Raw genomic sequence first — 440,248 nt, forward strand, 5'->3', positions numbered from 1 at the left:
TTCCCTTGAATACAGTTGTGTTACCAAGCAGTGTTTCTCTCCAGTGACATTAAGAATCACCCCATGTCACACTGAGGAGAGCCCCTTACCCCAGATTAACTCTGGCCCATCTGCTTCAGGTGTCTGCAGGAATTCAGAGTGTGATCAGCTTATGTACAGGTAGCCTTGAAGAGCCTCACAGTAGATTTGATGCCAGAGCTACAGCAGGTGCCAAACACTGCTGAATGGAGCACTGCAAGTACACAGAATTTAAGGTCAGTGACACAGTAATTACACAGTAATTTGCTTTTTCTCATTGTTGGAAACAAAGGGATAGCACTTGATAGAAGAGCCCTGTAGTAAGCATAGATCAAGTCCCTTCATCCATTGGGTGCAGTTTGGCTCCTGAAAGCAAGGCTCTAAACTCCTGAAGCAAGGTAAGGAGTGTGTAGGGATCATTTCTCACTGTCTCTTCTAGTCTAAAACCCAGGGTGCACTAAAAGAAAGGACTAGGAAGCAGGCTGTAAATGGAAAAGGGATTTCAGGAAGTGGGAGAGACTTGTGGTCCTGATGGCCATAGTAGCTTGGCTTAGAAGCAGTGAGTAAATGAGTTTATCAAAGAAAATCTGTATTAGAGGTTAATGAAGAACTTAAGCTGTAACATGAATTTATGTTGGTGTTCTGCTAACCTGCATATACTTAATGTGCACTCATGATTGGGGCATTTCACAGAAGTAGAGAATGGGTTGGAAGTGACCTTAAAGATTATCTAGTGATCATTACCTCACCTGAAGAGATGGAAGTTCAAGGCTTGCATTCAGGATTGTAGATATTTTTATTGATCTTGATCAAAACCACTGTGCATCACAGAATGGCTTGGGCTGGAAGGGACCCCAAAGCTCATCTCATCCCACCCCCTGCCATGGGCATGGACACCTTCCACTATCCCAGGCTGCTCCAAGCCCCAGTGTCCAAGCTGGCCTTGGACACTTCCAGGGATCCAGGGGCAGCCACAGCTTCTCTGGGCAATCTGTGCCAGGTCCTGCCCACCCTCACAGGCAAGAAGTTCTTCCTCAGTTAATGATTTTCAAGCATCTTTTCTTGAAAATTATCTGCTTCTCTTAATTAATTAGTTGATCTGGAACACGTGATAACACCTTCAATAGCAGTGTCTGGGGTTCAGTGACAACATCAGTTTAACACCCCTAATAGTTAACAGAAGATAACATTTTTAGTTAATACTGTGAAATCTTTTTGAGAGTTGTTTCAATATTTCTGCAAATGGTTCAGGGAAACAACAGGCAACCAAGCAGAACCAAACAGCAGTAGCTGCTTTTGCTCTCAAATCAGAAATGGCTCACCTGGGAGGTGCTGTTCCTCTGTTTCTCACAGCCCTCTTGAAATGATAACAAGCATGGGAGTGTCCAAAGATACAGCTCTGGTAAAAAAGATGCCAGCAAGTGCTTCACCCAGCTGGCACCTACACAGCCTTTAGGGGGATAAAGCCCCTTTCTTGTGCTCTGTGCCAAGCTGTGAGCTGAGGTTGAACCTGACCCAACATGGTTAGCCCTGATCAGCCTGGGCGAGGCTCACTGCAGGGAATTAATTCAAGGAAGGGAGTAATTCTAGGCAGGAGGTTGAAGCTGGTTCTATTTTCTAGTGTCTAAAGACCAGACTTACTCTGGAGCAGTTATTTTGTGTGGCAGTCTTCCAGGAGAACTGCATCTTGGCTGCTGCAGTCTCTGCATTCTGCTCAGGACAAAGCTCATGGAAGCTGTGGCCTGGTGTAAAACTGCATGTTGGTGTGGGTTCTTTGGGGGAAGTGCATACACACAGGGATCCTCAGGTGCCCCTGCCTGTGCTTGCTGTGCTGCCTGCAGCTCCTGAAGGCTGGCTTGGCTGCCAGGGTGGCACAGGGAATGCAAGCACCAGCTCCTCAGTGCCAGCCCTGCAGTGCTGACAGAGCTGCTGGGCAGGAGCACTTCTGGCCTGGCCTGGCCTTTGGCTGAGCTGCCAGCAAAGCCTGGGTAGCAGCACCTTGGCATCTTGTTGAGGACAAGTATGTGAAACACGGCAGAACAAAGCTTTTCCTTTTTCCTCTTCAGGCTATTCTGTCCTTCAGTGCTGGAAGATCACCTGGAAATGGGGCAGATGTGATGTCACATTAATTGCTATTAATCAGTTTGGCCCCATGTCCTTTTTCTGCCTTGACTTTGATAGAAAGGTTTGAATCTTTGAATCTAAGGGGACTGCTTTGTGTTTAAAGAGCCAACAAAGCAGGCTTAAATACCAGCTTAAAAACAACAGCAAGGGGTCTTTGGACAGCTGGATAGTACTGGCTTGGAAATGGGCAGCAGTGTCTCAGTGGAACAAATGAAGATTCAGTTGTTTTTAATAGCAGTGCAGCATGTTCTGTCTTTTCAGACTTGTTTGATTTAAATTAATGGTAGTTTAACTAGTGTTAAATTGCCCTTAAAAGCAGAAGAACATTTTGTGTGTAATCAGATGGAAGAAGGGGAGGAAGCCTCCCCACCTTTATTTATTTTTTTTTTCCCTTTTTTTCCTACGGAGAAGATGCACTTTGTGTGCTTCAATTTAATTCCCGGCAGGAGGGCCGGGCTGATGAAGGAGCAGAGAGCCGTCAGCTCCCGCTGCGTGTGTGAGACCCCGCTGTCATTCCCTGCTCCGAGATGCCCAGGGCCACGGGGAGGCGGCTCCCCAGGGCCCGTGGTTCAGCAGGGGTCGGCACTCGTGCCTCCAGCGGGGTGGGGACAGCTCTGCTGCACGCCTGGGAGGAGCTACGGGGCAGCTCCGCCCTCGGCTGCCTTACAGAGCCTGCCCTGGATGTGCAGGGGTGTTCCGAGGCGGGGAGGCTCCTTCCCTGAGAGGGGTGAGCTGCCCTCGGGGCTGTGCCTGCCCAGTGCCACTCACTGCAGCAGGAGGGGCTCTGCCAGCGGGGCAGGGCTCCCCTTCTCAAGCCCTGCAGCAAAGCAGGTACGCAGTGACAACAGGGTTAAAATAGGGATTAAAAAACAGAATGTGAAGCAGCAGCTAAGCTGGCTGTCTTGCTCAGCTTGCTGAACTGATAAAAATGTACTTATTTCTTCAGCTGGTGTGGGGCTGGGTTAATTTCCTGCTAGTTTAGCGAACTGCTAATTCTCAGACTCTTTGGTGGGGGAGCAAGTGGGAGGCTGCTGCTTCTGGGGGCTCAGTTGCAACAGAAGGCCTCTGAACTGAGGGGTTTACATTGCCATAAACAGCTGTGTGCTTCCCAATCCCCTGAGGGGGTTCCCAGTCTCTCTGCAGAGTTTGTGCTGGGTGCTACTGCCAGCCTGACCAGGGAAATGGTTCTTCCTGCTCTGCTGGAAGTGTCGGCTTTCAACAGCTGGTGCCAGGAGAAACCCAGATCAGCTATAGTTTGGGTCTAGCTGAATTCATGGTCTAGCAAAATTTAATTCTGCAGCATAAAGGAGCTGAAGGAACATTTTAAAAAATTGTGAGCCTTTTAATTGAATTAAATATTAATATGGATAATGCAATCAATGCTTTATTGATTGCATTAGCCACAATAATGTTTAATTCAATAAGTCTGCAGTGCTGGATCTTTTTCTTCCTTTGTGCAGCAAGGGAGTGCCATATGCTCTGCCTGGCTGTGTCCCCCAGGCTTGTTTCAGGAGAGCAGGAGGTGATAGGATTGGGAGAGGGCAAAGGGGCCAGGCTGTGCTCTGGGTTGAACTCCTTCATGTGCTCTCAGGTTGGCTGTGTAAAGCCAGGGTCACTGGCATGGCTGGATTCAAACCAGCTACTCTTAGCAGCATGCATCTTTCCTAAAGCCCTCTTACAAACAATATTAATGCCATTCTGCCCCTGACCCCCATGTGCTTTGCTTCTGGAGCCCCTGCCCTGTGCAGTGCTTCATTCCTGCCCTCAGCAGTTGAGCTCCAGCAGCTGTGTCTGTCAGAATGGGAAGATTTTCTACCCTAAGCTCACTAACGTGCTTCTGAAGAGGTGCCAGGTTCTGGTTTTAAACCCAGCCAAGCTTGAACAATTTTATCTGTGGTTGTAGGCAGAAGGCTTTTATTAAATTAAAGTCACAGTTTTGTTTAACTGCAAAATCAGAGGCAGATGTTCTCCCCAGCTCAGTCACTCACACTACAAGGTTTCTGGCCTCTGGTTCTCTGCTTGCTGTGTACCTGTTGCACAAGGTGTGGCAAAACCATCTGGGAAGAGCCTGGAATAAACATTGGGTGTTTTCCAGTGATGTCTTTCAGTGGCCTCTTAGAGTGCTTGATGAAAGCAACCTTGACTCAGTAAGCAGGATGGAGGAACTGCCCATACAGAATTGGCAGCTGCTGCTGCAGTGTCTGGGGCTCAGAGTAGCCTGTCCCTCCCTAGGCTTGGGTCCTGGAAGTGGTGTCCCAGCCATCAGCAGGACAGCAGGCTTGCCAAGGAGCTGGCTGGGTGTCTGTGCCACCCTGCACCCTGGGCCAGCCTGGACTGTCTTTTGCCGATCTCTGGGGCCCCTGAGGAGATTCTCACCAACAGGCAGAGAAAGTTGGGGGGAGAAAAGGGTCAGGATTTGATTGGGTCTTGTTGCATTCCATTTATATTTATCAAATCCAAGGAACAGCCCATAACCTTGCTTTGATTTCCTCCTTACAGGGCCTATGTGTTTCAGCAGGAAGCCTTATTAGTGTGCAGGGAATCTGGGTGCACAAAGGATGGGCACAGTGAGCTCAGCTGCTCTCAGCTATCCATCAGGACCAGGTTTGGACACAGTCTCATGTTTTCCCTTGATTTTGGGAGCATGCAGTCAGGTACTTTAGGCAGGATTTGGACTGAAAGACAGGCTGTGAATGCAAAATGCAGTAGAAGCTCCCAAATTCACACATAAATGAGTGAGTGATCAGGTGCAGCAACTCCTGCTGTGGTTGTTGCACCCTATGATCCACAAGTTGGAAGGAGCCACAGTTCCTGAAGGCCAGGCAAGGCTCTGGATCAGTGTCTGGATGGCACCACAGCGAGCTGTTAAATTGGGGGTGGCACTTGCACTGCAGGCATGAGCAGTAATATTTGACCATGGTAGGTAAACACACCTGAGTGCAGCAGGGAGAGAGGCTCTAACCTGGCCTGGGGATGTGCTGCATAGTTCCACACTTAATTAGTGCCCATTAATCTAAGTGTTTCAGCTCTCTTTGTGTATTATATATTCACTTCTGGTCTCATTCTCTCCCCTTTCTCTTCACATCACTGAAAGAAAAGCACTTAAGTCTTACCATTTCAAAGCAGAGCACACAGCAAGTGAAAAACCCCTCAAATAAAGGCATTAGAGGCTGTTCTGTCTCTTCATTGCCATGGTCACTTTCACCTCTTCTGTTCCTTCTTCACTCTGTGTCCAGGCTGCTCCTGGTATTTCTTTCATCTTCAAAGAGATGATATTAAAGATAATTTTGTACCTGCTGGAGGAGGGAAATCACTGCTTTGGTGCTGCCCAGCCCAGCACAAGAACTTGGGAAGGAGCTCATGTTGCACTGCCCATCAGCATTCGTGTGGCAATGGAAGAGGTTTTATACAGGGGCTTCAAGGCTCTGCTCTTGGCATGAGCAACAAAATTCCCCTCTAAAGGGGCACTGCAAAGCTCACCTTGTGAATCCTCACCTCCCCAGAGCCTGTTTTGTAAAGTTTCTCTGCCCAAAGCAGATAGGAGAGCTCTCTTTGATCATCTTGCACTTGTAACCACCTTTGCATGGGTCCCTGCTGTGCCCACTCCAGAATTTTAGCCTCATTCCCTGCATCAGAGCAGTTCCACACTCTGCTTCCCAGGTGTTTCCCTCTAATGCATTTTGCATTAGCAGCTAGTATCAGGAAATCTAGTACCAAAAGGTTAATGTACATCCATTAGTCCTCTTCCCCCTTCTTCTTTAGGTGCTAGTAGAAGACAACCAGTTTCATTAAATACATTAGGTCTGGAAAGGCTCTGGAAGCACTTGAAATTCTGTATGTGCAGAGCTCTAGGGCTGTTAATGTTGTCCTGTCCAAGCACTGCAGGTAAAGTGGGATTTGTGGATGTTGAATGAAACCTTTCAGGTGTTTTCCAGTCTCCACAACCTTTCTCTTCCTCTTAAAAAGAGTTGGGGGTTTTGGAGACCTGCTCAGGATTACTTGCTTGGCATCTCCTCCTTCTGTGTGGTCTCTCAGCTATGGGCAGGGTAAAGGAGGAGGGATTTTAGGGAAGTTGGGATGGTTGTGTGGGCAGCTGAGCTGGCTTTGACAGCCAGACTATTCCTCCAGCTGCAGCAAGTGGTTTTCTCCTTCCTCTCCATGAAGCTAGCATGACAATTTCTGTCCCACTAATTAGAGAAAAGCTGAACCCTGTGAGTATCTCATTGCATTCTCTGACCTGCATTTTAGACAAGGTCAAGCTGTTTCAGTGAAAAAAATCTATTACTCTAACAGTCCCAAGCGGCAAGTGGGAGGGCTGCAGGGGGGCTGGCTGTTTGTTTTGCCTCCTGATGTGTTTATGATTTGAGGAGTGTGCCACATGCTCTAACTAAGCCTTGTGTTTTAGCACAGCAGACCTTGGAAAGTCAGGAATTTGGGTGGTGGTGGTGCTGTAAGGCCTCCTGTCTCTGTGTGTGTTGGCTTTGCACAGCAAGGTTTTGGCAGCAGGAGAAGCTGCTGGAAGCCCCCACAGGAAGGAGTGGCAGGGACAGCCCAGCCTGTGATGCTCTGACTGCAGCCCCCACTCCCTGTCTCCTTTTGCCACTGGGGTAGAGGAGGTAAACCAAAAAAAAAAAAATCTGTATTTTTAGGTGAAATGGGGACATACAAAGCAGGGTGCATGAGCAGCAAGTTCAAATGCAGCAGAATCGTGGCCAAAAGAAAAGAAAAAAGTTCCCACGGGCTTTAATTTCACTTAATGAGAAACCATTCACAGTGTTCCATTTCTGATCCATATCTTTCCATTCCTATTCTAATGGTAATTATTGTAGCAGTTTATTAACAAAGAAATCATTTGATAGCTTTCACATGATCCCATACTTCAAGTATCTAACAACCTATTGATTCGATAGCTTGGCAGCCTTCCTGATTGAGGAGCTGGAGTTTGATTTTTTTAATCACTTTGATCGTCTCACATGCAAAGGATAATTATTTTTCTGGTTGAAACATGGGCTGGATTGCAGAATGATGGAATCTAAGCATGTCCTTGTGTAGGATCCCTGCTGCACCCACAGTCAGAGTGAGCAGTGTCTGTGCTTTTACAGAGGGCTGAGTTACTGCAGTCAGGTGTGCAACACACCTGCTCAGAGGTGATTGCAATATTTGTCACTACTGGGTGTAATGGTGCTGCCCAGAGAGCTGTGGATTCCCCATCCCTGGGAGTGTCCAAGCCCAGCTTGCATGAGGCTTGGAGCAACCTGGGGTAGGGGAAGGTGTCCCTGCCTGTGGCAGGGGGTGGAACAAGACAGTCTTTAAGGTCTCTTTCAACCCAACCAATTCTGTGGTGATTCTTGAATGTCTTCATGGAGGGTTTTGTGTTTGCACCTGTGTGCCCTGCTCTGCTGAGCCCCACGTGCTGCATGGAACAGGTTTTGCAGTGGCATTTTGGCAGCCCTCCCTCGTGCTGCAGACTCATGGCACTGCTGGTTGATTCTCCTCCCCTGCTCTCACTTTCTCAAGGGGATTGGGGAAGTTTCCTTGGACAGCAGTTCCCACTGGGACAGAAGACCAGGACCCTGCAGGAGCTCCTGGGGGCTGTGCAGTTTGTGAGGGGGGACTCTGCCAGAGCCCACGAGCCCAGAATTGTGGAGACAACCAGCAGCCAGTCTGCACTGCCCTGAGATGGCTGGTTTGTGTTTCCACTGGGAGCAGTGTGTGGCATAGGCTGCTTGTGCACGTTGCTTTCATACTTTTTGAGAACTTCTATGAGATTGTTCTCAGTTTTATTGGAGGCCAGTGTGGGAATTGAGTTTCTGCTGTTTGATTGGGAAGCTTGCCTAGAATTGAGCAGTTAGACTTGGACCAAACAGCTTTTGTCCCATCATGAGCCCTTCTGAAAGGAATGATGGGAACAAAATGGATGGAAGCAATTTGCTGGAAGTTTTCTCATGCAGGTTTAGAAAGAACAGAAACATCTGAACCTCCATGAGGAGAACCTGCCACCTGTGTCCTCTCAGGGCATTCTATGCACAGGCCCCAGATGGGTCCCTGAACTGGTTGGTTAACAATTCATACACTTCTGGAACAGCCTGGATTGATCATGCATTGCCCAGGTGACCCTACACCCTGTTGGGAATAAGGTGCTGGGAGAACTTGAATTACATGTTGGTCATTTTCTCATCTCATATATCACAGACTGAAAGCTTTATGACTTCAGAGCTTACTGTATGAATTTTATGCATGAGTGCTTTATTTTTTGCCATATGAGATGTATCACTGGCTTACTAGAGCAAAATATCATTAGACCTGGAGAAGGATTTGGTCACTTAAACTTTGTCACCAAGGATCATTGCCCACAGATTATGGAGGGCTGTACTGTGCCATTTCTCATGTGTTTATTAAGTGATTATAAATATCGAACCGCGTGCCTTCAGGGCACACTAGAGATCCGGGGCTGCAGCAACATTTCATTTAAAAGGTGGCACACACACAGTGATTTGTGCCTCAGCAGGGCCCATCCCAGGGTTTGCCTGCTGGGAAGGCAGAGGTCTGTTCCACCTGAAGGAGCTCTCCACTGTTTTTAGGGATTGCTCTCAGAAGTCCTTTCCAACCAAAATGGTTCTGTGGTTGTGTTACTGTGCATTTTCTGACATCCTGCTGGCTGCCATTGAGGTCAGGATCCTGTGGCGCCCAGGCTCCAGCCCATGCCTGAGCCCTCGAGTGAATCAAAGCACCCTTCAGCTGCTTTGGTTTCCTCCATCTCAGTTCAGGATGTCAGTCTTGGAAACACCACAAACCTTTCAGAAGTGCTGAGCCTACAGTGTTTATTGTTTCAATAATAACAAATGGAATTTTTATATGAACCCATAAAATGCAGCTGTTCACCCTGAACATTCCAACTCCTTCTGCACAAGCCATTTCCTGGCATCAGGTGATAGGACAAGGGGTGATGGCTTCAAACTGACCGAGGGCAGATTAAGATTAGAGTCAGGAATAAATTCTTTTCTGGTGAGGGCCTGGCCACCTGCAGGTTGCCCACAGAAGCTGTGGCTGCCCCTGGATCCCGGGAAGTGTTCCTGGCCAGGCTGGCCAGGGTTTGGAGCAGCCTGGGATGGTGGAAGGTGTCCCTGCCCATGGCAGGGGGTGGGATGAGATGGGCTTTAAGGTCCAAGCTAAGCCATTCCATTTCCCAGAGTCTGAAGCTGTGCAGGACCATGGCTGATCACCCCAGAGCTCTTCCACTCCTCAATCACCAAGACCAAAGAGCAGCTCCCATCTCCAGATTTTCCTTTCCATTTGCTGCCAAGACTGCCAGCAACCTGATCCCTTCAGTCAGGTTTTCCAAAGCACTGTGTTCCTCTTCAGTCACTGCAGTAGGTTTTTATTTTCCACAGAAAATTAGCTTGTAAAGCATCTGCAGGAGAGCTGGTAAAGGCTGGGCCTGTTCTGGAAATGGATGCTTCTTTAGGTCCCTTCTTTTCATGTAAAATTTTATGTTAAAATCCTTCCTGCTGGATAAAGCACAAGCTGGAATTGTAGCTGTTCTCCATTTTTGGATTTCCACTTATAACTGAACAACTCAGGCCCACCTTTGACTCAGTGATCCACAGAAGAAAAAACAAACCTACTGTCTGCCTCTTAAAAGTTAATTAATGCTTCTGTGATTCACTAATGAAAAAGACCAAGATGAGAAATAGGTGAGCAGTAAAGAGCTGCATAAATTCACCAACAAAGCTGACAGAAGCCTGCAGTTGTGTTCTGAGCCTGAGAACACCAAGAAATGGGGTTAAAATGATTTGTGACCAGGAGAAGGAAGAATTTCCTTCTGTTACATGACTGCGTGTAACTTTTATTAGTTTGATGATGTACACAGGGACTATTTGTCTTGGAAATGGCTTTTTGGTTAACATTTCATTTTCCTCCCCAAAGTTAGCTCTCTTACAGTGATAGGAAACACAGCTCCCTGCAATTTCCTAGCCCCCAACTTTATTAATGGCACTTGTTGTCATTGCAAATGATCTATTTCAGGCCAGGCCACAAAGCTCTTGTTTTGCAGGTGAGTGAGCCCTCTGCCCTTTATTGCACGGCATCTCCACAGCAGGGCAAGGCTGAAAAATTGCTTAATAAAAAATAGCAAGAATAAAACTCTTTATAGGTTGCATTGATAGTTTTATATCAGCTGCTGCTCTTTAGGAATTGGAGTCTGTGCACTAATCTGGTGTCACTAAATTGTGCTGGGTTTTGGTGTGACCCATCCCAATATTGCATTTCCAGCCTTTGGTATTGCCCAGTGCATCCAAATAACACCTGCAAAAGTACCAAGGTCACTCCTGCCTGCAAAAGGCACAGGTTTCCAGGGTTTGAGAGGTAATGCAGATGACCTGGCAGTGGATTAAGATGCATTTATCACCAAATAGATATGAGAAAATCAGATGGAGAGATGGAGTGGCCTCTTGCCATGGGAATAGCTTCCTGTGGGGGATGGAGCTTTTAAGATCATGTCTTGGGAGTGGGGAGAGATTCCTGCTCCTGATGGTGCTGGCTGTAGCATCTTCTCTTGAGGCCAGTTTTTACCCCTGCATCTTCTCCAGGAGTAGGTTCTGGTCCAAATTTCTGTTTGTTGAAGGGAATGTGGCTCAGTTGTTTTCATGTTTCTTTTTTTTCCACATTTTCTAACCTGTTTGGTTTCTCTTTTCTCTTCAAAGGTAACAGAAAGGCTTTGGCTTCAAGGCTTCCCTCCAGCACTGGTGGCCCCTGCACATGGAGGTAGCAGAATCTCTGCTATGTGTTATGTTCTATAGGTGTTTCTATTCTCAAAAGAGTGGTTTTAGTCTCAAATTTAGGGTCAAATGCCATGGTTGGGTAGCACTACTGGGAGAGTGTGCCTGACAGAATGACAGAACAAGTCTGTGGTGGATGTGGGTGGATTTCTCAAAGCCTCTCTGTGCCCTGCTCGAGATTAGAGGTGCAACAGGCCAGCCCTGGGTAGAGACACTTCCCTTGCTGGGGTAACTCCTTCAGAGGATGCTTCAGTGGTCAGCAATTCAGGTGTGCATCCACCTAAACTTCTGTTTCTATGCTGACCTAACCTGCAGGATCTTGTCTCCTGTCTGGGAATTTCTTATTTCTGCTCCTAACATGATTTCACAGAAGCAAATTCCTGTATTTCTGTCAGAAGGCATCACACTCCTGGGTAGCATACAAACATGGGGAGTTTTGGCCTAGGAAATGATGGCTTTGGTTTGGGATCCACCTTCTCAAATCCAGAAGTGTAGGGAGATAGAATATAAGAAAATAAAGATAGTGTAGAAAGTAATCTTACCCCTAAGGGGTTGCAGCTGGGTTAATTATCAGAAATTAGGAGCAGGCCTGACTTTCCCAGGCCACAGCTGTAAGCAGTGAGCAGAAGAGGGCTGTAAAAGAGTGGGGTGGCTGGGTGAGAGGGGAACTGGAGTCAGTGGCTGCTTTGTGAAGAAGAGAGAGTCAGTGCTCTGAGGAGCAGCTCAGGAGAAACACCAAGGGGGTATGGAACTTTAGTGATAAGGAGACAGCAGCATGGAACCCCTGTGATAAGATAACACAGAAGGATGCAGAGAGGTGGGACTGCAGATGGTGATTTGGTCCCCGTGCTCCAGCTGGATGGAGACCAGCCTTGGATCCTCTCAGAAGCAGCCAAGAGGAGCAGGCAGGGAACCCCCATGGTCTCGTGGCACTTGTGCCGTGGTTTTAGGGATTGTCTTTCCCTGAGTGTCTCCTGCTCCCTTGCCTGAGGCACCTGCACCTCCTTCCATTTAATGTTTTTCAGCTGCTGACAAAAGCAGTGGGATTTAGGATGTCTTTTAGGAGAGCTTAAATATCCCCTGGAGCTTCCCTGCAGGATAACAACCACACTTTATTATCCAGGCACGGCTCCATTTGCTTTCCCTTCCTGCTGGGGGGCAGGGAGGGGCAGTGCTGTTTGTTTGGAAATGCAATTAGCCCAAGTGCTCGGGCCCCTGGCCAGCCAGGAGGATAACCTTGAATCCAGGGAAGTTAGGGGAAATTTAAAGCCATCTGCAGCTCCAATGGGTCCCCACACACCCCTTTGGCTCTCAGCTTCTATTCCTGACAATAAAGTGCCAGAAGATTCGCACTACAATGGGAAATTGCTTCTTTGGATATCGCAGTATCTTGACTTAGCAGTGCTTTAACCTTGGCCTCATGCTTCCTGTGGGGCCTGTTTGCTGGGCTGCACAAGTGCCCACAGCAGCCAGCAATGTATAGGATTTTCCATCTGAGGAAAATTAAACCCCAGAACCTTTACCATCCTCTCGATGCCAGACATGCTCTACCTGCATTAACTTGAGCTTAATGGACTGCAAAACGAGCCTTTCAGCCTGTATGGGAGTGGATTATTTGCAGCAGAGCAAGTTCCTCACATTTTTATCTCTTCCCTTTCCCAAAGCTTTTGTCCTTTGGAAAAAAAAAAAAAAATAGAGAGAGAAAAGGCAAACACAGCCAAATTGTAGGAAGAAAGTGGGGCCCTAGGAAGTCCAGAGAATTGTTTGGGCAAGGCAGAGGGTGCATCCACCAAGCCAGGTAAGTAATGAAAAGGGCAGTGACCATTGCTCCCTGTCTCTGAAACCAAACTGGTGTTTGTTAGCCAAGATCTTGGTGGCAGTGTTGGGAATGGTGCAAACTCCCCAGGCCACACTTTTCAGCACACCAGCTGAACTCCTCACCCTGGCTTTATTGCAGCCTTTGCCAAAGTCCTCCAGGTAGGACCTGAGGCTGCAAAAGACAGAGCCTGCTGCTGGTGGGCTGCTCCTCTCTGCAGTGTGCACTCATCACCTCCCCTGTGGCACAAGGGGTGATGGTTTTACAGTTTATTCTGGATAGAAGGAAGATGGTTTTTGTGGTGAGGGTGGTCAGGCCCTGGCACAGGCTGTCCAGAGGTGGTGGCTGCTCCATCACTGGACACATTCAAGGCCAGGTTGGATGGAGCTGTGAGCAACTTGGGCTAATGGGAGGTGTCCCTGCTCATTGCAGGGGGTTGGATTAGATGGACTTTAAACATCCCTTCCAACCCAAACTATACTGTGAGTCTGTGCTCATCACACATTGTTTGGAAAGGCAATTTAAAGCCTGGTGAGCTGCCTTTTTCACCTGCTTCCTTGGAGTTCTGCCTTCCAGATTCACAAGATTTTTTTCCTGAACTCCATAGGCTTGGATTTGTTCCTCCAAACACAGAGCCAAGGCACCACTGGAATCCCTGAAGAGACAATCCATATGGGTAACAGGATTGTCCCTGTGCAGACTGGGAGGGAGAATGGGCTGGTGGTTTCTCTTCAAGCTCTCATGGGTTATCACTGTCAAGACAAGCAGCATGGAACATTGTGTGTGTTTAATGACCAAAAGTACCTTCACTGTGTCCTTCCCAGTGCCAGATGCCTTACAGTCTAAATGAGGATCTTTAATAGAGGCATTAATTATTACTGAAACCCTGCTTTGTCCCACTGAAACAAGTCTAATAGCTCACACTTGCTCTGCCTCTCTCCTCTTTTCCCAAGATCCCCATCTCCTGTATCTGATGCCAGCATCAGGAAGGCTCCTTTCACCTGGCTGCTTGGGCCACCAGCATGGGGTGCTGTCCAGAAAAGGTCAGGCACAGCTCCAGGGCTGCTCCATGAGCTGAGGATGGGGAAGGATGCCCTGAAACTGTCAGAGAGCATCACTTAGGGCTGCTGTACCCACACCATTGCCTTCTTTTGTGGGAAGCCCAGTACCTAGAAAATATCAACTCCCAGCTCACAGGGATGCAGATAACTAATTGAAATAATTAATTAGTTAAATGCAGATATCTCTTCCCTGTGAGGGTGCTGAGGCCCTGGCACAGATTGCCCAGAGAAGCTGTGGCTGCCCCTGGATCCCTGGAAGTGCCCAAGGCCAGGCTGGACAGGGCTGGGAGCAACCTGGGATAGTGGAAGGTGTCCCTGCCCATGGCAGGGGGTGGGATGGGATGATTTCTGAGGCCCCTTCCAACCCACAGCATTCCCTGATTCTATGAAATAGTGGCTCCAGGGGAGCCAGCACAGTCAGAGGACATGAACTCCTGAGAAAGGAGAGGCTTTGTCTGTCTGGAGCAGCCATGGATAAGACCCAGCTGTCTGTCTGTCCAAAAGATGAGGGCATCTCTGCCCCCAGGGATGACACCAGGCAGTGCTGGCTGGTGTGGAGGGATAAAGTGTAAGAGAATAGTGCAGAAGGTCATCTCACACCTGAGGAGTTGCAGCTGTACTAATCACCAGAGATTAGGAACAGGCCTGCCCTTAACAGGCCACAGCTGTGTCCAATGAGGATTAGTGCTATAAAAGAGTGGGTAAGGAATAGGAACAGGCCTGCCCTTAACTGGGCACAGCTGTGTCCAATGAGGATTAGTGCTATAAAAGAGTGGGTAAGGAATAGGAACAGGCCTGCCCTTAACAGGGCACAGCTGTGTCCAATGAGGATTAGTGCTATAAAAGAGTGGGTAAGGAATAGGAACAGGCCTGCCCTTAACAGGGCACAGCTGTGTCCAATGAGGATTAGTGCTATAAAAGAGCAGGTTGGCTGGGCAAGGAGGGAGATGGAGTTTGTTGGCTGTGCTGTGAGGAGCTGCCCATGAGAAATCCCCAAGAAGGTATGGGAGCTTTGCAATAAGGTGACAACAGGCAGAGGCACCATCTTGTTCTGTGCCATCCTAAAGGAGCCTGGCTTAGCTTTTGTGTTGGGTTCTGTCTTTCCTTCCAATTTCCTAGTGCTTTATTATCCCTTTGTCTGTGTGGGGCTGAGTGGGGGCATGAGCTGGCATCTTCTGAGAGCAGAGCTTTTTTAGGTACTGGGCTTAGTCATTGTAAAAAGATACTTTCTCTTAAAAAAAAGGAAAAGTAATCTATCTGCAAGTAGAAATGGTATATTATGGTATATAATTTACCATATGGTATATTAGATGGCCCTTGAAAGGTTCCAACCCAAACCATTCTATGATCCTAAATATATAAATACAGGCAATTCCTTTCCATGCCTTCCATCCCCTGTGTTTTAAAAGCTAAGCTTCCACACCACAAGGAAGCTGAATTCTTGATAAATTTTTCATTTTCTCTATTGACTTGCTGTTGCAAACCCATGTCCTTTTGCTGTGTAAAGGGCATTCATTTGCCCTGTATCCACATGGGCCCTCTTTCCCCTTTAACAACCACCAAAGAGAAACACTTTATTGCTCTTGCTGTGCTGGAATCCTGGGATTTGCTCTTTGCTTTTACCTCTAGCAGAGCTGTGGCTGCACAGGGGTTGCTGCAGTGGTTCTGTTCTCTAGGGCATGGTCACCAGGGCACTCAGCTCAGTGTGTGCCACTGGAGCCACCGTGTGCTGCTGTCTCAGGAGCCCTGGCAGGATGGAGAGGACCCAAAGGTGGGGATTTTCCCAGCCTCAGCCTGGTTTGGAGTGTGCTTTGCAGCTTCCTGGGGGAGAAAGACATTGCCCTGCTGTGCTCCGGAGCTGAGTCATTCCCCCTGGGGTGTGCAGGAAATAATTCTGTAATTATAAAACAATCTTGACTAATGGCATATTAATGAGGACAGGGAAAGGTGATGCTCCTGGGATGGGCTTTTCCACTACTAGGAGAAGGAGGAGGGAACTGTACACAGCTGCTGCATTTGGGGGGCAAAAATGGCATCACATAGCAGGGTTTGGCTGTGAGAACCCTAAGGAAGGACTTTTCCTGACTCTGGGTCTGTTTCTTCTGCAAAATTCACTGTTGCTCCTGCTGAAGGTGTTGCCTCTGAGCTGCCCACTCTCTGACCTGCTCCTTTGCTCCAGTTGGAGTCAGTTTTGGCTCCCTGTTCCAGCCACAGCTGCTAGGCTCTGTACCATTTCTATCTCCCCTCATTTTTCCAACCCATCAACTCTACCTTCCCCTACTTTCTGCCCTACCAAGCCCTCTGCTCTTCTTCACCCCTCAGCATCTTCCCTCACCTTTATCCACCTTCTCTCCTCCATCTGCCACAAATAAATACCTGATGTATTTTCAGGAGTGTCAGCCTGGGGGCACAGGGAGGATGGTGCCCCCTGAGGGGGTTGTGCTCTCCCATCTGATAACATATGTACCAGGCACCTTTCCCTTCAGCTGGCAGCCCAAGATGAACCTTTCAACAAGATTAAAGAGATGGTATTAATTGCTATCGATCACGGGTCAGCAAATTAAATTGCATCTGCAACTGCATCTCTGAAAGGTCTAAATGAGAAGAGTAGTTAATGGCTCTGGCTGGCCCAGAGCTGTGATTAATTAAAGAAAGAAATGAACTACAACATTGGAGAAAAAAAAAAAGAAAAAGGAAGGAGGTTGGGATGAGGATGGCATTCTGTGGTGTATTTGGAGAATGGCTGATGGGAATTGAGTTCTTGTTCCACCCTGGCAATGGTTTTGGGGCTCCTGGCACCCCAGTGCTGTGGGGACACTGCCCACCTGTGACTAGCAACTCTTCCACATAAACAGTGGAAGGTTTCCTAGAAAATGATCAGTGCCCTTCCCTTCTCCCTGTGGTCCCAGAGCTGTGGGATCCCTCAGTGGGACTGTGTCTAACACTGCTGGATTTGGGGGAATCAGTTTCCCTTCTACAGCCTGAGCCATGGAGACCTTGCAGACGCATCCACCATGGGATCTGCAGGGCTTTCCCTCCTGTGACCCAGAGCATGCTCCTGCTCCCTGTGTGGTGTCCTTGGGGTCAAGGGGTCCCCCTCCATCTGCTGCCTCTTCCCATTTTTTTTTCCCACAGTGCTGTGCAAGAGTGAAGGGCAAAATCCTGAGCATTGCCCTGTTCCTTAGCAATCCCCTTGCTCTTGCCTTGCCAATCAGCACTGCAGCATCCCCCTGGCAGCTGGGACAAAAGTACTCCTGGGTGTGGGAATAAGGGTGCTACTGTGACTCCTTGGGAAATAATGAAGTAGCACAGCATGGAATGGAGATGGTGCTTCATTAATAATGAAGAAAATAATAATATGTGGCACGTATAGTGCTGTACTTGTTCCAAGCACTGTACAAACATTAACTACAGTAATTAAGCTGTAATTAATTAGAGTAACTACTAATCAGTGTAAATAATGATGCATCTGGAGGTACCAAAAGGAGTTTGTGAACTGAAAGCAAATTTCCATGTTCCGGAAATGGCATCAAATATAAAATGGCAGTAAAAGTAATAAAAAACCAGATAGAGGTTGAAGTGAGAGCTGGAGATCTGTGTTGGTCCATGGCAGCTCCACAAATGGGAATCCTGGTTTGGCAAAGCAAAACTGGTTTAGTGAGTTACTGCTGAGACACTCCCTGAGCAACCCATCCCAGCCATGGCTACTTCCAGGCTCCCCACCTGCTCTTCCCACCCCAGCTGCACTCACCAATATTGTGAAGAGGCAGGAACTGGAGCAAGGAGTGAGATGGGGAATTGGGAGCTTGAGGGGCTGATCAGCAGCAGAGTAAAATACACCACGAATATATAATTCTGGGGGTTTTTTGCTGGTTCACACACTTTATATTTAACAAAATAATTTTTTAATAATATAGTCTTTTACACATCAAATATTGTTTCTAGGACCCCTCCCTCCCATTTGTACAGATTTTTTTTTTCTCACTAGTTTCAGGCACGCTATTGTTTGTAAGTTTTGAGACTGGATAGTCATTGACAGGCAACAGCTTACAAAGAGATGTGGTGGTGATGATGTCTGGAATGGTACCAGCTCGGCCTGCAGGGAGCCAGTGCTCAGCCACAGGACAGCACTGCTGTGCTAAGAGCTCCTCCCACCCCTGCCCTCCAGGAAAACACCAAAATGGGGAAGAAATGAAAGTATAAAGGCATTAGTGTGTATGAACTGAACCTGATGTGCTGATCTGCTTCGGTGAGGAGGCTGTGGGGAGGATTTGCTACCATCACTGAGAGCAGCTGCTGGACTGGAGCCTGAACTGTGAACAAAAGGAGCAGCACCACCCCCATGGATGGCACTGAGCAAAAAGCAGGGAACCAAGCATGGACAGAGATGGGAAAGGCCCCTGTGCTCGCCTGGCCAGGCAGGCAGGGAGGTGATGTTGGTGGCTTTTCTTTCACAGTATCACCTGGGAGCTGCAGCCTGAGAAAGGAGGAGGTACCAGTGCTGGGGAGCCTGTGGGGACCCTTGGCTGCTGGGGACTCTGCTCCTGGCAGGCAGGCACAGAAAGCAGCTGCTTTCGAGGGACAGCCCTCAAAGGAGCCCAGCCCAGCCCTGCTGCTCCATGGCTTTGTCCCCAGCTGTGTGGATGCTCCCAGGGAGAGCCAGGGCAGCTCCCTCCCACTGCAGGAAAGGGTCTCACCTGCCAGCTGAGCCCATTTAGTGCTGCCACAGCCATGGGACATTCCTGGAAACCTCCAGAGCGGGGTGATCCCATATTTTAATTGTCACCTGCTGTCACTGAAGGCAATGAAACTCTGCCCTTGGCTCCGGTGAGAGCAGCCTGGGGATGGGACAAGGCAGGTGAGCAAGTGCTCAGGCCAGGAACCGGGGACAGACTGGGCCCTCTTCCCTTTACTCCACCATTGATGCCCCAGCCAGGCATCACACACAAACGAGCCAGGTAAGATGTTGCTTTCATGGAGCACCTGGATGGCTCCCCCAGCCTGCCCATGCAGCTGCTGTGGGCTCTGCTCCCATCAAGGTCACATTGACTGTGTAGGTGTCTTCAACTTTATTGTCCCCACTCAGTGGAGAAAGTGTAACACAGATACAGCTTTGTGTCATGGCTGTCCAGTCTATACCTGTGCATCTACCTCAGTCCTGCTGCAGGTTACATTCCAGTTGGGATTTTTTTAACCCCCCCATCCCTTGTAATTTCTACCTCCCTCCTGTCCTTAGTGCCACCTGCACTTACAGACACAATCCAAATGCTCCACCTATTGCTCCACTTGTAGCTGTATTGTCCCGATGATCCCAGCTTAGGAAGAGACTTAAAAAAAAATAAATCACAATAGCAAAAAAGCCTTCAATTAAATAACTGTGAAAAACCCCAGGATCCACACTGCAGAAAGTGAGAGCAGTGACTCCATCGGTGCCTCGGGCGTCTCCAGGCCAGGAAGGTGTCTGGGCTGTTTTCCTGCTGTCCTGCCCTGCCAGCTCCAGTGACTCCCACAGCAGAGCAGGAACAGAGTGTGTACAGCAGGACAGGAGCTGCAGGGGCACAGGGACACCCTGCCCCACAGGGACCAAGCTCTGCTCACATGCCACCCACACAGGGCTCGCAGCTGGCAGGAGGCCGGACACGTGGGCAGCATCGAGGCCGTTCCTTCATCATCACCATCATCACCATCACTGTGAGCGGGCTGCTGGCCAGGGGCTGCTACAGAGCCTGCTTGCCCTGGCACTCGCGCTTGGAGCACTGTGCTGGCTTCCACCAGTCCCCGTTGTGGCAGTGGCAGATGTTGCAGTCGTCCACCTTCACCTCGATGCCTGCAGGAATGATGGTGGTGCCTGCAAAGCAGTTGGGACCTGTGGAAACACACGGGGGAACAGGATAAATACTCTGTGTTTGGATGGATCAGCACTCTGCCCCAAGCCTGGGACAGGCAGGGACCCAAGGGGTTAACAGGGTTAACAGGATAAATACTCTGTGTTTGGATGGATCAGCACTCTGCCCCAAGCCTGGGACAGGCAGGGATCCAAGGGGTTAACAGGATAAATACTCTGTGTTTGGATGGGGCAGTGCTCTGCCCCAAGCCTGGAACAGGATAAATACTCCGTGTTTGGATGGATCAGTGCTCTGCCCTATGCCTGGGACAGGCAGGGACCCAAGGGGTTAACAGGATAAATACTCTGTGTTTGAATGGGGCAGTGCTCTGCCCCAAGCCTGGGACAGGCAGGGACCCAAAGGGTTAACAGGATAAATACTCTGTGTTTGGATGGGGCAGTGCTCTGCCCCAAGCCTGGGACAGGCAGGGACCCAAGGGGTTAACAGGATAAATACTCTGTGTTTGGATGGGGCAGTGCTCTGCCCCAAGCCTGGGACAGGCAGGGAGCCAGTGCCAGCCCCTTGCTGTCCTCTGGCCATGCAACCAGCACTGCTGATATCTGCAGCAGTGCTCCCACCTTGCTCAGTGCCCAGCCCTGGACCCACAGCAATCCCTTCTCATTTTTTGGTTGCACTCAGGCACTAAAGGGGAAAATAAAGGCCTTGAAACTTTCCTCTCTGTTTCTGCACCCAGCCCCTAGAACAAATGGCATTGGCAGTCAGCTTTTTCTACTTGGCTAACCACTAATTTAGTACCTCTTTCTCCTTAAATTTTGGCTGCAGGATGGACAAGACCATGAGGACAAGCATGAGGACACAGCCCAGCCTTCACTGCTCCAGTCTGGAAAGGCTGCAGGGACAAGAGCCAGTCCATCCCCTAGGGCCATTGGCAGCCATGCTCCAACACCAGGTAACCCCAAGGACCTCCACCAGCTTGGAGCTATTAACCAAAAATTATTTCTTGCATCACCTCTCAAATTAGCTTTCTGATAAAATCTTGGTTATTCTCCTCAAGGGTAATTCCTTTAATCTGCTTATTATTGCTTTGGATTTTTTTTTTTTTATTCCTTATTATACAATATCAAAGCTGAGCAGCAAGTCAGCAAGGATCTTATTTCCCAGTCACAGAATGGCTGGGTTGGAAGGAATCTTAATGCCCTTTCCTCCTCCTCATAAAAGCCCCACAAATATCCATTGCCCATCTCTCCCTCTGCAAGATCTCTTCTCTTCCCCTCTTACTCCTCCACTGCTTAATGCCAGGAATTAATGTCAGAGCCACACAAAAAATTCAAGGCAGTCACACTGGTGGCATGGGAGGAGCACAAAGACATTTGAAAAGTGTTTTGTGGCTCGAGTGCTGCTCTGAAATGTCACCCCTTGACTGGCCACCAGGTTCAATCTATGCCTCCAGTGCATGAGGTGCATTCCAAAGGTGAGAGTGTGTACAGACATGGAATTACAGGCAAGTTGTTCCTTAAGACTTGGGCTTAAGGCTGGGAAAGGGAAATGGGGTCCCTTATGAGGCTGTAGCCAGCCCAGTGCCAGGGTGCCAGAGAGCTGTTTATGAGTGCCCTGGGTCAGGAAGGTGCTCCTCAGGACCCTTTGTTGAGGGTCCATGAGTCTGGCAGGGCTGGGCTTAACCAGACAATTCAGGGTGCCTGAGTGTTACTTGTGTTTCAACAGCCTCCTGCCTTCATTGAAGCCCCTTCAAACATGGCCTGCTCTGCACTCCCACTGAAAAACCCCTCCTTTTTATGGTAATGGAATCAAAACAGCTTCCTCTGGAGATTAGGGTGGCAAGGAAAGGGGAAGATCATCTTCCCTCTTGTTGCCCTGCCTGCTAAGCAACTCATTTGAGAGGCCAGTGCTGCCTCCACACTCACACATGTCCCCAGACACAGCTTTGTCTGGATTTCCCGCACTGCCAGCCCGTTCTGGGGGCTGGGAGCAGATGGGAGGCTGGCACTGAGGGAGCCAGCAGGGTTTGCTCACTCACAGGTGAGTCAGCCTTGCCTCCCAGACAGGCTTTGGGGGCCCAACACCTCCCTCATGGGACTTTGGCACCTCAGTGGTACAAGGATCATGGTCAGCCAAGGGTGATGGCATTGGGACTGGCTGATGGGGTGCAGCCATCTGGGAAAAGGTTATTTTTCCTTCATTCTGCTTAGCTGTCCATTCTTTGGCTGCTCTTCCTCCTCCCAGCAGCCCCAGGTCTCCTCTCCCTCCTGAGCTTCTGCAGCAGCTCATACAGAAATAAAATAATTAATAAATACCATTCATTAATGCCCAAGGACAGGGAGGAGCAGAAAGCAGACACTGAAGAAAAGAGGAGATGGATGAGGGGGACCTGCACCTCTGAGGTCCCCACTGGAGAGGGATCCCTTACTCTGGGACAGCAGCACAGCAACATCCCTCTCCCAGCCAGGGACATGGAACAGCTCTGCAAATCTGTAATTAAACACTAATGATCTGCCCCTCTGTAATTAAACACTAATGATCTGCCCCTCTGATCTCTGTTGAGCCTGGAAGGACCTGGCAAACATCTCTGTGTCTAACAGAAGATCCTTGGGATACTGCCCCCATCCCAAAGGGGCTGGGTAGGGCAAAGGGGGAAAATGGCAGCTCTGGTGGGTAAATCCCAGGGACTGCCAAAGCAGCCCCCACTGCAGCAGCACTGAGCATCCCTGGAGCTGCAGCCAGAGGCTGAACTGAGGGAAAAATCACAGCAATTGGGTTTGTTTTCTTTCTTCTTGGCTTTTAGCAAAATGGAGGAAAACATGACCCAGGGCTCTGCTGACATCTGTCCTCCTGTGGGATGTTCTGCCTCGCTCCAGACAGACTTTAGTACTTTAATTTGGGCCAGCAATGCCACTGCTCTGAGCCTTTTCTTTCCCAGCACTCTCAAAATAGCCCCTTCTGCATTGCCTGAGTGAAATGGTTTCTTTTGCTCACCACAGTGAAGTGAGCTGGACAGAGCTTTATTGCATTTTCCCTCTCCCACTGCTATCCCACATCCCTACAGCAACATGGATTTCTAACAGAAGGCAAAATTTCCACACTGCATGTGTGATAATTCAACTTATATTCCCACTGCCTGAAATCCAGTTTTCCAGCACAATTGCTACCAGCCAGCCTCTCCCCCTCTGCTTTTCTTTTCTCCCCCATTTAAACTTCTCCCACCTTCCCATGGAAAACTGGATCCTGTTTGTCCAAACTGGGATGCAGCGAGCATTGCACCCGCGGTGAAGGTGTGAGGATGAGGCACTCAGAGAGGGAGCCTGCACTGCTGGAATTCAGGTGCAAATGTGCCATGGCACAGAAAATGCTGCTTGGCAGGAGCATACATCACCAGGGAATTTTCCAGAAACTTTAGGATTTACAGAGCTGGCAGCTACTGGTGGAGATAACCTCCAGCACCTGGGGATCTGCATGGCTGTGCCGTGTGCCCTGGAGGGGCTGCAGCCCTTAAAGCCACAGCCAGAGCCCACAGCAAGAAATCAAGTCCTGTTTGTTTTCTTTTTTTCCCTGTGCAGTAGAGCTCAACAGACTGTTTAAAATTCTCTAATATTTTTCCCTCCCAACATTTCAAAGGCTCATAGCCCCAACCCAGCCCTGCTGAGCACTGGCCTGAGCTTTTCCCACTGTGACTGCTTGAAGGAACTGGATGAGACCAAGATCTGCCAAATCAATGCCAAAACAAACCCCCAAGGAATGACACAGAACAGCAGCATGGGTTTTTTTAATTATCATTCAAAGGAGGACACTGCTCAGAAATATTTGATGACACGTCAAGCACATCAGGTTACTTAGGATAATAGCAGCAGGAACAAGAAGCTGCTTTGGGCAAGGGCTCTTGTCCTGCTCTCGGTAAAAGCATCTTAAACCACGACTGTGATGATAACAGGACACTAATCACCCTTTTCCTTGCTCAGGGAGACTGATGGGAGAAGTTTGCTGCTCCCACAGACAGTGTAATAGTGAGATTTGCTTTGCTTAACATAGTTAATACTCATAAAAGCCAGCAGCACTCCAGGCTGTTTGCTAGAACAGCTGTGAAGATTTTTATGGAGATGTATTAGGGACATTCAGATGCTGGTTTGATGGGAGAGATGTAAAAGAAAATGATATTTGGTTTGTGGTTTGGGGAGAATGATGGAAAATTCTGCAACCATCTGCTGAAGATCAGGTACTTGGGTGATGACCCTGCTCCACTCCTTGTTCCAGAGGGGATTCAGGGTTCAGGCTCTCTCCAACACCATGAGCTGATGCCTTGGAGCCACTCAGTGCAGATCAGCAGGGTCCCCCCAGCTCCCTGGGACTCCTCAGATGGGTTTTACTGAACTCAGCAGCTCTGCCCGTGGCTCTCAGCAGCTCTGAATTTAGCTTTGTGTGTGCAGAGAAGCAATAAAAGGAAATCAAACGTTAATCAAACAGCAAGCACGGATCACTTCAGGCCAACTGTGATATTCAGATGTGCCCTGAATAGCATCTTGCCCCAGACAAAGCTCACAATCTCCACCAGAACTTCTCATTGTGCAACCTCTGATTCCAGCAAGAGCAGAAGCTTCCCCTCAGTAAACCATGTCTCCTGCCACTTTGAGAGCCTCCCCATCCCTTTAGGAAATATTAAAGCTGACTCCAGGAGAATGTAGCTGATTCAGTCAATGGATTCCATCAAGGAGAGAGAGAGGTGCTGATGGCTGTGCTTATCTGCCCAGTTAAGACAGCTGCTAAACAGCAGCTCAATTCAGCAGCCATCCCTCAGGCTCCCAAGTGGTGTGCCCCACAATTGAAGCTGCAAGGGGTAAGTGCAAAGCTGTGGTGTTTCCTAACAGTGTTTAGGAATGGATACATCCTGGAACATCCCCCTGGACGCTCACTCAGCTGAATGAGGCTCAATGATTTTGCTTTTTGAGCTCAACCATGAAAACAACTGGGCATGGGGCTTTGCTGCTGGCAGTGTGTTCTGCCTGGGGGAGGTGTTTCTATTGAGCATGGCCAAGTGTCTTCCCAGTGGGAAGGCAGATGTTCCTCTGCATGTCTCCACAAAACAGGCCTCTCCCAGCCTTCACCATGACCATCCCACACCACAAGCCATGCAGTCTCCAGCAGTGGTGTCTGGTGCTGAAACAACCCCTTGCAAAACAGGGACCAAGTGAGGATGACACTTGGAATCCACACAAGGATGCTCATGGATCTCTAACAGAAAGAGGAAAAACACAGCAGAATCCCCAAGCTCTGTCACAGAGGCAAGAAATTGCCTGTGCCTGCATCTTGGGGCCTCTTCCATGTCTGGGCTGAACTCTGTGCTCAGAAGGGAAGGAACATCATCTTGTTTTTAATGATGGCTGCCATTTCTGGAGGTGAACACTGCTCCTCTCTGCTGATCCTGCAGGATCTTTTCAAGTGTTCATTTAGCTCTGGCAATGCTATTTATGTGATCAGATTGCAAGAAGAGAGCTCAATTTGTGGCTTTAATTAAGGAGTTGGGGAGGGAAGAAGTCCTGTTTTCACTGTTATGGAGAGTGCCAGTCCCCCTCTCCCTGGGGAAAGGAGGAGGCAGCAGGAGAAGCAGGAGTGAGACATAAAGAAATCAGCTGGTGATGCTGAGCTCTGCCCTGCTGAAAATTAAATTCGGTGACACTGTGCAGGGGCAGCTGAGAACCCCACCCAAAGAAAACAACCCTTGACTTTCTTGTGTTAGAAGGAGGCCAGAGCTGGAGATCTGGCTCAGAGCATGGCTGAAGCCTGAGGGTGCGTTGGGAATGGGGCTGCCATGATCCCAGGATGTGGGGCAGTGAGTTCTCACCCCAGGAACCCCTGGCTCTGAGCCATGTCTGCCACTCCTCAGTGGTGGCAGGAGGGACAGCACTGTGCTGTGGCTCTGCCTGCTCCCTGCTCCTGCAGGTGATGGCCATGTCCTCCAGGCTGCAGAGGACACAGCTCCTCCCAGCACAAACACCAGGAGAAAAGAACCCCCTGGACTCCAAGTCCATCATCACTCAACCAGCCAACCTCCACAGAGACTCCTGCAGGGCTGCAGATGGGACTGCTTCAGGTCAGCGTCCCCATCCCCATCAGGGCTGGAAGCTGCTTCTCAGCCTGCTCCCACTCTCAGGCAGCAGTGAGCTCTCTTGTGATGCACAGACTGCATCAATGCATCAGCTGCCCCCTCAATGAAATCTGTATGCTGCTCCATTTGCAGGAGGCACTAAGAACTGAATCTACCAACCCATGCCAGCCTGAGTGCCACAAATTAAACCTCCCTCCCTCCAGTGGGCCACTGGTGGCTCCAGCAGCCTTCCAACCCCCTGCCATTTGAAAGCTCAGGAATTGCTCTGTTCCCCTTTTTTGGCTTGCTGTTGACATTTTAAAATACCAAAAGAAAGTCCTGGCCTCTGTCAGTTTAACCCCATTCCCCCTTGTCCTGTCACTCTGTGGCTCCTATCTCTGGTAACAAGTGTCTCTTCCTTGAGGTGACCCCAGGATGGAAAGTTCACTCTTCCCCTGCCACCCTGTCCAGCCACCCAGGGAGAGCTGGCTCTGGCTAACAGCTCCTGGAGTCATCTGGTGGTGCTTCCTAGATGTCCAGGAGCTTTCAGTCATGTGCACCACTGCCCCAAAGAATTCCTCTCCTCTGAAGCTGATCTGCAGCTCTTTTCCATCCTTCCTGCATTTTTCACTGCTCAGAAGTCAATGTTAACAGCCCTTTGCAAGTACTGCCTATTTACAGGAGAGATTTTTCCAGCCACAATTCACATTACTGGGTGCCTGAAGATGCCTAAAAGTTATGTAATCTCTGCATTAAAAAATATATATATATCTGCAGTATGCTTGTCCAAATTAAATCCAAGTTGCTCACTCCAAGCCAGCCCTCCATCATTAGAAGGAATGCATTAAGAAGGCGAGGGGGAGGTGAAAAGCTCAGTTCAGGTCAATGAGAGCTGTTCCACTGACTTTTGCCAGCTATGCAGCCACACAATAAAGAAAATATAACACAGCAGCAGCTCCCATCCAGCCCAGGGGGACAGGGACCTCCTGGAGGCCCCACATCCCCTCCTGGCTCTCTGCACACCGAGAGGGTCACATCATCCAGCTTTGCTCAGACAATCCCAAGTCTCTGCTGCCTTGGAGTCTAATGAATGCAGGGCCCCACTCGAGTTCCCTAAATTGTGAGCTGGCACCAGTGACAGAGACTGATTTAGGCCTTTGCACTGCAGTTAGAGAAATACTGATGGCTCCTTATCTGTCTTAATCAGCAGCAGCAAACAAATGAGGGACAGGGAGACATCCAGAAGGGAACACACGGCATTACTCCTCCTTATTGATAGCACAGTTACTTAATTTGATGTGGAGACATAACTTCAGGCATCACTAAGTAGTGGAGCAGGGCTGTTTTGGTGCAGGGAAGATCTATGGGTGCAATTTAAAATCCGTCCGTTTGGCAGCGGTGACGTCCATGGGCGCCCACACTGATCCCAGCTCTGCGGACAGCTGGACACCATCCCTCACCAAGACAAATGGGGACACTGTCCCTTCCACAGATAAAATGCAGCAGCTGAAAAGGGTGGAGCCCCACCCCACTCTTCACCTTCTGTGCTTGTGGGATGAGCTGGACAACAGGGAACCAAGCCAAGACTGAGCACAGAATCCCAGAATGGTTTGGGTAGGAAAGGACCTTAAAGCTCATCCACCTCCACCCTCTGCTATGGGCAGGGGTAACTTCTGCTGGACCAGGCTGCTCCAAGCCCCATCCAGCCTGTCCTTAGACACTTCCAGGGATGGAGCAGCCACAGCTTCCAGTGTCTGATGCCTTCTGGTCATGCCCGTGCTGGGGCAGCAGAGCTCTGGGTCAGACCTTTGGCACAGCTCACTCTGGGAAGGCGGCGTGGAGATGGTGGAGCAAAGCTCATATCTGGGCACACCAAAGAAAATAATGCAAGCAGTACATTGCCCACTGCTTTAGATGATGGTATCTGCCTCCCTCCCCATATGGACATTTCCCCCAGTCCTGTGCACACAGCCCCTCTGTTTCTGACCCCAAGGGCACCAAAATCAGAGCTGGGAGGATATCCAAGTGCACTTTGAGCTCCCTGCAAAACCTGCAGCCCCAGTCTGCCCATTTGACTGGGTTTCTAACCCAGCTGTGGGTTAGGGACTGCTGGCCAGCAGGGTTAGGCATTACTGCAGTGGGAATAAACAGGTATCAAACTCATAACCCTTTATTCACTCTGCTGACTCATTCACCTGAACGGGGCAGCCTTGAAGTGACCTGGCTGGAGGAGCCAGCACGTGGATCAGCTCCCAGACAGCACAAGAGCAACTCCCAGTGCTTCAGACTCTTCTGTAAATCCAGGGCTTTTCCCCCTCCTTTTAGTGTAAAATGCAGGTTGGTATTTTCAAAGTCACCTATGGGATTTACATACCAAATTCCTCTTCATTTTAAAAGGATCTGGGTCTGCAAATACCTTGATCAGCACTGAAAAATGGTAAAAAAACTGCAAAGGCAAAAGGCCCAGCATTGCATAGGCATGAGCTGTGCATCCAAAGCAGATTTTCTGAACCAGGTTTTACTGTGCCCCTCTGGGTTGGAGGAGGGAAACTGTAACACCTCAAAGCCAGCAGTAACCACCTATTAAAGGAGAAATCTGTGTTTCAACATTTACTTGAGCAAACAAACAGGATTAGCTCTTAAAAATCTTTTTGTAGACAGCATTAAGTTTTGGGAAAATAGCATAGATTTCTTTTTTAAATACAGGTAGGTTGTAATTGTGGGCAATGAAAGCTATTCTGAGGTAATTGTAACCTTTCAGGTAAGTAGCAGGCTTTCAAAAATTTGTCTAAATGGGTACTTCCCAAAATGAATTCAAACAGCACTGAAGGTACATTCATTCTTTTAATGCTTCGAACATTAAAAGGTGAGGTGGGGTTTTTTTGAGCTGGTATCAAATAGATTAATTTAAAAGAAATTAATTAATAGAACTACCATTAAACTACTGCATCAGCTAACACTGTTACCTGTAAAATCAACAACCAAAGGGAGGAAAAGTTGGACCTTCCAGAGACTAAAGTTTTAAGTGAAGGAAGAAAATACATAAATGCATGCATAATGTGCTGTAGTGTTTGTGCTGCCTTCACCTCAGTGGCTCAGGTGCCAGGAGCATCCATGGAACAAGCCATGCCATGGAACAGGCTCAGGCCCAGGGACTGTGCCCTTGCAGCCAGTATTGCCCAAGACAGGAACTGGGATGCAGAGAAGCAAACTCATCCAAGGATGCATGCTCACCCTGCAGTGCTCTGGGACACCCTGATGTAGGGAAATAAGGGCCCAGATAGCTCCTGGATGCCAAAGCACCAGGCCTGTGGAACCCTGCCCAGGTATCTCCACTCAAAGACAAAGGTTAACAACAAAAGAATAACAAGCAGGACTTTTTCCCTGGGTCTTGTGAGATTTTAGCCAACTTATTCGCCTCTTGGTTGCGCTTTGTGTGAAAATATAATGATTTTTATGGGCCACTTTAACATTTTTATGTCTTTTTTTCTTCAGAAAAAAAAATCCCACATTTGGTGTAAGAATTAAAACAGTATTTCATGCTTAACTGCAATCACAGATGATGTATGGAAGAGAGCTGGCTTCATGTCAACTCAATATAAAGCCAGAATTGAATCTAACTTGGTCACTACAGCTGTGCGATGTTTTATGGGGTGAAGGGAGTTTTTCAGATCAGTCATAAATGAAATGGAAACTTTGACTGGGCTCATTTTGAATCAAATAGGAGCAAAAAAATGTAGGGAAGAACCAGGATTGCTACACATTTGTCTGAGTTGTTCCTTTAGAGGTGGAGCGTGCTGCAAAGCCAGCCCAGCACCAGGCCATGCTGCAGTGGCCATCGGTGCCTGTTGGCACAAAGGCCCTGCCAGGACAGCGGGGCTCTCCTGAGCTGTGGGGACCACATGTGGGGAACTCATGGGATCAGCCTCCAGCTCCTGTCTGGAAAACAGCAGCACTGCAGCCCAGATCCCTGTGGGATGGGGTCAACTGATGGAAAAATGCCCTCAGGCCTTTCTGCCATCATGGCATGAGTGTGATGCTTTGAGGGCACCAGCACGGTCCCTCTTGTGTTTCTCACCTGGTGACAGATTTTTCTGATGGTGGTTTTAAATGTGGGGTCGTGTTACAGCCATTTCTTCCTGCTCTTGGCTTGTGTTTGAGTTGTTGGGTTTTCTGCTGCTGACTTTGAGCAGAACCCATCTCCTGCTGCCTTCACCACCATTCCCATCTCCCTGACCTCCACAGTCTCCACCACTATTCCCAGCTTTCTGGCCTCTGTGATGATGGACACAGAAATGATGGTCATGGGCAGGTAAGACCCATGTGAAAGGGGAATTTAATGGTAAAAATTAAAAGTCAGTCAGCAAAGGTTCCCCTCCCAGTCAAAGGATCAATCTTCTGGGGGGTGTTCAACAGTATCAGCCTTTGGATCTGCCTGTTTTCATCCCTATAAATTTAGGACGGGCTGCAGTGGCAAAGCTCCCATTTCTATGCAAATCCATACAAATGATTGATTACTTGTAGAAACAGAATAACCACAATAGCAGAAACAGCATTTCTTAGTTTATGTGGGGAAGTTAATTACTTGCCTGTGGCACAGGAAAGGAAAATCAGGAGAACATCTTCCCTGACCCCAACCATTAAACCTGGTGGTAGAGAGACAGGACATGGCACTGCTGTGCCAAAAGCTGCATCTCCTGAGGAAACAGGAGGGAATGGAAGGGGCAGGGCAGGATAGGTGGATGGTCTTGAGGACACGCATGGGGAGACCAAAGCACTGCAAGGATGGGCACGCCTTGGTCTGATGGACAGAAGAGACAAGCACAGGTTGGTGCTTCTGGAATAAACAGGCCCCTAAACACTTCTGCTGGCACCTGCCCTGGTGTCTCCAGCAGCTGCAGAAGCTGCTGTAATCCATGTTTTGTCCCAGGTTTTGCCCTTCCAATGCTGTTCCACTCCCTGAATTTAACGGTGTCCATGGCATTTCCAGGATGCTTTCAGATGGTTTAGAAAGAGTCCAGCTGGTGACAGAAATAAAATGAGCAGTGCTGGTTTTGCATGGGAACAGCTGCATTTAATGAAATCACCCAGTGAAAAAAGGAAGGTCCTTTCCTTTGCTCATAACCCTGGGTGTCACCACAGATGGCATAACCACAGTGCACGAGGGCCTTTGCACTCTGCAGGGTGATGTTGTGCTGATGTGCTGGGACAGGACAGCTGTTCTGTGAGGTAACAGCTGGCAATGATGAAAGGCTGTGAAAAAATGATGGTGCCTACACGTGGTTCTGCATCCCTCCTGCCCAAAGCTCCCAAATGCTTTGTTACCCTCCTCTGCAGTCTGTTTTTATTAATTCCCAGATGAAATTCTTGCTCACCCTCTGGTCTCAGTGGCAGCACAGCATCTGAAACACTCACAACCTGCTGTTCTCCCACCTTCCCCTGGGACAGGGAAGTGCACTGGGCAAACTGAGGCACAGAGGCAGTGGGGGCTCATGAGGGGATGCAGATTATTCAAACTAAACCCAGCAGGAAAATGGATTTGACTTGCAGCAACAGGAAGCTTTGAGGCTGCCTTCTCAAGTGTGATGGGAATTGGTTCACCTTACTGGCAGAGGGAAGGAACTGTGGGACAGGCTGGCAAAGTGAGGGACAATGACATCCAGAAATTCCCCATTTCTGAGTGTTCCCACACTCTTCAGCTAATATTCCTTGCCTTGTTTTTCCTGCATTTATTTTGTGCCTTAGAATTTTTTTTAAAGCCAGAAGAGGGATTTAGACATTAGAACAGCTACTGACCTGATATGAGTTAATGATTTTATAAAACCCCTGAAAAATGCTTTACTTTAAAAGATTGATGTTTCCTATTGTATTTTTTCAATGCCAATTAATTACTTAATTCATTAGCAATGTAACACAGGAATAGTCTTTGAAAATCTGCTGCTTTGTGTAGATGCCTTTAATTATGGGTAATTAAATACTGTGGAAGGACCTGATTATACCTCTGAGCATTTTCTAATCTGGAAAATGAAACACACTCCTGTACTCCTGAACACATAAAACAAAAGCTGAACTCAACAGCCACAGGAAGTAAAAAAAGATGGGAAAACAAACACCCCAAAAGCCAGAACCACTCCAAGCCTGCAACTAAGAGGGGGGAATTCCTAGGGAGGCTTGAAGGCTTTGTGATGCCCTGACACAGGCTTGGACCCTCACCCTGCCTTGTTGGGGTACAAGGGGGAGCCCAAGGGTGCTCAAGGTGGAGCTGCTGCAAACATGGGCCCAGTGAACACAACTGGAATCATACAAACTTGTCCCTGTTAGCACTTGCTACAGCTGGGAACAGATTTCCAAATGGTCCCTTGTAACATATGGCAGCAGTAGCCAAAACTGCCTCAAAGAGCAAAGCACTCTCCAAACATAACCACAGGTGACCTTGGGAGAGGAGAACCTGCAGAAGTTACTCTGTTGGTTTCTTTCTGTCTCAGAGTTTTAGCCCCAGAAGAAAGCCAGGGAAATGCTTGTTTTCAAGACAGCATTGCCCCAGGGCCTCCAAGACAGATCCCCTCCCTGACTCTTCTTTGCATCCTTCCTCCCTGGGCCATGAAGTGTTTGCCAAACCCAGAGAACAAACTCTCCTGTCTTTATTTGTTTCTCAGCTGGCAAATTTTTGGAGAAAACTTAGGACAGGTCTTGTGAAACATTATAGGGGCAGGATGACATGAGGGGCACAAATACATGTCTGGCACAGACTGAGCTGGAGACACTAAAAGAAGGAAAATGTCACCCCTAACATGGGGGCTGCCTGCCTGCCTGCCCTAAGTCAAAGCAGCAATGTGGCACACTGCTACTGCAGGGGATGGAACTGGATGATCTTTAAGGCCCTTTCCTACCCAAACTCTTCTGTGATGATTTCTGGGTGCTGATGTGTGTGGGATGTTGCCCTGCCCCAGAGATCCCCTCCTGGGTGCACTGCCAAAATCCTTGACAGAGCAGCTGATTTCAGCTGAGAGATGCAGAACCTCAGCCACCATGGGGTGAAATGCACAAGGAGACACTGCAGCACATGGGACACATTGCTGGGCTGCAGTGCCCATGGCATTTGTCAGGATTCCTACTGGATGCTGCCAGGTGCCTCCCAGCAGTGCCAGCCCCACTGCTGCTCCCACCTCAGCTGCTGGTGAAGTTTGTGACATGCTGAGCTTATGTGGGGGATTTTATGTAATTATTTTTGCCCAACAGATCAGTGGAAAACAGAAAGTCAATGATGTTTTGCTGACCCTCACAGCTGTGCCCTATTAATGCACACAGTGATGAGAACCATTGGGTTGGCCCCACCTTGGAGCCAACATTGAACAAGCCCATGCAATCCCTGGCTTCCCACAGATTCCCTGTGCCAGCAGCTCCTGTGCCAGGGCACGTTGTGTCTAGAAAGCCCAGACATCAGTCAGGAGAACAAAAGGCACACATTTTCTTGATGCATCTTGAGCCTCACCTTCATGTCTGGCAATCCGGCAAGGAGAAGCTTTAAACACAACCTCACTCTTCAACTGAGCCTTAGCAACAAGATTAATGTGCACATTTTGCCTGTGGCATGCACAAGGTAAAACTTTTCATGTTGACCAGGCTCATGTTTGCTTTGGAAGGCTGGTGCATCCATAGGTGCATCCAGCCTGTTGGGCACAGCTTGTCCTGGCAGACTGATGGTACCTGTCAGCATCCCACAAGAACCTGTCAAGCACTGCTCTTAATTAGCTGATCCTCTCCCTTTCCCTCTCCTCTCCTCTCCTCTGTGGCTACTTTAACCCTTGGTTAGAAGAGGAGCTTGGGCACATGAAGCCAAGAGGGAGAGCACAGGCAGCACTCCCCTGAGAGGGAGAAAACAAGCACAGGAGAAGGGGCAGTGCAAGCTACAAAAATGCTGTGCACACAACAGAGGAGTGAGGAAAGTCCTGGGTGTTCTTTGCTGGGGGCTTGTAATGCCTTCTGTGGAGGCCACTCCTGTCTCAGCAGCTCCCCTCTAGCCTTTGGATCCATAGATATGAGTTAGGCTAAATCTGTGAAGAAAAGTAGGCCCTGTATTTCAGGGGTTAACCCAGCCAGGAAACCCAAATAACCATTTGGGCAGGGGTGTCTCTCAAGTGTGGGTGAAGCTGTCCAAGGAGGGGCTTATGCAGGCCCAGGAACTGGCCCTGATTAATTTTTTTGCATGTGAAACCTTCACTGTCCAGCTGTTAGGATGAATGAGAGAGGGGGCAGATCTCCAGCTGCACACAAAACCTGGATGTTTCCCTTGGAGAAAGGCAGCCAGGCTGGTTTACACCAGCCTCAGGGACTGGATCACAGCATATTTACTCTCTTGGCTTGATGTAGCCAAGACAAAAAGTGGTTTCTGTACAAAACCAGCAAATGTATCTAATCGTTACTGTTGTGGGCAGGTTTTCATTCTTTAACACAGTTTCCCATTTAATTTCCAATTTAATAATTACAGTTTGATGCTGCCTGTAATAATACATTTCTTTTTTGTTTGGCACAGCTTGAAAAGTAACCAGAAATTCCCTCTTGCTGCTTTCCTTGTAGCACAGGCAGTTGTTGTGGGGGAGCAGTCACTGCCTGGGTGTTGTAGCCCTTTCTGTATGTGGTGAGAGCTTCCAGGGATCCAGGGGCAGCCACAGCTTCTCTGGGCACTCTGTGCCAGGCCTCACCACCCTCACAGGGAAGAATTTCTCCTAAAGGCCTAAACTCTGTCAGTGGGAAGCCATTTCCCCTTGTCCTGTCACTCCAGCCTTTTGTAAATAGTCCCTTTCCATTTTCCTTGTCAGCTTCCATCAGTCCTGGACCTGGTTACTTACCCAGGTGAGAGGGAGAGCCAAGCAGGAAGGACATTTCCCATCAGACAGAGCTATTTCTCCTATTCCTCTCCCACTCACCTGGGGAGGGAAAGTCAAAGGTGCCAACACTTTCAGCTTTCAGTAAAAACCAGAGCAGGCTGTCTGAAATAATAGGACAAAAAGCCCCTTTGTTTCTGTCTTTTCCATTGAAATATTCCAAAGTATAAAACAAAGATCTACATCTAAAACTATATCACCCCTTTTATCCTCCCAGATTTGAGGGAGTTTGTTCTGAAAGCATTAAATGGGGCATCTCATCACTTCCAGTTTTTTTCCCAAACCTTTCTAAGGTACAAACAGTGAGTTTGCTGTAATTGGCCCTTTTCCCAGGGAGGTTTCAGTGAGTCAGCATTTTCTGACCAACATATTCCCATCTTCTTCAAATACTTTCAGGCAGCTGCAGTGAAAAAAGTCAGAACTTTGACAGCCTGGGGAGAACTTTGTGTGCTCTTCTTCACACAGATCCACTGCTCCCAACAGATCCTTGGCCAGGACACCAGCACTCCTCTTTTTGGAGCATCAGCTCCTGCTCCATTTATTCTAACAAACTGCTTCCCTGCCAGCACTACCTGGGCACAAAACATTTGTAACTGGGACAGATTGTGCTTAGCTGATGTAAAATGAGTTACACCAGTTTGCATCAGTGGTGGTACTGGTCTGTAATGACTCCTTTTTCTTTGAACTCCTCAGTGAATTCCTTGAGGGGATTATGATTTCAGAAGTGGGCACAAGTGGAACATGGACATCCTGGAGTCCACCTCCCATTACAAAATGCTGATAGGGTCCCATGGCTGACTCCTCTATCCTTGAGCTGCATCAACACAGGCAGAGCTGCAAAGAACTGACCCAGGCCAACCCCGCCAGCCCCAGCAAAGAAAGCAACATCCTCTCCTTGTTCCCACCAGGATTTTATTTGCTCATCACCAAGCCTAAGCTCCTCAGTCTTGGGCAGCAATTCAGATCAACACTGCAGAAAACACGACCAAGGAGAGCAAGAAAGGAAGCCCTGCACCAGCCGAGCTGTTTTGCAGCCTGTGCTGCAGGGCTGGAGCCAAGGGAAGCCTCGTGCGGGAAGGAAATGGATGCTGATGTTTGTGGGCAGCAGAGCACCTCGCCCACCAGGGAGTTATGGGAGAGCTGGCACTGTCCCAGCCCCGCCCTGTCCTACAGGAACCTCCCACAGGCAGCACAGCTCCACCCACCCCTGTCACACAGCAGCAGCACCGCTGCCACCCACACACGGTGTCCTTGCACCCTCACCTGGCTGTGCTGCAATTTGAGGGTCCCTCCAGCAACCAGCTCCACCAAAACTGCACTTATTTTTGTTCTGCCCAGGTGAGGCTCTTCACCAGCAAATCAGGGAGAGAGATGAAGAGAAACACACCTTCAACCCAATTTTTAGTCTCCAGCCAAAGTGATGGGTGAGTTGGCAAGTGACAGGCTTGTGCATGGCCACACAGTAACAGCCAGGTTGAAATTACTGCCCTGCTGTCCTTCACCCAGCTGTGCCCTGTGGGATGGACAGAGGGCTGCCCTGGAATGCAGCACCCTGCCAAAGGAGAGGGGATGGAGATGTAGGAAAAGTGGAGAGAAGGAAAGGAAGCAGGAGGAGAAAACTTGTAAGCACCTTTCTTAATTCTAAGTGTTCTCAGACTTGCTTAGCTCTAATCTTTAATTCATATTTTCATTACAGTCTCTTTGCTCTGTAAAGTCTGCATTTCATGTAAAAGGAGCAGCTCAGACATAAATTATTTGAAATAAGTCAGCCCCTTCTTAAAGACCTCTACTCTACATATGTGTAGGCTCCAATAAAGAAGCATTAAACATTCATCAAATTAGAAATACATGAAGACAGTGTCTGCCACTGTTCTCACACAGACAAGCTTCACAATCCCAACCTTCTAGAGCAGCCAAAGCAAACCCTCTCTAATCCTTTCAGAACCCTGACCATGCAAAACACCCCAGCCTCCTGCAGTGTGCCTCTGAGCCACCCAGAGGTATCAGCAGGTCAGATCCTCAGCTGAAGGAAATCAGAGTAAAAAATGCTGTGTTTTACACCAAGTGACACCGACACAGGATTTGGCTTTCAGCTTCTCTTGCAGCAAAATGGTTTACAGCAGTGTCATTGGGTCATAAAGAAAATCACTTCTGGTATTTTAAAGTCACACCAAGAACCACGTGGGCAACAGCAACACAATGCCTGCTTTAATTTTAATACTGCCCAGGCTCCTTGTTCAGGTTCTGCAAAGGAACCTGGCTTCCCAACAGGAATCTTCCCTCCCCTCCAAAAAACCCCTAACCCAGCCCTTCTCTACAAGACACAATCATGATGAGAGTGAACCTTCAACTACCACTCTCACAGCCCAGTGCACACAAACTTCAGCAACATCTCCCCAAGGGGGAACAATCATGATGAGCAAAAGCTTCTTCATAAATATTTCTGAGTTTGAAGAGTAATGCAGAGCAGGTAACGTGTTTCCCACATCTGTGAGAGCTGAAAGAGAGCTTTGGAGCTGCTCCTGTCCCACAAATGGCTCCTCATGATCCCCCCTGACCCTTCTCTTCAGGGTGCCTGTAACATTCATCTGACCTCTGCTGTGGTGGAGGCACAGAGGCATGGTTAGGACCTGGGGTACCAATTCAGGCTAGCAGCTTTCAGCTCCTGCCTGGCCTTCAGCAGTCAGGCAGAGCCTTTTCCTGCCGTGTTTAATTTGTGAATTATCCCTTTCTTCCTTGCAGGGCAAGGCAGAGAGCACAGAGGCTTGGGAAGCAGCAGGTGAGCCATGCAGGTGAACACACCAGGTTCAGGGGCTGCTGTCCTGCTGGCTCCAGGCTGCAGCTCCCTGGGAATGGAGCTCTTCCAGCAGCATCCCTGTCACTGCACAGCCCAGTAGCCCAGCTTTGTGTGAGCACTGAGCTGTGGGATGGACTTAATCACATTAAATGCTGCTCAGTTCAGGGCTTTTTTGTTCTCTAAAGGCTTTTCCTCTCCCTCGTCGCTCTCAGTCTCACTTCCTCTGAAACTTCACAAGGTGGCAGATTCAACTCAGCCCTCCCTGATGCTGTCTAACATCAGGATGGCTAATTTTGGAGGTTTCAACTTTTTCAAAGCTTTTCACTGTTACAGAGGCCTCTTCCAACAACTATGACCCATCTTGAGTCAGCAGGGCATTTGAGCATCTGGAGAATCCAAGTGCTGGAGATTTCCAAAGCAATGGAGGATCTAGGTCTTGACAGATGCATTTGTGCCTAATTCTCATCAGCAAGTTCAGCACCTACATGCCTTTAACCCCTTGGCCTGAAGTGATCAGATGGATGAGCTCCACTGAAAATCAGTTTCAGGGAAATAACTTCTCAAGGAACAGTAAAGCAAGCACAGGAGTATTTTGTTAGGTTGGTGTCTGCCTGCCCAAATACACCTCTTCATTTCAGTTTTGATCTTCTACCAGCTTTCAAATCAATCCTTTATTTCCTCTGTTGGCAATCAAATCACTGCTGCAGCTGAGCTAAGAGGGCTCCACAGTTCACACTCCTGCTGGTCATCACAAAGAGCATCATCCAGTCCTTCCTGTGGTCCCTTGGGCTGACACCTGAAGGGGGTGCTGGCTGTGGGGGTGACCAAGTGCCCCAAAAGTTGGCTGCCATCAGTAATTCCCAACCATGCAGGGTGATGAGGCTATGCTATGCTACTGCCTTCAGCTGCCAGGACCTGGGGAGAGGACGGTGGAGTCCAGCAAAATCCGGCGTGGGGAGCACTTCTTCTCCTTGGCTGGGCACATTGCCTTGCATCTGCACAACCAACCAGCACATTGCATAGACTGGGACTGAAGGGGGTTTAAGTGCAATCTTAAAATCTGGCCATTTCAGGAATTCCTGAAATAAATTAGAAGAGGAATTTTATTTAGTTGTTGTTGTTTTGTTTTTTTTTCTCTAAAGGGATCTCCCCATGGCTCCAAATCACTGTTTTCCACAAAGTAAATGAACATGAAGTCTTCTCTCATCCTCTTGCCACAATTTCTGTGTCGCCTTTATCCTCCAACAGTTGTATTTAATCAAATGGCAGACAAAACATCCTGTGCCCAAATCCTTCCCTCTTTTTTCCTCAAATTTTAGTAATTTTTTTCCATGCTTCCTTGATTTTTTTTTTTTTTTTGCCACTGATCAAGTTGGAAGCAGAAGCTTTCCAAAACAATGACCTGGAGCTTCAGCGATCCACATCTTGCAGATAAATAACAAGCTACATTTATGCACTGGATTATTCCATATTAAAACCTTGGCACTTTTCAAGCAGTGATAATTTGGAACAACAGAGACCGTGTGGGGAAGGGTTTTTGTCAGTCCTGGTTACCAACATGCACTGTTAATCCATCACCTACAAGAATTAACATTGAGATGGAGCCTTTTGTCCTACAAAATCCCAAAGGGTTTTGCAAAGTGAACAGCTCCCATTGCCCTGCCAGGGCAATCCCTGGGCAGGGGTTTGGCTGTCCCTGGTTGGGAAGGAAGAGCCCTGCTCCCTGCCTGTACTGCCAGTGCCTCTTCCCGTGGCATCCAGGCATTCCTGCCCTGCTTACTATGGGAATGGAAATGAAGTTCATGAACCACCTCTGAACTGGCTGGGCAGGACAGGAACAGCCTGGCCCATTCACAAAGTGCCCCAGTGCCCACAGCTCAGCTTTTCCAAAGGGACACCCCCTGGGCACTCCCAAACATCTCCCACTGAGAAAAAATGCATTTCTTCATAGCACTTGCTAAGAAAAGGCAGCATCAAAGGTCTGGCCCCAGGTGTTATTCCACACAGAGACATGCAAAGCTCACCCAGGGACACGTGGAACACGGATTTGTTTGCCAAAGGAGAGGCTTCAACAGGCTGGGAAAATCCCTGGGGGGGGTTCCTGAGCAAGACACACTGTGTTACAGCAGGATCAGGCTGGGGTGCAGAATGCTTATTTCAAATTAACTCCAACAGAGAAATAATGAGCACTGAGTTTATATTTCAGTAAATTAAGAGAGAAGCTTAGGTAAAATGTGGGTTTATATGCACGGAAATAAATTGTTATTTACTCACGTTTGTGCTCATGCCCTCAAATATGAAGATATTTGTAGGGATTTATTAATATTTATACCACATTATAATAAATTACCACAAGAGCTTTGCATGAAGACATGCTATTTTACCAATGTAAAATCTGTTGAAGGTCAAAGGGATCTTTTGCTTGTGTGTGGATGGCAGGATCAGCCTCTTTACTTGGAAATCTGTATCAAGTGTGATAATTTAAAACTTTAATTAAAGACTCAGTGACACATTATCTACAAAATGTCTTCCTGCTGCCCAGTATTCCATCACAAATGTCTTCAGAAGCCCAGGCTGAGTAAGCACACTTGCCAGGAAATATTTCACTGTGGACATGTTAGCTTTTATCTGGCTCGTTGGGCAACAGATTCTTTTGTTGAGGATTGGTGACAACAAAACTTAAATTAGAGGCAAAACCAGACCCCAACCCAAAAATATATAATATTTGTTTTGTTCATCCCTCAAGAAAATGAAGCACAGGGAATTTCTCCTTTTGTGCACTGCAGTAGGTGAGAGTTGCTGGGAGCTGGCAAAGCAGAGGAACCCATTTAATCTGGATCACAGATTAAAGCAGATGAGGGGATGTGAGGGATGATCCAGTGGGGATTCCCCCCATCCCCTGCTCCCAGACCACATCCAAAGGGTTGAAGGAAATGGGAAGAGCAACCTCCAAGTGATGCACAGAAAGGGAGTTAAAACACACACACCCCAATACCAGGGCTCACCCCAGAGCAGTGGATGGGTTTATGGGGAGGGGCAAGCAGAGGTCTGGGAATCAAGAGCACAGGGTGAGGAGAGAAGGGCCCAGGAGCACCACACAGGCACCTCTGCAGCCCTGGCCATGCAGACCTCGCTGGGAATTTTGGCTCTGGCACAGGCGGAGTGGGGAGATGTTCTCACAGAACTGCAGCAGAAGCTGGGGCAGGAGGGACAGAGGTGGTGGCACCATGAGCTGGACTCTCACAGTGCCAGGCCACTTGAGATCCCACACAGGAGGGAGTTAACAGCAGTGACACACTTTTGTCTGGAGGAGTCACAGGGACTGGAAAGAACAACTCGAGGCCATAATTCTGCGGTCTGTCACTACCAGGAAACGTGAAATCCAGTGACCTTTCATCTCTGTGACAGAAATGCTGCACAGCACCTGGAGCCATCGCCCTTAAAATCCACTCTGACAAATTGGATGATAGGACATGAAGGAGAAAACGTCCTCTGCCTCCTTCACCCCCAAACTGGAGCCTCCCAGTGAATCTGCATGCTCGGTGTGGAATGTGGGATCCCTTGCCAGGAACAGCCAGCCTTGAATGAGCTGCTGTGATTAGTGAGGCACAAGATAACAATTTCATTTCTTTGGCCAAGAAGGAACAAATCTTCAAAGCCATTTGTTTAGACTGCTCTTAAATGATGGGAGAGAAATTGGTATTGGCTTTCTATGAATTTTCAGGCCAGGAATGTTAGAATCAACAGCTTTTTGCATTATCACAGAATCACAGAATTCCAGACTGGTTTGGGTTGGAAGGCATCTTAAAGATCATCCCCTTCCACCCCCTGCCATGGGCAGGACACCTTCCACTATCCCAGCTTGCTCCAATTCCCGTCCAACCTGGCCTTGGGCACTTCCTGGGATGGGGCAGCCACAGCTTCTGTGGGCAACCTGTGCCAGTGCTCACTCAATCACAGCACTTCTGCCCTTGGCAGAACATAATGAATAAGGTTATGAAAATCTACCTGACTGTATGAAAAGAGAATTATTCTCTCATTAATAGCAGCAACAACTAAACAAGCAGGCAAGCCATGCTCCCAGGGTTGTGGTTAACCTAAAATGAGGATTTTCCTTACCAAAATTTTAAGGGGTAGGTTTTGAATTGAGGATTTGCACCACAGAGGTTACTCCCCCCCCCCCCCCCCCCAACAACTGTATCCCTTGAGCTCTTCTGTTTGTCAGTCTGAAATTACAACCACAGGGACTAAAATCTTTTCATCACACCAGAACATGGCACTATGTCTTCACCACTTTGGCAGAAGACAAAAGCTACTGGATGGGAGGAAAAAAGTAAATTTAAAAGGGGGTGTTTCAGTCATTTAAGTGGGTCTGTCAGCTTGTGTTATCTTCATGCATTTGTGAAACTGAGCTTTAATTGACTGGCTGAAGTGGAGAGCTGAAAGACAAAATTTTGGTCTCAAGATGAACACAGAGCTGAAAACACTGTGCTCCTCATTCATTAGGATGTGTCAGAGGGATTCAGATGGGAAGGGACACAGAAATGGCTGCTACTTCCATTTTAATCTCCCAGACAGTAAGAGAAAGGTGAATGGTGTGTGCCACACTCAGCCACGTCCAGGAGCAGTAACAAACTCTGATCATCAGATTCCCCACGACACAGGAACTGCCCTGGTGCCTACCAATGTCTGTCACTGTGGGAATCACTGCAGTACATTGTGAAGGACACAGCCAAAACTGCCAGCTTGGGCCAACTCTAAGCCAGTCAGCCCCAGCAGCAGCAGGAGGAGCTGGAAGCCCTTCCAGCTGAGGGCTCTCCATCCCTACAGCCAGGCTGGGCCACCAGGAGGGGTGCAGCTCCCCCCACAGCACTGCCATGCAGACGTGCTCCTCCATCCCAAGGAGCAGCCACGACCCTCACCTGGCTGAGCTGTGCTGCAAGCCCCAGAGCCCAGGATTCCCAAGGCATCCAGGCTGCCCTGAAGGGGATGGTGGGAAATACATCCCTGCCTAAAACAGGTCTCAGATGTAGAGCTTTATGTGTATACCCAAGAGATGAGCAAAGAAAGGAGTGGAGAGATTTGGTAAAACCATGGATGAAGCCTCCTGGTTTCCCTGTGAGGGTTCCAATCACTTCCCCGTGTCCCACAGTCCCTTCAGCACACAGCTGATCTTCCTCCTGTCCTTGTCCTACCAGCAGGAGCTGCTCTTTCCCTTTCCCCCTGGCTGTTTTGGGAGGAAAGATGTATCTCACCTCTGGTCACCACCGTCACAGAAAGCCACCAACCCCCAAAGGGGCCACGTGGGAAATGGCCGTGGTGGGGAAATGCAGCAGCTCCTGGAGCTGTGAAAGCCCCCCTGAGCCTGCACTCCTGGGAAGCTCAGGGATGCTCACAGGTGGGACTGATGTGACACAGACTGGATGGGATGTGCTGCCACTGGAAATGAGGGGATTTGGGATGGTGCCCTACACAAGAGAGGAACACAGAGGCCAAACAGGCTCCAGAGGTGTTTGTTGGGGTGTCAGTGGGTCTGAGCTCGGTGACAGGCCTGGGGACAGCCAGGGGTACCCCCGAGTCACCAACCCAGGACACCAATGTTGGTGAGTGTGATGAGAAACCTCACACCCAAACACGGCTGTACGCAAAGGTGGTGCACAGAGCTGGGTAACAAACCTCTCCTCTGCACTTCAGCAATAAAAACAAACCAATGAGATTTCCTAAAAACATTTTCTGCTTTCCAACAGAAACACAAAACTCAATGAAAATCTGACAAAATATTTTTGAACAAAACTACACATACAAACCTCAGGATTTCAAGTAATATTTATGGCGTAATTTTCCAAACATTTTTTAATTTTTCAAGTTCCTTCAGTAAAAGTATTTTATATTTCCAACTCCTCGCCTTTACTCTGTCTTACAGAGCAGAAAATGTGTTGAAAATGTTATCTCTTTACCAACATTTTCATTTAGGTACAAAAGCAACCATTGCTCTTGTCCAGCAGCAGTGATGTATGTAAGAGCAAATATATACAGATAGTGAATTCTAAACACAAGGAGATGAATCCAAGTAGCCATTTCTTACATGTTTAGAAAGCTGTGAAAAGGTTTATGTGCAGCTGCCTTACCTTTTAATCTGTCTTCATATCTACTTTAGGAGAAAGGTGCTGTTTCAGAGATGTATGTGAGTACAGGCTGTGGTACAAGACCCGGGAGACCTTTTTGGAAACAGATTTCTTTTCCAAAGAGGTACTTTCAGTCATTCCAAAACATTCCTTGAAAGTATTGATGAATCTAATTCATGAAATCACTTCAGCAGGACAATGAGGGCCAGTGCTACACAGAGACTCCAGCACACAACTAACAATGGGGTTCTTCTGGGGTTGGGGGGTGTCTTATTGGCCACAGGAAAAGTTCTGCCACTGATTTTGGTGAGTCTTCCCTTGGCCTTAGGCAATAACCATTGGTTTGTTAATGCAGGGACAAAGGCCCTCTCTTTTCTCATGTATTTGGTTCTCCATTAGACTAATTTTGAGACAATAAAAAAGAAATGAAACAACAATCACTGACATCAGGACTCAATCCCATAACATCTTTGCCAAGCCAGCCACTCCATCTGCTTCAAGGAGAAGACACAGGCCAGGAAGGGCAGCTTAAATGTTCACCCCACAACCCAAGCACCAGAAGAAGGACCAGCCCATGCCAAAGGAAGCAAACCTCAGTAACAGCATTTCAATCAAAAGTTTCCTTTGTATCTCTGTTAAAGCCAACACGGTTCTTTCTTACCATTTTTGCAGACAGGACAACACTGCTCTGGCTCATAGACCGGGTTGACACACTCGGGGACTGCGCAGTCTGCTACAACACAGTGAACTTCATTGCTGGGCTCGCAGCGACACCATTCGCATGGCGAGGGCTAGGAACAAATCTCAAATTAGCCCGTGGCCTCCCGCAGCTCACAAGTTTGCAACATTCCCATCTTGGCACAAGATAAACACATCAGCGTTCAATACCCCTTGACTGAGCCATTCATCATGGCTGATACAAGTTAACCTCTGGAACAAAAGAGCAACAGCTGAAATAGGAAACCACCCCATCAGAAACACCAGCCAGCCTTGTTTTCCCATGCAGAGTGCCAGGTCTTTGAGGATTTTGGCTCCCTTTGCCAAAAACCTGAGCTGCAGCCTCTAGGTTGTACCTTGCTGTACCCATCTGTGTTACCTTACACGTGTGGCCAGAAGAAGAGCAGGATTTGTGGCAGGTCCTGAGTGGTGGTGTGTTCCAGGAAGGGAGGACAGGATTTTCCAGGCCATGCCCATCTCTCACATGCACCACCCGTGCCAGGCACCCCCAAGCTGTTGGAAGGGTGCTGCTGGGACAGCCTGTCCATCCCCCAGCCTCCTGGGCTGTTTTCATTCCTACTTTTCAGAGCAGAGGTGAACAGTGTTGCTCTTGGAGGGACAAACTCATTTTATTCTGTGTTTGTGCAGCACCTGCCTCAGGGGTCTGTGAGCACTCCTGTAACACAACCATGAGATCTCAGCCTGGCCCCTCTCCTGCTTGCTTCAACAAGGTTTGTGAGCTCAAGAACTGGCTCACATAAAATACAAAAATAATTAGGAGACTGAGTAATTCTGCTGAGTCAGGGAATTCGGGATTAAAGCACCCAGCTAAATGGTTTTGTTTCAGCACCATCAATTTGGCCAGGAAACTCTACCCACCTCCAAATTGCACAGAGTTGTTACTGTCTCAATCTTTAAAAAGCTGTGAAAATCTGCTGAAAACATAGAAAGGTCAGTGTTTTAAGGCTCCCAGTGACTTATGTGTGTGCTAGTGTCATGAAAGCATGGCAGCAGAGCTAAGGAAGGAGAAAAAGAGGAGAATTGAAAGGAAAATAACTTCCTTTCAGTGCCAGTAGGTTTGATATGTAACTCCCAGTTTCTCAGCATCCATCACTAACATTTCAGTGAGTAAATGTGGGTATTGGGAAAAATTCTGCTTTATGTGAATCTGCAGCTGTGGGAATTCCTCAATATTAAAAAATATTACTCAATATTAGAAAATAAAGTGGGATGCAAAGAAAGAAAGATTCATCCTGATGTATTTCAGACCTCAGTGCTGGGTCACTCATTTCAACAGATAGATATAACCTGTGAGCCCTGTTTGTGGCTTGTAAGAAGCTCTTCAGTTCACCTCTGAAGAAGCTCCATGTGTCTTGAGTTGAATAATTTATTCCCAGGAAATTTATTTCTACCTTAAAATGCACTAATTAAAGCTTCCCTTGCTTTGTCTCAGCATCTGCAGTCTATAATTCCCATCACCTCTCATTTGCTCATGGCTTTGGCAATTTAGATAAAATCAGCACTCCTTGAGCAAGGGAAGAAGTGTGTGGAGGTGGAATTCCTCTCTCTAATTATCGTTCCTCTTTCAATCCTGCTTTGATTTCTGTCTGAAGCACCAGGAATCTAAATTCATTTGACTGACATTTCTTATTCAAGGCTATTTAATAGGAAGAAACAATACAGAAGAAAACAGACAGAGCTATTTGCTGAGGGATCAATAAGAAAATTGCTGCTTTGTTTTTACTCATTTTAATCACTAATTATAAGGAGCAGTAGAACTGGATCTTGTGATTTGTGGAAGCTTTCACTGACGTCTCCTCCAGGGCTTGTACCCATCCTCACCACTCCAGTGGCTGCAATGCTGAGGAATAAGTGATGCTTTTCCAGGGCTGCAGCCCAATCCACGGCTCAAAGAGGATCAGCACAAGCAGAAGCTGCCCCTGAACGACTCTGCAGCTGAGCAGATGAGACATGACACACACATCTCCTGCCTCAGCCTTGGTGGTGCAGCCTGAAAATGACACTGTGACAAAGCAGGATGTTGCCTGATGCTCAGAGTAGCTTTCCAAGCAGCAAGAGCTGCACACAATTAGAGAAGGAAAGCACACCCTGGCAGAACACAGTGAACTGATGCTTTGAGAAGGCTGACCTAGAACAGAGTTAAAGAATAAAGCAGGGATTTATTAAAAGACCTCAATGGATCCACCTTGGGCAGTGCAAGAGCCCAGCCAGGGCTACACCCAAGATGCATCAAAATGGTCACAAAATGGACAACTGGTCATGAGGTCTCTCACTTTTTTAAGTTCTGGTCCATTTGCATATTGGAGTTAATTGTCCAATTACAGCTTTAGGCTATAAAGTCCCATCCTCCTTGTTTTTCTCTCTTCAGTCCAGTGTTGTTTATACTTTTTGGGCCTGGAGCTTGTAACAGCTGTCCTTGGACAAACTGGAAAAGGATTGTACCTACCCTGTGAAGAGAACTTGCTAACACTTGATATGAAGCTCAGAGTTACACACTAAAGCAGCACAGAATCTGAAAAATATAAAAGCTCAAACTTAAGGCATCATTCTCCCCTTTAGAGGCTTGACCTAAGCTACCAGATGAAAAGGCTGCTTTGGCATGAACCAGACCTTTCCCTGCCACCTCCTCCTCCTCACTGTATTGAGGTCAAGCCACTTGGTCTTGTCACCAGGATCTTCCATTATCTGAGTGCTTTGGTCACTTGTCAGGGCCACTCACCATGGGAGACTCCTGCCCTCCTGTCCACTTGGTTTATCAGAGCTGTGGCACTTTCTTCCATGGGATGTGCTTTGGGATCTGATCTGCAAATCCCTGCCTGTTCAGAAAGGACTTTGCCCCAGGCCCACTGATTGAGCATTTTGAAACTGTTGTCTGCAGGCTCTGCATCCAAGCTATTACTTTCCCTGGTCCTACCCTTCTTGTGGAACAATTCTGGGACACTGGCCAAAACGTCCTCTGTCTACTGGTACAGGCAGCAGGAAGCCTAAGCAGCAAAAGGACAAACTGGGAGCCAGTGAAGAACAGGCAACCAGCAGAAGATGTCCTTAAGTTTTGTTTCCTGTTTCCCAATTTAAAGATTATCCCCCATGAAAGAGGGGTGGTTTACACTTTTGTAGCCACTGAAGTTCAAAGAACAGTTCCAGAAAAGGAACTCTCATCCCTGCTGAAGAAGGACACTGAAGAAACACAGGGGGTTTTCTGGAGTAGGAAGGAGAGAGCACACCGTCCCACATGAACAGTGCAAATGCTTTATTTGCATCCCTTAAAATGATATTCTGGAAAGAATGTTAAGACTAAAGGATCACAAAAAGATGGTAATTTACTCACTCCCGTGTCCAAGGCAGAATAATCTCTTAGAAAACTCTCTAGGGAAGGATTTATTAGGCAGCATTTCAAGAGCTGTTGGTGAAGAAACGTTCTGACCCCTGCCCAAAAGGAAAGGGTGCTCCTGATGTCCAGCCACAACATGGATACAACATCCACACCATTCCATGGTCCTGCACTGCTCAATATGATTTCAGAAATGGCCTATCAGGAACAAGCTGGGCCCTTCTGTAGAAGGTATCAGTCAGTAGAGCAGCTTGACTTGGCCAAACCAGTGCAGCACTGAAGTTCTTTTTAGCCCATCTCCACTCCTCATGGGGGTGAGAGCAGTGACCCTCAGAGCCAGTGGGGTGATACACTGGATGCTGTTGTCAGGGTAGGGGCCAAGTCAAGCCAAGCTGGTGGGAAGCAGACATGGCCAACATCTATCCAATATTCAGGGCCTTTTAACAGCAGCTGAAATGGGGCACACAGGGCACAAGGGACCTTCTCAGTTCTGCACTGACCCTAATCTCTCCTTCAGCCAGTCACTCAAAAAGACTGGAGCAGCAGAACACATTCATAATCACCCCTAAGATCACAGCCCAATTTCTAGTTCTCTTCTGTTCTACTGATCTCAAGGAGGACTGTGAGCCCAGGTTTGGCTGGGAGGGCAGGTTCAGTCCCTGGGCAATCCTCTGTGGGATGGCCCCATCACACACCTCAGGATGGCCGGAGGAAGGAGCCAGCACTCCCTCTGTTGTGTGCCTGGAAAACCTGAGTCTCAGGTGCTGTCAAATGGGAAACATCTGCAATCAGCAGAGTTTGTTAACAATGCAAGAAGGAAGGGAAATTAGAACAGAGAATAGAAAATACACACGGCTAATAAAGATTTTATGTGCACGGGCACATAATGATAAACTTGATAGAGGATATAAACAAACACATGAAAAAGGCAGCAAAGCCAACAGAATGAAAAACAAGATACACCCTGAGCAGGGGAAATTGGGAAACCAACCAGGATTGGGTGCCCCACCTCCTGACCTTCACTCTTGCACCCATAGACACCAGCTCCCCACTGCTTTCACCCTCTTTTTGGAAGCAAGTGCCAGCACAGGTAGGAATTATGACTGCTAACATCCTCCAGCTACTCCTCTCTTACAGGGTTGGGCACCACGTGGGTCCTTCTTCAGTCAGCTACAAGGTTTCAAAAACCCGTAGAAATTTCATATTTCAGACCTCTGATAGGTCTATTTTGTGAGCAGGCCCTCTAAAAGTCTAAAAGTCCTCTAAAAGGTGGGCATCCAGAGAGATCACATGATGAAACAATTCTTTAAGCAATAGCCTACAAAACTGATTATTTCCAAATATAAGGGAGAGGTGGGGAGAAGAACATGGAAATCTGCATTCAGAACTCAGAATGTTTAAATCTACTCCTTTATGTTTTTCTACAGCTGAAGAGATCTGAATCAAACTTTTTTTTTAGACCATGGCAGCTGATATAATCACTGGTACAATAACTGACACACAAAACTTCAAGATTTTAGGCAAGACCTTGCAAGAAGCGCTTCAGTGATGCCATTTAGTCATAGGAATTCTCTTGTTGCAAGTACTTACTGAACCTCATCTCTGGATTTCTCCCTTACCTCATGCCATAGCCACAGCACCTAAGCCCACCCCTCTGCTGCCCCAAACATGGGAAAGGCTTTTCTATGTCCTCACTTTTCTATATCCTCACCAAGTAGGGAATACTCTCCCCTGAGTGAATGAAGGAAGCATATCTGTATTTGTGAAACATCATTTTGCAGCCCTCCTCCTGCCTGCCTGCAATCAGGATTTCTCTGTCTGTCTGCTTGTCCATCACTCTTAGCTGCTTCTACACCAACAGCTCTGGAGAGGTGGAGAGCGAGTGATTTACCTAAGACAAACTAAAAACCCTGAAGATGACATCTGACTGATACTTTTTGTTCACCTGTTTGTTCTGTCAGTCAATAAGAAGCCATTTCCCTCACTTTTTGCTCTGCTGCCACATTCACCAGGCTAACTGGTTTCCAAGTCACCCAGCTCAGGAGATGTCTCAGACCAAGTTTTAAGGCTGCAGTTCCCTGTGATCAGTTGGGATTCTCCCAGCTGGTTTTGCTCAGACTTGGGGTTTGAGGCTCATACCCCTCCAGGAGCTGGGAAAATGCTGCTCATTTTCCAAGCAGCCTTCCAAGATTAACATGCTATTTGGCACCTGAGGATTTCAAGAGCCAGTAGATCTTGTGTCATTAAAACTGTTACTGCTGGAGACCTTCCACTCCATGAATTTAGACACCAGCTCCTCCAGGCAGGTTTAGCACAGCCATTTCCTAACACTTAGGACCTCTCCTCACTTTTCCAAGAAATGGCCTTGAACTGTGTGGCATTTTCTTTGTACCTGGGTTTTCAGCCTCATGGAAGAAGATTTACATCTTTGCTGGAGCCAGGCTGCTCAAAGCCTGCGATGCAGTAATCAGGATTTGTTGTGCTGCTCTCTTCCCCTCCTTCCTACAGCTAAGCCTGAAGAGTTTTTGCACAAGGATGTGCCCTAATTCCATCCTGGAAGGCTTTATCTCATTGCCAAGGTCCCATGAAGTGGTGCATAAGGACCAGGCTCTCGTGCTGCCTGACACACAGCAGCCCTTCACCAACCAGACTGTGCAGAGCAACACAGACTCCACAGCCATTGTATCAGGAATACTTCACTTTTCTTTTGGGGAACAAAATAAGTGTTCACAACATCTAATCATGTTACAATGCACCTACTGATCATTGTGCAGGGGCTGCATTGGAAGACAATCCAAGTATTTTCACTGAATACTGTTATTGAGGCCTGTGGTGTTCTTCAGAGTCAAACAGGTGAATTTACAACATGGCCTGAATGACTGGAGCAATCTGCTTGGTTGACTGGAACACAAAGAGGGGTATAAACACAAAACTAAGCCAGTGGGCTTGACTCTGAGCTCTGGGGAAACCCAAGGAGTCATCACATCAGAGCAAAGGCAGAGGAGATACCGGGACTCTCAGTACCACTGCAAACCAAAGTCAGGCATTTCAGCTCCCAGCTCCTTCAAACACCAAAAAGGACATTGTGTGTAAGGATGTTCCTCTTCTAGGTCATACTGCAAAGGGAAAAAACGCTTTTCTTGCCAGTTTTACTGATTATGGAGTTGAAATGCTTTCTCCCCTTTGAGAACACTTTAGAAGAAGAAGTGCCAACCCCTTAAAAAGGAAGTGCCACCCTCTGCATTTCTGCTGATGCCAAGGTGGTTTGGGATGCAATGGATCTCAGCTGGCAGCTCTGCACACTTAAGGCATCACTGCCATAGATTCAGATCCATGAGCTGTACCCACACTCACCTCCTGCCCACACTCTGGATGTGTCCCACCCCCTGCAAGTGCTGGGCTCCAAGAAAAGGAAGACTGAAAACCAGGGCTGCTGACAATCCCTCCCTCTTTAGGTTTTCAAGACACTCCCAGAGAGAATCTCTCAGACAGGCTGGACTGAAGGCATCCTGCTCCATGCAGACAAAACAGCAGGAAAAGCAGAGTGATGCAGAGTGACGTCTGTCAAATTGGGCACTTACATCTTAAGAGGAGCTGTAACTTTTAATGACACTAAGGACAATGGCAATCCTGATGGAAATGATCTCTGTAGCTACAGTTTCAGGTGGGGAATTTATTGGCAGGAAGCAAGAAAGGCAAGAAAGTTTGAAAGGACCTGATGAATAAATTTGGAGGCAAAAATGGCTTCCATATTATGGCTGAGGTAGGAAGTCATAAACCAGGGGAGAGGAATAAAAGAGGAACTGGGATAGCATTCATCAGAGATACTCCTGGAGGAGAAATTAGAATCATTTTCATTGTTATTGAAATTGCCTGTGATCTCAGACAGATTAGCAGAAGATTGCAGGAAAATTCAGAGAGCTTTCAGCTGAGAAATTTTGCAGGTGCCAAACTTGTGGAGAAGGAGCTGGTGAACAAGTTCCACCTGAAGGTGGGACTGAAACCTGCCCACTTCTCTTCTGAGCTGCTCACTTGGCTTTTACTATAAGCAGTGCACAAATAACCATCTAATTTATGTTTAAAATTGGTAAATGGCTCTTTTGTATGTGCCAATACAAAAACCCTCAAAGTGCAAAAATTTCTCTCATTTTTGTCACTTACTTAATAAAATAAAAATCATCCAGCCAGCTAGTAGAGATACAATATCAATTATACTAAAAAAACTGTAACCACCTGGATTTTCCATAGGTGGAAAGTTGCTCAAATCAACAATATGTTGAGTAATTATAGACAAGCACACTCAGTGAAAACACCATCAGGTTGCAAATGACTTTGCAACAGGAAAAAACTATTAAGTCATTAGATAATTTATCTGCAGTGAAAAAATTGGAGCTCTATCCTACTTATGTGGAGCCCTAGCAATACAAATCAACTTTGCCATCCAAAAATTGAAAAATGCTTGCACCACACTGCAGATTGGCTAAACCAGGCACCTGGCTTCCAAGAAGCAGCAGAAACAGATGCTGAGATCCTGCTTTTAAGGGAGCCCTCAAATCACACACAAACATTGTGAACACAAGAGTCTTTCCAGTGAGCTGGTGGACCAGGCCAGGATTCTGGAGCTGGAAGAGCACAAGGATGCTCTAACCCCTCCAGGTTGTGTATTCCTCTCTTCCCCTCATTCCTCATTCCCATGCCTGTCCATGATCACAAACAACATTAACCTTGCCATTCTTTTGTGAACATTCCTGGGGAGCCCTACAGATCAGTAAAGGGAGATGAGGGGCACAGAAGATGCACCTCATCCTGAGCATCCTGGGCCCACATCTGATGAGTCAGGCTTGTGATGCCTTTAGGAGCTTTGTGCTCATAGATTTGCTGTGTGCCACACAATTTGATGAGTTTAAAAGGCTCCTGGAAGCCTGGCTGGATCTGAAGAGTGACTCCTCCATTAGCTGATGAGAGAGACAACCTTGAGCCGAGTCCTGGCCCCTTTTCCACCAGAGCTGTGTGTCTGCAGTCTCGTGGTTGCTTCTCCCCCCGAGAGCAGTAGCACAGCTTTCTGTAAAAACATGACTTTGCACTTCTTCCGTGAGAACGCTCTCTTTGCTCTGATATATGTCTCCTTTTATTCCTTACAATAGTTGCACCTCACTTACCCTGGGGCTCTGTCACTTTGCTGATAATTTTTATGACTGGATTACAATGGTTTTTTAGTTCAGACATGCCCGGTGCCCAGGGAAAGGGACTCCATCTGAAAGGTTACAGATATGACAGATGGCTCCAACATGTGAAGCGCAGCCCCATTCGGACACGGACAAAATGTCTGTGTGTGCTTCACCTTTGTTAAGCTCCTTTTAATGTCAGCAAGGAAAGTGAGCCCAGCTGGCAGCTTTCTGCTCTCCATTCCCTCCTGGTTGGCTTTTGCAATGAAGGAGCCCTATCTAGGGAAAGCCTCCTGGAGCAGGGAGACAGGAACAGAGGTCCTGGTCAGAAAGGTGATCCCTTTTACACGTGTTTTCCCTATAGCCAAGTCTGTTGTTTCCTTCTCTGTCCACACTGAGAGATGGGAGAAGGTGGTGAGATCAGCTCCATGTACTGATAAAACACTATTTCTATTTCTAATTCTATATTCTAGTTTCTATTATGGAGGAAGGTATAATACAACCAGACAATCACTGGGGAGGAGATGTGGACCTTGGTCCTGCTCCTTCTGCAGCTGCCAGGGAGGCTCCTGCCCCTCAGGGGATGTCATCATTTGGTTAAGAGCACAGGCTGGGAAGGATGTGAACTGAAAACAGGTTTGAATGGGTTATCTGTGATGAGAGAATACACTGGGCTCTGCTTACACAGGGAGCACACTAGGCTAACCCTCAGTCAGAAAGTTTTGCTGACTGGGATGACCACAGTCAACAGACGGAGAGATTCCCTGCTTTCAGGAGCTGTTTCAGCCCTACTGCTTCTCCAAGTACACTGATTTTACTGTAATTCCCAAAGAATTACCTCTGCTATTACCACAGGACAGTAAGGAAGCCTCACATATCCTTATTTTGCAACTAGACTGAGCATTGTCACTACATAACTTATCTAATTACAGCTTTTAAAACAGTAACTAGAATAATTGGCTGATTGAGCATTTTTTTAATTAATGCAATTCTGCATAGAGCACATTCCAGTGGCAACAAACACATACCTGCACTTCCCCTCCCTCTAGCAGGAAACAGTTTCCTAAAAAACCTTCTCACCAATGAGCTGTGAATGTTTCTAAGGATGTCATCATCCTTCTTCCTAAGCTGATGACCCCAGGACCTCCTGCTCAGCAGCCCCACAGAAACAGCCTGGGTGACAGAGACAAACAGCTTGGGAGAGCCAAGGGATGAGCAGATTTCTCCTTGGCCCCACTGAGCATTGTCTGCCACAACAATAAAGCCTCAGACTTGATTTTACCACTCTTGGAAGGAGCTGGTAACACCTGCAGGTACTACATATTCCATTTGCTTAACAGTAAGGCTCCAGCAGCCTTGGAGGGAGGGCAGGGCAGTGCCAGAGCTTCTCCACTGGCTGTGCAGAGATATCCCCTGTCCTTCAGCAGCTCCCTGGACAGCCCCCATTCTGGAAGCCAGCAGAGCTGATGGGCTATTTGCTGGAGTGGATCACTGAAAGCCCAGCCTCAGCTCTGGCAGTCCCAATGCTGGGCACACATTAATTCCTGTGTCATATTTACTGGGGAAATACCAATCCCTTGGGATTGCATGTACAGGCTGAGCTCTGCACTGGGACTAAAACCAGGGGCCTGTGCTCAGTTCCTGCTGATTCTGAATTGTGGGGATTCAGGTTTTAGGTCTCATCCATTTCAGTGGGGAGCTCTGAGACAGTTTGTGTGTGGCACAGCCAGCACCACTGAGCTCTGAGCTTTTGAGGCCTCCCATGTATTACTGTGCTGTAGGGAAGAAAATTCCATGGATTTTTTTAGCCAAATTCTGAATAAAGCCCACCTTCTTTCACCTATTGTAACAATATATTTGTGCATAATGTGATATATATGTTACAGAATCAGTAGCTAAATTCATAGCATAATTTTAAAAATAGGTTTCACTATAGATCAATATGTGACAGGCCTATCTATTTTAGTATGTTTTCTTGGTACAAATTATGACAGAAATACAGTAAGTCAGTAATTTTAGATTCCTTTGCATAGACATTGTCACTGTAATTTTGCCAGGAGGGAGATAATAAATCATACTTTTCCATCTGACTGATGTTCTGTTTCCCCTGTCTGATTTCAATGGCTGTATGCTATCTTCAGAGCTGGCATTGTTCATGAAAGCACAGGCACGTTATTGAAATTTCTTTTGTATTATGATTTTCTAGCCATATGTGAAATTGCAGAACACACAAGAAGGGAAAAAAAAAAAAGCCCCACTTGCCCCACTTGTTTGAGTCATAGTAGAAAAAAAAAGCCTGCTGCACACATCTTGGAGAGAAAAATGCCAATATTAAAATGGGGGCCCTCTCCACCCAGGGCTGGCACACTCTTGTTTCTCAGAGAAATGCTCTCTAAGAGCACCACCCCACCAGTAACACTCTGCACCATCCCAAGTGCTCCATTCATATTTCATAAACTTGCACTCCAAGGCTGGATACCTGGTGGCCTGAGCCAGGCTGTTGTTTACACCACTTAATTTCTATTTCTGTTCAGAAATTTCTATTTCTGGCACACTTCTGGGGGGTAGGGAATCCCTTTTTGGTTTCACTGCCTCCTTTTCTCCAGCATCAGGATGGACACACTGAGTTTCAGGGGCTGAGAGCTGCAAACCTGCCTGCATGTGCCTTTTGATGAGAGGCCTTGCTTTGCTCAGTTAAATTCAGGTAATTGCATTAATAAAACATTTTAAAGAGCATTACCAAAGGAGAAGGAGGTGCCACTATTCTGAAGTAAAGTTTTCCATAATGAGCTGAGGATCAGTGCATGATAATGCTATGCTTACACAGTCCCTCATATATTTTGGGCTCTGATTACACCCTGAAGAACCCTGCTAGAGCTGTGTCCCTACTGTGCAAAGCACTGTTCAAGAAGACATAAAGTCAGCAAGATACAAAAACCTTCACTGAAGGATTACAGGTGATTTGTGGACAAAACAAAGCAATGAACTTAAGATATAGTGGCAGGGAACAGGGGAGAGAAAAATAACGTAGAATTTTAGCAATGAAATCCTGGCTCTTTTCAAGTCGGCAAAAACTTTGCCCTGGAAGGAAAAAATTCACCTTTCCTGCTTTTTTTTTATTTTTTTAATTTTTTTTTTTAACAGTGTGGAGGAAAAGGGCAAGAGCACGGTTTGTTTTCCCACCTCTCCACACTTGTGCTGATGCAGGAGACAAATACTTGAGCATCACCTAGGGACTTTTTCAATGAGGATAGGTCTGGGAGGAGCCAAGGTGGAAGGGGAGAGGACAAGGAAGTGGAGAAGTCATTGGGAAGGGCAGGCAAATCAAGGCAGCAGCAGAGGATAAGCACTGGCAGAGCCAATAGCTAGAAGAAATTGCAGCTCTGTGCTTGGAAGAAAGAAGACAGCCACTGAAGAGCACCCCAAAAATGTCCAGATGGAATTTTCCAAATTCAAGTTCACAACTGCAGGTTGGAGCTGCCCTTCTCACTTGAACATCATCAGGAAGGCCCAAACCTCTGGTGTTCCCACCCAAAGGATAACTCACCCAACGTTCTGCCAGGCTAACACAGATATTTCAATGTCTGTGCTTAGGAAATTGCTGCCACTGCCTGGAGGAGGATGGCACCATGCCCACCCTGCTGCAGGGACAGGGAGCAGTCCCTGCCTGTCAGTCTAAAATGGAGAGAATATTTCAAGATGTCAGCTTGACAATCTCTTGTGAACTGACCATTTATCTCCCAGCAATGGCATTTTGCTACACATCCAGAGGTCTGCAGGAGGTTATTCTGGATGTGCCTCTGCTGGGTGATGAGAAACCCAGGAAGTTCAGAGCTGATAATGGACTTTCCAACCTGACAACCCAATCCTCTTCCAGTGGCTACAAATACACTGCATCCACGCCATAATTCCATTTCTCAAAGGTGTGTGCTTTTCTGCCAGTAAGTCATGCAAGAGAGCAAAAGCCAACCAGCACTTGGGGACACTGCAGCCTCAGTGACATTTGCAGAGCTCTCCATCAGCTGCCAAGGCCCATCGGTCACGCTGCAGAACGCTGTCTGCTTAGCTTCCCATCAGCTGCTGCCTGGGGACAGTCATTGCAAACACAGCCATGGGGACCTGCAATAACCAACACCAATCTCCATTTGCTTCTTTTCTGTCTCTCAAAGATCTCTGCTCCTACAGGTGAGTGCAGAGCACTTGGGCTCAGACCTTAACCTCCACAACTGCAATCAAAGCAAGGATGATGTGTGAGAGAAAAGGCAGCTGCCAAGTGACCCAGAGAGTCCCTACCAGATCCCTCTGGAGAAAACAGCCTGAGATTTCCAGCATCCTTCACACCTTCCCTGCAGCCACCACAGCTGCCTTCACCCCTGCTCTGAGAGGGGGCATTGAGGACCTGAGATACCACATTCCAGTGCACCAAAGAGAAAAGCAGAAAACAAGATGGGAAAGAGAGAGATGGATCCCAGTAAAACCCACCAGACCTGCCCTCTCTCCTGCTCCACAGGTATCAGAATCATGACCCCCAGGCATCAATCTGTATTTCTGTCACATTTGAATCAGATCATGGCTAGCATTACAGAGACTGTGCTGGCCTTCTCTGAGGGGTTTCAGCTGGAACCCCAGCCTCAGCCAAATCCCCCTGAAACCAGGGAATGAGGCAGGCTCTGTATGGACAGCTGGGGCCCCAAACCCACCAACATCTCCCAGGACCCATAAGAGATGAAGATGCTATGAAGATGCTGCCTGGGGTTAACTAAGCCATCTGTCAAAGACACAAAATTTTACAGAGGGATACAAGAAAAATTCTCAATGGGTTTGGATTTGTAATTGAACTTTAGTTCAGCATTTCAGTTGTACATGTTAATGATTGAGGGGCACAAGCATAAATATTTGGACAGCTGTCTAAGCTACATGGCTTGTTGGCATGTTTGTATTTTGTGCTTATGGCTGTTATGACTCAAAAAATCAGATGTACAAGATCTGTTCACTAGAAGAAAGCTAAATATTCAAGAAATGGGCCTTTGTAACTACTCCTTTACCCTGACAGCATCACAGTTACTGCCAGTGGTAAGAAAAAATGATTAAATCACATTTGGATTTCTCACCCCAAACCTGAGAAAAAAAATCTAGAAACAATACAGGAAAATTCACCCAACTGGAAACCTCTCATAGATATTGATATCCTAGGGAAAAAAAAATCTGGGAGAAAAAAAATTAATCCCAATTTGTGAAAGATCAGGCAGCTGAAATTTCTACAAGATGAGTCAGTCCTGGCACACACACACAGACACACACTTGCAAAAGATTTTTAAATAGAGGCTAATTTCAGCTGAAACTCAGCAGCGACAAGCACTTCTATAGATGACGATTTGGAATCTACATTCCAGCAAAAGTAAATCAAGTGGGTGAAAGGGTTCTGAGACCACATAAAACAGTGCCTCTGTTTCCACTGAAAGCAGCCTGGGCTCGAGTCAGAACAGCCTCTCGTCTTTGCCTTCAGTGTGTGTGCAATGGATGGGAGAAAGTTTGCAGACATTATCAATTCAACAGGATGAGGGAAGAGCAGAGCTCAGAGCCTGTAAAACCTATGAACTGCTCAAGATTTCATCTGCAGAGATAGCAGGTATAATCTTTATTCTGCTGAAATAAACAACAAAATGCTTGGATGCCTCATAAAGTCAAGACTTCAGAGAAGCAGCAGCTTCCTGAATCTCAAAGTTCTGCCTTTCCTATAGAATTTATAAAGTCATAGTTCACAGGTGCTTCTTTTTTCCCCACAAAACAGTGATCTTCCATTGTCTGACTCTCCTACAGAACTTTGAGGAAAAAAGCAACCCACTGTTTACTCTAGGTAAACACAGAGACTTTCAAAACATTGGTTCCTGCCCTGTCCCACAACATATTGAGCTTTCAGCAAAACACAAGTCCAGGTCAAGAGTTTGACTGTCAGCTAAATTAAGTGTGAAGGATCTGCCATTAGTTCTGGACAGAGGGTTACTGTGTGTCACAGTGGTGTGACACTGTCTACTTTGTGCTTCTCAGAGGGTGCTGCAACTTTGCTTTCCACACAACACCCCAAGGGTTTGAATACAGCAAGCAGGGAACCAGATGGCTCCTAACTCTCTCCAACAGCTTTTCTCTCCTGTATTCTGTTTTCCTAGAGTTTAAGCTGTTATCAGGATGAAATTATTTCTTTCACGAGAAGAGATCACTACTTTTCCACTTAATTCACACACAAAAGATACTTTAATGACAAGATCTATCTCTCCCACTGAAATCTCTTCAGAGTCCTTACAAATTTCTGCTTCCTGAAAATGAGACCTGATAGCTCTAACATGTAAACCTGATCACCTAGGTGGGATATCTCACCACTTGACAACACAGATGTCAAAATGCAACCACTGAAGTGTGATCATGGGATGAACTTGGGCCTTCCCAGGGCAAGAAGAAACTGTTATCTGAGCAGTTATATCAAGATCAGCATCTTCATATCCTTCAGCAAAGCAGGGTGGCCCTCAAGGAGATGCTCCTCATACATTTGCTTTATCTTGTGCTTGTGACATTAAACTGTCTTGGGCAGACTCAGTGACTGCAGCTCCAGATGGACAGAGAAAGAGAAACACACACCACACATGATAGAAGAAAGGAACTACTAACTGCTACCTTCCCTGAAAATGCCCATTTCTGTGAAAAAGGAACTGCCATCTATGTTACTGAGAACTGGTGAAGTACTCAGACCTATATGCAATTATTTTCCTTGCAGGAAAGACAATGAACTGGCCAAGTGTATGATAAGATCTGGCACTCAGCCAGGAAGAGTTACAGGCTGTTGTTAATTATGGAGGTTCAACTCTTAAAGCCACATGACCTGGAAGAACAAACTTGTGCACGTACAGCTTTTACAGCCCCTGTTCTTCACTGTGAAATGCTCTTTTCAGAATTGAATAGCACAATTGAAAGCTCGTGATCAGACTCATTAGAATGAGAATTGCAGGTTGTGGAGTGGTTTTGGAAAACACGACTTGTTTTTAAGATGTATTTCAGGATTTCTTTATGACATTCCTTACAATAACTCAACCATTACAATGAAACCCCACACTTCTCACTGCTTGAGATGCTCATCTGCCTAGGCTTTCATCTTCTCCATTCTAGACAGCCTTATCACAGTTGAAATGAAAAAATTAAATAGAGTTTACCATCTACTTATTTGCATGCTCATACAGTTATGAGTAACAACTCTCAGCACCATCCCATCAATTTTTTGCTATCCAAATTGCAAAAGGGGTTCTTAAAAAGCACTCAGTACTGGGTTACACAGCCTTGGTAGTCCAGCATGAGCCATGCTATGAGCAAAGGAGGCAGATGCAGAGGGCTGGCAATTCCTACAGGGGCCTTTCACTGACCCCTGGCCCTCAGGGGTGCACATTAGGGGGAGGTGACAGTTTTTACATGAGTCAGACCTGATCACAGCTAAAAATGACTTCAACTTCAGCATTCATCAATGGCAGTAAGCAAATACTGAGTGCCTTTGAGAGCTCCCAACAAAAAATACAATTCCTAAAGCATACTGGTAGGAAATAGTGAAGAAAGGATTCCATACCTTAAATTCCTCCAAGATCTTGTAATTTTTCCCATGATATTCACAAAAGTTTTTTACTTCTTTGCATTCTGGACAGCATCCATTGTGTTCCACTTTTGTGCACTTTGGGTGGATTTTAGGGCATTCTGGTTGATCACAAACAGGTCCATCCTCAGTACAGACACAGGGACAGTTGGAATGTCCTGGGAAAAAACGTTCTCCCAGTTTGTACACAAAGCCACTGTCATCCACACAGCCCTTCCCCCGGTAGTCATCAAAGATCAGATTGTCATTACTGGAGGTCTGGTCCCCTTCATCAGCGGGGTAATCTTCATGATTGATGGCAGCTGGAGTGACCAAACCAGGGAGCACAAACAGAAGTATCCAGGCTTCATGGATGTGAAGAGCCATCCCCCTCCTCAGCTTCTCCATGGGACCTCAAAGCCAGATACAAACAGTTGCTTCCATAGGGAGACCAGTGTTGTGGTCTGAAAACAAACAGTTTCAAGTGAGAAAAAACTCAAAATTCAAGGAATACTGACTTATAAAAGTCATTGTTTCAACCAGTACCGAAGAATAGATCAAAGTTTTTAACTATCACTGTTTCATTTGAATTAAACCTCTTCCTAACTATTGGCAAAAAGAACAAAGCATGTGAAATACCTAAAATTAGACACACATGCCTGGAAGCATATGACCATAAAATATCTCTGAAGGAATGGTGGTTCACAGAATCATCTAATTTTTACCTTCCTCATTTTTGCGGTTGAGTTTTTGGATGCACCAGAAATTAAACCAGCTGCCTGAAATCTCATAGTGATGGGCAGCTCAAAGGGTTTTGAAGCCAAGTTTAAGAATGGTCTAAACCCCCTGTGGGGGCCACTGTCCCTTGGTGCTATGTATGGAGCACAGCCCACTTCATTAAACCGAGGTGGGAAACCTGAGCTGAAAAAGGAGTTAAACATAATCTGCTGTCAGATCTGTGTTTGAGCTGAAAGATGGTGCTGGGTTAAATTTGGGGTGCGAGAGGTGGAATAGTACAGAACCTTATTTACAGCATTTCTGAAGAGGGACTTCCTGGGCTACCAGCACAGCCCAGCCCGCAGCAGGTACGTTTAACCCTGCCAGAGGCAAGGATGCAATTCACCATCTCCGTTATTCAGCATTTCAGTGATTCCCAGCAAAAACCGCGGAGTGCAGGACGTTAAATGCCTGCATAATGCATGGAGCCGCTGAAACGTGTCGGCCTGATTAAGCTGGAGCCTTTCTAAAACTTCGGGAGCGACGCAGCACGGCCCGACCTGCGGTGAGCTGTGCTCAAGTGGTGGAGCGAGCACGGAGCCCGGCAGGGACAGGGGCTTTCAGCGACCCCCGGAGAAGGCTCCGTGCCGGTGCCTTGGGAACACTTCTGGCTGCCCACGGTGCCACATCACTGCCACCAACCTGCCCACGCACCAGCCTGCAGCCAGAGCAACCCTGGCAGCAAACTGGTTTCTAACCCCTCTTTAAAAAGCTGGGCAAAGTATTACAGGAAACTTTTAAATGAGATGAAATATCAGCATTACATGGACTGCAGAACTACGGAAGCAGATGCTGGCACAAACCAAAACAAGAAGGGCTGTTGGGGTGTGTGTGTCATCATCCCTTCTTTTCCTCCATTCCCAGAGCATGCACACACAGGCACACGGAGTCTACACAAACATGCATTAACCTACACACACGGGCAAACACGTACTCCCCCCACCCCTCGGGGTGACATTTTTATAGACTGGCTTTTTTGGTGGACTGCAGATGTTCGGCAATTAATTCTCCCTTAATTGAAGCAAAAAAGGAGCAGCAGGAGGAGAAAGCTTTAATCCCAGAGAAGCAGCTAAAGCATCCTGTTGACCAAGCAGTTTTTCCGAAGCCACAACAGAGGGAGACACCGGATATTACACAAGATTTATCAAATTCGAAAAGATATCTTCTTAATTAAAGTACTAGCTGTGTTTCCATCACAAGGACTATGCACCCTCTTGTTACTCCTATCAGCAGTATCTACTGTAACATGCTGCTTGGAAATCCAGCGATTCATGCAGATACGGCTGCTTTACATATCTACAGAGCAGAGCATCTCCCCACCTAACGCTACAGGTAGGTTGCAACACTGCAGATTTGTGGGCATTTAGGGGGAAAAAAAAAAAGAGCAGCAAACAGAGTCATTCATATCTGAGGAAATGTGAAACACTTGTGAGAATTTGTGGGAGTTTTATGAGGAAGCTCTCAAAACAAATGTGTGCATATACATATATGTATATAAAAGTTCTCCCCAGATATTTTGCTACAGCAGCTGAGATGTCCCACAGCAACTCACAGGCACTCGGCTCGATCCTGGAAATCACACAGACTGCAGACGTCTTGCACGGACACATTTCAACAAGTAAACAAATGCTGCTTGGCTGAGAATTAGTTTACAGCTTGAACTTTCTCATCATTTCTCATCCTGAGAGAGGCCAGGATCGTAGGTAAGTCTCTGAAACGTTTCCATCCGCCTTCCCTCACCCCAAGTAAATAATTCCACCTACCTGATCAGGATGGATGTGAAAGCTGAGAGGGGTCACAGGCCAACATGGACTGAAAGGTTAGAAACAGATTAGTGAAAGCAGTTCATCCTAATTACGTTTTCGGTGTTGACTCACGGACAATCCCTTTTCCTCCACCTCCCATCGCAAAACGGGAGCGCGGCAGCCCAGCAACCACAACATGAGAACTGAGCTTTAACCCGGCGCCGACGATTCAGAGGGAGCAGGATTCAGGCGGTCCGGAGGCTGCGATGTCGCGGAGAAACCCCGGTGCCAGCAGCAGAGTCATCGCGGCGAACTTGGGCTGCATCTCCTCAGGTCTCGGGGCGGGCGGGGGAGAGAAAACAACCCATCCCTGTCCCCTCCCTGTGCCCGGCGGATCTCCTGCGGCTCCAGCTTCGCCTCGGCGGGGGAAGGGGGGGAGCGATCGCGGGTTAGGCGGGAGGCAGGCGGGGGAGGGCGGGCGCAGGAGCCCCGCGCCCGGCGGGCGGGCGGCCCCCGCGCCCCTCCGGGGACTCCCCGGCCCGGACGCCGGCCATGCCCGCGCCGCGCAGCTCCGCGCTCCCTGCCTGCCCTTATTAGGATTAATTTTGCTTTTAGGAGGGTGGTGGTAAAAAAAAAAAAAAAAAGAAAAAGAAAAAAAAAGAAAAAAAAAAGAAGAAGAAGAGAGAAGAGCCGGGGGGGTAAAACCCAAAAAATAATGCAGGGGCGGGGCGCCTCCGCCCCGGCCGCTGCTCCGCCTGCCGCCGGCTGGGGCGACAGCTCTGCCCAGACCTGGCGGTCCCCCTCAGATCCACCGGCTCCCGTCAGATCCGCCAGCTGGAGCTCCTGTCAGCCCGGCTCCCCTCAGCCCGGTTCCCCTCAGATGCACCGGCTGGAGCTCCCCTCAGCCCGGTTCCCCTCAGATGCACCGGCTGGAGCTCCCCTCAGCCCGGTTCCCCTCAGAACCACCGGCTGGAGCTCCCCTCAGCCCGGCTGCCCTCGGATCCGCGGGTTGGGGGTTCTCTCAGCCCGGCTGCCCTCGGATCCGCGGGTTGGGGGTTCTCTCAGCCCCTCCGCTCTCTCCAGCTCCGGCTCAGCGCCGCTGCCCCGGCGGTGTCCGGGAAAACATCCCCCATGGCCGCATTGTGGAAACTTCGCCTCATCTTCCCACAGGCGGCTGCGCCGGGGAAGGGGCGCCCCGGCTCCTGTGGCTCGTGCTGCGCTACATTAAAAATCAATCTGCTTGCAATTCGGCTGCGCCGGCATTAGGCGTCATTGTAAAGCTGTTTCTCCAGAAACCACCAAAAGAGAGATTCTTGGCACTGGGGAAAACGCGGTGACAACAGGAAGAGGGAGAACTAGAGGGGTTTATTTGGATAAAGCGCTAAATAATGCTCCATTTGGGCGAACATTCCCCGAATAGCGCAAAGACGAGCTAGGAAGCTATAAGCGCGCAGTGCTGCTGTCAGACCGCTCTCGTGGAAGGCGATGTCACTGTGTGTCACTGTGTGTCACTGTGCCCAGCTCCAGAGGCAAACCCTGCCATCGGCACCCGCGGACAGCAGGGAATCCTGGCTGTGGAAGCGCACGCAGCGCACCTCGACCCCGGGGCCGCGCAGGATGGAGAGCTGGCCCACGGCCAGGGACAGCACCTTCACGGAGCCCTCGCTGCTGGCCAGAGCCACCAGGTCACCTGAAACACACGGCAAAGGCATCATCGAGGTTGGCAAAGGCTGCACAAGAGAGCGGCACAGGAAGTTTTGAGATGTTGGCTTTAAAGCGACTCACATGTATTTTTTCTGAGATAAATTAACAGAAAGTTTTCTGAGATAAATTAACAGAAAGTTGGACGGATCAATAACAATGAGATTGGATTTTGCAGCAATTAGGTCAGTCTGGAGACCTCATGTTCTCCTCACAAGGAGCCTGGCTACTTAGACAGAATGGCAGAATCTGCTGAGTTGGAAGGGACCCACACGGATCATGGAGTCCAACTCCTGGTCTTGCACAGGACACTGCAAGGGTCACACCATGTGCCCAAGAGCGTTGTCCAAACCTTTTTTGAACTCTGTCAGGTCTGGAGCTGTGACCATCCCTGGGGAGCCTGTGCCAGTGCCCCACCACCCTCTGGAGGAAGAACCTTTCCCTAATATCCAACTAAATCTCTCCTGATACAGCTGCAGGCCATTCCCTGAGGTCCTGTCACTGGTTCCCACAGAGCAGAGATCAGTGTCTGCCCCTCCTCTTCCCCTCACAAACCCTGGTGAGTCCCCCCTCAGTCTTCTCCAGCTGATCAGACCAAGTGCCCTCAGTCATTCCTCACACAGCTTCCCCTCAAGGCCCTTCACCATCTTTGCTGCCCTTTGAATGCTCTCTGATAGCTTAATAATTTTTTTTTGTTACAGTGATGAGAACTGCACACAATACTCAAGGTGGAGCAGACCAGAGCAGGACAATCACTTATATTTGAATACAGTTATTCAGGGACAGATTCTGAAACACAGACTGAGCACCAGAGGAGTAGATGCTCTCCTAATACCTGGAGGCATCAATATCAGACCATGCTTTTGACACTCCTTTTCTTGTACCACTCTTAAGACATGAGGATATGAGTTTTCAGCTGAATTTCCAGAAGGTCAGGCATCTAACTGTACTGAGTGCTTGCTCCTTTATATCCTTATGGAGAAAATGATGATTAAATCCTTAGTATAGAACAGGGTTTAACAGTAGAAAAAATAAAAGAAAACCTAAAAAAGGTTCTAAGGAGTTCTCAGTTTCCATGTGCTTTTTTGCAAATCAAATGGACTCAGTTTTGAACACTTTTAAGGAAGCAGAATGTGTTTATTATCTTCCTGCTTAAATAAAAGCAGAGGTAATAGCTGGTAAGTGATATGTTTGAAGTGCCTCTTATCCAGCCTCCAGATAAAGATTCTGCTTTAGAAATTAACTATAATAATAATGAGTTTCACGTACAAAAAAACCAAAAATCAATACATTCATTTCAAATCTGATGAGGCCCTAACAACAATGGGATCACTGTACTGTCAGTCATGATCTTGGTCAAACACTTTTTTCTATTTCGAGCGAGTTCAATACACCCTGCGAGTGATTACAGCCCTTCTTATGTATTGAGATTTTCTCTCGGAAAGCAAAGACATCACCAGCAGAAGAATAATTGAAATTGACATAGACCAAGTCCATCTGGCACCAAGGTCATAATTTTTGGGAAGATTATGAAAAACAGGAGATATTTTTCTATTTTTAGTAACTCAGGTTATTCACCAAATAGCCAATAGGAACATACTGTCCAACAGATGTGAGCATGGAGGAATTTATCCCAGTTTTAACACTTTAGGGCCCTGGGTGTGCCTATGTGATGTACAGTTTATGCAGGGAATATATTGTCCCTCTAAGTCATAACAATGATGCTGTCTGTTCTGCTCATGAAGATCTGATGGCTTCATTTCACCATTTATCAAAAGAAACACGTAGCCTCAAACAGCTTACAAATGCACTGAGAATATTTAGCCACAACTTATGCTTAGTGTGGTCATGGATATTTGTGCAAGAAGGAACTAGCAAGTAGAGCTAACCATGATAAATATGCCCTATTTGCAAACCTTTACAACTACCCAGCTTCTTCATCTAGAACAAAGCCTGACACAGCAAAGATCTGTAGGATGGATTAGAGTGTCCAAAGCAGCAGATGTGAATATTTATTATAAACTCTCCTCCAGCAAGTCTTTGCTGACAGAAGCATTGCATATGGATCGCACTTGCAGCGAGACTCTCCAGGCAATCGCTGGATGACTTCTCCAGGAGCCAAACAAATGCCATTTTGCCTGCAGCCCTGACACCACAACAGCTGGGCAGGGGGTTAATGTCACTTCCAGCTTCTCAAAACCACTAATGAACCCAGTTGTTACAGAGAGGGACAGGCAGGAGAAAAGATCTGGACAGCTGCAGTCCACTTCCAGAAAGCAAGGGCAGGACAGAGTGACAACTGAGACAAAGCTTCAGCTCATTCACTCCTTGGGTTGAGCAGGGCAGGGGCAGGCCCCAACCCTGCATTTTTCTGCATGCTTGGCTAGGTAAGCCACATGCCTGAAGCAAAACCATAGCACTCATCCTGTCAGTCCATGCTGCATTCTGACAGTCCTGGGAAAAGACAAAGCCAAGAGGAAAATAGAGAGGGTCAGTAAAAAGCAGCCAGCTCAGAGGTGCAGTAGTACCCTGCACTGCCTCCATCGCTGCCACTCACTGGGGGAAGGATGGAGCTGCACCTGGCAGCCCTGGTGAAGGATTATTCATTCCACAGGAGTTTCTCCCTGAGTTAGGAGGTGTTACTATCACTGACCATGACACAGCCACCTCCTGGCTCAGCAGCAGCAGGATGCACAGGCAGATGCATGTGAGGGGAAATGCACAAAATGACAACATCTCATTTCCCTCACCCTTTATGTCAACACTGATCTACAGGCTCATAACAATTTGCTCATTATAATGTAAATTTACTCCCTCCTTCCTTCCGAAAGGAGATGTTTCATTTTGGGAAGAGGGAACAAATTGTGTTTTATTGCTCTTTCAAAATTTTTTCCAATTAGGAAAGCAAACAAAAACTACTACATAATTGTGATGCAAAGCTGTATTTTAATGAAGGATACTTACTTGTCACTAACAAAGGCACTTTGATATAACACTGGAGGAAGATGAAAGCCTGAAGAGAGGTAGTTCTTCATACCTTTGACCCAACTGTCAGGTGGGGCTGGTCTGTGCAAACTCACTGAACTAAGCAGTTAGGCTGATTTGCATTGAAATGAATAGATTCTGCTTAGAAGATGCAAAATCTCCAAGACTCTGACCTCCAAATCTCACAGCCTCTAGATCTCCAGCTCACAAGGCTTCCAGAACCTGCTCTGGATCTGTTGATGCACTTGGCAACATGGGGAGATAAAAGTGAAGCTTTGCTCTGGCTGGCCCCACGCCAATCCTGAGCTCACCTTCTTCCTCAACCTGGCACACAAGGAGTGATGACAAAGCACATTGCCACCACAAAGAGACCCTACAGCAGCAGCCTTTGTGCCAGTCACAGCTGATTTGCTGTTGCCCATTGCTAAATACAAGTTCTAATTTTTCTGATGTACCCCTATTATGTTCTTAGAATAACATAAGCTCTGACCATCTGGACACTTGCTTCAAGAGGGATGCAGTGAGTTGGAAAAGGTAAAGAAAGGTAGCAAAGCCAATTAAAGGTACAAATAACTTCTGTGCAAGAGATCCTTGAGGGGATGACAGCTTAGCCAAGAAAATGGCTAAGCTGTGCATTAAAATGTACTTGGCTGATGGTGCTTACTCCACGTGTAAACCTCAGGCTTCAGGCCTTTCTTGGGGATCCACAGAGAAATGTGGAGCCAAGCCAGACCCAGATCACCCCCAGGGATGGTGAAACACAGGATTCCCATGAAAAATGTCTGTATCCCTCCTCACCTGGGAGCTGCAGGGCAGCCAGGATCTGGAATCTCTGGACAGTCACCTTTCTGCTTGGACCAGATTGAGTTTTCTCTGGGGAATCAAGGCAATTTCAGCTCTCATTTTCCCCCCAGCACTGGAGTTAAGTACTGCTGTAGGTTTCCAGTCCCAGTGTCCTACAGAGAAAAGCTCTGTTCTTGTCTCTGGACTGGCAATGCTCTTTGTTTTAGGCATTGATTAATTACAATGCAGTGCTGTTGTTTGGGCTGGAAATACATTTGTACTTAAAACAATAAAAATCATCCATGCCCTTCTAGAAGAACTATTCCTGCTACTAAAACTGTATATCTACATTGTTTTGAAACAAGAGCTGAACCCTAAAATTATTTAGTACCTCAGAGACAGTAATATTTTAGTAATTTTTTTTTTTTTTTTTTTACTTTTAGGATCATACCCCACTCTGGAAAAGGGGGTAGTTAAGATTAATTCTGTTGTATGCAAATCTGTTCTTGTACATTTTCCAAATGTACATAAAGTTATGGGTTTGATAAAGACCTTAGCCATAAAGTGCCAAAAGCAGGAATCTGGCAAAAATCCCACCAAATTTACTGGAGTGTCCATACTGACCTAAACATATGAACTTAAAAGCAAAGTTACTGCATTCAGTGAGGCTCAGTTGTGTTAGATAAAAGTAGGCAACCTGCTTTTTCTCATCTGCAAGGAACTTTGCATACCTAAGGAACTAAAGCCCCTCCTGAGAAATCAGTATGAAATCCATCTCCTAATTTGAACTGGTGGATAAATTTAAAATAGGGCAGGCGTGTTGAAGCAATCTAATTTGTTACTGCATTTCTTCAGAAGACAGAACTAGACAAGATTAATTTGCTGGGTTGATGGTTCCAAATTACTTGGGGTAAAAGGAACAAAACCTGTACTTGTCAAAAGATAGTTTGACAATTTATATTTCATAAGAGCCTGACAGAAATCACAGCCATGATTACTGTCTTCCTTGTACAATGATTTTGAGTGAAACCTTGCCAGGACCACACTACATACTGCTTTACATGTCCAAAAAGCTGCAAACTGGGACAGGTTTGGAGCAAACCATCACCACTGCTCACTGGTGAGCCTTTTTATATGCCCATTAAACATTGAACTTTTCTTTGGGCAAATTCATTTACTAATTCTGTAACATCCCATTATCAAAAACTCTGAAAAGTTCTGTTTTAGCCCACCAGTACTTCATGTTTCTGGAGCAGCCTAGCAGCTTCAATGCTAATAAAACAGTGTTGTAACAAAAGTCACAAACTCCACAGCTCCCAGGCACATCAGGCTGCGACATTCCTCGTGATGACTGGCACTGTTTGCTCACTCCCAGTAATATTTTCCATAGATCAGCAGCTCAGGTGAAGTCTTCTGCTCAAAAATGGGGCAGAACAAGGACAGTGACAGATCCAACCCTCTCCTCTCTGCTCCAGCAGAACCTCTCCTCTTCTCAGAGACAACAGGGCAGTCGAGAGCAGGATTTGGGCAGTTGTTTCTAGTCAAGGTACAGCAGTTACTTTAGACTGCCTTGCAAATAATTCTGATGTGATAACTTCCCCAATTTAAAAATTACTTGCACTGCCTAACTATAAGCAAAATAGTTTTTTTTTTTCATCCACCTTCAAAGACAAACCCAGCTATTTCTGGGTTTAAATTAAAAATAAAAAATCTTGCATGGATTGAAGAAATTCTGTTTATCATAACTGCATACAGAAGCCTGAGACCATTCCTGATGGCACAGATGAAATAACATATCAAAGAAAGAAAGCAAGAAAAGCTTTGATCAATAGGGAAATGGTTTTTATACACATCAGAACCAATTTAAAGAATTCTCTAGGATCAATTTAGATAGACAGAAATGCTTCTCAGCATTTATTACCTGTGGAGGGAATATTGATCCCATCCATTGATTTCTCCTGTGCATGTAGAGCAGCATCTGGTTTTGTTGTGTGGGTTTTTTCCCAAAGAAAGATGACCCAAAGTGGAAGGTATCAAGAAACTACTTATATTTTAAGGATTTACATTAATGGTTCAACCAATGTCATTAATCAGAACTTTTAAACTCTGTTCAAGAATAGTCAGAATGGAATTTTGCTTAATTTTGGCTCATGATTGTTAGTCAATGGAATATATTTTAAGATAAGTGGGGTTTTTTGAACCTTACTTACCAAAGGCTACCACTTCTTACAGTACACATTGCATCAAACATATTTTCTTTCCTGTTCCCTTTTTAAAAGTAATGTCTCTTCATGATAATGTTACAAATTGCACAGCCCTAATGGATTATATTCCCTCTGAATTCAGGTATTTTGTCATTATTGGAGCTGCAACCATTTGCATCTTCATCAGGATCCCTCAGCCTGGAGTCTCCTAGGAATTGGGCACCTCTCAAGTGAGGTGTGAAAGGTAGAAATACCCAGCCCCTCCCTTTAGTCATCTGGCTAACAGTTAATGTGCCTGCCTACATAAAAGTAAATGGAATATTTACAAGGGCTGCAAACTATGATTGCAGTGGCTGTAGATAAAATTCTTCATTACTGTCACACTAAGCAGAATGTTATTTACCAGGCAGCTGATTTCAACATATGATAGATGGTGGACAATTTTTTTTGTTCTATAAACAGCTTTCAACAAATTCAACAACTATTTCTTGTACGCTATGTTTTGCTTAGGAATGCACTTTTTAGACATTATTATAAAGTCCTCCTTCTCAAATGTGAGTAAAACCTCATAAATATTCTTGTGGAAATAATCATGACTTCCTTCCTCCCTTTGTATTCACACTCTGTTTAGATCTTTCAAGGGTCAGAGCATAGAAGAATAATCTTGAGCAGTTTGTAATTCACTTGCAGAAATTCAACATTCTCAGTAATGAAGACCAAAAGGAAAACTGGGAAAGAGAGAAGACATCCAAGAATCTGCTGATACAGGTGTTTAATACACTGGTACCAAAATAAAATCCTTTTGTCATTCTCTCCAGAAACATTTTTCTCCCCCTTTCTCAGAAGTATTTAAATAGACATAGATTTGGCAAAGCATATTAGGGAAAATCAGCTCATCTCAGAGTGCGCTTAAGCTCGTGACTCACCGTGTGCATGTGAAGTCACTCAAGTCAGTGCAATCACGTTCCCAAATGAGGCAGGATCAGGACACCACAAACAGAGCCAGCACTGCAACAAGGATTAACAGCACTCTAAGGCCTTAGAGTGACCAAACTCACTCCTTGTCTGGCTTTCAGCAGGACAGCAACAGTCAGGCCTCCTAAACAGAAACTCAGAACTCAGTTTTTTATGCTGAGTAGGGTCATATGGTGCAGGTGTCCTAGACCCAAGGATCATATAAAGGTAATAACAGGGAAGTCAGCACAGAGGAGTTTCTCAGACAAATTATTCAGTAGAAATTTACAAAGGTGGAAAGGGATTCCCCTGGAACACAGAAAGACCTCAAATTACCCAAGCAGCGTGTTAGCAGAAATTCAATTCACATCTTTAAAAATCTGCATGTGAAGATTGGCTGATAAATGAGTGTGGAGTGGGATGATGTGGCCTGATCCATTTTCCTCCAAAGAGTAAAGGCATGGAGTGATGTTTGGCTGGTGGAAAAAGGGGACTTCTCTTAACTTCTTACTCTGTGGAACTGTGACCTAGATGAAGGAGCATTATTTCTGGAGCTTAAACAGATCTCAGAACTTGACAAATCTTTTTCAAGCAAGAAATCACCAGAAAGTTACTCAGAGCAAAGAAAGCATTTATCTGATAGAAGAAAATCCTTTATATAAAAGAACTTAAAGCCTTTTTATAAGGATTTCTAGACCCAGACCATTACTGTAAAGCTCCCTTTCAGCTGGACTTGAGCTTGTTTATATTACATTTTAGTTGGCCTTTTTGGTAGCAGTTTGGATTTTTAAAGTAGCTTCAAAACTAAGCAAAAAGTATTAAAGCAGAAACTTTGAAGCAGAGTCTTCAAGATGTCAAAACCTTTCTGGATGTGTTAATGAGGCATGTTGAATATATTAAAAAATAATATCTTGGGAATAAAAGGAAAATACCTTCTTGTCTAGGACTGGGTTTTTTAAATGAAAATCCCTGTCAGAGCAGAATATTTTTATGCATATAATAGAAAGGCACTTGTCTAGCTTTCAGTTACCTAGAATATCTGTATGTGGGCACATGTGTAGGTCTGTGTTTCCAGGGGAATCTACCTTGAGGGAAAAAAACCAATGAGGAAGGACCAAGCTATCCTGGCAAAAATCCTTGGATCACTACCAAGTGCAGGACCTCAGGCTCACCAAGCTGCTGTGAAATCAAAAATTCCAAAAGGCAGCATCTGGTTTTTTAGTCACCACTAAAGGGGAGGTGTTGAGTGACACTGCATCCACAGGGAGCTGCAGTAACAGGTTGGCTGAGAAACTCCTGAGAAGGTGACATCAGTCCTGGTGCCGCTGCAGTTGTGCTTGTGCTGCTCAGGGCAACAACATGACAAAAATGTCACATTTTAAGAGAGCAACAGAGGAAAAGAGGAAAGATCAGTATCATTTGATGCTCTTCAAAAAGGAATAAATCACCATAAAATTATCTGCAGGAGTTGCCAAGCTGAACCTCTGCTTGCAAAGAAACTTTTTATGTGATAGCAAATGCTGCAGAGCATGGTTACAGTTCACATTCTGATCTTGTTCTGAAGAACAAGCTTTTCTCTTCTGTTAAACTTATGTATTGGAAGCAGCATGCCAAGTTCTGTACTGCAAGTAACACTATCTCCAGAACACATTAGCTGCTTTCTTGGTGTTTCAAGAGTTGCACTTATATTAACTAAAAACTTTCATTAAGAAAAATAATACTTACTGATGAGCTAACTGAGAAAAATTAGGTCACAGCAAAATTTCTGTTACCACAAACTGAAAATTATTCTAGTTTCTGCTACAAGTGAGGTCCCTGAATACAGATTTGGATGCACAAAACCAAACTTCTTACTTGGCTGCAGCTGTATGTGTTTTAGGCACTGGTATGTCTCACTTTTAAGAATTCAGTGAAGTTGAGTGGTGTATAAAGAGATAAAAAATTCCAGGTGTGTAGGAACATAGCTCTGCCTAATGGAAACACTGCTTTAAAAGCATTCAGAGAATGGAAGATAACCTTTGTATTAATCCTCTGCTCCTTCTCCTTCCCCTACTTTGAGATGCTTGCAGTCATTCAGGTAAAGCCTCCCTGATCCTCCTTCCCTTCTCAAGTGATAAGATGGATATGCTTGTGTTACAGAAAATGAGACTGGTATATGAACACTGATTTATTATTCCCTTGGACAGCATATGCATCATCCTTTCCATTAACTCCAAGGGAATGACCAGATGTGTAATCTCTTCCTGGATTCATCTCATCTGACCTTGCCATCCCACAGTGAGTTCAGTTCATCCAGGCTCCCTCTGCAGCTGCCAGGGAGGAAAACTCCCTTTTCCCAGGAGCTCCCTGCCTCTCTGGGACAGCAGATGGCTGCCTCTGTGTGCTGACTACAGAAGGACCTCCACAGCTCCTCCTCAGACAGCTCAGGCAGGGTGACACTAAATCCCATGCAGGAGTTCCAAACAGGCACCTCAAAGGCATTTTAAAAGAGAATTCCCTAACTTGCACTGCTGGCAGATGTGTAAACCAGAGCATCTGCAAATGTACCTAGGCACCTGCATCCATCCAGGGGTTTAAATACCATTGAAAGCCAGACTTCCAGAGGCAATGACCTCAATTAAACACAAGTCTTAATCATTTGGTGCAACTCCCATGCTGTGGCAACAATCCATAATTTCAGTAGCATTTGATAGCAAAGCAGATCATGTGCATTGTCAACATTTTGTAACCCTATTAACTCTGAGACAATGGACTTGTCTCTGCTATATTTCTAAGCTTATTGGACTGGACTGTAATTAGCATTTCCTTTTTTTTACACAAATCTCTTGACCCCCAGAGCCAGTTCTTACACCACAGCTAATAACCACTGCAGGTGATCAAAGCCTGAGGTGGAGGTGGGACACAGACCTAGAAGCCAAACTTCAGTTTACTTCCAGAGTTTAGGCAAGAGTCATGAAAACTACTGCTTCAGAGACAAAGCACTTTTAAGGGATGGTAATATTTATTTTGCTTTGCCTCAAAATTTTCTGCTTAAATGTTTTACCTCTGAATATGCTCCTTAAAGAGAGGTTCAGTGTCCTTAGGAGCCCAGACCAGAGCAGCTCTGGATAAACACTGTGGATTCCTAATGCTTTTTGCACTTATCCGTCTTTCCTAGCAAATAAACAGGAAACACTTCTGTTTTGTCCTTAGAGCTACTTGTTATCATTATTATTTCAAGCTTAGAGGATGATCTAATGTATGTGGATTCTGGTTTCTGTCAAGCCAAGTCCTTTGTTACACGATGCTCCTGGGACATGGAGGCTCATGTGGGGAAGGTTAAAGCCCTGCTGAGGTGGCTGGGAAAGCCAGGCTTGGCTTCTGCCTCCAGCTCAGCCTGAGGTTCCCCTCCTAACTGTTCAGTGTCCCATCTGTAGCAGCTGTCTGGGCACCTTCTCTGGTGACTGGAGAGAGATGAGTGGCATAAAATGTGCTCTGCACATCCACACTCTCCATTCACCCCATGGCTAGGTTGAGCAAATGATCTCATTTTTAGGTGGTCAGATAGATGGGGCTCAATGCCACCCTTCATCTCAAACTTCAGCTCTCCCAAATCAAGTTGGGGGTTTTTTTTGTCTGTTTGTAAAACTTGCAGAAGAAAAAAAATTGGAGATTTTAAATCTTAATTAGTGCAGCCTTCAGATGTTGCCTACACTATGACAATGACACAGGTGAAGCAGCATTGCAGAGTGGCTTTTATCTTTCTTCCACATTACAACTAAATAGTATTTCACCATGGTAGTAAAACCAGACAGAAAAACACACAGGAAGACTCTGAAAACAAAACAAAAACACCAAAGTAGAAAACTGGGCTTAATAATATCCTCTCCAAGTACAAGCTCCAAGAGTCTCCCTTTAACTTAAGCATGTTATTGTCAACAGTGGCATCTTTGTTCAGCTGTTCCCTTAAAAACATTCCTATTACTGTCATTCCTCAGGTTGTCACATTCACTGCCTTGACAGCACAAACACTGTGCTGTAAAATCTGTCAGAGAGGCCACTTGATTTCCTACATCTTCTGACACTTGCAGGTCTTTAATATCAGGCTGTCAGAACACCTGAGAGAAAGGCGGCTGCTCCCCTGTTCAGGCTGTTCCTGTGACTACCATCACACACACTTTAATCATTAGTCTCACACTTCTGGGAGATCCTGACTTTTATGCCCTCAGAGTCCCATGCCAGAAAATGCTGCTGGCATAAATCTATTGCAGAGGTTAGCTGGCTCACTAACCCATGGAGTTCTACACCAAGTAAAATGAAGCCTTTATGTCTTTATGTTTTACACAGCTTATACAGTGTTTTCTTAAACTTTCTTCTGTGACTTTTTTTTTTTTTTCCCCAGAGGGGAGCTGTAGTAGGTGTGACAATTACTCAGTGACAGGCGTAGGTGAAAGTCATCTGCTTAAAATAAACCCCTCTGTGCCAGGACCCTTTTGTCTTTGGGTGTACTCATGGAGCAGATGAGCTTGGTGGGCAGTGAGTTTTCTGTAATGCAAAACTCCTTTAATTCAATATTAAAATGAAACTGAGAGAAGCAGAACAAGAGTAAATCAGACCAGAACAGTCCCTGGTCTTAAACTGTTATGGCACTCCCTTTACAGAGATGAGAGCACCTGTAATCCTGCTCCTGCTCAGCTGTCGTCCCCCAAGTGACAGTGAACTAAGTGTTCCTGGGCAAATAATTGTCCTGGGATACTTGGATACAGAGAAAAAGAAATGAAGAGCTGTTAAAAAAGATTTTATAGTCCCCAGATCTGGGTGCTGCTGTTACCAACAGCCCAGTTGATCTCACGGTGTGACACAGTGCCACATGGGCCACGGATTTAGGAAATCCCATTCCAAGAACAAAGAGTTTGATAAACAAAGCATGTACTTCCAGGTGGTATGAGTCAGATAAGCCACCAGGAACGATGGATGAATGTTGTGTAGCTTTAAGTGACTGTATTGATGCTCCAAGAGTTTCTGCTCACAGAGAGGAGAGCAAAAATTTAGATCTTTAGTACTTTAATTGCTAAAGAACATGTGATGCAGAACCTAATAACTTTTTTTTGTGTGAATCCACGAACACCCCACAAGAGCATTACTGGAGAATCAACAGAGCTGTGGCTGAGGCAGAGGTAGAACAAGTTTGGAGATCAGTTCCAATAAATGCCTTGCTGCCCAACAGCACAGTTCATTTAATTTCCCTGGGCCTCAGCTCTCCATCTGCATCAGAAACCTGAATCACCACTTTGTTCAGCTCATCTCTTTAGGCTGACTGGGGTGGGAACTCCTACAGCTTGTCCAGTGGAACCTCTGGGAATTCTTGAAAAACATCATAAATAATCACAGAATGGGTTGGAAGGGACTTTAGAAGTGGTGTAGCAGATCCCCTGGCTGTGTGAACACAAGGCATTGAGTGAACCTTGGGGGATAACACACAGTATCACCCCTTGGGCTGCCAAATGCCCCTGACCTGTCCTCAGGACATGGCCAAGGCTGGGCAGGGAGTGTGGGCTGGCTGCTCCTGCCTGGAATGATGTTGCTGTGGGGGTAACAAACACTGTCTGTCACCACAGCATTCATGACACTAATGCTGAACTGCTGGACAGCATCCAACAGAAACCTGTGGTGAGGTAATGGGACACAGCTAGAGAGTGCTGAAAAGGAATCCCCAGCTAACATAGCTCTGATGGTTTTGAGTGTACACAGAATATCTTGTAATACTACAGCTAAGTGATAGTTAAATAAACAACAAAGGTACTTGTAGGGTACTTCAGTCCCTTTGCAGATTTATGGTGCTCTGAAGGCAGCTCCCTGCCAAGGTTTTCAGCAGGGTTAACGCTTTTGACTCCTATGCTTTAAGTGCCTGAAAGATATGAATTGTGTTTCACTCACTGGCCTGGACTGACTGGGACATAGCTACTTCTATTCACAGCGAAAAAATATTTTTAATTCTTTATGGATTATTCATCCCTTGACTGAGAAGGCAGCATAGGTCAAGTCTGAATGAGTTTGTCTCAGACCCTGCAGACCAGCTGCTCTTTCAAGCCTAAGTCCATGATGTGCAATGGCTTCCAAAATTCAAATGTCCTGCTAGACCCAAGTAGTTTCTGATATATTCACTTAAGCTATAAAATCTAACTGTGAACCCCTTCAACTGTGTTCCTTTTCCTTGAACTTGCCATTTGCAATCCTACTGATTGCTTAGAGATGTTAGTTGCTCTTTCCTGTGCTCACAGAGCCAGTTACACACAAAAATTGTGGTGGTAGGGGTTTGTAAGTCCAATCCATCCCCTTCCTAGGACTGCATAAGCATGAGTAGTTTAAATTATTTTCATTGAAATCCAGGTTACCAAAGCAACCCTGTCAGATAGAGGCATTCACCTTTCTCATATGCTGGATGACTCTGGCTAATACTTAGGCTGTCATGGTCTCCAAAAGAAGGAAGACTGCAATTCTGCTCCACCACCATATTATCTTTTCTCATTGCTTTTATATTTTGGCAAACCTGCAGTGATAGGAGGTAATTCTAGCTTGTAAGATCTGAGGAGAATTGAATGCAAATCCCAATGCATAGCTTTCATATCTAAATATGCAATCTTCTGCAACCTCCCTGTCTCCTCCTGATTTACCCAAAAAGCTGGTGAATACTTTGCTATTTTCCCTTTCTTTTGAAACACAGGCTTTGCTCTAATAGCTCTTTTCCTTTTCCAGCAATAATTTTCCTTCCTCTTGTACTGAAGCTCAGCACCTACCTGCAGATGTTGTTCTCAGTCTAGCCTGGTTCTTCTATATTCTCTTCTACACCTGTCCATTCTTTACTTCACACTCCTTATTCTTTCACACTTGTGCCTCAGGTGGTTCCATGGCCATCCATCCATCCATCCATCCATCCATCCATCCATCCATCCATCCATCCATCCATCCATCCATCCCCCACTTCCAACTCTGCACTAAATCTGCTCTTCTCCTGACACATTTCCAACTTGAAGCACTGGTTTGAACTTTGTTTTGGCGACTTACATCTTCTTTTGATGATTTCCAAATAAAATCTTTGTAATTTAGCTTTCTAGCCAGCATATCAACACAGCCAGGCTCCTGGAACTCCTGGATTACTAAATCATGTACGTGACTATCCTGATGAGTCAAAAAAGGATGGTATGGAAAATCACTTAGAAATTCCATCCTCCACAAAATTTTAAATACCTTCTGAATTATTCTTAATTAGTAAGTTGCTTAATAATACTGTCCTGACACAGTCCTGTGAGGAATTATAGGAATTAACCTGAGCTGTTACTAGGCACAATTTTCCTTGTCAGACCATGAGTCTTACTCTCACAGTGCCACGTGTTTTGGGCCAGCAGGGACCCAGGCCCTGGCCAAGAAAAGCTTTTGCCCAGTGGAGGGACAGAATTATCAGCCACGTCTCACCAAAACAGCTTTGTCTTTCTTCTTCATTTATACACAAAGAATTCAAACAATGATGTTAGGGCAGAATCCCAGATCTTATTTTGTGTACAGGGAAAGCTGGGGTTATGTTGTGTTCCTCCACACTGGGAGAGTTTTTGCTTTAAGTATGACCTTGTCCTCCTGTGATTCTATCCCCATGGATACAGATCTCTTTCATCTGTACACTCAGGTGAATGGATGATTCCCTAATATTGTTAATGTTATTAACTTTTAATAACCTCCATGATTCAATTAATTTGAAATTTCCATTAGACAATTGTGTCTGTTCTTTCTTTCCACTCTGAGTCCAGATTTTTGAGTTAAAGCTGCAAATAGATGCGGCTTCAATAAATGACATTTGTTTTAAAATGGGGCTCCCGTCTGGTCCTAGAGTTTCTCAAAGCTGGAAATGCTCAACTGAATTTCCAATTGCAGGAGCTACTGAAGGGAAAAGCCAGGCTCCAGTTTCATATCCAGCCTCTCTCTGAGTCTCATTATCCATCTATCTGTCTGTCTGTCCATGTATATGTATCTCCACAGGTTTGATTCAGACTCAGTCCCTGATTTCTTTATGTAATACTTTTGCCAGGGAGTTAGTCTGGTTTCACAAGAGCTTTAGCCACAAAACCAAAACAACCATGCCAGGCTGCATAAATGGAATTTCAGCAAGTACTTCTGAACAGAACCTCTTCACCAAATTGTTTTTCTGTAATTGAAAAATGTCTTTCAAATGGAACCACTTAGCATAGCTCCGAACTCCATCCAGAATGGTCATAAACTGCTGCTCACTGGCTAAGGCCCAAGATTTTAACATCAGATACAAATGCAGTAGCAGATGCCCATACTGCCAACACCAAAAGCTGGCCTGATGAGCTCCATTTAAAGGGTTTGTTTCTTTGTTCTCATTTCTGCTTGTAAAATCAAGTAATGCATGAAAGCAGAGCTCAAATGAAATATTCTTTGGGAAAACCCAGCATGAAAACTCGCTCCAAGCCAGGCTTCTGGTCTGCCTCAGTCTTATTCCAAATAACCCAAATAGCTTGTGATGGAGCCTTCTCCATCACAATTCCATACTCTTTATGAGCAATAAAAGAAATATATACTGAGGTCAAAATACTGAGGTGAAGAACCGTACCAGCTTCAATTATTTTCACCAAAGCATCCCAGATAAACAAAATTTCAGCACTTCTTCCCTGATGTCTGTAGTGAATCACCTTTAGCTTCTCACTGCACCCCTTTCAATGGTTTCCATTTCCCAGTTACACCAATTCAAACTTCTTTCTCTCAAGACATCTTACTCTTTCAGGTATTTCATCCTCTCTACTCTACCTGTTTAGCTTTCAATGTCTCATTTCCTGATTCACCCAGCAGTTTTTGCACCCAAAAGCTCTACAACCCAAATATTGATGCTTTCTGCAAAACACAGAAGACTCGAATGAGATCAATTGAAACCACTGATGTCAAATATAATGTTCAATGTTCTTCATGCTCTTGGTAACGGCTGTTGAGAGAACAGCCTTTCATGGGACTTGCTGCAAATTCAGACCTTTGAACAGCACAGACACTGCAGTGCATTCACAGATAGAGATGTGTCAGCAATGAATTAAGAAGGCAAGAGAGAGGGGAAAAATTCCTCTTGTATCAAACTGATTCTTCTTGGTTTAGCCCAACACCTCTGTAGGCAGCTGCTGTGCCACCACCTTTACCTTCACTCCATGCTCATTCCTGGAGTACAACTCAGGCTTTCAGAATTACTTGGGGCACCCAAGTCTGAGCTTCTGCTGAAAGCTCTTTCCATTTGGCATCCAACCCTCAATTATATTTCTAGTTAATACCCCTGGGGCACTAAGAACTGCCCCAGTCCCATTCCATGAGCAATGCTGCCTTGGAAAGATGAACCACTGGCCTGTCCTAGACAACAAACAATCAAACAAAGGACTTTGATGCCTTGAAGCTGGTAACCAAGTAGGAAAGAAATTGAAGTTCCAAAAAGGGATCCAGCCTAAGGAAAGTCCTAGTTCCTGTATTTACTGCAGCTGTTCCTGAGCTAATATGTCTGGGATAACAAGGATGAGAATTCCAACAGACAGATGATAATGACTAGAAATAATTTGATATTATCTGTTTCTCTGTCCCTACTGTTGGAGTAGTCTGTTTCTTACAATTTTGATTTTTCACCACAATAGATCACTGGAAAATTACTGATTAAATCTGAGGTCTTGCAGACATGAAGTATTTGTAATATCTAGTATGAGAAAATAATTTAACTCTTAGAATCTACTGATTAACATATAATTTATGTGATTCCTTTTATTGTTAGAAATACAGTTTAATTTAAAGATAATCTTCTAATCCACTGTATTAAAAAGCAATTATGGCAAGAGTGCATTAACTAAGAATCAGTTGCCAGAGACAAAACAGCTCCAGGACTTTATTAAAACACACTCATGTGGAGGTGACTCAACAACTGGGGAGGGCATCACTTAATCCGCTTAATTATTTAATGCAATAGGATTTAATTTGCTAATGAAATTAATGAAATTGTTGGATACTGAAAACAGGCTGGTTTATGCACACCCACTATGGCATCACAGATACTCCTCCCTCTGTTTGCAGGCACTGGGGGTGAGGGGGTTGTGAGCAGCATCAACACTGGGAAAGGCTTCCCAGAAACCTTTGAATGGAATTTAGAAACTGAGATGCAGGAGAAAGAAGCATTTGTAATCAACCATCCTGTGCACAACACCACAGAGCTTCTGCACACGCCTCTGGCCTGTATGGGATGCATTGATACATTTAAGGAAAGGTGGAATCCTTAAGTGTAAAGTTTTAGACAGAAGGGTAGAATCTCTTCTCAATTAAGGAAACCAGGGGAAAAAAACAAGAGAAGCCCACACAGACTGAACTCCATTGTTTTGGATGCTAAAGAGAGATTCTACTTAAAAATTAAAATCACATTTTCCCTTAGTACCAAATATCAATAATTCAAATACTTAAGTCAGCAAAAATGGTAGAGTATTGGATCTGCATGAACAGAAGAAGTCAATGGCACATTCAGGATTAGAACTTGAATCTGTTTCTCAGAACATCTCCTTTTGAAATTCTCTTTGTGCTACATGGATCAGTTCCCATCACTCCAGCTGCCTCAATAGGATGTGTAGAGTAAGACTTCAATTCCCCTGAAAGACCCAGGCATATTACAAATTATTAGCATCCTCCACTGCCTGTATATGAAATTCATATACCTATTTGTCTTCTGCACAATTGGATTTCCATCTTGATTTCATTGGAAACTTGTTCTGTATTTGGATTAATTATTTAGTGAAAATGAACATCACTATTTGTGGCAAAGATGAAAAGCTTACCAATGGAGAAATAGAATTCCCTTTTAGAGGGAGTTGTACTCACTGCCTTTCTGAGTGTATTATGAATGCACACATGACTAACTGAAGTGCCTGACCACTATCTGAAGGAAACCAATGTCCCCTTTTTGCTGTCCTCAAGTTGCAAGCTTTAGGTGCTCTGAAAACAGACTGCAGCTTTATATTATTTATTGATATTACCTGCATCTTGCTAATCTGCCCCACACAAAGAGAGAAGCTTCCTTGTTTTAAAGTCACATTTATCTGGAGAACTGATTCCATATTGTTTAAAAGTCTTGCTAAGTTTGAAATTTGATTATTTCTATAATTAACAGAAATGCAGCCTGAGTAGAGATTTGTTCATCTACAGCAATGATTGTTTCTTAAACTTCAGCTCACTGAGGTTTTATAGCAAAGGCAAGCACAGAAACCTGAAACCATCTCATATGAACCTGGTTTTAATTGGGCTTGCTCTTTCACTAGTGAAAAAAAATGCAGGCAATATTAAAAAAATAAACCATGATTAAGTGAGTTGAGGCTGCATGGGGGCTGAGCAGGACACAGCAAGAAGAGAGGCAGGACTGCAATAGGAAAAATCCCTTACTGGATGAAACCAGCTATATTTTTTTCTTGGTGGATGCCCCACAACATTGTGGCTGTGAACACCTAACACCTAGGGATGTCAAAAAAATTTAAGCAATTAAACAAGTAAAAAGAGAAAGAGTAGTTGATGATAAGTGTTTGTAGGAGGAGGAACTGATTGGTTCAAAATAACCAGGTGGGAAGTGGAGGGGGAACAGGACAAGCTCTGTGTAGGTGGACCCAAAATGGACCCCAAATTCTTGGTACAGTCTCTTTTGCTGCCTCTGGGACTCACTGGGCAGGGAGCACAGTCAGTGAAAATAGGAATGTCATTGCTCACTGGTTTTGTATTTTTTATGGTGTAGCTGCTGTCCATGGTGTGATCACCTATCCCATCTCTTCCCTCCTTTCTCCCTCTGTCTGCTGCATGAAAATCACCAGCGTGGAAGAAGATTTGGAGTGAGCAGCAGCAGCAGAGGAATTATGGAATGTCTGAGCTATTGGGGTGGTGTCAGACTGAAATGTTACAGGTTCAGGGCTCACACAATCAGCCACTTGCAGAAGCAGAGAGTGCTCTGCTGACCATGTGCCTGGGAACAGCCCAAGGAATGTGCCACAGGGAAAGGGAGAAGAAAGAGCCAAATGACAGTCCCTGGAATCACCCATGGATGACAGAGCACTGGGAATCCTCCAGAGACAATGGGCAATTCCCACTGCCTTGCATTTCTGGAGTGGAATTAGAAACTGCATTTCTGCTGACAGGTACTAAGCATTAGAAAAGCAGCTAAGCAGAATTTCCAGAGTTGGGCAAAGCAGCTTCCCAAGTAAGCACAATGATACCCTGAGATGAACCGTGGATGGGTTTGCCATATGTTCTTGCCATCACTTCGCGTGTCAGCATTCCATTTCCCTCCCATCTCTTCTGTGATTTCAAGACAAAACAAAAGCCAAGGCAATGTTGTGAACACATCCAACTAGCTTAAAGAATAGTGATTTTATCATCCTTTTTGTGTGTGACTGAATTTGAGCTGCATTTCTGTTGCCGGGTTTGCAGTCTGGGGCCAGCCTGGGAAGTTACCAACACTTCCAAGGAAGAGTTACTCATTTAGCAGAACAGGTAATTCACTGCCAAGCTGAACTGGTCAGGCAAATTCCCTGCACTAGCCAAGCTTTTGCTTCTCATATGCTTATGCAGCTTATCTGTTACTCTCTGAAATTCACATATGAATCTTTCCCTGCATTCTCACCTAGGGCTGCATTCCAAAATTTTGACATCAGAGGCAAAGACCAAAATCAAGTCCTCCAAGTCAGCTCTCTCTGTTCCCACTACTGTTGAGCTCCAGATTTCTGATCTTAGAACCTGAAGGAGAATAAATATATGGCTCGTATTTGATTTATTTCTATGTTATAAAATCTTGCTTGAGCTTCACCCAGGAAAAAGCAACAGTGGGAACTTATTTCATGCCACAATGGATCATGTCATCAAAAGTCATCATTCCCACTGGAAATACTGCAGTTGCTTGCAGCCTTGGGAGCATATGATACTCCTGACTCCAGATTCTGTGATGGGAATGAAATTCATTGTAAGCTGGTAATTACATCTGGTCCTATCTGTGAAGATACAGGTGCTCAGAGACAAGCATGCCAATACTCTGTGTTTATATTTTTGCAAGATAGGAGAAATTCAATTTTATTCAGCTGGTTCCCAGTTTCTGCAACTATGTATCAGCAGAACTTTTTTCACTTTTTATTTTAAAGATAAATTGCTTGGTGCACTATCAAGGATACTTATAATTTAAGAATAGAACCTATTAGGCTGTCACTCTTCCAGAGACACAGACCTTCAAGAGTCTGAAGGAGCAGTCTTTATATGACAGTATAATAAGGATGTCAGGCCCCCTCCCTCCTCCCCCAGTCTTCCTGAATGACACTTTCCCCAGCAGGGAAAATTAATACACTTCAAAAAGTTACAGCAGGCCAGGAAACACACATCAGCCATCAGCATGATTTTCTAAAATGAAGCAGTATAGAAACCACATTCTTAAGCAACTTTCATAAACCAGCTCTCTTCCTTCTGCTAAAAAAAAAAAAGTTAAATAAAAAAAAAATTGCTTCATAATGCTTTCAGTGTGTAGCATTAGATTTGCTAGTGAAGTGTGGAATATTTTTCTTCTTATGTTATTAAATTTCCAAGCCACGCTCCTTAGGGCTTGTCTTAAGTCTGTCATCTGTGCTGCAAGTTAAGACTCTTAACAGCTGGACAGCCCCATCCTCCCCTTGGATCCCAGCAGCAAATCCATCCAAATGGCAGCCCCTGTCCTGGATGCAGGCTTTCAGCAGCCTGCCAGGACTGCTCCCATTTCATCTCACTCAGCTGGCCCCTGTCACCCCTGGGAGGTGTCACTGTCACACGGGGGTCCCTCCGTGGGGCTGGGTCACAGCCAGGAGTGGCTGGTGCCTCACAAAGGGAGGAAAACAGAAGAAAAGCCAGGGAATTGAACTATGGCAAAATAATCAGAGGAAGGGAACGAGAACAAATACAGAGAAAAGGGAGATGAATATAAATAAGAGGAAGATGACAAAGGATTAAGGAATATGAATCAAGAAAATATTATGTCAACTGGAAAAGCAAACATGCTAGGAAAATAAATTCAGATAAGAGGAAACAATATGAAACAAACCCAGCAGATTCAACTATAAAAGAAGAAGTGAGGTATCATCATTGATGTTCTCTTCCCTGCCAGAACCTTTTGTACCTTTTTTCTAAGGCTGTGCAGAGAGCTGTATATGCAGTGCTGCCCATCAGGAGGGAACAAGACAAACATGAGTTCAGGGACAAAAGGGTATGACTTTGTGAAGGTGAGCAGCTTCACTTTCTGGTACTTCCTACAACCTCAATAGAAGTTCAAGGTACAGAGCAAGCTGAAAACATTGGCAAATCCTTGCCAATGATTCATGGTAACAAAAAAGGAACACATGCAAAGCCCCTTGAAGTTCATCTCACCGACCTGCCTGTGATCAGGGAAATATTAAAGCTTTACCTGGCAAACCATTTCCCCCATTAGCATCAGGCATGTGATAGAGAATAAAAAATGAGTCAGGAAATCCATGACCAATCCAAGGGTCCAGAACTATATCCAGGACATGCCATGAAAGAGCTGAACGCACGCTGTGAGCCTGGCAAGTGAAATGGGAAGGTCTATGTCACCATCATATTTTCTGAAAAATTCCTTTGCCAGGATTTCTCTCCTGGGAAGCTGAGAAGCCTCAGAGAAAAATGAAAACAATAATTATCTGATTGCTTCTCCTGTGTTTTGCTGCTTTGGAATGTGGTTTGGAGATTGTTTATCCAATATGTGAAGTGTTTTTATTTAATGACCAATCACAGCCAGCTATGTCAGGACTCTCTAAGAGGTCATGAATTTTTCATTATTATCTTGTTAAGCCTTCTGTATCTTTTCTCTATTCTTTAGTATAGTTTAGTATACCATTCTGTAATATAATATCATAAAATAATAAATTAGCTTTCTAAGAACATGGAGGCAGATTCACCATTTCTTTCCTGCCACGGGGGACCCTGAAAATACCACAGGTCTAGAATGGTGCTCAAATAAATAAACCTGAGTTACAACATCCCAGAGCCAACCCAGTGGAACAAGACAGCTGCAGCATCCTCTAAGGGCTTTAAAATCCCTCTGACTGAAGCAAGGCTGTCACTTGCAGACATTTCAGAGGAACTGATCAGTCACAGGGAAAACAAACACTGGCTCTGCACCGTGTTTGCCACTGAGGAGGCAACTGGTGGTCGGTGGCAGCTTACAGCACTGCCAGTTTCCTGATTAGCTCCCTTAGAAACAAAACAAGCAGAGATGACAGATGATGATGTCCCTATCACTGAGCAATAGTTTTTGCTATACAAATCATGTTATTTTCTGTTTAGAGGAGGCAGTGTGGTTATATCATTAAAGGAATTGCTGACAGCTTCTGCTATTAATGGTCCCAAATGTGCCTCCTGCCATCTGTGATGGGCAAACCACAGAAGCAGGCAATGATTGGCTTCCTGAACTACACTTAATGAAAGAGCAGATTTGTTTTGAAGCAGAGATCTGTTTCTTAGTGGCCCTTAAGAAAGCTCTTGATCTGAGTCATCTGCTTTGTAAAATGTGGTAATTTCACAGGGAAGAGCCACGAATTTAAGGAGTACCTAAGTTTGCACTTAATGAATGTACTTTCATTATAAGCAAGTTTGGTGGGAACTGCCTTTGCTGGCAGGACAGTAAACCAGGAGCAGGGGGGTTTGGCAACCTGACTCTGAGGCAATGCTGTGTCATTTTGTGATGGGGACAGTCTCTTTTCATTTTGCTATAACTGCAGCTATGGGGGTTAAACACTGCTGGGGTTAAACACTGCTGGAGTTAAACATTTTGAATAATTTTCTTTTCTTTTGCAACTTCAGTGTGCTATTTTTTTTCCTAGAAGGGTAGGTTAGTCAACCAAGTTGGGGCTACAATGGCAGTCCCATATTTCTCGCCTCAGCTGTTCAAAAACTTCAAAGAATCACCTTGAAAAACAGAGCAAGCTGAAAAATGGCTGGGTTGGTTTGTGGGTTTTTTAATAAATCAACAGAAACCAACTGACTTAGTGCTTGATGATTGCTCTGAGGATTTCTGCAAGCACAATGGAAGGAAAAAACCACACAGGACTGAATTTCACCAACTGGTCAAGTGCCAGCAAAGGTGGCTTTGCTGGCAGGCAAGTTACATCTCCAATTTATCCAACATAATGAACACATTTTCCCTTTTATTTTAAACTGAAATTATAATCTATTTCTGAATAGAAATGTTTCTCAGCCCTCTAATATACAGTCCACTAAATACACAGACCATATAAAGCTGTAAAAGGGCTGTAATGAGGTTCTAGTCATGCTAAAAATTGTGTCTTTATTGAAATTTTCAGGTGCAGCATTGCAAGATGGATTTGCATCTGCTTTGACTGTCCTCAGAACAAGCATTAAAGAAACTTGCTCTGGAATAGAAACAGGTGAATGCCAAACTTTTCTTAAATAAGAAGAAAGGGAGTCCTTGAAAGTGAAAATGAAGAAAGCTGTCCATTGTCGCAGACATCTTTACACTAAAAATCCTTTCTTTAGGATTTTTCCTTCTGAGAAGCTGAGAGGCCTCAGAAACAGAATGTAAACAATGGTTACCTGCTGCTGTGGAATGCAACAGGTGGATCTGTGATTGGCCCATCTTGGATGTGTATAATTAATGGCCAATCAAGGACTGAGGTATCTCGGACAGAGTCCAAGAGAGCTGCCTTTGTTATCATTCTTTTCTTTTCTATTCTTAGCTTAGCCAGCTTCTGAGGAAACCTTTTCCTTTCCTATTTCTTTTTAGTATAGTTATAATGTAATATAGATATATAATAAAATAATAAATCAAGCCTTCTGATCATGGAGTCAACATTCTTGTCTCTTCCTTCACCTGAAAACCCCTGTGACCACTGTCACAGTCCATTTTTCCCCCTCTCAAGCAAACAAGACAAATAGAAATATTTTTCTCTGCTTATGATGGAAAGATAAAAACATGCCTTTAGGGTCAAGTACAGGACACAAAAGTGGAAGTGCTGATGTTGCAGGAAGTCCTGCCATCAGTTGGAGCAGCCAGCACACATAAGACAGACCTTTTCTTGAATTACATTATGCTATTCAGTTTTCAAAGAAAAGTTAGGGAGGCAAGACTTGCTATGAAAAAAACCCCATAAACTGTAAACAGTTTTTGTACTGATTGACCCAGGAAAGAGCAGCAAACAAGGTGGGTGAGGGACAGGAAGGGCAGCATAGCTGGAAAAGTTGCCTGAAAGAAGCTCAATCTACTCTTCTACCACAGCACTTGCATACCATGTTATTTCCATCGTGAGTAATCAGTGAGAAACAAAAGCTACTCATGGCAGGATAAGAACTATCATAAAGAAATCAGTAAAAGCATCAGGTGATGTCTATTAAGACCAGATTTAAGACGGTCATTATTTTAATATTGCCAGCATAAAACATAATTTAATGCAACAGAACCCAGTTTTTATTTAGGCAGTTACCCCACTTGATTAGTATCATAATGAAAAAAAAGCAGGTCAATATCTGTATTAAACATTTCTAGTGTTGTATTAATTTAAAAGTGCTCATGCTCAGTCCATCCTGGGAGAGGAGAGGAATCTTTGGGGTGGATCTTTGATTTGAGGATTGAGTCATAGGGTCCCAGAAGGGTTTGGGTTGGAAAGGACCTTAAAGCTCATCTCATTCTGCCTGCTGCCATTGCCAGGGACACCTCACCCTGGTACCAGGTTGCTCCAAACCCTGTCCAAGCTGGCAGCAGATAAAATGTCTTGTCTCTGAAGGATCCCTGGGCTTGGAACCTCATCCCAGGGACTCAGCGATGAGCAGATGTGATCCCATCCCATGTCCATGTGCAGGGACTCAGTTCTCCATCAGCACACTGATCTTCAGCAGGGTCACAGCAGGGGAATGAAGAGGAGAATGCAACCCTGATCCCTCTCTTGTGTGTCTCAGCTCTCATCTGGAGCCTCACAGACACGGATCAGAAAGCCAAGGCTTTCCTGCCAAGGGGAAAAGGCCAAGTGCTGCTGCACAGCCAGTGCTTTGCCATGAGACCCTCCTTACAAGCACCACAAGGGGCAGAGTACCACTACATGTTGGATTTTGGCTGCTTTTTTTACTTCTGTTAAGATTAGGATTGAAGGTACTTGACATGCTATTTTGCATTTTGGCTTAGATGTTTATTTTCTCTTAGCTATCTTACAGTAGTGAGTTCTGCAGTATTTCACTAATAAGGTACAAAATGGTTACTACCCTTTGCTACAAGGTTTTTTAAGGTTAAACTATCTAATTAAGAAATGACACTTAAATTATTTTTACTTTTAACTCAATAACTAATCACTCAAAGTCCACAATGTGGACTTGTCTGTCTAATTACAAAATACCACCCATACCCATGAAGAAGGAGGAAGAAGGTAAAGAAGAAGGACTAGCTTCTATCTTAAAACTTCTATCTTAAAACTTCTATCTTGTTTTATATATATTACTAAATTCTACAAGTTTAAGTTTTCTACCTTGTGATATTACACACTTCTAATCAACGATATACTTGTAATCTTAGTGCTATCAATCAATTTTGGAAGCCTATTCTATGGCTTCAGGTCAAATGTAGTGGTTTTTTTGGGGTCAGAGTCTGTCAGCACAGAAAGCCTAGAATTTTTAGCACCTAGAACTCTAACAGCAGAGGAGATAAGGGAGAGATCAAGTTTGTGCATTTTCTCCTTCATTTACATAAAGTAACTTCAGATCTGAGCAGAAAGCTGGCTGCAGAATACTTGGAGAAGAAAAATCACTGAAAGGCAGATTTGCTCACAGTTCTCATCTTGGTGTCCTTTTGCAAACAAAATTCCCACTAACTTGTGTATTTGAAACAGGATTCTACACAAATTTGCTCAGCATCCTCAATGTATATTTATTTAGCTACCAGAATAAAAGCCAGTCAGTCACTGCATTACTGCTCTGTGAAGACACCTCAAAAGCAGAACCCAATTGTCTTTTGATATTTGAAATTTTGTGTCCACACTGGGACAGTGGGAGGTTTCACAGGGAATTGTGAACTATTACTACTTCCAGGTAGATAGGGGGTGGGTCTATGTGAAAAATGAGTATTTTATGATTGGCTTTTCACAAATATTAAAATGAATATTATATGTGTTGTGTTAGAAAGTGATGCTGTATTAATTCTCTTAAGTATTGTGTCAAATATACTTTTAGGTTACAAAAAAATATTAAAATAGGAACTATGCTATGTAGGATACTTTTTTTAAAGATAGCAGCCACAGGACACCTGAATCTTTCAGAGAAAAAGAAATTATTGCCCCATTATCAGGAGAAACAAACTTCTTCCCGCCTCGAAGGCACTGTTAGGATTCAGAGGAAGAAGTTGACCCTGACCAGACAGAATCCTGTGTTTGAATGGAATTTATGCATCTTGTATGAGGTGTATGAATATGCAACAGGCTATTGTTTTTAAGGGTTAATCCTCTGTTAACGTGGGTCCTTTTTCAGGCTTGTGCTGCCCAGAAAAAGGTACCTGGACGTCTGTAACTCTTTGTTTCTATTGTCTCATACTGTCCTAATTCAAACTGTCCAAATTATTATTACTCTAAATGTATCACTATTTTTATAACCATTTTATTACTATTAAACTTTTAAAATTTTAAAAACAAGTGATTGGTATTTTTCACAGTCTAGATGATGTTTAAGGTCCCTTCCAACACAAAGCATTCTGTGATCCAGCCATCCATCCAAATATGACAGGGAGAGCTGGGTCTGGGACAGCTGGAGATCACAGAGGCTGTGCTAGAGCTGTCATTTCCAAGGGATTTGTGTCCTGTAGTGTCCTGGCAGCAGCTGCTGTGGTTGCTGACAGGATCTTTTGGGGAGGGATGTGAGTGCCTTTCCCTTCTGGGGCACTGCAGAGCCTTGTCAGGTGCTCCAAAGCCTCTGCAGGAAGCTGCCAGACAGGAGATTCTTATTCAAATGGGCAGGAACCCCACGTGGAGACAGAGAGAAAAACAAGGCCAGGGAAGACATGTGCGGGGTAAATAACTAAGAAAGCACAATGCTGAGAAAATGAGGGATCAGAGAAAGCAGCAGAAATCTGTGTGCTCATTGGAATGAGAAGTGTGACATTTAAATGACCCAGGAAGTTTGTAGGAGCAGTCAATCAGGCGTGCTGTTACAGCATTTAAGGGATTTCAGGCCATAAGGCAGTGGCACCTGCCTGAGGTTGGCCAGAACCATGCTCCCCCCCTGCCACATTATTGCTGAATTGTCCATTATAGGGGTTTTAAACCATTTTCTGAAGCATCTGCTCTTGGCTCCTGTCAGAAGCAAGGCACCTTTGCAGCTCCAGATGAACCATTGCTCTGATGTGTTATGACAATTCCTCTGTTCCTACAAATGTCTAGATTAAACTCCATTTTCATTCCAGCTAAATGGTCCACTTTACAAAAATAGCTCCTGGAAATACTTGGTGGAAAAAAGAGAGGACAGTAAGCTGAATATCTTGCCACTACAATAATTAAAATATCACATCAAGGGCTTTGCCTAGAAATGATTTTAATTGGAATTGTATTATGCTGCACAGTGTAATGGCAGGCCATAGGCATTCCCAGTCAATTGACAACCCACCACAACAGATGCAGGAGATTAGTTTGATACCTGTTTAGTTACTCTGGTGGCCTGCTGTGACAAACCCTCTGAAAGGTGAACCTGGATTGCAGCAGTCCTTGAAAGTAAAGAAAACATTAACTCAGAAGCTGGGACAAATTTAGCAAGGCTGACAGTGCCAAAAGAGCTCCTTGCAAGAACAATGAAAAATTATCCCTGGGGTTTAAGCTAAAAAAGGGCACTGAATGATTTTAGAGAAAGTGGAAACTCTTTTGATTTTAAATCCTTGTAAAGCAAAGTCAAGTTGAAGCTGTCACTGTAATCTGAATGGAAGTTTCATTTCAAATCCCTCACAGCCTATAATGTTCTGATTTTAAAGGTTAAACAAGCAGCCAAAGCACAAGTTTATTAACCCTTGTATTCTTTTTCCCAAACCCCAAACCATCTAAACATAAACCAGCTAAACTAGCTGGAGGCCAAATATAACTTTGTAGCTGACAGCTGGTGGAAACAGTGGTGGAGGAGAAGAAGAGCGAGAAAACAGGAGCTCTACCCAAGTAAAAAATGATGTCTTAGAAGATTTTGTTCATCTTAAACTCCTGGCATCAGCTGTTTCACAAAGGAGAGAGGAGGAGGAGAAGGAAAAGTTCTCCTTGGAGCACTTTAACAGACACAAACATATGGAAAATGTCTTGCTCCTCTTTGCCAGTCTGATCTGTCAGAATGAACAATTCCCAGTCCAAATCAATCTCCTCCTCCTCCTTTATCAAAACTCTTTGTTTTACATCATGCTGGCCAAGATCCTTTACAGCTCTCCTGAGTCCTTTTTTCCCCCTGCAAAATCTGGGAGATACAGCTCTCTTCCCTCCAGAAGAGGGAGGACTTATGCTAATTAAATTGATTTCCCTTTAGGAAGGGGGAATGTTCTTCTCTTCTGGTGTTTTCATTACAGTATTACAAGCTCTCCTCTTCTACAGAAAGCAAGAAACACAAATGACCTTTTCCAGGTACGAGAGAATTGCCAGGCAGCAGGAATAAAGATCCACAGGGTTGGAAAGAGACACACCATACAGAGAGGGAGGAGGAAATATTTCACTATAAATAAGAGTATAAAAATTCTCAGAGCATGGATGTTTTTATGGACTCCCAGTGAAGGAATGGCTTCCAAGAAGCTATCCATAAGTGAAAAATCAAGCATCACCACATTGAGATAGACCTGTTATTGCTCTGGGTTTATTATTTACTTCCCTGACAGCTGCCACTCTCTCTTTTATCAAGGCAGCCACTCACTGGCATGCAGCCTCTCTCTTGATTTCCATCTCTAAATCTGTCACAAGAAGCTGAATGACTGTGTGGCAAAGTCCTGGAGATCTGATGGCTTCACATCTCTTATCAACCTGACCCATGTCCCTCTTCTGCAGAGGAACACCACAAACCCACTGCTCTTCAGCCCTGAGAAAGGAATGAAGCTTTTCTCAGAGAGCTGAGGGTTAACATGGCATCCATCCCAAATCTCCTGCTCAGGGAGATTCGTGGGTTTGCCATCAATAAAGAAAGACAAATTGACTTGCTCTGGTCACAGTCTTTCCTCCAGGTGCTCTCCCTAGGGAATGCACCAGGAATCACTACATGAAGAGGAGTGGACTCTGCAAGATACCTCAGTTTTGGGTAAGAAAATGCTGGGTGGTTGACCAGTTTGCTCAAGTTACTTATCTAAAGCTCTGAGCACCTTCAGCATCCCCAGTCTAAATAACCAGAAAGCACAGCCACAACAGAAGGGCCAACAGCACAGAAATACTTCCCAGAAGACTTCAACACCCTTCATTCCAGCAGAGAATTCTGAGAAATATGCTGGTTTAAGCTGGCTAACATCAGCAAATCAAATCCTAAGGATTAAATGTCGATATATGATGTCTCAGGAAGGTTTCAGGTTGAAAACTGAACTTTTGAGTGCATTTGTGCTGGGCCAGGAAAGAGGGTGATACATGGGAGTGTCTGCCCTCTTGTTGCAGATATGTAGCAAGAGGCAGAATTCAGAATTATCAACACCACCTTGCAAGTAAGAATATGTTGGAAATCTGATCACAGCCTTTAAGATTCTCTAATATATCCATAGTTAAGCTCCATGTTTGCACTGGGGAAGCACAGCTCCAGCACTGAGGGTTTCTGTGTCTGTAACCATTTGTAATTAGGGAGCTTTTGTACAGAACAGAGATTTTCTGGATTTTGTCACCAAGCTGACCAGAACAGCAGCAGGGGTAAGAGAAGGGAGTACAACTTCCATGAAGTGATGCCAACAGTCATAACCTGACCTAAAGGAACAATCACAGGGCCCTGGAGGCAAGAGAGAAGCCTCAGGATGTGTCAGGAGGTCTGGAACCAACTGCTCTGGGAGCAGGGTGCCCTGGCATCTGTCCAATGCACTCCCCTCATGTGAATCTGCTCCACAATGTCCTCCAGCTGCAGTAACTTATCTGTCACTGAGGACACCCCTTCACTCTCACTGCTGAAAAAAACATTTCCATCAGAAATGCAAAGCCAAGAGTCAAATGTCAGAAAAGGATTATTTACATCACAAGAAGCAATTCCACATGATTGGAAATTTTCTGTCTGCATTTTGTCTTATGTCCTGGAATTGGAGCTGTTAAATTAGGTTCGAATCCTGTCCATTGACTGCAGAACTACTCATAATTTCATCTCCCTAATAACATTAAGAGTGCAGTAGGATCCTTCCAAACTAAGGGTAGGATGATCTATTAGCATTTCAAGTGTATTTTCATGCAGGATGACTGATACTAATATAAACAAATTCTGTAGAATATGAGTAGTTTCAATACATTATTTACTGAAACCTGAAAATAGAACCACTGCTTCACCAAAGGTACAATTTAGGCTTTTTAGGAGACTCCTACAGGATTTATTAGAGATGAAATTAAAAATATTATATAAGGAAATATAAACTCTTGGGAACACAGTCTTCTGAAAGAGAAGGATACAGTTCTTCCAAAGGATGTCTGAAGTGCCTTTTTTTTTGGGTACACTGTTCGTAAGGTTCTTGCATAATTAATAAAAACAGAAGAACTTTTTCTGCCTTTTAAGATGTTTCTATGTCAGACTAAGCCCACAGGTGAAGTCATGTGCATTTAAAAGGCAGCTGCGTGTTGGAATCAATGTGCACAAGTAAATATTAAAGAACAGTGAAAATGAGTCAGGAGTTAGCATGAGATACAGGTAGAAGGTTTTAAATTAGTTGGTTCCAGGAGATGGCCCATCAAGAAAAAATAAGCAGAAGAGTTAGATTAGTTAGATATAATTAGATTTAGGATGAGGACTAAAGCACAGGTTTTACTTTACATGTGGTTTCAAACAGTGATATTTGAAGTACATGAAAAAATCTGTCCAGAAAACAAAATCCACAGCTCTGCTTCATGATGGAAATTACCTATGTGAAAATGTATTTTTCCATAAATGAGTCCTGAAATGTTTGAAACTATAAATGATCTCCCTTTTTCAGCTATTTCCACCTCCTTTTAATGCCTTAGTTGGTTATCTCCACAATAGCTGGGTTTTTGTAGCCCAGGCTAGGGAAGAGGCCAGGATTGATGAATTTCAGAAGTGTTTGTGGCTCTGCTGGCAGCCCTCAGGCCCCACTGAGGGCAGAAGGGGATGAGCAGGCAGTCAGGAGTGATAGCCCTTCTCCTATGACCTCCAGTTTTCCTGACAGGCAAAACACCTCACAGAGCTGTAAGATGAAGGTCTGGGATGATTTTTGAGGCCACAAAGACTCTGAAAGTCATTTTTATATTCTTTATAATGGTATAAAAAAGGGACAGTAGCAATACTAGTGCTATAAAATGACTTTGTGAAGAATCTCCCCTGATCTTCACACTCCAGACTCTCTGTCACAAGCACAAGTCTAATGTTTTCATTCATCATCTCAGCCTAGATAAAAATGATCCATTTTTTGAGGAGCTTATTGTCTTTGGATTACTTCTTCTAAACACAGAGCCTTATCTATTCAAGGTGGATGCCTGGTTCAACCATGACCTTGTCAATCTCATTAAGTCTTGAATGAATTTTCTCAATTTTTCTTATCAATCAAGGTAATTGCTTTTTGCAGGAAATCCAATCTTCTGTTAACCACATCATTACCTGGTGATCGAAGTCCTCAAACTCTGTGTAAGCTGGAATCACTCAAATTACCCAAGAGAACAGAGAAGCCTAAATTCATAAAAATCCCCACAGGTAATTTCCATTTCAGCAACTATTCCAGAGTTTGTCAAGTACCTTGAAATATTTCTCAGAATTAAAAATACTTTCACATCACAGTTTTACATCAGGCTTTGCAGTCATAAAAGATGACACTATCCTTGCAAAGGCTGTGTAAGATGAGAAAGGAAAAGAAGGAATGACAAAAACCTCTGGAAGAAAGGGGATTTTTAGCAGGGATCTGAAGACTACAGTAGAGAAGAGCTTAAGAATATAAGAGAAGTCACACAGATGGGGCAAAAGGTCCTTTCAAACTAAAGCCTCCCCAGCTGGGAGCATGAAACAGGAGTGCAGTGATCCCTGCTCAGAGCAGCTCCCTGACCAGCAGCAGCTTTCCTGGGCCAGGGCAGCCCTGTTGTGTTTAACAGACCACACTGGATTTCCCTGTTTTGATCCCACCCAGCTGATTTGAACCTACAGAAGCTTTCAGCACATGCAATATCTCCCTATTTTAGCCACAAGTGGCTTGGATGCCATGCTAATTCAGGCCACAGATAATGTGGAAATTAATTAATTAATTACAGGAATGTAATTAAGAAGAAGGGTTTGGGGAGGACTGGAAGCAAGTAAGGAAACTTGCTCTTCTGCTGCTACGGACCACAGACAGATTTACCAAGAGGTGCCCTACTTTCAGAGAGACTGCATGAGTTTTTCTCCCACCAACACAACAGCAAGTGCTAGGGAGACTGGCACTGTGTGCTAATAGTTCTAAGCTTTTATAAATCAAAAATATTTATTTCACAGGCAAAAATGAATTAGTTCTTCTAGTACCAATTAATATTTTATTTCCATTTACAGCTCTGATCTTTATTTTCAGTATTTGAGAAGAGAATATATTAATGTAGAGATTTGTCTCATCCTCTCTCAGGCTCTAGGCAGGCATCCTTGTCCTGTTAAGTTGGTGGGAATGCCATCATTGCCTTCAGTGCAGCCGAGGTATCTGCTCATGGTGTGTGAATCTGTTTCAGGTCCCTGAACAAAATCAGTAAATTCCTCCTCATGTACAAATCTCAAGTGATTAAGCACACAAACAAATGTATGGTTTAAGTAAATCCCATGACTCTGGAGCTTTATGTATATACAGACTTTGTACAAATTTTAATGGAAGAAAGTATGGAATGCAGGCAGGCTGCTGAATGCCTCCCAGTTCACCCAGGAAACACTGACACAAATGCTGGGGGCACTGATGTTCCCTGTGATGCCCTGTGAAAGCTTCACAGAGGCCAGAACAGAGTTAAAGAACAGAGGCCAGACTGAGTTAAAGAAAAAAGCTGGGATTTATTAAAAGGATTTCCTCAATGGATCCACCTTGGGCAGCACAAGAGCTCAGCCAGGGCTGCACCCAAGATGGACCCAAAATGGTCACAAAATGGACAACTGGTCATGGGCTCTCTCACTTTTATAAGCTCTGGTCCATTTGCATATTGGAGTTAATTGTCCAGTTACAGCTTTAGCCCATGAAGTCCCATCCTTCTTGTTTTTGTCTCTTCAGTCCATGTTGTTTGTGCTCTTGGGCCTGAGATTTGGATCATTTGTCCTTGGTCCCCACCTAAAGAAGGAATTGTTTTGTCTCCCTGCTCTGTGCAGAGAGCTCACCATTCCCAAATATGAAGCCCAGACCCAACACTAAAGCAGCTCAGAATGTGAAAACTATAAAAGCTAAAACGTGAGGCATCACAGTGGAGGAACAATTCACACTCATTCATAAAACTGGCTGGGCAATACTGAGTTACAACCCAGAGCTGCCACATGACCAGAGGGATGGGCATGAAGCCACTCCTGGAGCCATCTGGGTGTCCAGAAGGACCAGACATGCACATGCTGAGCAGAGGTGCCCACAGCCTGGACACAATGTGGGATTGCACTGCTTTGGGACAATTACAGCTCAAGGCTTCTGGAAAAGCTCAGAAAAGACCTGAGGCAGACCTGGGAGCTGGGGCAGACCCTGCTTGGTGTGAAGGGGGAAGGTATTTTCCCCCTTGTGATGCCCATCTGGACCTGCACTTGTCCAGTGCCCAGGGCCACTCCAGATCACCAGTGGGATCCAAACCCAGAGCCCAGCTCTGCTCCGGAAAGCTGCTGCACTGTCATTACAGTCTGAGGTGTGCTATTTCCTCCCCCTACCCCCAGCAGTAACCCCAGGTTGTGGCTACAACAGAATAATGACTTTTAGGAAGGCTTCTGCAGACAGATCACTGAGGGGAACAGGAGCTCTGCTATCACCAGAGAATTGCAGCTCTGTGCTCGAGGAGGCAGCAACAAGAAAATGACTGTGATTGTACATTACAGTTCACCTCAGACAAACACAAGGAGCACAAGGGACCCAAGGACACAGCAGGAGACACAGGAGTGAGTGACACAAAGTCACCAGCCACTTGATTTTCCCTTTCACTTGACTTAAATCTTTTCCTTTTATATCTCTTGCTCTGGTCTCAAAAGGAAAATAAATGCTGGATTTCCAGATAGCCTGCACTTGCACAATGACTATATTTAAGCCTGAAAAACATTTTGGTCTGACTGAAAAATTTCAAGACATGTATTGCATTAAAAATAAGACAAAGGCAACCATGAGGTTTTCAGCTTTTCAGAGGCAAAATTCAGTGCCTGTCTAAGGTAGGAAGGGAAGCCTTTCCACTTGCAAACTCCAGGGCAGCTCTGCAGAACCTGAGGAGTCCTTACAGGATTCATTTGAATTCTATTAACTATGAGGAACCGATCATTGGCAATAAACTAAACCTGAGATAAACAGCAGATGGAAAAATCCCAAGAAAGATCCCAAAATGCAACCAAGCAGCAGCTTCTCTTGTAAGTGAAAGGAAAAGATGATGTGGGTGCATAAGTGCTCTGAAGAAAGCTGCAGAAATGAGCATGCCCAGACTTCAAGCTGTGTGTTCAGAGAAAGATTCCCAAATTCCTGTTACATGGAAGACACTCACAGAAGAGGCTTCATCTTTCTCTGTCCCCCCTGGCCCTCACTGTGGTGAGGACTGGGCCTCTCCTGAGCACACAGGTCTGAGCTTGGGATGGCATCCAGCAAAACCCATCACCCTCCACCAGCCTGAAAGGGATTGAAGAGAGCCTGGCCTCCCAAACCCAGCTTAGCTCATGGAGTGGAAGCCTAGAAAAGCTCCTTCTGGGGATGCTTAATCCAGTCTGAAAGGCATCTCACACGCCTGCAATAATGACAGGATCTCAAGAAATTACATTATTATATAGTGAGAGCTTTATTTTATCAGCTTTTATTAGCCCAGACTAAGAGCTGGTATCCCCCCCCCCAGGGACTCCAATCAATGATCAGGTTCTATTCTGCACCAAAGTGATTTTTACATGGCTGAGAGTAGGATGCCAATAACCTGTCACACCATTTCTATGTGCTAAGAACATACTGCTGACATTTAAGATTGGTTTATTAATATCTTAATTTTTTAAAACTCCTATAGCAGTGTGTTTACAGATGCAGAAGTCAACCTTTGCTTTAATTATTTATGAATGCTCTTGCTACTTTTGTCTCTCATATTTTTGGATGATAGACAGAAGTCAAGCATTAAAAATATTCACTTGAAATTTCATTTTTCTAATGATTAATGTTCTTTGTTGGTAGGTATGGAATTACCTGTAAAGCCAATTTCAAAGTAAAACTAATTATAAAATTATTGCTAAATAAATGATTGCTTCTTTGCTGCTCATGCATCATATAATTAATACCATGATGTGATCTAACATATTAAGGAAATAAGAATTTGCCATCAGCAGGCTGAAAGAAATTTGTTTATTAGTTTACTGTGATTCAATTTATGAGAATGTGCTTCAGTGATCTTTGCAAAAGAACTTTAATTGGAAATGAATATCACAATCTATTTACCACACCACTAAACCCAGTCTGCTACAGTTCATTTAAACTACACCTGCTACTTAATTTTCCAGTAAGAGAAAAACTTTGAATTAATACAATAAGGAGCAGTTAGAAAGCAGGCCTAGCACACTGCTGTTGCAAACAGGCTGTTCCTTGCATGCCCTATGAAATTCTGTGAGGAGCTCTGTGTGCAGAGTTTATCTCCGCCTGCATTCAGCCACTCTGCACTTTGCTGCTTTCAACATGCAAAGGCTTGGCCTGCAAGAGCTAAAATCCACACCCAGCATGCACATTCAGGAAAAACATATCCATACTTGGGACCAGGGATGCTCCTAAAGCAAGAGCAACCACCCCAAACCAGTCTTTCCATCTCTGTGCTCTCTGGAGAGTTAAACTGGGGAGAAGCCTCACGTGCTCCTGGAGAGGAGAATCAAGGAGGGAAACAGAGTGTAACACTCTCATGGCCTAATCCCTGCATTTAAGCAACAGTCAGAACAGTCCTGAAGGTCTTGGAGTCACTGGAAACTGTTAGTTGGAATCTTTTCCCAAGGACAGACAGCATATGTGCCACCTTTGGTGGGCAAGGGGTCCCTTTTAGGAGTCTACCAGGGATGAAGAAGGACCTGGGTCTGTCTATTGTGATAACACTGCCAAGAATTGAGGACAGCAGCCCCTCCTACCAACAGATGGGGGGAAAATACCTTGCCAGGTTCACCAGAATTTACCAAATCACAAAATGACCAGGTTGGAGGTGACCTTAGAGATCATCCAGTCCAGTCCAACCCAGCCCCAACACCTCAACCAGAGCCTGGCACCCAGTGCCCATCCAGGCTTTGTTAAACACACCCAGGGATGGTGACTCCACCACCTCCCTGGGCAGCCATTCCAGAACTTTATCACTCTTTCTGTAAAAAGCTTTTTCCTAATGTCCACCCTCTATTTCCCTTGGTGCAGCTTGAGACTGTGACCTCTGGCTCAAGGCAGGTGTGAGGCACAGCACAAACCCCCCACCTGGGCTAAGAGTAGGAGATGTTCCCCCCAAATAATCATCACACAAGCAGCCCCCCATCCCCCTTTTCCCACTTGTCAGTCATTTCTGTGCAGCACTCTTATTTACTCTTGATTTAGTGAAGGTCCTCAACAGTGAGCATGCAAAAACCACAAATATATCCTGATGTAATATGTTTATCTTAATTAAAGAACAGGACTGCAGTGCAACACTCATCTCCTTCATAAAGCCTTTTCCAGTTTAACACAACAACTAATTAATAGGGTTCTTTTAACATGATTACTCTTTGTGTAATACTTTAAGAGATGCTGAAAAATTAATTCTTTCACAGGTTACACTCATATCACTATAATTTTTTATTAAAGATGCTTTGTGGGGTCAGCTTCTGACCCTGCCTTTTGGAAAAATGGAAAGCATTAACTACTGCAGAGTTATTACAGATTTATCACATCTAAAAAAGCTGGTATTGCACAGCCTCAGTGGGAGCTTTGCCCTCTGGCTAGTCACACTGCCTCTGACACAATTATTTTTTTCCTCTAGAAACACTGATTTGTCAAAATTGAAACTGCTCTCCCAAAGGAAGAGATTTCAGGTGATTTTCCAAACCTGGAAAAATACTGGAAAAAAATTAGAAATGACAAGAATATTCCCTCTGATTTCTTTGGGAGGAAAAATCTTAAAGGGAGGTTTGCATAAAACTGCTTTTCATTTTGAAATTTAATTTCAGGTCTCTTTCCCAAAAAGTGAACTATAAAATAAAAAAGAGTAAAGATTGTAAGGAGATGTTGCAGTTGAGATAGCCACAATGCACAGAGCATCACTACACAATTTCAGAAAGCTCCAACCCATGCACAGGAACACCTCACCTCTTCAGAAGGCTTCAGGCACCTGCCCACACACAGTAACACCAGGGCACCTCAGCAGGCTGCAAGCATCTGCCCTTCTTGTTCTTCAGCCCAGCCTTTTATCCCCTCCTGTTGATGCCCTGCACCTGTGTGCCCTCTGTTCCCTTTGGTGGTTGCTCAGTGCCCCTGGGCACTCCATGGCTCATTGCTGTCAATGCTGCTCACCTGCTTCTCATAGCTGTAGCCCATTAAAGATGAGGCTCAGCCACTCTCAATCACCACAAACTGTGTCCCTACAAGGAGATACTCTGAAAATATCAAAAAACAAATATTTTCACTGTCCATGTGATTTTTTTCCCCTGCTCTCTGAATGTATGAAGACTGTCAGATCACCTTCTATCTCAAGTGAGGATACCCTGGAAGTGCCCAAGGCCAGGCTGGATGGGGTTTGGAGCAGCCTGGGATAGTGGAAGGTGTCCCTGCCCACAGCAGGGGTGGCACTGGATGGGCTTTAAGATCCCTCCCAACCCCAACCATCCTGTGACTCTGTGCTATTTTCACAGGAAGGGATGGTTGGTTTGCACTGAGTCCCACCTCTATCCTGGGGCTTTCAGGGAGTGCAGGAAAGGCAGGAGTGCTGCCAGCAGAGCCAGGCACTCGGGAGGGCTGGGATGTGCTCCATGATGAGTGGTGCTGATGCTCCCCCACATCAGAGATGAAGGAAAGCCCTTTGCCAAGGCCCATTTCTCCCTGACTTCCTGCATGGGCCTAGGAGTTGGACCATTACATTACTTTTCCTGCTCCTAAATTGTTCCCTGCTGCCTTGTGGAAGTATGATTAATATTCTTCAGGACTCTGTTATTAATTCTTCATTACAGTGTAGTCACACAAAAGGCAAGGGGAATATTATGTCTGGCTTGTTGCACCTCACCAACCATTTCAATAAATATCTTAAAGAACAGAGGGTGTGCAGAGAATGAAGAGTACCAGGGACTGCTTACATTTTGCACTGCAGAATAGATCACTAATCTGTCTGATTTAATAAAAAAATTGTACAGAGCAGAGTTAAATCATAGAGCTGTATGTTGGAAGTAGAGTATTGTGAATGTGCCTTAATATATTCAGCAATGAGATGGATATGTATTATATATGTTATTTATTTTAGCTGCACAAAGGCAAAAAGGTGGCTTTTATATGCTATACTGTTCTAATAAATATGGTGGTTCCAAAACTAAATTATGAACGGCATTAAAAATGAAGTGCTTCCCAAACATACAACCTGTACATAAAGAATATCCTATGGGGAGAAAAAGAGCTAAAAGAATTCACCAGTGAATAAATACAGCACAGCATAATTACAGGCTCCTGTGTTTTTCAGCCAGGGTACAATCATACAGTTTACTCAAAAGTCTTCTAATAGCCTCTGGGTACATACTGCATTTAGGAGAAAGCTTTCTATTGTGAGCTCTCTCCCCTCCCTGCCTGGCCCTCCACACTCTTTAAATGTAGTTTTGGGAAAAGGTCTGCACTTGAAAGGGGATGGAGCAGATTCTGGGAGAAATAATTGGCTTTTTTGAAGTTCTAATTCTGACCATTCTCCCTTTCTCAGATCCTCCCCAAGTCCAAATTCTGCTGATGCTCATAGCTATTTTTCACTTGACTCTGCTGACCTTGGACCACATATGTTTTTCCTAGGTCCAAAATTTATTTATTCATTATCCTTCTCTGGCTATTAAAAAGAGGAGGATATTAATAATTAATTAATTCTAAGCTGTCACCCTACCATGTTTAGTTAAGGCAATTTAGCAAATCAGTCACTTTACAGAGACTGCACTACCATGGTAATCCAGCATGTGTGATCACACATATTCAGTGCCACGTGTGCCCCCTTTCCCCCATTTTCTATCTCCTGGCAACATGGGAAGAGCAAGAATATAAAGGATCAATTCTGCAAAGTTCTAATTGTTGTTCCAAACTTTTAGGGAGGAGTAATTCTGAAGTAATGTGACATTGTGAGTGCATCTCCATCTGTTAGTGCCAATTAATTAGGGTTTCAGCTATTCCACCACCAAGCCCTATGAGAGCTGGTTCTGTTAATATTTCCCCTGCAGGTCACAGATACTCACAAAAACACTGTCAGTTTTGGGAGATTTATAAACATTTATATACACTACTTTGACGCTTTATTTTGAGACTTCCACAACACAGGAAAAATCATATTGGAAATCCAGTCAGAAAGATCTTTCATAGAGATTATTGACTTTAAAAGGACCCAAATAGAGTATCTTAAATCCATTTGTCATTGATACAAATGGATTTACCTTTTTCTTCCTTTGATCAATGGGAATTTGGTAGTTTGTGAGGGAGTTAAGCTTTCCAAAGCTCTCCAAAGGAAAAAAAAAATAAAATGCTGCTACAGGTTGTGTTTGTGGAAGCACCAACTGGCAAGAATGATAAAATGTGACTGATTTCCTAAAGCACGAAATCAAAGCTTGCTTTGTTCAGAGCATTAGCACATTTTCTTTTGACTGTGTATTTATTATAGAAGGTGCACTCTAAAAAAGGAGAGCTAGAATAAAGCTATTAGGATTGAGATCATGGGGATATTGAATCAAACCCAAGTTCACCCAGTTAACCACTAACAGAGGGTTGTATTAAAATACAGTTTAAAGCAGTCCTGGGGATCCAAAAATAAACTGCCTAGATAAGAATCTGAATGGGCTCAAGAATCCAGGTATTTTTATGAATGCAGGCAGAGAGGCTAATTCCAAGTGCAGGACAGGCCATGGATAAAGGCAGTTTGCTCCCCCAACAGAAGTGGCTTACAGAGCACACACATTCTAATGAGAAGTGCTGCAGATGAACACTCCTGAGGTGACAATGAGACAAGAGCTTCCTCTCCAAACCCCACTCTTCCTACCAACCCCTCTCCCTCCCTGTGCCTTGGCACTCCTAAGAGTTCTCAACCACTCCTTTCTGTGAAGTACTTGCTGTCTCATTTCCCTCCTGCTCATCCTTCCCCTGCCTCAGCTCCTCTTTGTTCCCCTAGCAGGGGATTAAACAATTAAACATTATTCCCTCTGCCTCAATAACCAACCTCATCTCCAAACATCCCCGCAGCCTCTGCCATCCCTGTCTCATCTCCAAACACCATGTGCAGCCTCTGCCATCCCTGCCTCATCTCCAAACATCCCTGCAGCCTCTGCCATCCCTGCCTCATCTCCAAACATCCCTGCAGCCTCTGCCATCCCTGCCTCATCTCCAAACATCTCTGCAGCCTCTGCCATCCCTGCAGCCTCTGCCATCCCTGCCTCATCTCCAAACACATCCTGCAGCCTCTGCCATCCCTGCCTCATCTCCAAACATCCCTGCAGCCTCTGCCATCCCTGCCTCATCTCCAAACATCCCTGCAGCCTCTGCCATCCCTGCCTCATCTCCAAACACCATGTGCAGCCTCTGCCATCCCTGCCTCATTTCCAAACACCATGTGCAGCCTCTGCCATCCCTGCCTCATTCCAAACATCCCTGCAGCCTCTGCCATCCCTGCCTCATCTCCAAACATCCCTGCAGCCTCTGCCATCCCTGCCTCATCTCCAAACATCCCTGCAGCCTCTGCCATCCCTGCCTCATCTCCAAACATCCCTGCAGCCTCTGCCATCCCTGCAGCCTCTGCCATCCCTGCCTCATCTCCAAACATCCCTGCAGCCTCTGCCATCCCTGCCTCATCTCCAAACATCCCTGCAGCCTCTGCCATCCCTGCCTCATCTCCAAACATCCCTGCAGCCTCTGCCATCCCTGCCTCATCTCCAAACATCCCTGCAGCCTCTGCCATCCCTGCCTCATCTCCAAACATCCCTGCAGCCTCTGCCATCCCTGCCTCATCTCCAAACATCCCTGCAGCCTCTGCCATCCCTGCCTCATCTCCAAACACCATGTGCAGCCTCTGCCATCCCTGCCTCATCTCCAAACATCCCTGCAGCCTCTGCCATCCCTGCAGCCTCTGCCATCCCTGCCTCATCTCCAAACACATCCTGCAGCCTCTGCCATCCCTGCCTCATCTCCAAACACATCCTGCAGCCTCTGCCATCCCTGCCTCTTCTCCAAACATTCCCTGCAGCCTCTGCCATCCCTGCCTCATCTCCAAACATCCCCGCAGCCTCTGCCATCCCTGCCTCATCTCCAAACACCATGTGCAGCCTCTGCCATCCCTGCCTCATCTCCAAACACATCCTGCAGCCTCTGCCATCCCTGCCTCATCTCCAAACATTCCCTGCAGCCTCTGCCATCCCTGCCTCATCTCCAAACATCCCTGCAGCCTCTGCCATCCCTGCCTCATCTCCAAACATCCCTGCAGCCTCTGCCATCCCTGCCTCATCTCCAAACATCCCTGCAGCCTCTGCCATCCCTGCAGCCTCTGCCATCCCTGCCTCATCTCCAAACATCCCTGCAGCCTCTGCCATCCCTGCTGTGGCATTCTGGCAGCTCTGAGTGCTGCCCCTGAAGGAGGAGCATGCCATGTTTATGGATGCACAATTCCCAGTGCCCAGGGAAACAGCATGGCCAGGCTGAACTAGGACAAGGTAAAAGAGTCTTTCCAGAAGGAGCAAAACCTCCTGACTTCTTCCAGGCTCTTGCCATCATATCCATTTGCCATGGAAGGTAAGAGTTCAGGATTAAACTGTGCAAACATGAATGATGACCATGGACTACTCCAGAACAGGCAAGTATGTGTATTATATTTCATCTTAAACAAACCTTTACTCTTCATGAGAACATGTGATAACTCCAGTCCCACATCTCAAAGGTGAGGTACATCTCACCTCACATGACCTACAGGTTTTACTTGTTTTTTTTTAAAACAATTTTGGGATGAGATGAATCATTATTCAGAAAATAGCTCTTGATATCTCCAGAGACCACATGGGGAGGAACTTCCAGATGATTAGAGTCAGCTGAGATGGAATCTTTCACAGATAGATGAACAAAGTGTACAAAGCAGAAAGATTTAATGGAATATTTTGCCTGATTCTCAACTGAAATGTTAATTGGCTATTATTTGCAAACTACAGAATTGTTTAAATGTAGTTAAACAATAGAATGTAGTTAGAGAAGCAACTTGTATTTTACTTTGTAGCACTGATGTTCGTTTGGTAAATTTTGGAAAAGTCAGACATAAGTTGGAATTGCCTCTTAACATAAAGACACATCTTTAATACTATTCTTTCTTACAAGATGCATAATTCACAGGAAAAATTTCTTTTGTAAGCAATAACCAGTTTCAGTCTTAAATGACTGATCTTCATACCCCAAAATAATCTCTTCACATTCAATGTAACAGCCAAACTTGGCAGAGAAAAATACTGAGGAAATGTAGTTACAGCTGACATGAAAATATAAAAGAGATCCAACAATAAAAAGTAAGCAATAGAGCTTTGATAAAGGAGTGTAGGGAACGCAATTCAGAAATATTCATTCATCAGATAGGTGTGGAGAAGTCTGCAGTGACATTCTGAATTTGGATTAACTGCACAGGTTTTGATCTGTCTCTTGCTACTTCACCCAGGACATGTAGCAGAGAAGGTTTTCATAGAACTCAAATGAGCATACAGGATAGAGAAAGAGTAAGGAAATGCTGTTCCAAAAATCAAATGTGAACAGATACACAGACTATGAAAGTTTGGATTCATATTGCATATCCTGAAAAGATGTAACTTAGAGATTCAAAGCAACTCCAGTTTTACAGCTCATCTGCAGGAATGTGGTAAACCTGTTATTTTACTCATACTGAGTTAGCAATCCCAGAAAGGTTCCTCTTAAATCAATGAGCCTGCTCTTGAGGTGACAGCATCACACCCAGGGCTCCTCCTGAGGGACACAAACACAGCACAGATGGCTGGGACAGATCATCCCCAATATCTGCAGTGCACAGTGGGGAGCACTGGTCATCCTAATATTGACTCTTGGTTAGATGACAGACGCATGACAATGACAGATTCCCAGAACATGCCAAAGTGGAATTAGCATTCTCATGGAGTCAAAGTAGCTAAAAGAGAAAACGTTTTTTGCTTGGATTAAACCTTAATATGCCTTGACATCTTAAAGATTTACTGCACATTTTTTGCAATCAAACTCCTCATACAAAGAGAGGTAAGTTCTGGATGAGGGAACAACCTCTCCTCCAGCAGGCCAGCCAGAAACACTTCACCTTTAGGAGTATGAGAACACTACTGCAGAGTATTTCCTGAACTCTGAACTCATTCATTCTGAACTGACCATTGGAATTCCCCACTCAGGAACACGTTGGAAAGGATCAGCTCTTGTCCTTATTTTTTGGGGACAACCTTAAACACTGAAGAAATTCTCTGTAGAATGGCTCATCAGGGATTTCAGAGCAACCCACTGCACTGATCACAGACCACAGGGTGTCCTGATTATGATCTTCCTCTCCTGCTTCCAACATGTCAGGCCTGACGGAGAAGCCTTCAATCACAGAATGGTTTGGCTAGGAAGGGACTCCAAGGCCCACCTTGTTCCACCCTTTGCCATGGTTCCCACTATCCCAGGTTTCTCCAAGCCCTGCCCAATGGCTTTGAACACTTCCAGGGATGGAGAATCCACAGCTTTTCTGGACAAACTGTGCCAGGGCCTCACCAACCTCAAATGGGGATACACACACAAGTGAAGAAGTACCAGTGCTCTTTTCAAAGTTCCTCATGCAACTTCATCTGGAATACTATAAACTCTAGTTTAACAGCTTAGTCTAAGTGGAAAAGCTGGCAAATCCAAGAGGAAGATCTAGGAAATGAGGAGCCTGGAAGATGTAATGTAGCAGATCCAAACTAGGGTCTGAGTGAGGATGAGTCTGATGTGATAATGAAAGCTGCAAGAGAAAAGGTGATGTTTAAGGGAAAGAATTTAAGTGAAAGTATGAATTGAAAAGCATTAGACTCATGAAGGCTTCAAACAGCCTTCCAGTAGAAATAGTGGGGAGCAAAAACAAAAAAAAAACAAACACTATTTTTATTTAAACAGAGCTTGAAACTACTCTTGAGGAATAAAACCCTCTGTGATTGCTACCTTAAGAATGACACCACAATATCTGTGGTTTAGGACATCAATTGATTTTTAGTGGGAGCCAAGGTAAAACCAGTGCACTAAACAAACCTCTGAAGAGTAGAGAATGATGGAGCACAGGAAAGGTCAGTCTGTTCCAAGAGGGTGGGAAGCATTCCAGCCTCTGTCACAGGCTAGCTGAACCCAGTGGTTTTGCAGTCCTTTCAGTGGAATATGAAACTCTCACTATGGCATTCAGCTTTTCACTCACACACGTGTTCAGGCAGTTTTCAGTGACTGAGAATTGCCAGGCACACCAGCAGTCACTTGCCACCCAACCTTTCTAAAGGTCGCTAAGTTAATGGATCTAACATTTAGAGACGTGTTTTACCCTTTGTACATTCCTGTTAACTTCCACAGAGTAGCAAGGGGCAAGTTTGCTGCAAACTTCCCTCCTTTGGTTAATTTGTCTGCAGAAAGACTTAGAAAAACTTGCAATACAAAAAGCATTTCATTTGAGAGGGAGAGCAATGGACACAGACATTATATGCAGAGAAGATGGAAGGGCAAATAGGAAGGGAAAGACATGAAATAGAAATGTTTTGGTAATAAATGCCAGCCTACCTGAATTTGAAGGCAATGAAAAGAAAAAGCAGATTAAAAAAAGATGCAAATAACAATATTTTGAATTGCTAAAGATATTGTTTTCTGTTTGGAATAACTGTTTTATCATACACGTTAAAATGTGTGATTTGCTTCATTAATCACACTCATTTCCCACCCAGAGGTAGGCATATGATCACAACCTGTTTCACAGGACTGAGATAAAAAGGTTGTGCTTTTATTTTCTTTCATTTGAATGTTCAGTCTGATTACTATGAAAAACATTTCCACGCCAAAAAGTTTACATGCTTTGTATCTGAATGCACAGGCTGCAATAGCCAGCAGCATCCTTTGCCTATCTGTAGCTGCAATTCCAAATTCCTTTTCTGACTTGGGAAAGAGAGATCAGTGATTTATTACTCTATAGGTTACCAAGAATAAAGGCTCTGATTCTAGATTTTTCAGCTTGGAGAGAGCAAAACCAGCTGCAGCATGAGTTGAAAGGGGAAGAAGAGGAGATAAACCCAAGCCACAGAAATGCTTTGACTTTAAACAACATTTAATAATGGAGGGAATAATGAGGACTTAAAAAACCCCATTCTGGACAAACTGAATGGAGCCCAACATTAAGGGTTAGAAATCACAGGGAAATTACTTACTGAATGATCAAAAGAAAGGAAAGGCAGGTCATTCTAACAAAGCAACTTAGAAAGGTAAAGTTCAGCAATTCTACAGCCTAAATGCTTCTCCCTAAGATGCATTAAGTGAAATTCATTTAATATGAAGAAAGCTTCTGAATTTACAGGCAGAATTTGTCTTTGTGCAGGTCCCAAGGAGAACAGGCAGGCGAGATCGCATTGAATAACAATCACGAGGAGAAGGGGAACATTTTCAAAGACAAAAGAAGCCAGTGCAGGACTGCCTGGAAAAGGGCATTATTCTCTCTGCAAAAAAGAACCCTGGATGAACAACAGGCAGAGCTTCAAAGTATTTTTCAGTCAATATGTTAGTCAACCCAGCCAGAACTGCTTTTACAAAGGCAAACGAGTTCCCTGGTATTTATCGCTGAAAGTATTGCTTGGGTATGAAATTACAGAGGATTCATTAAAACTGTGCTCTTGGGCAGGTGGTTTTCCTGGAAACTAAAAGTAGAAAAGATAAATCTTTAATAAAAAAAAAAAAGAAGAAAAAGAAATTATACTAAAGTAGGAAACAGAAGTCAGATTCACAGCTGGTATAACCTGGAAGGGATTATTTGCCTTCCCATTGAGGACACACTTGTGTGAAGCAGCTGCCCAATGAAAGCAGTGTCCTTATTTTTTTCACCTATTCATCATTTTTACTTTCCTCCAGTCCTTGTTTCATTCCACTGCAACAATGAGCAGAAGAGAAAGGGAGAAAAAGGTACTTGTTTTTCTTGGGTTTTCCCACCGCTCCCTGCCCCTCATCCACAAAGCCAATGCTAATGGATTTTTCTTGGGTTTTTCTTTTTCCACAAATGATATCCCAGTAGCAAATGCCCTGCTTTCCACAAGAAGAATGTTTGTGACAAGCCCCTGGCAGAGCTGGACCATGGCACCTGGCTCAGCACAGGAATTACCTCGACACAGCAGCCATGGGTCACAGCCCAGCTCTGCACTGAGCAGGACCTGCCTGCTGAGGCAAGGGCTCTGTCTTGGTGTGCTCAAAAAATCCTGCCCTGCATCTCCAGCCCTTGTACTACAGCAGACATGCTTTGGAGTTACACAAATGTCAACTCTTCAGGGAGGAAAACAGCACAGAAAAACAGGACACAGCTTTTCAGCATGAGAAAACTGAAAATCACATCTCCAAGTTAAGTGACCTCAGCTCATGTTCTTGTTTATTGCTTTAAATGTCTTTTTTGGAAAGGTCAAGCCTCCATCTACCTGATTTCTTCAGTATCAGCCACAGCATCCCTAGAGTTGTGTGTCTTTAGTACTGCAAAGCAGAGGTGACACCCTCTTTGCCACTTGTTTCCAGAAGTTAGATGAGCTCCAAGCTCAAAGGGTGAGTTCTAGAGCTCCTAAACCAAGAGGAAATGTTCTTATCAACACTGGGTCTCATCAACCTGCACTTTAGTAAATTCCAGCTAAGCCTAATAGTCATTTTACCTTACTAAATTTGTTCTCTTCCCTCTGATAATTTTTGTGTGTGCCTGCTTCTCTAAAAGCTCCAGGTATAACAATTTTATTTATGTTAAAATAAATTGCTGCTTAAAGGAACAGGATAGGATTGGAATGTTCACAAATGGGAACAGATTTCTCAAATCTTCTCAATCTCAAACCCTTGTGTGCCAGAAGGGATTGTGTGTACTTAGAGCATTTTCCTCATTAAACACCAAGTGTTGGGGCAATATAAAATTGCTGACATTTTTCTAATGTACTGTTGCTTTGGAATCCAGCTTTTTATTCCATTGGAGTTCAAGTGGCTGGGTTGCATGTGAATAATTTAAAAAAGTACCAGCAAAACAAATTTACCTATGTTTTCTGGGGGAAAAAAAGAGTCCTGCAATTTAGCTGGCCAAGAGTGAAGAGAAACATGGCTACCCAAACTCAAGGAAACTCCAAAGCAGTAACTGGATCACAACAACAACATCAGATCATATTTGATTACTTATGACCTGGTTTGGGAGAGCTCCATCTGCATTTATAAACATGTAGTGGCACTGGCCTTCACCAGCATCCCCTCATTCCCTTTGCTGAGTTTTCATCCCTTCTGCACACATGGGAGCCCCTCAGCCCCAAGGAGCGGCACAGACATATTTTATGAAAAATCTTTTCATTAGGATTTTTCTCCTGAGAAGCTGAGAGGCCTTGGAAACGAAATGTAACCCATGATTATCTGCTGCTGTGGAATGCAACAGGTGCATCTGTGACTGGTCTCATGTGGTTGTTTCTATGTGATGACCAATGACAGTTACCTGTGTCGAGGCTGTGAGCAGTCACAAGATTTTATTATCATTCCTTTCTATTCCTTGCTAGCCTTCTGATGTAATCCTTTCTTCTATTCTTTTAGTATAGTTTTAGTAGATAATTTTCTTTTAATATAATATGTATCATAAAGTAATAAATCAGCCTTCTGAAACATGGAGTCAAGATTCTCTTCCCTCATCCTGGGACCCCTGTGAACACCACCACATTTGGTGACCTCGAGGGAGGACCAGCCACAAAGGAGAGCTCACTCCCTCTTTCACAGAGAGTGTTTCTCTGCCCAGTTGCTGTTACACGATAGATCAAGATGAAAAGCAGAAAACCAGCCTCGGTACTTCACCTCCCTCTCAAAAGCTGCCATGTCCTCTGTACCTTTCTCTGGAACTATATTTAAGTTCTTAAAATAGCTCAGGAATGTCTCCTGTGTAACAGCAGAAAACTTTTAAGTCCTTATGCAATATGAACAATACCCAGTAATCCAGGGGCAGAGCAAATAATCCAAGACTTTTAATGTAATAATCTGAAGAGCTTTCCAGAATTCATTTTGTGAAAAAAATGCTGTTTGTTATCTAGGAATGGCCACATTATTCTAGTTCTTATGATCAGCACACATCAAAAGCAGTGCAAAGTGCACAGGAACCAGCCATTCGGGGCCATTCCTGCCAGAAACAGCTGCTTGTGTTGATCCAGCTGTATTCCCTGAGCACTAGGATCAGTCACACTCCGTGCAAACCCACCCCTTCCCAGGTTTCTCTTTCCTGAGGCACACGTGGTAGAGGAGAAATGAAGCTCTGAGCCCAGAAGGAGAGTGTGGAAGATGATAGATATTCTCAGAGCAGGCAGCCTCACTAAATGCAGATGATATGCACTATATGATCCCATTTACGGGCTGTGCCTGCTCGGAGGCACGCTGCATTTGCTCCTCTCAACGGTCAGACACGGATTATCCTCATTGCCGCTTCTTTTACGGCCCACAAATGGTGAGCTAAGCCCTTCAGAGGAGTGCAAAGATACAGGCCCCTTATCCCAGGAGCTGTGTTAATTCATGCAATAAAACCTGGGGCTTAGGAACTCGCCTTACTCTCCTGCACACTGACCGAGTTCAGCTCTTGCTGTTTCTAAACTGGAGAACTGAAGGGGAATATGAGAGAATAATTCAGATTGTTACAGCCTGAAGGCCTAAGGCAATTAATGCTTCAATCGACAAAGTACTGTGTGCATTTCCCTAACAACCAGAAATATGCTAATTTAGGGAAGGGAAAAAAACCCCCACAAACACAATGACTTCTAAAATGTGAACCTGAGAAGTTCAGACACAAAAAATATTAAAACTTTTAAACGGCACATTTATATGCAGGCATGGCGAGATGTTTGTCTCCTTCATTTGCATGCACACGTCTGGCAGAGACAGGCACGGCCTCCCCACCGAGCCTGGCTCGAGGACACAGCTCAGCCTCCCTGAATCTGGTTCCTCCCCACAGAAGCAGAGGTGCACAATAATTTCCTGCAGCACCTTGGAGGCCCAATCCTCACTCTGACAAGTGGCATCTTTCATGTGTGCATCTTGTCTGAGCCTTGGGAAGGGGTAAAACAGGAAGGGCAGGCGGAGAAAAAGCAAAGCATGAAGTTCCCTCAGGAAGGCTTTATCTCAGAGGAGAACTCTACCAGTCCCACAGAGCCCTGCAGGCATCTGTACCCTGCAAACAAAGAGCACCTCTGCAACCACCACTGCCCTGGCAGCAGAAAACTCTCAGCTTTTATCCATGTTTGAGTCTCAAAGATGAGCTGTGACTTCTAGAAAAGGAGATCTCTCTTTCTGAGGCAAGCATTTTACCCAAAATGCTAATAAAAATTAAAAACAATGTTCCCAGATTTATAGTGCCTCATTCTGAGGAAACTCACTTGCTGTAAGAGCCTCTCCCTTTCTTTAGTGATTGTGTAAATATATATATATCTTCCCTTCACCCAAAAGATATTTAACCATTTTCCATGCTGTTTTCAATTATAAATGAGAATGGGCTAAATTGTAACCCCCCACAACACTCTTCAAAAGATCTTTTTTCCATTATAATTGACCTTATAGATCATTTTATAACCACCTCAGCTATAAATTCATCCCCATTATTTGTAGTAAGTGCTGGCCTCATGTAAGCTCTTGATTCCAGCAAGAATGGTACATAGCTGTAGACTGTTTATCCCTTTCCACCAATAATTTAACATCATGATCAGGAGATCTTCCTGGAGAATTGCAGAAAGCATCTGGGATAACTCACACTCACCTGCCCCTGTTACTGGCTTTAAGTACCAACCTACCCAGCTCGCAGGTCAGCAAGTATGTCTGAGTAAGCATTGTTTGGTTTTTTGCCAGGAAATAAATTTAGTTATTGTGTGTCTAGTTATTCAGGAAGAACTTCCCACACACTGGTTGGCAGCCAAACTGTAGCTACACATTAAAAATTCCCTCTAGGAAAGAATACATTGGGAGAGCACTAAGTTAACTGGTGTCTGTAGTTACCTGGGAACTCTCAATGCCAGTTCCTGCTCTCAGCAGCTCTGAAGCTGCACAGAGCACCAGGCTCCCGTGCACAGTGACCCCAAGCACAGGCTGTCAGTGCTGGCAGAACAACAGCCGGTGCAGATATTCATATTTCCAGATTGATTGTGCATCACACACATACCTGCAAGGCTGCAACACGGGAACAGCACCCAGACAGCACAAGGCTGCCAGTATTACCTTGACAGAGAGGCTTTTTTCATTTGTTCAGCAGACACAGCCTTTGTACTGCCAAGGGGGAGCTTCTGAGGGACTCTACAATGCTACCCCACAAATGTGCTGTCCCTTCACTGCTCAGTGTCACCGATGGGACAAATGTCCAGGGAAACACAGCAATGAGCAGAACACCACACAGATATTCAGTGCACGTCAGGGAATGCAGACAATGTGACAGGGCTGAGGGGGGTTTGCTGCTGCAGACAGCTTGTACTACTACATTATTATTCTCTTTAGCTGTCACAGAGCAGACAGAGGGCTGCCTTGACTGGCCTGAATTTCCCAGTGTCCTCTGTAACATCATGGGAGCTCATCAGCTCCCCACACAAACATCTTTGATCCTCCTCCCTTGCAGTCTGCACACGTGGCACAGCCATCCTCAATTACTTTGTGAAACACTACGTTGTCTTTTTCATCCTTCTCCTAGACCTACCTCTTCCAAAATTACTGCAAGAAAATTATTAATAATAACATTTGCAATATCAGGGAAAAAACTTCATATATTTGCATGATTTTTTTTTCATATAGACAGACATTAAACAGCTGCTTTTCTGAAGAAACAGCAGGAACACAACAGGATTTAATTCACTTGCAGTGTAGAGCTGCCTGCAATAATCACAAAATAAAGACCTGCCAATGGAGAAATCATTTAAGGCATCTTGAAGAAACATAAAATATAAGACACTAACAACAATATCCTGCACATATGGTTTTCTTGAGTTTTATTCCTGTGCACAGGTTATAGATGGCTTTTCAAAATTAAAAGCAATACCAGAGCTTCTCAATAAATCACAATCCAGAAGTCACTGGTGAACACATTATGGCAAAATCTGCCTTGATTCCAGCAAATAACTTCTCCTAGGAGTTCTTGCACTGAGCCTCTCTCTTCTGGATATATATATATATATACTTTCTATACTATATCCCAGTGCTATATATTAGATTGTACTTCTTCCACTCCCATACTTCACAATCTCCTGTTTATGCTTATATAAATCCTGGGGCTTACATAAGTTCTTGGGAAGAAAGAAGAGGCCTGTGTGGATCCCAGCAGCACAATGCTAATTCCAACTGCAGCCTGTGATACAGACACCACCTGGCCATTCCTGGGGCAGGGATGCAGCAATTTGCTGCTCTTCAGAAGATGTTTCAGGTCTTACACTGGACTTTGTTTTGCATTAACCTGCAGGATATTAAAACTTCAGCTCTTTCTTGTCAGATCCCCTTTGAGTCAATATGAATTCAAGGTTCGGATTTCTTAAACTGTGTCATTCCTCCTGAAAAACTGCTTGACACTGACCCTAGGAAGAAAAATGTATTTTCCACCATGAAGTGCCACATTTCTCTTTTTATTAATCACTTCTTGATCTTAATAATACAAGAAGTAGTGTCAGAAGAGCTGACAACTTCCACAGCTTTGGCACTGATGCTACTCAGATGATGAAAAGCCTGTCCACTGGCAACACCTGAAAGGTTCAATATATTGTATTTCCACAAATCCTGCAGACTTTGTGAAAAACCCACTGTCCACAGTGTAACCAGAACTCCTGCTAAACCTCACAGATTCTTCTGATTCCTCTCTTTCAGGAACTGCAATTTTCAGAAGCTGTCACATGTGTTTCAAAGTTTCACACAGAATAAACCGGCCTGAATGCTTCTTTTTCTATTTTAATTAAAGTCAAGTTTCTACCTACTTACTAACTATTTCTTTAAAAATGTATTAAACTATGAACTAAATATATGCATTATTACTCATCAAACTGTTTATTCCTGTACTGATTTTATATATATACACACAGGTTAAATATTTATGTGTTCCTCCTCCCTTTCAGACTATAATAACTCTCAGTTCCCTATTCTCCTGCACTGGTGTTTCAACGTGCACTGTAGAAGTTGAAGATCATTTAGGTAAAAGCATCCTTAGGGACCTCTGTCTAAAAATTCCAAATTAAGTGGTTTTTTTCCTATATTAGTAGTGGAGAGCTGTCCATATGCTTATGTTAAGCCTGACAGATCTTTGATTACCCCTTAGCTTGTAGTTATGCAGCTCTAATGCAGTTTAGATACATTCCATAGTTGTTAATGGCTCAACACACTGAGACCTTGAAGAATAACAACCAAGGTTATTTAGCAATGTAACACAGTAAAATAAAATAGACTTGACCATGTGTGCAAAAGTTGTAAATGCTTTGCTGATTTTAAGGCATATGTTTCTTTAAAGTTCTCAGAACATAAATGATTTAACTGCTACAAACACAAAATCACAAGCCAAATTCATTGCAAACCTCACAAGCTGCAACAAATAGGTGAAGGCATAAATTGCTGGCAATTAGGAGTTTGCTGAAGAGGGCATTTAGGGGAATTGCGCTGATTCAGAGAGATGAAATGCAAATCTCAGGCGCTCCATGCCCAGGGCACTGCACCTGAGCCTGGGCTGAAGCACAGCATCAGCAAGTCCTGGCCAGCACAGGGACCTGAGGGGCTGGAGCACAGCAGGGAGCCTGGATGTGAGCAGGAGCTGGGCCCCTGTGCCACCTCTGAGGTCCTCCCACACTGCAGTCAGAAAGCAAAACTGCACAAGCCAGCGCTGGTTGCACCAGTCCTGCTTCACCTGCAGACCTGAGGCACTGGCAAAGTGGGAATGGCAGCTGCCATCAGAGAGTGTCCCACTGCCTCCAGGTGTCCTGTGTCTTTGTGGCACTGCAGGATGACAGTGGTTACCCTAAGGAATGCCCAGGCCACAGCTGCATGAGCACTGGCAGGAGCATCATTTCAGCTCCTGGAGATGAACACGGCCTAGTGAGGATGTTCAGGGATGGGCATGGACCAAAAGGTCCTGTGAGTCAGGAAACCTCCATCTACTGAGTTCCTTCTCAACCCATGTACTCAGGTTTTAACAAATCCTTGTGGAGCAGTCTAAGCTGTGGCCAAGGGCTTTGGTGAGGTACCTTTGCCAGGATCACAATGCCACTTCTGTAGGGGCAGGCTGGAACTGAAGGGTGATGACACACAAGCCAAAGGGAATCCCAGAATCCCAGAATTGTTAGGGTTGGAAGGGACTCCTGGAAACCATCTAGTCCTATCCCAAGTACAATACAGGAGGAAAGGAGCACGGTTGAAGGTCTACAATACACCACACACAGGAATCCTACACAGACTCAGTGGAGCCAACACACAAATGGAACACAGTAGCTGTCCCAGCTTTGGCAGTCAGGAATGCCAACTCCTTACCCTGCCAGCCCTGCTAGCAATCCTGGTCTCAGGACAGGCACACATCAAATCCCAAACTGCTGTGCAAGTGGCAGATGAACTTCCTTACAGAGTCACACAACCTCCTGGGTTGGGAGGGACACACAAGGATGAGTCCAGTTCCTGGCCCTGCTCAGACACTCCAGGAGTCACACCCTGTGTCTGAGACCATTGTCCAAATGCCCTGCAGCTCTGGCAGCCTTAGGGCTCTGACCATTCCCTATTCAGTGCCCAACGACCCTCTGAGGGAAGAACCTTTCCCTAATATCCAACTTAAACATCCCCTAACACAGCTTCAGGCCAGTCCCTCAGGTCCTGTCACTGGTCCCCACAGTGAAGAGATCAGCATCTATCCCTCATTAGGAAGCTGTAACTGTAACTGTGATGAGTTTCCCCTCAGTCTCCTCTTCTCCAGCTGAACAGACCAAGTGCCCTCAGCTATTCCTCACATGGCTTCCCCTCAAAGCCCTTCACCATCCTCATGGCCTCCTTTGGATGCTCTCTGATAACTTAATAATCTTTCTTATGTAGCACAATACTCAAGGTGAGGCAAGCCCAGAGCAGAGCAGGACATTGCCCCCCCTCACCTGACCATCCTAGAAGTTGCCTTTAGCAAGACCTAAGCCATGAGAGGTCTTTTTCTTTCCACTCCAAGGATGTGGTTGATAAGCCAGAACTGCACTTTAGCATCCAGTTGTTGGTGTTCATGACTGCTTGTGCCTCTGTGCTGTGCATGCAACGTTCCCTGCCCTCAGATCAAGGGGGTTCACTGGCCACTGGCAGGAGGAATAATTTTGTTGGGATTCAGTCTATAGCTAAAATAAGCTGTAACACAAGCCAGGCTCAAGGGAAATCCATTCAATGAGCAGCTTGAGCAAATCTGTGTTCAATTAATGTAGCTTTTCAAACACTGTGACGGTGTTTGTGCTCTGAGAAGATGGTTAAGACATTGCTGCCACCAATCATTACGGCTGTTCTCCTTCCTCTCGGGAAGCAGTGTCAGTCCAGGAAGGGAGCACAATTAGCAGTAACAAGAGAGTATGTGGGGGAGTGCAGGATGAAAGGCAAAACTGAAATTGCTGTTGAGGCATTCTTTTGGAGAAAAGGAACTTATGAAGAGAAGATGAGGACACAGAGGTGAAAGATGAAAGAAAAAAGAGGAAAAGATGAAACCTTCTGAAAGGAGAGAAGGTAGAGAAGGGAAACATATGGAGGGAAATCAAACAGAACCTGGAACTTGAAGAAGGAAAAACATTATTCTGCAATCCATGGTACTCAGGTTGCCTCCTTTTAGGTAAATTGTGTCTCCTGTTGTCTTGCCCTGCCCTCCTTGCCACAACTGCCCACTTATTCCATTCAGTTGGCACAGATGAGAAATAGCACCAAGGCACAGAATGGATATTACTGAACAGCCTTTTTCTGCCAGATATAATGTCCAGGGCTGAACTCTGCCCCATTTTCTTTGATTCATTACTCACACTCTCTGTCCTGTCCCCAGACACTTGTGTCCACAAAACCTTAGGGAGTTTGCCCTCTCAAAATGTGCTGCCCCTCCCTCCGCTTTAGCTGCAATTAGCAAACAGGTTCCAGGTTATTAAAGGAGGATTGACAAACACACAGAGGGCCTGACAGATGGACTAATTATATAAACCTTATTTCCTCAGGCATCCGGGCTGAAAAGAGGACAAACCATGAGCAACACGAATCATGCTGGGAGTAAAGAGAAAGTGTGTAGGTAGGTGGCTGAAGGGATGTGGGAGCAAGGGAATACAAGAGGAAAGAAATTGCTGTAAGGGAGTTGAAAGGGAGAAGAATGAGCAATAGAAAGTGGTGATGTTACTGGAAGGGCTCTGGAGTTATGTGTCAGGAAAGGCAGCTGGTTTTGAAGGGAGAGCATGTTAGCTGGGGTTGTAAAGATGCTCTGTAACAACAGGAGAGCCCTGGGAGAAAGAGTTTGCTGGGAACGTGATCCAGGAAGTAATAAAGGGAGCACAAGAAGTTGGAGGATGAGGTAAAGGACAGAAAAGCCGTAAATAACTGTTGAAGTCTTCAAGGGATGAAGAAAAAATGAGGAATAGAATAGATCTCTCCTTTGTGCAAAGTGAGATTCACCGAATTCAATGTTGCTATGGTGATTTAGACCACCTGAGGACCCAGGTTGAACTGTTTAAGGCAATGCATATAATTATTCTTTTTATTTTCACAAATAGTTATTTCAGCCTCTTACTTATATACAATGTGTTTTATAATTCAGAATTCTGCCACAGTTCAGCAGCTGGCTGAAGTACTTGCAATACCAAAAGTAGTAGCAGCCTTGACTGGAAAGGTGCAAATAAGAAGTGTGTTATGAAACAAAGGCACTTTACAACTTAAATGGTATCTGAAAAAAAATATGGTCAATTTAACAGGTAAGTATAAAAGAGGAGAGAAGTAAAATCCAGTCTTTAAAAGATTGGTTTCATTTGAAAATTAAAGAAAGGACAGGAACAAAGGATAGAGAGCTATGTTATCCAGCATAGACAGCAGGGATCCAAGAATCCAGCATTACTAGAAACTTCTACAACTTCTGATATGTTATTTAAACCCCTATGCTTCTGTTTCACAACTTGCATAATTGCTGGAACTAAACTTACCCGAAGGATGCATTTTGAGACTTCAGTAATAATTCCTAAGTGCTTTGAAAAGCACTACATCATGTAAGTGAAGAATGTCATTATTAAAATTGTGCTTCAGAAATCATCGCTAACAAGGGTTTGTTCTACAGCTAGAACTGCACCAAAGACTTTATTAGCTTGCAAATCACAAAGCTCCCATTGACTCAGGAGAGCAGCAGTGGCAGAGCAGTGCTGCAAGGCGAGGGTAGGGACACCCAGCATGAGAGCAGAGGAGCCATTGCTGGGCTGGGCAGGGGCAGTATGGCCATGCTGAAATGCCACGGGCTTGGTGCCCCTTCTGGGACCTCACAGTCACAGTTATTCTCTTCTCAGGTGGTATTTTTAGAACAGGAATTTGTATGAGTTTAGAGTTCTGGGACACCTTTCTTCACATGGATGTTGGTTTGGTACAGTCAGTGGCTTCATGTGATTGAAAAAATATGATGTGATGTTCACATGATTGAGAAAACCTGTCAAGATGCATTTCAGAAGAGAGCCAGAGACAATATAGAGAGGGAGCTTTATTTAGGAACAACGAGGAGTGTATATAGAATTTAGCAGAAACATTATGTGAAAAGCAAGCCTGCCTCCATCCCACTTTGCAGAGAAAGGAATTAAGCTAAGGCTGTTAGAAAAGGGGTATTCTCTTAGAGAACACAGTTTATTTCCTGTAAACTCTAATACTCTGAAATCCTAGCAAAGCTGCTTGGGAGTTGGAACAGCTCTACACAAGTTGTTTCCTCTCTCTAACATTTGTCCCACATGCAGGACAAATATTCCTGTAACCTGCTGCCAGCTTTATGTAAACACTGAGGTGAGTGATTGTGTAATTCGAGGTTACTGGATGCCATGAGTGCCTGCTAATGTGAAAAGCTTGTTAGATGTCTAGTTGTCTGGCAATGCTTAACCAGCTTTGTCTACCAACTGAGACAGGAAAATCATCACCTTCCCCAGAACAATCTGAGAAGAGGCATTGTCTTCTGCAACAGATATGTAATGATTGTCTTCCAAGATTTTATTTAAAAAACCCAGTATTTCGAAGCATCCAAAGTATGTTATGCAAAGATTAAGCTTTGTACTTAGTTCAGTCTTTTTTAAACTTCTTTCATAGCCAAGTAGGGCAAAAAGAGTATTTTCGAAAATAATAATGAAAATATTTAAAATCCTTCCTCTGGTCTGCAAGTTTCATCAACAAGGACAGATGCAACTAAGCCTGAGTTGTATTGTAGGGCACATATTACATATGTATGAACTGAAAAGCTCACCAAGACACACAACAGTGCTGAGCCAGCTGAAGGGTAAAAGTTGATTTTGAATCCAGACACAGTTAAAAATCTAAGTGTTCCCACCTTCTATGAAAGGTGTTAGGAGCATCCTTCAACTCAAAAGCTGAAGTTGTTGGTTCAGCACTCTGTCTGCAGTGCAGGTACGTGCCAAACCTTCACAGCCAGCATGGCTCCTGAGGGAGATGCATCACTCTGCCTAAGAACCACATATTCCTGCAGACAGGATGGTTATATCCTTGATTTACCTCTTCCAGGACAGCTTTTTGGAGCAAATGACAAATGCTTGCCCTGTGCTCATAAATCTTATCTAAGTTTACTCCAATTGGTCACAATGGAAGTACATAAACCGCTTCATTTAACCCTGATGCATCGAACGCAGCCAGGATCCAAAGCCAGTTTTGGTGTTCTTTTATAAACTACTTATTTACCTGTGATAGAGATAAAAATGGGACACTCCACAGGGACTCACTGCTGTTGCTGGGGCACTTTATCCCCTTCAAGAAAAATCCTACTGGTGAAGGTGAAACATAAGCTACAGAGGAGATACTGAAGGGACTGTAAACAGAATGACTGGAATTAGGTTGAAGTTTTACTTTCATACAATCATAGAGCATCTTGAGTTGGAAGAAACCTACAAGGATCATGGAGTCCAACCCCTGGTCCTGCACAGGCACTCCAACAATCCCACCCTGTGCCTGAGAGCATTGTCCAAACACTCCTGGAGCTCTGGGACCATGATCATTCCCTGTAATTCAAGATCTGGAATACTTCCTGTCTCAAACAAGCCAGCACCCACTCCTCATATCACTGCTTGTTTTTGGCAGTCATGTCCCTTACAAAGCCATAAAGATCCAAAGAGCCACAGAGAATCCTCTATTTGTCTGAGCAGAGACAAGTCTTGAGGGTAACTCAGAAGAAACAAAGGCTGTTTTCAGGGTGTATTTCAGATAAAATACATCAGTGTTTAGCTTAGAACAGCTCCTCTTGCCTCAGCCTGGACCACAAAGTCACTGATGAGGCTGTGCCCTGGTCTAATGGTGGCTGGGCTCTGTGCCTCCCTTTGAACCTCCCCCCACCTCCCTGTCCCTTCCCTCCTGCCCCAGCTGCTGCCCCTCAGCCCTGCCAGGCACTGCACAGTACCCCAGGGCATCAGCACTGCTTGAGCATCAGAGCATTGCTGCTCTAATATTTCATAATGCCAGAACACTTCTAAGGAAGCTGCATAAATACTGGGTGGGTTTGGCCAAATGCTCTCCCATGGTGCTCCCCTTCACAGAATCTTTCAGGGTTTGGTAAGAGACCTCTAAAGCTAGAAAGTGAAGTTTAAAATAAAAAGTGTTCATTGTGTTCTGGAGAAAACAAGGCATACGAAAGTCACTGCAATCAATCCGAACTTCTTCCTGTTAAAATCTAACCCTGTCTTACAGCTTTGTTTTGTTATTTTTCTCAGATCTCCAGATTCATCTTGCAATAATGTGCTCTCTCCCCAGAGAGCGAGCCGGTGCCTTTCATCAGCAACAGCCCTCCAGAAGTTCCACTTAGCTCACAAAGCAAACACAATGTTTGGCATAATATTTCAGAAAGGTCATACTGTGCTTCCTAACTTAATGGCCATTTATATTGCTTTACAACATTCAGATTCACACTCTGCTATCAAGTGGAGCCATGCCATCTAAAAATAAATGCTTAAAAGCTAAATAAAAAAAAATGCCCTAGATACCTGGGCTTGGGAATGTTTTCTGCTTATCTGAATGCAAGTTCTAATGCCCTTCTTGAGTCCTTTAACTTCAGGGCAGGTCCACTGAAATAGGAGGGTTGATGCTGAGGCTGTTACTCACAGATAGTGCCACAGGTCCCAAAATACCCACAGTCATCCTCACATGATTCCCAGCAGAGTATCTAGGTACACATCTTGAATGGAGTTTTTATTTTCTCAACTCCCCATTGGAAGAAGGAAAGGGTATCAATGGCACAGGACAGTGGAGCACAGAGAAATCCAAAGCACACCTATGCCATGTGCCACATCCCAGCCAGGAATTGGTGCCAATCCATGGATCTGGAGACCACACCACTTCCATAGAGGCTCTAAAGCTGGCACAGGTACCTGGGCACAAACACCTAAAACACTGACATTGCCCACCTGAATTTACCTTACCTGCAGTATTTGCAGTGACTCCCTGTCCTTTGGGAGGGAATCTCTCCAAATGCCACTGACCCAGTGTTGGCTTCCTAATTTACATTGCTCGTACATATTTCACTTTACTGCCTTTCAAGCGCTGCCAAATCTTTGAAAATTGCAGTGTGCCAAAGCTGTAGGCAATCCACACTGACAATTTCCCAGGTCTGGGAATCCTCCCTTCTTCATTTGTTTCCACTTATTCAAACTACAGGTTTTCACTCACTTGCATATGAAGATAAAGCAATCCAATTATTTTCAAATATGCACATTCACCATTAGGCTTTCCAGGGGATGTTAGAAACCCCCTCTATTTTATGAAGAAGTATGATATAAAGCTGGGAATTGGCACATCAATACCACAGTAGATCAGAAAAGGGTACCCAAAATGAAAAAGCACAATTTTCCTCTTTTTATATTACTTTTACATAGCTTTGCTATGTAATTGTGTTATTTTAAAAATCTCCATTTCCTACCAAAAGATGATAAAGGTTAGATTAATGCAAAAGTGTTATTGGGAGTCCATATTTTAATTAGCAAGGCTCAAATTTACTCTGCCATGCAGTTACTTCTGTATTTCTTATCCTATGAAGCCCGAATTTTGATTTTACTTATATCACAATGGATTCTGTATGAAATCTGTCTTAAATTTAACACGTTTTACACTGATTTCAAGTCTCCATTTTTCCCTTTCCATAATTATGGAATGGTGATTAGGAATGCATACAAAAGGCTATGAGAACATTTATCCCAAATCCAGAAGCAGCAGGGGCCATGTGGAATTCTGCTGGAGTTGCACTCGTGACCATGAGACACATCTTGGGCAGCTCCACTCAGCATTTTTCACTCTGCACCACTGTTCAGACTTCTAAATTTCTGACTCTTTGATCTTGCCTAAAATAGTGACAGCCAAATATGCCAGGGGACTTTTCACTGCCTTCCAAGGGCTTTTTCAGGTGGTGGCTCCTTCCTCATACTACATCTAGAGTCATTCCATTACCTTGGTCTGCACAGCACTGGGGGTGGAAGATAAAACTGGAACTATTTCTCCTCTTTCCTCTAAACAGCAGAAGTAAAAAACCACAACAAATTTCTCCAAGGGTTGTCCTTCCAGAGAGAAAAGTGACAGCAGCTGCCCCACCACTGGCTGTGCAGTGACTGGGTGATGATCTACCCAAAACAGAGTCTGCCCTGACACAGGAAAAAATTCAAATAAAATTACCTTTTCCCTGCTATGAAGAAGAGAAAAACACTGCAACATTCCCAAGTTAGCTGCACAAATCAAGGAAGTAACAGTTGTGCTAAATTATTTCATCCCATAAATTCTCTTCCTTTGGGCATAAACTACTTTCAGTATTTACAGTTTAAATAACTACATCATATTCTTCCATGAACAGTGAGAATAAATCAGAAATCAGATGCATGGCCATTCCCTGTCACATTTTTGTGGATCCATAATGAAACATTTGAGAAGCTGTATTTGCTGTCTCTGATCACAGTTGTTATGTTCATTAGTAGACACATTCCCAAGTAAACTCTCAGCCACATTGCCAGTTAAATCTACTTACTTGTGTTTGGGAGCTCATTAATAGTAAATTAACGTTCTGAATTCCATGCATATTTCTCATCCATACATTAAATTTATCTCATGGTTAGCATTTCAGAGGAATTTTTTGTGAAATTATTTTCATCTAACAAAAGAAGCTAATAAAATGGCCTTTGTGCTTTGTTTTGCGGTGGCACTGAAAGTCATCTTTCAGGATATTTTACCAAATATTTTCAAAGAACACTTTTTGCCTCCCCATAGTTGTAGTAGCTGTCTACACTGCACTGGCATTAATAGAAGTGTTGTCAAAAACTGGAAAAATAACCCCTTCAAGCTCCTAATTCATTTCACCTTTGCCTGTTGCCACTCCTGTTTCTCCTTTCTACCTCCCAGGCCATCAGATGTGATAAAAGGAAGCCAAATGAAACCATATATGCATGAGATAAATAGCTGTACCTAAGAGAGATTTTTTGTTTGCCCTATTAAAACATTTACATGGTAAAAATGAATTAAAACAATTACTTCTGACATGCAGGAGTAAAAAAGAAGTTGAAGAACAGCTCCAGAAAAACAGAAAAGAGTCATAATTGTGTCAGGCATTCATGCTAATTTATTGATAGACCCTTTGTTTCCTAAGCTTTCTGCTGGCCAGTATTTTTCCATATTTTTCACAGATTTAGCCAGTTCTTCCATCAGTTTGTTTCTCTATTTGCTGTGGGACATGTAATATTTCCAGGTCCAGACTGAGTCCAGGTCCTCGGTGGCTGTGGGTCCCTGAGACATCTCATGAAGGAGCACGTGGGCAAATCACTTTTGTGAGAGGAAATTCTGCAGCAGGGCCAAGTTAAATGTGCTGTTTTCTTTGCCCAAGAAAAGCAAGGACCAGGCAGGAGTTGGCTGCTGGAAACAGGGAGAATCCAAAGTTGGGGCCTGGTAAAATGACAGTGGTGAAAGGTACTTTCTTGGTGCTGAATTGCACATGGGTGCAATGATTGGGCTACAGACTGTCTTAGGTTGAAAGATGTGCCTGGGGCTGTGTATTCCATCCCCATCTGTCAGAGGTGGGGCAGGTCTCTTTTGTTCATGGGGCAGTTTTCTTGATCTCTTCCACAACCAATCCTCCCTCCAGGAGATCTCTTCTGTTCATGGCCAATGAGTGTCCCTGCATGGCTGATCAAATTCCATCATCCCACTGGGAGATGCTCCGCCCAGGGGAGGAGCCAAGCATTCCTACCTGGATACAATCTGACCCTGGGAACACCACAGCAGCCTTTGCCCACTGCATTCCCAGAGGAGCAGCTTTCTTCTCCCCTGCATTCCCAGAGGAGCAGCTTTCTTCTCCCCTGCATTCCCAGAGGAGCAGCTTTCTTCTCCACTGCATTCCCAGAGGAAGACCAGGCCCATCTCCAGCAGCCCTGGAGCTTCAGAGGAAAACTCCCCCCTTGTGCAGGATCCCTGCTCCAGCAGAACCACAGCTGGCACTGCAGGAGGGCTGAGCCACCATGGAATGGGACTGTGCCACCACCCTGACACACAGGGGGTCAGCTCCTGTTCTGACTCTGGCAGTGGTGTTTTTTTCTTTTTGGGGTTTTTTGTTTGTTTTTGTTTTGTTTTTATTTATTGCAATCATAGTTATTTTCCTAGTAAAGAACTGCTATATTCCTATTCCCATCTTCCTAATCTTTGCCAGAGAGCCTCTTAATTTCAAAATCATAATAATTCAGAGAGAGGGATTTACATTTTGCTTTTAAGGGGAGGCTCCTGCCTTCCTTAACAGACACCTGTCTTTTCAAACCAAGGCACAGACCCAAACCATAATGATGGCAGAGCAGCCTAATTAGGTTGATTAGTGCTGGGACTTCCTCAGGGACAGAGCCAAAGTTCACACAGTCACTTCTGTGGCAGCAGCACACAAGGAAGGAGGAGTGCCATCCTCCAGATCAAACCAGTGCAGCTGCAGGGCTCTGGGTGCATTCCCCTCCTTGTGCATCTCAACCAGATCAGGAGTCAGCCCAAACCTGTCTCACTGAACCTCCAGGGCCATGGACTTCAGAGGAACTGGAGGAGACATGAGACCTCCAGTGACCACAATATCAGATTCAAGATTGCAAATTGCTTGTTCAGGAGCCCCTCATGATTTCAGAAGTCAGCCACTAGAAATGGAACATAATCAATCCTTTTTGATAACAGCTATTTTAAAGAATGGTTGAGGTCAGCTGTAAAATATAACTGCAATTGTACAGCTGAGCCTGTAAAATTACCCTTTGCTAATACAGATGTGGCAGCTTACACTGAGCAGTCTGTGCCACAGAGCTTATGGAAACATTGCATTTGCTTAAAATTCCACTCTGTTTCCAGAGGAAGACACTCAGAAGGATGTCTGGAGGGAGTGTCTATATGTACTGCACAGTTCTGAGTCACCAGGCAGCTCTGTGATATAATTGTCTATGGAACTCTAATGGTGACCTGCTGAATAGAGGCTAAAATCAGACATGAACCATTGAATTACTAGCAATTCTGAAATAAAACCTGTTTGAAGTGGGTTTTTGGTGACCAGATCCTTTAAGAATGCTCCCCTGCATGTTAGCATGTCAGAAGACGTGACAAATAAAGAGATCACAAATCTGTGAAAAAAAATAAATCTCTGTAGTTTCTTCCACTATCACTTTAAAATAATGCTTCATCTGATCTTCCAACTATATTTAAATTAATTAAAACCCATTTATCACCACAAGTTCTCTGAAGTACTTGTGGATTGGAAGTCAGTTTTTCTTGCTCTATCAAATATCCTAGTTTTCTAAGTGGGTAGGATGTGACCTATAAATTACCATGATGAATAACTTCGTGAGCAAGAACGTGGGTCAGTTTTTCATTAAAATTAAAAGGTCCTCATTCTCTGTTGTCAGATTCTCAAGTGCTGCAGCAAAGGGAAACAAAGAGCTGTCAAACAGAGTGATTCTATTTTACACCCAGTTTGCCCTGCTGTAAGGAACACGTCATGTTACAGGACACTGCGTAGGCACAACCATTACACTCTGATTTCAAGGACAGCAAGTAAATTCTGATTTATTCATGGAGAAGAAATTTCTTGCTGGTTGAAACTTGCTTCCACGAACACACAGGGTCAATGTACCACTTAATTCCTATATAAATCTTCTGAAGATGAACAAATTTCAAGTAGCACAATATTGTATCATTTCTGCCAGTCTGAAGGAAAACCAGCATTACTGGAAAATCCTTCTCCTCATCCAAGGGTTTTGAAAGTCAGAGGAATGTGAGCAGGCTGTCAAGTTATGGAGACTGCAGGTGAAAGACAGATTTTAGGGTATTCTTTAAAATGCAGCAATGAAGCCTCCTGGCATTACTGTGCATTTTACACAGACAGAAACTACCAAGAGTAAAAGATGCAGCTGAGAATCCTTAAAAAAAAAATTTGAAGGTACCCTGAAAAGAAGCCCAAAAGCAGCTTGAGTACTCTCAGGTCACAAGTTCACAACTTCAAATGGTTACTTTTCAGGGTGGGGACTGCTGTTCCCAAGAGAAGTGCTGGTGGATGCCATGTAAGGAGAAAGTGCTTACAAAGCAAAAATCAAGTGCCCTAAGGAACCTGCATAGGAACAGAAATACATTTCTCTAAAATAGGGTAATGGGCATTTGTAAGAACCACGAAGGAGTGAAGCTCAGCTGGAGATGTGGTATTTTCTCATTTGTAGTGGCACCTCTCTGGTTTGCACATGCCCTGACTTCTGGAGAACAGGAGGCACTGGAGGGAACTCTCCGTCCTGCCAAGGGCGTGCTTTAATGCTCAGAGACTGAAAGGTGCTGCCAGGGACAGCAGGGCTCTTCTCTTCTGTCCCTGTCACAGACAGGAGGCACCTCTGCATCTCCAGCCAAGCTGCCTCTTCTCCAAAGCAGTCAGCTCCCACATGAGAGGGGAATGGATCTGACAGGGCTGACATTTTCCATCTAAGCCAGTTTTCTGATGAGAAAGGAAGGGGGGGATCAGCAGAGAAACAGCAAACTCTTGTCCTAGAAAGAGTTGTCACCTACACAGTGTCTCCCAAACACTTGTGAGGCCAGGAGAGAACCACAGGTGAGGCTCTGCAGCTCAGCTCTGCAGTTGGCTCTGTCAGCAGATGCTTTTTGAATTTGGTGGTTTATTTACTGATTTATAGCCGTGCCCTTCACAGAGATTTGCAGGATTGTATAAAGCAGAACAAAGAAATGCTCCAAGTGTCTCATCTCAAGTGAGTAGATAGAAGGAATATTTAATGTTTGACCTTAAACGTATTGAAAGCATAATATGGTTTCATCTGTTTTCTCAAATGAGCAAAACATCTATACCAAGAAACTGCAGAGAACATAAACAGAACATGAAGTGAATTACCTGACCTGAAAAATAAGGCTTTGGGCAAAGAAGTGAACATTAATAAGCACACAAAGATAAGGAATGAGCCAACAAATGAGGGGTTTTCACTAGAAATAATGAAAATTTGCCTTCTAATCCTGCTTTTGTGTAAAAAGGAGCTAAGGAAGTTTCTTGAATAAAGATGTGAGAAAGATGGATGGCAGAGAATTATAATAGATACACTGAACTCTGAACAGGTCAATATGGGTAATGAACAACACAGAAAGATAATGCAAACATACTGTAAATAATAAAAATTTTCACACCTACAATCATATAGAGTGATTAATGGGAAGTTATATATTAACTTACATAAAGCACACTGTGACAAAAATCATAATCAGATATGTGAAGACAAAAAAAGTGAACCAGTTCATTGTGAGTTGAACTCACACAGGTTTGAAGAGTAAATTACTTAGAAGCACCTTGTAATGATTTTATGTTCTCCATGAAAACACAGGTTAGTTCAGCCCCACACCAGCCAGAAGAGTGAAGCAGGATGTTCAGTGTCAGAACCTAGGAAATTCCTCTGGCTGTCCTGGATGGCTCAAGCCCCTGCCAGGGGGCTCAGAGACCCTGGCACAGAGCCCAAGACGCCTGTGACTTTGATTATGACCCATGGAAAAAATTACCAACCTTATATGAGGATCTGCAAGCCACGAAAGTCTAAGTAGAATAATAGTGAATTTATCACAGGGTGAAAATGCAGAATTTTGAGGTTTGTAGAATGGGGGTTCAGGAGGCAAGATGGAGGAATCTGGGTGTGTCCAGTCTTTCTCCTTCTTCTTCTTGGCCTCCATCTTCTGCTGTGATGGTGGCACATTTGGATTGGTTTAAGGTAGAAGCTCACTGTCTAACACAGGTGATAGGTATTGGGAAGTTATGGTAAATAATGTACACGTAGTTTTTAGTATAAAAAGATAACACCACCCCAAGGGTGTCAGTGTGCCTCTGTCTGACCTGCTGAATGGACCTTGGCAGGCCAGAGAAAGAATTTTATAGTTTAGAAACAATAAAGAACCTTGAGAACAAGAACTGCAGAGTTCTGACTCCTCCTTTGACAGCTGGGCTGGGAAAAGAGACTGACACATCTCAGGGTCACTCTGAGCAGCAGAAGTTCCATGAGTTCAGAACAGCTTTGGCCCTCCACAGGATTTACACATTTACACAGGTGTATTCCCTGTGCAAAGGTGAGATCCAATTGCCACAGCCACACCCTCTTTTCTCTGCAAACCCACACGAGGTCCAAGGTCCAGCATCCCTGTCCCCCTGGGGAGAGGAACTCTGAGTGTACCTGGTGGGAGCTTTGGAGAGGCTGTAGAGAAGGGGAGCTGTGTGCAGACTCTGATTTGGTGAAGATGGCTGAGGTGTCCCTGTGGATGGGGCTTGAAGGTCTTTCCCAAGGGCAGCCCAGGACTCCAGCCTGATGTGTTGGAAGTCATAGCTTGGCAAACAAACGCAAGTGAACAAGATGCTGTCTCTTTTATCATTTAAAGAAAAAGGGGAACAGCCTCCCTCCTCAAGGACAGGCACCAGCCCCCCAAGCACATGAATTTCAGCTCTGTGGATTTCAGCCACCTGAAATACAAGTTCTCAGAGACACAATGTGACTCTTTTGACCCTACATGCTCCATCTTACTACAAAGATACATTTTTAAAGAGAGGATTTTATAGTGAGCAGCAAAGCATAATAATGATTAATCCCCTGATTGCCAGCAAGTGCCCTGAACAACTCTTACTCCACAGACAGTGACATTCTCTTGCTAAAGTGAAAACACAGTGGCATTTCGAGTTATAAAAAACCAATGTTCATTGAAATAGAAAAAGCATTAGCTGGCACTGAGAGTAAAAAATGAGAAGGTCAGCTGAACAGACACAAACACTACAGAACATAGATGCAACATACCCTGTGCAGGATTCCTTCCAGCAGCATTGATAAAGCTAACATTAGTTCAACAAAAAGAAAAATGTATTACACTGCATTATGTTACCCTTTTTGATTAAATGCAAATAACTCCTAATCAGCACCTTCTAGCAGGGTTGCTAATGGAAATGCATTAATTAATGCTGGACACCTATTATTTTATTCTGGTTTGAAGAGTCACTGTTATTTGCAGCTCTGTTATCCAGAAGAACACCTGTAATTTTCAGAAAACCCAATCAAAGCTTCACAATAGAGTTTTAAACTGTGATTCAGCAAGGGCTCATATGCTTAAAGTCCTATCAGAATAAAATCCAAAGTAAGCACCTATCAAATCTTTTTGTGAGGCTGAAACAGAAAGAAAGTACTCCTCCTTTTCCTTTATCTGATGTATCTGCCTGAAATGAAGGAGAGGCACTGCTCCCTCTGTGCACTTCCAGAGGGTTTATGGCACTCCTGACAGGCTGGATTTAAGGCAGCTCTCGAGCTTTGCTCAGCCTGCATTTACTGCTTTGTGCCTGGAGGTTTGGAGATAAGGCAACACTGGCCCTAAAGGCCAAATTCAGGTCAAAATGGATAACCAACATCTGCAGCAAAAAGGCTGTGGAGGAACAAAAACTACACCTATGCAAAATCTGTGTACACAGAGTGTGCAGGAGTCTTAAGTGATCAAAATGAGAGAAAGAAGGTACAAATTAAAGATTTTCTTTAGTCTGAGGTAGTAACCCACAGCTACAATTATATTTCTGTTTATTATCAGAAAACAAGTTAAATTTATATCAAAACAGTAGCTACCTGAAGGGAACTGGAATGTATCTAGATTAAACAGGTGAAATAAACTGGTTAAATGCCTTTGAAAGTGTATTTGGAACAGAAAGAGTTTGTTATAAAAGGTCAGTGTTATCACACAACAAGGGGCTCTGCTGTCCTGCTGTAGGAACCACAACAAACAAAATATTTTCCATTAGGGATTTGTGTTTTGTTTTTAAAAGCACAGACCTTATAAATAACATTTTCACCCATACACTTGACATTACCTGATATAAAAATGGAACAGGAGTGAATCAGCCCCTATCACACACTAATGAGTTAAAAAAAAGCCCTGAAAACCTGGGGTGCAGGGAAAACTGAACACAACAAGAGAGACTTTTAAAACTTTTTTTTGACCAAAAGAAAACTTTGACTGAAGATAAACTTAATTTGGTATCCTACAGGAATACAAATAAACTGCTACAGGGGAAATTATTAAGCTCAAAAGTATTGGAATTAGCACCAAAACATACTTAAAAAAAACCAAACCAAACAAACTGGCTGATGGAGATGAAATAAGATGTGGTGAAAGAGAAATGATCAAATGGGGAGGAGCTTATTAATGCAAAGCCTCCAGTACTGGTCCCAAGACTCATTTTATTTAGCATTTTCATCAGTTATCTTGGCACGAAATAGAAGAACCAAACTAATTAAACATTAATGGCACAAAGTTAGAAGGCAGTGACCATCCTAATGAGGATCCCAATCAAACACAAGAAGAGCTAGATGGCATTGAAGACTGGGGAAACAAAAATTACATAAATCATGACAGTAACAAGTGCAAGGTCTTGTCCTGGAGATGAATACAAATTTCTCTATAATCTGAGGGCAGGAGAGGTGTGCTGGACATGGCAGTGTGATGGAACCCAAGGAAATATTGCAGGGAGATGGGTTCTTTAGCATGGGGAGCATCAGAGAACTGGAGAGATGATTTTATGACAGGGATTTCACACCCTCCTTTATCCATCCCCACAGAGCAAGGCTGGCAGAGGGCACCACTGCTCAGTGAAATTCTGCTGAACTTTCCACACCAATGAGGAGACAAAGGCCATACACACAGGAGAAGAGGTGCTTCAGGGTTGCAACTCAAAATAAAGTTTTCAGCTTCTCAGAGAGTAAAGTTCCAAACCAATCTTTTGAAAGTTAACAATTTTTAAGGCCAGTTTTATAAAAAAGGATTAGCTGCTGCCATGTTTGCCTGCAGTTACAGAGCAGTAAACATGGTCACCCAGGAGAGCTGCCTTTTGCTTCTACATTCCCTGTTCCTAATGGCCAAAAGCAGCTCAGTAACACAGATGGAGCTTCAGTTCTCCTGCCAAGCCTTGATCTGAACTTCCAGATCTCAGAGATCTCAGTCAGGGACAAAGGCAATGCAGCCCAGACCCTGCCCCACTGTGCCCTGTTTCATCTCCAGTAGCACTGTGGCTTGTAACTCTCTCAGGAGACCTCTGTGACCCCTCAGAAACTGGTAAAAATAAGGCAAGTATTTCCTAGTTTTCTATTTTCTGAGTATTTTGGCAGTTGCTTTCATGTGATTTTTCACAATATTTGAGTGAAGCTTTTTTGAAGCCTTCATAAAATCCAAGCATGCATTACAAGAACTGACTTAAGTTTACGACCTGACATTATGTCATGTAATTACGTATTAATGTAATTTTTGAAAAGACAATTTTTCTTCTGATTGCAGCAGAAATGCTGCCACACATATAAATCCAGCAAAGCTGTGTCCTGCCCTGGAATATATTAGTGTACAAGAGTAGATTTTTTGGTCTGACTTTGAGAAGTGAGCCCTTGCTGTTCTCACAGAGGCTGCTCTGCATTCTGGGCAGGGGAGAGGGTTACCCATGTCACCAGAAAATGTTCCACAGCAGCCTCTGAGACAGTCCCAGCTCCACAGGTTCACTGATGGTTTAGTGACTGGAATCCAACTGCACTTTTGTTGTATGGCATGGAAAGAAAGTCACCCAAGCATGGAGCTTTTCAAAAAAGATTTCCGATGCAGTGTTTCAAATAAACATTTTGGTGATGTAACCATGAATTTTAAATGGTCTAGTTTTAGCCTCTCTCTACAAGAAACTCTTAAGGAAAGCTTAGCTTTCATCATTCATTCTTGTCAATTGTTGGTGCTCATAATCAAAATGAAAGACACGAATAGTGTTTAATAACAACAATTAATTAATTTTTATTTTAACTTTTCCATTGATTTATCAAGAATTTTTGCCTTATTTGCCACTAAGCACCAAGTGTTCACTGATCTGTTACAGCGACAGAATTATTAGAACTGTACTGACCTTATTTTCCTACTTATGAATGAATATGCCTTAAAATAACAGTAAAATACTCCAAACTTGGCTTTCATATATCAGAAGCCTTAGAGAGCAAGACAAATCTTCAAAATGCTGAGTAATGTCTTTACTCCATCAATCTTTTACTCTGTCAAAATATTAACTTTGTACTCCACCCCATTTCCATGCCATGTGCAGTAATTATCAGGTGACAGAGGGAACCTGGCAGGTTGGGATCCTGTGCAGGCTCCAGATTTTAATGGGGCTCATGAGCCTCAAGGACTCTTGCTGCAATGGGGGTGTTGTTCTGCAAGTATTTCCACATATTGTTTAAAAAAAGGAAAGCAGCAGCAAGGGGAAAAGGCAGAAAGCTGTAGAGAGGTTAAAAGCAAGGTATAAATCTCACTGGATATTTGCCAATCAGTGTTTATTTGAACTGGCACATGCAGAATTGTCTAGTCCTTTCTTATCTATGCAAGGAAACAAATCTAAACTCTCTGGCCACTGCAGGTAAAGAAGGGGCTGGCAGTGGTACAGACCCAGCATTGTCAGTGACACAGAGCTGTTTGAGCCCTGGCTAACTGCAGGATGCCCCAGTTCACCTCTTGCTGGAGTTCCTACCGTGACTCTGTTATCTCACTGAGGAAAATGGACTGCAAAAGGCTCAGACAAAAGCACTGTTACAGCTACTCATTGATGGGGATGTGGCAGGCATCCCCACTGACTGCTACTGTCATCTCCTTATTTTCAATCTTTCCATTCTCCTTCCTTTCCACAAGTGCTGCAGCTGCAGAACCCACAGAGACCTGGGTGTATCCAGTGGTGCCTGGTGGCACAGCTCAGAGAGCAGCAGCTCTGAATGCACCTGCAGCACCTCTTTCAGTGCTCAGCTTTCAGAAAGTGCTGGCCTGGGAGGGCTGGGCTCCCAATCCTCTCCTGGGTAAACAGCATCACCCTGCAGTGCAGTCACGACTCACCCTGAGCATTTTGCTTTTCTGTACTTTCAGGGAAGATGATGTGAACACGAACCCCTCATCTCATTGGCCTCCTTTGTCATTTCTTTTGCAGAAAGAGAACTAACACAGCATGTTCCATCTGCTGCCATGAATCACGAGCTTCCACTGGCTGCAGCTCAGTCTGGGGCCAGGCTGCATTAACACAAGGCAGCAGCCCTCCAGCCAGAGCTCTGGGAGCTGAAGTGATCTAGCCACTCAAGAGGTCTTTTCAACAGCTCCTGGAAAGCCAGCAGGCATGGCAGATCCCCAGAATGCTGGAGGAATGCTTAAGAGGTCATCTCTCTTTCTGCCATCTCAAGGCAAGATCAACCTTACTGCAACTCTTCGTGACAGATCTTGGTTCTTGGAACTGTAAAAAGCTGGAGCTCCATCTCACAGCTCTTCTCAGCATTGTTTTTCAGCAATAGTTAAGAAACTCATTGAAATTCACTTACATGAAGAACCTTGCACCTCTGAAAACTTAGGAAAAGACACAGGTATTTAATTCACAACACAAATGCTGCAGACAAAGCTGATGAGGGGAAGTTGAGCTTGAGATGTCTGAGGGCCATTACTATTCTAACCCTTACAGCTGTTATTCCTACTCTTTCTGATGGTAAAAAGCCCCAGGTGAATTTTTCTTCCACGGCCTTCCTCCTTCTTAAACTGTTAAAAAGAGAGATCTTTTGTCACAGACATATTTTATGAAAAATTCTTTCGTTAGGATATTTTCTCCTGGGAAGCTTCAGCTTCTCCATGTTTTGCTGCTTTGAATGTGATTTGGAGAATTATTTACCCAGCATGTGAAATTGTTTTTACTTGATGACCAATGACAACCACCTGTGTTGAGGCTGTGAGCAGTCACAAGATTTTAATTATCATTCTTTCCTTGCTAGCCTTCTGATGAAATCCTTTTTTCTATTCTTTTAGTATAGTTCTAATATATAATTTTCTTTTAATATAATATATTATCATAAAATAATAAATCAGCCTTCTGAAACATGGAGTCAAGATTCTCATCACTTCCCTCATCCTGGGACCCCTGAGAACACCACCACAATCTTCCTCTGATAAAGTCAGATCAATACCTAACACAGAAGAATGGCTGGAAACATATTGTTTGTGTCAAGGAGGGTTACAAAGCAGACTGGAATAATTTCCATGACAATTACCTGCCCTGTTGCTGTAGAGAAGAGCTGCAGAAATCACAATGCAGGGAAACATCAGAGTCCCCTGGCTGAGTGGAGCAATCAGTAAGGAGTTAGCCGGGGAGGGCTGGGAGTGCCCAGCTGCTGCAGCTTTGGGATAGGGGAAGGAGCAACACAGCAACCAAAACTCATGTCCACAATTGTCCTTTTTCTGTCTTAGCCAAAAAGGTAACCTGCACAAACAATCAAGAAGATGTGATCTCATCCCCTCAGGCCCTGCCAGCCCAGGAGGAACACCCAGCTGGTGCTGCTGCATAACCTTGGCCAAGTCACCTCCACTTGTTTCTCTGACCACTGTTCCTTTGCATTCTTTACTTAGATGATGCAGTTTAGGTTCCTAAAGGCACTTGGGCACCTCATGCCTCTGTGGACACATTTCAAAGCCCACCAGGTCAGGTACTGTCTCTCACACTCTGCACAGCCCAGCCTTGATCTCACCTGCCACACCTCACTATTGATCCCAAAATTATCAACACAGCTCAGCTCTGAGCTCTTCTGTTCTACATATGAATATCAACCACAGGGCCCTGCAGGACTCAACAAGTGAATTCACTTTTTATATAGTCACAAACATCAGGATGAGGATTCAGACAGAAGGAAGAGCAGACTGAGGATCCATGTCACAAAACCACCATATGAAATCCTACCACAACAATGACAGCTTGACTTTAACTGTACATTTCATACAGAAGAAAATGTATGGAAACATCAGTTATTCTGAGACCAGAAACCTCCCCCAGTATTTGCTGCTCAGCAGAGTGGGCTCAGGACACCTTGACTTTGCTGAGCTTTAGCAGCCTCATGTGGCCACATCCAGAGCAAGGGGACCACAGAAAAATTCTGGACAGTTGAAAGGATGCTCCAACTTGGCCCAGGAGCTGGGCAGCTGCAAACAGAGTCACAAAATGTAATTCTGCCTTAAGAAAACAAAGGCTGAAATGTGACCTTAGTGCCCATGTGAGCTTACAGCAGCCAAGGGAGCTGCTCAGCCTTATTAGATAAAGGTATCATCAACCCCATCCTCTGGTAGCTGGAGAAACTCAGTTCTGTAAAAGCTGCAGTCTCATGGTGGTGTGTCCTTAAATGCTGCTGGTGCACCACCTGAATTTTTTAGATGTTTTGCAGAAGAACTACTGGGAAAAACCCTTGCATCTGTAATACACTGATCCGGTCACAGGCTGGCTACAGGATAATCTATCTCCTGATACCTCAAGACCTCTTTAAAAATGTTAGTACTTTTTATTATTTCTATGTTTCTACAGGGGCTCTTCTGGCCTCAGAAGATGGAATCTGCCCCAGCTAAGCACTGCCTCGGTGCCCTTATCCCATCCCTGAATAGAGGCCAATGAATAACATGCCCCATTTGGCAAGTGCTTTCTCAAGTGTAAACAAGTGCGTTTTTAAAATGCCCCTCCCCACTCCTTCTTACAAAAATAAACCCAACTCACCATATTAACTGATAAACTGTGTACTAAAGTACTGACAAAACCCAGCAATAAATAATAAAAGCACAGCCCTGCATTTCAAAAGAAGCCTTGGAACAGAAGGAGAGGTTATCTCTTTAGCTCCCAGGAAGAACAAGGATAAAACAGCAGTAACATTGTGCACTATGGTTTAAAACTTTGCTGAGATCAAGAGGAGAGGCACTGTAAGATTTCAAATTATTACATTGTATAGTATAAATTCTATAGGGATTGAAATGCTCATGTCTTTTTAAGCACTTATATCCTTCAGGTAATTTTTCTATTACATGTAGTAAAGAAAAAAACTACCCAGACACATTTTCATTGCTCACCTGAAGGAATTTCAGGAAAAAATTCAAAGCCTGCATTCTAGGTTTTTTTTAATACATGTTCTACATTTAGGAAAAGAGACCAAATCAAAATGAGCAGTAAATGCAGCAAATAAAAGCTGATATTTGAAATAAAATGTATTGATAATCTGCAATGAGTTCAGTGGAGGGTCACCATGTTGGTCCAGGGATTGGGGTTGCTTTGGGAGGTGCTGGATGGTGGATGGGAGACAGAAGAATACCAGGCATAAACTGAAACTAAAGAGGTTTACACTGGATAACACAGGAAGCTTTTGCACAATGAGGAGAGCTGAGCACTGGAAGTGGCTGTCCAGAGAAGCTGCATTCTCTCCATGCTGGAGATTTTCAGGAGCAAGCTGGATAAAGCCCCCAGTGGTCTGATGTCACATCTGCCCTGCTTTGGGCAGGAGGGTGACAAGAGTGGCAGTTCCTCCCAACCTAATTTGCTTTGCTTTCCCCACAATGCTCAAGGCAAGGGAATTCTGAGGAAAATGGGAAAGCAACCAAGTATATGAGCTAGCAGAGAAGAAGAAAGCGATGAGAAATCTTTCCCTGTCATTCTTCAAGATGACCCTTATGCTGTTTCATATGTAGGATTCTGGACATTGTCTATTATGAAAGCAGAACAATTTACAGTGTAATCAGGGGCAAAAAGGATGTGCTGAAATTGCTTTCCCAAAGCAAACACCTCATTCACATAGAAACAGGTGCTATAGTTGAAAGGGACATAGGAAGAGGTGGATATGAAACTTCAGATCACTGAGAATCAGGTAAAAGAGCAAACATTCTCTGGTTGTTGGTCTTGGAGTGTTACATTCTCTAAACAAGAAGCTCCAAAACCTCAGGCAATGGATCCCAAGAGCTGTTCCAGTGAGACACTAATCCTTGCCTGAACAGGATGAAATAAGGAAACTTGAAGGATTTTAAAGTGTGTTTATAGTCAGTCACTGCTCAGTCAGATGTGTGCCCTTCTAACGGTGAAGGTACTGTTCCAAAAACTTACTTGAGACTATCTCAGGGAGCTAAATTTTAGGAGGAGTTAATTCATGTTTATTTCAGGGAACTAAGAGGCACATAGAAACTTGGCCAATACATAAAGGATTTTTTTAAAGTTCTCTGTATTCCCTCATGTAGAGACAATTTCTGATTCTGTTAGGGCTGTCTTTGAGAGCAGGAAAAACATTGGATTGAAATAAAACTTCAGATTAATGGAAAAAAACCAAACCAAACACTTGGAGAGAGCACTTCAAATGAAGGCATCTCCAGTGTTATGGCAGATTCCCATCTTGTACAAACCCACACCAGTAACACAAGCTCAGAAACCCTGACATCAAACAGGCACAGCAACAGATCCAATTGATGGAACTAGTCCTGCAGCCTTGAAATGATGCTGTGGCTGGATCCTCTAATCACTGCAAGCTGATTGATGCAATCCTCAGAGCAAAACTTCAGTTTCTTTCTCACTTCAGAAGTTTCCAGAATCCATGGGAGCTTATGCAGTGTCCTACTATAGAAAGGGTCTTCACCAGGAGGAAATCTCAGTTTCACAGGCACAGAGATTTCAAAGTAAATGGAAGTTTAAGGGATCTGTGTGCCCATCCCTGCAGGCCCACAGGCTGTTTGGAGAAATAGTTTTTTAGGGGATACATCAAGTTGCAGGAAGGGTACTTCACTCTGGGAAGATGGAGAGCAAAGGGCTGTGATTAAGTCAGGTCTTAGGAGAACAAACAGAATTTAAAACAGTGGAAAGACAGAAACTTCAGTGTCACAACTGGGAAGTTTCCATCCCTGATGTGTCCCATAATCTGTGTCTGCACAATGTCTCTAAGAAACCTAACCTAGAAAAGTGCTAGCATAGAGGAAAAAATTCTTAACATATAAACCCCCCCTACCCCCATCCTCTGCACTCAGTACAGAGATATTTAATACTAGTGAGTGTGGAAAGGGGAAGTCAGCTGGCAGAACAAAATCTATCTGTATTAATAAATACCTGAATAGAAATCTGCCTTCAGGCTTGTTATACAAATTTGAGGATGAAAAGTCTTATTCACAGTTCTTGAGATAATTTTCCACTTTTCTTTCTATTAAGGTACACATTTGCAGTGTACAAAATTATGGTTATGAAAGAATATTGGGGGAATTCAAAATACATTCTAGTTTAAATATGGAAAAATTGTTAATGGAGCATTTAAGAACAAGACTTGTATCATATTGCACAGATTAGGATTCACCAATATCTCCAGACAAATTACAGAAAGAACCAGCATTTCTGTGAGAAAGAAGTTCCAGAAACTATTTGCCTTTGGAGACTGATTCTGGTGTTTTTCTTATCTTAAAGTCAGGTTCCTATTAAGTCTTTGGATTTACTGTGAATGTGTTCTAAATCTTGGAAAATGCCAATATTTTCCTCCCTTTCTTTCCCATTTATTGCAGCATACTTCTGCTTTCTGTCAGCCTCCATAATTGGTGGAAAGTAAGAAAAAAGCCTGGCACGGTGCTGAATCAATCTAACAGCAACTTACGACTGCTGGATGATCCAAACCCTGCAAGACACAGGGTGGATTTTCCCAAAAGGGAGAATCTCTTATTTTGCCTTCAGGGGCTTGGGAAGAACCTGTGGGCCAAGGAAAGGGATGCCACTAAGCACAGCTCAGAGCAGGACACCAGGTGTCTGTGGCACACAAGGCAAGCAGGTGGTTTGGAGGGATTTCCACCACTTCTTCCCTTTTTTTTTTTATACACCAGACCTTCTAATTCTGTGCTTTTAGCCAGCTAGCTTCCATCTTTCCTGACTAAGGAATTAGAGGGAGGTAACCTGCCCAGGATAAGCTTCTGCTGTGTACTATTAATAGAGCAGAAGAACCACTTAAAGCTGCAAGTTCAGAGCCCAAATCCACTCTGACCCCTCAATGGCTCAGAGAATATGTAAAATTTTCAGGGCACAGTCATGCATTAACAGCAGGGCTAACAAAAACGAAGCCACCTGAAAGGTTTCCACTTGAAGTTACTATTCACTTACTGATAAGTGCAAGTTCCTTTCTTGCTGCTTTTTTTCACACTTTTTAAATAGCATTTCTCTGGTTTGCTACCTTTTGTCATCCATCCCTATTGCAGAGGAAAAACTAAGCAAATCAGACTGAAGCAAAAAAAACCCCCAAAAAACAACTTGAGATTTCTAGCAAGGAAGGATGTAATTCCATCTAGTAAGATGCACTTAAAATTTAAAAGCAAACCAAACAAATGCATAGCTGTACAGATACACATCACCTAAATAAAACATAGCAGTTCAGTTATTCTTGCTGAAATTCAATCACCCTAAGAGTGCACTCATTTTAAAAATAGCATGAAACAATGCTTATTAAGCCATCTGAAATATCTCTTTGGACGTGTATTTAAACTTTTGAAGCAATTTATATAAAATTCAGATTTTGGCTCCTTTAGGAAAAATGAGCATAAAATTCATTAATGTATTAAGACAGAGATTCTTCGTGATAGATTCAGGTGCTAAACAGAAAACTGTTTAAATGATTTCAAGCATTATTGCTCTCTAATATTCATGCAGCAGCAAATGAATAAAATGAAGGAAATTCTTCCTATGAAATTTACTTAAAAAGCAATATTCTGAAGTTATCCCAACTTCTACTTAAAAAGCAGGGTGGACTTTTTAATTTCTTGTAGAAGCAAAGCAAAATGATGCAAATCAATCAGGAAGCTCTGCCTATGTCTCTGTTTATTTCATGAGCTGCTGCATTAATATATAGAATCACAGAATCCTTTAGGTTGTAAAAGCCCTCTCAAGATCTGCGAATCCAGCTCTTCACCTAACACTGCCCAGCCCTTCACTAAGTCACTTCCTTCAGCACCTGTCCTGGGCTGAAAGATGTGCCTGGGGCTGTGTATTCCATTCCCATCTGTCAGAGGTGGGGCAGGTCTCTTCTGTTCATGGGACAGTTTTCTTTATCCCTTCCACAACCCATCCTCCCTCCAGGAGATCTCTTCTGTTCATGGCCACTGAGTGTCCCTGCATGGCTGATCAAATTCCATCATCCCATGGGGAGATGCTCTGCCCAGGGGAGGAGCCAAGCATTCCTACCTGGATACAATCTGACCCTGGGAACACCACAGCAGCCTTTGCCCACTGCATTCCCAGAGGAGCAGCTTTCTTCTCCCCTGCATTCCCAGAGGGAGACCAGCCCTATCTCCACCACCACAGCACCACATGTACACATTTTTTCAACACTTCCAGGACTTCCCTGGGCACCCTGTCCAGTTTCTTGACCACCTTTTCAGTGAAAGAATTTTTCCTGATATCCAACCTGTATCACAGCAGAGTTGTTCCTCATGCTGACAGGCCAGCCTTTGTTTGGATTCCACACCGTCTTAGTGTTTGTCAAAGCAAAGGGAGGCTGGAGCCCCAGTCCATGAGGGAGTGCACAGAATGCCCTGCCACAGGAGGTAGGGAGCCAGCAGCTCCCCAGGCACCCTATTCACTGAGCCTCCAGTGATCCAACATGGCCACCCCAGCCTAAATAACACCAGGCTTTCCTTTTTCTAAGCATAACTGTGTATTTTGCTCCAGTCACTCCTACTCCCCAGACTTGGACAACCCAAGGAAAGTGTATTACATCTGAAGAACCTTTGTCAGTTCATATATAACTCTGCCTTTCAGCAGAGAACTGTGAATATAAACAGCCATTAATGCAAAAGTCTCCCATTCGACTCAACACACCAATCCATACAAGCTCACTACTTTTAGCATAAAATAAATCTATTCCCTCCACCTGGAACTGGAGAGCCTCCCACTCATGCTTTGAGAACGAAATATGACAGGGAGGGAAGAAAAGAGCTGATGTATTACACTTTGCTCAGTCCAAACTGAAAGCCTACATGCCCTAATGGCATTTTGGTTTCCCAATGAGTTCTTTGAATAATATTCCCTTCCTCTCTTTCTGTTAGAATATCCAGAAATTAATAATTTAATCTAGTTATACTGTAGGCCACATGAGTGGTAGCTCCTGAATAAAACAATAACCATTCATACCCACACTTAAATTACTGGAAGGCTTTTGAGACTCAGTGCCAAATAACTCACCCATCTCGAGTATTTGGAGTATCTGGGACTTTGGAAAAGCAGCTGAAGCCCAGTCAGCATTAACTTCAGTTTAGGAGTTTGAGTTAAATTTGTTACATTGACTTGTGGGAGACTTTATATACTCAGGGAAAGGGATGACCAGAGAAAGAACACAGCCATGGCTTGTACAGCTTCGTGGAGCTGCCCTGGGACTTCTCCTACTGCCAGGTCACACAAAGTCTCTGGGCTCTGCCTCTCTTTCAGCCTGTTTGGAAGATCTACAATCACAATACTCCTGTCAGCAACACCATATCCAGACAGGAACACCATGTCTGGGAATTCTGCATTGAAGAGATTCATCCAAGTCTGTGCCAGGATCCAACATTTACAGAGGTCACCACTATGTCTTGTAAGTGCAATCAGAAAATAAAGTAGATGAAAGAAAAAAAAAAAGAAAGACAAAATGTTTCTGTAGGGCACATCAGTGTAGAAAACACAAGCTCTATATTGGTGATCCATATATTGCCAGGTCTATTCCCTATGAGCTGCAGCTCAAAGGTTGCAAACTGCTGTGTTTTATTACACAGGGGCACAAGGACAATTGTGGAGGCTCAACCCATGCACCAGAGGGTTTAACCCTCTGTGGTGAAGGTTTAACACCTCAGTGGTGAAGGTTTAACACCTCTGGAGCCAGGGAAATCTGCTTAGCCCTGATGGCCTCACCCCTGCCAGCAGCTTCCCTCTGCTGTTGCCTCTGGCTTGACGTTAATTAAATTCTCCACTTTTGCACGCTGGTTGGAATACAGGCAGGGTTTAGTGACTGTAATTCCAGACTCCAGCTGTGACATTAGTACTGAGACATGCACAGAGCACATCCAGAATTAAAAAAGCAGCTTCCCCCTCGTTTACATGATGAGATGAGAAGGTTTCAGCCACCTCAGACATTAGTGTACCAGAAGCAGGGGCTTATGGCACTGAGGAGGAGGATGTTACATGCCTCTTTTATGCTTCCAGCTTCTCAAAAGCATTACTTCAGTTTTGCCACTTATTTCCATTATTCTCTTCCTACTTATTCCCAAAGCCAATTAAAATGCAAACAGGAGATTTTAAGGGCTTCAGTTTGATAACAGGCAGCAAGACAAGCGAGGCATGGGACAGCACTGAAATATGGCTTTTTAATGCAAGCATATTAATAGAAATAATTGGATTCCTAAAGGCTCACAATTGAAAGCGTTACCTCTTATTGTCCATTAAACCAATTGACATCCTGCATTTGTTATTGCAAAAGTGTGATTCTGATTTCATGAAGAGTGCTAAACACTCAGTTTGCTCTAATGAAAGCTGTGGAGTTTTCTTCTGAAATACATCTGAACCTCATAGCATGCAAGAGATCCAATGGATTCCTGAAAGCCAGCATGGTAAATGCCACCCTTGGAGAAGTTAAACTCTCAGTTTTGCCTTTAGGAAGGCCAGGGTTTCACGCCAAACACAATATTAAGCTTTTAGAAGTTATAATAAAAGAGTTAAAGAACTTAATCTCAACTTTCCAAAAGAGCCTATGTGAAGAAGATGCTGGAGCTCATCAGAAGCTTCACTGATGAGAAATTAGAATTATGCGCCAGTCACGTATGGTTATAGATCCAATTCCAAATTTTAAAACATAAATTAATATTAAAAAGATAGAAAACTAATAAGTATAAAAATGTGTATTAATAATATAATAATGTATATTTTCTAATTATTATTATACTTACTAATTTTCTATTTCTTATTCCAACATGAATATTTCCATATCTATAGCCTGATAAATTATCTTTTTAAGTCTTCCTACAAGCAAGATATCAGTTTTATTTTCAGCTCCTTCAGATAGTACCTTCTAGTGCCATGTTTTTATTACCACTAAATGCAGAATAAGTCATTCTTCAAGTTGACATTATGATAACTATGTCACAAAGAGAAGTAAGAGCAAACATGTGTCTATGTTACTTCTTTAATGGTTAAAAAAGAAAAAAAAATACCACTTCTGTTGCATTTCCTGGAATAATTGTCTGGAAGGGTTTAAGAGCACTTAACAGACACCTCATAGTCTTGAGCACTAATAACTTCAACAAAGGGTTGATAGTGAAATTGCTTTTCACCTTAAGGTAAAAACACAAACAGCTATGTAGGGGATTGAGGATTTACCCAACAGAAAACTAAATATCCCAATGGAAAATTTGAATTACTTTTTTTTTTAAGCAAATGAAGGGAGAAAAGAGTGACAGAGTTCAACTCTAGTTCTATATCTCTTAAGTCATATACTTAAACCAATTGCATTGACTATTTTACACTCAAACATGGAGAAAGTAATGAAATGTAAAGGTTAAGAGATAGAAATCAGCAGTATAAATGATCAGCACTCAAATTGTGAGCAATGAAAAAAATGCAGAGACCAAGTTTAGCATTGTAATCCCTCTGCTCTGGACCACTCCTGTCAAGTTCTGAATGCAACCTGAGCACCTCACTTCCTTCACTGAAGTAGCATCACATAGAGGAAAAAAATAATCTTTAAAAATTCCACTAATTTGAGGCTACAAACAGGAAAATGTCTTAATTGTAATTTTACAGCAGAATTTTATGCCAGTACATATTTTTTTAGATGCCTTAAACTGCTAATTTCCACAATTTAACATGCCTGGGTCTCTTTTAATAGTAAACATAACTTTGCATTTCCTGCTTGTAATGCTTGGCTTTAGTATAATTACAGTATGTTCCTTGTTTTCAGCCCCATAAGGATCCCTCTCACTGCTCTCTCCCCAGCCACGCTCTGCTCACCAGAGTTTTCTATCAGCAGAGGCACAAAATAAACCTGCAAATTTACTCAGAGATTTGCTGCATGCAGAACACTTGCAAGTGTATATGCAAACTCACATTTGCATACTCCAAATGCCTGCTGTTACCTGCAGACATGGGATATTTTGGCATGCTATGGCTGTACATGCAAATTCCCTTCTTCTGGCAGCAATTACCTACTCCCCCACAATCAATACATGCCCTTTGCTAAAACAACTCATTTCAGACCCTACGTTACTTTGCTTTCCTCTAAGTCAATAAATACTGCCATGTCCCCCTACAGAAATGTCGTTGCCCAATTGTTTTTATGGATTCTGTTGATTCTGTGCTGCTTCCTGTTTTCTTTCCTAAATCTTCTGCTCCCTCTCCCTTTGCCCAGACCCTGCTTTCGCTCTCACCATGAAGAGAAAGAGCAGCAGCTCTGCCTCTTCTGCTCCCTCTGACACAGAGGCACCTACTGCTCCCTTTGCTAAAGAAACAGCATCCCCAAAAGGTTTCAAAAGGATTCAGTAGGATCCAGGTAAGGGACTATGACTAGGGCTTGACAGGCTAAATTTACTTTTAATTTTCCCCCATGTATAAAGCCTATTTGCCTAATTTAATGTTTTACAGCTATCTTTAATGTGCAAATACTTTCCACAGTGAATGCGCAATATATAAAAAACAATCAGAAACTCTCACTCTGAAGTTGGGCTATTTATTTCCTTCCCAAAAACTCAGCTGAGTGAAGTCAGGTTAATTGCCTTTAAGTCACTATGAATAATGCTGCAGAGCCTTGCACTGACAGTCACACCATTCTTCTGCTGGTTGTGTATCCCAGAGCTATTTCAGTGGATAACTGTAATTCATTTTAACTGCTAGATCTGCATGTAAAGATAAAAGCTGGGAGCAAAATTCCTCAACTTTCTACCCAATAGGGGTAATTCTGGACATCTTACATGCTCCAGAATAAAGGAAGTCTTTGCTGCCCTTACAGTAGTCCCGGCATATTGCCGTCATTCACAGTGGCAGCAGCTCTCCCTTGGCTCAGCAGGTTGAGCTGATCTTGCTACCTGATATTCTTCTCACCAATTAATCTGTTGATTACAGCTAGTTTAAATTGTAGCCATAAACAGAACTCTGAGATCTTTCAAAAGACAATGGAATCTGAATTAATTAGCATGCAGCAGAGGAAAACCAAAATCCTCCTACAAATAGAACCAAGAAACCTCAGAGCCCACAAGGACACTGTTTATGGAGCAGTGGATGAGCTCTCACACAATTGTAGAGCAGGAGAGCGTGGCATCCTCAGCTCCCAGACACCTCTTAGGCTATGGAGCAGCTAATTCCTACACAGGAATTTATTAATTACACCTTGAAACTCTACCAAGTTAGCTTGCATTGACGCCAGCACTCTGACTGTGCTCATGCATAACTCATCTTTACAACCTGTAAGCATGAAGATTTGAAGCTTCTGTCAGAAGTAATTCCAGGTTACACTTCCTAGGCTATCACACACACCTCACAGAGCCAAAAGCTCTCCCAGCCTGACATTTACATGGATAACTGTCACAGCTCATGTCACAGCTGAGGCAGCCACAATGCACAGAGCATCACCACACAATTCCAGAAGCCTTTAAGCATTTGCCCATACACAGGAACACCTCACCTCTTCAGAAGGCTTCAGGCACCTGCCCACACACAGTAACACCAGGGCACCTCAGCAGGCTGCAAGCATCTGCCCTTCTTGTTCTTCAGCCCAGCCTTTTATCCCCTCCTGTTGATGCCCTGCACCTGTGTGCCCTCTGTTCCCTTTGGTGGTTGCTCAGTGCCCCTGGGCACTCCATGGCTCGTTCCCTTCAATAGCATTCACCTGTCCTGCACAGCTGTGCCCACTGGGGATGAGGCTGGGCCCAGCCCCACTCCCAATCACCACAAACTCTGTGCCTACAGAAAACCAGGGGAGAAAAAATATACCTGTTTTCTTCAAACTCTCTTTGCAGTATGTTCCATAGTTGACAACATAGTAGGAGAGGAGGTATAGATTGGATATTGGGAAGGAATCCTCTGTGAGGGTGGTGAGGCCCTGGCACAGGGTGCCCAGAGAAGTTGTGGCTGCCCCATCCCTGGAAGTGTCCAAGGCCAGGTTGGACAGGGCTTGGAGCAACCTGGGATAGTGGAAGGTGGCCCTGCCCATGGCAGAGTGTGGACCTGGGTGATCTTTAAGGTCACTTCCAATCCAAACCCTTCTGTGTTTCTACGATTAAGCAGTTCTCACAAAAGGAATGCTTTTCAAAGAACATTAATATACATTGCCTTTGAAAAAGAGTTAAAAACCCCAAAAGACATTATTTACATGGCTGGCATTTATAGAAATAACAGTAATAATTCTCACTTTTATGGACAACAGTAACATTTGCAGTCCAAGAAACCATTAATGTCCTGTAACAGATGATGATCACCTTGCTGACATGATAAATAAGAGGCATTTAGTTTTTAATGGCCTTCGTAATTTCTTTTTTCCTTATGAGAGCACCACTCGGTGTAAATGTAAGGCTAAAATGTATTTTAGTCTTCAGTACTTGGAAGCAAATTCAAACATTATTATTCTATGTTAGCTTCATTTGTCAATTTGGTGACTAAAGACCTACTGGCCAGATGCAAATGCTGCTTCCTAATCTGGATCCATCACGCACAGCAGCCGTGGGATGTCATTCCCCACGACGGAGGATGAATCAGGAGAGCTGTTCCATAAGGAAGGTGCAGAGACAAAACCAGATGCATTCATTACCTGGAGGAAGTTCTGATTTCCTTCTGAGAACATTTAGTTACAATGAAAAACCCCAATCAAAGTGGCCCAGGTGTAAGATAAGCCCTGTCAGAAGTGCAGGGTTTCCCAGTCAGGAGGTGCTGGCCTTGGCTCTTTGCCCTTCACCAGCCACATGTAAATAGTCTGGAGAAGTCAACATGAATTTTGATGCTTTACTGGATCCAGGCCAGGAAATCTAATATACTTTATTATTTCTCATTTCCATCATGTGTGCATAAGGTGATATCCTTGAATTCAAGCATACATAAAATAATTAACTTCTTTTTTTTCAAGTAAGCATCAGGAGAAAATAGTAAGATGTGTTAAGGGTTTGCTAATTGATGATATATTGCCCTAAATTAATTTTCTACTATTAATGTTACTTAATGGAATTTCATATTTCTTATTTGAAAAATGAGGGTCAAAAGAAGCAATGATGAGAGACAATTACAATTACCACTTAGGACCATTAATATGTAAATATATGTGTAAGTTAAGATTGTTAATTAAAGTTTCGTAATTGCTGGGTATTTTTGAAGTCAGAGCCTAATAGGTTCTGCCATTATTCGTGCCTGCTTTATGCATACAATGTCAATGATTCTTACTCTTAACATACCATGAATAACAGCATGGCATTTATTTTATTAACTGATACGGCCATTAATGTCTCATTATGCCATTAAAACATTTTATTCCTTTCTAAAAATACAACTGGTTAAAAAATTATATCTCTTATACACCTGCATGCATCAGTCAACCCCAAGAATATCCAGTGGGAAGATCTCTCCATAACCATCCAGTGAGCTTTTTCCTACCTTCCTTTGCAGCACTGATGTTACCAACTTTAAAGCACAGATATTTTTAAAAGGTCAAGATAGAGAATGGACTAATCCAAGGATACCCAACTATAGGAATCCAAAAGTCAAGAGAACTCCATCAAATGTCAAGAGAAACTGAAAAAGATTTGAGAAATCAGTTCTGCAATACTTCTCGTTTATTCCATGTGTGCATAAGAGAAATACTTTAATCAGTTCAAATTCAATAATATTTCACAAATTTCATCTTATGTCAAACAAGTAAAGTAATAAACAATGAGAATTTCCTCAGTTATGGTATTATTTTTTCATGAATTTTACACTGTTACCTAAAACTTTTAAAGAAACACTGTCCTTCAAAAAATATAATCCTAAATTATGGCCTCTATTACACAGACCATGAAAATAAAATCAGAAATAAACCACTGCAGGACAGTTATAAACCCAGTGCATTATTCACTTTAATTTAAAATAAAGTATGTGTTCTCAGAAGAATGCTATGCATCCTTCTCAAAGAAGTGTGTAAAAATAATGATGGCTACAGGAATTTTTTTAATATATGATTTTAAGAAATCTTTGAAAATATGGGTTTTTTTTCCTAAGGTGTATATCTAGTGCAAATATTCAGTGTCTTACAGTAAAATAAAAGTTTTCAATTTCCAAAAGTTCAGATTTTCAGTTCTAAGCATATTTGCTAAGATATAACCAAACTAAAATCATTAAGATCTTCCTTCTCCTTGCTTTGCATGATTTAAATTAATGCTCGGTTTAAATTAATGCTTGATAGTTCTAGGAAGGCATCAAATAAAATCAAACACTATCATCAGATCAAACAATTTTCTTTGGCATGTCCAAAGACATTTATGTAAACTCTCTTCAAGCACACCTGAAACATAAATAACCGTGTTGATAAGTTGTTGCAACAATCTAAAAAAAAAAATCTCTTTTTATTTCTGTATCTCTGTTCTGCTGCAAATGAAAGAAATGTTTTGGACCCATGAAGAAGCAACTCCCTCTCCAATATGCCCTTTAGTCTGTAATAAGTATGATGTGGCCTTTCTGTAGACAATTCACTCATGTCACTACAGAAGATATAAAAAATAAATCAAGCCCAATATCTGAGCCATCTGTAATAAAGTTTTAACTACTGATCCCAGAGATATTTTCCCCATAAATTGACTCACTGTACAATTGGGATTGCTCCAAGCCTTTAAGGCTTTATCTGCTAACTGTTTGGAAATAGAGATGATAACTCCCCACAGCTGATAGAGCCAAGCAGTTAAAAAGTGTTTTAGACAGTATCTTCAAAGGTCTTGACAGAGAATCCCATAATACTCTGAATTTCTTTAGCTGTGATCTATTCTTAAATATAAACCTCTTCTTTAATCCATGCTTTGGACTGCTGGAATCACTGGATGGGTTGGGAAAGGTATTTTATTACAGCAGAACAGCTGAAGACTACTATGCCCAAATGCCTACAGAGATATGGAGAAATCTGTGTAAAATCCCAGAATCCCAGAATCATTAAGGTTGGAAAAGCCCTTCCAAAGTCATCGAGTCCAACCTGTGACTGATCCCCACCTGGTCACCCAGCCCAGAGCACTGAGTGCCACATCAGGAGACCCTTGAGCACCACCAGGGATGGGGACTCCAACACTCCCTTGGCAGCCCCTTCCAACACCTGACAACCCAATCTGAGAAGAAATTCTTACCTAAAACACAGCTAGCCACTGTTTACAACCAAGAGAATAAAAATTGGGTAAAAAGTTCATCCTTACAAGTGACACAAACATTCTAATTTTACCTTGGCAATGAAGGCTGGAAGTTCATGGAAAGTCTCCACTAAGAAATGCTGTGGTAGGAAGCCCAAAGAGCAAGGAAAGTTTTGGTGGTCAGAATGGAATTACCCACCTGGGAAGAGAGCAGCACTCTTCCAAACACCTGAACCACTAAAACTGGTTGGGAGGTCACTGCTGGAAATGAGATGACTTCACAAATTTCACTTCCAAAGAAGCTGACAATGAGAAAACCCATCCTCATTCTAAATCTGTAATTCAAAACTTGCAATCAAGTCCAGATTTCTTTGAAGGGGCTAATTTAATTTGCTCCTTTTTTGACTTGACCTCATTTTATTTTTTATTTGCCGTGTCACTATAGTTTATGTAAAGAATTTACACTTTGATAATTAAATCAGAAGTTAGAACTCTTTAAAGGTTTTTTTTTGTTCTAAGATTTCTAAAGCAATTTTACCAAAGTTCAATAGAGTAGGAAGAAGATTAGGCCACCAAATGAAAGAAATGCAAATGATCTTCAAAAGCTGGCATCCTTCCATCTTATCTTTGAGAGTGGATAAATCCACTTTGATACCAGGATTTAATAAAAAGATCAAAAAAGTCCACATGCTTATATCTGATGTTATTCAGGCAATATTGTTGTTGAAGTAGTTCTAAGGATGGAACCTCAGCCAGGGAATGTACAGCATTAGCTCTACATTTGCAGAACTCCTGGGACTGGGGGACACAGGGAAACAAAAAAAAGTTTGGAGCTCCTCAATTCCTCTTTTAAAAAGAAGTTTTACAATAAAAGAAGTTTACACCCCACAAGGAGACTTTCCACATGACCAATTAGATATAAAATAATCTATACCTTAGGTTTGACAAGAGATGGTCTGAAGGTCTCCAGATGAAAATAAAGAAGTGGAAGGGGAAAGAGAAACAGGAGAAAAGACTTAGAGCCACTGTAGGTATGAGCACATGGCTTGCAACTGTTTGTATTCATTATGAAACCAGAAGAGAACAAACTCTTTTAATTTTAATGCTAAGTCCATAATTTGTCTTGCAAATGTTCTACGAGACCACAGTAAAAACATTAATTCTATAGTTTCTTATAAAGGAGAGAGAGAACAAACAGGAAGAGCATTCTTGAATGATAAAATGTCTGAGGGATCTGGTGAGAATTCTTTACATAAGATGTATTCTTCTTTAGGAAACAGCTGTAGATCTAAACAGATGGGCTCATATAAGTAGAATTGGCAGCTCCACAGATAGCTGCTTTCTTTTCTGTATGATCTTTCAGACTTGCCAGGGTATTCAGGACCACTCTGCTTAATTATTGTTAACATTTTGCCCATTTCATATGCCCACAATATAATGGGCAAATATAAAAATAATTTAAGCAAACTGCAGTTTAAATCTCAATAAAAACAATCCATTTTATTCCAACAAAACCCTTAAAGAGGGAACTGCCTATTTTATTAATGTTAGTCCATCTGTTTGCAATAGCTCCTTTGGAAGTATTTGTTTTGCTTAGAAATACCCAAACTGATTATGTATGTGGCAGTAGATGGGCTGAGCTGTGTTCAGTGCTTTTAAATCACTGAACATATGAAGGTGTTTTTACTTTAGTTGAGCCAGAACTACAGAAGGCATCAAATGCTTGAATCCCAGACTAGAGCATCTCCTCTATGAAATCAGGATGAGAAATCTGGGATTATTCAGAAGAGAAGGTTGTGTGGAGACCTCAGAACCCCTTTCAGTATCTAAAAGGGCACAGGGAAGCTGGAGAAGGGCTCTGTCAGGAACTGGAGTCACAGTACAAAGAGGGAAGGGCTCAAATTGACAGAGAGTAGGTTTAGGTTTTATATTAGCAAGAAATTCTTCCCTGTGAGGGTGGGGAGGCCCTGGCACAGGCTGCCCACAGAAGCTGTGGCTGTTCCATCCCTGGAAATGTCCAAGGCCAGGCTCGATGGGCTTGGAGCAACCTGGGATAGTGGAAGGTTCCATGGCAGGTGATGGAATGAGATGACCCTTAAGGTCCCAACCCAAACCAGTCTGTGATTTGGTGATTCTGTGCTCCTCTTCTGGGGAAGCTGTACCCACCAGCATGTTTCCATGGTGATGGCCACGCTGTACTGGGGTTCAGTTCTCCTCTTCTCCCCCAACGGCAGGAGAGACAAATCAGATCACACAAGAGAGGAGTCCAGTGCAGGACACTGAATTAATGCACACCTGGTACAACAGTGCCCACAGCACAGGTGACAGAATCACACAATTAATTCAATCAGGAGCATGGGATCTACCATTTCCTAATGGCCACTCTGCCAAATCTTTACATAAAGACCAGCCCCACATACCCATGAACTAATTTCTGAAAATAAAATTTCTGGAAATAAAACCTCCTCATCCAGCCTTTAGTACATCATTCCAAAGAGCCCAAACAGACTGCGAAGGTGGATGTTAAGAGCAAAACTGTGCAGAGCCACAGGACCATAATCCACATGTACTTGTACACAAGGTGGATGTCAGCTCTGGGTTATGGGTGTGATTGTGCTCTCAGCTATGGAGCAACCCAGTCTGTGTCATTTTGGATCTGCTGAATTATTCATTCACCTCAGTACTACTCCAACTTATAATTGCAGAGAACATCAGGACAAATCACAGAAGTGAACATCAAATGTAAGAACAGAAAAGCTTTTGTAGCAGCAAAAGAGAAGTAACAACAGAAAACAAATGAGCAAGGAATGAAAAGGAATTATCATAAAATATGTACCAGAGCCCTGGTTAGTGTAAGAGTTTGAAGCAGGCAGCCTCAGGAGCCCTCGGGCCAGCAGCAGGCATGTGTAGAGATTTAAGCTCTCAAGGCTCTCAGTGAAGCTGTGTTTGAAAAACCTCTCAGAGCTGGGATGAGTGAGCTAACCAACCACTACAGAGACAGGCAGAGCAGCCTGCTGCAGGTTCAGACTGCACCTTCCCAGCTGGGTGCCCTGCAGTGTGGGGGATGCCCTACACACACAGCACGGCGCCTGCTGGCAGGGGCTGGCTTGGCTGATTACAGAACAGCCACCCAGAGCATGCTGCAGTTTCACAGAAGTCAAGAAGGGGAGGTCACAGGCTCAGACTTCTCTTCCCTTCAAAGCAGCAACACTGAGACTCAAGACATCCTCCACCTTGGCCCAGGAAGTCCAAGGAAGTCCAGAGAACCTGCTGTACAAGGTATACAACGCCATGAGGATGCTTAGCACTTCCCAGCAAACACTGTTGGCCTCCTCTCCAAACATCATGTGCATCTACCAGATTAGGCTGTGGGCAATATTTCAGGAGAGCAGCTTTTTTCATTAGCTGAGGGGTTCTGAAGGAGGTGATGCTTAATAATTTCTATGGGCTTGGTTCTTCTTATTGATTTCCTTTCCCATTTCCTTTCCCTATGATTTGCTCTGATGCCAGAGAAGAAGTGTTCATTATACTCAATAACCTTGTGTTTACAATGCCTGCAATATCCCATCAGAGTTGTCTACTAATTTACTCAAATGAATGTGTTAATTAATGAAAAAAAATCAGCAGAACATTACATCACTGACAATACCTGCATCATAAGGCTTAGCAGTCCCAGATTCAAGCACTCCACATCAGATGCAGGAGCTGGAACAGGAAGGCTGTGAGTTTCTCAAGCCAGGTTGTTCACTCATTCCTGGCACTTGGGGCTGCCCAGGGAAGAAGGTGGAAGAGTCCCCTCAGCCACAGTGCTGAGCGAGGCCAGCACTGGCACAGATCTGCCCTGCTTGGGGTCTGACTCAGAGGCTTCATCTGCTTAAATGAAGCCCATTATTCTGCTGGTCCATCAGCCAATGACTCCTAATTGTGCCAGTGCCTAAACTGAGCCTGCAAGCACAGCTAAAATACTAATCATTAATTTCAGTCATTAATAAATGCCTGTTATGCTATCAGGTACATTCCAAGTGCCACTCAGGATGACTGGCTAGGGCATGGAATTGAAGGAAAAAGAATACACAATAGAAAATAAACCCCCTCAATACTGGGCCCAAAATGGAGATGTTAATAATGCCACTGATGCAAGGAAAGACCTGTTTGGCCAAATACACGTAACTGTCTACCAGAGTTTTAAGGAGTCAGCTGGGACTGCAGTCTGGAACACAGAAAGGGATGATCCTCAATAAAAAGCTGTTATCAACAGCTACTACTACAGCTCACAGTAGAAGGCAACGGATCTAACAGATTGTGTTTTAAGTTCCTCTTTTTTTTTCATGGACTGCAGGGTAAAACTCTCAAATTCAGTGAACCTTGCACTCCCAGGACAGCGTTAACAATTTAACTCTTAATTTTAACACCCAACTTCAGATGCACATCAGCTGAGCAACCAAAACACTTTCTATTATATAGATAGATGTCTTTGTTTGAAGGAATTGCTGACTCATTCCTTTAGTGGGAATAGTCATCCATTCCTTTGAAGATGAGGTCATGCAAAGGAAGCCAGGTGACCCATATAGCAATAGCTTAAATCCCTCTCCTGTGATGGATTCCAAAGGCACCTGTGCTTTATTCCAGCCATCCCCAAGCAGCTGCAATCCCACCAAGCAGAGCAGTGCAGAGAGCTGACTGCTTTTCTAACTCTTCAGACAGGCTGGCTTGGCTACTTAACAAGAAACACAAGTCCAAAATCTTAGAATGAGGTGATTAAATATTTGCCAGAAGCAGAAAGTATTCAAACAGGAACATTAAATATGAAATTAACTGAAATTGCTCCTGAAGCAACTGCTTGGCCTGGTCCAAGGAGCAGAGGAATGGAAGGTGGCAAATGTGACAGCAACTTCTGAAGAGCCTGAGAAACTACCAGCTGGTACCTGGGATTTATTTACAGGTTCAATAAACTCATATATAAGGAATTGTATATTGTATATTGTATATTATTGTATAATAAGGAACAGATTGAGCTGATGCATGAGGAAATACAATACCACAGTGAGGAGTTATCATAGCTTTTACAGCAAAAAAATTGATCAGAAATTGTCCAAGAAGCACAGGAATAAGGGTGACCAGGCTGACATAAGTTACTTAATTTCCCAACAGTTTTGATGACCAAAGTTGGGAGGGGGAAAAGTGGAATCTTTCCAATAGGACAGACAAGTGAGAAAAATACAGATTACCAGAAGAATGTGACATTTATTCTAGGACCTGTGCTAGTCAGCACATCAAAAATTTCTTTTTCTTAAAGGATGTGAAGGTGAACACTGAGAATATAAAATTATTCATGTTTTTCAAGACAACAGCACATTCACAGAATGATTGAAGAATCCCAAAATGCTGGATTAAATAATAGAAAGGCAGAAGTAACTGAAATAAAAGATGGAACTGAATTCTGAGAAACATTAAATGATTCAAATAAACAAAAGTATTCTTAATTATACAAATCCAGTGACAGGCAGTAAACTAGCCTTTGTCATTCAGGAGAGAGATCTCCCAGCCACCATGGATACTTTGAAAACATCACCTTGTTATAATATCAAGATTTAAGACTGGGGGGGAAGAACCCAAAAGCTAGAGACGAAACTAAAAAACCTTATTAGGCCTCTATTTAAAGCCCTGATTTCAGCACATCTTGAAAAATCATGCCAGACTCATCCCTCTTCTCCATTTTTAAAAGAAGTACCCTATAGTAGAGGGAACATATTGTGCTTGAATACCTGTATATAGGCTTTGCCCCAGGAGGTCCCGGTTGTCCTTGATGGGCTGCAGCTGTGACCAATGAAGATAAGTGGGATAAAAAGGGGGCAGGTTAGCCAGTCAGGGAGGGCCTTGGGGGAGCCTTGAACTGGGACAGAACAACATGCAGAAGAAGAAGGAGTCTGTGCTGTGAAGCTCTGCAGCTGTAAGACTACACCAAGGAGGTATGGGCCCTTAGAAATCTGATAACAACAGTATGGGACTCTAGAAATAGAACAACAACAATTGGTGACCCTGATGTGATAGTTGGTAGAAGATAAGACAGCCAAGAGCTGTGTGAGAATGTAGCCTTTGGGTCAAGGAGCTGTGAAAGAGTATGGTCGCTAAGTAAGGAGCTATGTGTGTTGTATGTGGCCTTTGAGTCATGGGGGAAATGGGTGTGTTGTACTTGAAGTATTGTATGTAAAACCTGGTTCTGTAAGTAAAAAACAAGGGGGAAATATAGTAGAGGAAATGTATTGTACTTGAATATAAAATATAGGCTTTGCCCCAGGAGGTCCTGGTTGTCCTTAATAGGGCTGCAGCTGTGACTAATGAAGATGACTGGGATAAAAGGGGGCAGGTTAGCCAGTCAGGGAGAGCCTTAAAGGAGCCCTGAACTGAGAAAGAACAACATGCAGAAGAAGGAGTCTGTGCTGTGAAGCTCTGCAGCTGTAAGACTACACCAAGGAGGTATGGGCCCTTAGAAGTCTGATAACAACAGTATGGGACTCTAGAAATAGAACCACAATAGTACCCAAAATAAGATTTACAGAAAGGCAACAAATGAACAAAGAGGAGGAATGGCTGATGTATTTAGGAGATTAAATAGACACAGACTCCTCAGCTCCACAAAGAGAGCAGGGAAGATGTGCCAGCAGGAAGAGGTTGAACAAGGAACAATTATTCAATAATTCCCACAGTATGAGAATCAGAATGTATCATTAAGAGATTTAGAGCACAGGCAGGGAGGTGCTTCTACATGGCTGAGGGATCTGCTGGAAATACAAAGTGCCAAACCAGAAGTTTCACAGAGGAGAGATCCAGGAACATAGAAGCGCATGAGGAGCCAGATCTGGGAACTCTCATCCAGAGGAGAGATCCATGAACATCGAAGGGCATGAGGAGCCAGATCTGGGAGCCCTGATCCACAGGAGAGATCCATGAACATGCATGAGGAGCCAGTTCTGGGAACCCTGATCCACAGGAGAGATCCATGAACATTGAAGGGCATGAAGAGCCAGATCTGGGAACCCTGATCCACAGGAGAGATCCATGAACATGCATGAGGAGCCAGATCTGGGAGTCCTGATCCACAGGAGAGATCTAGGAACATGGAAGTGCATGAGGAGCCAAATCTGGGAGCCCTGATCCACAGGAGAGATCCATGAACATCGAAGGGCATGAAGAGCCAGATCTGGGAACCCTGATCCACAGGAGAGATCCATGAACATGCATGAGGAGCCAGTTCTGGGAGTCCTGATCCACAGGAGAGATCCAGGAACATGGAAGTGCATGAGGAGCCAAATCTGGGAGCCCTGATCCACAGGAGAGATCCATGAACATCGAAGGGCATGAAGAGCCAGATCTGGGAACCCTGATCCACAGGAGAGATCCATGAACATGCATGAGGAGCCAGTTCTGGGAGCCCTGATCCACAGGAGAGGGCCAGGGAAACCACAGCGCTTCCTGAGTTTATCTGTTTGCCCTCTGCATCTCCTCCTGCCCAGAGCTGGACACTGCCACCACAGACCAGAAATGCTCTGCTTTTCTTTCTCTTCTATGTTTTCAGGCAAGTCATCAAGGTATTGCACACATATTCACTTGCAATATAAAATGTCAAAGGAGGAAATGATGTTTGACGTAAACCCACCATTATGACCTCTTTGGTGTTCTAGAAAGGGGGAAAAAAGGATTAAGATATTTCCTTTTTTCACTCAATTTAGTTTAGGAAGACTGAAAATAAGTAGATTTTGCCCTGCTCCCCAAGAGCATGTGATACTCAGAGAGATAACAGCTCTACATAAAAGGTATTTTCATGAGTTGATAAACAGGCAAAGAAAGAAAGGAAGTTCACTCCAGAGGAAAAAAAACCCCAAACAAACAGCTCAAATATTCAAGTCAGGCGTTGGAGGCTGTTTATAGAACTTCTTTCCTTGCTCATTTTCCCATTCATCATTATGTATAATATTTTGCCACAGAAAAAGAACAGGAAATAAAATACTTTATTTAGTTGCCCAAAAGTTTCAATGCAAAACCTCTTTCTGTCCAGGAAATGACCATGGGCTTGCTGGTGGGAGCCTTTACAAAAGGACAGGCAATATTTATGAGCAGTTTGAAGGTTTCCTAGTGAATATCCATCTGGACAAAGTGGATATGCAAGCTTTGCACTCTCTCTCCCTCTCTTTCTCATTCCTAGGTCAGTTACCTAATCCTAAAATTACATCCAATTTTCTCTGAGGAATAGCTCTGCATAAGTCTAAGTTAAATGCCTCAAAGGCATCTAAATCAGGATTTTCTTAGTAGTGGAACAGCCTTAAAAACAAATTAAAATCATGCTTTCATGACAAAGAGGATTTTGTCTCAGGCTTTGAATTCCTTTCAAGGAAATGGGTTTACTTTGTACCCATACAGGCTTGACAAAAGGAGGCTGTGCATCCTGTGGTGGGAGCAACTGGTGGCATTTTTCCCTTTTCACCAAAGATGCTGCCAGGCAACTGCAGAGATGCCCTGAACTTGGTCTCACTCACCTCCCTCCACCTGCCCCTTGAAATGCAAGCAGGACTCCCAGATTGGCCCATAAAAAATAACAAGCACTGCTAGGACAGCTGTATGGAGATTATATTGTTAATCAATATATTTTGCATAGCCCCATGGATCACTTGTTATTGATGATTATGCACTTTAGCTCCTGGGACAATTTGTCAATAAAATAAAAATAAAAAAAGGCTAAGGACAGCATACTTTTAATTCAAAGATGATCTCTTTCTTGAAAAGAAGTGCCACTTTCCAAGCTCTGAAAAGATCTAGCTCATTAATATATTCCATTTACCAAGTGGAGGAGCTGTTCAAGGAATCAAAACTTTCTTGGTCATCACAATACACGTATCTGAAGGTGAATAATTTTCTTTTGCACTTTAGTTACTTTAAAAAAGGAATATTGAAAAAAGAGAACATTTGCTAAAAAGGTAAGTTTTGAGTTACTGAAAGTGTGTTATTCCAACTCAGCACAGACTGGCATAGTTTTTACCCCCACAATGGAGAAAGAAAAATGCTGGTCATGGACAGTTTTAAATGTTTTTTTTTTATGGAACTGACATATCATCTCCAAGTTTTAATCTAAAATATGAAATACTTTGCTTTCTAAGAGGGAAAAGAACAGTGGGTGAACAGACCAAATTCCCTAAATTATCCTCATGTTTGAAACAGCATACTTGAGTTACTTAGGCAGTCACAAGGATTACTTTTTTCTCCAAAGCATCCCAGCCCCTCTGGACTCTTTCTCTCAGGGTTTGCTTCCCTTAAACAAAACTACCCAGGTGCTCTGTTTTCCTAAATGTGTTTTCTCCACTCCCAACACAAGCTGGGGTCAGCCCACAAAGCTCCCAGCTAACTAATGGCTCTCGATTACTGATGAATTTATGTTTCATTTTGGCAGTGACAAAGATGCAAATGGCTGTCCCCTTGCAGATTGCCTGACCCATCCAGTCCTTGGCAGAGAAGGCCATGGCCATTCCACCTTCCATATTTAACACACAGAAAGGACCCACAAATACTAACCCAATATTTCAGAAATCCCATTCCTTTATTACAGCATATGAATGATGAATGCACTATTGATCCTCTCTTTACATACAGATGCTGTACTCAAAACACAGGACCTGGAGAGCTGTCGATATTTAAGAGGAGCTTTCATGGAAGAAAAGCTGTGATGACTTTCAGAGGTCCTTCATCCCTGACTGTCTGCAGGAGTAAGTTAATCAGGAGATGAAGCTCTTGTATCTAAGCCAGGCTTGGGATGGAGCTGTGCAGTCTAAGTGAAAGTAAGGAGTTCTCTTTTATCACTGTAAATACATTCAAAGGGGGAATGGGCTAATTGCAGCACTCTGTGAGCTGGAATTAATATAAACAATAATATAAAATAGAATCCATGAACCTGTTAAAGTTACAAAAGCAGTAAATGTTAGAGATGAGAGGTTGAATACATTATTATTTTAAGACTTGTGCCGAGTTAAAATGAGATTAGAAAAAAAGCCAACTTCTTGCAAGCCATTTTAATTCAGTTTGTAGATAGCTGCTGGAGAATCAAAATTTTGATCAGTTATGCCCCACTTGGGATGAATAAAGCTCCAATTTTCAGCTTCTGTTAGTTTAATACAAGGATGGCAAAATTCATGTGGACATTCCCTTCATTTACTCTTGGAACAAACAATTTGCTCATCCCCATGTTTTGGCTGTCTGCCTGAACTGCTGGAACTGTTGCTTCTCCTTGAAGAATAACATTTAACCAGACAGATGATAACCCAGTCAACCTGAGGTCCTCCAAACCCCCCCTATCAGGTCAATATATTGCTCTAATGAGGAACAACCCTGGCTTCCAGAACATTGTTTTTCTGTGGGAAATCTGCAGGCAAGGGAGATGGGGATATTCAGGAGTACAGCCTGTACTTGAAAAAGGCTGGCTCTATTAAATAGCTGTCCATCTCCTGGCACTCCAGGGAAGGAAGCATGCCCCTCTAACAAAGATGAAGGGAATATCAATGGGGCTAATCTCTTCAAAGTGCTCAGTGCTCAAAGCAATTGCCTGCAGTAGCACAGTCCCCACCCTCATTAGCTCAGCAAACACAGCCAGAGACAAAACACTATCTGCAATCAGGGCAAAAAATGTAAAATAAAGGAGTTCCAAGCCACCTCCCTTTCCTTTCCAAAGGACAAATATTTCATACATTTTAAATTATGTCTGTACTGAAAATAAAGTCGTATATTTTAAGAATCCCTTTTCTTTCCCTTCCAGCATATTTAAATATTGTGGCGTTTGCTTGTATTGAAAAATGGCCACGACACAACAGAAATACTGCACAGCACAACTCTCCCCCTGATTCAACAAAGGGGGAAAATTCATTGCCAGCTTTTTCCCTTTGGCAAACTGCAACAGCCAGGAATAAGGAGAGTGATAGTTTCCTACCCCATGAAACAAGGAGACAAAACGATCTGTCAATCAGCTCTTATTTGTGTAAGTCCAATCTGCCCATTGCCTCCAAATTAAAGAATTTTTATGATCAGGAAAACAGATGTTGTGAATGAGAAAAATGGCATACAGCAGCAGAGAGGGAAGGAGTGAGAATTATGAGACAAGGAATTATTGTTGAATAATTCAGTCTTGCAGCACATCCTTTTATTCCCATGCTGACCATAGGAGTAATTAAGGATGGTCACCAGACGCTGTAAGCGCTCCTCAGGGAAAGGGGCTGACAGGGACGTGTTGTTGATCTGACTTCTGAGGCAAAGCAGCATGATCAGGGCTGGAAAATAGGTCATGGCTTGTATAAACCAACTCACACCATGCTGGCATCTCCCCAGGGAGCCCACTAATGGATTCACCACTGCAAACACGTGGGCTGGGAGGGCTACCTAGGGACAAAACATCAATATTGGGGCACTGACAAACAGCACACAGTTGGGGCAACAGCATCTGCTCTGCCAAAGCAGGGATTTCACCCGGAGGCACAAAGGACTAAACCTTTTTCCCAGTGTGGCTGAGGTGAACCAGCCCACCAGTACTCCTTCTCTCCAAGGAATCACTTTGGAAAATCTTTGGCTTTTATAAAAACAGCCTGGTCAATAAATGGACCTGAAATTTTATCTTCCACCCATGAGTTTAAAGTTGGGATCCACATTCAAACATGGACCAAACATGTATCACAGGCTTTAAAGGGGAGTTTTATAAAGGGATACTCAAGTTTAGACTGAAGAGAAATAGAACCAGAGAGGGAAGGACAAGACAAAAGAGAAATGGAGAGCCATCACTGCTTGAAACTTGCCTGTGTAAAGCAAAAGGCCTGAGTTTGGTGTTCAGCCCTATCCCCTTTTGGAAGGAAAGAAAGGGAGGTTTCCCTGACTCCTACTTGGCCAGAGGAGGCAGACACAGATCAGACACACAGCCCTGACATAGCACTTGCATATGAGCTGAAGCCAAGAGGAAAGTGAAGATGACCTAAAAGTGCTGATTATCGAATAATAAATGGCAAACTAAGATATGCAGGTGGCTGCATTTGTGCTCATTAAGCAAAATCTGTGAGCATGTGGATCAATTATATTCAAAAGAAACAGACCATATGAATGCTTAGTACAGAATGGGTGTATAGGGATACAGGGAAAACCCACAGATCTTGGAATGCTGACCATAGGAGACAAATGGTTCTGAAGGGACAGACATGAAGCAATTCCTGATGGGAACAAGGAGAGGAACAAATGATGTGCAATTACAAATGGACTTGAAAAAGGGTAACAATCTGTGTGCTCAGAACAGAACTAGCAGCTGTAGTCCTTGCAAATCAGGCAGCAAAATAAGAAGAAGCAAAGCAGGCAGCAAAATAAGTCTCAATTCTCTATGTAAAGAGCAAACCTTTCAAAGACTTAAAAGATGTGCTCCAGAACCACAGCTTGGTCACCTTGCTGCCCTGTCAGGAGGAGTTACAGCACTGTAGCAAGTCTGAACTGAGTAGTAAACAGAACTGGGAGTTGTCTGAGTGAAAGGGCAAGTGCCAGTACAAATCCAAAGAATTATACTCCTCCTGCATCCCCTGTTGCTGCACCAAAGGAATTGGGATGATGGAGCACAGCCCACAGCAAAAACAAAGTAAGAAGAAAGCAGGAAGGGGGAAGGAGAGATGTTTGGCTCATGGTGAGACTGGGGAAGGGGGAGAAAAAGCACTTACTTTAACAATTGTTTAATCCTTCATGGTTTGTTTTTTCTCAATACCCAGAATCAGTGATCAGAAGGTTGTGTTAATTGTCAAGAACTTCAATCAAGTAAAAATTACCCAAGTTGAGGCTGTATTACCTGTGACAGCATATACATAGTCAGAATTGAGGCAGGAACTCAGGCATTGAACCACAAGGGGAAAAGCACCCTAAGGAATCAATTGATGTTATCAAGTAATCTGCCTTGGAGATTAAAGAACACAGAGCAATAAAGTGTTGTAATGAAAAAAGCTTTTGAGTCAGAAATGGGAGGCATAGGGAAAAACACACATTAAGTCAGCACATAATTGCTCTATGTGGACAAAATCAGATGCCTCTAAAGAGATTACTGCTAAATTCTGTGCTAGAGGATTCTTCTCCCATCAAGTGTGACTTTAACTGTAATCAAAAGGAGACAAATACAGAAAGTAAGTTCCAGAAACTGCAAAAAAAGCAAAGGGTAGAGATCTTGTCCTGTTCCAGTTCTCTTTATATGTGGACATAATGGCCACAGTCACCTCCTGAGATCTGCAAGTTACAGGTGCAGCCACTGCTGATTCAGCCTCTAACCCCAAAATCCACTGTAGGCTTCCCAGCAAAGGAGAACTTATTCCATCCTAGAAAACTCTCAACCCTACCAAGATGAAGCTTTATCTCCTCAGTGCCACTTAAGGGGTATCAATTAATCAAAAGCATGAAGGAAAAGAGGAAAGAAGGAGCAAAGAAAAACACCTGGCTGTCACCTTAACACCAGCTTGTCTTTGCAGTCAATACACCAACCAAAATTGAGGAAATCTAAGAGAAAATTGAGAGGGCACCTCACTGCAAGATTGATCTGCAAGGACTACATCTGCTAGTTCTGTTCTGAGCACACAGATTGTTATCAGATTAGGGATACAGTGAAAACTGTAATTTTGGAACTTCACCTGATGTCTCAGTATCAGTGGAAACCATCTGAGCTCTAACCTCCATGCCCCCCTCCATGTGGGAATTGTTTGTAGCTTTAACATTATCAATAATAGCCCAAACAATATCAAGTGCAAATATTGAAAATGCTCCAGCAATAACATCCCAGAAATCCTATCAATAATTCTGTGTTCAGTAAAAGGGTGGTAATATAGAGATGAAAATTTGTCTCTGCTATTTGACACCAAGAACAACTGCAGGGGAACAGCAAACAATTGCCAGCCATTGCACCAATGTTTGTCTTGTAGTTATGGTGCTGGGTGATGTCATGTGATGTGTAATTAGGCAAATGAAGCTTCCTTTCAGAGAGCAACACTGAGCAGTTGCCCTGACCCCACCATGGCTGACAGTGGTACCATCTGTTCACTGTCAACGTGTCTCTTGCATCCCTAGAAATGTTGTCTCCGAAAATAAAAGGTTTGCATCACAAGATAATCTTGATCCTGCCATTTCTCAACTTTCACATTCATTTACAGCTTTTACCTTCTTTTGATTTACTTTTTCTCAGGATAAGACACACACTTATAGCCCTTGGGAATGGTCAGAAGCATGGAGAGGTTATTTGTTCATGCTGAGAGCAGCACAGCCCAGCCTGGATGGAGGCAGGTTAAATGTTAACACCTCACTGCATCTCCAGAGCTCAAATTAAAACAGTGCATTTCTCCAAATATTATTTGCTTGCCCTCAGCCTTACTGTAACTGCTCTTGATTTTGGATTGTTGCTGTGAAGTGGGGCTTGTTTGGTTTGTTTGTTTTAATGTGCTGTGATAATTAATAAATACCTCATAGCACACAAGCTGGAACCTCCTGCACCTTCTCTTACATATGCAATGCTGGGTTGTGATTAATCTCATTTACATTTTCTAAACTGCAACTGCAAACACTAAAGGTAGTGATGAGAGGGTGCTCCAGGGATGCATGAATGCTACACAAGAATATGTGCATGTGGAGATGCTGTTGACTTGATATAAAAAAGTAAAAGTGAACTTAGTTTAAAAATCAGTTATTCTGTGGTCCATCTTGCTCAGTAACTCTGGTCAGCCATTCACAGCATGCAGAATTCAAAGGACATGTTAATTGTGTATGACATCAGAAAAAAATTTCAGATATTAAACACAGTATTGAAGAGCATTACCACCAGTAGGCTGAGTCCCAGGCAGCTCCATCACCACCTCTCACTGAAAGACCATGAGCTTGTTGCAGAAAGCACAGGACAAAGCAGAAAATCCCCATGAAGTGCAGTGGTAATTACTAATGTAATTATTTTCTGTTTATTCACAAGTATGAAAAAGTCCACCTTTAAGCTGAGCTAAAGAAAAGCTGAGGCAGAGCGCAGCTGAAGCAGAAAGATTTATACACAACTGTTGTCAGTAATTTATCTAAGATCTGAGTGTGGCTCTGATCAAGCAGGATATGACTTTAGGCTGCTATTTAACTAACAGTGCTGCTCAGGCATTTAGGCCCAGAACAGCCATGGATCACTGGAGCCAGCAAGGCTCATCCCCAAAAATGCCAATGGGAGAACCCCAGTAAGTCACAACTCTTCCTGGTGCACAACTCTTCCTGGTGCATGTCAAACCCACAAAGGTAACACCACTTAAAAACAAAAGCTAAGATGTGCTTGTCTACACTGCATTTGCAAAGATAATTACTTGAAAACAATACAAAGGAAAACAAAACAAATTCTTCCATTAGCTGGGACCCTCCTATCTCCAACCTCAATCTTGTTTGCTGATGCTGCCAAACTTTTCATAAACCTCTTCTATCATTATTAACTTTCATTTAAATCATTATTGGGCAGAAGAAAAAAACCTGCTCAACCACGGCTCTCTAATCTAGTAATTAAATCCACCTGTAAGAGCTGAACAATTTGTGCCTCTGACTATTAATGCAGTCAAGTATTTTACACTGGGTGCTGTAACATCAGCCAGAGAGACTGAGGGACACAGCTGGAAACTGAGCCATGTTTTGATAAGGAAAATCAACACAAGCTGCTCCACAGGCAGAGGTCCTGACTGAGGCAGATGTCCCATTCCCAACAGGCTGTTAAACACAGGATATATTTTATCTACTCTGTCCCTCTTGCAGCAGGTACAGTGTCTCAGCCAGGTATTTGCCTATCTTCAGCCAGCTGGAATTCCATCCTTTTGCATTCTGCCTCTCTGTGACCATCCACCCCAATCTGATATCTCTTGTGTGGTTACTCCTGCAGAGAAAATTTGGGATTTTGTCCAAATGATGGGAAAATGTGCCCATTTAGATTACCTGAAGCTGATAACCTTTCTAATGGAAAGTTCCCATCTGGCAGAAATATTACAACTGCATTTTTCAGGGGTGTGGTTCCGCTGCAAATGACCCAACATTATACACCATAAACAAAGATGCAAAACTTCTTCAAATCCTCCTGAACAAAAAATGGGCACTTATTCCAAATTACACACATAAATACAATAGTGGTTAAACGTGTCTTTGGGAAACTGCCCAAAACTGGACACTGCCAATATATTTTTTCTCCCTTGGAAAATGCAAGCACCTTATTCAATGATACAGCAGAGAGATCCATGAAATCACTACACAGATAATATGGAATTTGATGTCAAAGTTTCCTTCCAAGGGACTCAATATATTGATAATATGCATTCTACAGTATGTGGGTCATTATGACAAAATATCATCCTATTATTTTTCTTTAATGATTCCTTATCATCCCTCAAATTCTATCAAAGCTTTATGCTTTATGAACACATAATACAAATGTATACTTATTTTTCAATGTGCCTATATATATTATGTTATATATTGTTGTATTATATCATGTTGCACTGGCTTTGAGTAAAACCATTTCCTAAGCTAGGATCTAATTCTGAGTTGCAACAGGAATGCTCTGTCTGTGCTTTGGAACTGAAGATTGTTTTAAAACAAAAATGTTTTAGAATGGCCCTTCTTCAAATGAAAATGCAATGTGCACTCACAGTACTGCTGACATGGTAATACATGGTTGATGATGAAAAAATAACTGCTTAATTCAATTCCTGTGCCTAGTAAGCAGCCCTGTCAGCACGATGAAGTTCTGAGGCACTTGTAAGAGGACTTTGTAAGAGTGTTATGAAATGCAACTCCAGAATTAGCAACTAAAAGAACAAACAGTAATGGGGAATAAACACCACTGGAACATAGGTAATCTCACAAAGCTTTTTACTCCCATTGATCAGTTCTGTATTTTATGTAATACTGTTGCAATTAATTGTACTCTTTTTTTATCGTGCATTATTCATTTTATATAAATGGAGCAGCAGTCCAATTTGGCAGTTTAGCCCATAGAAAACAAACATATTGATCATTGCCACAATCAGGCATTTCTTCTTCAAAATTACCACATCTGTGCTGCTTCACACATGTTATCTGCCTCCAGAACTGGAGAGAGATTAGAGAGATTGCAAAACAACCCGTGTTTTATGGGGGAAAAGCTGTTTTAGACTCCTACCAGAGCGATGAAAGGCCACCTGGTTGGCAGGATGGGGACCCGCGTCGATGGAGAGAACAGGGAGCAGCATCCGCATGTCCCAGAGCTTCAGCACGCCCGAGGAGTCACAGGAAGCAATGCTGTCCCCCTGCCAGAGATGGAAACAGAGTCAAGGCATTGCTTCTGTCCTCTGCCAGCAGCAAAGCCTCTGGCACAAGGCAGCCACACCCAGCAACTGAATCTAAATAAAGAAATAAATCAGCTATTATATGTGAGGTTATCACAGCCTCTTATCAGCTCTGCTGGCTTGAATAGCAACGGAGACAACGTGACTTCTAAAGAGACCAATTCAGGAGAAACTGGAAGTACAAAGGAGAAAAATGTCATCTTGAATTCTGACACCAGTGTCCACTAAGAACTGGCCTTGTGGTTATTTTCTTCCCACACAGCCACAGGATTGGCCTTGTAGCCCTGATTTTCACATGTTTTCCATGTGAAGAGTGAGATGAGAGCAGAACAGACACTCCTTCCCTGCTGTGTATTCCACAGACATGCTAAGGGACAACTCCCCATTCACTTCAGGGCTGCATTGGATGATCCTTCTGGATCCCTGCCAGCTCAGAATATTCTGTGATTCTGTGAGAAACTCCCTCCTTCCAATGAGCCAGAAGCACACAGGGACTATGCAAGGAAAGAGAGCAGGACCATGTCTCCCATGTCTCTGTTCAATATTAACTAAAACCAAAACAAAGGAACAAACAAGACCCCCACAAACAAACAAAAAACCAAAACTAAAAACCCCAATCAAAATACACCCTATTCCACCCAAAAAAACCCAAAACAACCCAACCTCCCCCCTCAAAAAACCAAAAAACAAACCTCTACCCTAAAAAGAGTTTTTTATTATGTAGCATATAAATAAATGCAAAAATCAAAGAAGGAAGGGTAAAGGATGCCCAAACATAACTTTGTTTAGCTAATTCCTCCCACTAGAACAGAAAGAGCTGCCCAGCTACCCATGTAGAAACATTTACTTTTCATTTGAACCCCCTAAATAAAGATTCAAATCCCTAAGGCAGCTCAGCTGGTGTGCACTCACACTTATCAATGTCTTTTACAATTTATGTAAACACAAGAGTATATTAAAGAATATTGTTTGGAAGGGGAATCACAATGGTACGGGACTAAAAATCAGCTGAAACATGGGTGAGATACTGCATCCATGATTTAAAAAAAATATATATTTTTTACATCTTCCACATGAATAGTACCTGCAATAAAATGTGTGGTGTTTTCTAGCAAACAGGGGATTTAAGATCTTAAAATATCCATCAGCTTCTCAACTAGAAACTAATGGCTTGCAAAACACTACCCTGGTGTAAGTAAAATGAAATCTTCAGGTTCATTTGGAGGAGATCTAAATGTCAAAACTCCATTCTGGCTTGTTACAGGGACTAATACAGACTTAACACCAAGAAGCAAAATAATTATTGCTTAGAGAATTCAGCAGCCAGGCTCTCAGCACCTGCTGTTTTGCAAAAAAAAATCAGGAACCACAACTATACCGCACTCAACACAGTGCCACGAACATCATGGCTCTTTCTTTGAACTGTCTCACCAGCTATGCCCACTGAATTCCCCTTCATTTCATCTGGATCTTTCCAGCAACTTCAGCCTGTACAAAGGATGAGGGCAAGCAGGCTGGTCAGGAAACAAACAATAAAAAACTCCAAAATACAACACCTACACTCCAAACTGTTGTATGGCTAGAACTGGATCTCAGAAAAGCAAATTCTTAATGTGGAGAAAAAAAAACCCCATCATTGTGGATATGAGACTTGGAGAGTCATCAAATCCAGTCCCTTCCTCTTACAAGCAATGTTTTCATGCATTTGCTGTGTTACAAGTGCTAAATTCCACATCAGCAGCAATTCCCCCATCCACCTCATGCTGCTGATCCAAAGCAGCCCATGAGTATAATAGGAGTATAAAAGTGCTTGTTCACCAGCAACCTGTGTCCTTTAGGTTAAAGAAAAGTGGGGTTTTGCAGCAAAACTCCCTTCTTGCCTGTCCCTGATGCATTTCAATTACTGTGCCATCCACATCCCACTTGGACATTCTTTTCTTGGACTATAAATAATTAGCCCTTCCTTCTCTCCTTCTCATCCTTTTCAGATAGCATTGAGCCTGGATTAATTATGCATGCACCCACTGCTGATGTTTATAAAGCAACTCCTGCCAAAGTGACACCAATTTTGGAATGATCTCACATTCAGAGGGGCTAGAGATGCACATCTCAGCTGAGCAGAGGTGTTGATGGAGCTGGCACACAGGAGTAACTACAGAGTGGGATGTCTCCTTCCCATAGGTCATTGCCCATCACTCCAGTAAAGGGAAGAGGAAATGATTATGTGTGTACAAAGATCCCTCCATTCCCCAGCATAAATTCTTGGCCTCTGGACCAGCTCTTCACACTTCACCAGCCTCTCTTTTCCAGCTCCTTCTGTAAAGCTTATATCCATCTCTAGCAATGGCCCACTTTGGAAATCACCAGTATCCTTTACACCTGCTATTTCATATTCTTTAATATGATTTTGACATAGATTGCATTTTACTCTGGATATTTTTCTATCCAGAGAGACATTTCAACAAAAAATTATTTTTGGGGGGTGTGTGTGAGTGGTAGATTTGGTTTGGTTTAGAAATGCATGCCTTCCCACTTGTTTTGTATGTGTCCAATAAATGAGTTCAATAAATGCTGCTTAATTACAGCTTTGGTAGCTCAGCAGTTCTGACCCAGATCAATGGCCAGCCAGCCCACCTGGGTGAGACTGCACATAATCCACTCAGGGTAGTTACAGGAGACACTCCAGGGGCTGCTCTGTGACTGCTCCTTGTGTCAGCCACAGTTGCACCCATGGATTTTCAATGACATTTCTCCTGTAAGTAACAGCACTGCCCAGCTGATGGATCATAACAGCACTGAGGATGTGTCCCTGGAACAGATATTATGCAAACATTGATCAGAGACAGTCCTGCTGCAAAGTGACTGAGAATGGAGAGCTGACTTTGACCTTCTCACTGGCCCTGATGTGAGCATTGTTACTAGTGGCATAATTATGAGGAAAACACTCTAGTTTACTTGTATTACAGGTTTTCCCTTCTATTCATTAATTTTGCTACAGTAGCTGGCATATCACAAGAGAAGATCCATTCCTCCCTTCCTCACAATGCTACCATCTCATTCTCTGCTATGTTCACTTTCCCCCATTGCTACTACAGACCCCTGAGGTGAACAAAGCTCCTCTCTGGCAGGAATTTACACAGTCCAACTGTTTGTAGGTGCCAGATGCATGGCACTACCCTCACTCATTCTGGGCTCACTTGGTCAGGGCCGAGGGCTGTGGGTTCAGTCCCTGCATGGGCCACTCACTGAAGAGTTGGACTCGATGATCCTTGGGCATCCCTTCCAGCTCAGACTATTCTGTGATTCTGGGATCTGTGGCCACACTAGAAAGGATGAACCCTCTGATCCTTGAATAGCAGCAGTGCTGGAGAAACCTATCCTGGGATAATCCCGTTGTGCTGTGTGCCGGGTGGCCTAGACAAGATGGTTCTGCTCCAAAGGGTTCACACACTGTCTCACTGGCAAAGATAACTAATTCTTGCTGTCACAAGCCTGCAGACCTTTCAACAATTTCCTCCCAGAGGCCTGGTATAAACAAAAAGTGTGTAAAATGTAACAGCCAGCAGTGCATTTGGCCTGATTTCTGTGATTAGACAGCACACCTCATCAGGAAACAGAAGTAAGAAAACAGACTTCTGGTGGCAACATATCAATGTACACAAACAGGTATTTGATCAGCCTTGACACACTCTGCCCACAGACTTATTACTAAATGCATTAATTATCACCGATCCCGAGGCAGCTGTTCACTGAGAACATCACATAATGATTTTGTTACTGAGCTGGCTATTACACTTCAGCACTGCTTCACTCTATTCCACACCTTATCCAAATCAACTGAGCTGGAGATGGGGGATAACAACTTTTCAATAGCAAGAAATAAACCAGGGCTGTAACCAAGCTGAAAAATTATTTGGAGTTATACACCATTCAAAGAAAAAGAAAAGGATAAGTCATATGTTAAATGAACTCATTTCCATCTGGCCATGGGCCATTTTCAGAAGCTTTTAAGGCAGAATCACTTTAAATTCTCCTGCGAGCTTTTGGCTTTTTCATCCCTGCTACAGTTATTATTTTAGCCATTCATGGAAGAACCCCCTGCTTTGCTCATGGTTTTCTTCTTGTTGTTTCTTGCCACACTAAAGTCTTTTTTATGATGTATTTTGGATGCTGTATTTTACTGAACAGCATGGTGGACCATCAGGGCTTGACTGATTTCCTACATGTAAAAGGAGGAGACAATGAGTTCCAAGGAGAAGAGGTGCAAGAGCAGATTCCCCTTGTTCTGATTTCCATTCACACTACATTTGCTGCTGCTCAGCCCAGTTGCATTAGCTCCTTTAATCAGAGGGCATGTAGAATGATTCTATAAAACTGGTCAGACTTGCTGCCTAGTCTATAGAATCAAGCCGGTACTGTTTCGTGTGTGCACGCTGGAGTAATTAAAGAATTTATACAAGGATTCAATTAGTTTGCATCCAAAGACTGGCTCTGTTCCAGGCTCTACTTAAAGGACTTTGCAAGTCCTTTAATTGCCTTCACAGTTACATCCTCCACTCTTTACCTTCCTGCCAACTCAATGAACATCTTTGTATTCCAGAATACCTCCCATTAAAATGGACATGCTCAGCTCCATATACATCACAATCCCAATCTCAACTGACATTTGCAACAAACCAAATAATTGTTACATCAGGAATGAAAAGATTTATTTAGCTTCCACAAAGTTTTTAAAAATCTATTTCTTTCTTCCCTTTTCTTAAAAAATGCATTTTTCCCTTCTAAATATTAATGATTAGCAATGGGACTAATCACCAGGTACACTTGAGGTAAATATTCCCTGAAAACTGCTGTTTCACACCCATGAGAAGGATAAAAATCTGCATAATTATGTCTCTTGCTTATAAAGACACCTCTGGATTTATTGCAGAAAGATCTATAATACATGAACACATCAGGCTGTTTTCTCTCATTTAGACTGCAGTGGACTCCTCCCAGGAGCATCCTCTTTACAGCTGAAAGCAGGTCAGTAGTTGTTCCATCACCTTTTGCACATATTTTTAAAAAAGCAAAACAGTGACTGAACAGCAACTCATTTCACTATGACAAGTCCACTGCTTTGCAATCCTTTGCTTCCAGGACAGATGCACTGGATGAGCTGTGTTTTAAGGGACTCCTGTGATGACTTTGACATTTTCATCACCCCCAGTGGCAACAGACCCATGGCAGGCCCCTTCCAAGCCAGAGAGAAGCTTGATAATTACTGCCCCTTTCCATTACTCCTGGGAATCTCTTGAGCTCAGCCATGACAAAGGGCTGATGAGTTTCTTACTGGTCCTGCCAGCCTGGCTCCCAGTCTCTGAACCCAGCAAAAGGAACTTAGTTCTGTGTGCACAAAGCTGGTGGGGACTCCTTGCCATGAAGTGCCAGTAGGCAAGGTGGCCACACGAGGAACAGCTGCCTCAAATGGAGAGGCTCCAATAATCTGCATTTCTAAGGCTCCCTGTGGGACATGTCCTAAATCACTTAACTGTGCCCCATTTCATATACCTTCAAGGGAATGTTTTTAAGAGAAGGAGTCATTATCTCCCACATTTACAGCATGAAGCATATCAGAAACCTGAGGAGAGTTATTACCTTGCATAAATGCATAAATACTCTCCATAAAAATAATGAGAAACACAGGCAAGACATCCAGAGCCCTCTCCCTGTGCCACCCCATCCCACTGTGGAGCAGAAGTGAGCCAGGGCAGAGGGATCCCAAGAGAATCCAGGCAGAGGTGGGTGAATCTGCTGTAGTGGTTACAAGGAAAAAGATTTTAATGTCCAATTAATCCAAATGAATTATGTAAAATATTATAAAGATGGAGGAAAAATGTAGATGCAGTCCATTATTAGACTAATGACTAATCAATCACCACCCATTTTTGAAATATCATGCTTAAAACATCACAGTTTCAAATGAAAATAGCACCTTTTTAGAAAGCCACGGAATTACTTAGCCTGGCAAAAGTACAGAGCTACAGTGATTACACTTTCAAAGTGCAGTGGTGCATTTTTAACAATTATGTGCATCCACAGTGGGGGAAAGCAGTGATCAAGGGTTATTAACAGGCAATGCCAGGGTTTTCCCATCTGCTTTTTTCCTACCTTTGTCCTTCCATAGTTTTGAGTTCTGCATTGTGATCCAAGTTGCAGAGGATCAGTTATATTTCAAAGCAACTGAAAACCCACACCTCATGAAACTGCGGTCTGGCCCTCACTCCCAGTGACTTTTTTTACAGCTTTGAATAGCCAGAACTGGTGAGACACCAGCTCTTGTGGGGGTGAGGAGAATCCAAGATACTGATGCAAAACCAATAATCTCAAAGCTCCATAGTTGGTTCCTACAGAAGAATCCTCCAACTTTCCTGACAGCAGCTGTCAATGAACAACTCCTGATTTTGCACTGAGTAGAACTAGAAGTTGACTCAAGAAGGTAGCCATTGTTGCTTTCAGAGCATATGTGATGCCTCAGGTTTTAGCTTTTATAGTTTTCAGATCCTGTGCTGCTTTAGTTTGTAGTTCTCAGCTTCATATGAGGGGATGGTGAGCTCTCTTCACAGAGTAAGGAGACAAAACAATTCCTTCTCTAGCTGGGCACCAAGGACAAATGTTCCAAATTTTAGAATATAAACAATGGTGAAATGAAGAGAGAAAAACAAGCAGGATGGGATTTCACCAGCTAAAGCTGTAATTGGACAATGAACTCCAATATGCAAATGGAGCAGAACTTATAAAAGTGAGAGACCCCGTGACCGGGTGTCCATTTTGTGACCTTTTTGGTTCACCTTGGGTGCAGCCCTGGCTGGGCTCTTGTGCTGCCCAAGGTGCATCCATTGAGGCCTTTTAATAAATCCCTGCTTTATTCTTTAACTCTGTCCAACCTCTGTTCCAGGTCAGCCTTCACAAGGCATCATATGGAGACTCAGGACAACCCTGGTGTTCTCTAAAGGAGGAGCTCCACCAAAAGTAATCCATGGCAATGGCAGAACTTTGTTCCAGCAGAGTTTTCCAATTCTACTGACTTTCAAAACCAACCACAGATCATGGGTCTCTAGTTTGTGTACATGCACTCTGCAGGCTTTTTCCTTGCTATGTGAAACCTGGGGAATCTCTCTTCCCTTTGTCACATCAAGTAGCAGGAAGTGCCTGGTGGTGTGTTTGAGGAGCACAACACATGCTAGGATTGCAGAAACCCTTTGCATAAATTTACATAAGAAACCACTGCACTCCCTGCAGAGTTACTGCTCACAGTAGTTGACATTGCACTTGAAACAGTGCTGCAAAGGGAGCAATAGCTTTTGCAGGGAGGTTTAAAATAATCAGTTTTGGTTTTCCCTTTCTAGCCATCAAAGAAGGGTCTGAATTCTGGGAGCTGTGCAGTGAGAGGAGATGAATGATAATTGCCATTACTGGCTTTTCTCTGCATTTTTGAGAGATACCATGACTAAAGTTAGGTGCCATCGTTACCTGATTAGCCACTCCTGAGAGCAACAAGCATAAAAATTCCTGAGCTACACCATGTTTGTGCACAGGGATTTTTTTGGCATTCAGTTCCAAATGTGAAAAACTGGGTACTATTCATTGCAGTAATGTTAAAACACAGATATAATATATACTTTATAAAATTCATAAATTAGAGGCAAGAGATCTACTGCTGAAATGCAAAATTGTTCATTTTAAAATGCAGAACATCTAAGTCACTGAAAAAAATGAATGTCAGTAAAGTACATGTGATTTTTTTAAAGAGAAACCACCAAAGAACACATAAAATCATGGAATCATTTAGATTGAAATAGACCTCTAAGATCATTGAGTCCAACATAATATTTGGCTCCTTATCTTGTCTTTGGGTTTTTAGTAAGGGAAACTAAATGCATAAAGAAGAAATACCAACAGTATTAGAAATGTATTCACAGAAGCTTACTCAATTCTGAATTCCAGTAAATGTATGAATCTCTCTCACAGTTTTAATGTATTTCAGGTAAAAGAATGATCAGTTCAACAAATCTCATCCCATTATTTTGAGAACTACTTCACAAAAAACCAGATAAATATCTATGGTGGGCTGACACTGCTGGGTCCCAGGTGTGTCCCAAACCCACTCTATGATTCCTTGCCTCAGCTAGGCAGGACAGAGAGAAATAGAACAAAAGTTCTGTGGGTTGGATTAAAGACAGGATGATATCACTCACCAAGAATTGCCATGAACAAAGCAGACTTGACTGGGGGAAAAAAAAATTAATTTATGTAGGAGAATGGAGGAATAGTTAACAGGCTCAAAACAACCAGGTGGGAAGTGAGGTGGAAACAGGATGTTTCCCTTTTTTCTGTCCCTTTTTTCTCCTTCTTAAGATATATTGTAAGCCTGACTGAAAAATTCCAGTCAATGCCTTCTTACCTGCCTTGTTGTGTCTGGGTAAGTTGAAGTTCCTGAAGTGCCTTAGTCTGGATGTTGTTTTACATTTTGCCAAATACCTTATTCTACCTTAATGTTCTAAAGTTTGCAAGTCAAAGTTTGTTATTGAACCACCTGAGAATTTAGTTGTTTCTCCCATTCACTGCCCAGATTAACTCAAACCACCCTCTCCTGAGCCCACTGAGTGGGACAGGACATTCCACCCTCATGGACCCCACTGTCCCCATGGCCCTCAAAACCTTCATGATCCCCATTGCTCTAACAGCTCCCACAGCCCCCACAGCCCTCACAGTCCCCATTGCTCTAACAGCTCCCACTGCCCTCACAGTCCCCATTGCTCTAACAGCTCCCACAGCCCTCACAGTCCTCACAGTCCCCATTGCTCTAACAGCTCCCACAGCCCTCACAGTCCTCACAGTCCCCATTGCTCTAACAGCTCCCACAGCCCCCACAGCCCTCACAGTCCCCATTGCTCTAACAGCTCCCACAGCCCTCACAGTCCTCACAGCCCCCATTGCTCTAACAGCTCCCACAGCCTTCACAGTCCTCACAGTCCCCATTGCTCTAACAGCCCCCACAGCCCTCACAGTCCCCATTGCTCTAACAGCTCCCACAGCCTTCACAGTCCTCACAGTCCCCATTGCTCTAACAGCCCCCACAGCCCTCACAGTCCCCATTGCTCTAACAGCTCCCACAGCCTTCACAGTCCTCACAGTCCCCATTGCTCTAACAGCTCCCACAGCCCTCACAGTCCTCACAGCCCCATTGCTCTAACAGCTCCCACAGCCTTCACAGTCCCCATTGCTCTAACAGCTCCCACAGCCCTCACAGTCCTCACAGTCCCCATTGCTCTAACAGCCCTCACAGTCCTCACAGTCCCCATTGCTCTAACAGCCCCCACAGCCTTCACAGTCCCCATTGCTCTCACAGCTCCCACAGCCCTCACAGTCCTCACAGTCCCCATTGCTCTAACAGCTCCCACAGCCCTCACAGTCCTCACAGCCCCATTGCTCTAACAGCTCCCACAGCCTTCACAGTCCCCATTGCTCTAACAGCTCCCACAGCCCTCACAGTCCCCATTGCTCTAACAGCTCCCACAGCCCTCACAGTCCCCATTGCTCTAACAGCCCCCACAGCCTTCACAGTCCCCATTGCTCTAACAGCTCCCACAGCCCTCACAGTCCCCATTGCTCTAACAGCCCTCACAGCCTTCACAGTCCCCATTGCTCTAACAGCTCCCACTGCCCTCACAGTCCCCATTGCTCTAACAGCCCCCACAGCCCTCACAGTCCCCATTGCTCTAACAGCCCCCATGGCCTTCACTGCCCCCACAGACCCCATAGCCCCAAAGCCCTCATGATCCCCATTGCTCTAGCAGCACCCACAGCCTTCACTGCCCCCAGAGACCCCACAGACCCCACAGCCCCCATTGCTCTCACTGCCCCCACAGTCTTCACTGCTCCCCCATGGCCCCATAGCCCCCCCAGCCTTCACTGCTCTCACCCCATCGCTCTCACAGCCCCCATGGCCTTCATGGTCCCCATTGCTCTCACTGCCCCTACAGCAGGAACCCTTTAGGGTCCTAAAGCCCTCACAGTCCCCATTGCTCTAATAGCTCCCACAGCCTTCACTGCCCTCATAGACCCCACAGCCCCCAAAGCCCTCATGATCCCCATTGCTCTAACAACCCCCAAGGCCTTCACTGCCCCCACAGACCCCACATGCCTTCACTGCCCCCCTTCATGGTCCCCATTGCACTCACTGCCCCCACAGCCTTCATGGCCCCCACAGACTCCACATGTCTCACAGCCCTCACACCCACGACAGCCCTCAGAGCCCTCAAGGAGCCCACAGCCCTTACAGCTCTCAAAGCCTTCCCAGCCCTCAGAGCCCCCACACCCACCACAGCCCTCACAGCCCCCATGGCCCTCACAGCCCCCACGGCCCTCACTAACCTGAGAGTTCTCACAGACCCCACAGATGTCTGTAGCAGACCAGAGAAATGGCTGACTGGCTCAAAACCACCAGGATGGCCACTGCTCCTTCTCCCTGTCTCCTTGAGTCTTAGTCAACCTCTGGGTCACAGTGAAATGGTGGTGGCCGAACTATGGCCTGTCCCAAATGGCAGTGACTGAGCCATGGCCGGCCCTGAAATGGCGGCAGCTGATCCAGAGCCTGCTGAGGGCTCTGACATGGCCATGACTGAGCCATGGCCTGCCCCGAAATGGCGGCAGCTGATCCAGAGCCTGCTGAGGGCTCTGACAGGGCCGTGACTGAGCCATGGCCTGCCCTGAAATGGCGGCAGCTGATCCAGAGCCTGCTGAGGGCTCTGACAGGGCCATAACTGAGCCATGGCCGGCCCTGAAATGGCGGCAGCTGATCCAGAGCCTGCTGAGGGCTCTGACATGGCCATGACTGAGCCATGGCCGGCCCTGAAATGGTGGCAGCTGATCCAGAGCCTGCTGAGGGCTCTGACATGGCCATGACTGAGCCACGGCCTGCCCTGAAATGGTGGCAGCTGATCCAGAGCCTGCTGAGGGCTCTGACAGGGCCGTGACTGAGCCATGGCCTGCCCCGAAATGGCGGCAGCTGATCCAGAGCCTGCTGAGGGCTCTGACAGGGCCATGACTGAGCCATGGCCGGCCCTGAAATGGTGGCAGCTGATCCAGAGCCTGCTGAGGGCTCTGACAGGGCCATGACTGAGCCATGGCCGGCCCTGAAATGGTGGCAGCTGATCCAGAGCCTGCTGAGGGCTCTGACATGGCCATGACTGAGCCATGGCCTGCCTCAAAATGGCGGCAGCTGATCCAGAGCCTGCTGAGGGCTCTGACAGGGCCATGACTGAGCCATGGCCTGCCCCGAAATGGCGGCAGCTGATCCAGAGCCTGCTGAGGGCTCTGACAGGGCCATGACTGAGCCATGGCCTGCCCTGAAATGGCAGCAGCTGATCCAGAGCCTGCTGAGGGCTCTGACAGGGCCATGACTGAGCCATGGCCGGCCCTGAAATGGTGGCAGCTGATCCAGAGCCTGCTGAGGGCTCTGACATGGCCATGACTGAGCCACGGCCTGCCCCGACATGGCAGCAGCTGATCCAGAGCCTGCTGAGGGCTCTGACAGGGCCATAACTGAGCCATGGCCAGCCCTGAAATGGCACCATCTGTCCACATGGCAAACCTTGCCCTGCAAACCCAACACAGCACCAAAACAATATGCATTCCTACCCCTGATGGACTTCAGCTGTGCATTCTCAATTATTTCAGATTAAATCAATCTGATATTCAAGTACTTTCTAACAGTGATATTTATTCAACCACAGATTAATTGCATTATCATAACAGAGAAGCTTTTCCAAAGTAGGTCCTACTTTCATGCTTGCATAAATTCCTTTTAAATCCAGCTTGATATTCTATAAAGCCACAATCTTTGCACCACAGATTCAGCACTGTTCTAGGCACCCTGCTTCCCTTTGGCCATTATTTGATAAGTGCTAAATGTATTCTTACCAAATACAAACCTCTGGTATAAACTAATCCCATTTCTCTACCCCACGCTTAGTTTAAGCCCGTTTGAAGACAGCTTTGCACAAACAATGTTGGAAGAGCTGTTCCTTGTCCATAACCAATGCAAATCCAATAGCACCTATTTCAAGAGGTGGCTCTGCCTCACAACTCAGTGGTTCCCAGTCCAGGCAGTGACAGCAACAGCAGAGCAGGTAAAAGTTCCACAATTTGTCAAAAACGTGACTGTCACATGACAGAGTCACAGGGCAGAAGGTGGGGATGCTGTGCTGCCTTCTCATGTGTTTTAGAACATAATCTCCCATGAAATGCCACAGAGAGGCAGGTTGGACCATACTGCATATGGGAAGTTCAATTTTGAAGAATCCAGGTGGATCTTTGCATTCTGATTTTGTTTGTTTTGCAAAAGATGAGTTTAAGAAACAGCTGGGAAAAAATGAATTATGCAGGGGTCTGGACCCACGGTGTACATCTGCCACAGGAAAGGCTAGCGTGCTGGGCCAGGAGATGCAATTTAGAAAAAATCCTTATTCCTTAGGATACACAAATTAATTCTTCTCCTCTAAGAAAGAAGGGCAAAGTTTTCCACAGTGCTTGTGGTTCTGCATGCTAAACAGTACTTGCTTCATGTACTGTATACACAGAGGGTCACATTCACTGCAGAACACAGAAACAAGCAAACAAAATCACATTAAAAGAGATAATCTCTCTTTCATTTAGTTAGCAGCAAACAGACATAACAGTATGTTTATATTTGTAAATAGAAAGTCTGAAAACATAAAAGAAAATACTGTATAGTCAATTATTATCGGTTTCTGCTGAGGATCTTTCAAGGGCCAATCTGACCTAGAATATACAATTCTTTACAGTACTGTAAAAAGACTTTAAAGTTACTCAAACCCAAGTTATGTCAAAGCCATCTAAAAATGATGCCACATTTTTTCTTCTCAGGCTTTACAGAGCTGTCTGAATCCAAATGTCAGTGCATTACCCCAAATTTTTATCATGAAGTGTTGAGACGAAGCTTCATCATGTGCAAATAATTACACGAGAGCAAAATCTGATTAAAAGCTTCAATTAGAAAAGTTCAATATTTAAGTATTTCATTTACTGCTGGTTCAAAACAAATGAATGAGACAGCATGATGACAGACACCTGCATTGCTTCCTATCCCACATTCCTCATGTACACCATCATCATGTGGATTTCTTCCCTGTATCCAGTCTAACCCTACTCTCTGTCAGTTTGAAGCCATTCCCCCGTGTCCTGTCACTCCAAGCCTTTGTCTCTCTCCATCTTTCCTGTAGGCTCCCTTCAGGCACTGAATTTCTCGATGGGTAATGAATTAATTTCTTGATTGGTTTGCAGTACTCTCCTAGAGACAGCCATGAGTAAGAGCAAAAGAAGGTCTTCTAAAATCTAAGCTTCCCCATGTTTGTTTGGGTGAATTTTACAAGATAGTGTGGGCTTTACTGTGAGTCCACCACTGCATGGTGACAACAAAGAGCACCAGAAGGGATTGTAAAAACAGAACTAAAAAATCAACTCTGTGGTAAATCATAGAATCACAGAATATCCTGGCTTGGAAGGGACCCACAAGGCAAATCAAAGTGCAACCCCTGGCCTGCACAGGACATCCCCAAATCCCACCCTGTACCTGAGAGCATTGTCCAAACAAAACAGAGATGCAAACCCTGAGCATGGAGGAGAGAGGTTCTGTGGCAGAATGAGCTCATCTCAAATCTCATAATGCAAAGGCTTGAAACAAAAGAAGGCAGATTTCCTTGAGCTGTGATTATTTTTAGAGTTTGTAAACTTGACTGGATTGAGTTTAGAATCTTCAAACAGGTTTATGTTTATTTATATAGAATGTATTTATATATGTTAGAGAGAATAGAAAAAACAGGTAATGCCATGTTTTCAAAGTCAACTTGTGCCTTGATGAAGCAAGCTGCTAGGCTAAAAGATTTTTAATGATTTTTTTTTCCCCAGAAAAAATTATAATGGGGATTTTGATCCAAAAATAACCCAGGAAGACAAAACAAGCAGAGAGTGAAGGAACTGCTTTTTGTGTGATTTAGGAGTGCAGAGGCAAACTCCAGCAGCAGCCAGTGCATTTACTGACACTGAAGGTTTCTCAGTGCCCATCAGCTGCTGCACGTGGCTTTTGTCCGCCCTTGGCTTATTGAGGTGTGTGACACCTATTACTGAGTTTTTCTTTGCAAATCATCTCTGATGAGAAACCTGAAATGGTGATGGGAAACTGAATGACACAAACAAGATGTGACATTTCAAAATCAGTCCTGGATTTGTGGGTTTTTTAATCCCACTGAAGGGCCTTGGCTGTGAGACTGTCTCTTTTCTCAAGGACACAGGGATAGAGTAACTCAGGAGAGCCACTCCCTTCCAAACCAATGCATCCTGAATTTCCTTGGCCTTTAACAGTTAAATAAGTCCCTCCAGTTTCCTCACAGTAAGATCCAGAGGAATATTTTTACTTCTAGGCTATCTGCTGGACATATTTATCCAGACTTCTACATTGAGTATCAGAGTTGGAGAGCAAAAATATTCAAACTGATCAAAAGAAAGATGGACATTCTATTCTATTCTATTCTATTCTATTCTATTCTATTCTATTCTATTCTATTCTATTCTATTCTATTCCATTCCATTCCATTCCATTCCATTCCATTCTAAATTTTTCTACCCCATTCTACTTGAGTGGCCTCAGAACATGTAATCAGGTCTGCACAAAATGTGTAAAGCAGGCCCAGTGCTAACTGCAGGGTCTGTGGGTAACACAGGGAGGATGGCCAAGGGAAGGGAGCACTCCAGGAAACTTACACCCAAAATTAGAGAATAACATGACTTTGTCAGATAATGGATGTAGATGTGAATTCCAGAACAATTTTCAGAGTGATTCCCTAACATCAGAAAGAGCTGTTTGCCACCAAATGAAATGGGGGTGTTTTGACACAGATTTTTGTTCCTTGCCGTGACAGAGAAATGGAATAGATTTTTTTTCACTTCTAACAGTGTTTGATGGCCTGAAAATTGTTAACTAATGATAATAAAAATCTGTACTTAAAATGTAATTCAGTCCTGTAATTATATTTCTTATGCATGGAGACAGAAATAAACTAGAGGAAGAACCTATTAGCCCTTTTGCATGTATAATTGAACATGTTTGATATTACTGGGTAACCTTTGTAAGCAACTGGCTTTGAGTTTATGCAAAGAGGTGAACACTTTGAATACATAAATAACAATAGGACCAGATAGGTTTTTGATTTTGTATTCTGTTCTTTTCTTGTTTGTGTCTGTTAGATGCAGTCAGACATCCCTGGCTTTATCTGGCTATCCATAGAAACATCTGAGAGATCTGACTTTTGCATCATTTGGGTGCAGTAATGAATAAGAACTGACATCAAATATCAATATTATTGGCCCAGCTAAATGGTAGCTGACATCCAACTGGACTGCTGAGGAGGTAAACAAAATTGAAATTTTTTTTTTTTTGTTTAAAAACTGTCTGACATTATTTGCCCTTCAGTAAATCAATGGAGGAATGACCTAGATGCTGTTTGCATTTTGGCCTGGGGAGGTAAAATTGGACAGTTGTTCTCAAGCATATTTTTTATAGTCTTTTGGGTTTTCCTACTATAACCAGTAATTCTAAAAATATATTTATTTTTTTTTTAGGGAAACTTGGTAACCACTGTAATGATTCCTAAACCTGCAGATATGACACAAACACAGCATGGCATACTTCTATTTGGACACAAACACATATATACAAACACATTAGGGAGCAAGCCTTGTTCTACTTTAAATTCATGACTCAATCAAGCATCTATAGTCTTTATACTTCATTAGCAGAGGTGATTTACCATTGTAAAGAAGGAACAGAGCTTACCTGAAATGCTGCTTGGGCCATATCCTAGTGCAAAATAAATATCTGAAACATTTTTCTCTACAAAGTTACTGTGTTATGGAAACATGGGACTAAAAGGGATGGTAACAGTAACTTTTAGGAGGAAAGGTGCATTTTTCTATGTCCTCAATTCAAAAGCAGCTATGTGAATTTTGCTCAGATTTTATCAAACATTCCACAGGCAGAGAACCAACTTGGAAAAGTGCAGGATTTAAATGCTGCTGGAGGTGTTAAGTGCTGACATAACCACAAGAGCAGAGGTTTCTCCAGGGCACGGTGACTCCTGTGTCCCAGCAAGGCAGGACCCAAAAAATGAGCACATTCCAGGTGCCAAGCTGCCAGTTCTGTTCCATAGAGAGCAGGCTAATTAGGGAATCTCAGCACTAATAAGAGTTCTGGCTGCAAACCTTGCCCACTTAACTAAAAAACTATTAACTACAGTTTCAGAAGCATGGTGTAGTAAATAACTCTGATTTAATCGGTTTCACAGAGGTTAATGAGGATTTATTTAATTTGTATAAATGCATTATTCTCTTTTATCTTCTTCTTCACACAATACTCTTCCCCTTAATATTTGGACATACTTCCTGGATGCCTTTCTGATCTAACTAGAAAATGTATTCCTTGCTCTTGTGCAATTAGAATTTCATATTTTTTTAAACTTCTTTTGGCATCAAGCAGCCTGAGACAGGATTACCACAAGTCCACTGGAGTGATGTAGGAACCCACTCAAACTGACCTATGTCCAAGCAGAAAAAGGAGTGAATCCCTTGGGATCTCTCTCCATTACAGCTCTGCACCCACAGAGTGTGACCATGTAGGCAACACTTCTGGCAAAGCATGGGATCTGCAGACCTGTGACATTGGGATATAAGAAAATATAACAACAACAACAACAAAAAAAATCTAAGTAGGGATTTTTCAGCAATCAGCCTTCAGGTTTATAATTTTAGACTTCCTGGGCCAGGTACAAGCATTAGGTTGGACACTCTGGAAGTAATGTTGCACTTTGTCCAAACATTTGGTTCATGATCAATGTCCAAAATCTTTTCCATGAAAGTATTCTTGAAAATATGACTGTTCCTACAAAAACATTTTTCCTCATAAAATATACATTTTAAAACAAAAATATTGACACTCAAACCACCTTAATCAGCTTGCTTAGGGTGGAGTATTTTAATTTTTTGATGAGCAAGCACTAGAGGGTAAGAAAATAGTTTTCAAATGCTATATTTGGCTGAAATATAGCACTTGCTTTGCCAGCCAGCTGTGAGACAACTGTTACTTGTACAACTCAGGCCACTACTTAATTTTTCAGAAGCAGAATTAACTTTTACAATTGCAATCACAGCTTCTGGGGTTATATTCCGCACTCTGACCAATGCTGCACCAAATGTTTCCATTTTTACTAATTCAGTCACTGAGAATGTCAACCATTGATTTTAGTGTAGAGTTAATGCCAACTGTAATATTCCTTACCATAACTAAATGCTTATCTGAAAGGTTATCAACACATGGTCTTCCAGCTTCCTGTTAATCATTATAGGTCTCATGAGGCCCTTTGTGAATTAATACCCACATTAAGGACAGTGCTGTGGTATCTCTACAGGATTTCCCTCATCATGCTTGCTCCTGTGTCCTGGGTTGTAAGATGTGTGTATTCCATCCCCATCTGTCAGAGGTGGGGCAGGTCTCTTCTGTTCATGGGGCAGTTTTCTTGATCTCTTCCACAACCCATCCTCCCTCCAGGAGATCTCTTCACTGAGGCCACTCAGGCCACTGAGTGTCCCTGCATGGCTGATCAAATTCCATCATCCCATGGGGAGATGCTCTGCCCAGGGGAGGAGCCAAGCATTCCTACCTGGATACAATCTGACCCTGGGAACACCACAGCAGCCTTTGCCCTCTGCATTCCCAGAGGAGCAGCTTTCTTCTCCCCTGCATTCCCAGAGGAGCAGCTTTCTTCTCCCCTGCATTCCCAGAGGAGCAGCTTTCTTCTCCCCTGCATTCCCAGAGGAGCAGCTTTCTTTTCCCCTGCATTCCCAGAGGAGCAGCTTTCTGCTCCCCTGCATTCCCAGAGGGACACCAGGCCCATCTCTACCACCGTGGGGCTTCATAGGAAAACTCCCCCCTTGTGCAGGATCCCTGCTCCAGCAGAACCACAGCTGGCACTGCAGGAGGGCTGAGCCACCATGGAATGGGACTGTGCCACCACCCTGACACACAGGGGGTCAGGTTGTATCCTGACTCTGGCAGTGGTGTTCTGTATTACTGCATTGTTTATTTTATTTTTATTTCCTTCCCTAATAAAAAACTGTTATTCCTACTCCCTTATCTTTGCCTGAGAGCCTCTTAATTTCAAAATCATAATAATTTAGAGGGAGAGCATTTACATTCTCTATTTCAGGGGAGGTTCCTGCCTTCCTTAGCAGACACCTGTCTTTTCAAACTGAGACATCCTGTTCAACAATCTCTGTTCCCCACCTCTCAGTGTCTCAGGGCACTGAGAGGCAGGTTGTGCCTGTCAAATACAGATAGATGCACACAGCCAAGAAAGAATTAAGATGCCTTGGGAATTCCTATTCCCCTCCCTGACATCAGTTTATCCCATACCTTCTGCTGTGCCAGCCCCTGGGGTTTGCCCTACAAACACACAGGGCTGGCAGAGCAGTTGGCAAAGCAGCAGATGATACTGAGCAAGAGGAGAATATTCAGGATCTCCAGCAGGAAAAATTAGTACCTTGCTCTGCCTGTAATGAAGGTGCCAGTGGGAGCACAGGAAGCAGGAACACCACAAAGTTCTTTTTCAGGAAAGATGGTCTCTGAGAGAAAAGGCTGCTAGTGGTAGCAGATACCAACACATGCCTCAGCACTTCCACACCAGCTTTAAAGAGCAGTGTGGCCAGGGAGCTGCAGGAATCATATATCACAAATGTTTGGGTCAGAGTATTTCATAAGGCCTCTTAGAGCCATTTGGCAGAAATTCCTTCCCTTCCAAAGTTATCAGTCATTCAGACAGCAGTCTGTCACCAATCCCAGTCAAAAAGATTCATTTCAGACAACAACTATAAATTAACCACCCAGGGAAAAAAAAACCCAACAAAAAAAATCATTTAAATGAAGTAATCAATGATCCCAAGAGAGGAGAATGGCTTAAGCATCATGCACTGATCCAAGGAGGAAGGAGGGAGCAGCAAGGAGAGGGCAGCTCTATTGTAACAGGCACTGGGGCTCTGCTCTGGCTGGTAGGTGGGACCACTCTGAGCCACCAGATTCTGAATCCAGCCCCAGAGGTCTCTGTGTCACCAAGGAGCAGGACATGATGGGCCAGAGCAAGGAACATGATGCTAAAAGGGAAAAAACAAAAGGAAATCTGCATGCAGAACTTACCTTCCTGTTGAATGTAGCATGATTACAGGAATGCACGTGACCCTGGAATGTGTAAACACGGAGACCCTAGGAAAGAAACAAACAAACAGCATTTAAATCAGTTACTGCAATGTAAGTAATGCTAGAGCCTAGGTGTAAACAGAAAGACCTTGATTTTATGGCTGTGTGAAAATGAAGATACACTGTGTGATACAAAGCCAGCTCCTGGTTGCTGGAACAGGAACACATCTTGCACCATTACTAAGGATGTATCTCCTCACTTCACATGGCAGCCAGCAGAAAAGGTGCATTCAAATATCCCCAGGTAAAGCCATGCCCTGGCTGGAGGGCTGCAGTTAGAACGTGGAATTGCTCCTTCCAAAACACTCAGGCACTGAGTCAGTACATGCCTCTTGGTATTCCACACACACCAACTGAGGCTTCCTTAAGGAATCACAGGCATGAAATCAAAATTAATTATCTTTTGTCATCTCCCACATTAGGCTATAGGTGACCTACATAGTGCAGTAACATATGTCAGATGTCATCATTGATATCTGGCTTGTTCTCCCAGTACAGGAGCCATCCAACCACAGTATCTCCTGCTAAAAACCCTGAAATCTTCAGGATGGCAAGGCACAGGTATTGAAAAGAGATGCCCTTCTCTGTTTTCATAGAAACCACTGGCTTCATGGGTTAAAAAATACTTCCTGTTAAATGTGAAGCCCAGCTTGGAGCAGTGCAATCATATACTGAAGCACAGATTTTCCCTCTAAGAAAGCATTTTATTAACCAGCAATTGAAAGACAGTTGGTTGCATTTTCAAAAAACCCAAACACAAGATCTGAAATTCCACTACTCATCCTGGTCTTGAATAAATCTCACAGGAGCAGGGGTAACATAAGTTAATCATATGTCTGTCATGCTTTTGGAGTTTATATAATCAGCCTAATCCCATTTTATTTCCCTGATTAAAAAAAAAATCACTCCTACTCTGACATAAGAAATTTGAATTCTCTTTTTCACTGATAAAACCTCCTACATTTTATCATCAGCATGTCTAGCAGCGTATTCTCACTGTTTGCAACAAGCCCTTTCAGAAAGCAGTTAATGAGCTTTGACCACAAAGTAATTCTGGAGGGACACTCCCCAATAATGCTCTGTGGTTCATATTATATCTCTGAACCACTTAGGAGAACTCAGCCCAACAAAGCAGCAGTTCAAGGGGATTACATTGTTGTTGTAAATATCTCAGGGGTTAAGAGCAAAGAGGGGAAGGAGCTATTGAGGCTGAAGAGCACTGTTGATGCAGGAACATATGGGGATTCATTATCTGCAGATAAATTCCAGTGGAAAACTAGAAGACAGTTCTTGAACAGAGAGATGCAAAAACTTACTCCACTCCAAGTAGTGGGGATAAAAAAAAAATCTCATTACTGTAAGAAGCTGCTTGAAAAGCCTGGAAATAAATGACCTTCTCCTTCTCCTGTATGTGATCTTTTGCCTGGACTTGAAAACCAAGGAGGCTCTTTCCAGTCTTGCTCATATGGCATTAGAATACAGATCTCTGATAAAGCCCAGCATTTAATGCTGCACAGAATTCATTTTGTTTAAAAAAAAATGTCACCCAAAGGAGGGAGCAGGCTACTTTGGCAAGTGCCATTTTGTATCTCATTGTATTTTTCATTTACCTCTCTGTGTTGAAGTAGTTCCTGTCCAAGGCCACATGGCTATTGTGATCATACTAGGAAATTGGTATTATTCCCATAAAAGTATTGCAAGGCAACAAGAGAAAAAGGCTCTGAACTATTAAAAGCTCTGTATTTAAAGAGCACACCATCCACCTTGAGCATAAAAAGGTTACCAGAGCACAGTTCTTGAGTCCTCCATGGTTTTCAACAGAGTTACAAGGGGAAAGAGTGCTAAAAAACCCACTCCAAAAGCCCTGCACATTTATAAGTTAGATATTAGATATAGGCTGGATATAAGGAAAAAGTTCTTCCCCCAGAGGGTGTGGGGCACTGAACAGGCTCCCCAGAGAATGGGCACAGCCCCACGGTTGCCAACAGACAGGGTGGGATTGTTGGGGTGTCTGTGCAAGACCAGGAGCTGGATTGATGATCCCAGGGGATCCCTTCCAGCCCAGCAGATTCTGTGATTTCTAAATAATAAAACATGAACCAATAAATGCTGATACAAGGAAAATGCTAATAATTACAAATTCACTGCTGGAATAGAAATGCGATTACACAAAATTCCCTAAGACTGACAGGCAACTTAATTTGATAATGGTAAAAGGATAGGAGACAAAGATAATCAAACACACATAAGCAGTCTAGTGAGAAAAAATGTCAAGGACATGAGATGTACCTTGTGGCCCAGCAGCAATATCGATTGCACCCAGCCCATGGTAACAAACCAAGTGTTGCTGCATGTTTTGCATGTAAAAAGTAGCCCTTGTAAAATAACTGCTGCTGCTCAGCAGGGTGTAGTATTTACCCTCAGACACTCTCAAATACTAATACACACACAGCAACCTTTCCACAAACACAGAAAAAGCATGCTGTCACAAACCAGTGGGAAAAAAGAAAACCACACAGATGCTGCACAAAATGGATGTGAACTTTCAGCTTTCCCTCCTTAAGTCGATTCAGTATAAGCCCTCTGAAAAGGATTTTAATAAAAGTAATAATAATGATAATAAAAGTGAGACAAAGGCAATGGTTCTGCAAAGTGTTTCTCAATACTATCAAAATTTAATTTCCAAAGTGCCACTTTATTTTTATTCAGTGCACAGCTCAGGTTTTCTTTACCAACACTGGGAAATCTGAGTTTTGCAAACATAAAAACAGATCTGGAAAGCTACTACTTGGCTGTAATACCAAATAGTAATAGATATTCTGTGGACCAGAATTCAAGTTAGCACTGAGCTTTCAGCACCAAGAGCTCAGCAGCAGGTTAATGAAATCCCTTTTGCACATGCATTCTGCTTTTCAGGCTTTAATTATAAAATAATCCACTATAGCACCACCAGTGCTTCATGCAGCGTGGAACTGAACAGGGTTCAGTTGCAACCTGGCTGCATCTGCCATTTCAATGAGTTTCTTTATGGTTCAAGTTGAGAACCTGAACTACGGTTCAAGTTTCTTTGAGGTCCAAGAACAAACATTTGGGATTTCACAAGGAGAAGAGCAGGGAAAAAGAAGGAGATTGGCATTAGGACAGTTCTTAGTTAGGGGAAAATTATGGTCCTTTGCTGTAGCCTGAAGGAGTCGCTGACCATCACCCCTTACAGAAGGAACAATCCCAAACTGAGAGCAGGAGCAGCAACAAAACAGCAGAGCAGAACTCTGAAATTGGAAAAAGGCCCATTTCCCCCACCTTTAACCCATGGGGTCTAGCCACTCTCATTGCATTGGACATGCCAGCAGTATAAATCATGGAAAATACATTATTATTGTCAACTGAGTCTTGACTGAAACATTAATGGAGGAAGTGTGAGTTCCATTCCCTCCTTGAGCTATTGTCAATTACATTAATAACCATCCAGTCTTCCTCTGCAGGAAATACATTGATAACAGCAATATTCAAAGAAAACAAAATATGAAGTGATCTTCATTGTTGAGATTTTGGAGGTTTTTACTTATTATTCCCACATGCACACACACATATAATTTTCCAGTCTGAAATCCAGAAATTAACATTAGAATCAGTGGTTAGAAACACTCTGGCATTATGCTGTGGAGCCTATCAACCCTTCAGCTTGCCTGCCTTGGACTGGAGCTACTTAAAAGATTCCTGAGAGAGAAAACATTCCTTTGTCAGAATGAAATCTGGTATTGTGGAAAAGCAGCCTGATCTTTGGAGCTAGGGATCTGTGAGCAGTAATCCTGCTGCAAAAGTAGTTAAACAAGGTTTCTAAATTCAAATTATTTTTTTGTTCCTACTTTCAAAGGATAAAAGCCCAAGATTTGGGAATCAATAGTAAAATTCTGCTGTAAATCCTTCCTATTGTGTATCCACATAGATATAGGAATACCAGGGTAAGACCAGACAGGCTGAAGACAATCGTAATTAATTTGCTTCTTTGCATTGCAATAATTAAGTTCCACCTTTAACTACGTAACACAGCAGCTGAATCTTCCTGTACTTGTTTTAATTACCATTTCAACAGCAACAAACTAAAATTCCCAGACTTAACAAACCATACTTCATGCATCTCTGGAGAAAACAGTCAACACCAGTAGGGTGTCGTTTGAAAGCTATTAATGTTTCTCAAACTCTGCTGTTTTGGTTTTCTTTCTGGATTTTGAATGCTTTGCTGTATATGAACATCTGACATGAACAAACTCACTTTGCAGGTCCAGAATCAAATGCATTAGATCAAGCTGGGTGTAACATCCTAGTCACAATAGGTAATTATCTTTATGAGTTTGATATGAGCTTTTAGATAACAACATTTGAGTATGAGATTTATCTAAACAGTGTTCAGATAGGAGATTTATTTGTAATTTCTTGGTTCATTTAGAAATTAACTCAAAGAAATAATGTTCATTCAGAAGGACTAAACTGAGAAAAGTGTTCAAACCATGAAGCAATCAGCTGTGGAAATGTTCACCTCATTCTCTTTATTAAAAACAAACAAAACCTCCCAACAGTTCTTCATGAAAGGTTTAATTGTGTTTGGGGGAAAATGAAAGTTCTGAGCTTACATAGGTAGAATTTTCCCAGCAAATCAAATATTGTAATGCTTTGGAAGCTCCCTTGGCTGGACCTGAACTTTTCCTAAAGCAGGGAATGTTCAGCGTCCTGTGATTTCTGACTACCAACTCACTTGGAAGCTCTAACTCTCCTCCTTCCTTGTTGGATCTGGACAAGAGTTTCCATTTTCATAGCTAAGTGCAAAATTAAAACTGGGCATATTTCTCATTCCCATGCCTTATTCACAACATGGCCTGGCTGCCTCAGCCAGCACTGGGGAGCTCCACAGGAATGAGGCAGATCCAGCAGAACTGTGGCGCCACCATCCCTCCTTGCCATGAAGCGGGAGACATCAAAAAGGACTTGGTTCTCTTCACGAGAGCAAAAGGTCATTTTTAGGAGAGAGAAAACTCATTTTCATGGGAATGATGGGTAAGCACAAAAACTGGAAGAAAGAGCCAAAGAATGTCTGCCTTTTCTAGCACTTTCTTCCCCAGCCCATCCCAACCATACAAGGTTCAACAAGGGAAAGTGTACCTGGGATGAGACAACCCTGGGTGTATGGACACACTGGGAAATGAGATGCTGGAAAGAAGCACCACAGAAAGGGACCTGGGGATCCTGGCAAGTTGGATCTGAGTCAGCAGTGCCCTGGAGCCAGGAGGGACATCCCTGTCCTGGGGGATCAGGCCCAGCATAGCCAGCCAGGCTGAAGAGGGGACTCCTCTGCTCTGGTCTGGGGGGAGGCAGTTTTGGGTTCCTCAGTGTAAGATATTAAGCCATCAGAGAGCATCCAAAGGGCAACAAAGATGGTGAAGGGCCTTGAGGGGAAGGTGAGTGAATAAGGAATATCTGAGGGCAATTGGTCTGTTCAGCTCAAGGAGACTGAGGGGTGACTCACTGAGGCCTGAAACTCCCTTGTGAGGGCAAGAGGAGGGGCAGACACTGATCTCTGCTCTGTGGGGACCAGTGACAGAACCCAAAGGAATGGCCTGAAGCTGTGTCAGGGGAGATTAGGGCTGGATATCTGAGGAAGGTCCTTTCCTCAGAGGGTGCTGCTGAGGCTCCCCAGGGAATGGGCACAGCCCTGAGGCTGCCAGAGCTCCAGAAGCATCTGGACAATGCTCCCAAGGATGCACAGGGTGGGATTGTTGCAGTGTCCTGTGCAGGGCCAGGGGTTGGATTGATAATCCTTGTGAGTCCCTTCCAGCTCAGGCTATTCTGTGTTAATAACTCATTCCAGCAGCCCCCTGCACACCCCAGGCTCTCTGTGTGTCCCCTCAAGGCCAGTCCTGCTGGCAGCCAGCACCACTGTCCATCTGCCCCATCCTGTCCCACTCCCAGCAGGCAGAACCCCATCCATCTCCCAGTCAGACCAGAGGCCTCACAGGCACATCAGTGCAGTGCCTGAGCAATGAGCACTGAGCAGATCTGGAGAACAGTTCTGCCATCTGTCACCACAGAGCTTGCTCCATGAACTCGAGAACAGAACCCTCAGTGCGAAGTTTGCTTCTATTCTCATCATTTGGAATAGACCTTGGGGGGAAAAGAATCACACAGAGAAGGTTTCTGGATGTTAGAGCAGGGGTAAGGCCAGGGCATTACTCTGATGTTTTGTAATCCCTTCTTTGGGGAGTAAAATTAACTTGCCACCATTTGTGTGCTCTGTTACATGAGGATTCACAGAGGCAGGTGTGTGCACCAAAACCGAAGTACATCAGCTGATAGGGGCTTTTTTAAAAAAAAAATTGTTATTCACTTCATCTTCCCAAAGAAATGGAAAAGAATTTTGAATCTCTTTAAAATGCATGAACTTCTATAACAACTTTCATACAGTGAAACATTAAAAACTTGAGAAGCAGCATTTTTCTAAATCTGGTAGGTAATAAAAACTAGAAAGAGAGCTCTGCCTGCCAGCTAAGCCAAACACCATGCTCTTCATCACAGAACAGCCTTCCTTTCACTGCACAGTTAGTAACACCTGTTATTAAATAAATCAAAAAACTTAATTAACCTTGCTCTGGAATACCCCTGAATTACCTCATTTGTGGAGGTCTGAACTTTCACCTGAATGTAGTATTAATATACCTTTTACACTGATGATGCAGGCATATTAATCTTTCATAATTGGGATGAGAAGTATGTTTCTAGGCCAAGACCTTGTATGCTAAATCTGTTCAAAGTGAACCTCTAAGGCTCTCCTAAAAAACCTTAAAAACAGGAGTTTATAGTAGAAATGCTGACAGATTATATTCTTGCCAGCATAATACAACCTGACTCAAAGATAAATGTTTCATGAATTAAAAAAGTTGAAAAAAGCTCCTCTGTTCAGCTTTGTTCTCAAGATGAAAGTGAATTATCTTTTTGTCTTCTACTGACACTTGGATTTTTGTACTGCAGTCTGCAGAAAACTGTAACCACAGGCAATATTTAAACAGACATGACTGTGTGGGATTCTCTGCACACTCAACTCCTGTAAGAGACATCAAACTTCCAGCTGCATAAGGAGGAACAAAGGTTTGATGGGAAGCAGATCCTTTCTTGTCCCTGCTTCTGTGAAGAGAGGGAAATGTCACCTCCAGTTGAAGAGATCACACAGGAGCACAGTCCCACCTGCAGGGCCCGACAGGACAGGCAGGGAGGGCAGGGAGAAATGCCTTTGCTGGACCCATCATTCCTCTACAGAAAATAAACAGTATAAAGGAATCCCTCCAAGATATTGGAATTCTGTCAGTGTATTATTGCCCTGCTTGGTGCTGGGGTCATTAGCAGAAGCTGCTGCATCTTCCTAAGGATCCATAAGGCAGCTGAACAGAAATCACCCTGCCAGCAGCAGGAGAGCCAAATTCCAGAAGTGCATTCCTCCTGCCCAGTGTGACTCTGGGAGTTTCAAGGCTCCAGGGAGGGAAGGATCAGCAGTTCAGGGCCAGGGATGGCCAGGGAAATCCTGCTGTGGTAATGTGAGCTGCAGATTAACCCAGAAACTTTGCAGCACTTTCAATTAACTTGGCATTCCATTGCTTTGCAAAACAGAGCAGCCATTTCCAGGAGAGCAATGCCTGAATGACAGGAACCTGCTAGGGCTGCCTGAAATTAAACACCACGAGCTCTATTACTTTAATGTAAAAAAGATCAAAAAGATGAATTATAAATGAGCAGAAGCTTCTGGTGGAATTGAACTGGAAAAGTTACAAGTGTAGTGCAAGCATAGAAAAAATACAAAATCATTTCTGTTGGCCTTGAAAATTAAATTATATGAAGGCAGAATAAAACAATGAATACACTGTTTAATTATATATAAGAAAAAGTGAGAGCAATCCATGTGGGAAATAATTTCCACCTTACCTGACTATGAGAAGTTGCATATGAGCCTGAAGGGCTTTAGCGCTCTTAAAAACTGAAACTAAATTTTGGCCAAAATGCCAAATTGTTGCCTTCTGTGAATTCCTATCAGAACAATGATCATTTGTTTGTAGCAGGAGAAAGGAAAAACTAAGTGGCTTTAACTGCAAAAGTCAGTACAGAGATAAAAGCAGGTGGATACACAACCATGTTTATTAGAGTAAGACAAGGGAGGTGGCCCAAACATTTAAAAAAAAAAAAAAGAAAGAAAAAAGAAAAAGCTCAAAAATTTCTTCCCTTCAAAGAGTCAGCATAAATCAAGAGTAAGCCAGTAAGATCAAAGTTCTTACTTGTCTAACAGCCATTGGGAGAGGGTTTACTTCTATTGGAATAAAGAAATTTGTAAGCCTGCTGTATTCACAGTGTGAATTTTGTTGTGGCAGTCACCATGCATCGAATGCATCTCAGTCAGGTTTCAAATGGCAGATGCACAGCAAAAAAATACCAAGAAAAGAACAACAAAACAGGGCAAACCTAACAGAACATGGCTGCAGTTCTCTTCCACCAACCAGCACTGCTGAACAGCTTTGCAAAGGCAGGCTCTTCTTTGAGACCAGGATCAGAGAATAATCCAGACTATTTGGCTACAAACACTGAAGAAGTTACTAATTGGAAAAAGAAGCCCCTGCAAGAAAAAATCAAAATAAGGAAAAAAAGCAACTGTGTAGTTTAAGAAAAGTCTTTAGATATCAAAATTAAAATGAAAAAAGCACCAGTAGAAGAGGAGAAAACATTGCAATTTGCTCTTACAAACACACTGTCCACAGATTGTCTACACCAGATCCTGCTTACATCATCCACAGATTCTGAGTGAAAGGAAAAAAAATGTTTGTAAAAGCCGATCAAAAATATTCCTAATCTTCTCCAATTTCAAATTCTGAATTCTGTAAGTATTTAAAATCAAATTCACACCAACATTTTCAGCAGTCAAATTTTCTAGAGAAAAAAGAAAGTATTACAAGAAGATCTGGGTAGTGATGGAAGTAGCTCTCTTTTTAGTAAGTCTGCTGGATATTTAAGCTTTATTTTTTCTCATAGCACTGCTGCTGCAAAATAAAAACCTGCATTCAGTCCTGATACAAATGGAATTAGGCAAAACACCAATTTTGAAATTCCTACTGCTTTAAAAAGTTTATTGATCACTCCACAGCATAATTATTTTAATAATTAAAAATATACTCTAGTGGCTTAGCTTTGTTAAGTTTATTAATGTTCCCCAATAAACTTAATGACTGAAAAGACATATGAATAAATATAGGTTTTAATCCATCAATACTGGCACCAGAACTGGTGACTGAACTTTTGGGATCAGAGCATGCAGCTGTTTATGTCCCCCTCAAAGAAGCAAGAGTAGAGAGCTAAACTAGAAAATCCTCACCCCACAACGAAGCAGATGTCATTAAAAAGTCATACATATGTACATAAATACATAAATCCTTCCTGTGCAAGGAGCTGTCAAATAATAAAAAAAATACTGGAAAAAAAAAGATTCCAAAGCAACATGAGATTTTCCTAGAATGTTTTTGTCAGGGGTGATAACAACACTTAGCAACTGAGAGCAAGAGCTCTTCACCTGTTTTAGCACCGTTTTCCCAGGATTTTCACATCCTGGCAAAAGACTGCAGCGACACTGAAGAGAAACAAAACTCCTGGCAGCCTTTTCAGAGGCCTCGAGTAAAATTACAGCATGATTGCATTACCTCTTAAATTAAAAAAAGTTTCTCACAAAGTTCAGCCTGTCAGAGTTGCCAGGATTAGATCTGGGACCAAATGCATTATGACAGAGCTCAATGCTGTATAAATATTAGATCCATTATTCAAACAGCTCACAGGACACCACCAGCTTGATTTTACAGTCACAAAATCTCCCTGTGAAATCTCTGCCCTGGGATTTTTCCCCAGGAAAGGAAAGGAAGGCTGTGGCATGGGCCCTTGTCTGAGCAGCAAGGAGATGTAAACAGCAGGGTCCCACTAAAGCAGCCTCAGACAAAAGAATTGCAGCCTTGGGCTTGGTGAGTTATTAGCAGCAGCCGGCTCTGTAATTGTCAGTGAAATAATCTCATTGACACATACAAGTTAGGAAATGGAGGGCTCATTAACAAAGCCTCCAGCCTTTATTAGATCATATAAATAACCAAGAGCGCCTGCAAAAGATCGATTACGGCCTTTAAACGTTTACTGAATTAGTGTTTAATTAAGCCAATTTTAATATGCAAATCAAGCCTAATTATCATCATTTGTCAATGTTAGTCTGCCTGAGCTCTAAACAACTACAGCTGCAAATATGGTAACACCATCATATTTCTCTTGCTTTTCTCCCCCTGCAAAGAACTGCAGAGCACACGATTGAGGTGCACTCTCCATGTGTATGAATGCTTTCAACACCACATTTCCATCCACTGCTTGAAGGTCAAAAAAGTGCTCAGCCTAGCATAAAATGGAGTGGAAATGTTATGCATTTTTTCACCCACTATTTTGCACAGTGCTTTAATTAATGTATTTCCTACCCCAACCCCTCTGGGAGCTTCTTTTCAGGAATATCTGCCCTTCTTCCATGCAGTGATTAAATAGGTGGGTTTCTAACACAGACTTTTGTCACTCAGAAGCTGATATTGGGACTTTTTTCTCTTCCTATTTCCTCTGCCCTGGGAATGGTAACCTTCCCATGCTGAGAAGCCACAGCGCTCTGGCAAATGAAATGAAAGTGGGATGCAACCAAGAGAACAGTGCAGCCTTCAGCATTGTGATGGGAGGAGCAGCTGGGGAGAAAACAAATGTCTGTGTTCTGATTCTAGAAGGAGTAAAATTAAAGCCTCAAAACCTCCAGGAATTTGTTTTGGGAAAGAGGGTGGGGCAGCTGCAATACAATCCTGGTAGAAATCATTCCCTTTTCCTAGCACTGCTGCTCTCCTGATGCCACAATGAGCTGCACAGATTAAAAAGAAGGAAGGGAAGCACTGCCTGCTGATCACTGTTGCTTTGTTGCTGGTGCTTACACTGACAGTGAGGGAAATATGAAATGCTCCTGTTTGCAACGTTCCACAATATAGAAAGTCACTTTGTTTTTCTTTGCCATTATGTTTTCTTTCCTCACATTCCCACCACTTTAGAGCCTGTAGCTGCCAAGCCCTCAGCTGGCTGAGGGCAAAACAAGAGCTTTCTACTTTTACTTTCTGTAATACATTTGGTATTTCTAAGCAAAACAAGTCCTCATGGAAGGAATAAAAGGAACATGCAGTTACAAAAGGCCATGAGTCTCTCAAGACAGAATGAATAAAAAATGTAACAATCAGAGGAGAAATGAAACACAAGAGACAACTTGAAAAGCCCCCAGTTCAAATGGGAGTAGAGTGGCTTTCACTGGCATCTGGACTGGCTGGTGGATGAAAGGGCTCCCTGCAGGAACCACATTTGGGTTCATCTGGGTGGAGATCTGTCAGGAAGTCACTTCCCAACTTCTTTTTGAAAGGTCTTCTCTGCAGACAGCCTTGCAGAACAGGGCATGTCCAATAAAATCTGGCCATGTTATTGTCCACACAGCAAGTTCACACTGAAGCTGGGTCAGACTAAAACAGAAATTTGGGCTGGGGGACAAACCCTTAGGTGGGAGGAGCCCCTGGCCTGTGTGAACTGCAGGCAGTGAAGAGCCAAGGCTGGAGAAGGGGCTCCAGCACAGGCAGGTACCAATTTCCTGCATTCCTTATATGTTCTCAGGGAACTGTACAGGGGCACAGGGCTCCCACAGGGACTAACAACAGCTTTGGGAGCTGTGGGTGCTTCTCGTGAGTACCTGGACCTGAGGAAAGCACAGGAGTTTGAACTGAATCATGTGAGGGAGAGCCTGCAAAGTTTAGTTTTCTAAAGTCCTCCAGTAGCTGTCATGAAAGATGTTGACACTTATCCTTCATGAGAGAAAATGGCCAGGATTTTCAGAGCTGGAATTCCAGTGGAACTGTGTGTATTGAGTGAAACAAGTACACTTTCAGGAAATATCTACAAATCCAAGAGCAGGGAAGAAAGACTGGAAATCAAATGCAAGCTCAGGCACATGTAGTAGGCTTAGTGTAGAAATTCCATGCTCAGACATGGGAAGCAAACGCTTAAACCTTGGAGCTATTCCACCAGGACTTGGGCAGGGAAGGGAAAACCAGAGGAGCACTTCCCAGGTTCAGTTCATCCAGACCTTCCCTTAGCACCACAATGCTGCCTTGGCTGGTTTTGCACAGAGGATGTTTCCCTAAGAGTCACCAGCCCTGAGGTGCTTCAAACACACAGGAATTGATAGGAAATTCATGGCTGGGAGTTCTCATTTTCCTGGTCACCTTCAGGCTACTCAAATAACACTGGACAAGAAGCCTTCTGTTCTGTTCCAGCAGCAACTTCTCACCATGGATAGGGCTGTGCCCTGCTACATCTGCTCCAGTTTTCCCATCCAGTTACATACAAAACCAGCTACAAGTGAGCAAAGTTCTGTTACTCTGCTGTCCTCACTATTATTTCACATTCCACACTGATATCAAGAGTACCTGGAATGCATTTTGACATCTTCAATGGTCCCATTATATGCAGTCAGATGCCCATTCACTTTGTATCCTGCTAAAGGTGATGGAAAGTTACCAACTTGCCCAAACGCCCTCCTATCTCAGCAAGATGAAGCAATTCCTGAGTTAGACAGGGATCTGACAACTCCCTAAGATACACAGACATATCTCAAAGCAGATATTACTGTCAAAACCCAAAGGGTTTTAAAAATTAATGCAGAAAAGAAATGATCTGCATAAGACACGCACATCAACAACTCTGCTCCATAGCAATGTTCAGGAATCTTCCAAATTCAATGGTACTTCTCATGCAGACATCTTCTCTGGGCTCAGCCATCTGAACACCAAAGTTCAAGAACACTGTTAAAAGAACTTTGCAGGTAAACATTTTCAACACATGATTTGATTAGCAAAGAAGGAAGTGCAAGCTAAGCTTTGTCTTTTCAGAAGGCAAAGGCAAAATATTATGTATCTTTTTTAAATGAGAAGTGCCTTCTTTGATAAAATGCTTTCACTTGGGTTTGATTACAACCCCCAAACATATTATTTTCATTTTTGCTCATTCTCCTTTCCTGTCTCCCTCATCACTAGGGTCAGCACACACAGACATCTCTTGATCTGAGAAGTAAAGCTCTTTCATTAGTTTTATTGGTTTTGTACTTTTCAATTTAAGCCAGAGCTTTACCAATTACTCAAAGACAGACAAGCGTTTTTTCTTAAATAAGAAAAAAATTAACATAACAAAAATATTTCAACAAAAAAAAAAGCTCAAAAGGAAATTACATAAAGCCCTTTGAAATGCACATGCATTTTAAAACTTGCATTCCAGTTCTGCAGATTTTCAAACAAAATTCTAAAATCTCACGAACAAGACAAGATGGCACAAGAAGCTTTCCACTACAAGACACCACATTCTATTTATTTTCTCTCCAGTGAACTGAACTGCAGATAAATGACCCAGAAACCAGCAGGAAATGAGGACATATCACCAACAGGGGTTTATGAATATTATTTGTTAGAAGACGTAACTCTCTTAACAATACCTGACCCATGACTAATTTCAGGGGGTCAGGGTGATCTTTGCCCTCCCCTGTGTAGGGCATTATTCTTCTCTAGAGAAGTTCAGAGGTTAATGAATAAAGTGCCAGCAAAGAAGAAATGAGACTGAGCAAGAAAATGCTCCTTCTTGGTCTCTGCTATAAATAATGCTCTCATTAAAATTCTGCCTTGGAAGAAAGGCAAGTCCATTAGTCTAGGAGCTAATTTTTACTGGCTCCTTAGATGTATGCATATTAAAAATTCAGCATTTATAATTGCCAGCCATCAACCACCTAGTCAGTGCTGTTCTTGGAGTTTTTAATTATTTACTTCATTTGCATAGACACTCCAATTTATGATCAACCATTTGGTTATCAAGGGACAGTTTTAGCAATTCCTCTTTTGTGTTTTTATTTATTCTTTCTATATCCCCAGCAGGAGGGCTGAGAGGACCTTTGCCAAGGTAGGTGGCAGTGGGATGGGCTCATCCCCAGCCTCCCACCCTGCCTCATGGCCAGGTTCCATGGACACCTGCTGAACACCACCTTGGAGCATCACAATGGGGTACAAAACCAGCCCTCCTACCCAATGCCTTTGCCTCCTCTTGCTGAAGGCCCTTGCCTGGTTCCTTGGCCCCAGAAGAGGAGGGAGGAGCTCACACCTGGCAGTGTGCTCCCTCTTTTGCTGCAGGTGCTCTGGCACGTTGTCCCAAAGCTGTTCTCCTTCAGGATTTCAGTCTGGGGCTGTGTTCTCCTCCTCCCACTGCTCCCTGAGGATACAAATACTGTGAAACCACCTCTAGTCCCGTCCTCCCGGGGGACCAGCAGCCTCTGCTGTTCCTGCTCCTAGGCAGACACTCCATTTTCTCCTCACAGTGCTGTCTGCCCAGTGCTTGGGCACATGAGAAGGAGAGAAAACCTTGGGAGCTCTGCAGTGGCACAGGAGCCTGCCCCATGATGTGCCCTGGGCAGCCTGAGTGCAACTCCTGCTGCCAGCACATCCTCCAGGTGGACATCATCCCCCCAGGGAGCACCAGCCCAGGGGGACACTGACTCCTGAAAAGCCACCCAGTCTTTGGTTCATCCTGAAAAACAACCAAATTACCAAACTCAAGGCATGCTGTCTGTCCTCAGTGCTCCCTGTTGGGCCCAGCATGACTGATTTGCCACCCTGGTATCCCTGTGTCCTCCCTGGGCACCATGGTTGGTGATGACTTTTTGCAGACAGGATAGCAGGCAGCAAAGGGGATGGGAGGGAGCAGCCCTGCCTGGCAGGAAGGGAGTTGATTACCAATCCCTCTTTTTGCCAGGAACCATTTCTTTGCTGCAATTCATACTTTTCAACAGCCAGCCTCCAGAAGGCTTTGGGGGAAATGAGGGCAATGACACCAGAGATTACAAATCAATCACTACTAGAGAGCCTTTCATTTGGTAGAAGCTTCTAAGCAGAAAACGGATATCCCAAAAATATATAATATATCCTGATTTTTTGTTAGCAGTTTCCTTTCCTTAAGCTCTTTTATGCCCTGTTTTTCTCTTGACACCACTGCTTACTTTGCTTTCACATCGATCTCTCTTACTACTTATTTTTCACTTATCCTTGATTTTATCTTTCTATCATCTTTCTCCCTCTTAACCTACACCATCCACAGTTATCTGGGAGGGAAGTATAATGTGGTATATCTACTCTACACTGTCATCTTCCCCTTGTTCCATCCTCAAAAATGGGACAGTAACACTGACAGAGGATGGAGCAAGGCCTACCTAATTTAGATTGTCCTGAAGTCATCACTTTGATCACTCTGCCTGCTTTTGGTCATGGCATTACGTGGGGTTTGGCAGAGTAGGATCCATGCAACAAGGAAAAATTCCAGGCATGGAATGGGACATTCCTCACATATGGGACACTTCTCATCAGGGCAGGAATTGTTTAAGGACCACCCCGGGTGCAGCCAGAAGGAATCAGAGCTGGGAACAGTGCTGAGCAGCCAGCTCTGATGGTACTCACATTTATGCTTTCTCTCATCATCTAATTTGCATCCTGTTATTAGCAGAAGTGCTGTGAACAGGAATTGACAAAGTGGGAAATGGACCTCTTCTAACAACAATAAACCTGGTCAAGGAACGGGTCAGTTTAAATAAGTCAGCTGACACAAATTTGGTAAAATAATATCAGCACTGCTGAAAAACATATTTTATAAAGTTTAGGCTTACTGAATGAAAGCAACTTTCTGTTCTAAAATATTACTAAGTTAAGATTTAAGTATATTGCTAGAAACTAAAAAATAGATCAAAATTGTCAAAGGGAAACAACCAAAATTCTGTAGACACTACAGTCTGCTTTTGCAGAACAGAGGTTACCTCCATGAATTGATACACAGAAAGTTTTCAACCTCTTGACTTTTCCTGCTAATCCCAATCATCCCAATCTTGCAGACAGCAGGCCACAGCTCATGGGGGGCACAGGAGCCTGAGTGACCCATTTCACACATCCTGATACAAGATATGGGATCCAAGTGCTATTTCTCCATCCATTCTAGGATGAAACTGTTGACAGAGCTAGCTCCAGGCAGACATCCCTGGGCTGCCCAGGCCTTTGGCAGCAGAGCAGCTCCTTTGCCAGGCACTGCACACCCTGAGCTCTGCCCACCTCAGGAATCCTTCCTGGGCATCTGCACTGAGCCCTCCCTGCTCCCCCCTGGGGACGGAGAAAACTCCCACTGGGATGCAACCCAGCACGTGTGAGAAGCCTGCAAAATGAAGATGTTTCCACAGAAATAATTGGATCAATCAAGTCTTATGATTAAATTCTCTTCTATCAGATAATATTCTAACCATGCTAAGAGTGATTTTGTGTTTAGATCTCTAACATATGCTTAGCCTCTGTAATAATTTGGAAAACTATACTGTGTTTACTGTATTGATTCAACTATTGGAAATCTTGAGATTGCCATGAAATATTTCTTTTTATTATGCCATTTCTGAAGTTAAATATTGCTGAAAATAAATAGCAGGCAATTATTTTAATACCCTCTTACTGCACATTACTTATGAAGATTGTTCTAAATTGCTAAAGACAGAACCAATTTATCTAAACAGAGTTATTTAACACCAGTGTGGACTAACTTTATATAGTCAGGTAAGCAGAAACTATGGAACTCTTTCCTTTCCTGGTCTTAAATTAAGGAAAAGAGTGCTGCTTCAGAACAAGTCAAAGCATTGACTTTTATACCAGAAAGACAAGATGTGCTCTATCAAAATCTCTGCTACTTTGGTGATGCTCATAGAGCAATTTGGTGCTATTGAGGAAGTTTGTATTTTATATATACGTATATATAAGCACCATTTGCAATCCACGTTACCTGTACCTAATGAATTGATAAATTCCTCTAAGCTCATATACACAAGGGAAGAAGATTTACAGAAATGGAAAACAATTTTTGTGGCTTTTTTTTTGGCTGTGAAGGCTGGCAGAAAGCCACTGTTTTTCTGAATCTGTAATTTTATGCCCCGGTGTTCAGCAGATGTTTATCTAAATCATTTAAATCTGTCTTTTCTGTTTCAGACACATTTAGTATTAAGGAATGATCCCTGAGTAACAGCATACATTAAAAGTTAATTAAGAGGAAGTTAAAGAAGAAAGAATTACTTTTTTCATACCCCCAGCAGACATTTATTTCATTTTGGCAGGTTAAAAAATGAGAAAATTTGGAATAAGGTGTGAGAACTGGCAATGCGTATTTTTTGGGAAAAGCTTTATTATCCATTTCCTTACATGCTAATTAGGGAATGCAATCCACTTGCTAATGCTGAGTGAGTAAGAAATGTAAATTGCTCCATTAATTTGTTTAATAACCAAACTCTCAAAAGTGGTAAGTCAGACAGCAGATGGGGGCTGTCACCACAAACCCAGCCCAATTTTGAACATTACACCAGTACACACAATTTACTGCCTTCTCAGTTATCATCAGTGCCAAGTAATGCCTTCATTGTTTTAGATTTAATACAAAAATTTACTCTTGACTACTCATAAGTGTTTCTGGGGTAGAAAACAGATCTAGAAAAGGCGTGCAGCCCCATCCTCATAGACACACACTTTTACAGGTGTGTGGCAGCTGTTTAACTCTCCTGTACAGCAAGTGATACTCCACTGGAAACACCAGGGTCTAAATTAAAAGCAATATATGCATTTTCCTCCAGAAAAAGAGTATTTTCTTGATTAAAAAAAAAATACTCTGCAAGTTCACAGCAGTTCTTGCAATCTCCAATTTCTAAATTAGGAAAAGAAAGGTTTTAGAGGGACCCAATTCCACCAAAAAAATCAGCCCCTAAACCAAAATTATTCAAATATGTTACGCATTTTCTCCCAGAATAAAACTGCTTAACTTTTTCCCCCCTCACAGTATCTTGCATTGCCAATCCCATTTCCTATGAACCTTTTTATAAACTCCAATTGCACTCATACAAATACCACTGACACTTATTTGCACTTTAACTGTGTCAAATAAATTCCACCTGCATTTCCAAATGCAATGAGTTTTAAACTCAGCTTTCCATCTCAATCAGGAAAACCAGCTGCATGGCACCACTGGATGGAGCTGGGGAGTGGGACAGCTTTGGCACACAAAATTTGGTCCAAATTTTGTCCATTTGGACAGGAATGGTCCTGGCCATTCCTGCACTTCCATAACATTTGCTCAAGGAACTCTGTTGCTTTTGCATGAATGTCATACAAACCAGGTAAGATTTAAATCAAAAGTAGGCCTTGGCACAGTTGTTTCAATATCCAGCACTGAGTAACCTCCTTTCCTGTGTTTGTTCAAAGTGCAGAATTGGCCCATTGATGCTGGACCACTGTCACCAGCACGGAAAGATCACAAAGGTTTGTCACTGAATGCCACTGAATTGTTGAATTCTGCTTCTTGCCTACCAGCTTTGTCCCAGTGCTTCCAATCTGAGTGTGATGTCTCATTTCTGAAAGATTATCGCTTCTCTATAAAACGTTTTCTGAGGGGAAAGAAACAATCAGCTGAGTAAGGGACTGGCATGTAAAATACTATCATTTGCAAAACACTGGCCTGAAACTCCCTTGGAGGCAGAGAAGCTGGGCTTGAGCCACAGAAGAGGGAAAACAGGAAAGCCATAATCACATATTTATTTTTAGAGAAAATGAGAAGCTAAATAAACTGTAAAGCCAGTCTTTACTGCTAAATCCTTTCTGTCCTGACAAGCACACTGAGCAGAGTGGGAACAGCCAGTTCCCAGGGGATCAATTGGTGGTACCTTTTCGGCAGTGCCTCATTCCTCCTGTGCTGGTGCCAGGACGCTTTGAGTCCTGAAACAATTAATTTTAGTAGTGCCACTGCCAGAAATCTGAACTTGAGAGACAATGATGCTGCTGCTGAAGATGGTTTTTCTGCTCCAGGTCTGAAATCACCCCGTAATCAAGAGGGGCTTTGGGACTGCTCTCCTGAAAAGAAGCTCCCAGACCTCAGCCTGCCAGGAAAGCGGGACACAAAACATCCAAACATAACATTTATGAGGGGATTAATGCACTCACAGTTGGATTTATCAAGGGATGGTGTGGGACACTGGGATTTATGGCAGGGATGAGCAATTGCATGCTGACTGCCTTGATAAATGTGTGCCTTTGAGGTATGTCTAATTATTCCAAGGAAATAAAGGAGATGCCGGTATATACAGGAGAAGAAAACAGGCAGAGGAAATTCTGTGAGCAATCCCAGGGCACTCAGAGGACAAGCCTGTTGTCAGCTGAAGAGCCTGGCAAATGTCACAGTGCAAGAAAACCTGGCTGTCAACTGCAATGACACAGCAAGTCACACCACTGACTGGAACACTGTCTCCTTGATGGGAAATTCCAGATGGGCCCAGTGATGGAGACAGATGTCTTTCCACTGCCTCACATAAATTTCACATGCAATTAGCAGTGGATTCTTTGCTGCTGAGTGAGGGACACTCAGGGTGCTCAGGCTACCAGAAAGGACAGCTCTCCACAGAGTCACTTCTGGTTCTGACAATGTCACAATTCCAGTGCCATGACACCACCTCATCTGCAAGGCAGCAAACGGACATGTGCTCCCATTTCTATAGGAAATGTGAAATCCCACCAGGATTGTTCTCCTGGAGCACTTTATGCTCCTTGTTGGGTCTCCTCTCCAGCAGCCCATGCCAATGTCTCCCAATCCACACTGACACTGTTCAACACCTGAAGCTCCTTCTCAGGATGTCTGTCATATTCTTCATCCTACCTCCACCATTTTAGCAATCAGCTCTGTCTCCCATCTGCATCAAATCAATGCTTTCTACAGAACAACCTAAAAACACGAGTGGAGAAAAAGATCTCAGCAAGAGAGAACTGAATATGTTGTATTTTAGAATATCAGTTGAAACATCTCAATGCTCCTTGGAGGCCCCTTCCAACTCAGCATATTCTGTGATCTGTAGGTTGTTAGTACAGTGTAGTGGGATAGAATATAAGATAGTGTAGAAAGTAATCTTACCCCTTAGGAGTTGCAGCTGGGCCAATTATCAAAGATTAGGAGCAGGCCTGACTTTACCAGACCACAGATGAGCAGAAGAGTGCTATAAAAGAGTGGGGTGGCTGCTTGAGAAGGGAACTGGAGTCAGTGGCTGCTTTGTGAAGAAGAAGGAGTCAGTGCTCTGAGAGCTGCCCACAAGAAACACCAAGGGGTTTGAAACTTTTGTGATAAGGAGACAGCAGTGTGGAACCCCTGTGATAAGATGATAACAGTACAGCACACTGACAGGGCAAGACTGTCATGTTTTGATGTGCTTTTCTCATGCCTTATTGTAAACAGCAGGGCAACCCCGATGTCTGGGAGGAATGATGCATCTGACTCCATGATATCAGCAGGCTAATTAATTACTTTATTGTACTACATCTACACTTTATTATACTACATCTAAACTGAACCTGCACAAGCACTCAACCCAACTCAACCCCCAGAATCTCGGGACTGTCAGCCGGCAGTCCCAACACGCACACAGGATTCACTTGGCCAATGAATCCAAACACTCACACCAGAATCCAATCCCCAACTGCCTTCAGGTAAACAATCTTCCACTATGCATTCCACTTGTTCCAAAACACAGGAGCAGTAAATGAGATAAGAGTTGTTTTTTCTTTCTCTGAGGTTCAGAGAATGTGAACTCCAGAAAATCCTTGGGAAGTTGTGCCTTGCTTTTCTCTGTGAAGAGAAATGTGGCCACAATGCCCAACCCTGCAGCCCAGGGGTGCAAGGGGAGATGGAAGAGAGGTGAAGGGATATGGTGATGTGATGTGATGTGCTTAACACTCACGTGCAAATCCCTGGGGCTGTGAAGAAGCCAAGAACCACCTCCTAAATTCCATATCTGTATTGCAATGGACCAACCCCACTGCCTCTTAACACAAAACATCCTCAACTACTAATCGTGCTTCTAAATGTGGCAGAGGAATTCAGCTGTAATCAGAGGCTGCATTTTGGCCTTGGACTACAGCATGAGAACAGCACCTCCCTGTGCTGCTGCCTTTAGGGTGTCAGAGCACAGAACTGATTCACACCTCTGAGTGCCTGGCAGCTCCCATACATGAAATATGCACCACCAAAATTCCATCCTTTGGGCAACGTTTGAAGTGTGAATTCCCACTGCAAACCTTCACCATGAATCAATGCTCCATGGGGTGTTCTACCCAAAACCAATTTGGCAGCCTACAGCTTTTCCTGCAAAACCAGGGCCCTCAGCTATTCTGCACATGATAAAATTGACCACTTAAGCTTTCTTGAACCAACAAGAAAATATTTTTATTTTCAAATACCCCTTACAAGGTCTGAAATAGCTGAAGTCATCCCAAAGGTCTGCCTGCTTCTCAATTCAAGCCATTTCTCAGGCAGTATCTGGTTGTTCTTATGTAAAGAACTTGAAGCCCAAGGCAGCCATCCCCTGAGGCTGTGGGGAGCCAGAGTGGGAATAAATGTATCCACAAGCACTTAAAAGGGAGTAATCTATATAAACACATCAAGTCATCACCAATATTTTGATTCAGTTTTTACCAAACTGAAAACCTAATAATTGAAAATGTATTACTTGATGTTATTGATAGAAGAAAGGAAATTGATTTGTAAGGTTTGGATTTTAATAGATCTTTTTGAGAATGTGTAGCCACAGTCATCATGGTGTTTAACTTCACAAACCAGCAGATTTATCTAGTTCTCTCCCAACCTGAGCTGCACAGGAATTCCCTCCCTCTCCCCCTCCACCACTGCCTCATCCAGAAGAGGATTTGGTTTGGAGCAGGTCCATTGAAGCAGAATCCAGCTGCAGCCAGCACAACAATCACTATCCAACAGTGTTAAGTGGTCTTTTGGAAATTTTTCTGGCAAACACCTTCGTGCTCCCCTCCCTGCCACCTTCCCCACCTGTAAAAATCCATGGACCAATCTGACTGGCATCTAAACCCTTACTTCTCACACCTGTAAATAATAATATAAAAAAAAAAATGCTCAGTGTAGTACAAAGCATTGTTTATGACATTAAACAATAACATAATAGTTCCAGTGAAATTTTGTGCTCTTTGGCTGAAGTTTCTGGCTTCTGCCCTGGGCTCTCAGCTGTCCAGAGCAGAAACATGCTACAGTTCCCTATGTCCTACTGCACTTCACACACCAGAGGCCTGGTCTGGAAGAGATGTGTTAATATAATATCAACTAAGTAAATTTAGCCATTATTTTAAATTAATTTAGGTACTGTGTGGTCAGTGGTCATCTGGTAGACATATTATTACACACATGCACACACCAAATTGCTTTTTTGCTAATGACTCATTTGTTCTATTCCTGCCTGTTTCAAAAAAGCAATTAAGTTGAAAATGACCTTTTGAAGATTGTACTTGTGGACCAATCTTTTCATTTTTAATTACTTACTTTGGTTTAATTGTTACATTAGGAACTATTAAGAAAGCAGCCAGCTTCATAATCAATAATTTAATTAGAGTTTTAGGACCAAGAAGTCAATGCAAATGTTATTCTGCAGCCAGGCCTTTCCCAAAGCCTTTGAAAGAACTTTACTCCCATTTTGTTTCAAAGTGACATTGGCCACATAGAAATCAAACTCATTCTTACTGCAATATTTCCTGCCCACACATTATGGGTGGACACAGGCAGCTGCTAAGAAGTTCACATTCAGGTCAATCTTCACTCTGCTCAGGCAGGAGCACAACCTGCTTCCCTCACTCCATTTCCCTCATTTTTATTTCACCCGTGCTCCCCAGACCCCTTGCCAGGAGCCACAGAGTGCTTACTGGAACCCAAGGCCAGACTTCCAATATGTTACATTTATCTATTTATAGCTCTCTAATTACTACTAACATTCAAAGACAAGCAGCAAGTGACAACAGATGAAATCTGCCTCAATGGGTGGTGAATTAATGCCCCCCTTCCCTCCAGTGCTTCTCTCTGCCTGCCCTTGCCAACCCAGCAGTGCAGGGAGCTGCCAGTGCAGTGGGAATTGCAGGGCCTGAGGTGTCCCTTGCTTGTGATGACAGAGCTGTGGATCACAGGGCTCCATCACTGCACACTGCCTTGCTCAGCAGCAGCTCCCACCACCCATCACCCCACCACCCATTGTCACAGACATATACTATGAAAAATCCTTTCCTTAGGATCTTTTCTCCTGAGAAGCTGAGAGGCCTCAGAAATGAAATGTAAACAGTGGTTATCTGCTGCTGTGGAATGCAACAGGTGCATCTTTGATTGGCTCATGTGGTTGTTTCTAATTAATGGCCAATCACAGCCCAGCTGGCTCAGACTCTCTGGTCAGTCACAAGATTTTATTATCATTCCATTCCTTCCTTTCCTTTGTAGCCTTCTGATGAAATCCTTTCTTCTATTCTTTTAATATAGTTTTACTATAATATATATCATAAAATAATAAATCAGCCTTCTGAAACATGAAGTCAAGATTCTCATCTCTTCCCTTGTCCTGAGACCCCTGTGAACACCACCACAACCCACCACCCACCATCCATCACCATCCATCAGCCATCCTGGGCAGAGGAAAGCAGCACAGGGATGAGAGGGAACCTTGAGCCACAGCAGAAGCTTTGCTAGAAGGCCCTGAGCCCTGCAGGGCTGCAGCAATGGAGGCAATCACGTGCTGGGAGCTTTGGGAGCAGGGCAGCAAGCAGGGATTGCAGGACAGGCACTGCTATACCTGGCTAGGGATGGATCACAGGGCTGCTCCCACCCTGGGAAAGGCAGGGATGTGAGAAGGAGACAACACTTGCTCCAAGACACCCAGTCTTGACACCAAGTCTTTGACACTAAGTCAAAGCCAGGCTGGGCTGCACTGCAAGAAACTCTGGAGGGTGCAAACTTTGGAGGAAACTCCTGCAGAGCCCCTGGGGAAACCATGACTGCACAGGAAGGAAAGCATCCAGCTGCAGAGGATCCTGGGGCTCTTGGAACTGGCTCAGCAGAGAATGGTCAAGGCCTCAGGACTGCCAGAGCTCAAGGAACATTTGGATAATGCTTCAGGGACAGGGTGGGATTGCTGGGGATGGTGCTGTGCAGGGCCAGGAGCTGGACTGGACAGTCCTTGTAGGTCCCTTCCAGCTCAGCAGATCCTGTGATTCTCCAGCAGGAGCTTAAATGACTGTGAATATCATGATGGAAAGTGTTACTTTAATCTAACCTCACTGCCATTTATACATTTCACATGACTTGCAAGCCAAGCTGGAGATTTAAGCTTTAACACACAGAACTGTCTTGTCCTCTCCAAGACTTCCCTTTGAAATTAAAAATGTAGCTTTTCTGTGTTTTGGCAAAAAGGCAGAGGAAGACAACTCATTAATGGGCTGAATTCCCACTGGCAACAGGACTCAGACATCCACTGGACAGAACTGGGCATATCAGTGAACAGGAACAGCTTAATAAAACAATTCTAACCTTTTAAGGGCCACTAATTCACCTGGAGCTTTAGAATCACGGAATCACTTTGCTTGGAAAAGACTTTTAAGATCATCAAGTCCAGCTGTTGAGCTCTGCAGAACAACCTGTCAGATTCTAAAAGGTTTAGTCTGGTGTAAACCTAGTTTAACAGGGGGAAAAGCCTGTGGGATCAGCTGATTATACAGTCTGGTAAACTGCTGATTTAATGGGTTGATTTGGAAGAAAAGATAAAGAAGGAACAGGTCCAAGGGAAAGACATAGTTCCAGTGTGAGGGTGATCCTGGGGACAGCAGCCACACACAGTTTGAAGGGCAGTGGTTTTCCTGCCTCTCAGGAAGAAAAAAAAACCACAGCAAAACCAGAACATTGGATATTTTCTTGCTTGTATCTGGGTCAACTGATCCAACTGGCACTTATATGTTCATTATTTGAAATATTTTATTGCAATCTACCTTTTTCACCGAAGTTGTTTTGATATAAAGTCAGAATGTAGCATTTTTAAGAACTACATTGACCAAATCAAGCTTTTTTTTTCCCCAATTGTTTTTCATTATTAGAAAGAAATTTTGACTTTTTTCCTCAACCATACTTCTGGTTTTTAAAAAATTGGCACTAAGTTTCTAGGAAAGCATCCCAAACAGATTTAACATAAACCTTTTCAAGTTGTACTTTTGTCTTTTGTGATACTACTTCTGGGAGCAAACATAATCCGTATTCATAACTATTTGTTCTTGATTTCATATTTCACTGTGACTCAAATTCCTTTTCATGTGAAGACAGGGAGTTTTAAAATATGAACCCATTATTTACAAATGCACAGAATGAGGAACACAGAATTTGTTGCACTCCATGCCAGGAACTGGACTTACCCTTGCACATCCCTTATTTACAGCAGCATAATTCAATTGCACTGGGAGATTTGGAGTTTGCATGGAAGAGCTCTTTGTCTCCAACACTGACAACTTCAATCTTTGACCTACTTTTGAAGAGGATTGATTTGGACCTTAAACTGCCTGTCAAAGGTTTTTTAAATGACCCAGCCTGTCTATCCACTCAGCTCATGAATTCATTCCTTGGGAGTTCAAAAGGGTTCAAATAAAACTGACAAATCCAATACTCTGAGGAGATTCTGACTGATAATTTTGTGTCTAAGGTGTTTACTTGGGGATAAATCAACTGAAATAGGCTAAAAATTATAAAGACAACCAGATTGCTTTTCAAAATCACTCCCTTTTGCCTGCTTAATGCTTCTCTCATACACTTGATCCTTAAATTCATTTTTTCCTGAACTTGCCTCATGAATGACTATTTCAAAGGGACACAGGCAAAGAACCCCCCACCATGGGCAAAATCCTTGAAATGATCTGGGTGTTCCCATGTGCTTTAAGTCTACTGACAAAAATGTTCTGACAAAATCCATATTGAAAAGCAAAACGTCTACAAACTAATTTATATTTCACTGGAAGAAAAAAAAAACTACAAGAGGATATGTAAGGGAATTACTAATTTAGAAATTACTAAATAGTGATAAAATAAACACTGGAAAGTAAGTGGTCTAAAAGATAATTTAATTAGAAGAAAATAGATTTAAAAGGTTATGTAAGGAAATTATAAGTTTGGAACTATTTCCCAGTTTAACCAAAAGTTAACCAGCTTTGAGCTGCAACAGGAACCCCAGCAAGGCTGTCCCAGGCCAAAGACATCCCAGGGTGGGAGAGGATGGGCAGTATTGTGAAGGAGAAAATTGCAAGGCTGCAGCTTAGATCAGCATCCTTGTAATTATTCTACATCCATATGAAACACACAGGCAGCCAAGTGCTCATCATTAAAATGCTGCAGCACAGCTGGAAACCTCAGCCAACAGCTCAGAAACTGCCCTGTGCATGGATTTATTTATTCTCTGGTAGGACACAGAGTGAAAAGCCCTTAGAAATGACCACTGTCCTCAAACGACCCATGTGCCTTCAGCCAGAGCCCTTTTACAAAGGAAAAAATGCAAACGACCACCCCCAGATTCTTGGGGTTCACTCTGCTCTTTCTCTGGATGAACAGATGGATCATTTTGGGACCTCTGTGGGGCAAAATGCAAAGGCAAGGATGAACAGAGCAGGACCTGGACTGTGACACTCCTCAGAACCTGCTGCTGGGGTTGCTGAGTGCTGCTGCTTGCCCTGCCAGGTGGGACATTCCTTTGGGTTTCTCTGCTGTCTCCCACAGACCTAATTGTGTGAGAACTCCATCAAACTCAGCCAATGCTCAAGAGCCATTAGCACACCATGATAGGCAGGGACTGCAGCACAGAAGCTGCAATTTATTAACTACTGCTCTAAAAAGGGCTGTGCCTAAGAAGCTCTTCTATCCAAGGCCACATTTGAAGGCAGAATATTACCCTAGAGAAGCCCCCAGCAGCCTCTTGCTCTTTGCCCTGACTATTCTTTCCCAATGAATTCCTGTGGATGTGGTGCAGCCCCAGAGCCCCAGGCTGCCCTGCTGATGAAGTGTGGTGCACCAACTCAGGAACCATTCCCAGGGGCTCAGAGATGCAGTTTCCCCACAGCCATGCACAGATATCCCTGCAGGAGCCCATAGGAGCCTCTGCCTGCATTCCCAGAAGGGGAAACTGCAGGAGCCTCTGAAGAGGAAAATGGCCAGAGCTGGGTTTTTACTGGGAGCTTTTTGCTGCTGTTCAGGCACGATTTTTGGGCAATTTCATTGTGGTTTTTTTTTCTTTTTTTTTTTTTTTCTTTTTCCTATGAGATTGGTGCCTGCATTATTCATCAAGGACCACACTACCTTGCAACTTCTAACTTTTGGTTCTGCTGTTCAGCCCACAAATTACTGACAAGGACACAATTTGATGTGCAGAGCCAGAACTGGCATCTGGTCACTGTGCTGCTTTAGTCATCTTTGACCCAAATAGAAAAAAGTTGACATCCTTGATGTCTTCCTCCCTGAATAGCAGAGGTATTAGTTTGATAGTGGGGTGGGAATGGGATCCTTTTATTGGTGTTATGCAGCAGTCTTTCTGCAAACAGAATGCACAAAAACATTAGCAATAGGAATCTGATTTATGAGAAAACAAACCCGAGCGTGGTTTTCATGTTTCATTAAAAGTATCTTAAATGTACTCCTTAATGCTAATTGATCTCACAGAGATGAGCAAATACTCTATTCCTAATTAATGGGATAAAATAATTCATCTTCTTTCTGGAGGGAACATTTAATATCATTCAGCATTTAGAGGGAGGTGGCATCTTGACAGGGATTTCACCACCTCAAGTGAAGTTTCACTGTGAGCATTTATTCCAAACCTGCAAGATTTCCCACTGGACATGGAAAAAACTCAACAGCATACATACACAACAAAATGCCATATACAACGTTTTCTTTTCACAAAAGTCTTTCCTATCTTAGCTAAATTACCCAAAGCTGAAAAACAATATTGGTGAGCAAATATAGAGGCTTTTTCCTTATGTTTGTCAAAGGAAAACTCTTTGATGACTCTGTTAATTTGCTATAAGCAGGAGATTACTGAGATATTTGCAAGCTAAAGTTCCTTGCAGGATTTATTGAAAACAAAACGAAGCAGAAATCTATTTTTCCATTAAGCATTTCACTTTTGTTTGTATTGCAATAATTTTTTTCTTCTTTTTGAATTATTCATATTTGGATATCAAATATTCCTACAAACCAATGCATTTAGGAATAATGAGTCCTGACTAGTTTCATTTTAACTCATTGTGCTTTCTGACCAGGATTATTATTATTATTATTAAATGACCTTCTATTCAGTCTGTTTCCATAATCCATAAATAGAAATTGCCTAATGAACATTTCAAGTATTCCAGTGTCATTTCCATGGCAGTTTTTCCTATCCTGTGTTTGTATAGCTCTGATGACAACACCATTTAATCCACAGCAACAGCTCTGCCTGCTTCCTCTCAAATCCCTTCCATGAATACAACCTTCTGCATTTGAGGCTGGAATCTTGTATCTTTGCACTGAGAGGCTATAACATCAACTGAAGAATTAATTTGAGAACTTCAAAAGTTACTCCATACCACAGAAACAGGAATAATTATTAGATTTTCTGATGAAAGAGGAAAAAAAATTCCTTTTGCCTTGTTCTCATGTTCTACTTGAACAGGATTTGCATATTTGGTTTGCAAAGCAGCAGGGACAAATACACTCTCCAGTGTATTCAATCCATTTTTACCCATTCCAAAGAATGAAGGTAGAGAAGAACAAAGGAGGAGATGCAGAGTTTCTCTCACCACCTGCAGTGATATAATATGGAGAAAATAATGCATGTTCCATGAGGAATCAGCAGAGTTCTGGAGGAGGGGAGGCAGATTCCTTCGAGAGGAAGTGTTGCATGGTGACATTTTTGGTCAGAAGATAACACGTGTATTAGTGAATCTTTTACTGGCACATCACCCTCACTTTCTATTTTGATTTCACACTGGGTTTTATTTTTCTCATGTCACACATATCACTAAATCCTGAATTCAGGAAAGACCAAGGCAAAGCCTTGCCTACCTTTCTGACATCCCAGAGAGACAAGGTCTTGTCAGCAGAGCTGGTGACAACGGTGCTGGAGAAGGGCAGGAACTCGATGCTGTTGACTGAGTCCTTGTGGCCACGCAGGGTGTACCTGCACCTCTCACTGCAAGAGAAGAAAACAGGAATGCAGCACCCTCCACTCAGGGTAATGTGATCCACAGACAGCTTTAGGTGAATGCAGAACACATTTTGTGCATCTCTGGAAAAATGAACACTGACAATGATTCCTCACCCAAACACTGCGCCATGGAGACAGCTACAAACCCCAACCCATTGGTGTTTGCTTCCCAGCTGGAGCAGGAAGGCATAAAGAAATGAAAAGTGGCTTTTAAAAGATTGAATCCTAAGGAGGAGCAATGAAAGCACCACTTTGTGTTCCCTGGGTGGATCCTCAAAAAACCTTGTTGATGCAGAACTGAAAGGAAATGTGAATGAAAAGGTAGGAATAGAGACAGCACAATTTCCTTTTTATAGACATGAAATTCCTTTTTGTCAAAAGGCCTGAGAGATCTATTGGACTGTGCCCACATGCCCTCTGAAGAAAGCCAGTGAGTGCTGGCAACCTGGTTTTCCTCTCTGCACAAAAGCTTAGAGAAAGCAAGTGGTGCCTGGGAGCTCTTTACTGAGGGTAAAGTCTTGTTCCTGTGGACACCCCAAACCCCTTTTCCCTGAAGGAGAGGTCTCTGGCTATGGATGAACCACTCCAGCGGCCATTGTAAGCTCCAATTTCTTAAAGCAGAGGTGAGGGAACAGAGGTGCACCCCTAGAAATGAGGTGTTCATCATGAACTGACAGCTCAGATGGAACTCCCTGTGAAGTGGTTCTGAAAGTTCTTTCAAGGCTGAAGACACCCAGCCACTGCACCTCCTCCCAGCTGAGCAGTAACACCCTTGAGCTTTTGGGCTGCTTTTCTCACCTCTTTGCTTTGTTTTCCTTGAATGAGTTTATTTCTGGGACAACTCTGTTGGTCCTTCTCAGGTGAGGGGATGGACCTGATACAGATGGAACCCCAGACAGGAAGCTTTTCCCATTGTAGGAAAGTGGACACAACCACAATGACACTGCTGTGGAGAATCAGTTCTCTCACCAACAGCCTGACCTTGGCTGTACAGCTGTAATCCCAGGAAAGCTTTTTGGGTTTTGCTTTGCCTTCTGTGTAGAGACCAGAGCAGAACATTCCTTAAACTGGAGCTGAGGTGAAGACAAGGAAGAGCCCAAGGATGCCCCATCCAGACAGCACAGAAAGTGACAGACAAATCTTAAACTTAAATCTGAGTTTAAGTAATTTAAGATTACTTAAACTCAGCAGACTGGCAAAGGCTTAACTCCTTCAGGAGTGTGTCAAGAGGGGGGAAGATTGAAATAATCCAGGATCCATCACTCATTATTAAACAAGGGCATCACTCCATGATTTCTTCAGATATATGTAAAACTTAAATGTGCAGTATTTGTATTGTTATATCCTGTGAAAACACACAGGTAGGGGAGCATACTGTAGAAAAAACTAATCAATGTAAACTCAGTAGCAGCTCTATCCTCTTTGTTCAGCTGAGTCAAAAATAGTATGAAAAAATAAAAGCCAACAACTCATCATAAATTACTGCAGCTTTCAGCAAGAGCTCAGAATTTTATTCCCTGCTCATGTGATTCTGACAGTAGAAACACACCTCCCTGGAGCTGGCTGCTGAATATATCACTGGGGCTTGCAAATTAGATTACTGGGTGGCTCCTAACAGAGAAATTTCTTACAATATTTATTAAGGAAGCTGTCAGCAGAGGGGAATTAAAGATGTGATTTTTCTGCCTTTTTTTTTCCCCTGCCTGTATGTCCCCAGAAGGCTTTCAGAGCTCTTGCCAGTTCTGTACCACCAGCACAGGAGCTCAGTGTCTGCAGGGAGGGGCAGGCCAGGAGAGCTGCACGGTTGGGATGGACACTGCCCTGAGCACTGATCTAACCCAGGGACTCCTCAGATCTGTGCTTTTCCATTTGCCACTCTGCAATGATATCCTGTGCTCAACACCAAGCCTGTCCCCACAAAGGCAGAGCAGAAGGGAAATAAGTAGCTTCTGAGAAGAAAGATTATCCAGGAAATAGATTTCAAGGAAATATTAGATTCCACTGGTATCATTTTACAGAATCTATGTTTTTCTATTATAGATAATACATTATACCACCCAGTGTTATCTGTTATATAGACTACATGTATTATTTTGTCACAAGGACTCATTTTAAACTAGACATAAAGTGCTTGGCTGTTAGAACTTGGTGTACAAGGTATCTGATATTCATGATCACTTGATATATGACAGTAAAATAGCTTCAGTAAAATAATTCTTTTGTCTCACAGTCTCATTGCAATGTTTTACACCACAAATATGCCTTTTCCATCTCAGATCTTACCCCTTATTTGTGCCTAGGAATGCCATTTTTTAAAGGTGCCCAATCATTTCCAGCTTGCATGTTCCAGTGTAAAGGCTCTGAGCTGCTGAACAGTTTCTGACAAGGAAAATCCTGCTGCATTTTTTTTGTGGGCACTTTGCATTTTTGAAAACATAGACAGCTTTCCTTACCACAGTGTGAGAGTGGTTCCATTGGAAGAAAGAGGAAATTTTCCTGTAATAACAAGGTGTGTCTATGATCTCCTCAAAGGCTGGAGAAGAACAAAATCTTCAACCTGCTTGACTGGGCTTGGGGTGAAAGAACACAGGAAAAGGGAGGCAGTTAAAGGAAAAGAAGATATTTTGTTTGTCAGGCACTGATGTAAGATCTGGACCGTCCCAGGCAGACAGGCTGCAAGAACAGGCTTGTGAGAGATTAATTAGGTGCCAAAGCAGGAAGGCCCATTCAGAATCCCTTAGCAAGGTGAAAATGGACTGATGATGTGATGGACCATGACAGCAGCAGAAGGGAAGGAAATGATTTGCACTTTTCCATCAGGAACACAAACACCCAGCCCTGATGCAGCCTCTCTCCTTCCCACTTCCCTATCACTGCACTCTGATGAGCTCTGGCTCTCAAGATCTCATTTACCACTCTGATAACTGACTGGCTGAATATTTCTGAGAACCTTTCCCCAATGCTACATAAAATAAATTCATCTTTCCTTCCAGCTGAGACATAATTTCAGCAAGATTGTCTTGTACCAGCTATCTTCTGGTGAGAAAGGGCAACAATTTATCTAGATGTTCTTTTTCCATGAAAAAAGAAGTTGATGTGAAGGGTAGAGTATCACCCTGCTTTTTCATGGAAGCTCATGTTTCTATCCAATGGCACAAGTTTATCTACTTTATTATAAATCTGTAGTGTTTTTTTCATGGAAGCTCATGTTTCTATCAAATGGTACAAATTTATCTACTTTATTATAAATCTGTGGTGTTTTTTTCATGGAAGCTCATGTTTCTATCCAATTGCACAAGTTTATCTACATTAGAATAAACCTGTAGTGTTTTTTCATGGAAGCTCATGTTTCTATCCAATGGCACAAGTTTATCTACATTAGAATAAATCTATAGCTACGTGCACTGCGTATTTTTCTCATTGTGAACACAGAGCCTCATGGATATAAAACCTTTGAACATCCTCATTCAGAAGACAGAGGGATCATGTATGAACAGCAGGTTAGACACTTCCACAAATCTTGATGCCTCAAGAGGTTCTCAATAAATGATGTCACGAGAGAAATGCTGCTCAGTTTAGTATTTTGCAGATTGCATGCTAAAACATCACTCAGGCACCACTTCAACCTTCATCCTTTCCCTCTGTTAGTAGAGGACTAATTGTGCTCAATGTTTTCTTTTTCTCTGCAGTCAATTCCTCTTCCTGAAATTCAGGTGAGGTAATGATGTCCATCAATAAATCAGCCTTCATTCTACCTCACCAGGTCTGGATATTTCCTAAGAGTTTCAAACAAACATGGACAGATACTAATCCAGAAGCACATCTATGCCAGGAATGCTGGCTTCAATTAACCATACCAATATTGATGTCATTAGCTCAACAGATTGGGAAGATTTAATTTCTAGAGACTTCTCTTTTGAAAATCACATTTCACAATGGTTCATTCAAATTCCAAAGGGCTTTCAGTAAAACTTCATTGAAAAGAGAAGATATGAAAGATTTCCACTTACATAAGACTTCAGTGAATATTCCTAGGCTCTGCAGAAATGTAAAACAGCAGCCAAAACATGCACCAGTCAGATATTCCAGAGACTGTGCAGTAATTGAAAGGGAATACAGGCATTGGGTAGACTCCTCTTGCCCTGCATCCTTTCTCAGAAAAACTCAGGAAGAACAAAGCAGTGCCCAGCCTGCCTGGACTGCCAGCCATGCAGCAAACCACAGCCACGAGGCACACAGCATGTGGCCAATTCTTCTGCTACTTTAGTGTTCCAAAAAAACACTCCACACATGCAATCAGGATTTTTTTCCCCATTTTTTGTCTTTTTTTTTTTTTTTTTTTAAAGCATGTAGTTTCTGTGTTCAGCCGTATTTGGAAAAATTGGGGGAGTGGAGTGGGATACCATTTCAGTGAGTAGTTAGGGAGCCATCATTACTTATTTTATTTCTGTGCCATATTGAACCTCTGTTCAAGCATGGTAATTAAAACTACCTATACAGCCAATGAAAATTAATGAGATTTTGAGCTTGTTCTTTGGAGTCAGTGCCTCTCCCACACAACTTTTTCCATGCCTTCAGAGGAATTCATTAAATTGAATTAAATGAATTCCCAAACAGGAACTCCCAAACTGTACTATCTTTCCCCAAACCTCCTGTCTCAAATGGAGCAAACACTAAGCTCAACTCCCTCTCATGTCTATTGAGAAACATTCTTCTGTGTGAGCTGCAATCACAATTTTCAGGGCAAGTTACACCAGAAAGTCACCTGCTGTGAAGGTGGACACAGCATTTCTGAGGAAGATCTGTAAAGACACACCACAACCAGCCTTCAGTGCTCCTACTGGGCTGTAATTGGAACAGTCAAAAGGAGAATATTTTTAACAAAACTTAACCCTATCACTTTCTCATAGTATGGCTCTATCTCCAAAATTTGTTTACATTCGGCATAGAACTTTCCCAGCCAAGATCAATGGCCAAGGATAGCAAATAGGCTGGCCTAAGACATTAAAATGCCAGCTTGGTTTATGCTGTTATAAATGCATCCTATCATGTCTTTACATTTTATGACCTCTATTTTATTTCTAGGTAGCTTCACATATGACACATCCAATTATTCATGTCAAGAATGTAAAACTACCAGTATTTCAGTAAAAAGTGCCTGCCATCATTTATGACAGTGATTTTATTTTTTTTTGGACCCATTATTTCACTAAATGTAACACATTTTCTGAGACACTGACATGTGAGGACTCTTACTCTAGAAAGTACATTTGTCTCTGAAAAGATACATGAAAGTATGATGTTGTCAATATGAAACACTTTGCTCGATTATTACTTACACTGAACAAATGGAACTCTCTTCCAATTGTGAACATTCATTTGTGCTCTCTCTCAAGCCAGCGTTTGACACTTGGAAAATGCAGTGCTAAAGGAGATTTTACTGCAGCTTCTGTGACAATGCAAACATTTCTCCTCCAGTATTTAGAAACATTTAGAAAGAATATACAAATTTAATCCTTCTCTGTGTAATTTATTTTCATATTTAGCACTTGTGGAATGTTTTAATCTCAGCAATCTGAGTGCTCTGCAAAACAAGGAGCAATCCCCCGATTTAAACAAAGCTCCAAGTCAGGCTTTCCCTGGCAGGGATCAGTTTGCAGAGCTACTCATGAGTTTCTCAATCTGGTGAAATCTGTTATCAGATAATTTTAATTTTTGCACTTTTTAAGTTGACACTGAGCAGAAGCAGGATTCAGTATTAAACCCTGCTGTCATCACTCCCATCAGGGGCTGAACCACACAGGCACCATGAGCACGGCCCAGTCCTGCTGCAAGCAGCACAAGCTCTGCCACTGATGGCAGGAGGAGCAGGATGAGATCCAGCTCTGTCACCACAGGAGCCTGACAGCTCACACTTTGCTCTGGTGCACAGGAAATTGAGCTTGTGAAAGGAAACTGATCTCTGAACAGGGATGGACTTTACTGCTAAGTGCTAGGGTGTGATTTTCCCCCTTCCTCTGCCCTTGTCTTCCTCCTTCTGCCAAAAGCAAAGCAAAATCTTCCCAGCTAGGAAGGCTTAGCCAAGGAAGAAAGAACCCCAGACATGATCCATATGTTTCATTAGTGTCTCCTAGGCATATAAACAAACATTGCTCATCTGACTCAGCACATTTCTAAGTCTGCTGTAAAATCCTGTAACATCCTTTTCTCAGACCTCCTTGTGAACAGTCGTACTGCTAAAACACAGAGCCTCTGAACTGGATCAAATTGTGTCCTTCCACTGACAGGACAGAAATCTATGTCAACAGTTACATTTTTGACTTGCTTGCTAAGTTTTGAAAGGCTGCAGCAGTTTATTTTTGAGAGTTCAGATTTCCTCTCTGAGATCAAGCAAGGTTCTTTTCCCCTCCCTTTTCAGGAGCTGAACTGAGCATGGCAGCTTTCCTTTAACACCAATTTGTAAAGACTCAACTCTCACCAGCTCTGCTGCAACTCCTGCTGAAAACTGCAATAAAAGCACCAGGATTTAGTAGCTGAAGAGATTCTACCTGCAAGAGTTAACTGCAGTCCCAACCCTCCTCTGGCCCAGCTGGGGGAAGGAACATCCTGGGCTTTGTGCTCACACAGGATGCACCTACACCTCCAGGTACCCTCCAGTCTGCTCCAAATTTGTCTCACACTTATTGGGAGCCCCCACTTTTAGCAAAAGTCCAAGAGAAGGCTGAAGGGCAGTGCCTGAACATGATGGTCCTTAAATGTGGGTCTTGTTAGATGAGGTGTGAGAACACCTTGTGCTCTCAAGCCCAGTCCCAAGCACTTTGGGGCTCACTCTTGCAAGCACCTCCAGAGGGTTAAAGCCTTCCCACAGCAGGGAGATGGCCAAAAGTTTCTCTAATCCTTCCCTTCCCATTCTGTGGTGGTCCCTCCACAGCCCCCCACCCCTGAGGCATTGGTGTGCTGTTAACAAGATATTCTGTCAACAGCAACACCCAAACAGGACAGGAAAGCTATTTTATTGTGTTGGAAATTCATTTCATCTCCAAGGACCTTGCCTCCTTACATATTTTGCTGTTCTAAAAATGACTTCGTCCCATTTCTATAACTTGAAAGAGCCTCTTTGGCAAATAATACACAGAAAGGGAAAATTGAATGTACCTGAGAACAAAAAAATACAAAAAACCACATGCAGAACAGAAAAAGAGGGCAATGCATTACGTTAAATGATGTCTGATAGCTTGAACTTCAGATTCAGTGAGGTCTAACAGTGAGGGACATTTGGCAAAATTCCCCTAATAAATTTATAATTAACCAGCAGAAAGCAAGGCTCCAGTCAGGTTTCTATTCTGCAGTGAAATTAGATAACAGCCAAATAATCACAGTCTTTGAAAGAGAGCACTGTGAATGCAGGAGAAAAAGGTTGCAAAACTTCATGCCTTACCTTTGGGATTGAAGCGCTTATTTGCCTCAATTCCTGGTAATTTATGTAACACAATATGTATTACTGGAAAAGTAGCCAATTATAACACTGTATTTATTTTTCTGGCAGAGCTCTACTGTGTGTATTTAAGTAGAAGCTGTGTGTTTATTGAGCATGTGGAAACTTCCTCTAGCAGGCAGACACCGAGATGCAGCACTGAGTTAAAAAATACTCTCAGACAAAAAAGCACAAAGTTTTGAGGCCACCCCTGCTGGCTGTGGTGTTGGACACAGGCCTGGCTGCCTGATGCCAGCCTGGGAAATATTAAAAACCTTATTTTTTACCATGTTTCTGTATCAAGTGCACATAGATAGTAGTAGGGTGGGCTTTACAGAACGAAGACTCTCCCTGTGCCATGGTGGGTTAGAACTCTCTGGCACAAATAGGCAGAAAAGAAAACATCATCAATTACCTTTTGGTGCTTGATTGATTCCAATACTACCCAAACTCAGGATCTATTTTGATAAAAACTGAGAATACTAAATATGATTGACAATAGCTTTATACGTTTTTGTGAGTGAAAAGCCCAAGTTATTGAATTAATAATATTCTACTTAGGCTTTCATTAGAAGGCATGAAAACTTTGCCAATAATCTATCTCCTTTTTTTATTGGCTTGAAACATGAATAATGAATCTGCTCATTATTACACTGAAGATTTAGTCTCTTAATGTCTTGCATTTCTTTGAACAAATGAAGTGTTCTATGAGAAGTATTATTATTTGTATTTTCTGATTCTAGATGAAGGGGTTTTTGGTGCGAAGCTTTAATTTTTTTAAAGGAAAGATAAAACAGTAGGACTGAAGGACTTAAAATCTCTACTTAAGAATAGTCTGTGGTCTTTTTGCAAGATTGTAATATATTCTTCAGTCCCTTTTATTATGTAGGCTTGGCTGTAGCTCATCAAGGTATCTTTAAAATCCCACTGCTCAACACCTGATTGTTGGCAGCACAGGGCACGTTTCAGCTCATGGCAACAGCTGTTGCAAAAGTTCATCTTCTATTGAAATTGGGCTCCAAATAAATTATGGTAACTTATTTCAGCAATTTTAGTTCAAACAGAAGCCTGTTATTTACAATCCAATTTTTTCAGAAGTGAGATGTGTTTTTATATGTTTCAAATTTGGATTACGTTTCATTTGACAAGGATTGTACTTCCCCAAGGTTAGAGTCAGGTCAACAAAAATGACTTTGAAAGTCATGGGACAGAAGAAGATTTAGGCTTTTATATCCCAAATGTAGATTTTAAGTGCCCTTTCCATCAGCTGGGTCAAAACGGACCAAGTCAATTACAAGGTTGAAAATGTGCCTAACAAGAGTGACACCAGGGAATGATCTAAAGTAATCCTGACTTAATTAGTAATTCTCACCCCAGCTGCCAGTCAGAAATGACACATTGGTTAACACTACTCTAATGGGAATGTTCTGGGCATTCCCAGAACATCTGTAACACAGCAGTGGGATTTGGTCCCACTCTGAGCACCATGCAGGAGCACACACCCTGCATTCCATATTTCAAAATCCAGGTTTAGTTCTTTCCTCTGCCTCTGGAAAATCAACATCCACGTATCAAACCATCCATTTGTGGCTATGGCTTCTAACTTTTCCATCAAGTCTGTCTGCATGCAGAAAATAAATTCCATCAGCCAAAGGAAAAGCTTTGTGCAGCTCAGTGCTCCCAGCACCGACACGATCTGCAGCAGTTCCCCCCCAGGGTCAGCTCTTGTATTTCATAGTGATGGAATAAAATGCTCCTTCAGTCCTTCAGCCAGGAACTAGAACACAAACTCCTCCTTGGAAATGCCTGTGTCTCCCTTGCAACATACAAAAAACAAGCCACCAGAGTCCCAAACCTCAGTCCAGGAGCAAGGTACACTCAGGTTCAAAAAGGTACATGGTAATTCTTAGATTATTTTTTGACTCTGACCCTTGCTCAGCACTTTCTGCAAATCAAGTTTCCTCAGGGGATTTTTTTTGTTGGACAGGTGAAGACAGGAGCATCAGAAATCACTTATTGAAAGCCAGAGCCTTGTTTCATGAAACAATTATCTCCTCCTCCCTCCAGGCTCAGGGGTCTGAGCTAATCAGATCCACACAGGCTCAGTAATAATGAAATAGCTGTAACCCATTTAAGCAGGGCAGGACAAGCAGTGTGTTTGCTGCTCAGCAATTCTGCCACTGAATAAGCAAAGCCTCTCCCCTGTGACAGTGGGCTCTCCTCAATTACCACATCAGCTGACATCAGTGTTGAGCTCATGGCCTGCTCCACACTCCATATCAAGCTGTCATGATCTTATTATTTGTGTCTTCTTTTTTCTTTTATTACAATGACTTAAAAACTACTGCCTTTTCAGGCTAACCCTGAACAAGTAAATGCAGATGTCTCAATCCCTCCTTGCTTTTGAAAGACAACAGCACACAAGTGTTTTGATGGATCACTGCCAAGTGATTTCATTTCTTGTGTCCTTATATTAAAGCTTATGTGAGAGCTATTTGAACAGGTTATTTTGAAGTTTTAGACTTTTGCTGTTCAAATAAAATATTGTGGAGAAGATGAGCCATCTGCACTCCACATTCAGATCCCCTTTATGGTGCATTCCAACCACCCTGAAGAATTTGTTATTTCTTTCATTCTCTTCCTTGTCATCATTTATTTCATTCTTCTACACGATCACATTAATAAATAAAGAATATGGCATTATATGCACAACTATTGACTGGTGAGACATAACACAGAAAATAACAAATGTAACAAGAAAAAACAAAATTTGAAATATATTTTCACCAGAAGACCAGATAAACTTACTACATTATGCTGGAACACACATTTTCTTTGTGAGGCTAATCTGATCTATTGCTTCTGAAAACTCCCAGACAATGTAGGAAAGAATTGTTTTTAACAAGAGTTTAAGTCTGTAACAGTGGATAACAGCACACTTTTAAAAAATGTCACTCCTGTAGCACTAAAGCCTAAAATACCTTGCCAAAGCCTACTATGTTCATCCCACTAAGCTCTAGCATATCATGTTCTCTATAAATTTACGTATTTAGGATGAGATTTCCAAGCTGCCTGGATAGTGCACAGTCTGAGATTCCTGCAGCTGTTGGGTGCCCAAATAATGGGATTTTCCCACGTGACAATGTGGCCACACCAACATATTTTCAATCAACCCCTCCGCCTCTTTGTAAGCTCCAACTCTGGGTGTTTTAAATGAAGGGTTGGGGTGGAGCAGCTGCTGAGGGAGAACTTTTCCTGTGAACTTGTTCAGAACTTGTTCTGTGCTATCACCAGAATTGGGGAGCAGCTGATGAGGAGAACAAGAAGTGGCTCTTGGGCTTCTGTTTGCCAGGAGCTGCATTAAATTGCATGATGGATAACCCAGGTCTGCACTAGCACAAAACTCTCGCCTTTCTTCAAAGAAACCACCAGCACTGGAAAATTACCAACAAAAAGGAAAGACTGAAACAAGAATTATACAGGAGGCCAGCAGAATAAATCTAGAGAACTCAACTAGGTCCACACAGTTGCCACAAAACTGACTCAAACCAGCTTTTAGCTCTCAAAAAACCAACCAAACCTGAGTCCAGCAAAACCCCTGCACCTCCAAAAACCCCTAAAACAAACCAAAACTCCACCATTATTTTACCTCAAGATCCATTTCTGGTCTAGCTTAAGTGGTGAAATTCTATATAGGACAGAGAAAGCAGTACTAGCATGTCATAATTTAATTTCACTACTTTTAAATTTTTTTGTGTGTGTGTATTAAGTTAGTATTTTTAAATTTATTTTTAATATATTTCTTTTATGTCTTTAATCCCAACCCATGTACATAAAAAGCACTGTGACTCTTGTCAGATGTCATTTTCCTCCACATTTTAAATTTACTGAAACTTCTTTAGACCTATTAAACAAGCAAATTCTTTTTGAAAACAGTACAACAAGGCTGAGATGCAATAAATATAAGCACTTCAATATTTAAGTGAGGAAAATGAATTTCAGTGTGCTTTCAAATTGGTTTTCTTCAGTGTAGAGTTTCTTTATTTGTCCAAATAAAATGGATTTGAGTGGGTGGCAGCTTTAAGGAGTTATATGCAGCACTATTCAATGCCTTTGTGAACTTGGGAAGGGATTATGAATAATGGATTTGCTGTGCTCTTAGACATGAAGCCACAACAAAACCAGTGCCAATTGGAAGTTCTCTAATGGGCATCTGCTGGAGTGAAGAATAAAGAGCCTGGTCCACCCTCTGAAGCTACAGGTGCAGGAATGTTTGTTTAGTTCCTGAACAGAATGGGAAGAGCTGAATTCCCAGGGATACCTCCTACCACTCCCCAAAAAGGGACAAAAGGGCTGGATTTCCCTTTGCCAACAGCTGGAGGAAGGAAAAGATTAACTTGAAACACAAGCATAAAATAGAAGAGTGATTTTGTCTCTTCCTTACCTAAATGTGGACAGTTTGGTGTACTTTCCTTTTTGTTCCAACTTTCCCTGTTAACAGCATGATTTTCCATCAATATATTTATATATATATATATATATATATATATATATTACACCTGTCTAATCCCAGTGGGCACCCAAAATAAGTGTCACTGGATGAGAAGAGTCTCCACTGCTCTCCAGGGGAAGAGAGGCCTTTGCAAGTCCCTACTGAAATCTTCAGCTGCACATAGCAAAGCTCAGTTTACAACTGAATATGTAATGAAAGTACTGTCAAGCCATGAGCAATAACCTGATATGGATCACTTAGAAGGCTGACACACTTAGAATTAGGTTTTCATCAACCCACAGTACCAGTGCTAACTTCACACCTTGTATCTCAGTGTTCCCAAACCCTCATTTCAATCTTAGCCTTCCAAAGTCAGCTAAGATCTGTATAACTATGAAACAAACCCTGATATTATATTAAAAAAAAAAAATCTAAAAGGGGCTTTTAAAGGAGCAGAAGATCACATACAGTATTTTTGGTTTTTTCTCTGAATTTCAGAGCAGGGATATGAGTGTAACTACAGCTGTGTTCCCAGTGTGCAGCAAACTCCTGTGCCCTTTATGCCACACAAACACTCTGTGACCGTCTGCTCTGTATTAAATAATTCACAAATTTTGTTGACATTTTACTGCAATCTCCATATTAAGATTCCATTATCTAGAATGTTTGTGTTGGTGACAGAAATATGCTTGAAAGAGACACTAAAATATAAAGAAATTCATTGGGTTTGCATCAAGTGGATAATTCCAATACATATTTAATAGGTTTCCCACAGACACATGCCTTTGCAGGCTCTGAGTTCAGTAAATAGATGCATAAAAATTGTCTTGCAGATGGTGAATTGATTCCTAGCTGGGAAAGATATTGGTCAGCCTAGAACAAGATTTTTGTGTGATGATGTGTCTCAATTCACATCAGAAAACCTACAAATATTGAAGTGCAGAAGGGAAATTGCCAACATTTTTATTTGCTTCATCCTGATCTTCATCACCTCCACCAAGGCAAAATCCCCCTTATTTTCCTGGGAAGTGTCAGAGGGGTTGTGTCTGCTGAATTCACAGGCTTAACCACTTGGACCATATGGGAACAGACCTTACAGCTCTCAGCCTGCTTGAGGATTTGGAGATCTGTCTCAAAGAATAACCCACACCAGAGAAGCTGTGTTACTTGTATGAGGGCAAACAACTTAGGGAAGTGTAAGGAGTGAGGACAGAAATGAGCCCCAAGTTTTTAGAAACTGCCCCAGAGAAAAGAAATCACTATTGGGTTGGGAACAGTATTCACATTTTAAGGAAGTACAAACACAATTCAGTGTCTTCCAACATCAATTAAAGACCCAGGGCACTTTTTTTTGTATTCAAGAATTAATTGTAAAGGACTAAGATGCAACTTGTGTTCATTTTCCAGCTGAGGCTAATCAAAGATGAATAGAGTTTGCTCTAACAGGATGCACAACTAGAGTTCCACCACTTGGGAGAGAAAATAATCTTGTCTAACATCTGAACTCTTAAAACAAAACAATAAAAAGGAAGAAAAATAAAACCCAAAAGCATCACACACAGACATGTCTGAAGACTGCCTGGAGCCAGAGGACAAGAACTTGAAAAATTACAAGAGGAATTTACATGCATTAAGGCACCCACTACAGCAAACTTTTACTTTGAAATCAAATGACCAATGCATCTGATCTCAAACCAGGAGACATCAGCAGCTCAAAATAGCTCACATTCTGGTGGATATGTAGATATTCCTGTCAGAGTATTGTTGCTTATGAATAGTAGGATGTATTCCTGCTCTTTTTAGTTCACTGGGAGACAAGAAGAGAAATAACCTACAATTACCTGTGCTGCAGACACGGGGATTTTGGGTGACAGTGCTCCACTTGATTGTGGAGCACAGACTGTGTGTGTATTATTTGCACTAACTGGTACTGACAGGATGTGGGAGTGATGATGGAGATACATAATTTTAATGAGCTGTTGTCTTCCCTGAGTTCTGTAATAATATCTGACACTTTTCACTGCTCTGTGAATTATTCTGTTGGTACAATTAATTTCTGGTTTGGTGGAGATACTGTAAGTCAGTATTTCTAGGAAAACAGCTTAGGTAAAGAAAAGCCTGCCAGTAATGAGTGACTGTAACGTGAGGGAGAAAGAAAAAATCTGGATAATGAGCCTGGATATGGAGTGGAAAACTATAATCTGACTTCAATTGTGCTGAGTGCCTGCAGTGCTGATCCTTTGCAGTTGAGTTGTGAATCTAGGACAGTGGAAACACTCTGTCAAGATCTGACTAACATTTTGCAGGTTATAATACCTGCACACTTGCAAATAGGACAAAGAGACAAAAACACAGTGCCTGAGCTTCCTCCAGTGCAAGCAATCCCAACAGACTCAGCTTTTTGGACCTGCCAGCTGCTCTGGTTAGGATTTAGTGGAAGGAAGCCTCAGTTTTACCTCCCTCATTCCTCCTGCTCCTGAAGTAGCTTCCAGGAAACTGAGGAGGTATTTGGACAAATGAGGGACACCAAGCAAAGGGTGTTCGACTTCCAGAGGAGCACATTTTCTCACCAGCTCAAATAAAGCTTCCTGCTGTCCAACAGGAGCCTCAGCCACCTACACACAATTTAGGAAATCTGGCTTAAAGGAGGAGAACTAAAACATTAAAAACCCCTAAGAGTTGCATCTAGTAGGTTTTTTCCAAGCCATACTGAAGGCTGAAACAATGGAAACAAGGAAACTTCTGAGATCAGGAAATTATACACCCTTTAATGTAAATCAAGTGCAACTTTCTAAAATATCTTTTCATAAAAGAAATACTATGTAGCTAACTATGGCAGAGTTCAGGTAGGCCTACTCAGAGATCTCTGCAGAACTCAGACATTTTAGAAACCAGCTCTATTTTCAGCTTCAGTTTAAAAAAAAATAAAGAAGTAACTTGATTTTTTCCCCCCTCCATTAATCAAAAACTGTGATGTGTAGCTCAAGACCAGTAGCAGAAATCAGAAAGCAAAGCACTTACATTTCTGTGTATTTAATGCTTTAGGAAAAAAGGTCAAGATATTCTGAATTAAAAAGAAAAATTATCACTTTAACTACTAAGATCTTCAAATATGCTTCTTGTGCACAGGCTAAATTTCCACAGATGGTTCCAGTAAAAGCCAGAGAGAAAATGGATTTATCTAGACCAGTAGCCAACTGTCACCACTACAAATATTTCAGCAGAAGTTACACAACTCCTGCCATGTTTTACAGAGTAATTAATATTCACATAAACATCTATTTCTCATGGAACTATATTGTTACTGAAAATCCAATACTGATTTTCTTTCTTCTCACCCAGTAGGAAGATTTGAAAACAACTAATCTTGACATATTTTTATCATCCCCAAGGAACAGAAAGGCAGGGTTTTAATGATGGCTTCAGTTGTTGGCCTTGAGTAAAGCCCTTCACCTCTTTGTTTATTTCACCAGATGTAAATAATGGTATTGCCCAGCTTAGGCATTCCATGGGCATCAGCTAAGATTTTTCTGGCCTTTGGGACCTGCAAATATGTGGCCATAATAAACATTTCTCATTGCTGATGCATGTTGCCTCATACTAAATCCACCATGTCATTTAAGTTTACAACATTGAGTTCAAGCTACATTTCCTGTAAAGTTTTGTACTTCAAGCTTCATCTTATCCAGTATTATGAAGATTTAGCCATATCTTCCCCTTAACTGAATAGCTCTGCTTTGAATATAATCTTTTCCTTGATAATTCGCATTTTCAAATTGATTTTTTACAATTGGCTCTCTGGGAATTATATCAACGAGATTTTAGACATTCCTGATCCTGAAAAATGTGTTATGGAATTGTAGCATAATTATAAATTTGGAGACTTGGGCATAGGCCTGGATTTGATTTGAAGGATTAATAGCAGCTTGTCTCTCCAGTGCTCCTTGGAGGATTCCAAAGGGAATTCTCCTTTATCAAAATGGCAAGCACTTCCTGCTCTGCTGTCAGGAGAGACATTACAAACTACCCAAAAATGGTCCTTCCACATTTCCTCTGAGTTCTTCTACCTGCCTTCTAATTTCCTGGAGGACATTTGTCTTCTCTGAAAATAGATTAGCTCCACTCTTACTGGAATCAATTAAACGTGGGATCTGGCCAGAAGAGCCTGTGGCTTGTGTCCCACTGAGCAGCCAGTCAGACACCTCAGATGGGGTATCTGGATAAGGACTGGCTACACACACTCACTCTGATTCAAAAAGGGAAAATACAGCTCCATTTTGAAACTAGAAAATCTTTAGGTTACGTCTGAGGTGATTTTTCAGGATCCTGATATGGATGCATTTGGTGTGGTGAAAAAAACCTACAAATCTGTGAGTAAATAATGCATTTCAAAGCTCTCCATTGCTTAAGGGTAAAGGAAGAAAAAGAAACAGAGTATGAATGTCAAGGATGGCAGGAGAAAACAGGCTAAACCCTGGGCTCTGATGGCACAAAGCAAAGACTGTGACCAGTCCATTTGGCTACATTAAATCATTAGTGAAACTAGAGAAAAAAACCCACCCCAAAGCATAACAGCAGTTTAAAATCAACTTAACCCTGTCATGCACTGCACACACTCAAGGTGTGTATTAATAAAACACAGGCAGTGCCATCATTGCATGATAGCATTCCATGGTATCATTCCAAGGAAAGCTGTAGCTGACAAGGGCTTCTAATTAAACAAAATCCATCCCTGCTGGATTTCTTTAAATACTAACCCTAAATTTTCCAAAATTAAATACTTCTTATGAGAAGAAACAAAACTATAAACAGCAGTTACCAAGTGGAGAGAAATCACAACAGGAGATAATTTTAATAGGGGCTTCGGAGCAAAAGAAGGAATTATTTATATAATCTAGTAATTAATGCCAGATACATCTGACACTTGGGCAAAGAAGTGAAAATGTCCGGTCTTGTTGCAGAAAAGCAAAAAGTGTCAACAATTTTTTTTTGTATATCTGGAAATAAGTAAAGGAATATATGAACACCTCAGTAATAGGACACTACCCTGGAGGTTGTACAGGAGAATTAACAATAAGCACTATTAGTCACTTCTAACATTTGCACCTGAATAAATGCACCAATAAGATAGAAATGACTGAAGACTCAGGTAAACACACATTTTAAAATTTTTAAATAAAATTTGATTATGCGAGAAATTTCCATGAGTAGAGAAAAATTGCCATGTTAATGGAAAAAGAAAAGAAATGAGTGATGGATTAAGGAACCAGAAATGGCTCAAATTCACAAACACTTCCTCACCCTGGGCTCTGCTGCAGGACAGCACAACTGCATTTCTTGCTGGCCTAATTCCACATAGTTTGTACTACTGAAAGGAAGTAGAGAAAAATGGAGAACTGGTCTAATGAGTGTAGAATAGATCAACTGGAGAAAACCAATTCTGGCTGTTCTGCCTGCTGCAAACCATTTCTCAAACTCAAAGCATAAATAACAATGTTTGCATCTAACATTCGCTGTAGAGCATATGTCTGCAAAGCTAAACAACCGCCTGTGTTTACATCAGATATACGATGCTCAGCTTGATTTGCGTATCTGAGATCAGGCTGTAAATCTCTGATGATATTTACCACTGGATAATTGAAATTAATCCTGCCAAAATGACTTTGACAGTACTGAATTTATGGTCTGAGAAAACACCCCTGGAACTGGCTGCTGTGCTAGAACATAGCTGGCTGCAGATTTCCAACCTGAGCTATGCTGCTGCATTAAATCCTGGCCACAAATGATGAACCTCTCCCTTTCTTCTCCAACTTCCTATTTCCATAATCATTAAGAAGTGGGGATAATTTTGAAGGTAGCAGATATGTCCCTGTTTTGCTGTTTTGTTTTGGTTTCATTCCATGGCAGGCACAGGAGTTACCTTTCTTCCCTGCACTCCCTGTCCCAATGTTACACCACTTTCTTTTTAATGAAACCAATTATCCCAGCAGAAAGCATCAAGAAATTCCAACAGCAGAACTCAGACTCCCTTGAGTCCTTCAGTAACTCCCATCATGGCTGTGTCTCCAGCTTGTGTCTATGTTTCCAGGGGAAAAAGAAGGGGCTTGGATTTTTGTTTCTTTGCTTTCTGTTTTATTTCTTAAACTCAGCTTGTGTCTTTAAATAGAAGGCACATAAGTTGTCTAGAAGAACAGAGTTTACTACAAAGTTACCTTACATTATCCTCCTGGTAGGAATGTCATTTGTGGCCTGATACATGATTGAAACTTTCATTATACATAGAAGAAGAACTCTTGTGAATAATAAAAACCCCCAAACAAACAAAAACCCCAGCAGTAATTTCTAAGAAAATTCTAAGGAAACACATTCTAAGAAAATAAAATTCAAATATTTAGTAGGCAGAACTTTCTCATCATTGGCAAAGAATTATAATTTATTAAATTGTTATTTATTAAAACTGCTGGCGACCTTTTCCTATTCAAGAGATGTTGCATCATGAATTCTTTGGACTCCAATAAGGGCTTTGATGATTGTGCAAGTTGTACCTTGGATTTTGGTGCTAAAAGATAGCAAATAGTCTCCCCAGTTCCTTACACCAAGTTTGCAACTACAGAGAATGCTGTATATTTTCCAAAAGCAACACTTATAGAAAAGTACGTACCTAATGTATAAAAGTGGCTTTTTTGAAAATCAGGAATAAAAAACCAACTGTCACCCACTACAGAAATGGATGGATTTTTATTTGTAGCATTTTTTAAAAACAGACCTCTTTCAGAAAGGTGGCAGTGATAACTCTGACATCCTTCTTGCTTTTCTCCCCCTACAATCTGCTGCTTTCCAGGCCTATTCAATTTGAAAGCAGGCATCCATCCAAATATGTAATATTAAGGAAGAAAGACAGCTCTCATTTATAAAATCTTAATTCCTTGTTAGTGGAAAGAATAAAACCACCAGATTAACTGTGATCACTGATTATTATCCTCCCACAAGAATGTTATCTTGGGCTCTGTCCCTGCTCAGAGCTTGTGGCACCTGTGATGCCTTGTCAAGGCTGACCTAGAAGAGAGGCTAGATGGAGTTAAAGAAGGGATTTATTAAAAAATTATAAAGTAGGGATTTATTAAAAGGATTCCTCAATGGATCCACCTTGGGCAGCACAAGAGCCCAGCCAGGGCTGCACCCAAGATGAACCAAAATGGTCACAAAATGGACAATTGGTCACAGGGTCTCTCACTTTTTATAAGCTCTAGTCCATTTGCATATTGGAGTTAACTGTCCAATTTTAGCTTTAGATGATGAAGCCCCATCCCTCTTGTTTTTCTCTCTTCCTTCCACCATTGTTTATGCTCCTGGGCTGAGATTTGGATCATTTGTCCTTGGTCCCCAGCTAGAGAAGGAATCGTATTCATTCTCTGTGAAGAATTTGTCTCCCTGCTCTGTGAAGAGAGCTCACCATCCCTTAATATGAAGCTCAGAACTGCACACTAAAGCAGCACAGAATCTGAAAAATATAAAAGCTAAAACCTGAGGCATCACTTGGACTGGGAGAATGCTGATGATGGCATTTAGATGAGCACCTGTTCTGTGGGGATGGGGAGACAAGTAACTTTCCAAGCATCTTAAACCATGGAAGGCCTGCTCCTTGTCCCTGCTGTCAACACAGCCCCAGGCTGCCAGGGATGCTGAAGGAGGGCACACATTGCTGTGGTGGCCAGCCCAGCTGGCTGTGATCACACCAGAGAGCTCCAGGCTCGTGGCACATTCCAGGGGACACCCTGGGACAGTTGGGATTAGTGCTGCACACTTGGCCAGGTACCTCAGCAAGCAGCACTGCCAAGTCCAAACTCACTGCAGGCTCTTCTGTAGAGCAGCTCCAAATCTAACAGCAGCAACTTAACAATCCAATGGAAACCATCAGCTCATTAATCTGTCCAGAGCCTTCCCTAATTTCCAAATCTTGCTATACATCCTGCACAGGCTGATTTTTCACTTAAATGAGCCAACATGGGCCTAAGGCCCAACTGCAGCTGAGTGTTCTGCAGAACCCAGGTGGCTTAAGCTTGAAACAGCCACATCTTGTCATCAAACCTCTTGTAGAGAAGCTTTTCCAAAATGTGTCATTTTTGCACAGCCCTCACTTCATATTAATTGCCTACCCCACATGCAGCTCTACAAACTCACCTGAGCCAACCACAGCAGAACTCACCTGGTTTTGCACTGAGGCAATGCAATAGCACCCAGCACATGGCTTTTACTGGGAACACACCAAAAACCCAGCAGTGAGGATTCCCACAGGGGCTTTGTTTTTTCATACTCTGAATGCACCTTATTTTAATCGGACTATGTCACATTTTTATACCACTTCCTGCTGCCTCTAGCCACTGAGATTTTGCATAATTTTTGGTGTTTCAGTGATTCTGCACGGATAGTCAGCCTTTCACACCACGGCTGGGATGTTACTCTCTTATTTTCACAGGCAAAGCACAGCTCAGATAGACTGGAGGCAGAAATGGGAGGTGGTGATGAGTGTGAGTGGGAGGCACCATGGGTTGGTGGTGAAGGTTTGCTTTGATTCCTCTGACTACAAAAGCTTCCTCAGTAGAGAAAGCATTTTCAACTGCCTAAACAAAACCTTTGCCTATGCAAATTCACACCCATTCTGACATAAAATTAAAGCTATTAATATTATTTTTTAAAGGTCATGAATATGCCATAAAGGATGATCAAAGCATTAGAAATATACAAAAGGTTAAGAAAAGAGTTGACAACACATTAGATTTTTGCTGTTTCCATTTCTAAGGAAAACACTGACCATTAATGCTTATTACTGATAGTAGTGGTGGAAGCATCACCTGTTCTCAGGACTGGCTGACCATTTCTATTATAAAAGCCACCTGTCAGCTGGCTTGAACTTTGCCAAACCTTAACTAGTTGTTTGGGGTTTTTTCCAAAATAATTTGGAATAATTCATGAAAGGATGGGTTAGTTATCCCATTTTGGAAACAACATTTTTAATATCATTTAATGCTTCCTCAATTCATGGTTTGAAAGCAAGACTGGAAATCCAATACTGACAGAGTTTCAATTAACTCTCAATGGAATCTGGATGAATTGCAACAGTTTGAAAAGTCTCCAATAAGAGCTCACTGCAGCTGAAGAAGACTGGGAGGGATTTAGGAAAAAGGAACAGAAGAAGAAATTTTCTCTTGCTTTTTCTTCCCCTGCAGTGGCCAACAATCATGGAGGGGTATTTTACCTCATTCAAATGCAAAGGAAGTAAAAGACCAATAGGAAATGGAAAAATCCATTAGGATTGGATAATAAAGAACCAGGGAAAAGGCCTGTAGGATTGGAAACTTCTCTGTGGACTGATGGCATTTAGCTGTTAATGATCAGACCTAGTACAGTACAGTAATTCAGGAGCCTAGTTTATAGAGAGATAGTTTGGAAAGAGATAAATCCATCCCATTTCTTAAAGGGGTAAATTAATCAAAACTGAAGACAACTGGAGAGAGTTAAGGAACTAATAATTACTTGGTAAGCACAAATACACTGATATTTTAAAAGCACCTTCATAAAAATGCATTTGCCTGGATAATAACGAAGGTATATGTTGATTTATTAATCAAGAGTCACCTTGCTGAAACATAGATAATGACTAAAATAAATTTCCACTTGGCTAACCTTAGAGTGTGTTGTATACTTATGAGGTTGAAACAGCATATAGAAAACTTACTGAGAGTTTTATTCAGTTACTTATTCAAATTACACATTGAAGTCCCACTAAGTTCTTCCCTTAAAACCCCCAGCAAGAATAATGGCTGCCAAGTGAAAGCCTGTAAAAGCAAATACTTTCTTTTTGGCACTATGTTAATTTAAGTCCTTGCTAGCCACCTTTATCTAGTAAATCCCACCAGAGGCTGACTTTTCCAGCACTGCCTTTGATTCCCTCTGCTCTGCGAGTGAACTCCACCAATCGATGGGGAGCTAAACTACACCCCTGGTTGTTAACGAAGGTACCAATTAGCGAGCACAGAGCCTCCGTACCTGTTGACATCCCAGATTTTGCTGGTGCAATCGGCGGAGGCGGAGGCCACGAAGTCCCCGCAGGAGTGCCAGGAGCAGCCCCGCACGGCGCGGGAATGGCCCCGCAGGGTCAGGATGCAGCCGCTCCTCGACAGGTCCCAGAGCCGCACCGTGGTGTCACCGCTCGATGTCACCAGCTGGGTGCCACTGCTCAAGGGAAAAAACATGTCTGAGCCAGGAGACAGATGAGAAATGTTCAAGCAAAATAATTTAGCTCTGTTTGGAAGGACAGGTTAAGTTGCATTTGTTGATTTTACCTTAAATACATATGAACAAAAATGATCTTTGAAATGTTTGTATTTTTACTGTGCACAGTTTTCTGACAAGCTATAGATGAAGTGGCCACATATGGGAATGCAGGACATCCCTCTGGCTGTCCAGGACACCTGCCAGGGGGCTCAGACGCCCTGGCACAGAGCCCAGAGAACACCTGTGGTTTTGATTATGACCCATGGAGCAAATTGCCAACCTTAGATGAAGATCAGCAAGCCACAACAGTTTAGGTAGAGTAATAGTGAAGTTATCACAGGCTGGAAAAGTAGATTTTGGGGTTTTTGGTTTGGGGTTCAGGAGGCAAGATGGAGGGATCTGGGTGTGTCCAGCCTTTCTCCTTCTTCTTCTTGGCCTCCATCTTCTGCTGTGATGGTGGCACTTTTGGATTGGTTTAGAGTAGAAGCTCACTGTCTAACATAGGTGATAGGCATTGGGAAGTAATTGTAAACATTGTACACACAATTTTTAGTATAAAGACATAACACTGCCCTGGGGGCAGGCACTGTGCTTTGGACTGTCTTGCTGAGCAGACCTCAGCAGGGCAGGAGAAAATTTTTTATAGATAAGATACAATAAACAAGCTTGAGACCGAGAAATGAAGAGCTCCAACTCATTCTTCAAGTGCTCGGGCTGGGAAAAGAGACTTTTAACATTCTCGGGGTCACAGTGACCCAGAAGGACCCTGAGAGCCACATATTAATAAATACACTATCCAAAGAAAGGGAGATAGGAAGTAGCTATCCCCCACAGGAAAGTAAATATGGCTTTCAAATAAATTCCTACTTCTTGCAGTTCATTTTGAGTTAACCAGAGCTTTCAAAATACAGTATGATAGATTCAGGGAAGAATATTTGGTTATTTTCCAAATTCATACCATTTTCAACATATTTTTATTTTTAAAATCATCCTAATTTTGTTTTTTCTAACTTTGTATAAACACTTCAACACATTCACCATCTCATGGGGTCATTGATACGTTACATAAATGAAAAATACAGAGTTCATCTCAGATTATTTTTTTGCCAAATATCAGATATAAACTAGCATAATTCTGTTTCCTTGGACATATGGCTTCAGACTAAGAGTCCATCTGTAACATTTTATATAACTAGTAGGGGACTCTTAGTAAAAAAATTAGAAAAAAGTATGTGAAGTAATTCTCTTATTAAACCCTCCCAGACCTACCCTGTGGCTCAGGATTTCTTTGTGCTTAAGAAGATTCCATGGATTTTTTTTTCCCTATGAGTAATTGATTTTTGAACATATGCAAACCTTTGGCAACTGCAATCTCTTATGTCAATGAATTCCAAAATTTAATTATGCCTTGTGTAAAAAGCTCTTGTGGGGTCTTAGACACCTTACTTCATTTTGTTTCATGCTTCTAATTCTACTGCTGTGATTAAAAGCAAACAGAGTGCACCTTCACCATGACTAAGTGTGACACCAGCCTTGGTGGGACAGGCCCTGTCCTGTTCCTTGCCAGGATGGAGACTCTGACTCATTCCTTGTGCAGATGTGATTCCAGCCCTTGGAGCACATTTCCCACCCCTCTCAGCACCCTGCCAGCTGAAAGGAAAGGAACAGGTACCCAAGGAAAGTACACAAAGGCACTGTTTCCTGCTTTATTCTGTGTTCTTTCCATTTAGTTACTATTTTTGGCACTACTGAACAGAAATTTTCAGCAAACTGACCACAGTGCCTCTGAGATCTCCTTCCTGAGTACTGATAATTAGACACACTCTCACCTATTATCTATTCTTATTTTAGGACTGTTTCTTCCTGTGTGTATGCCTCTGTTATCACCTGTACTGAATTTCAGCTGCTGCTTCACCATCAACTCAACTGTTGAGACAGGAATCTTTTCTTCACATGCTCCTTTTCACTGCCCTAATGAGCAAACTCATCCTCACTCCCTTCCCCAGTTTCCAAGATCAGGTCCCAGTACAGATCCCTGTGGGACTCAGAAATTAATTTCTCCATTCTGAAAGTGACATTTGATTCCTATCCTTTCACCAGTTTTTAAACTTGTGAAATAAATTTCCTTTTTATTTAGGACAGTTCTGCTTCCATGAGAGTTTCTGTGAAATGACCTCAAGAAGAATTTGCTGAAAATCCAAGTACAGGAAATTCATGAACCTCCCTTGATCAAGTGCTCAATAAGCCCTTCAGAGAATTCCCAACCGATTTCTGAGGCTTAATTTCCAAAGCCATGCTCACAGCTCCCAGGGCTTCACTGCCATAAATGTATCCATGGATCCTGTAATTTGCCTCTTTAATATAATTCCTATCAAGATATGAAAATTAGATCAATCCATCTAGAATGCCTTCATCCCAAAATCATATAAAATATTGAAAAAAGTTATCACAGCCCTCCGAGGAATAACGGAGGTTTTCACTTTCTAAGCAAAAATCTGTTTAAATTGTTTTCATACTAGAAAAAACAAGAAACAGGAAAAATGTTTGGGGATAATACACAAAAGTACAGTTCAGAAATAGTTAAGCTGTAGGTTTTCAGACCAATTTCTGCCATTATCTGAGCAACATCAATAAGATGACCTTGCCCTTAGGATCCAATAAAGTCTTTTATTTAAATAATGGCAAAGGTCCTAACTCAGGCAGTAGAAATCCTTCTTCCAAATCTCTGGATATAAAATTGTGGGAACTGAAAAGAGCTCAAGGGTTGATCCTAAGCACTATTGTAAAACTCTGAGTAAGAATACACTCAGAGATATTTAATTCAGTGCTGCAGTTTATTTAAAAAAAAAGGTGTGGGACCTGTGGTGTCAACCCTTTTATGTTATATTCTCCCTTTCCTCCTTTTCCAATAGATGTCCACTGAATCATTTGGTAAAAGTAGCTGCTACGACAGCTTGAAATATGTGCATCATTTACCTGATAGATCTCGAGGGAGAACTTGCCATCATGAAAGATCACCCAGCCAAGATTTTGACTATTTTTAACACTTGCAGTTTAGGTTGCTATTTTTTGTGAAAATATCATTACAATATTCATTAATGCAGTTACACCCCCATGCCTCAGACAAAGCTCTGAGAGATTAATCTCTCAACATTTTTTATAACATTGCACAGGAATAGTCCTGAAGCTTTTGTCACACATAGCAGAACATAAAGGCATGAAGTCTGAGTAGGGGTTTGGAGGAGACCCTAATTTTGTTGAGCTGTCAGGAATAAATGTGCTTTTGTTAACGAAACACGTTCAGTTTTAATAAGCCAGATCTCAGTTCTGGAGATAGATAAAATTAGAGAAATGACAAACCATCATAGCCTTTATACATTTATAAAATAGGAGCTTAAAACAAATTCAGAGTCAGGTATAAAGTGGGACTGATGAAATCTGCAACTGATTTAGAGGGAAACATGCACTGCCACTGTTGTGAATCACAAAAAGAGATATATGGCTTATGCATTTTTTAATATATAATCCCCAAAATGCTACACAAAGAACTGGTTCCTTGGGCTGAATTTCAAAAATACACCATCCAGGCAGTGATGAAAATCTTTCAGAAAACAGATGTGAGCAGGAGGGTAGTTCAAATGGATTCAATTTGGCAATCTGCAGCAGGGGAAGGAGTTACAAGTGAGGTTTAGCACTCCTTACAGATCAAAGGAGAAAAAAATAGTGGAGATTGGAAACAAAAGTGCAGCAGGAAGCAGATTTGAGGGACAAACTGACAGTGGAACTAAAGGCAAAAATACTCAGGAACACAGGAATTCAGTGCCCCAGCCCCCTGAAACACAAGTTGCCAAATATTCCCTGTGTATAAAAAAAGCATCAGGTCATTAAAGGATGGGGATCTGAGATTATCCATGCAGGAACTTAACACCAGCATTTTGGGGAAGCACAAAGGGAATGGTGGCTGTCAGGGCTGCTTCACACAGAGGCTGCACTCCCTGCTCAGGAAACCCTCCTGGTCAGGATTCACACCAGACACACACATAATGAACAGGAAAGTGCTGTGTCAAGCCAAGTCAGACATCTAAATCAAGATGCTGCTATTAGGAAAAAGCCCTATCTACTTAATAGCTGATCAATAATGACACACTTTCTCTGATTTGCAGCATTTTTCAGTCCTGGGAGATAAAAAGAAACGCTCCAAAATCTGAGGTAATGTTTGTTACCCATGGCTGCAACGTTTTTGTACAGTGCTATTTTTCCTTCTAAGAGCATGTGTGGGGAAGAAACAAATGTATCAGGGAAAGCAGCTGTTTTTAATATTTAGTTTGTGAGTTTACCCAGGTATGGTAGTCACACAGCCCTTTATCATATGAATGATGTTCAAAAAAAAAAAAGTATGCTGATTTTAATATTAAAACATATGAAAATATGACCTCAGCCTTAATTCTCAGCAGCAATACATAAACTCCATTTGAATTTCAGACTGATCACTAACAGGGAAAGCTCAAAACAATCCTGTGCACTGTGCATATATCTAACTCAGAGGAGAATAAAACACTTTGTTTTTTAACAAATACATCAAAGAACTAGGCAAGATATTAGGAGACAAGAAAAAGGTAAATCCTATCTTGTTCTGTCACTTCAAACACATTCACATTTATGCAAATAACATTGCCAGCTGTCAGAAATGTGGTGTTTTTGTAAAGAAGCAGCACCTTTGTGCATAGTGCTCTGTGGATCCCAAACAGTTAGGTTTGTATGGTATTGTGTGGCTTGGTTTTGGGGGTTTTCTGTTTGCACTTTCTAGCAGACCAAAGGACTATATGGATGAAAGATGCCTGTATTGAATAAAGTATTTGTGTAGAAGAATCTTTCCAAAATTCTAGGCAATGGAGAGCCCATGGCACCCATAACCCCTGTCTTGCCTCCATGGATTGACCATTTTTAAAAACATGACATGTACATCAAGTTCTACCTTTCAGCTGATTTCTGGTATTCCTAACTGGTACTGTAAACTTGCTCTTCCAGAAACAATTAGAGTGGAAAAAACTTTGGAAACATTAATTCCACCTTCCACAAAAAGAGATGGAACATTAACTTCTCAAACCTTAAATCTTTCCTCCCCATATATTCTAAACACACACACACATTTCCTTTCATTACACATTCCTGCTCCTTCCAGATTCACTGCTCTCACTACAAAGACACCTTTCCATTAACACTTCCCAAGTTGCAGACACATTAATAATTAAGACTCATATTCAGCAACAACATGAGCCTTTGGCACAGAGTCACTTTGCAGCATTTCATGAGGCTGAGTGCCTCTGTGGAGTGCCACTCAGGTGATGGCAACAGCTACACCAACAGCACTCCCCTGTAAATGTGTCACTCCTAACATCAACAGCCAAAGTGCAAACACTGCTCCTGCTTCAAATAGTTCTGGACAAGGGACAAGGGACTGCTCCAGGATATTGCTCATGTTTCCTCTCAAGACCCTGTGGCCAACAACAGTTCTCAAAGCAAAACCAAGTCAAACCTAACCTGGGTTCAAGTTTTTTGTCTTAAAAAAGCTGCAGCAAGAGGCAGCATCTGACTGGAGCTTAAGCAATGCAAGTGATGCCTCAGGTTTTAGCTTTTATATTTTTCAGATTCTGAGCTGCTTTAGTGTGTAACTCTGAGCTTCATATTAGGGGATGGTGAGCTCTCTTCACTGAGTAAGGAGACAAAACAATTCCTTCTCTAGCTGGGGACCAAGGACAAATGATCCAAATCTCAGGCCCAAGAGCACAAACAACATGGACTGAAGAGAGAAAAACAAGAAGGATGGGACTGCATGGGCTGGAGCTATAACTGGACAATTAACCCCAATATGCAAATGGACCAGAACTTATAACAGTGAGAGACCCTGTGACCAGTTGTCCATTTTGTGACCATTTTGGTTCATCTTGGGTGCAGCCCTGGCTGGGCTCTTGTGCTGCCCAAGGTGGATCCATTGAGGCCTTTTAATAAATCCCTGCTTTATTCTTTAACTCTGTCCAACCTCTGTTCCAGGTCAGCCTTCACAGGGCATCACAAGCATCAGCAACACAACGGCAAATCTTAAACATATAGTCCAAAATGTTACAGGGGTAAGGGTCTTTCACCATGACATTGAAAAACACTTCAAAATCAATATCCAACCAGTTAATTGGAAAAAATACATCTCTTATTTACTTCTGTTCATGCAATTATTCAAAAGCAAAATTCTAAAAGCCCCTATGTTATTTGCAATATCAGCAAGGTTGACAGTAGGCACAGTAAAGTACAAGGGAAGAACTGCAAATACTGCTAAAGTTTACTTGAATTTTGGTGACATTTTTTGCTAGGTCAAAGAGGAAATATAAAGAAAGAAAATGCCTAGGGAAAAAAGTTATTCCATGAAGAACAGAACTAATCAACACTGAGTGCCTATGGGAGCATCTTTTGCCCACTTCCTTCATCATCGTAGCTGTGAATTAAATAAATATATCAAGAATTGACTGATCCTTTAGAGTTCTGTTTTCCAATTTTGGCCAGACTTACCCCGCGAGTTAAAAGTTACCAGAGAGAGTGGAAGAGAGCATAAGGAACATGTTCAAGGTGGCTGGGGGAAATACATCCTTGTAAACCTAATTTACTTGGAAACAAGGTTAAAACCAGGAATCCAGACAACTACACTTAGGAAAGTAGACATTTACTAATGGAGTCCCACCTTTGGTTACAACAGCTGTATTTAAAAACTCCATTTTCCTGTTGGTGCTGAAAACAATGTAAGGGATGGAAATGCCAAACATCAGCTCTGCAGTCATTGCAACTCTTCTTTATTCTCCTACTTTGTCACTGCCCTGCATTTTCTTCTCACCAGAGAAGGTAGAAATTGGGCTGAATTTAAAAAATGTTGGAGTCAATTTACAATTTAAGAAGTTCCCATTAAAATGATTGAAAAGACAATGGGTGATTTTCTGCCTCACCAAGCAGGATGCTTGCACAGTTCCTCTAAAAAGGATGATGTGGATCCAACTCTCTGCGGGTCCAAAGGAAGATGGGACAAAGACTTGGAAGAGGAATTCACCAGGGATTACATGGAAACAGCATCTGGCTCAAAGTACTTTGAAATAAGAAGTGGAGTCCAGGGGAGTACTAAGACCAAACCTCACCAATGCCTTTCCTATTCTTAGCCATTCTGAGGCATGCCCTGGTACTCACTGCTGGGAACTGGATGATGGTCCAGAAAATTCTGGCATGGAGAGCCATCCTTATGTTCTTAGTCTGTGTTTGAACAAAACACTCAGCAGCAAAGATTTTGTTTCTAAGATTTTGTGACCTTGAAACAGACTTCAGATATAGTTCACTTTTTTTGTTGCCGGAGTTCTGAGACTCATTAATTATTTACAGTGACACTTCTTATTAAGAACCCCTTGGGTTTTTTTGGATCTGTAGTTCATTTTGGGTGTTGCTTTAATTATCCTGGTGGTCTATGTGTCTAAGAAACATTTTATGTAGTAATTGTAATATGTTTCATCCTTCGGAATAATCTTAAGCCAAATTTTTCCCACTTTATAAATAGATATGAAATGTCATTTTTACAGAAGGTGAAAGCTAGAATACTCAGCAGCAGAAATACAAAAATACCTTTTCTCATTTATCATCGCAGGTGAGGAGGAAAAAAAATTAATTTAAAAAATACAAAATCAATTATAAACTGACATTTTACAAGCCGAGGAAAGCCTTCCAAAGGCTTTTAGGGCAGTAACCAGCAGATGGTGGATGGCACATGGACACATGGCTTTTTGTAGGGGAAGGAAAACACAACCATTCTGCAAAATCCTTTGCCATAAGGCTATTGGCTGGAAATCCTCAGAATCAATGTGTAGCACGCCAAGTGCAAAACTTGAGGCAATTTTTCACTCCACATTACCTAATTGGGAGATCTTTCTGGGCTATTTCCTGCTCATACACTGACCTGTGCCAGGAGAAGTGTTTCCCCTCGTGCTCTCTGGCCGGCAGCTGGCTGTGACAGCAAGGGCAAACAGGAAAGCAAGGTATTGGCACCAAACTGCTTCTGGATAGACTGACCCCAGGACTAGGCATCACACAAGCAGCAAACTTCTGGTTTAATGAAGTTCACCTTCCCCATGAAAACTTCCTTGAGGCTACTTCCACTTCAAGAGTGACAGGTTCTCATCTGCAAACATTTAAATATAACGTGCTCCTAACTACCAGAAAGAGTCCAGGTATGGGATGGGTGAACTCCAAGGTAACAAATTCAAGCCATTTATTAACAAGTTTCAACTTAGCAAGTCCTCCATACCTAAAACCATCTTTCCTTTCTGACCTGAGTACTGGTACCAGAAGCTGCTGTGTGAGCAATCCTGTTTCACCTGAGGCCTTTCCCACTGCTCTTACCTGCACATCTTCCCGTGCCCAAGTACCCCTTTTTTCCCAAGTGCTGGCCCACTCTAAACACAGCCTATAGTTCTACATTCAGGATAATGATGATGTTTTTTAATAATTTTTTTTAACATGACTTTTTGTTACAATAATTTGGTAATTCCAGATTGCTCCAATGCAGGTTACAAACCACACAGACACCACTCAGGCCTGCCCCATTCAAATCCAGTAGCTGAGCTTGGTATTCCCCAAAACATATTTACCATTTACTGCAGGCTAGACTCTTTGATGTATGAAAATGGCTTATCTGCCATGCAATATCATGGAATTAGAGGTGGTTATAAAATAAATTAGGTGCCTTGTAGAAGGCAGCTTTTAGTATGTGGAAAAATGGCTTTTAGGAGGCTTGGGAGGCACACCAGGTAAGGAATAAAAATAAAAAGAGGAAAGATAAACTAGTTACAATACTTGGAGATTAGATGTAGCAAAATATGTGTCAGCAAGACAGCAGGCACTACACAATGCAGGGCTCTGGGCAAAAATTAGAAAGCAATGAATTCCCTTTTTACAATTATTTATCATTAAAAAAAGATGCTTTTTTTAAAAGCTTCCTGCCAATGCACATCTAGCAGCCCACAGCAAAATCAGACACCTATTTAACAAGGGGTGGGAGAATCCTGGCCTCCAGCTGGAAGCAGAGAGCTCGTGGGAGCCTGGCCAGTGGTATCTGCAACAAATATGAGGCCCTCTTATGCTGAAAGCAAACAGTGTTCCTGGGTCCAGTTGTGCCACTTTCCTGTAGCCTACTGCCAAGTAAATTTTCCTCCATTAACTTCACGAGAAATAACTATTTTACCTGAAATCAAATCTAATGAGTAAACATTGCAAAACTACCACATTTTCCAGAAATGAGATCTATTCTGTACCATTCCAACGCTTTCTCTCAAACAATCCAGTGTAAGTTAAAGTCTTTCTGTACACTGTTAAATTTTTAAAATAATGTATTTAGTCCACATAAAATCATGCATAGTACCAATCAATATCCATGACATACATTAAACAGTGAGCCATTACAGTGGGATACTTCATCTCAACACCCATCCCATCCAGCTTGGTCATTTTTCCTCCACTGGAATGACTCCAAATCCTCAAACTGTAATGAAGGGCTGTTGAAGTAGGGAAAAATGTAGTTTGGAAGGAGTTCAGATACACGAATTCCATGCACAGAGCAGATTTATGACCTATATTAACAGTGATAATCCTGTGTCTCAGTTCCTCTGAAATGCAAAGTTGTGGCCCAGTCATTTTAAATCCATTATCATCCCCCAGTGGTGGTCCAGGGATGTCTAATCACAATCAATAGCCAGTAATGAACGACAGTCATTAATCCCATTTGCATGTTTGTACAAAGCATCATTTTTAAGCTGCATATTCATATGCAGAGAGAGTTCAGTGAGTGCACAGAGATTTTGCAGCTGGTGGAAAGTTCTGCACTGGGATTTGAACATTCCCAGGCCCCTGGAAGGATATTTAACTCACTCTGTGTAATGATCCTGACAGTGAAGGCCAAGAAAACACACAGGACAGTGCATGAGCCCAGTGTTTGTACTTGGGGCAGGTGATGATCTCACTGAGCCATGCCCTGGGGATACAGGGACACAGCTTGAGGATGGAAAGTGAGTTAATGGAGACGGTGATCAATAAAAATCTAACTGCAAGAGTGGAGGAGGAATGGAAATGTTGAACATGAGCAGAATGAATCCTGGGCTGATACACGAGAAAGCAGAATAGCAAAGTGAATATAAATGTCCACCCTTCCTCTGAAAGGCTTTGCATGAAAACAGCTTTCATCCACGAGGCCATGCAGCCTAAACACTGACCGCTCAAGAGAGGGACAGCAGAAATCCCTTCAAACACAACAACACAGGTAATCTAAACCACAGACATAAACACTGTGGCCTTCTCCCTCTGATCCCCATTTGTTTTATATACACACTACCCAGACAAAAAGGCAGTAATTACAACAAAATAAGAACTTGGTTCCACATCCAAGTTCCTCAGCAGTCAAACAAGTCCTGATGCTCATTCCCAGCTGGGCAACTTCTTGTGCTTCCTGTGCTACTGCAACTGTTTTGTACCTGGAATTCCCCAAATTACTGCAGCCACACAGCTTGAGGGGAAGCACAGAAACACAATAAATGACTGTGCAATTCATACCTGGAGTTTGTGCTCTAGACAAAATCTTGTAAACACTCTAAATATTTGGGGGCTATTTCCAATTCAAATATCTTAGATATTGCCTCAATTGAATTGCCATTCTCTAGTCAACTCTAACACTAATGTTTGTTATTTTAACAGTTGCACTTTAGGAAAGGCTCATTTTAACAATATAACAAACACAGATATCTCCTTAGCCACTCCACTAGAACCCTTGCAGCAGACCTGAGGGAAAATACAATTGCCTTTATTGCACAGAAGAAAGCAATAATGAACCGAGGATGTTAAAGGCATCAAGATTATAATTGCACTCAGAGAAACATAACACAAGAGATTCTATTAACAGAGATGTTTTGACGTGTATAACAACTGAACAGAGTCAGAGCAACATGTCCAGGATCAGAGCAGTGAACTGAGACTCCCCAGCCCCAGTGAGATGGCAGCTCCCTCTGCAGCTCCAGCTCCCCAGCACAAAATGCTGATGAAGCCAGAAGAAAACCTGAACTACTCAAAGTCTGAACCACCAAAGTGAACAACAGTTTTTTCCTCACAGCCTAAATAAATCATCAGCAAAACTGAACTGCTTCTGGTGACTCACAGGCAGCAAGAGCTGCAGGAACTGAAAATCAGACAGATGTACAGAAAAAGAAACCAAGAGCTCCTTGAAAAGCAGGCAAATTTCTGCAAAACTTTCAGAGAACACACTCGTGGCTTCAATGAAGCTGAACTAATAGGTTTAGAAATATCCCATTTTATTGATACTCTATAAAGAGATTTCAACTGCCTATTCCTCCACCCTTTATCTATCAGAGTGGTTATCATATAGAAATTACTTTCTTTCTTTCAAGTAAACACCAAATCTAATTACCTCACAGCTGATCAGAAAGTTTCCTTGCAATTTCTAAGTCAAAACAATTACATCAAAATGGTGATTCTTAATAACTAAATAAAGTTTTTCTGAAAGAGAAAGATTAAATTTGACACCTGTTTTGTGAAATCCATAATCACAGTATCTTTTCAACCTAATATCAGATTGTTTTAAAGCCTCCCAAATTAAATATGTCTGTTTTCAGGTCCAAAATTCAGATAATGGCAGAATGTAGCACATGAGGTCATCACTAAAGAAAAATAACATAATTTCTGTGTAAGGTAAGCATTCAGAACATTTGAAAACTATTACCTTGTGGGCAAGCATAACATCTAAGTGATAGATGATGAAGATAAGGTAATTAAATAAGAAATTAAATAATACTACACAAAGACTAGCTAACTTTCTATCCCCATGAGGATTTCTAATGCATCCAAGGTCACACATTGTGGGTATGAAGATTGAGGCTTTGCTAAAGAGCCTTTACAGAGATGTTCTGCATCTGTGATGGAGGGGCTGCAAATTCATTATCAGAAATAACATTAGTTTATCAAGAGGATTCAATCACTGGTGTTGAAGTTCAGTGTGTTGAAACCACCTGTGAAAGCAACTGCAGAGTGCTTCCAGCAAAGGGCAGCATTTATGACAATGGGTTATCTTCCTGTAGTTATTTCAAATATACAGCTGAATTGCTCAGTGGGAGGAGTGCTGCTTCTGCCAAACCGTTCCTCCTTCTCCTGTCTCCAGCTGTCCTCAGCACTTCTCTCTCCTGCCACTCACTGAGTTATTGTAATGGAGATATTATTAGTGAATCACTACCTTGGAGTGGTCAGTATTTCCATTCCTTGTATAAGAAATACAAGCCAAAGGTAGTTTTTCATGGATGAAAAAGTGAAGCCTATTCAGTAACCACATTATGGAACTGCACACTGTTTGCTTTCTAAAATCAATATAATGAAAGACTCTCCAGGTTCCATGCAATAGGGATATTCTTTGGTCTTTTTATTGATGGGGAAAACTACTTCTGTAAAGCAGAGGTAACATCCTTGGAGAACATCAATGGCCTAATTATGAATGCTTCTGAAGGCAAACCTTGCAGATGGCTCGTGGGCTGCCACTACAACCACCTCAGAGACACAAGATGAGAGGCACTGGGGCAAAGCAGGCAACTGAGGATTTGGCAACAAAGAAAATCTCCAGAAGTCTGGACATCTCCTGGGAACCCCAGCTTGTGTGAGGAAATTCTCCTCAGAAAAAAGCCAACTACTGAACAACAAATCAGGATCTAAATCTGTAGCAAAGTTACAATTGTTATCAGTCCGTGTTTTCCAAAAGGGCATTGCAGAACTGAGCTCTCTAAAGAAAATAAAAATGAGATACAAATGAGATTCAGTTTTTTCTTGAAATAGATACTCACCAATAGTTAACAGAGCTCTTTGAAATGAAAATATACTTTATGTATATATTTACATCTCAAAACCCCACAGAGAATAACCAACAGTGCCACGTGCCAGAAGAGATTAGTATGGGTAGAAATGTTTGGCTTTTGGGAGTGGGTGGAAGGGGAAAAATTTTAATCAAATCCATTACCTGGTTATTGATTTCTCTTTGCCAGACTGATCCTGTAGAATACTTATAAAGCCTTTGACATTGAGACGTTTGGCCAAAAATATTGGATTAGACTAAGCAAAAGCTGAGCTTCTCATGTAATCTCTCATATTTCATTTATATGTGATTTATTCCTTTGTCCAGCAGAGGCTTTTTATTGATAAAAATAATGAGATTGAGAATCCCAAAGGAAATCTAATGCCCACCCACACATGTTTGTGAGGTAAAAATAGCAGGCTTTGTAAGCTTGAGAGAGAATGATGTTATGTTGAAACTGTTTCCTTGTACAAAAAGTATGAAGCTTATCAAAGATTTTGAAATAAATAAAGCTACTTTTGAAATTAAAATTTTGCTATAGTTGAAAACACCAAGCACACAGTGAATACTGTACTCTGGGGAACTGAATAAAAGACTTCTGAAATAGTTTTTTTTCCTTGCAGAATAAATGAATACAACTTTTTTTCTTTTGACTCCTGTATTAGCTCAGTTTGATAAAGCACTTTAACAGATGTCTCGACTGCTAAATATGATGTGTTACATAAAGCCAGTTAGATGACTGAAAATTAATCGTGCCACTCAAAAGAAGTTTCTTACCACTGGCAAATTTAATATGTAATCTGGTAACTAAAGGCTTTATTGAACTATGCAGGAATTCAACATCCTCTAAAAAATTAAATCATTATGCCTTTTCATTAAATAAATGTTCAAAAGTCCTAAGTAGAACATACAGACTATCTCATGTTTCTTTCATAGCTATCAATAGTAGTAAAAGGATAAATAAAACCCATCTGTTTCTGCAGTGAGACCTGAATGAGGTTTTAAAGACTATTTCAAAGCACAAATCAAAATAATTCTATTCCACTGATAGCCAACAGAGACCTTTGTGATTAACCTGAGTCTTACAAATCTTTTTTAACTTTTAATGCTTAGAGGGGAGTTGGTGGCTTTCAAGTCTCAGCCTTGCTTAATGTATAGTGTGAAACTGAGCATTTACAACTCCAAAGCCAGCAGAGAAAGAGTTTTGCAGCTCACTGTCCATGGACCTTTTATTACCAGTAATCTCCAAATCTCTTTCCTGGGAGGACTGTTGCTCTGGCTGGCTCAGTGGCCAGGCAGGAGGATGAAGGTGACACCCTTCCTCCTCCTCTTCCTCCTCCCTGGCTCCCAGGTGTGCACAGCAGCTCCTGAGCAGCCTTCTCCCACCAGGGCCAGTTCTGCCTTGCTTCAGTTCCTCACTCTCGAGCTAAAAGGTGCAATTAATGGAACCCTTTAATCTGAACTCTGCTCATGAAACCACTTGCAAGGTTTCTGTGCTGTCCATAATGAATCCAGCAGTTCCCTGAGAGTGCAGACAGAACCTATCCCTGGGATGTGCTGCACATCTCCTGCCCACTTGGGCAGCTCGTGCTCAGAACTCAACCCCTCTAGAAGGACCTGAGCAGCTGGAAGTGCATTGCAGAGCCACACAGTGCCTGCCCAGGCAATTATCTGTGAGGTCCAGGGATTGTGGAAATGTTGTGGGATTGGGCAGTAATCCCACAGAAGCACACACAACTCTTAACACCACTGGAAAAGCAATGTGGAGCATGACAAACAGGAGGGTGCCTGAGCACATCACTGCTGAAACTATTCCATAACAGGGCTTGAAATGGTCCCTGATGAAGCTGAATTTCCAGCCTGTTCCTGTTTCAATATCTCCAGGAGCTCCTTTTGGTTCTGCTGGCTTACATGTCATCGTGGTGTGACTGCTGGCCCAGCCTGGGCAGTGCCTCTGAAGGAAGGGTGATAAAAATGAACGCTTTAAAATCACTGGCTCCAAACCTCTCTTAATTAATTTTTTCCTGGGGATAGATTTTTTGCAGACCCCAAAAGAATATGTAAAGGTCTCTTCTAAGAGAGAGCCTGCAATAGCATAGTCAAATCCCACTGCTTAATACTAAATTACAGTTTCCATGCAGACAAATGCTGCTGCATTTCACTAAAACAAACAGACATTAGATTGTAGCAACATCCTGTAGATCGTGGAATCATAACTTCAGCAGTGACTGTCTGTTCTGTAAGTCCCCCTAGTTCCACCAAATAACTACACCATCAAATCTTGGAAGCCAGAACATTAAACAAAATGGCATAATACATAATTCCTGCTTCTTTTCGAAGAAATAAAAATGAATCCAAGAATGGCATCAGGAATTATTCAAGTACAAGGAGAAATATATTTGATGTTGGTGGAATGTTTTAAATTATCTTGCTACTGTGACTTAAGAAGCTACTCTTCCCTGTATGTCATCAAGTGCTTTTCATTTGCTGAGCCTTTGTGGGCCCTGTACCATCTTAGCTATTTAAAAGATATTATTTGCAATTTGTAACTAAGAAAGCAGTCATTTCTTTTTAGTACCAGATTTTGTGTGACTCTCTTCATACCCTGCAGATGTTTCTCAGCACACACTGATAGCTGAGGATATTATGATTGTCAAGAAGATTGGTGTGGATTGATGCATCAGCAGCTCCCAGGACTGGGACACTCCTGAGCAGCACAGGTGGGGATGAATAAAGCAGCACACCTTGTAATTCACCTTGATAATCAAAGCACTTGGGGCTCCCAAACGACAAAGTTATGTCCACTGAGAAATTCACAAGTGGTGCCTGGACCTGCTGAGCTGTCAAGTCTGATTTTTGCTCCTCAGTGCTTCCCTCCAAGCACAGAGTCCTGTGAGATGCAGTGAGCAAGGAGCAGTGTCAGCCTGTGCCTGCTGCCTCAGAACATCTGAGCCTGCCTGGATCACACCCAGCTGCCTCTCCTTTCTGGACTGCCCTCCCTCCCATCACTCCTCAGAGCTTTCTCCACACCCTCCCTCCCTCCCTTCCTCCATTACTGTTCTGCTGGGCTTTTCAGTCTCTCCTTTTCCCACACAAAGGCATCTCTGGAGAACTTCTTCACAAATGATAAGATAAAAAAAGAAATTAAAATAATGTAAAGAAAACAAAATTAGGGGCTTAGCTGAGTAAGAATTAATTTCACTTTCAAAGTCTATTCTGACTTCAATTCTGCTCAGGAATTTGCTTTTTAAGAGGATTTCATAAAAAAATTTCTGAGAATTTTTTTATGATGAGAAAATAACTTCCACTATGATAGAGTCTTACATACATAATTTTGTATTTATCAGACATTGCTTTTGAAAACTTTGAGCAACTATCATTATCCTGGTTCTTTTTCCCCACCCTGGACTGTCAGCAACATTTTGGACTTGGTCTTGAGGCCATTACAGAGCTCAGTTACCCAGAGCCTGCTATAGAATTTCCCTAAAAGCTTCTTGAGAGAATTCAAGCCCACCTGGAGTTGCATTCCCTCCACAGGTTCTGCTAATTCCCTCTCTACAGGGTTGTGTTTCTCCTCTATCTATGCACAGGTTTCCATCTGACTAACATCAGCTCCTCCAGCTTTGAGAAATACCACCCAGATATATCTCAATACTTCTGCTCTGGAGAACATGGATTTTTATCTCATCTTTCTCTTGCTTCCCCTCATTGGCACCTTCTTCTAGAGTATCAAAGATTACATGCTTTTATTTGCATGTTTGATGCATGACCATACTTATTTTACCTTTTCTTTAGTTTTTTTTTATTAATTAATAACTGCCTCCAGGTTTTCCAACAGCAATAGGACTTACAGAAAATCCACACAGGTAAAAGTAAGTGCAGTGGCAATTTTTATATAATAATAATAAATTGATAATGGCTTTGATTTCTTTCCTCAGGAATCAAGGAACACCAGAAACTCTGCTTCTTTCTTAGGAGAACAGGACATTACAAAGGAGTTGACAATCTGACAACTTTCAATGCAAGTTTTAAATAGCTTCCAGAACCTACAGTTTGTACTTCAATTCAGAAATTCATTGTATTCCACAGAACCAGACAATATTTGCATTAAAAGGGCTACAAACATTTTAGAAGAGTTGACTTGATTAATATTTATGAATATATTAAGGACATTACATATTATACCAGCCCACATGCAGGGCAAGAATATAATATTATACTGTTCACTGGGATTTTATCAGACATTAACACACACTTCTGCTATCCTGCAGAGCTTGATTCTTTAGCCAGGAAGGTTAGTAACAAAGATAAATAAATCTAGTACATGCCATGAAATATCTTTGTGTAATTAGAGTATAGTCCTTAGAGGTGCAGCATTAACATCCTCAACTTATCCTGGAAATTGGCAGAAGATGGAGATTTTTGTTTGCTATTTCAAATATCTGAATCACCTGGCACACACAGGTACACGACACAGCTCTTCCCCAGCTCTCCAGATTCCTAGCACAAAACCTCTGTGTGTGACTGTGACAGGAGTCATTCTCATTCCCTCATTCCTTCACATCTAGAAATGGCCAAACTGACAAACATTAAATTTTTCAACAGCAACAGGAGCTTGAAACAGCTAATTCATCTGCAAAGCAGTCTTCAGCCAGACCAGAGTAAAAACACTGGTTTTTTTTGAAGTTTGACCAGGTGTCACCTGAGTTTCAAAGAAGGAAGCACTGTTCTCCTTCCTCCTCCCAGATGCTGCACACTGCAGATGACAGGAGCTGTTTGAAGTTTTACTTTTATTTTAAAAGCTTAAGGCAATGCTTTACTCTCAGATCTGCAGGGAGCTGCTCTGCTCTCCTCACATGCACAAAGCCAGGCTGCTGCCCTTCATCCCCTGTCCTGGGAGCCACTGCAGGGAGAACACATGGGGCACCCAGACCCTTTGTGCTGACCCAGGAGTGACACAGCAGCAGCCTTGGAGCCTCAGCACAGTGTCACCTCACCCTGCTTTGATCACAAGTGAAACAGAGGTGGTTTTCAGCACAAAATCACTGTGGAATGAAGCACACTGCCAGTGGGGGCATGATGGGGGAGACTCCTCCATCCAACAACTCTTTGCCCCCAAGGCTCTGTGATGATGCTTAAGGACAGTGTGGCACATCAGTCCTGGGAAAGCTCCTAAAGACAATCCTCATCTCTCTAATCCAGAGCCTAAAACACACTTTTACCTTGCTATTGCTACTTGCTAGAGAAAGTTCTCTCAAGGCTCTTGGAGACACTGAGGAGATATAAACCCAACAACACTTGAGCTTCAAGTCTCTAGATCTTCCCAACCACCTGGCAGCTTTACCCCTGTTTATACAGCAGTGGCACAGAGACAACCATGAGAAAGCCCCTTGCTCAAGTAATACTCTGTGAGCACATAAACCCCCAGATTTCTGGGATTTTAAGTCACTTGTACGTGCAAAAGCAGCAGTGAAATGCCCATCACAGCTCTCATCAAATCATGAGATTTTGGGTTATTAGTGCAGGATGCTGTAGCAGGTGATCTGCCAGCAGACTCGTGTGCCTGCACACAGAACACTTCCCACACCAGAGGTGGAGGTTGTCCTAAACCTGATTTTACAGAGAGAGAAGAAACACAGAGGAGAAGTGATCTCACAGAGGACAAGCAGGAAAGACTAGAGAACTATGGAAGTTCTACACAGGCCCCCATTTAATAGCCCAGTGGCACAAAAATATATTTTTTTTTTCACTTCTGGGGTGAACATCATTGCAAATCTTTAAACTGGGAACAAAACTAGAAGATATCTACATTTGATTCCAGAAAAAGAAAAAAAATCTATTAGAACTGTTCATTTTTACTTAATTAGTTTTACTTCTTAGAAAAACAGATATATAAAAGTCTCCTATCTAAAAAAAAATAATTAAAAAATATTAAAATATGATTAAATGTATTCTGCCACATTATGTATTTTATGCAGTAACAGAAGACAATATTTTAACAGCACTGCTTTTGAATCACTCCAGAGCATTCAGCAGGAGTCAATTTATACTGCAAGAGAATAATGATGTACCTCAACTCATTTTAATTTCAATAATTGAATGAGAAATAGGAAAGCCTATTGAAAGGACTGTATTCTGGTCAAAGACTAATGAGAAAATAGTTCTGAGTCTCTGAGTCAGCGGGTGTCATGGTAACAATGCATTATCGAAATCTGATTAGTATGGCCAGCAGCTTTATAAATGATAACATGCTCTTCTAATTGTATTTCCCTTTCTTCCCCTGTGCCAAGTTTTATATTCACAACAGGTAAGAGGAAAAGGTAGCATTCTGTTTAGCTGCAAGTTTAAACCATGTCCAGCACTCACAAACTCTGAAATTTGTCATGCAGCAATAGATAAATTTTCCTACCACCTTAAAACAAGAAGCTGAGCCTTCCATTTCTCTCCTCCTGTATTACATGAAATTATTTAAGTTAAATATTATCCACTTCTTTTAAATGTAATTATTTCTAAGGATATACACATGAGAAAGAGAACATGGTGAAAACACAAGCATCTTAAGAAAAAGCCTGTTTTTCTTAGGAGAAAGTGATGCAAGAGAAGAGTAAGTGCATGTTTAATTCATCCCAGAAAGCGTGACTCCTGCTTCTTGAGGTTTTGAAAAGAAGGAGGGGATTTTCTTGTGTTTAGAGGACTATGTCTGCCTTTGGTAGCTCATTACAAACTCAGAAATCAGGAGGAACCATGAAATTAAATAGGATACATTTCCTCCTCGTGAAGAAGAGAGCTAATATTGCTCAATAAAATAAACACAATGAAAATACAAGGTTGAAGGCTTAATAATGCTCCTTTTATAACCAAGCCTCAGGTGAATAGCCTGGCAGACCTTTATTATTCTAACAGTAAAGAACTCTATTTAAAATGCTGCCTCACAAATCTGATGCAAAGTAATTTCAACATATAGAAGCTCAGCCTTATCAAATGCATTTTAGTTTGAGAGTAAAATGGTGTCCTATTTTTCAACAGAAAGATGAAAAAATCTACTTCGTGTTTGCCCTATTTCCATGACCCTTGTAACTTAAATATTTAATTTGTATTTTCCATGTTCACCTTCATTTATTAATTCAGCTTCAAATCCATAAGATGAAAGGGCAGGAAAGCTCATATTTTCTAGGTAAACCCAAATATTCTTACTCATATGACAAATAATGCATAATACAAGAAGTCAACTTTTCAGTATTATTAATAATGGGACTGTGTTTGCCATAGTGCATGAACAGGGAGAAAATGAATACAGCAAGACCTGAAAAGCTTATTACTCCATGTTACATGCACTGCTATAGGGACAGAGTTTAACATGTACAAAATACTAAAAGCAATCAGTCTTAAGTCAACAGTGTGAAAGGCAGAGGAACATTCTATCTACATGTTTGGGAATTCAGCAGCATGCAGGGGGAGAACAGAGAGGCAGCAAAGCAGGGCAGTGGATGGAGGAGCTCCAGGAGAGAACAGGGCCTGTTCAGGGACTGTGGGCACTTGTGGGAACCCAGGATATCCCTCTGGCTGTCCAGAACGGCCAGGACCCCTGCCAGGGGGCTCAGAAGCCCTGGCATGGAGCCCAAAACACCTGTGGGTTTGATTATGACCCGTGGAGCAAATTACCAACCTTAAATGAAGATCAGCAAGCCACAACAGTTTAAGTAGAATAATAGTGAAGTTATCATGGGGTGAAAAAGTAGATTTTGGGGTTTCTAGAATGGGGGTTCAGGAGGCAAGATGGAGGGAACTGGGCGTGTCCAGTCTTTCTCCTTCTTCTTCTTGGCCTCCATCTTCTGCTGTGATGTTGGCACTTTTAGATTGGTTTAGAGTAGAAGCTCACTGTCTAACATAGGTGATAGGTATTGGGAAGTAATTGTAAACATTGTAGATGTAGTTTTTAGTATAAATACATAACACTGCCCTGGGGGCAGGCAGAGTGCCTGGAACTGTCCTGCTGGATGGACAGGGCAGGAGAAAGAATTTTTATAGATAAGCCACAATAAACAACCTTGAGAGCGAGAACTGAAGAGCTCCAACTCATTCTTCAAGTGCTCAGGCTGGGAAAGAGACTTTGAACATTTCTTGGGGTCATGGCTACCAGCACAAGATCCTGAGAGGACTGACCTGGGCCTGAAGCAGCAGCCTGAGAGCCAATCCGTGTGCCCCTCCCCTGTCAGAAGGATGTTCCCATCAGGAAAGCCCCACGTCTTCCAGAGGTGGTCATCACCACCCGTCAGCACGATGTTCTTCCGGGGGTGTAAAGCCAAGCTGCAGGAGAAGAGAAAGGCAGGTTATGTTCTGTACCAGCTCCATTTCATGGGAAACACATGAGATCCATTTAACTCAGGGCAACAGCCCCAGGAGTCTGATTCTGGATGGACTAGCAAACAGTGATGCTTTCTAAGCTCATGAGAATTCAAAATACATGCTGTGGAGATGAGCTGCTGCTGCTGAAGAAAAAAGAACAGGCCTGATTTCTGTGAAACCAGAATTGTTTTCACACTCTCTTGAAGTTCCACTTAACACTCAAACAATGCTTTAAAATACTTTGTTTGGTTATGTTTTAACAAACATGCAAGAAGGTAACAAGCTGCACCGACATCATTAACATTCCCACTTATCCAAAATAATTCCAAAAAGCACCGATGTCAGCCTGTCCCCACTTGTGCCCACAGGTGTAAAGTCTCCTACCACTGTGAAATAACTCAAATGATAATTACAGTCCAGGAGCTTACAGGCATTGCCAGCACTTTAGAGCCCATTCACTGGGACTAGGTCAGAAAATTCATTTCAATTCTGTACTCAAAATGTGTTCCATGTTTTCATTTTTAATATGTGGCATGCTGTGATGTAATGGAAATCATACACTTAACATGCCCGTAGACTGAAAACTCAGTTTATTTTTGATTTAGCAACTGCAGTGCAGCTTAAAATGGATCCAGGGAAGAAAATCAATGTTGGACAGATAACAAGAAGTGTATTTCATATGGATTTGGTTATTTGATTTAAATCATTGTAATGCCTTGCTATTTGTTGAACATCAAAAAGTTCTAGTAGTTGATTTTACTCCCAGGAGTGGCTTATTTAGGCAGATTAAATCTGGAGTTCAGACTCAAACTGCAATAATGGGGAGAAGAATCACAACCTGTGTGTGCACCTATTTCAGCTGTGCATCGGGGCCGACAGGTCGGAGAGAAAAAAGCTTATTAAAGCAGAATGAGAGGAGAGAGACAATGCTAAGAACCCAAATGGGGAGAAAAGACAGGACTTAGAAGGCACAATGTCATAAAAACCTCTTTTTTATTAGCACCCTTCTCCTGCACTCAAATTATTTCATAAAATTCCTAACCAGAACCACAGCATCTACTATAGTGGGAAAAAATAATTCCCTCTATCAAATCCCTGCTAAAAATATATTTATGTCAACTAGAATTTCATCAGAAAACATCTTTTCTTGCAGTTTAATGCCCAGCCTAGGAAGATTCCTACAGACTCATCAGTTGAATCCATCTGCTTGAGCGAGGAGCCTGGGATTTACTCATTCTCCAGTTTCTTTGAAAAAAATGCTTTCTATCTTCTCCTAAAGAGGATAAACTTCCTCTGCATTTATAGGAAAAAAGAGAAGGAGGCAATGATGCTATTTAAATTCTCCAGAGATGCACAGAGAGCAGTTGTATCATTCAGATTGGCCACAGCAGATATCTAGAAGAGCAAGGGGGGAACAGAGATAAAAGGAGAGAATTAAAGGCTGAGAGAAGGCACCAGTGGCCTGCAAATTACAGGACAAGAAGAGCTGTCCCAGAATCCCTCTACTACAGAGACCTGTGAAGCACCAACAACCCCACTGCTGCTATCTGCATGTGCACACAGCTGACATTTTTCTCTTAACCTGCTTCAGACACTTCAAATCCCCTCCAGTTTTTCCCTCCAGATATTTCTGCTCTTAGTGGGGGCTGTTGTGAAGCCTTTCCATCAGCTCTCTTACATTCCTCCGACAGATCTTCCTTCTCAGTTTCAAAGCTGCATTACACAGCCTTAGATCACCTTCAGGTCACCTTCCATGCAGAGAAAATTTTACCTGGTGCCTTCCTCTAGACCTTGACTCCTCCTGAACAACCCTTACACCCTGGCCAGGCTGCAGCTGTGCTCTCATCCATCCTGCCTCAGCTGCCAGGAACATTCTGCCTACCCTCAACCCTCCCAACACACTTCCAGTCCAGCTTCTGAAATGCCCAAATTTCTGCAATGACCAGACATTCCTGTGGAGCTTTGGGAAAACCCATAAAGTGAATTTCATACAGAAGAAAATATCTTGCTGTCTGTACGAAGGCTGCAAATTTGTTTTTCACAGTCTTCCCTTTAAAGTGCAGAGCTTTTGCAAAATGCTGCTGCTGTCCAATGTTTTTCTTCCTCCATGCCATTTTTACAGGCACACAGTGAACACCATTTAATTAACAGCAAATTTGTGACACAACTGCTGTTGAGCTGCTTCTGAGAAAGGGAAGCCCATTCATCCAAAAGGCATTCTATATGCAGCATTAATTAGGCACCCTTGTCTTCATTTCTGGCAATCCAGCATTGTATAGATTTTTGCTTCATCTCTGTTCACAGGGTCTAATTATTTCCAGCACAGAAGACTTAGGGTGGATTGCAATGGAAATCAATAATGGAACATGTGTGATGGGAACATTAGTTTTCTCCTCCTCCTCCTTGGGGATAAAGTGGGATCAGTGGAGACTCAGCCAAGAAAAAAAAAACAAACCCAACAAAAAACCCTCTGGGAGATTTGCTGCTGTTGAGTATATAAATACCCTTGTTTACACAACTCACTCTGGCATTATAAGACATTCTCATCTCTTCAGCACTTGCCATGGTAGATGTATAGTACTCCCAGTAATTTGCTTTCAAAACAATCATCGATTATTTTAATTTATTTTGACTGAGCCATAAATAAAAATACAGTTTCTTCAGATGCAAAATACTTGCAGTCTCAGGGCCTTCCACACTTGACCACATCACACAAAAATCAACCTTCAGGTCAAAAAGTGCTGCACCCAGAGCTGCCTGGGGCACATCAGCTGGGTGTTTAATACAGCCACTAACTTGAGCGAGGGCAGAGCTCACATCCACGTGGAGGAAAATTTCCTGGCACCAGGGTTTCTGAAACACTGGAACCAATGTGCCATGAGCAGCCTGTTCTCCCAGCATACCCTCAGGTATTACCCAGGTAGGTGGGTTCCATCATGAGGAGAGGGACTGGGCATTCCACACACAAAACTGACTCTGCTTGGATGTGAACTAGAAACCTAACCTAAATTGTCTCAAAATTAGGCACTGAGAAAACGAAAAATGCAAAATTAATGACTAGCTTAGTGCTCCTAAGTGACTTATCCAGCCTCACCCAGTTTCTTTATGGCAGAAACAAGGACAAATTCCAGTTTTCTATAGTTTCACACCCAGGATTTATACAGAAAAATATGTTCTCAATATAGACAGCATTCAGCTGCCAAATTCTGATACAGCATTGTACTGAATGCTGCTTGTGATACGTAATTTTTAGAACTTCATGACTTGATCAAATTTATTTGCATTCCCGGGTACTGGCAAAGAGGTTTCTTGTTAATGCCAGTAGCTGCTTTCAGACCAGAAAGCTCTGCTGCTGCATTTCTTGCTCCAAAATATGAGAGCAGCAGAGTTCCTGCAAGATTAAAAAAAACCTCTCAAATGCATTTTTCCTAGTGACAGAAAGATTGCAGCCAACATTTTCTTCCATAAAAAAAAATCAGCCTTGCTCACCACACCTAGCACAGGAAATTTTGGGCTGAGCAGTTATATTTGGGTGAAGTTACAAGTGCCTGAAAAGCTTGGTTTTATAGTGGAACCTGTTGGGAAATTGCTGATATTTCTTTCTCCAACATGAAGGTGGGTTTTGGAGGTGAGGACATGACATGCACTGAATTCCAGAGGATGGATACTGGTTACAGCCTCAAAGGAGAACAAATTTATATAAATAAGAGGGCATCAACAGCCCTACTGAAATCAGTGATATTGTTCACATGCACATACTTTGTTATATTGCTAGACCGTGCCCTAAAAATCTACAGAGTTTGTAAAAGCCCAAATTTTATTCCAGGCCTGATTTTGTTGGACATGAGCCAGTTGTGCCGAGACAAAGGACACATTAACCAGAGCATTAGGAACAGTTCCTGTGGAGATGGATGTGTGAAATGCACAACCTTACCACGTTTTCCCACCTCTGAGATGCCACCAAGGTGCTCCCACTCACCTTTGAGGTGCCACTCAGCCAATGCCACCCAGCGTGGGCCCCAGGAAAGCTGCTGTGGGATTGATGCTCCAAGTTTTAGCTTTCATATTTTTCAGATTTTGTACTGCATTAGTGTATAATTCTGAACTTCATCTGAAGTGTTAGCAAGTTCTCCTCACAGTTTAGTCAGACAAAACAATCCTTTTCCAGCCTGAGAACTAAGGACACCACTGCAGCTTTAGGCCCAAAAAGTAAAAAAAACCAACAAATTGAGGAGAGCAAACTGAGAGGATGGGACTGCATAACCTGAAGCTGTAACTGGACAATTAACCCCATTATGGAAATGGACCAAAATTTATAAAAGTGTGAAAACTCATGACCCATTGTCCATCTTGGGCAGAGCCACGGCCAGGCTCTTATACTGCCCAAGGTGCATCTATTGAAGGCTTTTTTAATAAATACCTGCTTTATTTTTTAACTCTGTCTAGCCTCTGTTCCAGGCAGCCTCTTCAGGCATCAGGATGGCCCCTGCTCCCTCACACCCACACTCCAAGGATCTCACTACAAACACATTTAGCCCACACGGCACAGAGCAGATCCAGGCAAGGCCCATTTTCCCCTCACGGCGGGCTGAGGGGCGCCAGCAGCGGCCATGGAAATTCCCTCGCTTCCAGAGGGGAAAGGGAGTGCCAGAAAACACAGAAATCACCCTTTTCCTGCAGCACATGCCTTAATTCCCTCCTTACCTACCTGATGGTGGCTGGGGATGAGGAAAAGCAAGGTGAAAACCAAGGTGAGCAGCAGCACTTTGAGAGGCTGCTCCGCCCCCGCAGAGCCACGGAGCCCCTCAGGGCAAATGGGCAAAGGAAAGGGGACAAACTACCAGAGAAATGCTCTCAGCTGAGATTAACCTACCAAAAAATTCAAACTAAACACTGCACAACAGCCTAATCAATCATTTTGCCTGTTGCAACTCATCCTCTCTCTAATATAGTCATTTCTGCCACCTTTTTTATCTTGGCTTGAGTTACCTGATCTCACCTGACAGCGTTCTTCAGTAATAATTATAACACTGACATTTAATTCAGCATTTTATTATGCAGCCGTAGCATAACTGAATAGCTTGCATTCCTGTTTGAGGTCTTAGAATTTATCTAAGAAAAATGCTTTCAATAGAGAAAATAAGAGCTAAAACAGACAAAAAAAAAAGGATAAAGGAAAAAAAAATCCATCAAACCATTAAAGAGCATAAGAAGAGGGAAATACTCAGAGCACAAAGCTCCTATCTTTTGTTTCATTTATGTAAATACCCATCTGGAAGTCAGTGATAGATCTCAGTCACAGCAATGCTTGAAAAACCCTATCCTGTCTGGTGAAATTCCTGGCTGCTTCCCAAGCTCCTATGATTAAGGGTTTGGGAGGGAGACAACTTGCTAGAATCTTGACATACCTGAAGTTAACCTTCTAGACTGGCCAGCAGACCTTGGTACACCCTAGAAAATAATGAGGAAACAGTCTTCCAGAGACTTGAACTTGTATCTCTAGAGGCCAAGCAACCTCCTAACTCACAGTCGCGTTTATGTACTTGTTCTAGTCCCCATGCACACAGAATCTTCACTCCCAGCTGTACAGCAGCAGCAAACATATTTATTCCTGTGAAATGGAATAAATGCACACACTTGCTCTCAAAAAGAAACAACTTCAGGAAGTGGACTCTCCCTACAATATCAAGTGCCTCCAAAAAGAATTGTATTAAACACATCACTCTAAATCCCTGATAGAGACACAGTTGTGATAAATTCAGAACATCTATTTTGTGGTGTTCTCTGATCACTTTCTGTTTATCCACTCCATGTGCAATTATCAAAATGCATCAATTTAACTGAGTGTTGTAACCTACCCAGGTTTTACTGCATTAGATCTGACCATGTACATGCTGTACCAATACAAAATCATCTTCTTATTAACAACAAAGTTTGGTCCTGGATCAAATCTGAGAAAAAGTCAAAACTATGCTGTTGATCCACGTGTGGTTCCAGAGGTCTCATCCTTTAAAGACACGTGCATATTCCTGAATTATGCAGTACCAGTAGTAGTGCCAATTTCACAGCATATTAACTTAAAAACATCCATAATCTTGTTTAAGATTGTCTCCTTAATCACATCATGGCAAAAGGATTTTTCTAGAAGCTTTGTAATAACCTACAAAGTGTTTATGTCATTATAGTCTTGTGTATTGCAAACCTCTGTACCCTAACATGAAACTTTTTGCCTAGAATGTCTGTAAATAACAACAGGCATGAATCTAAATTACTTCTTTGAGAATCTTTACTTATTAATTCCTTTGATTGTGCTTACCAGGTTGTTGATAATTACTGCAGGCCACAGGAGGAAAGAAAGAATAAAAATCACTTAGTCTACAGCATCAGCTGTTACACATTTCACAAACAACTCCCTTCTAACCTGCTTTAAACCAGAGCAGCAGGCAAGGAACAAATCACTTTTCTCCACACAGAGAACCACTGTTTATTTTCAGTGCAAAATCTAGAGGTGGGGCTTGGCTTGATTTTTAAATTTATTCAAATTGTCATAAAGTTTAGATGCTGACAAAGCTGTGAACAGAAAAAGAGATCAAGTGGTTGGGGTATTTTTGGTAAGACCGAGGGCGCTATTAAAGAAACCAACTAACTGAGGAGCTGCTTGCTGTAAAGTAGCTCACAAGCTCTTATTTAATATGTATTTGAATCAATTTTTCAAGCTTAGTCAACTTATTAGGTAAGCAGCATACTTTAGGGAGAAATAATTAAGCCAAAAGCAAAAAGAATGAGAGTAGGAACAAACAAGTAGATGCAATTAAAAAGTTAAAACATTGACATCCTTTCCTAATAGCTTTCCTCTGGAGTGAAAGCTGCACGTCCGTGCCTGAAATGATTTATGCCATGATTCACACTGCCCATCACTCACCTTTTACTATCCCTTCATGAAAAATGCTACATCACTCTTTTAGGGAAAGGCAGCCCCCTAGGAGTGTTAAATCTCAGCATCCAAAACAGCACTGTAATGAGAAGAGCTGGGATCTGCAGCCTCTGGAAGGGATCGCAGCTCTCAGGGCAACTCCAGAGCAGAGGGGAGAGACACAGAAAACGGACAAAGCCTGGCAAAGGAAGTGCCCCTGTGGGTTTTCACACTGCACCTCTGCTTGTGAACCACTTCAGAAAAGCAAAGGGCAGGGCAATGTTGGCAAACTTGGCAAAAACTTTCCCTACCCAATACATCCCTCCTTTTTTGTTGCCTCCTTTTTTGCCCTTCTCGTTGGGTAGAGAGATAATGGCTGGGCTTCCTTTGGAATGAAAGAGATTGCTTTTTTAAAAGGCTATTCTAGCTTGACCAGCTTGAAAAGATGCAGATTGCTTTCCCAAAAGCTTCTACCTGTGGCCTGGTTTGAATTAGTTTCCATCATTACTGTTAGCAATTCTCAGCCTTCTGTTGCATGGCAGCTTTCTCACAGATGATTAGGAGCACTGCTGTGGTATAAAAGAGTTTGGAAGAAAAAGTACTTGAGTCTTGCCAGTTGGTAAATTCTGTTAAATTATCAAGGTTGATAAAGGAAAATATATAAAAATTATAATTTGCAATTAGAGCATCAAACTAATTCAGATTTCTAAATTAATAAGAAACCAAAGCATTACTTTTTCAAGATCAGTTTCCTGCCAGTGTTTCTTTCTCACTTTTGGAGGCAGAGAAGAATTTAATGCTCTGTGCTTTATTTCACTATTGTAATGCTGAAAAATGCTGCCATCAACAGAATTAATGGAAACTCTTGTGGGAAGAAAATTACATAAATAAATAGTTTCTTCACAGTTAGGACTAAGAGGCAAAGTCAGCAGCTGTGAATCATGTTCTTCCTCTGGTGATCTCTGTAACCAGGTGTATGTGTATGAGAGAGAAATGGATTTTGGCTTAGAAATTCCCTAGTCCCACAATCCCAAGCAGCTGCAGCCCCACAAGGCTGTGCTGAGTCTGCCCCACAGGGTAGGAAGCTTTCTCCACTAAAAGCAGCCATTCCACTTTTCCAGAACATCTCAAGAGAAGAATTTTTCAAGCTGTTAATTCTACTCCCATCTTCTGTACAGAGTTACAGACACATGTGCTGAAAGCATCACCTCGTCCACACCTTGAGCTGAGGAAGGTACACAGCCAGCACAGATTTGTATAATTTCTCCTTGAAAAGTAGCTTCTACAACAGCTCTAGGTGGCTTTTTCTGGGGCTCAGGCTTCAAAAAGTGTTTTGTAAAACACAACCCTCATCACTGTGAGTGCAAATAGCAAAAAAAATTCCCTTAATTTTTCACTCAGGAATATGGAGAAAGTTTCCCTCTCCCTTTTGTCTTAAGATCTTTATATATCAGATGGTTGTTACTAATATTGTCTTAACTTAGGCAGTTTTCCAGAGGCTTTTTAGAAGTCATAACCAGGCATGGATACAGCATGTCAACTCAGACCTCACCAGCCCTAATTTGGAGTAATTACCCAACATTACAGACAGCATCCCTCTTCACACATTCCAGAATTCATTTCCTTAGTTTGCAACAGCAGTGTACTGTAGACCTTGTTACCAGTTTTTCCTCTTAACGGTATTGCCTACCTTGAATTTGTGTATCTAAATTCTTTTCCCTAAATATATCATGTGGCACTTCACTTAATTCAAGTTCATCTTGCTGATTTCAATCCATCTCTGCAATTTGCCAAGTTTATTTTGAATTCTGATCTGATACAGAAAAGCATTTTCAGATCCTCACAGCTTGGTGTCATCTGCATACTTTATAAGCTACTCTGTATTCCATCCTCCTCACTGCTAATGAAAACACTGAACAGAACTGATTTCCTAAGCAAATTCCCAAACTGAAATGCAGCCTGTGGAGTTCAACCAAGAAGTTCCTGGCCCAAGCCACTACACTGGTTTGTATTAAAACCCACCCTTTAGAAAGGAACACAATACATTTTAAAACCCTAAATATAGGGAAAGCCACCATTTCCTCAGCTAAATTGTTGTGATAGTTAATTATCCTCGTTTATTTTTGTAGAATTTTGCTTTAAAATCAGGCCAGCTGCATATTAAACTCTAATTACTACACCAGAGAAAATATCCATAGAAAACACTGACTTAAGAGAATTATAGCCTGACTCTTCCATATTCTGCCATGTCACTCCTCAGAATTCCTGGAAATAATCCTGTGAAGATTAATCCATGGATTAATCTTGACAGGCAGTATGAGTTAAGGATTTCTGAATATTTGGTGAGAGAATCAAGTCATACTCCTGTTTGTTTCTGGCTCTGCTATGCAATTATGTACAATCACTCACAGAAAATTATTACCCTCTTGGGCAAAGCCAAGCCCTTGGAGACCATGGAATTTCTAGAATGTTTGCTACACAATATTTGGCAAACTCTCTTCCCATCTTTCCTCCCCATTCGCTGTCCATAGGCATTACAGGGAAGAAAGTGGAAGGCAGAACTCTTCGAAACTGGAAAACAACCTTACAGAGGCCCAGATCCACATAACTTTATGAAAACTACAAACAGGTCTCAGAATTTCCTTCAACTTCCAGCATGCACAGAGAAAAAGAAGTTGGAATAGAAAAAATAGAGATGGTTAGTTGGAATAGAAGAAAGAGAGACTACCAAAACCTCAGAGATTAACATGTCTAAAGTAATTTTTCTACACATTTAACATTAGTGCTTCATTTCAAATGCCAGAGAGCTATGAATGAGGAGAGGGGTGCCTGCTTACTTTTGACATGAGAGAGAGCAGACTCACAGGAAATGTTGTTATCATGCCATCTATTTTGTAAAAAGCTGATGGTGTCTGAGAGGAAGTGGTGGATGAACTGGGGCACTGCAGCTTGTACCAATCACCCAGCAAAGCCTCACAGACAGACCTGCAAGATTTGGTTCTGATGAGGCACGGGCATGAAGCACAACTCAAATTAGAGTTTCCCTGTGAGAGTAAGCACATCTGCATTGCTGCATGTCTCTGCCAAGGCAGTGGCTATTTAGTGACCAGCATCTGGCATGCTGGGGATGGAAGGGTGCCAACAGCTGCTGCAGAGATGCAATCTCTGGATGGAATGTTGGGATTCTCTGGATGAAATGTTGGGATACTCACTGAGTACCTGCACAGGTGATGACTAAGCTGTGAACTGTCCAGCAGTACCTCTGTGTGTGACACCAGCTTAATATCACCAAAAAGACAATGCAAGTTGTTTGTTGGGGTTTTTTTTCTCTTTAAGTACAAGCTCAAGTTCCTCTAAACTCAAAATATCAGAATATTTTGTACAACTAAAAATAACCCCTTTGTACTTACTAAAACCCAGCAACCTGAAAGCCAATCCTTAATCAGCTTTACCAAAACAGCTGATCAAGGGTAGCTGCACATGGCTCTCTCACACATTCTGATTTTAACATCTGTATAATACCATTTACATTTGACAAATATACACTGCAGACCAACCCCCCATCATGCCTCACAGAGCTCACTATTGCTGCAAATTTAAGAACCACTAGGAAGTAAGGAGTGCAACAGAACTCCACAGTCTATTTGTCATAGGAAAAACAATCATCAATATGGTAATTGCAGAAGTGCAAAATGCACTTTAAAGACCAATGCTGGTAATTTTTTATTCCATGGAGTAGAAAAACTAATGAGGCACATCTTAAATTAGTTTAGGGTAATCCTAAAAGCAGTAAATAATGCTTACTATGTAAGTAGTTTAAAGGAGATTGCTTAAAGAGAAAAACTGACAAGATTCCACTCTAATGTTACAGATGCAGAAACAGAGAAATTTAAATCACCATTAAATGGACTATTTTTATTATCATCAATTACTCAAATTTGGCAAAATACTTCACATCACATTAACTCCTATTTTAATATGATCCATTTCCTATTTTTTTTAAAGCTATAGCTTTGGGTTTTGTTTTTTTTTTTTTATAAAGTCACAAATAACAATGTCTACTTCAGAGTTTTAGTGAGCCACTCCATAAAGCTGTAGTCATCTAAAAGGAGCCTTGTCTGTTCCCCTGCCATGTGGAGTTAAAAAGGCAGCAATCTCAGCATGAACAGCTTAAGCTCTGTATCCTGAAGAGGCAACAGCACAGATAAAAATCTCCAGAGAGCTGAAGCAGAGTCTGGGGCAGTCCTTGGAGCACCAGAGTTCTCCTGCTGAGCTCCCAAAGTGCAGGGAGACGCACCTGAGCTCTCCCTGGAATTCATAACACCACAAAGGACACCTTGAACTCCTTCTTCCACAGGCCACATGTCACAGACATGTTTTATGAAAAATCCTTTTGCTAGGATTTGTTCTCCTGAGAAGCTGAGAGGCCTCAGAAATGAAATGTAAACAATGGTTATCTGCTGCTGTGGAATGCAGCTTTGATTGGTCTCATGTGGTTGTTTCTAATTAATGGCCAATCACAGTCCAGCTGGCTCAGACTCTCTACTCAGTCACAAGATTTTATTATCATTCCATTCCTTTCCTTGTTAGCCTTCTGATGAAATCCTTTCTTCTATTCTTTTAGTATAGCTTTAGTATATCACTTTCTTTTAATATAATATATATCATAAAATAATAAATCAGCCTTCTGAGACATGGAGTCAACATTCTCATCTCTTCCCTCATCCTGGGACCCCTGTGAACACCACCACAGCCACACCAAAACATAAAAAGGAACGTCCAGAGCAACTCCAGGGTTCAGTTCTGCAAAATTACATGTCTTGGACAAAGAACCAATTCCTGTGGTGCTGTGCTGCCACACAGCCACGCCTTTAACGTGCAGCACCTGCCCCAGAACTGGCTCCTCTCCAGGTCTGCTCCAACACTCATTTTTATCCACCACAATCATTTACTAATGATCTTTAAGGTCTCCTCCAACCCTAACCTTTCTCTGACTCTCTGATTCCAGCTCCAAAGTGGCCAGCAAGAGACACATTTTCAAAGGGCTGTTTGAGATTTCTCCACATCCCAACATATTATTTTCCTTTGCATGTAACCAGGATAGAGTTTAGCAGTGCTCACACTTGAATCCTCCCAGCCAGGTGTTAAAGTTAACGTAATCAATAGAAATCCTTTCCTCATTTAATGAGGCTTGTACAGAGAATTGCTTAGAAGAAAAAAAAATACCATTAAAGTTCATGGGAATTTGGACTGACTTAGTATTTCAGCATATAGCTCTGTGCAAACAGTTGCTTAATGTGCTTGGTTCTCCCTCTGTAAATGCCACTGATCAGCTCTGTGTGTCCTCCAGCAGGGAAAAAGGAAACAATACCCCATGTCCTATCTCATGAAATAGCTGCACTTCCAGTAATAAAATAGGGATTTATAGAAACATCTACTTTAAACTGTTTTTAAAGCTTCTGAAATACATCTGGTCTGGTTTATTCTACTCCTGCAAACCTGTACAAATAAATGCACTCTGGATGTTAAGGCTTTACAAGTAAGAAAATGCAGAAGGCAGCTGTACCAAAATATGTCAGTCTGTTAAACCACACCAAAAATCTCTCTTAAAAATCATAAATAAAGCAGATATTATGTTTGTACATGTGTATAAAACAGCAGAGCTTTATAATGCTCGATTTAATACTTAATCCTGCACATATAACAAGCAGAATAGAGGTATTTGGGCTCTTTCTACAAATGCCAGTGTTCCAAATAAGAGCAAATATGGAATAACATGGATAATTGAGGGGCATACAGAAATGGAGCATCACTTTGCTGCTTTAAAACATGCTCCTGAATTGTGGTTTAAGTTCTGGCTGTAGAGAAGTCAAAAGCTCAAATTACATGCCTAACTTCATGCACACAATTAGCCCCACAAAGCAGAGCTGGACATCAAACTACCCCAATTTATTTTGATGTCAGCAGGATTAATTACATCCTTCAGCTTTACTACTGCCACTTGTGCAGGGAGCAGCTGATACCAACCCCAACCCCCAAGAGCCCCCATTCCCAGCTCCCTCCTATCCACTGAGGATATTCCAGGTGTTGTCCAAGTTGTACACGGTGAAGAAAAAAAAAAGAGACATTTTATGAACCTGGAAAATCATTCATCTTGCCCTTGTTACTGTGTGTGTTTATATATTAGCAGAGCTTGCTATTGCAGCTGGCCTTCATATTTCTATATAATAAAGTAGAATATTGAGAACAAGTATCTGTGTAATTAGCACATCAATCATGTCACTCTTTAATATAAACCAAGTATTAATTCACATCTCTACAGATCCCCTCATCATAACTAACACAAATTATTAATTACCTAACCACAAGCCAAGGGAAAAAAAAAAAAGGAAAAAAAAAAAAGAAAAAAGCAGGAAACCACTGGAGGTACAGAAATTCCAGCAGTTCCAGCTCAGGGAGCACCCACAGGAGTCCCCCACCAGCCCAGGTGGGGTAGGCAATTTGCTTAGCATTTCTCAGACTTAAAAACTGAAATCTCTTTGTTCATATCCACACTGCACACAAACTGTATTTTCATTTTTCATAATACTTATAGCCAGAGACAGCAAGAGAAGATCACCCTTCCAGTTTTTCCCTTACACTATGTAGTGACCTTGTTTAGAGGCCACAAGAACCTCAAGAGATTATTACAGAACTGAAAAGTGGATCCCATGCTGAGACATATCCCTCTGAACAATACAGCACAGATAGCTCTCCCCTAAGGGACATTACAATTTTAAATGTCATTTTCTTACTTTTGTTTCTGAAAAGAACCATCTTCCTTTTTCTGTACCCATTACAGCAAATCAAAATTTGATTTTCAAGGAAATTGAGGAGCCAGCTCATGAGGAACCATGCAACTTTTCCCCCTGGATGAAAGTATGATCAACTCAGCCAATGTCTCTGTCACATGGTAGTGACATAGCTCATCTAGAGGATTCCAAAAAGTTTATTGACCCATTCTCCTCTGTGTTTTTGAAATAGCTTGCTATTCCATTAAACTTTTAATTCTAAATAAAACCCTTCCTAAAATTTTCCCCAGGTTTTCAGCTCTTGGAAAATTTTATGCCTACATCTAACCCAAAGGACACACTGGACAGGTCTCTTTTTTTTTTTTTTTTATACCTGCTACCATCCCCTGGTAACTAAGTAATGGAAGCATATTTTTTTTCTTCACAAAATACATTGTAAACCAGACCAAAAATCCAGAGCCATGCAGTCAGCTATAGAGAAAAATAAATGGAACAATTCTAACAAAAGCAACAGCATAAACACATCTGTGAGGGAAGGAAGGTGCAATCATTTCTATTGATTTAGCCAGCATGATTTAGCCTAATATTCTTCCAAAACCTATTGATACTAGGAAGATGGCAAATGGTAAAACTCTTCCCTTTGAAGCATTTATCTGCAATGGCCATTAAAGCTCAGTGGCTCTGAGTCCACAGGCACAGAATCCTTCCTTTCCCTTCCATGTGCCATGGCAGAAGCCTAGGGCTGGCTGTGGCCCTGGCATGTGCAGGTGAATTTGGGACTCCAGGACTCCTCCAAGGTTTGGTTCACTCCACAGGGGAAAGCTAGGATCATTTTTACCATTTTGTTCCATCACCCTTGATGTTTAATTAAGCAGTCACTTCTCTGCTTGAGAGATGCTGAACCCATCCTGGAGTTCAAGGCAAGTGATTCCAGCTTGTCTGAGCTTCTTGCTCCTTGTGCCATTTCCCAAACCCAAACAGAACAAATGAGTGCAGCTGAGCACACTGAGCACTTCCAGGGGCTCTGGAGACATCAGCCATCCCTGCTGGCTCTCTGGGCTTAACTCAGCCTTCCACAGCCCTACCTGGCACACACAGGATGGAGCAGGAATACAGGTGCAGAAACAGTGGGAAAAGGATTGGCTTAAAGGATCCTTATCTGCCATTGTACAGGGAAAAATAGTATTGATTTGCATCCATCAGGAATGTGCCCTGGATCAAACATCCCTGCCAGTCAGAAGCAGCTGCAAGGCAGCTCCCATGCCAGTGAAATCCAAGGGAGATGCCTGAGGACAAGGAGAGGTGCCCACAGCAGGAGGGGCACCAGGAGAACAGGTGGCATTTGTGTGGGCACAGGAGAGAGAAACTGTGATTGTGTGGAGAGAGAAAAAGGAAGCAGGGAGGGAAAGGATGAGGTGGAGCAGCAAGTTGTCACTGTAATGAGACCCCAAGGCTGTGAGCCCGGGGGCTGCAGCTCACAGACACCACAAATACCCACTGGGCACAAAGGATGGGCTGTAAGGACCTGGCAGGGCTCATCCCTGTCTTTGCAGGTGTTGAGGCTGCCAGAGGTGCCTTCACCAGCCTCCTGAAGGAAGTGTCCAAACCCAAATCAGTAATGCAGGATGAGGCACAAAGAAGGCCCCGCCACAGAGAAAAGGAGCACAGGTAAAGCAGCAGTAGGAAATTCCCTTTGAAAGGGCCGAATTCCACCCAAGCAACAACCCCCCAGGTGCATGAGGCATCACCAGAGGGCAGGATTTGCCTACTAAACTCAGAACTAGACCTATACCTCCCAAAAGCAGAGATGGGTAACACCCAGCTTGCTCACCTACCCCACAGTTAATAGGCAGGGACAGAGGAGAGGCCAGAAAGGAGTGAACCTGAGATGAGCCTGTGCTACCACTGCTGTTAACACAGCTCTAGCTCAGTAACTTCTGTCCATTGCTCTTCATTTCTCTCCTCCCTGAGGGCTTCTAGATCAGGCTTCCACAGAAAGAGTGAAGCAGAAATACATAACATACATAACACATATCAATTTCCAAAATATTTGTACTTTTTATCCTTTTCAGATGTGCAAAGAAATCAGTAGTGAAATATTTTATACTTTTACCTCAGTTTGGTTGTTAGGGATTCTAAAAAGCCTCCTAATGCAATTTTGCAAGCCAAGTCTTTTCTGCTGTTTGCCTTCAAATTATCAAATGATAAATGATCAAATGATGAAGGGGTTGGTTGGTTTACAATTCCCTTTGAAGTGAAAAAGCCCAGCATAAAGAACCCTATGAATAACAAATGTTGCTGTTTCCCTCTGCCATTTTAGGGCGTGGATAGCACATTTTTCACATTTTCCCATGTCCCAGTGGCAAAGCCTGGAAGAAACATTGGAGAGCAAGGTTTTCTGCACCATAGCACAAAGGGTGAAAGAATAAGAGTGGTAAAACATTCTTTTTGCAATGACTCCATGATGCAGAAGTGGCAGCTACAACACACACACCGGGGCAGAGAAGACAAAGCACATTTCAAATCCAGAATGAAATCTGTGTGCAATCAATGCAGAAAGAACACACTAACAGATGCCCAAGCACAGAGTCTCTGTAAGATAAGGAATGTGAATAGGGCATTTTTTCAAATAAACAAAACCAGGACAGCTTTTTTTTTTTCTTTACAATAAAGAAGTGAGGAAAAGGCAGGCCTAACAGAAAAACATTGGAAAGATGGAATTGTGTCTCACAGCAATTGACACAGGTGATAAATGAGCCCAGGAGGGAAAGACCTCAGAATGAGAGATGCAACAGGGCTCTGTCTGCTGTGCTCTGACACTGCTCTAGCAGCTCTTAACTCTGATTAAATTACCTGGTATGTATATGCATACATACACACCATACACACACAAGGAACAATCTATTTTTTAGCAAGCCTTGCCTGAATTCAGGCAAAACACAGCACCATTGCTCAGTTCAGCCATCAACAGCAACCTCAGCAATCCCAGAGAGCTGCCCTCCTCTTGTCTCAGCTCTACACTTGTTCTGACATGTCCTTCAGGGAAAAGAAGTAAAAAATGTTAGCTGTGCACCAAGTGCAGGTTGTTAGAATCTCAGCATTCTAAACACATGGATACTCTTAAAATTGACATGTTTCTGCCAGAGAAAAAGAGATAGAAATGTGAAGTTTTGGATTCTGCAAGGAATTTTTTTTTGTAGCTAGGTGCATACACATATTTGGGTCATTTCCAGTCCCTGAAAGGCTTCTTGGGCATTTTTCCTCATTATTTATTGATTCCTGACACCTGATCACTGACACACTTAAGGCAGAGCTTGACAAAGATGTCACAGAGATCCTGACACACAAACTCCCTCAATACTACTTAGAGGAAGCATTTGACTCCACATGAGACGCTGGGAGAGTATTCCCTGCAGGCTGGGGATGAGGAAGAGGAGGCAAAAGGTTCTATAATCACACAGAACAGTGGCACAGAACTCTGCAGGACAAGAAACCTGCTGTGTCCCTAAATCTGCTCCCCTGGAGAGGGCTGACTGGAGAACATCCTTGTATCTCACACCAGTTAGACCCAGTTCCTTCTTCACAATGCTTGGAGATTTCCAGTGCCAGGCTTCTTGCAACTGGCTATAGCAGAAGAGAACAGACACTCCCAACAGCACTTCCAATTGCTTGTTCATCTGTAAACTTTTTAAAAAATTCAATGGCAAGTTGGACAAGAAACATTTAACATAGAGAAATTTGTGATTTCAAACCATTCCCCAGTGCCTACAGCTATGGGTTGGTGTCCTAAATATTCAATAAATATATAAAAAACCTCAAATGCTTAATTTCCAGAAAACTTATTTCTCAGTTTAACACAGTAAATTTTCATTAATTTCTTCCCCTAGGTTAATAGGAAACAAATTACATATCTGAAAATGTTAATGGAATTTCTCTACAGTTTCTCTCTTATGTACTTACACCTGCAAATGTTTAAATATTATAAAAATATAGAAGTAGGGCAAGACAATGGACAATTTATTCTATTGTAAGCACAGTATTGCACTGGATGGATTGAAAACATGAGAGGGGAAAAAAAAAATTCTCTATCTGAAAGACCTGGCTGCAACAGTTTGTTCTGTCCTTAAAAGAATCCTCAGAGTAATGAAAGCATCAGATGGTGTCCTGCAGCACCAGGGAACAAATGGGTGGGGATGCAAGGTTCAGTGGAGAGGAACAAGTGGTATCAGGCAGAGAGATCAGGTCAGGAAGACAAGAGAAATGAAGTCTGGGGTGATTCATCTATAGCAGGGGAGGCAGAGAATGTCACTGACAGAAAATCAAGAAGCCCAGCTGACATCCACTGCCATAGAGGGGTAACAATAAAGGATTTCCCATTACACAGGATCTGCTGCTGTTCTCCCAAATTTCAGGATAAACACTACTGAGTCATGGCACCACCCTTCCAAATCAGCTCTGTGTGTTGGGAGCACACTGTGATGCATTTGAAAATGTTTCTGTTTTGACATATCCACCCACAAGGCCCATTTCTAATAGACAGTTTAAATGAAATACTAACACAACTATTTCCAAATGCACATTGTATTCCTTCCTGACACTGCTCCCAACAGGTAAAAGCTTCCATGGTGATTGCCACAGGGCTGTCAGCAGCAGAACTGCCTCAGCCATTCCCCAACCCACCTCTCAAGTGCAAAGTTGAAAATCAAACTCACACTGGTGTCAGGCTTCCAGGAGCATTCTGCTGCCCTGCATGCATCAGTGGCAGAGGATCCAGCAGCACTGCACGTGGCCAGGATGTGGAGTCTCCTGCATGTGGAATTCCCAAGGGAACATGTGAAATTCTGTTGGTGATGGCACCTGCTTTCCCTGGTGTTCCAAGAGGCAGAATTTCCTGTAAGGATCCCTAAGGGGCAGCACAGCTCCACAAAAGTGCAACCCATGTTTTACAGGGATCACACACACCTTTCACTCTGAACCTTCAAGTGCCAGGCAGTTCCTAGAAAGCTGCTGCTGTGGTTCCCATAGATAAAGGAAGGTTTGAGAGCCTCCACATGTGTCCACACTCAGAGAGGGAAGAGTTTGTAAGTTCAGTGTCAGCCTAGGCTTTCACTGTAAGTGACAATCACTTTATCCATCTGAGCCTCTGTAGGTCAGAGCAAACCTCCTGTATTTGTACAGCCAGAAGTCAGAGATATGGTCAATAAAGCAGGATGAAAAATTACATGGTCCAAGGGTTCTCCTGAGTTCCAGGGGTGGGATCAGCAGGATCAATCCAGCTGGCACTGAGTTAGAAGGGCTCTCACAGGCTCAGTCCTGGGGCTGAGGCTGTTCACCATCTTTTAGGAAAGATAATCATATGATTAATATCTAATCTGGTAAAAACAGTACTAAGACTAAACTAGAACATTGCTGTAAGTTTTCTCCTAACTAAAATGAGAGTTCTGAAAATCCAATTCTCACTGCATTGCAAAGCAGAAGCCACTTCACTGGCTGTAGAAGTATTCTGATGCCAGTACTCATAGAAGAACAGCTCCATCAACTCAAGAACTGTTACCTTCCAGAAACACAGAGCTTCTAATAACTTTCTCAGAGTGTACAGTGTGAGGATGACTCCAGTGCTTTCCTGATGGCCCAACTGCAGTCTCCCTTAGGAAACACTTGAGACCATTTCCTCAAGCTCACTTAGAGCAACATTTAGAGCAGGACATGGTTATCCCAGCTCCCCACCTTCCCTGGCACCCCATATCCTCTCCTGCTGGTGTACTGTTAATGACTTGCAGCCATTCCCTGTGCAAAAATGGCATTTCTAGCTCACTTAGAAACCACTCCATTGCTCTAAAACACGGGTTTCATCTTGGCTAATGGTTGCTTGATAGGTGGTTTGTCTTAAATAAAACCTATGTCCCTCCTGCTCCCAGTTTTATTCAGAGCAGAAAATTCTTGGTCCCCCAGACCTCACGAGGGAGTGATGCACAAAGGGCAGAACTGCCCAGGGCTGTTGGTGGATCTGTTCTCTGATGCTTGCACACACAGCCACATTCACTGCTTTCAAAACCAGGACTGGTCCTGTCCAACAACAAAACCAAACCAGACTCAGAAAGCAGAATTCTCCCTGGAGCTTTATTTTCAGTTCTGATACTCTGGTTCCCCCAACAAGCACCCACACTTCAATAGTGAATGAAATGCAGGCAGAACACATTTTACACTTCAAAGAGGTGGGCCTGGAACCTGTTTCCATTTCAAAGAAAAAAGGCACAAGTCAATTGATTGTCACCCAAAATCATTTTTGCTGCTGTAGAAAACAATACTTGAATTTCTATTTCCTTTTTGTATGGTCTGTAAAGAGAATCCATAGAAGAGAAAGGTAGTTTAAGAAAGAATGAATTAGCATAGTTTACAAAAGCCAATTAAACTATTGAAAAAACACTCGGCATGCCACATTTTAAAGAAAGTGTATTGATTAATTAAAAGAAAACTACTGGCTTATTTCTAGTTAAATTCCCTTTCCTTTATACTGGGATATTTTCTGTCTTTCTTAATAGTGACACATAAATGACATGAGGTTTTTTTTCAGATCTAAAATAATATAACTCAAGTAGAACACTGCACTTTTTTGTGGCAGAAAAGCAAAGCATGTATATTCAGAAATTTCACTCGTGCAAATGTTAACACTTCTTACTCCAACTTCCTCAAACAAAATTATGGATTAGAGATGCTACAGTCTGTTCCATTAATAGTAAAGCTCAGCTAAATTCATCAGACTTTCTGAGCTATCTCAAAATGGTAAATAAAAATTATATTCCATCCTAATGGATATAACCTGCAAGATCTATTTATACAGGACAAACTGCAGGAAAAGAAGGGATGGCATATGGAAACACACCATGCCAGAGGCAGGGATGCCACTCAGTGATTAGGATTAGGAAGACTTTGTGCTGCTTTCAACCACCACCCTTACAAGGTGGCTAAATCTAAATAAAAAAAACCTTTGGACATAATTTTGTGAGTCTTCTCAAATGACTATAAAGAAACACAGGGTGTGAAATTGTGCCCCAGCTCCCACTGACCCCACTGCAATCAGAATTTCCCTCCAATGCATCTGGTTAGGGACTGGGTAGTTCTGATTTTTTAAAACTTTGAATTAAAGCCTAATCCTTTAAGAACCTGATCCATACAGGTGATGATTTTGTTCTTACAAATATTTATTAGCACAAATCTTCCTGCTCACACAGATAATCCCCTCAGGTTCAAAACCAGAAACAAATATGCTGTACTAAGGGGAAAAGAGGGGAAAAGTCTGCAAAAAGGAAGAACAGAGGATGGTCAAAAATACTGACAGAAGCAATGGGAACAGAGCAGAGCCTGGAGAAAACAAAAGAGCAGAACACTGAAGTGCTGAGGGAAGAGATGAAGGCCTTGAATCCCTGAAGGACACCTCTGACAGCAGTGAATTCCTGAGATAGCAAACTGTGAGGGGGTGAGTGACATGAAGGGAAACCAGGAAAGGCAGTGGTTTAAATCTGGGCAAGTCTGAGCACTGGAGATCCCAAAACATTGAAAACCATCAGCAGCCCTTTGTCAATAAAGAGCAAAGAGGACAGAGTAAAATGATCAGAATATAAAACACAAGGTATCAAGGCCAGAATAAAAGTGGAAGAATAATGTAAGATTAACTAAAATAAAAACAAAATCAAGCTTATATTTAATATAATGAAAAAACCTGAACAGTTTCTGGTATTTTCTACAGGCTCTTTATCTGACTCTGTGAAAGCTGAACCAATTCACATCAGAATGGCAGTACCACAAGGAGCAATCTTGCTGGGATGAGCAAAGCCATCCACTGTCATTTCCACCTCTAATTTCTCTGTTTTCCAACACAGTTATATGCTGGAAACTTAGATAATTTTTTTATACCCCTGAGACACTACTTAGGTTCTGGCCATGTGCATGACAAAGCAGAAAATAGATATGAATCCTGTTCTGAGGTCCTGCTTTCCACCAGGCAGGTATCAAACAGACATACATGGAAGAATGGAGATGTTTTAAGTTAAATATGTCCTATGGATGGTATTTCAGAAGAAATCTCAATAACAAAAATACATAATAAATACATTTTTAAAAGGGATGGGCTTGGTAAGACTTGGAATTTTTGGTTACCAAGAGAAATGCAAAGTTATGTGTTACAGTTCAACACACTTCAAGGAAAACATGAAAAATACCAAAAGGCAACCAAATGCTACAGTATAGGCTACCTATATTTAAATCCTTCTCCAATACAGATTGAAGACAACAAGAAAATTAAGACTTTCCAGTCAATGTTTAAGTGTCTCAGTCAATCAGGGTAAAATTGGAGTCTTGTTTTTCTCCCCTGTGACTCCTAAGCATCTTGTTAGATACCATTACCAGCTGGTTAACAGCAGCAGCCTAAGTGGACAACAGAATTAATTCTTGGTAGAAGGAAACACGGCAGCTATTTCATTAAAAATGCACAAACAGTGTCACAGCCAAGTATGAGCTCCCTGGATGATCAGGATGTGCAGATCCTGACCCACCTCTGGGTGGCTGGATCAGTTAATAATGATAATTATTATACCAGATAATGATCCCTGCCCTGCCAGCAGCACAACACACAGGGGACAAATCAGTGCCTGGGGGTACACAAGGTTAGCAGCCACTGAACCAAATGTTCTGTAACAAAACAGGGTGGTCACTGTACTGTGTTCAGCACATCCAGCTGTGTGTTCAGCACATCCAGCTGTGTGTTCAGCACATCCAGCTGAGTCCTGCCCTGTTCCACACCATTCCTGCTATTCCCAGTCAAACATCTCCCAGTGAGTGCCCTATGAACAGGTGCAAACCATCTAAATGTGTTTTTATTTTGAGGAGCATGCCAGAAATGTAAACATTTCTGTTCAAACCTGTCTTCTAGAAGTGCCAAGGCAAAGAGAAATGGAAGTATATCACAGCCATTGTGGAGGACACCTTGCTGAGGTGGGTACAGACCTCATAAATAGAAAAGGGTGATCATGAGGAACAGTGAGATGGGGAGCAGAAATGGGAACCGGTTGCTTAAAAAACACAAAGTATGAGCTGCCCATGTCCCTGTGACACCCAAGGTTAATTAAAACAGGGGCACAGAGTTAGTACTGGGACATGCAGCTTAGTACTGGGACACTGCTGAGCTGTGAGCTCCAGCTTGATTGCACAGAATTTGATTTCACAGCTTAGTCTGAGCTGGAAGGGACCCACAGGGATCATCAAATTCCCATCCAGGGATGAACCCATGGCCCATCCAGGGACTGCAGCCACAACCCTGGTGTTATTAGCAGCAGGAGCCAACCTCAGTTTCTCCACCTGCAAAATAGTCATCAGAACTGCATCTAGTTTATTAAAGTCTCATGAGCTCCATGCTGGGGGCTAAGAAAGTTCAGTGAGATGTGGGTCTCATCCAAATTATTCTGAAAAATATATATACATATATTAAATCTTACAGTGGTTGTATCTCTTCCTTCAGAGTGCAAAGATATTGTTGAAATCTTGTTATTCCAAACTGACTTAGCAAGTACAAAATTTGACAATTCTTCCTTGTATATCCACGGGGCACAAGAGATAATCTCAAAGCAAAACCTTTGAAGGAGGTTTATCAAGATTGTACTTACTCCAATTGCTAATGAGCTAATGAGAAAAAAAAAATCAAAAATATTTTTTCTATAGCAGAAATTAGTGATAAAAATGCCCAAAGGAACATCATCACATTCATCACCATGCAACAACAGCCACACACTGAGATGAATAAGGCTTGGAGGCTCAAGTGTTTCTAGAGCTGCGTGTGGATTAAGGAAGGGCTCCTGAATGCAATCTCCTTCCCACAACACAGGCAGAGTTATAGCTTTGCTCAGAGCCAAAGTGTCATAAAATAGCTCATCCTAACTCACAACCATTTGGCAACAGAATTACAGCTTGTTCCAGACCACAGCATAACAAAAGAGCATCAACTTCTCACTGGGACACTGCTGAATCAATCTCACATTTTACACCTGAGCTGTCTGGGTTTAATTAGAGCCTTGCAGTATCTCAACATTGCTCCTAATAGCAGGATCACCAGAACACAGATATTGATATTACAGGGCCTGCAGAAACCCCACTATTTACTCTTTCTAACTCATCCTGATGCAGGACATACACACGTGGTTTAATCAGCGTGGAAGAGACAATTTTCACTGAGAAGTAGCAATCAGTTACTGCTCACTCAGACACAGAATGTCACAGGCCTGAGGTTGTTCCCAAATTTTATTCTTCCCTGAAGAGCTGGAAGAGGTTAGTGCTTTTCAAAGCAATGATCATCATTTCTTTATAAAATAATTACAAACAACTCCTTATAGTTTAATTACCATCTCAGTTATCTCCTCAGTGCTTTCAGCAATACTTATTTTCTGAAATGCACATTCTAAAGGTGACTGGTGTTGAAGGGTGACATTTCTGAGGGGCCCATCCTCAAATACCTTCAACGGTTTAATTTGCAAAATCATAGCTTTGAAATCCTCTCCGAGCTGTCACTACCTCAAACCTGATATTAATCACCAGCTTTAAAAAGAAAAACATGTCATTCATCTAAATAAAGCAGCGTTTTGTACATAATTAATAAGGAAATAGCAGAGTGCTAACAGTAGCAGAGAACTTCCTGATTTATTTTCCTTCAAACCCATGCACCTTTCAAGCAACACCTAAGTAACAATGCCATGCTATTAGCTTAAGAATACTTAGGTTAATATTTGCACCAGGCCTCCGAATCTGCCACTGTAAACATGGCTTTGTCTAAATCTGCAACAAGTTTATAATCTCCTCTTGATAAACCTGACTCCTATATACTATATATATATAGTATATTTACTATATTTGAAGTATAATATAGTATATTTACTACATATAAAGTATATTTATTTATAGTATATATAAATATATAATAGATAAAAATATATACTATAAAGATATATACTGTGTCATATATTTACTATCTATAAAGTATATTTATTTATGTATTATATATAAATATGTAACATATAAATAAATATAATGTAAATTTATACATTACTGCATATAAAGTATATTTATAACATATATAAACATATACTATAAATATATATAAATATACTATATGTACTATATTGCTATATATAAAGTATATTTATAGTATATATAAATACTATAACATAACTCTAATAACATCTTTCATATGTTATTAGTTATTATATGTTAATATATTTTACATATAATATATTAATATATATAATTACTATATATATGTTATATAACACTGTATATAGTATTATAGAACACTATAACGTAACTCTATAACATATTTAATTACTGTGCCTACTCAAAAAAATCCAGCTATAATCTCCCCTTTCTCCAAGTATTTTTTGTGTAAGTGGTTAATGTAAAGGAACTCTTTAAACCCAGCATCATTTACTGATATTTCTGAACAGGGCCTGATTAACTTTACCACAGCTGACACCATTCATCTGTCAATAACAGAATATTAACAAGGGTGGAAGCTGTGTAATTAAAAGGAAAGGAAGCACACCTGCTGTAACACCCAAATATTACTGGCTACACATTAGAATTCCAATGTACTCATACTCCAAGTCTGTAAGGTCAATTTTATACAAAATGGGCTTCAAGTTCCTTTGCCACTCATGACAACCACAATTAAATATTCACACCAAACAGTCCTCAAGTTTCTCTAGGCTTATGGTCAAAGCAGGTCAATCACACCCCTGTTTTGTGGAAAAGTTCTTCTCCTGAATAACCATTAATTTTTTAATATTAAAAATGAGGTTTTCTTGGGTTTTATGTTTTTCTGCCATAAGAGAACCAAAGCCAGAAGCCTCAATCACACACCTGGATGCCATTCTGCTTTTTTTATACAAAAATGCTGCTGTAAATATGGTCCCATTGCTGCTGGCTTTGGGCTGAGCCACAGCAAAGCCCTTCTTGTCTGGATAAGCTGCTTTTTGTCTGCTTCCACAGTGAGGAACAGCACGAGAAAGTCTTGCCTCAAGCAGGAATGATGACAGAACAGAAAGAAAAATATTTTTCTTTTTTAAGGAAAAACCTGGGAAGATGGTAGAGGAAAGTTCCTTGGGCTTTCACAGAGGTGTAAGGAAAAAATACATTTTTCTGGTGGAAACTGAACACAGTCTATTCATCTTGACAGCTCATTCGAGCCCACTTCTACAACAGCATCAGACTGCAGGAAGCAAGCACTCAGGGAAATGAAAATTTAAATGAGTGGGATCCAGGAAAGGGCTAAAGACAACGTAGTGAAATAATGTTGTTGTTCTTTAGCATAAAACCCTCGCTGTTTTTCCAGACTCAAAGCATGCACTCCTGCAGGAAAGAGATACATAAACAGTGAGACAATGTGGAAATATTCTGAATTAATGTTCCAGTCGGCTCTCACTCTTACTTGCCAGTTTTTTAAAGAATATCTAATTTTAAAAGTCAAAGGTAAAAATCATTCCACTCATATTTCAATATACTGGGAGAAATTCAGACTTTTTGTTGTTTAGAGAATATTCTGGATTTCTCAGGGATAATGGCTAATTAACTGACTAATTTTAGGCAACATGCAGTAAACTTGCAGAAAGAACTGCAATTTGCACAGGAAAAAAAAACAAAACCAACCAAACAAAAACCCTAAACCAGCAATCTAAATTTTGTTCCTTTAGGTTTTAAACAATAATAATTATAATGATTTATTGCTGAATATGAAACCTTTGTACCTCTTGTGCTGCAACATATACTTTAATTAATATGAAACCTACCTTTACCTTCCCCCCTACTTCTGCCCTTCTCACTAAAAAGCAAAGCTAGTGCTGGGAATCCATCCTAATAATGACATCAATTATTTTGGCCCCAGTATCACTGATTTTGTACAGATCACAAATGAACACTCCCAGATTGCAATTTCTCACCTACCAGCCTGTTCCTGTGTGTTGATCATTTTAAATCAAGACCAAATTCCACTAGGTAACTTTTGCCACAAAGGAATACAGAAACTGAAGGAGATGGGAACAACTGACTGTCACTTAGCAGCCAACAATTCACCAGCTCAATAGTCTGGTTTGCAAAGGAGCAAAAAACAGCACATAAAAACCAGAGGAAGCTTTTGGGTTGAGAGACAGTTGCCTTCATCCTTTCTGATACAAATGAAGGGAATCATGGAATGGTTTGGACTGAAGGGGAACTTAAAGCCCATCCCATCCCACCCCCTGCCATGGCAGGGGCACCTTCCACTATCCCAGGCTGCTCCAAGCCCTGTCCAACCTGGTCTGCAACACTTCCAGGGATCCAGGGGCAGCCACAGTTGCTCTGGGAAACCTGTGCCAGGGCATCACCACCCTCACAGGGAAGAATCCCATCCTTATATCCCACCTATCCCTGCCCTCTGGCAATGAGAAGCCATTCCCTGTGTCCTGTCCCTCCATCCCTTGTCCCCAGTCCCTCTCCAGCTCTCCTGGAGCCCCTTTAGTCACTGGCAGGGGCTCTGAGGTGTCCCTGGAGCCTCCTCCAGGTGAGCACCCCCAGCTGTCCCAGCCTGGCTCCAGAGCAGAGGCTCCAGCCCACTGATCAATTCTGCATCCTAATGCTGGGAGCCCCAGGGCTGGGGCAGCTCTGCAGCTGGGGTCTCACCTGAGGGGACAGAGGGACAGAATCCCCCCTCCCCTGCTGCCCAGGCTGGGGGATGAGCCCAGGGCAGGTTTGGTGTCTGGGCTGTGAGTGCACATGTCCAGATCATGTCCAGCCTCTCACCCTCCTCACCCCAAAGGCCTTCTCAGATACAAACACTATTTATGGGACAGGCCAAAGTCAGTCCTCAAACAAATCAACTAATAATTTGCTTATATTCTACGAGTTATATTTACAATATTAATAGAATATGATAGTAATACTACTATTATACTAATACTATTATTATACTAACTAATATATATAATATATAACTAATAGACATATACTAACTAAACTAATATATATATTAACTAATACTGTTATTATACCAATATTCTCACATGTGAGAAAATATTTGGAATATAATACTATTAGTATAATAATAATAATACTATTATTATACTAATATTCTGAATTGCTAGTTACAAGTAATAACAAGTTGCTCCTGGAGGAGCAACTCCATTCTTGGAGTAAGTCCTTGGCTTGTGTACAGCCCAAAGCTGGCTCTCCTTGATTGAATTATAAAAACACCAACAGCACTTCACAGATACAAACACTATTTATGGGACAGGCCAAAGTCAGTCCTCAAACAAACTAATAATTTGCCTATATTCTACAAGTTATATTTACCACTATTAATAGTATATGGTAGTAATACTACTATTATACTAATACTAGTATATATACTAACTAATATATATATATCAAAATTATACAATATATATATTACATATATATATATACTAACTAATACTATTATTATACTAATATTCTCACACATGAGAAAATATTTGGAATATAATACTACTAATATGATAATAATACTATTATTATACTAATATTCTGAATTACCAGTTGCAAGTAATAACAAAATTATTCCAGGAGGAGCAACTCCATTCTTGGACTAAGTCCTTGGCTTGTGTACAGCCCAAAGCTGGCTCTCCTTGACTGAATTATAAGAACAGCAGCAGCAGCACTGTGCAGCTCTGAGAGCTGCTTGCCTGCTCTGCTGCTGCTGAGGGAATGCTCCATCAGATGCTCTGAGGCATACAAATTGCTACAGGCTGCAGCAAATGGACCTTGCTCAAAATCTGCTCCGGAAAGAATCACTCCAGAGCAGAATGGGAAAATTTAGCTTTGATCAAAGCCTTTAACAGACATCATCTGTAATGTGGTCACTCAGGTGAGCAGAGCTTGCCCTGCTGCTCATCCTATGATGTGTTTGTGCACACCCTGCACACACCTGTGACCCCTGGCTATTTGACACTTCTCTCTTCCTCCCCTTGCCATTTTAGTCTTAACTTGCTCATCTCCCTCTTTTTTCAAGAGCACACTAACTGCTTCTCAATTATGTTTTTCCCTTCATTAGAGGAGTATGATTCTTTCATTATTTTTAGAGGCATTATTATTATTATTATTATTATTCTCTCCAGAGAGGATCACAGGCATTACCTAGTGTGGATCTCTCCCCAGTGTACAGCCTACAACAGTACTACAAGCGTAAATAGAAATATTTGAACTTCTCACACTGAGAGGAGCCAGCAATCTTCTGGTTTGTCCTGTTTTATTTGAAAAGGAAAACATTATTACTTAGAAGTCCAGCTCATTGCTTACTGTAATGGCTCTCAATTCCTACCTGTGCTGGATCCCATCACACCAGGAACTCTCCTGGGCACAGATACCTTTTACACATCTTTATTTCTTCTTCTTTTCTAAGTCTCTATAGCATTGTGCCTTTTTCATTAAATTTCAGAAAAATAATTTCTATTCTGATGTTTTTAGGGGAACAATACAAATGTAAGCAACACATATTCTTAATGACACCAAAAGTAATCTAAAACCCTCAGTGAAAATCTTTCTAGCCAGGACTAGAAGAAGCCTGTTATGTGCTGACCTTCACTAATATCCTTTTGAAATCTCCAAATGGCTGCAGCTGCCATGGTTCCTTTTATGAGACAACAACCTTGTCTGATTAAGTGTTAAAAGAACCCTTCTCATTACTGTTGGAAGGCAGAATTTCTCCAAGAGTTGTTAATTTAAATGAACATTCGAGTTTCTGTCTTTTAAAGGCTGTTATTTGCTACATCCATTTTCTGAACTCAGAACAGAAGATCCCTTTAACTCCTTTAATCTCCTTGTTAGCCATACCCATCTGTCCTTGCAAGAATCTCACAGGGCAGCAAGGTACACAGTTGGCAATTGAAAACCAATGTGTCATCATTAGTTTCCAAGTCACATTTTAGCATCCTCAGCTTGAGAGAAAACACAGCTTTTCACTGGTGACTTCTGAAACTTTAAGTCTGACAACACTGGAAACTGTGATTATACTAAAAAGCATCTAAAAACTTGAAATTAATTTTCAGGTACGTATTAACAGGGGTGAGAATCCCCAAATAGAAGTGAGTTTTGAAATTAATTTGCAGGTGTGTAATATCAGGGGTGCTAGCCCAAAGAAAATCCCCAATTAGAAGTGAGTTTTGAAATTAATTTTCAAATGTGTATTTACAAGGGTGCTAGCCCAAAGAGAATCCCCAAATAGAAGTGATTTTCTGAAGGGAACTCAGCCCTGGATGGACAACATGAGGCAGGAGCCTCACATTACACAGGCAAACTCAAAACCAGCAGCAGTTTTCCTGGTATTCATCCTACTGCAAAGAACAAAAGAAGAAAATAACACAACACCCACTACTTAATTTAGCAATATCAACATTTTCAGATTCCTTCCTACTGACCCACAAAACTTGCTAATATAGACACAGGCACCAAAACTGAGCTGACTTTGCTTGCTTGCAGTTCAGAGTATCCTCATCTGCACTAGAGCTTATCTTTTTAAAACAGAAAACTGTTTGTCTCATCAGGCCACATCAGTCACCAGGAGTGAGCAAGCTCCACGCTGGTAAAAAGCAGCAGAAATGACAGAGCAGCACAGAACCCTTTGCATTTGTGACACTGAGTGCTCTGACAGTGCTCAGCCACCGAGGGACAGGGATTTATCAGGCACCAGAGGAGTTAAACAGGAAAAGAGACTTTTCCATCAAAAATATGTGATTCAGGAGGCTGAACTGAGTGAAGGACTCTGTGCATAATCCAGGGAATGGGAGAGAATGGTATAAATGGGAATTTACTAATTAGGGAGCAGCTGATGCAGTCAGACCCACAGAGAGCCATCCTGGTGGCCAGGGCTGGCCAAGGACCCGGCCCAGCATGAGGAGGCTCTGGATCCTGCTGTCCTCTGAGAGGGTAACACAGGCAGCCAGTGGGAGAAAACAGGAATGCACCTGTGAGAAAATGGGAATACACCTATGAGAAAACGTGAATAACGTGTGACAAAACAGGAATGCACCTGTGAGGAAACAGGAATGCACAGGTGAGAAAAACAGGAATATCGTGCAGGCAGGCGCAGCCCAAGTCCGTGAACCACACACTTGAGTTTGTATTTGTGGCAGGTTTAGGTCTAAAAACCTTAAGGATTTTTATACTAAAACAATGAGCTTGTGATGATTTATCTTGAAGTTTCCTTAATAAACTCATAACTAGGTGAAGCACCCCACTGTTCCAACACAGCAGCAACTTGCCTGTAAACTGATGAATCCCCAATAAGGAGAGAAGTTTGCCTCCACTTCTCTCTCCACTGCCTCACAAGAATCAAGCTGTCAAACAAAGACCAAACCTCCTCAAGATGTGCAGCTTCCAAGTCAGTCAGGCAGCCAGTTGTATTTTGGCTTAGGACAAGCCAGCACAAACTCTGGGATGGTTTACAAAAGCACACAATATATGAACATGTGTGAAAAACTATTTGACATGATGCTTATCTAGCAATTAGTTCTTTTCCAACCTTGAAAGTGATAGTAAAACTAAAGTATCTTCAATGATCGTTTTCCTTCTCCAGGATTACTCGAAAAGATGTGGAGTACATTTTATGAACTCTACAGAATTTAATTTGACTAAACAATAAAATAAAACAAGATGTGAAGTAAAAAACAGGCACAGAGATACAAAAGAAGTAGTAATGTACATAGGTGAAGAAAATACACCAGGAAGTGCTATGGGCTTGCTAGTGGGACACTTGGCTTGCACTAGAACATCCCAAATGTGATGGTGCAGACACTGAAAGATCTGAATGATGATGGTGCTACTTCAAACCTACCTACAGAGAAATAATTCTGAAAGCAGAAATACTGATATCACTTGTACTTGGAGAAACTCACTGAAGCCAAACAGCCGTGCTCCTTGAAAAAGATTCTCCCTTCACAGATACACACTGAAATATTCAGAACTGAACAAATTAAATTACAAAATTAATTGAAGTACAAATGCAAATGAAGGAATCATATGCTGATACAGTTACCAGCAATTTGCAAAGCCTCAGCTGTGAGCTGTATATGTAGAGGAGAGATGTTCTTTGCCTTGTTTTTCTGCTGATGCTCTTAATGAGATTTGTCCTTATATACACATTGTTAAATTTGATCAGTTGCTAAGTAATAAAATTAATTCCTCCTTTTTTTTTTTCTTCTTAGCATCACAGAGATGTTTTAGAAACATAACTTGTAACAGCACCACTGTGGCCAGCAGGAGCAGGGCAGTGCCCATGCTCCCATGGTGTGTCCACCTCAGGGGGAAGGACATTGAGGGGCTGGAGTGTGTTCAGGGAAGGAGCTGTGCAAAGGGCTGGAGCACCAGGAGCAGCTGGGAGGGCTCAGAAAAGGAGGCTCAGGGGGGACCTTGTCACTCTCTACAGCTCCCTGACAGGAGGGTGCAGCCAGCTGGGGTCTGCCCCCAAATAACAAGCAACAGGATGAGAGGAAATGACCTCTTTGCTACAGTAGGGAAAAATTCTTCACTGAAAGGTGCCAGGCAAGGGGTGGAATTGCCATTCCAGGAAGTCCTTAAAAGATGAGCAGATGTGTCTTGGGTTTCTGTGGTTGAGATGGCCCCCAAGGTATTAGAAAGTCTTATTTTTTTTTCCCAACCTTGCGACCGAAGAAGTCGAGATTTGTCGGTTCTGCTTTTCAAGGTTGTTTATTTTCTCTTATCTATTCCATTCTTCCTCTGACCTTCTGAGATCTGTCCTGCAGGTCAAGTTGTGGCACCACGACTGCCCTTGAGGTGATGTTAGCTTTTTATACTAAAAACTACATGTACTTTATTTACAGTAATTTTCCAATGCCTATCACCTATGTTAGACAGTCTGTCTCTACTCTAAACCAATCCAGAAGTGTCACCATCACAGCAGAAGATGGAGGCCAAGAAGAAGAAGAAGGACAGGACACGCCCAGATTCCTCCATCTTGCCTCTTGAACCCCATTCTAAAACTCCAAAATTCTACTTTTTCACCCTGTGACAAATTAACAATCATTCTACTCAAACTCTTGTGGCTTGTAAATCCTCACACAAAGTTGGTAACTTTTTCCATGGACTAAAATCAAAGGCACAGAGTCAAAACCACTTGTTTTTGACTCTGTGCCAAGGTCTCTAAGCCCCTTGCCAGGGTCTCAAATCACCCAGGGCAGCCAGAGGAATGTCCTGGATCATAGTGCAGCTCCCCTGTCCCATGCCATTCCATCCCAAGTTATTTTCAACAGCCTCAATGGCAAATTCACAGCTGAGCAAGTCTGTACACCCAGAAAGATGGAAATGCATTGAGCCAGGAGAAGAATTCATTTGTAGCTTCAAGTGTCTCTGAACACTGGAATTCCTGACTCCATAAAAGTGAGAGTTGGTGTGCATTCATCATACAAGTTACCTGGAAACTGTCACTGATCACTTCAGGAGCTTGTTCCACCTGCCCAAGCCAGCACTGAAACACTGACTGATGGGTCAGTGAATGCTTTTTATTGACTACTGCTATTGTACATTCTTCCCGTGACCCTGAGCTCTACACTAACTCTATGGAATATAAAAGAGTGTATTTTGCCACTATTTCCATTTATAAAAAACATGTCTTCATGAAAACTAGAAAAAAAAAAAGAAAAAAAACCAGCCAAAAACCTAAAACAGATAGCTAGAAGGATATTTAGGATAACAAGGCAGAAATCTAAAGATAAGATATTAAAAAAAAAAAAGGAAAAAAAAGAGTTCCATATTTCTTATTCCACCAGTTTTTGGACTTTCCATCTCAGGATCCAAAATCAATAGTCCAATAAACACCACAAAACCTCTGAGACCAAAGTCATCATTCTATGGCCTGAGCATAGATTTTGTTTTGTAATTTCATAGATGCTTTGTGACTTGCTAAGAGGTTCATGTTCTTATCACGGAAGAAATAAATTCATCCAGCTAGCTGAATTTCCATCCCAGTATCTGGATGAAGTAGTGTTAAATCTGAGCTCAAGAGAAAGGTAATGATTATTTCTAAGACACTAGGCCAGTGATCACCTTCACTAAGCAAAACAGTTATGTCCTGAAATATGGGGGGGGTGAAGAAGCAGACCTTGTATCCAAGCTGCAATTCACCTTCAGCACAGACTGCTCACTTGGAGATAATGCACTGGAGCTCTGTGATGCTGAGCAGGTTCCAGTATCCAGGTGCCTTCACTGATGGCCTTTATGGCTGTCCATCACTGGAGCTGTCTGGAGCAGTGGAGTTCAGCAGCAGCAAACAGGCTGGGACCCACCCTGGTGCATCCCATGACTCCTGCTGACCTTGCAGAGTTTTAGGATTTCAAAGAGCTGCTGATGCCCACAGAAACACCTGCAAGGGCAGCATGATTTATAGGGAGAACACTGGAGGGTGAGGGGTACAAGAGAAACTGCTGCTGCACCTGGGGTGGCATCCATTGATGAGCTTTTGCAAGACTAATTATTCCTCACTGGTATTTCCATGTTGGAAGTTTTGTTGATTTCATTTCCCCAGTTGCTTTTGATGTCTTGTGAAGGCTGACCTAGAGCAGAGGCCAAACTGAGTTAAAGAATAAAGTAGGGATTTATTAAAAGGCCTCAATGGATGTACCTTGGGCAGCACAGGAGCCCAGCCAGGGCTGCACCCAAGATGAACCAAAATGGTCACAAAATGGTCAACTGGTCACGGGGTCTCTCACTTTTATAAGCTCTGGTCCATTTGCATATTGGAGTTAATTGTCCATGAAGTCATCAAGTCCCATCGTTGTTTTTCTCTCTTCAGTCCATGTTGTTTGTGCTCTTGGGCCTGAGATTTGGATCATTTGTCCTTGGTCCCCAGCTAGAGAAGGAATTGTTTTGTCTCCCTACTCTGTGAAGAGAGCTCCCCATCCCCTAATATGAAGCTCAGACCCACACACTAAAGCAGCACAGGATCTGAAAAATATAAAAGCTCAAACTTGAGGCATCACTTTAGTGCTTCTGCTTCCTGCATTTTGAGGAAATGTATCCTCCTTTCTCTCCCAGACTACAGAGACAACATTTCTCCCAGAATTATGGAATGGGTCAGGCTGGAAGGGACCACAGGGGCTCCTCTGGCCCCAACTCCCTGCTCAGGCAGGGCCATCCCAGAGCACAGGGCACAGGATTGTGTCCAGACAGGTCTGGAATGTGCCCAGGGAGGGAGTCCACAGCCTCTGTGTTCACTGCTCAGTCCCTGCACAGAAAGCAGCTGTGTCTCATGTTCAGCTGCAACTCCTGGGCATCAATTCTCTCATGGCACTGACAAGAGCAGAGCTGAGAAAGCGCTTCCCCACGAGGAAAGGGTTCTGAAGGAAAGGCATCAAAGGCTCTTATCATGCCTCTTGCATGGGAAGACTCACTGGGATAAATGATGCTGCTTTATAGCACAAAGTAGAAATCTGGAGAAAGCACAACTAACCAAAATGCCCAGAGAGTCTAGAAATCTCATTTAACTACGATACCTCAGTTTATTGTACAACTATTTTAAGCATCACTGGGAAAATTTAATAACATCTTAGAGTAAACCAACAGAAACCCAGACATTTTGAACATTAAACTGTCTGCAACATTCACTCTATGATCTTGACATTACAATTAAGAAGGAAAAGAGTCCAGTTTTGGTTTAGCACTTTGGAGGGTGAGAACACAAACACTACAAAAGGAAGATCTAGTGAGAATTCAATTTCCATGCACAATTTGCTGCAGTGAGATCACCCAAGTCCAACAATTCCATTAAAAACTGAAAGCTATTCCTGCCTAACCAAAGACTTCACCATGGGAATCACCTGGAACATCTGCAAGGTTTTGAAGCAGGACACCACACAGACAAGAGCCACAATTTGCATTTACAAGGAAAAAAAGCTCTTTCCCTTACTTTGATGTGCTAAGTGAGAAGTTAACAAGGCAGTCACTTCAAAGATCCCTGATTTCACTGAAGGACCTTCAATTATCCTCTCACTGGCCAAGGATTTCCTCATCCCAGCATTCTCGAGTTCTTGGGTGGCACAACTTGAAAGCCATCTGTGCTCAAAAAAACCACAGAGAACAAAAAAACCAACCCAACTATGGAAAGCATGTTGCCCATGGAATATATCCTATAATACATGTTCTTCCTCCTCTATTTAATGAATTCTTCTGCATCTGGAGGGTTCTGTAGAGAATAGGGCACTTCTTTTCCTACTGCTGCTGCAGTTTATTTCATGCTTATTTAAAAGTGGTGGATGTGGCACATGGGGATAAGGTTTGGTGGGGGCCCTGGCAGTGCTGTGGTAAGGGTTGGAGTGATGATCCTTAGGACCTTTTGGAACCTAAAATATTAGATGATTGTATTTAAAACTTCTAAGATACAGTTAATTTTACCCCTACAGACTGAGTAGAGCATAGAAACCATGTGCTACATGTTTTACATCATTTTTTTCTCTCCTGTGGTCAGGGAAGCCAAGGGAACCCATGGTGCAGTTCTCTAAGGAGTCACAAGAAAAGTCTGAAAATTACAGTTTTGGGAAAGGGAAAGTTATAGAACTGCATCCTCTGGCATAAACACTAAGAAGTGACATAAATCTCATTTCTTAATTTGTAAAGAAGACAAAATGTAAAAAGACCTCTGAAAGGTCTTAAAAAAAAAATAAAACAACAAAAAACCTGCCCAAATGTCAGGTTTGCCATGGTGAATTCTGTTACACACTGCACCCATAATTCACATATCTCACAAGTAAACATTCTGGCTATTCATCTAAAAACCCCTGTTTTTCACCCAAGTGGAAGTTCTGAAATCATTAATTCAGACTGAAGTGTAGGTTTTCAGAGGGAATTTTTTTTTTTTTTTTGAGGAAGCAGTAAGAGTATTTTAGATAGAATCATTAAGGTTGGAAATATATCAAAATATCTGATTTCATATATTATATTTAATATTATCAAGCCTAACCACCAAGCCAGCACCACCACTAAATGGTTCATCACTAAACCATGTCCCCAGGTGCCACATCCATTTGTTTTTGATCACTTCCAGGTATTGTGACTCCACCACAGCCCTGGCAGCCCCTTCCAACTCTTTACAAACCTTTCAATGAAAATTCTTTTCCCTAATATCAACTCTGAATCAGCTTACAGCTCATCTAATACTTATTTACAGACTTAACAGAGGAAAAAAGATTTCAGCAAATGTTAAATAAAATGACTGAATTTTGATTGAAAAAGGCTGTATAATTAATTACTGCTTTGGCTTTTACTCACACAAGTAAGTAAATGCAAGAACAGGAGATAATTTTTTCATCTGAAACAAAAGGGGATTTGTTATCATCTTCTCAGGATTCTTTTACATTCCAGACTTCCTTAAAAATAAAACCCAAGAGACTAAGCCTGATCTTTACAGTAGCACATTTTTCCTGGAAGCAATTTCTATATTCTTAGATACTATAATGGGAAAGGTAAGAATGTTCTCTGTCTTTTTTAAAAACCTCCCATTTTTCACTCAGCATTTCTTTTACTCCAAAAAAGGGAGGGAAACTTGTAACCAAGTTGGTAAGAAAACCAGCTGTAAAAATAAAACAAATCTCACCTGCTCTACAATGAGCTATTTTTCATTTTAAGCAGTATGTACTAATGTAAGTCTACATGCTGTAATTTAACTAGCAACAAGTTTTACATCAATCTGACAGTCTTATTGGCCTCTGTGGAAAAGGGAAACAAAGAGGAGGTAGCTAATATGATGTATTCAAGCTTTCTGCATCTCTCTCCTGTCATTTCAAACTTAATATTGAAAGGCCCTTGGGACTTGTAAAGAGAACTAGTTAACTCTTTATAGCTTATCACTCATTTATTGTGTCCATTCAAAAGGCATTTTTAAAATTAGTCAAGTTCTTAATTAAATGCTCTGGTTTTTAAAAACTAATAGAATAATCAGGTTAACAGGTTCTGCTCCTCATGTAATCTCATTTTGCTCTGTTCTGTTAGTAATAAAAAAAGGACAAACCTGATAAAAGAAAAAGGACAAGGGAACATTCTGATCATTCTTTGAATGAACTTTCTTTGTTCATTTGCATAAAACAGACAGCAGCTGCTTCATTGACTATGACAGGCCAGCTCAGATTAAATGCTGCAGGTTGTTTTCTGCTGGAGCTCAATAACTAAGAAAAGGCATTTCAGTTGCCAAGAAAAAGAACCTCAGCACTGGGTCACTGTAAAGTGCAAACCTAAAAGTGAACACCTGTATGAATTCAGAGTCTTGGGATTAGCTACCAGGAAAAAAGGTAGGTTGATTTAGCACCTCCAGTCTTGAAATAGCAACAGTTTCCCCAGAACTGCTAAATATGAAATAATATTTTTAAATATGAAAAACTACAAAGACAACAATTTTCAATATTCTAGGCAGATTGTTTCCCTAGTTTTGGCTCTCAATTCAATCAACCTGCCAAGTCTCTGGGATGTATTACAACTCTCAGGGATACTATGGCAGACACTGGGATAGCACAGAGCAGCCAAGGCCAGATTAAATTCCCAGCCCACCTCTGAAATGATGAGGATCTCCACAGTTCTTCATCACCAGATACATTTTCACGGCCTCAGCTCATTCAGGAGTTATAACATTTATTTTTACTTTACTTCCAAAGCAACAGACCACATTACTTACACATTCAGGAGGAGGAAAACTATGTCTAAAATATGACAATGCCAGAAATGAAAACAAAAAGCTATTTTCAGGCTAATAGTAATAGATGCTCTGAAATCACGTTCACAAAAGCTAAAGATGAGAGACAAAATACAACCTTAATTCCTTTAACTGAGAGCTGCAGGAAAACAAACTATAAACACAAATATAAGAGCTGTTGTGAATTGTCACAGCTCCATTAATTTTCACTTTCCACCTGGGATTGTTCTTATCCTGATGCTTAGATATGAGTATCTGCTTTGTCTCTCTTCTACTGAATTTCAAGTAGCTGTGCTGCTAGTTCAGGCATTAATGTAAATTTACTTATTCTCATTTGATCTGTGAAAAATGAGTGTAAGCTTCTATACTACAATGCCAATCTGTTTGGGGCTTGTTTGCTTTTTAAAAAATGTAACTATAATGCAACACTGCAAATTCCTGAGCTCTCCTTTCTTTTCACAAATAGAAGAGGCACCACCTGAATTAAATACTCCTCTGGAAAACCCTAATGTCTGTTACAACACAGGGAATATACAGCCTTCAATTGGTGGGTTATGGAGATAATTAGGCAAAAATGGTGAACCTTCAACCTCCAAGTTGATCATTAAGAAAGCCTCAGATTACTTACTAAGGCAGAATATGTCAGACAAAGTCTCAACATTAATTTGATTTTAGAAAAAATGTGAAAGAGACACAAAGCCTGTAAACAGATTGATGAAAAATACAAAAAGCTGAGTGTTACTGCTTTAAAGAAAACCTGTTAGAGTGAGAAATGACCCCACCACTCTACTCTCACAGAGGAACATAAAATACATGTTCCCCTTCTTCACCACAGTGCAAATGAAAACGTGCCACCCATGAAGTGTCCAAACAATAAACAAGAGATTTTAAAAAATTAAAACTCATTGCTGATACTAACCAAGTGTCCAAGTTCCCAAAGCCATGGGCACAGTCTGCCTACAAAAGCAAGGTTTGCACTTGCTTCCCATTCACAGATCTCTGTGCAATTTAATTGCAGCAGGTGTATTTTATGTCTAGTATATTATCATCTTCATTTTAACAATTACACCTAAAACCCATTAAATTGTATTTGAGAAGAGAAAAGAAAACCTATGAGGTATTACTGATAATGGTTTAAATATCTACAGTGCCTTAATAGCATTAAAAATCCCAATAAAAGAGGACAGTAAAAAGTAAGTTCTTGGCCTTATCTTATTAAAAAGATTAGACAAATGCTGCACAGATGGAAAACTAAAGAGATATTTATGCAAGGATATGTGGAAAAAGTCTCACAGCCACAAGATTAAGAAATTAAATTTGAAGGGAGAGAGTAGGGGGGTTTGAGAAAGCATGAAAGTGTAAAGAAAGAAATACTGGGAACAGAACAGGTAGGGAAACCTGCTAGAGAACTAGAGGAAATTAAGGTTGTAAGAGGGGTCTCAACAGCTTTATAGATGAAAAGAGCATGAAACCAGGCACTGATAACTGGAAGCAAACAAAAATTCTACTCCAGGGAGCCGAACAGAGCCAGATAAAGCTGATCCCACCAGGAGTGGAGCAGCTTCCTCCTGGTGATGGCAAGGAAGGCAATGAAATAATCCAAGAGCAACGTGGAAAATGCAGGATGCCTTTCTGTGCCCTGCTGAAGGCAGGGAGAGCTAGGAAGAACTCACAGATTTCACTTCTAAGTGGAAGGCAGGGAAAAAATGATACAGGGGACAACCATTGTAGATGATGGGAGAGATAATGGTGACACTACAGCTGGAGCAGGAGAATTCATACCTGAACATGTCCAGATAACAAACATCACTGCCTGGGGATGTAATATGCTGCAGGTGGGATAAAAAGTGAGGGACACCAGAGAGTTTTCCAAGGCAGATACAGAGCTCTGCTTTGCCTTTGTTATCACAAGCTGTCAGGCCACAAGTGCTGGAGATGGGAGATGAAATACACATCTGAACAGAGGCAAACAAACCCCGGGCTGACAAACTGATTTGCAACTCATCTGCATAAAAATGGCACCTGAGCATGTCTGAGGAGAGGAGGTCACCCAGTGATCTGATTCACAGAGAGAAGGCAGTCAAAAGCAACAGAACATGCCTACAAACTACAGGAAGGAGCAAGGAAAACATCCACAAAAATGCTGATGCAAGGAGCTGGGATGGGAACTGCAGAGACAGGGGATTGCAACAACAAGGGAATACAAAATATGACAGAAGGGTGAAGGACTGATCAGTGTTACTATCAGAAAGCATGGGGCAAAGACTGCAATTTTTGATCAAAAATCATATTTTAGGCTTGCTGAGGCAGTTTTCTCTTGTTAAAAACAGAAGGAAGCCAGACTGTGGTGCACTTTGGAGTAAATTTGACAAACACAATATATTTTTAGGCCATATTAGCATGGAGGGGAAATCAACAAAAAAGGATAAATGTGGAGTATGCGTAAGTCACAGTGAGAAAAGAAAGTAGCTGGGCAGGATGAAGAGATAGATCTGTGCAGTGAGTGGCTAAACCTTAAAGAAAAGTAGCAGAAAGAAAACTGTTCCTGAGAAGAGACAGGAGAAAGAAATCTCCTCCAGTGAGCTGTAAAAGAAAATAGATGCAGAGGGAGACCCTGGCACTCAGCTGGGCTTGGCAGGCTGATGGAAACACATAAAGCATAAATGAAGTACTTGACTGTGAAGGAAGAATAACAAAAACTGAAATGAAGGCATTAGGGAGTCTGTATGGCAGGAATACAAACTCACCTGTACAAGGAAAACAGTGCTGCTGGAATAACAGGGCCAGTATGGAGGAAAAAGCAGGGGGAACCAGAGTTAACAGGATTAAATACAGAATCACAAAAGGTACTGGGCAAGGTGAGGCAGAAGGAACTATGGGACACCCTGAAATTAAAAAAAGATTACTGAGTCACTTAAAGATATTCCATACATTATAAATAAGAGAGAGGAATAATGCTGAAAAAATCTGAATCACGAAGAGAAATAAAAGTCTCTCAGTGCAAGCAGGTGAAACCACAAAAGAATCTGCTGCATGTAAAAAATCCAAATTGTAATGTGAAACAAGGAAGGTTGGAGCAAAGGGCTAAATATTCAAGGAACCAAGATGAGGGACTAAGGACTCAGACTGAATCCAAACACTGGGTGGGGTCCTCAGATCATGTCCCAGGTGCCCTCTGGAGATGTGCATCAACATCTGTACATCAGATAGTGGGGAGAGCCCAAGAACAGCCCCAAGTCAGAGTGGCTCTCACTTCATCAGCCTACAAGAGGCAAGATCACCAAAGAGTCTTGTTTGTCTTTAGGTATATGCAAGAAGTGGTGAGTTACTCATGCTGTGTTACTCATGGCATGGCTGATAAAATTAGGGAAGCTGTGCAATTGACATGAGGCAATGTCCAGTTCTTTGTCCCCAAACTCACCACCCCATTGTTCAGTCATCTACCTTCCACTGAACCTGGAACTTTATAGGTATTTTCCAATCCCAGAATGGTTTGGATTGGAAGGGATCTTAAAGCCCACTCCACCCCACCTCCTGATAGAGGCAGGGACACCTTCCACTAGCCCAGGTTGGTCCAAGCCCTTTCCAACCTGGCCTTGGACACTTCCAGGGATCCAGGGGCAGCCACAGCTTCCATGGGCACCCTGTGCCAGGGCCTGCCCACCCTCACAGGGAAGAATTCCTTCCAATATCCCATCCAACCCTGCCCTCTGTCAGTTGGAAGCTGTTACCCCTTGTTCTGACACTACAGTCCCTGCAGTGAATGTATTTCCTTATTACCAAGGCAAGATTTATTACAACAGCACTTCAAGTCCTAGAAAAGAAATGCAGCATTGCAGAGCAGAAAGCCCTAAGCTCAAGATCCTTCAGGATTCCCTTAAATGTCTTTTGTGACTTATTAGTCCAAATTCCCAAACCACATCAGGCCACATCACATCCTTAGTGAGTTACCGACAAATTTTCTTGAGGAATAGCCCCATAAAAACCAATAATCCCTAGGAAGCAAGATCCTACTCAGCCTGAAAAGGAGCCAAATAATATTGCAGTACCTGAATGAGTGTCCTACTGCAATCCCCTCACAGCAATGGAATACCAAATAAAGTTTAAGAACAAACATGGTTTTAAACACCTGGCTGCTTGTAATTCCAACCTGAAACCCATCAGGTTAGTGACAGCTCTTGTGGAGCAATTCAGGGAAAAATTTCTATTACTGGTTCTAAAATGAATCCAAATTCACATTGGTATTGAAAGAGAACTTCTCTATCACACTTTGATAGAGTTACTCTCTATCACACTCTTATCATTATCTTCTTAATTTTTTTTAATTAGCCTCTTGGAAGATTTGCTGTAAGCTGATACACTATTTTTACTTGCTCCAAGAATAAAATCTAATAAATTTTTTCAGCTTTTCCTCCCATTTCACTAAATGGATAAAGATAATCCCTGAGTTCCACAAACAGCAGCATTTAAAAGAAGTGATGAATAGCTTGATACATAAAAATTTAATCAGAAAACAGAAGCTGCAGATTTCCACTGGTGTAAAGGAGCCTCATCAGTTGCTCCCAGAATTGTTGTTTAAATCACTTAGCTATAGAGCAAGACCACACTAATCTACATGAACAAGTAGGAGAATAATTAAGGTCTTGGTGGCTGTTTAAACTGTATTTACAGCTGTTCTGCATGACTAGAGGAGTACAAAACAACTGGTGCATGCCAGCTAATCTGCCTCATTCATTCCTTCTGTATTTTGAGCAGTGTAATTTGTTTCCCAACATTTGTCCTTTAACATAATTCTGTAGTGAAGGGGACAGAGAAGGGGACAGAGAAGGGGACAGAGAATTGGCTCACTCCATTGAGCCAATGAGGTCATCAGGAATCTGAGCCCTTAGATCTGAGGTTAGAGCAGCCTGCTGGGGGGCACATTTCCTCCATGGAATTTTGTGTCATTACAGCACACAAAGATTAGTGAGGGACAGACACTCAAAGATCAGCAGCTCCTGGAGGTTTCTTCCAACTTCTCAAGGTTTCACTTCCTCTAAGTCAAGCTGCTTTCCCTCCAGCATCCTGGTTTTCTACACTGCTTGTAGTCTGCTCACTTAGAATAAAAACTGCTGTGAATCCACCAGACATTCTGGTTTTCTTCCCTTTTTTTCCTCTGTTAAAAATCAGTTAAATGCTGCCTGCCTTCTGTTCACCAGCAGGGTTTTTCCTCTGAGACTACTATTAAATTCACTCAGAAAAGTGGTTGGCTCCAAGAACATATGGGGCAGCTGGGGGGGAGGGTCCAGCCTAGAAAAGAGAAAGCTCTGAGGAGACCTCAGAGCCCTTCTAGTGCCCAAAGGGGCTCCAGGAGAGCTGGAGAGGGACTTTGGACAAGGGATGGACAGACAGGACACAGGGAATGGCTTCCCACTGCCAGAGGGCAGGGTTGGATGGGATATTGGGAATTAGGAATTGTTCCCTGTGGGGATGCTGAGCCCTGGCACAGGTTGCCAGAGAAGCTGTGGCTGCCCCTGCATCCCTGGCAGTGCCCAAGGCCAGGTTGGACAGGGCTTGGAGCAGCCTGGGGTAGTGCAAGGTGTCCCTGCCCAGGGCAGGTCCCTCTAAGGTCCCTTCCATGACTTCACCACTGTTTTCTGCTCAGTATCAACTGCCCTGCAAGGACCTTCTCATTGCAGTACCAGAGCAAGGAAGGACATGATTGTTACACCTAACTATGCACCAAGGCTTTCTTCTCGTTCCTATAAGAGCAAAAGTCATAAGACTTACCTGGATATTGTTTTCTTGCAGACTCAGATCCCCTCTTATAGGTGGCAAAGAAATTCCCATCACATTTAAACTCTTGGAGGTAAAAAATGGAAATGTATCACTATGAAAAAGGAATCCTTCCATAATGCTTTGGGTATTAAGTGATCAAGCACGTTCAGATCAAATTATTTCCATCTCTCACAAAAAATTGTATAGACAACTGATCCTTTCCCTCCCCTGCCCAAATGCACACTACAGCTCTGTAAGGAAAGAGGGAAATCAGAGGGAAGCTGCAAAATTAAATAAACCAAATGACAAACAAAATGACATACTACAATTAACCTTGTTGAAAGTTATCACACACCTTGTCAAAAAATCCTTCTGGTTTTAATTTCAAAGATTTGCAAATTGTTTTGTTGAAATACCAATGCTCCATTTAGCAATAAGTTACTGACTTATTTGGGAAACAGCTAGAGATTTTTTCAAAGCAGGCTTTATTATTGATTAATGGAAAGTTCTGCTCACAATAATACAGTCCTGAGACTCAGCCACTGGCAAACTGCTGTGTGAGGACAAACACTGCATCCTAATGGCTTCAAAAAGGACTGCTCTCCTAGGTGTGATTACAGAATTAGGGCCTACAACATCACCAGTTGCTTTCAGTGAAATTCTACAGCACTCTCATGGCTGCATGGCATTCTACATTTATATTGTAATAAAGTTGTATGTTAATTAATCATTTATTGTGCACTTTTTCCTTCCTTTTTCCCTCTACCTCTTTTTTTCTTAAATTCATTGCTTTATTCTTCATATATTCTAAGCAGCTCTGCAGTCAAAGTTTCATAATTATTACCAAACAGTTATGAGAGATATCTTCTGGTTTAAGCACAGCATAAAGCCAGCAATTTCAGATGCTATCTTATGGCAAACAGTATGAAAAAAAAAACAAAAAAAAAAAAAAAAGAAAACCAAAAAACAAAAACAAAAAAAAAAAAAAACCAACCCAAAAAAACTCAAAAAAGACTTTTAAATTCACACTGCTATAACTGATATATATATATATAAATGGAAATTCTGGGGAGTTCAAAGCTCCTGGGTCAGTGACCTGCACAAGTAGCACACTCTGTATCACAGATGCAAATCCTGTGCAACAGCTGTGCTACTCTGGGAGGTTTTCAATAGCAACTCCATAGCAGAAATTAAACCCCAAAGGTATTTAGAGGGGCACCTATGGGCAGAGTGGCAGTGCCCACATGGCTCCCCATGGATCTGGCAGTATCAGCTTCTCCCACACTGACACCTCCCATCCCCAGCTCTGCACCGAACAAGGATTACAAAAACCCTCCCTGGGGAACTTGACTTAGCCTCATCCAAAAGTCTCTGGGGTTTTTCACACTCCCCTCTTGTGCCAAGCAGTGGAGGGAGCAGAGTGAGCCCAGCTTAGCCCTGACCACTTGAAACACCAAGTGTAATTTGTTTTGGTGCCTGCTGGAAAAGAAGTGATTTCTCATCTTCTTTTGTTCCAGAGACCTTTACAGCAGGCCAGTAATTTCTTCCAACTTTAGTTTAATTGTAACTGGAGCTAAAGGTAATTGAGAGCCTAATCCACAGGCTGTAATAAAACTGGGGTCTTTGAGGTTGTGCTGCTGGTAAAGCACTACCTAACCAATTTAAAAAACAAGTCCCACACAGAGGTGATAAATCAGAATTTTGTGGGCTAGACTATCACCTGACAGCTGCAAAGATTTCACTTTTAAAATATAATAATTTAGGTGCAACACCATGTAACATATGTTTCCTGGTAACTAAGCAAGAATTATGAGGAGATGAGTCAAAACTGCTGCACAATGGAATAACTCACCTCCCTAACAGAAGAGACAGGGAGGTGGAAAGAGAAAAACCCATTATTAATAGTTTTTGTAGGTACATTGGAATAGCAAGCAGAAATTGCTGAGCCATTTTAATTCTGCAAATAAAAGAAACTAAATTAAAAAATCAACATTACTCTCAAGTTATCATTTTGCCAACTCTCCAGTAGGTTGCTGAAGACCAGCAATAAGCAACTGCCAGAGCATTTCAGCAAAGTTTAAAGTCTAAACTGTAATAGCCATGCTGAACATTCATGTGGACATATTTAACTAAGGATGCCTTTTGTCCCCCCTTCACTTTCAGTCCATTGAGATCTCCAAGTTCTGGCAGACACTTCAGATATATCCCATTAATGTTCAGACCACGACATACTGCAATCATAATAATTACCCATCCTCCCCCCAACATCCCTGCTGCCATTTCAGTGAGTTGCTCTGAAAAATACACTAGTCTTTTCTTCTCTCTTTTCTAATTGCTTTTAAAATTCTGAAGTGGTTTAATTTTAAGCATACACACAATAGAAAATATTATGCCAAGGTGATGCAAGGTGATGCACAGGAGATGCCAAGGTGAAACCACAGCTTTCCAGAGAGGAATAATGGAGAAATATCATACAATATCATATCAGACTGCAACAGATGAGTCCATTCTTCCTGGAACCCTGAGCTCCATTTAACCATTGGTTGCTTCCAATAGCATACGAACATCTTTCCAGCAAAGAAACTGCACAGTTTCCTGGCACTTTGGACATTTCTTGCCTATTTTCTCCAGCCTGGAATTGCTGACCCCTGTGCCCATGGAGAGCATCCATGGTGACTGTTGTGTTAGGAAAATCAGCATGGAGTCACAGACAGGGCTTCTACTGCCTCAAACAAAGAAAAAAGGGAAAATAGCCCACAGAGTTACAGTGCCTTGACCTGTAACTTGTTACATCTTTACTCTAATCACTCAAGACTTAATCCAGTTGGGTATTGGAAACTTTGAAGGATAGAGGCTGACAGGTTCTCCAGACATTCTGTCCTAGTGCTTGGAATTGGCTGCCCTAGAGGCTGGAAAAGGTTTCTCCTTGTAACCAGCCCTTGATTTCATGGCCTGCATTATGGACTCCTTTCACACAAAAATATGAATGTTTTTTCCCTCAGTTCACTAGCCAAAACATTCTTTGTTGGCTGGGACCTCAAGACCTAGGTTCCAGTTACTTCCATACAGGTTTCAAAAGGAAAAAATTCATGCTCAAGAGCAGAATATACCAGGAAATTGCTAACTCCATTTGACATTAACATCACAATTACAGTTCATGCACTGGAGCTAGTCAATTCTCTCAACTAAATTACTTCATCTTATTTACTAATCATCTGGAGTAGGATTCAGGATTTTATGATGATGGCAAAATGGAGCTACAAGTGCGTCATTAACTCTGCCTCCATTTCCACATGCCTTTGATGAAGCGTGCTCGAACATGGAGGAAAAAAATGAACTTGGCAACAGACTTGATTAAAAAAAAAACCTAGGCACTAAATTACTAAGTGACTACCACAAAAAAGGGGGGATTTTAGACTAAACACTTTCAAGGTTCATAATGTTACCCTTTTGTGGATGTGTTATTTTCTGTACTTCACAGAAAAGTTGGAATATTTCACATTAAACACACGTAGTGCAGACAACAGCTAAGAAAGAAGCCCAAAAGAGGAAAGGGTGGTACTGCCTGAATTGGAAAAAAAGTCAAGGGTGTGCTGACATGCATTTCTCTAAGATGGCCCCTCCCAGAATGTCTCACTGCTCCCTGTAAGCACCACCCATTGTCTGGTACGCCTGGGCTCTCCCCACTGAGCACAAGCTCTGCCCTTTTCATTTCCCTGTGATACATCTCCACCACCCTGCCTTTGTATTGCTCCCAGTTCTAACTGTGTCAGGCTTTCACCCACTTTGAAAAAATACAAAGAAAATGAGCTGAGAACATCAATACAAATTTATGGAGGAGGCACTGCAATGTCAAATCAAGAATATGGTATCAAGATGAAATAGAGCAGTGTCAGGATAAATGTACCAAGCTGACAGCACAAAGTCACAATGGAGCAGTGTCACTGCAGATCTACTGAAACAACGTTCATCTGTCAAAACAAAATCATGTCATTAAACATTAAAGAATAGATTAAATACACTGAAATGCCTAACTACTTGTTCAGATTAGCAAATTCCACCCACACTATCTTCCCAGCAGGGAAAAAAATACAAGTGTTTGGCAGATGTGGGCAAGTATGTGTGATGGCATGTAATACTACAAACCCAGTTAGACAAGGAGCAGAAAAGCCTGAGAGTGCAAGGAAACTTCCAAGTGAATGTGGTGATGTTTGCAGGGGTCCCAGGACAAGGGAAGAGACAAGGATCTTGATTCCATGTTTCAGAAGGCTGATTTAATATAATATATATATCATAAAATAATAAAAGAAAATGATATGTTAAAACTATACTAAAAGAATAGAACAAAGGATTTCATCAGAAGGCTAGCAAGGAATAGAAAAAAATTGAATGAATAATAAAATCTTGTGACTGACCAGAAAGTCTGAGACAGCTGGACTGTGATTGGCCATTAATTAGAAACAACCACATGAGACCAATCACAGATGCACCTGTTGCGTTCCACAGCAGCAGATGATTATTGGTTACATTTCATTTCTGAAGCCCCTCAGCTTCTCAGGAGAAAAAAATCCTAGAAAAAGGATTTTTCATAAAATATGTCTGTGACAAGTGAGGACCAACAACCAGCGGTGAAAGAGTTAGAGTGACCACCAAGGAATGATCTCAGCAGCAGCAGGGACTACTCCTACAGGAGCAAGTTCAGCCACCAACTCATTTTCAGCTCCTCACTTTCATACAACTGAGGCACAGAAAGGCTGGGAGAATTGGGATTGTTCAGCCTGGAAAAGAGGAGCTTAGGGGTGACCTAATTGTGGCCTTCCAGCACCTCAAGGGAGCCTGCAGGAAGGGGGAGGAGAGACTTTGGAAAGGGCCTGGAGTCACAGGACAAGGGGGAATGGCTTCCAACTGACAGAGGACAGGGATAGATGGGATATTATGAAGAAATTCTTCCCTGTGAGGGTGGTGAGGCTCTGGCACAGGCTGCCCAGAGAAGCTGTGGCTGCCCCTGGATCCCTGGCAGTGTCCAAGGCCAGGCTGGATGGGGCTTGGGGCACCCTGGGCTAGTGGAAGGTGTCCCTGCCATGGCAGTGGGTGAAACACGGCGAGTTTTAAGGTCCCTTCCAACCCAGGCCATTCCATGGCTCTATGTTTCCATGGCTATATATAATTTCCTGACCTGTTACAGTCCAGTCCCAAACATGCCATATCTTTCCTTCTTTTCCTGAACAGCATTACCCCTCATCTTCATTCACTATCAAGTGAGCACCATGTAGCCCCCAATAAAATGCTTTAAGAAAGCACTCAGAGCTGCAGACTTGCACTAATCCTTCTCCTGGGAATAAGGTCATCATTAAACAAAATGTCAATCACTATTTTAAAGTCGTCTCTTGAACTCAGGACTGCTAATTTTGAACTGCACACAGCTAAATACACAGCTGTTTCTGGGAATTAATAGATTATCTGATGCCACAAGAACAGATAGAAAAAAACCCCACTTCTGAAGTTGTTTTCCCAGTGCTAACAGCTGTATCCAGCAACACATCTTCACATCTTCCAAAGTGGAGATGAAATTATTGACATTAGGAGCATATGTTCAGAAACAAATGCATTAATCAAATTCTTTGAAAGATATGATTTTCTGTCTGGGTGTCTCTGTTTCTAGTGAATTAGAAAAGAAATTAATGCAAACATGAAAAATGCATTCTCTCTGCCCTTCCACAGCTTTAATATGGAAGGGAACTATGGATCAGTGGAAAACTGTAAATAAAATAATCACACTTAAGGAAAATATTTCTTATTACTAAGGGGAGAAAAACAGATAAAGAAAATATCAAACATCACTAAAGAATGCCTAACACTGGTGCTTGTGCCAGTCTTCAGGAAACCACTGCAAACCCCCATGTATGTTTCTAGCCAGGAAGAGCTTGTACTGCAAAGCATTCTCTCTCATGCATCCCTTTCCTGAAATAACTTTTTGGCAAACTTAGCTTTTAAATACAAAATAAAAATCTAAACAGAAAGAGAGGAAAATAACCCAAATGAGGAGAACAAAAAGTCGATCGGCTTGTCCCTGAAGCAGCCTCATGCACAGAAGTCACTGGCTGCCACATTCCACGAGATGTTGGCTGGTGAGTTCAATGTAGGAACACCTTGGTGAAGGCCACACAGCCACAAATTGAGAGATAAATGTGTGCTGTGTAGTTTTGCTGCAGAGCACACCAGTTAACCAAGCACAACCCTGTGTTCAGCCTGCAGATGTTGAGGGCTCACACAAACACCTGCACCACTCAGCTGCCTCCAGTGGAAGCATTACTGATTTTGTTCTGGTCAATATTTCACTGGATCCTCAACCTGAGACCATGAATACACAGCAGAAATTGCATTTATACCCTCACACAAGCTTTCAGAGTAGTGAATGGTAATTTAAGAGCATGTATGGAGTGAATAAGCTGAAGTCTGCTGTGCCCTCACTGAGGCAGGACAAACCAAGATTCTCCACAGCACTAGAGATTACACTCATTCTACTTCCTTTCCTCAAAACTTCAGAGATTTGAAGTGGAATCCAAGTCTGATTTGGAGTCTCTCTTTGGAGGGGTTGTTTTCTCAAGCAGCATTGATATGAATCATGCTACATTTCTTTAATAATTATTCTTTCCTCCCTCCATTCAAAAGGATTAAGTTAATAGAAAATTCATTAGCATATTCTAACAGGGAATAGTTAAAACTTCCTAGTCAGGTAAGAAAAGGCATACAAATGGAATATTTTGCAAGCAAAAATCCATACATCCTCTGTCAACTGAACCATGAACACAAAAGCAAACAAGAAGGTTCTTTTGAGGCTGACTGTTCCTTTGATTATTTTGATGATGAAACACCACAGGGGATAATTTATTATGTGAATTCCTTCAGACAATAATTGACCAACTGCTACACATAACCAAAGGCAAGGTAGCTATTTCATAAAACATGGGGATTTTTCTTCTTCCTGTACAACCCTTTCTTTTCAAGTAACAATATTCACCTCTCACCCAAATTGCTACCTAATGTTGAGACCAACAGGAACCAGCAAGAGAGCTTGTTAAATAGAGACAAGGTTTTCACCACAAAAGCACAGAAAACACCTCCCTGATACAAAAATAGGAAAAATTCATATACACAACCAGAAATCTTGTTTTCACATGCCCTTTCTGACAGAGAGAAGAGCAAAGCCACAAGCTTGGCTCCAATACATTCATTTGCTTTGACTGAAGTCAGGGTTATTATCCAGCTTGTCCCTCCTATAAATCCCAATTGAGCTCCCAGGGCATGCCATGTCCTAGGCCTGCTCACTGTGCTGGATCTCCAGAGTCCAGGGAAATCTTCCAACCCCCCCTTGGAGCAGAGCATGACTAGAGTTCAGTGACTCCATAAGACACAGGTCCAAAAGCTTCTCCCAGCTGGTACCAATCCTCAAATCCTGAATTTTTTCCTGGGAGGAAAGTGCAGTTCCTCCCACCATGGCCTGCATCTTCTAGGGCTGGATTTTGGGGCACAGCATTCTTGGTAGCTTTTATGAAGAATGGTGATAATAAGTTTTCAGAATTGTTGGCTCTCAAAGCTAAAACTGCCCATAAATTTTAGTGCTGCACCAGATGCTAATACATACATTCACTTTATCTAAACCACTACTTATTAAATACTCTGGCTGGAAAGACTTCTCTGGTTTTGCCAGTTCAAGGATACAGGATGTCAGACTAATCAAGCAGCTCTGATTCATGCAGAGCCTTTGCAGTTTGCCTTGATATGACACTGTGAAACAGCAATTTAATACCTTAAAGTTACATATTACTTAAATATTTCCCACATGGAGCAAGCACAAAAGGAAAGAGGCTACTACTTAGACTCAGAAAGATATTTGTAATTAGATTCTACTTAAAGATGAATTAAAACTGAAGTGCTGCTTCTTTATTTTTCTGTGTCAGGCTGTGGATGGCCCAGTTATAACTTGTAGCCCAGTTTACAAGGGGCTGTGGAAATAGGTAAGAAAGAGCCCCTATCTTCAGGTTCTGGAAAGACACAAAAGAGTTTGTGCAGAGAGAAGGGAGAGGCAGCAGCAAAATGAACATTGTGTGCATAATAAGCAATTCCCCCAGTGCTACCAACACAGCCACTGAGAAGAATTGTGATGAGCTCTTCCACACATGCCAAGAGCTAAGCACTGAAAGAAAAGAAAATGCCTCTCCTTCAAAAAAGGAATGCTCACATTTGCTGAGAAAAAAAAAGGTATTTTTTTTCATTTTATCCCAGCATCTCCAAGTCTAAACACACCATGGAAGCAATATCAGTTCAGCAGAGTGCTGATGAAAGACAGGAAAAACCCTTCATGGATTTTCAGCTGTTTCTCCCTACCTTGCCCACGGGGTTCCTCAGTGCCCTGCCTACCTGCTGAATCACTCTGGGGTCAGCCTGCACTCCCACAGCCACTCAGCCAGCTTTGACTTCACTGTGAATTCCATAAACTTGGCTTCCTTCTCAGAAAAAGTTTGTCTCAAATCCTGAAATACTGACATCCTTCACAGATCATAATTTCACTTTATTTCTTTACTCCAAACTGCATGTTAATGGTGCCACCACACAAATCATAACTACAACAACTCCATTTGAGAAACAGGGAAGAGCACTGAATTTCAATTCCTGGATTGCAAATCATTCCAACAGTTTAACTCCAGATCCAAGACTGGTAGGCTCTCTTTTCCAGTGGTAAAGAAAAAGGTGTGATTATAAAATTTAAAGATAATTTTTCTAAGATAGTGGCCACTCTAAGATTTATAACTTTGTACAATACATATTTGATCATATGAATGTCTCCACTGACCCAAGTTGAACTGTCACTTCCCAAATTCATTTACCAATGTGCCCAACCCAAATTCACAACATTTAGCTGACTTTGAATGTAGATGTTTGTACATAACCTCCCTCTTGAGGCAGATGTGCTGTTGAAACAAGCCTGAGCTTCTGGAATACCACATGGACTGGCAAGGAAGGAGGAAAGGACCCTGCAGGGAGGGCCTCAGCCATGCCTGGACCTGCCCCAGTGATGGAAAGTGCTGGAAGGACTCCTAGGCCATGGAGATGGCCAGTGGGGTGGCACCAAGTGAGGAGGAAAGAAAAGGCTTGTGTGCTGTTGTCAGTTGATAAACCAACTGCAAATTCAGTACTCCAAAGGAGGCAGACAGCTATTCAATAGATCACTACACCAAAACTACAGTGCAAGAACCATATATTCATACTGGATATTAAAAAAATGCTGCTTCATCTGCCTCACTGCAATGCTTTGGGTTGGAAAGGACCTTAAAGCTCATCCCATCCCACCCCCTGCCATGGGCAGGGACACCTTCCACTAGTCCAGGTTGCTCCAAGCCCTGTCCAATCTGGCCTGGGACATCAAGCATTATGTATTTAAATCCTGGGATTTCTCCTGAACAATTAATACAGGGGCAATAGAGAACTGGTCAGCCACAAGGTCTCCTGCATAGCTCACAAACAAGTCAAAAATATCTTTAGGGAGGTTTATATCACAATAAGCCACCTGCTAAATAGCCCATACAACAAAATAACTGACTTCAGCTATTGATAACGTGGTATTAAAAAGGCTTAAACTACAGCAGGTTTTTTCACTTTTTTTTTTCTTGGTACAAGAAAAACAATTCAATTACTCTGCTCTTAATAAAGAACATCTGCACATTTTGTTATCATGACTGATAGGAGCCTTTCATTTTAAGTGTTACTGCTTCTCCTCTCATTAAGATCAAGTTCAGACTCTGCAGAACTGCCAGCTCTGTAAAATGCTTCACACAAGGGAGGGAACAAAACATGAGAGGCCAACTGTTCATAAGATAATGTCTTCACATTGTGCTTTAGCTGTCTACAATAATTAGAAGAGCTTTGCTATGTATCTCACATTTGGGTGACTTGCTTTCCATTCTGCAGTGCTGTGAACAACTCCATAAATATGAAAAGAGCAAGTCAGTTATGATCATTCAAAAATGTGTTAACTGCTGTAAAAAAAAGTAGCCTGTGGTTTATTTCTCACATGAAGTGTTGGGGTGTTGATGTTTAAAATTACAGCCTGAAGTTATCAGAAGTCCAGCTGAAACCACTTCCTTGATTGGGAGATCAATCCTGGACTATGTAGAAATGATTCTGGACTAAGTATTAGTGACCCTAGGCTAACACACAGTTTTAAAACTGCAATGCAATACAGTGAGTTATCATCATGTCAACCACATAATCTGTATTTAAATGGCTTCTTCAGCAAACCATAGAAAGGTTCCTGAGAAATGCCTCAAGTCCCTGCAAACAGGCAAGGGTTACTCTCTCCTGGGTGTGCAAGAAGAGTGGAAGTTGGAATCACTACTGGTTGGGTTCCAGTCTCACCTGAGCCCAAGCACCACTGAAGAGATTAAGTCAGATATCCAGGAGCACTGGTAGGAAGCCATGCACTCCATTATCTGCCATGCCTGGTTATCACAGAGCAACTCTGGCCAAAATCTGACACAGCAACACAAAACACACAGTCTGACAGCAGCTGTACCCCTTTTATATTTGTTCTCCACATTTCAATGGCACACTCAACCCAGAAGAGCAAACTAAGACTGTCCATGCTCAAAGGGGTTAACAGACACTCAGCAATTCAGCTGAAATGCCAATATTTGAGAGGAAGAATTGAAACAATGGAAATAAGATGGTTGGGTGGGAATTGGAGCAACCTGGTCTAATGGAAGGTGTCCCTGCCCTTGTTGAAACAAGGTGGCATTTGAGGTCCCTTCCAACCCAAACTGGTTGGAAGCGATGTATTTTATGAAAAATCCTTGCGTTAGGATCTTTTCTTCTGAGAAGCTGAGAGGCCTCAGAAACAAAATGTACACAATGATTATCTGCTGCTGTGGAATGCAACAGGTGCATCTGTGACTGGTCTCATGTGATTGTTTTTAATTAGTGGACAATCACAGTCCAGCTGGCTTGGACTCTCTGGTCAGACACAAGATTTTATTATCACTCCTTTCCTTTCCTTGCTAGCCTTCTGATTAAATCCTTTCTTCTATTCTTTTAGTATAGTTTTAATATATCATTTTATTTTAATATAATATATATCATAAAATAATAAATCAGCCTTCTGAAACATGGAGTCAGATCCTCATCCCTTCCCTCGCTTTGGGACCCCTGCAAACACCACCACACCAGTCTGTGATACTACACACTGGAAGTAGGTACAGTTTTGAAAGAAATGAAATGACAAATACATTTTAAAGCAAACATCCTAGTGTTAAAGGAGATTATTTTATTTTATTACTTGCACTGAAGAAATAGGACCCAGGTGAGTAAAGCACAGTGGGTCTGGGAGATGCTGCTCCAAAGAGCTCAGAGCTTTAGGCACTGAATTCTCTGTGCCTGCTAGAAACCCTGGCAAGCATTAAATGATGTTTACATATTCCACTGGAAGATAAGGTAATGTCAATACAGAACTGAGACACCTTTCAAAGATCATGCAAATGATCATGAAACTCATTAATAATATCTTAAAATCTATTCAAAGTCTCTATATTTTAAGTGATTAAAAAATGAGCAAGAACTTGGTTTTGCAACACCTCAGAAATCAATTAACTCTCAAGGAGAATATGTCAATGACTAATATTGTTAATATATTTAATTCAGCCTACAGGTGATCTCTGTGTATTCCTATGTAAAAATGACCACAAAAAGGAACCAAAACACTGTGAGAAATGTACCCACATGTAGCAGACATGATTCTGGACATTGAAACCTGCAAACCTGGACCTGAAGTAGCACAGTGGCAGAGGCAGAGTTATGTCAAAGTAAATTATGCCCTTGGAGTGAAGGCACTGAGAGGTCACAGGACTGACAGACAGCATGTTGGCAGCAGAGCCATGAATCCTTGCTGTGGACATCAACCCCTGGAACACTATCACTGCACAACACTGAACAAGAGCTTTTAAAGTAACAATTTTACACTGAATTAGCAGAGTAATTGGAAGCAAAAATCTATGAAAATTTAACATTTTGAATTTATGTTTTCAAGTTGTCCTTCACGCCTGCACTACCTGTTGCTACTCTCTGCTCTCCTTGGCTGTACTTTGCCAGCTCTTTTTGGTTTAAGCAATAAGTAAAACAGGGAGAGGCTGAAGAACTAAGACAGCAATATCCTAAGAACAGCCAGGAGAGCTTACAAATCAAGAGGCAGAGCTAGAAATAAACCATTGAAGGAAAACCTAACCCCCCTGTGCTGGCAGTAGAACAATGCCCAGACAGAGCTTCTACAAACATTTGTGGGTCTCAGCATCACAGTTGGCTTGAAATACTCAGATTATTAATTCTCTTGTAAGCTAAGTCTCTGTGTGCACACAGGGACAACCACATGGGCTTAATGAGCTCAACAAGCCTGGCTTATAGGAAAGCTCCAGGCCAGCACTGGTTTAGGGCTCTCCCTGTCAGGTTTGCAAAGGGAACTTGTCTTCCTGCTTTACTACCTGCTTTAATGGGGCAATAGTACCACCAGGGTCTTGTCAGGCTTCATAACACAAAGATTATTCCCTTACTAAATCAGTGCTGTCATGGCAATTGTGTCCTGGTGACACCACTGAAGAGCACCTTCATCCTTTCAACTCTGAGAAACAACCCATCAACACCCCCATTATGTGTTAGATACTGCACACAGGCTAGATACCAACAGGCACACTTTCATGAGCTGTTAAATAGGAAATAAAACGAAAATAAAAGAGTAACAGTGCCTGAGACAGACTATGGCACATAGCAAAAGATCCTTCCTGTTATTTTACAACTTGAACCCACTGAACCCACATTCTTGCTCTTGCAAACCTGCTCCTCTCCTGTCCTGCTCTCTGCCCAAGCACAACCACCAAGCTCAGCCTTGAGAGGCTCCTTTTTCCTCAGCTGATCATTAGGTCAGGCTGGATGGGGCTTGGAGCAACCTGCTTGAGTGGACTCAGACTATTCTGAGTATTCCAAACCCCAGAGTGCAGCTGGTGAAAACACTGAATAAAGAGGCACTCTGACACATTAAAACAGGTGGGAAAACAGCAAACCCCTCAGAGGTATATAAGGATACACAGCTGATGGATCCATGGCTTCAGCATAACTCATGCTTTCAGCAAAATTCAGGGCTTTGCAGCAAAATTCAGGGCTTTCCAGCATGTTCTCCCACGTGTTTCTAGATACACCTTATGCCAGAATCAGCTACTGCTTTGTGGGAACACTGCAGCCCCATTTCTGCTTTTCCACCCCAGCTCCTCCTTGTGTATAAACTGTGTTTGGTGTAAGATCTGTGCAGGAAACCAGGGTCAGAGAACTCTGCTGTGTTAAAACAAATGAACTGCATTGGACTGGGCTAATTTTCATTTCCATCAGCCTTCAGACCATTTCACAGCACAGCCATATGAAACAAGTGCAAGGCAGTAAACAGGCTGGAAAAAGGGATTGAGAAAGAAGGAAAAGGGTTGTTCCTTTTGGCAGCAACACCAGTTAATGCCTCCTTCAGATGCCCCCATGCATTGGGATCCTTGTATTTTGCACAAAGTTTTTGCTTGTTTGTATTTTGTGTTTTTAACTGAAGTTAACTACCTTGGATTTTTGAAAGATGACTGGCTTAGTTTTTTTTCCACACAAAGCTTTTCCTTTTGTCATTCTGCCTTTGAACAATGAAATAGCCAGAGAAAAAGAGAGAAAGAAGGGACAGAGAGAAGAAAGAGAGTGAAAAGAAAGAAATCTCTTCAAGAAAGGAAATATTTGCAGTCCAATATTACAACGAGGTTAAGGCCATTTAATTCACCCCACCTGCTTTCCTTGAGATGTTCATTTTTGCAAGGAGAATTCGGGCAGATAACAGGCTTTCAGAAGATTTCTTGCTACACTAATAATTCCAAAATTTCCTCAAAGAGAAAATTTGATGTACATGTTTCATGGGACATAACAGAGATGCTCTTCAGATGCTGTCTTCCAGAAATAAAAAAAAAAATAAAAGCACTGAGAAAATAGCTGTGAGACCTGAGAGTGAGAGACAAAAAACCACCCAGACACTGAAGACTCAATCCAACATCAAACCACTGTATCTGATGTTGTCCTATCACAACAACACAGAAGGGTAAATAGATTATTGCTGTTCAATCTGTTGTCTGAAAATTGCTTGCCTCCACAGCTTTTGTACTATCTTTTAGCAGCACAGTTTTTAGGGGTCTGCTGTCACAAGAAAACTCTGTCTTCTAAAGTTTCTTGGTTTTTTGCAGCAAAGCATTTCAGAAACAGAAAGTTGGAAGGGGCACCTGGATCTGCAGATGTCCTGGCCTCACCCACCACCTCCAAAGGATCATCTCTGGGACAGAAATCACTCATTTCACATGAGAGGTGGACATGACTTGGTCCTGCTAAAAAGCAGATTCTGTACAACCAGCACTATGCTGCCAAATTATTACAAGTAAATCAACTGCAAATAAATGTCTTTGCAGTCCTTCCAGATGAAGTTTGCACCAAACCACGTTACAGTATCAAAATGTAAGTTAAATTCACCAGTACAGGGAAAGAAATAAACCACTTGCTATTCTCAAGTGTGATCCTGCAGAAAGCCGCTGCTTGGAAAGCGACTTTTCAGTAAATCAACCTGTCAAAATTCAGAGCTGAAGTGAATTTATTTTTTTCAGAGAATAGTTCTGCACCAAGACACTCACAGTTCCCTTCCAGTATAAAGATATTTTCTGCAATATTCCATGCATGCAAGATGCCAGGAATAATGGAGCACAGTAAAGCTGATTGATAAACTCTTACCTTAGGTGTGGTTTGGACTTGGATGGCTCAGGGCAAAGCCATTATACCAAAAATGAAAACAAACCCCATGATTTCTACCACAGGATGCTTTTAGCAGCTACAGACTGAACTCAAAGTGCTCACATATGGACAGCAAAAATACCAAGTTACCTAGAGCACCTCAGCCTGCCAGGAGCATTCCAGTCCCCTCTCCCCACATGTAAAGGTCCTGAGCAGGGAGTTGAACAAAAAGCACCCCTCCAGTGCAGCAGGCTTGGCTCTGATTCAGCTTTTGCTCATTTTCCTTCTCTGCAGGAGGATAGTAGCTAATTGCTGTCAAACCCATCTTTCCTGTTCTTCACCAGTGCAGAGAAGGAGCCAGTGGCAGCCCAAAGGAGACAACTCCTGGGACAGCCACAGCAGGTGACACTTGAGTTATTGGTGGCACCAAGGAGGATGAAATCCCTGACAGGCTGGATTATTCCTCTCCTTCCCATACCTTTCTCAGCCCACCCTAACCCAGTGGGTTCTTTGGATGGATCTGTCTGGAAATACTTCCCTATATCCCAGCCCTGGCCACAACAGGGGTTGCACAAAACCTATTTCTACTCACTTATTGAGCTTTCTTCCTGCAGCCCTGTCTCATTTCTCCAGAATTCTCCTCCTAGCAACCAACCCCAGCACAAGGACTGTACCTGCACCCCTTTTGGAGCTCTCATGAATTTCTATTTCATATTTCAGTTAAACAATTGCCCTCTCACAGCCTTCCTGCCAGTCCCTGATATACACACTGCATGTCTCACATATGTAACTGGGGAAGTGGGGTTTGGGGCATTATATACAAATAAACATTTTGCATCAAAGTCCTTCCTGTAACTGCAGAGCTGCTTTATGGATATAAAAGACAACATGACAGATTCCAAAAATTCTGGCTGTGTGATGTCTCATCATCATGTAGCCACAGCTCCTGATAAATATATTTTTTTCCCTAGGAGATTTTAAGTTATAATAATATTTGGCACTTACATACTACTTTACATCTTGAAAGCACTGTTCAAACATGTACCTAATTAGTCTTCCCAATTTCTCCATGAAAAAAGTCTACAAGGAATTAAGATTATCAATAATTATCACCTTATTTATCTGTTAAATCCTGATGGTCTACTTGGCCCTGAGCATGAAGAAAAGTATTTCTGCCTTAAGGACTTCACAATCTGATCTGTGAAGAACTTGCTGAAGAACTACCGAAGGCACATATTATGCTGACAGCAGAATTCAGCCCCCCCAAATTCAGATGAAAAAAAAACCCAAAGTCAATTTTCTGATGGAAAAATCAAGTCATTTCTACACTACACCAAAAAAAAAAAAAAAGCAACCCCCAAACCTGAAGTTTTTAGTGGAAACAAGAAAAGCAGCACCACTGGGTGCTTTATTTCACATACATACATAACATACAGGCATTCAGGGAACAGAGTAAATGCATAAATTCAATTTTTAAAAAATCTAACAAATAAGAAAAGCCCTATCCAAGGTCCTGAACTATCAGGCATTAAAATAACCAAGGCTCTCTGATAGTTTTATTTACAAATTTAGTGATTGTTTTTATTATATTTTTCTTACAACTGCTGATGCAACCTGGAGGGTGTTTTATTAGTACTATCACAGGACCTTCTCCTGGGGTTGGATGAGAAACAAATACTGCACCTCTCAGCAGCCTTTAATGCAGCTGCTGCATGCTCACTAAATTACATGCCACAGTTTCAGCAACCCATTCAAAACCAGGTAAATAATTCTCAAACTTGCAGGCATCATCTGAAACATTTATGTGTCAGTTAAAATTCATACTCTGTGTTTTGTTTGCTAAACCTTATAAATTAAACAGATTTGTGCTGTTCGCATAAGCAGCATGATGTGTCAGATATCCCCCCTGTATGAGGATTGTAACACCAGAGGAAAAAGAATGCGATATCCTTCCTGGAAAAGTCAATATTCCAGCCTCAGGTGGGAACAGGAGGAGAAATATCATTTACAGACAGATGAGATGCAGAGCTGCACTGCAGGGTGGGATTCTCCCACTCCATGGAGTCAGCAAATGATCTCTTTGGGGCACATCCCTGCAGCTGTTCAGCTGAACATTTCAGAACAAGTTCCCAGAGCTCAGATAAACAAAATTTCCAGAAGCTAACTCCTAAAAAAAAAAGACAAATCCAGATTTATTACTGTTTATTATCTTCTCCCTTCTGCTGATATTTGAATCTCAGTGATTTCAAGTGAAAGCAAATCTGAAGATACAAAGTCATCTGAATGGCACACAGCTGAGTATCCCACACCCTTTCTGGGAGGATTTGCCAGTGACAACAAAATGAGATATTAATTTATGAATTGCAGCCTGTGCTGCTCTAATACCTATTCCTATCACTGGGCAAATGCATTCCAACATATCACTTTAATATCTAGTGTGAACACAGCCTTGGGAGAGTAAGAAAACTGAGAAAGGATTATGTGTACTAAGGAGGTCAACCAGGAGCACAGTAAATACCACAAGTGGGTATTTTGAGTCACCTATTTTTAGGTGACCATCCTAGGGATAGTCACCTCCTATCCCTGGGAGGGATTTTGAAGGTTTACAGACATGGCACTCAGAGATGTGGTTTAGTGCTGGGCTTGGCAGCACTGGGTTAACAGACTTGATCTTAAGGGTCTGTTCCAACCCAAATGATGCTACAACTCAATGATTCTGTATTTCTTGAAAATAAAAAAAAAACCCAGAGTCATCAGAAAAAACTGCAAAATAATGGAAACTTCCAAATGAGATAGAGTAGCCTCCTAGTGCACAGAGTGCTCAGGCACACAGGTTTTATCCAAAGGCAAATTTTCCTAACAGCTATCATAACTCCCCATCTCTTGGAAACACCTTGGGACATTTTTCTCCTATGTTAAAAATGTTGAGAGATGTAAGAGATTGAAATAGCTTCAGCTAATATTTAAAGACTGATTAGTAAATATTTCTTAATGAAATCACTGAGCTTTTAAATTTGTTCTGCTCTGCTTCTTCCAAAACACACTGAAAACAAAACAGCACCATCTAAAACAGCCAGCTAGCTTAAAACAGCAATTGTCACTTTCCTTCATATGACAGATTCACTTATGCAAAAACAACTGATGTGTTCTCAAAGTAAAACAGCACTTAAGAAAATAGCAGCATTACCCTTGTACACAAAAAGTAATTTGAGCTAAGCACAGGCAACTCTTGAGAAGAAAATGGTAACTGTTTAATAAATATTGCTTTCAGATTAATGGTTTCCTACTTCTTTTCATTTTGTAGCTTGAATATGGTGATTCACTACTAAAAATTTTAATTTAAACATTACTACTGGATTCATTCAAAAGAACCAACCCTAGAATTACTTGTGAAGAGAGTTAATACAAAAGTTCAAGGGATACCATTTCTTTTGTTGTGTGTGAATCATCACACAAGCTGAGCTAAATTGAAAATACTACTTCAAGTCGTTTGACTTTGATCTTAGTTAAACCAGCTTGGGCTCAGACATGGAATTTCATTGAGAAAAAACTTCCACTTGCAATACCAAGTTCAATGGACCTCTGGGATGTAGGGGGTTGATCCCATTATGTCCTTATGGGATCTGCAGAGAGGGTTTTGCAGGCACTATTTTAATTACTGAACCTTGGAAGCCATAGAGAATTTCCTGTGGAAGCCAATGAAGAGGAAAAATTCCCCTTTCTGAAAGCCTAGGAAAGGGATCGTAGGAGACAAAGAGGCCTCTCATCCACAGGAGAGATTTAGGAAGAAATTAAACAGAGAATTGGCCTAGCTTCAGGTTTATCACCTGATCAGTGACCTTCCAAAGGACACAGCAGGGAGGGTGGGTTGGCAGTTCTTTCCTGCTCCTGCCATTCCCTTTCCCACACTGCTTGGCTGCAGTTCCATAATGCCAGTGCAACATCTTGACAGCCATAAGGAACTTCAGTAAATCAGCAGCTTTCATCTGGAGACACAGATCTCTAATCTCTCTAATCCACAGTATTGATCCCAAGATGATGCCATGGGTGTAACTTCATAGAAAGGGTAAAATAAAATAATTTTGTCTTCAGAAAAGGGTACTAAGTCTGTGGTGGTGTTCACAGGGGTCCCAAGATGAGGGAAGAGATGAGAATCTTGACTCCATGTTTCAGAAGGCTGATTTATTATTTTGTTATAGATATTACATTAAAAGAAAATTATATACTAAAATTATACTAAAGAATAGAAGAAAGGATTTCATCAGAAGGCTAGCAAGGAAAGAAAAAGAATGATAACAAGATCTTGTGACTGCTCACAGCCTCAACACAGGCAGCTGTCATTGGTCATCAAGTAAAGACAATTTCACATGCTGGGTAAACAATTCTCCAAATCACATTGCAAAGCAGCAAAACATGGAGAAGCTGAAGCCTCCCAGCTTCTCAGGAGAAAAGATCTAGCAAAAGGATTTCTCATAAAATATGTCTGTGCCAGTAAGTCCACCCCCTCTTTCTCCACCAGTGAAAAGCCAGTATTTTCCAGCCCATGGAGCATATCAACCTTCCAGTTTTGGGTGCAAGGAGCAGCAGATTCTCATCCTCCTAATCATCCCAAGCCCTTCTGCTCCCTACATCTTAACACAGCACTGCATGGCAGGTGTCTGGAACTCTTTATTGTGTTTTTAATCCAGGCCACCACAACAGACCTCGATTTAGAATCCTTCCTAAGTCTCATACTACCCTGTCTGATAACTGAACAGGAAACCTCAGGCACCACAGACTAAGCCAGCACTGAAAACCAGAGTTTGGTACTAAAGTGAGCCAGAGACCTCTCTCTTCCACTTAGTAATTCTCCCTTCCAACTACACATTGAAGAGCAGTAACTGGTACTTCAAACTTGGGCATTTCCTGCTCTGCAGCTTTTAACATCACTAATGCCTCCTCCCTCTCAACATGGTGCAGGGAATGACAGAAAGGTGGAGAGGTTTGGGGTTTGAGAAGGAAAAAATATTTGGAAGTGGCATCACAAAGCCCTTGGGGTGTTTGTGACCCTTGTAAGGTCATGTCCCCACTGACAGCCAGCTGCATAGGAAAACCCCAAATCATGTCAGCTGGACAACCACTCCTCTTCAAAAGGATCCATTGGCCTTGAGATTTCCTCAAGAAATGACTCAGGCAGGTCCACACAGCTGTGGAAACCAGACCTTCTGCTGGAAGGGTGAATTCTGCCTTCAGTAGAAGTGTGTTGATTTACATCAGCTTCAAACCGGCAGTCTCAGTTAAGGGCTGTTTTTCCTCTTTGTTACAAAAAATAAAAAACACAGAGAGACAGAAAATCAGATCCTGCTTCTTAAAATTCAGTATGCAATCTATCTGCTTGGACACAGACTCAGGCTTTTATTTCCCCAAACAATAATAGTTTAAAACATCCCAGCTACATCAAGCAGATACATTGGCACATACTGCTCATAACTTGCAGTTCTTCCTCAGTATGTTCTTTTGGTTTGTTTCTCCTAACTCATTATTTCAGATCTGAAATAATGTTGGAAACCCTTCTGAACATAGCAAGCACCCTTTGCTGCATCTATAGAGCACAAGATATTTTAAATAATGATAACACACACTTTTGTTAGACACAAATAAATCCTCAGTTCAGAAGAGGAGGTGAATCAATTGATTGAGGAGGCAGAGGAGTAAGCAAAGCCAGCTGGGTCTAAAAGGAATTTAATTGGATTTCTTTAGTCCTACCATTTCCTGTATATAGACTATGCAGACTACACAGGAACATTTAGGCTTAAGGCTGGTGTGGACATATGGCTGTGGGAATCCAAAATGCAGACTGGCACCTCAGCTTCATCCCAGGGAGGGATGTTCCATGCACAAACTGGTTTTTCAAGGCAGTTCTGAGAAGGGAAGCTGAGGATATTTCTGGTGCTGCTATACTTGGAACCACTACCACACTCAGAGAAATAGCAAAGGACATGGCATTCCCATTTCCTGGGCAGCAGCCTACCTCCCCTAGACATTTTCCAAGAGTTAATACATGCCCTTGGGAGTGTGGGTACAGGCACATAAAAATGTAACTCCTATGACATTAAGAAATAAACTGAAAAATGCTCCCAGCTTTTATTTTGTGCATAACACACATTACTTGAGGGTATATCTGGGAGACAGAGCTAAGAAAATAGCTCATTCATTATTTAAATTGAGGAATGGACTCAGAAAGGTTTTATTAATGTTCAAAGAAGTAAAAAGCCAGAATCTTCTTATGCAGACTATATCTGTCTAAATCCTGTTTACAGCATAGACATTTGACAACACTTTTGAAGTTCTAAATTATTTCCATAGTGTAGTAGTACTTTGGGTAATTTTTTTCCCCTTATGTATTAAAAACAATCATGAAAATATCCTTCCAAGGTCACTTTACCCAATCCCTCACATAAGATAAAATGACAAGTCCATTAATCATCGTAACAGTGAAGTATTGTAAAGTATATCTTGAGTTCAGTACCACAACTTGCAGTGAATCATCTTCAATCAATTAACAGATTACCTTAATTCAACAAAATCCAATACCTGCATTTTCCTGATTAATGCCTTTTATACATCTAGAGTCCTGGTGATTATATATAGAAATTAAAGATGGATTGTACATTTGTGGATACAGAATGTGAGGGCCTGTGAGACTAGCAGAAATCCCCCTTAAAGTGAGAATTTTCACAGCCTGAGCTGTGCATATTATTAAAATTAGGGTTCCTGATTTACCTGGATTCATTGTGGCCTGAATGCTGTCAGAATAAAAGACTTGGCATCAAGATTTCTAAAATGCACACATGTTGAGGCATTTATTAGCATGTCCTATTATTAGCATGGGTTCTGCCAAAAAAACTGAGCACTCACAAACATCTTGGGGTGAGAAAGAGCTGCAGTGAGTGCTGCCCTATCCAGACCCTTCCAAGGGCTGAGGATGAACCTGACTGCTGCCTGGGAAACAAGAACTGTCAATTCCCCAAGGAAATGCTGATTAGCCCAGTCTGGAGAAGGCATGATGAGAGCTGAAAGCATTCAGGGCAGGAGAGCCAGAAGCAAGATGAACACATGGAAATGCAAACTCCAGGCAGCAGGAGGGGAGCACCCAGAGCTGTCCATGCCAGAGGATGGAGCCATGCACAGATGAGCCTGCAGCAACAGAGCCCTGACTCCAACTGAGAGGATTTTCATCTGTGGATTGTGATTAAATCCCACTACAGTCAAATTCAGGGGAATTCAGCACTCAGAGAACGACCCAGCAGACTGGAAATGATAGTTCTGCCTGACACTGACCCTTGCAGTGCTGGGCAGCAGCAGCAGCTGGGACACTGGGAAAACACAGCTATGATGGCAGTGCTAAGTGTCAAGGCTGGGGCCAGTTTTAAACTTGATTGTACAGTCAGGGACTCAGCTTTGGCAGTTCAGAGCCCAGAACAGCTGCAGAGTAAAGGGTTCACAGCAGGCTGCCCAAGAAAATGGGCACAAATCAAACACTAATCCTGATTTCAAGTTCACACTGCTGGCATCCAAACCACCCTCTTCCTCACAGGCTTCCTTCAGTGTACCCAATCCAACAATCCCTGCAGGCAAGGCAGACATATTTCTAGTTCTCTCTGACTTGTAGCCAGACATTTAACTGGTGAAAGCATGGTTGTTTGAAACTACACACCAAAATACACAAGAATTGCTACAGAGAGAACACACGGAGGGCTAAACAGACCTGGGCAAACTCCAGCCTGTGCACCTCAGGTATTTCATTGTAAAATACCTTCAGTGTTACTGAGATTCAGAACAGAAGCCAGCCTCAAGATAATGTTAACATGGACAGCAGTTTGAATTTACCGAAAAAAAATGAAGTAGAGATTGAGACAACAAACTTCAGTGAAATTCTGAAGGTAAAAAGAAGGACAAAACCAAGATTGTACAAGGTATTACAGAAACAATTTTCTTCACTCTCATGCATGCAAATGTTTTTCTTGGTCAAGAAACTGACTTCCAAGTAAACACAGTCTACCAAAATAAACAGAATTTTTCTAATTGATTAGACTTGGGGATTTTCCACATTTTCCTACCCCAACAAAACTCACATTAACAAGGCAATGTACTATCAAAAGAGCCATATCAATATTAAGAACATGAAAATGGAAAGGAAATTTAACATTCTAAACTCTTAAAATTATCTAATCAGTAAGTAAAATTCTATTATCCTGCTTTAATGAAGATATTATACACTCATTTTCCTTGGATGCTCACAATCCTAATTACTGCATGCGTGGGTGAGCCCTGGAATTATTTTTATAGACATTAGTATATGTATTGGTTCTCCACAGGCAATAGCATATTAATAAAAAAGCCACCTCCCATCAGCAAAAAAAGAAAAAAGTAGAGGTAAAAGTTATTGCAACCAAACAAAGCAACTCTGAATACAGAATTTACCAGAACTTAAATCTAATTATTTTTTTCTAAGCCCCTTGGGACTATTGCTGTCACAGACCTCTTGTAATTTAGCTACCAAAGTCTCTAAAGACAGACTCAAGTCTTTTGAGCCATTTTCTCATGCTTGGAAACACATTTTTTCAGTTTCTGAGGAGCTTTACAGACTCACAAAGCCAGACAACTGCAAGGCAGTTGGTAAAATATGACATCAGTTTCTTTAACACCTGCAAAGCAACTCTGACAGGATCTTACAGGAACACTTCATGCCTTGAAGTCTTCTGCTGAAACAGTTGCCAAGAGGAGTAGGTGATTAAAGAGCCATTATTCACATTATTAGTATTTAAAGGAAAGCCAGCAGGAATTACAGCAGTAACCCCTCAGCAGTGTATATTTAATAGACTGCTATCATTAATACATGGGATGTGGCAGTAAGGCAATTGCATATTGAGCAGTACACAGAATATACATTCACACACATATGGAAGCACAGAGGTGCAAACAGTGCCAGCAAAAGTCTCCCAGCTCTGCCACAGGTGAGGAATTCTGCTGGCTTTAAAGGCACAGGAGCAGCAGGAATTATCAACCTCATACCAGAGCTGAAAGGGGACGCAGGAACAAAAAAACTCCAAAAAAACCAAAAAAACAAAACCACCAAAGCAAGTGCCAGGCTGTCTTTGCTTCCCATGTTCCCTCTGGTTTCCAAAGGAACTCTCCACACAGATCTGAGAGGGGATGTGTTTTCAAAGGCAGCCAGCAATGTGGAGTGTCAGCTATGCAGGCAGGCTCACAGATCAAAGCCATCAAAGGTTTCAGTCCCAGTGACATCTGCACAGCTCTTCCACCTCTTCTGCCCTGAGTTGTGTCAGCTCACACTGTGTGTGCTGAGCTGGGTGTTCCAGTGCCTTGCTGGTCTCCAAAACCAGCTTTATCACTTATCCATCACACTTTTAACATCCTCCAGAACTTCTTTAAGGAGCTCAGATACTTAACTCTCTGCATCCCAATTTTCAAGTCATGAAGTACAGCTTAGACCTAATTTATTCTCTGATTAAAGCAAAACCAACCTGTGTTAAAGAAACTTAATTATTCCAGCATAGAAAAACTTAAAGAATAAACAACCTTGACTTTAAATATTGCACTTGTACAACATCTGATATGGGACACGGGAGCTCTGGAACACATTCAGTGTCTCCAGTCCACAGGAGGCCACCAAGCTGATCAAGGGGATGGAGCACCTCTCCTGGTGAGAGAATTGGGACTGTCCTGACTGGGGCAGAAAAGGCTTTGGGATGAACTTACTGGGGCCTCCCAGGGCCTAAAAGGAGACCACAGGAAAAAAGGAGAGAGGTTATCTGCAAAGGCCTGGAGCGACAGGACAAGGGGGAATAGTGGGAAGGAATTGTTCCCTGTGAGGGTGCTGAGGGCCTGGCACAGGGTGCCCAGAGAAGCTGTGGCTGCCCCTGGATCCCTGGAAGTGTCCAAGGCCAGGTTAGAGAGGGCTTGGGGTAACTTGGGACAGTGGAACGTGTCCATGTGAGATTTAAGGCCCCCTCTAACCCAAACCATTCCAGGATTCTATATCCTTGTAATTATATAAGAGCTAGATAATAAGATGAAAATTATTTTTGAAAGCCTGTAAGTCAAGCATAATTTTTGATATGAACAGCAAATCTAGCTGAGAAATACACATAGCAGAACCAAATCTCAAAATCTCCCTGCTCCTCACTTTCCAAGTAAACTGTACCCCACATTTTGCACTGTGCTTGTGAGTAAGAACTCTTTTAACATCAGCCCCCACTTAACTTGTCTGGCACCACATCACAAGAGCCTTGAAATTTTAGGGACTGTTTTGTTAGATGCAGATTAGTTTACATGTGGGTAATTTATCATTTAATTACTCAGTAATAATTGGAAAAAGATCAAATGATCTCTCCTTTTATAGATCAGATAATTAATGGTTATTTCTATGGTAATTTGTCAAGGCACAGCTGGAAGAATTAGACAACTATTCAGCTAAAGTGCACATAATCATTTTAGCATTAACATAATCTGAGTGATACAAGTATTTCTGCAATTATACACAGCTCCAAGAGCTCTCACCCCTCATCTCCAAGGACCTGAGTGAGTACACAGTTTTTTCAAGCTCTCCCAGTGGGCACCTGCAGGGAGGGGAGGGGTTAACAGTTTAACAAAATAGAAAATAATTAAAACTAATCCTGTAACAGTGATATATGATTGCATTTGAAAATTGAAACTGCAGTTGTACAGAAAGGGAAGAAGGTCAGATGGCAGAACTGGGGAGCCGTGGGAGCTCAAGGGCACCTCAGGCTCCAACATGGGATCAGTAGATCCTGCCCAGTGGGAGTATTTTTCTTCTTCCACACCTGAATCTTGATAGGAAAGCTTTCTGACTATTCATGTTTGTGACAAATGGATTTGGCAGAAAGATAAATTCTATGAGCTCCTCCCTTGATTCATTTTATCTTCAAATTTTTCTTGTTTTTAACTGCACTGTCTACTTAGCAGAATGGATTTTTTAAAAGGTGCATTTGTTTTCTCTGCTGTGCCAAAACCAAATATTTTCAGACAACGAGAAGTTACCTTCAGATAAATTAAAAAAAAATAAGACAGACAACACCCAAATCATGAAAACTATAAATACAAACTGCATGCAAGATTCCAACCTAGTCACATAAACCCAGTAAAGTCAGTTCTGCCCAGGCCACAAACACATAGGTCAAAAACCATCCTGTCAAATCTACTGTCACACTTCTCCATACATCCATGAATAATACATGGCTTTTACAGTAATAGGTTTGATTCATTTTGAAACTACTTTCTAGGAAGCTGAAGATTATTATTCGTTGTGTTTCTTATGCAACAAGAATCACAGTATTCCATTAAGAACAGAGGAGCTGCATATTCAATTTCAGTTTTACAGGAGTGAACTTACAGCACCAAACCTGGGACTTTGCACTTGCAGAGGATTCATTCAAGTCCTGCAAAAGTCAGGCTTTGGACTCTTAAGTCTGTTCTGGACTGCAGATGCATTAAAATTCCACCTGAATATGTTATTTACAGCCTTTTACTACTGTAAGCAGTGAGATGCAGAATTGACCAGGAATATCATCATCTGTGAAGTGCACTTCAGTAATGAACCTCTACATTTCTTGCTTTATTATCAGTCAGTCCTCTGTATTGAAAAGCTTGCAATAGATATGATTAACAGTTTGTGTGTAAACCAGACAATGTGCAAGAAAAAGCTGAGTAAAACAATAGGTTGCCTTTTTACTTTTACAGAGACACACATAAATGGCTGTAATTTGATCTTCAAAATTAGCAACTTGTTTTTAAAAAGGGAAGAGTTATAATAATTTAATTTCTTCAGCATGGACAGCAATTCATATTGGCACCATATTAGTACAAACTGGGCATCAATATTTTAAATCTATACATGCTCCTATACTGGTATCCATTTATAATAAGAATTTAGAATAATAATTCTAAATAATAACATTAATAATAATAATTCTAAATTATTCTAATAATTTAGAATACAGCAGGCCACTTGAATTTTTGAAGAGTGTAACAAAAAACCTGCAAGCAAAAAAATACCAAGTCAAAAAACAAAGCCATGAACATTGTGCCGTTCCTTAAGCCCTTCACAAGTAATGGCATTTTCTCAAAGCAACAGTGATCACTACACTGCTCTTCCACACACATTTGCAGCACAACTACACAGGAAAGCCCTCCTGAGTGCTGAACACCAGCTGCTGGATTTGGGGGAATCCAGGGGCCACTTGGACACCAGAGCTGTCCTGAGGTCCCCATCCCATTCTCATTTCACTGAGATTAGAAGCATTAAGTGAGTACAATTAATTAGACATGGAAAGATTTTATTAAACAACTGTAGGATGTGCTTGAATGCCACACTACATAAGAAACTTAAACCAGCACCTGCTAGTGAGAGAAATTTCAAAGGAACTCGATGAGGGAAGACAGACACTGGGTTGTACACATCATTCATCTCATAAATGGAAAATATTACCCTAAGAATAATTTTTCCTGCTCTCCTGGAGCCCCAACTCTATAAATTCCCATTTAGACTGAGGAAATGTGCCACAGAATCACAGACCACTGGGGGCTGGACAGGAACTACTGGAGGTCACCAACCCCTCCTGCTCAAGCAGGGCCAGCTGCCCAGGACCACCTCCAGATGGCTTTTGAAAAACCCCCAAGGATGGCAACTACACCATCTCTGTGGGCAACCAAGCACTGGTCACACTCACAATTTAAAAATATTGCCTTAGGTGTTTATCCCTTGTCCTGGGTTAGCCTATTGAACAACCCCCAAAAACAGGATCAGTGGGAGGTAAACAGAAGACAAGTAGGACCTTCCTCTGTCAGCAGCAGAGCTGCTAAATTGCCTCTTACCCTCTGTGAAAATAAAGCCTGGAAATGCATCAAATGAAAGGGGAAAGTGTCACTTATGTAGCACTAAAATCTCTCAAAATGTATATAAAATACCAGTTAAAGAAATCTGAGGAGGAGCCCAAATTCAACAGGGTAGAAAGGAAAAAAATGGTAAAATGCACTGTGTAATGGGTAGCTAAAGTCACAAAAGGAGAGTGACTTATTTAGCTAGATAAACCAAATGAAGGAGATATGAATGCTGGCAGTGCCATGTGGATTAAATTATAAAAAAAAGACAACATCACTGCAAAAACTACCATGGCTCTCTCTCATGATTAAACATGAAATCTGAAGACTAAGAAATAACGGACATGAAAGGTTTTACAAATTAGACTCAAAATTGAAGAAACAAACCTCTGTGTTTTGAAGGAAATTAATTGCTCAGGTGCAACAGAGAAGTACTAAACTCTGTGGGTGCCTGAGCTGATACAGAGCCCAACATGAACACCTCTCCTGCATTCCTGAGCCTGGCAGCATCACTGTGCTAGAAAACAAGTGTAAGGTTGGATAAAATTACCAACAGAACATGAGCTAACTCACACATCTCTGCACAAGACACTTTCCAGGGACTGCTATAAACTTGCAGGATTTATTCTAAGAGTTCCTGCTATCTACTGAAGCAGCTGTTTGCTCTCTATAGACAAAGATCTGGGTGATCTGTTCATGACCTCAGCAGTTTGGGGATGTTTTCCCCCACTCTGCTTTTGCTGCTTTCTCTCCCTCTACTGTTGCTCACCATAAAACAGCATTTTGAATGTGATTACCATTCCACAGCAAGGCTGCTCACTCCATATTTCACTTAGGGGTTTCAGGGATTCAGTCCTGAATTCCTGAAAGCCCTAAGTGAAACATAGAGCAGTGGATCTTACTCATTCTCTCCTTACTGAATAATGTGTTCTCTGTGCACTCTGGGCAGGAAAGATCAGATACTCCTTCCACAGAACTCAGCACCCAATTACCAAAAAGAAAAAGGACTGGAGCCCAGGCTTCTCTCCAACATATTAATCTCTTGAGATAAGAGCAGCTGTAGGAACAAGGGAAAACGTGGGGCTCTGAGCAGCTTCTGTTCACACAGGAGAGAGCTGGAATTTCTTTGAGGTTGTCAACTTCAAGGCTCAGTGTATCTTTCCTAAATGGGTGGAACTGCAGACCTGATGCACTGTAAAGCATGCTAAGGTCTTTGGGGAACAGAGCTATACAAATAGGAAACTTTGCCACTGGCAAGGCAGGCCTGGATATTGTTGGCATGTTTGGTTGAAGCCATCAGATTGCTGAAGGGTTACTGGGGATAGTTAAAGGTGATACAGAGACTTTACCATCAGAAGGCATGAAAAGACACTTGATTATTAGAAATCTACAGTTCTTATAGAAACAATCCTGGACCTAAGGCTTGATTGGCCTTTAGGAATCTCCTCTCACACTACTGGTGAACTATTAACAGCATACTCTGGAGAACCATGTTTATAAACAATGGTTACAGAAAGAGAGATAATAATTGTTTTGAGTTCTGACCTCTAAGATTCCCACATCTTCTACACAGCTTCCCAGGATTTTCCTGGGAGAACCATGTCTCCCTCTGTTCAGAAGATATGCAATTACTACACCATCAGATTTAGGAGATGGGAACATGGACATAGAATCATGAAGGTTCACCAACATCATCTCCTAAAAAAGCTCAACTAGCAGACAGAGAAGTAACTCCATAGCATTCCTGCACATGTCGTAAATAAAAAAATACACAACTGACACCAAATCCAAGTTCATTTTATCTATTATCACTGAACATTAAGAAATTTATTCCTTTTGAAAGCCAAGCCTCCAGCAATTGCTGGGCAATTCTAGAGAGCTTAATCTTACAAGTGTGTACGTAATTATTTAGACAATATTTAAGCATTATATGACACACAATTAATGAGATTATTTTTCCATTGAAAACTCATCAAATTTCATTTAGCTTGCAAATCCCCCTTTTTTTTTTAAATAAAAGAAGGAGCCAACAAATCAAGAAATTGGGCACTCACTTGAAAACCTTTTGTGGTTCCTTTCATTGTAAAAGGAGAGTGAATTCCTAGTGTTTAGATACCAGCATCACATTAATTTTGTGGGGGTGAGAGATTTGTACCAAACTTCCACAAATCGTCCAGACACTTGATCAACACAAGGCAGGTGCCCAGAAGAACTCTCTCATCAAGCACACTGGTGAGATAATGGACCTGGTCAAGCAGAACTGATGCATCTTGAGAGCCTTATTTAACTCTAGCTCTACCAGAGTTAGACATTCAACAGCTCAAATGGCTCCTGGCTGAAGTTGCAGTTTTGCACTGCTGGCTTTCACCTCCTCGCCTCAATCCTTCAGATAAAATATGAAGTCCCTCCACATGAGAATGGTGAGAAAACCTGACTCCAGCCTGGCTGAGAGAAGTCAGGTTCAACACATCAGTATGTGGATTTGCCTGCTGAAACACAACTGGAATACTTTTGGAAGGTAAAAGTGGATCTATCACAGAATGTATGGATGATGCGATAATCCAATCAGCACAGAATTCTGATCTCAGTCACTTCGTCCTCCCAAAGTTAAAAAATAATAATGATTACACATAATTCAAGTGGAATGTTTCCTGAACTGTGGTAACTTGACAGGAAATGAGCATTTCCCATTCAACAAGGAAAGGCTGGATGCCTCACTCCTAGCTAGAGAAAACATGCCTTCACAGAAATATTAAGCAGTTCTATGGATCCATTTAAGCCCCTAATTGATTTTCCTTGCTCGGTGAGAGCTGTAAAAGAGATTCTGTTCATCCATGCCTGAACTTGCTGAGAGTGTCACACACAGAACAGTTCTTGCCTTGGCAGTGAGACCTCCAGAGTTCAGCAATCCTTCTCAAAGCCTGCCTTAGGCAGGAGGGACTAATTCTGTGGGACTTCACCTGATCTCAGCTCAGCCCTGAACTGCAGAACACCTCATTTTTTCTGTATCCAAAGCAAAACCATTCCCTGGGAGCTCCACGTGTGTAGCCAGTTAGCTGACAAAAACTGCTTTTTCGTTATAATAATCCATCATTAAATGTGAGATGGAATATTTCATGCAGTACTTTATATCCAAAATGCAGAGCTAACCAGATGTCCCCTCACCCTAAGTTAAATGTCCATTTTCCTCCACACTAAATGACAGCAACAAACTCAAAGATTGACAAAGGTTTGCCTTTTTCATGCTAAACAAGGCGAAAGAATCAGAGATTGAATCCTAATAAAATATTTGTTCACTAAACTCCACTTGCAGGATAACTTGTATTTAACTTCAAGTAAAGCTGTTACTGCAGACAGATCAATGACTTCATCTGCACAGCACTTACAACGCAAAAAAATTAAATTTCCTCCCTCATTTTCAACTCTTGCCGTTTGGATATTTTAGGGTGAATGCTTCCCCATGAAGTATTTTGTGTATCCTGTTTCCTGACATGGAAAGATTTCTTAGCTTTATTTACAGGCTAACTGTGAGGACTCAGGAAGATTACCAAGTTGGTTAAGCTCGCACACTTTCTGGCTGTTAATTAGGTTTTCCGCTTGGTTTGAGGATTTCAAACACGAGCATGTTCCACAGCAAAAACACAGTGTCAAATTAGTGTGTTTAAGACTCGCAGTCAGTTTCAATTATAGGATATGAGAATTAACAACATCTTTATTAATATATTAATGTACTCTGATGCATTAATGTATTTTGATGGAAAACTATCAAAGGCCTGAACTGACTCATGTAGCTTTCAAATACAGCCTCGAGCTCACTTTCAAATTTGAATAAAGATCTTGTAGGCAGGCTTCCTGAACTGATGAATGGTAATTTTTTATTTTTGTGGTCAAGTTCAGGGGGACCTATTATTCCCAGACTGACTGGATAACTGACAATAACAACTGAAGTTGGAAGGGGACCCTGGAGAACAGCCTCTGCTCACAGCAGGGTCACCCAGAACAGGATGCTCAGGACACTTTCAGTCACATATTGAGTATCCCTTAAGTCCATGGGGGCTCTGCAGCCACTCTGGGCCACCACCTCAACATGAAAAGATTTTTTTTGATGTTTCAATTGATTGCCCTGTACTTCCATTTGCAGCCAGGTTCCCAAGTAATTCAGTTCAGCTGCCTTTTTTTAGCAGTTTCTGCCACAACTCCTTTCATATCCTCTTGCTGATTTTCAGTGCAATAAGGTAAATCTGGTCAAAATTTCTTCTGCAGTGCTTGTGAAACTACAGTATTTTGGGCTCCTATTGATAACTCTTAGATGTGTGTTCAGCCTCAGAACCATGGTATTTATCATCAGTTATAGCCTAGAAACTCCCACAACTTGGAAACAGCAGTTAATTCGCAAAAGACTCCACACAGTAACCCTGAGCACTGTCAGAGCCCACATTTCAGTAAGGCCATGAACCAAACTGAAAGGTTTTAAAGGCCTGCTGACCCTCAGAGCTGCCATTTTCCCCTTCTCCATGTTAAAAACCCTGATGATAGAAATCTCTTTCTTTGCACCTACACGATTGAGCAATAATACATGAACTTACACAAATAAAACCAGTATACATTCCTATCAATGCAATCTCTAAGCCCCAGTCAGTTAAAATTTTTATGGCTCTTCAAAGGAATTTAAGGTTTTCTGCCCTTCCTCCAGATCTGCAGGTCAGAAACCAAGCCAAAAGTTTAAAAATCCCTATTTTCCATCATCTTGAAAAATTAAAGCATCTGGAGACTTTTCTGTACCTATTACCAGCATCTGGATCCTACTGAAGTCCTCCTTCAGCTTCTCAACTGCAAAGCATTCAATGAAATCTCTTGGTTCACTAGTAAATGCTCTTACAAGTTTCCCTTGGGGACATCAAGTTCTGCAGTTCACACAGAATATTTTGATAGTCTCTGTGAAGCATAAGGAATTGGACAAGTAGCTCTAATTTTCATAAAAATCTAGATAACTTTGTCAAAACAGTTCCAAGGCAGTAACTAATAAAGAAGTTGAAAGCCTAATTTGTAATATGCTTTCATTGCACATTAAAAAGCCAGTCTGTCAAACAAAACACTTTTTCTTATAAATCATACTTTCAAACATTCAGAATGTTTTATATAGCAGTGCAAACATCCCATGGTAATATTGCATTCCTGTAGAAAGCTAAGTATTTTATCAATAAAAATCACAGAACTTTATCTCAAATTTCATTACACTTAAACGTCTCAACATATTGAATTTGTCTACAGAAATATTCCTCCAATCTCCACTCCTTGCATTTAACTAGAAGCACTGTCCTTCAAGAGCTGACTTTCCTGCAATAAAAAGAGATTTTATTTCTCCATTACTTTGTTTCCTTGCAGTACATCAGAGCAGGAGACAATAGGTATGCTGCTATAATTTGATTTTTGTTTGATTCACAGCATACTTTGGTCAGATGTTGAAAGCTGGAAAGTAAGGACACATTAGAAAGTTGACAATCCTATTTTTAAACATCTCCTGTGAGCCATGTATTTCTCCCTAGACATACTGCAGTCTGCATTAAAAATAAATGCATTTGGACTACAAAGACAACAAACCCAGCTGGGCAGAAAACTCCTTGGTATGAGTCTTTCCTTCCTGACAGGTAAATGCCTTCAAACTTTCATTAGCAAATGAGGCAAGAGTGATGCAAAGCCTCCCCTTTGTGCAGAGAACAGTTCAGCCTCTCCAGTCTGTTTGCTCACCTGTTCTGTAAAGACATCACTATTATATCTCTATAATAAACAGAATTTGTAACTCTGTCTGGGGAGAACTGCTTTTATTACACAGCTACATGCTAGGGGAAAAAAAGGCATTGCATTCCAGCTGCAATGAAGAATGCTTTGGGCAGGAAGAAGGGCAGGAAGAAGGGCAGGAGGGAAAAGGGAGAGGAAATCTGAGTACCAAGAAAACCCCAAGCCAAAACACCTAAACCCCAACCACCCTCTACCACCTCCAGATAAAAAGATGACAGCCAGACAGAAGGCAGGATGATGAATTTTATCTGCAAGAAGGTAAATAAAACAGCTCAAAAATCAAAATTATTTTTATTCAACTGTTTTGCAAAGCTTCATATGGCCACACACCAATACACATCAGCTACTCTGGGGGACAGATTATTCAATATTGGACACTGAGCAGTATTTGATCATAATACACAGTTTAATTACAACCCTGAAGAACTCAATCACACCAGCCACAGATGTACAAACCACACCTGGACTTCAAGAAAAAGACAAATCAACGTTTCTCATGAGACACAAGCCACTATTTTGCTCTTCTTTAAAAGAAGTAGTAATTTGGAATTAAACACAGACTTAAGCATGAACCTTCCCACCTCAAGACAGTGATGACAATATTTAGGTTAAGATAATATTTTTGAACAGTATGCCTCAATTAATCAAGCAGAAACCTCAGACCTTGATGCAGAAGAGAAAAAACCCAACCACCTTTTTTCAGGGACCACAATGGACCACATGTCTCTCAGAAGAGATTTTCCAAATACCAAAAGGAAAAGCAGTCCCATTTCAGAGATCCTGATTTGAGTTGTAGCAAATACTTTGCATTAAAGCAAAGCAGTCCAAGCACTTTCTCAACTCTTACCTCCCAATTCTCAACAAAAGTGCTGCTGTAAAGCTACAAATGAAGAAAAGTAAAATATTAAGACAAGAGGGAATGGAAGAAGTTTCCTGTTCTGCATTCTTTCCTATCCTGCAGACTTTAGGAATTACACAAAGGAGAAGAGCAAATGAAGCAAGTAATGCAATAAAAAGTGCAAAGTCCTGTGGCAATTCACAGAAAATTCTTCTGGTTGTGCCATCTAAAAGTTATTTTATCGACTCCTTCAGCATTTTGTGTTAAATGTAAAGGAAATCTCAAATCACTAAGACCATTGAGGCTCTAAAAAAGCTCAACAAAATCACAACAAAACGACTGAGGAGTGATCAGGGCAGCTGCCTGCAACCTTGTACACCCAATAGATGAACACAGGCAACAATGACAATCTCTCCTTGCCTGGAGCATTTCCAGCCTAACACCTCACTTATTGTCTAAGTTGTACTGGGAAATGAGACCCCTCTGTGACAATTATTCCCTGCAGAGAGTTATTGAAACAGAACAGTGTTGGAGAAGCTCAGTTATAAAGCAACAGCAGGTATATTTATATTGCACACATTGATTACTTTGCAAACTGATGAACTTGGAGTGCTGAAAAGCACCACCACTGAAGCCATACAAAACAACACAACAAAGCCTAAAATACTGTATGTTCTTCATTCTTACTACACAGAAGGACAAAGAACAGATATAAAATTAAAAGCGGGAAGTGATCCTGTTTTTAAATCACTGACACAACACTAACATCAGACATACACAGCAACTGTATGCCAATTAGCCAAGATACTCAGATACAGGTGAGGAAATAATACCCAATTACTTAAAAAAACCTCTAAACTCAAGGGGGTGAGAGGATTTAATCAGGTGAAGCACAAAGCAGCACTATAAACCATGGATAAAAATGAGCCTCAATGGTCAGAGGCACTTAATGAACACATCTCTTCCCTGGCATGCCCTAAGTGGATCAGAGGAAAGGGGACAGTGCCTGTCTGAACACAGCCTGGAAAAAGGCCAGAGGATCAAACAGCTCCCAATGATCCTGAGAAATGCAGCTCACTTCTGAAGGCACAGCTATGCAACTGAACTTGAAAGAATATTGTTCTCATCACTGAGCCTTTTGGGCTGGGTTTGTTTCCCCCTTTGCTCTCCATAGCCAAAGGAAGAGCTGTATCTTGTAGCAGGTGAAAGTGGCATTGAAGTTTATGATCTAAAATAGACAGAGAACAAGGCTAAAAAAGCAAAAGGGTGAAACATGTTCTTTATGCTACCATTTTAAAGAGATCCTACTCCTGCTGTAAGCACTCTGGCATTTTCCTTCTTACTTAAAGAAATAATCACTGCTAATTTAGTACTTCTTCATTTCAGAACCAGCCAATTAAAATACTACAAGTTTATTACTTAAAGTTTACATTACAATAAGCAGCTGTATGCACTTAGAGTTCTTAAAAACACTCCACACAGGTATTAATAGCAGAAGTTTCCATTAGGTTAATCTCAGACCCACCAGTCACACAGAGAATTACTAAATGCACCAGGAAATTCCTAACCACTTGTATTTTGCAGACATAAAGAGCATAACAAGTGACATTTTATCTTGTACCACCTTAACACTCTCAGGACTCTCAGCAGAAAGTTCATTTCAATCAAAAGCACTGAAATATAAGTTCTGAAACACTAAGTACAGGAATTTTGTATTTTAAACCCCATTCCAGCCATGCAGAATGACTGGAATATTTGCTGCAGAACAGTTACAGCACTATGGCTACTCCACTTTGTCCAATGTGTTCCAAAAACAAAAGGACCCCAGCCCTTCGATACTGATATTGGTTAAGTGCTCAATTCTAAACATGAACCAATATGAGTATTTACAAGTAAAAAGTGACTAAGGAATTAACTACAGTGATCAGTTTTGGATAAGGGGTTGGCAAAAAATATCGGATGAACAGAGTATATTATTCAAATTACAAAAAAAACCTAAAAAACCCCACCAAATTAATTAAGGTGTTAAAAATAAGTTACGAAACACCATATACATCTCTATATATGTATTAAGTAATGCATCTAAATAAAGATATTCAAAGTTGGAGAAAAGAAAAAGCTTTTTGGCAATGTTTTGGGGTCTAGGACATCAGAGGTACTTTTCTGGGGAAGGTGGGTGGACACAGTAAAACAAAATCCATTTTATTCCCAATGTAAATACAAACTTTAAAATGGATCTTTTCAATTGGGAATATTTTCTCCTTAAAAAAAAAATTGGAGACTCATTCTGAAGATCTATGAAAGAAATCATGACAAGGTTACCAGATGGTTGCAAAAATATACATGTATACATTATGATGGATTTCTATATCTGGGTCCAAACTAAACAATCATTTTGTATCCTGAAAATGAAACACTGGCACCTTAGCTTGTTAAATGCAAAAAAAGCTGTTGTATTCACTATATTTCTTCTAGCAAAGCCTGTCACATTTCATTAAACAATATCATACCGTGATAAGCTTAGTAATAAAAAAGCAATAAAACTTCATAGCTTAATTTCTTCTGGGGAAGACACTCCTGATTTATGTAGCCTTCCCTATAAAAAGTGCCACCTAATGGAGCACACAATTGATGTACAGCGAGATGGCCAAATTGTTTGGTTTTAAGAAGAGTTTATTTGTGTAAGGCTGGATCTTAAAATCAGCAGTTTGCTTAGGACCAAGAGTTCCAGAAGGTCAAAAAGCAATTTTTTATTTTTGTGCATACAAACTCTATCATGCATCTTAAACATAAATCTCATGGTGGGATTCTGATAGTGGTTCAAGCTTTTCTTTTTAATCACAGTCCATTGAACAACTTAATGGACATGTGAAAAGTTGAATCCACAAATACGTTCTGACTGTTTTTACATACAGCCAAAACAGAAATGCACAAGGTCCACAACAAACCCTACTGACCAGCAACACCTCAATTATGTCTTTCATACTTCTCTGCATATGAATTAGAATTTTATTACCATTTTTGAAACACTGGATTTCTCAACTATAATCCCAAATATGGAGCTAAGTCTAAAAAAAACTTGCATAGAAAATCCTTTTTAAAAGGTCAAAGTGGACTTAAAATCCACCTAATTAAATACAGGCTGAGTAATTTCAGAATGAAAATCTGCTACTGGTTTTCCTTTTCTTTTGGTTTTACAAGCATTTCTCTTTTTTTGTTGTTGAAAAAAACAGAGAAAAATCCAACACAAAGAAAACCAGGTAAATTCATCCCTTTTTTCCTTGACAAAGAATCATGAAATGTCTTGGGCTGGAAGGAGCCTTAAAACTCATCCCATCCCACCCCCTGCCATGGGCAGGGACACCTTCCACTATCTCAGGTTGCTCCAAGCCTCATCCAAGCTGGCCTTGGGCACTTCCAGGGATCCAGGGGCAGCCACAGCTGCTCTGGGCACGCTGTGCCAGGGCCCCAGCACTGTCCCAAGGGAGGATCTCTTCCCAATATCCAATATTTCACTAATATCTAATCTTGTAGTGTCTAATCTTGTCCCCTTAACATGTCCAGTCCCATCAGGATTTGTGGGACACAGCAGAGAAGCAGACCATGGATTTCTGGAACCTCACAGCCTGTGAGCTCAGGAGAGAAACTTTTTGGTGTGTTGTTCATGGGGTCAATCACTTTTTCTGAACAAAATTTCAGTGTGCCTTTCAAATCCAGCTGCAAACTGCCAAATGCAGTGGTTGTGGGAAAAGGAGAACAGACAGTATGGATAAGGGACAACATCCCCTAAGCCTTGTTCCTAAAGGCTGCAGATCTGTCATCTGACATGTGATTTTTCTTAATCATCTGGAAAAGAAGGAAACTGGGACTTAATATTTACACTAAAGGTCTGATTCTACTTTAAGTGGAAAACAATACTGTGCAACTTTAGAAGAGAAAGATCTGCTGCAATTCCATAAAAGTGCAAGAAAGCCTAATGCAGCACTTCATGTTCTCTCCCCAGGTATTTCAAAAAGCCTACACCCCAATCAAGCCTTTTTGCTTTAAAATGTGATGAAAACATGATTGAGGATTTCATCAAAAAATGGAAAATATCCAAAGCATCAAAAAAATTGCTATTAAGTAACTTGCACGTATTTTAGACTTTATTGCTGTTATAATCTCACTATCCCAGCTTTCTGGATAGCTCTTTGAGCACATTAAGCACCTGATTACAGCAGATAGAGATGCTTTCCATTTCAAAGGTCTTTCAGGGAAGGTAATAACAACATTTAGAAATCTTTTTGAAAGGGTTTTTTTCCTAGTGTCCCCCTTCAATTTGAGAAGAGTAAAATGTTAACAAAGGGCATTGGAGAAAGAAAGAACTGCACTTGTGATAAACTTGCTTTATTCTTAACACAGATCTGGTATTTCAGTCTGTATTGATTGTAATGAAATTCTCAGTCTTTAAGGTGTCAGAAACAATAATGTGAAACACTGATGAGTTCAGATTATAGATTATCAATACAAGGCAATGTTCATCTTCCTTGAATGTTTCTTAATCTGTGTAGGAAAATTCTAGCAGTATTTTACTTATTACCACAGAGGTTGTATAGAGATATAGTTAAAACCCACATAACTACAAAGCACTTTGCAAAAATAAAGTGTTTAATCAAAAGTGAAACATCAAAGTTCCTTCTACTTTTGCTGTAGAAATTCTTTTTTCCCAGCTCTCCCACCAATAAAAGCCAATCACATTTAGTGAAAAGCTCTCATTCAGATAGTTAATGCATCACCCAGAGTCATTGATACAAGATAATCTGAAAATACACCAATAAATGCCATAGACCAAAAGCTACAATTACAAAAACTACTTTAAGCAGCTCACTGCACCTCTGGACCACTGACTATACTCTTTAAATAATTTGTAAACGTGTCAGGAACATTTAGAACTAAATCAGTTTGGCCATGCATGGAATATGTGGGTATTTCTGCTTAGAAGGGTGTTCTGGTATGACTACAAGCACAGATTGATACCCATCACACTTGTCCTGCAGCTCTAAGATCCTGCTGTCTGGATACTACACTTCACAAGGGAATTTTGGAAATAACACCTCAGGCACAGTGAGTGCCAGAGAACGAAAGCATGACTGCACCAATACTTTTTAACTTCATTTTCTAACATCTTCTCATTGTGTGGTGAATGGAGTAGAAAGAGTTTCATATTCCACAGTGCAAAGAAAAGAAAAACTGAACTCAAAACAACCCTGAACTGAAATTACTGAAGTGACAAAATTGAGCATCAAAAGCTAAATGTGCCCACAAGTCCCTTTCAAGTTTCAGGCATATAACAACAATTTTCAAGAACAGAACCACTTGGTTCTTCCAGGTGGACTCTGCTGAATCATCAAGTGATTAATCAGTATTTAATCTGCATACTGAAAGGAATGCAAGTTACTCCTATTATTATTATTAGTTATATTAATATACTCCAGTAAAGACAAAATTAATGCCCTCAGTTATGAGTCTTTTGGGGTGTTCTCACAGCACTTTTACTGATAGCATTTAAATCTTCCAAAACCAGGAAGTAATTCTCTCAGCCCCAAAACCTTGTGAGCAAAACAATGAACATTTTAAAGCAGTCATAAGAAGAGTCAAGAGTACAAAATGAGGAGCTGTAGGAGCCAACCTGGCCAAACCCTCTCTGTCACAGATGTTCACACCCAGCTCTAGGGGCACCCACTCCCACCAAGGGCTCACCCTACAACTGGGCATCTTCTAAACCCAAAGTGTGCAGTTTGGAGCAAGGGAAATGTCTGCATTGCACCACAACTGCCATGAGCAAATTCCTGCAGAAATTACACACGTGGACCATCTCTGCTCCTGTTTCCAATACTCCTAATAGAGCAATCACAAATATTTTCATTTCTGTGCATTCATGTGTGGTATTTGCTGGGGTCCCCAGGACAAAGGAGGAATTGAGAATCTGACTCCATGTTCTTAGAAGGCTAATTTATTGTTTTATGATATTATATTAAAGAACGCTATACTAAAACTATACTAAAGAATAGAGAAAGGATACAGACAGATGGCTTAACAAGGTGCTAATGAAAAACTCATGACTGACTCCTCAGAGTCCTGACACAGCTGGACTGTGATTGGTCATTAAGTAAAAACAACTCACATATTGGATAAACAATCTCCAACCACATTCCAAAGCAGCAAAACAGGAGAAGGAAATGAGATAATATTCTTTTCCTTTTTCTCTGAGGCTTCCCAGCTTCCCAGGAGAAGAAATCCTAGCAAAGGGATTTTTCCAGAAAATATGACAGTGACATTCATGCAACGCTTCTGTACGCAAGTATCGAAGGAAAACTTGGACTGAGGTGTTCCTAATAATTTTAAGAACATTATTATCATTGTGACTTTGTTTTAAAATATTATTTTCACTGTTTTTCTCAGGAGCCATACTAGTTAACAAGGATAAATGTCCATATTGCAAAATGTAATGTTTGCTTGTTATTTGCCTATTCAGATAAAAAAAGAGAATTTTCCAACATTCTGGATAGTACACAACTGTCAGAACTCACTATATACTCCTTACCTTTAGCAAAATACAGAGTATAGGTATTTTGTTTCACAAAACTTGGTCACTGTCATGTTATTTTTCAAAGCAAATTTCTGCTTACCCTAGGCAAGACAGCATATGAAAAACTCAAATTGATGCCAAGCCAAAGGCACATCTACCCCTGTGTTCTCCTGCAGCTGAGACATCCTTCCCTTAGTGCAACCCTGAAGATAAATAATGTTAAAAAAAATAAAAACCCATATCAAGAGGGACACGAGCTTCAGCAGTTCTTGCAGATTTTCTCTCTGCTGCACACCTGGGCTGGGTCAAACACAGTCACTTGTTTGAATTTCCTCCCACTGCAAATTAATCCAAGACAGGCAGCAGCTCAGACTCCAGTGAAGTCAACATCTCACAGTCCCTACTGCTTCCCATCCTAGTCAGCGCCATTTCCCCTGACAAGCTATTAATAAACATTAATTTCATTACTACAAAGCATCTGAGTACTATTCAGTGAACAAGAAAAAAAATGTTGTCAGCTTTACTGTGCCCTTTTGGAAAGTGCAATTTGATGGTGATTATTTGCATATTTTGAACTGAGAATTACCTCCTCTTGGGGATAACAGAGGGACAGTTCTCACAGCTCCACACAGACAAGGATCTGTGGGGGTTTTTACTCTAAACACACTCAATCCCACACACTCAAACCAAGTAAATTATAGGGCAAAGAAAAGCTCCTGAGGACAAAACTTATAAGCAGTAGAAGCATAATGGCATTCAAGAAGGAGGAGCCACAAATTCAGTCTGATTCCTAAGAAAAAAGGAAACTTGGCCAGTTCCTTAACTGCACAGAACACCTGCCCATGAGGCAAGTCACAGGCAAGCTGCATGATTCCTGGCTGCTCTGTATCCTGCACACTCAGGAACAACTTGAAATCATCCCAGGTTGGATGGGGTTTGGAGCAACCTGGGACAGTGGAAGGTGTACCTGTCCATGGCAGGGGCTGGAACTGGATGGGCTTTAACGTCCCTTCCAACCCAAACTATTCTGTGGTTCTGTGATTTTAGTTCATGGTTCCCTTTGTGGTGTTTGTGAGGTCCCCAGGACAAGGTGAGAGATGAGAATCTCACTCCAAGTTCTCAGAAGGCTGAGTTATTATTTTATGTTATTATATTAAAGAAGGCTATACTAAAACTATACTAAAGAAGGAGAAAGGATACACAGTAGGCTTAGCAGGAATGATAAAGAAAAGCCTGTGATGACTTCGAGCCTCAACACAGCTGGACTGGGATTGGTCATTAAATTAAAACAATTCACATGCTGGATAAACAATCTCCAAATCACATTCCAATGCAGCAAAACAGGGAGAAGCTGAAGCTCCCCAGGAGAAGAAATCCTGGCAAAGGGATTTTTCAGAAAATATCATGGTGACAACCCTTGATTCTCATTCCACTGCTTTACCACAAAATAATTTCATTCCAGCAATGTGTGGATCTCCACTGTTGAAAACATGAGCATTAATTCTCACCATACACCATTATGATTACTCAGATCATTGGGATCTGCCTCCCCTTCGTGCCCATGACTGCTGCTGAGGAACTGCACCAAACAAGCTCATGCTTTGTAGATTAAACCCTCTTTCAAAAGGCTGCTTTCAAGAACCTTCTGTCCCTTTGAAGAGCTAAAATTGCCACCACCACCACCCAAGATGTGTTACTTGCCTCACACACAAAATGCTGAACATCAGGGAACAGAACTGCAGCCACCACACATGGCATTCACATTCTCTGAAAAAATCCCTGCACCCAGGACTTTTCTCCTGGGAAGATGAGAAGCCTCAGAGAAAAGGAAAACAATTCTTATCTCATGTGTTGTGCTCATGTGGAATGTGTCTGGAGATCGTTTCACTGGATTCTGCTGTGAATTGTTTTGGTTCATTGGCCAACCAGGGCCAAGCTGTGTTGGGACTCTGGGGAGAGTCAGGAGTTTTCATTGTTATCTTTTTAGCATTCAGTAAGTATCCTTTCTGTATTCTTTAATATAGTATAGCATTCTTTAATATAATAGAGTATTATAAAGTCACAAATGAGCCTTCTGAGAACATGGAGTCAGATGCATCATTCCTGCAAATACAATAACCACACTGGAGCACCCAGCAAAGCAATCCCTCCCTTGCTCCCTTCCAGATTGTAACTAAACACTGCTATTAAAGAGCTGTCATTTCACTTAATCAGAACACTGTGAGCCAAAAGAATGAGGAAGCAATGAAAATAATTTCCAATCACTTCCTAATCTGGCAGTGAAGAGCAAACTGATGCATCTTTGTGGGGACTGACACCTGATGATCATTTGCTTCCAGGCAATTACTATTTAATGAAGCACAAAACCACAATGATGGAACACACCCGGGTGATTGCAAAGTACCTTCTCAATATCATTACTGAATAATTAACGCTAAGATGACTTAGAGAACAATTTCAGCCTGGGGAAACAAAGGGAACCAAGACTTTCAATAACACAATGCCTGCTTGGGGCATAATAATGATGGATTGGCTTTGCTCCAGTGATCAGCATTTAACCAGCACTCCTCATCCCCCAGTAACTCTCCAACACACTTCCCTGGGAAGCTCTGATTGCCAAGGGATGCACTGACATGCATGCTGACATTATTTATCACTTCACAGTTAGGAAATTAAAATTATACTAACACCCTAATTAACAGCATGGCGTTCAAAGTCCTGTTGTAGATATAAATTTTACAGAACCAATAATCCAAGAAAATAATACAATGCTTGCTTAAACTTTTTGCCAAATATTTAATGTGATCTCAATTTTTCCCTTCCAATTCTCTCTCTCTCAGTTTGCCAAGATATTTATCTTTACAAGATAAAACCCCAAACCAGTAGCTCCCATTAAGTGACATCTGTGGTCCTCCAGAACTACCTTTTCATTCCATTATCCAAACTTCTGACAGCAGGCACATACAGAGTTTGAAAAGTGAACCCAAAAAGTGAATAATATGTCAGGTTTGATATATTTTAAAAAGCAAACCTGCATTTCTTTTTAAAGTCAATTGACAGTACACAGACTTGCCTGTCTATCTGTCTTTGTCTAAGTTTTTCCAGCTGGATAAACCCAGTTGCTATTAAAGTTGACAAAAGACAATGATATTATTAATGAAAGTAGCTACATGATGTTAGACTTTTCATTACAGGCTCCTAGTGAACTCCAATTAATTGCATGGCTGCTATGCCTAAAAAGGCAGCTGAGGGAAAGGAGGTTTGGGGGGAAGGAGAAGGGAGGTATTTTTAACTTCTTGCTCTGAGGTGCTCAATCCATCATTTTCCTCCTCAATCCTAAATAAAATACTGCTCCAGAAAAGCCCTCTTTAGATTAGCTCTATGGCTTTTTTCCTCTAAGCACAGCCTATATTAAACTCCACATCTGTATTTACCTTTGTAGACAGCTTCTGATAGAACACAGCTTTATATGGTGTCTCCAGCAGTGTGGTGTTTGGCTAACAGGTTTCATTTTAGCTGAACAGAACACAGAAATAGAACTGCCAGCACAGCCCTGGACTGGCACCCTTTGTCCTGCCCTGCTGCCCCCACCCTCCCTCCATCCAAATGCAGCTGAGGGAAATGTCTCCAAGGACTCCCAAGGATTCCACTCCCTCCCTGCCTTCCTGACCACTTAGGCTTGATCTGAAACTACAAATACCTCATTAGCAGTAGAGGTGCAAATGAGAGCTGTGCTTGACTGAGCTGTTCATAAACTATTAATAATTCACACTCTAAGTCCTCTCTCTCACCCAGGGAGGCAGCAGGGATACCTCCCTGTGAATGCTTTCCAAACTCTGAGCTCCTATACATACAGTCATGTAAACATAATTAACTGCTACTTCATCAGAGACTTCATTACTGCCACACCCAAACCCAGCTGTAACTCTTATGTTTTCTGGAAAACTCCCTTTTCCAGGATTTTCTCCTGGGAAGCTGAGAAGCCTCAGCTTCTCCTGTGCTGCTCTAGAATGTGGTCTGGAGATGGTTTATCTAACATGTGAATTGTTTTAACTCAATGGCCAATCACAGCCAGCTGTGTTGGACTCTGAGGAGTCACAAGTTTTTATTATTCATTCTTGCTAAACCTTCTGTCTGTAGCCTTTCTGTATTCTTTAATATAGTTTCAGTACAGCATTCTTTAATATAATATAAGTACATAAAATAATAAATCAGCCTTCCAAGAACACAGAATCAGATTCACTCATCTCTCACCTCATCCTGGGGACCCCTCAGAAACTCAACAGCCAGCTGCCCTTCTGTCCCAGCTTTGAGAAGACCCCAGGACAAACCCCAGCTTTGCCCAGCACCGGGCCTTTATCAGCAGTTCAGTTCCTGACATGCCCAGGCTTGCTCTCCATCAGCAGAAATTTAAGTATAGGCTGAAGAAACTCCAGTTGTTTTTTTGCTCATCCTTTCTAAAAAGTGCTTCAGTTATTCTACACTATTCCTAATAGGTTTAACTCCAATTGTCTCTTAATTACAAATAAGCAGGGAAGCTTCAGTCACTTCCAAAAGCACCATTTCCTCCTTCACTTCACCTCATGGGTAGGTTTTGCTAATTCAGAAAACTTTGGGTGAATTTTGCTTTTTCTGCCACTATGCTCTCATCCCTCATGATCCTGTCATCTCCATTCCTTCTCTTCCATCCCTCTACACCATCTTCTCTGTTGTACTATTAGATAGTTTTTAAATTAGTATTATACTTGATTGAGTGTTTCAGGCCCTGACCAATTTATTGATAGAAATACAAGTTCTGTCCCAAAGCAAGTAATTAACTCTGGCTTTCTTTTTCTATCCCTTTTAATATGCATTCATATTCAATCACTTTTCTCCCTCACAGTATTTTCATGATGGTCCCGCTGAAAGGAATGTGAAAAGATATTACAACTATCCTCAAATGCCAAATTCTGCTGTCTCTTGGGCTCCCTGCTTGACTTGTTGATGCTCTCTCCTCTACACCCTTCATTTTAATTGATTTCTCTATTTTTAGGAGCAGGTAAGAAGCAGCAGTTCAGAGTTCTCTTTAAGTCTTTTGCCATCATATACATTTATGCAGCTGTATTAATTTCTGTGCCTGGGCTATACATCTCTAATTAGCTTTAGTTATTCTTGCAAAAAAGCCCCAAAACATCAACTAAACATTGCAGTGGATAATCCTCAAACTGGCAACTCAAACTGCAAGTCAGCAGCAGGTTGGTCCTGCATTGAAGTCAAGACATTTCAGACTGAAGCTTCCAAGAGTTCATAAGAAAATATTTTTAAAAATGCCTTAGAAATGCATTGAAATATTTAAACTGTGGATGAAGCCTAGAAAAAGAAAGGTCTCTCTGCATGTTTGACAGCCAACAGCTTTCAAATTTTCATTTATCTCTGCTTTCAGGAGCACTCACAGCACACAGTGACACAAGAAGCTCTTTTTTCTTTTTTAAATACAGTGTTTTCCTAATTTCCTCTTGACTCTCCCATTTATGCCAGAAATGCTGTTCCAGTCAGACAGAAGACACAAAACCCAAGGCACCTAACAAGGACAGCTCTCCTCTCTTATTGATTTTATTATTCACTGCAAACCCAGCTGGAAATAGGAAAGTTACTGACATATTCCAGGAGGAGCTTCTGCACACACTCCCCCAACATCAGAATTCCCACAATTTCCACTTTTGCTTATATTTTTCATTTAAAAGTCACTAGTAAATTGCAGTGTTGTCATGGCAAGCAGGTAATATTTAGCAAAAATGCCAAGATAAAAACATTGGTTTTCATAATTTTAACTAATATTTTGAACTTCTGGTTCCATGCAGGTTTCCTCATTTAATTTTGCAGTCTTAGGACTTGACAGAGAAAGACAGCTCTAATTTTGGACACTTTGAGCCAACAGACTTCATCCTGAGCATCCTAAAGCTGAAAAAGCCAATACTGGAAATGGAACAAGCAGTTGATTTGACTGGCTTTTAATACTGACTCACATTAAGTACTCCCATATTTACACTTCCTATCACAAATCCATTTCCAGCCCATCCTACAGAACACCCAACAAGGTGCATCACCATAGCTAGAGCAGGCATCAGAAACCCAATCTGGATTCCACAGGCCATGGAATATAAAACTTCCAGTAATCTGTAATCAGGACAGTTGGCAGCCTCCCCACTGGATGTGACTTTGATATTTCAGAGCCAATTTTTAAGGGCATTTTTATACTTCTTTTGAAGAAGGAGCCTGAGCAACATGATTTAACTTCAAAACTGCATCTTGTAGAACAGCTTGGACTGAACAACCTCTTTGGTCCTTTCTAGACTAATTTATTCTGTAATTCAATAACAGCATCATGGCCACAGCACAAGGCCTTTGGATGGCAATAACCACATCTGTTACATAAACTGGATGAAACTGAACATTATAAACATGGTTATTTTCCTACACAGGTAACCTTTATTAATTTTATTGCATGCACAGCTGCTCTTTATTATTTCTCTGTGCTTTCTTAAAACAGGCTATCCTACTTAATGGACTAAAAACAGCATTAAAAGCACCAGAAATAAAGTATTTCATTCTACTAATTGAGAAAAACAAAATCTTTCCAAGCCACAATTTGCAGTTATTACACCTTAAAATTCATACACACATTAAATGATGAACTTCACCCTCTTCTTAACAAAGCTGCAATACACAGAACACTTAAATAGGGTATCACATTTGATCCTCCAATTTCACTAGCTTTAGGAAATGTGACTTTCACAAACTATATATCACATATCTCACCACCAGCACCCCTTGCACAGTAAAAGTAACTTTGTGATGAGTGATTCTGTAGGCTGAGCTGTCCCAATGGAAAGCTGGGAGAACAGAAAGCATCACCACAAAGTCATCTTTGTGAACTTCTGCATTTGATTATATAAAGTCTGCGTGACTGTTGGATGAGGACAGCACACCACTGCAGAAATATCATTAAAAGTTTTGAAACTGTCCAGAGTTAATAAATGTTAGCAAGGGTCTACATCTGGGTGGGCTACATTCAATTTCTTGTTAGACAAGCATTAAATTACTGTGAGGAAGCCATCCCCTTGACAATAAGTAGTGCAAGACACATCAACTGTCTATTAAAGGATAAAAAGAGGAAATGAATAACTGAAGGTCTTTTAAATCACTTGTGTGCCATTTTGATGCATTCAGTGCGGTACTTACTTTAAATTCTTCATTTCATAAAATATATGAAGTTCATGATTTAAAACAAATTTCCCAAGAGACTGCTTTGCTCCTTTCCCTCTGACCCATTTCATGATTAAAAGCAGCAAAGCTGTAGGATCATAAAAGGATGTGTTATTTGAGAGTTGGTACCTTTGCATATCCTCTACTTTAAATGAATTCATTAGTGACATTTCTATTCACAATCACAAATATACTTTGCTTAACAGTTGTAATGATTGCAGGACTGAATGAATGGATTTTAAAAATTGGCACTTAATAAAAATTCCAAGTGATCCCTAAGGTCCACAACATTACTGAACACAGATTGACTCAGAAAAAACTTAAGAAATATTGTACATTCTACAGAAAATTTGGTAACCCACTAACACTTGCACACATATGTAGGTATCAGTTTGCCAAAAATCCCTCTTTCCACCTTGCTTTGGGGAGTTTCATTTTCAGAAAAGACAGAAATAGGCATTTCTTTCCTGCCAGTGTAGCACTTGAACTAACTATTAGTGGAAATCAAACTTATTCAAGAATACTTTAAAAACTAATTTATTGAGCTGTAAAAGAGTTTTACCTATCTCAGACTGCCATTTCATTATTTCAGATTTCATAAAATTACAATCAGAACACCATCCTTCTCAAAGGTGGCCACAGTGATGTCTAACAATAAACTCCTGCATTAACCCTCCATAAAACTTTGAAATATACTTTTAATGAAAGGGCACTTTTTTATTTGATTCAGTTATTGAAGCAGTTACTAACACAGACTGAAAATGTGCTAAACTCCAACAGCCTATTCAGAGGTAATTCCAAGGGGAACCTAGAGAAGCAGCCTTATTCCCCCCTCCTTAGCCACACACCTTGAAATGAGCTGGAATTTAAAATATAACACAGCACCACACTGGCATTGCATCAGTCAACTTTCATATTCCATTCATCAGGAAACCCCCCCAGTTTGCTGGGGTTTTTTTAATGTTTAAAAATTAAAAAAAAAAAAAAAAATAGAATATCCATCAGCATCTATGGGGAGAAACAGATGAAAAAACAAGCTCCAGGAGCTACAGTAGGGGAAAACCTCACCCTTTGACCCAGCAAAGAATTCTGATTATTCACCTCCTCAACAGTATTTTCTGCTTTTTTATTACCCTCAAATTCATATAAGCAGTATGAATTATTGCTGCCATTCCTCTGTTTCCATTAGGTTTTCCTTAATTGCTTTTTTTGGACAGATATAAAATCCACTTGAAAAAAAGAACAAATGTATTTTTACCATGTATACCTTTATGCTCTCAAAATTTACTGTACATCTTAATTTATTATACTTTCTATAGAAAATCTGGGGGGTTTCAAAGAAATATTGAAGTTGGCCATTGCAAAACAGGAGAAAATACTGAATTCTGGAGTGTAAATTAAATTTAGAGCCTCCAACAGGTTCAAGTCTAGTAGCAAACCAGCTCCAATGTTGAAAGCAGAATTCCAACTCCAACTTGTGCTGCAAAGGCCAAACCACTGCAGAGGAATGTTTGCTGCCTTTGTCTACCCCTCACTACTGCTGAAATGTTCATAATATCATCATAAAATGATTACCAAATAACCAATGCTGACTTGGTGCTAATAACTCCAGCTTACTGACAGCTACCCATTAATTACCTAAAGGTAAATGTATTTAATTTTCATTATTTTTTTTCCATTTGAAACTCTTGAAAGTGTTCCTACAATTAAATCCAAATACCTTCTCACACAGTAAAAAAAAAAATAAGTGTGACTAATAAAAGTCAGATACACAACCCTAATATTCATTTTAATGTAAAAAGTATTTCAAGAGGGTGAAGTTAGTTATGCATTCTTACATCAAAATATATCAAATCCTGTGCTCCTGCATACACCAAATGGTTGCTATTTAGCTGAAAACATGACAGATTTGGATTTAAACAAAATTAAAACAAAAATATGCACATCAAAGCAAAGACTGATTAACTTTTCAGCACTGACTGAAGTGACATTTCTCAGCTCATTTATCCATAGCCTGCCAAATTAAACCCATAAGTTGTGGTCACTGCAAACACCTGTTATCCAACTACAGCATTTCTCAGCCTTTTAAGCTTTTTCTGTTCTCAACTCAGACACTTGTGCAGAGGCTAATAGGAAATAATTTTATTTTACAGTTGCAGTTACTCCACTCTAATGATACCAAAGTGCAGGTGCATTGAAAACTGCCAAGCTTCTGAACTGAGAGAATTGACCCTGACAACTGGGGAACAGGTAGAGCTTCACAAAAATGCTTGCTTGGGACACCACAGCAAACCCACAAGTTCCCTTCAAATATGGTAAAAAATGCATCTTGTACAACCAAATTAAGTCTGCCTTGCCTTGCCTCCCTCCCCAGCCTTAGATCACCTGCTACCCTTAGAGCTGAACTCCTGACTTGGAAGGTGAAAAAAGGAAAATATTGAAACCTAACTGTGACCATGAAAATTTTGCCAGCATGGATAAAAATTTATTTAAAAAAAAAAAAAACAACCAAAAAACAAAAACAAAACCAGACAGATATTGCTAGAAGTGAAACCAGAGGTGGAAAACAAATTGTTTTCAGAGCATTGTAAGTATTATAAACTCACCTGCCACTGGGTCAGGATGCAGAGTTTGTCAATAAACAGTTCAGATTTTGCAAGCCAGCTTGTGAGCAGGCACAGCTTTTCCACAGGTGCAAGTTTTGCTGGTTAGAGCACTCTACTTGGGAATCAAGAACTACACCTGCTGTAATTTGCTTATCAGATAGAAGAACAATGAAAATTAAAAAGGAATTAGTCTGATGGAATAGAACACAAGAAAATTGAAAACACAATACCACTCTTGCAGAATTCAAGAGAATTCCACTCGCACAGGGCCATTCCACCCTGAAAAAAGGAGCTACAGAATAGAGGATAGAGTAGATATAGATAGTGATTAAAGCAGGAAAGATGCCATTTTTAAGTCTGTGGAACACTATCACTAATGACACTGCAGACATTTGAAATGAGCTTTCCTATTTTCAAAAATTACCCCCTCTAGGACCAGTTCTGAGGTAAGAAAAACACCAGTGGTGAAGAAACACAAGAAAAGGTGCAGCTATACTACTGTAAACAAAAAAACCTATCCTTGAGAGCCTAGTTCCTAAGGAGAAACACTGCTTTATACCCCAATTCTTCCCTCATGAGAAAGCAATGGAAGCCCCATGGAGAATAATAAGCAAAAAGAAAAAAAAAATTAATATTAAAACCTTACACAAGTTCCATAAACCAGATGTGGAAACTGCAGGAGCAGATTTGTGTGGTGCTACTAGTTTGTTGTTTCAGAACAGATAAAGCCAGGACATGAGTTTCTCCAACTCTTTTACCACTGCCATGAAGGTATCACTGTACTACAGGACCCAGCACAAGACCCAGTTTTATTCACACATCATCATTCAGAAGCTGCACAAAAATAATTAAAGACTCTAATTGATTTTCTGTCAATAGAGAACAGCCTAAATGTTCTGTACTGAGTTAAGGCCATCATTCTTTTGTCAAAAATTACTCTGAAGAATAGTGATTTGCTCATAATTATTACACATATGGAATTATGAAAACTGAATTTAGAGTACTGGTGTACTGGCACATTCAACACACAGTTCAACTCTCATCATGCTTTTTTTTTTTCCTTAAAACAAGTGCTTTCTAATCAAATATGCCTTCAAAGCACACTCCAAGTGAACTAAGCAAGGCTACTTTATGACTCCAGGAAGGACTACACAGATCTACACATAAAACTTCCAGACAACGTTTTAATGTACACACATCAGCATAAAAAAAAGAAAATACTTTTTCTCTGGGACAGAAAGTTACATTCCTCAAGCCATGTTCCTCAAGATCATTGTTTAAGCTGGCATTGCACACCTTGTGGTAGTTTTGCAGTACCCAGGCTTTTTTAATTATAACCAAGCCAGCTCAGCAAAACCACCCCTCACTTTCACTACAAACAGAAATTATCTGTCTGGGGTTCAGAACTTGGGCTCTGGATCACCAGCAACTCCCAAGGTACCTCAGTTAGGCTGCACTGCAGGAATGCCACATTCCACCTCCCTGGTTCTCATATCTAAAGGAGCAACAGAAAAAACAACTTTGGGTTGAAATGAAACTGTTGACACCTTGTGCAAAAGGATTTCTGTTGCAGCACATGCCATAGTCAAGACAGCCATAATATGCAGAGCATCACCACACAATTCCAGAAGCCTTTAAGCATTTGCCCATACACAGGAACACCTCACCTCTTCAGAAGGCTTCAGGCACCTGCCCACACACAGTAACACCAGGGCACCTCAGCAGGCTGCAAGCATCTGCCCTTCTTGTTCTTCAGCCCAGCCTTTTATCCCCTCCTGTTGATGCACTGCACCTGTGTGCCCTCTGTTCCCTTTGGTGGTTGCTCAGTGCCCCTGGGCACTCCATGGCTCGTTCCCTTCAATAGCATTCACCTGTCCTGCACAGCTGTGCCCACTGGGGATGAGGCTGGGCCCAGCCCCACTCCCAATCACCACAAACTGTGTACTTACAAAAAGTAGCACAAGAATATCTCTTTGTCTTCAGTTTCAGAAGCCCCACACCCTGCATTGTCCTACAAGGGTGCCATTAACCCAAGCCAAACTTAGGAAATCACTAATGACTTAATGATCAGATTGAGCACATCTATTCCAGGCCCAAGACCTAGAAGATATTTTTCAGTGGACTGTGGCTTCAATCACAGGCACAGCCTAACAAAACCACTCCAAAATCCATGGAACATGAGGGACTTTCAATCCTTGGGGACGAGGCTCAGCTGCAGCCCCACTCCCAATTATCACAAACTGTGTGCCTACAGATTTCCACTGTTTTGCTGAATTCTGATGAGTGGATTCACTTCAAAAGTGGTACCTGGAAAACTGCTTCAAGTCAAACATTTAAGAAACATTAAAACATAAATGCATATTTTGCTACATTTAGTAAGGATCACTTTTCCAAAAGTTGGCCTTGAGTCTGAAGGAACATTTGAACACAATACCAGGTTCACAAGAGTCCTTGTGTCTGATCTACAGAACTGTAACACAGCCTAACATTTGGATCTAATTCAGCCAGATCTCACAGATACAAGAAGAGCAACACTAAGATTTTCATATCTGAAAGATTAGGCAGTCTAGACATATTATTATAACCAAGAAAGAAAGGCTGCCTTAAAGATACATAGAAAGCAACCTGAAATATAGCAGGAAATACAACACCCCACCCTTCTGAACCTTAGCAGCCATACAAAAAGTGAAAAGTAAGAGGAAGGATAAAAACTTGTTCCCCCAACTCCTTGGAAAACGAAGTTTCAGTCTGAGAAAAAAATCAGCTTAAAAGTGCTTTTTTTAACCAGCCTTCACCCAGTTTTTTATTGTTCTACAGCACACACCAGATTTTGCCACCTTTATTCCTCAGAGACACTGAAATGCCTCAGACACAGAACTGGGGCTGGAGTAAGAGCAGTGACTTTTGTGGAGTTACTAGTGATTAATATGCCTACTTCTAAGGAATGTTCATATTCCCTTCCCTCTTTAATTGGTGTCTTTTTGGTCAGAACATTTAATCTCTGGCCCTTCAGAGTGGCTGTACATGGCTTTATCATTCACTGTTAAGTAATTCCATTCCATGCACCTTCCACCGTCTGGATTGTTCAAAACCAGAAATTTCATCTTTTATGTCACATTAGCAGATGTTCTTTGGTCATTATTCCCTTAAGCCTTTGAATGTAAAGCACACTCAGGCTCATTTTCATCACTCATCTTTGCAGCAGCTGAAGTGACAAGCTGCTCTTTTAATCCCACAAAAGGCCTTTTTCATGTTTTTTATAGACAAAGTCCATGGCACTGAACAGGAAACAAGACTGAAGGAAGAAGCAGGGTTGTAGATGCCCCTGATGGGGTTTCTGTGCTCTGCTCTGGTGGTTGGGGTTCCTAGCAGGAAATCCCTGCAGTTCTGAATGATATTTCATTGATATTTCATGCCACAGGCCTCCTGTACCCTCAGTTTTAGTGTACAAATTTTTTTCCCCTGGCTCACTGCTGCCAAAAGATTTTTAAAGGCTAACAGCTTCAGGCATGACTCAGCTTAACTTTTTTTTTTCTAATTTAAAACAAAATCAAGTAGTTTAGCCACCTCAAGGCAGGTGAAAATAATTACATCTAGCAGCTGATAAAACCCACATGGTAATTGAATCCAATTTTCAAGAAAATATTAGTGCCACAGATGCTGTATTTATATTGTAACACCAAAACCTTCAAATAAATTTTTCAAAGTTTCAGTTTATAGAGTTCCTGCAGTTTTTACTTACTGCATAAAATTTAAAGAATATTGCATGATGTGAAGGCATGGAAAGGAAACAACATCACTTCTGCAAGTGAATGCCCATAAATTCAAAATACCCATTTCAACAGTCAGGAGATGTCAAATGCAAACCTTGAAAATTCCAGCTCCAGTCCCTGAAGTAACTGGAAATTAGATGCACTGGTACTGAAATGCAGAGTTTCTCAAGAGTTTTTCCTTGTTTGCACATTTTTTGAAAAACCATCATTTCATTTTTTGAAAAACCATCATTTCATTTTTGAAAAACCATCATCATGTCTTCATGTGAGCTCTCAAGACATCCAAGATACAGCTACACACGCTGCAGATTTTGAGCCTGCAACTCTGATTAGTTCTCAATCCTAGACACGAGACAGCAAAGGTAACCATAAGGAAATTATTTTCAAAAATAAACTTCCACAAGGTATCACCTGACTTCACTAGAACAGCAACACAATTTTTACTACAGCACAAGAAACAGAAATACCTGATTTTTTTAAAAAAAATAACCCAGAGTGGGTCAACTTGGTATGTTCTGCCAAAAATCTAAAAAGCCAACATGACATGCTTTTCATCAAAATGCATCAATAGAAGCATTCACAGGCACAGGGCAGACATTGCTAAAGTTCCTGAAGGTAGGTCACCTTTACTTGCTGTATTTTAGTAAATTGTTTCCTTTCTTTTATGTTACAGTTCCACCTTAGAAAGAAAGCTTATAAAAATTCCAGTATTGGAAAAATAAAGATACCATTACTGATATACTTCAATAAGAATTTGGTACATGAGAAAACAAAAGCACTTCCAGGAGCAGAGGAATACACAAAGCCCCATTCCCTACACATACCCATCGTGTCACTGACTGAAAACTGACTCCAGTTCCTTCCCGTGTTCCTGACAGCAATAAAAGTCAATTCATCCCATGGATCCTCCAGCATCAATAAATGTGGGATTCACAGACCAACTGCTCCCTATTTCTGCACTTTACATCATCTCTCTTTTCTCACTACTCTCATTTTTATGTGGCCTTAACAAGTGAGTGCAGTAAATGCGTAAATATCACACGCATCAAATAATTTCCTAAGTCTCTATTTCTCCAGGACATAAAAGTAGTAAGTTTGAATACTGCCAACAGAATCCTATTACTCATCATGAACAAGTTTCTTTCACCTTCCCTCCCAATTTCCTTCCTTCACTGTTTGCTTGAGGGGGGAGGAAGCTCTTCCTGAGGTAAGGACACACTGCAGAGCAGTGGAAGATCTATTCAAGATTTCCATTCCCCAAGAGTAAGAGAAACACAGAAGGCCCCACTTCAGCTGTAAGAAATGTATTGTGGATTAAGACAGGACTGTGACTTTAATTTAATGCAATTACTTGTTAATTTAATATCCCTCAATCATTATTGCTCTGGGGCCTTTGCCTGTGACTCCATTAATTCTTCTCATCCCACTCCACTTGCAGCAAACTGAGCAAGGCCATGCTAATGGAGAAGCTGCAATTATTTATTTTGTGCATTTCCTGCTGACTGAGGTTATTGCACCATGCAAGAAATGTCAGTGGGTTTGAATAAAATACTGATAATGGCATGACATAAAGCAAGAGGAGACAGCAGTGCCATCATTTGTTATAGAGTTTTTGCCTTTTGGGTGAGCAGAAAGGCATTCAGTTGTTAAGTGAAAGCTTGGCATTACTCAAACCTGTATTTTTACAAATTTTCAATAAGAACTGCATGATTTTTCCATTAGTGAAGTATTCCAAATTCCATTTAATTTACCTAACTATGAAATGTTTACAGTCAAGTTCCTACTGTTAAATCCAGCAAGAGCTGTTGAAAAAGGTTATTATAAACATGTTATAAAACTTGAATGCATAGAGGTTTACATGAGAAATGGAAAATTAGGTGATTTCTCTATAAAAAACCTAAATTACATTGTATTATTTTGTATGACTGCATTACTTAAACATCAGCACCACAAAGAATAATTAAGGATGGAAAGGGTCACACTGCCAAGCTCTACAGGACCTTTATCCACGGTCTATGTAACAGTATGAATGAAAACAGATTAAAAACAGGAGTTAAAGGGTAAATAGATTTTCACATCTCCACTTCCTAGCATATGAAATTCATCACCTGCAGCCTAAGGTAACAGTGCTGCAATGGAGTCACGGGACTGGGTCACCCTCTGGGAAGTCACGGGGTTTACAGCACACCAATGTCCTGGCAGTGTGCTCCAAACTGCAATTACACTGATTTCTGAGTGCCAGGGAACACTGCTGGGCTTTATTCAGCAGCCTTTATGAAACACATCAATACACCAACACAACCTTCTAAAACTCAAAAGCCTCTAACCCAGAAAAGGTAAAAAAACCACCCCAACACCTGCGCAGATTAAAATACAACATGAATTCATAAGAAAGTAAACAATGTTTACACACATGGAGGGAAAAGAAGGAAAAAAAAATACATCAAGTGCTTAAAGGAATCAATAGAACAAAAAAGCAAAAGCCAGAGGAGATGTCATCTGAACATAAAAGACTGCTAAAGTGACAAATGCAGGTCTGAATATCAAACACTGTGAAGAGTCCTTAGCTAAAGTGAATTGCTGGCAGAAGTGCTGTCTGGTTCTACAAACATAAAGTCACTATTAAAATAATAGATTTTAAAAGCAAACAGGGGAAATAAAAAACCCCACACATGCTCCTGGTTTTGAATGGCTCTCCACACAGCTTTCTTTTATTAGCTGCATTTGCTGTTCATTTTTTACCAAAGAAAAGGATTCTCCTGTGTTTGGTCACATATTCAGTCACACAAACTAAGACTTAAACCAGCAAAAGGGGGAAGAACCCAAGCTAACCCCTGAAGCTTGTCACAGCATTATAACAATCACCAACACTGGAATTGGCTTACTGCAAATAATCTCTGATATTTAAAGAGTTTATAGCTTATAAGTGGGAAGCAATTCCTTGGGGATTGAATCTTCTCTGCTCCTGCTGATTGACAGAACTAACTATTCTGCTTCCTAAAGCTGCTGTCACCATCTCAAAAGTAACAGGCACCTGCAAGAGGTCTCCAGGTGCAAAACTTGGGGTTACTTACCTTTTAATGTACTTACATATCAGTAAGTATTATATTGCCTTTATCATTATTTTTCCCCTCCAAACAAACACTCCCATTATACGGGCAAGAGATTCCTTGCAGAAAGTCTGTATAAATCTTCAGAAAGCAAGAACTAATGTCTGTACAGCCTAAGCCATCTTGTTAACAGGTATTTTGTCACCTGAATTTTGTAAGCTTTTCCATTTTCTCAGGACAAGAAGCTGAGATTTCTCATGTACCCTTCGTGCCATTTAATTCACAGAAGCTCCTAAATGCCTTGAACACCCAATTTTTACAATGAAAGAGCTTTCATTTACCATCCAATCACATCCACTAACACTATTCTATTACTTTCAAATGCAATAAGAAGTATAAGACACTCCGTGGGGCTTGTAACAGCATAGAATGAGAACTGTATTAAAGCTGCTGCCTTTTGACCCAGAAAAAAGTACCCCTTGATTGTCCCTTTCACTGAGGGTAAGAACTGTCAGTCAGCCACTCAGCAAAAGAACACATCACTCAGGAAGCAGTAGGTATTTAAGACTTGTAAAAGGGTTGGAAACATGTGAATTTCACAGCAAATTAACATCCTAAATCAAGCTTAAGACTGGGGTCATTATTTTGAAATCTTTCACTCGGCTGAGAGGTTCTGCTGATGGTATGAGTGGGTCACAAAATCAAAGTTAACATACAAATTAAATTCTAAATTTGGTGATAAAAGCTAGACCACAGTTCTAAATTAAAGGAGTAATGAGTGTTACTGACAGCACCCGAGAGGAGCCTCATGTGACTTCATTCCCACAAATGTAGCCTTGGCTGAGCTGGGCTATCTTTTATCTAGAAAGAATAACTTTCAAACTGAAAAGCATCTATCAACATGTGCTCTAAAGCATAGCAAAAAACTTAATTTCAAAGGCAGAAAGGGTACAGCAAAGAGCAGCTCCCAGTGTAAAATTAATGCTGAGGTGCTCAAAATCCCCTCAAACCTCCCTCTGATTTTAATAAGGTGCTTACACTTGTTACAGGCACCTACAGCCCTGCTCCTTGTCCTTCTCTGAGGAACAGCACCATGCTGTCTCAGAGCTGGTCTGACCTCAGCAACAGAAGAGAAGCACTCGATCACAAAGGGAGGATGAGTAAATGAAACTTTTCAAGTTCCTTTATCTGTTCAATGTGGCTTCCCCCAAATAGGACAGACCAACAAAAAAAACCAAACCAACCAACCTCATAAAACCCGTAAGCAAACAGAAAAGGCCACAGAAAGAGGTTTTACCCAACAGAAAAGTTATAAGCAGGTAGAAAGGCAAAAAAAAGAGGGGTGACTATCTTCAAACTTCAATAGGAGTTAGACTAGAATGGACTGGAGGGTGTGACACAAATTCCATACAAACACTGGCGTCATCAAGAATGAAAACCAAACCACCTCTGTGGATTACAAACAGCAAGACTCAGCCAAAAAACTTCCAAATGATACACAAAGTAGAAGACCAGGAGAATTAATATATCAAATTGACAATACACAGCAGAAGTAATGAATATAAGCTTGGAAAGATGTAAGATGTGTAAGATCTGTTGTAAGATGTGCCTCGCAGCATTGCTCAGATATTATCTGTGTGTCAACAAATCCCAGCTTACACTCCACAACAGATTGCTCCAAAGACAACAGAGAGGAACAACTGGAAGTGATGAGAGCACAGATCAAGGCACAATTACAGTAATGGGAATCATCATAAAGATCAGATCAACAATTCACCATCTATTTAATCACACAAATCCAGGATGGGTCAGGCTGGAAGGGACCACAGTGGCTCATCTGGTCCCACCTCCTGCTCCAGCAGGGTCATCCCAGAGCACAGGATTGTGTCCAGATGGATCTGGAATATCCCCAGTGAGGGAGACTCCATGCCTCTCTGGTCTCTGTTTGAAAAGTTCTTCCTCCTGTCCGGGTGGAACTTCCTGAGCATCAGTCCCTGCCCACTCCTGGAGTGCCACTGCTGGGCCCTGCTCTGAGCCCTCCCTGCACTCAGGGACACCCAGGGCTGAGGTTCCTCTCCGCTGGGGCTCCTCTCCAGGCTGGACAGCCCCAGCTCCCCCTCAGCCTTTCCTCAGCTGGGGGATGCTCCAGGTCCTTCATCTCTGCAGCCTCCATTGGCCCTGCTCCAGCAGGGTTATTCCAGAGCACAGGGCACAGGATTGTGTCCAGATGGGTCTTCCAGTGAGGAAGTGCCACACCCTCTCTGGTCTCCTCTCCAGGCTGGACAGCCCCAGCTCCCTCAGCCTTTCCTCAGCTGGGAGATGCTCCAGGCCCTTCCTCATCTGTGCAGCCTCTGCTGGCCCTGCTCCAGAAGCTCCATGTCCCTCCTGTCCTGGTGATCCCAGAGCTGGGCACAGCAGCACCGAGGTGCCTCAGAGGTGCCTCCCAGGGCTGAGCAGAGGGGCAGCATCACTCCCTGACCTGCTGGCACTGCTCCTCTTCACAAACCCAGGACTGCTGAGTTGATGGCTGGTAAAGAAAGCTAATTCATGCTATGGTTCAAAACAGGCACCTTCCTGCTGATACTGATTCCAGACAGACGTCAAAGAAGCCTAGACCATTACATTTCCTAAACATGAGGGGGAAAAACTCCAGTTCTCCCAGGCTAACACAGGCTCAGTTTCTTGGTCAAAACACCTCCAGTATCAGCCTGCTCAAAACCAGAGCAGATCCAATTCCTGGGTCTAAGGCATGAAGACTGCCAGATGTATAGGGAGGGGGAGAACAGCCCCTAAAGTGATTCATGGAGTGCTTCTCTTCTTGAGAATATTGTCCCTCTTTTATTTTTAAATGTTACCCTCCCACTTATTTATTTCTTCATCTTCATATTATCAAAAAATTCTTTAATTAATATATTTTGCATAGATAAGGAAGAAAAAAAAAGGTGGTTTATATTTAGCATGCCTCTTGTGAATTTCTGTCCTTCTCACATCAACAGATAATGTTTAATCTAGTAAACTCTGGCATAATTTAAAATAGCACTCGTCTCCAAAGTCTTGTAGATCTCCAGCATTTGGAATGTTATTCTTCAGGGAACCCATTAATTTTCACAAAAAGGTCTCAAAGGGCTGTATTAATTAACAGATCCAAGTAATCTACAAAAACTGAAATACTGCCAAAACACTCTGCACATACTCCCAGCTCATTAAAAACACCAAAATCCTCAGTTTAACATTAAATAATTCCCACAGGACTTACAAAAAAGCTTACACAAGTATGGTATTTAAAAATCATTTTAAATGCTAGGGAAATTTACAATGATTTATTATCACAATTACACATAATAAACCTTTCAGAGCTAGAGCTCTAACCTAAGTTATAACTGTTACTGTGTGATAAACTGCTCCATCAATATGTCCTTTCCATATGGACTTTGTGCTCCCATTCTCTCACTCCTGCTTTTTAGAGAGCATTTTGTTCAATATGTCTAAACTGCTACAGAAACAGAGTCAATCTTACACCACCATTGATCTAAAGAGGATGAAGAGCTCAAGAAGTGATACTGAAGGATGATAATATCCAACCCTAAAGAGATGAGGAAGAAAACAAGGGCAAGTACTGCATTGTTTAAACATAAAACCAGGCTGAGGATGCTCATGGATTAGAAATTGTTTGTAAAGGCTTGGCACCTACTGTTTAACTCATCAAAAAACACCCTCAGAAAGTTTCAATGACTATCCAACTATGCCCTAGTCCCATCTTTGTTCTACTCAAACTGTACAGAACTGACATATTTTATTCTGTCTTCCCCTCCTTCATCCTTCTCCCCACACTCCTCCAAGCATGACTGTGCACAACCCACTTCCATTTGTGTCCTAAGTTCCCAACTGCAAGGTCACACAATTCTAAGGGCAAAAATCAGGCCTAAAACCAAGCAGTTTTATTTCCCAATGTGTCAAAGATAAAACATGTATTCATTTCAAGAAAAAAGCATCCAACCTAACAAAAACAAACCTGAAGACTTTAAAATCCTTGAATACTCCCACAATGTTACATTCCATTTTCTACTCTTTGGACCCTCTTGTGACTTCACTGTTCTATGAAGTATTTTCAGTACTTCTTTATCTACATTTGAATAAAAACTCTTTGTGTTGGTCCTTTCCCCAAAGATACACTTCATCTTGCATAATGGAACTATGACTGCAGTATTGCAGACCTTGACACACATACTCACATGAAAAGCACATTGAAGCACTTCATTGTCCAGGAAGCTTCAAGTCCACAAAGTATCACATCTGTTGGAGTGCTCCATTATGTCAGGAATGGCACACACTGGAATATCTTTAATGCCTGAACCATCCACCAGAGTGGTTTTTGCTATGTAACTACATACAACACAAAATGGGGTTGAAGGACATTTCAGTATCAAAGGCACCAATTTTCATCGAAGCCATGCTAGGCCATATGTCATTATTAGTTAGTGAATTAAATTCAGACCCCAAAAACTATTAAACCACACATTACTGCTTCATTTTTTTAAGGCACACTGAGTTTCATGGATGTTTCCTTGCCACTAGATCAGGTTACAGCATTAAAACAACATATTTTGTTTCTATTTTTGCCCTGAATGCTCAGAAGTGCAAGGGAGTCAGTTTTAGACAGAAAACTCTCCAAGTGGCCATCAATCTTCCTTCATTTGCTGTTGTCTCATTTGTCCTTCCCCTGCCACTGTCTCTCTCCTGAGAGGTAGCTGATCCATTTAAAGACTGTTCACAGCACAGAAACAATTTTCTGGCCTCCCTGCCCCCCAAACACCAGCCAGGAACAACAGAGTTAGTACTGTGGAGTATCTAAAGGATGCACCATCCACAGGATCTAAAATTACCATCTAATTCCCAGCCCAAGGCCAGGTTGGATGGGGCTTGGAACAATCTGGGACAGTGAAAAGCTCCCTGCCTGTGGCAGGAGTTGGAACAACATGAGCTTTAAGGTCCCTTCCAACCCAAACCATCCTGGGATTCTATGATATGAATCTGGCTTGAAAAACTACACAAAACTGCACCAGCAAAATTTCCCATCACGTGAACACGTAGCGCTGCTCATTTCTGGCTGCTGGTACTTTTGCTTTTGAAAGCAGTGATATAAATATGCACATATTTTACTAAAACAGACATTTGTATAAGAAAGCTATGTTAAAATAGCAGTGCTTGGAGAAGCACTAGAGCATTTGGCAGCATCAATTCCTGTAAAGTTTTACTGAACATCTTAAAGTTGTCTTAGAGTTTGATTTATAGTTGGTTAGCAGAATTATGAGGCTTGATTTCCCAGAAGTTTCAATCCATAACTCAAACATATGAAAAAGCAAACAAATACCAAACAGAAGCATGGGGACTTCATTGATTTTAAGTTTAAAAACCCAAACATATTTCAATTGAAAGAAGCTCAAAAACAAACTGTAACCACTCTACAAAAGAGATCAATAAATAAATCAGAATGGGTTCATTGCTGTGGTTCCATGAGGGATAGCACACACCATTTAATAGCAATTTCATTTTATCAAAATGCAGCAATGCCACAATGAGCAGGAAAACAAGAGAAGCAACACAATGACCCTAGGCCACGTTACCCAAACACCAAGAATGAAGGACAAAATTTCAATTACTGATGAGAAGAAGAAGTTAAAAAATAATCAGCATTCATACACCCATAAAATTATTTGAATTATGGAATCATTAAGGTTGGAAAAGACTTCTAAGATCAAGTCCAACATCAAGACAGCACTGCCAAGGCCACCATGTGTCCAAGTGCCACATCCACACATCTTTTAAAGGGAGATAGTGATGGTGTGGGATGGTGACTCCACCAGTTCTCTGTCCACTGTATGACAACATTTCAATTAAGGAAGTTGCCTTCATAGCAAAGCACAATCTTGCTCATTTTAATACAAGAAATTAATGGAGAATATTCAAAATAACCTCTATTTCTAAATGAATTTTAAAATCAAAGTACAAAAACAGAGCAAGATAAAAAACACTGTCTTCAGCTATATGGAAAACTATAACCCATAAATTTTAATAAAACAAATTTGTTTTGTTTTGGACACTCTGGGCCTAAAACATGCCATTTCACACACAGATGGCTTTATATTTAAGGGAAAAAACAAACCCAAACAAATAAATATCAGCAGAAGTTCAGCCTGGAAATAGCCCTGATAAATGTAGAAACAGTTTCCAGTGTTGCAGTCCATTAACTTCCATGATTATGAGCTCTCACAAGGAAACAAGGATGATCACAGTCTTAGACAAACATTCACCTGGGTGACATTTTTATTTCAAATGCCAACATTTACATCCCAGGGCCCAGAAACTGAAATCTCCATCAGTTCTGTTTTGATTATAAGTTAACAGTTATAAATCTAATTGGTTTGAAACAAGGAAAGAAAGAGATCCAAGAAAAGCTGACAAGTACTATTCTACCATTTAGTATCAATTAGTGAAAAATCAAAATCAAGACAGTCTTTTGTCTCGTTTGACAGAAGCAAATTGTTACTCACCTCATCTGTCCTACTTTGATGATAGAAAAATGTTAATAGGAATTTAATGATTTAGCTTAAGACTGAACTAAAAACTCCACAGATTTTCAAGTCTTAGCAATATCTACAATTGGAATGAAGTTTTCAGAATATGCTGAGGATCCCCAAGGAAATGTAGTCATTTTGTCTGAGTCCCCACAGGAGAACTGGTCTCTTCTGCAATATGGATGTTTGTTTATACACCTGCAAAGTAGCTGCTGAAAGCTGGAGCTGAATTAGAATTTGGGCACTTACAGAAAGTTTGTCCCTGAAGTCAAGCACAGCCCCTGAAAATTTAAGCATTAGTGAAAATATTCAAGTAAGATTATTACTGCCATACATCTGCTCCCTTCCACAGCTCCCAAATCCCTAGCTAGGGATCTCTTACTCCTTACCTGATCTGCACAGAACAAAAAAACCACAAACCAGTGTGATCCAGTGATGGTGCTCACCAATCCTACCAAATTAGAACAGCAGCAATTAAAGTCTATCCAGTAAATAAACCCAGAACCACAACTCATCCCTGCCTTACATTTTCCAGCAGCTCCTAAGGACTTGTTCCAGCACAAGGACACACCCTCCTCTTGGCACCCAGGGGGAACAGAACAGAAGCACCATTGCAGGCAATGCCCAGACCCTGGATTTTATGGCATCTCCAACAAAACCAAACGTTAAAAGTCTATCAATGAATTCCTGGTACTTCTAGGCTATTCCAAGTTCTGCTGACTATGGCAAGAAATAGGCATCCTGGCCTAAAATACTGCAAGAAAAATGGGCATCAGCTACAGAAGTGAAGCTGCTGAAAAGTGTTTTAAAGAAAGGCAGACACTGACCAAGCACTCAGAATATACAGGATTCTCTACTGCTTGATTTCTTGCCCAATTCTATTTGGAAGATTTTTTGTGCTGGAAATTCTCCAGGGAGATCCTTCTGAAAGATTAGGAACTGAAATCACACGTAGAGGAACATGGAGGGAATTGTGGTGTGAACAGGCCAACAAACCTCTAAAATTCAGCTTCAGCATTTCAAGGGAAACCCACAGGAATTCACTCTCTTCCCATGAGACTTGAACATACTTTTAAGCATTTTGAAAACTTCACCTTTCAGACTGAGTTCAAGTTTTACTTTTTCTGTCAGTCTTACCGGGTGCATAGCTCCAAGTGTGTCAACACTGATGTTTTCAGAATTTACCATGAAGGAAATTTTGAAATCAGAATGGAATAAACAGGAAATCATCACTAGGAGGGTTGGTATCATTCTTGTTGTTTTCACAGGTATTTCCCCTTATTGCTCTTTTGTAATTAGGAACTTTTATTCAACAATGCAGCAAGTCTGCCCAAAATCTAATAATTCTTTCCCTTCTGGCCAGCTGTGTAGTTACTCACTCAAACAAGAGTAAATACACCTACTTTCTTCTTTAAATTTCTTACATTTATCTTGCTTTCCTTCAGAGACACTGCAGCTACTATAGTTCAAGTACTATGCTCATTTTAATTATTGAAAATCTCACTTAAAAATATTTATATACCAAAAAATCTACAGAAGATTTTTTTAAAAAAACTACAGCTATTAACACCCTGTAAAATAATGCACTGATATGAGATTTCCCAAGCCACAGGGATTAGGAAATAGAGCTACACAAATGGAAACTGCCACCTTTATGCATCTCTGTGTTAGTGCTGTATCTCTACATCTCTGCAACCATAAATACCCTAAAGCCTCAGTGATTTTGCATTTGGCTTATGGAACCGGTCTACAAATGAGTGGCAGTGATTTCAGTTTCTATTACCCCAGCCAGTACAGGTTTGTAATACATGCACAACTTTTCATAGGTCAGACTGAGAGAAGACCACAAGCATTAATAAATCAGTTTACAATTGTTACAGGATAGTATCAAAGAAAGAAAAGTCCTCAATGGTATTAATTGCTATGTATTAAATGCTTTGGCAAGTAAAATTCCTCATTAAAACACAGCAAGAGCAACCCTACATATTTCCTCTGATGACTTTTGAACCTTATGCATTATTCTTGCATTTATGTAATTTACTTCTATTTAGAATATATTTTTAATTTGGTCTTATCTTATATTTTTATTATATTCCTCTTCCTTTCTTTCTACCACAATATATTATTCCTGAATGCTCTGATTCTCAGGAAAACCAGTCCACAATGGACTTTCCCAGAAAACAAACCACTCATCTGTGGGCTAATTGTACACATATCTTGCTGTGACTGCCTACAAACTCTTTAATTTTTTTTCCCCCAAAGATATATATTTCTTTCCATGGAAAAATTTATTGCCAAGTACCAGGAAATGTAAAAAGTGGTACATGAAATCAAAACAAAACTTCTAACCATTCTAAAGAATGTACTTGTTTCTTGACAAACAGTAGTTCTGAATGGGTGTTAAATATATAATAAAAATGTAAATGGTTTTTAAGTTTACAGGAAAAATTCAGTATTGCAACTTCAATGAGGATTTTCTTGTGAATAATTTTTAGAATTGTATCTGAAAGAAGTGTTATGACACATATTAGTCACCTTTTAGAAATCCTAAAGTTTAGCATTTTTCTTTTAAAAAATCCCATTCTATGAATTCCCTCATGCTAATTAATATCTTTTTCAAGCTCAAAAATATACTCCATTTCAAGAAAATCTCAACATCTTGTTCACACTTCATGAGATATATTTATAAGCTGACTTATTTTTAAACAGTCTTTGGTTAGTATATCAGCCCATGTGACAAGTGTCAAAACCATTTCTTTTATTATTAATATATTACATCTGTTCCATATAGAATTACAGAGTTATAGAATATCCTGACTTGGAAGAGACCCACCAGGACTCTGCAGTTCAGCTCCTGGCCCTGCCCAGGACACCCCAACAATCCCACAACCCTGTGCCTGAGAGCATTTCTCATGTCCATTAAATATTGAGGTTTTAGTGCATTTTGAGTCCAGAATAGTCAGATCACCACAAGATGATTGCTTTCAGTTAAATTCTTATCAGAAAATTTCTATCCCAGTCTATTCAGCCCTTTTCAGTCCACAAACTATTGGGAAGAACAAGCAAAAGCCAAGCAATTTAGCAGAGTGACAGTTGCCTGGCATCACACCTTGGGCTCTATGGAGAATACACAAGAGCCTCAATGAAGTTACAACCATATGTTTTTACAATCTTTTCTTTTGCAAACAAGCACTTCTGCAAAATCTGCTCAATAACTATAAAGATAGCTAATAAAAAGAAAATATATTATATTCTTTCTCTCTGTTGACCCTGCCTAAAAATTGTCCTTTTTTTTCTGGTAAAGATGCTTGTTCACTAATAAAATTACAGAGATAGCCAGCTCTTCTCATGTGTGCACCATAAATACACAACATGCCTTGAGATTATCCTTAAGATTATTGCTGCTATGGTTTCAAAGTGCCTGTTCCAGCCAAGGCCTTCCTCAGGAGCCATCCCTGGTGGCCAGAGCTGCAGACAGAGCTAATGAGAAACAAAAAGGCTTCTCAAGACTCTGATAGCCCAAAACTTTAGAGATGAACAGGAAGGAATGTCACAGATATGTTTTATGAAAAATCCTTTTGTTAGGATTTTTTTCTCCTGAGAAGCTGAAGGCCTCAGGAACAAAATGTAACCAATGGTTATCTGCTGCTGTGGAATGCAACAGGTGGATCTGTGATTGGTCTCATGTGGTTGTTTCTAATTAATGGCCAATCACAGTCCAGCTGTCTGAACTGTCTGGTCAGTCACAAGACTTTGTTATCATCCCACTTCATTCCTTGCTAGTCTTCTGATGAAATCCTTTCTTCTATTCTTTTAGTATAGTTTTAATATATCATAAAATAATAAATCAGCCTTTTGAAACATGGAGTCAACATTCTCGTCTCTTCCCTCGTCCTGAGACCCCTGTGAACACCACCACAAAGGAACATTTAGGAAAGGTGGAGCCAAGGGAACCATTCACTTTCCTTCTGATTGCTGTATTAGATGGGAAAAGCTCCAAAGGAGGGTGAGAGGGTTGGAGCCAAGAGTTCTGCATTCCTCCTGCCAGGACAGCAAGGCCTCCCAGAGCTTATCCAAGTGTGAGCCACACAGTTCTCACTGATTATTCACGGAGAGCTCACTTTTCCTCTCTATTAAACTGCATTACAGGGAGCTAAACTGCTTCTGACATTTTCCTCTTGAGTGCTCCCTCCACATTAACTGTGTCCAAGCTGTTGCAGAGCTGTACTATAAGTCTGTGGAACAATCCTTCCATTACAACATGGGCCTTAATGCAGACAGAAATTAACTTAATTTGTATAGAAAACAGTGCTACTCTGCCATGGAGGGTTAAAGCACTCAAGTGTGACTTGGAAGACATTAATTTAATTTCTGGATCTTCCACTTGGGCAATCTAGCAGGAATGATTTCACAAGAGGATAATGCTGTCTCACAGGACTGCTGGGCACATAAGGACATGCATGAGGCTGGCAGGGCACACACAAATTGTCACCATGATATTTCATGAAAAATCCCTTTGCTAGGATTTCTTCTGCTGGGAAGCTGAGAAGCCTCAGAAAAGAATGAAAACAATAATTATCTGATTGCTTGGGAATGGGGTCTGAAGATTGTTTACCAACAGATGCATCTTTGATTGGTTCCATGTGAATTGTTTTTAATTAATGACCAATCACCATCAGCTGTGTTGGACTCTGAAGAATCAGTCACGAGCTTTCATTCTCTTTTTTTTCTAGCCTTCTGATGTACCCATTCTCTAGAGTTTAGGATAGTTTTAGCATATCATTTCTATAATATAATATAATTATTAATATAATAGAATAGAACATAATTATTAATATAATATAATATAGCCTTCTGAGAACTTGGAGTCAGATTCTCATCTCTCACCTCGTCCTGGGAAACCCTCACAATCACCACACACAAATATTCTTCCCAACCTCTGTAAGTGATGTGGAGTGTACCCACACTTGCAGGCTTTAGGGTTATTTATCACTTGTTCTTTGCACAAGGGTAAGAACTTCATGTGCAGTTTAAACACACATTCATACTACTCATAAAGGCCAGTCATGGGGGAAAAAAAGCATTAATTGCAAGAATTTTTCAAAGGAAAGTACTTGAATTTGCTATATGGCAAAGAGAGAGAGAGAGAGATATAAAATTTATTAACAACATTAATTTGATGCTAAAAGACTTGACAGGTTTATCTGGGAAAGTTAAATGTTTAAAACATCACGAAAAACCCTTACTGCAAATGTACAGACTGATCTGTCAGAGTGATCCAAGCTGAGCTGCTGGGTTTTGTCCCTTGTGCCATGGAAAATGCACTAAGTGACTTGTTAATTTTACATTTAACCAGCTCTAACACTACTCTCTTCAACTATATTCAAAGGCTGATCAAATGGAGAGATGAAAATAAAACATGAGAATAAGGAATTTCTTGTCATATATACAAGGAGATAAAGATTAACCCAGGCTTCCACTCATATTGCTTTTGTTTTTGAAAAGACATACAATTTGAATAGCTCAAAAGAGGCTAAATTGAGTCTTTGAATATTTCAGCACACATAAAAATCTAATTCTGCAACTCTACCCTTCTTCAGCAGATATGAAAATTAACACATAAATACACTTCTGAGTATTATTAGACTTAATTTAATTTATACACACTAATGTGTGTGTTTATGGGCACCTTTTAGCACCCTCCCTTCAATATTTGTGCACGCTGATGGATGAGATCTGCCCCTGAGCCCTCTTTTCTCCTGGCTGAGCAGCCCCAGCTCTCTCTGACTTTCCTCATATGAGAGATGCCTGTATGTAATATTCCTTTAAAAGCAGGTATAATTTCTGTAGGAAAATTAAGCAGCAGCTCATGTTGCTAATGCAAATCTCCAATTCACTCTGGCTACTCATGCAAGAAATCAGCATATGATGGCACAATTAAAAAGTTTTACTGTTAATGGAAAAATGTAATTTAATTTTAAAAAATCTTTTCTAATGCCCTAGGAGGCAAGAAGAGAGTTTAAATAATTAGAAAGGATTTTTTTTACCTCAGTAAACTCTTCAACAGGAAATTTCCTCATGAATTTTGGACTTTCAACCCTCTTTCCTACCTTGTGTTACACAAGGACACAAAGATCCATATGACTGATCACCTCTTGGTAGACAGGCCCTATTTTGCCTGGCATTGTTCAGAGAGAGAATAAAATGACATTACTTCCCCAGCTCTAAGGCAACAGAGAGATGGAAACAAATGGGCAGAACAGAGGAAAAAGGGAGCCAACATTTGTCAGCCTGACAGGCAGCAGTCTCAGCAAACCATCAGGGTGGCTCTTGTCAGAACTCCACAGGCATCACAGAAAAGGAAATCAAGGGTAGTGACAAGACAGACCATGGCAAAGCTGCTCTGAGATGTTCATGCAGAGCTCTTGGCAAAGAGGAGCAGCAACAAAAAGAACCACTGAGATGTTTGCTTAAAAATCATCTGTGCTACTTCTGCTACTTTGTTAACACACAACACAATTTCAATGTCCTGCTCTTCCCACAAGTATATCTTACTTAACTCTATAACTCTAAGAAAGCTTAAGTCTGAGAAGGAAAAATAAAGGATCAAAACATAGTCCAGAGCAAGTGTCAAATCTCACCAATGGAATAAAACACCTTGTTCTTCACACACTGCCAAACTCCCTGTGCCTCCCCATCTTACCAAGTAAATGGAAAACTTCACTTTGATCTAGTGCATGTGGAACTCTGAAAGAAAGTGCACACCAACACCTCCCATTCTGCAGCAGAACTTCAGGCTATAATGTAATTCCAAAGAATTTCCTCATGCCAACACTCAAAGGATTCTTTGCCCTGCATAGCTGGTTTCTCTGTGTGATGTGGACGTGCATCTGTGTGCATATATGTGCTCAGCTGGTAAGGAGAAAAAGCGGGAAATGTGAACTCTTTTGCTCTGAGAAGAATCCAGGGTTCTGCAGTGCTTTCCTACCTTCATCTCTTGGCACAAGGCTCTACAAGACTGTACCTTTAATTTCAGTTACACAGTTTTATGCCACAAGTCAATTTGCATGGTTCCCAAGGAGATAAGTTTTAAAAATCTTCTCTGGAATCTACTGATAAAAATAGGGGAAACCAGTCTAGTAAGATATAATGATGAATTAGACCCAATTGAAAAGTTATCTTTATTTCCTGGGCCAATCAGGAAATGTGAGATAATCACTAAACATTCTGTATTTGCTTTTCTTTATTATTATCTCCACATTGTTATTTTTACTGTGCCTAGGCAGAGCATTAGAGCATTGCTCTGGTAAGCATTGTCCTTACTAGAACAATTTTCTGTCTTTTTATTTTACAAAATGTCAAATAAGGATAAAGGATTTGAGAACATCAGGTTACACGTAAATAAGAATAATATACATTTCCTATTTATGCCTGTACACTAGTAGGTAAAACATCCATTTAAAACATAGAATCACACAATCTCTAAGGGAAAGGGGAATGGGAAAGGGGAAATGGGAAAGGGGAAATGGGAAAGGGGAAATGGGAAAGGGGGAATGGGAAAGGGGGAATGGGAAAGGGGGAAATGGGAAAGGGGGAAATGGGAAAGGGGGAAATGGGAAAGGGGGAAATGGGAAAGGGGGAAATGGGAAAGGGGGAAATGGGAAAGGGGGAAATGGGAAAGGGGGAAATGGGAAAGGGGGAAATGGGAAAGGGGGAAATGGGAAAGGGGGAAATGGGAAAGGGGGAAATGGGAAAGGGGAAATGGGAAAGGGGAAAGGGGAAATGGGAAAGGGGAAATGGAAAAGGGGAAAGGGGAAATGGGAAAGGGGGAAATGGGAAAGGGGAAATGGGAAAGGGGAAATGGGAAAGGGGAAATGGGAAAGGAAGCCATGACATCTTAAAAATTACCAAAACAGCCTAGATGGATTAGTGCTTATTTTTCAGCTTCCCCTTGGGTAGTCATCTCTCCATCATAATTCCTGGCATTTTCCTGGTTTCCAACTGTGCTAAACACTAAAAATGCCCTGAATACTGTTTGTGTGGGCACCTTTCTTTTCCCAAGTGAAGACAAGGTAAACCATGACAGATGTAGCATTGCATGTGGTGATGGCAGAGGTAATTTTTGTGGGAAACAATGCAAAAGCTTAAAGCAAAGATGCAGAAAGCCAGTGAGGAGAAAGTGGACAAGTAAGATTAAGGAAGATCCTTTAGTCACTGTAGATCTTAGTACAGTCCTTGTAGGCACAGTAAGATTCACCACGATATTTCAAAGGACACTGGAGCAATGTGAATTTAATGCAGAAAAGGAATGCCTGTGAGATGATTTGAGAAGTGGGAATCATTCAGCTTAGCAGCAAATAAACATGGTTTTCCAAGGGATTTCTCCTCTCCCTTCACTGAGATGCATTTTAATGAATACTGATGAAGGTCTGAAGAACTAATGTATGTGAGTTTGTGCAAACTGTGAATTTGGATTTGCAGGTGCTCCAGTTTCTATGGAAATGTAGAAGAACCCAGTAACACCCATACACAAACCAGATTCTGTTGTTCCCTTTTGATATACTGGTTCTGGTGAGAAAAATCTGGTCTCATAAGTCAACAGAATGTTTTCCATCTATCCTATGAACTACAAGAAAAACTTAATTTTCATCTAGTGCATATGGATTTTCCCTTGTGTCTATAAAATCAGATATACAATTATAATTACTAGAAAAACATTTAGTGAATGTCTGGAATTTCTTTAGATGGGCTATTTTTATTTAATTCCCTACACAAATAATTTAATCTAAGTCATTCTTCTCTGAAAAATATTGATTTATGCATTTAATAACCTCTAGGAAAACTAGATTCAGAACTGAATAGCTGCTGTGCTGAACTAAAAACCCAAGCTCTGTGTGCATTACCTGTGTGCCATGGGATTGGATCCTATAGCATTTAATAAGGTATGAGCTCCATTTGCAGCTCTTACCCCAAAAATTTGCAACTTCTTTTTTCTCGGAGTTCTCAGTCACCTGCAGCCAACAGGATCCTAAAAGTGATCCCTTCTTCAACAGAGATCTGTTCTCTTGGAACAGTCCTGGGAGCCTCAGGACTTGCTGAGTCTGTTATTCCTCTGTCAAATTTGCTTCAAAATTAAGGAGGGTGTTCAAAAAATTACTGTAGGAAACGTTGTCAAAAAAAGGCAAAGCAGGCTGCCATAGAGCCTTTAGCACTACCAAGAAAAACAAGACAGTCTCTCTATTCCAGCACTTGCAAAGGCTGATTTTAAGTAGCAGTAATCATATAGGAAAGTTTTTTTGTTAATTTAACTATGTTTAAAGTGTTTTTTTCAGATATAAATACATGTGTAGTAACTACACCCTCCCCCAATGTACACAGAGACTCTTTTAAGCAAATGGAAATAGTTCAGTTGCTTTGTTTACATTTTTTCAAGCACACCTGAAAATTCTTTTGTCCTTTACATGACTTTATATTATCACATTTTTTTAAAAAAGCATTTCCGTTAATTTCAGAGTATTACCCCAGACTCTCACTTTCTTTAAAGGAGCATTATTTACATGAAAGTCAACATCATATTTGCAGTATATAAAATTAAACACACATCCTCTCTGGCAGGTTTCTTTCAGTATAGTTGTTGTTTCTCCAAGCAAGTTCTAAAGTGTTTCCAAATAAGTTTAAGGACATCCAATTTATTTTTATTTTAGAAAATGGCTTGCTGAAGTGGCACTGTATCCTTAAGGTGATATCCAGTTACGAATTGCAAAGAATACTTACAATTTCTCAGCACACTAGCAATAACAAGAAACACTGGATAGAAGGATCTACAGAAATGATATAAAAATATAATTCAAGAAAGAGAAAGAAAACAAGGAATAGTCTTACATGACCATATTTATCTGCTGCTGTTCAGCGACAAAATGATGGAAAAACTTCGTTAGACCAGAGCTTCTAAGACTTTTAATCGCATATAAAATACTTCTAGATTCACAAGTAGTTTGTAACAATATTCAGAACTACTTTGCAACTGAAACCTGGCTTCTTCTACAGGTAAAGGCAGACTTTTAACAAAGAAATGATGACTTGAGCCTGTGATACATCAACAGCTTGTGCTGCTGCAGCCTGGAAGGGTCACAGCTGGATGCTTACGCACCCTGATCCACTGAAAATCTTGTCCAGTGTGGAAGTGTCTTCCTTCTCCAGACTGCTTTTCTTTCTGGTTTGTATTTTTTTTAAACAGACACTATTCTTGCACCTGGTGTCCTTCAGATAAGCCAAAGAACCCACTGATATTTGGGTGGATTTGCTAGAGGCTCCTCTGAGCAGCAGCACAGAGACACCAGCTGCAAGCTCTCCTTCATGCTTAGACCAATATGACAATGTCATTTGGGAGAAACTTATGCAAACCAGACAGAAACCCAAAACTGAGCATCTGGGAGCCCAAGCAGAATCCAGCTGATGGAGGCCAAAGCTCAGAGCACTGTGGTGGTTATTTACTGCAAGATGTGGGCAGTTACCAAAGCAACTGTAAGTGACCTTTGCATTGTAAGTATTAAATGCATAATTTTTTAATTTAATTTAAAATTATATTCAAACCCAGTCAATGCATCAGAATTGTCAGAAATTTACTATGAACTTTTACTTTTTTTTAAAATATTTTTAGGTTCATTCTTCCTCAGCTGCAGCTAGCAAGCCCTGAAATGTCATTGCTTACAAGCCAATCTAAATTTAAACTCTTCTGATTTTTGACCCAGGGGAATAAACTACAATCAAATACAAATTGCAAAAATATTCAGCACTATAATTCAGTTTTGTGGAAAGAGAGTTTATAGTCATTTCTGGTTTCTGTTTTTTTACCTACTAACCAAATCCCACTCTTCCTACATAAAAGATAAATCTCAGTCTGTAAAGTTCTGCCCAAGTGTTTTACTGTACTTACACTCCCACTGCATTTCATGATCACTTTTTCCACTGTGATATCCTTCAGAGAGGAAGTCCCCTGTGTGCTGCCAGTAATTTTTCTGATATTTACTTACACTAAACACTTCTCAATGACCTGTTGAAAAATAAAACTCCACATGTACATAATAAAATTAATGTACTGCTCATGGTTCCTACCAGCTCACTGCGAGGTCATGCACCTTCAAAATGCTGCTCAGCTGATAATGTCCAGGTTTCAGGGGCTGAGTGTGTTCTTTAGCATGCTCAAAGGACAGGGTCCCTTCAGGATCAACAGGGAACTCTGAATCCTGCAGAAAAACAAAATTATTAATTCTCAGAAATGCTGCATAACTTCACACAATGTATCTATCTATATTACTATTTTGAAAAACCAAATTCATTGTATTTTCCACTCTTTTTTCTCTTCTATTCAATTTTCATAATTTTTTACATCACTATTGTCCTGATTTTATTAATTTTGGTACATACTGTTAAAGCTGACTGCAGGCAGAACAAATGAATACTAATAATTAGTTCATTTCAAATTATATTCCTACTATGTAAGATAACTGGCCTGATATAAAATACAGGACAAGAACTGGGAAGGAATGTTTATATCAAACCCCTCAGTAAGATTACTAGCATGGGTTATTTTCCATTTTTCCATGGCCTATTTGTTTTCTCTCCCTGTTTTCCATGGGTTAGCTTCATGAGTTGCATCCAGAGGCAAAGCTGCTGTATTCTTCAAAAGACCTTTCTTATAAGAATAATGCCAATAGAAAGTCAAAATATGTGTAGCTAATTTATAGCCTCATTTTCCATTGGTGTGGTTTAAGGTATTTCCTAAGATTAATCAGCAGACTGGGAGATTTACTACTAGCTCTAATTAACCAAGCTAAATAGCTTTATTAAAAATAGATTGTCATTAAAGAATGTAACGGGGGTTAACTGTGCACAATATATTTTAAGGACTGCATCAGCCATTACAAAACCACTTTCCAAGACACCACAGTTTGCTGAAGACCTGGCTGATGGCTTCTGTTTGCAACATTTTAGGACGTCCTGCTGAGAGAAGCTTTAAAGGAGACTGAAATCACTCTACTCTTTAAAATGCCCATCAAACACTAAGATTAAGGAGGGAATAAAATCACTGTGTTTTAATCTGAAAGCACACACACACACAGCAGGGATAACCACTAAGTCTTTTTAGTATTTGTTTAGACTAAACTCGATAGCAGCCATCCTGTTTGCTGATAATTTGCAGCAGTTACCATAAAGCAAATTTCACAACTACAAAGTAGCAAAAACATACCTGTTTGTCTTCAGTTTCAGAAGCTCCACACCCTGCATTGTCCTACAAGGGTGTTATTAACCCAAGCCAAACTTAAGAAATCACTAAACTAATGACTTAATGATCAGTCTGAGCACATCTATTCCAGATCCAAGACCTGGAAGATATTTTTCAGTGGACTGTGGATTCAATCACAGGTACAGCCTAACAAAACTACTCCAAAATCTGTGGAGCAGTAGGGACTTTCAATATGGACTAATATCAGACAACTGTCAATTCTCTGACTGGGGAGAAAGACAGAATCTGGAAATCATGGTGATGCCCTGTGAAGGCTGACCTAGAGCAGAGGCTCAGTGAATCCACCTTGGGCAGCACAAGAGCCCAGCCAGGGCTACACCCAAGATGAACCAAAATGGTCACAAAATGGACAACTGGTCAGGAGGTCACTCACTTTTATAAGTTTTGGTCCATTTGCATATTGGAGTTAATTGTCCAATTACAGCTTTAGCCTATGAAGTCCCATCCTCCTTGTTTTTCTCTCTTCAGCCCACGTTGTTTATGCTCTTGGGCCTGAGATTTGGATCATTTGTCCTTGGTCCCCAGCTAGAGAAGGAATTGTTTTGTCTCCCTGCTCTGTGCAGAGAGCTCACCATCCCCTAATATGAAGCCCAGACCCACACACTAAAGCAGCACAGGATCTGAAACATATAAAAGCTAAAACCTGAGGCATCAATGGAGAAGCAAATGAGCAAAGTCATCGTTTGCTTAACACAGATACTAGCAAGCTACCTACTTTTGGAAAAAAACAGAAGTAATTAATCTGGAATATTCAGAACTAGGAAATAAATATGTCAAGTACAAATACATAAAGAAAAGAGATTTATCTGGCATTGTTAATCCAACAAGGAATGTGTTTGTGGCTAAAGTTCCACATTTTTATACAACTGACTGTATCTCAGCCATAATATTCTTGAAGATCTCTGAATCCAGTTCAAGAAAAATCCACAGATTTTCCAAATTTAGGAACAATTACAATAAGTCTGCAGTACTTATTTTACACACATACTAAACTGAGTAAAGATACTACCTAAAGGTAAGTATAGTCCCAACATGTGTCAGTACCTCTGTGCAACTCTTGGAAGCTTTCTGTATTCCTCGTCTTACAAAGTTCTACCTTTCAAGGTTTACAAATTTGAACAGCTCTGATTATACCATAACAAAGGCATAAAATCAGCATGCTTTTTGCAAATTGTATTCATTCACTTTCTGGAATACAACCAATTAGTAAATGCTACCAGACTTCCACATTTCAGAGTGAAACAAGCCTAGGAAAGGCAAGGCTCTCTGAATAGAAGTGACAGAAAGTCATGCATTTTTCACTAGAAGAAAATCCCCAGATACTGCTTCAGGAGATAGTGCTGTAAATGATTTCTGTAACATTAAAAAGTACAGCAAAAAGAGAATAATATAAAAATATTAGGGTTTTTGTAACTCCATTGTAAGGATCTGAAATATTTCTGAAACTGGAGCCTTTGCACCCTTTGCAGTGGTAATCCTGTATTCTACTAGAGCAGGAGACTTGCCCTGTGCTGAGATAATTCATACCTATGGTTCCCACTGGCATCAACAGTGGGATCACTTGTCATGGCCAGATGAAATGCTGATTTCAGTAGCTCCCCAGCAGGAAGAAGTCACAGTGTGACTTTTTCCCCCAGACACAAATATTTCTCACTGTGGAATAAATGAGGTATTTTTATCCTAAAAACTTGCTACAATAGAACTGTTCAATAATGCTTGCATGAAGAGATCTCCTCTCCCCTGACAAATTCTGGCAATCAAGTTTGATTATTTAATCCTTATTCTATTATTTCCAATTGCTAAGTCCTAAGGGTAAGAGAGACTCCATTACACAAGTTGAGACCTTGCATAACAAGGCTTGTGAAACTTTTACAGGCAGTGACTGTGAAGTCTGATGTTCCTTCAGCATGGGCAAGTCCATGTGCAAGCCAAAATTCAGGAGAACATCCTGAGTGCTAAGGAGCCAAAGCAATATACTGTGGTTTTGTTCACTCCTTTATCTGCTAGGTACAAGACATTTGTACTGTGACAAAAATAAAAACCTAGCAAGCTCCTCTCTCACATCCATACAAAATAGGAATTAATGCACTTCTCGCCTGTGACAATAAATACCCTTTTACTCTATCACCAAAGGCAAGGAAGAGAACATTCAAAAGAGTGTCCTAGGAAGAATCCCTATGAAGCAAAACCCTCCTGAATGTCTGTCCTCAGTCACTAACAAGGGTAAATGGTACCTGTCCCTTTCACAGTACACTCCCTCTGTTACCTAAAATCACAGGTGAACAATCAGCCCCTCACTAAAAGTTGCCATAACTCTTGGGCCATTTATACACAGTATTTCCACAGCTGTCTAAAATATCAGATGACAGAATGCTACAGAAGTCAGGATTGTGTGAAGTCATAAAGGCATTTCATGTCTTAGGACCTCACAGGTTCATGTACAAAAAACACACCAGAAGAGCAGACCTTGCCCTTCTTTTGTTTGTTTGCGATGTTTTTAGTTGCTTTTTTCCCCCTTTTAGTTTAAGAGCCTGAACCATAAGAGGATTCAGTGATTTACCCCAGATCAAGCTGAAATTCTCTAGGACAGCTTGTAAACTGAACTCACTCTTCTGAGTCTTAAACCATTCCTTAATTTCCCCTTATAAAATAAAAAGCCTTGTCTTGATGCAAACAGTCATGCAATTAAGAAAATTTACCCTTAAAGCTATTAGAAATATCTCTTTTCTGTCCTGAATTTTTCCAGTCAGACTGCCTTTACTCTTCCAACAGCAGGGCTCTTCAGAGCAAGTCTACAGCTTCCTTTTTCCTCCAGAAAGACACAAGAGACTCGTTTGTCAAAACATACAGAAGGCAATGAATAGATAAGTGGAACTGATCTAAATCATCTCAGAGCTGAGAAAAATGTAGCAGAGTTTAATAGAAAACATCCAAATCAGTTTGTCTAAATCACAGCTTGGCCTTGTCTATATCATTATTACAGGTAGTGTTGAGTTTCTCCTTACTCAGATGTTAAAAATTGAAGTCAATTGAGGAAGCACCTCTACTCTGTAATCAGGAACAAGCTCAAACCTTGCTACTTTAATTCTGAAAGAAAAGAGAGTCATCTTAAGTGAGGCAAAGCCCATCAGACAGCAAATTAGTGATCACTGTCTTTCAGTGAGGGAGGAGAAGGAGCAACCTTTTCTTTTTGCAAAAATTAATGACTACCATCATCAGCAGTTCCAATCTGAAAGCTGTCAAGGTCATTCTAAGACTGCAGCTCAGACATGCACAAGGACCACAGTCACAGGTGCTGGTGTATGCATACATTCAATTTAAAAAGCAAATACTAGATTTTTTTCAGAAATGTGAAGTAATGAAAATTAAGTTCTTCCTAGGGCACAGCTACTGTCTGTAACCATGATATTGCCTAAAAATCCCTTCGCCAGGATTTCTTCTCCTGGCAAGATGAGAAGCCTCAGCTTCTCCAGGTTTTGCTGCTCTGGAATGTAGTCTGGAGATTGTTCATCCAAACATGTGAACTGGTTTTAATTTATGACCAATCACCATCAGCTGTGTTGGACTCTGAGGAGTCAGTCATGGGTTTTTCTTTATCATTCTTGTTTAGCCTTCTGATGTATCATAAAATAACCTAATATAATATGCCTTCTGAGAACATGGAGTCAAATTCTCATCTCTCACCTCATACTGGGGACCTCACAACACCACAACTGTCTATGTCCAAGACTCAGCAAGACAGTCTAACTTTAGTTAACACTAAATATTTTCAAGGAAATAGTCTAATCTCAAATCTCACCCAAGAATCAGCATTGTCTCTGGTTTTCTGTACTTAAAATGAGTCCTGAACTAATCACTGATAGCTATACTGACATACCATTGAAATTCTCTTTTTATTCAAAGTTACAGAGAATTTTAATAACTGTTCACTTATTTTTCCTGATAAATCTGATACACTTACATTATGGAGAACATATTTTATCTATTTTAATTTTAGACCTGTTTCAATATATTGACATTTCTATCTTTTAGTTTTTAAATATCAAAGCAGTCTCATGGAAACCAGTAGGTATACTCAGAAGCTACTTATTACATGTATAGTTTTCACAACAGGGCTTGAGTTTTGCAGTCATTCTTTGTCCCAACTTTCAGAACAACTTAAGGATTACTAAGAATCCAAATTTTCAAAATGTGCAAATAACAAAACAGTCTTAAAACACAAACATATAAATAAGAGTGAAAATACTCATGGCTGCAATTGCTGACAATGAATGAATCTTGCTTCCCAGACCATCAAAAATAAAATATATCAAATAAGCAAAAACACTTAAACAGCAAACTAGAGTATGAGATTTTCAAACTCCATTTTACTTCTTGTTGGCTACACTTAGAATTGGTTAAAGTTTCAAAGTAAATGAAGAAAGATTCAAATCTGTTCCTGTTTCCCTCCTTCCCATGAAGAAAACCCTGACAGTCTGTTCTCTGAGCAGCTCAGCTTTGCAGCACTACAGGTAGGCAGATTAAGAAGGAACCAAATGTTAAGCAGGAAAGTATTAAACTAATATTAAAAAGCTTTGCTGCAAGAGTGACAGAAAAATTGACATCTAATATGGTAGCTGAGCATGACTGTACTTTGTTTTCATATTTCCTGTAATTGAAGGGACAGGGTATCCTTTTCTAGTAGTGTATAAAGAAATGAAGGTATGTAGTGCACCCAGTGAGTATAATGCAGCAGTGAAATAGTCACTAGGCACTGTTGTACAATTAATACAACTCAATTTCAAAATGCTCCAGTGTCTATAGGAACCACAATACAACACATTTGCACATTATTTTACTATGTTAATCATGACCACAATTATTTTATAAACACCTGAAATGTAAGGAAAGGAAGTTGAAAGCAATAGCAGGAGAGTGTAGTAAAACTTTTACTGCCTGCTCCATCTTGCTTGGTTTGCTAATAAAAACCATAAAACTCAGCTACAAAGGTTGTGGCCACATAACTCCTCCTTATTCAGTTTATAATGCTGACATTTTTTCCTTTTTAAATAAAATAAACATGAAGATACTCTGTAATAGGCAGTAAAAGCCAGATTAATTAAAAAAGCAATGGTAAAACTGGTTCCGTCTTCAAATTCAGGGCTAGTGTAGCTCTTCAGACAGTTTGTGAACTGGGGCTAACAGTAAATTTGCACTTGAAATTGCTCCTGACACTGTCAGTTTTAAGGCTCTGCCACATCAAGTCAAGCTGTTGCCTCTGCAATAAAAAACTAGAAAGCTCCACTGCTCAATGTCTAACCATGCCACAGACACTCAATCACTTTTGGACTACAGCTCTCATTAGCACTCATTGATAAATATACTGCAATTATTTTCTACTATCAAAAGGATAAACTTCAAGCTCCTGCACTTCACTGGTTTTGTTTCTTTTACTGCAGCCATTAAAACCAGATTTGATTAGCCAGATATGATTAATAATCAGAGAGGTTTGAAAAAGTAAGAAGATAGCAATTATAGAAAGATCCATCACTAAAATGCAATAGCTTTCTTCCAGTCTTCAGCACCAGGGCTTGTTTAACTTTATCACCACTATTTCAGAAAGTAACAGTATAAAATGCAAAATTACTCTATGCCAAGCATACTGGCCAACACTACAGAAATAAAACTACTGTTTTAGCTTCTGCTGAACTTCCTCTCCAATGCCCAAGTAAATCACATTTCTCAGTTGAAAGCTACACAGCTGTGGCTGATGCTGTTAAGGATGAGCAGGACACCCCAGTGTGGAGACTGGAACATGGTCTGGGCACTGGAGGCAGCTGCCCAGTGAGCTGGGAGCCACAGGACAAGGCTGGAAGTGTCCAAGGCCAGCCTGGATGGGACTTGGAGCAACCTGGTCTAGCAGAAGGTGTTCCTGACCATGGCAGGGCATGGAATGAGATGAGCCTTAAGGTCCCTTCCAACTCAAACCATTCTGAGACTCTCACCAGAGAAATACAAAACAGCTCCTTGAGCCTTGCTCAAGACTGACCATAGAACAAGGAGTAGGCCTAAGATGCTCTGCACCCACACTGAGTGGAAGACAAAGGCTTAAGCTATATGAAGATGAACAGATAATTTCTCCAGAGAAGGAGCAATCCTAAAAAAACCTCTAACATTCCTTGAGTATTGTATTTGTGGGGTGTCCTGATGAAGGAAGGAATGATGAATATGACTCCATATTCTCAGAAAGCTAATTTTTTTTACTTGATTATACTATATTATATTAAAGAATGCTATACTATACTAAAGAATACAGAAAGGATACTTACTGAATGCTAAAAAGATAATAATGAAAACTCGTGATTCCTTTTAGAGTCCTCACACAGCTTGGCCCTGATTGGCCAAAGAGCCAAAACAACTCCCAGCAGAATCCAATGAAACAAACACCTGTGGGTAAACAATCTCCAAACACATTCCACATGAGCACAACACAGGAGAAGCAAATGAGATAAGAATTGTTTCCCTTTTCTCTGAGGTTTCTCAGCTTCCCAGGAGAAAAATCCTGGGCAAAGGGATTTTTCAGAGAATGTGATTGCCACACTTGAGGACCTGTTCTGTGTTCAAAAGGAAATCTATGCTGGACAGAAATACCCCATGCAGCCACTTTCCAACACCTCTACCACCCCAGCTACACCATCAAATGTATTTTAACCCCTTCTTTCGATTATTCTGTCACATCAAATTGCATGACCAACAGTCTCTGCAGAGTCAATAAGGTGAGTGAAGAGCCACAATAAATTATTCTAGAACAGAAATGTGCAGTAATTCTGAGTGCTGGGTTAAGTTACAGTCTCAAGAAAGTGTTTTAATGATCCTCCAGCTTTTCATTTACTATTCCCTCATGGTGGAATTGAGTTTAATACATGAAAGTGAAATTAATTTCTTAGTTTAAAATTATTACAACTCTAAGATACAAAGTCTATACCAGTACTGATATGCCCAGATTTTAAATATCTACTTCTGGTTACCATTAACAGCAGTTATGAATACAAGTTCATCACATGTGAAAGAATAAACCCAGTTCTATTTTACTGGTAGTAATTTTCAGTTTGTCACCCTGATTCTCATCATCATCATCTCATCACCACATTGCAACAACAGAACATGCTCCTGTTTGTTTTTCAGAACACCATAACATGTCTCACAGCTAATTAACCAATATGTTCATACAATAGAGATGTACACACAGATATTTATATAACTTAATCTACCATAAACAACTGCAAACACTGCTACAAAGCTCAGCTTGATCTTTTTGCGAGAAGTAAAGGAACATCTATGAAAACAGCGCAATAAATTATCATGATATGAGGCATGCAATCCATTTTCATGGCAGCTTTCTAAGTCACAAATAACCGTGTGCTATTCCCAAATATGTTCTCTATCCCTTCCTTTAAATGACCTATGTCTGAAAATCAACTACATTTATGATCAATGTAAAAATAAACAACAGTGCAATAAAGTATAGACCTGTTACAATTATACTTTTATTTTGCAGATTTAAATTTTGATTATGGTGCAATTAAACACCAGCAATATTTTAAGCTACAGCAGCATAGGCTGCACACAATTCATCATGTTAAAGAGGCAATGCTGAGTAAATGATAGATATCAAGTTACTTCTGTTTTCTGACATACTCCAAAATATGTTGCAATATTGTATTTTTATATATATATACATGTATATTTAATTTTCTTAGTGATTAATGTGTAATTTCTCTACCACAGAAGTATCCTACTGTAGAATCAACTAGAAAATCTAAATGCTTTCTTGATTTTCTCCAAGAAAACATCAGTACAAACAATGCAAGACTATCCATTCATTTATGGAGGACAGCTGAGGACAGCTCATCTGAATTCATTTTGATTATTCCTAAAACATGTACTGTGAAAGCCTGTGAAACAATTCTTTTATTTAATGATTTCTTTTAACATGATCTCACCTGCACTTTTAACAAGAAAAAAATACCTGTTCCCAAAGGCTCTCCTACCACTAGTAATATCCAAACATAAATGCTAGAGGTGCAAATAAGTTCTAAATTTTGCCATTCTTTGATTAATTTTCCAAATATTAACAAACAAATTTTATTTTTCCTCAAATTACCATTGTGCTTCTCAGGAACTGTTGGGAAGCTCAGAAACTGTTTATATTCTCAGTATCCTGGATACACTAATTTCTGCCAGGGCCAAAGTACCCACTGTAATCATCTCAATAACTGTTATAAGGCACCCAGGGTTTGCAGAGGTCCATACATCACTACAATGAACTGGTAAACACATTCAGGGGCCATTAGTTATTGATTTATTTGCAATTATGCCTCACAGATGCCGTCCATGTTCCCCTCTTTGGCACTTCATCATCCTGACTCCATTTCAGGACAGCCAGTAACCATTATCCCAAGCTCCACATAATGAGAAATAATGAAAACAAAGCTGTAAGAGTACTGTGACATGCAGGTACAAAGCTATCAGCTTGTCAATACTGCAGAGAAATGGATTCTTTATAATAAAGAGCTAATTAATTGATTACTGTACTTGTAAGCAATAAGTACTTCATCAAACAGTGATAAAGCTGGTTATCTATCACTGTTAACCACCAGAAATATTTGCAGCACTGCAGGAAGTGGATACAGCAGAATATGAAAGAGGTTCTGCCAGGCTGACTGCACAAACATGCCAGTAGTGAAACTGAAACTGCTAAAAGTGCCTGAAGGTGGGATGAAGTCAGTCTGCTCCAGATTCAGCAAGGCAGAATATGAAAACAGACCCAAAATCTCTGCAGTCTGTCAATGATTTTGGACCACATAAAACCCAGGCCTCTGCACTTCCCTGAACTAAATTTCTACTTGAGCTAGACACAGCTTTAAAAATCTCCATTATTTAGAAATTGTCCATTTGTTCAAGGCAGAAGGATTGACTGTAGCTGCCAGTACATTTGTGAAATGCCTAACTACATTCTCTATTAAAAAGCAACACTATTTCTAACCCAGAATGTCCTTAGATTCAATTTTCATCTACTAAATTCTATTCTACTTCTGTCTGCTAAGTAAACAGTGCTATTAAGAGTACATTTTGTCCCCTTTGTCACAGTCAATGATGAAGAACACCCTAATTAAGCCTCTTCTAGTTGAAGATTACCCTGCTCATTGTCGGGGGAGTTGGACTAAATAGCCTTTAAAGGTGCCTTCAAAGCCAAACTCTTCTATGATTCTGTCAACTTTAAAAGCATAGTAAAAAAGTATATTTTTATTTCTCTTTCATTTATCAAGTGATCCAGACTTCCCCTCCTCCTGGAAAAAGACCTCACCAGTGTGTCATTTGATAAATTTATCAGTAACTCAAACACAAATCAGATTTTTGAGATTCTTTTTTTCCCCCAAGTCACATACAAAAATGCTAAATAGTTTATAAGAAAAAAAAAATCTCTGAATACATGTGATTATTCTACATTGAAGGCTTCATGTCAGACTTGGACATACTAGCGACATTATTTATGTTGATTTTGTACAATCCCACAAGAGTATCTTCTACAATCATGGGATAATTTGCATTGATTGTAGCTGATTATTTATAGTTTTCAGTTCTATTATTTTGTTTCTCCATTTCTTGAAGCACTTTTTTACATTTTAAATATAGTTTTGAAAATAACCACAGATTGCTGGTACAATCTCCCTGCGATAATTTCTTACAAGAGAAGGAGATGAAAAAACAGAGTAAGTTTATCACCACCTGACTCCCAAGCTACAAAATTGAAACACTGAGCTTTCAAGTGGGATAGCAGAAACTACAAGATTTTATTCAATTCTTGAAACCTAGCCCACGTACTCTCAATAGAAAGGCAATTTGTTCATGTGGGCTAGGACAGATGGCATGGGGACCTAAAATGAATTTTACTCTGACAAACAGCAATTGTTTACCCAATGGATCTGCTTTTTTTCTGTATTCAGAATCATCTATCCTTAGAAAGAATGTAAGTAACAGTTTTTATTGCTTTTTATTACCATTAGCCCCTCAAACCCACACAAGTTTGAGATAGAACAAGGAGCTAATTTGTCTTTTTTTTGGTATCTCTCCAAACCTGTTTATATACAGAAGTTCTCTGTTCCACCCGCTCTGGCCAAGTCAGAGGGAATATCTGAAACCAATTCTTCGCAACTGTTCATTCATGGTGAGATTCAAGACAACTTGCAATTTCATTCTGAATTTAGGCACTTGGGCACTGCCATATCTGCAAAGCTTTTATTGGAGTTGTCAAATTTCACTCACCAGCAGCTACAGCGCAGGATGAGTGTGAAGAATGTGCATTATTAACTTTTGAGACTGCTATATATCAATATTTCTATGTGGACTACAGCCAGGATTGAGACACAAGTGGGTAAAACCCCACAGAATTCACTGACCTCAGTTTGCAGCCTGATGCTTGCAGAGACACCACCAGAAATCTACAACAGAAACGGATACAGCCCAACAATACCCAGAAAAATGGACAATTTGATCACAGGCTGCACCCCCCATCCTAATTCATGGGCCATTACTAGAGAAAACTCTAGATAAAAACAAACCAAAGACAATCTGGAGATAAGAGGAGTGAGATGCTAGTGGGAAAAAGCAGCCTTAGAAGCAAACACTCCACAGAATTCTGCAGTAGAGCACACAGGGCCCAGCAGCATGCAAAATCAGTTTGAAGAAAAATCAAATAAGTACATGGTGCAAACAGGGCATATCTCCCAGCTTTTTAGGAAAGTACCCTTTCAATTTATTTTAACTATCCTTATGTATTCAATTATTACTTTTGTTTTCTCCATCCACTCCTCTAGCAAATGCTTTTTCTTCTAACTTTCCCAATTCTTGAGGATGTACAGGGGTTCAAACCCTCCCTTGATCCCTGATCCCCTGCCCACAGATTTATGCCTAATTGCCCTTTGAATGTGCCTGGGCAGGGAGGACTCTCCCTTATCCCCTGCAATAACACACAGAAATGTAATTAATTCTTAATCTGAATTTCACTCTGACTTTTTCATACTGTATGAAATAACCTTTTTTTAGTAAATGTCCAGTTCCTACCTCATCTTCTTAGCACCCTTCTCTGTGACTTCAGTAAAAGCCTTAGGATAACAACCCGCCTTAACCCATTCCTCTTTAGAGCAAACCCAAGTGGAAAGGAGTAGGCAAATGACACTTCCCTTGCCAATGTTCTCCCTGCATCAGAAATTCTATCATTCTTTGTTGATTTCATAACACACAAATTCCACTACCCCTTTCCACTCACAAATTAACTTCCTTTTTCCCCCGCTACTTTCTGTCCTCTAAAACTCTAAACCATAATCTTCTGTACCCTCATTTATGATCTAGAATCTGTATCAATGCCTCATTCTTTCTTGACTTGCAGTTTACAGCCATCTTCCTGAACTTTCACTCTTATTTCCTCTCCAGCTTCCATGCATTCCTGGGTACTTCCATGCTACATGGAAAATTCTGTTGAATATAATTATGCACAAAGAGAACCTGCACTGCCACTTTTCCCAAATGTCCTGCCTCACCTGTCAGTTCCTTCTTTTATCTTACATTTCCACCCTCAGTTGTCACATCAACACCTCATTTCTTGTTCTTGTGCTTCTGCCTCCCCTCTGCAGGTATTGAAGGCAATATCTGCCAAGAGTAAATCTGGAAAACCACCATCACATTTGCTACTCCAAGGAACTGCAGTTACTAAAAGCATTTAAAGTTGTTTTTAAACAACTTTCCTATGTGATCACAGCTATTACTGCACATCAGATACAAGGCCTGTAATGTTTAAACCATAAACTGCCCCACTGGACTGCCTTAGTACATGCCCTGAAGGAAATCCCAATAAAGTCTCCAGCTTCCAGCTCCTAACTGATGAAAAATTCAGTAATACTCTGCCTCCAGACCAGATGGAGAATTTGACTGGAATCACACTGGCAATTTCTTAAAGATCCTCTTTTTTTTTGGTTGTGGTATGAAGAAAATAGAGGGCCCATTCAGCACTGCAATTCAACTACATAAAGTAATGCTCACAAACACATCAGACCTCAATCCTCTCCATTTCTATCATTCCTACAACTAAAGGCACACATCCTTATTCTGGAGTGGAAAAAAGCTTACACTTAAAATATACTGGTATTGAAAAAAGGATTATGGCATCTCTGATCATTCTCTCAGGATTATACTCTGACCCAGTAGTTTATTAAAACTATTTTATTTATTTGGAACAAAAACATTTAAAAAATCATTTTAAAATTACGAAGTCTCTAATAAAAACACCTATTTCACATTCAATTACTAACAAACAATTACAAAAAAGTATCAAGACTAAAAAACTTCTAGCTCTTTCCCTCATGCCAAGTCTTGAACTGAAAGTCAGCCATGTCACTGCATTGAGGGGACCCTATAGTAAAATTCAAGTGGTTTGATGCCTCTTGTGAGTCAGAAATCATAAAAAAATAAAAAGATAATGTTGCAAGAGCATAATTAATAGAGGTTAACTAATCATGTTTGAGAAGTGGGGTCCTAACTCCATATTTCTATGCTTAAATGAAGCTACATTGTATTTTTTCACCCAAACAATACAAACACACTATTTGTGTGTGCCTGTAACCTCAGTAGGGCTTAGACACATTTTTGGAGGTTTCTATCAAACTGATGGGTACAGCCTCTCCAAAAATTTCCTTTTCTAACTCAGAATCTAAAGAAAATGTAAAGAACAAAGCAGAAGATGCGTTGCTACAATTACAGAAAAATCAAAACCACTTGAAAATTTCAGAGTTTTTTCTTCTTAATTAAAGGATTAAAACTCTTCAGTCAGAACAATGCACAAAGCACATGGGGATGAAACAGCACAGATTTACATGGATATTTCCTCAGAGGGCTGGGGGGAAAAAACAACCACAAAGAGCAAACTTCAAAGTAACACCTTAAAGCAGCACTTCAAATTTCTACAAAAAAAAACACTGCATGGAAGGTGCAGATATATAACCAACTATTTCTGCACTGACATCTAATATATATATATATATATATATATATATATATATATATATATATGTATGTACTTGAGCAGAAAGGTAAAATGCAGTAATTCATAGAGCAATGTCTTTATCACAGCAACAGAATTGCAGCTTTCTCAAACCCAAACACTGCCTTACCTGAGCAGGACTGGAGAAAACCCCTCAGCACAATGTCCAAAGGATAACTATAGAAGAAATGCATAGTATCAAAGTCCTCTGTAAAGGCAGACAAATTTTGACCATTGTTCAATAAGCCTACACTTACTGGACTTTCTGAATTCCTCTACAGTTCCAGCAGCATTCTGTCTCAGATGTAGAAAGGCTGTGAGGATTGTGTAAGAATCATCACAAACTTGAAATTCCCCCCAGAAATTGTCATCTACTGTGGAGTGAATGGGAAAAGATGTCCTGGAACATCCTGATCTAAGCCCAGCAGATCCTGTGTCTCACACATGCTAAAGCACATCCTGCTTCCCTGGCACTGAAGAGCATGGCTCTGAACCCACAGCCATCCTATGCACCTCATCATTCCAGGAGAAAACAAGTACCACCAGGGAAATGGATTCTTTTCTGCAAAGAATGGAAGAAGAAGGGAGAAAATAGTGGCAGGAAATTGGAACCTTGTCATTGGCAACATTAGATCTGTTTAACTGATTATTATGATACTAATTACCAGAGAAAAATCATTTACAGTGCAACACTGATAGCTGACTCTAAACAGAAGCTGGCTATTTAAGCTTAGAAAATTTATTAGACAGTATTATCCAGTCTTAAGCCCTAAATTCTCAAAAGCATTTAGGCATCTGATCTACCTCCCAGCTCAATCCACTCAATCACTCCATGACCTATTCCTACGAATTTCCATGGCAGGGAACCTGGACACCTTTGCAGAGCTTTAAATACTAATAGCTGCTAAATGTATTGACACTATTTTGAGGAAAAAAGTACCTGAAAGGTTAAAATCCCTTGGTAAATGGCATTCAATGATTGGGTGGGCAGCTATAAGAAGACAATGCAGACTACATCAACCTCTCACAGGCACATAGTTGTGTAGCTAAAAACAACAGCCAAATTAGTGTTGGTACAGACTCAGCAAAAAGAGAGGACTAATAAAGTGAAATCTCAGCTGTACCGTGGCTGGAACAATCCAATGACATACTGAAGTGATGCTCAAATACATTTGGCTGCAAAGAGGGGCAAAATGTTACCCTTTCCTTGTTCCCTCTCATTACCTTCATTACAGTAACTTGCTTCTGACAGGAAATTCACAATTAATTAATTCAATTAGGAAGAAGATCTTCAAAAGTGTTGGGAAGGATGAAAGTTTGACAAGCAAGTCTCACAGATATGTGTTTGCTTAGCAGAAAGATTTTTGAATGTAAAGTCTGATGAAGGAATAGAGGTGGAAGCAAGTTTTGATATAGAAGAAAAGAATTGCTGAGTCTGACTGGGTAACAAAGGAGGCAAAGGCTGTGTTAGTTAGAAGGGGTTTTTATGGCTTAGAGCAAAGGACAAACCCACCTCAAAGAAGATGTTTTTACCAAGCAGAAAGATAGCACAAGCAAACAAGTCAGCAAATGTTGCATGCAGAAAAAAGGTCTCATAATTTTCCACTGCAAGAAAACTGAAAACCAACTTCTGGCTGAAACTGTAATGTACTGACTTTTAGTGATTGGAGAACAGTAACATGAATATGGTAATGACAGTAGTTATGATAGGCTATAGATAAGAGTTAAGGTATAGATTGGTTCTACTGTATTAAGATGCTGAGCAAAGAGAAGTAGCTGGAGCTGACAGCTGTAGGCACTGGCTCTGTCACCCACGACCCTGGACTGCTGTAATGATTTGGATGGAATAAACTGCATTTGGAAGAGCCACCTGAAGTCCCGCATCCCTCATTTCAGTTCTTACATAAAAGTAATAAACTCAGGATTGGTAACGTCAGGAACAACACTGACACCTCCAAATCTCTAATTTAAAAGCTTCCCTATGTTCATAAATTATTTAAAAACCCAAACTTTTCAATTCAAAGAAATAGAAAAGGACTACTTCAAAAGGTATAAAATGTGAGCCAGTCTGGAGCCTTGCAGAGTAGCTGACACAGCTACTCTGTGATAAGAATAGTCCCCTGCACAGGTGTTGGCATGTTCTGACTAAGCTCCCAGCCACAGCCTTGGCACAGCCAGCCTCTTCTTCTGCCACTGAGGCTCTCCACTCACACATCACCAGATGGTGGTGGAAGCTTACTCGCTGTGTATCCTGACAAAAATGGAAATAAAGTACAAAAACTGGAAAGAGCTCCTTGCTATGACTCCCAAACCAAAAATCAGTTAACTTAGCACCCAGGCTAACAAAATATGTGAGTGTATTAGCCTGTGTGATTATGTTCTTAAAAACAATACAAGAGTTACCAAATACAATACAAGACCTCTACAATTATCCTTAAATGTGCTCCAAATACTGACAGCCTTCTCCCTCTCATTCTTTTTATAAACTCTGTAGTAAAACACTTAATTAGTACATAATAGGATGTCTTCCATTAAAATGGAACGAAACTCTATACATAAACAATTATTCCAACAAAGCCCTGTCAGCTTCTCTTCATTGTTATTTCCCAGATTATTTTAGCCTGGGTGGATTTTTGAGATCAAGCCTGCACACCCTGCTCTTCACAGCTTTGGTGGCAGGCAGGAATCGGTCATGAACCATGAGTTTGGAGGGGCAGGATCAGAGCAAGGGAAGTGTAGCCAACAACAGAACGGGAGCAGCAGAATAACCAGCTGCCAAAGCCTTCTAGCCTGGAACTCAAGAGAACATCTCTTTCCAATCACTATTGTTTGGATAAAACCAATTGCTCAACAGCTGACTGTACATCAAAAAAATTCAGGTAAAATATACTCAAAATGAAAATTCCTCTCTCAAAAGATACTTATTAAAAGTAAAGCTATCTCCTGTTTCATCTCTATCTTCATTATTATTTTTCTCATTTTCAAGATCGAAAAACAAAGGACAGTATCTTCACATTAACCAACCCTGTGATCTATATCAAAATACAATTGGGGCATTCTTAAGTATTACATTACCATGACTATTTGATTATTTGTCTGCTGGGTTCAGGCCAGGGTATTTACATTTTGTAGCACAGAACAATTTCTACACCAAGCGTGAAGGAGGCCTGTGAATTCCTCTACTATTGCTCACATCCTTTCCAGACTGAGACATGTCACAACTATATGCATTGTTCCTAAATTAGCTACAAGAGTTAAGAAATCTAAATAGAATTTTAAAAAATTATAATTATTACACACCAGAAGTGTGGAAATTCAGTGTAGACATTTTCACATTAACAAGTACCACTGTTAAGTGAAATATTTTTAATGAGTACAGATTTTTAAAATACTATGAACTGTGATTTTGCATAGTAATTTTTTTCTTGTTTATCTCTTTTTTTTTTTGTGGGAATGAACTCTTGAGAGATTCCCATCACAGCAAATCTCAGTTTTTCCTGTACTGCTTCAAGAGAACAAATTCTTTGCAGGTGCTACAGAACCATGAGGGAGATCTGCTTTGTACAGAGAGTGAAGGATTCCTGCAAAAATAGAAACAGCTTCAGATTTCTAGTAAATTATAAATGTCTGACTGCCTGATCTGCTTTGGTTAATTTGCAGTATATAGCACATTATCTGAACTATATATACACAAGGTAAAAACTTGGGAACAATAAATGGTGTAAAACATACAAAAGAAATGCAAACTGAAACTGTGCACTGAGGATCTGGTGTTCTGCTGTCACATCAGCATGGTGTGGCCTTGGTTTTGAGTTACAGAATTCTGTAACCAAGCTGTCAAACTTGTGTGTTCTAACTTTGTCATTCAGCACCTTAACTGAAAGGATTTAGAGAATTTACAAAGAGCAAGGATAGGAAAGAGAAAGGGAGCTGCTAGGGAGGAGAGAGTGTTGTGGTGTTGTGAGGATCCCCAGGATGAGGTGAGAGATGAGAATTTGACTCCAAGTTCTCAGAAGGCTGATTTATTATTTTATGATATTATATTATATTAAAAGAAATGCTATACTAAAACTATACTAAAGAAAGAGAAAGGAGACATCAGAAGGCTTAGCAAGAATGATAACGAAAAACCCATGACTCCTCAGAGGCTCGACAGCTAGACCATGATTGGTCATTAAATTAAAGCAATTCACATGCTGGATAAACAATTCTCCAAATCACATTCCAAAGCAGCAAAACATGGAGAAGCTGAAGCTTCCCAGATTCCCAGGAGAAGAAATCCTGGCGAAGGGATTTTTCATAAAATATCACAGTGACAGAGAGAGGACTTCAGAAAGGTAACAGGAGAAAAATCATTCTTCTGAATGAGCTGTGAAACCACTTGACTCATTTTGCTTTTTAGCCCTCAAGCTCAGAGATCATGGACAAACTCCACAGTGAGATCTTAAACTACACTTGTGATAAAACAAATTTGAATATGAGAATATTCCTAAGGTGTCCACAAAACTGTTTAGCAGTTGTGCTTTACAAAGTGGTTCCAAGTAGTGGAAACAAATCTGAATTACCTTTGTTGTCTGAGCATCACATGAATTATTTGTGCTCCTCTGGTGTAAAAGCCCACCTGTACAGACATCATTCCAGGCTGGGTTCCAGCACAAATCTGCCCAGCCTCAGCCTCCCTGCTGATAGAGGTTGCCCTTTGCTTACTGAATGTAAGAGCAGGTAAGATCAACTGATCCATGATTATACAACAACTAGTTTTAATCATGATCAAACCTGTCAAGCCTGGATTCAAACTGGAAATCCAATTACAAAGAGGCCTGTGACCCATTAACATTATCCTCATAGTATGTGACACTCCAGTGAAACAGTGTCACATTTTCTGGAGGAAACGCTCTGATTATTAATTCATAAGCTGTTTGGACTAAAGACTTAGTATTTTATTTCATTTCATTATATTCAAACAGAAACAATTAAGATTTTACTTTCCACTCCCAGAAGTGCTGTTTGAATATACAAGACAAACAACCCTGAACACTGTGAGCAGTGCCAGAGCTCTTAGGGTATGTTAGAGATTTGTTACCATGAAAACTAAATGCTAATGTTGAATTTCATTTTCCTTAAAGTGATGTTGACATATGCAAAAGCTTTGTTTAAATATTGGAAAAAAAGATTGAAACACCAAAATCCATAACTTACTGCAGAATAGTTAATTTAAAATACAAATACCACAGTCAGCACCTGAGCCTTCCCCTCCAGATTTTGGGGGTCTGAGCACTTCATATTTCAATCACATTTCACTAATTTGAAAGGGATCTAGTTTTATCCATTAATAACTTTAGCTGAACTACATTAAAATGGAAAACAAAAAACAAAACCAAAAAAAAAACCTAATTAGTAATAAGTTTGGCCTCATTTAATCTCCTTTTTTTGTTAAGTATATCAAGCAGTAGTTCATATATTGCCTTTTTAGCCACATCCCTGAGTACACCAAGCTACAGTTAACCGCTGAACAACAGACTGCAAATACTTCTGGAATACTCCTTTAAAAATAGTGGTGATTATTTACCCAGTTCAAATACAATTACCATTTTGAACATTTTGACTTGCAGTTGTGTATCAATTACAACTAATACTTCTATGTGTTTTATCAATACCCAAAAACAGCAAGCAAATGACTGTTTTAAAAATTAAAACTTAGTATAAAGAGTTTCCAAACTCTTCCCAACTAACACAGATTTCCCAACTCCAAAGTCTTCCCAACTAACACAACTCTTCCCAACTCCTACATCACCAACTTTTCATTATGAAACAGACCTTGGGAAAAAAAAATAGAGGAATTATAATTGGAAATAGACCTTCATGGAATTTAGATTTTTTTTCTTTGTCTCACACAAGAAAAATCACTTCCTAAAACTATGGACATTTTTCAAGTGAAATGAAATTTGCACCAACATTGTAACTGAGGTACCCAACACTATTTATATCACGTGTAGTGCATTCTACACATTCTGCTAGTTAGTGCCTCTGCTTCCTTGAAAGAAATGGGGATCTTGGCAGCAGCTGAACATTCCAAAGAGCTCTGGAATTGCACAGTTAGAGACGTTGTACTGGCAGAATTCCCTTCAGGGCTGTAAGCACTGAACACCTGTCAGTGAACAAACAAGCACAACTAAACCATTCTCCTCCTCTTCCCCCCACAATTCCCACCTGGTTTCCAAGAGAAATGTTAAGGTCTTGACACTTTAATTAAAGGGAAAACAAAGTGTTGGTCCTGAGTTAATGAAATTGCTCAATTATGGTCTCAAAGGCCAACGGAGCAGACGTGAGCAGCAGCTGTGCAAGCACCATCCCACCTCCTGCTCCGGGGGTTCTGTAGGAAGATTCTGGTGCCTCTGCAAAGTTCTCTCTGAACTCGGGCAGAGTCAAATCCCATCCTATAGCCCAGCCTGAATGAGGGCAAGTGCTGCAGAAACTCTGAGGGATAAAGGAAACCCTCCTGCACCTCACAATTCCTAACTCTCTCCATCTGTCCGTCCTGAAGAAGACAGCAGCAGCTATTTGTAAAAGCAAAGAAAACCAAACATTTGAAAATCTTTATGGCTTTCTTTATATCTGCTCCATCTTCTCTGCAAAGAGAACTCAAAGGGTTTTTCTTCAATTAAATACACTTTCAGTACATCCCTCTTTTAGGAGATCTGCATACAAAAACCAGTAATTTTACTATTTATCAGCAGTTTTTGCAAGTGATTATAGCAAGAGTGAGATTCACAGTCTCAGTTCTAAAATCTGTCATTATTGACACTAAATACAGAAAGAAATATATGAATATACAAAACCTATGTGCAATTAGAATTAGAAACAAATGCAGCTTACATCCCAACAACTTTCTATGTTGGTTCTCCATCTTGGGGCCTGTTACTTGGCAGCATGCAGTGACTCAAAACAAGCCTTGTTCTTCAGCACAAAGAAAACCCTTTGGATGCTCTGTGAGCTATTTTCATCAAGTACCAATGGCTTAAAGAATCAGTTTTACTACTAAAAATGCAAGGCATTGGATGTCTCCATTTAACAAAGCTGCAAAGGTGGATGAAAAATTCTATATTAAGTTGTCTTTATCATTTGGTCTTGCAACTGAATGACTATTTCCTCTATAGCTTTATTTGTAGCTAACATTCTGAAGCATTTTCTCATTTTCTCCATGTAGCTCCAACATCTTTAAAGACATTTGAGCAAGTCCTAAAACTAAAGTCATCATTACATTATCTATTACATTACAGAATACAATAGACAACTCTTTTTAAAAGCATGAATATCACCTAAAAAGCAGCTTTCTTTTTACCATTTTCAAGTCCATAGCAAAAGTATTTTTCTTAAAAATACAGACTTGCCTAACAAAATACGTAATTCTTTTAAATTAAATTCCATCAAAACCAACTAAAGGACACATTTTAGATTACACCCAGTTAATCCTGGATCATACTCTAAACATTTGAGTCACAGAACATTAATTCTGTAAGTAGAAGGAAAGAGGCATCATATTCTAAGGATATACATTTTCTTTGCTGCTTAACACCCACTGTACTCTGAATGACTCTTATTGAATTTCTACTTTATTACTACTTGTTCTAACAAGTTGGTTTGTAATTTTGGATTTGCTTTTGGCTTTATTTCTGATTTTTTTAAACAGAATTCTTTTCTGTTTTAAGGATGCATCCTGTTTCCCCTTAGGGTTCTTTTCTGTAGACTACCCAATTTCACTTTTTACCCTTTCCTTGACAGTTTCATAGACTTCTAATCATTCTTACTGCTCTGGTATAGATGCTCCACTTGTCTCCTGAAGAGCTCTGATCAGACTGCACAGAAAACTGCAGCCAAAGCTACATGCCATGTGAAATTAGCAGGAGGAATATTCCACATGCTCCAGGCCATATTCCTGGTTTACACTGCAGCACAGTGTTCAGCTATTCCAAAATATTATGTGGTTTTCAACTCATGCTAAGCCTGTTTTACACATCATACCCTAGAGCCTACTCTAATGAAAAGCCAATGATCAACTCTTTCTAATCTTCTTGATCTCTATTTGTACATTGGATTATTTTTAAAGGCAGAGCTTTGTACCTCTTCTTACACTGTTATTTCTTTGGATCAGTTCTCCAAGAGGTCAGCTTTGGAATTTCACTCCTGTCCTCAGCTGCACTTGCTGTTCCAGCCCCACCAAACCCAGGCCACTTGGTCTGCAAATTCTGTCAGCTTATTTTCTGTTCCATTTTCCAGACCATTAAGAACAATATATCCCTGCAAAAAAGCCTCTTCAGTATATCTGCATGTTCCTAATCTATTTTCCATTAATTAAAAAAAAAAATTGTAAAAATTGTCAGGCCAAATTTCCACAGTTGTTCACAGGAATTAATCTGTGAGACAGTATCCAAAGCCTTTTTAAAACCTAAGTGCTCTTGTATGTTATCCATGGTACCTCTTATCCTTTCATGGATGCAATATAGACTGGATTTAAACAATTTTTCTTGCATACCCATTTCCCCAGTTAATTCTTTCCCTGTTTTCTTGAAGATATTGAGTAAAATTTCAGTTCTACACTGCCAACTTCCTTAGGAATGAAAGTAATAGTGTCCAGCCTATGATTTCTTAGCTTTTAATTTTATCTCATTTGAGATACAGACATTATATTTTCTTTTGCTTTCTCTAGGCTGCAGTCTTATATTTGGGTAACTTGTATCAATTTTCTTAGCTCCATATCTGCAGTTTTATTATCCCAGGGAAGGGGTGTAGAAATAAGCATTCCCACTATTATCTGTCAGTCACCTCCTCTCTTCTGAATATCAAATCAGTACTTTCTTAGCCACATTATTACAAACACAAAGTGATTGTCTGTTTCATTTATGATGCTTCCTAACTACTGTGGGACCATCTTTCCAATTCTGTCCCCAATACACCTGTGCTAATTTATATTCAAACTCAATAATCTGATTAAGTAGTCACTTGGTTTCATCTCCCCTTCTACTTGAGGGCACAGGAACAGCAGTTCTTGTGAATGTTATATTCTTTTTTCCATAGAACTGTGGAGAAACTTCAATGTAATACATGTATCCATTTGATATTTTAACCCAAAGTCTCATTAATTACAAAAGCCGTATCTGTATGATCCCTGGATTTTACTTCTCTATTGTTAATATACACAATGGCCATAATTGCAAAACCTCTTCTACAGAAACAGATAATTCCTCAACTCCAGAAATGTCCAACACACCTTTAGATAAAGTTTTACAGCAAGTAAAACTTGAGAAAATTAAATTGGGTTGTAATACATGTAGAAATATAATTTAATGAACATAAAGAATTTGCAATTGTCCTGCTAAGATTACTTTTAAAAGCAATCAAACATAGAATGTACTCTGAAAGGAACCTCAGAGAATAAAAATAGGAAAGTTTTCAAGAGCTTAATGAAATTCACATTATCAAAGGTTCTCTACAATTTTAATGACCTGTGAGTGCATTTTAATTAATTTAAATGTTTAAAGTAGTACTCCATGCACATTCTTAATCTACAACTACTTCTACTATTGATACTGGCTTATTAAGGGCCAGATATGTAAATAGTTTAGACTAATTGTCTGTTACTACAATTTATTTCAGTCTCATAACAAAGATTGTAAAATCAGGATAATGCATTCTCTTAGAAAAAAATCCTGTTGCTTTTCCACTTACTGTTTCAGTGATAAACTTCACATCAAAGGGACTCTGTGTTTTAAATGACATGCCAGCTTTTACAGGATATTGCAGTAACACAATATATGTCTGTCCTTGAAGTAAATGTTCTAGCCCAGCTATGACTCATATTTGCATCTACTTAAAAGCACAGGCATTTGTTAGATCACTATTTAGCTACCAGACACAGAAGAGATGTTAAATCATTTCCATCACCATAGTTCACTGCAATGTAACAGTACAGGTAATACAAACATTTATAATTTTGTCTCAAGGATACAATCTCATGACAATATAGTGGCTTTTTACTGAATGGGATATAATCCAAGTGCCTGAATTTAAAAATTGGAAAACATGTTCACTCTAAAGTTTTGTAAGCTTTAAAAGCTCACTCACATTTACTGAAGCAGGTTTGACAATACTATACAGTGAATTTTACCTAGACTTTCCACATCTTCTGTTCTCTTTTTCTCTGTTTTTTGTAAATGCATATGCAAATGCAGGATTTCAATTGCATTTATTTCTTCTATATATTCCTCACCAACCTCCATGGAACTGACCAAATTAATGCTCTGACTCCTAGTTCCTTTATGGTATAAAGAGAATTTAAATGAATCATAATCTCAATAAGTATAAATCAATTTCATCCTTCCCAATAAAACATTTAAATGACTTATGGAACACTTTTCATGTTCATTCACGTTGAATCATTTTAAGAAAGAACCTAAGTTACATGACACACAGCAGAACTTAAAAGATTTTTTGATATAGGTCAGAGGAGATGAGACACCACACAAGCTTGATTCCAAGTATCATAGAAATTCACCTAAGGAAAGGAAGGCTCTCCTTTATACCTCATCCTTTTGATGGGAACAAATACTTAAGACACCTAAACACTTGAATAAGAACATACAGTTTTAATTCAATACATTGGATTAGAACTGTAGTTCAATAAAGGTGCACTACAGGACAGAGTTCTGTCTCTTCTGTTTTAAACACAATTTTAACTCACCTCTTTGCACTCTAGACATTCATCATTCCCCTCTGTCATTTATTTCTTACATCCTAAGCAGTTATCCACATACACTATCCAAGATGGAATCCTTTATTAGGGGAAAGGAAATATTTAGAAATAATAAATCCAGGAAATGTGAAGTGAAAAAGAACTATTGTTCCATTTGGAAGAGATGCTAATCTCACACCTAAAGTTTTAGACTATTGCTTAGCCATGGAAAATTCAAGCATGCCCATATTTTCTGATGCCTTAATTCTGGAACTAGCCCAGTTTTCCAATCCATTGATTAAATAAAGACATCAGGGCCTCTGGTGGGACTCCTTTGGGAAACATAAGATCTGTAAAAACACAGATGCTTGCCAGAACCAGTCAACTAACTGTGCTCATGAATTTCAAAGAACAGGAGTCAGACAGGCACACTACCTGTGCAGAGTTTTTATTTTGGGAAAAAATATTTTATTATATTTATACGTTTATTTTATAAACATAACTCTGCTGAAGTTTTCCATAAAAATCCTGATGACTTCAGCAGAAACAGAAACACACAAATGATTTCTTCTTGGATTATGAAATTGTATCTGTTCACAAGTCAGAATGAAGAGAGGAGGTACCTCTAAGAGTCTAACACAGAAATTTTCCACCACTGCATGAAAACCAGGGAAAGTGGAGATGGACTGACTGGCACATGCCTCAGATACTAACAGGGACACTATGGAGAAATATTTGTTAGACATGGTGAAAAATGTTTCAGTAAGCAACAGAAGAGGTACAGACAGACAAAGATTTTTTTTTTTATTTGAGGGCTCAGGAGCAGAAAAAAGAATGAAAACAGAACTAAAATGGTATGTTTGTTTGTGGAGAGATGCACTGCCAAAGTGAAACAGATGAAATGCCCTTGCAAAGCCAGACAGGAACCTGCAAAAATTAATTACCATGGACATATTTGTGTGGAGACAGGGAAAGACTGAGGCTGCTTCTGACTATATCATCATCAACTAAAACTCTTTTCCTCACAGTTTAAACTCTAATTGTAGTTCTCAAACAAAAATAGAGCAGTGTAACGGTTTTGAGAGCTTCTGAAATTTTAGATATTACAATGTTTACCCTAATTTGGAAAAATAAAAAGCATTTTTATGTAGTCCCAAAATGCAACCTCAATAAAAAAAAAACAATAGGAATAAAGTAAACATTCTTTTCCATAATAAAATAATTATTCAATCAGGAATTAGCTTTGATTTTGCACAACTTCCAAACTGAAGCAGTAACCTACCTCTGGCATACTCAGATTTAGAAGCTATGACTACTAGGAAATTATCAGATTTTTGCCCTTAGTCTTGCAGATTTTGTCCCCTTTAGTCCCAGCTGGAACATTCTGAAATGCTGGAACAGTTTTCAAGCATTATGGAACACATCAGGATTTCTCAAGTTACAAAAGAAATATAACAGAGCAAGAAGCAATTACAGCCAGGGCTCCTCCTCTGTTAGGATTGAATTCTCAAAATGTAGACTGCTAGCTTCAATTAATCAGTTCCTGTAATTCCCTGAAAATTTAATTGTGATAGAAACTTGTATTAAAAAAACCCTAAACTTGTTACCTACCTGTCCTATTTACTTCAGCTAAGCAGGATTTCTTTTAATCACATTGGACAGGTGTCTTTCACCTGTATAAAGAGAACTGATACAGCTGGAAAGAACACAGTACCTTTAGATCTCTCCTGCCCATCTTCTTCTCTCCCTCTTCATCTGGATCACCAGAAGAGCTTGCAACAACCAGGAATTTTTTCTGCCTGGTTTCCCGAAGAGCTTTCTGGGTGGGACCTTCAAACTCTTTCTTCTTTGTACATTCACAGCCTTCTGTAAAATAAAACCAACAAGAATATCATCAGAATGCTTTTTATTTACTCTGCTGGAAGCTATCTCCTTGCTTTATATTAGCAAGAAAGGTGAAATTCTCCAAGAAACACCACTTGAAACATGCAGATATTTCAGGCTACTGTGCCATCCATATAAAGTATTCCAGGGCTATGTGTATCTCTGCTGCACAAATAATTTCATCTTATCTAAAGAGTAGCCTAGACTTGGCCCCAAAAAGGCAATAATCTTGCAGTACACAGAGAAGCACAGGGAAATGGATGCATTCTTTCACATCCCTCAGAGACACAGAAAACATCAGCTCACTGCATCCTATCCACCACCAATGCAATATTCTGATTTACAGCCCACAATTCCTTTTGTTTCCCTGCACTTTCTGCCAACCCACCTTTCAAACAAGGAATTCCTGATGAATAGGTAACTCAGCAAAGAAATCCTAAGCAGGTAACACAGCTTTAAATCATCAGAGTTTGGAAGGGATAGGATGAAGAGTACAGCACCAGGCATCTGCCATGACCTGGCAGAGAGGACACTGCTCTCTGACAGCTTTTGCATTGACAACTCACACAAATCCAAACACAGCCCTTTGGGATACCTGTACCTTGTTGCAGTGCTCTGTTGGATGTACATGCATACATGAAAAAGGATGAAATATAGATTTCCAACAGGATTTGGGCACTTACATCCCTCCAGTTCTTTGGAAAAAAATCTCTGATTGAAAGAACACTTTATAAAGCTAAAATCCAGAGTGAAATAAATGTACTTCACATTACACATTTCTAAATGATTGCTCTTGTAAAATGGTTTTATTAAGACCTTTACACCAAAATGCAAATCTGATGGCTTAAAGCAGAGAAAAAAACCCCAAACGCTCCCTCCACTCTTGAGGCAAAAAAAGCAGATCAAGCAACACACAACTTTCCTGTATATCCAACCTGAGTACAACTGGAACTGGTAGAAAGAACTATGCCTGGATTAAAAAAAACTTCAGTATTTATGTATTCTCAGTGTTTTAAAAGTTGAAGCTTCTGTCACAGATACCCTGAATAATAACTTTCTCTGAGGAAAAGTAAACAGCAACATTGGTTTGTATGTCTAACACCTTCTACTCACTTAGTAACTGCTATCCACTAGCAGGCTGCTCACAGACTATTTGGTTTGTTGGTCCTTTTGAGATACACATATCTATAAAGCAACAGTATTCTGACAGTTCTGGAGTTTTAAAAGTCAGTAACCATGAAAAAAAGAAAGAATGAGTTCCAAAGAACTGTTGCATTTGGATGCCAACAGCTTAGGTTCAAAGATTTTCTATTCTAATTGCATTGCACATGGAATGGGCACAACCAGGCTAATTTTAAATGTCTTTTTGCATGACCTTCTAACTGCAATTGCATCAGATCAAGGAAAGGAAAAGCACAGTTAACAGTCTTAGCAATGAGTTAATTCAACCGTGAGTAAAGAAACTCATTGAGTTCAACTTCTGAATATAATTGGGTAATAAATAAGCAGCTGTTGTTTTTAGAAAATACAAGAAGAGTACTGAGCAAGGAGCAGTTTTAGAACATGTTTAGAACCAGCTGCCATAGCAGTGTTCACTTAGGTTTATAAGCAAACCACAGTCAACACTGCTAAACTCCTGCAGGCAAAAGGGTTTTTTTTTTTTTTCCAGAGCATCACTTAACACTGTATTTTGATGTGTAAGGAAGAGTGCAAGCACTGCAAGCACTGTAAGTATACACCAATACCCTGAATAAAATACCAGCTCTCTCACTTTGATAATTAGATTCCTCTATGTATGATCTTTCTACCATATCAGGAAGGTAGAATTTAAAACACAACCAGTTTTTAATGCAAACCCACTACTTTTTAAAAAGTAATCTGAACTCAAAGCACCATTTTTTTCAGAGCTGATTTCTGAGTGGTCATCAGAGAGAGAGAATCAGCCCATGAGATGACAAAGTCCTAAAAACAATTGCTAACTAGTTCCTCTCCAACTACTACATGTCCTTCATATCAATTTGAAACAAGCAAGGCAAGAATTAGGTTTCTTTAGGTGTCTTAAAAATTATTAGATGTTCTTCTCTTGAAGGATTTCTGTACAAAGCTGAACAGCAGCCTGACAGTGAGACAGCAAAAACTGCTGGTAAATAAATTACATGCTGTGTATTGTGGATGCTATCTTCAATTGCTTGAAATGCAGCAGGATGAAAGCTCCCACATCAAATGCCTGAGTAATAAAGTCAAGAATAGTTGCCCTAAAATTAAGTACTGTTAATTTTTTCTGCCTACCTGCCAGATACAAATTTACAATGCAAACTCACTGTGAATACTAAGAAGTTCCCCTTTGTTCTTTATTCTGCCCTATATGACTCAGAGAGAAAAAAAGCAGCCCCAAACTAAAACCAAACCCACAATCACTGAATGGTTTGGGTTGCAAGGTGCCTTCAAGCTCACCCACTTCCACCCTTCTGCCATGGACTGGGACACCTTCCACCATCCCAGCTTCCTCCAAGCCCTACCCAGCCTGGCCTTGGACACTTCCAGGGATGGGGCAGCCACAGCTTCTCTGGGCACCCTGTGCTTCACCACCCTCACAGGGAAGAATTTCTTCCTAATATCTCATTTAAACCTATTATCTCTCAGCATGAAGCCATTCCCCCTTGTCCTGCCACTACATGCCCTTGTAAAAAGTTCCTCTCCTGCTTTCTTGGAACAGATGTGCAGAACCTCTCATCAGCAAATCCAAAACTAATTCAATGGCACTCAGTGCCCTCTAGCCAAGCCAGCATTCCAGGTGTTCCCCAGCCAAGTCAGGCTGTGGGACAAATGCAGCCTGAGGAGCAGTGAAGGGCAATCCCCTGCTGCTGGGCAGAGCCCTCCTCCTTCCTTCAGCCTCTGCACTGCAGTGAAAGCAGAAAGCACCTGCCAAGAGGGGCAGCTCAGCTTGGCCAAGGATCATCTGCCACTCTGGGTGTGCACTGTCCTCTAAACCAAACATCCCAATGCACAGAAGACTGAAAAGTGCAGCTGGAAGTCTCCTTACAGCCCAGATTTCCAACTCCAACAGCAATCTGAATTTTGAGAAAAATTAAGCAAACATTTCTCCAGTATCCACAAGAAATCCATGTTTCTCAGGGTTATACTCTCTCACAACTAAGAATATGATTACCTTTCAAGAGGCAGCAGAAAGTATTTTAAAGAGACAATATTACCCACTGAGATATGAGTATGACCTACAGAGGGCAATAAAATTATGTAGTATTAGAGGACAAGGCACTGAACCAAAATGAATTGAAATAGTGATTAATTTATGATACCCAAGGTATGAAGCAAATTAAGACTTGTAGAAGCATGTGGGTGGCTGATGAGCTTAATTTGTGTTGGAGACTGACAAGGGATTTTTTTATATAATTATTTATCAAATGGCTCCCTTGCTTGTCACTTCTTGGTATTACAAAGTGCTCTCATGATTTCCAGAGAATAAACAAGACTGAACAGCCAGAGAGTCGTTTTTAGAATCTAACAACAAATGAAATTATGTTTAATATGAAAAGGAGAAAGGAGACAGATCCATCCACCCTGTAAAAACAAGCACAGGGAAGATCCCACACTATAAATCCTCTATAAAGGACAGATCCTTTATTTATCCTATAAAGGATATACTCTGACTAGAAAGCCAGAGTATATCTTAATAGGAAATGAAGGCAATGCTTCCTAGCCTCTTCACTCAACTAAAAACAAAACCAAACAAACAAAAACAAACAAAAACCCCAAAAAACCCAACAAAACAAACAAAAAACAAACAAAAAAAAATGAAGCTTGATTGTCAAAGGCTGGAGTGACTTAATGGCTTTTCACCTGGGGTATATCACAAGTACCAAAGGAAGTTGAGGCTTCAACACACAAGGGGGAAAAAAACCACCAACAAAAAACCCCCAAAAGCACAAAACAGATACTGAATTTGTCATAATTGGAACATATTCTTCACCTGGAAGTTGTATAGTATTTGTAGGCTCTAATTTCAAGTAAACAGTTGTCTCTGATGGGAGTTCTGCTCATGACTAAGGCAGATGCCAAATCCCCTTCACATGTGAATACTCTGTTGTCAGAGGACAGAGCTCACCACTTCCCTTTGGCACCATCCCACTTATTTTAAGGAGAATTTCAGCAACCTGGTTTCTTTGAAACTTATCTTACTATCCAGTGTAGCTGCAATTGAAAAATAGGTTCAATATTATTAGTGGGATAGATGCTGTCAGAGCATGTGATAGCATGAGCTTCATTTACTTAGGAAAGCAGAGGTGCCAGGGTTTTCCTGATGGAGTTAAAAAAAATAATGCAAAAATTTCACAGGGAAGTAGTGTGGTATCGTACAGATACTATTCCAGCAGGTATCATCTTAGCAATCTTCTGTAAAAATGAGAGTCTGGATTTCATAATACCAGCATTTTCAATATGCTTCCAGACCACAGTGTATGCTTTCTGAAGGGTGAACTGGGAAAGAAAACATGCACACACACAAAAAGGGAATATCAGCAGATACAGTAACAAAATCAGTCATAAAATAGATTTCTAGGACAAAGTCCTTCCAAGTTACTCATATATTCCATATTGCCTTCAGCAGTCTCACTCTCCTCAGTGAACACACTTCAGAATAAAATATTCAAATGATAAAACTGCTGCTCAAACACCAGGTCAGCTGATAAAACATAGTGCAAGTATTTTTGATTTACTGTGACACTGTATTTTGAGATGCGTCACATCAACAAAAAAAACCAACAAACAACCAAACATAACCAGTCTGAGCCTGGTGATGGAAATATTTTACCTTTTGTCTCAAAGATCTGCTTAGCATATCCAGACTCTAAACTGTGTAACGCAGCCTGCAAACCTGTAACCTAATTTTAAAAAGAGATAAGAACAAGAGGAAGAAATATGAAAACATTAGTTTTGAAGTGTCTGCTCACAAGACACAGAATTCATGCTAGTGTACTTCATTAATTCCATCTATAATTTTTAAATCTTGATAGTTGTCTCTAAGTTATGAACTTAACTCCTAATTCAAGATTTGGAAAGACCCAGAGCAACAATGCAATAGAACACAAGCCACCCAGAATCTGTCAAAACACTTTTACAACTCTATTAAAACAATGCAGACATACAGAATACCAGGGTTCTGACTACACCAGCAACTTTCAGAACTGCTGTCACTGCACTGAGCTCAAATTTAATGGCACAATAGGACTTACAGCTTCATCACAACAAAATGTCACAAAATATGGTGTTATGCATTACAAAAAACTCATTGCTCTGAAATGAACACAGTTCATAACTGCAGACGTCCTACACATATATATATATATGTTTGTATGTATGTATATTTATGTATATATGTGTTTGCATGTATGTGTATATATACATATATCTATACATACACATATATATACATACACATATATACACACATATATATAAATACACATATACACACACACATATACATACACATATACACACACACATATACATACACATATACATACACATATACACACACATATATACATACACATATACACACACATATATACATACACACATCTACACACACATCTACACACACATCTACACACACATCTACACACACATCTACACACACATCTACACACACATCTACACACACATCTACACACACATCTACACACACATCTACACACACATCTACACACACATCTACACACACATCTACACACACATCTACACACACATCTACACACACATCTACACACACATCTACACACACATCTACACACACATCTACACACACATCTACACACACATCTACACACACATCTACACACACATCTACACACACATATATATACACACATCTACACACACATTTATATACACACATCTACACACACATATATATACACACATCTACACACACATTTATATACACACATCTACACACACATTTATATACACACATCTACACACACATTTATATACACACATCTACACACACATTTATATACACACATCTACACACACATTTATATACACACATCTACACACACATTTATATACACACATCTACACACACATATATATACACACATCTACACACACATATATATACACACATCTACACACACATATATATACACACATCTACACACACATATATATACACACATCTACACACACATATATATACACACATCTACACACACATTTATATACACACATCTACACACACATATATATACACACATCTACACACACATTTATATACACACATCTACACACACATTTATATACACACATCTACACACACACATATATACACACATCTACACACACACATATATACACACATCTACACACACACATATATACACACATCTACACACACACATATATACACACATCTACACACACACATATATACACACATCTACACACACACATATATACACACATCTACACACACACATATATACACACATCTACACACACACATATATACACACATCTACACACACACATATATACACACATCTACACACACACATATATACACACATCTACACACACACATATATACACACATCTACACACACACATATATACACACATCTACACACACATATATATACACACATCTATACACACATATACACACACATCTATACATACATGTATATACACACACATCTATACATACATGTATATACACACACATCTATACATACATGTATATACACACACATCTATACATACATGTATATACACACACATATATACATACATATATATACACACATATATATACATACATATATACATACACACATATATACATACATATATACACACACATATATACATACATATATATATACACATATATATACATACATATATATGTATATATATGCCCCCAAAATTTCATGGCATTGGAACTGTTCCATGTTTTGTACTCCTGATTCAACAGAACTCCATATAGGCACAAACTTCCATTTTCTATAGGGCATTTTCTTTTCCTTATTGAAATTTCAAACATCTCATCCTCACTGTTTTATAAGTAAGCCCTGAGGTGACCAGAGAAAAACTGGAGGCAGAGAAAAGGAGGAAATGAGAGATGAAGACTCTCAGAAGAAGATGTGAGCATGGTAAACTTATTTCATTTTACACACATATAATTGATGCTACTGCTGAAACAATTGCAGGAATATAATTGTATAAAATATATCCATATAAAATATAATTTGGGTAGGGTTTTTTATTCTTTTTTCCCTACTTCTTTCCTTAAACACATCCACTGTAATTTTCTCTTATCCCTCCTACCTGTGCTCATACTGCTTCCTGTCAAAGGGGCAGAATATCTTGTATACATCAGGTAAGATTGGAGAAGAAAAAATAATGTTTAAATATTCCACTCAAGACAGAAAAAATATCTTTGATCTCTTCATGTGTTTTTTTTCCTAAACTAGCAGGGTATATTTAGGAAAATAATAAAATAATTAACAACAATAAAGGAAGTTAAAATAAGCTACTTCCAAAGGCATAGATGGAAGCATGGGAATATGTGTGAATATCACAGGAATATCTCACCTGCTGCACACTGCTGGCTCATGTAGAGCTGCACTGAGCAAGCACACACAGACATCTATGACTCTGTGGCACCATGCTTCACATACTTGCACAGCTAATATTTTACCAAATCATGAAACTCACAAAATATTCTGTTCAGAATACTGCATAAGCTTTACCAGAAATATCCTGTGTATTTTACCAAAGTAAAAACCAGAAGCTCCTTATGGCTGTGCAAGTGGCATTCACTACATTTTTACCTGCCCCATTGCTTTGTCTCTCTCCAAACTGGTTAACATTTTCTGTGTCAGTGAATTCTGGTATTTTTCTGACATCTGCTTCAGCATTGGTTCATAGGATGCATAATGTGCCTTTAGCCTGTGAGCAAGACAAGGAAGAATTATTCCTCACAGATGAGTTAAATCAGAGATTTATATCTGCATAACTTTTCCTCTCCCCAAACAAATGAGTCAAATTACCAAAAGATCAACACAGAGGAGACAGCAAAGCTGTTTAGTATGTAACTAACCAACTACAATACCACAACAAAGGAGAAAAAAAAGCAGTTGGATGAATGAATTAGAGGATTCACAGCTTGTTTGGTCACATCTTAAAACAACCCATCCAATTTTGTCCTTTTATTAATCCTTCATACACACACTGCACACTAATTTTGGCTAATTTGTTTTCTTACAGATGGATTGTATTTCAGTGGAAGAGAACTACAGCTGTTATCTGACTACCAAATAAAATCCTCATCTGGACAAACCAGTCATAATAGAATTCTGATTCTTTCTTCACTATACATTACACAGTGAATATTTATGCAGTTTAATTCTCCAGACAAACTAAGATTCAGACAAGAAATACGTGACACCACCAGCTCCAGAACCACTGCATCCTGCAAAATGCTGAGTCACAGAGGAGAGAAATCAGTGCAGAGTGCTCCCTTGCATCAGCATGCATGCATTCCAAAGGTGGGGATGTAGAAAACAGCTGCTATTGCATGCACTAATGGATAACAATCCCAGTAAAACTCAGGGAACTGACTGGAGTTGCAGATGTAAGCCTCTCCCCAGTGTTATTTTCAAACGCATGCAAAGAAAAGATTCTAACTCAGCTCCTATTTAGAAATTAAATCATTATAACTCAGTAGCAATGGACTGGTTTGGGCTTATTTGCAACCAAAGCAACATAGCAAGTTTATTACTCCAAGTTCAAGATGACAGAAAATGCCAACTATGATAATCAGGAATGCAAAGGTTCTGAATTTGGTGTGATACCAGTTACCCTTAAAATGGGCAAAAGTTCTGAACAGAAATCATCACCTATTTATGACAAAAAAAACCAACTAAATTTTATTTCCAACTATTAGAAATACTATGTATTCATTAATGCATATTGCATCAGAGAAAATCCACCAAAAATAAATCATTGGAAATTCTTCAATCTGTGTGGCACGATGGTCACATGGAGCTGCTGTTTACCAGAACATCCCAAAATGCAGCTAGACTCACCTCAGATTCCTTGGTGTTACCTCATTATCAGGCAACAATTCAAAACATCATATTTAATGCTACATGTATAGCAACTAAAATGATTTTGTACCTTTTCAAGTCACAAACCAGCCTGTTTTTCTCCTGGAGCACTCGCTTATGATGCATTCGATGGAAGTCTCGTTCTTTCTCCATTTTTAGGAGAGCCTCTTCTACTTTACTGTGTGTAAAAACAGAAAATGCAGGGCAGCAGTGTTAGTCTCCTCCTCTGAAGTGCATCAAGGTATGCTGACTACATATGGAATTAATTTTCACATCTGCACGTGTCTACTCTGTCTAAGCTGGAAGATCTTGGTAGTACAACCTGTGCTGGAGAATATCTACTGCTGAGGTCTTTTTGCTGCCAGCTGAGGATCAAATCCATGGGTACTCTTCCATTTCCCTGAGATCCTCCACACAGAATCCATAAGGATTCTGGCATTATAAATCTCAGAGTTGAGGTCAGCTTTATGTTAAGCACAAGGAGTCTCGTGGAGGTACTAAAAACAATCCTCTTGTTTAAAATTCTGTGTAAAAGTGTATCGATAATACTGATAATAGACTGAAAATACTGATTTTTAAAAAATATTTCCATCACATTTGTATTGTTGCCTTGCATATTAATTTGGAGAGCCTTCTGGAAAAAGTTAGGCCAAAAATGTTTTAGACTCTCTTCAATCATGTTTGTAACCTGTCCCCAGGTGTTCCCTGGATGTGAGAGCAGGCAGCAAAAGGACTCTGTTTTAAAATTAATTGTAAATATACTGATAACCTGTTATTCTCTAAGCACATTCTACACACAGCCATGGGACAGCCTGAGATGCTCTGCTCCATAAACTTCAAAAGAAAATACTCTGCATATATTCAGTACATTTTCTCCTTGCCTTTACTGATATGGGTTTGGCAGGAAAGATTAGTAGATGAATTGTTTAATTGCAAAGGAAGCTTGAAATTAACTTGCACTGAAATTAGATATTTGCTTCTTGCAGAAATAAAGCTCATTTCCTCTGCAAGCAGAGCTGAAGAATTAGGTAAAACCAAAACGAAAACTGAGTATGCCAAAATCAGAGGTCCAGGATGAAGATCCATAACTGTCAGTGCATTGTATTTAATAATTTAAAATATAAATTATTTAATAATACAAATAATTGATATTTACTGTATATTCAAGCACTCTGTCTGTTACCTATACAAACTACTGCAGTGACACATGTACATTTCTGTGTGAATTGGTGCTTGTAGCACAGGCTGAAGGAGAGCCCATAGTTATCCTGAGTAACCATAAATTTACTGAATCTTTTTCCTGGTATTTACAGGATTCCTCTTTGATATTTCCATATTTCCCCATTCTGCCTCTAGAGGACTGACTGCAAGGAGTAAATAAGCTTTGGGCCTTTGTCTCACACAGCCAGCCCAGAACTCAAAGCCAGGACCACAGACACCCCAGTCTGTAACCTCCAGGACATTTATAATCACCTGGATAGGGAAGTATTGCTATATTTTTTAAGAAAATAACAAGTTACAGCATAGCCAAATTTGACATAGGAAAGTCTTTCAAACCTCTGGCTGTAAGGAAACTGCTTTGCTCAGATGTTAGTTTTTAAAAGTATTTCTATTTCACAGATCAATACAACTGTGTGCTGAAATACCAAGCCCCTTCTTCCTCTTCTCCTTTGATGTGTACATTCTTTCTGTTTTCAGCATATCTTCCCTTCAACTTGCCAAGTCAAGTGACCATATTTCCTCCTTCCTTCCTTTCATGGCAGCAGTGAATTCATGGCAGCAGCTCTGGGTGAAAGCTGCCCTGGCACTGGAGGGCACACACATCCTGCTGTGTGCATACACACCACGAGCTGCAAACACAGCAGCTCCAGCCCACATTAATGATTCTGTTCAGGCTTCTCCCAACATTTGGGAGGTAAATGAATCAGTGGTCTCAGGATAGTTCTGGGAAACAACTCCCTCGTGACATCGCGCTCAAAATCTGACTTGCCTTAAAGACCTTAAATGCAAACCCTGCCCCTTCAGAGCTCAGCAGATGGTTTGTTCTGAGCATAAAAGATGCTGCTACAGCCATAGAAAAGCCAATATCCATTTTTTTAGGGAAGATACATGTCAAAGTCTCCAGGTCTCTCCATTTAAACTTCTCGCATGCAAGTACTTCTGTTAAAATAGCAAAAGAGGACAGGGTGCAACAAACCCAAGTAGGGATTTTCAGAGGCAAGTTACAAGCCCTGATTCCACTGAATTTAGATGGCATTACATTCCCCAAGATGCTGCAAGTTGTAGCTCTAAAATTTTAATTGAAATAAAGACTTTCAGGCTTTTACTCTATCTAGCTTACATGGCACTTAGCAGCAAAGGTGCACCATATTGCATATGTTATGCACCATATTTAAATGCACCATGTAATTAAACAGCTGCATTTGAATGTCACAGACAGGTTTTATGAAAAATCCTTTCCTTAGGATCTTTTCTCCTGAGAAGCTCAGAGGCCTCAGAAAGAAAATGTAATCAATGATTATCTGCTGCTGTGGAATGGAACAGGTGGGTCTGTGATTGGTCTCATGTGGTTGTTTCTAATTAATGGCCAATCACAGCCCAGCTGTCCGAACTGTCTCAGTCAGTCACAAGCCTTTGTTATCATTCTTTTCTATTCTTAGCCAGCCTTCTGATGAAATCCTTTCTTCTATTCTTTTAGTATAGTTTTAGTATAATGTATATAATAAAATAATAAATCAGCCTTCTGAAACATGGAGTCAACATTCTCTTCTCTTCCCTCATCCTAAAACCCCTGCAAACACCACCACATTTAAATATGGTGCACAACACAAAAAGTGTGCACTTTTATTTTTTCCATGGTGTAAGTAGCAAAATGTGTGCAGGAATAGTTAGATTTTGGTACAGAAACATGAGCTGAACTGGGAATTTTGTTGCTAATGTCACTAACCAAAATAATAAATATGACTTCCAGGATTACTTTATATTTTGACCATTATTTTGGCTGTAAGCTGGGTGTGCATTTGTGAGCATGCTTACAAAAAGGAAAGAAAGGAACCTGCAAATGTTTACACTTCCTAACTGATGCTGTGAACTCAACCACATAGCTCAGGCAAAAGCTTGATACAACTTTGATTCCATCTACATAAGAAATTCCTAAACATTTAAAGAGCTTTTAAATATCAAAGCTCACAGTCTCCATGACCAACACAACCTTACCCGACACAACATTTTTCTGACTGCACATGTTTAAATAAACAGGCAACAGACAGGGTCTGGCCATAGGAAAACACAAAAATATCTGGTATTTAAAAGATTTTACATCGTCAGATAGGCAGAATTTAACATGGCTATGAAATTGCAATCTATTTTCAGTTCAGAAAAATGTTACCAGAATATTACGTGACCAGACACCACCTGATGAATTAGAATTAACTAGTCTCATTTTTAACAGTTAACAATTTTCAGTGTTATTTACAAATTTTTCCTGCATATTGGGAGGAAAGCCCATGCTTCCATTAGGGAAGCATTCAGCAGATAACAAAACCCCTTAGCAATTAACTGGGGCTCAAATGCAGCCTTCAAGATAAAAGAAAGGGAGCACAGTTGAGGTACCCTTTAACTCGTGTCACATGGCAAACCAGTGTAAATTTAGTTTTGCTTCCTGTCACCACACATGGTCATTTTTAGAAATCATTTTTTAATAAAGATTAGAAGTGTATCTAAACCTTAAGGTAATAACTATACTTAGTTTTGGAGTAAAAGGATTATGCTGATATTTATTTCTTTTAATGTATGCAGAGAGATCAAGATGCCTTCAGACATTGCACAAGCTATAAAAAATACATGCCCACCGTACAGAGGAAATGAAGCTAACTGTAATTTTCTCTTTAAATAATGAAACACCACAGTGAAATCTAACCAACAGCCTGCAATCTACTCAATTTGCCCCCCTGCTTGCAAGCAATCATGTAAATACTGTATTAAAATACCCAAAATACAATTACAGTTAGCTTCTAGACACTAAATGTCTTCCACCAATTGCTAACCAACATTAAAGCAGGAGGTAATTGCTTTACAGTCATTTATCCTGGGCCCCCATACTGCCTAAGTCCCAAGTAACATCTCTTTTCTGCAACATGGCCATCAAGAGTACCAAGCTCAGAAATACCAAATGTAATTAAAAGCTTTCCTCAAATACATTTCACAGCACTGTAACTCTCAATCAGTGTTTTCTGAGTAATTCACAGAGTAAAATACAGGACTTTCCTTGCTCACAAATCCTTGGTTTCTAACCAGTCAAATCAGCATTTCTCCCATGCACTCAGGCATTCTGCTTTCTGAGTCATTCTCGCTGAAAACCTGAAAACCCACGTTGTCCTCCAGGTAATTTTGGCTCCTGCTGGTATATTTACTTTACCACAGCAAAGGCTGTGATTTAAGTTACTGAATGTATGAACAAGAAAAAATGCTGTTAGCAGTCACTACACTAAATGGATTTAGTATAGAGTATTATGACCAGGTTTATCCAAAAGGCATAAAAGAACACTGCAGCAAAAATGCTCAATTTCACCCATTTCAATTATTTCAGAAGCAGTACTGGTTAAATTCATCAAATATTCAAAACAATGTATATAAAATGAATGTCCCAAATACTGAACTTTTAACATTAGTATCAGTGAGATCTTTGAAACTATTTGAAATAAAAAGGCTGGAAAGTGAAGGAGTGACAGAGTACTGCTGGCACAGACCAAGTTTTACACCAGAGTCTTGGTTTGGAAATGACAATCCAGGACAACCTGCCTATGCTGCATCCCAGTAACAGCTGAGAGACTATGGAAATAAAGCTCTCTTTGCAAGTGGACAAAGGGGGGGTCTGGTTTCAGCAGTGTTTTCACAAAGCACATGCAGAATACCTGCAGGGTGTAACAGGAAACACCAGTGAACAGCTGTGCTCACACAGAATCTGTGTCTCACAGAACTGCCCTGAATCTCAGAGCCCTCTCTGCAACACCAAACCAGTGATGTGACCCATTTGTTTGCCACCAGAGTGTTGCTACTTTAGGTTCCAACAAACACCAGAAGGTGAAAAAGCAGGGCCCAGTTTCAGTTTGTGGATTGAACTTGAGTGTTGGGATTTTATCTAACAGGGAGCCTGGAGCAACCCAAAATACCAGCACTCCTTTCCCTCTCCTGTTGCTCCTGGTTGCACATTATCATGTCATCTTTAAGCCTTTTAACCAGACAGCTGCTGTAAAAACTCTTCTGGCACCCTATGGAGTAACAAGATATTCTAGTGGAAAAGAAAACAGTTCATTCAGACCGTGGTGAAATGAGTTTGAGCTTTAGATTGTTAAATAATCATGCAGCAATACAATAAACCCAGGAAAACTCTTATCATGTCATAATCCACTCAGGTTATGTTGTTACAGCACATTCTGCTACATAGGAGGAGTGAAGAGGGGGAGGAAAAGAGAAAAAAGGTGGGAAACAAAAAGAAAATAAAGCTCTTTGAATTTACTACTGTCAAGGATAAGTTTCATGAGGGCCACGTTTTGTCCTTCCTTCTTTTACTCTGCATGACTGCTTCTTACTCTCCCCCACTCATATGAGACACAATCTTTGAGTACCCATCATCCAAAGAAGCTGCACATCAAAAAAGGAAATGTTTTCTCCATGGTCTGTCTCCTCATGCATTATTGTATTTAGACTACACAGATCTGACTTGATTGTTGCCACTGTTTATTAAACTACTTGACTGTAGCCAATTAATACATTAATTTAAAATGTAATAAATCATTACAATCAGAAAATAATTTAATTACCATTATCAGCAGCAATGATTATTTAACATCTGAATAATTTTGGTTTTTTTCATAGAAAGGAACAACCTAAATGAAAATTAGCAACTTGAGCAATCCTGAGGAAAATCAAAGAGATGGAATTAAACTTTACAGTTCCATGTTTTGAAACCAACACACTGGCAAATCTGAAGTGAGTGCATCATTAGGCCTCAGAGTGCATCCTCAATGAACACACACAAGTGCAAACACACCATTCCCCAGAAAAGGCCATGTGGCATAGGGCTCATTACTACATCTCTCCATTTTATAGGCTAAGTGTTTTAATTCTCTTGACTGAAATACTGCAGACTTGTAGAATAAACTACTACAATGTACACACCAGTATAATCAATGGTGGTAATTTACACTGACACACCATTACCACTAGGCCCAGAGTGATAGATTTTTTGTAATTAAAAAAATGAAGAATAAATGTATAGTGATTTTTCCCCTATGCTGAAGGTTCGTGGTAGCTGTAATTTATAGTACTGTAATACAAAATGCACATAACAATTTATTTTTTAGTTCTACCTATTAGGCTCTCATGATTCTCTGTAGTAATTTGTTATGATTACTGGATACTGAAAATTATTTTTGGCCTAGGAAATACAAATAAAAGAAATTAAGATTTACGTTTCCAACAGAACTCAGAAAAACTTGAACTTTAATTATAAATGTCACCTAGAAGCAAAAGTCTGTGTAGCCAGCATAACAAACAGGAACTTAACTACTTTTCACTAAGTATAAAACTTGGGTTTACTTTACCTGGCCATCTACTACCATATGGAAAAGTTGCAATCAAATCAAATAACATACTTGACAGTTTGTCTGTAGCTTTCCAGATCTTTCTTCAGGCTCAGATTCTCAGTCTCGAGCTGCTCGTTGCGAGTGTACACGTCTGGAACCAGCCCAGCCTCATCAGCTCTTAACTCACCTCTCTCTATCAGCTCGTACCTGGTAGAAAACAAACAGATTTCTTTCATTTATTTTATTGCATGTTTCCATTTCCTCACTTCACTCATGTTTTCCTTCTTGTGCTACCATTTACCTAAACTATAATCCCAGCAATACTGACCATCTTAAAGCATTTAGAAATGCTTTTTGTTTCAGCAGCATGATTATTGATGAATGATATTGGTGATTACTGTCTTCAGTTTTCACATCTGCTGCTTACATCCAGGTGTAGGAGACAGTGTTCAATATGATTTTTATTTCTATTTACTTCTGTTCTTTTCATACTTCCTTATTACTTGGAAACAAAAAAAAGCACAGATTCAATACATTTTTCACCTGAAAAGGCAAATAATGTTCCTGTTGCTCCTTCTAGTGATCTCCCACCCAGAACATCTTCCCAGCAGGGAAGGTGCTTGTGGGGTTATGGTGTTTATCTGATTTAAGTTGCTTACAGCTCCATGCAGCCTCTGGTGAGCTGATGTCATGGCTGAGGTCTCACTCTTCTGTCTGTACTGCATTCTTAGCTTTTACTGACATATCACCAAAAGATGGATAGTCCTAAAATAGGATCCTGAATGAGCAGATGTTATTGCTGGAGCTGGAGAAATTCCTGGGGTGCTACCCAGCATCCCAGGCTGCTTCAGGTACTCTTACTTCATAATGATCAGGATCATAAGAATTCACAGCAGTGAATTCACTACCCCACCACACTGCTAAATTCTACTGCTTTTCATTCTAAAATGTGTGTTGTTCATAACAGTCAGGACACATAACACAGCTTCACATTAAACAATTCTTTTTTTCTTTTCTTCTAAATATCTTAAATAAAAGGCAGAAACAAATATTCTTGTTCAAATAGCATTTGTACATACAGTCCTTTTTATCTCACATGCTCAAATACATGTAAGATAAATACATTGTTGTTTTGGGGTTTTTTCTTGAGGACTCTAGCTGCAGATAATAAGGATGAATGATTCTGATCCATCTTCAACATGGAACCAAGAGCTCACCTAGGGAAATGCCTTCATTCCTTCCTGTTTATTTTCCCTCTCCTTATTTAATTATATTTACCAATATTTACCTATGTTACCAGCCCCTGAGAACACTTGATTCCATGATGTAGAAGGCTGAAGGCTGCTTTAGTTCAATATTTGCACAGACTGACTTGGATTGAAGAATTAAGAGTACCTGAAGCAGCCTGGGATGCTGGGTAGCACCCCAGGAATTTCTCCAGCAATAACATCTGCTCATTCAGGATCCTATTTTAGGACTATCCATCTTTTGGTGATATGTCAGTAAAAGCTAAGAATGCAGTACAGACAGAAGAGTGAGACCTCAACCATGACATCAGCTCACCAGAGGCTGCATGGAGCTGTAAGCAACTTAAATCAGATAAACACCATAACCCCACAAGCACCTTCCCTGCTGGGAAGATGTTCTGGGTGGGAGATCACTAGAAGGAGCAACAGGAACATTATTTGCCTTTTCAGGTGAAAAATGTATTGAATCTCTGCATTTTTTTTTGTTTCCAAGTAATAAGGAAGTATGAAAAGAACAGAAATAAAAATCATACTAAACACTATCTCCTACACCTGGATGTGAGCAGAGATCTGAAAACTGAAGACAGTAATCACCAATATCATTCATCAATAATCATGCTGCTGAAACAAAAAGCATTTCTAAAAAATGGCAACCTTTACTGAACATGCTCCAAAAAAATTGAGGTGAATGTTAGTATCTCTGTCCAAATGACTTCCTACAGTCAGCTACATTTTTGCATTCTGAGGATGCTTCTTGGAATGCTCATCCCTCTGAATTAAGCTGTCATATTCACCATCAGTTTTTGAAAAATTCATCTGAATATGTCCACAGTAAAATTCATTCTATCATCACTTTATTTTCTTAAGTAAATTACTGTAGGAACAGACTTTAACATTAAGAAAGAAGCTTGAGGTTTTTTTTTTCTTTCCTTCAAACAGTGACTGATGCACAATTCCTATCAGAAATACTGCAAATAAGGGCAGCCTCATGGCAGAAATTCACAACTCTACCTTCACTTGCTGGAAATATTTCTCCACTGAATGCCCTAACTACACTTGATGCAAACTACCAAGCACAAAGACTCATCAAACATGGATAATTGATGCACCTCAACTCCAGCAGAGGTAAAAATTCTGACAGACAATTTACATGAAAAACAATTAATACCAATAAATTCACTCCACCCTTGTGCAAGAACAGGACTGAAAGTGAATGTTTTTGTGCAGGTAGCAGAAATGGAAAACCACCCACCAAATAGCACTGAGAAATCTCATTATCTTTCATCAGCCTGGTCCTGTAAATCTCACAGACCTCCTCCATACTGAGCTGCCTGCCAAACAGCTGCTCTCCTCACTTCTTTCACTGCACATGGAAATTAAATTAGTTCCATGCACACACAGGTATTTTACTAAGCTTTTCAGAACTACTGAGTTATTATTCTTAAATCGCTATTAAAAATTAACCAAGAATCTGGAAACCTGAGGAACAGATGGTTAACTGTGATTTTGTCATCAAAGCTCAGTGCAGACTGACTGAAAACAATACATTATTACTGTATACTTGACATGATAATTCCTAGAAACTGGATTTCAAAGGAATCAAGCTGCACAGAGGCTCTGCAATAAACCGATAGCTCAGGATGACCTGGGCTCTCAGGATTAGGAGGGAGAGACTGGCAGATGCAGGAATTCACAGCTGATCAGCCTCTGCACTTCATACTTAAAAGCTGTCAATCCAGTATCTTCAATAAACAACACAAGTCCTATCAAGTCTTGTATAACAAATGAATGGAAAATTTAATGGAAAATTCGATATTCAAAAAATAATTGAACTGTAAAGTTCTTTAAAGTATAATGGGAATAAAAAGTTTGCGTGCAAAACAGCCTATATAATTAAAAAAAAAATCACTACAACTGTTATTAAAATAATTCATTACTTCATTGAAAAATAAGAGTGTTGGCATAAAATAAACCATAATCAAATCATGGCATTTTATATGGCTGGGTAGAGTAACGCTGTTTTCCCAGCCTCCAAAATAAACACAGACAATTTGGTCCAATTTAAGTGACCTTTAGATCTCAGAGAGACAATAATTTCAAAGGCAGCCTTTTGATAAATTTTCTCTACGTTAATTAATTTCTCATTTTAAATTCCATTAGTACTTGATCACCACAGCATGAGAGCAAGAGTGTCGTCCCAATACATAATGAGGAACCCAAGTACACTAATCTGCTCTCACTTTCATTAATATTGTAAATTATCCATTTCAAACCAACATGAAACATTTTGAAATAAGGTATTAATGCAGCACGTCTCTATACAGTAAGATTAGATACTGACATGCTGAGCTCATTTGTAAAGCTACTGAAATTAAAAGTATTACTTATAGAGAAAAAATATATGTACAGCTAAGAATTTACAAGATAGTGCAGGATTTACAGGCCCTTTCTGTTAAAAAGCTATTTGAATTTTGCCATTGATATAAATTCAGACTCTAAGTGCTTCAAAGAAAGCCGTAAGCTTCATAAAAAGATCACTATTTCTATCTGCCTAGTATTAATTATCTTTTAGCATAAAAACTATTAGACTTCAAACTTGATATCAGTACTCATATCAGTTCTTTTGTTGAGAAAGAAAACAGGAGTGTCACGTTCCTTCCCCAAGGAATCATTTAAGTCCATCCTTATGCTATCAAAAAGCAGATCATTATTAATTCCAAAGGCAATGTCTGATTGATGAGTAAGACCAGAGCCTTGCAAATTCCAGATTCCACACCTGAGAATATTTCTAAGAAAATGTGAAAGCTTCAATGCTTTTGTATGAAAAAATAAGATGTTTCGAACTTTTTTCTACTTTTCAAATGACACAATTTCAAGAGACTTTACTAAAAAATAACCCTCTGAACTTCTCATGTTTGAAACTGAGAACAAGGTTAATCAAAGAGAGGTGTTTCCAGAGGTGTTTCCAGAACATAACCTGCTGGCTCAAAGCAAGTCTGTAACTTCATGTAATCTTTTGCTCCAAAGTAATTCAGCTCTCTTTCAAACCTCTGCAGCATTCCTAACATGTAATTTTTAATCAACAGTAAAAAAAAAGTATACATCCTGTAGGATGTATGAAGGGAGTGTTGTATTTAAACAAAGTTGCACCTTTAAACTTGTGCATGAAGTATGGACAAAATCCCTGCAATCTACAAAAGCTTGGAACAAGAGAATAGCAACAGCTCGAGCTTATTATTCTACTGATCAGGTATAAAATAAACCTGAAAAAATAAAAAACATTCATATTTGTTAATTGCTGTACCAAAAATTACCAATTAATAAATATTATGATTATTCTACTTAAACCAGGGTTCTTCATTCTCACCAGGAACACATTTATTTGTTAAAACACTACATATTTAAGAATGACTTGTACTCAGGAAATTTTTCTGAAAAAATGTCCTGAAATACCAAAAATACTTGAATCCTGACCATCTAATTCCCAAAGCAACATGGACACTTAAATTATTTTACCATTCACTCTGGAAGCAGTCAAGGGTTCTAGACATTCCCAATCTGACCAGGAAATTGCAGAAGAAGTCATCCATTGCTTGAGGTAAGTCTGATATCAATTTCTCAGAATTCAGAACCGACAGAAATTCCTGAAATTAAATTTTGAACACTGTTAAACTTAAAAGAGAAGTGTCCTGATCATACTTTCTATTTCTGAAGTCATCTAAAGTCACAGATTTATTGGAGTACAACTGAATGCTCTCCTTGTCTTTACAGATCAGAACTGTAATTAGTGATCCTTCTAATGGCAAGGGTTGGGAAAGGTTATGAAGAAATAACTCAAACCCCCTTATTTAAGCAGGTATTCCAAACCTGCCATCATCTGGCAGAGCCTTTAAAGTATTAAATCTGATGGATGATCTTTTGTCACTGACCAGAATAAAAGTCAGACCTTATCTAATGAAGAATGTAGCTGTCCAAGGTGCCATAGAATGGCTTGTATGCTTTTTATAATGGTACATGCAATGGAAGGACAGACAGAACTTCATTTCCATCCCCTGATCCCTTAGGAATAACCACAAAGATATGGGGATTTTCCTCTCAGCATGCACTGCAGGAAGCTGCCAGACAGCACTGCTACAAGTGTTAGCAGAAGGTGCACCAGGGTTTCATGTGCAGCTCCCCCAGTGTCAGACAGACAGACAGACAGCTCTGCAGACAGGGTCAGCTCATGGGGCAAGCACATTGCCAAAAGCAGAACCAACACAGAGCAGAGCAGTCCTGCTACAGAGAAAAATAAAAAAAACCACCTTTCACAGCTTTCTGATGTGATGCAAATCTCTTCCCTTCACCCAGCCCCACGCAGCACACAGCCTAGGAGAATTCAACGTGCAAGGAGGTATGGAAAGAAAGGAAAATGTGACCCATTTGAGACTACTCCCCACAAAAAGCATTTAAAGACAATGAGAGGAGAGAGACTGCCACAACTCAGCAGCCAAAGGGATGGCCTTATTTCACCCAGATATCAAATGCATTGCAGTGACTTGACATACCTAAATATGAAGGTCTTAGCTTTTGGGAACTGCACGTGGGCACAGTGCCAAAATGGAGCTCAGCACACAGCTTAGTGTTTCTCTCCCAGAGAGAATTCAACATGCAAGGAGGTATGGAAAATAAAGGAAAATAGAACTCAGTCTGAGACTACTCCCCCACAAAAAGTATTTAAAGACAATGAGAGGAGAGAGACTGCCACAACTCAGCAGCCAAAGGGATGGCCTTATTTCACTCAGCTATCAAATGGATTGCAGTGACTTAACATACCTAAATAAGAGGGTCTTGGCTTTACACCTAAATAAGAGGGTCTTGGCTTTACACCTAAATAAGAGGGTCTTGGCTTTACACCTAAATAAGAGGGTCTTGGCTTTACACCTAAATAAGAGGGTCTTGGCTTTACACCTAAATATGAGGGTCTTGGCTTTACACCTAAATATGAGGGTCTTGGCTTTACACCTAAATATGAGGGTCTTGGCTTTACACCTAAATAAGAGGGTCTTGGCTTTACACCTAAATATGAGGGTCTTGGCTTTATACCTAAATATGAGGGTCTTGGCTTTACACCTAAATATGAGGGTCTTGGCTTTTAGGAACTCCACGGGGACACAGTGCCAAAATGGAGCTGCTCCACAATGCATGACAAGCTAGTGCACAGCACATGCATCTTGGTGAGAGATTATGAAAAATACCACAAAACTGAGAAAACCCCACTGAGAGATTTATCAAGAGATGCTAAAGGCCATGACTGCAAATCATTTCCTCCACCATTTATAAAAGAATCTGTGAGGCCAGGGATTTCTGATAACTCCATTCATTTATGGCTTATTCATGCCCTTAGTGGCAGCCCTGTCACCACGAGTGCATAAATTACCTGGAGATAAAGGCATTTCTCTTGATAAAATAAAAACACTGGGAAAATCTCTTGGCTATTTTGTATAACACAGAAAATGTTGTCTTAAATCTAACCAACCTACCTAACATAACCAGAAGAGATTGTACATGTCTGATGTAGGCCATGTAACACTGCCTCATGACTAGTACAATATGCCAAGTGCAATGTAATATTTAGCATATTTTCATTACTAGAGCTCCAGTACATCAGGCAGGTCTATTTTCTAATTGTGCTAATACAAGAACCAAAGAGTACAGGGGCAGACATGCAGCTGCATCCCTTGGCTTGCTTCTTTCTTTACTCCAAGTGAGGCAAATGTGTAATATTGTTGCTTGCAGCTTTCCAAACACATCTATAAAGCCAGGCTTTGGAAGAAGTGACACAGCTTGATTCCCTTAATAAATGGAAATTTGATAGGAATTCATTTCATCCATGCAGAAGAGAATTTATTAGTGAGATCCCAGCACTGACCACCATTTCAGGAAGCAAAGCTCAAGCAGGGAACAATACAGGGAGAAATTAATTCAGTCTAACAGGCACAGAATCACAGCAGGAGCTCAGGAAACAAGAAATGAATTCCCAGCTCCTTCCCAGACTTTGGGAGTGATATTAGGCCAAGCACTTGCTTCAGTTTCATGGTAATCTGTTGGCTGACTACCAGCAGGAGAGCACAATGTAAAGATTGTAAATATGACCAGTAAAACAAAATAATTTCTAAGAGCTTAACTTTAGGAACTTTCACAGCACTTCTAAGAATTTCTGTCCACTGAAGAAATATGAACACCAAATAAATTTATGAATTCTCTGGAAAACAAGGTAAGATGTTCTCAAAAACTGACTAAATGTAAGAAGAACATGATAAGGGAATTATTTTAGCATGTTCAAACAAACTGAAAATCAAGCATACATAAATTGCAACATTAATGAATGTCAATGTTACTTCACATTATCATTGTAGGTATTAGGACAAAAAACTTGGAAGGAAAGTCTAACAGCTGTAACTACTGAACAAAGTTTTTCAGCCAGCTTTCATTTCTGTGTGGCTTTCCAGAAGTTTGGCATCCTTTTCCTACAGTCCCTATCAGCTGGATATTTTCTTTTATATGCAGAATATTTTTTGCTTGTGTTGAAAAATAATTTAAATTACTTTAAAATGTCTCAAAAAAAAAGAAAAAAAAAGAAGTAGAGATGTGCTTAAGGACAAATAATGTTACTCAACTCAGAAGCTCTGGATACTTTTAGTATCCGCAATTGGAAAATATTAAAATTTTTGGATAATCACTCATCTGTGCACCTAGCACTACATAGGATTACATATACAAGTAAAAAGCAAGTTAAGCAGTAAATGCACAAAATCAGTTAGAATTATCATCCAGGTTATGGTTATTACATAATTTATTTTAGCCAAGATTACAAGTTATTAAAAAAATAGGCCAATTGCTTATCATGTGAAGGAAACAGCCTTCTACTTTGCTTCCTAGCTCAGAATTGGGATGTTGAATCAATATTAATTCACAGGAAACAGTGCTTCTAACTTAGGTCACCAGAAGCACTTGGCTTTTCCAGGGAATTAATATCAAACCATCGAGTCAGTGAGCCTCACAAAATGTACAGTAAATCATTATGAAAGCTGTCAGGGAACTAGCAAGTCTATTAGAACATTTCTCTACTCATGTCTTTCTGTCCAAAGGCTGAAAACATTACTTCAGTTTCAAAATCATAGAAAAAAATGAAGCCTCCAAATAAAAAAACAAGCAGGAAGAAGGCAGACAACTCTTAGCATAAGCTTAAAATCAAAGAGAATTTAAGTTTCAGCACAAATTATCTGCTGGTTTTAAGGAAAAGTAAGAGTTTCTTCAGTTTGATTAACTGGGATAGACATTAGCATACTGTTCCTACTACTTCAAGTTCAACAAATCAATGAAGAGGTAAAAGATTATTTAAATACAGCACTGTCAAAAGATCAATAGGTTAAAAATGTTCTCTCTTTTTTCACTTCCTATGTTAACATAACTCACACAGTAAAACAATCATAACCTCAGCTATTCCTAAGGAACATGAAGAATTTCCAATACTTCCTTAGCATGAAGCATTTGCCATTGCAAACACTTCTTCAATCCTTGCCTTCATTTTCAGGCATATTCAGTTTTAATACACATGAAACTCTGTTATTGTCAGGTTGCACTCAGAGTTTTACCTAAAGTACAAAACTGATCTGTTGATAAGCACAAGTGCTAAAGAAAACATATATTTTCCCTCTATTTTGAGTTTAGGTATAATTCCCTTAATTTCATTTTTTCACTATTAATCATTTACTTTTGCAAAACAAAGACTATGACTGTACCCTTCTGATGAGGCTACAAGACAGTGGTGATGTTGGAAACACAGCAGGGAAAACCACTTTTCCATTAGATTGTTAAAAACAAGTAAATTCAGGTAGATCTTGTTTTGAAAAATACAACAATCCCATTGTGTAACTCTGACCTATTACACAACTGCTTTGAAATCAAACTATACATGTAAGGAATGTCAAAACTAATGGTGTGGACTGATTGATAATTTCATTAATATTTTGAATCAACATAATGTAACAGCCCATTCTTTGTTTTTAATATATGAACAATCTCTTTTAGCAAGTATTCAAGTATAACCTTTAGTTTCTTTCCTGTGCCAGGGATCACACTCTCATTTAATCTGCTCAGATAAAAAACAAACTTTAAAATACTGATGCATTACAATAATATTAATACATTTTAAATAGCTAAAGATTTGGCTACATGTACTTGAAATGTCAGGTTGTTTACAGAACACAAAATGAACACAAATTAAAGATGAAACCCAGGAAATAAAAGTTGTCTTTTCCACCATAGCATATGTTTACTCCTGTAAATTTGTAAGAAAATAAGAGACAATCTTTCCCACACAAATATTTCATGATTACTAGAAACTAGCTGTGTGCAAATTTCATGATTAGTATAAACCAGCTGTGTGCAAATTTCATGATTACTAGAAACTAGCTGTGTGCAAATTTCATGATTAGTAGAAACTAGCTGTGTGCAAATTTCGTGATTAGTATAAACTAGCTGTGTGCAAATTTCATGATTAGTACAAACTAGCTGTGTGCAAATTTCGTGATTACTATAAACTAGCTGTGTGCAAATTGCATGATTAGTATAAACTAGCTGTGTGCAAATTTCGTGATTACTATAAACTAGCTGTGTGCAAATTTCATTATTACTATAAACTAGCTGTGTGCAAATTGCATGATTACTATAAACTAGCTGTGTGCAAATTGCATGATTAGTATAAACTAGCTGTGTGCAAATTGCATGATTAGTATAAACTAGCTGTGTGCAAATTTCAAGCCACTAATGTTAACTGAATTAGAGACTCTTAGATTGTTTAGGAAGCTCTTACCATAAGTTTGGCATCTTCAGCCTGCTCTTCAATAGTCTGCAAAGCTTTGGACAGATCCTCATCATCTTCAGGAAGACTGAAGTCATCATCTGCTGAAACCTAAATGAAATTATGTAGAGTTTGGTATCAGCACATTTTATACACCTTTCTTTCACAATAAAACTGTTCCCACTCCCATTACAATGGCTGAAAATAATCCCCTCCTTGTTAAAATACCATTCTGCCATATGGAAACAGAAATCCTATTACTGAAATATTTTTTATAAATAAACAGAAATATCTAAAGAGATGTTTTATCTAAATAGAAATTCTTACACCTTTAAAAAAGAATTTATTGTTCAAATAAAGGTAATACACAACAATAGAACTAACACTGAATCTTCTCTTGAAAAATAGATATGCTCTCTTTCATCACTTTATAAAAGGAGATTTGTGTAATTTCTCCCAGGATGTCTGTATGACTGATGAAATAAAAAGAACAAAAAATGAACACTCTACCAGAATATATCAGAAGATTATCAATTTAGTAAGTTACCTCTTCATACTGATAATCATCTTTGGAGTCATCTGTTATGGTAATCTCTGCAGGTGTAGTTAAGTCTAGAACAGCTGGTGCATGTGAGGAGTTCCAAATTAAATTTAAAAAAAAATCATAAAATAACCATCTATAAATCTGCTATCACCATCCCCTCCCTTTTCTTCTCAACACAAGACTTTCCACTTCCAAGGTTTCCCTCAGCCCCAAGGTGAGCAAGCCCAGTTCTGTGCACAGAGAGAGAATTTAGGTTTAAGTTTTTACAGCAGGTTTGAACACCATTAAACATTGACTCATCAGGTCTCAGAAGCCAAGCACTATTCCAAAATAAAACAGCAACTCAATTGTGCTCTCAGCCAATCATCAGTTTGGAGAGGGGACTTTTTGCACCAGAATTTCCACAGCCTTCTAAGGAGAAATAGCTTCATGCTCTCAGAAAATACCATTTTTTAGCAAATTCAGATGTGTGAGTTCAAACAGCAACACCTGAGATCAAACCCTGAACACCACAGGGCCACTTAAAAGAGCTGATGCAAATGCCTTAATAATCACAAGACTGTTACAATAAAAAGATGAGGAACTTTCAAAACTCAAAAATTCATTTGGAAATTATCTACAGTTCCTTGAAAGGCTTTAGAATCAAACTTTTGATTAAACATAACTACAAATAGTCTAAAATAAAAGCCAAATAAACATCTTTTCATCCACTAGCCTCACAGCCCATGAAAGAATAATGAAATGTTTTTAGCAGATGCTGCTGACAGCTTCCCTAGGAAATCAGTTAGCCTACAAGTGACCCATGTAAATAAACCAGGAATTAACTTCCAAAGAAAAGAAAAGCTGGCAATTCAGTACTTCAAACACAGAAAACAAGGCAAAAATAAACCCATGATTTTCCAGCTTTGCACTGTGTTGCTCAAATCTGATTTAGTCTCCTTAAAACAGGCCTTTTGCCAATTTTCACAGTATATGTAAAAGCACAAAACAAAGGTAAAAGTATCATCTGCATTCAAGAATAGCATCACAGCACCAGGAAAACTCAGATAAATTGTATCCATCTGGAAGGCTAACAGCTGAACACCATAACCCCCTGATAAGTAATAAACTTTCAAAAACTGGGGATTTTTTTCTTCAATTTTCTATTGACCTGACTGTCCTTGTGATCCACTGTGATCTAAAGTAATGTGTCATTGCAAACAATTTGCCCAGACTAAAATATTACTTGAAAATCCTGGTGTTTTCCTCCTTTTTTTTTTCCTTACCAAAAAATCATAGCTAGGTGCACTATCAAACAGAGAAATTAATTTTAAAAATGACTGTATTTCTCCACAGTGTTAAATCTGCTGAGGCAGTGCTTTTTTAAGCACACCACACTGAAAACAGCTGTGCAGATTCAGTAAGGTAGAAATTGAGGCACGAGCTGCAAAAGGACACTCTTCCACTTTTTAGAATTGACTTTATATTGGCTTACAACTTAATTCTAGCAAGGAAAAACTAAGGTATGGTAGGGTGTAAAGTATGATTGTTTAGCCTCTAAAAGCATTAGAGCTTCTTGATTGCAGCTCACACACAGCTAGAAAAGAGAACAGGTGCAGCTCATCTGGCCTAGTGACAAAAGCAGAATTTGGGTCATGTGATCAAAAAATTATACATTTAAAAGCCATACGCTTCCAAAATAATTTGCTAAAATTTGGAAAGAATTGGGTGGGGTTTTTTGCTCTAAAAGCCACAGCCAAGTTATGTCTAGGTTATGTATGGCAATCCTCATACTCAGTACAAACCACGAATCATGAATATCCCAGCAGTTATTCTGCAGTAGGAAATTAAAGGAGCACCTTTTCCAGCAGCACATTGGGACTGGGAGTCTTAATAACAAACCTTGCCCTCCCTCCATAGGTATTTTGCAGTTAGTGTTCAATAGGTAACACAGGAGAGGTGACAAGAGCTTTCCATGCTGGTGAGAGGAATAGCAGATTTATTTTTACAAACAAGCCGTGGGTCTGCTGGTAGATAAAAATAGCACTGGGAGATAAAAGAAACAATGGGAAGGATTCCACTGATTGATGAATAGAATAAGATATCTGCTTTTGCAAATAAACTTTAGGTTTGCTGATAAACGAAATTAGACATTGAAAGATGAAAGAAACTACGGGGAAGAAAAACCCCTAAATTCTCTAAGAATTAAAACTTAAAAGGGAGGGTTATACATTAGAGAGAAATCTTTGAGAAATCTTTGGTATCAGGAGTATCAGGGAGACTGTACCTCTCAAGTACCTCAGCCAATGGAGAAAGAGAGAAGGGAAACACGACTGAGAAGATGACACTGAGGCTGCATCCTCCAAAAATTGGAGATATCCCAGGGGAATGCCCCATGGCCTCTCCCTTTATTCGAATAAAGCCAGAAAGGACTCCTCTGTCTCCTTTTTAAGACATAAACCTCTGGTGTTTGTAGATTAATTTTCCTAACACCAGGATTGTAACTCCTGCTCAGGCTGCCGCACCAGCACTGGAGGATTCAATTCCCCCACTTTTCCAAGGGGCATTCAGGAACCCCAACCTTCAGCCAGGAAAGCAAACACCACCTTACAGTGAGAGCAAGCCCCCACTGCCTCTGCAGGGCCAAAACCCCACGTATTCATAGAATTGCTTAAGTTGAAAAAGACCTCTGAGACCAAACTGTTAACACAGCACCACGCTCACCGCTAAACCATATCCCCAAGTGCCCTATCCACACACGGCTGTTAACCCTTCCAGGGATGCTGTGGCCACCGCTTCCTGGCCATCCATGAAAGGAAGAAATTTTTCCTGGTACCTAAACACTCTCTGGCATGGACTGAGGCCGTTTTTCCCCTTGTCTCATCCCTGCTCCCGGGAGCACAGCCCGACACCCCGGCTGTCCCCTCCTGTCAGGGAACTGTGCAGAGCCACAAGGGCCCCCATGGCTCCTTTCCCAGCTCCCTCAGCCGCTCCCGGTGCTCCAGCCCCTTCCCCAGCTCCAACGCCCTTCTCTGGACAGGCTTCAGCCGCTTTTCAGCCTCCAGGAACAACAACCCACAAAATTAACCAACAGTCCGGAAAGATTTTTAACTTTTCCCCCGTACTCTCAAACGCTGCCCTCGCCCCACCCAATCCCCCCCTCCCCAGCAGGTGCGGGGCCGGCCCGGCTGAGGCGGGAGGAGCGCTAAGGAGACGGAGCCCTGAGGCGGGGAACCGGCACCCACAGCGGAGCAGGAGGATGAGGATGGAGGGGCCAAGGCTGGGGAGGAAGAAGGATACTCTGCAGGCTGTAGGCCGCCTCGGAGACCTTCGCCTCCTCCGCCATGGCTGCGGCGTTGCCGGGGGCGACCTCTCGCGAGGAGAGGCGCCCGCGCCGCGGCGGGAAGAGAGCCGGCTTTAATTGAATTTAAATGAATTTCGTTTAATTTAATTCAGTTTAATGGAATTCAGCGCTTGTAACTCCAGGCGAGGCTCCTCGCCCGTGTGGGAGCGGCGCTGAGAGGAGCGGGGTGTGAGGGCGAGGAGTCTCCCGAGGCTTCCCCTCAGGGCGTCCCCTCAGGGCGGCCCCTACGGCAGACAGGCACCGACTTTGCTCAAGTAGAAGGAAAAACGGCAGAAAATGAGGGGGGGAAACCGCTTCAAACTCCTAAGAGAGAACTAATTTCTTCTGCAGATGGAACATTTTTATAGCTGGAAGCTGAGTTAAGTCCTGTGGGACCGACTGCTTAAGTCCCTTCAGGACCCAATCAGGGCGTCCCCTCCGGCAAACACACACCGTCCTTCCTCACGTGGAAGGAAAAACAGCAGAAAGTGACGAGGGAAACCGCTTCAAACTCCTAAATGAGGACTAATTTCTTCTGCAGATGGAACATTTTTATAGCTGGAGGCTGAGCTAAGTCCCGTGGGACCGATTGCTTAAGTCCCTTCAGAACCCAAACTCTCCTGTGATTCTATATTCACGATTAAAAGCAGGCGTTTTCCCAGGAAAAAGTTCGGGATAGCAGCATATATTTGTGGAGAACACATGTCACGGCTCCTAGGAGTTTGAAATAAAGTTGCAGGATTCGACAGAAAAATTTCTGTTGCTTTTTCTTATTTTAATGTAAGCTTAGAGATACCAGTCCTAAATTTCCATTGAGTTAAGGGGCTTTACATGCAACAGGAACTCAGAGTCAGTGCTTGAATTAATGTAATGTAAAGTAATGGAAATAAGTGCCCAAAGTGTCTGGGGAGAAAAGAGTAATTGCAAAAAATTGCTAATTGTTGGGTTGAAAGGAGAGGCACCCGTTTTCCTCGCAGGGTTAAAAAAAAAGCCAAAAAAAAACCAAAAAAAAACCCCAACCAAAATATAAACAAACAAAAAAGGTAAGCATTGACACATTGACATACAGCCTGAAGATCAGAGCAGATGTAAGTGGAGGAAACCGAATTATATAATTCAGTTAAAATTTTATCCTGAAGAGATGCAATCCTGCAAGAGGACCTGCTGCCTGTGAAACTATTGTTTTGCCACTATGCAGAGATTGTCACACAGGATTGCCATTCCTCTCCCATGGCAGACACATTCTTGAGAAATGACAAGTACTTGGCACTGTCAAAGTCTCCAAATTGTAATAAAAGAACAGTGTTTTGGCACAAGATTGTCACAACACTGCAAAGATGACAAGAACTGTTGTATTCCTTCAAATTCTCTCAAACACAGTGGTTGAGTTTAATACATGTCAGAACTTGAACTCAGCTGGTTTCAAGGTAGAGGGCAAATGCTGATATACCTTTCTTGATCTTTGGTGGTTGGGATTTTCCACCCCTTCAGATTAAACTGATGTGACCAGAACAGTGTTCTTTTTCATCATATCCAACCCACCAGAGGCATCCTGAACTCCAGCAGAGCATCTCAAAAAAAAGAATAAGCAGAAGTGGC

General features: G+C 41.6%; 2 protein-coding genes across 4 annotated transcripts; both read right to left on the reverse strand.

Annotated features, from left to right (window-relative positions):
- Nucleotides 1-17,678: 17,678 nt before the first annotated feature.
- VWC2L (von Willebrand factor C domain containing 2 like) lies at nucleotides 17,679-64,097 on the reverse strand. Of its 2 annotated transcripts, XR_011680308.1 has the most exons (5): nucleotides 62,924-64,097; nucleotides 60,381-60,847; nucleotides 44,202-44,331; nucleotides 37,212-38,494; nucleotides 19,543-19,662 (listed from the first exon to the last, which is right to left on the reverse strand). XR_011680308.1 is itself a non-coding variant. In XM_071434329.1 (4 exons), the coding sequence occupies exons 2-4, from the start codon at nucleotides 60,789-60,791 to the stop codon at nucleotides 19,514-19,516; spliced, it is 690 nt and encodes a 229-aa protein (XP_071290430.1). In that variant the 5' UTR covers nucleotides 60,792-60,847; nucleotides 62,924-64,097; the 3' UTR covers nucleotides 17,679-19,513. The 2 variants fall into 2 exon arrangements, 1 of the variants encoding a protein (XP_071290430.1); XM_071434329.1 differs by lacking the exon at nucleotides 37,212-38,494 and having other exon boundaries at nucleotides 17,679-19,662.
- A 154-nt stretch (nucleotides 64,098-64,251) lies between these two features.
- On the reverse strand, nucleotides 64,252-438,685 carry SPAG16 (sperm associated antigen 16). 2 transcript variants are annotated; one of them, XM_071434326.1, is made up of 16 exons: nucleotides 438,607-438,685; nucleotides 435,331-435,377; nucleotides 434,796-434,894; nucleotides 429,455-429,582; nucleotides 424,761-424,898; nucleotides 418,175-418,282; nucleotides 416,827-416,944; nucleotides 413,793-413,862; nucleotides 408,795-408,946; nucleotides 382,085-382,215; nucleotides 262,395-262,538; nucleotides 241,085-241,270; nucleotides 218,930-219,056; nucleotides 189,761-189,826; nucleotides 170,292-170,418; nucleotides 64,252-64,595 (listed from the first exon to the last, which is right to left on the reverse strand). In XM_071434326.1, exons 1-16 carry the CDS (start codon nucleotides 438,650-438,652, stop codon nucleotides 64,414-64,416), a joined length of 1,869 nt encoding a protein of 622 aa, XP_071290427.1. In that variant the 5' UTR covers nucleotides 438,653-438,685; the 3' UTR covers nucleotides 64,252-64,413. The 2 variants fall into 2 exon arrangements, with proteins under 2 accessions (XP_071290427.1, XP_071290428.1); XM_071434327.1 differs by lacking the exon at nucleotides 424,761-424,898.
- Between the last annotated feature and the right edge of the window lie 1,563 nt (nucleotides 438,686-440,248).

The sequence above is a fragment of the Agelaius tricolor genome, unplaced genomic scaffold, assembly GCF_023055355.1.
Source record: "Agelaius tricolor isolate 1412-34295 unplaced genomic scaffold, bAgeTri1.0.p SCAF_10, whole genome shotgun sequence".
NCBI classification, from domain to species: Eukaryota; Metazoa; Chordata; class Aves; order Passeriformes; family Icteridae; genus Agelaius; species Agelaius tricolor.

What these genes read in the sequence shown, in the direction of transcription:
- VWC2L (XM_071434329.1), bottom strand. Translation starts at nt 60,791, where the DNA reads ATGGAGAAGCTGAGGAGGGGGATGGCTCTTCACATCCATGAAGCCTGG. An exon ending in AGATCTTGGAGGAATTTAAG is followed by an intron (nt 44,332 to 60,380) that starts GTATGGAATCCT and finishes ATTTGTTCCTAG; the next exon opens with CCCTCGCCATGCGAATGGTG. An exon ending in TTGTCCTGTCTGCAAAAATG is followed by an intron (nt 19,663 to 44,201) that starts GTAAGAAAGAAC and finishes GTGTTTCCACAG; the next exon opens with GTCCCAACTGCTTTGCAGGC.
- SPAG16 (XM_071434326.1), bottom strand. Translation starts at nt 438,652, where the DNA reads ATGGCGGAGGAGGCGAAGGTCTCCGAGGCGGCCTACAGCCTGCAGA. An exon ending in CTGGTTTGTGACTTGAAAAG is followed by an intron (nt 416,945 to 418,174) that starts GTACAAAATCAT and finishes TCTTGCTCACAG; the next exon opens with GCTAAAGGCACATTATGCAT. An exon ending in GAGACAAAGCAATGGGGCAG is followed by an intron (nt 413,863 to 416,826) that starts GTAAAAATGTAG and finishes TTTTAAAATTAG; the next exon opens with GTTACAGGTTTGCAGGCTGC.